Genomic DNA, 576,716 nt, shown 5'->3' on the forward strand with positions numbered 1-576,716 from the left:
TCCACCTCAAAAACATTGCCCGTCTCCGTCCATCCCTCTCCTCCACAGCTGCAGAAACCCTCATCCACGCCTTCATCACCTCCCGTCTGGACTACTGCAACAGCCTCCTCTATGGCGCACCCTCAAAAATCATCAATAAACTTCAATACATTCAAAACTCCGCTGCCCGTCTACTCACACACACCTCGATCCGTGACCATATCACCCCCGTACTTTATAAACTCCACTGGCTCCCCATCCCCCAGAGAATCCAGTACAAAATCCTCCTCATAACCTACAAAGCCCTCCATAACCTGGCCCCATCCTACCTGACCGACCTCCTCCACAGGCACACTCCCACCTGCACCCTCCGCTCTGCCGCTGCCAATCTCCTATCCCCCCACATCCGGACCAAACTCAGATCCTGGGGGGACAGGGCTTTCTCCATCGCTGCTCCCACCCTATGGAACTCACTACCCCAAACCGTTAGAGACTCCTCCACACTCACCACATTCAAAACATCGCTGAAGTCTCACCTGTTCAGTACTGCCTTCAACCACTGAAGGTCACCTCACCTTCTGTCTCCTTTCTCTGTTCATTTATTTATTTACTTATTTATCTATTTATTCATTTCCCCTATGTTCTCAAAATCTCTGTAAAGCGTCTTTGAGTATATGAAAAGCGCTATATAAATAAAATGCATTATTATTATTATTATTATTATTATTATTAACACTTCATGCTGCCTCAGGAAAGCAGCTCACATAATCAAAGACATTTCTTACCCCAGTCATTCCTCCTTCTCTCTGCTCCCGTCGGGCAGAAGGGTCAGAAGTATGAAAGCATGCACCAGAACTCGGGAACAGCTTCTTCCCCTGTGTTATCAGGCCTCTGGAAGTTAGGGTACAGTCTGATTTCACTCTACCCCATTGCAGACATTGGACTTTGTCTCTGGGCTATAATGCTGAGAATTATATTCTGCACTTTGTGTCTTTCCCTTCCCTCTATCCAATGTGCTTGAGTTTGGCTTGATTGTATTTATGGATATTATTTTCTGATTTAATTGGATAGCGTCCAAATCAAAGCTTTTCACTGTACGTCGGTACACGTGATAATAATAAATCTAAACCCTAAAATGCATCTCTGCACCATGTTAACATGTCAAACTTTCAATATATACATTGTACTGTGCATCACATTTGCTCGATTCCTAAATACATAAATCACCTTTAACTGAACAATACAGATTGATGCAAAATGATTAACACGCAGGAAATATGCCCACTGAACAAGTGGTAAACTTGGGAAGGGAAATTGAAAATAAGAATTTGTGCTTATATTGTGTCTTAAATCTAGAAAAATGTCTTAGGAGCATTTAGAAGGAAAATAACAAAGAGCAAGCTAGACATTAGAGCAGATGATTAATAGCCTGGTCAGAAGTTTTAACGTGTCTTAAAGGAGGAATGGGAGGTAGGCAGGCAGGAAGATTTAGTGATAGAATCACTTTGCTTCACAACTTTGGCAGCTGAAGGTATAGCTGTCTGTAATGCAGCAATTGTGGGCGAGGTTGGTCCTGAGGCCAGGATTCTACAATTTCAAGCATGCAAACATTTGGAGGGTTGTAGGTGAGAGGTGATAGGGAAGAGTGAACCATGAATACATTGGAAAACAGGGATGGGAATTGTAAACCTGGGGTATTGCTTAGCCAAAAGCCAATGTAGAACTAAATCCAATCAATAAACAACTAGTGAGGAATAGATGGTTAACCAATAAAGTCATAAATAATTTCTTCACATATTTTCACTGAGAGATATAGACGGCTTCAAATAGATGAACTTGGATATAACATACACAATTATTTGAGTAGGAAAATAACTGCTGGTACAAATCGAACGTATCACAAAATGCTGGTGTAACTCAGCGGGTCAGGCAGCATCTCAGGAGAGAAGGAATGGGTGACGTTTCGGGTCGAGACCCTTCTTATTTGATGTGCTCTGGTTAACAAAAGAGTTTTTTTTCAGATTACTCGGCAGACTTTGAAAACGTCAATAATAGTAAATTAAGGGACTGCAGACTCCATCAAGAACTGTGAATATTGTAAATAAAATAAAGCAAAACAATTATTTTGAAGTGTGGACAGACATTTCAATGAACTGATTCTCAAGCCAGCTACCTAAGGTTAATGAACTGCATGTGAGGACTAAAGCAGGGACATCTAATAGTTATACCCTGAGGTTTGCAAAGACAAAACTTGATTTTGCATTGCACAAGTGACTCTGAACACATGACTGTTGGCCATCCTAAAGAAGAGAATAGATGCAAAGGACTCAAAAGACTAACTGCAGCACACTTGTAGGTTGTAGGCTCAATGGTTCTAGTAGAGATCTTCTGCCAGTAACAATCCCTTGCCTCAGGTATACGCTAACGAAAGTTAATATGAGGAAATCACACAAAATCCCACCCCTGTCCCCATCAACATCTGCTTAGGCAGCTGAAGAGACAGAGGACAATAAATAACCTTGGCTAGACCGGGATTACCACAAAAGCACAAAATTAGTTAGAAGCAAGACTATCCTTTAATGCAATTTGTTTGTACCCACCATCTCCACTAACTAAATCAGCTGTCAAAAGCAGCGTTGCTTGAGTCTTTATAAGGAACCTTTATAGATAAATGTGTCAAAGCTTCCTAATCCACCCTGCCAGGTCAAGAGAAACCTCTTACTGTATTATCTAATTAAACATTCTCTCTCCATATGTCTCAGTGTAAAGCAGACATTTTCCAGATGGAATGTTTGTCGAATTAAATTGACATAATTTAAGATAGGAAATGAGACAAAATTTAAAAAAATATCAGGAGATACTTCTTTTCCTATGTAATTTTTGTGAAATTATAAATGTGTTCCCACATTTACAAATGGCAAAGAAATAATCTCTTTAGATGCAAATGATGAATTTGTACTTTAATGAATTATTCCAACAAAACATGGGCATGGACAATCTTCAGAATTACATATGATTGGCTATTTAAGTTTCAAGCCCCTTTAACAAATTATATTTCTAACAAAACTTCTAATTTACATTGAACTTTTCTGCCATAAGCATTACAAATGAATCATTTTTCAAAAAAATTAGTTAATCTCCCTTAATGCTCCATGGAATCGATCAAATTCATTGCATGGTGAAAGAGGCTTAGAAATTGTAGGATAAAGGGAGCAAGATAATTCAATCCCTATTTTAAATATCGTTTATTCTCTCTTTATTTTCATATTCATTCCGCATTTCGAAATGACTCCTCACTGCGTAATTAAACATTCCCATCACTGTGTCTCCAGCAGAAAAGCAGTGGTAAGAGATTCCTTGGTATTTCAAACGTCGTGTTAAAGTGGCTCTGCACTGGTTGGAACACAGAGTGGAGAGGATGGAAATCCCTTGTCAGTTTCATGGTAGCATCCTGTGCTTCTCACTCCTCCAGTATTCTATTATACATGACGCCCAAGGGGTCTGTCTGACACAATTTGCTTTAAGCTTAAAAAAAGTCATCTTTCTTTCCTTCCCAAACTTTGCAGCAAAGAATAGCTGCAAATTCATTGGAGGGTACAGCTTTGATTGAAGGTGCACCTTGGAGGGAGGAACAGCATCAGGAGGTAAACAATGGTAGCACACAATAATTTCTGGACCATTTGCAAGTGCAATGTCTTGGTATTGAAACCAAGATATTCTATTGGGTAGCAACATTGACATCAGTAAACTATCAAAGTTTAATGAAAATGCAATTGTTTAGGTATGTTATAGGTAATACATTTGCAAATTTTGCCTTGTGTCCCGTGCAAATAACTGCTTATTCATGGAGACCTTTGGGGTTGCTCATTGACGCAAAATAGTATGTGTTGTCCAAACGTCTCTTGTGGATATAACACCTGTAGATGGTGAAGGATGAGCATATCAAAGCCCACCTTACCTGGAAGGTTGAGGCACTACTTAATACAAGATCAACCTTCCCAGATCAATTGCTGGTAAGCCTGACGTCCTTTGTCTTTCACTCTTCCCACCATCCTCACCACCATTCTCACCGTTGGCGACGTCCTCAAATTCCAAATCCCTTTCATCTGTCAGTTCACTGTCCACCTACTACAAATCCTGACTACCAATTTCATATCTGTTTCTGCAACCTTGACGAACATTTGACCAACCCAGTACTTTAAACACTGACCCTTTAGCGCACTGTACCCCTCCCGTCCCAACCACATCTCAACAACATGGGCCCGAACCCCTCTCAAAGCAAACCACTTTCTCCCATTTCAGCTCTTTCCTCTCTAAACCCCACATAACAATCTCTCGAAATCTCCCATCCATCACCCAGTCCTTCTGTTATTTGAATTTTTCTTTGACTGTAGATTGCAGAAGAGACATTGCATGCATAAAGTGAGCAGGGTCCAGTCAGTCACCCAATGCCTTGAGTCTCATGTGGGATAGAATTTCATTGCGAGAGCACTTTGTGCAAACAGCCAGGAGGTCCTGTGCTCTTTTAAACCCTCGACAATTTCTCACCCAGGCTGGACTTTGGAATTTCTAGTAGAGAAAGTAAGATTTTTAACATGTTGCACAGGTTGCTAATTCACCATAGCTGTCATAATCAAAAGCATATTTTTAAAATTCGCTACTTTTGTCACATTTACAAAATTATAGGAAACAGACAGTTTAAATTACGAATCCTGTCAGCGGGAAACATAATATGGCGTATACTGCGAACCATTTAATTTGACCAGAGTAAATGTTTAGAAGTTTCCTAGTCACCCAGGGAATTGAATATTACATGTGCTAAGTGCCTCACTAAAACTTGAGATGGTTCTCCTTCACCCAGGAGGCAACGCACTTTGAAAATGGATGTATTCAGAATTCCACACATACGACAACGCATCACTCAGCTCAAAAACCTTATTTCTGAAAAGTGATTTGTTTTAATTATTAAGCAGCCAACTTCCCACAACATTTGTCCAGGTGAAAAGTGAATATGCTGTTTCAAGCTGTGTAATGTCGCTTGTATTATTAGGGCTATCCATGCCCATAACAATCTCTCAAAATCATTAGCTGAGCAAGTTACATTGTGTTTAATTTTATTACAGAATTGTGTGTTTTATTACAGAACCCTCTGGTAAATTGCGCAAAAATACAGTTATAAAATGTATTCTCAACAATTTTTCATCTTTCAAAAAATTATACAAAGAGGGAAAGATGATGGGTGCTGAGAAATTGTATTTCTTCACATAAACAGATACTAGTTCTAGCACTAATGCCAAATTAGGTCACCAAAAAAAAAAAAAATCTGAAACTGGGACATTTTGCTTTAAGAAACCATTGTCATGATTTATTTCCTTTAAGACACGTTAAAACACAACCTACACATTTCATACACACGCTGCTTGCTAGACAGGCAACAGCAGCATCGTTCTTGTACTACCCCGTGGGAAATGTCTTAATGTCCTTAAAGAGATCAGGACAGCTTGTTCTGAGGTTGCCGTAGGGAGAATGTCTTTAAAGTCTGAAGGTAACAGCATGACAACAACATGGCAGTTGTGGGATTTCAGTGCAGATGCTAACAGAATTCTGGCAGATGCTAGCAAATGATTCTTTATGCAAACACCCAACAACATAATGTTTAATGCATTTTTGGTCAATTTTGCAGATTATTTGGTTAGGCAGCAACACAGTCATGTATGTTATGATCCATAGGAAATGGGTTATAGACAATAGACAATAGGTGCAGGAGGAGGCCATTCGGCCCTTCGAGCCAGCACCGCCATTCAATGTGATCATGCTGATTATTCTCAATCAGTACCCCGTTCCTGCCTTCTCCCCATACCCCCTGACTCCGCTATCCTTAAGAGCTCTATCTAGCTCTCTCTTGAATGCATTCAGAGAATTGGCCTCCACTGCCTTCTGAGGCAGAGAATTCCACAGATTCACAACTCTCTGACTGAAAAAGTGTTTCCTCATCTCAGTTCTAAATGGCCTGCCCCTTATTCTTAAACTGTGGCCCCTTGTTCTGGACTCCCCCAACATTGGGAACATGTTTCCTGCCTCTAACGTGTCCAACCCCTTAATAATCTTATACGTTTCGATAAGATCTCCTCTCATCCTTCTAAATTCCAGTGTATACAAGCCTAATCGCTCCAGTCTTTCAAGATATGACAGTCCCGCCATTCCGGGAATTAACCTAGTAAACCTACGCTGCACGCCCTCAATAGCAAGAATATCCTTCCTCAAATTTGGAGACCAAAACTGCAGACAGTACTCCAGGTGCGGTCTCACTAGGGGCCTGTACAACTGCAGAAGGACCTCTTTGCTCCTATACTCAACTCCTCTTGTTACGAAGGCCAACATTCCATTGGCTTTCTTTGCTGCCTGCTGTACCTGCATGCTTCCTTTCAGTGACTGATGCACTGGGACACTCAGATCTTGTTGTACGTTCCCTTTTCCTAACTTGACACCACTCTGTTTTCCTATTCTTACCACCAAAGTGGATAGCCTCACACTTATCCACATTAAACTGTATCTGCCATGCATCCGTCCACTCACACAACCTGTCCAAGTCACCCTGCAACCTCATAGCATCTTCCTTACAGTTCACACTACCACCCAGCTTTGTATCATCTGCAAATTTGCTAATAGTACTTTTAATCCCTTCATCCAAGTCATTAATGTATATTGTAAATAGTTGGGGTCCCAGCACCGAGCCTTGCGGTACCCCACTAGTTACTGCCTGCCATTCTGAAAGGGACCCATTTATCCCCACTCTGCTTTCTGTCTGTCAACCAATTTTCTATCCATGTCAGTACCCTACCTCCAATACCATGTGCTCTAATTTTGCCCACTAATCTCCTATGTGGAACCTTGTCAAAGGCTTTCTGAAAGTCAAGGTACACCACATCCACCGGCTCTCCCCTGTCAATTTTCCTAGTTACATCCTCAAAGAATTCCAGAAGATTAGTCAAGCATGATTTCCCCTTCGTAAATCCATGCTGACTCGGAACAATCCTGTTACTACTATCCAAATGCTAAATGTTAAACATTGTGAAAGTGGTCTCTCAGGGTAACCTCGGGTTGCCATGGGAATAAGCTCAACCGAGGCAGGGTAACAAATGGCGGTGATGGGGGTAATATTGTGGGGATGTGTCTGTGTGTTGGCACGGACCTCCCAGTAGAGACTGATCCATAGTATAGAGTAGGCTGATTGTGCACTGTGGGACTGGGCCACAGGTTGGGTCAGCGATGGAAGGAGAAGTGTTCAATTCACAGTAGCCTCAATCATGACCCAAGCCAACAAAGAATTATAAGGAACATTATTGATGATTAATTTTAATATATAATAATGATATCCCGAAGAGGTTTCACAGATCTTACTGTGTGCATGTACGGCGCTCCTTTTCGAAAAATTAGATCATTATAAAGGTCTGAAGTAGTCATTTTGATCCAATTTATGATGGTAGGTCATTAATGGGCATTCAACATATGTGTGAAATATAACAGGGAAATGACATTAGTGTTAGGATGAACTTCCTCACTTAAATTGGAGCCTTTAGGTGCAACTAATGATCTCTGTAAAATTTTCATAGAACAGAGGGGACATTAGGCCATCTTATTGTATCTGCATTTACTTACATTAACATTTTGGCGATAATGTTAGAAACAATTTGGGACTGGAGACGTTGTAATGTGCAATGTGTTGGAAGGAACTGTGGATGCTGGTTTGCACCGAAGATAGACACAGAATGCTGGAGTAACTCAGCGGGACAGGCAGCGTCTCTGGAGAGAAGGAATGGGTGACGTTTCGGCTCGAGACCCTTCTTCAGACTGGTCAGCATGGGCAATGATTGGTTAGAGTTGGTAGAAGACAAGGGGCAATGACATGTCCCGCTGCAAAGAGTCTACTCCCAGAGAGACTTCAGAAAATCGCATGCTACCTGCACCTCCCACGGGAACATTGTATTCAGAAGCAAAGCTTTTCCATGGCTGTCATCACGAATATATTTCAGAAAGACCTTTAGCCACAGTTATATGGCTGGACTGCCGTGTCCTTGGGCTTGAAGGTTACATTGCCTCTCAACTTCATCATCGCAGGGTCTTTCCCAGTGGCTGCAGCAGATTTCTCCCATGTCTCGTAATGTGTAGGAACGAACTGCAGATGCTGATTTTGCTCACAGCATCAGAGAGGTCACCTCAGCACTATATTTACACAGAGACAATTATTTTACTTCAGTTTCAGTGAGTACAAGGTACTATCTTGGGCACAGGGTTTTGCCAGTTTTGTTGGATTCCCGTAAGTGCAGGTAGCCGCTGACTGCACTTGTCTGCCAATAAGAAGACCCATCAATAATTCAGATTTTTTTCTCAGTGAAAAGGATTTCCAATCACCAGTGGCTGACGATCATCACAGAGGGTACTCTTTATCACCATGGCTTCACACACACATTATACAATCACAACTCCCGAGTACCAATACATCGCGACCCAAGCAAGTACAAGAATTGTTCTGAAAAATGTCATTGGTCTTCTGAAAATGAGATGCTGGTGGCTGTATCAGTTCAGGCATCAGAATGCAGGGCCAGAGGGCACAGTTGTACATCAAGAAGGTTTATCAGTAATCAGTTGCGAGACCTTATAATCCTCCTTTGCAGCATGTCTGGAGAAAAGGACTGATGAAGGGTCTCGACCCAAAACGTCACCTAATCCTTTATCCAGAGATGCTGCCTGACCAGCTGAGTTACTCCAGCATTTTGTGTCTGTCTTCATATATTTGGGTTGCTCTTTTTTGTGGAATTAGATTATAGGTGACCAAAGCGACTTCATTAATCTTGGTATTTATTCACAAAATGCTGGAGTAACTCAGCAGGTCAGGCAGCATCACAGGAGAGAAGGAATGGGTGACGTTTCGGGTCGAAAAGGGTCTCGACCCGAAATGTCATCCATTCCTTCTCTCCTGAGATGCTGCCTGACCTGCTGAGTTACTCCAGCATTTTGTGAATAAATACCAAGATTTGTACCAGCATCTGCAGTTATTTTCTTATACTCATTAATCTTGGTAAATAAGTGAGAATGGTTATTCCGTGTAAACCAGCATCTGCAGTTCCTTCTTACACAATGAATCCCAGATCCAGTTACCGAAATAGCTCATACTAAATGTTTTCAGACACACCCTGACATAGCTTATATTATCTGAAAAAGGGTCTCGACCCGAAACGTCACCCATTCCTTCTCTCTAGGGATGCTGCTTATCCCGCTGAGTTACTCCAGTATTTTGTGTCTATCTATGGTTTTAACCAGCATCTGCAGTTCCTTCATACACATATCTTATATTGATTTGTATTTTTTCCAAACTTGTGGAGCGACTCACATCTTCAGCTAGGGTGTCCCATCGTGGATGTTCTGGCCTCAGGTGAAGCTTCACGTCCAATTCATGGCATCACGTCCTAGAAGGGATAGGAAAGTTTTGGAGAGAGTGCAGAAGAGACAAAAATACAATAGGAACTGGTCAATGGCGATTCACACCCAGATGCAAGTGTTAACACAAGAAAGGGAACAAAGTTTGATGGGTCAGGCACATGTCGGGTGGTGCAGAACTCAGTTTTGCTCCACTCTGCTCCATACTCACTGAGAAGAGTGCCAAACCTTCAAGGGATACTTCCCTTTATGAGGAGAGGCTGCAGGGGACAGGGTCGAGAGCCCATTGATTTGTTGGAAAGTACCCAGCAGCAAAATGATAAATGTCAGGCAGGAGGCCAAATTTAATTTCTTAACTCCTGCAGCAACTACTTTTAAACCCTCGTCATCACTTCCAACCTCTGATCCTCCAGACATAGGAAGTAGATTAATGATAACTGCAGTTTACACGTGAATTAGCTCACTGTTGATGATTTTTCACCAGCCTTGTTTTTATTTTGCTGAGTGTAAGGTTTGGAGTTTATTTAAAAATCCAGTCGCTTAAAATAAGTGAAACAATCAGACTTACAGGCATCTGGAGGAGGAGGAGGAGGATAGGTGCACCAACCTGTCACACAGCATTAAGTGACACTTGTTTACAAGCCATCATGTAATGATCCGCATCCAGTACCAGTGACTCATGCAGTATCTTAAAACATTTAAAACCACCCATCAATTTTAATATCTAATAGATAATATGTTCAAATGCACACAGTGATAATTAGGATGCTAGAAACAACAGACTAATTGTAGGGTTTGGTATGATAGGCCAGAAAATTTACTTGACAGAAGAGATTATTTGGTCTTTAAGCATTTGTGAGGGATGTGGGAGCATTTACACAGGGGAAGTATGTTTTGAGAATAAGAAAATATTTTCAAGAAAATCCTTCTCAGGTGGTTTAAATGTTTGTTACAGTAATGAATGGGAAAAGATAAAGAGATATTGGGGGGGATTTAAAGCTTTTGGAGTATTGAAGCATCGGTAAGTGTGAGTGGATTTAAAAGGACAGCCCAGAACAAGCCTTAAAATAAAAGGCAATCAATCAAGCTTTTAAAAGGCCTGCAAAGGATAAGCTTTAAACATTAAAGACATCAAGGGAACAAAGAAAGAGGATATACCAAAGCATGCAGCAGGGCTTAGCCTGAGAAGAATGGGTCAAGTCAAGTTTATTGTCATAGTGGCACTTGTGCATATATTGCTTGCAACAGTATCGCAGGCACACCGACTCAGGTAAACATACAAAAAGAGATTATATATAAAATTTAGAAAATAAAGAATACTGGTAAAAAAACAAAAACATCCAGGCAAAAAATAATATGAAAAAAACAAGTCCACCTTGGTGCAAGAGGTGGAGGTTAGTGTTCCGTGGCAAGGTAACATTAGGATTGAGCAGTTGATTCAAGAACCAGATCATTGCAGGAAAATGGCTGTTCCTGAAACTGGTGGTGGCTTCTGTATCTCCTGCCCAACGTGGCGGTGAGAAAAGGACATGGCCTGAAATGGTGGAGATCCTCGATGATAGATGCCGCCTTCTTGAGGCGCCACCTTCTTGAGGCAGCGCTTCAATTAGATGTTTTCAATGGAGGGAAGGGCTGTGTCCACCCCTCTCTGCAACCTCTTGCATTCCTGTGCATTGGAATCGGCATACTGGGCCATGATACAGCCAGTAGGGATACCTTCTGCAGAGTATCTGTAGATGTTTGTGACAGTATTCAGAGATATAGTGTGAACAAAGTCAAATTCTGCACAGTGATTTCATACAAACATAAATAAAATGTAGTCTTCAAGGTACTGAAAAGACTCACTGGACTTCCATAACATAAGAGGATCTTTTTAACCACCTGAACAGGCGGATGTACCTCTGTTCACCATTGTATCCCACTTTCTCCAACCCCTCTGATAATATTGATAATATGGCACTTCCTCAGCAGTGCAGTGAAACAATGGGCTTGATTGTATGCTTATATCCTCGAGTAGGGCTTGAATCACTTCGGCAATGGATGCACCTCAGCTACCGTCCCTGTAGCAGATCCAAGATCGACCTTCCTGTGGAGAGCAACTGGCCCAGATGCAGTCCCGAGCCATGCCCTCAGGACCTATGCAGATAGCTGGCAGGAGTATTCACAGTTGTATTTAACCTCTCATAACGCCATTCTCAGGTTCCCATCTGCTTTAAGAAGACCACTATCATCCTGGTGCCAATGAAAAATGGAGCAACAGGCCTTAATGGCTACCATCCAGTGGGTTAGACATCCACCATCATGAAGTGCTTCAAGATACTGGTCATGGCACACATTAAGTCCAACCTCCCAGACATCCCTTACCCATTGCACTCTGCCTACCATCACTATATGGCCACGGCAGACACCATCTCCCTGGCACTATGGTAGTTCCGGAGCGATTGTGCTCCTTCCTTCTTTTCAGAAATTCTTTCCCGTCATTGCATGTGAGCCAGTTAATTCAGAAAATTATTCAAATCATACAGGATTTTATCTCAACTATGTGTATTTACTCTAATACTATCACGTGATATTTTCTTTCATAATTTTGCACATTAACCTTTTTGTGATTTATGAACAAATATAGCAAATACCATCACCGTTCAATCATCCACCATTTAAAAATACTTTGCTGTTCTATGTTTGTCTACTGAAGTGGATGGTCTCAGACTTTTCCATGTTATATTCCATCAGCAATGTACATGCTCATTCACTCGTCTCCATTGTACCCTGCAATGTCTGTATCGCATTGAAGCTTCACTCTGCCACCAAGTTTGTAACATCAAAAATGTGGTATATATTACATTGATCCCCTCAACCAAACCACTGATATAAATTATAAATATCAGGGGTTCGACCACTAATCCCTACAACACGCCAAAAGCCACAGCTCATCAAAAATTAAAAAATGACCTGTTTTTCTTACTCTGCTTTGTCTGTTCACCCAATTGTCAATCTATGTCAGGATATCACTACCCTAAACTCATAAGGTCTAACTTTGTTCAATACCCTTCTCAAAGGCCTTCCAGTAGACCAAACCAACTGATTTGTTCTTATCTATTTTGTTAACTACAAACTCAAATATTTCCAATAGATTTTTCAAACATGACTACAATTCTGCACAAACCCATGTTGACTTTGCCTTATCTTATTATTATTTGACGTGTCATGCTTTACCTTCTTACTAATTGATTCCAGCATTAACTCACTGATGTCAGGTTAGCTGGTCTGTGGTTCATTGTCTCTCTCCCTCCCTCTTAAACAGCATATTTACATATTCTACCTAGCACTGGAATTTTGGAAGTTTGACAATTAAATCCACTATCTTCTTAACAACCTCTTCCAAAACGTTAGCACATATTTATTATCTTTCTGGTTTGTGCAATATTCGTTTCTACTGATGCTAATTACTTTGATTACTCATCAATTACTTTAATCACTCCTCATTTGCTCTAGATCTGTACTCGTCCACTATATCTAGAAGGTTTTATGTGGTTCTTCTTATGTCAAACCATACACAAATTATATGTATAATTTCACTGCCATTCCTTATACCCCAATATATTTTCTCATGGTTAAGTCTATAAAGGGATCCATAAGTTGAGAATTTGAAAGTTGATCAGTTTGCTAACGGTTAATTTTAAAAAAAATCCTTAATATGGATCTTTGATAGTTTATTCATGCCAATATAGAGATTTGCAGCATTTCTTAAAGTTGATATATCACTGCAATTTGTAGTTAATAGCAGACGGGTCTTGACCTGGAACATTACCCATTCCTTCTCTTCAGAGATGCTGCCTATCCCGCTGAGTTACTCCAGTATTTTGTGTCTATCTTTGTAGTTAATAACACATGGTTTCCATAAAGTTTCAAGATGGTGTCAGAGCATGGTGACTCTTTGCGTGCTGGTGCTAGAAGTAAATCTAATGTCATCCACTACAATCATTCCACTATTTTAAATCTCTTTTACTTCTATATGGCTTGACTGTGCTGATGAATGGTATGATTTGACATGATAACATGCAATATGGAGTTTTTCATTGTATTTCAGTACATGTAACAATAATAAACCACTAACAATAAATTCTGCCAATATTTTATATATATATACATATATACATATATTTAAAATATATATATATTTTTTAATCTGACTACTGAAATGTATATACATGTCGTATAAGAAAATAACTGCAGATGCTGGTACAAATCGATTTATTCACAAAATAAGTCTCGACCCGAAACGTCACCCATTCCTTCTCTCCCGAGATGCTGCCTGACCTGCTGAGTTACTCCAGCATTTTGTGTATATACATGTCTATACATTTCTATAGTCTGATTTTATGTTTCTTGCTGGCCTATTCTCTACTCTCATTTCCCTTTCCTTATTAATGTCTTAGTCCTCCTTTACTGAATTCTAAAATTTCCCCACTCAGATTTACTGCATTTGTGGCAATGTTGTAAGACATATCCCTTTGAGCTAATAATATTTATAACTTTTGACAGCCACACTGGACTAAGTTTCCTGTTGGATTTTTTTTGCAAATTGTGTATTATTTTTTCCTTGATGCTAATAGACTAAGAATTCAATACACAACAGGCAAATTGGTGAGGAGGCACAATGAGAAGTAGCATAGCATTTCAATGCCATTATCATTTTCACCTGAAATTGCCAGTAATGGTCTCGGAGATTTAATGATCTCAGCAGGATAGTCAAATTAAAACTTCTCACCTGATCATTCTTCTGCACAGACCACAAGAGACTTCCACTTAATTCAGCATAATGAACCCATTCCCATTTATTTCACTCTGCATGAATATCTGCAAGATATTGCGACAACTTATTTTTGCTGGCACATATCCAAAATGCTGCTTATGGTCTCACAATTACTTCCACTTAATCTCACCTTCTGCTTTTACTGGCTACCATATCCAATATGATAAACTAGCTTTCAGCTAGTGAAATGTCCATTCACTCTTCTTAAAACAGAAGCTAGCAAGTCATAGTAATCAGTAGGAGTCCCATTAATCAGCAAATCTGTTGTTTATGGAGCCAAACAACATGGAAACTGGTCCCTCCCCAGGTTCCCACCCAAACCACCCCCTCCCCAGGTACTTTCCCCTGCAATCGCAGGAGATGCAACTCCTGTCCCTATACCTCCCCCCTCGGGACAGTCCAAGAACCCGACAGTCTTTTCAGGTGAGGCAGAGATTCACTTGCACCTCCTCCAAACTCAACTACTGTGTCAGCTGTTCCAGGTGTGGACTCCTTTTTATCGGCGAGACCAAGCGCAGGCTCGGCAATCGTTTCGCTGAACACCTCCGCTCAGTCCGCCTAAACCTATCTGATCTCCCGGTTGCTAAACACTTTAACTCCCCCTCCCATTCCCACACTGACCTTTCTGTCCTGGGCCTCTTCCATTGTCAGAGTGAGGCCCAGCGCAAATTGGAGGAACAGCACCTCATATTTCGCTTGGACAGCTTACACTCCAGCGGTATGAACATAGACTTCACTAACTTCAAGTTAGAAACTCTTGCTTTCCCCCTCTCTCCTTCCCTCCTCCTTCCCAGTTCTCCGACCAGTCTTTTACTGTTTCCTCTTACATTTTATCTCTGTTTGCTTTGTTGTTACTTTTGCAGGGTATTTGGATTAATATTGAGTACAAACCCACACCTTTTGTTTTTATGTTCCCATTTTATTACATTTCCACTTATGAACGGGTTTGAAATAATCTGGGAATTTAAATAAAACATCAAATCCCTGGTTGATTTATGCTGAATTATTTGTCATTCCAAATGCAGCTTTTTAAATGTAACATATTAAGGTGCAAAAAAAACCCCAACGTGGGAATTCAAAGAGGTTTGACTATAATGGGTGTTTATACGGAAGTTGTTATGCATTTACAGATGCTTGCATATGTATAATTGGCAAATAGTAATCTGTGGTTGGGCACATATGTCACTTGTGAAAAGGTCACGAGATGTCTCTGTTCAGATGACTCAGTTACCACGACCAGCCAGCCAGCCACATGTCAATGATGGTGAAGGCTGAGCAACAACAGTTGCTCTCACGCTGCCCGGCACCAACTCAGAAATGGGTAGATCAAGAGTTCAAGGGGACAGCCTGAGGGTGGACATCGTCAGCAGAGGGAGCTCCTTGTGCTAAAAGAGGAGCCAGTCACGCCTTCGCTCTAATGAGAAGGACAGATGTTGACTTCAATGATCCAAAATTGAAAAGAAAAAGGATCCCTGTATCTGAGCAATTGTGGAATGCTTGGATTGCCTGAGGGCACATCTAGAAACTTTGGTGGATTGATATCAACTACTCCCATGCATGGTCAGTATACATGGTTACCATGGACTGTGTGATCCTCTCATCGGCTGTTGAAATATTTAGAAATATTTTATTAGTAATTGGATTGCATTTGCTGTGATCCTACAGTACACAGTCTAACTTCCTCCATCATTTCCACACTGGTCAATTAGATAAACAAGCGAATAGGGATTTCAGTCAGACCGCCAATCTCCAATGTCTGCTGTGTAGGAAGGAACTACAGATGCTGGTTTTCACCGAAGACAGACACAAAATGCTGGAGTAACTTAGTGGAACGGGCAGCATCTCTGGAGAGAAGGAATGGGTGATGTTTTGGGTCGAGACCCTTCTTCAGACTGAGAGTCAGGGGAGAGGGAGTCCAGAGATATGGAAGGGTAAGGTGTGAAAACAGCATTTCAAAGCAGACGATGAATAGATCAAGGAAAGGATGTAGAATGGTTCATTGTTAGTGGAGGGGAAGGTGACAAGGTAGCATACAATCAGTAACATTAAGCAGAAGAACAGATATCTGCTGCCTTACAAAACAGCAGATGGACAACACATTTAAGGTATTGCTGAATTGTAACCCAATTGAAGTCAACTTACATTAGGAAGATAGATGAGTGAGACTTATTGCAACTAGATGCAAAAGAATAAATCCAGGTGAAGGCAGTACTGTACCTAATATGAGCAGAATTGGTGGATGTTGGTTTCGTGTTCTTGTTCTTTGTCTGCATAAAACTTGAGAGTCTTCAATGTGCAACAAAAGTCTTTATTACATTAACTCAATGCTGGCAGCAAGACAACTAAAATGGCTGCAACCCCATGATCTGACTGACACTCACACACTGTGTACAGCCAAGATAACTATGTACAAAACATCTCCCTTTGTCCTGTGCAGCGCCACCTGCTGCACGAGAGGAGCAACAGGTCTTCCCACCCCACACGGTCCACCAAACATCAAAGTTAGTGTGGCCAATGATGCCAAGGATTGCAGAAGGGAAGAAGTATTGCAGTACAGTCACAGGGGATACAACTTTCAATTTGATAAGGATCATTCCATTTCTGTGACACAGCAGTAACTTTATTGCAGGTACGGTGGCGCAGCGGTAGAGTTGCTGCTTTACAGCGAATGCAGCACCGGAGACTCAGGTTCGATCCTGACTACGGGTACTGCACTGTAAGGAGTTTGTACGTTCTCCCCGTGACCTGCGTGGGTTTTCTCCGAGATCTTCGGTTTCCTCCCACACTCCAAAGACGTACAGGTATGTAGGTTAATTGGCTGGGTAAATGTAAAAATTGTCCCTAGTGGGTGTAGGATAGGGTTAATGTACGGGGATCGCTGGGCGGCACGGACTTGGAGGGCCGAAAAGGCCTGTTTCCGGCTGTATATATATGATATGATATATGATATGATATCACAAAAAGCTGGAGTAACTCAGCAGGTCAGGCAGCATCTCGGGAGAGAAGGAATGGGTGAGGTTTTGGGTCGAGACCCTTCTTCAGACTGATGTCAGGGGAGGGGGCAGGACAAAGATAGGATGTAGTGGGAGGCAGGAAGACAGTGGGAGAACTGGGAAGGGGGAGGGGAAAGGGAGGGACAGGCGAACTATCTGAAGTTAGAGAAGTCAATGTTCATACCGCTGGGGTGTAAGCTGCCCAAGTGTAATATGAAATGTTGTTCCTCCAATTTGTGGTGAGCCTCATTATGACAATGGAGGAGGCCCATGACAGAAAGATCAGACTGGGAGTGGGAGGGGGAGTTGAAGTAACTTTATAGCATTCACTCAAGTTGGGAATAATGCACAGATGAATATGAATTTGAGAGTTTAGTTTAGAGAGTTTGGTTAAGAGATGCAGCTTGGAAACAGGCCCTTCAGCCCACTGAGACCATGCTGAACATAGATCACTAGTTCTATGTTATCCCATGTTCACATTCATTGCCTACACACCAGGGGCATTTTTACAGAGGGCCAATTAACCTACAAACCCACTTTGAGGTCTGGGAGGAAACCAGAGCACCTGGAGGAAACCCACGCAGTCACAGCGTGAATGTGTAAACTACACACAAACAGCACCCAAAGTCAGGATCGAACCATGGTCACTGGTGCTGTGAGGCAGCAGATCTCCCAGCTATGCCATTGTATCACCCAAACATGTGTCGGCATGTTCAAGTACTTTGGAGAAGAGAGGATGTAAATAGGGCAGCAGTTTGGAAATAAGCAGGGATCAAGGGTGATTTTTTGAGAAGCAGGGTAAAGACGGTTAATATTGAAAGTACCATCAGAGGAGAAAGAACTGTTTAATGTATCATTTACAATAGGAGAAAGGTGGAGTTGATCATCATTCTGATGGGAATAGTCTTAATAGCATCAGTGAAACATGTGAGAAAGGTGAGCATCTGGGAATTGAAAATGTGTAGGAAAATAACTGCAGATGCTGGTACAAATCAAAGGTATCACAAAATGCTGGAGTAACTCAGCAGGTCAGGCAGCATCTAGGAGAGAGGGAATGGGTGACGTTTCGGGTCGAGACCCTTCTTCAGACTGTTCAGTCACAAGTGAGTTTCAGAATGAATTTCGCAGATCCAGCTACCGTGCATCTGAATTTATGGCTTTTAGTGGCAATTCTCAAAGCAAAGTATTTGCAAGTTTATTATGGGAAACTTGAGAAAGAAGGAATTAACATAGTCTGTCATTCCTGTACATTTACTCTCTGAATCAGTTTTACTATACAACTTTTAAAATAAAAATACATCAATAGTTTCTTGTTTCTCCATCTTAAATGCAATAAACAAATCTATCAACTTTGATTCATGAGATAAGATCAGACATAATTTATCAATCAGAATTGAATGAATGAGATATAATTCAGCTGGATTTGGAGTGGTTATTGAGTGTGTGCCGCCTTTGAATAGGAATCAAGTGCAGGAACACTGAGCATTGAGGACACTGAGACAACGTGTGGAACCCCTTCACATACCCAAACTGAAGTGAGGTGTCAATGCCACTTTGGGATTCTGCCTGGAGTTGTTCTATTTTTATGGAGTGAATACAACATTGACGCCACTGAGCTACAGGGAGTGCTGCATCTGTGACTTTTTTTTCCTCAGTTTTTCTCCATTAGTTTTTCTCTCTGCAACTCCGAAGCCATCAAGGCAATCTCTACATGTTCATCAATATCAAGGTCATTAAGAAACCAAGTTATCTCGGTTTCTCTCTGCATTGATTTTGAATTTTTGAAATTGTTTTGAATATTTCCTAGGCAATGTCTGATATTTTAGATTGCATCAAGCAAAATTACTTTTTTTTTTTAACACAGTGGTTAAGGTGTCTTTGGAACCTTCTTCCCACAAAAGGCAGTGAAATCAGAGTCTTTGAATATTTTTCTGGCAGAGATAGATAGTTTTTTGATAGGTGAGGAGGTGAAAGTTTATCAGAAGTAGCTGAGAACGTGTAGTTGACGTTAAGATCGGATCAACCATGATTTCATTCAATGGTGCATCAGACGCAAGGGGTCGGGGTGGTCTATTCCTGCACCGTATTTTGGCCAAAGCTGTCCAAACGCTGTTATTCTGTCCATCGCAACTTGCTGGCTCTTGGTTTATAAAATTCAATGGTAAGGAAAAAAATGCTCATTGTTTGACCTCCATCCAAGCATCTACAGATAGATGTTCCACAGTTTTGAGACATTGATAATAGATTCTTGGCATAAAAGGAGCACATGCCCATTTTGGGGTTTCCTGAAAATGAACACAAGGATCATGATACGCCAGCCACTACTTCTCGTGCAGGTAGCAACACCTTTAAAAAAAATTAAAACTCACTTCATTATTTTTCTTTACTTCTTTCTTCTAAAGTCACACATGATCAGGCATTAACTTCACGATGCCTGTCAAGAAAACAAAGTCATTTTTGGCACGCTACCTAACATTTATACTGATAATTCTGACGCATACTGACGATCATGATTTCATTATGCAGCCAGCCCTTGCATCATTGCATCATTGAGCAGCACACTTTGACAGTGAATCAATATTATGACCATAAAGCATCAGGGAGCTACTCTGGAACTTTGGGGCTTCACGGTGACGCAGCGGTAGAGTTGCTGCCTTACAGCACCAGGGACCTGTGTTTGATCCTTACTACTGGTGTTTGTCTGTACGGAATTTGTACGTTCTCCCTGTGACCTGTGTGGGTTTTCCACGGGTGCTCCAGTTTCCTCCACACTCCAAAGATGTACAGGTTTGTAGGTTAATTGGCTTGGTAAAATTGTAAATTGTCCCGAGTGTGTATAGAATAGCGTTAGTGTGCGGGGATCTTTATACCCAGGAACCTGAATCACTGCAAAGTGATGCACCATGATTACAGTCAGGATATCAACATCAGACTTACCCAGTCTGAAGAAGGGTCTTGACCTGAAACGTCACCCATTCCTTCTCTCCAGAGATGCTGCCCGTCCCGCTGAGTTACTCCAGCTTTTTGTGTCTATGTTCGGTTTAAACCAGCATCTGCAGTTCCTTCTTACACAGGATATCAACATGGTCAGATTCCGAATCGATTGAGTGAAAGCCTATTTGGTTGCTGCATAGTTTGCAACAGCTATGAAGTAACCTATGTACAATCAATGGCAGCAAACAATACAATTCTTGTCAAGCCTCTCATTCTGTCTTTGGTGGGGTCTGGCTAGAAGAAATGTTCAGACAGCTCTTTTGAAAGAGTGACAAATGGTTTCTCATATGTGGCAAGATATCTCCCATTGAAGGAGCTGATGCAAAACATTTACCACTATAGCCATCTTCACAGACTCTGATAGTGTGCTCCTTTCCCCTAACTGAGGCAAGGTGACAGATTTCAATGAAGGTCTCCCACTGAAGTATGGGTATCTCCTCATCGTGATTCACATAGAGAGCTTCCTAAATACACTTGGCTGATTTAGCCTCCTGAGCTTCCCTTCTTCACTTCTTCCCCCACTTCCATCAGCACTCTATCTCGTTCTCGCAATCCTGCACTCCAGTCCGAATGCCCACTAATCTAAACACATCAAGAAGCTTCTGTTTTCTTAATCCCTCTCAGAATCTCAGTTATTTCAAAGAAATCACATCTAATTTTTCCAAACTCTGGGGTAATAGAACCATCCTGTTCAATTTACAGGACAACCCCATAGACAATAGGTGCAGGAGGAGGTCATTCGGCCCTTCGAGCCAGCACCGCCATTCAATGTGATCATGGCTGATCATTCTCAATCAGTACCCCATTCCTGCCTTCTCCCCATACCCCCTGACTCCGCTATCCTTAAGAGCTCTATCTAGCTCTCTATAGAATGCATTCAGAGAATTAAGTCAAGGCAACAATTTATTGAATCCATACTTCCTATCTCAAAGGGAAATACATCCTACCTTCCAGACAAAGATGACTACAGATGCTTGAATCTGGAGTGATAAATCAGGCGTAAGGAATTCAACTGGTTGAGCAGCATCTGTGATGGGTATAGAATGCAGGGTTTTGATCCAAAACATCGTCCATTCCACCCCAATAACTGCAAGAACACTGTGCTCTCGATAGTGTGCAAATGGCAAGCTTGTGCCTCTTGCCAGTCACCAGAAGATTCGGCCCAATATGCTACATGTTCTCTCACCAAAGCCCTGCACATAGACTGACTTTTATTAATTTTCTACTATTTGAAAAGATTGTTTCTCCATTTTTTTTCCAACTGAATAACATACATTTACCACAACTACCAGGCGTGTAAATACTTTTTTTTAAAACTCGGTGTCAACCCCATAGTTCATTTTCCTATCTAGCTTTGGACCTAGAGGAAAGATGATAAAGTCATTCAATATCATTTTCATTATTCCCTGCTGACTTTAGCAACTTTAACAGTTTGGACAATACCACTACTAGGCTAGAGACTTTGAAACTACTTGTAGAAATCAAAAAGGAACTAATGTGAATATGATTGGTGATCTCTTTAAATTTCATTGCCAGGGTGCCCTCTGATGTTGAAAACACACTCAGGTGTGCGAGATTAAGAGAGAGCACAAAGTGCTTTGCTGGTTCCCAAATGGCAAAAACACTGTACAATCTACCTCTTTGCATTTCTCCAGAAACATTAGCAACACACACATTACTGCATACGAGAACCATAAATGCATTCACATCCCGAGGACATTTTTCCTGGCTGCATTAATATCCATATTAATATCTATTAATATTAGATATTAGCAAATTTAATAGTGCTCTGTTAATATCAATGGTTACAGGTTGGCTTAGTCTAGTCAGAATCATTACCTTAATTGATACTTATTGTGCAATAATCTGTTCTCATAATTATTGTTTTAATTTAAAAGAGGGAAAAGAGACCAACAGTAATTACACAAATTACGACTGAAACAGAAACACATCATTATAGTTGGTAACCATAGCCAATACGAGAGCACTTTGGAGGATTCCAGCAGAAATTCTAGGTCTGTTCATATGAAATTAAATACATTGGGGAGCTAAAATGGACACAATGACTATATAAAGAAAAATTAGTAGAAAAGTAGAAAAGAAAAATAGTATGCAGAATAGCAAGCAGATCAGATCGGACGAAGATGTATTTTAGAAGGACAAGAGTAAAGTACTTGAGATGAGATGGAAAAGAAATTAGTACAAAGAATTGTGCAGCAAAAATTGAATGTTTTTTAAGAGGGCTTACAGAATAAACATAGGCTTGGAATGCTTTGTCTAAACAAAGAAGTTCCAAACAAATTATAATTTAGAATAAATGTCTGCAAACATTAGAATAAAAGAATGAGAAATTAAAAAGCTTTCAGCATGATATGTAAAACTAGGAGCAAACAAGGGGAAAAAATAGAGACACATCATTGGAAAACATGGATAAGTGACTATTTGTATCAGGACCCATCAGGCTGATTGGGGTGGGGGAATAAAGCTGCAAGAGAGGAGGGACAGGACAAAGCCTGGCGAGTGATAGGTGGATATGGGTGAGGGGTGGGGGATGTTGATAGGCAGATGGAAAGTACAGAATAAATGTAGTTAATAAAAAGGCTTGGAATGCTTTGGCTAAACAAAGAAGTTACAAACAAATTATAATTTAGAATAAGTGCCTGCGAGAATGAGAATATAACAATGAGAAATTAAAAAACTTTCAGTAAGATTTTCAGTAAGACTTTGAAGCACTTCCCTCTGGAAGGCGACTCCGGACTGTCAAAGCAGCCACAGCCAGACATAAAAACATCTTTTTTTCCACGAGTAGCAGTTCTACTAATAACCAAAGTCTGTAGTCTCTTTTTTGCTCTAGTTTATTTTCACCCACATGTTTAGACCGTAATGTTGTATCCTTATTGTTTTGATGTGTTTATGCTTTATTCTTAATTGTTAATTGTATGTTTGTGTTGTCATTTGTGAGCGGAGCACCAAGGCACATTCCTTGTATATGCACATACTTAGCCAATAAACTTATTCATCATCAAAAGATATGTAAAACTAAGAGCAAACAAATATGGAAAAGTACCTTTGCCTAGACATTCACTATATATTACAGTGTAATTGATGGGATGATTTTCAGAAGCAGACTGATGCACACTGATGTGACTGTATCATCATATCATATCATATCATATCATATATATACAGCCGGAAACAGGCCTTTTCGGCCCACCAAGTCCGTGCCGCCCAACGATCCCCGTACATTAACACTATCCTACACCCACTAGGGACAATTTTTTTTTTTTTACATTTACCCAGCCAATTAACCTACATACCTGTACGTCTTTGGAGTGTGGGAGGAAACCGAAGATCTCGGAGAAAACCCACGCAGGTCACGGGGAGAATGTACAAACTCCTTACAGTGCAGCACCTGTAGTCAGGATCGAACCTGAGTCTCCGGCACTGCATTCGCTGTAAAGCAGCAACTCTACCGCTGCGCTACCGTGCCGCATAGAATGGATTGCTAGAAAAAGTTGACATTTGTACATTATTAAAAAAGGTAGACATTGAAAAAGTATTTTGCAATAAACTTTATTAAAGAGGATAAACCAAGAGAAGAGTTGAGTTCCAAAGTGTATGTCAAAGGGTTTCCTAAAGATGAAGTTTATTAGGCACAGAGTGAAATAATCACAGATGAAAGGAACATGTTCGTCGTTAGTCATGTTATGGGAAGACAGGATGCCAATCCCTTTTACAATACAGTCTAATATCCCGAAAGGGAGGTTAGGGAAGATTGTGCTGATATACTAGAATTTATATTTGAGAATTGCATTGATTCGTGAAGTTTTAGCCTGATTGGACAGTGCAGTACCAATCTTTATAGAGGGTGACTTTAATTCAGGTAATTATTGGTCAGCTTCCTGGGCCTCCTTAATTATGATTGGAAGAACCTTGTATATGGAAAGAGAATTGTCAGAGGTAGCCAGATTAGATTTTGAAAGTGACGCTTTGAAAGTTGAAACTCATGATTCTTGTGGGAAGTGCAGTGTATGTAGTGAGCCAGGAGTTTTGGGAAACCTGGGCTTGCGAAATATTTAGGAATTTCAGAAATGAGTCAGAAAGAATACGAGAAACAACATACCAATTAGCTTAATGTCTGTAGCAGGGAAAACATTGGAAAAAGTTAGTACAAGAGCATTTAGAAAGTTAAAATGGGTTTGAGTAGTCCATGTGCAATTATGAGAGAGAAATCATGTTTGATAAATCTGTTTAAAGTATTTAAGAGGTTGTAACTAGCAGAGTAGATAACGAGGAAGCAATGGACGTGTTGTGTTGGGACTGATGGAGTTAAAGAGTCATACAGCACAGAAACAGACCCTTCAGCTGTGTCGACCATGCAGGTCCCACTTACCCGCGTTTGGCCTATATCCCTCTAATTCTTACCTATCCATGTAACGGTCCAAAAATGCCTTTAAAATGTTGTTATTGTACCAACCTCAACTACTTCCTCTGACAACTAATTCCATATATCCACCATGCTCTGTGTGAAAAAGGTGCCCGTCAATTTCCTTTTAAATCTTTCCCTTACACCTGTCCTCTAGTTGTCAATTCTCCTTCCCTGGGAAAAAGACTGTGCATTCAGCCTATCTATTCGCCTCATGATTTGCCTGATGCCTCAGGTGGATGGTGACTACCTTTTTCCCATTCTGTGACAAGAGTAAAGACATCTTACTACAATTGTATGGAACCCTGCTGAAAGTACCTGGAACAATGTGAACAAGTCTAGTCTTACAACTCAGGTAGATTATTCTTTTGATACAGGTAGTTTAAACAAGGTTTGCATAGAATGGATCGACTGGGTTTATATTCACTGGAATTTAGAAGGGATCTTATAGAAACATATAAAGTTCTTAAGGGATTGGACAGGCTAGATGCAGGAAAAATGTTCCCAATGTTGGGAGAGTCCAGAACATTTTAAGAATAAGGGGTAGGCCATTTAGGACTGAGATGAGGAAAAACTTTTTCACCCAGAGAGTTGTGAATCTGTGGAATTCTCTGCCACAGAAGGCAGTGGAGGCCAATTCACACAATGTATACAAGAGAGAGTTAGATTTAGCTCTTAGGGCTAATGGAATCAAAGGATATGGGGAGAAAGCAGGAACTGGGTACTGATTTTGGATGATCAGCCATGATCATATTGAATGGCAGTACTGGCTCGAAGGGCCAAATGGCCTACTCCTGCACCTATTTTCTATGTTTCTATGCTCGATTGCTTCCTGAAATAGAGGTAGTTTCCAATGAAAGAAGGTTAAACAAAATGAGCTGGTATTCAATAATATTGTTTCAATCGAACCTTTGCAAAATAATGGATCATCCTTTCAAGAATGATCCATTTCTTCATTCTGAGGGTAGTGCAATCTTGGAATTCTCCACCCAAGAGAGCTGAGAAGTCTCAGTAATTAGACATATTCAAAAATGGAGAGAGAAATTGTTGGGATATCTTAGGAATTAAGGAAAACAGGATGACTAAAAGAAAATGCCTTGGAGGTAAAATAATATCTTTGAATAATGGGCTGAGTGGTTTGTTCGTGCTCTACTTTTCATGTTCTTACCAGGAATAGTGTTTAAATTTATTAAATTGTACAGGTATTTAATTCTTAAGAAATTCAACAGAAAACTAGAAAATAACTTTGGTAAAGTTGAGGGTGGAGGTGGGAGTGGTAAAAGCAGGATTAGAATTAAATGAGTGCGATGTTAGATTTTAGTTTTAGAAAATCGGCAGTAATCATATTCTGAAAGATATTTAGTTCACTGTCAGAAGAGAGAGATTTGTGAATATAGAACCACAAGGCATTAAAACCTGTACTTTGGATTAATAAAGCAGTAAGCTAAAACTAAATGTAATGCAAGGTATGAACATCTTTACAATACACGAATGATGGGATTATGTAAAGATTCAGTACAGCATTAGGATTTAGCGCTAAAGTGTCCTTTGGGGGCTTCGGCAAGAGACTACAGTCGAAATGCAAATGGAATACTTTTGTTATACAGAAATCCAAATATGAAAGAAGACTAAAACACTTGTTATCTCATTGCAATATATGGTGCATAAGATGTTCAATGTTTTGAAAAGATGCAGACCTCCCAACATTTAATTTTACAAACTCATAATTTTGATGTCCAAAATTCAGAATTTTACATCAAAATTCATAATATGGCGCGTAATGCAACTTTTCGGCAAAAAAAAGTATGCACGCCAAATGCGCTACATTCACATGTGAAAAATTATTATTATTTCCATTAGTTTGTAGTTCTTGGACTACATGTACAATGTCAGGCCTATCATGAGTATATTCTGCTATTTATAGAAAGGTTATTGAACAGAAATACTTTTTACAACACAAAGAGTTTTTTTTTTTTTTTTTCTATTTTGCTTTTTCCTTACACATCCCAATTCTCGATATTGAATAAAAGAACAATCGTTATAAAATGTCTAAGTTAGGAAGAGTTTCATTTAAAACTGCACATACCTAATTTCATTGAAGACATACTTGCTCCAGTGATCTTCAACAGCAAATCACAATGGTCCATGTCCCCTGCACCCTCCTCTCCCCCCTCCTCACTACCCTCCCCCCACCTCACTCCCCTCCCCTCCTTCTTCCCTCCCCCCCTTTCCCACCTCCATTCCCCCCTCCCCTCCCACCCACCCCTCCGCCCACTCTCACTCTACTCCCACCCCCCCCAACTCCCCTCCCCTCCATTCCCTCCACCTCAACTCCCCCCTCCTCCCCACCCCACTCCCCACCTCCCCCTCCCTTCCCTTCCTCCGCCCCCCACCCCCCCAACCCCGCCCCCTCTCCCACACCCCAAACCCCCACATTCACCCACCCCATCCCTTCTCAACATCAACGAGCCTCACACCACGCAGCGAGGCGAAGCCGGGCCAGCGGCGAGGCGAATCGGCAGGGCGGGGCGAGGCATGTGTTTTGCGGGAAAATGTGGGGCGAAATCGGAATGGCGGAAATGAAATAAGAAAGCGGAAACTTTCCACCAAATTCAGAAGGGTTGGGAGGTCTGAAGATGGAACAAGGCAGACAGAGGTTTCCAGTTGTGCAATTGAAATGTACCAGGTCACAGACAAGATTGAATGTTACAAATTGAGGAGATTAGAAAAACCCTCATTATTGTGAGGGACTGCAGAATTAAACTTCCACTCTTGGTCACTTTGCTAATATGGGAAACAATTATATCTGATCTTGAATTTAGAACTTATACCTTCATTTCTGTTGACAAAAGAGAATACTGTGACTTAATTATGTTCTCTGCCATGAGCCCTGGAATCCAGTCTTGATATTTTGTTGAGTGAAGTTCACAAACTGACACATGAACACCCCTAGGGGGGTTTCAAAGCGTTTTGAAAAAATTCTGAACAATACTGTTGAAACAATTTAGTTGCAGTACCTTTGGAAGATTTTAGACTCATTGAATGTGTGATGTTATCTGTAATCAGAAAGTTTGTTGTTTAATTACAACAACAAATAAATCACAGCATTTTTTTGACAAATTGTTGCATCTGCAGTAGTGTATTTGGAAATACTTCAAGAAAGATACTGTATTACAATAAAATACAAAATGCAGTATAATAATATTGTTTCAATAGAACTTTTACAAAATCTATTATACAAAAGTACCATTTTTCATGGTCTGCATATTTAAAGGACTTGGTTCTGTCATTTTCATTGATTGTTTAGGTTTGCAAGTCAACTTTGTTGCGTGAAATAAAAATTCCATCATTAACCACTCAGCTGAACATGAAGAAAGGTGTACTGATTGCTAGGGTTTGATATTAACTCAAAAAATCAAAACAAAAACTCACATTTGACTCACACAGATACAAAATGGCCAAATAACATTGAATGATTAGATGATGCTATTTATTTTTATACTGCTCCAAAAATGAAGTGCTCAGTCCTCAACTAGTTTACCTTGAGATGCACGGAGTGTAGGTTTAAAAAAAAAATGCTATTCGCTCCAAATCTTGGTACTGAAAAATACAGAATGTAAATGACAATGCAATGTTTCTGATCCTTGTGCAACGCTATCAAAAATATTAAACATACATAGATTGGACAAGCAGTTTCTTAACACGTGCAACAATCCTGAAATGTATTACCATCATTGTTTGATTCTGGCAGAGAATGGCATGGGATTCCATGCTGTACCTGTTCAATTTGCCCCTGTACAGCACCAAGGTCTTGAATGAGATAAACCTTGTGAGATCTAATATTGCAGCCGAGATGTCAAAATAGTTGAATTCTGCATGTTTCTGCATCCTTTGGGCACACAAAACGATCAATGCTTTGTTAATGTTGCCAAACCTAACTTAATTTTTGGTTGACTTCTGCAACAAATGATCAGGTCACCAGACTTCTTAAAATAAAGGATATTTTAATCTGGTGTTGTAGCATTGCTTTTCCTTGCATATGTAATTATTTCTAAATGCCAAGTTGTTAGTTGTAAATGGAAGGTTCTCTTCCCAAATAATTTTAATGTCCCTGAAAATAACCAAGTTGATTTGAAATGTATTTTTGTAGAATGAATGTGCACCAGTACCATTATCGATATTTTATCAGGAGTTAACCCTTTAATGTCGAAAAATAAGGCATAGATCCGCAAAACTATATGAGCAACGGATAACCATTTTCCTACAGTGGTTTTTCAATGTGCCTTCCTTCCACAATGAGCTTTGAACTTGGGAAGCAGTCTACAAATGAGCAATAGTAGTTAGTTCTTTGGAGGTGCACTGTTGAAATGAAAAGACTTGAGGAACGCGCGTTTCCCAAATGGGTTACCCCATTGCGAAGCCATACTAAAAACTGAGGAAGCACGAACAATGTGTATCAGGCATTCTCTCTAGATTTGTTCACAGAGGTTTACAGGCTTATTGTTACAATGGTAAATGTTATGCTCCAAGTCTGTGAACACTTTAACATAGTTCTGGCTGATAAATACTCAGAGTTGACAAAACACATTCCTTCGTCACGATAAAGCGGAAACACACAGTAACACTGAATTCATGGGTTTACTTAAAAAGAAGCAGAAGTGGCTGAATGATAATGCTGTTTATCTATAAAACGAAGTTTTAGAAGGTTAGCCACATAAGTTCACGTTGGGTAAATGTAATGCAAGTGAAGATAAAGTACTTTGTTGGGACTGTGACAAAATCAATGAAAGTTGAACAGGTCATTTATAAAACAATAATTATACCGTAAAACACTTTAAAAGCAAACTACTGTATGTATTTGAAACTGGTAATAAGTAGACTGCTGATCTAACATGTAAGTCAATTTAAAACTATGACAGAATACAAACATGTACAATTCAATTTTAGTAAGTAAAAATGTTGCACTACAATGATTCACAGAACTTTTTCAGAAAAAAAGTATAAATATAATCTTCTTACAGAGAATATGATTTTCAGTAAAAAACATATTATACAAAACTTCTTTATACTAAGCACATAAAATCTATGCATTTTGAGTCCATAATGTACATGGTGGAGAGGATATAATGGTAGGTTTTAACTGGTCATCCATTGGGTAACCTATATCTAATCGGGCACAATAGTGCACACCTGCGATTTATTGTGAGGCTCCTTGTCCATCGGTACTTCTCCAACAGATGAATAACATTTACAATCCTCTGGCTTTTTTTTTACGAATGCTGCCCCAAAATTTCATCGAGGTTTAAGTCCTTCATCCAGTCATCGTTGCTACTTTTTATCAATGAGTCAAGGAAATCAGAGTCACTGCTGAGTCCTGACAGTGCACTGTCCCCATGTTGGCTGAGAAAGTCAAATGCCAAGTCACTGTTATGATTTGTTCCCTGGTAATTTCGAGGGGGCTGGTTGGTAGAAGGAAAATTGGCTGAAGGCAATGTTTGCACTGAAGGTGCCTGGCTTATTACAGCCATGCTTGCTGCTGACTGGCTCATTGCAGCCATAGGTTGTGGTTGAGGTCTTGGCTGATTAGCTCTTGGAGTCGACCCACTCAGTGAGCCTATTGTCTGTCCACTCATGGCTTGGTTCATTTGTGCCAAAGGTCGCATCTGAACTCCTGGAGCTATCTGGTTAGCTGGTGCCAGGCCACGCTGAGCAAAGTGTTGACTGGACATGTTAGCTTGCACAGACTGATTTGGGAAAGGAGGGTTATTGGAGAATCTTATGTTAGTACCCATTTGTGCCTGCTTTGGAGTCACCTGCACCCCCTGGGGTGTCCAATTTTGCGGCGCCAAACTGGAATTGGTCATCATATTTGTTAGTCTTTGTGTCTGTGCAGACATACTGGTGCTTATATGGTTCAAAACTGGTCTCATCTGCTGCTGAGAAATGGCAGAACTCCCAAGAGACGCAGTGCCAAACCCTGACATGGTGGTCCCTTGGCTCAGCGGTGGCTGCCTTGGAATCATAACGGTGTTCGGGGTCATTCCCATTTGACTTTGGCTTGTGTGATGTTGCAGTTGATTAACACTGGATGAGACCACGTATGCTGCCTGCTGGGTAGCTGGCACATTCCCGTACATTCCTATGGTTCTGTCACTTTGAGTTCCAGATATAGGAGGCATCCTTGGTCCTTGGTTGCTCGGTGAATTCACTTGTAAAAGGCCAGAGTTTGGAGGAATCACACGGTGATTTGGAGCAGAATTTGGTAATGGCTGAGACGTATTCAATCCCATTGCTGATGCAGCACCTGAAAGATTAATTAATTTTTATAACACATCTTAAGATATAAATAGCTTCAAAACTGGCAAAAAGTACTGAAATTTGTTTAAATACTGCAATGGAAATGTCATCAGTGAAGTCATGCAAGGTTGAAATGTTACTAATGGCGAAAAGTAAAGAAATCTGTCAGCAAGTTTGATCCAGAGTTTGAAGGTTTGCTAATCTATTGTTGAATAGAATGGGAACAATCAGGATGAATAAATCTAAAGTAAACCCTCATTTTAATGGATCCCTTTATACGGACCTGCTAACGCAATCCTGGCTCGCACCACCTCCCCCAGGCCCTGTTTCCAATGCCACCCCCGGCTTGCAAAGTGCACCAGCAAGTCCTTCTTGGCTCTGCCCGAGCCGGCTGCTTGCCCCTTACACCCGGGTGGTTTTAGAGAGGGACTACGTGCTGTCCATGGGCACACTGGGGGGTTTCCTGGACCGCGGGGGGTGGAATGCATCCTTAATAAGGATGGAGTAATAGTTGTTTAAGGAAAATTAATTTTACTTGTCTTGTGGTTGTGAGTTTTGTTTTGTATTATTTGGTATTGTAAATATTATTGTAAATATTTGAATACACTTATTCATGGTTGAAAAAAAAAAGGAAGTCCTTCGTCTCCCACTGCACAGTCCAGTTGTTGTGGCTGTTGTTGTGGCTCACGTTGTAGCCCCTGGGGACAGCCATTTCCTCAGGCCGCTGCCACCAACAGGACGCGGTCGGTCACTAGGGCTCCCTTCCCTCTCACCAGCTGCTGGTTCTTTCTGTTGGCCATCGCTTTGTCCACTCGGCTCTTCCCCACCCCCTGCCTTCTTCTCCCGTCACTCTCCACACGGCTCCTCCACGGCTGTCTCAATAGACAATAGGTGAAGGAGTAGGCCATTCGGCCCTTCGAGCCAGCACCACCATTCAATGTGATCATGGCTGATTATTCTCAATCAGTACCCCGTTCCTGCCTTCTCCCCATACCCCCTGACTCCGCTATCCTTAAGAGCTCTATCTAGCTCTCTCTTGAATGCATTCAGTGAATTGGCCTCCAATGCCTTCTGAGGCAGAGAATTCCACAGATTTACAACTCTCTGACTGAAAAAGTTTTTCCTCATCTCCGTTCTAAATGGCCTACCCCTTATTCTTAAACTGTGGCCCCTAGTTCTGTACTCCCCCAACATTGGGAACATGTTTCCTGCCTCTAACGTGTCCAACCCCTTAATAATCTTATATGTTATATAAGAAGTCTCCTTCTCCCCGGAATCGCTGACATACTCCATCTCGGAAGATGTTGGCGACTGCGGAGGAGAAGGAGGAGGTGGCAGTGGGGGATTGGACAAAACGATGGGTGAGAGGGGTGGGAATTCCACCAACACTGAGCACGTCCTGGCTGGGCTACAACGTGAGCTGCAACAACAGCTAGGTCAACTGGTGAAGAAGGGCTCACTGGTGCAGACCTGCAGCGCCGGTGCCTAGTTTTAAGGTGAAACAACACAAAGTGCTGGAGTAACTCAGCAGAATAAATCATTCTGAAGAAGGGTTCTGACGTCACCTATCCATGTTTTGCAGAGAAGCTGCCTGACACTGAGTCACTTTGTGTCCTTTTGTGTATTAACCATCACCTGGAGTTCTTTGTTTCAATTACCTAATATGACAATACCTTACTCGGTTTCAATTGGCAATTGGTAATAATGGACATCATTCACCCCCCCCCCCCCCAACCCCCTCCCAATGGACCGTTATAACAAGGGTTTACTGTATTGTAAAGCTTGCAATAATCAATTTAAATATATGTTACTGAAGAAAGTATTTCAATTGTGGGAAGATATTAGCTTCTTTCTTTATGGCCCCACACCGTATATTTCCCACTCTTTCACATACATTCCATACACATGGGGGGCAATTTACAGAGGCCAATAAACCTACAACCCCCCATGTCATTGGGATATGGGAGGATACTGGAGCACCGACCAAATCTACACACAGTCACAGAGAGAACATGCAAATTGCACGCAGCCGGCACGAGGTCAGGAGCAAACCAGGGTCTCTGGTGTGGTGAGGCAGTAGCTCCACCAGTGCACTGTGCATCTGATTTTTTTAACTTCCTCCTTTCCTTTTGTCCCCTGACTCTCCACAGTTATAGGGTTGCTTTTAGTGTCTTCTAGCATGAAGACTGACACAAAATATTTATTATAAGTTCCTGCCAGTTCCTTATTCCCAAGTCTCATTCTGTTTCAATTTAATGCTATCCTTAATTAACCATGAATGGCTCATCCTTTTTATGATCTTTTTGTTTGTCAAAGGAATACATCTTCGTTGAGATTTATAAAATATCTCCTTAAATATCTACAGTTGCATAACTACAATCTTACCGTTTTGAACTATTTTCACAATTATCTAGATTCATACCTTTCTAATTTATTTTATTTAAATTTAAGAAAATAGTTTCAGAACTAAATTTCTCACTCTCAAACTGAATTAAATCATATCTTGTTACGATCACTGTTCCCCGGAGAATCTGTTAGTTTGAGATAATTAATTACTCCTGTCTCAATACACGCGAGACGTAAAATAGACAGCCACAACATATTGTTCTAAACAAGCTGTTCTGAATAGACTCTAAGAAACTGATCTCAATATTATCTTTGTCAATTTGATTTGTCCATCGAAACAAAGATTAAGGTCTTGATTATTACAGTACCTTCCTGACATACTCTTGCCATAGCCTGGTTATCATTACCCTTTTCACTACCATGCACTATTGCCTTAATTTTTCACCTTAACTTTCTAAATGTCCCTTCACCTGAATCTTCCTTCCAACTATTTAGCTTTTGTTTTACAACCCTTTCTCCAATCTAGTTATTTGATTTGCCAGGACACTCATCCAAGTCTGAAATTAAGCTCATCCGAACACATCCATTGTGTTTAAAATTTAAAATCTCAAACCTTGAATCCATTTCTCCCCAATATCTTGAGTCTCAAACTTATTCAGTTTTTTTAAATATAGGTTTATGCCTTAAAATGCATAATGACCTTGAATATATTCACCTTATCAAATAACATCAGTTCTGACGGCCACCAAGTTAAAGGAAATTGAAGAACAATTTAGCAATCTTGTACGTGTATACATTCAACAAATACACTTTCAATTCAGGATCCTTTCAGACAGGCACTTGGGGAGCTCAGCAATGTTAGTATTTTTAACATAACCATTGTGCAATGGCTGAAGTTGCTGAAAAACTACTAAAGAGCATTTTTAACCCTGTTCATCTCATTTTTTGTATGTCTAATTCCTGTTTAAGTCAAGTGCTACTGGTTTGAGAGCAAGATGCTCTAGCGTTTCATAATTTTTAGCACAAATTATCTTGAAATCTATAAAAAGCTTCAATTTCTGCATATTATCAATACCAATTCAAAGCTGAAACTTTATTTGTGGTAATAGCACAGGCCAAATGCACTGTTCACCAATAAATACATAAGTGATAGCAGTTGGCATTGTGGCCACAGCACAGGAAAATTAATTCTGTTGTGGTGATCAAATGTAAGCCATAGAAAATAACATAAGAATGGGTTTGACACAAAACTAAAATTTAAAACTAAAGTTAAAACTTGAGTTTAGGGTTGGATGTACAACTATACTCATCAACTCCCAGATCTATCCCCATAATCTTTATATTTGTAATTCTCTTTTTTCTTGCTTTCTCTCTATTAGTTTATACTTTTTTTTCAGTCTCTTTTCATCTTTATTTTTTCTTTAAAAATGTAAAAATTGAAGCTATGTAAGAATTCTATAATCAGTTTGTCGTTTATTATTATATGTACAAATGCTTAAAAAAATTTGTACAAATGCTTAAAAAAATTTGTACAAAATTTAAAAAAAATGACATAAGGATGCAGATGACAATAGTTAAAGATGCGGAGAGCTTCCTGCACATATGCATTATGGTAGTTATTCTGAGGAATATCAAATTCCACTCCCCATTTCCACTGACTGGTTGCACGCAACAAAATCCTTTCTCTGTACCTCAGTATACGTGACAATAAAACTAAACTAAACTAATTTCCTACTTAGTCCCTAATTATCATTCCTCTCACTCAACATCAACAAGACCAAAGAACTAATGTGTAGGAAAGAACTGCAGATGCTGGTTTAAACCGAAAATATACTGTGCACAAAATGCTGGAGTAACTCACCAGGACAGGCAGCATCTCTGGAGAGAAGGAATGGGTGATGTTTCAGGTCTGAAGAAGGGTCTCGACCCGAAACGTCACCCATTCCTTCTCCTCAGAGATGCTGCCTGACCCGCTGAGTTACTCCAGCATTTTGTGTCTAAGTGCTGTCAGTGTAGAGTTTGCACTTTCTCCCTGTGACTGTGTAGATTTCTACTGGGTGCTCCAATTTCCTCCCAAATGCATAAGTGGTTGCTCTAAATTGTCCCGAGTGTGCAGATAAGCCATAGAATTGGGGGAGTTGATATAAATTTGGCAAGGATAAAATTGGTTTAAATTAGGATTATTACGGAGAGAAAAAAAAAACTCAGCCGATCAGGCAGCATCAGTAGATGGTCAATGTTTTGAGTTGAGGGAAGATAGCCAGTAGAAACAGTCTCTTTATAATGGCTATTTTCCCTCTATATTATCTGCCCCTCTGCTTCCAGAAATGCTGCCTGACCTACTGAGTTCCTCCAGCAGTTTGTTTCTTCTTTCAGAGTATAGCACCTGCAATATCATAGGTTTCCAGGATTTCTGTGGTGGTTGCTTGACGATCTGCATGACCTGGTGGGCTGAAGGGGCTTTTTTTGGTGCTTTATATCTCTATGATTCTTGGAGCAAAAAACAAGTTGGCCTGGTCTGCCCTGGAATCCGTATCCTGTTCATCTGGCCTCTCCTTTCCTCATGTAAGATTCCTATGAATGTACTTGGAGTCTAATCTTTTTGTGAGCAGGCATTCTCCACGTCACACAATTTTATCACACATCATTGTGGATGGATGTTGGCCTGAGGAAGTGGAGCAATTGTGATAGATGATAGTCAGACACATCTGTAAGTACCGTGAACAACCTGCTTCACCATGAGTTCCACTTACAGTAAAGTGCAAAGAACAATGTTTCCAAGTTCTACCTTACAATTTTTGTTTAACTTTAATGTTAATGTAAACAGAAAGATTATGTCTAATGTAAAGTAATCTTTGAACTGAAATCAAAATAATATACTATTATTATTGGTTAGCCTTATTGACTGGTTGGCATGCAACAAAGCTTTTCACTGTACCTCGATACACGTGACAATAAACGAAACTAAATTATTTCAATTAACAGAGGCCATATTTGGGCACTCAGCTGGTCAGGCACTGCCTGAAGAAAGAGCAACAGTTTATATTTAGTTCATGCGCCGAGTCAAAAGAGAAAAAAATGAATGAGTTGCAGTAGCAAAGAAGGCGGGAAAGGGATGGATAGAACAAAGGCAACAACTGAAATAGGAACCCAAATGAGTTTGTGTAGCAGTAAGGATCAAATTATGCATCTGTGTAATGTGTTGCTAACGTCAAGGCTGTGAGCCCACTAGTGCAACTGTATTAATAGCAAAAAACACTGAAGCAAAATGGTGGCATGCAGGAATGACCAGTTCTGATGCAGACAGAAATAACAATTTGTAATGTTGAAGAATTTAATATTTGGTCCAGAAGGCTACAACATGCCAGGATAGCATCTAAGATGTTGCTCCTCAAGCTCACAGTGAGGTCCACTGCAAGAGTACACAGGCCCCAGATAGAGGTGGAGTGGAGTGGTGAATTAAATGGCAGGCAGCCAGAAGCTCAGGGTCACTCTTGCAGACTCAACACAAGTGCACCACAAAGCAATCCGTATTCTGTAATTTGGTTTCTCTAATGTGAAAGACTCCACATTGTGAACACAATGCACATACTAAATGGGAAGAAGCACAAACAAATCGTTGGCCCAGATGGAAAGACTGTTTTGGTCCATAGATGGTGGGAAGGGAAGAGGTGAAAAAAAACCTGTTGTTGCATTTCCTGCCTTGTATGGAATCACCTCTAAAAAAAGACAGGAATTGGTTTAATGTCGCAAAGGAAAGCAATTTTAATAATTTTATGACTCAGAGTCAAGCCGAGTCATGCCTGACGATGATCCAGGGAAAAACAATAATTTATAGATAATCTATATACTAAGTTGTGTAGGAAAATAACTGCAGATGCTGGTACAAATCGAAGGTATCACAAAATGCTGGAGTAATTCAGCAGGTCAGGCAGCATTTAGGAGAGGGGGAAGATAATTTTAAAAGGCGGGTAGCGGCTCTGGGGAGGTGGTGGACGTCGGCAGCGGTAGCTTCGGTGGTCTGGGCCTGGGATCAGCCGGGGAGGCAGTGAGGATCGGTGCTGCTTCTCGTGGCAGCAATGGCGTCGCGGGACTCGGCCTCGCGGTGTGCGGGCAGCCGGCGCGGACCAGCGGTGGAGCTCCGGGCCTGCGGGCGGTCGAGTTGCTGCCGAGGAGTGTCGGTGGAGGCAGTGGTCTGGAGGCGAGCGAGTTTGCGAAGAGTTTCTGAAGAAGGGTCTCGACCCCAAAAGTCACCCATTCCCTCTCTCCTAGATGCTGCCTGACCAGCTGAGTTACTCCAGCATTTTGTGATAATCTATATACTAAAACTCTTGTTTGTTTGTTTGTTTGTTTGTTTGTTCCTGAACTACAGCCAAAACGGTACACGATAGCGTGACAATTTTAGGCCCACCTTACTCACCGTCGTCCCTTTGGTGCTAATGGAAGAAGTTTCATTGAAATTGGTGTTATATTTTTAAAGTTATTCACATTTTAAAGTTTAAATCTATCTTCTAGGGAAGGAGGGGGGGAGGGAGGGGGGAGGAGGGAGGATAAGGGGGGTTGAGGGGGATGGAGTGGGGGGGAGGGGAAGGAGAGGGAGGAGGGAGGGGGAGGACGGAGGGGGAGAGGAGGAGGGAGGGAGGGGGAGGATGGAGGGAAGGGAATGAGGGGAGGGGAGGGAGGGGGGAGGGGGAGGGGGGAGGAGAGGGTCATGCACCAATGTAGGAGAGGTTTGGGCCCAACGGGTCCACTTGATCTAGTAATTTTATATAATGCCTTTGTTACATTGTATAGAAAATAATTTGCAAGTTGCAATGCTGATTTGTTACCTGGATATTGGCTTGGCTGTGGGATTCCAACTAGACTTCGTCTCTGCTCTTTGTAATCTGGAGGCGGCCTTGTCAAGTGCCTGTTAAGTTGTTCTTGCGTGTTCATTTTCTCCTTAAAAAAAAAGACAATCATTAACCTTTCCAATAAACATACATCATTGTCTTCCCCTTTTCTCCTCATCATAGAATTTTTGTCGGCAAACATCTTCACAAGAGAGAAACATAGAAAATAGGTGCAGGAAGTCTCAAAAGACATCAGCAACAGACAGAAGAGCACTTGTAGATATCAGTGTGGAATCTGCTCAGAATCTTCTCAAAATAGTGCTGACTGAAGAGGAGACCAGCAACCACATGTGGAGAGCAGCAGCATTTGAAAATCTATGACTAATCTTGGAAGGATTGACAATTCCAGGACTATCTGTGATAATGAACCACCTAAAGCATGGCAGCGACCAACCACTCCACTCATTTCATCTCATCAGATCATACGACATAGAAGAATTAGGCTATTTGGCCTATCAAGTCTACTCCATCATTTGATCATTGCTGATCAATTTTCCTCTCTCATCCCCATTCTCCTGCATTCTCCCCGTAACCTTTGACACCCTAACTAATCAAGAATTTATCACTCTTACCCAAGTCATACCTAATGACTTGGCCTCCACAGCCATCTGTGGCAATGACTTCCACAGATTCACCACCCTCTGGCTAAAGAAATTCCTCTTCAACACTCTAAAGTTATGTCCTTTATTCTGAGGCTGTGCCCTCCGGTCCTAGACTCTCCCACTACGGTACATCGCGGGATCAGTTAACTCAGAGGGACAATGTGAAAGTGGGAATGATAAATGAGGTTTCATCTCATGGGTTATCATGGGTTCTGCAATAGTCTTCTGAGCAAACCCAATGAATGTCTAGGAGCCAAAAGCCAGGAGCTTGGGCCAGGAATGGTACTCAAAAGACTTCTGAATATCTTTTCCAGTGACACTACTGGAGGCACTGTGTCGTTACCGGTCACTGTGTCCTGTCTGTGACAATTCACTCTGAAGATGTGCATCCCAGACAACAACTTATAAAAACGAATTGATGAGAAGCAGAATGGTGATAGCAAGTCAGCATTCAATGTTATTACCATCCAATCTCAAGCTTTATGTGAAATGAATGGTGATGTATGTCAAGTGTAATCATGTGGGGGTAGAGGAAGAGTGCGACAACCTATTTAATTAAGTGAAAGGATCCCACTACTTTGCATGAACATAGTTTGGTAAAGATCACCATTAAACCAAAGGGTATATTAGGAGAAGGGGAATGACATTTTATTCAGAGTTTTAAGAGTGGAAAGGTAATTGCCAGGGGGGATGATTCCAGTCTCGAGGGTATACAACGTAGACTTACATTTATGCAGCACTTTTACAAATCTCTTTCTGAAAATCTCAAAGCATTTCACAGCTAATGAGAACCTTTTCGAATATAATAGTGAATGTATAAACAGATTTGTGCAGGGTCTGACAAAGAGTGATGGGATAATAACTTGATTGCAGTTACAAAGACGAGTTTTAGTAGTGTTAATTGAAAGATAAATATCCACCAAGTAGAAAGTCAATCTACTAGCTACTACTCCCTACTTTTTTTCTGCAGTTGTATAATGAATGGTATATTTTATGTTATTCTCAGGGAGCAGATGGGGTTTGAATGTCAGCCCTTCAAGATTGCAGCAGTCTATCAGAACTGTGCTTGAATGCTAGCCTAAGTTTCAGCATACTTGTTTCAGATTGATTCTGATTGAATCACAATCTTTTCAATCAGAGGCGAGAATGCCAATCAACTAAGGCATGCTTGACGTCAAGATTTCCAGAAGTTGGCTTGAAGAAAAAGGAATGCACGAGAGGCTGAAGGAAGAGATGGGTCTTGGAGCCTTTTAAAACTTTGGGAGTACACAGGGAAGGGCGGCCATTTAAAAACTGACCCTGTGATGGATTATGTCATGGTGAGCGTGGGTAACATGGAGTCAGAGAATTGCACAGCATGGAAACAAACAGGTCCTTTGGCCCAATTTGTCCATGTCAGTTGAAGTCTTTATCTATGCTGTCCATTTTTATGTATGTATCCCATGTCCGTCTTTTCCTTCCCTATCCATGTACCTGTCCAAATGATTGACAATAGACAATAGGTGCGGGAGGAGGCCATTCGGCCCTTCGAGCCAGCACCGCCATTCAATGTGATCATGGCTGATCATTCTCAACCAGTACCCCGTACCTGCCTTCTCCCTTTATGGATTGTATCTGCCTCTTCTATCTACTCTGCAGCCTAATTCCATGTGCCCATCTTCTGTGTGAAAAAAATGCTCTTTAAATATTTACATCTCTTTTAAATATCTTCTTTAAATACTTCCCCTCTCATCTTCAACCTATGTCCTTTCATTTTAGACGCATCTCACTTTGGAAAAGCCTATCAAACGCATCTATGCTCCTCATAAGTCTGTAAGTTCACTCCTCAGCGAGAACAATTTTAGCCAAACAATTTTAGTATCTCCTTATATCTAAAACCCTGCATTGGAGCCAAATTACCTGTGATCAGTGTGTCAGCAGTAAAATCAAACAAATTGGAATTGTGAAAAAACAATTTATGCCTCAGAGTTCAGAACAGGGCAATTAGTTCAATGGCCTACATATTATAGACAATAGACAATAGGTGCAGGAGTAGGCCATTCAGCCCTTCGAGCCAGCACCGCCATTCAATGCGATCATGGCTGATCACTCTCAATCAGTACCCCGTTCCTGCCTTCTCCCCATACCCCCTCACTCCGCTATCCTTAAGAGCTCTATCCAGCTCTCTCTTGAAAGCATCCAACGAACTGGCCTCCACTGCCTTCTGAGGCAGAGAATTCCACACCTTCACCACTCTCTGACTGAAAAAGTTCTTCCTCATCTCCGTTCTAAATGGACTACCCCTTATTCTTAAACTGTGGCCCCTTGTTCTGGACTCCCCCAACATTGGGAACATGTTTCCTGCCTCTAATGTGTCCAATCCCCTAATTATCTTATATGTTTCAATAAGATCCCCCCTCATCCGTCTAAATCCCAGTGTATACAAGCCTAATTGCTCCAGCCTTTCAACATACGACAGTCCCGCCATTCCGCAAAATCTTTTAAAAAATGAATTTAAATAAGTTAAAAAGTGTAAAAAATTAAAATTGCCTACCAACTGAATCACTTTAGAATTTATAGGATTACAAGCCGATCAGTATTAAAACATTTGTTAAAATTACTAAATAACGTAGTATTAAACCAACAATTGACCAACAAAGTTACAGTTCACGTACTCCTAACCTGAGGTTCTTACAGCTGTTCCTTACAGTCATATCATGGGGAGAAGAACCCAAAGGCATTTAGGAGAAGGGTCTCGACCTGAAACGTCACCTATTCCTTCGCTCCAGAGATGCTGCTAGTCCCGCTGAGTTACTCCAGCATTTTGCGTCTACCTTCGATTTAAACCAGCATCTGCAGTTCTTTTCTACACCCTTTAGGCATTTATGGAGCTGGTGCAGATTTCCCCAGGGAGTGCAAATTGGCAATGCTGACAGCAGCACCAGGGACCAGCGTGTGGCTTTCACACACCAGTGCATAAATCCCCAATTTGTTATCGAGGCAAGATTATGACTGCAAAACTAGCGGTTGTGCTTATTTTATCCCATAAAATCCAAGTGGGTGTGTTTGTAATCAACAGCAGGAGAGAATCTTGAGCATACCTCAAGATCTAGCTGCACCAAATGTATATTGATCTCTGCCCTTGATCTACCAGCAACATGAAAGGAGATATCCTGCATGCAGGCCAAGTGGTCAGTCCCACGTGTGCAATTCAAATTGAGACCCACTCATGCACAGAAAAACATAGAAGGAATTCAGCAGCTGCACAATTTAGGTATCGAGCCAAGGTATGGAACAACATCCTGTGTTGGGCCATTATTCCAATATTACTGAGTGCAGGGAAGAGGGAAACCTACCCTAACCTTTATGTATTTTATTGTGACACGATAAAATGAAATCTAGGTTGACACTCCAGAAATGTTACAAGAGATGTTAGACTGAGGCTCTTTTGCATGAGCATTACTGAACTAATGCAACTATTTTGAGAAAAAGCAGAGCAGGTTTTCTCAAACTTCTGGACAATGCTTGTTCCACAACCAATAATACTAAAATCAAGCAGATTTTGTGGTGATTATCATCTCATTGTTTATGTGGTTTTGCCATCCACACATTGGCTGCAATGAATTATCAGGACTAACACATGGCATCCCTGTGTGGTATCTCAGCTGCCCGGAGGCAGAGAGGAAAGCTCTTCAGCGGGTAGTCCATAGAGTTCAGAGGACTATCGGAACACAGCTACCAGCCTTGGAGGGCATCTACAACACACGATGCCTCAGAAAAGCCACCAGCATCCACAAAGAGTCTTCACACCCCTGCAGTAGTCTGTTCGAACTTCTACCATTGGGCAGACGATACAAGGCCTTCTACGCCCGCACCTCCAGACTCAGGAACAGCTTTATCCCCAGGGCCATAGCTGCTATGAACCGGTCCTGCTGAGCCGGATGGTCACATCGCACAGTGAACCGGCACAGATCTACTTGCACTTTATTCTGTTTTAAAATTGTTCTAATTTGTTTCATTGGGTTGTTTAAATTAATACTGACTAGCTAATTAATTTATTGCATCGTATGGGAGGCGCATTCCCAATCTCGCTGTACCCCTGTAAGATATAAATATATAAAGATATATTGTATTGTATTGTATTGTATTATTGTATTAGATATATTGTATTCTATATATAAAGTTATATAGTATTGTATTATCTATTGTTGGGGAAGGGGGTCGTATGATTGCTCACGCCCATTAGTCTGCACTTTTCCAGAGTTTAGTGGTGGAAAAGAGGGCAGTGATAAAGGTGTCTTCTCCTTATATGGAACGTTTTATGTGATTGAATAAAAGGGGGCAGCAGAATGTTGGGCCTAGCAACCTTCAGGATGAATAATTCAGTCTGTGTACTTGAAATGTTGATAAAATGTTGGTGAACCTTACCATCTGATGCTAAGTCTAAAGAAAGATTAAGTACATAACAAGAAGAGATAAAACAACTGAATGCAAACAATGTTGCTTCAATGGTATAACCCTCCATTTTACACTGAGTGCAGTGGTCCAGAGGGAGATGTATTGAACGGAAACCCACACACTGCTTACTCCTACTACTTGCGTAGTTGTTTAGTTTAGTTTAGTTTAGAGATACAGTGCGGAAACAGGTCCACACTGACCAGTGATTCCCGCATATTAACACTATCCTACACACACTAGGGCCAATGTTTACATATACCGAACCAATTTACCTACATACCTGTACGTCTTTGGAGTGTGGGTGGAAACTGAAGATCTCGGAGAAAACCCACACAGGTCACGGGGAGAACGTACAAACTCCGTACATACAGCATCCGTGGTCGGGATCAAACCCTGTTACAGCAAGTGCTCTATGGCCTCAACTCCACTGCTGCGCCACCGTGCTGCCACGTGTCACTATTTCTAATTGAGACTGAAGACCTATATTCCACGTTACATGGAGGGGTTCAATCCTTGCATTTCTAACTGTAACGGAGATTTTAGGGCCCCTACTTTGTTCCAGTGGGTGACCTCTGTGCCACTTTGCTTTCAGTTCTATCCCACCTGACAATTGGAACAGGAACCCCACAAGTCAGCAGGACACATTCAAAAGAGGTCATGACAGCTTGAACCCCATTACCAAGTCAGCAGGTAAATTCCCAGCTCAGCTCACAAGTAATGACCAAATCCCAATCAGTTTTATAACTGAGGTCCGTAAGTCTGCTGTGGATGATATCCTCATAAGGTAAAAACAAATTTGAGAGAAACACATGCCAGAAAAAAATGATGCCTCCTTGTTTGGAGCTCAGGCTATAGGTTAATTAGCAAAGAGACTGGAAAATATTGTACCGTGTCTTGCAGGATTTGTTGTCGAAAGAGCAGTTTCTGATGCTCCATCATCTGTCTCTGCATGGCCTGCTTCTTCTCCATCAGTTGCTGCTTTAGCACAGCCTGGTGAGCATTATTAATGTAGCTGTTGCCAGCATTCGGGTTTGGACAGGTATTCGGAGTTTGGCTCAGGCCTGGGCGTGGGCCCACCACAGAATTCTGATCCTGAGATAGGAAAGAAAAGAGGAGTTATTCCTTGTGCTGAAACATTATAAAGTTCAGCTTTGTTGCGGGAAAAATGTATCATCGGGAATATGGCATGAGATCAGGAAAGAAACCATGTAGCCAATTCAAAATTGTTTCACATGATTTGATTTATTCCTTCATATATATCTTTGCAACCATTTCTTTAAGCTTAATCATAGATTTTTCCAAGCACTTGTAATTCACAAGGAGGCCAGATCACTTAAAAGAAGTCCAATGTGAATGTGCTCTGTAACCATTCACGCTGGTAGCTGAAGCCAGGAATTCAATGTTGGACAACACATTGGGAAACAATGCATTTCAGCATGTTCTTTTAAAGGTTTCCATAACTGTACAAACCGAGTGGTTACTGCAAAAATCAGTAAAGACATTTTAGTTAAACTCCATTCATATCAAGAATCAAACGCACCATAGCAGATCAGAATATTATTGTTACATGATATGAAAAAAAAAAGCAAGATCGTTTTCAAATTATTATTGACAACCGGACAATGACTGACCACAATGACAAATGATTACGATATTGAGACAAATAAAAGCCATTTAATATCTGGCCGTAACATTAATCTATGCAACAAAACAAAAACACTGCTCAGAAAAAGTAAGGGAAAAATGCCCATCAGAGATTGGCAGATTCATATCCCTTCATTTTCCATGTCAAGTCAAGTCAAGTCAATTTTATTTGTATAGCACATTTAAAAACAACCCACGTTGACCAAAGTGCTGTACATTTGATTAGGTTCCAATAGAAAACAAAAATGAAAACATACAGTAGCACGCAAACAGTTCACAGCGCCTCCTCAATGAGCCTCAAACGCTAGGGAGTAGAAGTATGTTTTGAGCCTGGACTTAAAGGAGTCGATGGAGGGGGCAGTTCTGATGGGGAGAGGGATGCTGTTCCACAGTCTAGGAGCTGCAACCGCAAAAGCGCGGTCACCCCTGAGTTTAAGCCTAGACCGCGGGATAGTGAATAGCCCCAAGTCGGCCGATCTGAGGGACCTGGAGTTAGAGAGGGGGGTTAGAAGATTTTTGATGTGGGGGGGGGAGTGTCCATTTAGGGCTTTATACGTGAATAGGAGGAGCTTGAAGTTGATTCTGTACCGTACAGGGAGCCAGTGGAGAGAGGCCAGAATCAGGGTGATGTGGTCCCTTTTACGGGTACCCGTCAGGAGTCTCGCTGCGGCGTTTTGGACCAGTTGCAGGCGGGACAGGGAAGATTGGCTGATCCCAGTGTATAGGGAGTTGCAGTAGTCTAGGCGGGAGGAAATGAAAGCGTGAATGATTTTTTCTGTGTCGTCGAATTTGAGGAAAGGTTTGATTTTAGCTATGGTTCGAAGTTGGAAGAAGCTGGCTTTTACCACAGCGTTGACTTGCTTATCAAATTTTAATGCAGAGTCAAATATCATGCCGAGGTTTTTGACATGCGGTTTGACTAGGCAGGATAGGCTTCCAAGACTGCCTGTTATCAATTTGATGGAGTCGGGGGGGGGCCGAATAGGATGACCTCAGACTTGCTCTCATTTAATTGGAGGAAGTTCTGTGCCATGTGGAAAGATCCATTTTTTTTGCTGGGATTATCTTGGGAAGCAGCAGCCAATGTTGAGTGGATCAGTCTGGTGCACCAAGAAAATACCACATAATCACATAAGTGGCCATAGACGCTTCATAAACAGAACTACAAAGCTCTGAACATCAGGCCCCACCTTTTGTAAAGCTTACTACGTGGTACAGCACATTGATATTGTACTAACAGAAAGGACTTACATTCAAATTTACTGAAAGCTAACGTGGACAGAAAATAAAGGCTATTGAGAAACAGAAATATTCAATAAGAATGTGGAGAAAGATGATATCATTAACCACGGGAATGATGATTTAAATCCCAAAATGGGAACATTGCCAGAAATCAATACCAAGAAATATATTTTTATAGTCAAAGAGTCATACAGCTTGTAAACAGGCCCTTCGGCCCAGGTTGTTCATGTTGACCAAGGTGCTCCAGACCCATTGGTTAATGGACCACTGTAAATTGCCGGAGTCTGCAGGGAGTAGATGTGACACTAGTCCCATCTGTATAAATATTTGTAACATTTCTGTAAGCAAATGAAATTGATCCATTTGGCGCCATTTTTAAAATTCCTGACAACTTTTATACCACATCCCAATATTTAGCTGAGGGGCAGAAAGTCCACTGGCCAGCAGCACATACCTGGTTAGTAGGGCTAAACATACCGCAAAGGTGCACTTGGTCATTGTACTGCCCTGAAATCCGTTCCATTGGTGTCAAAACAAGGTGCAACAAGTTAAATTCCAATTCGAAGGTGGCACTAAGAGCAGTAATTTTCAAGACACCGTTTGGCAACAAAGAGTCTTGGTAAAAGACGAGCTGGTTTGTAGGCTAATTGGCCACTGTAAATTTCCTCTAGTGGATGAGAAAGTAGCATTACGTAGCATTACAGTGTGGAGAGAGTGTCCAGCTTCAAGTTTCTGGGCACTCACATTTCGGAGGACCTAACATGGTCCACTAACACTGCTGCGTTGGTCAAGAAGGCGCAGCAACGACTGTTCTACCTAAGAACACTGAAAAAGTCTGGTCTACCCCAACAGCTGCTGGCGACATTCTACCACTGCACCATAGAGAGCATTCTCACATGGCATCCCTGTGTGGTATCTCAGCTGCACGGAGGCAGAGGGGAAAGCTCTTCAGCGGGTAGTCCATAGAGCTCAGAGGACTACAGCTACCAGCCTTGGAGGGCATCTACAACACACGATGCCTCAGAAAAGCCACCGGCATCCACAAAGACTCTTCACACCCCTGCAACAGTCTGTTCGAACTTCTGCCATCGGGCAGACGATACAAGGCCTTCTACGCCCGCACCTCCAGACTCAGGAACAGCTTCATCCCCAGGGCCATAGCTGCTATGAACCGGTCCTGCTGAGCCGGATGGTCACATCGCACAGTGAACCGGCACAGATCTACTTGCACTTTATTCTGTTTTAAAACTGTTCCAATTTGTTTCATTGGGTTGTTTATATTAATACTGACTAGCTAATTAATTTATTGCATCGTATGGGAGGTGCATTCCCAATCTCGTTGTACCCCTGTACAATGACAATAAAGATATATTGTATTGTATTGTAACTAGCGTGAACAACTGATCAATGGTTGGTGTAGACTCGGTGGACTAAAGGGACAGTTTTCATGCTGTATAACTAAACTAAACTAAAACAAAACCTTTGCCAATAGACTCTTGCAGCCAGAGTCATGCCAGGTGGACTGACTACTGTAGCTACAAGACTGGGTAAGAGTCTGGAATCCCACAGTGAGTAACTTATCTCCTGTCAAACCAAAACTTTTTTTCCACCATCAATAACAGAAAAGTCAAGGCTGCAATGAAATACTCTGCATATGCCTGGATGACTGCGCCTCCACATATAGGCTGCCCATTTGCATGGCATTCGTCCACTACCCTAACCATCTACTGGTGCACTGTGATTGGCAGAGTGTGCCATTTACAACATGACCTGCAGTTACTCACTCGGCTACTTGCACAGCAACCCTCAAACATGTGACCCCACTGCCATGAAGGGCAAAAGCAGCAAGAGGATGGATGTACCAACACGCTCCAAATCACACGCCACCCTCACCACAAATTCCATGCCTTCATTGTCACTGTGTCTTCTCCACAGTAATTTGGAGTATTTTTTACCAGAAGGAGTGCATTGTTTGAAGAAGATGATCCTCTACCAATGCCTGAAGGGCAACTGGGATTGGGCAGTAGAATGCTGTCCTTACTAGAAACACCTACGTCCCCTAAATAAGTCTTTACATTGAGCCTTTGGAGTCAGGGAGTACCCGAACTGAAGTAATTTAGCCTTTGCAGACCTTTCTCTTAGTGTTTGTCTCATCATTATCAAGGTCTAGTTTCAGGAGCCACTTTGAAACATAGAAACATAGAAAATAGGTGCAGGAGTAGGCCATTCGGCCCTTCGAGCCTGCACCGCCATTCAATATGATCATGGCTGATCATCCAGCTCAGTAACCTGTACCTGCCTTCTCTCCATACCCCCTGATCCCTTTAGCCACAAGGGCCACATCTAACTCCCTCTTAAATATAGCCAATGAACTGGTCTCAACTACCTTCTGTGGCAGAGAATTTCACAGACTCACCACTCTCTGTGTGAAGAATGAACCTAATCTTTTGCCAAGAAATTAAAATAGTATTTGAAATGTCATTGTTTTTTTTTTCAATTCTCAAAATCATACATGGATATAAACCCAAAATGTATTCTTTACTCCTTAAAAATAATAACTTTGGTCAGCCTGGCCAATTAGAGTAGTATTTCACAAAAAAACTCCTGCTGTGCAGTAGCTTTACTTCCAAATTCCCAAGTAAAAGAAATTCTAATGGTCGTCTAGCAACAGACATCTGTTTTTAACAGGAAAAACCCTTGCTCCACTGTTCCAGAAAATAAGGACATATTTCTTGGTCAAATATAAACTATAGTTTATAATACATCCTAGAATGCTAATTCTATAATCCTGAACTCTTATCAGTTTTAACCTGTCAATGCCCCAACAGTTTGGTTTAATAATTGTTTATTCCACAAAAACAAGAAGCGGTTTCACACATCTCTGATAAATTTAATTTGATTATCCACCTGTAATTTTATTAATGATACTTAAGCATTTTGGACAGTTTGTGTTATTGATATTCTCTCATTAAAAAAAATCCACATCTGTCCAGCTGTCAGAAAATTTAATCGTTCGGTTGTCAGTTTGAGGGGAATCAATGTGACAACATCAGTGTTTCCATCCTAATTCTTGTAAATACATGTAAATTAATTATCACTAAAAGTTTATGTGCCCAGCACCTCAACAAGAAGAAGGTTACAAATCAATGAGCTACCTTAAAAAGGAAAAAAAACATCCTTCATAGCATATGCTGCTTGTAAATCAGGTGTGAGCTGATGGGAGGTGGGGTAGCAGAAGGACTCTTTTTTAAGGATATAATCTTTCAAGTCTTTTCAGTCTCCTCACTGCCACAACCTCAGCAACATCTGCGCCAACAATCAGCTGCTCCACCATCATGAAACACAAAAGACTCGACGCTGAAATCTGGAGCATAAAAACAAACTGCTGGAGAAATTCAGTGGGCCAGGCAGCATCTGTGGTGGGAAATGGACAATCAACATTTCAGGTCGAGATTTTTCCTCTCAACTGAAAAAGTGGAGGTTTTACTTAGTGTGAAGAGGTGAGTGGTGGGGCAAGAAATGGCACGTGATAGGCGGATCCAGGTGAGGAAGGGTGGATGGACACATTAAATGCCTCCTCTACATTGATGCCTCTCCTCTGTATCCTCCTCTGCCAGGGTGAGGTCAAATGTAAACCAGTGGAAGAGCATAAGCCACTTTGGTACTCAACAATCCATTGGCACAATCATTGAATTCTCTAATTTCAGCTAACTTGCAACACCTTGGCCTCTCTAGCCACATAAATCCTCCCACGCATACTCTTGTTTCTACAATGCCTAGCCCCCTCTCACCCAGCTTCTCCACCCACTCCATCTGGCTATCACCCATACACTCCTCACATCGGGACCCTCCCTCCGTATTGCCCATCCCACCTCCCTTATTTAGTCCCTTAGACCACCTTCCAATTAAATTCCATCATCTGCAGCACCTGGTAAATTTCACCAGTGATGTCCGAGTCTCCATTGTTACTACTCCTGACTTCCCCATCTATCTTGTGCCAGCTCTTGCCCTGACCTCCTCACCTCTTTATACTGGCCATCTCCCCAGAAGAAGGGTCTTGACCTGAAATGTTGATTGTCCATCTCGCTTCACAGATGCTGCCTGATCTACTCATTTCCTCCAGTGGTTTGTAGGAAGGAACTGCAGAGTCTGGTTTAAACCGAAGATAGACACAAAATGCTGAAGTAACTCAGTGGGACAGGCAGCATCTCCGGAGAGAAGGAATGGGTGACGTTTAACATCTATTCATTCTCTCCAGAGATGCTGCCAGTCCCGCCGAGTTACTCCAGCATTTTGTGTCTATCCTTCAGTAGTTTTTTTTCCTTCCTTCATCAAGGTTAGGGTGTGTTTAGTGCCTATTCTCCAATCAACTCCTGCCTTGCAAACCTGTTCAATAATAAGTGTTTGGGTGCTTTAGACGTCCTGGCCGAATAAATGACTTTGCAAGCTATGATTGGGTGGTTTACAGTGGCATTAAATCTGTAACGATAAGGTGAATTATAGATAATGCTCCTGAATGGGAAACAAATATGGAGAATGAGTGAGGAGATTGTCACAACTGACATGCATCTGGGGGTAACGATGTATTTGCAGGATGTAGAATTTGAGGATGCATTTACTGATGTTGGCAACTCATGCTTATCCATCAAACTTCTCACATCAGTACATCCTGCTCCTTAGGGCTGTCTGCTCCAACTGACATCTGAGCTCATCTTTGCAAGTCCTTCTCCATCCCCTGGAGGTTTAGGACATTTTTCAACTTGCTGAACTTGCAACTTGATAGCAGGCAGCCAGTAAAAGATTTTCTTTGACTATTTATCCAAACTTGCTTTGCCCTGGGCTGCACAACTGTCAATGCAGTGAAAATGTGAAGATGGTTATCATGACCTTACAAAGGCAGAAGCAACCATTCCTCTTTACAACAGATTGAGAATTTCCCTTTTAAAATTGTCAACTTCAACATTACAAATCAAAGATAGTTTTACAAAACCAGCTTAAAATATTCATAATTACTCATCATGGAAACTTCTAGCACTTGTCATTTTTATGAGGATCAAAGCTTTAATACAGGATTAAAACTACCAATTAATGACCAACTGCTCAAAGCAGCACCAGCAGCAAAGATAACTTGTATATAAAAAAATGACACAATTAAAATTAATTTAACTTATGCCATCTTCTTTCTTCATTCTTAACAACTAGTTTATTATTTGATTTCTATATTTATTTTCTAAATAGTATTTTTTATTATCTATATGATTCTTTCTGTTTTACATGAGATTATCGACTTTGGATGCTGCATTTGCTTTTGCCTAAGTTTTCTTTTTGATACAGAATAATCTGACTTCAAGTGGTTCTCTGTTTCTCGTGTACAGAGTTTAACAGGAGGAGCTGCATCCAACAATTCTGAGTAGTATAAGAAAATAATTGCAGATGCTGGTACAAATCGATTTATTCACAAATTGATTTCGCCTGGGCAGTTTGCAGCCCAGCGGTATGAACATCGACTTCTCCAGCTTTAGATAGTTCCTCTGTCCCTCCCTTCCCCTCCTCCTTCCCAGATCTCCCTCTATCTTCCTGTCTTCACCTATATCCTTCCTTTGTCCCGCCCCCCTGACATCAGTCTGAAGAAGGGTCTCGACCCAAAACGTCACCCATTCCTTCTCTCCCGAGATGCTGCCTGACCTGCTGAGTTACTCCAGCATTTTGTGAATAAATCCAACAATTCTGAGACTGCAACAGAGATTCCACTTCCGATGATAATCTATTCCATAATCTCCAGAGCTGACGTTGGAAAAGTATAAAGAGAGTCAATGTAAAGTAAAAAATATTGCTCTCTGAAATGGAGTAGGACGCAAGTCCAGAACCAATAATGACTAAGCTCATGAAGAGGAAACCATGTGCCTTCTTCTTCGGAAGGTGGCTATTCAAACAGGATTGCAGCTTCAAGTCTGATCAGCTCTTTATGCAAGTCCCAAGAGTAGGAAGGTATTGACAGGCAACTTTGCAAGGCTTATTTATCAGAACCCCCCAAACCCAATAGTTCAAAGCTGGAAATACTAAGGAAAATTGTAGCTGCCATGCCACAAGCGTTCAAGAAACTGAATGTCATCTTCCGAAGACGTAGCATTTAGTACTCACACATTACTTTTATTGTTATTTATACTTTTACTTTGCCAATCCACAAAGTGGTTGGTGCCCTTATTGAAAAGATTACTTAATATGCATACTCTGTTTTTGTTTCCTCTCATGAGAACTTGATTATCCTCATTTGTATGTCGACTAACAGAATTTCAGTATCTTCTTTTAAGTGATCGCTACCTTTACAGAAGGAAGAGGATGTAAAATTATTAGGATGACATCAGGGATAGAATGCCAGGATGATACTTATCAAATGGATTTGTTTGGAAGGAAACTGTTTGTCTATCACATTTGACATCCCACTGCCAACTCAACATCAAACGCAAAGTGCCGACTGCAATTGCCAATTGCGATTTATTGTCACGACTAATAAAGTTAATGTACAGAAAAAAAAGTTTAATAATTCTTCCTGCTACTCAGAGTAAATAGCAGCCATGGTGTAGAAAATTAGATGAATGGGATGTATAGGTTTGGTGTATGATAATTAATTGGCATGTGTTTTAATTGAAATATAGTAATTTTACAATGTCCAGGAGAAATAATCAGGGAGGTGGTCCTTTGTTGATTCCTTGTTACTTTTATAATGAGTTACTCTGAGTCATAGTGATACAGCGTGGAAACAGGCCCTTCGGCCCAACTTGCCCACACCGGCCAATATGTCCCAACTACACTAGTCCCACCTGCCCGCATTTGGTCCGTATCCCTCCAAACATGTCCTATCCATGTACCTGTCCAACTGTTTCTTAAATGTCAGGATAGTACCTGCCTTAACTACATCCTCTGGCAGCTTGTTCCATACACCCACCAGCCTTTGTGTGAAAAATTCACCCCTCAGATTCCCATTAAATAGTTTCCCCTTCACCTTAAACCTTGAGATATCTTCAAGGAAGGGTGTTAGATTAACTAGCGCACGACACCTGGGTACAACTGATTGATTTTCATGGCATGCATTTTAACTGTTCTGTCCTTGAAGTCACGCAGTGTGGACGGGTATTTTGGAGAAAACAATGTAGAAAATAATGCAGGCAAAAATAAATAGTATAGAAATGGGAAACTTTATTATTGGGTCTATTGCATTATGCCCTGCTATTTTTATTGATGGAGCTGCAGGAAAAAGTCATTTATTTACCTCACTAAAGTAATACAGGCAACAGAGAAGAAATCCTTCCATATTACAAGTCTCTTCCACCCACTAACATATCCAAGAGAATGATAAGAAGTTCTTTATCTACTGAGTGAAAATACATTAGAATGTTTTATGGTAAAGTGATGAGTTCAAGCGCAATTACGGAACGTCAGCTGATTTATGGGGTTAAATTATAACTTTCTGAACTGATGGGAGGACAACAGTAGAGGATGGGAAACACACCATATTTCTGCAGCACATTCATCATCGACGTTTTAGCACAACCATCCATTAAATATTAGTGTAGGAAAGAACTGCAGATGTTGGTTTAAATTGAAGGTAGACACAAAATGCTGGAGTAACTCAGCGGGACAGGCAACATCTCTGGAGAGAAGGAATGGGTGACGTCTCAGGTCTGAAGAAGGGTCTTGACTGGAAACATCACCCATTCCTTCTCTCCAGAGATGCTTCCTGTCCCGCTGAGATACTCCAGCATTTTGTGTCTACATTAAATATTTGTACTGGGCTTATTGACCATTTAGGAAAGTGAGCTTATTCAATTGAAGTCCAGCATTTAAAACGACAACCAATGGATGTTGGCTACTCTCTGCTTACAGGAGGTAGAGGCTGGCCATGGAAGCAAAGTCGAGAGGCATGAGAATGTTGCCCTAAATTAAATAATCTGATTCCACTCACTCTTGGGTATCCTCATAAAAAATACTTCATCCAACCACACACTGCAGACAGTTACTGTCACTGATGGGTTTACTATTTCCCTTCCTGCAGGGTAAGACAACCCAGATGACATGGAGACGTCAAAGAGTGAAAGCAGCTCTCCAGGAAACTGACAATTCACACGTAGAAGATGAGAAACTGATGTGTAATGTTGTATTGCCAGGGCCATCGCAGTTAGGCACCTCATAGACAATGCTGCAGGGCCTTGGCACAAAGCATCGAGTAAACAAACTTAGCAATCGCACAAACACATGCAGGCCCTTGGCAAGGACTTAAGCATCATCAATGTCATGTGAAAAGGATATTTAATGTCCTAGCCTTGGCTGTTCGGAGACCCATGGATTTTCAACCAAGTGTCCACCTAAAGGCAGGGAAGTGCAGGATTTCACATGACATGTGCAGAGAAGGTTTACACGGTTAATTCCAGGGATGAGGGGGTTGACATATGAGGAAAGGTTAAGTAGGTTGGGACTTTTCTCATTGGAGTTCAGAAGAATGAGAGGCGATCTTATTGAAACGTATAAGATCGTGAGGGGCCTTGATCGGGTGGATGCGCTAAAGATGTTTCCGATGATAGGGGAGACCAGAACTAGGGGGCATAGTCTTAGAATAAGAGGGGGCTCTTTTAAAACTGAGATGAGGAGAAACCTCTTCACTCAGAGGGTGGTTAGTCTGTGGAATTTGCTGCCTCAGGGAGCTGTGGAAGCAGGAACGTTAAATAAATTAAAAACGGAAATAGATTGTTTTTTAATAGACAAGAGAATTAGGGGTTACGGGGAGCGGGTAGGGGAGTGGACATGAGCTATGGTTAGTATAGAAAATCCAGCTCACATCCCTTTACATTCAATGGCATTGTGATCACAGGATCTGCATTGGTACATGGATTGGACACTTTTAGAGGGATATGGACCAAATGCAGGCAAGTGGAACTAGTGTAGATAGTGGGTGTAGGCAAGTTGGGCCGAAGGGTCTGTTTTCACACTGTATGATTCTATCCCACAAGTATGACTGTATGACGTTATCAATATCCCACACCAGAAACAGAACGGTCTAACGATCTCTCTCTCTCTCTATCTCTCTCTCTCTCTCTCTCTCTCTCTCTCTCTCTCTCTCTCTCTCTCTCTCTCTCTCTCTCTCTCTCTCTCTCTCTCTCTCTCTCTCTCTCTCTCTCTCACACACACTCACTCTCTCTCTCTCTCTTTATCTCTCTCTCTCTCTCTCTCTCTCTCTCTCTCTCTCTCTCTCTCTCTCTCTCTCTCTCTCTCTCTCTCTCTCTCTCTCTCTCTCATATATATAGAACCAGACATAACATAGAACTAGTGTGAAGAGGTAATCGATGGCTGACGCAGACTCGGGGGGCCAAGGGGCCTGTTTCAATCCGTCTTTCAATCAATCAAATCCTCAAGGATACCATACAAGGAAATAGCAAGCAGCTTGACAACCACTCCATCTACAATGAATCACTCTCTCCATCACCGATGCACAGTTGCAGCAGTTTTTATCATCTTCACAGCAAAGTGCAGCAACCCACAAAGACTCTAGACAGCACCTTCCAAACCAGATAGATGGACAGGGGTAGCAAAAAACCACTGGAACATCACCACCTGAGAGTGGCCGTCCAAGCTACACAACATCCCAACATGGGTATAAATTACCATTTCTTCACCTTCGCTGGGTTAAAATCCTGGAACATTCTCACAAACAGCTTTGTGTGTACACCCACCCCTTGAGGACTGCAGCAATACCGCCTTCTCAAGGGCAACTAGGCGTTGGGGATGGTTGGTTAAATGCCGGCTTGGCCTGCAAAGCCGACACCTTTTGAATGAATAAAAAGGAACAATGCCATGTTCCCACGACAGTGTCTGCTGCTGCAGTACAGGCGTAGAATAGCCGATGGAGGGATTCCCATGCACTACAAAACCCAAAGTGCAACAGCCAACTTTCCAACCCGGAACGCCACAAAAAGGATCGGAGTAACCTGCCTCTACCTACTTGCAAACCCAGACTTAAAATTCAACCCACGTTGCAAAGAAATGATAGTTTCTTGTTGGCCCATTTACAAAAGGAATTCAAAACTAACATATGTTGAACTGGGGAACATACCCAAAAAGGGCGTATCTTTCAAAATAAATCAAATAATGCTTGTGTACAATTCTTTTATCTGTTGACCACCAAGAAACGACCATCCAACCAGACTTTGTGACGTCGTCTATATACTGAAACTCTCGTTTGTTTGTTTATTTGTGATCGAACTACAGCCAAAACGGTACTCGATAGCTTGACAATTCTAGGCCCACCTTACTCCGTCATCGCTTTAATTGTAAAGCAAGTAGTTTTGTTGAAATTTGTGTTATATTTTAAAAGTTATTCACATTTTAAAGTTTAAATCTATCTCCTAGCGAGGGGGGGGAGGGATGGTGGATAAGGGGGGTTGACGGGGTTGGAGAGGGGGAAGGGGTAGTGGGGAGGGGAGGGGGGAGGAGAGGGAGGGGGAGGGGGGTAGGAGAGGGTGCTGCACCAATGCAGGAGAGATTTGGGCCCAACGGGTCCACTTGGTCTAGTATATTCTATTATTGGGAAAGTAGGCATGGAAGACACTTTTAAATAGGCAAAGGCATAAGCAATGCCAGACTAAGTGCAGCTGTATTGATATCATTTCTAAAACAACAACAACAGTTTACTGGCATTGCAAGTCATAAGGATACTGTTCTATTTATTTAATGCAAAGCATAGCATGCGATCGCTAAATGGTGGTGATGTTCTTTTTAGATGTTATTATTATCGGGAAAGCTCCTCAAGTCAGTCATGCAGAGAAGGGTCATCAGGCAACACCATGGTGACAGCATGTGTGTTCTGATTCTGAGCCACCCAGAGCTGCAGCTGCAGGAAGATGAATGCAGGGCAGAAAGATGAGCTGTGTGAAGCCACTCTCCTGATCCAGAAACCAATGGCTGTCCCTGCAGATTTTGGAGAAGCAACATGTAAAGAGACCGTGATTCTGCACAAAGGAAGTGTTGAAAATCTGTCAACAGCTGTAACCCATTGCTACAACATACATAACCTTTTCCTGTTCCATTCACCTCACAGTAGGAGACCATTTTCCTGTTCCATTGAACTCACAGTAGGAGACCAGTAGGAGATCTATATAACCATACACTGTAAATACAATCTCCTGAACTCACCACAATGTTCAACCTAGATTCTTTCCTATTATATTTTTCAGCAATGCTACTTTCAAAGTAATAGGGTAGGCGACAGGGGAAGGAGTGAAGAGGAGGCTGAGGGACTGTTATCTCGAGAAAGAACATTGGTGGCAGGTTAATGGTGTCACCGAAACTTCCTTGTGTTAACAGCATATCACATTCATTAAACGCACGTGCTTGGGTATTTGCTGAACCATTAGTCATCAGATGGAGAGGAGTTTGCTGCCATGACTAACTTAGTTCACCAGTAGTTCTGCAAGATTGGATGCAGTCACCTGCTTCTCTGACAGACGGGAAATCATTCTAGTGCTGAATGATGAAATGAATGCACCAATAATCCAATAGATGCAGAGAACATGGGAGCACTAATGGATTACCCAATGTCTCAATGGGCAAATTGGCTAAATTGAGCAAATCACAAAGATATTTGGTGTATGATACTAAAATGAGCCACGAATATGGAAAAGGTTTAGATCTTTCACCGATTTCACAGTATACATGTGACAAAACAAAATCAATTCTAACATTTCTCACTGAAAGTTGCATCTGGATATTATTTTTTGTTGATAACATGTCTAATGAAGAAAAAACTGTTGAGGAATTAAGTTTCTCGTGGTCTTGGTGAATTCAATTTCTTTTTTTTTGGATGAGTTATTTTCCACAGTGAAAAGTAAAGAGTGGAATTTTTCCATTCCAGCCACTCGGTGTCAGTGTTGAACACTCCCTCATTTGTGTTCCAGTCAGATCAGACTCCTTCCCGAAATTGAAAACTTCTCCGAGTTCATTGTTTGCATTAAAATTGTGAACGTAAATATAATGGAGAGATTTTTTTTGCTGTAAAAATGTAAATAGTTTTAACAAATCTTTCCCTTCACGAATATGAACTTTACAATAGCACTCCTCTTCCACTTGGACAACTTTTTCCTTTACACAAAGAGCCATCCTTACGGGGGCCTCTTAGATTGCCAATTAGTGCTGATTAATGGAGAGTATATTCCTGCCACTAACACCCACTGCGTAATTGCCTGAAAAAAAATCTTACTAGATTGCACAGAGGGTTTTACATTCACCAAAGGGCTTTTATCTCAAGCTCTCTACCCCTGCACGGCCTTTAAATTGTCAAGATTGTTTGGCTGACATCTACTACTGCAGGGGACATGTTTTTCCAGCTATGTAGTTAGGAGCTCGTCACTGCTTCAAAGTCAGTTTGCTGGACATGCCTTTCTCCAAGATAGGACCATATTATGTGTAAATTCAGAGCCTTGGTTGTTCCCAACTTGAACAACAACCACATTTCTGCTCTGTAGGTCACGTGACTTGTTTCACTTTCGCCTCAAAAGCAATAAAATGTGCCACTGTGCGATACAGAAGGGTAAAACAAAAACTGTCAATGCACCTTATAAATGTGTACAAGGGAAAATGACGTTGCATCTAGAAGGTAGATTTTAAGGAGTGACCTGGAGGAAAGGAGATGTGGTGTAATTTAAGGAAGAAATGCCAGAAATTAAAGCCTTTGCATTCAAGATTTCATCCTTCACGTCTTTGGGTGAAGTCTTCACTGGTGGAGAACTGGAAAGATACTTGCGACACATGGGTTTAGAGGATAGATAAATATGCAATAAATCAATGAAAGATTTGAAAATGAGCATGAGAATCTTTTACTTTAACTTCTGCCTAACCAGGCATCTGACATCACACCTATGAGTCTTTTGGGACTTCTTACTATGTTAAAGACATGATGTATTATTCTTTACATCTTCAAAGGTTTCGACATAGAAGGCTCTATTCAAACTCAAATTTGTTTCACAGTGAATATAATCTTCAGAAGAATTGACCTAACGTCCACTCATTCTTCACAAACTTCCTTTTTTTCCTTTGCATCCCGTTTTGAAACCTGAGACCTTTGGATCAGATAGCACACTGCTGTGACCTTTTGGACATTGTCTGAGCAATCTATCAATCTTCACTCGGAGAATCAATTATGTTAATCTTGTAGATTTAGATCCTTTGTTAATTCTGAAGGTGGCTTACATCTTAAATTTAGACTATATGATGTTTCCACAGAACGTGACTCATTTGAGGATCGCAAGCAGTTGACTTCTTTTTGTACACAACCAAAGTGCTGGAGTAAGTCAGCGGGTCAGGCAGCATCTGTGGAGAGAATGGATGGATAGGTGATGTTTTGGGTCAGGACTCTTTTTCAGTCTGACCTTTGAGTTCCTCCAGCACTGTGTTTTGTTCAAGATCACATGGGATCCAGGGAGACCTAGCTAACGGGATACAGAATTGACTTCATGGAAGGAAGCAGAGGGTGGTGGTGGAAGGGTATTTTACAGACTGCGATGAGTTGTGTGCCTCAGGGATCTGTGTTGGGCCCATTACTGTGGTTTATATCAACGATTTGGATGAAAATGCACAAGGCAAGGTTAGTAAGTGGGTGGTATTGTGGATGGTGAAAATTACAGCTCTTAATCAGCTGGGCAAGTGAGCTTAGGGATAGCTAATGGAGTTTAGTGCAGATAAGTGCGAGGCGTTGTATTTTGAGGTCAAACCAGAGCAGGATTTTCACAGTGAATAGTAGTGCCAGAGAAGTGTTGTAGAGCAGAGAGTTCTAGGAGTACAGGTACATAGTTACATGAAAGTCGTGTCACAAGTAGATAGGGTGATCAAGAAGACCTATGGTACATTGGCCTTCATGAATCAAGGTATTGACCATAGAAGTTGTGACGTTATGTTACAGTTGTACAACACGCAGCTGAGGCCACACTTGAACTACCGTGTTCAGTTGTGATCATCCTGCTACAGGAAGAATGCAGTTAATCTGGAAAGAGTGCAGAGAAGATGAATGAGGTTGTTGCCAGGACTTGAGGGGCTGAGCTCTTGAGAGAGGTTGGACAGGCCAGCATTTTATTATTTGGAGCGATTGGGTGAATGAACAGAGTATTTTAGCCAGAGTAGGGAAATCAAAAATAAGAGGACATATGGTTAAAGTGAGAGGGTAAAATTTAATACGAACCTGAGGGGCAACATTTTCACTCAGAGGGTATATGCCAGAGGAGGTAGTTGGGGAAGGTACTACAATAACATTAAAAGCCATTAGGTCAGATACATGGATAGGAAAGGTTTAGAGGGATACGACAATAGACAATAGGTGCAGGAGTAGGCCATTCGGCCCTTCGAGCCAGCACCAGCATTCAATGTGATCATGGCTGATCATTCTCAATCAGTACCCCGTTCCTGCCTTCTCCCCATACCCCCTGACTCCGCTATCCTTAAGAGCTCTATCTAGCTCTCTCTCAAAAGCATTCAGAGAACTGGCCTCCACTGCCTTCTGAGGCAGAGAATTCCACAGATTTACAACTCTCTGACTGAAAAAGTTTTTCCTCATTTCTGTTCTAAATAGCCTACCACTTATTCTTAAACTGTGGCCCCTGGTTCTGTACTCCCCCAACATTAGGAACATGTTTCTAACGTATCCAACACCTTAATAATCTTATATGTTTCAATAAGATCCCCTCTCATCCTTCTAAATTCCAGTGTATACAAGCCTAGTCGCTCCAGTCTTTCTACATATGACAGTCCCGCCATTCCGGGAATTAACCTAGTAAACCTACGCTGCACGCCCTCAATAGCAAGAATATCCTTCCTCAAATTTGGAGACCAAAACTGCACACAGTATTCCAGATGCGGTCTCACTAGGACCCTGTACAACTGCAGAAGGACCTCTTTGCTCCTATGCTCAACTCCTCTTGTTATGAAGGTCAATATTCCATTGGCTTTCTTCACTGCCTGCTGTACCTGCATGCTTCCTTTCAGTGACTGATGCACTAGGACACCCAGATCTCGTTGTACGTCCCCTTTTCCTAACTTGACACCATTCAGATAATAATCTGCCTTCCTATTCCTACTACCAAAGTGGATAACCTCACACTTATCCACATTAAACTGCATCTGCCATGCATCCGCCCACTCACACAGCCTGTCCAAGTCACCCTGCAACCTCATAGCATCTTCCTCACAGTTCACACTGCCACCCAGCTTTGTGCCATCTGCAAATTTGCTAATGTTACTTTTAATCCCTTCATCCAGGTCATTAATGTATATTGTAAATAGCTGCGGTCCCAGCACCGAGCCTTGCGGTACCCCACTAGTCACTGCCTGCCATTCTGAAAGGGACCAATTTATCCCCACTCTTTGCTTTCTGTCTGCCAACCAATTTTCTATCCATGTCAGTACCCTACCCCCAATACCATGTGCTCTAATTTTGCACACTAATCTCCTATGTGGGACCTTGTCAAAGGCTTTCTGAAAGTCAAGGTACACTACATCCACCGGCTCTCCCCTGTCCATTTTCCTAGTTACATCCTCAAAAAATTCCAGAAGATTAGTCAAGCATGATTTCCCCTTCGTAAATCCATGCTGACTCGGAACGATCCTGTTACTGCTATCCAAATGCTCCGCAATTTCGTCTTTTATAATTGACTCCAGCATCTTCCCCACCACTGATGTCAGACTAACTGGTCTATAATTTCCTGTTTTCTCTCTCCCTCCTTTCTTAAAAAGTGGATAACATTAACAAAAGTGGATAACATTCCTCCAACCCACAGGAACTGATCCTGAATCTATAGAACATTGGAAAATGATCACCAATGCATCCAAGATTTCTAGAGCCACCTCCTTAAGTACCCTGGGATGCAGACCATCAGGCCCTGGGGATTTATCAGCCTTCAGTCCCATCAGTCTACCCGACACCATTTCCTGCCTAATGTGAATTTCCTTCAGTTCCTCCGTCACCCTAGGATCTCTGGTCACTAGAACATTTGGGAGATTGTTTGTATCTTCCTTAGTGAAGACAGATCCAAAGTACCAGTTCAACTCGTCTGCCATTTCCTTGTTCCCCGTAATAAATTTCCCTGGTTCTGTCTTCAAGGGACCCACATTTGCCTTAATTATTTTTTTGCTCTTCACATACCTAAAGAAGCTTTTACTATCCTCCTTTATATTATTGGCTAGCTTACCATCGTACCTCATCTTTTCTCCCCGTATTGCCTTTTTAGTTATCTTCTGTTGCTCTTTAAAAAGAGTCCCAATCCTCTGGCTTCCTGCTCTTCTTTGCTATGTTATACTTATTCTCTTTTATTTTTATACTGTCCTTGACTTCCCTTGTCAGCCACGGGTGCCTCTTACTCCCCTCTTATGGGGCAAATGCGCACAAATGGGACTTGCTCAGATGGGGCATCTTGGTGGGCATGGACAAGTTGGGCTGAAGGGCCTGCTTCTGTGCTGTATGACTCTCTTCCAGCGTTTGCAGTTTCTTGCGACTCTTTGTTTTAGATTTGCAGTGTTTTACTTTGATGTGACTATTCTTCAACTCTGAACAGCACTGATGGAAACAACGGGCTATAATTGGGATGCCCGAGAATTTGGTAATTGGTTTTCCTTTCTTATCCTCATTAGGACCAGGAAAGCGGCTGACTTATGGGCACACCAGGTAGGGATTCACTGAACCTGCATCACTCAACATCATGTTATGAAACATTTACCAGCATACAATAGCCTCAAGGGTGCCTTTTTCTAACATTGGCACTTAAAGAATCATAACACCAAGTCCTCTTCCCATTTTGGATTGGACTGGATTTCAAATCGTTACGCACAGTAATCCGTGTGTGAAAGAGCAGCCCTTCAAATCTGGCACTCTGTCCTTCAAGCACTGTACTGCCGTAAAGGGGTGTTGAAACACAAATTTTCTATTTGCTTTATTACCAAAACATTATATCTAAGGATCTCTAAACTATCCTAATTTAACACTATAAGGGATTAAGACATGCTTTTTAAAAATGAATAATATTTTTTATCAGGACCAATCTCCACTCTTGAATTTTTAATGTGTTTTATTTGAGGGAGAATAAAGCTTTAAGTGGGCTAGGGTGTAAATTGCCCGGTTCACAGAAATCCTGATTAAGCAGAACATTCCCTGGGAGACTAGTTATGCATTTATTGACACTGTAGCAGCACCACTCCACTATACTGTAATTAATATGGATTACACTGTTTAGTACATGAATGCATAAAGAAACTGTAATGATCATTTGGAAAAAAAAGGTTGGAATATATTAAAAAAAGCTATTTGAACAGCGTCTTTGAAATGCAGCCAAGATGAGGGTGAGGAGAATATTGTCTTTGTAAATCTACATGCTGGTGCTGAAAGGCAGCTATATTACTTAACTATTCCATCAATAACAGTCTGCATCCAAACTCATTAAATGTAGGCTCAGAGCGATATCTTGCAGAGACCAAAGATCATCCTTCACAATCTCATAGCAACAGACACATAAACTGTGGCTCATTACCAGCTTGCTACAATAATCAGGTCTTTAACAGGAACAAAGGTTGACAGTGATTAATAATTAAACTCTCTTAGCTCCTAAGTCTTTCTGCACATGTCCAAGCAACTCTTTGGAAACTAACAAGTCAGCCTTGCTTCCTTATTCAAATGCAGATCCTGCTGTGCAGAAGTAGCTTTTACCTATTTCATTTCATTTACCCTTTGAAAAAAGGCAGTAAATATAGGTCTCAGTTGGCCATTTCTTAACATGCCATGTTAATACGAATAATATATCATTATGTCTGAGATCTGAAAAAAATCCTGATGCCGGATGTTGACGTCAAACTTAAAAGTTGGTAGTCTAAAGCTTTTTTATATTGCTTTACTTCAAATTCCTGGAAACAGGGCTCCCAGAATCCAAAACAAAAGGTTATAAAAGTAGCGTTATAATGAACAAAATCTGTTTTGCCTACAACAGACAATTTTGCTTTGTAACTTGCCTCCTTAGCAAGATAATCAAAGGACTCCCCCAACCAGTTTTCCACTTCACTTCACTCCAATTCACTTCTTTCCGATGCCCCCTCAGAATGGTTCTGCAATGTGCAAGTCCTTCTCATGTTATAGTACGCACCTCACTCTCACATCACTGTAGAGCGGATCTTTTCACTCCTGTTTGCTAGAAATTGTCCATATATTGTTCTTGCTGAGCCTACTTCCTTTTTTAGAGGACTATCGTTAATTTGCTCACATCATAATAGAACACAAGTAGACAAGATTAGAACATAAAATATCGGCATTAGGGGAAGTGTTAAAGAAGATGAAACAGAAAAAAATGCTGCAGAGGACTTCCAGAATATAGAACTGAACCTTAGGGCATACGCAATGTGTTGTATGCAAGAGTCTGAAAAAAACAAGTGTGTTTTGGGAGGAACTGGTAGAAAGTTGCAGAGAATGGGATGGGTGAGACAAGAAAGGGATCTGAACATGAGAAAAATGATTTTCAAAACATTGAAGGAGCAAGAGCCAATGTCACCTGGTGTTAATAAAGGAGAGAAATGAGAAGGTCTTGGTGGGAGGTGAGATAGTAACGAGAAGTTATGTGAAGTTTAGAGAATTAAGGAATGAGAGTTTGGTGGTAAGTACTGAAGTCGTTAATTCTGGAGATGAGCGAGGTTGTAATCAATGAAGACATAACAGGCTCAATTCTGGGTTAAACATCATGTGAATTTTGCATAGTGTGACTTGGCTTGAGACAATAGCTGAGAGGCCTTTAAGTTAGCAGCAAGGATACAGAGGATCGTGTGAGGCCTGGTTTGGATAGTGGGAAAGAATGGTGTTGAAACGGTACTGTCTGTTGATGGGCACTTAGACAACATGGAGTGCGTGGTGAAGGGGGGATGGGGAGGGGGTTGAAAGGGTGTGGAAAGACAAGAAAAGCAGTGTGTAACAGCTGATCCCAGCCACATGTTCATGGGTGATATGATTGAGGATATGTGTGAAATAATGAAGGATTTCTGAACAACTCAACATCAGCTTTTATGGTAACTCCAGTAATTGTGCTCCCTCTTTTACACAACCCCATTAGAGTGCTTCTCATTGCTAATGCTCTAATAGAAACAAAGTCTGCGTTTGACTATGTTGAAACTGCACAGCAACATCACTGACATCATGACATGGTGCTGAGGCATTTGTAGACAAGGCCCTATCTAAATTGTAGCAGTGAAAAAATTGGAATCTCATACCCGCTCTGCCCTTTAATAAGATCACAGCCAATTTTGATTTTGGAGCCATATTCCTACTCTGTCCAAATATTCCTCAAAAACTTCAATATCTAAAACTCTACCATTTCTCACCTTGAACATACCCAGCACCCAATCCTCCACAGTACTTTTGAACAGAGAATTATAAACATTCACTATCCTCGATGTGAAGACATTTCTTCTCAACTCTGTCCTAGGTAGCTGGCCCTTCATTTTCAGACTGTAACTCCTGACTTTAGACACCCCTGCCAGCGGAAACATCAACATCACATCTATGTTGTCAAGTGCCATAGAAATTAGCATTTTTTTCACTGCAGAGAAGTAAAGTTTAGTTTTGTCAAATGCAGCACTTGGCAGAAGTCATGAAACCCACGTATTTCTGGGAGGTTAAACAATTTAAAGTGCATAAATCCATTATATAATTTTTAAAAACATTAAAATCATGCCTACAAGACATGTGTGAATTTTGTTTACTTAAGGACCTATTGTTCTTTCTTTCAATACCTATCTTGTGTGGACTGCATTTCATTGCTCCAAACCATGGTTGTGACTGGTCCAATTCTCAGGTTTCTACTGAAGATAGATAGATACAAAATACTGGGGTAACGGGTCAGGCAGCATCACTGGAGAAAAGGAATCGGTTATATTTCGGGTCTAAAGAAGGGTTCTGACCCGAAACGTCACCTATTCGTTTAGTGCAACATTTCGAGTCTATCTTTTGCAAAAACAGTTCTGCCTGCTGTCTCGGATTGGATGGGCCGACAGCAAACCCCAGGAATGGTTCAGTGGAAGACCCCTGAGATCAGCCAAGGGAAAGGTGACAGTCAGAGGTACCGCAAAGTAAGCCAGAGATCTTGAGAGCAGGAGAGGGTGAGGCAATTCTTCCCCTGAGGCAGTTCCTCACTGATGTTACGGGATCTGAAATTCCTAAAATATCGCAGTCTAGACAGGCCCATGACTATGTGGCCTTCTGCAAAAACCGAAAGGCCACTGATAGCGGCATTTTCATTTGTCAGTTGAATAGGTTTGTAGCACTTTGTTAAACTTAGATCTGAGCACCCCACACTGCGTCTTTGAAAGATATTAACGGTGAAAACACACTGTTCTTTGACCAGTTTCTTAAAGAAAACAATATTTGGCTAGGCATCCTTCATCACAACTGACAAAAGTGCACTGTCAAAATGTAATTCTTTCTTCTCCTTTCCGAAGCTGAGAAATGCACTGCCTATATTAGATTTGCTGTTGATTTTATTTTTTGTCTGAACTTTTAAAGCAATTTTGGGACCACTTGGCCAAATAGGCCAACTTCACCCAAGGTATGAATGCAACAAACACACACAACAAACTACTTGTATAGTTGGACTGTCAATGAACTGACAGATTATTTATTATTGTTGCCAATTTAAAATTAGCGGTAATGTGTGAAAATAAATGCAATCCATTCATTACTACTCGTTAGTGGTGGATAATGCAATGAGGGACAGATAGCTTTTATCACACTGCAGGCACAACAATATGTTAACACAACTAAATAAAGAGATGATGGAAACCTCAACAATGTGAAATTCCTGCGCGTGCATTGATATTTCCAACTAATTTTCTACCCTATATTATATTGCCATCACAAGAATAAAATTGTGAATTGGTCTTGCAGCAATTTATGTACACGTTTTAAATCACAATATCTAGAACTGAAACATTAAAAAGTGGTTATTTCAGGGATTTTTCAACTCGGTTTACACAGCTTCTTACTCTTCCACTGTTGAATTCCTGATTCATTTTGGTCTGGAAGGTCCGATCAAATGGGAGCCAGGGTGAGCTAGCCAATTGGATACAGAAGTGGCTGGTGTCAGGGGTCAGAGGATGGCAGTGGAGGATTGTTTTTCAGTTTGGAGGTCTGTGACCAATCATGTGCTGCAGGGATTGTTGTCTCTTGTTGCACATCATTATTATTAACATGTTAATGATTTGGATGAGAATAGAGTTTGGAACGGTTAGTAGGTTTGTGGATAGAGTCAGAGTCATACAGTGTAGAAACAGGCCCTTCGGCCCAACTTGCCCACACCGACCAACAAGTTCCATCGACACTAGCCCGTACACGTGACAATAAACTAAGCTGAAACTTCGATTCATTTGGCCCATATCCCTTTAAACCTGTCCTAACCTGTACCTGTCTAATTGCTTCTTAAACATTGTGATGGTCACTGCCTCAACTACCTCCTCCTGCAGTTCATTCCATACACCCACCACCCTTTGCATGAAAAAGGTGCCCCTCAGATTCCTATAAAATCTTTCCCCCTTCACCTAAACCTATACCCTCTGGTTTTTGAAACACCCACTCTGGGCAAGAGATTCAGTGCGTCTACCTGATTTTAATCCTCTCATAATTTTATACACCTCTTTTAGATCACCCTCATCCACCTGCACTCCAGGGAATAAAGACCCAGCTTGTGCAACCTCCCTACAGCTCAGACCCTCGAATCCTGGCAACAGCCTTGTAAATCTTCTCTGCACCCCTTTCAACTTAACAACATCTTTTCTATAACATGGTGCCCAGAACTGAACACAATGCTCTAAATATTTTGATTTATTCACAAAATGCTGGAGTAACTCAGCAGGTCAGGCAGCATCTCGGGAGAGAAGGAATGGGTGACGTTTCGGGTCGAAGGGTCTCGACCCGAAACGTCACCCATTAGGAAGAAGGGTCTCGACCCGAAACGTCACCCATTCCTTCTCTCCCGAGATGCTGCCTGACCTGCTGAGTTACTCCAGCATTTTGTGAATAAATCGATTTGTACCAGCATCTGCAGTTATTTTCTTATACAATGCTCTAAATGCAGCCAGACCAACATCTTATATAACTGCAACATGACGTCCCAACTTCTACACTCGATGCACTGACTGATGACGGCCAATGTGCTAAAAGCCTTTTTGACCACCCAATCCACATGTGATGCCACCTTGAAGGAATTATGTACATGCACACCTAGATCCCTCTGCTCTACAACACTTTCCAGAGCAGATACTAAGGAAAATTATGTAAGATTGCGACAGGATGTAGATAAACATAGAGAGTGGGCCAACGTATGGCAAATGGAATTTAGTTCGGACAAGTGTAAAGAGTTGCATTTTTGTAAGTTAAACCAGTGTATAACTTGCACAGTCAATATCAGGGCCTTGAAGAGTGTTGTAGAACAGAGAGATCGAGGGGTATAAGTGCATATTCCGTCAAAGTGGTGACACAAGTAGACGGGGAGGTGACTTTATCAGTCAAAGAATTGAGGGCAAGAGTTGGGATGTCATGTGGTGGGTATTAGGGTGAGTTGCCAGTGGAAGTTGCAAACAATTACAACATTTAAAAACATTTGGACAAGTACATAGTTAGAGAAATATAGGAAATTGGCGAGATCAGCAAGACATGGAGGAGTTGAAGCAAAGGTGTATGCAGGGCCGTCTTAACGCATGGGCCTGATGGGCACTTTCCCGGGGCCCCACGAGCATAGGGGCCCCATGCTGATCTGTGTATGTTAAGTGACTTGCAATAAATAAATACTACTTTAAAAATGTAGGTTCAATAAGTGCTTTTTTCGCAACATTTTGCTTCTCACAGCGATCTGTAAGTGCTTTCCGCAACAATGTAGCACCCTAAGTCCATCGCTAAGTGCTTTTCGTTAAGTGCTTTTCGCCGGCACGACAGGGGGGGGGCTGGTAGGGAAAGGGGGGTGGGGGAGAGTAACGGTAGGGGCCCCAGTACACTGCTTTGCCCGGGGGCCCATAATGCTGTAAAAACGGCCCTGGGTGTATGAAGGAACTGCAGATGCTGGTTTAAACCGAAGATAGACACAAAAAGCTGGAGTAACTAGGCGGGACAGGCAGCGTCTCTGGAGAGAAGGAACATGTGACATTTCAGATCGAGACCCTTATTTCCTTGCAGTAAAACTCTATGACTTTTACAAACATGGGCATGACACTCCAGAGTCCAATCAGTGTTGTTAGGTTATAGTGATGGGAGCTACACAAGAATTCTCTCCATTGATCACCCATGTTAATCAGAGAGGGGAATCTTGGCTAATTCTCCTGCCTTCAGATACAAAATAGAAAGTTTAGATTCTTTCCATTACGGTAATACAATACAAGATCTCCTTCAATAGTCTGGCTTTTAAGGACTATTAGAACATAACAATAAGCTAAAAAATAGTTTCTGAAAGTTCTACAACCTATCACATTCATCGTGAATACATTTTTTCTCGCAGTTACAAAAGTGACAGATTAGAGTTAATTGTGTGGATGTTGGAAGAACTCACAGTGTAAAGAGTTCATGAATGCCAGAATCTGATTCAGCAAAAGGAATAGGCTTAAAGTCAAATGTTCCAGCCTATCCTGACTGGAGGACAAAAACCAAACTTCTGACCCGACCTTGGTGCTGACAATTTGTATCCTTATTGTAACCATCAAGCCATCCCTCCCCCCCCCCCCCCTTACCCTAGGGTGGAAGATATGGTCAAAAATTGGTTCAGTGTCACCAGAAATTCAGGTGAATCAAAGGTTATTTCAGTCTCTAAATTCAAATTGGAATTAACCCTTTGATGCCAGGATTACTCTCAAATCACAGTGCACCTTGGTCTACCTAAAAACGATTTTAGCGTTCCACAGTGACATCTCTCTTCTGTTGATAAGGCCATCGGAGTCTGTGGAAAAAATTGACTTTTCGATGTGGCACATTAAATGATGTTTGGTTTCTGCAGCTAAATTAAAGACCTGCAGCTCATCCAAAGCGTGGATGAGTGTATGAGCCCAACGTCCACGTCTTCAACACCAGGTTCCACCAATTGTGGAGCTGGAATCCTGCCAAGATGCTGAGGTTAGCAGTGTTCTGAACGTATAAACTGCTTTCAATCTCTGCTGCAAATGATAAAATAGTTTAAATCCTACGATGACCCTGCTCTTATATGGGTTTGATGGGGAGGGTCATTCATCCTGACCTGATTCCAGGGCTCTGGAGCTTCAATTTTTCCTTCATTTATCAAAGTGCAATGTTATAATCTTAGCATTGTTTGTTCAAACTAGTCTCCAGACAGCTGGAACACTGACTTGAATTTAAAGAACTTCATTAGATCACCTCTCTACCATGTGACTCAAGTTTTAACAGCTTTGTGCAGATTCTCAGGACCAGAGTAAATTTTTTAAAAAACAACAAATGAAACATCTTCATAATGTACGAATTGGGGACTGAGGAGAGAGAGGGCCTAGGTAGCTTACTCTGTAGTGCAACCTATTTTTCATTAGGAAGATGATAATCTGATGCTCTAACACAAAGTGACATCTGCCTGGGTTTTAATGCAACATATGGGACAGGTCTATGTGATTTTAAAAGGATGACCTTTAGGTTCGGGACTCCAAGCGTTGTTAATGCTTATGCAGCCTGGCAGAACCAAAGAATCAACAGAAGAAGGGAGTCACTACTGATGCAAATCAGACCACTACTTGAGAAACGGCTTTGTGGTAGAGGCTGGCAAGGTAGGCATTCCCAGGGTTTATGCATTACAATTTCAGTGGTTTATAAATGTATTGAGAGGTGTTGTTTAGGAATCATTGTCACCTTTTCCTTGCCACACACAGACAGTAAGACATATGAACAAACACACACACACACACACAGATACACACTTTGTGACTGGAGGATAACATCTACAAGAAAATCAAAAAAGCAGGCTGATAAATGTGACAAAAACTACCTGTCCCTCTGCATTATCCATTGCTAGCACGTAGTAGTGAATGGGTTGCATCTATTCGTTAGTTGATAATACATTTACTCCACAGCAAAAAATTACTGAAAACAATTTTTTGTATGAATAATTCAAAGTGCGAGCAAGATAGGATAATCATCATTTTAGTTTCTGATAAGACTTCCAAATGCTTTAGTATATTTCAAATGAACAAAGTCCAAGCATTTTTCTAAATCCATGGTTTTACCCGTTGCATATGCAAAGGGAGCTGATTGTGTTTGTTACTCATTAAAAATGATGCCTTATCCTTTATAGATACAAGCTGGGTTTGTTCGTGGGCAGCAGCTTAAATTCACTCTCCCTGCGAGCTCTGCCAACTCCACACATTGGCCATGAGATCTGTTGCATGCTGGAATATATTTGCCTATAAGACAGATGTAGTTTTCTTTTTCTCAGAAACTAGCATCCAAACAGAACATAATCAGTCATACTGTAGAAACAAAGAACTGCAAATACTGGCATATGCACAAAAGGACACAAAGTGCTGGAGTAACTCAGCAGGTCAAGCAGCATCTCTGGAGAACATGGACAGGTGACGTTTCGGGTCGAGACCCTTCTTTACCTGTTTTCTGTGTTTATCTGACAACGAATTGCAAGATTGCAGATTCTCTGGAGTAGAGTAAATTAAACAAAATTGCAAGATAGATTCTTGTAGGGGGAAGAAATACAATACCATATAAATAGAGGTGAAAGATGAATCTAAACCCATTACTAACTGCAACGTAATGTACAGATTCAGAAAGTGGTGCTGTGACAATGACTTTTGGAATGCTTGAAGACCCTACCCTACACAGAAATGTCAATTTTTTATCACAAGGTCAATTACAGAGCGTAGGTAAGTGTAGCTCTTAACAACTGAGTGCACTAGGCACTGCTGTTTGTTGAGAGTTTCCTGCCTACAATAAAAAAAAATTGTTAACTCTGCCTCTGCTAAAGGATATAGTAAGAAACAGTACTGAAATATTTACAGACACAACATGAGCATCAGGCTTAGAATATGGATGCTTGAGGCAGTAGCTGGTTCGATGATCCAGTGCAAAGTAAATAGAAAATAGGGGTCTCACCCTAGAGATGTGATGATGTTAGGAAGTGAACGTGGATGTGTTGATGTTGGGTGTTATGTCGGTGAACCCAAGAGATATGAGTTGCCTCACCTGTTTGTTATGTACGAGGAATGAGTGAGAAATATTGTTGCTCATAGAGCTGGGAAACTATGAGATGTTTGTGTGTCGACTAGTGCCACAAACTGTGGATGCGGTCTCTGACAAGGAGCATTTTAATTTGGCGCTGTGAAAGATTTTCAAGCGATACAACTTTATCGCATGGAACCAGGAACTTGGGGAAACAACAGTAAGATATGCAGACAGGGCAAAATCACTGGAAAGAAGGAGCAATCCGATCAGAGAGTTTGACAGGTTGAGATGTCCCAGAGTGGATGGTTTATTACAATAAAAAGGCTACAAAGGAGATGAGGAGGTATTTCTTTGGTCAGAGGGTGGTGAATCTGTGGAATTCTTTGCCACAGAAGGCTGTGGAGGCCGTCAATTGATATTTTTAAGGCAGGGATAGATTCTTGATTTGTGCGGGTGTCAGGGGTTATGGGGAGAAGGCCAGGGAATGGGGTTAGGAGGGAGAAATAGATCAGCCGTGATTGAATGGCGGGGTAGAATGGATGGGCCGAATGGCCTAATTCTGCTCCTATTACTTATGACAGTGTGAACAGTGATTTAATACAATCAGCATGTTGTGTCTCTTTGCAAGTAGTTGAGAGGAATATTCTGTAATCTGTTTGAACCGTGTGAGAGAGGTGGTTTAAAGGCTTTTCAGGTGACCAGGCTATTAGATGCACCTATGCAAGTTGACAAATAAAGTAAATGGGGGAAGGCTCAGCACATGCTACACTAATGAGGTGATCGCCATTGAGGCATACTGTGGGAAAAGGTGAAACTGGACAAGATTGATGTAAGCAAGGCTTTCGTTGCATACATATATCATATATCATATATATACAGCCGGAAACAGGCCTTTTCGGCCCTCCAAGTCCGTGCCGCCCAGCGATCCCCGCACACTAACACTATCCTACACCCACTAGGGACAATTTTTACATTTACCCAGCCAATTAACCTACATACCTGTACGTCTTTGGAGTGTGGGAGGAAACCGAAGATCTCGGAGAAAACCCACGCAGGTCACGGGGAGAACGTACAAATTCCTTACAGTGCAGCACCCGTAGACAGGATCGAACCTGAGTCTCCGGCGCTGCATTCGCTGTAAAGCAGCAACTCTACCGCTGCGCTACCATGCCGCAGAACTGATAAACCACCTGAATCAAATTCCGATTTAGTATGAAGCACTGAGGGAAGCCTGCACTGCGCTGCACTGCAATTCCCAGAATGGCGGGACTGTCATATGTTGAAAGACTGGAGCGACTAGGCTTGTATACACTGGAATTTAGAAGGATGAGAGGGGATCTTATCGAAACGTATAAGATTATTAAGGGGTTGGACACGTTAGAGGCAGGAAACATGTTCCCAATGTTGGGGGAGTCCAGAACAAGGGGCCACAGTTTAAGAATAGGGGGTAGGCCATTTAGAACAGAGATGAGGAAAAACTTTTTCAATCAGAGAGTTGTAAATCTGTGGAATTCTCTGCCTCAGAAGGCAGTGGAGGCCAATTCTCTGAATGCATTCAAGAGAGAGCTGGATAGAGCTCTTAAGGATAGTGGAGTCAGGGGGTATGGGGAGAAGGCAGGAACAGGGTACTGATTGAGAAAGATCAGCCATGATCACATTGAATGGCAGTGCTGGCTCGAAGGGCCGAATGGCCTCCTCCTGCACCTATTGTCTATTGTCTATTGTCTATTGCACTGCACTCTAAAGACAGTTCAAAAACTTTCAATGCTCTCCCTGGGATGTCATTGCAGCTATTTAATTACTATTAACACCCCAATACAGTGTAGCTAAAATAAGACAAAGCAGAATAAAAACAACTCTGACTGAATGGAGAGCCTTGGAGATGATCCAGAGAGGGAATATCAGAGGAGATGGCGTTGTGACTTTTAAAGGGACTGAGAAGAGGACAAAGTCTGATGCCCGTGAGTTACAGGTCAGAAAGTAATGTAAGGCGGTGTGAAAACAGAGGCACAAAGATGGAGAACTTTAGGAATAAACGTTGAAATTGTTATTGAGTTTATACCATTCACATGGTTCAAAATTCAACATAGTTATTCTGGCAGCTGAAAAGAGTTATTAACGAAAGGTAATGTTTATATGTGTGTAGCTGCTGTTCAGAATATGTAATGCAATGTGTTCAGAGATATGAAGACAATTATGCTGAGGTGACATCTGACGAGTGGGATGTGAGACTGAGTGTGAAGCCTTTCTGGAGAAATGATCCACAGGAATTATCAGTGTTTGGAGTAGATACTTCGGAGATGTTACACACAGCTTATTGGAACATGGAGCAGTACAGCACAGAAACTGACCCTTCGGCCCACAAAGTCTGTGCCAAACATGATGCCACAATAAACTAATTTCACTGCCTGCACATAATCCATGTCCTTCCATTCCCTGCATACACTTATGCCTATCTAAAAGGCTCACTATCATAATTACCTCCACCACCATCCCTGGCAGCTTGTTCCAGGCATCCATATGTAAAAAAAGTATAACGTGTTTCGTAGGCAAAAGGAGTAAGAGGCTGATGGAATTTTATAACTGACTAGACCAAGTGGACCCGTTGGGCCCAAACCTCTCCTGCATTGGTGCAGCACCCTGTCCTCCCCCCCTCCCCTCTCTCCTCAACCCCCCCTCCCCTCTCCCTTCTCCCCCACTCCCTCCCTCCTCCCCTCCCCCTCCCCTCCCCTCCTTTTAAACTTAAAAATGTGAATAACTTGAAAAATATAAGACCGATTTCAATAAAACTACTTGCATTATCACTAAAGTGACAATGGTGAGTAAGGTGGGCCGTTATCGTGTACCGTTTTGGGTGAAGTTCAGTCACAAACAAGAAAACAAACGAGAGTTTCAGTATATAGATAACATTTATATTATCTGTGATTAATTTTATACATGTTAATAGTTCATGGTTTGTCTAGGCTTACCATTCAGTATGGGGATGAAAACCTGGGAGATACAGCCCTGCATAAACAGCGGTCATGCAGACTACCCATCCACGTACCCCACCAATTACCTCCCGCCCTGGAGTATGGGTGTTTGCCCTTCCACACCGGCCACATTCGTCACCACATTGTCCACAAACCGTAATGGAAACAAGTCCTCCTTGGTCTGGGAGACTGCCCAAGAAGACCAATGGCCAACAAGCCTCTGCTCTTGCCATTCGCGAAACAGCCGTCTGGTAACCAGCGAGAACCATAGAGCGATTCAACCCATTGCTCTTCCTTACTCTGCATCAGATTTCCATTGCAATAATGAGTTAATGACATCGCAAACAAACCCGAGTTCCTGTGTTTGCTAAATTCAGAAGACCTGTACAGTCAATATCAGTGGAGTGAACTTGCAATTTTGCTAAAAAACAGCAAGAAAAGCTTTCCAACGTCTCCAATATTACGTCCCAAATAATACTTCCCTAAAAAAAACAGCTGATCCTCATTTCACAATTTGGTACTTGCTTTCCAGAGGTTCAAGCTGCCGGCAACTGCTCCAAAGCAAAGGTGAAGTTATTTTCCTAAGGGAAATGTAATGCACGCAATCACTGACCTTGCCAGAGGGTAGAACTGGTATCTTATTTCTACTCCTTTCTTCCGACATTCCCAGAATATTGCAACACTGGGGTCATACAGCACCATGGAGATAACGTTTTTAAATTAGAGGAAAATTAGATCAAAGAGAACTGTGTTTTAAAACGTTGGAAGTTTTCCACCTTAAACAATGCCATTTCAACACCATCAGAATTTATCAGCTTATTAACTCCACATGTTTCACTATTTTTAAGTCAATGGAAAATGAGTTACATCTGGCAATGGTGAGGGGTGGGACTTACATAAGTATTGTACTGACTCAAATGTTTTCTTACTTTACAGAGGTGTGTACTTGTACAGTCGTCATTGGGCAGGACAGGCAGTAATTGCCCTTTCAGAGTGGGTGCATTTGTCATTGTTTTGCCTTAGTTACAGAACCAATGCTATGAATGTAGATAATTAATGAATTGCTACTCTTACGTTGGATAATTGCCAATAGCATTGCCTTTAAATGGTTCTCACAACTTGTGCTGATGTTACCAAGACGTTAGGTAGACACAAAATGCTGGAGTAACTCAGCGGGCCAGGCAGCATCTCAGGAGAGAAGGAATGGGTGACGTTTCGGGTCGAGACCCTTCTTCAGACTGAACTTAGCAAGTCGTTAGGTCTACAACCAACCATATTGTACCTGTGTATTAGATTCAACCCAAAATTCTTTCCCCTAACCTAAGTTTGGAATGATAAAAATCTTCAATCTAATTCTCCACTTGGCTGTTTTATGTCATTTAACAAGACGTTATGAAAATCTCACAGTGTACCTGATTGGAATTACAATAGACAATAGACAATAGGTGCAGGAGTAGGCCATTCAGCCCTTCGAGCCAGCACCGCCATTCAATGCGATCATGGCTGATCACTCTCAATCAGTACCCCGTTCCTGCCTTCTCCCCATACCCCCTCACTCCGCTATCCTTAAGAGCTCTATCCAGCTCTCTCTTGAAAGCATCCAACGAACTGGCCTCCACTGCCTTCTGAGGCAGAGAATTCCACACCTTCACCACTCTCTGACTGAAAAAGTTCTTCCTCATCTCCATTCTGGTGACAATCCTGTCTGCTTCAATTGTTTAATTGTATTTGAGTCCAAATTATAATTTTAGGAATCTGTCCTCCTTCCCCTCAAGTTAAGGCTCACTCTCCCCGCAATATACCATCTGTGTGTCCCCTCAACAGGGTTAAATCTCAAACTCAGGATAAAGTTATTCTAATTTTTAAGGAGAAAGGAGTTATGGAAAAACTGGAAACTGGCAGCACAGTGGCGCAGCTGGAAGAGCTGCCTCCTCATAGCGCCAAAGACCCAAGTTTGATCCTGACCTTGCATGCTGACAGTGTGGAGTTTGCATGTTCTCCCCGTGACCACGTCGGTGCGCTGGTTTCCCCCCACATCCCAAAGACAGGTGTTTTTGTAGGTTAATTGGCCCCAGTAGAATTGCCCCGTGTGTGTAGGAAATTGATGAGAAAGTGGGATATCAGAGAACTCGTGTAAACGGGGGATCGAGGGCCAAAGGGCTGACTCTCCAACTGGGCCAAAGGGCTGACTCTCCAAAACTGGAAACCTAAAACTAAGGTCATCTCGTTAAAACAGAGGTTTGGTGCCATGCCAATGCCTTAGTGCAGGCTGCAGGTTCCTAAAGCCAAGTGATCGTATAAAAATACTGCCTCCTGTTGCAGCTCAGTCCTCTCCCCTTCTGCTTCTCCATCAAACACAAGGACCCTCCGATGGGTCAGCAGAGCATGAAAAACAGCCACAAATCCTGAAGCCGCAACAGATGAGCTGCATTGTGAGGCCCAATTACTCTCTAGTTTCAAATGCAAAGCTTCAGCTTAAAAGGAACGTTTTGGGATTGTGCCTTCATCTGGAAAAGTTGAAAGACGTTGTATCCACAAACAGAATAAATGACTGCCAAGTTCAAGGCATACAAAATGGAAACGTGCCCTTTGTCCCAACTCGTCCTTGTCGATCAAGATGCCCATCCAAGCAAATCCCATTTTCCAGCACTTTCTGTTTATAATTCAGATTTTTAGTTTCTGCAGGGTTTTTAAAATTTCTTTTCCCTTTTTGGATGTTGATGAGTGTTATGGATGCTAAGGGGAGTGCAGGTAGAATGACCTATCAGCATCAACGCAATGAAGAGCGAGGTACCGAGTTCCATTTCTCCCTAAACCTCTCAATCATAGGGCAGCCCCAGTGGCACATCGGTAGAGTTGTTGCCTTACAGCGCTTGTAGCGCCGGAGACCCGGGTGCTGTCTGTACGGAGTTTGTACGTTCTCCCCGCGCCTGTGTGGGTTTTCTCCAAGATCTTCGGTTTCCTCCCACACTCCAAAGACGTACAGGTTTGTAGGTTAATTGGCTTGGTGTATGTGTAAATTGTCCCTAGTGTGCGTAGGATAGTGTTAATGTGTGGGGATCACTGGTCGGTGTGGACTCAATAGACAATAGGTGCAGGAGTAGGCCATTCGGCCCTTCGAGCCAGCACCACCATTCACCGTGATCATGGCTGATCATGCACAATCAGTACCCCGTTCCTGCCTTCTCCCCATACCCCCTGACTCCGCTATCATTAAGAGCTCTATCTAACTCGCTCTTGAAAGCATCCAGAGAATTGGCCTCCACTGCCTTCTGAGGCAGAGAATTCCACAGCTTCACAAGTTTCTGAGTGAAAAAGTTTTTCCTCATCTCAATTCTAAATGGCCTACCCCTTATTCTTGAACTCTGGACCCTGGTTCTGGACTCCCCCAACATTGGGAACATGTTTCTGCCTCTAGCGTGTGCAATCCCTTAATAATCTTATATGTTTCAATAAGATCCCCTCTCATCCTTCTGAATTCCAGAGTAAACAAACCCAGTCGCTCCAGTCTTTCAACGTACGACAGTCCCGCCTTTCCGGGAATTAACCTCGTGAACCTACGCTGCACTCCTTCAATAGCAAGAATGTCCTTCCTCCAGTTTGGAGACCAAAACTGCACACAATACTCCAGGTGTGGTCTCACTCGGGCCCTGTACAACTGCAGAAAGACCTCTTTGCTCCTATACTCAACTCCCCTTGTTATGAAGGCCAACATTCCATTGGCTTTCTTCACTGCCTGCTGTACCTGCATGCTTCCTTTCAGTGACTGATGCACTCGGACACCCAGACTTCGTTGTACTTCCCCTTTTCCTAACTTGACACCATTCAGATAATATAAGAAAATAACTGCAGATGCTGGTACAAATCGATTTATTCACAAAATGCTGGAGTAACTCAGCAGGTCAGGCAGCATCTCGGGAGAGAAGGAATGGGTGACGTTTCGGGTCGAGACCCTTCTTCAGACCCATTCAGATAATAATCTACCTTCTTGTTCTTACCACCAAAGTAGATAACCTCACATTTATCCACATTAAACTGCATCTGCCATGCATCCGCCCACTCACACAACCTGTCCAAGTCACCCTGCAACCTCATAGCATCTTCCTCACAGTTCACACTGCCACCCAGCTTTGTGTCATCTGCAAATTTGCTAATGGTACTTTTAATCCCTTCATCCAAGCAATTAATGTATATTGTAAATAGCTGCGGTCCCAGCACCGAGCCTTGCGATACCCCACTAGTCACTGCCTGCCATTCTGAAAGGGTCCCATTTATCTCCACTCTTTGCTTTCTGTCTGCCAACCAATTTTCTATCCATGTCAGTACCCTACCCTCCAATACCATGTGCTCTAATTTTGCCCACTAATCTCCTATGTGGGACCTTGTCGAAGGCTTTCTGAAAGTCAAGGTACACTACATCCACCGGCTCTCCCCTGTCGACTCGATGGGCCAAAGGGCCTGTTTCCACGCTGTATCTCTAAACTAAAAATTCAATTTAGATATCTGAGACGGCTTGTGAATTTTGACTGGCTGGATGCCAGTATATATTGATGTACTGGCCTGGTGGCATTAGAGGTTTAACTGGGAAATACGTAGAAACATAGAAAATCGGTGCAGGAGTGGACAATTCGGCCCTTCGAGCCAGCACAGCCATTCAATATGACCATGGCTGATCATCAACACACATAGTTTTCAACCAATGGGCCTCATTTTCATGCGTCTCACCAATCGCACTTTTGGAAGCCTTCACTGTTGGCAGAAAGAGTAACATTTGTACAGCACTGCATCAAAAGAACCAATTCATGATGCATCCCTGCCATTTAGACCGTTTCAAATGCTTGAGTTTTAGATCATAAGCCTTGAGATCCATGTAACCTGGAAACTCTGCTAATGTCCTTCTTTTACCATCCGTCTTATTGACATTTACCATGATTCATGAAGGGAGTTCAATGAGCCATTTTTTGTGTTTATTTTATAGCCATGGCAACTGAATCAGGCACACAGATATACAAGTTAAAAAAAGAAAACTAGAGAATCAAAAAAGAGAACTTTCACCTTTTAAACAATAAACTTTCTTTACATCTTCGCAGACTGTAAAACTCCAATTCTGTTCCATTTGCTCCATGTTTAATGGGTATAATAATTTCCACAAACACTATATGCAAGTCCTCCCTGATTAAAGTTAGAAGCAGGAGGAGGAAGAGAATCGATATACTAAAACTCTCATTTGTTCGTTTGTTTGTTCCTGAAAAACAGCCAAACAGTGCACGATAGCGCGACAATTTTAGGCCCACCTTCCTCACCGTTGTCCCTTTGGTGCTAATGGAAGAAGTTTCATTGAAATCGGTGTTATATTTTTAAAGATATTCACATTTTAATGTTTAAATCTATCTCCGAGGGAGGGAGGGAGAGGGGGAGGCAGGGGGATGGAGGGAGGGGGGAGGGATGGAGGGAGGGGGGAGGGATGGAGCGGAAGGGGGAGGGATGGAGGGGGAGGGGATAGGGAGGGGAGGGGGAGGAGAGGGGGATGGAGGGAGTGGAGGGGAAGGAGAGGAGGGAGGGTTGGAGGGAGGGGAGGGGGGAGAGGGGAGGGGGAGAGGGGGGGAGGGCCCAACGGGTCCACTTGGTCTAGTGTGTACTAAAAGCATCAGAGATCTCTGTTGGGTTTTTTTTTACCTGTAACAAGCTGCTGTGAGAAATGTAAAAGAAAATCTTTTGATTTCAGCTTCAACATTTCTTTCCACCCACTTAAAAAAATTCTAAACAAAAGCAGAAAATACTGGAAGCACTCAGGAGACCTGGCAGGATCAGTGGAGAGCGGAACAGTCAATGTTACGTGGTCAAGGATCTTTCATCAGAACTGGAAAAGGGAGAAGTCAAGCAGTTTTTTAGTTGCAGGGAGTGAGATGTGACAAGGACAGGGAAAATATCTGTTAGGGTACAGGCCAAAGTTGCCAAGGTCACAATTATTTTAAAAACTGCCACAGACTGACACAGAAACAAAGGCACAGCCATGCCTTAGGAAAATAGGCTGTTCACCTGAAATAGTTAAAATCAAAATTAAACTCCTGGGGTTCACAGTTACATTGCAGAGAAGAGGAGAAAAAATGACCTTTAACCGATTCAGTAAATCTCGTGCTTCCCCAAACAAACTACGCCCAAATGTTTAATCTGTCCAGCTTGTACCGTAAAGAGAGACCACTGGAATGGTGGCAAGGAGCTCCTACACTTATGCCATTCTGAAATACTCTGTCAGCACAAAAACCAAGAGGAATGCACATCAGGGATAGCCAAGTTACCAATGGGAAGACCACTATTATGCAAATACTAGTTGTGTGCATTCCCATGCAACCAGGAGATGCAGTAAACTACTGGTGGAGCAAGGGGGGGAGGGGGCAGGGGGAGGGAGGGAGGGAGGGATGGAGGGGAAGGGAGGGAGGGGGAGAGAGAAAGAAAGAGAGAGAGCGAGAGAGAGAGTATGTGCATGCATGTGTATGTGCAAGATGGTGGTATGGAGGGAGAGAGGCATGGAGCAATTGGTCATGCTGCTGTCATGTTCCTTTCAGCTATCATGATGTGGAAACTCCCCCACCGACTCCTAAAACAAGAAAGAACATTCGAGATGGCATTGAGAACCAAGTCTGTTCATCGGGTACAAAAGGAAGCCCAGCTAAAATGTGGAAGGAATACATCAGTTAGAGAGTCAGATAGAGTTCTAGGGGCTAGTGGAATCAAGGGATATGGGGAGAAGGCAGGCATGGGGTATTGATAGGGGACGATCAGCCATGATCACAATAAATGGCAGTGCTGGCTCGAAGGGCCGAATGGCCTCCTCCTGCACCTATTTTCTATGTTTCTATGACCTCCTAAACTACCTCTGCATCCATACTGTCAAGTACTTCTTGCCCTACCTGAGGCAAAATCTGCATCCCAGAACTGAAGTGAAAGCAATTCCATAGAGTCACCAAAAGCAGAAGAGAGAATATTCTTTATTAACATGAAATTCATTTGCTGAAATTCAGGCAAGAGGTTATGGAGCGTGAAATTAACATTTCTTTTCAGCTGTGTTTACCAGTCACAAGAGAATAACTTAAATACTTTCAAAAGTCTCCAAAGAACAATGTCCCCACAAATGGTTATTTCTCCGATTCAATTTCCAAGGCTTTGTTCCTTAGAAAAACATATGAGGTTTGGTAGGGCAACATGTCATAAGTGTATGTGGGGCTTTTTGACAGAGCAATTACAAAGTCTGAAAATTGACCCACAATATCCCGCACTTGATATCGTGTTTTGTGTTGGAATAGATGATCTCAGGCAGGAGTTACTGCATAGATGATTATTTGTCCCAGGTGAATTATAGGCAAATGGAGGTAAAGCCACAGTCTCAAATGAAGTAACGTCTTTCAAATGAGGTTGATGTAATTGTGTGTGTGGGTGCACATATATTTGTGGACCCTAAGTCTACGCTGCAGAGCCTGGATCATTCTGGATTTTCTTGCCACTGGACCAAGGCTGTTTGGTTGCTGGTGTTCAACTTTCAACGCAGGTTTAAAGAGGGTTAAGTCAGCAGTGCAGTGACATTACTGTGAGTTGAATTCACCATGAATCGATCTGCAAGTGGATCAAAACTAGATCATTCACACAGTCCCCTGCCTGGGTGTTAATATAAACTCCTAACTGTTTAGCCATGCAGTCTAAAAATTCATGTCTTTTCAAAATCCTGCTACATCCCTAATATGTTGGTGGGCCTCACTTTGATCCTCACTCTTATATTAGTATAAGAAAATAACTGCAGATGCTGGTACAAATCGAAGGTATTTATTCACAAAATGCTGGAGTAACTCAGCAGGTCAGGCAGCATCTCAGGAGAGAAGGAATGGGTGACGTTTCGGGTCGAGACCCTTCTTCAGACTGAACGTTTCGGGTCGAGACCCTTCTTCAGACTGAACATTTCGGGTCGAGACCCTTCTTCACTCTGAAGAAGGGTCTCGACTCGAAACGTCACCCATTCCTTCTCTCCTGAGATGCTGCCTGACCTGCTGAGTTACTCCAGCAATTTGTGAATAAATACCATCACTCTTATATTGTGCCGTTAGGCTAGTGAAGGTTTTGCTAACTATAACACAGGTTACACTGCCTTCTTATGGGGTTTGTACCAACCATGCATAATAATCCACCTCAACGCAGCCTCCTTGCACGGTGTCTGGGGAGTCAGTGTCACCGCCCACCTGCTGCACCTCTTTGGTCCTGATGTGATGCTGCAATCACACTGCGATCTGGTGACTGCCTCCATCCACTCTGTTTAGCCTCACATCTTGCTCAGTGGGATCATTATTGCCCCCTGAACCTTCACTGCCCTCTGTAATTTTGACATAGTATTGACTTAGATATGCTGAAATAATTATTTCGCAGCATCTAACTTTGCTTTACTTAAATATTGGAGCTCATACCCCATGTATGAAAGCCATAAGTAACAAGCTTGACTGGATACAGTATGTGTATGCTGCCCTCTGTACATTACACAGGTGTTTATTCTCTATCTGACAATCTGTCCTGCTTATCCACGATGTCTAATAGGTCTCCTTTGCTTATCCTGCTCTGTCATTTGTCTGTGCAGTCTCTGTAGTCAGACGATGAACCTAGTTTTGAAATACACATCCCATGAAGGTGAGTGATGCGGATGTTAAATATTTTTAAACTGACCGACTTTCTGTACAATATGCCTTGTAGCACACAATATGAGAAAGAACATAGAGCCTGGAACAGTACAGTACAGGAACTGGCCCTTTGTCCCACGATGTGTTGAACATGATTACAAGATAAACTGATCTCATCTGCCTGTACGATCATTATTGCTTTATTCTGCACTTCCAAGTGCCTATCTAAAAGGTTCTTGAATGCCACTATCATATCTACCTCCACCGCCACCTGGGTTTTTATCCGGTTTTTCGCCTCTCCCAGGAGATCACACGGTTCTTTTGGGTGGGAAGAAGGGCGATAGTGGGAAGGGAGTTGGGGTGGGATCAGCCATGATCATATTGAATGGCGGAGCGGGCTCGAGGGGCCGGTTGGCCTACTCCTGCTCCTATTTTCTTGTGTTCTTGTGTTCACCCTTGGTCATGCGCCCCAGGCCTCCACCACTCTCTGTGTAAAAAACGTCCTGCACATCTCCATTAAAACTTCCCCCTCTCACCTTACAGCTTTTCCCTCAAGTGTTAGATATTTCCACCCCGAGGGAAACGGTTCAGACTATCTACCCACCCATCTGTGCTTCACAGGCTTCATTCAACGTTCTCCAACGTTCCAGAGAAACCAATCCAAGTCTATCCAACCTCTTCCTGTAACTGAAACCCTCCAATTCAGGCAGCATGCTGGAAAACCTCTGCACCCTTGCCTATGCCTCTACATCTTTTCTGTAATGGGACGACCAGAACTCCATGCAATACTCCATACGCGGCCTAACCAAAGTCCTTTGGAGCTGCAGCATGACTTGCTGACTGTTATACTCTATGCCACTAGCATAGAGTATGCATAATATACGTCTTCTTTGCCATCCTATCTACATGCGCTGCCACCTTCAGTGAGCTATGAATGCATGAAAATGATGTCTGGTTATGATATTTAACTGTGGGAACACCCTTTGCAAAAGTGAGTTTCTCTAATATTGAGAGGCTAAAATATAAAAGTGTTAATTAAAGCCGAGTGAGTGGAAGAAGATTTGCCTTGGTCGTTTAAATAAGTAATTGAACCTCTTTTAGCACAGTGTTCTTGGGGTGGTGACCACTCGGCAACCTGCACAGCTAACGTATGGGGTTTTTACACCATCTCTACATTACAATCTTTCTTATCCAGACCTGATCTGCCCAAAGACCTCAATGAAATCTAGGTGTCCCTCCAACTTTGTCAAACTAATCTTGTTGCTTTATCCTTCCACAAATGATATCTTCATCTGCCTTCAGACGTTCAAAGTCATTACCTGCATTATAATTTTTTCCCATCTCAGTGGCAGTTAATCAAACAGAAACGGGAATATTGCTTCCCATTTCCCCTGAAGGCAGATGACAGTGCTGGGGAAATCTCCATGAGTCAGTCTTGCATTCACATTGGCATCCATTCTCTGTTAACTCATCAAAAGTTCAGACACTCGTCTGGGAAAATGTAGATACGCATCATTGGGAAAATTGGAACATTCCTATCTTCTCTCTTGGTCCTCCAGATGGAATAATGTCCATAAAGCTATTCTGCAATTTACCCATTTTTACATTGTTGTTTGTGTTTTTATTTTTTTTTAAGTTGAAAAGCTGCAGATGTTCGTGGGAGAAATCTTTATCCTTGAATTATGCTGAAATAAATTCTGACAGAACTTAGATTTATAAAGAACATTTCATGTCCTCAGGGCAGCCCAAAGCTCTGAACAGAAGATTAATTATCTTTTGAAATGCAATTACATATATAGGCAAACCCAACAGCCATCTTGCACATGGGAATAAGTGAGTGGTTAAAAGCACAGATATTCTAACATGCTGCCCTGACACCAGAAATTTGACATTATTCTGTAATGGATTGCCGCCACATACCCTTTTCTTGCTTGTGCATCAACTCAAAATCTATTCCTCCTTTTCTGTTACTAAGAAATTCATGTGTAGGAAGGAACTGCAGATGCTGGTTTACACCGAAGATAGACACAAAATGCAAGAGTAACTCAGTGGGACAGGCAGCATCTCTGGAGAGGATCAATGGGTGACGTTTCGGGTCGAGTAGGGTCTCAACCCAAAATCACCCATTCCTTCTCTCCAGAGATACTGCCTGTCTCACTAAGAAATTCATGTCCGGTTACTCTTATTCAATTTTTACTTGTAGTGCTGAGGTAGATAGTCGTGTATTCATCCTGCAAAAGCTTGGTGTTTTTAGATGAGGAAGCTGCTGTAACAAAGGGATGTCAGACTAACCATTGATCAAATTGATGAAATGTTTGTTACGAGATTATAATGTGTAAACATGGTTTGTGTGAGAATTTTATTTGTTAATGCTGTCTAACATACCAGTTAAGTTTCACTTTGTACTAACTATGTAAAGATGGAGAGAATGTGACATTCAAAATATTTTGGCAGTGTCTCTTTAATTACTCTAGTACTGGTACGGTTTAATGCATTTTAAAACAAGCCCTTTCATAAGAAATTAATGATCAATTTGCAATTTTTATCTTGCCTTCAAGCACACATTGCATTGGTATCAAAACTGAAAGTGGCAAACAGGCAGTCCAGTATGGAAACAGTATAAGAAGGGATTGTTGGTTTTATTCTGCACAGCAACAAAAGGAATTCTCGGTCTCAATGGGGATAAAATTGAAGGATGGTCCTTGCCTGTTACTCCACCAGCATTCGCATCCTACACATCAATTTCCGACATTTCTGCCAGCGTAAATGTGATTTCACCACCAGTCACATGTTCCCACCCCCATCCCTGTCCCCATCCGGCTTCTGCAAAGACCACTTCCTCTGCAACTCTTTGATTCATTCAGCACTTTCCAACCAAAACAACCCCCTCACCCATGTAATTTTCCCTGCAACCAGAGGACATGTAACATCTGTCTCCATACCTCCTTTTTCACATCCGTCCAGGTACGACAGCAGTCTTTCCAGGTGAGACGGAGGTTCGCATGCACTTCCTCTAACCTCATCTACTGCACCTGGTTGTTCATGATGTGGCCTTCTGTTCAACAGCAAGACTTTGAATAGATATGGCGACCGTTTTGCCAAACAGGTTCAGGGAGACATGGGCCAAACGCAGACGGTTGGGCCTTGTGCAGATGTGGCATGTTGGTCGGCGTGGGCAATTTTAGCCGAAGGGCCGGTTTCCACACAGTATAACACTATGGCTTGAACTTGGTCCACCAACACCTATGGGATCTCTCAGTCGCTGACCATTTTAATATTAATTCCCAGTCTCATACTGACCTTTCTGTTCTCGGTATCCTCCATTGCCAGAGTGAAGCCACTCACACACTGGAGGAACATAATCTCTTATTCCCTTGGGTAGCTTGCAACCTAACAGTATGGACATTGAATTCAACAATTTTAGATAACTAACCTACAAACACCACCCTCTTTCTTTCCTGTGCCCCACCCCAGATGTGCACCCACTTTCCCCTTCCCCCTCTATTTCCACCTATATTCCTTCCTCTGGGTTCACAATTCGTACATCTTCCCATTCTTATCTCATGCTTTTTGTCTTTTCACCTCTGGACTTTGTTCAACCATTTGCCAATTAAAAAAACTCTCAGCTGTATTCACCTATCACATGCCAGACTTTGTCCTGCCCCCACCTCTCTTCCAGCTTTCTCGCCTCCCACCACAATCAGTGTGAAGAAAGGTCCTGACCCAAACATTCCATATCCACGTTCTCGGCCGAAGGGCCTTTTTCCACACTGTATCACTCTAAGACTTTGACTCCAGAGATGCTGCCTGGCCCGCCGAGTTACCCCAGCACTCTGTGTCTTTTTTTGTAAACCAGCATTTGCAGTTACTTGTGTCTCCAAACAAAAACAAAAAACAGAACTGCCTCAGTCTACAGGAGTTACCAGAAGAGCTTCCTTCTTTCTCGGACTGCAAAGTAGTAGCTATTGTAGCAATAGAGTAAGGATCCGAGGCATCATAGACGTCAGTTCTCTGGCATTTGAGAAGCCCAAAGGAAAAGCTGAGAGTAACATAAATTGAAATGAAATAGATTAGAATGTATGTTTGTGACCTTAGAGCAGATGCAGTTGTGAAGGAGGGAGGTGGGAGCAGAGGGTGCAGATGATTGGCTCTTCACCACAAGGTGGTGTTACAGGCAATAGTGACAAAGCAGGCAACAACACACTGGAGATCTTATTAAATCACCACAAACATCAAATTATCGCTAAGTGTTACAGGTTACTGTTGACAAGATAAATTAGAGTATATTATTTCAACTCTATTAGACTAAACAATTCACAACATTTCAGGTATAATCTTGAAATATTTACAAACTTTGCCTTGAATAAATTACATTCAAATTCATGTGAATTGCAAAAATTGAATATCAGAATGTTTTCCTGATGAAGCAGCTTCCATATTGTATTTTATAAAACCGTATGGTGGGACTACACAAATAGACATTTTTCAAAATGCCTGGACTTCTATAAATCAAGAAGCAAAGATCTAATTCCAAGTCACTGCCTCCTCCGTTTCTCACAGTGCTTGTATCCTCTCCCAAGCCTGCGTTGCTCTCTGGGGAAAACTCAGGCATGTCAACTTGGCAGCAACCGCCATTCCCAGGAAAACGGCACAACGTTCACACTACCATCAAATAACAGGGTAACATTCTCATACATTTTGCTCATTTCCTCACTCCCTCACCCATGGACAGCTCTTAAAAGGTTTCAGCCTGTGTGAAGAACTGCATCGCATTTATCAAGTTTTTTTTAAAACCACTGTGAACCTGAGAGAGTCAAATGGAGAGCAGATGACATCTGTATGGGTTGGTTTTTTCACGTTCACAAATTAATCTTTTAACATTAACAAAAATAGAAAATAGCTTTTAACACATGTAACGTGTGAGTGTTACCTTGTCACACTTCTGAGGAACCACAAAAAGAAAAGTAATGGGATAAAAAGGGTAAAGACTGCATCATGGAGAGATTGCACCTGTGTTGGAGTAACCAGCATTGAAAGTCAACAACAACCACGTCATTTGAGGGTTGTCTTTTGATCAAATCTGAGGCCCATTATTGGGTAAGGAGATAACCTTGCATTCCAGTTCTGGTCAAAGGATGTTCACAAGATTCCTGGCATAAACACCAACATTTTGTTCAAGTAACAAATAGAAAATCTATCCCTTTTGCAATTTATTAGCCCAGGGGTTAATATTAAGCTAATTTATTCTTCAATTCTAGACTAGGGGTTTTAAATGATGAAAAAAAAAATCATGTTTAAAGTTAACTATGTCTGTATTATTGTTATTATCTGAAGTGTTATTTACACCACTGGAATAAAATTGAACACCTTCTTAATATACTGTAATTCCTCCAAAATTTAAAACAATACTCAATAAAATGATTAATGAAAGCACATTTCTCTTTCCACTCCAATGAATGTTAATTTGTGAAACTGTGACTTAATTTCATGCAGATTTTTTTGCTTGCCTTGAGGAATATGTTAATAATTGCTTTACCTATTATCTAACCTAGGACCAATGCTACAACAAATTTTAAATTGCAAACAATTAATCTGATCAAGAATACCGTTATGCAACAATTGAGATAGAATCCCACCTATTTTGGAAAACGTGGTCTGACATATCATGGCTTCCTTTACCCATGAGATACCAGTAACTAGAATTCTTCACATATGCAAATATCCCCAGACTATTTTTTGTTATTGCACTCCTAAAACATAGTAAGTTGCAAAATTGTGCCAAAGTTAATAATGTCAGGAAAAAGTCTAAATTTTGTGCAAGAGCATCTATATACCTCACAAGTTATAGGAATAGAATTAGGCCATTCGGCCCATCGGGTCTACTGCGCCATTCAATCATGGCTGATCTCTGCCTCCTAATCCCATTTTCCTGCCTTCTTCCCATAACCCTTGACACCCAATCTAATCAAGAATCTGTCCATCCCTCACTAATAAAAAACCACTAGGTCAAACAGCTCAAATCCTGTGGTCTCATTCTACACCAAAAGAAATGATGTGATGATTATTTGCTGTCCAATCAGTTGGGACTCATTGCATCTCTCAAGCTGTCTTCTGGAATCTAAATGCTCTCAGCAACCATTCAGGGCACTTTGATCTCAAATTCTATCCCATTTTTTTCCAAGACTGCTACAATACATAAAGTCTTTCACCACCACTCTCCCTCCCTCCCCTGCCCTCCCCCCCGTCCCACCAGTGCTTTGTAGATACAAGGAACTACAGATGCTAATATACCATTGAAGAATCAGAATGCTGCAATAACTCAGTGGGTCAGGCAGCATCTAAGGAGAATATGGATATGTGACATTTCAGATTTGAACCCTTCCCGCCACCTCCCCCAATCAATCTGAAGAAGGGTCCCGACCCCAAACATCACCAATCCATGTTCTGCAGAGATGCTACCTGACCTGCTGAGTTACTCCATCCAGCACTTTGTGCCTACCACCAGTGCCTACCAATGATAACTATAGGCCTGACTATTCATACATTTTTTAAATGTTATTCTCGGAAGAAGGGCTTTCTAATATATATCTGAAAAACAGATTATCACTACAAAAAATTACAGGAACCTTACATGACCTGAAGCGAATGAGATAGATCGAATTGTGCAAGTCAGAAGATTCTGTGTGCCTGTCTCCTTCAGAGCTTGCATACATGATCTAGAAATATATACTATCAAAACATAGCAGGATGCAGCTCTGTCATGCAGGCTGCTACTCTTTAAGTGAACTGTTAAACCAAGGCCTTGCACCTGTGATGAGAAAAGAACCCACTACACTCTATAATGCCCTTATGAACATGCTTCACTTTAATCAATACTGACGAATGCAGATTAACTGGACACACAGTTGATTATAGTTCTTAGGTTTTTCTCTGCATTGTCTACAAAGTGGCTACAAAGCAATGGTGACCACATTTCGAGATGAAATTAGCTGTAATATTGCAAGTGGTATCTTGCAGATAAACGCAAACACTTTATGCAGAATAACCTGGTCCAGGAAAGAGTGTTACTCTTTCATTTCTACCTTCATTCCATCTCAACCATGTGGATATTGGCATAAGCACCAACAGTCAAAACATACATTAGTTTTAAAGTACAGTGACTGCATACAATGTAACAATTTGGCAGTGAATATAAAGCAGTAATTCAATCTCATACTTCTACAAGTATTCCATAAACCACAGGAGCAAAAACTAAATGGTTTATCAGAAACGTTCAGTTGAATTGCTGTTCTGTAGTTCACTGTCAACCATTTATTAACTATCATAGACACAGGTGACCTATTCAAACTCAGTTCACAATACTCCAGGAACTATTTTAAGAGCAAATATTTTGAATGCAGGACATCTGAAATTAAGATCAAGGATATTGAGAAAAAATAGCAGATCAGACACAATCTGTGGAGAGAAATACTGGGCTGAAAGTTCACGGGCCTAAACCAATATCTCTGTTTAACTGTCCACAGATGCCATTTGACTTGCTAAGATTTTTATCCGAGGGGTTAAGTTGGATAATATTACCCCTCTCCACCAATCCAGAATGAGGAGCGAGTTCCTTTTGTCCACATTCAAAAATCCAGACAAATCTTCCCTCCCCTTCCAGAATTCCACAAGGACCACGATTCCTTAATTTGTTCTTCCACCTCCACAGCCCATTCCCATGCAACTGTGGCATATGTAACTCCTGCCCGTTTAACGCCTCCCTTTCCACCTTCACACGATCCAAACCCACAATGCGAAGCAGCAATTAACTTGGATCTCTCCCACTTTAATCGAATGCATTGGTGCTCATACGACCACCTCCTCTACATTAGTGAAACCAAATGCCATTAGGGTGATGGGCTGGCAAAGCTTCTGTCACTCTAGTTCTTCACCCACACCCACCGTGATCGCTCAGTCTTTGGGGGCTCCTACACTATTCCAATACTGCACAATAGAAGCTCAGGGAACAACACCTCATCTTGAAGCCCTTTGATCTCAATACTAAATTCAACAATTTTAGGTAACAAACACATATTCTTTTGCCCCGCAGACGTTGCTGGATATTGAAGTTCTTTTGTTTCTTTCTTCCTTTTGCCTCTGTCAGCTGGTTTGGAAAATAACGGTTAACCTGATCATGTGGCCACGGACTTGGAACATTCTGTTTCATTCTCTCCGTAGATGCTACCTGACATGCTGAGCACTTCCGGCAATTTGTGTTTTTGTTTCAAGCTTCCACCTTTTGCTGTTTTTTTGCTCTTAATATTTCCTCCCTCCACGGGGAATAATTAGTCTCTGTTCACTACCATTCCCTGATGGAATATCTGGAGACATGTGCTCCACATATGAGGAACTGTTGTATCCTGACACCTGATGCCACCTTTGTTTAAAGAGGCAGCACAAATGCTTTTGCAGATTTTTCTTCAAATCATTTTATTCTGAGGGTATCCGTTCTGTGTGCCTAACAATCTCGGTCATTATATTGCAGGTAATCTAAATTGTTACACTGAGCAGCCATAACTTTTACAACCATATTCAATGACTGCCAATAAACAAAATTAAATCCTGTAAGAAAAAATGGACTAACCCATTAACAATATAGATTGCACGCTAAAAGATATTCTCACGGTTTCTTTCAGTGCAATTTATAACAAATTTACTTTAGTTTCTTAACATAGCCCACTCTCCATTCACCCATGGATTCTGGGTTATAAAATAATTGTTTGTAACAGAAACATAATCTCGTATCTTTGAATTCCATTTTAAATTGAGGTAAACTTACGATTAATAAAAATATCCAAGGAATTGATATTTATAACATATTTTGTAACATCTGGTTCAATTAACCCCAAGCAGTCCAGCATTCATTAGTTCCCATTCAAACACTATTCACTTTCTATTGAATTGCTCCCTGTTGGCCAACATCACGGTCATATTGGCTGTGTCTGTTAACACTGCGGCATTAATCCCGGGATAATCTACCTCAATCATACTTGTCTAAAGAAAGCTTACTTGGTAATAATTGACAATTGGAAGGTGGATCTGATTTCAAACCTGCAACTGCAGTTCTTTCCGAAGCATTAAATCAGTTTTGATTTCCACAGATACTGGCTAGCAGTGGCTGTGGATATTTCCAGCATTCTCTGGTTTAATCCTGGAAGTTAAATAAGGCACTGCAATAGGCTGCTTGAGAAGCAGCATAATTATTTTCCTGAATCGAAGTCTTTGAGCACCAAAATTGCAGTGAGGTTGTTAAGGCTGTTTTAGCAGCAAATTATTATCAAAATTGAACTTCACGCGGTAAAGAAAATCAGAGCCGAAATTGGTGGCTGAATCACCAATCCCAAATTACAGACAGTAAACCAAACAAGAAAAATTATTATTAACAATGAGTTTAAGCTGCCTCTATTATTTCCAACGGGCCTAGATTTTCAAGAGGAAGCAGAATGTAAATAACTGGAGTGCAGATAATATTTTAAAAACATTTCTTCTCATCCTCTCCCCATTCCTCAAAGCTCTGCTGCAATATTTTGAACTCAACCCGTTATTGATGGCAAGCCCTGAGAGTGAATAACAGTAGGCCATTCAATAACAGGAACTGTTCATAATAGACAGCGCAAGTCTGGTGTTCAGACATGTGCCCACAAGGGGTCATTAGGGAGCAATAAGCTGCTGGAACTCTGATGAAGTCCTTTCCTAGTTTAGCCCAGATGCCAATTAGAGAACTTTGATTGAATCCATGTCTCATGTTTAAAAGCTCCCATTTACAAAATCCCTTTACTTGCAAAAGGCTTCCCCCAATCAACTTCTGAAAATTCCTGCCTAATACCATCATAATTGGCCTTGCCCCAATTTGGAACTTCAACATTTGGACGGGTCCTATAATTATTTTGAAACAGATAGAATTGTGTTCACTGGCTCCAAAGTGTTCCCCCACTAACGCTTCAGTCACTGTCCTGCCTTATTTCCCAAGATCCAGGTCCAGCTCTTTAAAGTCCTCCCATATATTGATTGAGAAAAAATTCCTGACGAAACTCAACAAATTCCACTCCATCTAATCAATCCCTAAACACTGTCAATACATGGAAAGTAAAAATTCCTCACAATTACAACCTTACTGTTCTTGCAGTATTTGTGATTTCCCTAAATGCCTAACTCAGCTCAGTCTGCAGTTTAAATCTTAAATCTTCCTTGCTGCCACCATTCAATTATTCACTGGGGAAACTCAATCTGCTATTCAGGGCTGTTTGCATCATTTACCGAAGGGTTGGGGCTCATGGCCAGAAAGAATATGGGAGGCTGCAACCTTGGTTCTCTTCACTAACATTTCCTCAAGCACCTGTAGCAACTTGTCCAAAAAAACTGGGCACAGACAATGTAATGAGGAAAGTAGTGAAGTGAAATGCAAAAGAGAAACACTGCAGACAATGGAGATCGCTTGAAATGCCACCAGAAAATGGCAGAAATACTCAACAGATGCTGTGGAAAGAGAAATTAAATTAACGTTTCAGGTTGGAAGTTCAGTGTAATTTTAGACAAGGTATAATGGGGGCATTGCACAGGTTTAATGTAGAAAACCACTGAAGGAGGTACATGGATTCAGTCGAGGAAGTTGTGATTTTGTACGCAAAAAGGGACTGGAGGATATGATGAAAAGAGAGTGAGATCAATATGGAATGGATTTCCTGGGTAAAATGATCTTTACTATTTCAAAACAAAAATCCTTTGTGTATTAACTAACAATTTCAAGCAGAATCATTTTGTAAAGCTGAATAAGTTGGAGGAAGCAATTTGCCTGTTGATGACAAGGTTTAATTGAAAAAAAACCTTGCATTTACATAACTCCTTTCATGATCTCAGGAGGGTTAAAGCAAGAATTTATGATCAATGATACTAATCTAACTCCATTGGAATGAAGTTCAACATATCATTTGACTCTCTGATTGGATGCTGTATCAGCACATTTATTTTCTGTTTTATCCCAAGGTGCGTCTGTTCACTCATATTTTTCTACTCTTCCTATCAAAGTCACATTTCTCCCCATCTTTTCATATTTATTTTTATTATTTTCATATTTCAGATACAGCGCGGAAACAGGCCTTTTCGGCCCACCAAGTCCGTGCCGCCCAGCGATCCCCGCACATTAACACTATCCTACACACACTAGGGACAATTTTTACATTTTACCCAGTCAATTAACCTGCATACCTGTACGTCTTTGGAGTGTGGGAGGAAACCGAAGATCTCGGAGAAAACCCACTCAGGTCACGGGGAGAACGTACAAACTCCTTACAGTACAGCACCCGTAGTCAGGATCGAACCTGAGTCTCCGGCGCTGCATTCGCTGTAAAGCAGCAACTCTACCGCTGCGCATGTTTCGGTTCCATCTTCTACCCACTCACTTGATTGTATTCCTTTGCTGACTACCCATTATCCTCTTCACTCACTTTCATTTAATTTTATATTGTCAACACATCTCAATATACTACACTCTGCCCATTTATGTATGTCATTAATTAAATACCAGGTATGTGAGGAATGATCACTGTGGTACTTCAACATAAAAACCTCCCAATCTGTTTATTCCCATTCATGCTTGTCCTTCAACCATTCCTCTATCCATGCTAGTGTAGTATTTCAAGCCCACAAGCTTATATTCTATGAAATTTAGTTTAGTTATTGTCACATGTGCCGAGGTACAGTGAAAAGCTTTTGTTGTGTGCTAACCAGTCCGCAGAAAGACAATACATGATTACAATCGAGCCATTCACAGTGTACAGATACATGATAAAGGGAATATCGTGAATAACGTTGAGTGCAAGATAAAGCCGGTAAAGTCCGATCAAAGATAGTCTGAGGGTCTCCAATGACGTAGATAGTAGCTCAGGATGGCTCTCTAGTTGTTGGTAGGATAGTTCAGTTGCCTGATAACACCTGGGAAGAAACTGTCCCTGAATCGGGAGGTGTGCTTTTTCACACTTCTATACCTCTTGCCTGATGGGAGAGGGGAGAGGAGGGGGTGGCCGAGGTGTGACTCATCCTTGATTATGCTGCTGGCCTTGCCAAGGCAGTGTGAGGTGTAAATGGAGTTAATGGAAGGGAGGTTGGTTTGTGTGAAGTCCTGGGCTGGTCAACAATTCTCTGCAACTTCTTGCGGTCTTGGATGGAACTATTCCCAAACCATGCCGGGATGCAATCTCGATAAAATGCTTTCGACAGCGCATCTGTAGAAGTTGGTGAGAGTAGTTGCGGACATGCCGAACTTCCTCAGCCTTCTAAGGAAGTAGATTCGTTGGCGTGCTTTCTTGACCATTCCCTTAACATGGGTGGTGCAGGACATGTTGGTAGTCTCTACTCTGGTGCCGTCAATACAAACTGGGGGTATGTGTACAGCTTCGCTTCCTGAAGTCAATCACTATTGTCTTGCTGATATTGAGAGAAAAGTTGTTCTCTCGACACCAGGTCACGAGGTTCTCAATCTCCTTCCTGTATTCCGTTTCATCATTATTTGATATCCGACCTACAATGGTGGTGTTGTGTGTGAATTTGTAAATTGAATTGGATTTATACATGGCTGCACAGTCGTGGGTGTACAAAGAGTAAGGAGGGGGCTGAGAACGCCTTTTGTTAGGGCCAATATCAAATACCATTTGTAAATCTAGATGAATTAAATCCATATATTCTTCCTTATCCTGGCTTTGAGTGATATCTATGAACATCTCAGATAGAGATGTTCATAGATATATGGGCGGCACGGTGGCGCAACGGTAGAGTTGCTGCCTTACAGCGGATGCAGCGCCGGAGACTCAGGTTCGATCCTGACTACGGGCGCCGTCTGTACGGAGTTTGTACGTTCTCCCCGTGACCTGCGTGGGTTTTCTCCGAGATCTTCGGTTTCCTCCCACACTCCAAAGATGTACAGGTATATAGGTTAATTGGCTGGGCAAATGTGTTTAAAAAAATTGTCCCTGGTGGGTGTAGGATAGTGTTAGTGTGCGGGGATCGCTGGGCGGCACGGACCTGGTGGGCCGAAGGGCCTGTTTCTGCGCTGTATCTCTAAATCTAAATCTAAATCTAAAAATCTAGACTTCATTATAGCATACTGACTCAGCCTAATTACAAGACCATTTTATGAGCACCCAGTTGTCATGAACTTAACAATGGATTCCATTCTTTTGTTGAAACAAGGAACTGCAGATGCTGATTTATAAAAAAAGACACAATGTGGTGGAGTAACACACGTGTCGGGCAGCATTTCTGGAGAACATGAATAGGTGACGTTTCGGATCAGAACCCTTGTTCAGACTGATTGTAGTGGGGGGAGGGCTAGAAAGGTGGAAGAGAGGAGAGCTAGGACAAAGCCTGGCAAGTAATAGTTGGATAGAAGTGAGGAGGGATTTTTATAGGCAGATGGTTGGACAAATGCCAGACATGAAAAGACTAAAGGTGTGTGTCAGACGGATTGAAGAGTTGCAAATTGTGAAGCTAGAGGAAGGAATGTAGATGGAAGGGGAGGATCAAGGGAGAATTTCACACACATTGCTCCCATATTCCCCTTCCCCCCATCACTTACATTATTTCCACCTAGTCCACCAAGACTAGTGTAATCTGCAAATGTGTTAATCATGCCATCCACATTCACAACCAATCACTAAGAATAAAAACCACAGTGGACCCAACACATTCTCTGTGGCACATCGTTTGTTACAGGCTTCAGGCTGAATAACAACCCTCCACTACCACCATCCTTTGTTTCCGACCTTCAAGCCAATTTTGTATCCATTTGGGTAGTTTGCCCTGGTTCACATGTGATTTAACCTTCCACACCAGCTTACCGTGCAGTTCCTTGTTAAAGTCCATGTAGACAGAATCTACTGCTCTGCCCTCATCAATCATTTTCATCACCTCTTCAAAAAACTCTATTGAGTTTGTGGGATGAAAGTTCTCACATACAAAGCCATGTGACTATCCCTATTCTCCAATAACTAACCCACCACTGATATACTGTAAGATTCACCAGTTAGCAGTTCCCAAGCTTTTCCTTGCAACCTTTTGTTTAAATAGAGGCACAACTAATTACTCTCTAATCTTCCGATACCACCCTGCAGCTGTTGATGATACAAATATTTTTGCTAATGACCCATCTTTTCTCTTGACCAGAGCCTCAATATCTCCTGTCAATATCTCCAGGGTTTCCCACTCTTGACAGCTTTGCCCTTTACTTGTAAGTCCCTTTACTTGCAAAAGGCTTCCCCAACCAACTTTTGAAAATTCCTGCCTAATACCATCATAATTGGCCTTGCCCCAATTTGGAACTTCAACATTTGGACACCGGTCCTATAATTATTTTGAAACAAATAGAATTGTGTTCACTGGCTCCAAAGTGTTCTCCCACTAACACTTCAGTCACTGTCCTGCCTTATTAATCAAGATCCAGGTCCAGCTCTTTAAAGTCCTCCCATATATTGATTGAGAAAAATTTCCTGACGAAACTCAACAAATTTCACTCCATCTAATCCCTAAATACTGTGGTAACCCTTGTCAATACATGGAAAGTCAAAATTCCTCACGATTACAACCTTGCTGTTCTTACAGTTCTTTGTGATTTCCCTACATCTTTCATCATCTAACTCCCACGGAATATTATGAAGGAGGGGGGTGGGCAGGAGAATATAGCAAAATAAAGTGATCACCCCCTTCTTAGTTCCACCCATATAGCCTCACTGAGCAATCCCAGAGGAATATTTCCCTCAATACCTCCATGAAGATGTCTCTGATCAAAAACACGACTGCACCCCATTTCCCCCCCTCATCCCCACCCGATGTCCACCTCCATCCCTCCTGCAGCATCTGTACCCTGGAACGACTGGGCTTATTTTCACTGGAATTTAGAAGGATGAGGGGGGATTTTATAGAAACATATAAAATGATTTAGGGATTGGACAGGCTAGATGCAGGACGAATGTTCCCCATGTTTGGGGGGGGGGGGGGTCCAGAACCACGGGTCACAGTTTAAGAATAAGAGGTAGGCCATTTAGGACTGAGATGAGGAACACAATTTTCACCCAGAGATTTGTGAATCTGTGGAATTCTCTGCCACAGAAGGCAGTGGAGGCCAATTCATTGGATGTTTTCAAGAGAGAGTTAGATACAGCTCTTAGGGCTAACGGAATCAAGGGATATGGGGAAAAAGCAGGAACAGGGTACTTGTTTTGGATGATCATCATTATCATATTGAATGACGGTGCTGGCTCGAAGGGCCGAATGTCCTACTCCTGCACCTATTTTCTATGTTTCTATGGAACATTGGGCTGCCTGTCCTGTCCTTTCCTCAGCCACATTTCTGTAATGTTCTCTTTTTCTTAACCATGCCCGGAGTTCATGTGCCTTTCTTGTCATGCTTCTTGCATTTAAATAAATGCAGTTTAGCCATCAGGCATCCCCTGCTCCCTGCCCTGTCCTTGCCTGTCCCGAATACTGAACTTGCTCACTTTGACTTCAATATTACCTCAACCTTTTGATCTGCCTCACTGTGCCAAGGTTCACACTCAGCCACCAGATTAGATTACACCATCTCAAGTAGCTTGAGATAACCTCCGTGCCAGAATATTGGTCCCCCTACAGTTCAGCTGCAACACATCACTCTTTCCCAGGTCAACTCTGCTCCAGAAGAGATCCCAATGGTCTAAAAACCGGAACTCATGACCCTGCGCCAGCTCATCAGCCACACATTCATCTTCCCTATCCTCCTGTTTCTATTCGCACTTGTGCTGGAAGTAACCAAGAGTCAAGAGTGTCTAATTGTCATACGTGCTGAAAACAGAACAATGATATTCTAACTTGCAGCAGTAATACAGGGATTACTGGCCTTCAAGTGCCTTCTATCTTTTGCTTTCTCCTGGCATTGTGTTAAATTCTGGAATGTTGCCAATGGGATGTAATTTCAATTTATTCACTATTTTTGGGCTTGCCATTTCTTGTGGTTCTTAGCTCCCCATCAGAAAGGGATGACCTGATCGGATCAGATCCAATGTATAGATTAGACCTCTGGCAAAAAATTGGGGAGAAGTACAGAATTAACATCCACTTATTGGACACCATCCTTCCACTGGCTAGAGAATGGGTGGAGCTTGTTAGCGAAGCACTGGTGCCTGATGTTCTGGTGCAACGAAATGCCAATTGTAGTTAAAAGCACTCCTTTAATAATGTTCATGTCATGGTCTGATGCCATTTACTCACAAGACATCTCGTCAAGAGCCACCATTCCTTATCTTTTCCTTGAATTCTCATTTCTCAATGTCCTTTACAATGAGGAACTCCCTTGAGCCATCACTTCCTCCATCCTCGATCCCTCAGTCCCCATCTCCGTACTGGTCCCAGATTCCATTTCTCTTTGAATCCTGAGAGCCCGTGACTCCTAGCGGCTCCCCGGGTTTCTGATTTGCTCCTGGTCATGCCCACTGTTGTATTTGTGCATTTATTTTTTAGATTTTAGATTTAGAGATGCAGCGCGGAAACAGGCCCTTCGGCCCACCGGGTCCGCGCCGCCCAGCGATCCCCGCACATTAACACTATCCTGCACACACTAGGGACAATTTTTTTTTTTTTTTACATTTGCCCAGCCAATTAACCCACATACCTGTACATCTTTGGAGTGTGGGAGGAAACCGAAGATCTCGGAGAAAACCCACGCAGGTCACGGGGAGAACGTGCAAACTCCGTACAGACGGCGCCCGTAGTCAGTCACCGGCGCTGCATTCGTTGTAAGGCAGCAACTCTACCGCTGCGCCACCGTGCCGCCATTTTTCCTCACCATCTTGAGCAGGCAAGAGAGTCAACTCTCAGGCAGGAGATGTGACATCACCAGCCAGGTGGGAAATGAGTGAAGCCCGGTTCCACTGAAGAGATGGTCTGAGTATCTTTGGTGTTTCTGCTCAGGTGAAAAACAGCAGAAAAATCCTCTCTTTCAAACTGATCCAAAGATGCACTGTTACTGATATGAGGCCTTCTTTTTCTTTCCTGATGCAGCGTGGCAATATATCAATTCTGCATAGCTGCTTCTTTGGTATTTTGAACTTCTCCACAAACTGCGATGAAGTTTTAAACGGACTTGGAGAACTTGGACACTTGTCGGCAAACATATCTTTGCTCATGGGTGTTCTTTTGCATAAGTTTCAAAGGATGGAATGGATAGGTGATGTTTCGGGTAGGGGCCCTTCTTCAATGATGGGAAACTAGTTACATGTTTGAGAAGAAAACAGACTGTTGAGGGAACTCAGCAGGTCCGGCATCAGGTGAGGCTCAACAGGAAGTGCAAAGAGTTATCCCATGATGTCAGATTGATAGAGGCATTGATTAGCTAACAGAGGAGTCACAAATGGATCCTAACTGTTTCTTATTCACATTAATGACTTGAAAACGAAACCAGTGTAAACTTATAAATATGAGCAGCAATAGACACAGAGAATGCAGGGATCAGAGGTAACAAAATAAAGAATGAGTGTAATAGCTGCAGGTATCCCGATGCAAGAAATGACAATCATAGACACAGTCGTAGAGAGTAGAAATAGGCCCTTGCCCTATCCACACTAGTCCCACCTGCATGCTTTTGGCCCATTTCCCTCTAAATCTATCCTATCCATGTACCTGTCTCAATGCTTCTTCAAAAGTTGCGATAGTACCTGGCGCAACTACCTCATTCTATACATCCACCACCTTTTGTGTGAAAAGGTTACACCTCAGGTTCCTGTTTATTTTTGTAACTTTTGACTTGGTAGGTAAACATGGAACAAGGAGATGCTGACCCTGAGCTAGACAGAGACTAATCGAGAAAACTCAGGATGGAAAGTGATCCTGGTCACTATCAATGAAAACACATTTTTCATTTGCAACTGATTCAGGCCATTTAGAACCTGGGGCAGGAATTGTGTGTGGATGTAGTGGATCAAAACCAAGCTGGGGAAAGATAGGAAAAAGTTTGAAAGGCATAATGGTTTCATGGAGTTCATGGGAAAGGAACATTGGTGATGGATTATTCACAAAATGCTGGAGTAACTCAGCAGGTCAGGCAGCATCTCGGGAGAGAAGGAATGGGTGACGTTTCGGGTCGAGACCCTTCTTCAGTCTGAAGAAGGGTCTCGACCCGAAACGTCACCCATTCCTTCTCTCCCGAGATGCTGCCTGACCTGCTGAGTTACTCCAGCATTTTGTGAATAAATACCTTCGATTTGTACCAGCATCTGCAGTTATTTTCTTACACTACTTGGTGATGGATAGTAACTTGCAAGGACAAAGGGGGTTATGCTTTTTTTTAGGGGACTGGTGATAGCAAATTTAACAGCAAATGAGGTACTTGAGAAAGACACAAAAAGCTGGAGTAACTCAGCGAGACAGGCAGCATTTCTTGAGAAGGAAATGTTCTACAGTTACAAGCAGAATGGAAAACAGGAAAGAAAGTATATGAGCTCCCTGATCTTGCTTTTGGATGCAAGGATGGAGGGGGTGGGGGGAGCGGTTTATCAAGACATTTAGCTTCAGGCAATATCATGGAATGTTGGGGTATGCTGCCAGGGCAATGGAATGTACATTTCCAGATGATGCACTGAGCTTTTGTTGCAATGTTCAAACTCACTTGAGTCCCACATTCAACTGTATTCAGAAAAGGATAATAGCACATAAGGTGTAAAGCACAAAGAGAAATACAAAGGAGCATAAAGGTAAATGCTGTGTGAAGATATTGGTGATAGTCAAATTTTGAAGTCCGGCAAAAAAAAATTGTTGAGTTGACAACTTTCTCAAATTATACACATTGTATGTAATAGGCAAAAATAAATCAAAAAATATTACTTTAAAGCAAGCCAGGACTATCCTCAGAAGACATAAATTAAAATGAGAAAATAGTACATTTAAAACAGATGTTAGAAAGAATTCTGTATTCATAATATGATAAATGTTTGGAGAAATGTGCCAAACAGGTAGTGAAGTCAAACCATTAAGGAAATTCGAAATGTAGCTGAATGCCAAAGTGAGCATTGATGGGCAGAATGGCCTTTCTTTCCTGTAATTCACTTCAAATGACCTCTGGTTAGTCAGTGTGTGAAATAAAGTGGATGAAAATAGAGCAATGGGTTTGGGCCAAGATATTACACGAGGCAAGATTATTTTGTACCTGTAAACCCCTACCTGATATTGATGCTGCAAATAGATGTTAAACAAAGAAAATGTTCTGCTCCCCACTAATATTTCTCAGAAGGCAACACAAAATATTTTTAAAATCTTTAAATTCATAACTAAATTCTTATACCACGTAATGTACTGGTTTGGTCAAACCTCAGTATTAGTGCTCTAAATTGCAACTGCATTATTGAACTTACATTACTAATAGTGTGCAAAATAAATTTGTCTTAATGGTTTGCATACATAAAAATATATTTCAACAGAAAGACGTAAGAGAATACCACGTAAAGGTTTAACATTTAGCGATATAAAAGCAGTGACCTTAAAAATGTTGAAAGTGACCATCTCATTTCCAGAAAATTATAAACTGCGTGGTGACAGTAAAGGTTTAAACAAATACATATTTAATCTGTGCAAACCATCCACCTGACGCCCCACAATTGATCCATTTTAAATTACTTCCAGAAACTTTGTGCTTCCACGTGTCAGCATCACTATAGTGGTTTGCAGAAATGTAATCTACTACACATTCAGTGTTGTTTTTTGTCTGAAGAAGGGTCTCAACCCGAAACGACACACATTCTTTCTATCCAGAGATGCTGCCTGTCCCTCTGAGTTATTCCAGCATTTTGTGACTATCTTTGTTATTTAATCCATCTGGTTATCTAATCCAATTCCTAATAAACAAACACAACATTTATTTTGCTTCTCTAAAAAAGTAATAGCAAATAAATTACTAACAAAACTTTTTTAAAAAAATGCTGGAATTGCTCAATCTCTCAGGCAGTATCTCTGGAGAGGGAAACTGAGGTAACATTTCATCAGAACTACAAAACCAGTAGCTCTTAAGGGCCTGTCCCACTTAGGCGATTTTAAGGCGACTGCCAGCGACTAGGCTGTCGCCGACAGTTCGCCGGGGTGTCGCGGGCATGATCGTGAGGGGTCTTCCAAAAATCGTAGTGGATCTCAGCGCGTCACTGAGAAATCAAACGGTTTGAAATTTCTCGGTGACAGCTGGCTTGTCGCCAGGTATCATTGCTTATTGCGGGCGCTGTCGCATGCTGTCCCAAGGTTTGATAGGTTCTCTTAAGATGCATTTAGAAGCACATAATATTAAAATAAGTAAAGTCATTTCAAAATACCATAAAATGCTTGTGTTTAACGAGTTTATTTACTGTCAGCCATGATCAGCCATGATCACATTGAATGGCGGTGCTGGCTCGAAGGGTCGAACGGCCTACTCCTGCACCTATTGTCTATTGTCAGGACATTTGACAGGTAGATTGGAGGCGACAGTTTGACGGTCAGGTAAGCGTGGGAATTTTTGCGATGTTTTTGGCCTCAGCCATTACATTTAAAGTGGGCTCCAAACCCAGATATTCAACCTAGAAACCAGATATGCATCTCCCTTACATTTTCAAAGAATGCCCACACACTTTACACAAAAATCCACTGAACCACTTTTGAAATTATTTTTTTTAATACAGCTTTTAGTAAACTGGAAGTAAATCCAGTTTATTCCATGTTACAGTGAAGCTTGGTTTTAACCCACACAAGGTGTTATAGTTCAAAACTCTCAAGTCGCCTTAAAATCGCCTAAGTGGGACAGGCCCTTAAGAGCTACTAGTCAGTGATTTCAACGAAACTCAGGATGCCGGAGAAGCATTGACAGCGTGGGAATTTTCACGATGTTTCAGAAGACGGTGTAATCTCGACCTGACTCGGCATTGTCGTGGTTATTGTTGTCGGGTAAAAGAAAAGTATGGCAATCTGCTACGACTTTGACAGTCGCCGGCAGTCGCCAAAAAAATCGCCTAAAGTGGGACAGGCCCTTAAGTTACAAAGGGTGAGGAAAGCAAAAGATAAGTTTGTGATAGATTGCAAATAAAAAGAATTGGGGAATGGTTGTTGATGGAGGAGGAAAGAGGGAACCAGGAAAGATGCCTCTGGTGATGACATCTTGTTGAAGGCAATGTAGCTAACAGAGGATGATCTGTTTTCTCCGCACCATGGCTTCCCCTCTACCACAGTTGACTGCAGTCTCAACCACATCTCTTCCATTCTCAACATTTCTGTTCTCATTCTCTCTCCTTCTACCTACAGGGAAGGGGAGGAGAGGGGAGAAAATTGAAGAATTCAACGTTGAGAACATTGGGTTGTAAACTACTCAAACGGAATATGAGATGCTGTCCCTTCAGGTTGCATGTGGTCTCACTCTGGCCATGGGGGAGGCCCAGCACAGAAATGGGAAGGGGGATAAAAAATGGTTTGCAACTGGGAGATCCAGCAGGTCTAGGTGGACCGAGCACAAGTGTTGGGTGAAACAGGAAGGCTCTGCCGTGGTATTGAATATTCTGATTCAGCTAGGGAGGGGTTGGGGTCCATTAAGTGACTGCTATGTTGACGGGTGCAGAAGGAACATATATTTAGCCACGACACGTGCTCACAAATTAGCTGAGGACTGTCAAGGGCATAATTAAGCTAAGTCCGGATTTCCCTCTTTTGACCAGTCTTCCAAAAATATGGCCAAGCTCAGGCAGCAAGAAGAACTGCTTGGATATGGTTCCAGACGCCTGCCAGGATGTATGGATTTTTGGCCAGTGATATTTGGAACACGGACAAACAGAGCACTTATACAGTGCCCTCCATAATGTTTGGGACAAAGACCCATCATTTATTTATTTGCTTCTGTACTCCACAATTTGAGATTTGTAATAGAAAAAGATCACATGCGGTTAAAGTGCACATTGTCAGATTTAATTAAAGGTCAATTTTATACATTTTGGTTTCACAATGTAGAAATTACAGCTGTGTTTATACATCCTCCCCCCATTTCAGGGCACCATTATGTTTGGGACACATGGCTTCACAGGTGTTTGTAATTGCTCAGGTGTGTTTAAGTGCCTCCTTAATGCACATATACGAGAGCTCTCAGCACCTAGTCTTTCCTCCAGTCTTTCCATCAACTTTGGAATCTTTTATTGCTGTTTATCAACACGAGGACCAAAGTTGTGCCAATGAAAGTCAAAGAAGCCATTATCATTATAATCATAATAATCGTAATCATACTTCATTAGCCAAGTATGTTTTGCAACATACGAGGAATTTCATTTGCCATACAGTCATACCAATAAAAAGCAACAGAACACACAAAATACATTTTAACATAACCATCCATCTCAATGACTCTTCCACATTCCTCACTGTGATGGAAGGTGAAAGAAAGTTAAATCTTCTTCCCTTCTTTGGCCTCCCACAGTCGGGGAACTCGAGCCTTCTGTTGACAGGGCGATTTTACTCCCATAGCCGGTGGTCGGGCCCTTCGCATCGGGGTGATCAAGCTTCCGCATCGGGGGGAATCTCAGCTCTCCCGTGCCGGGCGATCTGACCCCGGGATGGGGCTAGTCGAACCTTCTGCGACTTTGGAGCTTCCCAACATCAGTCTCTACCTGAGACTGCGAGGTCCTCGATGGTGAAATCCACAGGACGTGGTTGGAGTGTCGATCCCAGGCAAGGGATCGCGGGCTCCGATGGTAAGTCCACGGCCCCGTGGTCAGTCTCGATCAAGGCCGCCAGCTCCATGATGTTAGGCTGCAGAGCGACTGGAGATACGATCCGGAAAACAATCGCATCTCCGTCAAGGTACGAGATTGAAAAAAAGGTTTCCCCCGACCCCCCACCTACCTCTCACATAAAACAAATCGGAGAACATTAACACAAACTTTTAAAACACACTAAAAATAACGAAAAAGACAAGAAGACAGACAGACCGTTGGAGAGGCTGTCATCGCTAACGGTGGAATAAGAAATAAGAATACTAATCGCAAAGGGACTGGCAGGCCAAGGAAGACCTCCACAGCTGATGACAGAAGAATTCTCTCTATAATAAAGAAAAATCCCCAAAACACCTGTCCGACAGATCAGAAACACGCTTCAGGAGTCAGGTGTTGATTTGTCAATGACAACTGTCCGCAGAAGACTTCATGAACAGAAATACAGAGGCTACACTGCAAGATGCCAAACCACTGGTTAGCCGCAAAAATAGGACGACCAGGTTACAGTTTGCCAAGAAGTACTTAAAAGAGCAACCACAGTTCTGGAAAAAGGTCTTGTGGACAGATGAGACGAAGATTAACTTATATCAGAGTGATGGCAGAGCAAAGTATGGAGGAGAGAAGGAACTGCCCAAGATCCAAAGCATACCACCTCATCTGTGAAACATGGTGGTGGAGGTGTTATGCCCTGGGCATGTATGGCTGCTGAAGGTACTGGTTCACTTGTCATCATTGATGATACAACTGCTGATGGTAGTAGCATAATGAATTCTGAAGTGAATTCTGAAGACACATCCTATCTGCTCAAGTTCAACCAAATGCCTCAAAGCTCATCGGCCGGCAGTTCATTCTACAGCAAGGCAATGATCCCAAACATACTGCTAAAGCAACAAAGGAAATTTTCAAAGCTAAAAAATTGTCATTTCTTAGACAATAAACAATAGACAATAAGGGGTAGGCCATTTAGAACTGAGATGAGGAAAAACTTTTTCAGTCAGAGAGTTGTGAATCTGTGGAATTCTCTGCCTCAGAAGGCAGTGGAGGCCAATTCTCTAAATGCATTCAAGAGAGAGCTAGATAGAGCTCTTAAGGATAGCGGAGTCAGGGTGTATGGGGAGAAGGCAGGAACGGGGTACTGATTGAAAATGATCAGCCATGATCACATTGAATGGCGGTGCTGGCTCAAAGGGCCGAATGGCCTCCTCCTGCACCTATTGTCTATTGTCTATTGTAATCACCCAATCTGAACCCAATTCAGCATGCCTTTTATATGCTGAAGAGAAAAGTGAAGGCGACTAGCCTCCAAAACAAGCAGAAGCTAAAGATGGCTGCAATACAGGCCTGGCAGAGCATCACCAGAGAAGACACCCAGCAACTGGTGATGTCCATGAATCACAGACTTCAAGCAGTCATTGCATGCAGAGGATATGCAACAAAATACTAAACATGACTACTTTCATTTGCATGACATTGCTGTGTCCCAAACATTATGGTTCCCTGAAATGGGGGGACTATGTATAAACACAGCTGTAATTTCTACATGGTGAAACCAAAATGCATAACAATGGCCTTTATTAAAATCTGACAATGTGCACTTTAACCACATGTGATTTTTTTCTATTACAAATCTCAAATTGTGGAGTACAGAGGCAAACAAATAAATGACGGGTCTTTGCCCCAAACATTATGGAGGGCACTGTAGCTCTGAGAGTAACATTTTTCTTGCCACCTGAGACAGTTAATTCGGTACAAAACCATTGCTCCACTGTGGGATATCACTGATCTTAGGTGATTTAGTGGGAACCCAATTCCCCAGAATGAACCACTCCCTTAGGTTGGGAATGAAATTAACCCCTGCTGTTTTGCTTCTAATTAAAGGCAGGTGGATGGGCCTGGAATTGTTCTATATTTCATCAACTAGCCCCAGACTTGTGCTGCCATGCCATTGATGAAAATCAGCCGTTTCTAGGTAGCTTTCAATTTATTTGCTTTCTTCTCTCCTGGACATTTGTGGGAGTCCACACACGCCGCATCCAAACAGAAAACAAACATCCGTGAACAAAGCCCACTGCAGCTTTACTCACTCGAAATTCATGGATTCCCACAGTCCGTCCGGATCACAGCAGAGGCAGCACAGCTCTCAACACATCAGGGACTTATTACAGAGCAGCTGCAATTCAGTAGAAAATATTAACTTTCACCTCTACAGTTGCCGAAGCCTCAACTCTGGGAAATTGTCAGCCATTGGTTATGGGGTTTTTTTTGGAAATTATTTCAGCGAGGGGAATGTACAGTAGATTCATCATGTTTTACTCGAGCGCCTTCCGCGATGGAACAAGACAAAGAAATGCAACGACTAATTGAATGCTGACTATTATATCTGCAGGGGCATCTGTTGGATGCAATGCATGGGTGTTTTATGGCACTGAGCACAATTCCTGTACACTCCTCAGCACTTTGCTGAGATTACAGCTTATTCTGTTGTCCCCAGGGCTTGAAGCCTCCAATTAGTAAAGCCCAGCACTAACTATTTCTGAAAATCTGACATAAAGTGAGTGTGACAGGCAAAGAAATTATGAACGCCGTATGCTGATTTAGTAAGGCTTCAGGAATTTACGTCACATACAAAGGCTTTTAGGGAGCCATAAGAAGAAATGGCACAGTATTAACGGTTAAAACCAACAATGTTAAATTGCCATAGTGCCCATTTTCTGGCATTTAGTCATATAGATGTGCTACAAAAGAGATTGACATTAACTACGATCCTAAAATTTAGCAACCACAATAAAATATGAATTATATTTACTACCCTTGTCTAATCCAATTAATTTTTTTTAATCCGTTCTACCCATGAATTCAAACAACCAGAAATGAACCTTATGACATGAATACAATATTAGTTCATTACACAATGATTCCTTAACAAACTAACATGGTACTTTAGTCAAATGGAGAGAATCAAATCATATCTTCATTTTAAAAAAGGACCATATATCAGGAGATCAAATTTAGTGAGTGTATGAGCATATCATGTTTACTTGTGGAGATTAAACAAAACTATTTAAAGATCTGCAAGAAATTGTTTCAATTTGCCAACCTGTCCAGATAACCAGTATTTATACTGAAATGTCACTAACAGGCTTCAGAATGGACATGGATGTGTCACAGAATAGATATGTTAATATTAATTTCCCAATACATTTACCACAGACGTACACAATTTATTCAGGACCAAATCTGTCCCGTTGTGCAATAAAGCGAGCATTGAGTCAATGTTCAAGAATTTCTAATGGTATTTTTTGTACCAAGCTCTGTCAACACGACCATTTCTTCTTTTTAATGAGCACACACTAGAGTTTATTTGGGCAAGGAGAATTGGCAAATGACTTCTGAATGCCCTGTTCAGCTACATGATATCATTCACTCCAGCCACATGCCTGAGTTTCTGGCAAACCTATATGAAAAGCTTGATGAAGAAGTAAATAACCTTGTTAATATCTATTGCTGCAAACTGGCACTTCATGCCGCCACATCACATAACAATAGAGCCTGAAGGCAGGGTTTGACAGTATGACTGCTAAGGCACTGATAAAAATAATAAAATTCAATTTGAAGTGCGACTACCGATAGTCAAGACAGAACAGTTTTGACAGATGGAGACGGTAAGAAGATTCTGACTCAGTCCAACCAGTATTGCTGAAGGACTCACAAGATGCCAGATATGAAAATGCAAATTCTTAGTGGAGTCTCGAGCTGCAGAGGTTCTACAAAAATAAAACTTAGCATGAAATTGTTCAGAGTTTCAAAAGGATCTAACTTGCTACAAGAAACTCAGCAAGTGTGCCTCACTGTAATATTGTTTTGCCAAAATTGATCATCACTGATTTATGATTCGGTGAAAAAAATCATTGTGTTTTGAATTACTTCGTGTTTGTGAACGAAATATGAACTACTGAATAGAATTTAAAGCTTGACACCTATTTCATTTTAATTCCCGGCTGCAGACTTCACATTTCATGAGGGAGTGGCCACATTTTGCCATCAGGAAGGTTTATACCCTTTTCACTGAGTGGAAACAGGGCAATACAGGTGGCTGACATGGGCTGAAACTTGTGCTCTGTTTCCCTGTTAATCTCAGTTACCGAGCAGGCAAGAGGGAAACCTGCTGTAAGCCAGCAATGTCCTTCGTGAAGTATGGAGATAGGGCGCTGCCAGCAGTCCAAGGCTTTAGGTTTAACTGAATTCTTGCTGGTATTGCCTTCCCTTCACAACAAACTAATGAAGAGCTTTGTTCAAAAGGGGCTCAACAAAATAAACGTGTTTCTTATCCTTGTGAGGACAAAGGAGTATTCCTACTTCTCTAATACCCACAATTAATGTTTACGTTTTCCAGTCCCACTTAATGTGTTGGTCATTTCAAATTCACGATCAACAGAATAATGAAATTCTTACTTCTAACAGGCCTGTAAACACAGTACTCACAGATAACGCAATAAACCAAGAAATTCACTACATTAAAAACCCCATCTGAATAGGGGAGTGTAGGATTAGTGTAAAAATGTGCACTCGATGGTTGGTGTGGGCTCCATGGGTCCTGTTTCTGTGCTGTACCTCTCTATGAAACTATAAAAAAAGTCTTCTGCATGATGCTATGGATTCATAAATGTCTTCATGAGAATCTTGTTATGTCTGGAACATAATGTGCTATTTTCGCTAGGTTTTAAAAACAAAGTTAAATGGAGCAGAAAACTGCATTTACTGTAACACAAAATTGCCCGGTGTCATTTGGTGATTGATATAGAAGGTTTTGATCATGCTGTTCAGGGGTCTAAACCTTAGCAACAACACTTCTGTGTACCTACATGCCCCTTGTAAGCTGCCATTTCCCACTTAGGCTCCAGGAGATGGATCAAGTGAACACTGTTGATTTATTACCTGACTCAGATTTCTGCTTCAAGAAATGGGTCCGGCCTCAGAGGCTTGAACCATTTCTGCCTGTCATAGGTTGTGAAAAGTTCAAAGGTGCGAAGACAGGTGAATGTTTCAGGTGTCATTTGCCAAAGCTCACAGAATTCTAAGGATACGCTTCCACCTCAAACGTTAACCCACATCTTCTTATTTAAGATTCTGAATCACCTATTGTATAGTTCAACTTTTATTTTTCATCAGATTCCTTGGAACTGCATAAGCTCATATTGATATACAGTGGACTACAGAACTACTTCCAGCATGGAAAATAATAGGAGTAGGAATAGGAATACTTTATTGTCAGTGAGATTAAGGCACAGTGAAATTATTTGCTTGCATACACAATGTATACAAACAGCAGCCACCTATGGCACTGACAAAGTTACAAAGCATGCCGGTTCCCCCTTTTGTGTGTCCCCCCCCAGCGGTTCCCCCACACCGGGTCCACATTGTTCTTTGTTCCCCCCCCCCACTATTGTCCATTGTTCTCCCCCCACCTCCCTCACAACGGTCCCCCCACGCCGGGCCCTCCATTGTTCTTCCCCTCCCCCCTCACATTGGTCCTCCACGCTCTCATCGACTATCGACTGTGGGTCGACCCGTGAGGCATTGCTGCCGCTGCGAGGCTTAGCCGCTGCTGAGGCCTCATCGTCGCGAGGCTTCACCACTGCCGCCGCCGAGGCCTCACCACTGCTGCCACCCCATTTCACGCCTCCGCGGTGCCGACCCGGGCCCCAGCCGCGGGCTCCGCCGACCCGGAATTCGACATGCGAGGCCCCGGCCGGGCTCTGACCCGGGTTTCTACGCGGCGATCCAGGAGGCATCGAGACTGCGGCGCCTCGATAAAGGGCAGTGGCCGCATTCCCAGTCCAAATAATCTGAGTGACGGTCCGGAATGTCACTTACATTTAAGAGTCATAAATTGCCGGTGTTAAAAAGATATACAATTTACCTTTACCTCATCTTTGGGCATGTTTAAGGGTTTATGCATGCATTTAGATTTGCATGTGATGCGGTAACCTCGGGATTTTCCTGGTGCGGGCCTGGTGGAATTTCTGGACTATTGGATGTTACTTCTATTAATGCACCAACACACTTGTAATCCCCTTTTTGGATGTAACGCACGTAAATTTTAGTTTAGTTTAGAGATACAGTGTGGAAAGAGGTCCTTCGACCCACCGAATCCATGCAGACCACGATTTTCCAATTAGTCCGCATAGGTAAGATTAAGGGGAGTGCAGGAATGGTGCCAGGATAAGTTCAGAGAGAAGTATGGGATTGGGGTGCAAGAACAGAGCCCTCCCAAAATTAAATGGAGAGTGGAGTGTGTAAATTTAATGGGTGTGGGAATTAAATGGAGCCCTGTAGAGTTTAAGAGGAGTGCTGTGATGGGCCTCTGGTGAGCTTAAAAGGAGAGTGGGAACAGGGCCTCAAAGGGCGTACAAAGAAAAACGGTGGGCGTACATCCCTAATGAGTTTAAAGAGAGCGCAGGAAACCGAACTTGGTGAGCTAGATGCTAAACTATTGAGAATTCTGCAAAATGGGAAAATCAGTTTTACTGTATACTTCAAAGTTTTAAACTAATCTTGAAAGATACAATAGCAAAGCAGGTCCCATTTCATTCAGGCGCAAAGAAAGAATTATCAGTGAATTGATTGCTTCCAACCAACAGGCTTCTTATTAACTGGAGGCTTGACAGCTGGTTAACCCACATCTCTACCATGCTGAGTAACACTGCTCCTTGGCAATTAATTTTATGTTTGTTACTTTTTAACCACGAGCCTGCTACATGATTAAATTTAATCCAAGGTAAACTTAAAATGAAATGAATTTCGAAGTTAATGAGAGTCATATTTTGCTCCTGCTGTCTAAAATGTGTGAATAAAAGGCAGTGCAGAATGCCATCTCAGCAACACCCCGCCACGGTTTAATGTCAGCCCTACACACATGCATGCACAGCACGCTGCGCCCTGCTCTCAAAAGTCGGGAGCCTCGATCGCCTCGTGGCACCACGGGAGAAGAATGAGGAGGAGATAAGACTTTTCTTTGCCTTCCATCACAGTGAGGGTGTGCCTGGAGCAATCACTGTGATGGCTGTTTGTGTTAAAAATTGTAATTGTGTGTCTTGTGTTCTTTATTGTCTACTGCCGGACCCTGACGTGAGAGGACGCTGGCGCTATTTGTTCGCCGCTTCTCCGTCAGGATAGTTTGTCTGTTTGTTTTTATGTCTTGACTGTTTTTGTAAAGCGTCTTTGAGCATTTGGAAAAGCGCTATAAAAAATAAATGTTTATTATTATTATTATTATTATATACTAAAACTCTCGTTTGTTTGTTTGTTTGTTTGTTCCTGAACTACAGCCAAAATGGTACACGTTAGCGCGATAATTTTAGGTCACCTTACTCACAGTCGTCCCTTTGGTGCTAATGGAAGAAGTTTCATTGAAATAGGTGTTATATATTTTAAGTTATTCACATTTTAAAGTTTAACTCTATCTCCTAGGGAGGGAGGGAAGGGGGTGGAGGGAGGGGGGATAAGGGGGATAGAGTGGGGGGGGAGGGGAGGGAGGGGGAGGGAGGGGGAGTGGGAGAGGGCGGGTGGGGGGTGAGGGGGAGGAGGGAGGGGGGAAGGAGGGGGGAGGGAAGAGGGGGGGTGGGTGGGAGAGGGAAGGGGGGAGGAGAGGTTTGGGCCCAACTGGTCCACTTGGTCCAGTCTTTGATAAATATATTCTTCCCTTACTCCCAAAGATAATGAAATGTGCAATTTCTATAAGCCAATCCAATGAAACCCACCCCCCTAAGTAGTTAAAACCCATCCATGCTGAGTTTTTGACACTCAAATGTTGCAACAGACTGGTTTCATTTTGGGACTTCAATGCCAACTGCATTAACAGCTTTGCCATAAGGATCTGCCCACTTGTACAGAAAGTTAAATGAAAATCCTTTCAAAGGTGTTCGGTTGAAACAAATAAAAGGACATTTTTCGTTGGTAACAGTATGGCACTGCAAGCTGTGCACCAAGGCTGTAGCTTTTCTTATTTGCAAAGACTGTAATCACTTGAAAGCAACTGCTAATTCATTTTCTTGATTGTAGCAGGACTGCTACAGCCAGACTAACAGAGAACAAGAGTCAGATTTGTCTGTGTAGGAGGGAGCTGCAGATGCTAGTTTACACCGAAGATAGACACAAAATGCTGGAGTAACTCAGCGGGCCAGGCAGCATCTTTGGATAGAAGAAATGGGTGACCTTTCAGGTCGAGACCTTTCTTCAGACTGATAGTCAGGGGAGAGGGAGATACAGAGATATGGAAGGGTGAGGTGTGAAAATGAGAGAACAAAGGGGATGAGGCAAGGCAAATGTAGAATTGAAGTCAGATTTGTCTGGCTGGCAATAATAGTACATGGCAGACACATCTGCTGCTGCACAGCTCCAGGGATCCAACTTTGATCCTGAACTCTGGTCCTCCTTGTGTAAACTCTGTATGTTCTTCCTGTGATCTCATGAGTTTCCCCGGGTACTTTGGTTTCCACCCAGATCCCAAAGATGTGCAGGTGGTAGATTAACTAATCATTGTAAACTGCCCTGTGTAGGTGGGTTGTAGGATCTTTGGAAGTGGGAAGAGTGGGGGGTGGGGGTTGGTGTTGGTTGATAGGCATGTGAGAGAGAACAGATTATCAAGAAATAAACTGGGGAGTGTGACTTTAGGAATGTATCTGTGCACTGGCAAAGTCTTGAGCCAAATGGCCGCCTTCTATGTCGTGTGGAAATATGTTCTGTAAAAGCACAGCACTTATCAGATCCATTTAGCTGGAGTTTGGACAGCATTGATCAAGTTTAAAATGTGCAGATAGCTCAGTATGTTTGTGCTCACACTTCAGACAGTTAACTTGGAGAGCAAACCCTTTGCTGAGACTGATGTGCTGCTTGGCACTGAATATGTGCTGCATTTAGGTGGGAGGTGATTATGAAACCGCATGAAGAGAACAATGTGACATTCCCAGTGTTTTAATAGGAACACGATATATTACAGAGTTTGAAAATATATATGTCCATTGGTGAGAAACCTAGCTGACAATTGTGGACACTATCAATTTTTAAAATGTATTTGTTTACTAGACCAAGTGGACCCATTGGGCCCAAACCTCTCCTGCATTGGTGCAGCACCCTCTCCTCCCCCCCCTCCCACTCCCTTTTCCCCCCTCCCCCACCCTTCCCCTCCCCTTCCCTTCCTCCCCCTCCCTTCCCCTCCCCCTCAACCCCCCTTATCCTCCCTTCTCCCCCTCCCTCCCTCGGAGATATTTTTAAACTTTTAAATGTGAATAACTTTAAAAATATAACACCATTTCAATGAAACTTCTTCCATTAGCACCAAAGGGATGACGGTGAGTAAGGTGGGCCTAAAATTGTCACGCTATCGTGTACCGTTTTGGCTGTAGTTCAGGAACAAACAAACGAGAGTTTTAGTATATAGATGGTTGTGAACACTGCTGGCCCAACAAGCATTTGTTAGCCACAATGACCCTGGACGGATTGTCTCACTCAGCCATTTCACATTATGTAGGTTTGGAGTCATAAATGCTTAGCCAGCCTGGCTAAGAACAACAGATTTCCTTCCTTGAAGGACATTAGTGAGCTAGATGGGTTTAAAAATCCAGTGGTTTTACATTTACATTATGGATGCAAGCATTTCATTCAAGATTTAGTCATGTTTAGATTTCCCCGCCTATCAAAGTGGGATTCAATACCTAGATCAATAGTCCATGCCTCTGGATGTTAGACCTGTAACATAACCACTCTGCTACCATCCACAATATTGTTTGTTTACAATACACAAATCTACAAGGGATTAAGAAACTCTAGATCTTGTCTGGCCATTACTGGCCAGTTTTAAACACAGTATAAATAAGATTAATTTTATTCATGAACAAGACTTCAATGAATTTAGTGCAGTTCCCAGATTTCAACTTTACAAAAACTGAAGGGTTTTCAAAATAATTGATTAACCAACCCAACTACATAAGCTAGGCACCCCGAGGACAAATCGCTCCATTTAAAAATAACTAAATAGTAAAGCCACACGAGTACTATTGTTTGAAAGGGCATATTTAAACAAAACCATGACGGATTATCAGGATTACACATTGGATGCAAATTGGATTGAAAGCGAAAACTCTTAACACACTTATGGTAGTCAACTCATGAAAGAATAGGAAAAAGTATTGATCACAATGATCGATGACAAGGTAATAAACAGAATTAGGAAAAAAGATCGCTAGACTGATAATTGGGCCACGAATGGTGAAAGGTCTCTTTGCAATGTTGGCAGTTAAAGACCATATAGGAGTACTATAATATTAAGGGATATCATAATATCCCTGAAGAACATTGCTGGATGAATGCAATCTGCACATAGGTAGATGATTCTTCTGTACCAAATCATAGGTATTGAATACTTTTCAAAATATAAACAGATTGTCTCAGGAAAGCTCAGAGTTAATGAGCTTCCAAGTCCAGAAGTATCTATCTAAAAGTGATCAAGGAGATGAAAAAGTACATTGTGAGCCCACAACCCTATTGGTTTAATAAAGCCAGGGCACTTTTGTGGGAATGGAAAGTCATTTAGTTCTGAGTTCTGAAAATAGAGGACAAATTGGGGCCAGCAAACCACAGCTCTATCAGCTTGACATCAATCAATGCAACCAGGGATTTAAAGGATGCCCACCATGATCATGGGATAACAACTTGACCAGTAGAAAGGTTCATAGGTTGTAGGAGCAGAATTCGGCCACTCGTTCCATCAAGTCTACTCCACCATTCAATCATGGTTGATCTATCTTTCCCTCTCAACCCCATTCTCCTGCCTTCTCCCAACAACCTCTGTCACCCTTACTAGGCATAAATCTGTCAATCTCCACCTTAGAAATATCCATTGACAGCCTTCATAGCCTTCTGTGGCAATAAATTTCACAGATTCACCACCCTCTGACTAAAGAAATTCCTCCCCATCCCCTTTCTAAAGATATGTCCTTTTATTCTGAGGATATGGCCTGTGGTCCTCGACTCCCCTACTAATGGAAACATCCTCTTCACATCCACTCTATCCAGGCCTTTCACTAATCGGTAAGTTTCAATGAGGTCCCCCCTCATCCTTCTAAACCAGTGAATATAGGCCCAGTGCCGTCAAATGCTGATCAAATGTTAACCCAAACATCCCTGGATCATTCTTGTAAACTTTATCTGGACCCTCTCCAACGCCAGTACATCCTTCTTCAGATATGGGGCCCAATATTGCTCACAATACTCCAAATATGGCCTGACCAGTGCCTTATAAATCTTGTTTTTAGATTCTAGTCCTCTCAAAATAAATGCTAGCTTTGCATTTGCCTTCCTTACTACTGATTCGAATTCCAAAGAAAAAAAAGTGTGCCAGGTACATCTTAATGGATGCACTCGATGGCTGAGCAGAAGCTGATCCCTTGCAAACCAGCAGCACCGAAGTCTTTACCGAAGGGACTGCACGTTCTTTCAAACAAAAAAGTGGCTAGTCTGGGAGGGTATTATGTGGAGACAGCCTATGGGCAGAGTCATGGGGATGGGGATGTCCAGAGAAAATAAAGATAATTACAAGATTTAGCTCACTTGAGTCCCCTTCCAGCATTGTACAATGAAAACCCAAACGTGTGCCAAATAATGACCTGATTTCACTGGCAATACTCCAAAAGGACCACTGAAAGAGCAAGGATGTAATTTGACAAGTGTCTGATGCAGACATTGCATCAGATTCACAAGAGTGACTCATGTTTGGATGTGACTGGTTGAATTTCCAAAATGTTGTGGAACAATCTGGAAATATTCATTAGAAACATTTCACTCTGTGGCAAAGACATTTTCAATCATAGAGCAGTGATGCAAACAACGCTACAATGAAATAATAGCATAATGCCAAACAAATGTGGTAAGTGTTCTTAGGAAACCACATATGGATAATGGAAATCCAATACACATTGTTTATCTAGAGTTTAAATAATTCAGGCTTGGCTACCTTGCAAAATTGAATTATCTTGCATTCGTAATAATTTGAAATGCCAAATTACATATTGTGTCCAATCCTGCACCATAATGTTGTTAAAGGATGCAGCCTATTTTGGAGATGCATCATTGGTGGTGTATCTCAGTGATCCAACATGCCTCATTTAGTGTTTACTGCCTTGATTAATGATCTCGATAGTGTTTTTGGGCATATGGATATATGACAACACTTGACAAGAACATCTGTGGACTAAAGGCAAAAGCAAAGAAGCAGGAAAAGGCTATTGGTTTCCCCCAGCGTGTTCTGCCATGAATAATGTTGTTTCTCTTCTATCTCTATGTAATGTTCGCATACTTTTCTCAAGTCCACCAGTTCTTTTTGAATCTTACAAAATATAGAGGTCTTGGCTTGATTACACTGTGATTCTAAGATTTACACCTCTCCTTGCAAATAAATATTTCTTCAATACAGGCCCCCGTGACTGACCCTAAATTCTGAGATGGTGATTTTCAGTTCCAAGAGTCACACTATCGAAGAATCTGCCCTGAAATGACCAGAGCTGCATTGGCTTCAATATTAGCCCTCATCAAAGATACTAGAGGAACAAGATGGACCACTCTGTTGAAATCGCCTATACTGAAGTGTAGTACGCAAAGGAGCCATTTTAGTAGGCAAAACACGCCATCCGCTATGCCTCTCGCAGTGTAATCAGTGTTTTGGGGGAACAGTATGTTCCCAGAATATATTTCATCTATCAATTCACAAATTTTTATTATTGTTATTTTAAAAATGTTTCTGCAAGTATCTGCCAACTAAAATAGCGCCATGGCATACTACGGTTTTTTGGGTCGAGTGGTCTATCTTGTTCATCTAGTACCTCTGGCCCTCATTCTTTGAAATGGTAGGGAAGGTCTAACTATACCAATCAATCCCTCCTCAAAGATCAATACACAAAAGCCTCCCCACTCTCCTGCCCTGGGCACAATTCAATCCGGTGAATCCTCAGATAAATTCACCCCTTAAATAATAGTTTCAGCAAGACCTTCAGTCTGAAGAAGGGCCTCCTTCTGACACCTATTCCTTTTCTCCAGATATGCTGCTGACCTGCTGAGTTACTCCACCATTTTGTGTCCATCTTCGGTGTAAGCCAGCATTTGCAGTTCCTCCCTTCACCCTGTATTTACTCTCCTTTGCACAAAACCACTTTTAATTGTAGCCTGTCTATTATAAAAATAATAATAATAATACATTTTATTTATATAGCGCTTTTCATATACTCAAAGACGCTTTACAGAGATTTTGAGAACATAGGGGAAATGAATAAATAGATAAATAAGTAAATAAATAAATGAACAGAGAAAGGAGACAGAAGGTGAGGTGACCTTCAGTGGTTGAAGGCAGTACTGAACAGGTGAGACTTCAGCGATGTTTTGGATGTGGTGAGTGTGGGGGAGTCTCTAACGGTTTGGGGTAGTGAGTTCCATAGGGTGGGAGCAGCGATGGAGAAAGCCCTGTCCCCCCAGGATCTGAGTTTAGTCCGGATGTGGGGGGATAGGAGATTGGCAGCGGCAGAGCGGAGGGTGCAGGTGGGAGTGTGCCTGTGGAGGAGGTCGGTCAGGTTATGGAGGGCTTTGTAGGTTATGAGGAGGATTTTGTACTGGATTCTCTGGGGGATGGGGAGCCAGTGGAGTTTATAAAGGACGGGGGTGATATGGTCACGGATCGAGGTGTGTGTGAGTAGACGGGCAGCGGAGTTTTGAATGTATTGAAGTTTATTGATGATTTTTGAGGGTGCGCCATAGAGGAGGCTGTTGCAGTAGTCCAGACGGGAGGTGATGAAGGCGTGGATGAGGGTTTCTGCAGCTGTGGAGGAGAGGGATGGACGGAGACGGGCAATGTTTTTGAGGTGGAAGAAGGCTGTCTTTGTGATGTGTTTGATGTGTTTGTCGAAGGAGAGGGTTTGATCAAGGATGATTCCAAGATTCCGGATGTGAGGTGAGGTGGATACTGGGAGACCATCAATGTTGAGGATGAAGTTTTGGGTGGATTTGGTGAGCATTTTTGGACCAATGATGATGATTTCAGATTTGTTGCAATTGAGTTTGAGGAAGTTTGATTGAAGCCAAGATTTTATTTCAGTAATGCAGTTTGTCAGTGTAGAGTGTGTGGTGGAGGAGATTGACTTGGTGGAGATGAGGAGCTGGATATCATCGGCGAAGCAGTGGAAGTTGAGACCATGACGGCGGATTAATTGACCAAGGGGGAACAGGTAGAGGATGAAGAGGAGGGGGCCAAGGACTGAGCCTTGGGGGACACCTTGGGGGAGGGGAGCGGTGGGGGATTTACAGTTGTTAATGGAGATGAACTGGTGTCTGTCAGAGAGGTAAGATTTGAACCAGGATAGGGCTGTGCCGGTGATGTTAAGGGAGGTTTCAAGTCGGGTGAGGAGAATGGAGTGATTTATGGTGTCAAAGGCGGCGCTGAGGTCAAGTAGGATGAGGATGTTGAGGTTGCCAGCGTCGGAGGAGAGGAGAATGTAGTTTGTGATTTTGAGGAGCGCAGTTTCAGTACAGTGGTTTGAGCGGAATCCGGATTGGAAAGTTTCATACAGGTTATTGGTAGAGAGGTGGTATTTGAGTTGGGAAGCTACAGCACGTTCCAAAACTTTGGACAGAAAGGGTAGGTTGGAGATTGGTCTGAAGTTGTTTGGGGTGTCAGGGTTTAGACCAGGTTTTTTCAGAATGGGGGTGACAGCAGCGATTTTGAGGGATGGCGGGACGATGCCAGTGGACAGGGAGGAGTTTATTATGTAAGATGGATGGAGCCCTCACCCGTGCCTCTTCACTCTTCACATAGTTCTGCTCTCAGCCCCATTCTGCCCATAGAGAACATGGATAGAGTTGCCCTGGTTCTTACAATTCACCTCACCAGCCTCCGTATCCAACACATCATTCCCCGATAATTCACCAGCTTCACTGTGATCCCGTCACCAGTCAGGTTTTCCGTACCCCACCCCTTTCTGTTTCCCTGAGAGACCATTCTCTCCGTGATTCCTTTGTTTGCTCATCCCATCCCACCCATTCCTCCCCCTCCTCAGGCATTTTCCCCAGCAACCGCAGGAGGTGCAACACCTATTCCTACACTTCCTCCCCCATCTGCATTCAGGGACCCCCGAAAGCTCTTCCAGATGAGACACCTCCAGCCCCATCTGTGGCATTCAGTACTCTCAATGTAGCGTCTTCTACATTGGTGAGACAAAGCATAGACTGGCAACCGCTTTGCCGAACACTTGCACTCTGCTCACCAGAGCCAGCTGAAGGTCCTGGATGGAAGCCACTTCAATTCCACTTCCCTTTCCCATTCTGACCCATGTTCAAGGGATATGGGATAAAAGCAGGAACAGGGTACTGATTTTAGATGATCAGCCATGATCATACTGACTGGCAGTGCTGGCTCGAAGGGCTGAATGGCCTACTCCTGCACCTATCTTTTTTCTGGTTTTCTATGTTTTTTCCATGTCCTTGGTCTCCTCCACTGCCAGAGTGAGGTCACATGCAACCTGGAAAAACAGCACCACATATTTTGCTAGGGTAGCCCACTACCCAACGGCATGAACACTGAATTCTTCATTAACAGGTAAACTGCATCCCCTCTCCTTCTTATCTAAATAGCACCTCTTGCGGACACATTTCTTTCTCCTCCCCTGCCCGGCTCACCTAGTTCCTTTCCCCACCCCTCCACCCACTCATCACCCACCCCTCACCACTTCAGGTCACCCATTTTTCTTCCATCTCCCCCATCCACCCCCAATTGGTTCCCATCTGTCCACCACCTTCTCTTTGGTTTAACATTTTTGCTCCCCATTAAATTTTCACTTCCTTTAAAAAAAAAACAGATTCCACCATTCACAATACTTTGTCTTCTTCACTTATCACCTTCAGCCTTGGTGACTAGCTCCACCCTTCTCTCTTCGACCTGACCCATCTGCCAATAAACCTCTCCTTTCCTCAATCCACCTGTCACTTGCCAGCTCTTGCACCATCCGTTTCTCTCACCTTTTTCTACCAGCTAACTCCCCTCTACTCCGTCAGACTGAAGAAGGGTCCCGACACAAAACGTTGACTGTCAAGATCCCTGCACAGATTTTGCCTGACCTGCTGAGTTCCTTCAGTGGTTTATTTTTACTCAGGATTCTGCTATTCACTTGCAAGGGTATGGTAGTGGTACAGGTAGAGCCACTACCTCAGAGCTCCGAAAACTCAGGTTCATTCCGGCCTCAGACGCTATCTGCATTGAGTTTGCATGTACCTCCTGTGACTGCCTGGCACGTACTCTGGTTTCCTCCCACATCCCAAAGATGGACTGGCAGGTTAACTGGCTCCTGTATATTTTACTTTAACGTTGATTAATGACAATAAAAAGGAATTAAAGAGGCTTTGCTGGACAAATATAATGGAAGGGCACAGTGGCATCAGTAAATAAGGAAGGGAGATGATCCTATTGGAATTGCTTCCCTGGGAAGCAGCAAGGGCACAATGTGCTAAATGACCTCTTTCTGTGTAATTCTGTATACAGGATAAATTAACAGGATAAATTAATTAATAAGGTTCTCCAGTCACTCGTTTCAAAAACTATTATGCTTTTCTTGCTACTTGCTACATTCTTGCATTGTCACAACATGTTTATATACCTTTGCCTCCTCTTTGCATCTTTTACTGGGCTCACTTTCCCCACGTCATCAACAGACCTGCATGAATTACACTTCTCTTTTCATATAAATCATTGATATTGATTGTAAATAGTTGATGCCCAGGCACTGATCCTTGCACTGACCAATTAACTATCGCCCATCAACAAGAAAATAACCCATCTACTTAAGGGAATTCGGGAAGAGCAAAGGCATCGTGTCCATTATCCCTGAAGACAGATAACATGCATTCTTATTATTTAGAATAATTGTTCCCATATCTATCCTTTATGACTCTTGCATCACTTCTCCAATCTCTTCTTTTCACATGTCCATTGAAGCATTCTCAGTCAGATTTCATAGTTGTAGTCAATATACTCTCATTCTATTCCTCCTTTTATTAATTTCCCAATCATCCCACACTGAATTCTAAAAGATGTCCCAATCTTCAGGATAACTATAATTTTTGGCAACATTATAAGGTTCTTACCATAATCTAAAAATGTTTTTGAACTGGGCCACAGTTGGACCAGTTTCCTCATTGCATTTTATTTCTTTAAACATTTTGCGTATTCTGCATTATTTATTTACCGTCAAAATTTGTTTCTCAATCTTCTATATCAAATCGTACTTCATAACTACCACATCACTTTCAAACTCATTGGAAATTACAGCATTGACACAGAATGCTGGAGTAACTCAGTGGGACAGACAGCATCTATGGAGAGAAGGAATGGGTGACATTTCGGGATGAGATTCTTCTTCAGACTGCACTGAAGAAGATTCTCAACCCGAAACGTCACCCATTCCTTCTCTCCAGAGATGCTGCCTGTCCCGCTGAGTTACTCCAGCATATTGTGTCTTTCTTCGGTTTAAACCAGCATCTGCAGTTCCTTCCTATACATTTCACCTGGAAATTATAGCATGATATGTTCAGTGCACCTTGTTCAACTGCAAGACCTTTACCCAGTCTTTTCCCCTGTTGGGTTCTCAACACAACATATCATTTAAAAAAAGTCTTAAAAGCATTCCATAACTCATGCTCCACATTGTGAATGTTAACTTGCTTTGCTGCCGCATGTTAAAGCCCTCATTATTACTTTATTCCCTTTGTTACTTGCATTTCAAATGTACTGACACAATTGGCTGTGGGGACTGGGGGAGGGGGAGGTGGGGTGACTATAAATTACTCCCACTAATGTTTTCTGCCCCTTCAGCTTCACCCAAACTGACTGAATAACAAAGCTGCCAAAACACTGAAACAAAACCGGTCTTGTTGTTCATAGCTCACTGAAGATCCATAACTAATGGAGAAACTGTAAAGTTAACTAACAAGCTATTAGTCTCCTGTAAGATAACCATTCAAACAAATCCAGGCGCATCATTTTGATGTTATATATTTTGGTATTCACAATACCTCTGTTTGGGAACACTGTGCCCAAATTTGGCCACTTTACACCACGAGGGACTTAAAAGGTCTCAGAAAAGGCCCAGAAGAGAGCTGGAAGATGGATCGCTAGATTTAGGGGCAATAACCATTCAAGATGTATAAATCAATTAAAGAGCAGGACATGTGCCTACTGATGGATTATTACCATGCAAGAGATTGGAGAGATCCAGGGGACATGAGCTATGTAACGGGAGGAATAAATTAGATGTTAGATCTTGTTCTCTCCAGGGAATTGTGAACCAGTGGAAAACACACATCATTAGCAGGTGTGATAGGTACCAACTCTCTGTGACCTGTGAAGAGGAAGATGGACTGATTCCTGGCTGGAACAAAGACGGCATCATTTACAATGCAGGTGCAATTAAAAAGTAACAACCAATGTATTGAAAAAGGAATTTCATTTAGTATTTTTCTTCCCTTGTTAGTCCTGGGTTTCTTTATGTTTTCTAGCTACACGCAAATTAGGCGGCAGCAGAGGTGAGAACTGGGTGAAGAGATGAGGTGAAAGATTAATTGTTCAGCATTAACAGCTGTTGAAAATGATGTGGATGTCTTAATCGTCCAGCTTTTCTTTTACGGCCATGAGACTTAAATGTTTGCACAGTGGAAATTTGGAACTTATCCAGTCAGTGAAATTCACAACAGTACTGAATGTCCTTTTTTCTGCTTTCAAGACCGTCGACACTCTTATTTGAATCTCCTCTTTTATCTTCTTTGCTCAAAGGTTAACCACATCTAGTTCAGTTCACCAACCCGTCACTTTGCCAACAATTGTGGCCAATTAGTTTTATGTCTTTCTCTTCCATCCTTCATAAATTGCAGTACACAAAATAGGATACAATACTCTAGCTGGGACTGACCCCCTGTTTTATTTACATATCAACAAAAGGTATCCAAAGCTAAACCACCAACATTATATCCTGCAATTACTGGCAATCGGAGATTCCCCAAGGTATTTCAGAACTGGTAATAGAGCCCCATTAAACTTTCAACACCACTGAATGTTTAAAGATTCTTAAAATCTTTAATATTACAAGAACAGCCTTTAATGGAATAATTTTTAAAAAAAATCTAAGCAATGACTTTTAAATTGTTCAAACAGTGGGTCTTGAACTGTAAAATCACAATACACTGAAACCATTGTAAAGTTAATACCCATGATGAGCATCAATCTCCTTACTGACTGTGCATATATTGGAAGGTATCTGTGAACAATATATCTTTCTCAGCAGTGTTAACCATGATGAGCAGCTAAATTGACAAACGTGCTGTTAATAAAAATAAAAGAGGGAACCATTTCACGGTTACCCTAAGATATTTGCAAAAGGCTGACTCATACCTGCCGATGTTGAGACAGAGGATACTGCAGTGCTGAAGGCTGTTGGCTCTGTTGCATCTTCTGCAGAAGCATCTTCTGTTGCAATGCAATTGGTATCTGCGCTCGTTGGATTGTTTGACTTTGGAGGTGACCTGATGGGGGAGCAGGCTGCTGCTGCACTGGTGCGGTAGGCTGCTGCTGCTGCTGCTGCTGCTGTGTATAATGCAAGACAGAAGGCTTGGTCTGAGTATCCAGGATTGAAGAGATCTGACCTGGCTCTGGGTCAAAATGAGACAAGGGCTTGGTGTTACTGTATGACAATTGGTCTGGGGATGCAGAATTGGCGTTCATCAAGCTGCGACTTATATTGTGTGCCTGTTGTTGCTGCTGGTGAATTATCATGTCTAGGTGGCCAGTTTGTGCTGCAGTTGGAGTCTTGTAGAGGCAGTTATTCATGTTTTTTGACTGGCTGCTGTTGGTGGATACCCCGGAGAGCAGTGAATTTGGGGAGCTAAAGGGCTGCTGGTGGATTGAGGGACTGGGTATTTTCTCCTGGCCAAACGTTCCCGATGAAGGGCCCGACTGTGGAGCAGGTGGCCAGCAAGCTGCCTGATTTTGCTGCTGGTGCTGCAGCATGGCGTGCTGTTGCCGATTATCTGCAATCTTCTTCAGCTGCTGTGCATGAGACAGGTCGTGCCAATTGGACAGGCCTCTGTTTGGTGCAGATGGTAAGGATTGCTGGGATTGGTTTTGAGATTGAGCTACCGAGGAGATGGGTGAAGGAACAGACATGGCTGTGTTTGCCATGGAGTAGGGGGGTCCTGTGGAAGGAGGCCGCATTTGGGGTGACCCTACCGATGCCTGAGGAAAACCAGGCGAGTATTCAGTTTTTATCGTTGGATTCTCCAACTGTGAATGCGGCTTTGGTGTACTGCTCTGGTTTTGCTGACCAATGTCTATGTTGAATGATTCTTCATTTCGAATGTTGGGATTTAACATATTGTCCAGGTCACTCTCACTCAGCGGGGGAACGCCCGACATGTTTGTCAATTCATCAAATAAATCTTGCAAATCTGGATCAAGCAGCTGCATTCCTAGATCATCTTTGGATTCAAACAGCATATTGTTGTTAGAGATTTGGTTATTTAAATGCTCACTGCACGAAACACTCTCTGTCGGCTCCTGTTTCATCTTTTTATTGAGTGGCAAGCTGAAACCAGAACTGGCATCACCACCATTGGCTTGGGTAGTTCCAATCAAGCTCCCATCTTTTCCTGGAGTTCCAGGTCCCATTGTGACTGAACCCTGCAGGGCTTGGCTTTGTCCATTACTGAGCTGGTGCCCACTTTGGCCAATTGCAAGACCACCTTCATCCACTCTTATTCTCTTAATATCCATTTGGAAAGTCCCATCAGAAATGCCATTTGGTCTGTCGTTGCTGACGGGTGAAGCATTTCCTTCCAGCTTTCTCTTTATGGAGCCCTGTAACTAAAAAGACAGAAAATGTGTTAATCTCTTTCAACTGTACTGAATTTATCAACTATCTCGGGAAAAAAATGCTACTAAAACATTACCTACAACCCATGCACCACAATTTAACCTATCACATTGGGATGTCTGCCATCGGAATGTGAGGAGTCAGTCCGTATCTTGTACCTCCGGTTCTGATGGAAAACTATACCAACATGGCTGGATCATTTGCACCCACATCCCTATATAGCAAACAACCCAATAACTGCCTGCCATCCATCACCTCACTGGCCCTTATTTTAAGGGAGGGGTCATTTCAGAATTGGAAGACAAGGAATGCGCTGGTGGAGGGCACATGCTGTCTTATAGGGTGCGATACCTCATTGCTTAGCATAGTAGCCTTCAGTAAAAGAAAACCTTCCAAACTGTTGAACTGCTAGGAAGAGCATCCCTTACCCTGTGCGGTCCCACCGCTTGATAAGTGGTGAATGGGTCGATGAATTTGTGTCCGTGAAGCAATGTAAGAAAATAACAGTTGACTATATAATGTTGAAAAATTTAAGACCTCTAAATTCTTTGTGCCATTATTTAGCATGTCACATCTTTGCCACTTGAGGCAGCATCTGGAGACAACTCAACCAACACTGCCCTCTTAAACCTCTCTTCGGCATGGAGGGAAAAAGCAGGTAATATGTACTCACAGTCATGCCACATAGAAGGAGGCCATTCAGCCCAACAAGTGTAATGCACTCTCACAATCATCCCATTGACCCCATTTTCCCACTTCATTCATGTAGCCTATTTTCTCTCGTGTGTCCAATTCCCCAATGGTTTCCACTTGGAGTAATTTACAGTTGTCAATTAACTTAACTACTGGCATGCCCCTGAGAGGAAACAAGAGTACTCGGGGGAAATCCTTGTAGTTACAGGGAGAATGTGCAAACTATGTGCCGACAGCAACCAAGATCAGGATTGAACCCAGGTCACCGAGGCTGTGAGACAGTAGCACTACATTATATTCCCTGTGTCACCACTTTGCCTGCATTGCCATATGTGGGGTATTTATTAGATGAGCAAGTGTACAAAACGCTACATGCGCTCAGCAGCAGTGATAGAGGTCAAATTCTCCTTGCATCACTGGTTAAAAAATGAATGAACATTCTAAGAGGGTCACATTTTTAAAGTGTAACTCCCAGAAATTAAAAAAGAGGACCTCCTTTGATTGTGCTGACATTTTTGAAAATACTCTGCTTCAGGCAATTGGGGGTCTTTTTTTGTAAGCTTTCAGCTATGATGTTGTGGCACTTGCACTTTATTTCACCTCTCCGTAAATGTGTTATTGTCCGCAAAAAATAATGAATCAGTGCAGAAATACTGCCAGCAAAATCCCAATGCCCCAGAAATATAACCATCCCGTTCCTCCAGCACTGATCCCGACAGGATCTGTGGGAAAAGTGGAAGGGCACCTGTGCCTCCATCAAGGGTTCTTGGAATCCCTTGCTATCAGCTGTTCCAGCAACTGGCTACCATTCAGATGGATGGACATACATTGCTGCAAGGTGACCAATGCTTAATTAAACTCCTCTTGCGAGGACCACACCTTCTGAAGGTGTAGAGTTTACTTCACTAAACAAGCACATACTCAATAACGAGACTGGTTCTAAATTATGATGGTGCAATACACTTACTCTTTGAACCTGGGTTTAAAAGGCTAGGCATCAAATGGCTGATTCTTTGCACTTTACTTGTAAGAAGGTTGATTCCACCATGTATCCAATCTATTAGAAATAATCCCAGTTACGATATAATAACCTATCAAGAATAATACATGCAGCGCAGTATCCTCCAGATGCTAAAGTAAATGCTTCACGATCCAAGCAACTATTTATTCAATATTTTTGCAGTTATTAGTATTTTTGCAAGAATCACACATGGGGATAGTAAAATCTACAAGATTGTAAATTTCGTCTCACACTGACTCTGCTGCACCGAATCAGAATTTAACAATGCATGTAAAATTATTTTAAATCCAGAACACAGATATTGCAAACATAAGATATATAGTATTCAAGCGAATAATTTTTTTTTGTTGTAACAACGGAATGGCCTGGTGATTACAGCAACTCTCCAATTGTAGCTGTTAATTAAGCAGGCTTTGATCTCCTAGGTCCACACACCACTTGATAAAAAGATCTATGACAAATGGCAACGTGAGGGCTTGACTGAGCAAACGACGTATGTACTTAAAAGAAATAAATATGTAACTGGAAACAAGTAAGATACTATAACATTATAATATCCCTCATTTGTAATGCTGATTTAGAACTAGTCCGTAAGAAAGGAATAACACAACATATTATTTTGGCACATTAGCTGCATGTAACACAGGACCAGCATCAATGACACTTACAGCACCCTTCTGTCATAAATCTCAGATCAACCACGTATTCGGTGATAATTTAGATTTTAGATTTAGAGATACAGCGCGGAAACAGGCCCTTCGGCCCACCGAGTCCGCGCCGCCCAGCGATCCCCGCACATAATGAAACAAATTTAACAGTTGCCAACATGCAGAAATGATTCTTACACAGTCCTTTCAAACTTAAAGTTTGAAGTGGGATTTCAAACTTAAATGCCACTTGATTAGCGGAATGGATTGATAAGCGGACGGATCTAGAAGTCCTAAATGGGCGTGCAATGGGCCACCATCAGCCGTAGAAAATGAATACCACTAAATTCTGTTGGAAGGAACTGCAGATGCTGGTTTACACCGAAGATAGACACAAAACGCTGAAGTAACGCAGTGGGACAGGCAACAACTCTGGAGAGAAATGGTGATTTTTCTGGTCAAAACCCTTCTTCACTAACACTAAATTCTATTGCCATACAGCCCAGTACACTGTTTATTTCTCCATCACTGCTGTCAGAAAACTAATCGGGCTCTCCATGATATTTTTATGAAGCTGGTGAAGCCACAACTTAAGCTATCTCGAAGTGGAGGCTGCAGAGAGAGAATTTAGTAGGCCGACAGTTCAGGAAAGATTTTCTAGCTCAACAAAACCAAGCAGAAAGTGGTGGTGGATAATCACTGCTATTAGTGGGCTCTATGATCAGTCATGATGAAGCCTTGCAATTCCGGATAGCAAGATAGCTATCTTCAGCTCAGACTCACTCACAAATTGCTGTTCCCACTGTCTGAAGTGCCAATCTCTCAGAGATTACAGCTCTTGGTAGCACGCTGCAGTTTTATGACAGAACACAACACAAAAGTTGTCATACTGCTGATCATGGCATCATTGCATGATTGGTCTGCTGTAGCTACAATGCTGGTGACTCTCTCCGACAAAGTGAAAGATTGCTCATCTGTGTCCTATTCATAAAAAGGCAGAAAAAATCTCAGCAGGCTTTCAATGCAGAACTTTGGCTCAGTGTCTGATGGAATACAAGTAATTTCAAAAATTCAAAGCAGTGAGTGGGTGCCTGTTGCCAAAGAAGAAGGCCTGAGGACCAATGAAGGTCCCTTGTGCACACTCCTCGACACTGTTGGGTGGGTTTCTAGGCTGACGTGATGGTACCAAGGAATTCTCTGCCTCAGAAGGCTGTGGAGGCCAATTCACTGGATGCTTTCAAGAGAGAGAGCGCTAGATACTCCTAACGATCGCCGAGTCTGGGGGTATGGGGAGAGGGCAGAAACGGGGTACTGATTGTGGATGATCAGCCATGATCACGGTGAATGACGGTGCTGGCTCGAAGGGCCGAATGGCCTACTCCTGCACCTATTGTCTATTGTCTATTGCCTCCACAACTAGAGCAGAACCTCTGCCTATGTCCTCATAGTAATCATTAGTAACACTACGAACAGCCAGAGAAGAGAAAACAGCAGTCAATTGCAAAAAACCGTGGCCAATACGATATATTTAACATGTCAATATTTCAGCCGCATGGTCCCCTAGTCACTGCATTTCTCCCAAAGAAAAAGTGATGTTAATCATTATTACTGCCATTTCAGCTAGCATGCTATGAAGTCATTTCTTTATGTGGCCCCTCCCTCTGATATCCTCAGAGACCATCATTTAATCATTTTGTTTGTTACCATAATTCTGCACTTAACTCTTAATCAATTCGTATTTCCCTCCACTCCCAACTATTTTTGAAACAGCTTGGGACATTCTGTATGGTAAAGTCATTATCACTTTGGCAGAAGAGAGGCATAAAGCCATTTGAGCAGCTCATCTGTGGCCCTGGCGGAAGTCGATCAGAAAAATCCCAGAGGAAATTCCAATCACCCTCTTTCAAAATGAATTTTCTCCATTGGAATATAAACAATCCTGTTTTTGCCTGAAAGCAGTATTGTGAACAGGAATTAAGTACATCCACTGTGACCTGACGTAGACTTTCAGCTGCTTCTTATTCTGCTATTCCCCTGCAGGGCTGCAGTAGTAATGGACAATGTAAAAGGGACCCATCGTCTGTCGTCTATAACATTTGATCAGAGCTTAAGTGACACTCCTTCCATGATAATGCAGACGAGAAAATAATTATTCTAAGTTAAATTTGAATGAAGGTTTTACCTTAGGATGGTGTTGAGAAATGTAAAGGTAATTCAGCAGTACAGTGCATGAAATTTGATCAGTGATTATGTCAAAATTATACATATCTGTGGCAACCAGCTCGCTTAAGTACAGATGCATTGTACCTTGGAGGAGTAGTGCTGAACCATAGTATGTGGGCCTCATTAAAATCTACCAAAATTGACCATAGAACATTTGATCATTTATTAAAATTGAACACTTACCCTTAAATTTTGCAGTAAAAAAAAATACTCAAGAGAAAGCCATTTGATCCCTCATGACCGATTTGTTATGAACTGAGATCAAGGCTGACCATTTACCTCAACTCAACTTTGCTGTGGTATCTATCCCTCAATTACCTTAATAAATCACAAATTTGTGTCATCACAGTTCAGAGTGTGTGTGAAGGAGGGGGCGGGGGGAGGGCGGGGGGAGAGAGTTGGAATTGATGTGTTCACAGTCCACAGTGTGCAAATAATTACTGCGGTCACAGTAGAGGAGGGGGTGAGTTAGTGTGGCCACAACACAGAGGGGAATTGGTGTGGTCATATTACAGAGTGTGAGCACTGTTGATGTTGGGGTCACAGTACTGAGTGCAGGAGTAATTGGTGTGATCAAAGTACAGCGTGCGGGGAGAATCAGTGTTGTCACTGTCGAGAGTGTGGAGAGAGTCAGTGCCAGAGTATGGGGAGAGTCGGTGTCACAATACAGGGTGTCGAGGAGAGTTGGTGTGGTCAGAGTGTAGGGTATGTGGGGAACCTCAGTTCAGAGTGTGGGGAGACCCAAGAAACTGCAAAGACTAAATCTTGAGTAAAAAAAACCCCATCGTGCTGAAGGAACTCAGCGGGTCAGGGGCATCTATGGTGGGAATAGACAGACAATGTTTTGGGTCATGACCTTTTTTCAGACTGATGGAATAGGGAGGAGAAATCTGGAAAAGAGAGGTGAGGGTGGAGCAAAGCAGGGCGAGTGATAACAGCATAAAGGTGAACGGGGGAGTGATTGGTAGATTGCTGAAGGTGGAAGTGAAAAGGACACAAATGGGTGTCAGACAAGGAAAGAAGAGTAGGAGTGACATGTAAAGCTGGAGGGAGGAATATGGGTGGAAAAGGACAGGGTGAAGGGATAAATGGGGAATATGCGACTCAGAGATGGGAGATGAGTGTATGGAAGGGAAATCTGGGATCACCAGATTGATCCCTGGGATGGCTGGACTTTCATATGAAGAAAGACTAGATAGACTAGGCTTGTACTCGCTGGAATTTAGAAGACTGAGGGGGGATCTTATAGAAACATATAAAATTCTTAAGGGGTTGGAGAGGCTAGATGCGGGAAGATTGTTCCCGATGTTGGGGGAGTCCAGAACCAGGGGTCACAGCTTAAGGATAAGGGGGAAGTCTTTTAGGACCGAGATGAGGAAACATTTCTTCACACAGAGAGTGGTGAGTCTGTGGAATTCTCTGCCACAGAAGGTAGTTGAGGCCAGTTCATTGGCTATATTTAAGAGGGAGTTAGATGTGGCCCTTGTGGCTAAAGGGATCAGGGGGTATGGAGAGAAGGCAGGTACAGGTTACCGAGCTGGATGATCAGCCATGATCATATTGAATGGCGGTGCAGGCTCGAAGGGCCGAATGGCCTACTCCTGCACCTATTTTCTATGTTTCTATGAAAGGAGCAGGGTGAGTGGGGTCGTGGAAGATTACGGGGGAAGTGAGCGCACAGGGGTGGGGGCAAGGCAGGGAAAAGGGAGCAGGATAGACAGGAGTTATTTGAAATTGGAGAATTAAATGTTCATACTGTTGGGCCGTAGGCTGTTAGGTGAAAGAGGGCATCTCAGATGTCCTAGAATGGAAAGCCTCACCTCGGGAGTAGATGCAGCTGAGACAGAGAAATTGAGAGTGAGGGGCGTTGTCCTTGCAAGAGGAAGGCTGGGAGGAGGTGTCCTTTAGTCTAGTTTATTGTCAAGTGTACCAAGGTACAGTGAGAAGCTTCTGTTGTGTGCTAACCAGTCAGCGGATGATTACAATCCAGCCAGCCACAGTTTTCAGATATATGATAGAGGGAATAACGTTTAGTGCAAGATAAAGCCCAGTAAAGTCCGATCAAAGATAGTCCGAGGGTCTTCAGTGAGGTAGATGGAAGCTCAGGACTGCTCTCTAGTTGTTGATAGGATGTTCAGTTGCCTGGTAACAGCTAGGAAGAAACTGTCCCTGTGTGTCGTCAAAGGGGGGAAAGGGGAGAGAGGTGTTAGAGATAGTGGAAGTTAGTAGTAAAGTTGATGAAATCAACATGTTGTGCACGGGTGCAGGAGGCAGCCCCAATGCAACTGATGATGTAGGGCAGAACGAGTTAGGGAATGCCTTTGATATACATTTGGGACAAGGAGTAGTCAACGTAACCAACAAAAAGAAAGGCCTAGCTGGAACCTATGTGAGTGCCCATGGCTACATCTTTGACTTGAAGAGAGAGACAGAAGTCAAAGGAGAGGTCGTTGAAGATGAGAACGAGTTCCGCCAGGTGGAGGAGACTGTTAGTTGAGGGGGATTCTTTGTACCGAGACCCCCATACCAACTCCCCCCAACGAAGTGTGGGGGTGTTGATGTGGGGGGTTACAGAACAAACTCTGGGGTCATTGGTGTGGTCACAGTACAGAGTATAGGGAGAGTTGATGTAGACAGAGTACAGGGTGTGGGGAGAGATAATGTGGTCAGTGTAGAGTGCGGGGGGAGTGTGGAGTGGTCACAGTACAGGGTGCTGTACAATAGTGACGTGTGGTGAATTGGTTTGGCTACAACACAAAATGTGGGGAGAGTTGGCATGATCACAGCACAGAGTGTGCAGAGTTAATATAGTCAGAGTACAGAGTGTGGGGAGAGTTGGTTTGGTTGCAGGGAGCGGGCGAATTGTTGTGTCAGGTCACAGTATAGAATGTGGCGAATTGGTGTGGTTACAATACAGAGTGTGGGGAGAATTCCAATTAATTTGCTGTACAAAAGCAGGCAGCAGACTCTCTATACAGCATACAGGAGAGAAAGCATGAAACATGGGATAAATGCTCTCAACACTCTACAATTCAGGAATTGTTGGAATCTCTGGTCTTTTCAGCACCACCGGGCATTCTTCGTGCATTTTTGAGTCAATCCAAGTGATTTCCAGCTGGTACAATCCAGGGATATTGCTACCAAAATCAACCCTTTGTAAAAGCGGTGCAAAAATATTTTCAACAGGTTAGAGGTAGGGGTAGGGGACCATATTATGATCACCAGAGGCAACAAACAATCACTCAGCTTGTCAAGCAGTAACTGTGGAGGGAAATGGACAGTTGATGTTCCAGGTTGGAACTTTTCAACTGGACAGATATGGAGGGGAGACAGTGTGGGGCAAGAGCTGGCAAGCAATCGTTAGATGCAGGTGATGAAAGGTTTATTGGCCGATTGCAGATGGACAGCTGGGGGAGAGAAATGTGGAAATGGCAGCAGAGGAAATGGAATCCAGCTTGGTGGCGCACCGGTAGAGCTACTGCTTTGCAGTGCCAGAGACTCGGGTTCGATCCTGACTATGGGTACTTGTCCGTACGGAGTCTGTACGTTCTCCCCATGACCTGCGTGGGTTTTCTCCAAGATCTTTGGTTTCCTCCCACACTCCAAAGAAGTACAAGTTTGTAGATTAATTGGCTTGGTACAAATGTAAAATTGTCCCTAGTGTGTGTAGGGTGGTGTTAGTGTTAATATGTGGGGATCGCTGGTCGGCGCAGACTCGGTGGGCCGAATGGCCTGTTCCCGTGGTGTATCTCTAAGCTAAACTGAACTAAAAAAGGAAAGAATGATGAATGAGGGAGGAAGTTGGACAGTCCCTGCCAGATGAGAGCGGTGGGGAGAGGGGACGAGAGGGAAATGCGCGTGATGAGAGCGGTGGGGAGAGGGGACGAGAGGGAAGTGCGCGTGATGATGAGTCAGTGGGAGAGGGGAAAGAAGCTTGGGGGTGAGAGGTGTTGAAACGAAAGAGGTGTGCATGTGCGTGTGCGTGAAGATCAGAAGGAGGGGTAACCCTACATACTAGCTCCTTGCCTGGCCCATGATTGCTGAGCACCATTGCCACAGATTTTGTACGAACAGATCTTTGGGTGGACTGGGGTCGTTCACATCCCCACTCCACAGTGTGCTCTCTGTCCTCACTCGGCCAATTAAAGTGATGTTTGCTCGATTTTGAATGAGATTGTCATAACATTAAGTGCTTTTGATGGGACTATTTTCCCCACACAGCTGCCATTTTGCAGCAAAATATTATTCTCCTAGCAACAAGATTGTACAAGGATCATAAGTTGCTTTTACATGCTGTATTTTACAGTCTGTTAAATGGTCTGCTTACAATCGAAAAACGTTCATACCGATCAATGGGGAAAGGAAGGAAATACCAAAAAAAATCTTGTATGTTTTTAACTGTTACCATGGATTTTAAATCATTTTTGAAAAAGTTTTCAGTAATTACTTTTCATTGTTTATATATAGAAACCACTGAAATGCCTTGTAGTTTTTGAAGGCAGACACAGACCAACCTCCAACTCCACCTGCTGTCAAAGCCCGTCACTATTATTCCTGGATGGATGTCTACACCCCATCACCTGCACCCTACAAGCTCCTGATACAAGGCCACATAGAACCAGCAGTACTCCATATCCAACTCACTTGAATGCAAGGAGGTGCTGACCATGGATGTCAACTTCAGGCCAGGCCCAGCAGGTTTGGCCTGATGGTATGTATGATAGAGTGCAAACATTCTTAAATATAGACAATGCTGCTGGAAAAACTCAGCAGGCCAGGCAGAATCTACAGAAAGACAAAGCAGCCAACATTTCAGGTCTGCAGCCCTTTGTCAGATCACAGTTACCCTGCAGCAAATCTTTTGCAGACTAGGCCCCAGGCTTGGATATTTTGCCAAGCACCCAGCCATAACCTTTGGACAATCTGAAGAACAAAGCCAACACTGGGTGTTGGGTTAGATCATCGAGATCGGAGAAAGGATTGTGGGGAGATGTGGTAATGTCAGGGCCCTAGTGAGACCGCACCTGTAGTACCGTGTGCAGTTTTGGTCTCCAAATTTGAGGAAGGATATTCTTGCTATTGAGGGCGTGCAGCGTAGATTTACTAGGTTAATTCCCGGAATGGCGGGACTGTCATATGTTGAAAGACTGGAGCGACTAGGCTTGTATACACTGGAATTTAGAAGGATGAGAGGAGATCTTATCGAAACGTATGATTATTAAGGGGTTGGACACGTTAGAGGCAGGAAACATGTTCCCAATGTTGGGGGAGTCCAGAACAAGGGGCCACAGTTTAAGAATAAGGGGTAGGCCATTTAGATCTGAGATGAGGAAAAACTTTTTCAGTCAGAGAGTTGTAAATCTGTGGAATTCTCTGCCTCAGAAGGCAGTGGGGGCCAATTCTCAGAATGCATTCAAGAGAGAGCTAGATAGAGCTCTTAAGGATAGCGGAGTCAGGGGGTATGGGGAGAAGGCAGGAACGGGGTACTGATTGAGAATGATCAGCAATGATCACATTGAATGGCGGTGCTGGCTCGAAGGGCCGAAATGCCTCCTCCCGCACCTATTAAAAAAATAAATTAAAAAAAATAAAGAATGGGACGAGGAGGAGGTTGAAGGACCGAGGCTTGGGGTGGGTGAAGTCAGGAAGAGCACCAAAACCCTGGGGAAGGATTGGGTGGTCAGTTTTGGATGGAGTAAAAGTTTGGAGAGAGGATCTAGATGTGGTGAGGTTGAGTGGGGGTCAGAGAGAGACCAAAACCCCACTGGGTGGTGTCTGAGAACATTAGCGAGGGGTGGTGAAGTAAGTGCGAGGCACAATTTAAGACAGGAAAATTAAGGACAAACCTACCGAGCAGGAGGAAAGCAGACAGTTTTGCTCCCAATCAGCATCCCAGACAGGCTGAACAATTTAATTCACTATGAATAGAGACACAAAATACTGGAGTAACTCAGCGGGACGGGCAGCTTCTCTGGAGAGAAGGAATGGGTGACGTTTCGGGTCGTGACCCTTCTTCAGTTTGAAGAAGGGTCTTGACCCGAAACATCACCCATCCCTTCTCTCCGGAGATGCTGTCTGTCTCGCTGAGTTACTCCAGCTTTTTGTGTCCATCTTCAGTTTAAACCAGCATCTGCAGTTCCTTCTTACAGGAAGGAAGTCTGCCCTGTGGATTCCCATTAAAGTTCAACTCTAGCCAGGCAGTGTTGCTGGCCAATTTCCACACTTCAAACAGTGCACGCTTGGGTGAGGCTAGATTTAAATACTTCTGCTTTATTTATTAACAATTGTTTGTAATTTCATGCTTCCAACTACACTGCTTACAACACCGCTATCGGTGTCATCAGAAAATCTGATGATGTCTTCCTATCCTATTATCTAGCTCATTTATAAATGCAGTGAATAGCTGTGGCACCAACACTGTTCCTTGCACAACAGCACTCATTATATTTTCCAAATTTTGAGTATCTGCCAATTATCTCTACTGACTCCTGTTATTCAGCAAATTTCCTTACTTTAATTCTACAACCTTCAACTTTACCTCATCCTCTTTTCTAAGGAACGTTTTGACAAAACCTCTGGAAATCCATTTAAATAATATCCATAAACCTTCCCTTGTCTGCAGCTTTAATAATCTCTTCAAACATGTCGGTCAAGTTTGACAGACACGATGTACGTTTTACAAATCCATGCTGGCTCTCTCTGATCAAATAAAGTTTTTTTAATGTTCAGTCAAAGTATTCCTGTGTACAGGGCTCAGTGATATCCTGACAGGCAGCATTGGTCTAATGGTCTTTAATTCTCTCGTTTCACTCTCTCACCTTTCTTAAAAAGTGAATATGTTCCTGAATCAGGAGAACTTTGGAAGATTGCAGTAAAATCAACTGCACACGTTCTCATCTATTGCCAACAAATCGTTGGAATGGAAACATTTTGGAGATTTGCACCCCTCCCCCTCCCCCCCTCCCCCCCTCCCCCCCCCCCCCCCCCCCCACACACGGCTTTATTGCCCTCAATTTACAGATGGTGATGAGTCAGAGTATAGAAGTGAGATCGATCGATTGGCCAAATGGTGCCAGCACATGGCCACACACTCATTTCACCCCTACCATCGGGAAGAAGGTACAGGAGCCTGAAAACTGTAACGTCCAGGTTCTGGAACAGCTTCTTCCCTACAGCCATTCGGCTATTAAACACCACTACCTGAAATAAGCTCAGAACTACAAAGAGTATTATTGTTATTAGTGCATTATTATTGTTTGTTTTTTGTGTGTGTGTATGTATGTGTGTGTGTATATATATATATATATATATATATTGATGGTCTATACATAGGTGTATTTGTGAGTATATGTATATATACACACTGAACTTTTTTTCTCTCTCGTTTATTATATTGTTTAGAGTGTACTATGTTTACATATTCTGTTGTGCTGCTGCAAGTAAGAATTTCATTGTTCTATCTGGGACATATGACAATAAAACACTCTTGACTCTCTGGACTTCTTTACTTTAATATGGGGGGTCTTGCCTTGCCAGTTAATTTTGGCATCACTGTTTCTGTATTATTGTTTGTGGGATGTCCAACATGCCTTTCCTATAATTCCCGATTCAAAGATACAGTATTGTACAAAATGCCACCTTTTCCTTTCTCACACTGTCATTGTCATCGTGACCAGTCCCTTTTCATAAATTGCTTGTAACCAGTCCCTTTTGTTTACTACACTTCTTCTTGCAAGCTTATTTTCATAGGGAGGTTTTTGTCGGTCTTAATGTTCATCTGTTACCTTTTGTTCCTTCCTTTGTTCCCAGTTGATAGAATCGATGTAAGTATTTGATAGAATACTTGATAGAGTCGATGTTTTAGTAAATTTGTCAATTTAACTTTTATAGTTTTATGTTCATTAATCAAAGCAAATTGGATTCCTATATTTTCAGAATATAAACTAGTTTTGTACCTCCCTATAAACCTATGATTGAGCACCTCTTTCTTTACTGACCATTTATTGTCCTTACCCATTAGCTGATTCCCACAATTCAGCCTGGATCTTCCCTGTCTCACTGCATCACAGTCAACCTTATTATACTTTACAATAAGATTCACTGTTGTATATTTCACCTTTCCAAACACTACAATGAACTCAATCACTACGAGATAGTGACTCCCTGTGGTGCTGTTGCCTGCATCAGGCTCATTACTCATAAATGCAAGATATCATAAATGCAATATAGGCACTTCCCCAGACTTAATCAGAGGCAGAATGTTGCCAAAAACCATGGTGAACACACCCAGGAAATTCCATACTTTCCTTAAATTAGTTTGTGTTTTTTAAAAAAGTCACATGAAATTAAAAAAATCACTAATAGAAAACATTACAAAATGCTTCATTATGAAACATTACAAAATGTAGGACTGAGATGAGAAAAACTTTTACACTCAGAGAGTTGTGAATCTGTGGAATTCTCTGCCACAGCAGGCAAAGAAAGCCTGTTTTCAAGAGAGAGTTAGACTTAGCGCTTAGGCCTAACGGAATCAAGGGATACGGGGAGAGGGCAGGAACGGGGTACTGATTCTGGATGATCAGCCATGATCACATTGAATGGCGGTACTGGCTCGAAGGGCCGAATGTCCAGCTCCTGCACCTATTTTCTATGTTTCTATGGCTCAATACAAAGTGAAAGTGCTGTGTTTTTATGATGTTTTGAAGTGTTAAGGCTTTGGCTCGGAAGGTGACTGAGCAGAGGGCGATGATAAGGTAAGGTTTTGTTTTTGTGACTTTGTTTTAAAAGTCTAGCTGCAGGTGGGATAACAGATAAAGGTATTGGTCTGCTCCTCCTGCAGGATGTGGGAAATCAGGGCAGCTTTCAGTTTCCCTGAGGACTACCCCTGAGGGAGGTGCGTGCACCTGCAACTCCTCGTTGACCAAGCGAGGGAACCGGAGCTGTGCCTGGGCGACCTCAGGAGGAAGGTCCACCTAGATAGGAGTGATAGTGAGGTGTTCACAGCTAGGAGCAGGCAGCAATTAGATGGGTAGCCACCAGGGACGGTAACAGGGCAAGGCAGAGAGTGCAGGAATGTCCAGTGGCCATTCCCCTCAAAAACAAGTATTCTCATTTAACATAGCAACATAGAAAATAGGTGCAGGAGTAGGCCATTCGGCCCTTCGAGTCAGCACCGCCATCCAATATGATCATGGCTGATCATCTAAAATCAGTATCCATTCCTGCTTTTTCCCCATATCCCTTGATTCCGTTAGCCCTAAGAGCTCTATCTAATTCTCTCTTGAAAACATCCAGTGAATTGGCCTCCACTGCCTACTGTGGCAGAGAATTCCACTGATTCACAACTCTCTGGTTGGAAAAGTTTTTCCTTATCTCAGTCCTAAGTGGCCTATCCCTTATTCTTAAACTGTGACCCCTGGTACTCGACTCCCCCAACATCGGGAACATTTTTCCTGCATCTAGCCTGTCCAATCACTTAAGAATTTTACATGTTTCTATAAGATTCCCTCTCATCCTTCTAAATTCCAGTGAATACAATAGACAATAGACAATAGACAATAGGTGCAGGAGTAGGCCATTCAGCCCTTCGAGCCAGCACCGCCATTCAATGCGATCATGGCTGATCACTATCAATCAGTACCCCGTTCCTGCCTTCTCCCCATACCCCCTCACTCCGCTATCCTTAAGAGCTCTATCCAGCTCTCTCTTGAAAGCATCCAACGAACTGGCCTCCACTGCCTTCTGAGGCAGAGAATTCCACACCTTCACCACCCTCTGACTGAAAAAGCCCAGTCGACCCATTCTTTCATCACATGTCAGTCCCACCATCCCCAGAATTAACCTGGTGAACCTATGCTGCACTCCCTCAATAGCAAGAATGCCCTTCTTCAAATTAGGATATCAAAACTGCACACAGTTGGATACTTAGAGAGGTAATGACTGTGCATGTGAAAGCAGTCAGCTGTAGGGTGAAGGCAGACAGTGCTATAGTGATGAGAGACTCTATAGTTAGGAAGACCTACAGGAGACCGGACTCCAGGATGGCGTATTGCCCAAAAGGGAATAAAACTTTTGAGAGAAAGAAAAGATTGAGATGTACATTTCCAAAAAGGGTAAAGTAATTGTTACTGATAATCTTTAGTTTAGATTAAGAAAATAACTGTAGCTGCTGGTACAAATCGAAGGTATTTATTCACAAAATGCTGGAGTAACTCAGCAGGTCAGGCAGCATCTCGGGAGAGAAGGAATGGGTGACGTTTCGGGTCGAGACCCTTCTTCAGACTGATGTCAGGGGGGCGGGACAAAGGAAGGATTATAGGTGGAGACAGGAAGATAGAGGGAGATCTGGGAAGGAGGAGGGGAAGGGAGGGACAGAGGAACTATCTAAAGTTGGAGAAGTCGATGTTCATACCACTGGGCTGCAAGCTGCCCAGGCGAAATATGAGGTGCTGTTCCTCCAATTTCTGGTGGGCCTCACTATGGCACTGGAGGAGGCCCATGACAGAAAGGTCAGGCTGGGAATGGGAGTTGAAGTGTTCGGCCACCGGGAGATCAGTTTGGCCAATGCCAACTCTTTAGTTTAGAGGTACAGCATAGAAACAAGCCCATCATCCCACCAAGTCCGCAATGGCCATAGATTGCTCGTACACTAGTTCTATCCTACACACTGGGGACTATTTTTACAAAAGCCAATTAACCTACAAACCTGCACCTCTTTGGAATGTGGGAGGTAACTGAAACACCTGGAGAAAACCCACGTGGTCTCAGGAAGAATGTACAAACTCTGTACAGACAGCACCTGTAGTCAGGATCGAACCCTGATCCCTGGGCCTTCGTTCAGCGATATAGCACAGGAGCAGGCCCACTGAGTCCATGCTGACAATTGATCACCCATACACACTAGTTCTAATTTATCACACTTTCTCATCTATCCCCTACAGATTAGGGGCAATTTATAAAGGCAAATTAACCTGCAAATCCACACATCTTTGTGATGTAGAGGAAGCTGGAGCACACAGAGGAAACCCGCGCAGTCACAGGGAGAATATGTCAACTCCACACAGACAGCGCCTGAGGTCAGGATCGAACTAGGATATCTGGCGCCGCGAGACAGCTGGTGTACTAGCTGCATCAATGTACTGGCCTTAATCGCATGGATAGATACGGGCAGTTACCAAAGTAACACATTTCTTTTCAGAAATACACCGATGCTCCTTTGAGCGGCTGAACATACGAGGGGCCGAATGTACGAGCTCGTGGATGTCAAACGTAAGAACTTTAACTCACACTGCCACTTGTTTGAATAATGTAGCTTTCTGTTGTGGACTGACGTCATAGTTCCCGGGGGAGAATCATCCTGTTTACAGAAAACTAGAAGGCCCATCGTACAAACTTATAAATTGGCTGTGAACCCTCAAGTCTGTAATGTGTTGGTAGTGTGTGGAGATTTGTAGGCCTTCATAGTCTGCAATGCAAGACTATTAGGGATCAAGTATACACAGGCTACTATTTTACTCCTTTCCAAAACAGACACAACAAAAATATCATTTCTGTTTGTAGCAAAGCCAAGAATTTAAAAGCTGCCAGTTTGAGTGAAACTCCATATTGATGCAAGGTCAAAGTGATCCTAGAAATTCCATGTTTATCCAGAATAGACTGTAACTAACCTTCCACCACCTATTTTGACAACCCTCTGGGAACTCTGGTAACTTCTTTCTTTTTCCACCATAAAACTGTGAGAAATATTTATGCCCTCGATTCCATTTACTTTCAAGGGATTGAAAAGTAGGCTGATGCTTAGCAGATGCTAAGAAAAACGCATTTGAAGGGGAGATTTTAATAAGAATCCTGAAATGAGGTACAGATGTAGCAGGAGGCTTGGAGAGAAAAATCTAGAATGTATGGACATGATGGTTAAAGGGTCTGATACAGTGCAGAGAAATGGGAATATATTACAGAGCAGAGCTAGAAAACAAGAGAACATGTGCAAAAGTAGGTCCAAACAAAACATGAATGAATGACGGGGACAGCCTACAGCATTTTAAGACAAAGAAAAGGTCTTGCCATAATTATGCAATTATTTTGCGAGCAGAGATAGAGCCAATTATGTTTGTTAAAGTATAAATAAACAAGATTTGATGCTGAGAGATAAAGGCAACATATTCTGAGTTGCGCTGTTATTAAATGGGGCCTGCAAGGATGGAACTTTAGGTCAATGATAAATGATGAAGGCATCAATGCCAATGAGAAGGTGAATGGAGAGAGATTAAAAATATAGACTGTGATAATCGATCTGATGTGCGATTATATATTAGTTCTGAATCTAAGACAAAAAAATTTTTATTAACTGGTCAAGCCTGAGGAGGTATCCAGGCAAAGGGAAAAAAGATCCATTGTCCAGGAGGGAGTTCCTAACAATGTGCAAACAAAATGGTTTTGGTTATGTTATTGTAAGAAAATAACTGCAGATGCTGGTACAAATCGAAGGTATTTATTTCACAAAATGCTGGAGTAACTCAGCCATGTCAGGCAGCATCTCGGGAGAGAAGGAATGGGTGACGTTTCGGGTCGAGACCCTTCTTCAGACTGATGTCAGGGGGGCGGGACAAAGGAAGGATATAGGTGGAGACAGGAAGATAGAGGGAGATCTGGGAAGGGGGAGGGGAAGGGAGGGACAGAGGGACTATCTAAAGTTGGAGAAGTCAATGTTCATACCGCTGGGCTACAAGCTGCCCAAGCGAAATATGAGGTGCTGTTCCTCCAATTTCTGGTGGGCCTCACTATGGCACTGGAGGAGGCCCATGACAGAAAGGTCAGACTGGGAGTGGGAGGGGGAGTTAAAGTGCTCAGCTGCCGGGAGATCAGGTTGGTTAAGGCGGACTTGGTTAAGGTTGGTTATGTAATTGCTGAGTTCCAAGAAATTCTGGTTTACAGAACACACTGATTATTACACAGAAGCAGGTGAATGAGTAACATCCCCGAGAGGATATATGCCACTGGCGCCACCTTTGATTGTGATAATTACAGCTGGCAGAACCCAAAGAAGACAATCCATGTTCCCTCAGTCTCCCACACATCAGAGCTCTATCATTCTTCATGGACAAAGTTCACTCTTTTTGAGGAACAAGCTTCGCTATTAGGTTTCAAGTTTGATGAGGAATTAAAAGGAACAGGGATAATTCGATCCAAAAGGCAGCCCTTCCATTCCATGTTGTCTGACCCGCTGAGTTTCTCCAGCACTTTGTGTTTTGCTCAAGATTCCAGCATCTGCACTTCTTTGTGTCTCCAAGTTTAATGAGTTGTTCTCAGGACCAGATAGTAGCAATTTAGTTTCATACCTATCAAACAGAAACCATATAAAACAATGGTGGAGGGGACAGAAGATCAAGGATGGAAGGATAAGCACATGTATATTTTTCAGGTGAAAGGCCCGAGTTATTTTTCATCAGATCATGATTCTTATATACACTGCACACTATAGACTCCCAAAATCCCAGATATTTTCTTGCGTGCACACAATGAGTGGTCAAAAAGGTAAATGATGAAAATAGAATCATAAAGAAATTCATCACCAAAACATTGTTTGCAGCATTCAGGTAACTGTGTAGAAAATAATCTCCATCGCAGGGAACAAGGTGCAGGCAGTCGAGTTTCTGCCTCACAGTACCAACACCCTGAGTTCAATCCTAACCTGGCTGTCTATCTGTGTATGATCTGCATGTTCTTGCCGTGACCGCATGGATTTTGCTTCAGGTGTTTGGGTTATCTTCACCACCCCAAACACATTGGGGTCGGTGGGTTAATTGGCCATTGTAAACTGTCCCCGGTGTGCAGGGGAACAATGGAGTCTGGGGGAGTTGATAGGAATAAGGGGAGAATAAAATGGATCAATGCAAATGGGAGCCTGTACTTGGATCGGGCTCAGCAGATGAAGTCAAAATGTGTAAGAAGGAACTGCAGATGCTGGTTTATACCGAAGGTAGACACAAAAAGCTGGAGTAACTCAGCGGGACAGACAGCATCTCTGGAGAGAAGGAATGGGTGACATTTTGGGTCGAGATCCTTCGGGTCACCCATTCCTTCTCTCCAGAGATGCTGCCTGTCCCGCTGAGTTACTCCAGCTTTTTGTGTCTATCATCAGCAGGTGAAGAGTTTGTTTCTTTGCCGTATTGACTCTATAAAGGTCCTTTTATGTTTTAGTATAAGTTTCTTCCTGGGTGCATCCTCCAGGTAGAAATTTTAAGGATCAATCTTGAATCTGTGCCCAGCTAAATGACCTCACCCCAGATGGCCACGTCTCTGAACAATGAATGAAATAAAAACAGCTAAAATAGTATTTTTTATCAATGAGACCTTTACTGGAATAGGATGTTAGTTTTGGTTAAGTTTAGGCCAAAGCATTCTTCACCAAAGATGAATAATTGGCCCAACTTAAAAGTCTGTGGTCTCACATGATGAATTTCTACTTTGAGTGATTTCCAGAAGCCTAATTACATCCAGAGCCATAATCTTAACATAAGAAATGTATGTGCACATTACATGAGCCAGCTGTGGTAACATTCTTCTCTCTGGTTTGGAAAGTTGACACCTACAGTGCAGTATTGAGGGTGTTCAGCACTGTTGAAGGTGCCTTTGTTCAAATGACATGATAAACAAAGGTGTAGGACAAAGCTGCAGATGCTGGTTTATACCGAAGACAGACACAAAGTGCTGGAGCAACTCAGCAGGTCAGGCAGAGAGGGAATGCAGGGTCACTTGAAGTTAGAGAAATCAACATTCATGCCACTGGGTTGTAAGGTGCGAAATATGAGGTAATATAAACAAAGGTGATGTCAGCCATGAACTGGCCATAAAAGAACTCAGGGTACTATTTTATGGAAAATAATTGACTCTGGTGTCCTGTCCAATGTTTGTCCCCACCCGGACTCTCCCCTGACCCCCACAGTGACCCTTCCCCACTACCCCCACTCTCCAGCCCCCTTCCCCCCACATCCCCTCTATCCTCCCCAACCCTCCCCCTCCTTTCACCCTCACTGTCCCCTTCCCCACCACCCACCTTCGCCCCCTTTCCCTCCCTCCCTCCCACCCCCACTCTCTCTTCCCCTCACCACAATCCCCTCCCCGCTGTCCCCTGCCCCAGTCCCACTCTCCCACCCCCACTCTCTGCTCCTCTCAACCTCCCACACCCTCCCCCTTCCCCCCAACCACCACTCTCTCATCCCCCCCCACCACCACCCCTCCTGTCCCCTTGCCCCCCACCCCTCCTCCTCCCCATCAGCACCCTGCCCTCTTCCCCAGTCCCACTCTCCCTCCCACCCCCACACGCACTCTGAACTGCCTTTAATTGCGCTCCCCTTCCCCTGGAGCAGCACGGTACCACAGTGAAGGAGAAAGAAGATGGCCGCTGGAAGGACGGTGTCAGTGGCTCCCTCCCCCCCCCCCCCCCCCCCTCCCCATTGAGATTTTTTTTTTTTTTTTTAACAGACAATTTATTTTAAAGGAAAAAATCGATCTCCCCAGGTCGCAATGGAAACCCTACGAGGACGGGCCCACTTGGTCTAGTACTGTAACAAAGACCACACCTCACAGCGTTTCAGCTTCGTGCAAGGTACTTTCAAATATTTTTTGTATTCCTTTCAGATTTCTAAATGTTACTCCATGTCAATTTTCTTCCCTTCCTGAAGTAAGTGATTTCTTTCTCAAAAACAAATGCTCCAGCAGTTGTAATACACATGTAGTTTGAGGATGAATACATCTTCACTGATGACAGAGGAGAGAAATTACAATTTAACAAAGCCCTAGCTCAATTTGACAATCACAAATTCAGACTTCCTCAAGAACAGCGGCTCAGATAAGTCAATAACGATCCCCAACACCGAGGCTTGAAAACTAATAACAGCTATTCCTGGTGTACATCAGTCGGCTATTGGCTCAAATGATAAACCGACAAGTGGCGCAGCAAGACCTATTGTGATAACGAGGGAGGAAAACTAGAACTGTGATAAAGCTCATGAGTCAGAAGTGTGTTATAGGTAAAGTGTGATGGATAAGGTTTTACAGGAAGTTAAGATTATTAAAAACATTTCTTCTTCAAAATGACAAGCATGTTTAGTAGTTTCCTCGGTAACCTGAATAGGCTAAAGAACAAGTGTAGGCTGGTTAGCATTTGAAAACCATCACTTTTGAACAGTGAACTCTGGGGGAATTCCAGTGGAAAGGTAAAGCAGTTGCTGTAGAGAGAGATGTGAATTATACTGAGTGATTGATGATGACTGTGAAGATGGAGAGGTATAAGATAATAAAAGTCCCCATACATACAAGAGTGTAAAAGCATGCAAACCCAAAAGTTTACTGTAATTGAGCCCCACTAACTGGTCTCTACCTATAAGGAAAGTAAAGCTTTGGAAGACAACAAACACCTCCCCACATGGTTTCAAGGCTATTCAGAAATGTACATATTATCATGACTAGGTTTTATGACTTCCAGCGAACAGCCACATTATAAATCAGTTCTTATGTGTCTCTGTGCAGGGAGAATAGAGGAGAAAAGGTAATGTTTTCTTTCATTCATATCAGCCTCTTATCGGAACTGTGAGCATCGCAGAACACACTCTGTTACCAGCATCTCTGCTGAATCATAGAACAAATCATTTTGAGTCAAAGTACTTTCCATGACCAATGCAGCTGTACACCCACAGTCCACTTCACTTTATGGTGTCATATCATATCATATCATATATATACAGCCGGAAACAGGCCTTTTCGGCCCTCCAAGTCCGTGCCGCCCAGCGATCCCCGTACATTAACACTATCCTACACCCACTAGGGACAATTTTTCACATTTATCCAGTCAATTAACCTACATACCTGTACGTCTTAGGGACTTTGCATGAAACTGTATCTTATGTCATTTGCCATTTTGTGGCTTTCCCTTGGGAAATCCCAAGAGTGCTGGTTCATACACGTTCATATTCTGCATACTCCACAGAACAAGATAATTACAAAGAGAACAGCATATCTGTACTTTCCCAACTCTGAATGATGAGTTTTGGTCGTTTATATCTATATTAGTTTGAATTTGTAGGAAATTCCCACAAAACCTTGAATCACAATTACTGGAACCACAATCTGAGGTTTCAAACACGATGTGCTGAAACAAACAAGAAATTATTTTGTCAGTGAGAGTGAATGTTTTTTTAACATCACACTTTCAGGGTGGCTGCAATTACCAGAAGATACTGCTGTGTTCAGGGAGGAACCAGCCTGTTGGCTCTCCTTTCTCCTGTGGGTGCCAACGAGTTGTTCACCCTCTAAAATATTTTACTACACAAGCAACCCATCACAAGGGAGACACCATCAGGATCCTAAAATATGCACGTCTATTCTACTGCATAATGAGGGCAGCAAAGTGGCACAGAGGTAGAGTTGCTGCTTTACAGCGTCAGAGACCCGGGTTCGATCCTGACTACGGCTGCTGCCTGTATGGAGTTTGCACGTTCTCTCCATGACCTGCGTGGGTTTTCACCGGGTGCTCTGGTTTCCTCCCACACTCCAAAGATGAACAGGATTTTAGGCTAATTGGCTTGGTAAAATTGTAATTGGAACCTGGTATGTATAATAGGATAGTTTTAGTGTGCGGGAATCGCTGGTCGGCACGGACTCGGTGGGCCGAAGGGCCTGTTTCCGCGCTGTATCACTCTGAACTAAATATCCCAAACAATCCAACACTTCCACAATCCCATCTGCAATTGCAACTTGAATGAACAGTTTTAAAACCGTTTCCTCCACTTTAATGGTGTGAATTCAGAATGGAGTGGTCTGATGTCACCTGGGAGACATCCCTCAATTACTTCCTTCTGCTAATCCCCTTAATCCCAGTAACAGAAATAAAAATGTACAATGTGACTTGCAGCATGATAAAACAGGACGGGTTCTATTACACTGCTGTGATAATGTCGCAGAACCCACTATTAAAAATACATTCTTCTTGAAACAGGAAGCAGAAAGCACCGTGGGGCCAATATTTTCTGCTCTGCGGCCTAATTTTGAAAAAGAAAAATGAGAGTCAAACAATTACAGAATGATTAGGTATTTAGCCAACCAGCTTTTTTAACATGCAAGGCCTGATTGCAAGTGCTGAGATGGTATTTGGCTGCATGCTCATCGCAGCTAAGTTCAAATCCATCTTCACTAACTGTAGATAGACACAAAATGCTGGAGTAACTCAGCGGGACAGGCAGCTTCTCTGGACAGAAGGAGTGCGTGACGTTTCGGGTCGAGACCCCTCTTCAGACTCGATGCTTCACTCACTGCAGTATCAGCCTATGGTGGGCAAAGTGCCAAAGGAATACCACTGCACTGGCCACAGAAATCAAAGGATCACAGAACCAACTGGATGGGAAATCAATCAAGCAATCTTAGAAGAGGGCCTGAGAGCACTTTGCAGCCTTGGAGGGCATCTACGTCACACGATGCCTCAGAAAAGCCACCAGCATCCACAAAGACTCTTCACACCCCTGCAACAGTCTGTTCGAACTTCTACCATTGGGCAGACGATACAAGGCCTTCTACGCCCGCACCTCCAGACTCAGGAACAGCTTCATCCCCAGGGCCATAGCTGCTATGAACCGGTCCTGCTGAGCCGGATGGTCACATCGCACAGTGAACCGGCACAGATCTACTTGCACTTTATTCTGTTTTAAAACTGTTCTAATTTGTTTCATTGGGTTGTTTAAATTAATACTGACTAGCTAATGATTTATTGCATCATATGGGGGGCGCATTCCCAATCTCGTTGTACCCCTGTACAATGACAATAAAGATATATTGTATTTTATTTATTGTATTTTCAGCTGCGTGACACAGATAGTGAGAGAAACTGATCTAAGGAGGGACCAATCACTACTGAAATAGAAAGTTTTATTTGATTGGTGATTCACTTTAAATCTCTTAATTGACCAAGCGCTTTAATTTCCACATTTATGGATAAACGGAGTATTCTAATTAACACGACAGACCTCTGGTGTGAATGAAAAGCCAGACATGAAGGTTAATGGCACTGCCGTTACCTTATTCTATTTCACTATTCTACGTCTGGGGTTTTTAGGTGATGTGCAGTAAAATCAAAAGGAAAAGGAGTTTACTACTCCACAACTGCTGTGATGTACCTTCAACTCAGCAACATTAGTTCAGCTTTCACTGGAAAGAAGCATTCCCATGGTTTAAAATCGGGGTTCGGTCAAGGTCCAAGCAATTCTCAGTTACATCCGAAGGCTTTGCAGGTATCTTATCGACTCCTCAAGCAGAATTAGTGTACAGAATGACAATGGAAAATTTGTTCTATGAGGACAAAATTATGACTTATCTAAATAACCAATCCTAATGAAATGTCACAGCTGATAGCTATGGACAGGAAGACAACTTCTGCGGTTATGGGTATAGTTTTCTTTCCTCTCCCACCCACTTCGCAGTTTCCACGTCTTTTGCAAGTGACGATAAACGCTAAAGTACAAAGCATGAGAGTGCACAGGGAAACGGAATTGAGAGAAATGCCCGTTCACCCCTTCATACAGCTGTGGTGCACCTGCAACTCTGAAACATCACTTCAATTTTCACTGGAAAATAACATCCGGAGTAGCTTCAAGGTTGCGGACTACATCTGGTATTCAGTGGGCACTCTGTGCATCACATGTAGCACATGCCATCACTAATACAGAAACCTCTTGTTCCTCTTACTGAATTGAGCACCCCTATCAACATTCCAGAAGACACGTGCATCATTGTTTGCTGGAAGACAGTTCTGCATTTTGTTCTTTTCACAAATTTCTTTTCTCCTGCTGCTATGTATATAATTATTCCATTCTGTCCTTGCCTCCAGTTGGCTTTTACCTTAACTCAAATTTGTCCTTATTACATGAGTTCATCAGGAAAACGATGCCCCAACTTTTTTTTTATCAGTAACACTTTATGTTTGTAATACAGGTAAATGTAATTTACGTAATACAGGTAAATAAAGCTTACTGCCTTCTGGTGTACAAAGCTGGTTATCTCCTGAACTGATAGGATTTAACTGATAATTTGTGTGACACAAAGAGGTGACCTGCTTCAGCACCAAAGCACTTAAAGGAAGATAGGATCAGGCAAAGAAATGAAGCACATATCATGGGATATTCCCCTTGAGAAAATGATAAGCGTTTAAAGTGGCAAACTGGAGGCAGAAGATGAATATTTTTGTCATTGGGAGAAAAAGAGGATAATTTCCCAGAACAAATTCTCTTAAGCATTCATCAGGCTCCACAAAGCAAAGGGCGGCCACAGTGGTGCAGCGGTAGAGTTGCTGCCTTACAGCGCTTGCAGCGCAAGAGACCCAGATTCGATCCCGACTATGGGTGCTGTCTGTATGGAGTTTGCATGTTCCCCTCGTGACCATATGGGTTTTCTCCGAGATCTTCAGTTTCCTCCCACACTCGAAAGACGTACAGGTATGTACACCGATCAGCCAAAACATTATGACCACTGACAGGTGAAGTGAATAACATTGATTATCTTGTTACAATGGCACCTGTCATGGGGTGGGATATATTAGGCAGCAAGTGAACCGTCATTTCTTGAAGTTGATGTGTTGGATGCAGGAGAAATGGGCAGGAGTAAAGACCTGAGTGACTTTGACAAGGGCCAAATTGTTATGGCCAGATGACTGGGTCAGAGCATCTCTGAAACGGCAAGGCTTATCATATCATATCATATATATACAGCCGGAAACAGGCCTTTTCGGCCCTCCAAGTCCGTGCCGCCCAGTGATCCCCGTACATTATTAACACTATCCTACACCCACTAGGGACAATTTTTACATTTACCCAGCCAATTAACCTGCATACCTGTACGTCTTTGGAGTGTGGGAGGAAACCGAAGATCTCGGAGAAAACCCACGCAGGTCACGGGGAGAACGTACAAACTCCTTACAGTGCAGCACCCGTAGTCAGGATCGAACCTGAGTCTCCGGCGCTGCATTCGCTGTAAAGCAGCAACTCTACCGCTGCGCTACCGTGCCGTGCTCCTGGTCAGCAGTGGTGAGTACCTACCGACAGTGGTCCTTGGAGGGACAAACCACAAACCGGCTTGTCATCACAAACAGGGCGCCCAAGGCTCATCAATGTGCGAGGGCAACGAAGGCTATCCCGTCTGGTCCAAACTGACAGAAGGTCCACTGTGGCACAAGTCACAGAAATTTTTTATGGTGGTCACGGGAGGAATGTGTCACAATACACAGTGCATCGCACCCTGCTGCACATGGGGCTGCACACGGAGGACCAACAGCATATTAAGCAGGTGGTCATAATGTTTTGGCTCATCAGGGCATAATATTTTGGCTGATCGGTCGGTGTAGGTTAATTGGCTTGGTGTATGTGTGAAATTGTCCCTATTGTGTGTAGGATAGTGGATTGTGGGGATCGCTGGTCGATGTGGACTTGTTGGGTCGAAGGCCCTGTTTCCGCGCTGCATCTCTAAACTAAACTAAACAAAACAATCATAGTCAAGCAAGCGGCTGCTATGTCACGGGGTGAGAACATCACACACAAAGCCTGTGCCGATGATGAATTTGGGTATTGTGACTCCTTCTGAGCTCTCAGCTCAACTATCACGTCTGCGGACAATTTAAAGCAAAAAGAAAATTGGCAAAATCTGTATCACCTTTGGCAAATCTATGTCAAGTATCTGGAATCGGCTGTATGGCCTGAACAGAAAGATGTCTGTCTAACAGGTTTCTGTCCTAAGGACACTTTTAATATGGCTGTAAATACAACAACATGCATTTGAAGAGAAACAAGTGATTAAATGGCGTAAACATCTTTGATGTTCCAGAAAAATCCTTGGCTTCACTTGAAACGAACAGATCACCCTCAAGACTGATCATCTACTGTACGTTGTACCTTAAGGTCAAATCAAGAACTACCTTGGACCTAAAGGAAAGCCAAAGCTCAAGTAAAGCAAGGTTAAGTAATTTAGCATTCACACACAACTGGGAGAATCCTACCGCAACTGCTTAGTCTGGAAGAGCCAAAGTGAAGCAGCCATGATTTGTGAGTTACTGATTGTAGATACTGAGGGAAAAAAGGTCCTGACGAATTGTCTTGACCCAAAACATCAACAGTTCCTGTCCCCCCACAGATGCTATTCAACCCATTGACATAGTTCCTCCAGAATGTAGTTTTTTTCCTCACAGCTGAGGAGCTGATGTGAACAATGGAGCTGTGTGCTCCATCTGGTTTGTGGCCAGTAGCCCCTGTGGCCATTTACGTAGTTGTCTCTTCCCCCTCACCATTGCCAAACACCACAAGGTACTTTATTCTGCATCCTTTCATCCATCAAGATGTTTGGATGGGCTTTACGTCAAGGTGGCTGTCTGTGTTTCTGTGGTGGCGTCATCACTAGCTGGTCACCGAAGCTGAATGCAGGTACCACATCCTCCACTGATTGCAGCAACAAGGCTAAAACTTCCTAAGGAGAGAAGAAATGAGTGATGTTTCGGATCGAGACCCTTCTTCAGACAAGCCTTCTCTCCCGAGATGCTGCCTGACCCGCTGAGTTACTCCAGCCTTTTGTGTCTACCTTCGATTTAGACCAGCATCTGCAGTTTTATTCCGACACTAAAACTTCCAAACATTACTGTGAGTGGAAACTGTAGCTGCCAGCTTTACACAGCGTGCAGGGGCGAAATACAAGACCGCATTATGTTATGAGTCTGATACATGAACGAGCTGCTGTTCTCTCAGGCCTGGACGCTGGCTCTCACAACTCTGTCAAGTGCCTGTAGTAACATTGTCCCTCCCTCAGAGGGCTGTCCAATAAGTTCCTTCCCAAAAATCAACCAATGGATTTGAATATACTCAAGAACTCAGCATCAACAACTCTCGGATTTTAAGAGTCAAGAGTGCTTAATTGTCAAATGTGCTGACAATGGAACAATTAAATTCTTACTCGCGGCAGTGTAATAGGCCTGCAAACGCAATACACAAAGATATGTAATAAACAAAAAATCAATCAGAGTTATGAACAACAATGCTCCTGCAAAACAAAATCCAAATTCCTCAGCACAAAGACATTCCACAGAAATTCATACTTGAGGTTAGTTTGTGCAGCGTTGAAGATATCAAAGATCTGCAACCCTTGCATTGATGAAATCTCTACCCATTTCAAGCAGAAGACCCTTTATCCTGTGACAAGCCCCCCCAGCTCCTGATTCCTTAGCTGGAGCAGAAGCTACCTAGATCTGCCCTGTTCATCCCTCAGAATCTCATATAAACCTCCCATTCTTTTAAACTTCAATAAGGTTAGGCTAAACATACAATCTTTCCTCACTGGATAACATCCATAACGCAATAATCCAGCCAATGAATCTACCCTCCATGGACTCCAAGGCAAATAGATCCCTCAGTACACATTCTTGCTAAACGTTATTTGTCATTTTGGGTGCAGTAAATCAAAGGTTTATGAGGTACTGTTGAAAGACAAGTTGAAAGTATTCTATTCTAAACTCTTGACTCATGCATTGTAGAAAGCAGAGGGGTTTTGGGAGGCAGAAGGGGAGAGACTTATTGAACAGGATCTTTAACCATTCCAAGAGCCACAGTTTGCGTGTGGCAGGTCCAGTTTAGGTTCCAGCCACCGGTGAGCCAAAGGAAAGGTGAAAGTGAGGAATTCACTGACACTAATGTCATTATGTAACTTAGTTGGAAATGGGGGAGGGGAGGGACTTCGTAAATAATTATAGAAAATACCAAACTATTAGGGCATTGGCCTACTTTCCAGTAATGGTCAAAGTCTGCAGAATGAAGGGTGTGGTATTAAATTTATTAGTGTTCATTTTGAATCGATGACCTGAAACAGCAGAATAGTAATTCTCCAATTTATTTTAAAAATCCAGTATAATTTCCCATTCTTCCATGATATCCAAGTCTGAAAACATATTTTATAGCTTCTATGTTAATTGTATTTTTTTGAGTTGCTTCGGTTTTGAATTTCCTTCTTCAAGGTGCTCCCATTTAATTTCACTTCTGCCATGTCCCTGTGCTCTTATTTCTCTTGGGTGCTCTTCTCATTACACCTCTGAATCTGAATTCTGAATCTGAATCTGAATTACCTTTATTGTCATTCAAAATGAATTGAACGAAAATCATTTGCCACGCAGCCACAACAGTACAGAGTAAAAGACACAAGACACACAATTTTAACACAAACATCCATCGCAGTGACTCCTCCAGACACCCCTTCACTGTGACGGAAGACAAAAAAATGTCTTCGCTCTTCCCCCATGCTTCTCCCACGGACAATAGACAATAGACAATAGGTGCAGGAGGAGGCCATTCGGCCCTTCGAGCCAGCACCGCCATTCAATGTGATCATGGCTGATCATTCTCAATCAGTACCCCGTTCCTGCCTTCTCCCCATACCCCCTGACTCCGCTATCCTTAAGAGCTCTATCCAGCTCTCTCTTGAATGCATTCAAAGAATTGGCCTCCACTGCCTTCTGAGGCAGAGAATTCCACAGATTCACAACTCTCTGACTGAAATTTTTTTCCCTCGACAGATAGTTCGACTTCTGCCAAGGCGACCGAGGCTCCCGACTCGCGGAGCCCCCACAAGGAGATGGAAGGTCCCGCGGCCGAGCCGTACTGGGCGATGGAAGTGCTTCCCTTTCTTTCAGATGACTTCTCTTAGATGCTTCCTTATGTTTTTGTTGCCAATTCCATTATGATTTTGGCTTTTTTCACCTAACTCTTAAGTATATTCCGATGCTTTAAAATTGTTTCCATTTGGTATTAGTCATTTTAAATCTCCTCAGGAAAGCTGACATTTTGGTTGAAGCTTTTTAGCAATCTGAGAGACTCCAGGAGTGGAATTATTCCACTGCACCATCCTGTTTTGCTGTTTCTCCGATAGTCATGATTGTCACTGCAGCCCGCAATCCACATATTGTTCTGTTGTCTGTTAAATGTTCATCCACATCTGTACACTCAGATACTTCTGGTTATTTTTAAGGATTACAGCAGCTCTCTCAAGCATCTGCCGTGCCAGCTGAGCAGAAGCTGACACATCTGGGACCTAAACTAAACCGGCCGAACATTAATCCAGTTCTTCACACACAGGGTTATAGTACACCACCACCACCACCACCACCCAGGAATGCTGTAGATGTCAATCAGCTGAAATGTCCAAAAAAAAGGAGACAAATAAAGGCATTTAAAAAAATGGACTGAAATTTGAGGTTCAAAAATACAGAAGGTATGGCTAACAAAAACAACAGTAAAGGTGCGGTGAATGGAATCAGCTTAGATATTTGTGCCTATCTATGCTTTATTCTTGGATAAGGGGTGTCATTAAAAATGCTGTCAATCAAAAGAAGAGCACTCTTTTCCATAATCCCCCAAAAGATAATCACAAAGTAACATATGAGTGTTATATCATAGTGCACGAGTTTATGGATACAATTCTCATCAAGGAAATTGATTGCTGCTTATCCGGTAAGCAGTACCTTCTGTGGAGATTAATAGGTTCAGAGAGCTCCATATAAATGCACACTATCTCTCCCATTGTGAAAGCTCTCATCTAAATTGTGAACTGCAACTATTCTACGTTCATTTAAAAAATGCACCTCTCCTGCTGATCCCTCAAAATGATCATACTTTTTAATTACATCAGTCTTTAGCTCCACGTGACGATTGCTTGTTTGTCCAAGTCAGTGTCAGGATATTATTTTGTCACATGATCTGAGTACCAACTGTGTGTTGTTCTTTCTCGGGTGTTGGGAGAGCAAAGCTCAGAGACTAAAATAAGCTCCAGTAAACTTGGGTGGTTCTGTTGAATATAATTTTCAAGACTGGGTTAGGTATAGATTTAGATTTAGATGAGGCATTATCCATTCTGTTAGATCTATCTATCGCTGTTCGTGAAACCAATTGAGTTATTAATGGAGGCAAGTCCATTTCAAAGCTCTGCCAATTAATTACCATCCAGATGTTTATAGGACACAAGTACAGAGCATGTTACTGTCAAGGTTCACACAACCCATCGTTAGTCATGAATACATAACGATACAGAGACCTCTCCTTCTTAACATCACACTTGCACTCTCTCATAACCACAATGGATTGTTGTTTAATTGTTGTTCTTTGTGACAGAGGCTCAATATGCTAAAATATAGAGACTACCCATCCGTGTGAAAAAAATCTAGAATTAACTATGTGTACTGATTCAAAACAGCAACAAACTTGTGTTAAATCACATTTCAAGTAAATCATAAAATAAAGACCCCCAACCTGAAATTGTTAAATCTCGTTGAATTTGGTAAAGCTCATCATGAGATGCCATGTAATCTACTCTCTCCAATAATATTTATCAGATACAATTTAATTCTCTTTGTTTCTTCGAACAGTTTGCTCCCAGGAGGTGCTGGTCCTTTACTGGTTCACTGGGTTCCCTCTGGTATATCACATTAGTTGCCTTTAATTTCACTGCAAAGAGTCAGTCTAATGTACAGAACTTGACAAAAGGGAACAGTATGTGCCATGTGCAATCCTATCCTCAACCAAAATTTCCTCACTTTCACTTTAAGGTCAGAACACAACAGAGTAATCAGGTACCTAGCCCTGGTTAATTTTTACCTTTTTAATCCCACTGAGGCCAAATGCAATCTCTGGGCTTCTCGTAGAACTGAGATAAAATGATTCAACACAGGCAACTTATTTACATTGGCGAAACCAAGCGCAGGCTCGGCGATCGCTTCGCTCAACACCTGCACTCGGTCCGCGTTGGCCAAACTGATCTCCCAGTGGCCGAGCACTTCAACTCCCCCTCCCAGTCTGACCTTTCTGTCATGGGCCTCCTCCAGTGCCATAGTGAGGCCCACCGGAAATTGGAGGAACAGCACCTTATATTTCGCCTGGGCAGCTTGCAACCCAGCGGTATGAACATCGACTTCTCCAACTTTAGATAGTTCCTCTGTCCCTCTCTTCCCCTCCTCCTTCCCAGATCTCCCTCTATCTTCCTGTCTCCACCTATATCCTTCCTTTGTCCCGCCCCCCTGACATCAGTCTGAAGAAGGGTCTCGACCTGAAACGTCACCCATTCCTTCTCTCCTGAAATGTTGCCTGACCTGCTGAGTTACTCCAGCATTTTGTGAATAAATACCTTCGATTTGTACCAGCATCTGCAGTTATTTTCTTATACAACACAGGCAAGGATCAAACTTGCCTGATATTCAATAAACCTGAAGCTTCATCAAGAGAACTGAACAAACCAACTTAAACAATACACCAAGTAAATATACTTGGAACTTCCTGTGGCGCAGTGAGCAAAACCCAGGGTTTTAATCCTTGATCTTTTAACCTACCTGCTCACAGATATCACAAGGGTTGGTGTGGGTGAAGGGCACTACAACTGGCCTCAGCATCCCAAGGCACTACGAGAATATGCTTATGCTGTAATGTCAACTGCAGGCAGGATCACGTATCAACACCATTTCAAAGATGTACCTGAAGCATAGTAATATCTCTGTAAAGTTACCCTTTCATGAGTTGGTGCCTTCAGGATAGAAGGTGGGGAAAAACATATCCTGAGAAAATAGTTCCTTTACTGTCTTTACTTAGTTCAGTTTTGATATACGGTGTGGACACAGACCCTTTGGCCCACTGAGTCCGTGCTGCCCAATCTCTGTTCTATTTTATCTCAGTTTCACATCGTACACACTAGGGCAATTTACAGAAGCCAATGAATCTACAACTCTGCATGTCTTTAGAATGTGGGTGGTAACCCGAGCACCTGGAGGAAACCTAATCTCCGCAGACAGCGCCCACATTCAGGATTGAACCCAGGTCAATGGTGCCATAAAGCAGCAACTCGACCGCTGCGCCACTGTGCCGCCCTGCCTAACTGATACAAAAATATATAATGTAAATGTAAATATGTTTTATTCAGCTTCTCAATAGATCCAAATAAACAGATCGCAATCAAGTCATTCAGATTTCTGAAAGCCATTATCCCAAACAACAACTATTCATTCACAACTGGTTTCCATTTAGAATAGCTTTTGTTTCCCAAACACCAAAGCAACAATAGAATGTAGTGAATAGACTGTGGCTTTGCTACTGTCATTCACTTACGCACATTAATATACATCCTACCCTTCCTTGCTCCTATTGGAAATACACCCAGTGTTTTCCTTGAAATATCTGTCTTATTCTTCTGAAGGCAGTGACCCGTGCTGGAATATAGTTCTTTATGTGGGAGCCTTGAATGAATTGAAGCAAATTATGTTTATACTGAGCTTGAACCTGTTTTCAGTTTAAAAAGTACATGGACACAAGGAGGAGGAAGGTAAAATTTATTTGCCTTCCATCACAGTGGGGAATGTGAGATCGCCAATAAACAAGATGGACGTGCTGCCTGCACTGGTGGGGACTCGGAGGGCTTTGCCATGAGTGTGGTGATCTCAGTGGACATGGCTCCATGAGAACATCCAGGAGTCTGGTGCGAGTGTGGGCGGTTTTCTGACTGTTCGGGTGGACAGGGACTGCAGAGAGAATGGCAGCGTTCGGTACAACTCTGGTCACATCACAGTGAAGGAGCGTGTGTGTGACCCGGACATTGAATTGATGGCTGCGGGTCTCTGCTTATGCTGTGTGCCCTGGGGGTTCTCACACGCTGCTCTTGCCCTGGTGGCTGTTTATGTTTAATCTTTATGTAGTTTTGCATCTTGTTGTTTTTTTGGTATGACTGTATGGTAAATCAAATGTCACTGTACCTCAGTACATGTGACAATAAAGGATCATTGAACCATTGAACCATGGAACATAGGAAACAATCAGAGGCATTTGTTGTCAGGTTTCTGGTAGTCAACCAAGGATGCCCTTCCTTAAAATGCACACCATAGTGGCAATGCTGGTTTTCTTTTGAACTTGAAGAAAAGGGAGCCATGCACTTCAAGTTCATGCTGCAGAATGCACTCCAAAGCAGTTGTGCAATCCTAAGGGGCTGTGCAATCAAAAGGTGCACACAAGTGCTGCTACTGCCACAGGTTGTCAATGGCTGTGCAAAACCTCACAACCTTTGGCCTTCAGTCTATAAGAACAATGCATTATTTATAAGGTATCACAGGTTTATCAATACAAATATGTTTGAAAGCTAAAGTTTCAATCTCTACATTGTGGTTGACGTGCCAATAGCCTGCTGCAATTTTTCCATTTATGAAATAATTTGAAAACATTGCTTGAGAAGCACGCTATAAAAATAGCTGATGTCCCCAGTCTTGTTATCATCCAAGTCAGTGCAGTGTTAGTCAAGCAGGAGCAGCCAATGACACCTTTTTACAGAACATCTATGGACAAGGAATATGCAGCTTGTTCTATTCTGAGGTGATGGAACCAATTCACACATTTGTCTTCCACCTCAAAACAGAGCTAGCAATGTATTCCCAGCATTAAGAAATTTGCAGAGAAGGACTCCATTACTGTCATCCACAGCGTGATATTATTTTACTGAAATGAACAAATTGATATTCCAAAAAATTACAAGAACATGATGCATTGATGAATTCAATTAGCCATGGTCTGAGTGGGTGCACAAAACATGGACATTGAAGCAACTTTCCAGGTATGTCCGCACAAAAGTCTACAGCAACAGTTCAGTCACGTGTAATTTTGAACCATGGTTTTGTCTGTCCATTCAGACTAAATAAAAGAATCCTTTGGAACTACTTTGAAGGAGAGCAGGGAGTATCCCCGGAGCCCTGAATAATACTGCTCATGAACAGCAATTATCAGAATATCTCGTCTCATCACATTCCTATTTACATGTCACGCTGTGCTTAAAGAGGCTGCTGTACATCCTTTGTCATGATAACGAACACACTTCAAAAATACTTCAGTGGCCACACCTTGAATTGGCCTGTGGTGGTGAAAGGTACCTCAGATTTGCAAGTTATTTTCCTTCTCAGATCACAACAAATAATTCACAAAAAAAAGATTTTCTGAATTACTTTACATGCTGGCGTCCACATTTTGTAAAATTATTTGTTTTCTCTGGTCGTATTGCAACAGTGCCATTCATTCCCTTGAGGGGAGATAGACTCAGATTGTAACTTCCAACCGTACTTGCTAGAATTGTGCTACATATTAGATCTACCTTCTGTTATTCTTCAAATTCTTTGAAATGTTGCTTTGATCAGTTAACAAATCATTGACTTCTCCAACTTTAGATAGTTCCTCCATCCCTCTCTTCCCCTCCCCTTCCCAGTTCTCCCTCTATCTTCTTGTCTCCACCTATGGCCATTTAGAACTGAGATGAGGAAAAACCTTTTCAGTCAGAGAGTTGTGAATCTGTGGAATTCTCTGCCTCAGAAGGCAGTGGAGGCCAATTCTCTGAATGCATTCAAGAGAGCGCTAGATAGAGCTCTTAAGGATAGCGGAGTCAGGGGGTATGGGGGAAGGCAGGAACGGGATACTGACTGAGAATGATCAGCCATGATCACATTGAATGGCGGTGCTGCCTCGAAGGGCCGAATGGCCTCCTCCTGCACCTATTGTCTATTGTCTATTATATCCTTCCTTTGTCCCGCCCCCCTGACGTCAGTCTGAAGAAGGGTCTCGGCCCGAAACGTCGCCCATTCCTTCTCTCCTGAGGTGCTGCCTGACCTGCTGAGTTACTCCAGCATTTTGTGAGTTAACAAATGACACGATTTGCATATTATTATTTCACATACCCTGGAACATACTATTACAATGTTGCACAATCCGTATTAATATCTATTTATTTTGATTCCTATCATATATTTATCTAATATTTTAAGTAGAACAGTAGTGGAAAACATGATGTTTTGGATGAAAGGACAAAGGTGGATGGATCGAAACATTCACTGTTGATATACTTTCATGTAGTTGAACATGTTTTTTCTCTGAAATTATCATAATAATTCTTTGACTAACCTCATCCTCTGAATGGCAAAATCCGTTTGTTACTCATTTACAAAGATGAACTTCAAGCAGAAAATTATAACTTACAGTCAGTCATACAGAACGGAGACATCCCAAACTGTTCATGATGACCAAAATGCTCATCCATGCTTGTCCTATTTGCCAACATTTGGCCCTTATTTCTCTAAACTTTTCCTATCCATGTACCTGTCCAAATGTTTTTTTAAATGTTGTTATTATACCTGTCTCAACTACATCCTCTGGCAGCTCATTCTATATGCCCACCACCCACTGTTTGAAACAGTTGTTCCTCAGGATCTGAGCTATATGGAGATGATGGGCTGGCTAGGACTTCATTACATGGAGAGCAGGAGGATGAGGGGTATGGCGATTGTTTCGCTCAACACCTTCGCTCAGTCCGCCTTAACCAACCTGATCTCCCGGTGGCTGAGCACTTCAACTCCCCCTCCCACTCCCAGTCTGACCTTTCTGTCATGGGCCTCCTCCAGTGCCATAGTGAGGCCCACTGGAAATTGGAGGAACAGCACCTCATATTTCGCTTGGGCAGCTTGCAGCCCAGCGGTATGAACATTGACTTCTCCAACTTTAGATAGCTTTTCTGTCCCTCTCTTCCTCTCCCCCTTCCCAGTTCTCCCTCTATCTTCCTGTCTCCACCTATATCCTTCCTTTGTCCCGCCCCCCTGACATCAGTCTGAAGAAGGGTCTCGACCCAAAACGTCACCCATTCCCTTTCTCCTGAGATGCTGCCTGACCTGCTGAGTTACCCCAGCATTTTGTGAATAAATACCTTCGATTTGTACCAGCATCTGCAGTTATTTTCTTACACTACAGTAATCTTATAGTGGTGTATAAGGAGAAAATAAATAGAGTAAATGCACAGTGTTTTAGCCAGAGTAGCAGAATCAAGAACCTGAGGACACATGCTTAAGGTGAGAGGAAAAAGATTTAATAGGAACCGGAGGAGCAACATTTTCCACATTGTGGGTGGTGGGTATATGGAACGAGCTGCCAAAGGGAGTAATTGAGGCAGACACTATAACAACATTTAAAAGACTAGTACAGATAAGGCATCTTGGTCAGCATGGGTAATTTGGGCTGAAAGATTCATTTCCATGCTGTGACTCTATGACTCTAATTCTTTCATCTCTCACCTTAAACCTATGCCCTCTAATTCCTGATTCCCCTATCCTGGGAAAAAAGACTGTGCACATGATGGAGGGGTGGCATGGTGGCGCAGTGGTAGAGTTGCTGTCTTACAGCGCCAGGGACCCAGGTTCGATCCTGACTACGGGTACATGTCTGTACGGAGTCTGTACGTTCTCCCCGTGACTTGCGTGGGATTTCCGGTTTGTAACCACACTACAGGTTTGCAGGCTAATTGGCCTGATACAATTGTAAATTGTCCCTAGTATGACAATAGACAATAGACAATAGGTGCAGGAGTAGGCCATTCAGCCTTCGAGCCAGCACCGCCATTCAATGTGATCATGGCTGATCATTCTCAATCAGTACCCCGTTCCTGCCTTCTCCCCATACCCCCTCACTCCGCTATCCTTAAGAGCTCTATCCAGCTCTCTCTTGAAAGCATCCAACGAACTGGCCTCCACTGCCTTCTGAGGCAGAGAATTCCACACCTTCACCACTCTCTGACTGAAAAAGTTCTTCCTCATCTCCGTTCTAAATGGCCTACCCCTTATTTTTAAACTGTGGCCCCTTGTTCTGGACTCCCCCAACATTGGGAACATGTTTCCTGCCTCTAATGTGTCCAATCCCCTAATTGTCTTATATGTTTCAATAAGATCCCCCCTCATCCTTCTAAATTCCAGTGTATACAAGCCTAATTGCTCCAGCCTTTCAACATACGACAGTCCCGCCATTCCGGGAATCAACCTAGTGAACCTACGCTGCACGCCCTCAAATTTGGAGACCAAAACTGCACACAGTACTCCAGGTGCGGTCTCACCAGGGCCCAGTACAACTGTAGAAGGACCTCTTTGTAGGATAGTTTAGTTTAGAGATACAGTGTGGAAACAGACCCTTCAGAGTCCGCACTGACTAGCAATCCCGGTGCATTAACACAATCCTACACACACTAGCGACAACTTACATTTAAACTAAACTAATTAACCTACAATCCTGTACGTCTTTGGAGTATGAGAGGAAACCAAAGATCTCAACGAAAACCCATGCAGTCACAGGGAGAATGTACAAACTCCATGCAGACAGCACCTGTGGTCGGGTTCGAACCCGGGTCTCAAGTGCTGCAAGTGCTGTAAGGCAGCAACTCTACTGCTGCGCCACCGTGCCGCACCTTAGTGTTAGTGTGCGGGGATCACTCGTCGGCGCGGACTCAGTTGGCCAAAGGGCCTGCTTCCGTGCTGTATTCCTAAACAAAACTAAACTAAAGCAACCAGTTATAATATACAAACACCATTACTTTATAAACGTGACAAGTTCCAGGAATACTTGAGGTCAGTCGTTTTACAGACAACATTCTCTAGGCAGCTTCAAACGGAAATTAACATTCAACACAATTTTAAAATGGATCTTGTTTAGTAATAGCAAGCCCCATATTTCAGGAAATCACTTGGTACTTGGTATGGTATGGAACTTTATTTGTCACGTGTACTGAGGTACAGTGAAATTCATTTTTGTATACAGTTCACCCCAAGTATCACTATGCATAAGCACCTAGATACATCTTAGATAAGCATTTCTGATACTGTACAAGTGTATAGTTGTGGAATTCATTTTTGTATACAGTTCACTTCAAGTATCACTATGCATAAACACCTAGATACATCTTGGATAAGCATCTCTGATACTGTACAAGTGTATAGTTGTGGTACACTGAGACAGTCTAGTCGCCAGTTTGGCACCATTTTCACAGCATCTTAACAGCGGCTGAAAATTATTTCCAAATTTAAACAGGCCCAGAATGGATTCAAATGCACTTGTTCAGTAAAGCACAATGGGCCCAGGCTTCAGTTTACTTCATTCAATGAGTCACTCTTCAAGTCTTTTTTTATCTTATCCTTTCAATCTTTTCCCAATCTCTCCCACTAATCTTTTGTGAAAACTGTTGCTTACAAATTTCATGTTGTAACCATATTGCAGGTCTCAAACCTGTAAACCTCCTTTGAACAATTCAACCCTGGAGGCCATCATTGTCAAGCTAGATCTTATCCTCCCCCCACCCCCCTACCCCCACCCCCCCTCCCCCCACTCCCTTATATGAAGCATGTGAAGAGTGAAAATAAGTATTTTTTCCCCTTGAATAACAACACTGGTTAATTGTATAGCCAACTTAGGAGGTGTTAGCTAAGTGAAAATGGGCATGAGCTGCAAATTGTGCCTCAGTCTGTATCCATACCTATTGAGGCTTGTTGCCTCATTGAAACTTTTTGCTGTGATCTTCGACATGTCAAACATCTTAATTAACCATATCCTTATCATCTCCGGAGCATTTACATGTAGAAGGATGCTTCCTGCTAGAACAAAGCACTTTTTCCATTAGCCGTCAGAAAAGCTTGAACGATGCACTTTAAACTGATGAGGTCACCCCACCACCCACGCACATTCTGCAAGTTGCCTAACATTTTCAGAAAGGAATACATTTCAAAATGTGACCCCGGAGTTTATTTTGCTGTGAGATTTTCACTTGGTTATGATTGCAAATTCTGCCTGCGCAGCATTAAAGCTGCAGCACCCTCACCTGCGTAAGTAACTCTCAATCCGTTTCATTTCCCAGCAAAAGGAATGAAAGGAAACTTAATACATTCTGGCAAGCTCACTTGACACGACATACATTATAGTGTTCGTTATTTGAAAGGGATTTGTTATAGTTTGTATTTTTGCTCCTTTTTTAAGCAAAAGCAGAATGCATGCTACGCAAAGCATTTCGCTAAATCCACATGCCAAATCAAAAGAAGTCATTCGCAAAATAAAAATGATGGAGCTGGGGAAAGGAACAGAGGGAAAGAAATCCTCGGCACCAAACCAAAACGAAAGAATTGATAGTTGAGCGATGAAGCGGCAATTACTTGCAACTGTGGTGCAGAGGAACCTCTTCTCACAGAGAGTGGAGAATTGTCTGCTCCAGAGGTTTGTGGAGGATGGGTCATTATGGGCACTTACGGGAGAAGTAGATAAATTTCCAAAAGAACAGTGAATGGAGGGTTACAGAAAGTGATACAAAATAGGATGCGGCCTGGGGCAGATCAGTCATGAGCAAATTGAACAGGCGGACAAGCTGGAGGAGTTGCTTGGCCTATTCCTGCCCTGTTTTCTTATATTCTTAGCAGAAATTCACAATATTATTATTTATGGCATTTGATTCTCTTTAAGTATTTTCTACAGTATTTTACCATTTGTATTAAAAAAAAGTCAACATTGAGCAACTTTTATATTTGACAAACCACATTTAAAGATTTATAATGTATGCTACTTGAGCACAGCACAATCAATGAAATTAGGATAGAGAAATGAATTGTACACCACAACTCCAAATGATGGAGTCCAACCTTGCATGACAGTCAATGATTGCATCAGGCAATTTGTGGTAGGGAGAATTCAGATGCGGTCATATCCTCTTATACTACTGCTGACTTTTCACTTCCTTAAGCTCGATGTTACGAGGCTTGCAAAACAGAACCTGTTTTGAATGAACGAAAGATCAAACCAGACACAAATCTAAAATGCCAAAAGATGTGAAGAATGTGCATGCAGGAGCACTGTTCAATGCAAACTATGCTTGTGGAATTGAAGGATACTAACGGAAAAGTGGCAAAACTAAAGCAGGGTATGATTAAAACAATCTCCCATTCTTGCCTCTCTCTAACATGCACTTGCAATAATGTGTGTGGAAGAGACTGGATACCATTCTAACAAACTCCTTCCAGGCATTTCAATGCTATGAGAGAATGCAGCATTTTTCTGTCTTTGTGCTATCCATGATAAATTCTAAACCAAGGACTAATCTATCCATTCAGGTGGTCATTAAGATGTCATTCCAAAAATTGAATCATAGAATATTTGAGATTATTCATTTCCCTCAATCAACACCAGAAGGAACAGAATAAGAAGGGTCTTGACCCGATAGGTCACCGATTCCTTCTCTCCAGAGATGATGCCTGTCCCGCTGAGTTACTCCAGCTTTTTGTAGCTCTTCAGAATAATAGATATTGTATCAAATAAATGTAAGAACTTGCTGGTATACAATAGCTGCCTCTCTTACCCACTATCGGACACTACAGTTCAAAAACTGCAGGTATGAAGAAAGGTCTTGACCTGAAACGTCACCCATTCCATCTCCCCAGAGATGCTGCCTGTCCCGTTGAGTTACTCCAGCATTTTATGTCTAACCTTGGTTTAAACCAGCGTCTGCAGTTCCTTCCTACACCAAGATCTTTCAGATAACTAATTTAATTTTCAGAAAACTAATTTATTTTGAAACACAGCAGGATGAAGCAAAGCTAGGGAAAAAAGATCATCACAAATAATCAAATACCAATCGAACACTAATTCCATTTTTACTGAGACTGGAAATGTCATCAGTGAAATGAAGATTTGGATCAATTACTTGCAGAACATTTCACATGGACTTATTTTATTTAATTGCTTTTTGTGTGGTTGCAAAGTCTCTTTTGGAGATTGACGACACAGGGGAGAGGTCAGAAGACGTCACAACTCGAACGGTTGCAAGTTGTAGATTTTCTGATTACGTAATGCATTTTATACTTATCCAGAAAAAATATCTTAAGTTGGTAGTGAATGGCGGAGTTGGATTCATGGGAGGTGGTCTTGGAGGGGAGGATGCTCCTCAAACTGCGGAGCATCTTGGACAATACAGCTCACCCCCTCCATGACACACCAATCAACCTGAGGAGCACCTTCAGCAACAGACTGGTTCCACCAAGATGCAGTACAGAATGCCACAGGAGATCCTTCTTCCCTGTGGCTATCAAACAGTACAACTCCTCTCCCTTCTGGGGTAGACTGATTCTCCTCCTCTCCCTCCCCACCAAATCTTTGCACATCCCCAATCCTTTCCACTCGCTACTTTAATTTCATGTTTCATGTATCTTGTGTTTTATGACTGTTGGCAGATCAATTTCCCTCCTGGGACAAATAAAGTTCTATCGTATCGTATCGTGATTCTATATTATCTGTATTATCTTACTCTGTATTATCTGAATGGTGGCCGATTAGGAAAAGGGGAGATGCAACGAGACCTGGGTGTCGTGGTACACCGGTCATTGAAAGTAGGCATGCAGGTGCAGCAGGCAGTGAAGAAAGCGAATGGTATGTTGGCATTCATAGCGAGGGGATTTGAGTATAGGAGCAGGGAGGTTCTGTTGCAGTTGTACAGGGCATTGGTGAGACCACACCTGGAGTATTGCACACAGTTTTGGTCTCCTAATCTGAGGAAAGACATTCTTGCCATAGAGGGAGTACAGAGAAGGTTCACCAGATTGATTCCTGGGATGGCAGGACTTTCATATGAAGAAAGACTGGATAGATTCGGCGCGTACTCGCTGGAATTTAGAAGATTGAGGGGGGATCTTATAGAAACTTACAAAATTCTTAAGGGTTTGGACAGGCTAGATGCAGGAAGATTGTTCCCGATGTTGTGGAAGTCCAGAACAAGGGGTCACAGTTTAAGGATAAGGGGGAGGTCTTTTAGGACCGAGATGAGAACTTTTTTTTCACACAGAGAGTGGTGAATCTGTGGAATTCTCTGCCACAGAAGGTAGTTGAGGCCAGTTCATTGGCTATATTTAAGAGGGAGTTAGATGTGGCCCTTGTGGCTAATGGATCAGGGGGTATGGAGAGATGGCAGGTACAGGATACTGAGTTGGATGATCAGCCATGATCATATTGAATGGCGGTGCAGGCTCGAAGGGCCAAATGGCCTACTCCTGCACCTATTTTCTATGTTTCTATGTGATGCAGTTTGGTGAAGCACACCACCTATTCACAGCCTGTAAAGGGTTAAAAACTAACAACTCTTGTCAGATTTGTGAAGGTGCTCTAGGATTCTAATTCAGTGACCTTATTGCTTTCCTTTGAAATACTCACTCAGAAATGTTTCACTGTAAATGAATACATACTACCACCCCCTTCCCAAATTCAGAAGACTTGTAGACTTTTCAGGTAGTCTTTAAAACTCCCATTAGGTCTGAAGCATATATTTATGAATAATACATTATAATAAATAATTTTTAAAATATATTCTCCCAATACTCTTAATGTAGCAAAAAGCAGTTTTAATCCCTCTCCCCGTTAAACTGCAAACAACCCCATCTGCCTTCCTGCCCCATATGTTAATTAATGTTGAGCCATCTATCCTCTCCTTCAAAGCTGCCTTCACTATCCCTCTCTTCAGAAAACCAACCCTCGACTTGCCATCGCAAATTCTTGCCCTAATCTCCAGCCTTGTCCTGTGTCCTGGTGTGTGTTGTGACCTTCCAAATTCATGCCCACCTTACATGGTCTGCCTTGTTTGATTTCGCTCTCATGGATTCTCCCTGCCGCACCACTAATACAGTTCCGAAAAAAATCCCCGATGAGAGTTTATGCAAGTGAGACAAAAGTAATCTATCCTTTTTCCTTCTGAACTCATTTGCAGACATTGCCATCGTCCACCATTCTCCTCCAAAGTATCATCGCCTAGCTGGATGAAAGTGCACACATATGGTTTCATTTTTACCTCCCTAATCCTAGATAGAGAGGTCTCAGTTACATATTTCCTCCCCACTTTGCACTATTATTCTCTTGCTTTCAAAGATCCTGTACTGGCTCATAATATAGAACAGTTCAGCATTAGAACAGGCTCTTTGGCCCACAATGGCTGTACTGAACACAATGCCAAGTTACACTAATCTCTTCTCCCTGCATGTGATCGATGTCCCTCCATTCCCTGCAATCCATGTGCCGATCCAAAAGCCTCTTAAACACTATCATACCTGCTTCAACTACCTCCCATAGCAGTAAGTTCTAGGTACCTACCACTCATTAAAATAGCTTCCTCTCATTTAAACTTTCTCCCTCTCATGTTAAAGCTATGCACTCTCTACCTTTAACATTTCTACCCTGGAAAAAGGGTTCTGACTGTCTATCCCATCTATGTCTCTCATAAATTAGAATTAGAATTAGAATTCCTTTATTGTCGTTGCAACAGGTACAACAAAATTAGAAATAGCGATCCTGACAGTGCGTAACACGAAAAGTAAAACATATATGCAATAAATGCAAAACAAATAAATACAAATGTATTAAATACAAATGTTTAACAGTGTGACCTAGTGCAGAAAGTAGTGTTCAGTTCTCGTATGGCCCTGGGGTAAAAACTGTTCTTGAGTCTGTTTGTTCGGGATTTGATCGACCTGAAACGTCGACCAGAGGGCAGAAGAACAAACAGACGGTGGCCGGGGTGGGATGGGTCTTTTATTATTTTGCCTGCTTTGCTGAGGCAGCGTAGGCTGAACAGGTGCTCCAGGGAGGGCAGTGAGCAGCCGATGATCTTCTGTGCCGTCGTGATGACCCTCTGAAGGGCCTTCCTGTCCTTTTCCGAGCAGCTGGTATACCATGTGGTTATACAGTATGCCAGCACACTCTCGATGGAGCAGCGATAGAAGGACATCATGAGCTTCTCCTGCAGGTTACATATCATTTGCATTACTGTTGGGAGTATACATTAAAATAACTTATTTGGCTGGAATGAACTTTGGTACACCCTGAAAGGTTATATGTGCCATATAAATGTGGTCAAGTGAGACATCAAACCAGGTGAAATTTGCACGCTGGCAGTACCATTAACAAATCCGGCTTATATAGATCAAAATTAGGATTGCAACACTATCACCTGAAATCTCCAGCTTGCAAACTCAATTCTTGCTGGGAGTAATCGATTCACAACCTTGTCCAGTAGTTATGAGCAGATGGCAAACGGCTGGAGGATAGACACAAAAAGCTGGAGTAACTCAGCGGGACAGCATCTCTGGAGAGAAGGAATGGGTGATGTTTCGGGTCGAGACCCTTCTTCAGACTGGTTAGGATAAGGATTTAAACCAGCATCTGCAGTTCCTTCTTACACAAACTGCTGGAGGAACTCAGCAAGTCGGGACCCTGCATCAGTTATGTTGATGACTCATGGCTCTCTTGGGGTCCGAGGGATGTTTTACTGAGTGACTCCTACAAACAGTCGCCAACGTGAAGCTCTGTCTCTCCAAATCGTGAATATATGTGTGAAGCTTGCGATTCAACACTGGGGGAACGACAGATTGGAGTCTTACACATACAAAGATTCTTGCAGAGAGACCGTGGTATTTTAGGAACAGTTCCTTAGCTGCCAGTAAAGCAGAGATCATCTACGACAGCAAAAGGAGGAAATCTGGAACCTTTCTGATTGGTATTAACATGTACCTCTATTCTCTCAGCAACTGCAAGGTGCACATCTCCTGAAAAGAAAAGTTCCTACGGATGTTTATGTTCGTGTAAATTAATATTCTATTACCAGTTTAACATGGGGAAAACCTACTGCGGTTACTATTAATGTGTGACCATGCTCAGTAACTGGTTTAATTCCTTGTCCTCACTACAGCTGCCGAGAGTGCATGTTACTGTGAGTAAAATGGTCACTGCTGCCACTAGCTTTTTATTGCATGAGCCCCTCTTTTGTCCTGGAATTAACTCAAATCCCCCTGTGGCTATTTGGCCATATTGCTAGAGGCAAGACTGTTTGTACTTGTGATTAACATACTGAGAACTGAGCCCCTCTCGAGCTGAACTGGGCACCTCCAGGAGTTCTGTTATTTGTTCACTGTTGTCTTTCTGACTTAACATAAGCAAAGGATTTGGAAGTTAAAATGCCGTGTTTCCTTTGATACCTTGCGTAGCTGTGCAGCACATAAAGTATTTTCAACTACTCAACTGATTAATTTTAATCGCTGGTGGGATATAGAAACCAGTTTGCGGGTGATTTTATTACCCCATTTTCATACATTTGTGTCTCACTCTGTGGTCATGTGGAAAGCCAGTGGAAAGGGAAAGAAGGAATATCTGAATGGAATCATCTCTGAGGCGGAGAGTCATGAAATATGTGACTTACAGGTGAAGATCATCATCAAGGCAAAATCTGCTATAAACTTGGAATTCACACATATTGAAATTAGTGTTTTACTGTTACATTGGAAATAATGGCAGACTAAAACATAGATAGAACACTTATTGAAGGTCTTTACATAATGATGTTTGCAGTCATGTTATGTTGGTTTTACCAGGTTTGAGCTGTCTTTCCCTCCAGGAACTAGTTAACAGCATTATGTGCACCAAGAAGCACACCGTAGGGAGTGGTGCTGTCACTGGAACTCTGCCCAAGTTGACCCAGACACCACATACCTGCCCAAAACAGCTGGCAGGACAACCAGGCTTTTTTCCCCCACTTTGCTGTCATTCTTTCATATAGCCATTTGGATTATTTATTATATTGCGCAATAACAGTTTGTGGTTGCAAACATGTTTACACTGTTGACGAACACCCAGCCTACCATTTCTAGACACTTTTCTAGACATGAACAGGACGCATTAGAATTAAGACCCATCTCGCAGGCCTGGGTGTTGAGTGGAGTGAATACATAAATAAATTCAGGTATTTATTCACAAAATGCTGGAGTAACTCAGCAGGTCAGGCAGCATCTCAGGAGAGAAGGAATGGGTGACGTTTCGGGTCGAGACTGAAGAAGGGTCTCGACCCGAAGCGTCACCCATTCCTTCTCTCCTGAGATGCTGCCTGACCTGCTGAGTTACTCCAGCATTTTGTGAATAAATACCTTCGATTTGTACCCGCATCTGCAGTTATTTTCTTATACATAAATAAATTCAGACATAAAGATACTTCTTGTAAGCGGATCAGAAAATATTTACACCACCAACTTTTTTGTAGCAGGTTATGCTTTGTCTTCATTTCTCTTCTTCCAGCCGTCCCAATGTAACTCTTGGTAACCATCTCAAAAGACATAGAAGAGTAGCCAAACTGCCTCTCCCTCTAAATAAGTTGTGTGCCTATGAAGGAATATATGAACTCCTCGACTATATTATTCCTGTAGATACGAGAGGCAGCAGATGCTGGGATTTGGAGCAAAAAATAAAACTGTTGGAGAAACACCGTGGTTCAAGCAACATTTGTGGAGGCAAAGGAATGGTCATTATGATAACTTTTCATAAGTTGGATGGGAACCTTGCATTTTTCCAAAGGACAAATCATTTTATATATCTTCAATGTAACAGTATTACAGGGGAAGGTTTGGTAATTTTAGAACTAGAAGTGTTGACCACAATTATAGATTGACATAGCTTGAAGAAGCTTCTGAAATGAAAAGTAATAGATGCCTCAGCTGGCACTTTGGGGAGAATGGGATGAGATGGCTGTATATGATAACGGAACAGTTTGTGGAAGGTGCAGGAGAGAGCAATATTAGATTATAGACACAAAATGCTGGAGTAACTCAGCAGGGACAGGCAGCATCTTTGGATAGAAGGAATGAGTGACATTTCGGGTCAAGACCCTTCTTCAGTCTGAAGAATGTTGAGATGATGCCTGTCCCGCTGAGTTGCTCCAGCATTTTGTGTCTATCTTTGTTGTAAACCAGCATCTGCAGTTCCTTCCTACATAATATTAGTTTACATGCCCTGGTATTAAAGGTAATGGCTGCTATATAATGTACAAAAGGAGTCTGCAATTGGAAAAAGCATCCCTTATAAATAGGAATTGACCCTTCCAATAATTACATTTGGGATTTCTATTGCCTAACAATAACTGTCCTACAGGGAGAGATGATCATACATTTTTAATATAGTTGCCTTGTGTTCATCCCTGGTTAAGAACTCTAAGCAACTTCATTGGAACTAAATTTTGGAAGCAGAGAACATAATGCAGACATTTATATGCATGTTCTCCTTCTTCTTAAGCAGTCCTTCAGAATTGAGGATCACTTATCTTTACTCCAGTTCTAAAGAGTCGAATATGCAAGAGCATGAAATGATTTATTATGGAATGGTAAATTCACACTATTTACAAAATAGACTTCACAGAGGGAAGTGTTGGTCCAATGGAGCCCAAAATAATTGTATACTAGATTCTAGGAAAAAAAACCTGCAGATGCTGGTTTAAATCGAAGGTAGACACAAAATGCTGGAGTAACTCAGTGGGTCAGGCAGCATCTCAGGAGGGAAGGGATGGGTGACGTTGCGGGTCGAGACCCTTCTTCAGACTGTAAACTAGATTCTGTTGCATTGATCAAGCAAACAAGAGTAGATTCAAACCAAACATGTCAGGGGAATAGCCTCTTTGAGAAGCCTTCTCTGAAGAAGATGTGATGGAAAACTCATAATATAATGTTAATGTGCATCATAGGGTTTATTTGTCTGTAAAGTGCAATTCTTGTACTCAAAGCCTCTATGCCATTAACAAGCCTATTCCCCTGACATGTTTGGTTTGAATCCATGGCAACATTGTACAGGTTCAAAGTAGCATTATTGATCAGAGATTATATTGAGATTAAGATCAATAGGTTCTGTAGGAATTATTAAATCTAAATATTAATTCATCAAATATGATTGTTCCTATTATTGAATTTCTGGGGTATTTCAATTTCATTCCTCACACACACAGGCTTTTATAAATTAATGAAGTTAGAATTAGGGATGAAAATTCAAACAGCACCTGAACCATACGAGGTTGAAATGAGCCAATTTGCGCTCATTTGCAAAATCAATTCTTGTACGTTTGAGTTTGGATTCACTTGTCCTTCTGTCGACTATGGTGACTTGACAGGAGGGCAGGAACGGGTGCGCAGCGGTAGAGTTGCTGCCTTACAATGCTTGCAGCGCCAGAGACCAGGGTCCGATCCCGAATACAGGTGTTGTTTGTACGTTCTCTCCGTGACCGCGTGGGTTTTCTCCGAGATCTTCTGTTTCCTCACACACTCCAGAGACGACAGGTATGTAGGGAAATTGGCTCGGTGTATGTGTAAATAGTCCCTCGTGTGTGCAGGATAGTGTTAATGTGCGGGGATCACTAGTTGGCACGGACTCGGTGGGCTGAATGGCCTGATTCCGCGCTGTATCTCTAAATACAGGCCAATTCTCTGAATGCATTCAAGAGAGAGCTAGATAGAGCTCTTAAGGATAGCAGAGTCAGGGGGTGTGGGGCGAAGGCAGGAACGGGGTACTGATTGAGAATGATCAGCCATGATCACATTGAATGGCGGTGCTGGCTCGGGGGGCCGAATGGCCTCCTCCTGCACCTATTGTCTAATTAAACTAAAACTGCTGACTCCAACCTGAGAATCTGATGGTGCCTGGGGTGGGGTGGGTTCCTGAATCTAAAATTAGCAGTAGTCCCTATCTTTATTCTTTTCTCCTTTTCTACAGCCTTTCACAGGGTTGAGCAAACAATTTCTTTCTAATGTGTAGGAAAGAACTGCAGTTGCTGGTTTAAATCGAAGGTAGACACAAAATGCTGGAGTAACTCAGCGGGACAGGCAGCATCTCTGGAGAGAAGGAATGGGTGACGTTTTGGATCAAAACTCTTCTTCAGACCCTTCTTCTTCTCTCTAATGTCTTGCCCCCATTGTCCACTTAATGATACTGCTGATTTCTGCTTCCAGTCATCTGTCCAGTCAAATCCAGATTAGAGTTCAGCAAATCGAAATCGCTCAATGTCTTGGGTCCCTGTCCCTGTTGTTACATCCCCTGGCCTGACAATCCTCAGAGAACATTGTACTCCTGCAATTCTGGTCTATTGCCAGCTTGTTTCTTCCTCCATACTCTCACACAATTCTAAGCATCGATTTGTTTTATTCTTACAGACACGACTGGGTGGTGCTGTCAGAGATGGCAGCCTTGCCAACGGTCTGTCTGCCGTTTCGTCTTTTTTGTTATTTTTAGTGTGTTTTAAAAAGTTTGTGTTAATTTTCACTGGTGTGTTTTATGTGGGGGGTGGGGGAGGGGGTCGGGGGAAACTTTTTTTTAATGTCTAACCTTGCCGAAGATGCGCTTGTTTTCCAGAGCGTATCTACGGTCATCCTGCGGCCTAGCATCATGGAGCAGGAGGCCTTGCATGAGACTGATTTTGAGCCCCACCGCGGGGCTGTGGACTTACCATCAGAAGAAGAAGGGTCTCGACCCGAAACGTCACCCATTTCTTCTCTCCTGAGATGCTGCCTGACCTGCTGAGTTACTCCAGCATTTTGTGAATAAATACCTTCGATTTGTACCAGCATCTGCAGTTATTTTCTTACACTACCTATAAAGCTACACCTTCCTATAAAAATACCAGTTTTCTCAAATTTGTAGTAATCAAATATGGTAGTGGACAATCAAGTACACAGTGATTAATTTGCTTTCCCTGGTATATCTTCGTCATCTCTCAAATGCCTTCATCTAATCTATCTAATGTACAAAGATTAAACTGAATGGCTAACATAAATTAGGAATAAACTCTCGCCTTTGTGAAAGAGTGCCACAGTTCACAAAAAAAAAGATTCAAGTTGGAAAATGACTGAATTCTGAATCCACCTGTGATCTTGTCTGTGATGGGATACGAACAATGAATAATAATGAGCAAATGTATCATTTATTGGCAGTGGCCATACGCCCAAGTTCCAAATCCCTGTATTATTGGGTGGTATGAATTTATTTTGTCTACTTACAAAAAGTGGCTGTGAAATACAGCACCAAAATTCCAGCATTCTTACCACGCACGTTATTCGCATGCTTGGTTAATATTTTAACAGGTGCCTATTATGCATTTGCAAAATGTGAGATCAAATATTGTTTCAGACTTTATACCGATCGGAATAAGCGCACGCGAACCTGCATCAACATGACAAATTAGGATTTTAGCCACACCCACAACTGCGGTTTAAATTTACCCTATCTTGAGACAACTGGAATAGTAATTTACCTGGGCCTGGTGCACCTCTTAGCAAATTCTACATCTGACCAGAAGGATATTATTCTAGATCATTCTCAGCTCATTGTTACCCAGGCTCCCTTCCATATGGTCCTGGCATCAGCACAGTGAAAGCTTACATTGGATAATGTGGACTGGAGTGGCTGGAATGTTCAATCAAAATAGTGGGAAACAAGGAAGATATTAATCTTCAGGAGAATCCCCTATTGAACTCCATCTTCTGGGGATTGTAGCTTCTGAGATCTGATGTGTGTACAGAGGAAAGGGGGCTGTTAGAAGAAATGACACCCGATATATTGTGGGAGTTGGGCCATCAGCTTTGCTTGGAGGCATATCTGGAGGTTCAATAATGTAGAAATAAAGAGCTGCAGATGCTGGTTTATGCACAAGATAGACACAAAGCACTGGTGCAACTCAGCGAGTCAGTCAGCATGCCAGGAGAAAAGGGATGGATGACATTTCGGGTTGGGACCCGACCCGAAACATTGCTCATCCTTTTTCTCCAGAGATGCTGTCTGACCCGCTGAGATACTCCGGCACTTTGTGTCTACCTTTGGTTCAACAATGTGATGTTCCGACCACATTAGATCTTGCAACACCAGATCACAATTTCCACATTTGTTGTTCCAGTGACAGATGCTTCACTTGCTGCAGGGAACCTTTAGTTGTACCTCCAGCTATTTAGCAAGAAGTTCTGAAAATCAGACTTTCCACCATCGACTCCAACTATACTTCACTCTGCCTCGGAAAAGTAACCAACATAATCAAAGATTTGTACCACCCAAATCATTTCTTCTCTCTACTCTCAACTGCAGAAAGCTCAGAAGCTTGAAAGCCTGCTCCATCAGACTCAGGTACAGCTTTGATCCCTAAGTTACAGGCTTCAGAACATTCCTTCCATAAGATAGTGTACGGTCCAAGTCACCTCTAGCCCATTGTGGACACTGAACTTTGTCTCTGGAGCTGATGCACTACAATGCTGTGAACTATATTCTGTATTTGTATCTTCCCCGTTGCTCTATCTTTTGTATTTGAGTTTGACTTAATCGGATTTATGTATAGTTTTGTCTGATCTGTGTAAGAAAATAACTGCAGATGCTGGTACAAATCGAAGGTGTTTATTTCACAAAATGCTGGAGTAACTCAGCAGGTCAGGCAGCATCACCAGTCTCCGAAGTTTGTAGCACGGTAATGTATGACGGCCATTCATGGACTCGCACAAATATATTAATCGATCTTTCAAACAACCTATTTGATGACTGCACAACTCATTTCCTTTACACTGATTGTATTTGTGCAGAGGGACTAATTTTTACAGTTCTCAAATTTCATGCTGTCTGTTCAGTATTTTACTAAACGTTAAGCTTAATGCTGAGTTTTTGATATTAGCAAAATGTAATGTTTAATTTAATGTATAATGGGATTCTTAATTAAAAAAAATATTTCCCCAATTCCAGATAGGGAATTCATAAACTATCGATAAACCGCCCCCGTTTGTAAACTATTGCAGTTTTTTTTAAGAAGAATCGGCAATGTTGTTAAACAAGGATATTTCTAGAATGTTGACTCAGTAAGAATGGTATGCCAGGATGGTGTATCACTTGGAAAAGATGGTATTCCCATTGTATTGTTAATCTTGGACTTCCCGATGGCTGGGGGTTATGGCGCTGAGACATGCAGTCATGTGCTGGTGTTACGGTGCATTACTGAGATAAATTATGGCTCCACGGGAAGGGATACCACACCAGCCTTCTGCATTATGCAAGGTCACTGGCAGGCCATCAATTGACCATCCATTATAATCAGGATTTAGTGTAATCCAATAGTCTTGTGCCATAACATCCCACAGAATGCTACATGAATGCCGTCTTTGTTGTACATTACGTGGAAGATATGACTCATACCAGACTCAGTCGGGATCCAGAATTCAGCAGCCAGTAAATGCTTCACTTTACTGGCTCGTTCCCTCGCCTGCTCATAGCCCTGCTCTGTCGTTGCCAGCGTCTGGAGTATAATTTGCATTATGCAAGTTTCAACAGCTTTCTGTTGATATAAGAGCTGCTAGTCACAGTTTCAGATAAACAGTTCTTTTGCTATTTTCACTACCTCAATACAACAGCAGCATTCGCTCTGAGCAATTTCTCCCCAATTTACCTGACTTTTATATTACAGACTCTTTATTCAAACAATGTTAATGACCCTCCTTGATTCTTTAAGCCTGTTCCATTTTGAGGAAACAAGGGTCGAAGAGGACCCTTTTGCATGCTTACCTGAAAGATAAGTGAATACATTGCCTAGTCACAACATAGATGCACCTAACTACCTGCCATGTGTTCAACACAATGGCATTTCCCATCTCAGTCTAATTTCAATATGGTGGTTAAACACAACAGGTGGAATGCACCTGTGATTCCGAGAGTTCTGTTGACTGATGGAGTGCATGTTCCAACTGAGCATAAATGAAAGGTAGATTTCCCTGTGGAAAATCAATGGCAGTTTAAAGGTCTGTTCATTTCCTGAATTTGGAAGGAAGAAAACTAACAATTTTTGCAAGAACTGGAGCAGACACAAAAGTGACCAAGTTTTCTCCAATGTCATGACGATATTCAAAGCAAAAGGAAAGACCCTGACTGTGCTTGGGAATGTGACATCCCTGGATGCCCATTGTTGCTATTCTGTAGGCAGCTAATTGCATTTCTCCAAGGGAAACATGTGCCAGAGGTCCTAACAGGAATGTCAGTGGTGACTGCTGTTTTGACATGGGCGAAGGGACAGAAATGCTGTTAAAATAATTGTTCCAATAATGTCAGAGATATTGCGAACCTCAAGCAGACAAGACACGTGCAGTGGGGACTGGACGAACATCAGGTAATTTAAGTAAAAAGCTCTGTGGCAGCGATGCATTATTTTTATTCAGCCATAATATGTGGGTAACACTGGCCAGGGCAAAGTTTGCAGCCTACCCTCAATTACTACTGTGAGGCAATGGCAAATGTTGGCATTCTGTATCCAAGTTGGCTATAAATGCTTCAGTTGCTCAGTATAATCAAACCTGAGACTAACACAAAACAGTGCACAAAGGGAAGCGAGGAGCGAGGGCTACAGGGAAAGGGAGGCAACATTCGTTTGATGTCTTAGAGCAGTCTCCATTGTCAAAGGGCAGTTTGGCCTACACCTACTGCAATTTATCATTTTTTTAAAGTCAACCTCTTATGCCTCTTAGTTCAGTACAGAGAAAGTACAAGTAGAGGGATTACCAGAATCTTTCCCCTCACAATGATGGAATGTTTTTCTTCCAAGTTAAGATGATGTGCGGTACGTGAATAACTTGAAATTGATGACATACGGTCTCGACCCGAAATGTCACTATTCCTTCTCTCCAGAGATGCTGCCTGTCCCGCTGAGTTACTCTAGCATTTTGTGTCTATCTTTGGTGCAAACCAGGGTCCGCAGTTCCTTCCTACACACCTTATTCTTGTTATAATACTCATATTTAAGATGTACGCTGCCCGGCTTAGAAACGATTTGCTATTCTTACATCATTAGATCTAAAATCCTGTAATTTCCTACGCAACAGCATTGTCGGATTACATTCATTTGAAGTATTGCAGTAATTCAAAATGACGGCACACCAATACCTTCTCGTGATGCTTAGGAATGGGCAGTAAATACTGGACCAGTCAGCAATACCTTGACACAATAAAAAGTTTTTAAAAAATCTATGGATTACATAACCAGGATCATCTGTCTTATTTAAATACATCTATCAATAACTTGTCTTGTAAGTGAATGCTATGCCCTGGTTTGACTTGCACCTATTGGCCAGCTAAACACCATTAACCATTCCTCAACCGACTTCCCAACTGATCAAGATCCTGCTGTAATTTTTGATAACCATCTTCACTCTCTATGACACCACCCACTTTAGTTTCATCTGAAAACATAATAATCATGCCTTCTAGGTTCTCAAACAAATCATTGACATAAACCCCAAACGGAAATGGGCCCAGCACCGATCCCCAAGAAACACCATTAATCGCAGACCTCCAGTCTGAAAAGCAACCTTGCAAAATCACCCTCTGCTTCCTTCAATGAAGCCCGTTCTCTATAGTTGGTTATCTCATTCCTCAGAATCCTCTCCAGTGACCTTCCTACCACAGATGTGTGACTCACTGGTCTATAGTTCACAAGCTTTTCCTTGCAGCCCTTCTTAAATAGAGGCACAATATTTGTCACCCACCACAGTCTTTTAGCATGTCACCCATGATATATGAAACATGAATATCTCAGCCAGGGCATCTGTGATTTCTTCTCTAGCTTCCTACAGTGCTCTAAGATATATCTGACCCGGCTCGGGAGATTTATCTAATTCACACGCAATTGCAAAGTTGCAACAGATTTTTCCTCTGTATAATGCAAACTGACAACACACATTTAACATCTCAACATCACACTTCAGCAGTGGAAAATCAATACTACAACATGCATATTTAAAACTTTCCATCATCACCATGAGAGAGAATTTCTCAGTGCACACCCAATATCAAATTACTACACTCACTCATTTGCCTTCACTAGAACTGCATACTCCAAACCCCTTTTCTCCAAAAATACATCTGGGGTTACTTTCAACATTTTGGTGTGGGTTGCAACCAAGCAAAGTGGGCTGCTCTCCCTTTTGTAGAAAAGTTTTTTGGGATTGGCTGATTGTATTATCAACTTTTGGGCCTTGTGAATGATATGATGTTACTGGAAGCTCAGGGTCACACGTTTAAAAAAATGGAGGTGTAGGGTGAGCAGTCTGGCCGAAGCTCAAACAGGTTCAGGGGACAGATGGAAACAGGTCCTTTTATCCACCATGCTTGCAATGACCATTGAGCACCCATTTACAATAATCCTATTTCACCTCTCACTTCCCCAGTTCTCCTGCCAAGTGTCTGAAATGAGGCAATTTACAGTAACCAATTAGTTTGTGGTAGAAACTTGAAGCACCAGCACTCCCCAAAAAATGACAGGACTTCTTATCCAAACAGTCTGACAATTGGAAGCCAGTGGAAAGGTTGAGAAATGTGATGCAAGAAGATATGGCAAAAAGGATTTGAGCAAATGAATGGGAGGACATACAAGGAACTCAAATTGAATTTTTAAAAATGATATGAAAATTTCAAAGTGGAATAAACATGCTGCCTGACCATAAAGTAAAACATTATCAATCCTCAAGCTTTAAATAAAATGTTTGTTCTGGTCTGGTCAGCTGTACCCAAAACATGTAGATTTAAAAACGCAATTCAAATCTCTGATTTGGATGTTTGAACCCAAGCACACATTTTTAAAGAAGAAGAATTCACTTGTTTTTGAAATTTACTTTTCTGTCTTCTCATGAATCCAAACCAAAAGTGACACCAGAAGTACTAAAAGCCTTTTTGTGATGTTCATTCCTTATTTTGACAACAGATGTCAATAACATATTTAATTATGTATTGCGTGAGCTATATGGATTGGGATTTCAAAGTTAATCTAAGGTCTAAATTAGGTGATGGGTCATGACAGTAAGAATTATAATCTGCGTGATTTCCCACAACACAGCAAATTAAATCAAGTTCCTCCATGTGACTATTATTTGTCTTTTCCTTCCTTTCTTTACTGTGAAAATGGTTATATACGGATTTAACAAAGCTCTCATTTCCTTAAACCCTATTGTAGTCTCAGTTAAGTTTGTCGTTTCATCATCCCACATGTTATTTTCCCATTTTTCAATACATTTAAACACTGTCATATTCCCTCACAATTTATGTCTCATATGTTTGCTTTTTCCAGCTCCTAATACCCATTGGTGTTATTTTGTAACTCCCACAGCCTTCCGGATTTCCAGCTTGCATTTTGTTTATTTCAGGATTTTCCTTTTCCAAAAAAAAAGGGGAAAAGTAAAAACTATTCTTCTCCTATTGAAATGAAGGAAGACCACAGGTTGCCTTTCCAAGTTAAAGGAAATTTTTAGATAAACACAAACGGGACCTGAAGCACATGCTGAAGCTGATTAACTGAAGGGGGCATAGAGGCTTGCATGTGTCTATAAACTCAAACGGCTCGTTTCTGTGCCGTAAAGGCAATACAATACCCTGTCATGTAGAACATAGGACAGTACAAGAACAGGCCCTTAAGCCCACCGTGTCTGCACTGACCATGATGCCAAATTAAAATAATCTCATCCGCCTGCATATTGTCCATATCCCACTATTCCCTGCCTGTTCATGTGTCTGCTTTAATGCCTCTTAAATGTTGCTATAATATCTGCTTCTACCAGCAACTCTTTCACCATGTTTTAGGCATCTACTAGTCTCTGGGTAAAAAAAACCCTGCTTCCGAAATCTTCTTTGAACTATCCCCCTGTCAACTTAAACCTACTGTTTGCTCTATGGCATTTGACACTTCCACCTTTGGAAAAAGACTGACTATCTACCTTTTCTACGCCTCTTATAATTTTATAAACATATCAAGTCTTCCCTCAGTCTCTGACACTCAAGGGAAAACCATCCAAGTTGGTCCAACCTCTCCTTATCGATAATACACTCTAATCCTGGAAACGTTACAAATATTGTAACACAATAGTTTTGTTGCTGCTTTGCGCTGAAAATGTTTCATCTTTTCCCAATAAAAACCATTGTTATGGAAAACAATTTTTAAAAAGCATAAAATTCACATGCAATGTTGAAAAGCCAAGAACTTTTAACATGCACGGTAACATCCAAAATGAAACAGGCAGTTATGTACACTAAGAGGTGAGAATGAAGTTTTCTTATTTAGGAAGAGATTCAATGGCTTTCTCCCAAGTTAAATACTGGGACTTCTGGTGCTTTTGAGGTACAGAGTGGACTAGGGGTCACAGGGCACAATTTTGAAATCTGCAGATGATGCAGAACTTGAAAGTTGAGGATGGTGTGAAGAGACATCACTGGAGGGTGATGATGAGAGTTTGATTTTGGTGGGAAGAATGAGCAGTGACAGCACACACTCAATTGTATGACTTTAAAAGGGAACGAAGAAGAAAGCTTTGAGAACACGGGTCAGGTATCTTAGAAAATGGCATTGCAGCTCAACAAAGCAGTAAATGCAGGGTCGTGCAATTCTGAGGTACAATGCAAAAGCATACATATAAACCTGGCAATTCAATAGGTCCAGAGATGCTGCTTGTCCCGCTGAGTTACTGCAGCATTTTGTGTCTAATTCAATAGGATCGGCAGGACCAGCTTATCGTAGCATGATCAAGACGCAATGTGCATCACTAGGTGAGTTGTCATACAAGAACCTAACCTGGAGATATCTTTTCATCCCAATTATTCACAAAATGCTGGAGTAACTCAGCAGGTCAGGCAGCATCTCGGGAGAGAAGGAATGGGTGACGTTTCGGGTTGAGACCCTTCTTCAGACTGATGTCAGGGGGGCGGGACAAAGGAAGGATATAGGTGGAGACAGGAAGATAGAGGGAGATCTGGGAAGGAGGAGGGGAAGGGAGGGACAGAGGAACTATCTGAAGTTGGAGAAGTCGACGTTCATACCACCGGGCTGCAAACTGCCCAGGCGAAATATGAGGTGCTCCTCCTCCAATTTCCGGCGGGCCTCACTATGGCACTGGAGGAGGCCCATGTCAGAGAGGTCAGACTGGGAATGGGAGGGGGAGTTAAAGTGCTGGGCCACCGGGAGATCAGTTTTGTTAATGCGGACCGAGCGCAGGTGTTCAGTGAAGCGATCGCCGAGCCTGCGCTTGGTTTCGCCGATATAAATAAGTTGACATCTAGAGCAGCGGATGCAATAGATGAGGTTGGAGGAGATGCAGGTGAACCTCTGTCTCACCTGGAAAGACTGTTTGGGTCCTTTGATGGAGTTGAGGGGGGAGGTAAAGGGAGAGGTGTTGCATCTCGTGCGGTTGCAGGGGAAAGTGCCCGGGGTTGGGGTGGTTTGGGTAGGAAGGGACGAGTGGACCAGGGAGTTACGGAGGGAACGGTCTCTGCAGAACGCAGAGAGGGGAGGGGATGGGAAGATATGGCCAGTGGTGGGGTCCCGTTGTAGGTGACGGAAATGTTGGTGGATGATATGTTGGATCCGCTGGCTGGTGGGGTGGAAGGTGAGAACGAGGGGGATCCTGTCCTTGTTGCGAGTGGGGGGGAGGGGGAGCAAGAGCGGAGCTGCGGGATGTAGAAGAGACCCTAGTGAGAGCCTCATCTATAATGGAGGAGGGGAAGCCCCGTTTTCTGAAGAACGAGGACATCTCGGAAGCCCTAGTGTGAAACACCTCATCCCGGGCGCAGATGCGGCGTAGACGGAGGAATTGGGAGTAGGGGATAGACTTTTTGCAGGGGACCGGGTGGGAAGAAGTGTAGTCCAGATAGCTGTGCGAGTCGGTGGGTTTGTAGTAAATGTCCGTCACTAGTCTGTCTCCTGTGATGGAGATGGTGAGGTCCAGAAACGGGAGGGAGATGTCAGAGATAGTCCAGGTATATTTAAGGGCAGGATGGAAATTGGAGGTGAAGTGTATGAAGTCAGTGAGTTCTGCATGGGTGCAAGAGGTAGCACCAATGCAGTCGTTGATGTAGCGGAGGTAGAGTTCGGGGATGGGGCCAGTGTACGTCTGGAACAGGGATTGTTCGACGTACCCGACAAAGAGGCAGGCGTAGCTAGGGCCCATGCTTTTCATCCCAAGTTAGGGCAGATCTCTTTTAGAGACGGTTCTCCTGGGTTCTCAGGGAAGGTCTTCTACTTTGTTTCACCAGAGACCTTCAGCAGTGGTGCAGCAACAACCACCGCTGGCCAAGGTCATCTCCCAATCAGCTACTGCAACAGGCAATATCAACTGCACTGCAACAAGCAAAGATTCAACAAAGCCAATAGGCTTGAAGACTGCAGTAACTGTGCCTGCTTTCACAGTTCCCAGAAGCCAGCTGGAATTAATGTCAGCCAGGTTCTGTTAAGCCTGCACCTGTAAAGGGATTGATGCGGTTACTGATTTCAACCACTGTGCAGTGTGGTCACAAATAACGGACATGGACTGTTTCTGGATTTTATAATTAGTACAGAAGGGAGCAGGTCAGTTGATTATTGCTCACAGGGCCTTAGAAAGATAGGCATGAACATAGATCCGTCGACAACGTCAGTCAATCACCCATTTACACTTGTCCTCCATTAACTTATTTAAAAAAAAAATATTACCCGATTCTCTGAAAAAAATCTCTCCTGATTATATCATTCACTTCCAAACTATGGGCAATTTACAATAACCAATTAACTGGCATGCCATAGAGATGCGGGGGTAAACTGGAGAACCTGGAAGAAGCCCCCTTGGTCACCGGCAGTATGTGGAAACTTCACACAAAAACTTCACTCAAGGTCGTATTGAACCTAAGTCCCTGGAGCTGTGAGGCAGAGACTCTGCCAGCTGTGCCACTGTGCCAAGTGGATAAGGTCTGGAGACAGGTGTCAACCCGAAACATCACCTATTCCTCCTCATGACCTACAAAGCCCTCCATAACCTGGCCCCATCCTACCTGACTGACCTCCTCCACACACACACTCCCACCCGCACCCTCCGCTCTGCTGCTGCTAACCCCCCCATCCGGACCAAACTCAGATCCTGGGGGGACAGGGCTTTCTCCATCGCTGCTCCCACCCTCTGGAACTCACTACCCCAAACCATCAGAGACTCCTCCTCACTCACCACATTTAAAACATCACTGAAGTCTCACTTGTTCAACACCGCCTTCAATCATTGACCGCCACTCCACCTTATTCATCCTTTTCTGTTCGTGTATTTATTTATCTTTATGTTAGATCTAATATGTAAAGTGTCTTTGGGTTTCTAGAAAAGCGCTATATAAATGTAATGCATTATTATTATTATTATTCCTTTTCTCCAGAGATGCTGCCTGACCCGCTGAGTTACTCCAGCCTTTTTGTGTCTATCTTCGGTTTCAACCGGCATCTGCAGTTCCTTCCTGCACAGTCAATATTAATTGTTCAATCAAATTCAACTGAGGGTATCGAGGGTGCATTTGCTGGAGTGCTGGTGGTGAGGGAACTCTCAGTTTGTTTTCTTCAGATCTGTTCCAACAAAGTGAGTGGGGAAAGACAAAGTGTATTTCCAAGTGAGAACTAGAAATGTGCAGTCACTCTGTTTCAATCTCTAGGTATATATATACACCAGGCTTCTCTTTCTTCTCTTTGGTTTCTCTGTGTGGCCATTGCATCAATTGCCAATGTTCCCATTGACTGGGCAATGCACAAGAGCAGGCAGTGCTGACTCACTTTGCCAGTTTCTTTCCATCCTTCTTTCCCCACCAGAAAGTTTGTTTCCACTCTAGAAAGTTCATAACCTCTGGGCAATGTACAACTGTATTGCAATTTACAGTTTTCAGATCTCCAATAAGAGAAAAGAGAACAGGTATATCCAGAAACAGCTGGAATGAGATAATTGGCAGATTAATCTAATCCATAGCCTACTCTAAAAAAAATAGGCATGTGCTTTACACGTGTGTGCAAAATATTCCTAGCTAAAGCCAGATTTTGTTATCAGTCCAGAGTGCACTAATTCACTCAGTGGTAGCATTTATAACAAGCAGAAGAACATGAGTAACTTATTTTCAGAAATCAGCCGTGTCTTACAAATATCAATTTGAGACCCCTTCCTATTTTTTTTTCATCTCCTCAATGGCTGTTTCTCTAAAGCAATAGTAGCTTAGCATTTAGAACCGCAAAACACCATGAGTGACGCTTGATTATTAAAGAAATTAAGGGGTTGGACACGTTAGAGGCAGGAAACATGTTCCCAATGTTGGGGGAGTCCAGAACAAGGGGCCACAGTTTAAGAATAAGGGGTAGGCCATTTAGAACAGAGATGAGGAAAAACTTTTTCAGTCATAGAGTTGTAAATCTGTGGAATTCTCTGCCTCAGAAGGCAGTGGAGGCCAATTCTCTGAATGCATTCAAGAGAGCGCTAGATAGAGCTCTTAAGGATAGCAGAGTCAGGGGGTATGGGGAGAAGGCAGGAACGGGGTACTGATTGAGAATGATCAGCCATGTTCACATTGAATGGCGGTGCTGGCTCGAAGGGCCGAATGGCCTCCTCCTGCACCTATTGTCTATTGTCGATAAATGGAAATGATACAATGCAGCAACTCAACACCATTATGTTGAAGAATGAATCATTGTGGAAGAGAATTAGTTGATTTTTCTCTGTTTTTGCAACTGGTTTCCTGAAAGTGGTGACTAATGTCCTGCAGTGCTTGCTCTCCTGTGCCTTCTCCAAGTGGTTATTTTATATGAACATACACTGGACAGTAGCTCTTCTGGGCTTACACTGTGCTGCAGGAAATGCAAAGGGAAGCCTCATGAGCAAAACAGCAGGCTTGCTGTGTCCTTGACTGGAGTTTCTCATTTGTTGTGCGATAATGATTCGGTGGAATGTTTTTGTGTAAATGGAAGCGGTTGGTGGTGGTGGGCTGACTGATAAAATAGGGAAAATGTCAGTAACTATTGGCCTCTATCTTTCCTTGATTGGTGGTCTGTAAATAGTTAGCCTAATCTCAGCACTTTTCCACAACATACCAAAAGTTAGGAATGTACGAAAGCTGGTAAACATGAGACCCGTGTCATTACACACTGGCACCTCTTGCCCAACTTCCTCATGCTCAACAAGGCAGCAGGCAGTGCGGTTGACTTGCAAACACAATGGCTGTGTGGTCTGTGTTCTTCTCTTCTTTTTACTTTCGCTCAAGGATGATAGGATTTAAAACTCCAGTAAGTGAAATAGGTTACGGAGGTTTCCAGTAAAGGAACTGGTTCTCACAACATCAACCACAGTCACTGATATTTTTAACCTCACAGCTTATGTGTGGACCTCAAAAATCTATGATTTTGCAATGCATTTCTGCAATCTGTGACTTTCAAAAATATCTAATCAGGGTTTTCTACACCCATGCTACTATTATTAATCAAAATCACAATGAGATTATTGATGGGACGAAGGCCATTGTGCTCGAATATTACCTTTGCCACCACACTGAAAAGCAGCATTTCTAACCTCAGCAAATACCTGGAATTTAACACAATATTCACTGAACAATATCAAAGATTCATACACTTTAAACATCTGATGACACCGGTTTTGAATTTATGGTTTTAAAATAAAGTGACAGGAAATTATTCTGGATGTTAAATATTCTTTGGGTCTCCCAGCAGCACACACCTCCCCCAACCAAGGCAATGGAGAGATGATCTTTATCTCGGCCAGCATGAAGGTTCCTTTGCAACCAACTGTTTAGTACAAATTGGGCACATAGATTTGATTAAAAATTATCAATCATGATAAGGAGCTAAGCTGCTAACAACATTATTAACACAAATTGTCATTATCACATTAATCTTTGTGATCCGCTGGACAGGTTGGTTGTTTTCTTCATGCTGCAGTGATGACTACATTTCAAAAGTGTTCCATTATACATGTAAAGCCCTTTTTTTTCGTGCTGAGGTGGTAATTGGTAATGCATCGAAGGTCTTTCCAGAATACTTTTATTTCTGAATTTGCTTCCAGCATTGAATCTGGATCCAATTTTATTATATTGGCAAGACTGAAATTAAAATTCTGAAGCTGCTGGGTCAGGCTAATTTCTTGCAATTCTACAGATATTCTGCAGTTTATGGAAGAAAATACAATGACATGGGCAGTGGATAAAATGAACAACATTGAGTGATATTGAACTACAAAGATGAGAAAAGGCTCATGAGGGTCTCGACCCAAAACGTCACCCATTCCTTCTCTCCTGAGATGCTGCCTGACCTGCTGAGTTACTCCAGCATTTTGTGAAATAAATACCTTCGATTTGTACCAGCAACTGCAGTTATTTTCTTACAAAGGCTCATGGTCAGCTCAATTCCCTTTCAGTAGCTGATGACAGATAATAATGGTTATCTCTGGACTATTAATTCAGAGGCCTTTAGTCCTCCAGTTCTCCAGACAAATAAAAGTTGAAATACCACAGGGCTGTGTTAGAATTTGCATTCAGGAAGTAAAAAACATGTATGGTTACAAAAAGTGAGAATGTTTGTCTTTACCAAACTTGGCTGATGTGCAACTGATTTCATTCCAGTCTTGAAGATAGAACCCAACTTGAAAAATCATCTGTCCATTTCCCTCCACAGACGCTGCCTGAATGTTTCTCTCCTTTATCCTTTGATCACTTTGATCCTCCACCCATCTGATATTCACACCACATCCCCTCCCCACCCTCGCCTGTATACATCTATCATTTGCCAGGCTCTGTTCCATCCCCACCTCTTTTATCCACATTTCGCCCCACTACTCCATCAGTAGAGGAAGAGTACTGTCCAGAAACAGTATCTGTCTATTCCCTCCACAGATGCTACCTGACCTGCTGAGCTCCTCAAGCCTTCTGTTTTATGGCTCAGTTTCCTGCAGCAGCTAGATTTTTACTATAATTTCACACCAACATTTGTTACCCCGAATAAGGTGGGAATGAGCAAAATATGGAAGCGTTACCACTACAGCAAACATCCCAAAAATCAAGCGGAAGCACAATCCATCAACTGGAGAAAATAGTTTACAGACAACATTCCAAACCTTTATACATGGAAATATTAAATATCCTTTATCATAGGCGGCGTAGCAATAGACCTGTTGCGTTACAGTGCTAGAGATCTGGGTTCGATCCGGACTACGGGTGCTGTCTGTACAGAGCTTGTACGTTCTCCCCTTGACCTGCGTGGGTTTTCTCCGGGATCTCCGGTTTTCTCCCACACTCTAAAGGCAGGTCAACTGTCCCCCACCTCTCTTCCAGCCTTCTCTGTTTCAGTACATGTGATAATTAAACATTCTTGACAGAGATGCTGCCTGACCCACTGAGTTACTCCAGTACTTTGTGTCTTCTACCAGTTAGATGCATTTATTGCTAAACATCAAAAACTGCTGACTACCTCCACTTATTTTACAGAGGGAAAGATTTGAGTAAACTGTTCAAGCTCCTTAATGGCTAAAAAGCTTCCAAGCTCCTCAAACTAAAATTATGCTTTTGTCCAAAAAATGTTCATGTATCCAGAGTAACAAAGTTGCATGAAGTAATGACTCACGTTGCAAGGACCATTTTGTTGCAAAAGCTGAACTTAAATTGTAGTAAAAACAATGCAGATGCTAGAAATCTGAAACAAAAACAGAAACTGGTGGAAACACTCAGCAGGTCCGGCAGTCTCGGTGGGAAAAGAAACCATACTAATGGAAAACGGGTAAGAAAACAAAAATCGCAAGTGGATGACAAGCAGAATGGTCAGTTCTGATGCAAGGAGAAAGAGTTACCTACAGGTGGGGAATTTTAAATCGAGTCTGGAAGTCTGCAGAGTGCCCAGATGGACAATGAGATCATGGAAAACTGCAGATACTGGAATCTAGAGCAACACACTAGTGAGACCGCACCTGGAGTACTGTGTGCAGTTTTGGTCTCCAAATTTGAGGAAGGATATTCTTGCTATTGAGGGCGTGCAGCGTAGGTTTACTAGGTTAATTCCCGGAATGGCAGGACAGTCATATGTTGAAAGACTGGAGTGACTAGGTTTGTATACACTGGAATTTAGAAGGATGAGAGGGGATCTTATCGAAACGTATAAGATTATTAAGGGGTTGGACATGTTAGAGGCAGGAAACATGTTCCCAATGTTGGGGGAGTCCAGAACCAGGGGCCACAGTTTAAGAATAAGGGGTAGGCCATTTAGAACAGAGATGAGGAAAAACTTTTTCAGTCAGAGAGTTGTGAATCTGTGGAATTCTCTGCCTCAGAGGGCAGTGGAGGCCAATTCTCTGAATACATTCAAGAGAGAGCTAGATAGAGCTCTTAAGGATAGCGGAGTCAGGGGGTATGGGGAGAAAGCAGGAACGGGGTACTGATTGAGAATGATCAGCCAAGATCACATTGAATGGCGGTGCTGGCTCGAAGGGCCGAATGGCCTACTCCTGCACCTATTGTCTATTGTCTATTGTCACACCCCTGTGCTGGAGGAACTTAGCTGGTCGGGCAGCATCGGTGGAGGGAAAGGACAGGCGGCATTTCGGCTCAGGACCCTTCTTCACAGAAGATACATAATTAATCGCAATTACTGAAGCAGAAGTCAGCCCAGGCTCACATCCTTAACCGTTATTCTACAAACCCGAATGGAAAGCAAGTGAATGCAGACATCGGATATGAAGACAATTAAAATCAAATGTGTTCTTGTAGCCTTCTAATGCTCAACACAAGGTTTCATACATCAAATCTAACCAGCTGGAACAGTGCTTAGTGCTGAGTATACAGGGGGAATATTCAATGTCTGCAAGGCAGAAAACTGGCAGTATTGGTAGGTCATCTGTTTTATACTTGCCTGATTTTCAATTGCATTGACTTTTTACCTACTTCACAGAAAATAGAATCAAATTTCTCCTTGATGCTGGACTCAAAATTCAAATCAAAAGATTTAAATTAAAAGATCCTTCATTTTTCATAAGAAACCCATGTAAATTTACATTATCCTTGAAAAGTGGGGCAACCATCTTGTTGATGGACAGCAGCACCAGCTTTGGACTCATTTGTGCCTTTTTTATTCAATAAAAGTCGCATTAGCTTGATCATAATGGGGTTTGCAGCTGGAAATTTGTTTTTTTTTTGACAAAGTGTCAAACATACCGGATAGTAACCGTGGCCCAGCATACCCCATTCGCAAAATTTAGTACTACTATGGTTAATTTGTGGAACGTTTGCCTTGGCAATGTGTTAACATTTGCGCTAGCTTTGCCAGGACTTTTTTGAGCGAGTCTGCAGACTGTTTAGTCTTGAGATGACTTGAGCCATTTTACTACATCAAAGCCTCTACGTAAATTAAGGTTCTTGTTGTTGAGAAGATATCAAACCAAAATGCTTCCGACTCGGCAAAAAAATGGCTCAAGGAAAAGCCTAATGAAAAGGAAACAGAAGGTGGTGTTTTAAGAAAAAGCAGTTTGTGCAAAAGCGAAAAAGTGAAAAACTACAACTGCACATTGGAAACATCTGGCTCATATTTAAGCATGACTTTATCGAATGAGGAGTCCCATTTGCTGTGCATGTTGCATATTCCTTTAACAAGCCCTTTAGCAGTCTTTAGTTGCAGCTACTAACTTCACACTTCTCAAATAACTTGATGATATCTTTAATATGACAGTTAGGGGTATATTCTTCAAGCATTAGTCCGTCTACTACAAGCCTGAGATCCATCAATGCCACAAGCACTTCAGGAAAGATGCTAAAAAGGCCTCATTCCTGCTGCACAAATCGCTGTAAGCAGGCATTCAGAGACAGGGATCTCCCTTTGCAGCAGTCCCTACTAATACTGCTTAAAAATAAAACTCAATGACTGCGTCAATATGTAAACGCAACAACAGCTGAGGTCCAGAAGCAAAGCGTATGCCCTCATCGCTGATTTTATTACAATCTTACTGTTGCTATTTTATTGTAAGCCTTTGTCAGTGCAGCTGCTCACTGTTGTTGATGCATTCTCAAACAATTGCATTGACTTGCAAATCTGTTAGTAGATATTGCCAGTTTCAGACAATAATGCAAGATTTAACGATCAACTGAAGTGATGTACGACCCGTACTTTCACAGTTTAATGTCATTTAAACCAGCGCACGCAACAGTTTCAGAGGAGTCTGCAGCCAATAATCATTGGTAGCTTGGCTATCTATAAAGACAGGGCCTGTGGACAATCAGGGATCTTTGTAACTACATGGATTGTAGTCGCGGCCAGACACAGATCACGGTGCATATTGACAGTGCAAGCTGTATGTGGTGACACTGAGTTGCTACTCTAAATACAAGTCTCCACCAAAGCAAATCCACAGCATTCCTCTGATAGCTGCAACCCTTTTTTTTAAAACTATTTAATCAGCTAAGGCACCTAGTAGTTCTTTCAGTGGGAATGGCATTGAATATTCCAATGGCAAAGTGGAGATGCCCCTTTGGAACAGAATCAGCAATGGGTTTCCTGCTGGCATTTTCATCCTCATATGCTCCATGTAGTCAGCTTGGCTGAGTTGATAACGATTGTGCATCCAAGCCAGAAGTCTTGCAGCAGGTAATCTGGTCTGAACTTCTCAGCTGGTGCACTTGGTCACTGTTCCATGGTGGTATGTTTTTACCCGCTTAAATGCAATGTTACATTTGGATACCATATGGTATAAATGATCCATCAAAAGCAAAGGTAGAAGCATCAGAGATCAGCCTTGTCCCTTGTATTTCTTGAAAGTTCACTTGGGGCACCAATCATTCTCAGCAATAAATTTGTTCAAAACTATCCATCCCAGTGGATTCTTGAGCACAATACAATGAAAAGAAATCCAAGGTCCTTTGCTTTCTGGCTGGCTTATAAACTATATATATCTCACCTCATCCTCTTTCAGCTGCACCCCCCTTCACATCTGTCCTCCACTACTTTATCTTCTGCTTCCCTCCCGATTTATTTTCTTTCTCCTACTTCACTTACACTCCATTTATTCTCCCTGCACCGATAGCGTTACGGGTTCCTGCCAACATCTTTTGTCTTTTGTTATTCTTTATTATTATTTGTCATTTAAAAATGTCTTCGTCTTTTCACATTTCAAGATGGAAATTTCAAGGGAAAAGAGAGGAAGACAAAATGGAGAAAGTTGGGGAGATGGCTGGAATTGTTTTCAGGGAGGTAGATGGAGATTTGGGAGGTTTAAAAGTGTTTGCAAGGGTTTACTATGAGGAGGGTTATTCTATGGTTGAGGGATGATATTTATTTTTGAGTACAAGAACTACACAATATTATGCATGAGGTGCTATTGTTTGACATGTATGTGAACGAACATCAGTGGGAGAAGGTGCCACGAGCTAAGTCACTAAATGCCAAAATAAAATGGCTGTTCTTTGTCCCAGAGCAAAATATCCAATGCATTAGGAAAATATGAGAAGATATAGGTCAGATGAATATACTGACAGTTACGAACTTCATAAACTGATCCAGATAAACTGAGCAAGCAGGGCAATAGAATGAGCCCATGCAAAATAATTGCATATCTGATTAATTGTTTGAAAATCCTTCTGAAAGCTGAGCATGACAAGATATATATATTTTCAAGCTTTACCCACAGAATTATAATTCTATCCATCGTATGAAATATATAGGCAAAAGGAAGAAGAGATTTAAAGCAATCAACACCACTGTGTAAAAAGATGTCAAAACAAAATTTTGCAGGATCCTTCTCAAAATTTAGGGAATCTTGAAACACCAATGCATCCACTATCGATGCAGTGACACTGGACTTGATCGCCTGAATTGGTGTCACTGCATCGATAGTGGATGCATTGGTGTTTCAAGATTCCCTAAATTTTGAGAAGGATCCTGCAAATTGAAAAGATGTCAAAGCAGAAGATGTTGAATCTACAAAAAGGAAATGAAGGTAAAGAACCATCAGCCAGATAGACCATCATTTGTCATAAGGAAACGATGTAATTGATTTTTGAAGGAGTACAACCAGGACAATTAGCGAATCATAATATGGTTCGGCAATATTGACGGGTTTTAATGAACGGGGAGCAAAGAATGGCAATTTATTTTAGAATTCTTTAAGAATTTAACTGACAGAGTGGATAAATGGGAAATCAATTGAAGATGTGAAGGAAGGAAATGCAGACGCTGGTTTACACCAACGATAGACACAAAATGCACGTGTAACTCAGCGGGACAGGCAGCATCTCTGGAGAGAAAGAATGGGTGATGTTTCGGGTCGAACCTGAAGAAGGGTCTCCACTCGAAATGGCCTTTGTAAATTGCCCCTAGTGTGTACAGAGTGGGCAAGAAAGTGGGATAACATGGAACTAGTGTGAACGGGTGATAAATGATTAACGTGGACTCGGTGGGCCGAAGGGCCTGCTTCCCTGCTGTATTTGTAAACCTGTTACCTTTTTGCCCACTCACAACCTATTTATATCCCTTTGTAAACTTTGTGTCCTCTTCGCGATTGAGTTTCCCATTTCTCTTTGCATCATCAGCCGAATGGTCCAGAAAACTCAGAATTTTAATCTAAGTCATAATGTTGATTCATATCATAAGAAACTTTTTAGACACATTTAGCAATTTTTTTTAAACCTCAAAATACACTTCTCCCATTGATTTTAGACACAAAATGCTGGAGTAACAGTGGGACAGGCAGCATCTCTGGAGAGAAGGAAGGGGTGATGTTTCGGGTCGAGACCCTTCTTCAGACGGGATTGATTTCTGGGATTAGCTCACGAGGAAAGGTTGATTAGATTGTGCTTATGGTATCTTTCGTTTACAAAACGAGAGGTGTGCCTCTCGAGACACAGACCCTGAAGGGGCTCGACAGAGCATGTTTCCCTTGATGGGGCATTACAGAACTGGTGGCACTGTCACAGGATGAAGGGTTACCTCTTTTGAGCCTGAAAAGAGGATGATTATTTTCTTTCAGAATGCTATGAATCTATGGTATTCTCTACCACTGAAGGATAAATATATGAATATATTCAAAGCTGAAATGGATAAATTGGTGGACACTTGAGTATTAAAGATTAGATTGTTCATGTTCAAAAGTGGAATTAAGGATGACCATCTTATTGTACAGAAAAGCAAGTTCCAAGGGTTTCTTTTAAACTTACCCTTGTTCTCATTTTTTACGTCATTCATAATCATGTTGCTTCGTACCGAAAAGGAGGTATTGGCAATTTGAAAGCACATTAGTTTTAGTTTACTACTGTCACATGTACTGCGGAACAGGGAAAAGCTTTTGTTTGCTTGCAATCCAATCAAAGAAAATACTATACATTATTACAATCAATCCATGCACAGATAAAGGAGAAAGGATACAACATTTATTAAAAGCTGGATAATTTTCAAAAGCAGAGGCACATGAGGAGATTTTTGTATCATCTTCAAGTGAAGTTTCATAAGATTGGAGGGAGGCTTATCATTGTACTGTTATTTTGGAAGGGCAAATCGATACTGCAGCCTGGTGAGCCTGATGTGAGTGCTGGGAAAGTTATCAGAGGGAATCCATCAGTGGCACTGTTTCACTCAGAGAGTAGTCCGTATTTGGAATGAGCTGCCAGAGGAAGCTATACAAAGGAATACAATTCAGTGATCATTTTCCAATGTTCGGTGATCATTTTCCAATGTTCAATAGATTCAGGATCAGTTCCTATGGATTGGAGGATAGCTAATGTTATCCCACTTTTCAAGAAAGGAGCGAGAGAGAAAATGGGGAATTGCAGACCAGTTAGCCTGACTTCGGTGGTGGGAAAGATGCTGGAGTCAATTATTAAAGAGGTAATAACGGTGCATTTGGATAGCAGTGAAAGGATAAGTCCAAGTCAGCATGGATTTATGAAAGGGAAATCATGCTTGACTAATCTTCTGGAATTTTTTGAGGTCGTGACAAGTAAAATGGATGAAGGGGAGCCAGTGGATGTAGTGTATCTTGACTTTCAGAAAGCCTTTGATAAGGTCCCGCACGGGAGATTGGTGACTAAAATTAGAGCACATGGTATTGGGGGTAGGTTGTTGACATGGATAGAAAATTGGTTGGCAGACAGGAATTAAAGAGTAGGAGTAAACGGGACCTTTTCAGAATGGCAGGCAGTGGCAAGTGGAGTACCGCAAGGCTCGGTGTTGGGCCCGCAACTGTTTACCATATATATTAATGATTTTGAAGAGGGAATTAGAAGCAACACTAGCAAATTTGCGGATGATACAAAGCTGGGTGGCAGTGTAAACTGTGAAGAGGATGTTAGGAGGTTGCAGGGTGACTTGGACAGGTTGAGTGAGTGGGCAGATGCGTGGCAGATGCAGTATAATATAGATAAATGTGAGGTTATCCACTTTGGCGGCAGAAACAAGGAGGCAGATTATTATCTCAATGGAGTTAGGTTAGGTAAGGGGGAGGTGCAGCGAGACCTGGGTGTCCTTGTACAGCAGTCACTGAAAGTTGGCGTGCAGGTACAGCAGGCAGTGAAGAAAGCTAATGGAATGTTGGCCTTCATAACAAGAAGATTTCAGTATAGGAGTAAAGAGGTTCTTCTGCAGTTGTATAGGGCCCTGGTAAGAACACATCTGGAGTATTGTGTACAGTGTTGGTCTCCTAATTTGAGGAAGGACATCCTTGTAATTGAGGCAGTGCAGCGTAGGTTCACGAGATTGATCCCTGGGATGGCGGGACTGACATATGAGGAAAGATTGAAAAGACTAGGCTTGTATTCACTGGAGTTTAGAAGGATGAGAGGGGATCTTATAGAAACATATAAAATTATAAAAGGACTGGACAAGCTAGATGCAGGAAAAATGTTCCCAATGTTGGGCGAGTCCAGAACCAGGGGCCACAGTCTTAGAATAACGGGGAGGCCATTTAAAACTGAGGTGAGAAAAAACTTTTTCACCCAGAGAGTTGTGAATTTGTGGAATTCTCTGCCACAGAGGGCAGTGGAAGCCAAATCACTGGATGGATTTAAGAGAGAGTGAGATAGAGCTCGAGGGGCTAGTGGAATCAAGGGATTATGGGGAGAAGGCAGGCACGGGTTATTGATTGGGGACGATCAGCCATGATCACAATGAATGGTGGTACTGGCTCGAAGGGCCTCCTCCTGTACCTATTTTCTTTGTTTCTATGTTTCTAATTATGATTTTCAAAAGCCATTTGGACATATATATGGATAGGAAGGGTTTAGAGGGATATGGACCAAATGCAAACTAGCCCAGAATACCAACTTGGTCAACAACGATAAGGTGGACTGAAGGGCCCGTTTCCCTGCTGTGTAGCACAATTACTCTAATAACTAACAGGAATTTAGTTTAGTTTAGTGTCACATGTACTGAGGTAATGTGAAATTTTTTTTGTTGCGTGCCATCCATTCAGTGGAAAGATTATACATTATTACAATCAAGCCGTCCGCAATGTCAGATGCAGGATAAAGGAAATAAAATTGAGTGCAGGATAAAGTCCAGTAAAGTCCTATTAAAGATACTCGGAGAGCCTCCAATGAGGTAGACAGTAGGTCAGGACCGCTGTTGTAGGAAGGAACTGCAGATGTTGGTTTAAATCGGAGATAAAGACAAAATGCTGGAGTAACTCAGCGCGTCAGGCAACATCTCTGGAGGGAAGGAATGGGTGATATTTCGGGTCGAGACACTTCTTCAGACTGAGGGATCTGAGGCCAAGGACCACAGTCTGAAAAAGGGTCTCAACCCGAAACGTCACCCATTCCTTCTCTCCAGAGGTCAGGACCACTCTCGAGTTGGTGTTCGGATGACTGATGATTTTATCTGCAGAAGTGCTGATCCATAAAGAAAAAGGAACAAGTGCTTAAATTATTCCAATAATCTCTGCTTTTATCCTTCCTTTTCACATCCTATATCGATAGTCCCATCCGAAATAGAAATTTCAGTTCTTTGACATTAAGGAAGAATTACATAAGAGGGCAATTCAAACCAATGAAGAATCACCGTTTCACTTTCTTAGCATCTGAAGAGGCCCACACCATTGTGCTAATTCAAAATTTGTATCCTGTATTTTGACTCTCTAGCATTTGCATTTCAGTTCAAGGGTTATGCACAGTTCAAATACGAAAAAACACCTGTTTAATCAATTTACGGCCTCATTTACATGTTGAATTTATTGCTTAATAATCTGTGAATGTGAATTTAAGTGCCAAAATCAAGAGGCTACGGGCACCAGCGGTGTTAATGACACCTGTGTGGTCACGACAAAGAACACAAGAAAATAAGAGCATGAATTGGCCGCTCCCTCGGCCCCTCAAGTTTGTCGAAGCACCAATCAAAATCCAAATAAGGTATTTATGTTTAAATAAATGAAGGACAAAAGCATCTTGGTCATTGGATCAGCAAGTCTTTTCCCACTTTCTAGTACTGATACTATAAAATGAAACCCAACAATAGGTGTGCAGGAAAGAACTGCAGATGCTGGTTTAAATCAAAGGTAGACACAAAATGCTGGAGTAACTCAGCGGGACAGGCAGCATCTCTGGAGAAAAGGAATGGGTGATGTTTCGGGTCTGAAGAAGGGACTCGACCTGAAACGTCACCCATTCCTTCTCTCCAGAGATGTTGTCTGTCCCGCTGAGTTACTCCAGCATTTTGTGTCTACTAACAATAGGTGTTCTGTCTATCTTCGATTTTGTGTCCATCTTCGATTTAAACCAGCATCTGCAGTTCTTTCCTACGCAATAGGTGTTATGTTCCAGAGGACCAAAGGGTTGCCACCACTTAAACTATCTATTCCTAACCAGTTTACAACAACTGCTACAATGTCAGGTGGGCTTGTAGTATCACACTTACCCTCTCTCGGACTTGAGCACATAATTTAGGCTGACCTTTCAGCCTAATACTGAAGGAGTAATGGTTTCCATAATATATTTGTACATGATATCATACAGAGGCTCTGTTCAGATGCACAGAGAATGCAAAATATTCCGGCATCCTGGCTAACATTTATTGTCCAGGTAAACATTAAAAAAACTCCCAGATTAACTGGTCACTTGTCTGATTGTTAATTGAAATGCATTTACAAATTGTCTGCATTCACAGCCTCATCGTCATTAGTCATAAAATGGAACTGTTTAAATAGGTTTTTTAAAAGTCTGTATGTAACTATATATTAACATGCATCTATTAACACTGGGTATTTCCAGTCTGAATAAAGCAGAAAGTATTTCTACAGTGTCTCAGATCACATTGTAATTCAATTTTATGAATCACCCATTAAATTTCAAAAGTGTTGACCAAACATAATGGCGAGTAATTACTGAGGGTGTGCATTAATCACAGACAATACATAGCTCAATTACTTCACATAATTACCTTCATCTCATCTGCCATTTAATCTTGGTATTATATGCATTTATTTATCCAAAATATAATGTATGCCTTGTCACATTTTCCTAAAGGGCATGTATTGAAAAACAATAAGTGAATAATTCTCAAATCCTATAGTATTTTGATTGTACAATCAAACTCACCAGTTTATGTTGACGCCATCATAATACAAAGTGGGCAAATTGTCCTCCTTTTTCAATAAAAACATGTGGTATGTATCTCTCCCCACTCTCTGACAATGTTCTACAAGCTGCAGAGTCTGTTTAATAATGCGTTAATCATTAATACCAGAGTAATGGCCACAAGCACTTGCTCAAAACAGAATAAACTGCTTTGAGACATTAGTAAAGGCAGTCATTGTGGGTTTCGTATTCACGATGCTTTGCTTAGGCTGCCTGTGCATCTTTTTAAACCCATTAGTGCTGGTGGTATGGACATAACCATTTTGTTCAACCCCCAATGCTCTTTATCACAAGGATTTTAACAGGATAACAGTGCTGGGTTAACTGGGGAATATTCAACCAGACAGAGCACTCAGAACATCTGCTCCAAAAGCAATGCCAAATTTGCTACGTTAGCTCCTTTGACACAAAAGCAAGGAAAACAAAAAAACCTGCTTCAAAGTTAAGTTGGATACTGTGCTTTAGCCTTGGCAGAAGAGGGGCAGTTCAGTTCAGCATCATGCAACAACAGGGGCTGTATTTTCTTGCCCCTGTTATGAAATTACACGACATGGTTCTCTCAATAAGTCCTGAAAAAAATAGGATGGAAACTTTGCTCCAAGCTCAATGCGCTACAAGGCAGAGGACTGGTTCATAACTAACATAAAGATCTTTACCTTGTTAGCTGCTCTTGGTTAGAATAAATGTGGACAAGTAGGGCAAAGAAAAGAACAAACTGGACTTCATTCAGTCAGGGAGTGTCCTGTGACCCCAGTTGCAAGAAGGGCGGCACGGTGGCGCAGTGGTAGAGTAGCTGCCTTAAAGCGCTTGCAGCATTGCAGACTCAGGTTCGATCCTGACCACGGGTGCTGTCTAAACGGAGTGTGTACGTTCTCCCCGTGACCGCTTGGATTTCCTCCGAGATCTTCGGTTTCCTCCCACACTCCAAAGACGTGCAGGTTTGTGGGTTAATTGGTTTGGTAAATGTAAAAGTTGTCCCTAGTATGTGTTGGATAATGTTAATATACGGGGATCACTGGTTGGGGCGGACTCGGTAGGCCGAAGGGCCTGTTTCCACGATGTATCTGTAAACTAAAACTAAACATTTGTATAAATGTTATCAGCTGAACTGAACTGCCCCTCTTCTGCCAAGGCTAAAACACCTGCTAACAACCATGTTTTCGGTTTAAAGTAGAATAGCCACTCAGAAAGGTTGTGCAAGGATTGCAAACATTTTGAACTGTGCTTCAATGCCATCAGGCGGTGGGCAAATGAAGCGAAAAAGGAAAACTTTAGCCAAGTACGAACTATTTTCAGACTGCCTTTTACTGTTCTTTTTCAGATCTCTCAGAAATTCATTTAATTTCCTTTCTTGCAAACACTAACTTAACAAAGTTTAAAAGTTATAAAATTCAGTCCATCTAGCATTGCATTTGCTGGTGAGCTGGAGAAGCTCCAAAACAACTGGACATCTGGCAAAAAATGTCGTATAAACACGTTTACATTTTGGCACCATTTCCAGCACCCAAGTCCAACACATTAACAGCTCCTGTACTGTATTGTTCAGTTTCAAGGACTTCAGTAACTCAAAAGAACTCCATCAAGGCCCAAACTTCCTTTCAATGCTTGATTTTTTACTGTCTCTGCAGACATTTTATTCAAGCAGCTTTTGGAGAGGGAATCTGGAGATGAGACACCTGGCTGATTTAGTGCAATACCGCTAGATGACAGCTTCTAAAAGCTTTTCCAAGTAGTTGGAATAGTTTACTCCAGTAATGCTTTATTTTCCTCTTAAAACTCTGATAGTGCCTTGACACGGCAAGTTAAATCAACACCACAGATTCTTCACTCATCTTGTAGTTGAAGGATGATAATAAATGTAGGATTTTTAATGAAGAGTTACAATCAATTAACTGCGGTGGCAGTCAAAAAATTGACCTTGATTTATAAATCCCCCCTTAACCTCAAGGTAACAAACCACAAGGACCGTATTATGCTAACACGAAAGTCGGTTGCCCCAGTGAAATAATTTTTACTGAACAAACATAGTGCAATTGAAATATAGTACAAAGGATCGAGACTCAAAAGAAGAAACCGAGATTATAATGGTGATCTACCTGTCATCTTACACAGGAAGGAGTGCAAAAGTATTGTATTGGACCAATAAATGCAATGTAAAAATAAAGATATTTTGTGTGACTTACTTCAGAATCTTACTTTATGCACCGATCAGCCAAAACATTATGACCACCTGCCTAATATGCTGTTGGTCCTCCATGTGCAGCCCCATACGCAGCAGGGTACAATGCACTGTGTATTGTGACACATTCCTCCCGTGTCCACCGTTAAAATTTTCTGTGAGTTGTGCCACAGTAGACCTTCTGTCGGTTCGGACCAGATGGGATAGCCTTTGTTGCCCTCGCGCATCGATGAGCCTTGGGCGCCCAACACCCTGTCGCCGGTTTGTGGTTTGTCCCTCCTCGAACCACTGTCGGTAGGTACTCACCACTGCTGACCAGGAGCACCTCACAAGCCTTGCCATTTCAGAGATGGCCAGTCGGCTGGCCAGAACAATTTGCCCCTTGTCAAAGTCGCTCAGGTCTTTACTCCTGCCCATTTCTCCTGCATCCAACACATCAACTTCAAGAACTGACTGTTCACTTGCTGTCTAATATATCACACCCCTTGACAGGTGCCATTGTAACAAGATAATCAATGTTATTCACTTCGCCTGTCAGTGGTCATAATGTTTTCGCTGATCGGTGTATACCTTTGTGCTATTTCTTAAAATATATATATATATGGCTACAAGAGGACCAGGGCAGGAATAGAAAAGACAGACAGGTGGGCAGAGGGGGTGGGGTTGCTCTGATGGTAAGGAATGATATTCATTCCCTTGCAAGGGGTGACATAGAATCAGGAGATGTTGAATCAGTATGGATAGAAATGAGAAATTGTAAGGGTAAAAAGACCCTAATGGGAGTTATCTATAGGCCCCCAAACAGTAGCCTCGACATAGGGTGCAAGTTGAATCAGGAGATAAAATTGGCGTGTCAAAAATGTAATGCTACGGTGGTTATGGGAGATTTCAACATGCAGGTAGACTGGGAAAATCAGGTTGGAAATGGACCCCAGGAAAGAGAGTTTGTAGAGTGCCTTCGAGATGGATTCTTAGAACAGCTTGTACTGGAGCCTACCAGGGAGAAGGCAATTCTGGATTTAGTGTTGTGTAATGATCCTGATCTGATAAGGGGACTAGAGGTAAAAGAGCCATTAGGAGGCAGTGATCACAACATGATAAGTTTTACTCTGCAAATGGAAAGGCAGAAGGGAAAATCGGAAGTGTCGGTATTACAGTATAGCAAAGGGGATTACAGAGGCATGAGGCAGGAGCTGGCCAAAATTGATTGGAAGGAGGCCCTAGCAGGGAAGACGGTAGAACAGCAATGGCAGGTATTCCTGGGAATAATGCAGAGGTTGCAGGATCAATTTATTCCAAAGAGGTGGAAAGACTCTAAGGGGAGTAAGAGACACCTGTGGCTGACAAGGGAAGTCAGGGACAGCATAAAAATTAAGGAGAGGAAGTATAACATAGCAAAGAAGAGTGGGAAGACAGAGGATTGGGACTCTTTTAAAGAGCAACAAAAGTTAACTAAAAAGGCAATACGGGGAGAAAAGATGAGGTACGAGGGTAAACTAGCCAATAATATAAAGGAGGATAGCAAAAGTTTTTTTAGGTACATGAAGAGGAAAAAAATAGTCAAGGCAAATGTGGGTCCCTTGAAGACAGAAGCAGGGGAATTTATTATGGGGAACAAAGAAATGGCAGACGAGTTAAACCGTTACTTTGGATCTGTCTTCACTGAGGAAGATACACACAATCTCCCAAATGTTCTAGGGGCCGGAGAACCTAGGGTGATGGAGGAACTGAAGGAAATCCACATTAGGCAGGAAATGGTTTTGGGTAGACTGATGGGACTGAAGGCTGATAAATCCCCAGGGCCTGATGGTCTGCATCCCAGAGTACTTAAGGAGGTGGCTCTAGAAATAGTGGAAGCATTGGAGATCATTTTTCAATGTTCTATAGATTCAGGATCAGTTCCTGTGGATTGGAGGATAGCAAATGTTATCCCACTTTTTAAGAAAGGAGGGAGAGAGAAAACGGGTAATTATAGACCAGTTAGTCTGACATCAGTGGTGGGGAAGATGCTGGAGTCAATTATAAAAGACGAAATTGCTGAGCATTTGGATAGCAGTAACGGGATCATTCCGAGTCAGCATGGATTTATGAAGGGGAAATCATGCTTGACAAATCTACTGGAATTTTTTGAGGATGTAACTAGGAAAATTGACAAGGGAGAGTCAGTGGATGTGGTGTACCTCGACTTTCAGAAAGCCTTCGACAAGGTCCCACATAGGAGATTAGTGGGCAAAATTAGGGCACATGGTATTGGGGGTAGGGTACTGACATGGATAGAAAATTGGTTGACAGACAGAAAGCAAAGAGTGGGGATAAATGGGTCCCTTTCGGAATGGTAGGCAGTGACCAGTGGGGTACCGCAAGGTTCGGTGCTGGGACCCCAGCTATTTACGATATACATTAATGACTTAGACGAAGGGATTAAAAGTACCATTAGCAAATTTGCAGATGATACTAAGTTGGGGGGTAGTGTGAATTGTGAGGAAGATGCAATGAGGCTGCAGGGTGACTTGGACAGGTTGTGTGAGTGGGCGGATACATGGCAGATGCAGTTTAATGTAGATAAGTGTGAGGTTATTCACTTTGGAAGTAAGAATAGAAAGGCAGATTATTATCTGAATGGTGTCAAGTTAGGAGGAGGGGGAGTTCAACGAGATCTGGGTGTCCTAGTGCATCAGTCAATGAAAGGAAGCATGCAGGTTCAGCAGGCAGTGAAGAAAGCCAATGGAATGTTGGCCTTCGTAACAAGAGGAGTTGAGTATAGGAGCAAAGAGGTCCTTCTACAGTTGTACCGGGCCCTGGTGAGACCGCACCTGGAGTACTGTGTGCAGTTTTGGTCTCCAAATTTGAGGAAGGATATTCTTGCTATGGAGGGCGTGCAGCGTAGGTTCACTAGGTTAATTCCCGGAATGGCGGGACTGTCGTATGTTGAAAGGCTGGAGCGATTGGGCTTGTATACACTGGAATTTAGAAGGATGAGGGGGGATCTTATTGAAACATATAAGATAATTAGGGGATTGGACACATTAGAGGCAGATAACATGTTCCCAATGTTGGGGGAGTCCAGAACAAGGGGCCACAGTTTGAGAATAAGGGGTAGGCCATTTAGAACGGAGATGAGGAAGAACTTGTTCAGTCAGAGGGTGGTGAAGGTGTGGAATTCTCTGCCTCAGAAGGCAGTGGAGGCCAGTTCGTTGGATGCTTTCAAGAGAGAGCTGGATAGAGCTCTTAAGGATAGCGGAGTGAGGGGGTATGGGGAGAAGGCAGGAACGGGGTACTGATTGAGAGTGATCAGCCATGATCGCATTGAATGGCTCGAAGGGCTGAATGGCCTACTCCTGCACCTATTGTCTATTGTCTATTGTCTATTGTATATATAGTTGTTTATTTATTTATTGTGAAAACTACATATCTAATCATGTTGCCATTGCATTCTCCAACTTAAGTTCATTGGACTTTTCTCTGACAATAAACCTTACAGAGTGGACAGAGCAAGATAAACTAGAGCAACATCTTATGCAAAAGAAATGTGTAGGAAGGAACTACAGATGCTGGTTTAAGCCAAAAATAGACACAAACAGCTGGAGTAACTCAGTGGGACAGGCAGCATCTCTGGAGAGAAGGAATGGGTGGCGTTTCAGGTCGAGACTCTTCTTCAGACTGGTGAGATTAGAGGACGTAAGGGGAGTGAAAAAATTGAGACGGTTGATGTCACAATCTGAATGTCACAATGTCACAATCTGAAGAAGGGTCTCGACCCGAAACATCACCCATTCCTTCTCTCCAGAGATGCTGCCTGTCCCGCTAAGTTTTTCCAGCTTTTTGTGTCTATCTTGTGCAAAAGGAAATTAAGTGTTTCTATGGAAAACATCTTACAAAAAAAGTTTAAAAGAAAATCGCATACCAACAAGAACTTCATGCTCAAACAGTAAATAACAAGCCAGCTGTTCTCAATTGGCATGACATTAGATGCACATCAGACTATCTTCCTTCTCACTGAGTAGAAGGCGAGGACAAGCCATGCTGCTGTCCTAAATCAGAACTAAAAACCCTTTCTGGAAAATAGATGTAAGGCGTGTACAGTGATTAAGTGTTGGTAGAACCAAACTCAGCTGAGAACAATAATATATGTCATCTATCCATGTCTTCCAAAGTTGCTACCTGAAACTTTGCCAGTTTCTTTGAAATAGGTACTGCTACTTTGAGCTATTATTCCTTGGTGCACAAAAGGTATATGTATAGCAACTTTGTCAGGTGACAGGAAAATTGCTGAAAGATGAACTTGCATTTGCTGCAATGAAGGGAGCATTTTAGAAAGACTCCTCAATTGTCTCCAGGAGTTTGGCTGGGGAAAATAGCAGCTTTAGCATTTTATACAATGTCAGCAACTCACAGCTGGAAAAGCCCAGTGAACTTCTGGTAATGCACCAACTTCAGAACATAAAAACATAGAAAATAGGCCATTCGGCCCTTCGAGCCAGCACCGCCATTCAGTATGATCATGGCTGATCATCCACAATCAGCACCCCATTCTTGCTTTCTCCGCATATCCCTTGATTGTAGGTTAATTGGTATGTAGGTTAATTGGTATGTAGGTATGTAGGTTAATTGGCTGGGTAAATGTAAAAATTGTCCCTAGTGAGTGTAGGATAGTGTTAATGTATGGGGATCGCTGGGCGGCACGGACTTGGTGGGCCGAAAAGGCCTGTTTCCGGCTGTATATATATGATATGATATGATTCCGTTAGCCCGAAGAGCTATATCTAACTCTCTCTTGAATACATTCAGAATTGCCCTCCACTACCTTCTGTGGCAGAGAATTCCACAGATTCACAACTCTCTAGGTGAAAAGTCTGGCACATCATAGTTAAGCAGCCATGCTCATTCAGAGTTTTACTCACAATCATACAGCGCAGAAAGGCCCTTCGTCCAAACTCATCTATGCCAACCAAGATGCTCCATTCAAGCATTCATGTGCCTGCACCCAGCTCAGATCCCTCTAAACCTGTCCTGCCTATGTACCTGTCCAAATGTATTTTAAATTTTGTTCTTGTACCTGCTTCAACTACTTCATCTGACAACTCATAGATTAGTCTTAAGATCGTATGTAACTGCAGTATGAGCTCAGCATTAAAAAGTCATTCATCCATTTTCGCCCTGACCATGGTGCTGGCCAATCATGGATGTGTTTGAAGCAAAACCATCAGTTTAACCAAACATACTATTTTATAGCAGGTTTAGTACTTCAATGGACGTGTGACAAATTTGAGGTTTTATGTAGCAAGTATTCTTGATCCGATAGGCCAAGGGGTCACAGTTTATGGATAAGGGGGAAGTCTTTTAGGACCGAGATGAGAAAGTTTTTTTTCACACAGAGTGGTGAATCTGTGGAATTCCCTGCCACAGAAGGTAGTTGAGGCCAGTTCATTGGCTATATTTAAGAGGGAGTTAGATGTGGCCCTTGTGGCTAAAGGGATCAGGGGGTATGGAGAGAAGGCAGGTACGGGATACTGAGTTGGATGATCAGCCATGATCATATTGAATGGCGGTGCAGGCTCGAAGGGCCGAATGGCGTACTCCTGCACCTATTTTCTATGTTTCTATATGCAGATTGCTCTGATACAGGGGGCAGTCACTTGCATCAGTTCATCATCCTTTAAAAAGGATCTGTAGATCAGCAGGGACTCTCATCAAGCATATTGACAAAGACAAAAATAACCAAAATGACACTGCTTCTTAAAACACGATTATTTCCAGTGCAAATAAAGCATCCAATATTTGGAGATAATAGGCAGTGAAATTGTAAAGGCTGTTCTGCTCCACATTCATAGACGGTAACACAAGAGATGGTGTGAATGCTGCTTGATGGTTGGCAAGGACCTGGTGGGCCAAAATCATTTTTCCATGCTCTATAACTAACATTTACATATTTGCATGCAGAGTTATCTGTGTCTTAATATCAACTCCTTCTGAGAGCAAAACTGTTCTGTAACTGCAATATTTTCACAACATTTCTGAGCACCACCTTGCACTTCCCAGGGTGGTGTTTCCCTTCCCTCTTATTTTACACGCATTGGTGATCTAATGAAGCACTTTCAATGTTATCAAAATGTTATGGATGAAAAATACTGCAGCAGTGAATATCCTGAGTGGAACTCTCGCACTCCATTACAACTCACCAAATACATTGATTAGTGCGGGTGTCAGAGGTTATGGGGAGAAGGCAGGAGAATGGGGTTAGGAGGGAGAGATAGATCAGCCATGATTGAATGGCGGAGTAGACTTGATGGGCCGAATGGCCTAATTCTGCTCCTATCACTTATGACCCCAATGATAAACAAGCCAATAAAACAGAGTTTAATCAGAGCAACTGCAAACTGTGCAAAGAGAAGTTGCCACCAAAAAAATCTGCCTGCAGAGTGCAGAGAAAGAAAACACCGTACAGTTTTCCAACAAATTTAATGCCCTTGGGATATCCCAAAGCATATTACAGTCAACGAATCATCGTACTTCAGAAATAAAATGTCATTCCAATACAGAAAACAATGCAGCCAATCTGTACATATCAAGGGCCCACAAACAGTAATGTGTTAATGACCAATTAATCCGTTTCAGTGATTTAGATGTGATAATTAGCAGGCGAACACAGAAAAATTCCCTGCTCGTCTTTGAAATTGTAAAAACATGAATTTTTTTCACTTGAGAGCTGATTAACTAAGGTTTGGAACGACCAACAAGGAGGAGGAACTCCCTCAGTGCTGTGCTGATGGATCAGCCTGGATGAAATTATTGATTCTCTGTAGGAAGCCTTGAATCAGTTAACCACTGAGCCACAACTGACAAAGTGCTGGCTTTTTCTATCGTGTAACACTGAACATAGGAAATAACAAGGGATGTAGATGATTCACCCAGTCAGTCAGTTAAAATGCATATCCTGTGCTTGAATCCAATGGCCTCAACCTGTCCATTTCTTTCATTTCCTCCCACCAAGAACACTGCACTCCTCCTCATGTGGCACTTTGATGATTCCAGATTTTCATACCTTCACACTCTTAACGCTGCATGCCTTTTGTAAACCTCTCTTCATGTACTTCCAAATCTGGCTGAGCATCAAATGTTTGTGCAGTGGTATTCATCAAGTCCTTTGGGAGATTACGCTTTATGTTTGCTGTTGTGCAGTTCCAGTTGCTAAAGAACAGTTTAAACTAGCACAATTTCGCACAAATACCTCCGTCACAATCCATATAAAAGACGCCATGCATCTGACTCGGCCAACCGTGGCACGCGAACAGTAGAAATCAATTTTCTCAGGCTAAAGATATACTTCATAATTTTATATTTTTTCCAGTTCCATCATAAGGTCAGAAATAACATGGAGAGGTATATTTGGGATGAAAATTAAAATCCATCCCAAACCCTGGTGGCGCAACAGTAGAGTTGCTGCCTTACAGCGCCAGACCCAGGTTCGATCCTGATTGCAGGAGCTGTTTGTACATTCTCTCCGTGACCTGCGTGGGTTTTCTCCAGGTGCTCCGGTTTCCTCCCACATCCCAAAAACGTAGAGGTTTGTAGGTTAATTGGCTTCAGTAAAATTTGCAAATTGTCTCTCGTGTGTAAGATAGTGCTGGTGGACGGGGATTGCTGGTCGGCACGGACTCGGTGGGCCGAAGGGCCTGTTTCTGTTTTGTATCTCTAAACTAAACTAAACTAAACCAAACCCAACTCAACGTGATCAAAATTTGGCTTTGTAATTCTGAGACCCGAGCACTGCACCAAGTCAAGAGCTGTTGGATAAATGGGTCTCAGAGGGCAGGCTGCTTCCCTGGTTTGGCTCTCCACCAGTCTCACAGCTTCCAATGGCATCACTATGGCAATTGCCTCAGTGACAATTAAAAAAAACTGCCATACTGAAAACCTGAAATAAAAACACAAAATGCCCGAACGGTCTCCAATATGAAACATAACCACACAGTGATGCGCCTTGCAGAGCCACTGTTTCCAGGAACTGTTCACCCTGGTTCAATCCTGACCATGGGTGCTGTCTGTGTGCAGTTCACATCGTCTCCCTGTGACCACATGGGGTTCCTCCAGATGTTCTGGTCTCCTCTCATGTAGGTGGGTGGATTAATTGACCTCTGTAAATGCTCCCTAGTGTGTAGTATCTGGGTGGAATCTGGGAGGGGGGGTGGGGGTGGATGATGCGGAGAGTACAAAATAGGATTAATGTAGCATTAGTGAGTGTAAATAGAAGATAGGCACCAAAAGCTGGAGTAACTCAGCGGGACAGGCAGCACTCTGGAGAGAAGGAATGGGTGACGTTCTGGGTCGACACCCTTCTTCAGGTCTCGACCCGGAACATCACCCATTCTGTTTCTCCAGAGATGCTGCCTGTTCCGCTGAGTTACTCCAGCTATTTGTGTCTATCTTCAGTTTAAACCAGCATCTGCACTTCCTTCCTACACATTAGTGTAAATAGGTTGTTGATGGGCTCAATAGGCCTATTTCCCTCTATATTTCTCTGTGACGTTGACCCTATTTCTTTTTCCATGGGTGTTGCCTGGCCTGCTGAGTGTTTTCAACATTCTCTGTTTATAGTTCCTGTAGGGCCTCTGCCCTTACCCATCTTCCCAGTCCTGGTCCTTGCCCCAAGTCTGACAAAACACCAGAAAATTCCAGAAACACCCAACACGTCAGGCAGCATCCGCGGCAAGAGAAGCAGTTAATGTCTCTGCTGGAATTAAAGTTCAGCTTCTTATAGAAGGTCTTCGACTCAAAATGTTGAACTCTGCTTCTCAGTTCCCTTTGTGTAAGAGTCCCCCACCATAGATACAGCATTCACACCCACCTAGCAATGGCATCAAACAACAGAAATATTTAACGCTATAAAAGCACCTCCCACTCCCCACATTCTCCCCAGTCCAATCTGACCTGAGACCAAGATGATATCAGTTAGTTTTAAAGCTAACCCGATCCAAACCTGACAGATACACTCAGGCCCTCTTGGGCTTGGGTTCAGTAGCCAGGCCCAAGTAGCACGCATCCTGCCAAGCAGAGTCTGTGGAAATAAAAGGAAATTGGAGGCAGGACCAGTGGATGACAGTGAATACTTTTGAATAGACAGTGATCTGGCATGCAAGACCTTCAAGGGTGGCAGAAGCAAAGGGTTTAGATAACACACACAATGGAAAATTCACAGATTTGCTGCAAAGGAGCAGGGAAGTGAAACTAACCAAATAAAGAGTTGGCACAATGGGTGAAAATGCTTCGCTCTGTGCTGTATCGTTCTGTAATTTTATGACTTACATACGTACAAAGCAAGAGAACTTCAAATAGTTAGCTACAGATCAAGTTTCCCCACGCATAATAGAATAGAAAAAGGAAATCCTATGTCTATGATTTTATTTGTTTAAATTAACAGCACAGAACAGGTGTTGAATTTTCTCAACTAATAGCATTCTTTGCTGAGAAATCATTCTTGTTCCTTTCACTCTTTCACAATGTAACCGTGTTGATTTGCTGAAGTCTATTATTACCATTTAATCTGTACAAATAAGAACAAACAATTCAGTTTAATATGTTTTCGGTTTATTTTAAATAACTGTACAGTGGATCCAACCTATCTTTAGATGTTGGGCTCCCGGGGAATTCTTTGGCTTACTTTCTACACCAACACAATGTTGATAGAAAATGTTTTCATCTACTTCTTGGTGTTTAAATCAAGTAAAGGGTGAGGCATTGCAATTTGGGAAGTCAAACGAGGGACCTGCACCGTGAAGATAAGAGCCCTGGGGAATGTTTTATGCAGAGCAATCTAGGAGTACAAGAGCATAGCCCCCTGACGTGGCATCACTGGTAGTTAGGGTGGTGAAGAAGGCTCTGACACTTTGGGCTTTATCAGTCAGGAACTGAATATTGATGTCGGGACATTGTATCACAGTTGTACAAGATGTGGGCAAGATCTGCACTTGATGTATTGCATGGAGTTTTGGTATTCCTTCCATAGGAAATTTCTCATTAAGCTGGAAAGAGCGCAGAAAACATTTACAAGGATGGTATCAGCACTCAATGGGTCTGGGTTACAGGGAGACATAGGGAGATTGGGGCTTTATTCCTTAGAGAGCAGGAGACCAGGGGGAAATCTTACTGAGGTGTAAAAAAAATCACGAGGGTCATAGATAGAGTGAACGCACAGTAGTTTTACCAGGGTAGAAGAATCAAGAACTAAAGGGTATTGGTTTAAGGGGGGGAGGGGGGGAAAGATTTAATTGGAGCCGAAGGGGCATTTTACCCCATTTTACTCCACATAGTCACATAGTTGGTGCTGGGTGAATGGAGAATCTGCCAGAGGAACTGGTTAAAAATTGTTTGGACAGATACATGGGCAAACAGGAATAATTTAGATGGGGCATCTTCATCAGCATGGACAGGTTGGGGCAAAGGGCCTATTTTCATGCTGTATGACTATTCTTGGCCAGGAAATCTCAATTTATTTAAAGTAATCTTTATGCTCCTCACCAGCTCCAAAGTATCACAAAAGTCTATGATACGAGAAAGGCACATGCAAGGAAACCCTCAACCAACATGGAATATCTTGCTGCAAAAAGCGAGTCAGTCAGAATATCAAAAACCAAAAGCATTTATACTTAATAAAACGGATACCTATTTGCAGCCTGAAGAGTAATTAAACTCTGATCGACCTTATTCGTCACAGCTGCATCAAACAATTAAACTCTGATTGACCTAATTCATCACAACTGTCTCACAAAACAATTAAGCTCTGATCACAGCTTTCAAAATTCTTCATCAACCAATTAAATTCTGAGGACATTCAACCTGTTCACATGTTCATTGGACTTTGTAACCTTAAAAGGATATTGCCGCACTTGAAAACGAGGACAAAGCATGGCGCTTGGTAGAATATCTGTCCTAAATCAGTATGTCGTTTAACTTACTTTCAGCAATGCCTTTCATATCAACAGGTTCATGTGCATCGGTACAAGAATGCTCATGTCAATGTATGTAACCATTTCACACTAAGACCAAGAGTAATCTTCAGATAGTCAAGGACTCTATTCCTTGGAGTGCAGGAGGAATGAGGGGTAATCTTAATAAAAGTGTACAAAATCGTGAGAGGAATAGATTGGGTAAACGCACAGTCTCTTGCCCAGAGTAGCGGAATCAAGAACTAAAGGACATAGGTTTAAGGTGAGGGGGGAAAGATTTGATAGGATCCCGAGGGGTAACTTTTTTACACAATGGATGGTGGGTAAATGGAACGAGCTGCCTGAGGAGGTCGTTGAGGCTGGTACTATTGCAACGTTTAAGAAAGATTTAGACGGGTACATAGATAGGATAGGTTTAGAGGGATTTTGGCCAAACGCAGGCTGGTGGAAATAGTGTGGATAGCACATGTTGGTCGGTGAGGGCAAGTTGGGCCGAAGGGCCTGTTTCTACACTGTATTCTACTCTATGAGAAAAAGCAAGTAGTGAAACTGGACATAACTGGTGCAAAAGAAAAAATCTCCAATTTGAAGTCTTATATATTCTGTTCTTTTCATGGTTCCATTATAAATTTGAGTCGCTGCATTTATTGTGAATGTTAAGTAGATAGTTTATCATTACTAGGTTGTAACTGCACTTCTGCCAAAGTTGGCACGACATCACATGGGAGTGGGATTGCAATGTAACAAGCTTACATGGGAAATTGTCATTATAAACGTGGATTTGGGCATTTAAAATGGGGGGGGGGAGAAAAAAATCAAATTAAATTTCCTTCACACAAGAGCAGGTATATAACTTTTTTTTCCATTATTAAGTGTTGATCCTTCCAAGTAGTTCCAATGCTGGCATCCGTGGAAAAACACACAACCATATTTTTTTTGCACAATAGCTAAATAAAAAGAACCAGAAAACTAACACCCTGTTGCCAAGAATGTATTCAAAAGATCATCAAGCAATGGTCCAATAACCTGTTCATCAGCAGTCAGGAGGCGAATTTTACTGGAACAACTACTCCACGGCCCATCACAGCTTCGATCGCATATGGAGACAGACACCAAATGCTGGTGGAGGAAGCGAGTACAGCTGGCTGTGAAATTGGGCCACGTTTCGGCACTTTGGATGGAGATTGGCTTGGAATTTCATTTGTGAATTGTGAACATCTGTTTTCAGTGCTACTTGAACTATTTGGCAAATTAAAAAGCTTGGTACCACATGTGTTGAGCATGTACGTTGTAAGTATTCAGGAAAGATCACTGATATTGCTAACTTTATGCCAGCCCTGCCAAATGGTGTATTAATCCAGAAGATGCAGACAAAAGGAACAGTCTTTGCAAAAGGAAAAATAAAACATCACCACAATCTAGAGCAGCTCAGTGGGTCAGGCAAAATCCCTGGAGAATAGGAATAGATGACGTTTCGGCTCGAGACCCTTCTTCAGACTGACCCGAAACGTCACCTAATCCTTGTCTCTGGAGATGCTGCCTGACCCGCTGAGTTACTCCAGTTTTTTGTGTCTATCTTCAGTGGGTAAAGGCGATTTGGATGATTTCAATGTTTACGCAGGATGGGAGCGTATTGAAAGGGAATGTGCAAGTGAAAAAGATATGGATGGGGATTTTGTCGGTTTAAAACAGCATCTGCAGTTCCTTCCTATATCACTACAATCTACTTTATCAGTAGTGATGTGGGAATCTACTTTGTCAGGGATTTATCAGCAGCCTTGGTATGATTAAGTGTTTTCATGGAGGGCAAAAGAAAAGCTGCCCAATGCATTTTCGGTGCAACAAATTAGAGCTTTGGTGGTGATATTACCAGACATCCAGCTTGACTAGGAGGCTGAAGTGAGTGCCTGAAGAAAGGGACACACTGAACAGGTGGGAGATGGGAGGACAGAATGAGGTGGGCTTTATTTAAACCCCTGAAAGTCCATGGAACACCAGTCAGAAATGCACTGTGAAGAGCTAGACTTAAGTAAGGCTCATTGAAAAGACTGCAATTCATCAGACAAATCTTTAGCCACATCATTGTGTCAGCACCACTGTTCAAGTCAAGAGTATTTAAATGTCAAATGTACCAAAACAGAACTATTACATTTTAACTTGCAGCAGCATGACTGGTTTGTAAACACAGTACTAAATAGATAACATGGTAAACAAACAAACAAAAGTTCAATAAATAATAAAAAAACAACATAGTAAAAAAAACAAAAGAAAAGCTAAACTACCAATTGAAATCAAGACAGTTTGTACTTTGACACAAATTGTTGGAGTAACTCAACGGGACAGGCAGCATCTCTGGAGAGAAGGAATAGGTGACGTTTCGGGTTCACACCTTACCCTTCCATATCTCTAAGTCTCTCTCTCCCCTAACTCTCAGTCTGAAGAAAGGTCTTGACCCGAAACGTCACCCATACTTCGGTTTAAACCAGCATCTGCAGTTTCTTCCTACGCAGTTCACAGTTTAGTTGGATATACTGGTCCTCAACCTGAAGCATGGATACCACCTGACATGTCAAATATCTCCAGCGTCACTTGGTTTATTTCAGATTTCCACTACTTGCAAAGATTTTGCATTACAATATTTTGGTGTTCCCTTTCAAATACACTTGTAGAAGGAAGAGCACCTTGAGGACTGTAGAAGTTCATGAAGAGCCTTCAGCATCTCGCCAGAGGACGAGGCTCAAATGAACCTTGTCAGAATTGCCAACATTGCAAAATTTGAAAAGATGACAGGAAAAATGCATAGATTTTATATGGTCTCTAAAGCTATAGTGACACAAAAACAGAACCATGTCCTTTGGCCCCCGACTCCACACTATCCATCGACCACCCATTTACATGAATTGTGCACTTACTTTTATTTACCTGACGTCCCCATTAACTTTCCCCAGATTCTACCAATCGTCTGTTCTACCTACAGAGGTAATTAATCTACTGGCCTGCATGCGTTTGGAGCATGGGAGGAGTATCGAAAGGAAATTAATATTGTCACAGGGAGACCTTCCAACTCATATTCCAATTCATATTCCAACTCATTTTCCAATTGCATACAGAAAGTAGCAGAGGTCCTGATTAAACCTGGGTTACCTCAGCTCTACTAGCTGCACCACTGTGCCACCTCAGCGAGTTTTATTGCAAGTTATCTATGGGAATGTACTGAGTTCACCATATTTCACCTACTGGAGTTCATTAGAAATGGTAAGTAATATTAAGGAAGAGATATTCCCTGCTGTTCTTTTCTGGTCTTCCAAGCCTGACCTCTCATCAGGGTTAAAGGTTGAGGACCTGAGAGGAACTGGCAATCTATAAAACTTCTCTCTGCAACAGCAATTAGTCTCTCGGTGATCTCAGGATATTTCTATTTAGATCACTTTCTGAAAGGGAGCAATTGATCCCTCAGAGAACAGGCCAGGCTTAACACAGCAACAGCATGCCTGCCAAACGTCATATTATACTCCAACTCAGAGTTGAGAAGTTATCAATGTCATTAGAGATCAGCTTGTAATATAAGAAACTGGCCCACAGGAACGAGTTCAACAAGTGGAGGGTCGTAATTATAACTCGCTCCACTTGTAGAGGGGAGTAAAGCTGCAAATGGGCCATTACCCTGTACAGAGCATATTTTCTGAGGACCATTGTAAGGTGAGCCTCACTGCATTTGCAGGGAAGTCCCATGTCCCCGTCTCTTTCACAACTTTATTAATTGCAACAGAGGTCAGTTCAAAACCAAAAGGAAAAGAAAAGCAACATAAAGCAGGCTGGTTTTTCTCTTCAAATTATAAAAAAATGATCTTAATGCAGGCTGACCTACACATGAGAATCCAAAATGATAGATTTGATGCTTGTAAATGCCAAGAGCCGTGTTGCATTTAAGGCATGTTAATTTATGAATTCTGATCCAACTAAATTCAACTAAAAACTGAACATGCTGGGTATTTTGCCAACACCTCACACCCATCCTTCAAGCAAAAAGTGCTCAACTGGGCAATCATTAGCTATCCTCCATAATGTAGCCCTCTGCACTTCAGAGTGACGTGCACTTCCAGGATTTATGATTAAAATAAATGAAACACATTTTCCCCATTTTGTTTCCATATAAATATTCGAAGCATAACATTCCAAAACTCCACAAGGGAAGTACAAAGAACTTAGAACAGCTCAGCACAAGAACAGGCCCTTTGGCCCACAATGTCTGTGCCAAACATGATGCTAAGATGATCACATCTCCATACACATAACCAATATCCCTTCATTCTCTGCATATCCATGTGCCTATTCAAAAGTCTTTTAAATGCCACTAACATATAAGGCTTCCATTTATATTTGTGTCTTTCACTGCCTCAGGTTATCTCAAAATGTTTTGCAACCACCATTAAAGTTTAATAACTGTTGACATATACAATAAAGCAAGTTTATTTTTTTACAATCTGGATTTAAAATTCTATTTCCTCAGTAAATACGATAATGCCTTAACATAACACTCAGAATTTAAGGAAGCATGAGGAGGCGAGTGAGAGGGGTTGGTAAGGGTTGGGGCAACATTTTGGGAAATGTGAAGATACCCCTTCAAGAGTTATGTAAACATGGCACTATTCAAAGCAATAATACCAATTTAGGCCAAATGACCCAGTAATCCTTTACAGAGGTCAGTGCACAGGGCCTCTAACCTTCTCGCCACGATAGAACGGCTGAGCAGTGCATTAACCCTATGAGTTTTATAGCCCTTCCTAACAACAATTTTAATTCCCGCATAGAGTGCTGTCCACTATTCACACGAACAGATGAAATCCCCAGTTAATATTTCCTCATCAAAGCAAAATATCTGTTCCTGTTGTTCAAATCTCCAAACTTCAGCAGTTTTTCCAGACCAATCTCACCTAAAGCCATCAGCGCACATTACAAGTGAAATCTTGCGAGTATTGGCACCTTCTCATAAGGTGCTTGTGCTCAAATGCAATTATACACGAATGACCAAAGGAATCAGATGCACACTTTGATTAGTGCCATTTAAAATTAAAATCGCTGAACACTGTCCGTGAATTAAATGCATGTTTATAGTCATACTGTCCATTAATGAGATGAAATGGCAAATTACTTATTTGTTAATCGAGGGCTTCTCTGTTCTTCAACAGTTTCCTGCTCACAGAAGGAAAAGGTGCTGGGACTGCACATTTTTACTAATTGCTGCAACTCCAACAATGACTCTATACTGTTAATGTGATAAAGTGCCCTCAGTGTAACCAGCGCCACCCGTCTACTAGTACACAAGTGCAAAGAAGGTCCTTCTTAGGGAAACAAAAAAGCCATTCATCCACAAAAGTTCTGCCATTCACTCAAACACAATCTGGCTAATTACCTACTGCTGAAATTCAGGATAGAGAGAGCTTTCATTACACATTCAGCATAAGGAGACAAGAGGCTGGTTAATAATTCTGGTATCTATGAATTTGCTTACATCCATGGCTGCACCCCACACATATAAATATATTTTAAAACATTTTTTGAATGAATAAGGCTTTTTACTGCACTTCAGCTACCCTGGGAAGTCTTTATGTCGAGTACTTAAAAACAAGTCAGTAAAAATTCTTCACCCTTGTGAAGCAGTGATAGGCCACAAAATAACCGATAAATAAGAAAGATCAGGAAATTCAAAATAAAATTTTACTTTGAAATATTAACTCAATAACGGCAACATCTCTCCACCTTTTCCACTGACCATCATTTTCACAGGAATTAAACCAGAAAACGTTGAAAATGCTCGGCAGAGAAATCGTAACATTTCAGTCCCAGGACCTTAATCAGAACTGGATGTTCACCAGTTTTGAAGAAGGGTCCCAGACCTCAAATGTTAGCTGTTTCTCCTTCCACAGAAGCTGTCTGACCTCCTGCCTTTTTCCAGAGATTTCTGGTTTTAGTTTAGAGATACAGCGAGGAAACAGGCCCTTCGGCCCACCGAGTCCATGCCGACCAGTGGTCCCCGCACACTAACACTATCTTACACACACTAGGGAAATTTTACAATTATACAAAACCAATTAACCTACAAACATGTACGTCTTTGGAGTGTGGGAGGAAACTGGATATCCCGGAGAAAACCCACACAGGTCACCGGAAGAAAATACAAACTCCGTTCTGACAAGCACCCAGTCAAGATCGAACCTGGGTCTCTGGTGCTGTAAGGCAGCAACTCTACCACTACGCCACCGTGCTGCCCGTAAATTTCAGATTTCCAGAATCTGCAATTTTCATTCATTATCATTTTCACAGTTGCTCCATGGTCCTGCACTGTCAAGTGTGGGAAGAATGAGCAGGAATTCTTCACTATCAGCGCCACCTAAGAGGAAAGGACAATGGTACCCAGAAACGGAATATCACATTTCTGTGTGATATTAACCTGAGCCAGAACAACAGTGAAGTGACAAGAGGCAGCCTCAGATTTGAACACAGTTAATTACTGGGCAAGTGCTCACCTATTGTAATTTCCCTCGCTTCATGTAATCAGTTTGAAAAGCGTGGTCAGAGCTGAGTTCATGCAGTGTCCCTTCCAACCAGTTATGTTGTAAAATGAGTCAGTCAGAGGAAAATATTTCAAGTTAGTTCAAAGGCACGAAAAGCAAAATGAACATTTTTTAAACATTTAAGGCTAATAAGGAGACCATGCCTAGAACGAGTCAGAGCAGTAAGAATGGCAAGTGTACATTGATTGCACCTATTGCCAGGGAAACCGATCCACTGGACCACCCTAAAACCAATGGGCTTGGACTAGATGACAGTTACTGGTTCATTCAGGGACTGACCCTTACAACAAAACATTTGCTAATCAGTAACTAAGACCCAACATTCATATATTGACACAGAAACCTACAACACATAAAATGAAGTGATGAGCCGAAGTGGTGGGTAGGGGATAAAAGGGCAGAATCTCTATATCCAAATGTTTGGCACAAAAATGTCACAGTGCAATAACACATGCATTAGGAGCCAAATTGTCACAGCATGACCCCAGGTCCAGAAGGTGCAAATAAGTTAAACTGCACTTTTATGTTGGTTCACAGAACTCAGAACCTGCAAAGTTTGTTTCGATTTTATTAAATGTCTTGAAACTCATCTCAAGCTATGTGTTTTCCACAGGAGGAGCCAGCGCTGCCGTCGCAGCTGCGGCTTGCCTGCAGTCCGTCTGTCTTTTGTGTTTTTTGTTGTTTTTGTATGAGTTGTAGATTTAATATGGTGTAGTGTTTGTATGTTATGTGGGGGGGAGGGGGTGGGAGGGAACGGGAACTGTAAAACATTATCTCTCCCGAACGGAGACACGAACTTGTTTCTGTGTCGTGTCTCCGTTCCCGTTGCAGCCTACCACCGGCCATGCACCTGGGACCACCTGAGGCTCTGGTTCGCAGAGCCCGCGGCCCGGACTCACCACCTGCGGCGCTGGCCGCCTTCGGATGCTGCGGGAGCGGCTGCGACTCGTCTCCGGAGGCTCCGGCTCCGGCTCGGGCCGCGTGGACGTCGGAAGCCCGCAGGCCCCTGGGTGGGGGCCGACATCAGGAGCTCCGGCAGAGGCAGCGTGTTCACCCGTCCCGAATCGCGGGGCTTGGGTCGGCCCGCCGCGGACCTTTCACCGTCCGGCGCGGCCTGGAATAGGCCGTGGACCTTTCACCGTCCGGCGCGGCGCTCCAATGTCAGGAGCCCCGACCGCCCCGACGTGGCAACTACAACAGCCTGACCTCGGGAGAAGACGGCAGGGAAGAGAAAAGACATTCTGGCCTTCCATCACAGTGAGAAGGGACTGGAGGAGACTCACTGTGATGGATGTTTCTTTTGTTTGGTGTTAGTGTATGATTGTATGTGTTATTGCATTTTTATTGATTATTCTTATTGGTCTTAATGTTTCAACTGCGGGTAATGTTTCATTTCACTACACATTTATGTGTATGTGACAAATAAACGACTATTGACTATTGACTATCTGTTTAAACCATGGCGGTTTAAACAACCTCACAGAGCAAAATTGAAATCAGACGGCATTTGTTTTATTAAGTTGAACCATGTTAACCGTACACAAGAAAGAAAGATTACCAGGAAATGAGGAACCAGGTTACATGAACTGCTGTATTCAAAGGCACGAAAAGCAAAATGAACATTTAAAAAAAACATTTAAGGCTAATAATAATTGAATCACAATCAAAAAGTAAAACACTGCTAAAATTATTTATCTATGTTAATAAATGTGTACAGTTCCTGCGTGTTACACACTCGCAATTGTCACATTTTTGTCGTGCATTTTCAATCAATCTTCATGTTTCTATGTCCATAGAATATAAACACTTACATCTGATTCATCAATGTGGTCACAAGATTGCACAAACTGAGTTTGCAATAATTTTCCAAAAGTTTTTCTAAACTGCCATTTTCCCCTCAATGACTGAAATTTCCATTATACATATTTGATGAAGATTTGTTCCACCTTAACTTTTTTTTAAAAATGTGTATTTCACAATAATATGACTGCTTGTGTAATCTGTATTTGCTTTGAGGCTTTTAATGACTTCAACAAAGTTTTGACACAAAGGCCTCAGTTTCTATATTTTCACTCATTACTGTAACCTTGTGATCTGCACTTTGATCAGGCAGTCTGAGAATAGATATTGGCTCAATATTTCCAGAAAGCAGTACTTAGCTCGAGTAAGGAACATTTTCTGCACTTTTCTCAGCTTTGCCTTCAAAATATCCTCAAAAAATAACAGAAAGAAAATGTCAATTGTTTCAATGGAGTGTACGGTTGTGGTGGAAAAGGAGGAAATGTCAGAAAAAATAGCAATATTTTCATGACACTTGCTGCATTGTTTTGAGTTTAAAGACAGTGTTTAAAAACAGATTTTCCATGAGTAAATAAAGTCAAATAGGGGAAATTGGGACAACACCCTAGTTTATGGGAGAAATGTTCAGAGGTCTGATAACAGAGAAGCTATTCCCGAATCCAGTGGTACGTGCTTTTGAGCTTTGTACTTACTGCCTGATGGGAGAGGGAAGAAGAGGGAATGACCGACCAAGGTGAAAAATCTTTGATTGTATTGGCTGTTTTCCTGAAGAAGCGAGAAGTGTAGATGGAGTCAGTGGTGGAGTCTGGCCTGTGTGTAGATGGGGTCAGTGGTGGAGTCTGGCCTGTGTGTAGATGGAGTCAGTGGTGGAGTCTGGCCTGTGTGTAGATGAGGTCAGTGGTGGAGAGTCCGGCCTGTGTGTAGATGGGGTCAGTGGTGGAGAGTCTGGCCTGTGTGTAGATGGTCAGTGGTGGAGTCTGGCCTGTGTGTAGATGGAGTCAGTGGTGGAGTCTGGCCTGTGTGTAGATGGTCAGTGGTGGAGTCTGGCCTGTGTGTAGATGGAGTCAGTGGTGGAGTCTGGCCTGTGTGTAGATGGAGTCAGTGGTGGAGTCTGGCCTGTGTGTAGATGGGGTCAGTGGTGGAGTCTGGCCTGTGTGTAGATGGAGTCAGTGGTGGAGAGTCTGGCCTGTGTGTAGATGGTCAGTGGTGGAGAGTCTGGCCTGTGTGTAGATGGTCAGTGGTGGAGAGTCTGGCCTGTGTGTAGATGGAGTCAGTGGTGGAGAGTCTGGCCTGTGTGTAGATGGTCAGTGGTGGAGAGTCTGGCCTGTGTGTAGATGGGGTCAGTGGTGGAGTCTGGCCTGTGTGTAGATGGGGTCAGTGGTGGAGAGTCTGGCCTGTGTGTAGATGGGGTCAGTGGTGGAATCTGGCCTGTGTGTAGATGGAGTCAGTGGTGGAGAGTCCGGCCAGTGTGTAGATGGGGTCAGTGGTGGAGAGTCTGGCCTGTGTGTAGATGGGGTCAGTGGTGGAATCTGGCCTGTGTGTAGATGGAGTCAGTGGTGGAATCTGGCCTGTGTGTAGATGGAGTCAGTGGTGGAATCTGGCCTGTGTGTTGGACTGGGGTACATCCACAACTCTCCGCAATTCCTTGTGGTCCTGGGCAGAGTTGTTCCCAAACTAAGCTGCGATGCAACCCAATAAAATGCCTTCTACAGTGCAAAATAACTTAAGCTGAAGATTTCTGGTTTTATGTAGGCCAACTAACATACTCCATACAAGAAAGTCTCATGGACATCTCAGTAGGCAGCACTGTTTGTTTACAAAGCTGTCCTTTTCATTTCAAACGAACTACCGCTTGCAATGTTCATTAGAATAGGTTTTCTGGAGACTGATTCTTATTTGAAATTAATGCCTACTTTATCCACATAATTTTACGACTTCCGAATAATCCCTAACAGTAAACACTATGGAACCTACATACCGTCAAGTATTTGCAATACCTGTAATGTTAATTTGGCACTCTACCTTTACAGCAGTAACATTCAACAAAACATTTTCTGAAAACATATTCAGGAAAAAAAGTATATATGTAGAAAGGAAATGGTCTTCCTGTTTTTCCCTGTCAACATTCACACCCTTTTTTTGGGGTCTCCATTGCTACAGCACACAAATACTATCAAAAGTAAATTCACCAAATTTTTCAGAGTCTTGCATGTAATATCTTTTTTATCATTTTAATTTACAAGTATACCAAAGAGCAGAATTTCAAATAAGCTGCCATTATATTAAGATTTATCAACGTTATATTCCTGGCTAAAATCAAGAAATTTGCAAAGTTGTGAGGGGAAATACAGGAGAGTCTGTGTTATATATTTATGATCTATCCAGGCTACAGCAGAAGCAGCTTAAAGATAAAACTCCCTAACATTCATGGACCAGAACAATGCAAAGCCAATGATTTGCATTCATGTGAGGCCTGGGCAGCCTGAAGCACAACACCCAATCCAATTAATTGTGAAGCTTAACCAGATTGTGGTAGACGGGTGTAGAGTGCTAACAAGACATGAGACAAGGAGGCAGGGACAGTAGAATCTGCCTCGCTGACAACATGTTCTCTGTGATACCTGGCAGACAAGAAGGTGGGGGGGGGGGGAAAACAAATACAGTACATTAAAGTAGCTGAAGGAAATCCACCGCATCACAAAGAGCGTAAAAAATGACTCAGTTCAGCGCAAACCCTGCTGCTCCCCCAGCTTAAGGAGCTGTCCCTGTTGTCAACTGGCTCACTGAGAGATCCATGGGGAAAGGCTGAAAGAAAAATATGTGCTGGAAATACCCAGCAGGGCAGGCAGCACGGGGAAGAGCGACTGCGCTAGGCCATCTTGTCACACACCCAATCTTCGGAACATCAAACAGTGCAACACAGGGATAGGCCCTTTGCCCCACAATGTCCGTGCCGACCATTATGCTAAATTAAACTAACCCCATCTTCCCACATGATGCATTTCCCTCTACTTCCTGCATGTTCGTCTTTTGTCTAAATTCCTCTTAAATATCCCTATGGTACCTGCTTCCACCACCTCCCCTGGCAGCGCGTTCCAAAACGTAAAAAAAACTTGCCCCGCATACCTTCTTTAAACTTTTTCCCTCTGACCTTAAAGCTCTGCCCTCCAGTTTTTGACATTTCTGCTGGATAGAAGACTGGTAATTAACCCCAACACCTTTGGGGTTACTTTCTGCTTCGATCACACCTGGATGAACACGCTGCTCGTCATGTAGAACACGATGATGGCGGCAGTGGTAAAGTTGCTGCCTTACAGCGCCAGAGAGGTGGGTTCGATCCGGACTATGAGTGGTGCCTGTACAGAATTTGTATGTACTCCCTGTGACCATGTGGGTTTTCCCCAGGTGCTCCCGTCTCCTCCCACACTCCAAAGATGTACAGCTTTATAGGTTAATATGGCTTTAGTAAAAATTGTAAATGGTCACTCGTGTTTAGGAGAGTGCTGGTGAGCGGGGATCGCTGGGCGGCCTGGACTCAAAAGGCCTGTTTCCGTGTTGTATCTGTAAACTAAGTTAAACTAAACTAGAAGAACATCCGAAATTTGAAATGGTAACAATGAAACTCTTACCCTCCGAGCCACAGATTCAGACAGAGACCTTAATCTACCACAAGATCTCACTTGCCCATGGGTCACCTACCATTTAGAGGTCCAGGCGCACCCACCAACCTCAGCAGAGTGTGGAGTAATGGTACTGAAGACTGCTGGCCTGCAAAAGGCCGGGAGATCCTATGTCCCAGTGGCACACTGAAGGACCAATGCCACTGGTGATCTGGCTGTGATTTGGTGGCTTGTGAGTGACTCCATTGATCCAGCTCCTTCCCGCTTTTCAGCAGCTTGGATGCACATTGTACCCTTTCATCAGCTGTGTTATCCATCTGTAATAGTAATAATGTTATCCATCTGTAATAGTAACCCGATTTTCCCATCTTTGCAGACACCGGCTGACCTACTGGGCATCTCCAGTGTTCCGCTTTTGAAGAAGGGTCTCGACCCGAAACGTCACCCTTTCGTTCTCTCCTAATCTGAGGAAAGACATTCTAGCCTTAGAGGTAGTACAGAGAAGGTTCACCAGATTGATCCCTGGGATGGCAGGACTTTCATATGAAGAAAGACTGGATAGACTAGGCTTGTACTCGCTGGAATTTAGAAGACTGAGGGGGGATCTTATTGAAACATATAAAATTCTTAAGGGGTTGGGGAGGCTAGATGCGGGAAGATTGTTCCCGATGTTGGGGAAGTCCAGAACCAGGGGTCACAGCTTAAGGATAAGGGGGAAGTCTTTTAGGACCGAGATGAGAAAACATTTCTTTACACAGAGAGTGGTGAGTCTGTGGAATTCTCTGCCACAGAAGGTAGTTGAGGCCAGTTCATTGGCTATATTTAAGAGGGAGTTAGATGTGGCCCTTATGGCTAAAGGGATCAGGGGGTATGGAGAGAAGGCAGGTACAGGTTACTGAGCTGGATGATCAGCCATGATCACATTGAATGGCGGTGCAGGCTCGAAGGGCCAAATGGCCTACTCCTGCACCTATTTTCTATGTTTCTATGTTTCTATGTTTCTATGAGATGCTGCCTGTCCCGCCGAGCTACTGCAGCATTTTGTGCCTATCTTCAGTTTAAACCTGTATCTGCAGTCCCTTTCTACACATTCCCCTTTTGGTCTCAGGTTTCGGCAACAGTTCTGACCTGCATCCGCAGCTTTAATACAACTCTTCATTCCTTTCCTCACTCTACAATTGTCCGTTCACCACCTCTGTGTCCAGATGAGCATATAAGTTGCCACGGCAGAGAAGGCTGTGGATCTGCCAAGTGCTTGGACATGAAATTCGTGCACATGTTTACTTGATGAATGGCCCAGATAGGATGGGCCACAGGGCCTGTATTTACCAGGAGCCTCCATAAACATTGGGGTCACTTGGGTAACCCTGACCTCACACTCATATCTATTTCCCACTCTCTCTGCAAAACTAAAACAACGTTTCCTCATTTCCCCCAGTTCTGATGAAGGTCTTTCACCTGAAACATTAACTGTATAACCCTCTCCACACATACTGCCTGACCTCCTGAGTGTTCCCAGCAGTTTCTGTTTTTATTTCAGATTGCCAGATTGTTCTGTGATTTTCAATTATTTGAGAAGGCGAGGGTGAGCTGCCTTCTTGAATCAGTGCAATACTTTGCACAGAATATATTAGAGAAAATGCCAATATTGTGTGTTCTGTGTGCAGCATGTTATCAGAAATTTATCTTTGCATTTCCCCACAGTGAACTAACTCTATGTGTGTATAAATTCTTTATGAAACAAAGTGTATGAATCTTCAATGAACCTGCATTCTTCAGGCCATTTCCAGTGTCTGTTAATGGAGTTATATGCATTAACCAGCATATCCTAGTACTGACACAGATCAGTCTCTGGAAGCTGGTTACTCTGGAAGAGCTGCTGAATTGAACCAAGAATAAGGTTAGGCTTATAAATAAAAAAAGTAGAACTTTTACAGCAATTGCAAATGATATTCTATAAGACTGTAATAAGGTAATCTTCCTCCTTGTTCTTTTTGGCTTGTCTGCAACCCAGGATACAGTTGGCCACACAATCTCCTTTGCATCCAATCAGACTGGGTGTGTGTGCTTGTGCATGTCTATTCCTATCTATCCTGGCATAGCAAGAGAACCATCTGCAATGACTTCTCCATCTCTTTCCAGAATAGCAATTGTGGGTCCTCCTGCCTGGACACATTCATTCCGGTCGGTCTTGCCCCAAATCACTCAAAAACACAGCATCGGTATCCACGTGCATGTTGAAGACATTCAACTTGAACTCGCAATCATTTCTCCTGACATCTTCTGGTCTCTAAATTGTCAGAGCTAATACACAGTACTACATGCACAAATATTCCTCCAACTAAGTGCAGGGAAAGTGCCTGTTGCACAGACTCTTGGCTTTAGATTGAGTTTGCATAGCGTTTGTAGTTTTGGGGCTGTCTCTAACCCTGAGATGAACTTTGTGGCTCATGTCCACAGCAACACTCTCAGTGTTATCTACAACTTCATGGTTTTGCTTGATTACCCACTTGCCTGAACACATCACATTCTTCACCATTCTTACACCTGGCCACTTCATACTTCTTGCCCCCACTAACTCTGCTGCCCATGTCTTAATTCATATTAAGTCTTGTTCACTACCATCCAAGTTCACTGACTTATATACATTTCAGGTTAAGCAATGTCTCTGAGCATTCTAATTGCTGGCTGCAAATCGCAAGGTTTTGGTCATCGCCCCTAATATTTTTTAATGCAAAGCAGTCTCATATTTTGTTTGATATTATTCCTGTGAAATGCTCTGGAAGGCTTTGCCATCTTTATGCTCCTCAGCTGATTCTAACGACACAATAAAAACAACTCAAGTACACTCTGAGGAAGCATTAATAGCCTTTTTAATGCTAATGGTGAACTTCCATCAGGTACTCAAGATAAAAGACACCAGACTTGAGAAACTGTATTTATTTGCATCCATTTTTTGTGCAAATTGGACATAAAAACTATTTTTTTTAAATTCAAGAAAAAACCCCAAAAAAAACATATGGCAAATCAGCAAATGAGATATGTCTTAAAGAATTTCTGTAACGCTTCTGATGTTTTGGTTACTGTATCTGTCAGCCTCAGGATTTTATTCATCAGTATATTTCTACCAGTTTCACTGGGTGTTTCATAAGTTACAACAGCCCCTCAAAATTATTCACTGCAGTTACATGCTCAGATCTCTGCCAGCTTGTTCAGGTCTGTCTTGCTGTGGCACGAGACATCTTGTGGCATGGAACTTGATGATTGTGAGATGTTGGGGAGATGGGCAGATATACATAAGACATGATTTTGACACCTTGTCACTACCTCTTGACCATTCCACTGCCTCTAATTTACCACTGTTTGCCTAACTGCCTTCTAATGAGTTCTGAAAACCTGTTGTAGGTTTCTGGTGAAAACTCCCAGCCATTGAGTGGCTGTTCCTTTCTGTTCTGTTCTATGGCCCTGCTTCTCTTTACCTTTTCAAACTTCTCAATTCCTATGTCCAGCAATATCTCTGTGCTCCAATTATGAATTCTTGCTGGTCCCAGATTAACTTCCTTCCCCATTGGTTGGCCAATCTACAACTACCTCATCACCAGCTGGGGGTTTCCCTGCCCAAACCTCTCTCTGCCTCATGTTTAAGATTCTTTGTAAAAATACAAAGGCTTTGGATACTATTCCAATAATTCCTTTGTAAGGCTGGTGTCAGACAGTTACTATCACTGCTGAGAATCACCTTGTTTTACCACATTAAAGGTGAATTGTAATGGCTGTTATGGTTATGTAATTAACACTGAGTCAATTTTATGCTGTTTTCTCACCTCACCTGGAAGCCTATTACATTAGGTGTCACCCTAGAGATAGCAATGGAACTAGAATTGGCTAACTGCTCCAAATATTTCTCATGCCCTTCAACACTGCTTCTTGTGGTACTCAGCTATCTTTTAGCTGTGCATTCCCAAAGATTTAACATTGTCAAAATGATGTTCGCTTGTTCTTCGAAACAACTCTTTGACTTTGTCCTGAGTGACGCCCAACAGACATAAACAAAACATCCTGATGCCTTTGAAGTAAAGTGCTGTTCTTTTTCAGACCAACTGTCTGAGAACTATGATCCTGTTTATCTTCAATAAACAGAAATGCTTTGCTTTTATTTCACACTAGACCGTTGGGCCTAAACCTTTCCTGCATTGGTGCAGCACCCTCTCCTCCCCCACTCCCCCCTCCGCCCCCCCCCCCCCCAACTCCACTCTCCCTTCCTCCCTCCCCCCTCCCCTCCCCCTCCCACCACTCCCCTCCCCCCACTTCATCCCCTCAACCCAGCTTATCCCCCCTCCACCCCTCCCTCCCTCCCCTCCCATCCCCCCCACTATATCTCCCTCAACTCACCTTATCCCCCTCCTCCCCCCCCTTCCCGCCCTCCCTCCCTCCCCCTACCTCCAATCCCCCCCCTCCCCTCCCTCACCTCCTTCCCTCCCTCCCTCCCTCCCTCCCTCCTTAGGAGATAGATTTAAACTTTAAAATGTGAATAACTTAAAAAATATAACACCAATTTCAATGAAACGTCTTCCATTAGCACCAAGGGGCGATGGTAATGTGGGCCTAAAATTGTGCACCATCGTGTACCGTTTTGGCCGTAGTTCAGGAACAAACAAACAAACAAACAAACAAGAGTTTTAGTATACAGATATGACCACACTCAGTGAAGATTTTCTGTAATGACTGTTGTTGGAAAAATTAAGAATCAACCTCCTCATATAATTGTTCACATTTTTATATCCTAACAATGTTATAACCTGAGCACATATGGATGCGCACTTTATCTATGAGCCTGAACATATGAGACCAATGGACAGCAAACCAAGCACTCATGCATGTCCTTAACAGAAACTGTTTTGAGATGATCCCAATCGTCCAAGTTTAAACAGCCTCTGGAAAAGGCACATACATTTAACCTCAACTGAAGTACAGGTCCTATAACAAACTAACAGCTCTCAATTTAGGTAGCAACCTATGTTTTTTATTCTTTGTTAAAAACACACAAAAATGCCTTGCGATTCCTTTTTACTTAATGCTATAAAATGCAAATAATATTAACCCACCTCGACAGAGGTTTGATCATACACAATATCTGTCTAAACTAGAAGGCACGATCAAAAACATACCAGAAGGGGTTAATTTTAGGAAGAACCATAAAAGAGGAAACGGAAACAGTGAACAGAAGAGTTTAAGGGAATGAGTTTCAGAGGATGTGGTAGAAAGAGATGAGAGGCACGAGTGATGGAAGGAGTAGGTTGGTAGGATAAAATGTACAACTTCCAACCCAGCAGTTTGAATATTGATTTCTCTAACTTCAAGTAACCCTTGTATCCCCTCTCTCTCCGTCCCTCCCCCACCCTAGTCATCCTACTAGTTTCACTATCGTCTTGTTGCGTTTCACTGTTTGTTAATCTCATTATCATTTCCCCCACAGCCAACAGTGGACCATTGCGGGCTCCACCTTTCCTTAATCATCGTTGCTTTTTTCATACCTTTCATTCAGTTCTTCTAAGTACCTTCTATATCTCTCGTTACCCTCTCCCCTTACTCTCAGTCTGAAGAAGGGTCTCGACCCGAAACGTCACCTTTTCCTTTTCTCCAGAAATGCTGCCTGACCCGCTGAGTTACTTCAGCTTTTTGTGTCTATCTTCCGTGGGAAAAGGAGATTTGGAGGATCTCAAAGTTTACATAAGATGGGAGCATTTAGAAAGGGAATGTGCAAGTGAAAAAGATATGGATGGGGATTTCTGCATCAGAGAGGCTTAGTCGAGGCTGAGGCCGATAGCACAGCAGTGACAAGATTTGGATGAAGAGGGTGTGAGATTAGATGCTCAGCTTGAGTGCAGCAGTCCAACTAGTCTTAAAAAAGGACATTTCCCTGAAGGAGCCCCTCAAATCCTGGATAACAGAAAAGCAGCCAAAGAGTCCAGAAATATGGAGAAATTCCACTGGGAGTTATATGACCTCAACCGAGTCACTGCTGTGGTGGACGATGAGCAATGTTTTTGAGGTCTATTCACTGAGTCATTCTCCACGAAACCAGTAGTTATAAGGAATAGTAATGCTGGCTAATCTTACCAGAAGCTTTAAATGCATAGTCACCTCCCATGACCTTGGACATCTTTCCTGGGACTCCTTGTCTGAAATTTCCTGCTGTTTAATAGCACTGAAGGTACTCTTAAAGTGACTACTAACATTTGATTGTGAGCAAGATCCACAGATGGCAGGGCTAAAGTAATCTGCTCATCATTGCCCGGTCAGTACGTTCAATCTTCAGCAAAGTAATTGAAGCTGTCATCAACAGTGCACTATCAAGTGGTTATGATTCTGGAACTCCTTGCCCAAAGGTATAATGGCAATAGTACACCAGAAGGTTTGGAGTTGTTCCTCAAAGTGCCTCCAACCCAACCTTCTCAAGGACTATTCAGGGTGCGTAACAAATTCTGGACTTGCCTGAGACACCCATATCCCAAAAAATAAATATGAAAAAAAGAATAATTGATCCACCCTCATACCTTTCCACTTGTTGACCACATTATCTTCCACCAGTACCTCTCCATTCTCATCCATTATTTTGTTTATCTGATCCTTTTCTCTCCACTAATGGCCAAAGGCATACCTGCAAGTGCTCTGCAAATACTGTTGGCATATCCAAGAATCTATGCTGAGCCTACTCCTACATCTTACAGTTGGATTTCAGGATGTGGGTGCCACTGCCAAGCCCATCCTTAACCTGTCCTATAGAAGATAGTGTGGAGCTAACTGCCTGAACTGCTGCAGTCCTTTTAGACAATAGACAATAGACAATAGGTGCAGGAGTAGGCCATTCAGCCCTTCGAGCCATTCAATGCGATTATGGCTGATCACTCTCAATCCCCGTTCCTGCCTTCTCCCCATACCCCCTCACTCCGCTATCCTTAAGAGCTCTATCCAGCTCTCTCTTGAAAGCATCCAACGAACTGGCCTCCACTGCCTTCTGAGGCAGAGAATTCCACACCTTCACCACTCTCTGACTGAAAAAGTTCTTCCTCATCTCCGTTCTAAATGGCCTACCCCTTATTCTTAAACTGTGGCCCCTTGTTCTGGACTCCCCCAACATTGGGAACATGTTTCCTGCCTCTAATGTGTCCAATCCCCTAATTATCTTATATGTTTCAATAAGATCCCCCCTCATCCTTCTAAATTCCAGTGTATACAAGCCTAATTGCCCCAGTCTTTCAACATACGACAGTCCCGCCATTCCGATTAACTAATCCCACAATGTTCTTAAGCAGGGAGTTCCAAACTGAAGATAGACACAAAAAGCTGGAGTAACTCAGCGGGACAGGCAGCATCTCTGGAGAGAAGGAATGGGTGACGTTTCAGGGTGACTACACCCATTCCTTCCAGCTTTTCGTGTCTATCTTCGGTTTAAACCAGCATCGGGGCCATTCTTTGTCACCAAAAATGACCTCACCAGGTCACACATGTGACCAGTCATATTTGACCTCTGATCCTAAACAAACATTGTCAGCATAACATACCAAAATTTCACTTGATAAACTTTGACATATACAAGTCATATATACAGCACAAAACAATATACCTGTAATGCTTTCAGAATCAGAAGAGATGTATTCCACAATTTTTCACATGTTTGGTCACACATGTGACCAAGAATGGCCCATCTGCAGTTCCTTCCTACACAGTTCCAAAGTGAACCAAGCATTATTCCTTTGGCTGAAGTCACATCTGGAATAGAATCTTGAAATGTGCTGGTTTTACAGGCTCTTTAATCAATAGGTCAATCTACTCAACTGCTTGGAGAATAATAAACATTATTCTTTCAATAAAATCTTGAAATGCAAAATATCAGGTTAGTAATTACCATAAAACTGCCTAAAACAGGAAATGAAATTTCAAATGCTGCTTCCTGACTGGACTGTGCGTGGCATTCTGAACTCCAGAGAAGTGTTTGGAGTTATCAGTTTAAATCTTGAAGATCATTTATTCATTTTATATGGTACATGGATTAATTTACATTCAGCTGTCTGAGGCTCTAAAATTCCATGGTGTTTCAATGACTTGCACTGGCTCCCTACCCTCTAACAATTTATATTTAATTGAAATTCATTCCATGGTTGCCCTCCTTTTGCAGTCACCTCCAACATTCTGATATTCTCTTATATCCTTATGTAAAATCAACCCTCACTCTGCTTGTACATTTCTACCATCTCACCAATGCTCAGCACCTCCAGGCAGGTGAAAAGTGATAAGATCTTCCACTTGCTTGACTAATTTGATGACAAACCTTTGGTCTTCCTACTCTCTAGAACTCTAACTCTGAATCGTTTCATCTTTCTACTTTTCTTTGACAGAAAGGTCTATTGAACTTTCTCTAACGTCACCATCCAATCATTTTAAATCCCTCCATAACGTGCCATAGCATGCTTTTCAATGCTAAAGATACTCCAAATGTAAGATGTACTTGCAAGATTACATTGTATTTGCAGATTGAATATTCTACATTGAATACTACATTTGCTTCAAACCCTGTTTGTGATCTTTACATTTAATCTATCCTTACCTGGTTCAGGCTCATGTAGAAACATGGAACTGCAGGTGCTAGCTTACAAAAAAAAGAAGTGCTGCAGTGCTGGAGTTAAGTGCTGCGTTGATTGTTACCTAAAGTTGGAGGTTTCAAAATTCATACTGTCGGGTTGTAAGCTACCAAAGCAGAACATGAGGTGCTGTCATTTGGTACTTGCATGTCTGGACTAACAACCTTTGGAATTGCAGTTAAATTGACATTTTATTTTAACAGTGTGGGAGTGCAGTGAACTGGTGTTTTTCTCCTGGGTCCTGCTCAAATGTATTGGAATATGACAGGTTATTCAGCTGGTTTCTACACTTTTACTGCCAGTCTCTCTTGAAACTGCAGGAACCTATTGCCATGTTTGCAAGTCATTTCTACCAATCAAACTTGGCTCATTACCTGTCCACATGTGCCTGCAATGCTGGGCTATGTTTTCACATTCTTTCAGATGCCTTAAATACACTTCTGTTGCCTTATGACTTCCACAATGTTCTCTTTTCTTTTCTTTGGTTTAGGTTAGTTTAGAGATACTGCAGGGAAAAGGGCCCTGTGGCCCACGCCAACCATCGATCACCCATTCATACTAGTTCCATGTTATTATCCCATGTTCTCATCCATTTCTTCCATGTGAGGGGCAATTTGCAAAGGCCAATTAACCTAAAAACGCTTTAAGGTGCATTGAAAACAGGCTGACTTTGATTTTCAGTACTGATGCACCGTTTGAAAGAGATGTTAAACTGAGACCTTTGACCTCCCTCAAGTGGACATGAAAGATCCCATGATGTAACTGAAGTGACTCTTGACGTTCTGGCTGTTATCTATTTCAACGAAAATCGTAAACCAGTTTTTTTTGTAGTGGCTTGCTGATTGCATTTCCTACATCGCAACATGACTAAATGTTGTAGAACTCCATTAGTTGTGAAGCACTTTGGGATGTTCTGGAAGGGATGTGAATAATACCATAAAAATGCAAGAATTCTTATGTTTTACCACTGGCTTATGGTCCAATTCATGATACATTTCAAACTAGTAACTCATATACCAATTTAATTTAATGTGCTTCCATCCATAGTGTCCTCCTTTAAATCTTTTTCTAAATGTGAAGGAGTGCTATCTGTCTAAAATCAATGGAAAATGGTGACATATTGTTAGTTTGAGAAGAGGTAGAAAGAAGTAGTGGGTCTGATATATGATGAGAACTGAGAATCAGTTGGGAAACACAGGCAAATACATGTGTGACAGATTCCATTAAGTTTGATAATCAAACCGAACGAACATTTTAAACAGAGGAATTGAGAAGATTAAGGGAGGGTGGGTTTGTGTGGATGGAATACCTGGAGACATTGGTGACAGGAGAATCAAAATCATTGGAGGGATTGGGTGGGAGAGATTGGAAAGATGATCCCAGACATATTTTCAGGGCCACAGAGGAGCAGATGTGAGGACAGGTCGGAGGATGGCTTTTATGCTCCTCCTGGGCTACAAGCCATTCTAAAATTAAACCATTTCATTCCAAAAGTCCTTCCCTCCATTACGTTGTCAGGTTCCCAGAGACTTTTGTGATGGAACAATTCAATGCTATATGCTGAATGTCCTGTCCTGAAAGGTCACCTATCCACGTACTCCAGAGATGCTGCCTGACCCACTGAGTTACTCTAGCACTTTGTGTCTTCTTTTGTAAACCAGCATCTGCAGTTCCTTGTTTTTAAATAATGACAGCCATTACATAAGAAAATGTCCCATGACTTTCACCCATAATTTTAAGGGTGAGAAGAAGGGTCTCAACCCGAAACGTCATCCATTCCTTCTCTCCAGAGATGCTGCCTGTCCCGCTGAGTTACTCTAGCATTTTATGTCGGTCTTTGATTTAACCCAGCATCTGCAGTTCCTTCCTGCACATTTTAAGAGTGGCGTTTTATAAAATAAATTCTTTAATTGGATACCATCAAATGATTAGATTTAGTCAACAGTCTTTAATATGTAAGAGGTTCCAATTATATTTTAGAGAGGCATTTTCTATATTTTGCATGGAACGAGTTAAATCTTCATGGTCCCATTTACCAGTTCTATTCTACCCACAGGAAGTGTTGTACTTGGAATCAGCTTAAATTTCTACACACAACTCATTCGGATGTAGCATCATGTGGCCCCAGTCACAAGCATCACTGTTGTATCTCGATAAGTATCAAAGTCTTAAAACATGCATGTTAATTTGAAGATAGACACAAAAAGCTGGAGTAACTCAGCGGGACAGGCAGCATCTCTGGGGAGAAGGAATGGGTTCACGTTTCGGGTCAAGTCAAGTCAAGTCAAGTTTATTTGTCACATACACATACACGATGTGCAGTGAAATGAAAGTGGCAATGCCTGCGGATTGTGCACAAAAAAGAATTACAGTTACAGCATATAAATAAAGTTAATAAGTTACTATAGTGTAGACAAAAATTTAGTCTCTGGAGTTATAAAAGTTGACAGTCCTGATGGCCTGTGGGAAGAAACTCCGTCTCATCCTCTCCGTTTTCACAGCGTGACAGCGGAGGCGTTTGCCTGACCGTAGCATCTGGAACAGTCCGTTACTGGGGTGGCAGGGGTCCCTCATAATCGGGACCCTTCTTCAGACTCCTACACATGTTAATTTTAAAGACAATTCAAATGAATAGAAAATCTACTTGATATAAGTTAATGGGAAAATCAATTAATTCTTCCAACTTTAAATCTTGTCATGTTCAGCTCCAATCTACCAGTGTGATTCACTTGTCCAAACTCCGAAAGCTCAGCAGCTTCTGAATGTGTTGTCCACTGTGCTGTCCTGTTCTGATGTTGCCACTCCTTCAACTCTCTCTATGCAGCCTCCGGAAACTGCCTCACGGCTCCTGGTTTACAGCTTGGTCGACAAAGTGTTTCCAATTTCCCAATCCCTTGTGTTTTTCCCATTTCCTCTCGGTTTCCGCCAGTGCATTGCCACTCAATCACTTCTGCTAACTAGCCCGAATATCCTTAATGGCAACTCTATGGGTGTATTAAATCCAGATTTTTATACACAGGGGAAACATCTGTATGGAAATCTTCACAAATCGCAGGCATAACTTTGACTTGGACTTTACTTAACTGTCCCTTTATGCTCTTGTCCTTTCAAACAGAAAGAAAATGCAAGAAAGACCAAATGTCAGAAAACACTGAAGATCAGAATGCATACATGAAAAGATGCTCACGATTCCTATTCATATTCCTGCTCTGTCAAAATGCCAAAGAATGGTGTTTTTTGTAAATGGGAAGGCCAGAGTTAAAAAATAAATCTAGTCTTAACTAAAGTAACGGTATGCTGCTATATATTCCCAATTTACCTACATTTACTTCCAGCACATCTGAATTATATTCTTTGGTTACTTTAAAGTCCTGCCGATCTTACATTTCCCACTATCTCCTCCACCTTTGATTCTGTGCGATTCAAAGCAAATATGATGCAAATATTGTTTTCTTTGGTCATGAAAATTACACACTTTTTAAGTATATTTTATTTGTTTTACAACATAATTTAATCAATTTGCTGAAGCAATCAAGGGGCTTACGTGCAATTTAAAGCATGGAAATTGGCGAGAAAGTGAAGTGGGCTCGACAGACCAAATAGAAAGCTGCACCACTAAGTTTCAGAGCTGCACTCAGCTGGAGGAGAAAGCTCTAAAGTTTGAAATTCCATAGCTGCCAGAGACCAGGATCAATTTCCCATGGAGCCTCTTTCCTTGCCCTGTGCAACAAAAGGATAAAGAACACCACTAACTCCATGCCACACCTTTTACAACAGCCACCAACCCAGCAGTTGGAAAACAATGATACTGTCAGACAACTTTCTTTTACAAAGAAAGATCTGGCCCCTTTTCTTGCAAGAATGTTTGCTTTTATGAGAGCTGGCATCCTTTCCTCTCACTGCCTAAAACGTTCATCCCCAAGCAGGTTCCTCTACCAGGCCACTCTCTTGCTGGCAAACCCTTCCCCTGCCAGTGGTATTGCTACAGTTGACTGTGCTGCCTCTCTCCGGGAGCCAAGCCAGCGATACAGATGGGAAGAGAGATTGCCAACTCTCCCAAACAACATCGAATTCCTATTCCTAACTGAGATGCTTATCTCAGTTAATGCTTCACACGGGACTTTGTTGATGAGCTAGTATGAAACAGGAACAGTGGACCAAATGGCCACCTTTGCTTCAGTCATAGCATTTCATGAAACATGGTTCAATAGAAAATTTAGCTGAACACACAGTTAGCAAGACAAGCTCATCTGAATGTGTCAGGGTTGGTATATATAGATTAAATTGTCCATTAATATAGTTTAAATTGTCCATTAATCTTTCCGGTCTATTGACAACGTCCAGAATACACTTCCTGTTTCAACTGTGCTTCGACCGCCCCGACGCGGGAGCTTCGACCGCCAGTTAAAGGAGCTTCAATCGCCCCGACTGCGGATGGTTCGACTGCCCCGACCGCGGGAGAATAAAAGAGGAAGAAGCTTGGACTTTATTGCCCCGACACAGGAGCTTCGACCGCCCCGACTAGGAGCTTTGAGTTCCCCGGCGCGGGAGCTTCGACCGCCAGCTGCGGGGGCTTCGATCGCCCCGACTGCAGATGGTTCGACTGCCCCGACCACAGGAGAATAAAAGAGGAAGAGGATTGGACTTTATTGCCTTCCATCAGAGTAGGAATAAATGGGTCCTTTACAGAATGGCAGGTAATGGCGAGTGGAGTGCCGCTAGGCTCGGTGCTGGGGCCGCAACTATTTACAATATATATTAATGATTTGGATGATGGAATTAGAAGTAACACTAGCAAGTTTGCAGATGACACAAAGCTGGGTGGCAGTGTGAACTGCGAAGAGGATGTTAGGAGGTTGCAGGGTGACTTGGACAGGTTGAGTGAGTGGGCAGATGCATGGCAGATGCAGTATAATGTACATAAATGTGAGGTTATCCACTTTGGCGGCAAAAACAAGGAGACAGATTATTATCTCAATGGTGTCAGATTAGGTAAAGGGGAAGTGTAACGTGACCTGGGTGACCTTGTACACCCGTCACTGAAAGTAAGCATGCAGGTACAGCAGGCAGTGAAGAAAGCTAATGGCATGTTGGCCTTCATAACGAGAGGATTTGAGTATAGGATGAAAGAGGTCCTTCTGCAGTTGTATAGGGCCCTGGTGAGACCACATCTGGAGTATTGTGTGCAGTTTTGGTCTCCTAATTTGAGGAAGGACGTCCTTGCTATTGAGGCAGTGCAGCGTAGATTCACAAGGTTAATCCCTGGGATGGAGGGACTGTCATATGAGGAAAGATTGGAAAGACTGGGCTTGTATTCACTGGAGTTTAGAAGGATAAGAGGGGATCTTATAGAGCCATATAAAATTATAAAAGGACTGGACAAGCTAAATGCAGGAAAAATGTTCCCAATGTTGGGGGAGTCCAGAACCAGGGGCCACAATCTAAGAATAAAGGGGAGGCCATTTAAAACTGAGGTGAGAAGAAACTTTTTCACCCAGAGAGTTGTGAATTTGTGGAATTCTCTGCCACAGAAGACAGTGGAGACCAATTCACTGGATGAATTTAAAAGAGAGTTAGATAGAGCTCTAGGAGCTAGTGGAATCAAGGGATATGGGGAGAAGGCAGGCACAGGTTACTGATTGTGGATGATCAGCCATGATCACAATGAATGGCGGTGCTGGCTCGAAGGGCCAAATGGCCTCCTCCTGCACCTATTTTGTATGTTTCTATCACAGTGAGCATGTGGGGAATCCGCTGTGGTGGATGTTTATGTTTACTTTTATGTGGTTGTGTGTCTTGTTGCTTTTTTTTTTTAGAATGGCTGTATGGTAATTTGAATTTCACTGTACCTTAATTGGTACATGTGACAATAAACTGACCTTGAAACTTTGCTTGATGACATTTCAAGTGCTGGGTTTTCTGCACTGTCAAGGCTACTTGACAGAAGCAGGCAGGAGCCTCATTTGGATATCAAGGTTTAATTATTTGGATGCTGGTGTGATTTTTAAGTGCCATTTATACAGTAATGCCTTGTGCTGGAACCACGTGCTGCAGATGGCAATCTGGATCATAGCCAGTGGAGGCCCAAGTGACTTAATATTTTTATAAGCTTCCATGTGCCACACGAGAAACTCAACTGATCACCTCATAATACAGCCCTGAAGTTCCGAGCTGGTGCATTCAATAGACAATAGGTGCAGGAGTAGGCCATTCAGCCCTTCGAGCCAGCGCCGCCATTCAATGTGATCATGGCTGATCATTCTCAATCAGTACGATGTGGCTGAAAATTGATTTAGTTTGAGGTACACTGTGTTTGATATCACTTCTGGTCAAAGCACACTCATTTTGCAGGGAAACATGGACATCTTGGTCTTAGAGCTAAAGCACTGAATCAAATTGTCTACATTATGTTAAACGATGAATGTTTCTTTGACCTTCTAAATCATCCACCCACCCCAACAGGGCTCTACTGATCCGCAGTCATTCCTTAAACCCATTCCATCCTCTGCCACAACCCCGGACCAGACCATGCCATCCTTCTGTCTGTGTCGCTGCTTGGTTAAAAAAATAACCCAATGGATCAGGCAGCACGTACTTAGAGTTAAACAGAATTAGTTTCTCAGAATTATGACCAGAGTTGGGAAAATTTAAAAAAGGGGAAGGAGTGGGAAGAAGCCAAGGGATGGCCATGGTAGTTTGGATTCAAAGAGAAAATAGATGGTGACTGAGAGAGTGCATCAAACACTGGTTAATAACCGCTAATCTGGATAAGTAAGGTATAGAAGAAGAACACAGGAAAATAAAACAAAATCTTCCATTGCAAGCTCACTAACTCCCATAGCTATCCTGACTGCACTTTCTAGTAAGGTGCCCATTCCATTCTCCTAGTTTCTCTAGTTTTGAATCATTTCTTCTGATAGCCATTCATACTTATACTTTTCAATGGTTCAATGATTAAACGTCTGGTGTGATGTCATTAAATGTTACGCACAACTCAAATAAAGCAGGCGTTGGAAAGTATTATCAATGGGTGTATCATTCTCCATTCCCCAAAGATTGAGAGCATTAAAATGAAACTTGCTTTAGGTCACTAGATAATGAACTATTGCAGAGGAAGTAAGAAACTGAAGTCTTCTTCTTAGGAGGTCCACCTGGATCACTGATGACTTGCTTCCATGTCTAAATAGCAGGAGAAGCCTCTTTGCACTTTAGTACAATAAGGATTTGAATGAGTATGGGGTTGGTCCAATGGCAAAAAAATGTAAGTTGATAAAAGACCAGCAATCCCCGCACATTAACGCTATCCTACACACACTAGGGACAATTTTTACCAAACCAATTAAACTACAAACCTGTACGTTTTGAGTGTGGGAGGAAACTGAAGATCTCGGAGAAAACCCACACAGGTCACGGGGAGAACGTACAAACTCCGTACAGACAGCACCCGTAGTCAGGATCGAACCAGGGTCTCCGGCACTGCATTCGCTGTAAGGCAGCAACTCTACGGCTGTGCCACCGTGACAAGTAGTATATACATGAAGAATTTTAACACATCCTGAGGACATGGTGGAGTGCCACATATAATTAATTTTAGATGTGAGTATGAACCTGTTGAAAGCTTGATGGAAACCTGCTTCTGGGGATGCATTCCCATCAGTGTCCCTCTCCCGTGAATGGGACTCATTTGTCATTTGAAAACTCACATCATGGACCAAGTGATGTGCTGCTAAAAACCTATTTTACTCAACAGCACTGGTAGAGTATCATCATTGTATGGACTGCAGCTGGTCAAGGGGCCACCCCAACACCATCTTCTTGAGCAGTTGGGAATAGGAAATCAATGGTTGAGCAATCAATATTTGCTCCTCTTTAGAGGGAAACACTGCAATTTCCTCCAGTGTAATCAGCAGAAATCAATGAACAGCCATGATTTCAACCACTTATTCATTATTCTGATGGCTGAAGAAAAATCTCAAAATGTTATGGCTTGCTAAAGGAACCGGAAGTGTGTTTTCAGTGCCACACTCAGCCATAATTAATGTTCTACAACTTCCATGTCTAAAATAACGTGCGCAGAACTCTGTTTCCTCATAATTATTTAAATATTTTATGATTTCTTAAAAAGTAAATTTGATATCATTTATACTGTTTATTTTATGTCAGGGTCATCGTTATCTAACGCCCATTAAAAAAAAACATGCTTTGTATTTAATGATTTGTTGTCGGTTAGAATTCTTCAATGTGCTTTGCTCCTCAGTCAGGGTAAAGTTATAAAAGCATTGACGCTGAATAGGTGAAATTATATGCCAAAAGGGTCACTAGTTTTATGTGTCAGCTTTTCTTCCAGTAAGGAATTAGCACCATCTTTGTGACACTCTAGACAGTGTCTCTAGAAGGGTCGAAATATTAAGTCAAATTAAGAGCAGAAAATAATTCAAATGCTACATGTTTTCATTTTGCTGCAGCATTGGCCACAGTATTAAAAAGGTATTTTAAAGCAAAAACTGCTTGTGTAGAAAAACTATGGGAAGTCAAGGAAATTTCATTCAAAGATTATTAGGATAGAACAAGATTTAAAAGATTTAACAATGCAATTTCCTCCCGTGTAATCAGCAGAAGTAGGGTCTCGACCCGAAACGTCACCCATTCCTTCTCTCCTGAGATGCTGCCTGACCTGCTGAGTTACTCCAGCATTTTGTGAATAAAAGATTTAAAAGAAAGTTATTTCAAAAACTTGATACTGGCACTGAAGAAAAAATACCCAGTTTTTGCCAAATGTTATAAAAAAATAAGCAATAACGTGCTTGGTAGAAAAACATATACGAAGAAACACGTGGACATTGGAAATATTTGATTAATCAAATGTGATACTAATTTAACAAATGACAATGAAAAATTAAATTAATGTTCACTTTGATTTCAAACTAACTTGAGAAGACATGTGATGTATCCCACTACTGCAAAATTAAACTGTGAAACTGAGAGTGTTGTTTAAAGACTCAGAATGTGGAAAGCAGACAATGACGTAGTCTTCAACTCCACCCACAAGGTCACAGCCCAAGGCAACGTCAGGCTGGCGTCATAATGCTCTGCTGCTAGATGAGAAGTTGAGGTCCAATGGAATTTATTTTTGACTTTCACTCATTTAGAAATTTGAAGGTTTGGAAAAATATTATTTGTTTAGAAACACATCTGATTTTTAAAAGTTCCTAGTTCTTTCAGATAACTGCACAATCCAAACATAATGCACATATAAACAGAATTAAATGCTCTCATTTGTAGAATGCTTGAATAAAAGGCAATTCAAATTGAGATTGCAAACAATTTTATGCAAAGACTTGCAAAGTTGTACAGTAGCAGCTCAATGCAAATGAGAAATAATTCATGCAATGTATTCCACTACATGTTGTTACCCACAGTACCTCAGCAGCTAAGTCCGAATAGGTAGTTACAAAGAGCTTTTTGAAGCAATCAAAGGGCTTCATTCCAGCTGGCTAACCAGTGAGAGTAAGAACACTCTGAACCTGGACTCTAGCCAGCAGTCGATGAAAAGAAACTCACTTGTTAAAAAGACGAAAGAGATTTCCCACTCCCTGTTTTGGTGGCTGTTGTTTTCATAGATACGAGAAAAAGAGTGAGAATTTCAGACATATGAGAAACACAAATACACAAGGGAGTGTATTTATGAAGACAAAAAAAAGCCAAGTAACAAACTACAAACACATGGAATAATTTGGTTCCACTGTTTTTGGATTGTTTTCTGGAAGTCCATTTCAGACTGCCTAAATTTCGTAAAAAAACAATGTAAGCACTGATTCTCACTGATTATCCTGTTTTCAATAACAACATTTTATTTCAGGTTCAGAGTGAAGCCACCTAATGGGATCCAACATGGAATTTAACTGGTGTATTATCATCATGTGGAAAATATTCTACTTTTCTTAATATCTTTTTTGTCTGCAGTGCTTTGAAATGGCAACTCTAACATGTGTGGATCTTTGTAGACTTTTGCTACTTTAAGCCAGGAAAAAGCCGAATTGCTTAGTTCCCATATCTTACTCTCCATTCAATCAGTAGCATTTTTCCCAGCAACTAAACTGGGCACATATGTACATGGAAATACAATAAACGTCTGGTTCCAAACAGAATTCCCGGGATGACTTCCCTCTCCTTAACAAGAGCCAAAAGCAGTCCACTTATTTGTTATGCGCTATCAGTACATTAGGGATGACATTAACTCCCCCAGCAAGCTGAACTTAATTATAGAGACACAAAAGAATATCGATGCAGGATATCTGGAACAAAAACCAAACTGCTGGTGGAACTCAATGGGTCAGGCAGCATCCGTGGAGGTAAATGGGCCATCGACATTTTGCGTTAAGACCCTTCCCCTGGACAGAGAGAGTGGAGAGTAGATAGCCAGTATAAAGAGATGAGCACAGCGGGTTTATTGGTGGATCCAGATATACAGGTAGAGGGGTGTAAGAAAATAACTGCAGATGCTGGTACAAATCGAAGGTATTTATTCACAAAGTGCTGGAGTAACTCAGCAGGTCAGACAGCATCTCAGGAGAGAAGGAATGGGCGACGTTTTGGGTCGAGACCCTTCTTCAGAATGATGTCAGGGGGGCGGGACAAAGGAAGGATATAGGTGGAGACAGGAAGACAGTGGGAGATCTGGGAAGGGGGAGGGGGACAGAGGAACTCTCTAAAGTTGGAGAAGTCAATGTTCATACCACTGGGCTGCAAGCTGCCCAGGCGAAATATGAGGTGCTGTTCCTCCAATTTCCGGTGGGACTCACTATGGCACTGGAGGAGGCCCATGACAGAAAGGTCAGACTGGGAATGGGAGGGGGAGTTGAAGTGCTCAGCCACCGGGAGATCAGATTGGTTAATGCGGACTGAGCGCAGGTGTTGAGCGAAGCGATCGCCGAGCCTGCGTTTGGTTTCGCCGATGTAAATAAGTTGACATCTGGAGCAGCGGATGCAATAGATGAGGTTGGAGGAGGTGCAGGTGAACCCTGTCTCACCTGGAAAGACTGTTTGGGGAGGAGGTGCAGGTGAACCTCTGTCTCACTGGAAAGACTGTTTGGGTGGATTATTGGAAGGAGTCAACTCCACTGCTCTGGAGGTCGAAGTGGTAGAGATATCAACTAAAGCTGTTACCTGAAATTGGAGAATTTAATGTTCATATTGTCGGGATGTAGACTATCGAGGCGTGATATGAGGTGCTGTGCCTTTAACTTGCACCCTGGCAGAGGTGAAATCAAGGACAAACTGATCGGTGTGGCAATGGGGAGGGGAAGTGAAACGGCTAGAACTGGAAACTCCAGGTGACCATGGTGGATAGACCTCAATAATGCTGCAGTACAACACAGCAACCAAAGTAATTGTAGAATAAGTAGGAAGGAACTGCAGATTCTGGTTTACACCGAAGGTAGACACAAAAAGCTGGAGTGATTCAGCAGGTCAGGCAGCATCTCTGGAGAAAAGGAATAGGTGACGTTTTGGGTCGAGACTTTTCTTCAGACTAAGAGTCAGGGGAAATAGGAAAAGCAACAAAGAACAGATGGATGAAAGGTCTGCAAAAGAACAAATCAAAGCCACGATAATCAAGGAAAGGTGGAGGCCTGCAATGACGATCAAGGAAAAGTGGTTTTCTTGGTCATCGTTGCTGGCTTTGATTTGTCCTTTTGCATACCTTTCATCCATTTGTTCTGTTCCTCTTCTTATCCCTCGTTTCCCTTTCCCCTGGCTCTGTCTGAAGAAGGGTCTCGACCCGAAATGTCACCTATTCCTTTTCTCCAGAGATGCTGCCTGGCCTGCTGACTTACTCCAGCTTTTTGTATCTAGCTAATTGTAGAATCAGTTGGCAGAAAGGCCCAAGAAGCTGTGCAAGTTCTAAGAAAAGCAACTGCAAATTCTCCTGACAACAGGTATGATCTTGCATCCGAACTGTCCCAATCAACCACTGCAGATCTATAAATGACGGCACCAGTAAAAGAAGATTCACCCAACTGTCCCCACGCAACATATTCCCAACTTTCATTATCCCCAGCTGATCAAACATCAGATACTATGGCACACATCACTTTACTAACATCTGCAAACCTACTAATCATGCCTTGTATATTCCCATCCAAATATTTGATATAAACCACAAACAACAATGGGCCCAGTATTAATGTCTATGACACATCACTTATCATAGACCTCCTGTCCAAAAACAACCTTCCACCAGCACTTTTTGCTTCCTTCAAAGCCAATTCTCTATCCAGTCAGCTAGCTCTGTCTGGATCCCATGCGAACTAACCTTCCAGAGCAGCCTACTGTGCAGAACCTTGTCAAAGGTTCCATTGCTGAAGTCTTTATGGACATCTGTGGATAATTCCTCATCAACTTTTTTGGTTACTTCTTCAAAAATTCAATCAGATCGTAAGACACAATCAATCTCCCACATACAAAAGCATGCTGACTGCCCCTAATTTGCCCCTGTCTATCCAAATGCATATATATCTTATCCATCAGAATTCTCTCCAGAAACGTGCCTATCACAGATGCTAGGCTTGCTAGTCTATAGTTCCCAGGCTTTTCCTTGCAATCCTTCTTAAATAGAGGCATAACAGTAGCCACCCTCCAGTCTTCCAGCACTTCTAATAATGATTCACATATCTCAACCAGGGCACCTGGAATTTCTTCTCTAGCATCCACAGCCACCTCAGATATATCTGATCATATCATATCATATACATACAGCCGGAAACAGGCCCAGCGATCCCCATACACTAACACTATCCTACACCCACTAGGGACAATTTTTACATTTACCCAGCCAATTAACCTACATACCTGTACGTCTTTGGAGTGTGGGAGGAAACCGAAGATCTCGGAGGAAACCCACGCAGGTCACGGGGAGAACGTACAAACTCCTTACAGTGCAGCACCCGTAGTCAGGATCGAACCTGAGTCTCCGGCGCTGCATTCGCTGTAAAGCAGCAACTCTACCGCTGCGCTACCGTGCCGCCCAGGAGATTTATCGACCATACACCTTAGCACCTCCTCGACCATAATACGAACTGTTCTCAAGACATTTCCATTAACTGTCCCATGTTCTCCAGTCTTCATGATTTCTCCATGGAAAAACAGGAGAATTACTCATTAAGAATCTTGTCCATCTCCTGCGGCTCCACACGGAGTTGATCGCTTTGGTTTCCGAGGGGCACTATTCTCTCTCTAATTACCCTCTTTTCCTTAAATGTGCATAAAACCTCTTGGATTTTCCTTAATATTATCCGCCAGAGCTATCTCCTGCCACCTTAAACAGGCCATGACGGTCCTCCAAGTATGCACTTCATCGCAGCTGTCTATGCCTCCTTTTTCCGAAACAGTGCCTTAATTACTCTCATCATCCAAGCTTCCTTACTCCCACCTGCCGTGCCCTTCACGCTAACAGGAACACGCATGCTCTGAGCTCTTGGCATCACACTTTGGAAAGCATCCTTCTTTCCAGTCGTTCCCTCGCCCGCAAACAACCTACTCCAATCAACTTGAGCAAGTTCCTGTACAATATCATTAGAGTTGGCCCTGCCCCAATTCAGAATTTGAATTTGTGGAGTTTTGGCAGACTTTAATTGATTTCTCAACTGATGAACATGGACTTCTGTACAGGCATGATATCCTCTGGTAATTCTGGCAATTGAATTTTGCCTGAGGTACTGGTTAGTGGTAACTTCAATGTGCTTGAAGTTTTTGCTGATTTCTGCAGCACTCTACACATAACGACAAGAGAGCTGATTGGACCCATGAGAAAAATAATGCTGTGAAGCTTGTAGCAACAGTGCTGTGGAGCCTGTAGCATCGGTAACAACTGGTCCCTCTATTGGTGACACTGCTACTCCTCACTTGTATTGAACTAGTTGAAAATCTCCACCAGGGGTTTGGTTGGAGATGGGCATGGGAACAAGGGAAAGAGAGAGGAGGTTGGGGTGCATGACTGGAAATTGGAGGATTTCATGTAAATACCATTGGGTTGCAAGCTATGCAAGCGGAATATGAGGTGCTGCTCTTCCAGTTCGTGTGTGAACTCAGTCTGGCAGTGAAAAAGACCAAGGACAGAAAGGTCTGTAGGGGAATGGGAAGGGGATGAAAATGATTCTCAACCAGGAGTTCCATCAGGCCTTGGCAGACAAAGGACAAGTGTTCAGTGAGACAGTTCCCTAGTGTAGGAAAATAACTGCAGATGCTGGTACAAATCGAAGGTATTTATTCACAAAATGCTGGAGTATCTCAGCAGGTCAGGCAGCATCTCAGGAGAGAAGGAATGGGTGACGTTTCGGGTCGAGATCAGTCTGAAGAAGGGTCTCGACCCGAAACGTCACCCATTCCTTCTCTCCTGAGATGCTGCCTGACCTGCTGAGTTACTCCAGCATTTTGTGAATAAATACCATTGACAGTTCCCTAGTGTTCGCTTGCGATGTAACGGCCGACACATCGGGAGCACTGAAGCAAATAGACGGTTGGGAGAGCTGCACGTGAACTTCTGTCTTAACTAGGATGGCTCTGGGTTCCCCTGGATGGAGGTGAGAGGGGAGGTGTATGAATAGGTGTTACATCTCCTGCGGGATGCTGCCCGAGGACAGGACGGGTTGGATGAGGAGGGATGAGCAAATTAAGGTGAGATGTTGAGAGTGGTCTCTGTGGAATGGGGTAGGGATAAGAAGATGTGACTGGTAGTGCGATCATGCTGAATGAAGGTGGCGGAAATGTCAGAGAATGATGTGTTGGATGCGGAATCTGGTGGGATGAAAGGTGAGGACCAGGGGAACTCTATCCTTGTTCCTCGTCTAAGAGGGAGAGCGAAAGCGGAACTGCGGGACACCGAAAAAACATGGGTAAGAACTCGTCCACAACAATGTGCTTCTCCCCCCCCCCCCACCCATTGTAGATGGAGTCTTCAGTAGCTTTCCCCACCCCACCTCCATGGATGGAGCCCTCACCTTTTTTCACCTCGAGCCTTTGTCACCCAAGCTTCTGCCAATGATCGCCCTTCACCAGTATCCACCCATCACTTGCCAGGCTTTGCCCCACCCCACCTTTTTTTCCCAACTTTCTTCCTCCGACTACATTAATCTGAAGAAGGGTCCCGACCCAAAACATCATCGGTCCATTCCCTCCACAGATGCTGCCTGACCTGCTGAGTTCCCCCAGCCGTTGGTTTATCACTCAAGATTTCAGCATCTGCAGTTTCTCGGTTAACGCCACCTTAATGTTATCTTCATCTGCACAACGCCTGTTTGCCGCTGCCTTGCAGATCAATTTCTGGGCCCCTCAGAGGGTGCACTTTGAATTAATTGTGGATCGAGTATAGAGGATTACAAAACTGAATACTGAGCAACAAGAGGAGAAAAAAAAGGTTAACACACAAATAAAGTGGGAGGGTAAATTTAAACCGACAAGTTTACATAACCATTCATAGAAAGGAAAAAAATACAAATGAAAAGGAATAATGGGAGATGAAAAGTGTTATTTCTAAGCTGTTGAAAGGTTAAATACACCTTGGCTCTGGTTCAAGAAAGCAGTTTCTCAAAGGTTATTTGCTCAAACACATACATAGATCTCTGCTGTTGATAGGGTTATGTACACAGATTACACTCTACATTTCAATCACATATTCTTAAAGCGCTGTCTGTTCAGTTTAAACAGTAGAAGAGATGTTCCTTCCCACAAAGTGTTTGTGCTGAAATTATATTCAGTATGTCACTGAACAACTTAAATAGCTGGATTGGTCCATTCTGCCGGACCAAAGAATAGATGGCATTGCAAGCAGTTTTAATATAGAATAAATCACTACAGGTATGAATAGTTTAAGTGAACAAAGAAAAACCAACCCATGGAAGACACAAGAGACTGCAGGTGCCAGAATCTTGCATTAAAAACCCAACTGGAGGAGCTCAGTGGATCAGGCAGAATCTGTGGTGAGAAATGGGCAGATGATATTTCAGATCAGTATAAGAAAATAACTGCAGATGCTGGTACAAATCGAAGGTATTTATTCACAAAATGCTGGAGTAACTCAGCAGGTCTGAAGTCTGAAGAAGGGTCTCGACCCGAAACGCCACCCATTCCTTTTCTCCTGGGATGCTGCCTGACCTGCTGAGTTACTCCAGCATTTTGTGAATAAATGTTTTTAGATCAGGATCGTTCTTCAGTTTGAAGAAGCGGACCTGGTCTGAAACCTTTTCTGACCAAATAAACTATGGGAAATGAAGATAGAAGAGACTGACAATGCCACCTTCAGCATAATCCCACCACCAGTCACATCTTCCCGTCCCCTCCTCGTTCCGCTTTCCATTTTTTCCATGCCGACATTTTTATCCTTGGCCTCCTCCACTGCCAGAGTAAGGGCACATGCCAACCAGAAGGACAGCACCCTATATTTTGCTTGGGTAGCCTACATCCCAACAGTTTGAACAATAAATTCTCCAATTTCATGTAATACCCTCCTCCCTAATTCTCCCCTCCCCCCCCCCCCCCCCCCGTGAACACATTTATCCCACCACCATTTTCCCAGTCCTTCCTCCTTAAGTGCATGTCCCATCCCTCCCATCTCCAAGTCCCCTATTTCTCTTCCATGCATATCCCTCCCTCTAGCTTGGTGTTTCACTTCTCATTTTCTTTCTTTATCCTACACCCTTTTGTCTCCTTTTCATCTCTAGCCTTTGTCAGTTACTCCATCTATCTGCCGATCAACTTCCTCACCTGTATCCACCTATCACTTTGCCAAGTTCTGGCCCATTCCTAGCTCTGTTCCAACTTTAACCCCCCCTACCCCATCAGCCTGAAGAAGGGTTCCAACCTGAAGTGACGCCTGACAATTTCCTCTTACAGGAGCTGACTGGCCTCCAGAACTTCGTTTTTGCTCTAACTATGGGAAATCTTTGTCTGTTCAGGCACATGTGAGGCTATTCATTTTGGGCCTAATGAAAGGATAGAACAAAATGCTTTATAAATGATGAAAACTTAAAAGTGAAATTTCAAAACAACTGACGACCATTCACCCCAAGATTATTACAATGTCATGAATCAAAATAAATATTAATAGTCTAATGAAATGCTGGAAGTCTGCAGGTTAAAGTTACAACTGTGCAAAACACTTGAAGCAGTGGGAACATTTTAGAACTCCCTCTTGGCATTAAGTCAATTGTTTACTTTAACTCCAAGATTCCTACATATTTCCATTCCTGAGTATTTAAGGATTGGGATTGGGAGGCCAGTCGTGATTTCATGGAGGAATATTCTTGAGGAAAGAAATTTGTTACTTCTTTGAAGGTTAACGTATCAGTGCAGCAAGCAACTACTGGTGCTCCTTGACTTACGATGCGGTTACGCTCCGATAAACCCATCGTAAATCGAAAATATCGTAAGTCGAAAATGCATTTAGTACACCTAACCTACCAAACATCACAGCCGTGCCAGCTCCCAATCCTGGCTGACTGGGAGCTGCGGCTCGCTGCCGTTGCCCAGCATCACGAGAGAGTGTCGTACCGCATAAGACACTGCCAGTCCGAGCAGCGGACAGGTCTGCCAGTTCGGGAAAAGCCCGGGAAGAGATCACAATTCATAATTCAAAGTACGGTTTCCACTGAATGTTTATCGTTTTTGCACCATCGTAAAGTCGAAGCATCGTAAGTCGAGGAGCATCTGTGGACAGTAAGCTGGATGCAAATCAATGGACTTTTTCAGTCAGAGAGTTGTGAATCTGTGGAATTCTCTGCCTCAGAAGGCAGTGGAGGCCAATTCTCTGAATGCATTCAAGAGAGAGCTAGATAGAGCTCTTAAGAATAGCGGAGTCAGGGGGTATGGGGAGAAGGCAGGAACGGGGTACTGATTGAGAATGATCAGCCATGATCACATTGAATGGCGGTGCTGGCTCGAAGGGCCGAATGGCCTCCTCCTGCACCTACTGTCTATTGTCTATTGGCATCTTCCTGCATTTGGAAAGTGCTTTTGTAACATCGCACCTGAGACACTGTAATTATAGCCAAACAAAGATGCATTTTGGAGGCAGTGCAGCATTAATACATTATATTCAAAGTTTAAAAAGATTGCTTCAAGAAGAGAAATTGAGTGGGATTGATACACACCCTGCTGAGTGTAAAACAATTAGTGCTGACTTCATTGGTGTATATACGATTCTGAATGTGATTGAATTGGTAGATACTGAAACCACTGCCTCCTCTGGGCAGGGAGTCTGCTTTTATGTGTCCTCGTCTCAGGTTTTAAATCAACCACTTTAGGCTGAGATTAAGAGAAATTTCTTCATTCAGCTGGTGTTATCTCTGAAATTCTCTACCCTAGTTTATAGATACAGCATGGGAAAAGGGTCTTTGGTCCACAACGATCATCACCCCTTAACACTAGTTCTATGTTATCCCACATTCTCATTCATTCCATACCCACTGAGGGCAATTTTATAGAGGCCAATTAACCTATAAACTGGTATTTATTCACAAAATGCTGGAGTAACTCAGCAGGTCAGGCAGCATCTCAGGAGAGAAGGAATGGGTGACGTTTCGGGTCGAGACCCTTCCTCAGACTGATGGTCCATCCTATAAACTGGCATGCCTTTGGGGTGTGGGTGGAAACCGGAGCCCACACAGTCACAGGAAGAATGTGCAAACAGACAGCACCCGGGGTCAAGATTGAATCTGGGTCTCTGGCACGGAGGCAATGGCTCTAACAGCTGCACCACTGTGCCGCCCACATCTACAATGTTGTAATTGGAAATGAAAAAAAAATTACAGATGATGGCAATCCAAAATAAAACCAGAAAATGCTGGAAACATTTAGAAGGTCATGCCTCGGTGGAAAGAGAAACAGAGTTAATGTTTCAGGCCGAAGTATGATTTGCTAAGTGTTTTTAACATGTTATGTTTATATTCCAGATTGGTGTGGCTGTCAATCCTTTACGTGTCATCAAAATAGAAATCAGTATATCTTTGGAAACTAAGGGAATCAATGGATATAGGCGCGAAAGTGGACATGAATGAGGTAATGATCAATCATCAAGGTACTGAATGGTGAAGCAGGGAGGAAAAATCTCTGCTTCTAATTCATGCAATCTGGGAAGTAAGGCAATGTGCAAGACCAACACATTCTCTGTATATTGTGATCTTGATGTGTGCTTAGAAATTGGGAGGAAGGCGGGGAGTATCAATAGTGGAGAAAAATCTAGAAATGACCGGATCATAGTCTTTCTGATAAGGTTTAGCAGAAAACCTCATTAAAGGCTGTTCTCTCTCTCTGTTTCTAACATATGCATCATATATAATATACATCATATATAATATGATGTATATTATATAATAATATAACTTCATTTGAACTTCATATACATAATACGATGAACGATGTGCCTCTCCAGTGTAGGGTTCCTTCCTGTTCCATGAAACCCACAAAGGTTTAGATTGAAGAATGCATGTTCTTGGCAGGTTATGGTTTCACATCTTTAAACATTTAATTCCTCTTGCCAATCCAAAGTCACCCATTGGGTATACATTTCTTGATCATTGATTTATTAACAAGCAAGCTGCAAAAGGAACCAGGAATCTACATCAACAACTCACGCTGTGCATAAATTTCAACTCATTAGCGAAACAGCTTTAATTAGTCTTGGCCACCCTTGAATGCACAGAATCCTTGTGATTGGTAGAGGAGTGCAAAATAAAAATTTTCTGTTTCACTGATCAAAAACATAAATGCTGGAATAGTTACTGGGAAACAAAAACTGAACAAAGAGAAATCCAACATACTAAGACAATGTACAAGAAGATAGCTCAGCATTTCAGATGAGGCTGTGTCAAGATTATAAATATCTTGTGCAGCATAAAAGATGTTACAATATTTAAAACCAGCAAAATACTCTGCATCGTATCATAACTTTATTCCATAGGAAAATACATGGAAGATGGAAAAGATGAAGAATATTCTGCTTCTCTCCACAAGACACTGGCTCTTGCTACTGAATGATTCCATGAGTTTTGTTATGGGAACAAGCTGGAGATTGAACCTAGCTTTCAGCTTGGAATGATGACATTTTTTTGTTGAACACCAGGTTCTCACAAACAGGAAATAACATGAAGTACTCATCTGTGCTGTTAGCTGAACAAAGTCTACTGCCCAGACGGTCAGAAGAACTCTTTACTCTTCCTCGAGGGGGGCAAACAATTGCTGGAACCTTCTAGAACATGCACATAGGGGGTGGGGGCTCGGCATGCAAACCAGCAGAGGTGAAAGCTGGAATGGTGTTAGATGTTAACCTGCTGACAACAACCAACTCTTACTGGCATGATTCAAAGAATTACAAAGAACAAAGCACCCAAGAACTACAGAGACCTGTGGACATAATCCAAGGAACAGACCAGTCCGCGAAGAAGCACTCAGCAAAATTGATTTGTCTAGCTGTAAATTGTTCTCTATTCTCCAGTCATATTATATACTAAAACTCTTGTTTGTTTGTTTGTCCCTGAACTACAGCCAAAACGGTACACGATAGCATGACAATTTTAGGCCCACCTTACTCACCGTCATCCCTTTGGTGCTAATGGAAGAAATTTCATTGAAATCGGTGTTATATTTTTAAAGTTATTCACATTTTAAAGTTTAAATCTATCTCCTAGGGAGGGAGGGGATGGAGGGAGGGAGGGGGAGTAGGGAGGGAGGGGGAGAAGAGGGGAGGGGGTGGAGGGGGGAAGAGGGAGCAGAGGGAGGGGGGAAGGGGAGGGGAGGAGGGAGGGGGAGGGAGGGGGAAGTGGGAGGGAGGGGGGAGGTGGGAGGGAGGGGGGAAGGAGGGGGGGAGGTGGGGAGGGGAGGGGGGAGGGGGGGAGAGAGGGGAGGGGGGAGAGAGGGGAGGAGGAGGGGGGAGGAGAGGGTGCTGCACCAATGCAGGAGAGGTTTGGGCCCAACGGGTCCACTTGGTTTAGTAGTGTGTTAAAGTTATCCCAGGGACATGATCAAGTGGCTAACTTCAGTTTGACTACTCAAATGTAAAACTCCTGTGAATTGGTCAGTAAAGTCTGCGTCACTATCTGTGAAAGTAATAATTTGTAACATTTTGAGAGTTGTGCATAGTAAGCAATATCTCTAGCTTTAAAATATACAGTGAATTAACAACATTGAAAATATGTATTGAAAAAGGGGCGGTCAGGCCACAGCAAAAATATAATATCACGGAGAAGGATATCCTGAAGCTCTCAAGTGAGGTGAATGAAATAGAAGTCTGAAACAAAAGACATTTTAAAAGTCATCAGATAGTGGCGGTTTAGGGTTGTATGGGAATATTGAAAGGTAACAGTATTCAAGGATGGAATTCCATGCTGTGGGGCAGAAGCAGCTGGTGGTAGTGGGGAGATTCACAAAAGGGCAGAGCGGGGGGAACAAAGGTAGGTTGCCAGCGTCTCCACTTAGAGGTTTAAGGAGGTTCAGCATGCCACCAAATGCTCTCAAAAACATCGACAAATGTACCACGAAAGTACGCCGATCTATTGCATCATGGCCTTGTAACGCATTCCAACACACAGGAACACAAAACACTACAGAGAGCGTTGGACTCAATCTGGTCCGTCATGGGCACAGCCCTACCCACAATCATCAGCATCTACATGAGACGCTGCCTCAAGTATACAGCGTATATCATTGCTACCATCGGACAGGAGGTGTAGAGGCCCAAAGTTGCCCAGCACCAGGTACAGGAACAGTTACTTTCCTACAACTGTGTTGGGAAGGAACTGCAGATGCTCGTTCAAACCGAGAATTGACACAAAATGCTGGCTCAGCGGGACAGGCAACATCTCTGGAGAGAAGGAATGGGTGATGTTTCAGGACGAGACCCTTCTTCAGGCCTGTCACGACCCGAAACATCACCCATTCCTTCTCTCCAGAGATGCTGAGTTACGCCAGAACTTTGTGTCTTTCCTACAACTATCTGGTTTACGATCCAAGCAACACAACCCTAATCCTACAATGAAACTGCAAGCCACCTCATGCACTAGCATGGGCTTGTTTATTTATCTAATTGTGTTTTGCACTAATGTCTTTTCTTTGCAATGCTTTGTTTTCTTTTTTCTGTCTTGCAGAATTTTATGTGTGATTTAGGTAGAAATAAGGTATCATTTATACTTCTCTTTGTTTGTCTGAATCGGTGTGCCTGTGATGCTGCTGTGGGCAAGATTTTCACTGCATCAGTACCTCATGACAATAAACTCCACTTCACTTGACTTGAGGTTGAGGCAGGATGTTAAAGGGCTGTTATAGGAAAAGAGGCTCAGCTGGAAAAGGAATGGAAACATGAGAGCTTTAAATTGGAAGCGCTGTGGAGCAGGCAATGGTGTACATGAGTGAGGGCCGGGATGATGCATGAGGGGGACACGCTGGGGTTCAGAGTTTTGGATCATCTGCGTGCAAGGATGGTGGAGGATGGGAACTCAACCTGGTCGGTCAGCATTTGAACATTGGGGATGGAAGCGACAGAGACCTGGATGAGAGCTGCAGCAGATGGACTGAGGTGGGTTTGAAGACAGGCGACGTGATGAAGATTGAAGTAGGCAGGTGGTCTTTGTGATGGAGAGGATACAGGGTCAGCAAAATCAGGAATTCAATGCCTTACATCGACACATTCATCACTAATCGTTAAGCATCAAACTCTCCCCACAATCTACATATTCACCTGTTTAAAATTGATCTTTTCGGCTGGGCTATATTTTCTGTGCAGGAAAGAACTGATTTTAAAACAGGCGGTGGACACACTTTCATTTGTGTGTCTTCAAACATTTAAAATGCGTTGAATGAAAACATTCAAAAGTATCTTTGCTGATTTTAACCATGATCCATCCCAGTCTGATTTATCAGTCGATACCAACAATGAGCAGGTATCACAAAAAGCTGGAGTAACTCAGCGGGTCAGGCAGCATCTCAGGAGAGAAGGAATGGGTGACCTCTCGGGTCGAGACCCTTCTTCAAACTGATGTCAGGGGAGGGGGCGGGACAAAGAAAGGATGTAGTTGGAGACAGGAAGACAGTGGGAGAACTGGGAAGGGGGAGGGGAAGAGAGGGACAGAGGAGCTATCTCAAGTTAGGGAAGTCAATCTTCATACCGCTGGGGTGTAAGCTGCCGTGCGCTCCCCAACAATGAGCAGGTTCCCTGGACAATGCCCAGGCATTGTTTTCAACATGCAATTAAATCTCTGCACTGTATCAAATAAATTGTTTGGGCATACGGTCAATGGGGTGGGTACTAAAATATTTGTTAACAAATCCGTTAACAAATTCTGCAAAAGAACTCCAAAGGGTTGGGTTACAATAGCTGAAGAAACCAGACCGAGGAAGTGTGTGGGAAGAAACTGCAGATGCTGGTTTAAATCGAAGATAGACACAAAATGCTGGTGCAGCTCAGCGGGACAGGCAGCATCTCCGGAGAGAAGGAATGGGTGACGTTTCGGGTTGAGACCTGAAAGTCTGAAGGAGGGCCTTGACCCGAAACATCACCCATTCCTTCTCTCCAGAGATGCTGCCTGTCCCGCTGAGTTACTCCAGCATATTTTGTCTATCTTGGTTATATTTTTTTCTGTGCAGGCTGGTGCACTATTTTGAGTGGGCTAAAGCTTGGAGTGACCTTTTTGCTTGTCCTGACCATTCTCTTCTCCTGAACCTTTGAATTATACTGGGAAAGGTAACATAGACCAATGCCGGTGCAATGCAAATGCAAACGGTCCAAATGCACCGTTCCAATACACATTAATTCTCTGTGAGCTGACAGTAGGATATCAGGAGGTACAGGAGGGGTTGGTGTGATAGCCAAACCTGATTCTGTTCCCACCCAAGTAATCAAAATCATACTTTATTAGACTCGTATGTTTTGCAACATACGAGGAATTTGTTATGCCATACAGTCATACCAATTAAAAGCAACAGAACACACAAAATACATTTTAACATAAACATCCACCACAGCGACTCCTCCACATTCCTCACTGTGATTGAAGGCGAGAAAAAAGTTCAATCTCTTCCCTTCTTTGTTCTCCCGCGGTCGGGGGGTCGAGCCTTCTGTTGATGGGACAATTTTGACTCCCGTAGCCGGCGGCGTTTGGGCCCCCTGCATCGAGGCGATCAAGCTCCTGCATCGGGGGCCTAATCTCAGCTCCCCTGTGCTGGGCAATCTGACCCCAGGTTGGGGCTGGGTCGAAACCTTCTGCGGCTGGAGCTTCCCGACATCGGTCTCTACCCAAGACTGCGAGCTCCTCGATGGTAAAATCCGCAGGCCGCGGTTGGAGCGTCGATCCCAGGCAAGGGATCGCACGCTCCGATAGTAAGTCCACAGCCCCGCGGTGGGGCTCAAAGTCAGTCCCGAGCAAGGCCTCCAGCTCCATGATGATAGGCTGCAGAGCGACCGGAGATACGATCCGGAAAACAATCGCATCTCCAGCAAGGTTCGAAAAGCATATGGGCATGCAATCTCCTTTTCACCTTCTCCTCTCGGATGCCAAGAATAATTTTGCCTGTGACCTGGCCAGGATGACAAAATGGAACACGGTCACAGGTACACAGGTTGAATAGTTCCAAACTATGATGTCTGCATCAATCATTTTCAACTGTGTGTCACAGCTGAGACTCTTGTGGTCTGTGTGGTTCTGGCCAGTGTTGGGCAATTCTTTACTTCACTGAGCCAGCCTACCTCCGAACTAAAAAGCAAACTGATGGAGGAACTCAGTGGGAGGGGGCAAGGGAATTGACGACTTAGATGCAGGGTCTTGACCTTGAATGCCAACAATTCCTTCACATCTACACATGATGCTTTACCAACTGAGTTCCTCCAGCAGTTTGATTTTTGTTCTCCAGCACCTGCAGTCTCTTGTATCTTCCTTACCTCGGACCTAATTTAACCGACGATACAAGCTCATGGTTGGATTCAAAGCTACTTATTTTCTGTTAATTTTCCACACTAGGGTATTGTTGGCATGGCTCGGTATAGCTATTCAATGGTGCTATATTGTCACATGTGCAAACGCATAGTGCAATTCTTTTCTTACGTACAGTCCAGTAAAGTTTTGCCATACCTAAGCACAATCCCTGATTAGCGAAGTGTACAGAAATAGTCCACTGAGCCCGCATGCAAGAGTCACCTGGTTCTTGGCACCATTTTCAAAGCCTTATCATTGGCAATTATTCCTAACTGTTCTTAAGACTTTTCTGTGAGCCACCTTCTCGAACTGCTGTAACCTGATGAAGACACTCCCAGGACAGTATCCCACCTTTTAGACCAAGTCATGATGAAAAAACGATGAATCACTTCCAGGTCAGGAGGGAACTCTGCTGGCAGCGACCTTCCCATGCACTTCTTGTTCTTTTCATGCTTGGTGGTGCAGGCTACAGACGGTTGGACATGTAGCCGAGACAAGTAACTGCAAGCACCAAATAAATTCAGGAATGTACATAATAACCCATCAAACCCATTTAACTCAATTTATTCCATGCTTTTCTTTTAAAAGGACAATGTCACTGTCATTGGTGACAGATGTTGTGCGAGATGTATTCCAGCAGTCAATTATGACATCAGGTAAATCCAAGTCCAAACCAATTTGCTCCAGACACCAAGACTAATATTGCTGGAAAACTCGAACAATTCAATGTCAACATCCCTATAAATGCCTTCCATTTGATGTTTCATCCCTCCAGCTCTTTGTTCAAAATTAATAGTATTCTCACCTCCTAATTCACAATTATTATAATTGATTCCTAATATAATGATGGCATTTTGTTTCAAAGTGTACAACCATTGTAGAATATATCTACTGCATTTCACTATGCTTTCTGACATAACAGATAAATATGCAGGGAATTTGAATTATACTCTTGGTAAGTGCCACAAGAATGATCAAAATTACATTACAAGTGTGAGCGTGTAAGGATGTTGTATCATTCTGTCTTTGAGGCAGAGCACTTTTTCACCGTAAAGAAACACAATGAGACAGATTGAATTACAGACAGGAAAGGATTGCTCATGCACAATCACAAAAAAAACTGTGTCACTTGTCAGGATCACTTCCTCTGAGCCGTGCAAACATCTGCTTCTCCCGCGAACCCGTAAGTGTGTGGCTTTATCAGTAAAGAAAACAACCTCTCAGCAACATTTTCCTCTTTAACATGCAACATTTCCCCCACATAAACAAAGTTAAGCTTTTAGATATATTTAAAAGCCAGTTAATTGCTTCCTCTTTGCTGTCTTTTCCACTCAGCTTCACATTCTGGAACATCTCAAACTGACAAATGGACACTTTCCATCAAAGTAAGCTTGTTCCCCGCCTCGGCCCAGTGGTTTACGACCAATGGGAACTGCCTGTGCAAGAGTCCCAAGCCAGAATCTGAGTTTTCTCCATATTTGGCAGGCACTTCCTGCAAGAGGCAGTCTATGGGCTGGAAAGAACCAACCATCACACAAGGCAGCTGAGGAGAGGGAAGAGACTGGGGAGGAGCAACTGGAGGCCAAGCTCTTCTGTGCATGCTAGGCTGCAGCTGGCAAGAACAAACACTTAGTGAGAGCTGTCACCTGATATAACCGCCAGTCATTTCTCAATAGCCTCAGAGCATTGCTGGGCACTGTTTTTTTTACACACATGTCTCTGAGACAAGCTCAACCTAACAAAAAGTACATTCAAAAGCAGACTGTGCCATTAAAGAGCTGCGGTGTTTTTTCAAAACAATTTTAATACTCTGAAAACTTCTGAACAATTTGCCTTTTAGACTATAACTTGTTTTCAACTTTTCTGACATGGAAACAGTCTGTGCTACTAATGAGGTTTCAAAACTGAAACAAAAGTGTAAACCCGTAGTTTCTGACAAACAGTGGTCTGAAGGGTCAGATTAATGGAATAAAAAACTTGTTTTACTCAAGGTTCTTGCATCTAGGAAGTAAGGATTTTATTTTAATATGTATTTTCTTGGCTTCGGTATCATCACGTTACATGCAAAAGAAAATAAGCCAATGCTGTCTAATACCCGAGATAGGGTTGCCAACTTTCTCACTCCCAAATAAGGGACAAAAGGTGCGCGCCCCACATGACCTCACCCAGCCAGCGGCCACGTGCTCCTGCTCCACCAATGGCGGGAGGCAGGTTGCTACGCAACCTCCGTTAGGCGGCTCCCGGGTCTCCACCGGCCCCCGGGTCTACAGTGTTCGGGCCTACACTGTCCAGGCTTCCACTGTCCGGGCCTACACTGTCCGGGCCTACACTGTCCGGGCCTACAGTGCCCCCTGGGCTTAATACGGGACAAGGGCGGTACCGTACGGGACAAACCAATTTAGCCCAATGTACGGGATGTCCTGGCTAATACGGGACATTTGGCAACCCTAACCCGAGATTACCTAGACTGGTTATGCAATTTAATACTGTAGCCCAATGTAGCCTCCCAAGCTAATCCAAGGTTTTGTGATGAATGAGCTGATTTCACGTTGTATCGGTTACAAGAACTTGTATTTTTTTATAGGGCCTTTAACATTTCCAAGGTGCTTCACAGTAGCAACCTTCAAACAAAAAAGTTTGAAGTTAGGTCGCATTAGTGGCAACTGAACAAAGTCCAAAACATTTGTCAAAGAGGTAGGTTTATAAAAACAAGGTAAAGCAGAAAAAGCGAGGTGAGGTGAGAGGTTGAGAAATCAAGATGTAGCTTTCCCAGAAATCCACAGGGGCAGGAATGTCCTCAGCTGGAGAAGCTTGACCTGAGGTTATTCTATCTGGCACAGAGGAAATTGTGAAAAGATCTGATCCATCAGTTCCAAAAGTTTCAATTGTCTCAGCATCCGCAACTATTGGGCAGAGTTTTCAAGCTTCTTGTATATTTCTTACAAGAAAATGCTTCCAGATTTTACTCACAATGGTCCTCTAATTCTAAGATTAAATACCCTTGCAGTGATTTCTACTGAAGAATTAATTTCGCAATTGGATCCATTTATCATTTTAACCAAGAAGCAGAATATCACAATCTTCAAAACTTGTCAAAGTACAACCAAGTCCTTAAATCCGTTCTCATAATTTAACCCACTTTGCCCATAATCATTCAGGTGAAGCTCACCAGTCAATTTCCAAGTCCAATATTTCACCAAGGAGGCCAATAAACAAATATAAATATTCCTTCAGGTGGCATCTGAACAACATCACTAACCAACCTTCTACATGATGCAATTGGGAACCGTGTGATAGGTGGCCAACAGCCAGTGGGAGCAATGGGATTATTGGGCCCACAGATGCTGCAACCTGACTTCATGCTGCCAATGGTGAAGACATGAATGTGGAGGATTCAGCAGTTATTAAAGTAAAGTCTCAGCGAGGAACCTTGAATTGATGCTTATTGTATGTATTATTATTATTATTATTATTATTGGGCGGCACGGTAGCGCAGCGGTAGAGTTGCTGCTTTACAGCGAATGCAGCGCCGGAGACTCAGGTTCGATCCTGACTACGGGTGCTGCACTGTAAGGAGTTTGTACGTTCTCCCCGTGACCTGCGTGGGTTTTCTCCGAGATCTTCGGTTTCCTCCCACACTCCAAAGACGTACAGGTATGTAGGTTAATTGGCTGGGTAAATGTAAAAATTGTCCCTAGTGGGTGTAGGATAGTGTTAATGTACGGGGATCGCTGGGCGGCACGGACTTGGTGGGCCGAAAAGGCCTGTTTCCGGCTGTATATATATGATATGATATGATATGATATGTGGGTTGCTGCTTCGCTTGTGAGTGAAAGATGGGAGCTGCAGGTCACCACATTTTGTGGGAAAGGAATTACTGAGCACTGCCACCACTGATGATAATATCCAGTGCACCAAAGAGAATGGGGAAGTGCAAGCTACACTCCGGCAAACCATACCTAAAGGATGCCTGGTCCAAATTCCCAATGTGCGGGATTTCAATTGGAAATGGACGGAAACACTTCAATACCCACAAAATGATTTTTACGAGCAATTTCTCTATCAGTCTAAACCTCTGTTCCCTTTTCTAGTTTATCCAGCTTTCCTTTTTGCCTTAGTGTCTTCTTGTGGTGGCATGTTCAACATTCCTACCTTTCTTTGGGTGTAGAACTACTGAATTATTCGCTTGCGTTTCTTGGTGGTGATTTTGCATAGAGGATTTCTTATTCTGCTTTTCCCTGAAAGTGGGAACATATTGTGTCCACAGCTTTGCCTGTGCTGGGATGAGCATTCAACGTTGGCAGCATTATGTCCAGCGTGATCAGCTTTAATCATCCATCGTCAACGTCAATGGCCTCCCTAAACAAATGTTTTACTCCAGTCTGGTCAAGGAATAAGGACACAAGGCGTGAGCAAACACTTTTAAAGTGTTCACTTAAAGTGTTCACTTCAAAGCAAACATTGTGACAGAAGCCTTTAGCAAAGTGAGGAATTACTGCAGTCAAAGGCCAAATGGGATCACCTTTGATGGAAGGCACCCTCTCCACTCCTCCATTTTAAAGACAACTGTTTTGCTTTGGAGCTTCAAAAACAGCACGAAACGTAATGAGAGAGAACTGGGCCTGCAACCATGGTCTGGCCCCTATTTGTGCTGTTTATCAGGGTTCACAGATCAGACTTCAGCCACTGACAGAGTCAGGTATAATGTTTTAGTTAATCTATGGACTAGATTATCCCTGACTGCTTGAGATTGCCATGCCGCTGACAAGAATAAAAATCATTTGCCAATTTTGGTGGTGAGAGGTGTAGGGGGAAAAGCGGTGATAAAAAAATAAATTGCAGGATCAGGGATCTCAGAAGATCTCATGTATTTTATTTAGCTTGCAATTCTCCCAAGTTGGTGCTTCAGCATCTCGATACCTAGCTGTTCTGAGAGAGACCAACGACGGGTGTTCTGAGCACAATGTATCCTGTATTGCTCCAAAAAGGACAATGTATGAGGAATAATATCATTCTGTGCTGATCTGGCATGGAAATTACATTAACATGGTGACGGTGACTCACAAAAGGTATACTATTTGTTATTTTTCCTAATGACACAATACAACCTGGAAACGTATGCATTGGACTTCACTTGTAGAAAATAATCCATTTTGATTTGCCTCATTACAAAAAAATGACAACATTATGCTACTGAATATCTAGGGTCTGATTCCCAATAATTGGGAACCAATAACCCCCGAGGGGTGAAAAAGCAGCAAGCCATTCCTTGGAGGACACGAGCCCAGGTCGTGGTTAGTCGGTGGTTACAAAATTGGAGGGCTAGAGTGAGAGGTGGGGGAAGGCAGGGTTGGAATATCTGCTGTTTGGACTCAACATCCAGCATTGAATTGCCATGATTTAGAGACGAAGGAAAACTAATAAATGCAGTGCAAACATTGCAAATAGGGATTATTCAAAAAGTTAGCCAACTTTAGCGTGGCACAGTGTCACAGCAGTAGAGCTGGTGCCTTACAACGTCAGAGATCTGGGTTTGATCCTGACTCTGGATGCTGTCTGTATGGCATTTCCACATTCTCCCTGCAACTGTATGGGTGTTCTGCCATGGGTGCTCTGGTTTCCTCCCACATTCCAAAGACGTGCAGGTTTGTAGACTGATTGGCTTCTGTAAATGGTCCCTAATGTGTAGGATAGAACTAGTGTACGATTGGTCGGCGTGGACTTGGTGGGCTGAAGAGCCTGTTTCCACGCTGCATCTCTAAAACTAAAACCTAACAAAAAAGAAATCTGTATTAAAAAGCTATTCATGAAGGATGTTTAAAACATAGCTTAGTTTTTATTTTGTAAAGGCACAGACACGTATTACAATGTATAGATATTATTCAGCATTGCTTATGTAAATTATGCCACATGCAGATGGGGGATAATTAACTGAATTACATGCCAACAACGTGATTACTGGTTTGCAAAATAATAATATGGTTATTCCAGATAATTCTGATGTAAACCAAAGATCTGTACACACAAAGTTTGCAGAGATGGCTGGAGAAAACAGAGACAGAAGGAGATCATGTAGCCTCTTGAGTCCACTTCACAATTTGATGCTTTATAGGGTGTGCTTCTGTAGACAGATGCTGGGGAATTTTCAGTCAAAGTAGTCCCAGGAATTAAATCAAGCTCAGGTTTATGCCTTTTACAAGTGATGGGCCATCAATGCTAAACAGTAATGTTACAAATGGCAAGATCAAACTAATTTAGAGACTCGTGTGTTCCTGTGAGTCAGGAGGATTGATGCAGTTTTCAGACACAAGCAGTGAAGTATGATACTTGCACATCAGTGTCGACAGATAAGCCTTGCTTTAATGTTTTGGCCATCACCAGTTTCACTATTAGAAATATACAAAAGAATTTAAAGAAGGTTTATGATATCAGGTTGATAGAGGAGGGAATTCTATTCATGCACAAAAAGAATGATTGCCCCAATAATATTTGGCAGAACAACAATGTGCAGTCATTCTGCTTTTGGTGGCCATTTTGAGGGTGGAATGTTGACCAGGACATATGATGTTCCTTGCACATTTCTGAATAACCTCAGAAAATCTTTCATGTCACTTAACAGGAGATTTTTTATTTTGAATCCGCTATTAAAACAAAAGCATCCCCAACAAAAAACAGCCCATTCCCCAGTACTGTTCCTGGAGACTCAGTGAATATAATGCAATTCTAAGCAAAATGTGAATAGTCTGATTCTATAGAGGAAATCCAAACAAAACTCTCTCATTTGATAAGAAGAACCCCCCTGCCCCACGTAGTGCAATACTATAACCGGCTCAATAGATTAGATTAGAGATGTTACATTTGGTGGTAAGTACAAGTATTCATCAGACCCTACGCCCAGTCCAAATGAAGGGTCAAGCCCCAAAGCGAGACTGTCCATTTCCTTCCGCAGGTGTTGCCTGACTTGCTAAGTTCCTCCACCAGCTATTTTTTTTGTTCAAGATTCCAGAATCTGTAGTCTCCTGTGCCTCATAGAGTTAATACAAGCTGATTGTATTGGTACAGCAGATGAATGCTAGCCTCTCTTTGTTACACTGGTGTCCCAGAACACGTTGTTTGTTGTTGAAGCTAAAGTTGTTGTTAGCAGGGACTTCTAATGCATTGTAACCCTGTTCTCATTGCAATTCTGGGTATTAGTCTATTATTATCACATGCACTGAGATACAGTGAAAAACTCTGTTTTCATGCTGTCCAGACAATTAACACTGCACATTTGTACAACCTGGCCATTATACAAATACCACAGGTAGTGCTAAGAGAAAAATATTAGAGTGCAGGTTCTAGTGCTACAGTGTTTTAGCGTTACAGTTACGGAGAAGTGCAGATTGTTTTAAAGTGCAAGCACTGGAATGAGGCAGGTTGTGTGATTGGGATCGCATCCATATCTTATGAGAGGACCATTCAGTCGCTCGATAACAGTGGGGAAGAAACTGTTTCTGAATCTAGTGTATATGTTTCCAAGCGTTTGTACCTTCTGTCTGGGAAAGGCGGAGAAGAGGTAGCGACCAAGATGTAAATGGTCCTTGCTCATGTTGGCTGAATTTCCAAGGCAGCATGAAAGGAGGGGGTGGGGGGCTGGATTATGTGGTGGACTGGGTTACCTGCCTTTTCAATATAAATTTCTCTCAGAAAGTTTCAGCAGCTGCCTTGTCTGTATTTAACTTCTCCTTTGAACAGAGGGTCAACCATTTGAATGAAATACAAAATCTCCCTCACAAATAAAAAATCTTGAGTTATTTAGTACATCCAGACAGAGATCAATAGATTTTTAAATATTTTTAAAAGCTCAATTGATTTGGTGTTTGTGCTTAGGTCAAAATCATTCATGATCTTATTGAATGGTGGAACAGACACAAGGATCTGAATGGATTGCTTCAAAATAATACCCCTGCTCCCAAGGCTGCTCTTATGTTGTTTGTTGGCTGAAAAATCCCAGCACAGCTTTGTTCAAATCCTCAAATGTTGCCATCTTCATTGACTTTCTGTTAGAAACCACAGGAAGAAGAGCAAATCACATCAGAAATCAGCCCTGCTTTGTTTTTGAGACCATAAAACCCGTCCACTCATAAATTCCATTTTCTATTGAGAATTATTTTATAGTGACGTCTTCTCCAGCAATTCCCTTCAACGAACAGGACCGGATGTAAAGTTTTGAAGACATGTTTAGAGCGCAGGACTTTTCAATGGTCCATATGTAGTTAATGCACTATTATGATACTCTTACTTATGCTATGGAAGCTCTCTGCAGACCAGCTCTTTGAACTGAGTGTTGATTTTTGAAAGCTGACATGAATAAAATTACAACCAGGTAATATCAGCCATTGGTTAAATGACATCCCACTGTACTGACAGTATTTTGTGTAGGAAGGAACTGCAGATGCTGGTTTACACCAAAGATAAGGCACAAAACGCTCGAGTAACTCAGCGGGACAGGCAGCATCTCTGGAGAGAAGGAATGGGTGACGTTCCGGGTCGAGACCCTTCTTCAGCCAATGAGTTGGAGGTATGTCAGAGTATGCGACCTCAGCAAACATGCCTCATGCCGTGTGAACATTCTCCAACTAGTCTTCATTATCAAGGCTTTTTTAAAAAAATTAGCTGATTAACAAACCATGTTGTTCATTAGCTTTCTCGGAATTGGAAACGACATCAAAGACCATATTACTCATAATCAATCTAACTAAATCATAAGGGATAACACAACACTCCCATTACATCAGGTGCAATTCAAAAAAATTAATAGCTTTGTTTACAGGAAATGAAGCTGATTGATTCCCATTGAGGATTCAATGCCGAGGGGGTCTTTCTGCTTATTTTGAAATCTTCACCAGATTTTAGTGTTTGTACATCAGTGTCAACCCAATCCATTGTTACATTCAATCTCCAAATCAGATCCTGGTCTGAAAAATGTGTTTCTCATTAAGTACGTTAAGATATTTCAATGACAATAATCTATTTACATTCCCAGTTGTCTTAAGTAAAACTCATTACATCTCCTGTGTGTGTAAGTGTGTGTGTGTTTCTACAGATGCGCAGGGCTATGTAGAATAGCATGGAAAATATTTCATGCACTTCTGGTATCTCCTCCACCTGGAATTATCTCACTGGGAGAAAGGGGGGATTTAATACAGAGAAGTGTGAGGTTTTGCATTTTGGGATGTCTGATAAGGGCAGGACTTACACAGTAAATGTTTGGCCTCTGGGGAGTGTTGTAGAGCAGAGGGATCTAGGAGTGCAGGTGCATAGTTCCTTGAAGGTTGAGTTGCAGGTAGATAAGGTGGTCAAAAAGACTTTTGGCCCATTGGCCTTCATCATTCAGAGTATTGAGTATAGAAGTTGGGAGGTCATGTTGCAGTTGTATAGAACATTGGTGAGACCGCATTTAGAATAATGTGTTCAGTTCTGTGCACCATGTTATAGGAAAGATATTGTCAAACTTGAAAGGGTTCAGAAAAGATTTATGGGGATGTTCCCAGGACTAGAGGGTGTGAGCTATAGGGAGAGGTTGAATAGGCTGGGTCTCTATTCCTTGGAGCATAGGTGGACGAGGGGTGATCTTATAGAGGTGTACAAAATCACAAGAGGAATAGATTGCGTAGATGCACAGAGTCTTTTTCCCAGAGTAGGGGAATCGAGGACCATAGGTTCAAGGTGAAGGGGAAAAGATATAGTAGGAATCCAAAGGGTAACATTTTCACACAGAGGGTGGAACAAGCTGCCAGAGGAGGTAGTTGAGGCTGGGACTATCCCATCATTTAAGAAGCAGTTGGACAGGTACATGGATAGGACAGGTTTGGAGGGATATGTACCAGGTGCAGGCAGGTGGGACTAGTGTAGCTGGGACTTGTTGGCCAGTGTGGGCAAGTTGGGCCGAAGGGCCTGTTTCCACATTGCATTACTCTATGACTCTATTCAAGAAGCAGCCATTTTTGGTTTTATTATAAATGTTCTCTTTTTTCCTCCTGATTTATTTTTCCAATAATTCTACTAACTCTTACAGGGAAATTGTTTCACAAGCAACATTTGTCTTCTGGCATTCAACCAGGGAGGTATTTGGGAGCATTTATCCTTTTGCACTACAGGGGACAAGGGTGAGAGGTGATGAAGCTGAGATCACAACTAAGCCTGATGTTGATGTTACCCATAGTGTGTTTCCTGCAGGAATTATTGCATAGAATAAGCAAGGTGAAATAATTGGAGGGACCCACAATTGTCTGTAACCTTCTCATTGGCACAACTCTATCAGAGCATAAGAAACAGGAGCAGAAGGCTGCCTTTAAACCGACAAGTTCCTTCACAATTCAACATGATTAAAGCAAATATGATCCTGGCTTTAACTCCACTTTGCTGCCTGTTCCCGATGACTCAGCCTACACCGTGACCTCGAGTGGAGAACTCCATCTATGACCCAGTCAGAGAGGAAATCCGTCTTCATCTCCATTTTAAATGACAATCCTGAAACCAAAGTCCATATTGTGGTGGAGGGAACTGCAGATGCTGGTTTAAAACGAAGATAGACACAAAATGCTGGGGTAACCCAGCGGGACAGACAGCATCTCTGGAGAGGAATGGGTGACGTTTCAGGTCGAGACCCTACTTCGAACATATTCTTCTTATGGACCCTTCTTCAGGTCCATATTCCTAGATTCCCCCCTCAATGTACAACATCCTGCACCTAGTCAACACCCTCAGAATCCTGTGTCTTTCAATAAAATAATTTCTCATTTTTATAAAGTACTGGATCAAGTGGACCCGTTAGGCCCAAACCTCTCCTGCATTGGTGCAGCACCCTCTCCTCCCCCTCCCCTCTCCCCCCTTCCCCTCTCTCTCCCCCCTTCCCCTCTCCCTCCCCCCCCTCTCTCCACTCCCCTCCCCCCCCACTCCATCTCCCCTTATCCTCCCTCCTCCCCCCTCTCTCCCTCCCCACCTCCCTTCCCCTCCCTCCCTAGGAGATAGATTTAAACTTTAAAATGTGAATAACTTAAAAAATATAACACCGATTTCAATGAAACTTCTTCCATTAGCACGAAAGGGACGACGGTGAGTAAGGTGGGCCTAAAATTGTCGCGCTACCGTGTACTGTTTTGGCTGTAGTTCAGGAACAAACAAACAAGAGTTTTAGTATATTAATAGATATAGGGAATACATGCCCTACCTGCTCAATCATTCCTCAAAAAACAGTCCTGCAATCCCAGGAATCAACCTCTTTATTGTCCCCAATATGTATAAAATGGTGACTCCCTGATTTGCTTGTTCAACTATCAATAGACGATAGACAATAGGTGCAGGAGTAGGCCGTTCAGCCCTTCGAGCCAGCACCGCCATTCAATGCGATCATGGCTGATCACTCTCAATCAGTACCCCGTTCCTGCCTTCTCCCCATACCCCCTCACTCCGCTATCCTTAAGAGCTCTATCCAGCTCTCTCTTGAAAGCATCCAACGAACTGGCCTCCACTGCCTTCTGAGGCAGAGAATTCCACACCTTCACCACTCTCTGACTGAAAAAGTTCTTCCTCATCTCCGTTCTAAATCTTGATCAATTTAGCCACGAAGTCGCAATTTAATCATATTAGATACAGAATTCTCAAATGGTCAGCCTCTTTGGGTTACCAATTTAAAATAATTTTGCATATTAGTTAAGGTTCCAATGTCTATAGATATAATTGCTTGGAGTTTCATTACAATGCAACATTAAATATCATAAGAAACTAAATAAAGTGGGTGCAGCAGAACCATTGTCGCAGAGCACCAGAGACTCCAGGTTCAATCCTGAACTTGGGTCTTGTCTGTGTGGAGTTCGCATGTTCTCCCTGTGACCATGTGGTCATTCCATGTGACGCAGGTTCTTCCTGTGTTATCTGGCAACTCCAGTTTCCATCTACATTCCAAAGATGTGCAGGTTGGTCACTTTAAATCCCCCCCGAGTGTGCAGGTAAGTGCAGCAATATGAGGAGAGGGGGAGTTCATGAGCATATGAATATATATATTTTTAATTGGATTAGAGTAAATGAGTGATTAACGACGGGCCTGGACTTGGTGGGCCACAGACCAGACTCAATGTTATATGACTCCACGCCAACCTAAAAGAAGCTCACAGCATCCCTAGCCAACAATTGGCCTATCAGGAAGCTCCTTACGCAAAATCTTCTGTTGCTGGCCCTGATTTGTCCTAGTGTTTTTTTTTCTTGCCTCCAGTTTTCGCCCTCCCCCTCACTAGAATCAGTCTGAAGAAGGATCCTGAAACGTCACCTTTCCAGTTTCACCCAGAGATACTGCCTGACCCGCTGAGTTACTCCAATATTTTGTGCCTATCTTTGGTATAAACCAGCAACTGCAGTTCATTTTTGTTCTATTAAAAGAAGCACAAGTTTCACTGAGAAGTTCTCAGCCACAGTGCATCTCACTACTCTGTTATACAATTTGCAGCACACGATGATTCTGAATGATGTTGCTCAGATTTGTAGTCACTTCCTGGTCTCAAGGGAAGGACTACAAGGTACCACCAGGGAATGTCTAAATTAATTTCAATTTGAAGTTAGGAGAGTCATGGACATTAAAAACAGCACAGGATGAACAAATAGCCTTGAAAGAGCAACACTTTACACAAAGAAAGGCAAACCTGAGACTTCAATAGAAATTGCAGATTGCTTTTAAAAATTAAAACTAAGGGTTCTTGGAGTGCAAGTCAGCTGCATTAACCTTGCATGTGGGTGCTACCTACACTGTGCAAAAGCACAAAAAGATTCCAATCATTTAGACGAATGAACAACTGTTCGAGAAGAAGCAAAAGCTTCTTGTTTTTGAGGATCTTTCAGTCAAAAAAATTGCAAGAATCCTGCATACAAGTCAAATGTGTCTGTGTAAAAAAAAAAGTATTCAATGATAAATGGTGAAGTACTTTCCACTGCAGAGCACATTAATGGTCATAAAGTGAACAGTTAAATCTTTTTAAAAAGTGAGCTCTTGGAGGCGGCAGGATCTGGTGTGGATGTAATCTAACTGCATGAACCTGCAGCCCTGTGGAGATCTGAGAAGCAAAACAATGTGAAGGAAGAGTGTGTAATAATAGAAAAACTTCCTGACTTCCAATCTGTCACTGGCAGGGAGGGGCTTGCTGTGCAACTACAAAGCCATTCATCAGCTCTGTACAAACGCAGCTTCTGGCAACAGCATGCAGCAGAAAGCAGCAGATGACGTGTGCAAATTACAAACAGTTTAGCAGCCTTTTGTCTTCCTATCTTCTTTTAGGTGGATGCAGAACAAAATAATTGATTACCTTGGAATTTAGGAACTCTTTTCTTCCAGGTTCGCCACACTTTCCTTGGGCACAGCCTCGCCACCAGTGAGTTAATGGGATTTGTTCCTATCTTACTTGATAGTTGGTTTGAGGCGAGTTAATCTCAAAGTGCTTTCCCACGCTACAGAACCACAAGCCATCATTGAACATAGTATTACAGGGAGTGGCATATTTTCATTCCATTTAGTTATACAGTTCTGCAAATACAAAAGAGAAACTCTTAACCATTGCTGACAGTGACAAAGGAAGTGGAATCAGCCAGAAAGCTGACCTTCATTCATCACTGCAGATGGTACGAACTAGCAAATTCCAAAACATAATTAGAAATAATGTGAGCATTGATGGAGTGCACTTCACCCCACTACAGAGCTGTATGAAAGTATCTGGCTCACTATACTGAAGGGATCATAAATTGCCCCTGTTGTCACACACTTTGCTGCAGAACCAAAATATATTAGTACGACATATTACTACTAATTCCCATCACTACTACAACCTAAGTAAACAAAGGAAGCAGCTATGTGGGAACATTATCACCTTCAAGTTACTCTTACAAGTCACACACCGTCCTGACTGGGGAAATGTCTTACTGTGCCGCTGCTTAGGAGTGCCCCGAGTCACATTCCTGAAACCTGGAATACCCTTTGTATTTCAAAAGACTTCATGGCACTCAACTGAAAATGAAAACCTAACCAAAGAAAATGGGTGGCACAGTGGTGGAGCTGCTGCCTCACAGCATCAGAAACCCAGGCTCGATCCTGACTACAGGTGCTGACCGTATATGTTCTCCCTGTGACCGTGTGAGTTTTCTCCAGGTGCTCCAGTTTCCTCTCACATTCCACAGGCATGCAGGTTTGTAGTTAATTGGCTTCTGCAAATTGTCCCTAGTGTGAAAGACAATAGACAATAAGTGCAGGAGGAGGCCATTCGACCCTTCGAGCCAGCACCACCATTCAATGTGATCATGGCTGATCATTCTCATTCAGTACCCCGTTCCTGCCTTCTCCCCATACCCCCTGACTCCGCTATCCTTAAGAGCTCTATCCAGCTCTCTCTTGAATGCATTCAGAGAATTGGCCTCCACTGCCTTCTGAGGCAGAGAATTCCACAGATTCACAACTCTCTGACTGAAAAAGTTTTTCCTCATCTCAGTTCTAAATGGCTTACCCCTTACTCTTAAACTGTGGCCCCTTGTTCTGGACTCCCCCAACATTGGGAACATGTTTCCTGCCTCTAACGTGTCCAACCCCTTAATAATCTTATACGTACTGGTAAGAACTACTGTGCTGGTGATCGATGGTCAGCGTGGACTCGGTGGGCCGAAGAATCTGTTTCCATGCTGTATCTCTAAACTAAACTAAACAAAGAAGAATATATTAAGAGGGGTGCCCTTAATTTTGATTAGAGGTTTATTTTGAGAAAGAGTATTTTTTGTATTTCATATTTTCTCATAACACAGAAGACTACTCAGCCCACTGGTCTCAGAGCAAAACCATCAATCCATTCTCTCAATTATTTCCTTGTAACTTATTCTCATAAACACTCATATGCTCATCTCTCTCATGGGCAGCACGGTGGCGCAGCAGTAGAGTTGCTGCCTTACAACACCAGAGACCTGTTTTCAATCCTGACTACGGGTGCTGTGTGTACAGAGTTTATACGTTCTCCCCATGACCTGTGTGGGTTTCCTGCATGAGCTCTGGTTTCCTCCCACACTCCAAAGATGTACAGGTTTGTAGATTAATTGGATTCATAAAATTGTAAATCGTCCCCAGCATGTTTAGGACAGTGTTAGTGTGCGGGGATCGCTGGTCGGCGCGGACTCAGTGGGCCGAAGGGCCTGTTTCCGTGCTGTAGCTCCAAACTAAAATAAATAAAACTAACGCAAGACCACCTGCAGTTGTTGTCCCAAAGTCAAAACCTCATATGCACCATCACAGAAGCTACTCTTCAATGCCACCCTGACTCTTCTCCTACCCACTACTACCTGCGATTAAATTACAATAGCCAATGACCCCATCAACCAATACATTATGACCAGGTGAGATCAGGCTTCCACCACTGAAGCAGGCTTCAACCAACTAGTTGCTAGCTTCAGTCTGCAAAACCTCTGACAGTCACTTGCATGGACATTAGAATAAGCAGTGCATGCTTTGTAGTGACAATGTGCATTCCCAATGTCATCCTTGAACAAAGGTTTTACATGTAGAGATTTGGATCAAATTAATCTCACAGCATTGTGCGATGCATCAGATTTCTGGGCCATTATATAAAGGACTGTGTCACAGACAATTTTGTGGACATCTAATAAAGATGCTCTCTATTTATTTTAAAGGATGATTTATTTTTTCAATCATATACGTGAATTTGTCCCATTTGTTCAAACATTAAATCTAATAACAAAATGTTGTTGAAAAGTTCTTCTGTAAATGACAGACTAACCTACATCACAGGGTTCATGCTACTTAAATAGAACCATAGTGACTGATAAAACAGCTTCTTTAAAAAAAAGTTAAACATGGACACTGTACCCATTTAACAAAAAAGAACTTGGAGTGATTTCAATTATTTTTCCACAGAGGAGCCCTTGTTTTCAGGCCTAAATATAAACTCAGTGTATGCGTTTGATAATTGGCCATCGTAAGGCAAGAAAAATAGAACTTTTTGAAACAATTAAAAATATTTGCCTGTGGCACAAAACACTTCTACTCTGAATTACGTCATATCCACCTACCTGGAAAAAGTAAGCGTGCAGGTCAGGCCAACAGGTTAGAATTAATTTATTCAAATTAAAATCAGTTTGATTCAACCAAAGGTAGCATTTTGACCAACAGTACGTTATGATTTAACAATAACAGTTTTTCAGGGTCACATGCTTGGCAGGCAACTTAAGATCTCCAGGGCTAAGACTGGGACTGTGACGTAAGGTCAATAACTGCCTGTTTAAGTGCAGGATGCACACAAAATTCATGCTGAATGCTTATTAAGATGACCAGTCAGTGGCAATTATGCTATTGTTGACCTTATCGCATATGCGTAAAGCCCAATTTTGTGAGTGGCTCAAGAAAACATACAGCATTTAAGTTAGTCAGCACTTGTAAAAGGGAAAGGATCTCATGACTGGAACTGGTGGTCAAATTTATCGCCGGTTTTCTGGCAGGCATGGTACTTGGGTAAGAACTGCGCTGAGATGCTGAAGGAAGGCCATGAACACATTGTGGTTGAGGTGGGGATAGGCCCAGATAGAGTGGATGTGGAGAGGATGGTTCCAGTAGTAGGAGTGTCTTGGACCAGAGGGCACAGCCTCAGAATAAAAGGATGTACCTTTGGAATGGAGATGAGGAGGAATTTCTTTAGCCATAGGGTGGTGAATCTGGGGGAATTCATTGCCACAGATGGTGGTGGAGGCTGAGTCATTGGGCATTTTTGAAGCAGAGATTGACAGATTCTTGATTAGTAAATTTGTCTAAGTTTATGGGGAGAAGGCAGGAGAATGGATTTGAGAGGAGAAAATAGATCAGCCATGATTGGATGGTGGAGCTGATTCGATGAGCCAAATGGACTAATTCCGCTAATGTCTTATGGTCATACCGGATGAAAAGTCCTCCACTACCAGCATTTAAAAATACCTTCTTAGACAAATCAATGTGCAGAGCACGGAAGGCAGCATTTGAACTGACCGCAAGCAGTCAAGTCCCAAGGAGGCAGATGCAGTCCGCAAGAAGGCTGATGATCATGTGCGTGCAAAGGTTGCATTCTTTAGTTTAGAGATACAGCATGAAACAGACCTTTCAGCCAACTAAGTCCAGGCCAACTAGCGCTCACCTGTCCACACTAGTTGCATGTTATCCCACTTTCACATCCACTCCCTACACACCAAGGGTATGGTTAATTAACCTACAAACCCGCACATCTTTGGGATGTGGGAGAAAACCAGAACACCCCGTGGACACACGTGCACCTGGAGGAAACCCACGTGGTCCCAGGGAGAACGTGCAAACTCCACACAAATAGCACTCGAGGTCATGATTAAACCCAGGTCCCTGGTGCTGTGAGGTAGCAGCTCTACCACCCACACCATCGTGCTGTTCCTACAGTTGTCAGTGTGTGAATGGTGTCGGGTTTGGTAGCTAGCCGAGAGGAGTGGTGAATTTGCGAAAGCCTCATAGAGGAGATGAGCGTTGGGTTCCAACTCTGAATTATGGAGTTTGTTGGCGAGTGAGTGTCGACGTTCAAATCCATGTGTTAATATATCAAATCCCCTCTCCCAATCAGCCTCAGATACTCTCAAAGGGTCACTCCACCAACACTTGCTCACCAACAATCTCCATCAGTCATTAGGGAATCCAACTTTCATATGTTGCATGGGAGTTCTGCAAACTTAACCACTTCTCTCAGCTTTCTAATAAGCCTCACATATTTCACACACTGCCACCTATGCTACCATGGCAGGTGCATTACTTAAACCCATTATTGTCACTCACATCTCTCTCTCCCTCTCTCCCACCCTCTCTGTCTATCTCTTGCAGGAGATGTTGATAAACAATTGGTGCCAGCAGCAGAAACCTATAGGGGATAGGTTACAGTTCCAATAACTATCCACCCAAAAGACTGTTCCTATGCCTTATGGTTATATGGAATGAGAAGTCCTCCACTCCCAGCATTTAAAAAAACTAGTGAAGCAATTGTCAATGGACTTCAATCCAATGATGGAACGGAGATCTGAGAGGTTGATTGTGCACTCATGACAATACTGCCTACTTTCCATGTCCCTCTTATATGTGCTGCGTAAGTGCACAGCTCTTATTTGTATCCCTTCTCTGCTTATTTACCCTGTCCTTATCTGCCTGATGGCTGAGGAGACCCTAGCCACAGGGCAATTAAGAAAGCATGTGTGGCTCAATTTGACATCCAGAGTCACGAGCACTGGTGAACTGGAGGCAGGTCAAAGTAAAAGAGCAGTCCGGGTGCCAGCTTCCTGCATAGAGTGGTCACATGTGAGTCCTGTTACAGAGGATGTAGGGGAGAATTTCTATGGGGCAGTAATTGGAAGGTGGCAGATGGAGATAGACATCCACAAAGGCGTGCAATGTAGTTTGGAATGTTGGTTAGGTGTGGTCTGACATTCTGTCATTGTGATTAAGCGTATGTTAAAATGATCAGCATTAAAGGGAAGGAACTGCAGTAGATTGGGAAATTGGATTTGTGGCAAGTTGCTTCCTGAATATCCTGACAGAAAGAGGACAGAAAGAGGCTGCATGAGTCTATGAGGGGATCTTATCAAACATTAAGTCCACTTTTTTCTTCCTCGTGCTCTTTGGCTCTTGCCTAATGCCACAGTATTGTCAGACTGTGGACAATTCCAAAAACATTGGAGGCTCTTTCTATAAGACTGCTCCAGAATATTCCGGGCAGAGGAAGTGTTGCTGCAGAATACCAAAACTTTGTTCAAGCAGATTCAGGAGGCTGCATAGCTCCTGTTCTTCCCTTGTGCTTCAGAGAACCCATCATCTTCAGAACAGGAACAGAGCCAGGTCCAAGATATCGCAGAAGCCTTTAGTGCTTCAAAGAACTGACCTTTCTTGATGCTTGAGCCTTCGTAATCATGCCATGCCTAACTTTGCCTTCAACTGGGTTCAAAAATCACATAATGTCTGCTACCACCAGAGAGCCAAGCTCAGACTGACTCATTACTCCCCTGCCAGCCCAGCGATCTTGCAGCCAATTATTCATGTTCTATTGCAAACCCAGATTCATTGCAATAATAATGAATTAATTGTGGGCCCCTTGTCGTCTCTATAATTAAGAAGCACATCAGTCTGAACAGCAACCCTTGTTGGGACTGGACTACAAGCTTTTGTGACATTTTAGAATGAAATGACTGAAAAGGCATTTCAAGGCTAGGCAATACATGGTGCAGTTTTACATTTGCATTATATGTTAATGCTACATTCCTCAAACGATGAAAAGAGGTTCCCAGTACTGTACTGCAGAGCGCAAGAAACATCCTGGTGAAGGTTAAATATCTGCAACAATGCAATCCCTATTAGATTTTGCACCATGGGTTTAAGAAAATTGAACAAATCAAATTATTTCACATTAAAGCAGAAAAGGACGTTGTGCTATACACTCCAGATTTGGCATGCCAATGATTTTCTGTTACTTAGATTATGAAGGAAACAGAGATCACTTCCTCTTCTCCAGTCAATAACATGTTTTGCAAAAATCCTCTCCATCTCCCGGACGGACCAAAGCACTTTAAAGATCAACGCAAGAAAATAAATGATCCCTCCTCCCCACAGGAAAAGAACGGAACTCAACAACAATAAAGCTCATGCTCAAATTTAAATTGGTCCATTTTTCGTTCCCACCTCTTTGTGTGATCCTGCAACGATAACTGATCAATCAATTTTCTACCCTTCTGAAAGTAACTTCAGCAACTGTCCCTTTTTTCCAAGCAGTTGTTTATCAACTTCGGGTTCTTTGAAAATGACTCACCCAGATTCTTCCAGAATTACACAGAAACTTTTACTGGATAGCATTTAAGTACCGAGTTACCAAGGATTAAAATGCAGTAAGACATTTTCAGAGTAGACATTACCTTGCTAATAGCAATGATGTGGACCTGCACTAACCTCAATGTATACCATGAAATCCCACACTATTAAATTCCTTGGTTGGAGAACAAACCTGCTTTACTTCTATAAGCATATGAACATACAGGACTTTCAGTTAACATATCACATGGAAAAACATTCCAATAGGTTGCTTTGAAAATAAATAGCTTAAAAAATGGTTGCCTTCATCTTGGACCAGAAACACCTTCAAGAAATCGATATTCAAATTGCAATTATCTTTTAGTCTGATGATCTGCTTATCAATTTGAGATACATTTAAGCTCACAGTATTGCTGCTCTGCATGAAGTGAGATGCTTAAACACTAATGAGATGAATGCAGTTCGTCTGTTTTCAGCGACAATGCTCTTTTTCAATGTTGCCATGGGATCCCTCACATTCACCTGAACCATGAGAACAGGCAGATTGGGGCCTCCCTTTAATCAGAGGATAACCCTCTAACAATCCAGCACATGGGACTACCCAAGAAGAAACGGACTCCTTTTTCGAGTCTTGACAACACGCTCTAAAATTCTGAAGGCCACAAAAGAATTTGCCCTGAACTGCATATTATATGTACTTTAAAAAAAAATGCAATACCTATCACAGAAAATGAAGGCGTGGAATTCCCATTGTGTCTGTGTGTTAGTGCCAGACATAAATAGGTTTTGGAAATGGCCCTGATCTTCAAAGGAAACAGAGCAGCTACCAATCAGCTACAATTCAATTATAGTTTCAAAATGTAGCTGCCAATATCTGGTCTTTCTCTTCTTTCACGCCATGTTTTCCAAGCCTCAAAGAAGCAGCCCAGAGCATTTAACTTTGAAGCCATGCAAACACTCAGTGCACACAAGATTGTTATTCTGTAATTTTGTTATTCTATTGTCAAGCCTAAATTACTGCCCTCAAGAGTGTCATACCATCCAAGCCCATCTTGTGAAAATTGACTCCTTTTTTTTGCTCTCAATCTTTGAAACCCTCCCTCACTCGTCCATGGTATGAAAATTGTTCACTACATCACAAAAAACTTTCCATGCTTGGGAGATCCAAAGTCATCAACCCACATCTGCAAGATGTGGAAAACTATGTCTGACAGGAAAGTCTCTCTGCAGTGCATGAACAATGGTGGAATATCAGAGCCATAATCAATAGACAATAGACAATAGGTGCAGGAGTAAGCCATTCGGCTCTTCGAGCCAGCACCACCATTCAATGTGATCATGGCTGATCATTCTCAATCAATACCCCGTTCCTGCCTTCTCCCAATACCCCCTGACTCCTTTACCTTTAAGAGCTCTATCTAGCTCTCTCTTGAATGCATTCAGAGACTTGGTCTCCACTGCATTCCGAGGCAGTGAATTCCACAGATTTACAACTCTCTGACTGAAAAAGTTTTTCTTCATCTCCGTTCTAAATGGCCTACCCCTTATTCTTAAACTGTGGCTCCTGGTTCTGGACCCCCCCAACATTGGGAACATGTTTCCTGCCTCTAACGTGTCCAACCCCTTAATAATCTTATATGTTTCGATAAGATCCCCTCATGGACTCATGCATCACCAAAACAGGCCTTTCAAATCCATCATGTTCATACCAAACATGCGACATGTTCAGAAGGTCAAAAACCCCATCAAGGGCTGTGTGGCAGAATACCGAATCAACTTGGTCGCTGAAACAACTAGTTATAAACCCAAAGTTCGCAAGTAATAAAAGTTACACTGGTAACCCTGTGCGTTCATAACATCAGCTCAGCCATGAACACAAAACACACATTTCTCAAACTCCTGCAACTTCTAAATAGATTGTATCTGCCAATACTAATCCTATTTGCCAGCACTTGGTCTGCAGCCTTCTATACCATGGCAACTCAAGTACTCGTCTCAATGGTTTTTTTTAAAAAAGTTGTGAAAGTACCTGCCTCCACCACCCACTCAAGCAGTGTGTTCCAGATTCTAACCACCATCTGGATGCAAATATTCATCTTGGAGTCTCTAGTTTTGGCACCACTGCTGGGGGGAAGTTTCCTACTCTATCTTATTTATATCCTTCATTGTAGGACTATGCATCAGAACCTGGTGTGGAAGACGATAGAAGTGACAATTGATCACAGGAAAAAAAATGTCCCAGACAGCGTCACATAGCTAATGTTTTAAATATATATATATGCAATGACCATAATGATGTAGACAAGCAGGATAATTAATTTGGATACAGCAAATCACACAAAGAGCAATGAGATAATAACCAGATTTTCTTGATGCTGCTGAGAAATAAATGTTGGGCAGACAACAGAATATTCTGTAGGAAGGAACTGCAGATGCTGGTTTAAACTGAAGATAGACACAAAATGCTGGAGTAACTCAGCGGGACAGGCAGCATCTCTGGAGAGAAGGAAAGGGTGACGTTTCGGGTCGAGACCCTTCTTCAGGCAGTAGAATTCCTCTGGTCTCCCTGAAATGTGCAGTGAAACATTAAATATCTACTTTAACAAGCACGCAAAGCCTAGGTTTAAAGTCTCCGTCAAAACATATTGCAGCTGTTTCTCAGTATTGCACAATGGCCAAATTTATAACCTCGTATCTCAGCATGCAGTTTTCAAGCTCCAAGTTAAGAATTCTACCAGCGCCTCCGATTGACAAATAAAGATTCATGTAAAGAATGGATCGACTGGGCATATATTCACTGGAATTTAGAAGGATGAGGGGATCTTATAGAAACATATAAAATTCTTAAGGGATTGGACAGGCTCGATGCAGGAAAAACGGCCCCAATGTTGGGGGAGTCCAGAACCAGGGGTCACAGTGTAAGAATAAGAGGTAGGCCATTTAGGATTGAGATGAGGAAAAACCTTTTTACCCAGAGAGTTACAAATCTGTGGAATTCTCTGCCACAGAAGGCAGTGGAGGCCAATTCACTGGATGTTTGTAGGTGAGTTAGATATAGCTCTTAGGGCTAACGGAATCAAGGGATATGGGGGGAAAGCAGGAACAGGGTACTAATTTTGGATGATCAGCCTGGATCATATTGAATGGTCGAAGGGTCGAATGGTCTACTCCTGCACCTATTTTCTTTGTTTCTATGTAATCTCAACTAAATGAATAGCACAGCCACTCAAATCCCTTATTTAAAAATGAGCAAATGCAAGTTTCCTGCTACTTGACATTGAAGTAATTCACAAATTATTTGCGTTTGTTTGGTGTAATCTACACTCTGTAAAAGGGAAGGAAACTCTCGGAGCAAGTCTATGACTGGGAAGCATTGACCTCCAAATGTATTTGGAAACCTAACAGTTCATAATTAAATTTACTTAGTTACATATTCCACTTCAGCAACCAAGAATTTAAAGGGGCAGAGGGAAGTAGCATGAAATTGGAGAGTCCCTTTGCAACATTTACACTTCCGAACAACTTACACCCATGTTAGTGTGATAAATCAAATCAATTAATTATACTTCAGTTTCTGTTGATTTATATTACAAGGGGCGATTTAACTTGTTTTTAAATTGGCAATAAAATTGTTTGGCTATCAGAAACAATGACACACAAACAAATCTGCAGATAAACGTCTGATTGTGTTCTAAAAATATATAATGATCATAAGAAAATTAAGAAAGAGTGGAGCCACTGTGTCAATTTCCAACTATAGTGCCAAAGTGCCAATGGTACCAGACATATTAATGGTGATCAGATCCACAAACTGACAGCTTTCATTGTATTGGCAGAAGGGCACTCAGAATACTGCTCCATTGTTCATCAGCTTTACTGCTAAAGCTACCAAGTCTAAAAATAATCTCATCATAATAGCCATTTGTACACAACTCTCGCATTTAAAAAAATAGTCAAACATTTGTTAAAATTCATAGCATGTTAATAACCTTTTTAAAAATACATTTTCTAGTTACTTCCTTGAGGTGATCGATATGCAAGTATCTTATCAATAACTGAGATGAAATGATTTGCTAGTCCTAGAAAGCCTAAAAATACATTTATTTCACAGAGGGATTAGATGCAATTTTGACTGGGCATTAGCATAAAATAGGCAATTTTGATTTAGCAACTCATTCTAAATTTCTCCAGAATTTCATTTGTATTTAAGTTAATGTCACTGGTCAATTAAGCAACAAGTGGTCTGTCCAAAATAAAGCACCAAAACACTAACAAGATGGTTGATACAATAAGAATGGACTTGATTGACTATCTACCCAACTATTTAAAGTGTGAAGGTAGACACAAAATGCTGGAGTAACTCAGCAGGACAGGCAGCGTCTCTGGAGAGAAGGAATGGGTGACGTTTCAGGTCGAGATCCTTCTTCAGACTCAAATTTACAGATTTAAAGTGTGACACTGTTTTTTAGAAAGCTTCCGCTCTCATTGATAATTTGTATGTTTAGAAAGCTGAAGGTCAAAAACCCATCAAGGATACCGAATCAACTTGGTTGCTGAAACAACTAGTTATAAACCCAAAGTTCGCAAGTAATAAAAGTTACACTGGTAACTCTGTGTGTTCATATCATCAGCTCAGCCATGAACACAAAACACACATTTCTCGAACTCCTGCAACTTCTAAATGCAGCACTTCCCAGGTCTGAACTGTTGGTGGCATAAATCCATACTTTTAGAAAAGATTGGATGGGAAATACCAAAAGATATTGACAATGTGATGAATCGCAACCAGTTCTGATCCTGTCCTTAACCAACAACCATCCAGGTACACTTTACGCCTGGGATTTCTGGAGACTAGCTTCACAAACGATAAGTGCCTCTCCCCTAACCCTACCAAAGCTAACCAAACATCTGAAGGAGGGTTTGACCCAAAATGTCACCCATTCCTTCTCTCCAGAGACGCTGCCTGTCCCGCTGAGTTACTCCAGTATTTTGTGCCTACCGTCAGTTTAAATCAGCATCTGCAGTTCCTTCCCACACATTGCATCCACAACTGTGATCATCTAATCCAGCACAGATTGTGAATGTACACTTCATGGACTAGTACCACAAAACGCAGTGGTCTTTTACAATATTCCATCAGAGGGATCCCATTAACCATTTTCAGCTCCGACTATGTTTTGATTCAAAAGCACCTAATTGGCTATAAAGTGCAAGGGAACCTCCCATGTGCGGTGTGACCAGCACCCTATAAACTTATTATGTCACAGGCTGAGGTCATTTGGCTAATTGAGTAGGCTAGAATAAATACAAGACTATTCTGACAATCTCCCCTTTCTACTTGTGATTACCATCTACAACTGAACCAGTGTAAATGAAGGGGTTGTCTCGAACGTGATGATTTTGTTGCAGAGTTTTAAATAATGCATGAAACCGGCAGCAAACTCTGCTTCTAACAAGTGAGACTTTTGGGATATTTGTGACTCAAAATGGAACACATTTGTTACAAACTAAACTAAAGCAACACTCAAACCTTACTGAGAAATCACAAAACATTTTATTTGTCCACTCAAGAGGATTGGTGCATGGGACACAAACCCCACCGAGTTTACCAAAGAATGATAGCACCAATAACCACAGTAATAGTTCATGCCCTGATCAGTAGCTTCTTTGAAAAACGTTATTCAGGTCTGCTTAAGCATAGCTTGAGAATTTGACAACATACATCAGACTAATAAGTCATTCTGATTATTTGGCACACAGAGAAAGTTAAAAAATCCTAATGATTTGTGTAAACCAATGTCATTATTTCTGTCTGATATTCATTACACTGCTGGAATAGCTTGGGAATACATTTTTATACCATTTTAAACATTTTTTTTCTGTATAAAAACTAATTTTTGCCCAATATCTTCAACGAGATCACGCCTCTTAAAAGTTAATAAAGCCTGAGACACATGTGTAAGCTATGAATGGTCACTGTCCATTACAGTTAAGTTCTGGACATCTTGAGTTAAACGGTTGCTTTGTATTTTTTAAATTAGGCATTCACCTTTGCTCCATAGTGAAAGGCTGACTGTGGCATGGAGAAAAGGAAGTTCATGTTGCAAACACTTCCTGCAAAACAGAGTAAGTCTTGTTGCAATGATTTACAATGCTGTTAGGTCAGTCATACAGAAGAAACCAATTCAAAAAGCTTACAGAATTCAATTCTGCAGCACTGGATGCCTGATCCCAGATGTGTTTACAAAAAGCTACTTCCTGTCTTTAGTTACATAATCCTCTAACAGAAAGACATGCTGTTAATGGCGAAGAGCTGGTAACCGAAGCATATCATATGATGCACCAGATATTAGAGGAATCATTTGGTTGAGCAGGAACCAAATGAGGGCGGAGAGATCAACGGAATTTCAGAGAGAAATGGGACAAGGTAGGGGTTAAGTGCTAAGGTAGGAAGGGAATATTTAATAGATTTTGAGCTATGTATGTACTGGCTGAAATACACTAACAAGAAGGAAACGGTCCTTTGACCCCCCAGATGGCATCGAAACTTGCAGAGCTGGGAAGGCAGCAACAATGCACAATTAGCTTCACTATTTTGGGCTCAGAAGATGGATTGGATTCAGGCAACATCTTCACTTCAAATTGTTCGTAATGAGTGGAAATGTGCACTGTAGGAGATTGCAACAGGTCTGGCTGTGATACACACCGTGACAACATTCATTGAGTAGATATTTACATGTTACTTAGGTGACTTAACCCCTTCAGAAATGCTAGACCCATACCAGCATCTCAAACCAAAGACTACACCATCCAGCTGTGATCTCCAGGATAAACCCTTCCAAGATATACTGACATTGATGCATTAATTACCCAGAAAGAGGATTTTGTGAGCCATGCAGCCATACTTGTGTTTGTACATGACCTTTAATTCCGGAACTGAACATGTTGGCATTGCCCTTGTAGAATGCCAGAGAAGCCTCATGCACAAGATTAGTTTTCAGTGCAATGACAACAACTCTCTTGTTTTCCTTGAAAGGATTTCTTAGAAAAGTTTATTTCTAGAACCAGCTCTTCATTATATCTCCTTTACACTGATGGTTAGCAATTTCCACCAAAGGAAACACAAAAAAATCTGTAGACTTCCCTTCTTCATTCACGTACACTCCAGCAACATATTATTTGTTTGGTTTCTCCCATGCCTTCACTTCGATGCTCGCATCGTAAGCAAATCGAACAGGCACTGTCACGCCCCTCTCCTTTGTTCACCGGGCACCAACATGAATAGACCCGGTTTAGCCAGCCAATGGCAGATCAGATTCAAGCACATCCAGTTGGAGTTTCTCTCTTCAGCCAAAACTATCCCAATGTTCTAGATACATCAAAGAGAAATTGTGGTATATTTTCTTCTTTCTAGCCTCTGCCTCACCATCCTCACTGTAGTCATATAAAGGATTAACTTTACATTTACATCATCAATAATGTATTCATCTTTTTAGCGGTTTCAGATGCACCCTCTTCTCAAGTGCTTTCTTCCTAACCTAGCCATTAACTTGCAAACCTTCCCCCATTTCTTTCCTACCTTCCCCCATATTTGCCCTTTCCTTGAGGTAAGTAAACTCTCTACTGACTCCATTCGAATTCAAAGACCCTTTTGGAAACTAATGCCGACTAATATTGTGAATGGTTCCACCCCATCATGCACTCTCCCCTCCCTTTAAAAACAGATGTGAACCTTCACATTAAAAAAACCAATACGCCACAACAATTTCTTTACTGATATCTCGTTTTGTGTCTATCTTCGGTGTAAACCAGCATCTGCAGTTCCGTCCTATACATTCCATTTCCCTTTCCTCTGCAAGGTCCCTGAATGAAACGCCAGCTCTCAGACTCACTTTCTGCAGCTTCATAGAGCCCCTGCCCAACCCTCTCTCCTCTCGTGTACTAACTGAATCCGCCCTCCTTTTATTTTTTTTCTCTTCATTGTATGTGCATACATACAGCTCTTAATGCCTTCCCTTCCCACCCCATCATTAAATCAGCATCTTTGCAAGGAACATTTTGCCTATGCTCATGTACAGGCAATCCCTTGCAAATACTGGGTTAGATTCCACTCTGTTCTTAACATTTTGCAATATATTTTGTACTTGTGCATCCAACTTTTAGTCTTGAATGATCCACATTTCATCCATTAAGCACTTAAAAAAACAATCCCATGGCCTTACTGAGGCCCTTAAAATACACAACATCCTTAGCCATGCCTCAACTCTTATCCTTTCCCTTATTATGGGCTGGAACTGATCTCATTCAAAATTCTTGTCAGTGCAAATACAGTTTGTTTCACCCATAATCACCTCATTCCATCTCTACCTCTGCCCATTACCGAAATCCCCATTCATTCCTTCATTGCCCCAATTACTCCACTGTCAATACTGTGTTTCATAGCAAGTCCCATCCAATGTTTATCCCATTGCTGCTGATGCACATTGCTTCACAATTCCACAGTGCCTCGATTTTAAAATGAACCCCAGGCATTTACATCCCTGCAGGATCTCTTCACCAAAACCGACAGTCGTGTCTTCAGAACCCCATGCTCTGTAATTCTTTCTATAAACCCCGGCAATTTTCCATTCCCCTCACTCTCGACAACATCCCATTTAAAGCCACCACTTTGATGGCACTTCTGATAAGTCCGACTAAACTTTCCATCTTTGACTCGGCAGCAAACATTTTCAGCAAAGATACACTTTGGAGTGTCCATTTGCATTAAGAGTTGCCTTAACGAGCACAAGCTGCAGTTCCTGCAGCAAAGCCCACTGCTGACAAATAAGAGATGCTGGAGGGGGATGGTAAAAGCGGAGAATGAGGGATGCAGAGTCAAATTTCCACCCACAACTGAATCGTGATCATGGTTGGTGAATGACATCAAATCTTAATGAGGTTTAAGCTTACTTCAATGCAAATACTTTTACATTTAAAACAATTTGTGAGATTCAGTAAATTAAACAGACAGTGAGTGAATCCAGATTCACGGCGTCTTTGTTCGAATAAACCAAATTGGCTTATTTGTGACTATGCAGCAAGTCTCTATAAACAGTGCGTGTCATAGTGGAGACCCGTGAAATCTCTTCCAGCAGAAACATTATCTCCGTGGCATATAAACTAAGCAACACCAAAAAAGGGACAAAACATCCTTTGATGCCGGATGTGAGGAAATACATAAAGTGTAAAAAGGGAAACAGGAAGGAAGTTCAAGAACCTCACAAAATGAGTGGGAGTGAGAAAGGAATGCTGCCCTCTGTTCTCAAAAGCTTCCACAGCTGTTTGTGTGAAAGGTGCTGAGCTTCAGGGCACACTTCCACGTCCCCTTATGAATTAAAATTATGCAAGAAATGTTAAAAGGTAACAGAGGTTCAATGGAACTACAAAATAACAATCAATGCAACAAATCCTGTACCGAGCGGTTACAACACATCATCTCATGTATGTGTAATGGAGTAGCAAAGAATAAACATAGCAGACTCCAGCTTACATACCATCGTTTATATCACACAAAACATTTTAACACGAGTCAAGCATGTTTAATTGTCACATGTACTGACAACAGAATAACAAAATTCTTACGTACAACAGTTTAACAGGCAAGGCACAGATAATGTAATCATTTTTTTAAATTCACGAACTTAATAACCGTAATGCTATGCAAAAACTAAAGCCCTCAATGCAACCATAGACGGTCCATAGAGGTTTGTACTCGCTGAGATTAGCGTTGTGCCGCGTTCACGAGTCAGATGGCTTTTGGGAAAAAGCTATTCTTGAATCTGGAGATCACGGTTTTCAGGCTCCTATACCTTCCCTATGGGAGGAGTGAAACGAGAGCTTGTCCAGGGTGATATGGATCTTTGATGGTATGGGCTGCCCTTTTGAAGCAGTGCCTCCTACAGATTCTTTCTGTGGTGGGGAGGTCAGTGTCTGTGATGGACTGGGCAGCGTCTATTCTCTGTAACGGTTCAAAAAAAAAGTGGGTGATTCTTTGCCAAACAATTCACTCGTGGGCGTGCACAATAAACTTTTTTTGTAGTTCATGCTTTGGTTGTAATTGAGGGATCATTGTCCCACTGACTGTTTTTTTTTCCCCCACCCCGACCAGTTTTGCTCCACTTTATTTACTTTTTTCATTCAATTGAAATGAAAAACTTTTCAATTTCTCGTCAATCCAGGGTGATTGTGAAAATGGACTGGATAGTTTTGCTGTGGAGAGACTCAACAAATGAGTCACGGATGGGAAGTTCTTTGGGTGTAGCTGTTATAAAGGGTACGCCTGTTTTGAAGAGGAATGGCACTGGGGCCACCTTCACTCTCACTCTGTCTACTCCCTTTCGTCGTGGTCACCCGCCCACTCTCTCCCTGTGCCTTCGGCATGACCACCTCACTGTAACTCCTGTTTATGAAGCTCTTATTCTCCCGGATGATCCCGAGGCCATCCAGTGACAACTCCAGTTCCCTAATGCAGTCTGTTAGGAGCTGCACCTGGACACAATTCCCGCTGGTGTAGTCATCAGGGACGCCTACAGTTTCCATGACTTCCCGCATCCTGCAGGAGGAAGGTAGACACAAAATGCTGGAGTAACTCAGCGGGTCAGGCGGCATCTCGGGAGAGAAGGAATGGGTGATGTTTCGGGTCGAGACCCTTCTTCAGACTGAGGAAGGGTCTCGACCCGAAACGTCACCCATTCCTTCTCTCCCGAGATGCTGCCTGACCCATTGTTACTCCAGCATTTTGTGTCTACCTTCGATTTAAACCAGCAGTTTAACAGGCAAGGCACAGATAATATAATCATTTAAAAAAATCATCACACTTCTCCCTTGTTCTGCACGGCAGAACCCGGAGGTGTCTTCCTCTTCACTGAAAACTGTATGCCGTTCCTTAGGATTGATCAGAGGCAGTTCTTCTTTATGGTCACTCAGCATTGAAGATTACTTGCTTCTACACTGGTTACTGAGGTGACTAAGAGGCCATCATGGGAACTGGGTCAAGAGACAGCTGATGAAGAGTTTGTGAGGTGGTCATTTCCGTCCGCTGCTGGGTTTCTATGTGCTGCCAATGCACAGGCTTAAGGTTCTCAAAACCAGCTTCAAGGCTTCACGTTGAACATTGTTGCAAATTTTGAAAATTATAAGGAAGATGAGTAGGTTATAGTCTGCTTATCCCTCGAGCTCACATACTTGGGAAGCATGAGCGGATAAATAGCCAACATTGAATTTTAGGACGGGAATAAATAGTTGTGTCAATGTACTTAGACTTCACAGCACAGCTTAATTAAAACAGTTAAAACTAATACTCTGTTGAAAAACAGGCTTCCTTATCTATTGAAGGGTTGGGGGGGTAGTTGTTCGTGGTTCTGACTAGGTTCTTAACCGTTACAACCTTGAGATTACAGCTGCTCTTTGTCACTGTGTTTAGCAGGCAAATCTCCCAGAAGTTAACAAATGGCTTTTTAAAAAATAGGTAGACCCCATCAATTCTCCATACAGGGATATTTACATCTATGGTATCTAATTGTTAGATGTTTGGAATAGAGATTTTCAAAATACAGGAAAATACAGGTTAAAGATAAAACATTGGGGAAAGACAAAGATGAAAGGTTACAGGCACATTGATCAATGATTATTTATTTGAAATCCACAACTAACCATTGTGTCATGAAAATAGAAAAATGCTGTAGGTACTGTGAATCCTTGAAACACTTTGGGTTCTCTTACAGTGTTTATTGGTGCGCACTGTTACGACCTTCAAGAAACCAACTTGTTCGTCAGACTCACCACTGATCTATGAGCTGTTTTATTTTGTGTTTGCCCCTATCTGAGTAAAGCCAGATACAGGGTAAGGGTATAACACAAAATTCCCTTCAACAACAGTCATGAGCCAGAGATTCCAAAGAATCAGTGAACATATGGCACTTCATTGAGCTTTAAGCACATCCTTGCATCTTGTTCTCTCTTCACCTGGTAATCTATTCGCATGACGGAGTTCAGAAAATAATGTCTGTTTCTGAAGTTTAATGACAGCCATGCAAGGGGACTGCTCTAAATATTCAGCTGAGAGTAACTAGGGCTTGAATGGCAGTAGCAACTTAGTGCAGTTGAACAAAATGTTTAAATCAATGACAGTAGCTTCTGGGCATCAGATGTACATCAAAACCTTTTAAGATTTATTTACACGAAGATTATGCTGACACGTCAATATATTATAAATTCCACTGGTTACTTTTATCCTCAAAGCTGTTTTGTAAGTGTCGTGTGCCAGTTTCTCAAAAGAACTACAATTAGCATGTACATTAATTTGCATGTCCACACTTATGTAAAGAGAGAGAGAGGCGGAGAGAGAGAGAGAAAGAGAGAGAGGCGGAGAGAGAGAGAAAGAGAGAGAGGCGGTGAGAGAGAGAAAGAAAGGGTGGAAGGAGAGAGAGGTGGAGGGAGAGAGAGAGGTGGAGGCAGAGAGAGAGGTGGCGGAGAAAGAGAGAGTGGCAGAGAGAGAGAGAGTGGCGGAGAGAGAGAGAGTGGCAGAGAGAGAGTGGCGGAGAGAGAGGGGAGAGGGAGAAGCGGAGAGAGGTAGTGGAGAGGGAGAGGGAGTTGGAGAGAGAGGGAGAGAGAGAGAGGCAGAGAGAGAGAGAAAGAAAGGGTGGAAGGAGAGAGAGGTGGAGGGAGAGAGAGAGGTGGAGGGAGAGAGAGAGGTGGCGGAGAAAGAGAGAGTGGCAGAGAGAGAGAGTGGCGGAGAGAGAGAGAGTGGCGGAGAGAGAGAGAGAGTGGCGGAGAGAGAGGGGAGAGGGAGAAGCGGAGAGAGGTAGTGGAGAGGGAGAGGGAGTTGGAGAGAGAGGGAGAGAGTGAGAGTGAGTGAGAGAGAGGTGGAGAGATAGATAGATAGAGAGGTGGAGACAGATAGAGAGGTAGAGACAGATAGAGAGGTAGAGACGGATAGAGTAGCAGATAGAGAGGTAGAGGCAGATAGAGAGGTAGAGACGGATAGAGAGGTAGAGGCAGATAGAGAGGTAGAGACAAATAGAGGTAGAGACAGACAGGGAGGTAGAGACAGACAGAGAGGTAGAGACAGATAGAGGTAGAGGCAGAGAGTTAGAGGTGAAGAGTTAGTTAGAGGCAGAGTGAGAGGCAGATCCTTTTCTGTCTGAGTAATAGCAAACAAGAATGTGCTTGCTCAGTATTTGTGTCTGCAGCAGCAAGCAAACAGGCTTGGGACAAGACTGGGTGTGAAATCTAGTTAAATATATGCATTCCTGTTTGTTAAGATTATGACATGGACCATGCAGTTTAGCATTTACTGTATCTCTAAACGTTTTCATGTTGCTATTGCTAATTGAGATGCTCTTGCGTTTGTAGTGACAGCTCTGCAGCACGTCATTGCAATAAGTCAGAGGCAAGCTGTGTGTCACAAATGCACTTCCAGCCTTTTACTGGGTTGAATGTTCCGATTCGTTGTATTACGATACCTACCTCTCATCCTGCAGCATCCCAGCTCTCCACACGGCCCTCGTCAACTTCAAACACCGTGGGCGGTAGGGTGGCGCAACGGTAGAGTTGCTGCCATACAGCGCCGGAGACCCGGGTTCGATCAGACTACGGGTGCTGCCTGTACGGAGTTTGTACCTTCTCCCCGTGACCTGCGTGGGTTTTCTCCGAGATCTTCAGTTTCCTCCCACACTCCAAAGATGTACATGTATGTACGTAAATTGGCTTGGTAAATGTGAATTGTCCCTAATGTGTGTCGGATAGCGTTAATATACGGGGATCGCTGGTCTGCGCTAAGGGCCTGGTTCCGCGCTATATCTCTAAACTAAACTTGATGCCCCAGCCCCTTCATCCATCACCCACGTGTTATGTGGCTCACTCACTTAGCCAGCAGAAGCCAATCCATAACTATGGAGAAAATGTCCAAACAGGGCCGCTAGCCTTAATTATTTAAGGTACATCAACAACACAGATTTTATTACAGCTGTGAATGCCACTGGCTCCGTCGCAACATTGCACCACCATAAATGTTCAATGCCCTCATGTATGTGTTTGTTTAGTGTGTGGTCTGATGTAAGCAGCCCCTCGTGATGCCACCTGAACTGAGCATGCTGGCAAGGGACGACATGCTTTAACTTGTGTTGGCTACAAGAAGTTTGTAAATTGGTGGGAAATGATGGGCCCATTGGATAAGTTGGGAGTTGGGGAGAGATAAATGGATGGAAATGTTTGTCAGTGCAGTGATACCGTGACACTGCATTATCAACTATCTGATTTTCCACGCGTGTGAAAAATAATGCTTTTTTTTGTGTTCCTCTTTCTGAAACTACTCCGGTCACATGCTTACACCCACACAAAAAACATCTCCCAACATTGTAAATAAATGTCATGAGATACCACTTTAGCTGTTCACTGGGGTGAAATAACTGAATTGCAAGTTGCTACCTCTTTGGATTGCAATGCACATATGACAATCTCCTGAACGTTTCATTACTGGTGCCAGACCTTGCAATAACACGATGTAATGAACATAAACTGGAAGAGCGTAGTGTCCCTCTGCGGCCATTGGATTTGTACCTGCGCAATGTATGCAGCGTTCTCTTAAGCAAGTTCAGTTGGTAGTCTGAAAAGGTGAAGCTAGTTTGTTATCGGTGATTAAAGTTAACTCTCACATCTTGCTTAACAATAAACAAAGAACAAACGGGTTAGATTGTAAGCAATGTCAGTTTTAGTGGCATCCGGTACAAATTAGATTGCACACATCCGAGTAGAAATGTATGCGTTTTGCTGTTATTCAGACTTACTAAAAGGACGAAACAGTGTGGAAGAGAAACTCCTGGCCATTGGCATGTTTTTCTCCCTCAAGTTCACATAGAAGATACTGCAGCACCAATAAGTAAACATAAACAGATTGCATCTGGCAGAAGAAATGCTGTTAATGGGAATCTGACTCCAGATTATTTGTTTCTTTTATGGCACATAGTTTAAGATTATGACTGGAAATGCCATGATGTTTGCCTAGCTGGTAGTAAAAAAAATATTATTTATCAATTACCACTTCCTCAAATGATTATTCACTGGTATCACAAATACTTTTATACCATCTGCCTTATTGATCAGTTTATTATATGCATCTACTCTTCCCTGTGTAAAGTGCCCAAGTCTAAAGTGTATGGGAGTAGAATGGTTTATATTTACATTGTTTTTGATAAGGCAAAAAGTTTTTATATTATTTAACTTGATGACATCCTTGCACCAGGAACACTTGTATCGATAACTCTTGCAGCATGCAAGAAGGAAAGTTGATTCTGCAACTTCCAATTTTTCATTCAGGAAACAGTGTCACTTTAAATAGCAGGAATTGTTTTTTTTTTTCACTGACGTCAGTGTGTAGCTGGCCCTGGAAAGCACTGGATGGCTGAGTGATTTGAGCAGTCAGTCAACAATAAGAACAGTGAACAGCCCACTGTGCTGGTCGTTGTCAGTATACTAAGAAAAGGTTAACGACCTCTAGGAACAGCAATAGGTAAGATTAAACTAGTTAGTGTTTCATTAGTAGGTTACTTGACCTCTGCATATAGAATTGCAGCAAGCAACAGTAAATCCTCAGCAAATTGCATTTTCCAAACCTACTTTCTTTTGCAGAAGCAGAAATACAATACTAACCTGCTTTAATGCTGATCCACTTTGCATGAACCCTAGGGGAATTTAGAAATAAAGCTATTTGTCCAATTTGATCCTGCAACTTCCAAAATCGAAGTGTTTTCTAACATTTAAATGTGCTGTCTTGTAAACTTCTCCTGAATGCAAGCTCACAGTTTTACATGATCCAATCATTAATGAATATGAGGAAAAGGTAGCATGCTATTTAAATGCCCTTGTATAGAACCGCTTGTCAGGATCGGAGGTTTATTTGTTTTTAACTAGTGCCATAATAATCAGATCAGTGAGACGTGTGAATAATTTGGATATAAGAGGGTCTATATGGAGATGCAAGTCCACAATACTGTTAGTGCAGGTACACAGATGGTGACATTAATGGTGCTGCCTCTGTCGATCATGTTGTGGAAAACTGGTGGCATCTGTGTCCATGGGGCACTACTTAAGAACACTAGAAATGAAAGTGGAACCAGAGCAGATTTGGGGCAGACTAGAAAGGGATACGAGACAAAAGAAGGCAAATGTAAAATATACAAGGTGTGATGAATAAGGTGAGTAACAAGGACAAGTAACTCAGTGGAGAACATTTTAACAGAGGAGGGGAAAGGTAGAGAATAGAATTAAACAAGAAAAGAGGGCATATAATGTGTGTCAGGAGATTTCTTCAGGTGTGAACCAATTGGTTGTGTGGAAAGAAAAGATGAAAATAAGACTGACAAAGAACAAATATGAGAAAAGAATGCCAGTTAACCCCACCCAAAAAATATTAGCGTGTGAATATTAAGCAGGCAGTAATTGTCTGCCAACCCTCTGCTCAAAGATAGTGATGTATGCTTGGAAGCACAGAGCAAGGATAGAATACTTAGAGTACTCCATGTTAGAGTTTACCACAGGAGGTGAGTCTGGCAAAATATTGGTAGCAGACGAGATGGAAGACATAATACATGGGGAATAGGTTGTTACAATGTTAAAATCTTTGCCAGAAATGAGGCAAGTGGTAGAGGATTGGAAATTGGCAAAGTGACACACACAATGTATTCAAGAAAATATGTAAGGATATTCTTTGCCAGTCAATTTATTGTTTGGAGTGGGAAAGGGTTACAGAAACGATCAGAAATGTTTTAGCAGGCACTTGGAGAAGTTTGAGTTAATTAAGGAGACCTGGGGCAAATCAGTTAAAAGTTGATAATACTTGACTTAATAAATTGGTTTTTTTTAAAAATGAAGCAACTAAGATTAAAGAAGAATGTAGCAGAGGTGATCAATATTGAACTTCAGGAAGAATTTGAAAAAGTACTAAATAAAAGGCTTTTTAATAAAATTGAGATTCATGAAATACAAGAATCCGGTCAACTTGGATAAGAGAAAACAGTTGACTAGTAAGTTGAGGTTAATGATTATTTTTCAGATCAGAGAATAGTTGTCTGTATTGTTTCCCAATAACTAATCTAAGGACCATTGCTTTTGCTGATATTTTTCATTGATTTGGATATTGCAATACAGAATAAAATATCAAATTTGCAATGACATTAACCAGGTGGCAAAGCCAACAGTAAGGATGTTACTTGTCAACCTCTGCAGAATATGGGTAGAAAAGAAGAATGGACAGATAGATGGTAGATAGGAGATAATATACAGAAATATTAGGGCATTTTTGCAGAAGGGTTACACTGGGACACGCTTAGTTGTAAAGTATGCAGGACCTGGTTTTTTTTAAAGGATGCAGAGCATATGGGAGAATAGCAGTATATGAGATCTGGGGCTTCAAAATAGAGTTATTGAGTACAAAAGTAGATCTTTAAATTTCTGGTCATCTGGTTAGGCAAAAACTGGATAAGTGTGTCCCATATTTTAGGAACAGAGTGAATGTTCCCGAGAGGTTGACGCAGTGATTTACTAGAATGTTTCCCAGCATGAAGTTTTGTTTAGAGATACAGCGCGGAAACAGGCTCTTCGGCCCACCGAGTCCGCTCCGACCAGCGATCCCTGCACATTAACGCTACCCTACGCACACTAGGGACAATATACACATACCAAGCCAATTAACGTAAAAACCCCTGTACGTCTTTGGAGTGTGGGAGGAAACCGAAGATCTCGGCGAAAACCCACGCGGTCATGGGGAGAATGTACAAACTCCGCATAAACAGCACCATTAGTCAGGATCGAACCCGGGTCTCCATCGCTGCAAGCGCTGTAAGGCAGCAACTCTACCACTGCGCCACCGTGCCGCACGGTTTTTAATGAAAAGTTTAGATTGGAGGTCGTTAATTTGATCTCTTCATACTAATGGAAATGGAGGAGAGATTTGATAAAATTATAAGTTAAGATAAGACAGACAAAGAATGATTGTTCCCATTCGCTGATGGTACCAGGATTGGGGGACAGAGAGTTAGATTTGGGCAACAGCTAGAGGGGATGTAGGAGGAAGAATTATTTCATGCATCAACAAATAATGACTTGGAACGCCCTGCCTATGAGACATTGGAAATTGAGATGATCAATAATTTCAAAAAGATATTGAATAGATACCTGATGGGGGGGAAAAAACCACGTGGGCTCATGAGGTAATGTCTCCTGAGCCTTATTGACTCCATGATCTTGATCATGAGTTCATTGTAATTAGGAAAGATCAAATTGGTTTTAAATTAACTCTTCAGTGCATTTTTCTTCTAGCGTTGATGCCTAGTCTTATGTTGAGTCAAGCCTAACACCTTCACTCTCTTTTCCCTCCATGTATGTTCTTCCCCAGTAAAACAAACAAAGGTAGGCTGATCCATGCATGTCCACTGTGTTGCTCACAATCAGAACATTATGAAAATCACACACAGAGCACGTTGATAGTTTTGGGTGTGACTCTCCACACAAGGGATTATGCATGGGTGGTTTCGGTCCAACAAATTGGGGGTGGATTGTGCTGCTATACATGGGAGATGTTTAGCCCCAGGCAACTCTATTCATGTACAGTGTAGCAAGGAACTGCAAATGCTGGTTTAAACCGAAGATAGACTAAAAAAACTGGAGTAATTCGGTGGGACAGGCAGCATCTCTGGAGAGAAGGAATGGGTGATGTTTCAGGTCGAGACCTGAAGAAGGGTCTCGACCTGCAATGTCACCCATTCCTTCTCTCCAGAGGTGCTGCCTGTCCCACTGAGTTACTCCAGCTTTTTGTGTCTATCTTCTATTCATGTACAGATTTGTTTTCTATTATTGGTGATATTTCACAGCTGTGTGCTATGTGAATAGATAGAATGTCTGTGCAAACTTAGACCCATATCAGATAAAACATACCTTAATGGCATGTGGTGATGACAATGATTTGATTTCCTCCAACAATAACTGGAAACGTGATATTTCATTTAGTTTAGTCGCAGAATCTCTGGCACACAGACTGTATGCAATTATTCCACCAATGTTTATTTAAGTGGGCCAGAGTTTCTGAACATTGGAAAGATTTTATCTGCTCTTCAAAATGAAATCCCCAGCACAAATATCCCAAACTATTCCTTAGATGAAGTTATCTTTATTTATGCTGTGGTACAAAACCAGTCATTTACTTTTCACCCCCATTGATTTTTCTGTTCTTCTTGCCTGAAGGCTTCTTGGCAACGTTTGCATGGGCACTTATAAACTTGCACACCACATCCTCCACTCCAGTGGCATAACCTAGCGGTCCATCCTTCATCTGTAATCTCAGAGAGTGAATGTTGACCATGAGGCACTTTCTGAGTATAAAGCTAATGCAGCCCTCATTTATTTTTATACGCATATTATTGCCATCATTGAAATGAGGAACTAGTCTGTGGCTGAACTGTACTCTCATTAGCCAAGGGTGTTGAGACCATCATGAGCATGATTGGCCCCAATCTACTTTAATTAGGCAAATGTAGCATGGACCATGATTTGAAGCTTTTGCCTCATGGTCATTATATTAAATCCATGTAGTTGAGCACAGGAAGGGGCTTGAAACTTGTTTTGAGTTAATGGGTGATCTGACTGACAACTAAATTCCTGCTGGACAGGGAGGATGTGCATTTGGCATTCCCCACATGGTTAAATAGCCCTGTGGTCTTCAATGTTTAGGTTATGTGTGTGTGCTAATGATGCACAACTTGCTGCCTCCAAGGGTGGTGAATGGGAATACGATAATGAATTCAATGTGATAATGAAAATGATAATAAATTCAAAACTACATTTAATAGACCTGAACCTGCATGAACCTAGAAAAACCTGCAGAGGCAAGGGCTCGAGCAAATGGATAGAACAAAATAAATCATTGTACAGAGAGCCAACATGGGCATGAAGGGCCGCACAGAGGAATCTAAGGATTTTGTGTTCATGGGATCTTCCCTTGGTGCCAATCAATGCCTTTTGCTGGGAATTAATTGCTCAGTGGGAAAAGAAAATCACCCATATAAATAAAGTACAATCATTCTGTTTTCATTTAATTTTCTGTTTTACTCTTTTTCCTGGTTTAGAAACTGAAGTGCACGCTTACACAGTTCCTGGGAAAAAGAAATATGTCAATAAATGGAAGTGACGTATTTCTAATGCTGTCTAAAGGATTTAAGAGTAGGATAAGGAAAGCTGGACTTAAAATGATTCGACTTGTGAAAATCATCTACAGAGAGTGGCTGGATGTGCTGGGAAAGCAGAGGGGATCCATTTTATTGCTAAAGTAAAATACCCATCTACTGGGGTGTACTGAGGGGGTCTTTCATCAGTGCCGACCCTTTATAGCTAGAAATTTGGTAAATATATATGGGCGGCACGGTGGCACAGCGGTAGAGTTGCTGCTTTACAGCGAATGCAGCGCCGGAGACTCAGGTTCGATCCTGACTACGGGTGCTGCACTGTAAGGAGTTTGTACGTTCTCCCCGTGACCTGCGTGGGTTTTCTCCGAGATCTTCGGTTTCCTCCCACACTCCAAAGACGTACAGGTATGTAGGTTAATTGGCTGGGTAAATGTAAAAATTGTCCCTAGTGGGTGTAGGATAGTGTTAATGTGCGGGGATCGCTGGGCGGCACGGACGTGGAGGGCCAAAAAGGCCTGTTTCCGGCTGTATATATATGATATGATATGATATTGAAAGGATTGCTCACCTACCCTCCAGCAGTCGTGAATGATTTGACTGTTAGATTAAATTGTGCCTCTCTAATGAAAAGTATTTAACCCTTTCTAATCCTCCCCTTGAATTAACTCGACCTCCATGAAGTAAGTGCCTTGCAATGGGCTGCTGTACGCATAAACGGGTTGTTATTTTCTCTCGCTACTTTGTACATACCACAAACCTTGGCAGCAGTCAAAGGTTTTGCAAATTTTTTTAAAAAAAATTATTTGACCATCTGAGATGTGACAAATTTGGAGAGGAAGTTAACATCAAGTGTTGCAATGCACAACTGAGAAAGAGGAGTCCGAATGGAAGACACTAATTACACAAACACAATTGTGTTGAAGGCACCAGACCACATAGGAGAATATTTTTACAATGACTCAAGTCCTGTGAGGCAAAATGTGAATACCAACGATGCATTTTGTTGGTGGAGGAGCGCATCACAAACCAAGCATATCCTTGTCTGGAAAGCAAGCCAGACAAGTAAATCTACCAGAAGTAGATTAGTAAGTCTGAAGAAGGGTCTCGGCCTGAAACATCACCCTTTCCTTCTATCCAGATGCTGCCTGTCCCACCGAGTTACTCCAGCATTTTGTGTCTACGGTTCAAACCAGCATCTGATGTCCCTTCTGACAACAAGTAAATCTACCATATGTCCTGACTGTAAAGTGCCCGTTATCAGAAAAAGCAGCGTCCAAGAGGCGCATACGCTACTGAGCACATTAATTTACTTAAATTTCACGATGTGCCACCCTCACGTAAACACCGGCCATGTCGAAGGAGACTAGGAATGTACATTCAACAAAGTACATTGATCTGAAAGTCCACAACAGAGAATTACAAGACATGCAATATCAGGTTTTATCAGCATTTAAGGCTTTCATCAGTACTTCTATCACAATAACACATGATTATCTTTAAGTCAAACCACCTTTGGTTGACAGGTTTTTCCCCCTTAATTTTGTTGTGCCATTGGACAAATATGCCAAATTCTTAGACTGTTATATTAAAATTGGACTGATGTGAAAGGTTGAGCATTTGTGGTACCCTCATTGGCATTTGTAATTTTTTTGTAGGAACTTTTGATTTCTGGGTTATTTATGAGGGGAGGAGGTTCCTGCTATTGACTTGAACAGATCCTGCCAGACTGCAGCTCGTGCAGAGCTCTTGTCTGATCTTTAAAGAAGAGACACATATATATCTTTATATCTTTGAGAAAAGGATAAAGGTGGAATAAGGATGGATAGTGTAGTTCAGCAGCAAATATGGTTTTTTTCTTGAATGAAATGGTTGACACACTATACACTTTAGAGATAGTGTGGAAACAGGCCCTAAGGCACAATGGATCAACAATCACCCCGTACACTAGAAAGTATTTATTCACAAAATGCTGGAGTAACTCAGCAGGTCAGGCAGCATCTCAGGAGAGAAGGAATGGGCGACGTTTCGGGTCGAGACCCTTCTATAGACCCCGTACTCTAGCGCTATCGAACACACTGTGGACAATTTACAGAAGCCAAATAACCTACAAACCACGTCTTTGGAATGTGGCAGGAAATGGGAGCACCTAGAGAAACCCCACATGGTCACAGGGAGAACGTACAAACTCTGTACAGACAGCACCCGTAGTCAGGATGGAACCCGGGTCTCAGGCGCTGCAAGGCGACAGTTTTACCGCCATGCCACTGTGCTGCCCAAACAACATTGAAAAGAGACCTGAATATTGTAATGTTGCCAACAATTGACGTTCGTTCAGAATGAAGGTAATTGCAGTTGATATTGTGAAATGATTATTATTTATATTTGGATACTGTGGGTCTTGAGCATCAATATACTATTTCTAATTGCTCAAGAAGGAGGTGTTGAATGGCCATCTGGAGCAGCTGCAGTGGAGATGCTGTCACCATGCTGTTGATACAGAAGGACCCCAGCATCCCATTGATTGATCAAAGTGATCATATTCCATATCACAACGATATTCCATTGAGGGGAGAGGGAACAATGGCCTGGATAAAGTGAAAGTGGAGAGGATGTTTCCACCAGTGGGAGAGTCTAGGATCAGAGGCCATAAGCTCTGAATAAAAGGACGTACCTTTAGAAAGCAGAAGAGGAGGAATTTCTTTAGTCAGAGGGTGGTGAATCTGTGGAATTCATGGCCACTAACAGCTGTGGAGGCCAAGTCAATGGATATTTTTAAGGTGGAGATTGACAGATTCTTGATTAGTACAGGTGACAGGAGAATCGGGTTAGGAGGGAGAGATAGTTCAGCCATGATTGAATGGCAGATTAGACTTGATGGGCCGAATTGCCTAATTCTGCTCCTAGAACTTATGAATGATGGGAATGAATTCCAGGAAGCAGGTTTCCACCAAGCTTTCAACAGGATAATATGCGAAACTAAAAATAATTTATATAATTATATGTAGCACCACACCATGTTTTCAGGATGTTCTTCATGCCGAGAGTTACTACTGGTAATATTTGGTTACAATGTTGCACAAAACGTCATGGTTCTGACTTTTCTTGTGGCCTTGAGGCTGTCGTTTGATATTGAGGTTCAATACATTAAATAAGCTTTTGTTTCCCACACAATTGCTGTGTAGTTTAAGGGATGAAGTGGTGAGTCCTGTGAAGTTAATTTTGCATCACTGTACAAAAGTCTGTCAAGAACAGAAAATCTGGGACTGTAAAGTGTGAGTCAGAAAGTACCTATTGTTTGTTTGAAAATGACATTTCAGCAGTTCCTTGAACTATTTATAGACTTCTGCTGGGAATCAAATAAGGGAAGGAAAGAAAAACTATTTTGAACATGTTAAGTACATTTGCTAACCTTGTTACCCAACGGACAAATGAAAGCAATTTTATTCCTTGGATTTATTTATGGCTTTGCTAATACCAAGCAATGTACAAAGCTCACACTATCCTGGGCCTTCTCCATTGCCAGAGTGAGTCCATATGCAAACTGGAGGAACAACACCTCATGTTATGGCATGTTAGCATTCATAGCAAGAGGATTTGAGTATAGGAGCAGGGAGGTTCTGCTGCAGTTGTATAGGAGAGTGCAGAGTTTAGGAGTAGGGAGGTTCTGCTGCAGCCTTGGTGAGACCGCACCTGGAGTATTGTGTACAGTTTTGGTCTCCTAATCTGAGGAAAGACATTCTAGCCTTAGAGGGAGTACAGAGAAGGTTCACCAGATTGATCCCTGGGATGGCAGGACTTTCATATGAAGAAAGACTGGATAGACTAGGCTTATACTCGCTGGAATTTAGAAGACTGAGGGGGGATCTTATTGAAACATATAAAATTCTTAAGGGGTTTTAGAGGCTAGATGCGGGAAGATTGTTCCCGATGTTGGGGAAGTCCAGAACCAGGGGTCACAGCTTAAGGATAAGGGGGAAGTCTTTTAGGACCGAGATGAGAAAACATTTCTTCACACAGAGAGTGGTGAGTCTGTGGAATTCTCTGCCGCAGAAGGTAGTTGAGGCCAGTTCATTGGCTATATTTAAGAGGGAGTTAGATGTGGCCCTTGTGACTAAAGGGATCAGGGGGTATGGAGAGAAGGCAGGTACAGGTTACTGAGTTGGATGATCAGCCATGATCATATTGAATGGTGGTGCAGGCTCGAAGGGCCGAATGGCCTACTCCTGCACCTATTTTCTATGTTTCTATATTCCGCTTGGGTATCTGTCATGACATGAACGTTGAATTCTCCAATTTTAGGTAACATTTAACAAGCCCCTCTTTTCTCTCCTCCCCCCCCCCCCCCCCCACCACCTTCACCCTCCCTCCCCGATGCCCCACCTGAACCTCCACCTACTTTTCCCCTCCAAACCTTGCCCCCCCCCCCTTTCCTTTCTCTGGCTTCACAATCTGCAACTCTTCAAACCCGCCTCACACCTGCTCTTATCTCAGGCCTCAATTCCAACTATTTGCCCAGCAACACCCCCCCCTCCCCCCACCCCTGCCTATGTCAGCCTAATACCTGCCACGCTTTGTCCTACCCCTCCCCTTTTCTGTCTTTCATCCCCCCCCCCCCCCCAGAATCAGTCTGAATATGGTCTCGACCTGAAACGTCACCATACCCTCCAGAGATGATGCTTGAGTTATGACCATGTGCCCCTCTGTAGTTAATGTGTTAAGGCTCTGCAGCAGACTCCATTCTCCAACTGAACCTTCCATGCCATGCTCAGACAAATCTGTGCAGTAGCTGGAGTGTGACAGTCACTTCACCTTAAAATAAATCATACATTCATATTGTCAGCTTCTCTGGTTAGAGTGAGAGCAAATCACCCGAGATCTCAAGTGGCTGTCTAAAATAAGAGGAGGAGATTCAGGACTTGAATAGTTAGTCTTGTGGTGACCTTGTTAACCAAACAGGTGACCGCAGTAACAGGTGAATACAGTAATTAAACAGACATCTGTGCATTTAATGGCAGCGAAAGATTAACCCTTGGAAATCAGCCACATAGCGGCACGGTGGCGCAGCGGTAGAGTTGCTGCCTTACAGCGAATGCAGCGCCGGAGACTCAGGTTCGATCCTGACTACAGGCGCCGTCTGTACGGAGTTTGTACGTTCTCCCCGTGACCTGCGTGGGTTTTCTCCAAGATCTTCGGTTTCCTCCCACACTCCAAAGACGTACAAGTATGTAGGTTAATTGGCTGGGCAAATGTAAAAAAATTGTCCCTAGTGTGTGTAGGATAGTGTTAATGTGCGGGGATCGCTGGGCGGTGCGGACCCGGTGGGCCGAAGGGCCTGTTTCCGCACTGTATCTCTAAATCTAAATTTAAATCATATCTTCCCTCCACATCTCAACTATGTGTGGGAGCTATTGTCTGCAAACAAATCAGAATGAAGTCAAGCGATCTTTGGATTTAAGAATCTACGAACCGAGCATCACTAATGTTTGTAAACAGACTGCTGGAAAGAACTCGGCAGATCAGGCAGCATCTGTGGAAGGAGAAACAGAGATCATGTTGCAAGTCTTGAGACTCTTTGTTAGAACAGAAAAGGATTAATTTCCACCAGAAAGTATTTTGCAGAAAGGATTAAAACAATTCTATACAGGGTAGGAGGCTTATGTGCCTACATGGTTAAAACAAAATCAAGCTAAAGCAAGCATATGTGATTATAGGCCACTACATCAAAAAGTAAATGGTTAATACTTGGTTGATTCTCTACCCACTAATTGTTACGTTACTGCACATGACTTACTGTACCCTGTTTTCATTCTTGAAACTGAGAGTACTATTACAGAATGTTTCATTGCTGCCCTGATGGTTCAGTGAGTTTATCCACTGAGTAGCTGAACCATCCAGATTAAAGAGAGCCATGTCTTTGATCTTCAGTTTGCCTGAGCTCGCTGTTCTCAGCTGAACTGGTGGTAAGACACAGTTAACTTCAACAAGACGGGTTTAGAGAAGGAAAATCAGCCAGGGTTCCTTCACCTTATGTAAGCATGTGCGTACATGTCAAGCAAGGGTGTGCAGGACCATGCTCTGTTCAAGTCTGTCTTCCCCCCCCCCGATATATTAAATGGGTTGGAGAAAAATGATGGTGGGCTAGTTAGCAAGTTTGTAGACAACACAAAAATGGGGGAATTGTGGAAAGTGTAAAGGATACAGCAGGATATAGAACAATTTGAAATATGGACAGGGAAATAACAGATCTGGACAAAGTGAGTATAAAATATAGAAAACCATGTTGCAGCTGTACAAAATATAGTTTAGCCATTTTTGGAGTACAATATGCCGTTCACTGCACTTCAGGATGTGGAGGCTTTGGAGAGGGTGCAGGCGAGGTTCACTTGGATAACGTCTGGATTGGGGGTATTAGTTATAGGGAGAGGTTGAACAACCTTGAATAGTATACTTTGGAGCATAAGAGGCACCGGGGGTCACCTGATATATGTAAAACTTAGGGGCATTGCTTTAAAGTGAGAGGAGGAATTCTTGTGGGAGATTTATGAGAAAGTTGTTTACATAGTGGTAAGAGCTTGGAACTTGCTGAGTTGAGTTGAGTTTATTGTCACATGTACCGAGGAGGTACAGTGAAAAGCCTTTGTTGCATGCTAACCATCAGCGGAAAGACAATACATGATTACAATCGGGCCATCCAGGGTGTACAGATTACATGATAAAGGGAATAACGTTTAGTGCAAGATAAAGCCAGCAAAGTGCAACAAAAGATAGAGATTGTCAGAGGGTCTCCAATGAGGTAGATAGTAGTTTAGGACTGCTCTCTAGTTGTTGTATAAGAAAATAACTGCAGATGTTGGTACAAATCGAAGGTATTTATTCACAAAATGCTGGAGTAACTCAGCAGGTCAGGCAGCATCTCTGGAGAGAAGGAATTCCTTCTCTCCAGAGATGCTGCCTGACAAGGGTCTCGACCCGAAACGTCACCCATTCCTTCTCTCCAGAGATGCTGCCTGACAAGGGTCTCGACCCGAAACGTCACCCATTCCTTCTCTCCAGAGATGCTGCCTGACCTGCTGAGTTACTCCAGCATTTTGTGAATAAATGCTCTCTAGTTGTTGTTTGGATGGTTCAGTTGCCTGATAACAGCTGGGAAGAAACTGTCCCTGAATCTTGATATGTATGTTTTCGCACTTCTATACCTTTTGCCTGATGGGAGAGGGGAGAAGCCAGGGTACGATTCATCCTTGATAAGGCTGCTGGCATTGCCGAGGCAGCGTGAGGTTTAAATGGGGGGAGGTTGGTCTGTGTGATGGCCTGGGCTGTGTCCACAATTTGCTGCAGTTTCTTGCGGTCTTGGATGGAGCTGTTCCTAAACCAATCTGTGATGCATCCTGATAAAATGCTTTCTAAGGCGCATCTGTAGAAGTTGGTGAGAGTTGTTCGGGACATGCTGAACTGCCTAAGCTTTCTACGGATGTAGATTCATTGGAGTACTTTCTTGGCCATTGCTTCAATATGGGTGATCCAGGAGAAGTTGTTGGTGATATTTACTCCTAGGACTTTGAAGCTTTCAACCATCTCTACTTTGGTGCCATCAATACGTATGTCTACCGCTTCGCTTCCTGAAGTCGATCACCATCTCTTGCTGACATTGAGAGAAATGTTGTTGTCTTGACACCAGGTACTCAATCTCCTTCCTGTACTCCGTCTCATCATTATTTGACATCCAATCCATACTGGTGCCGTCTCCAAATTTGTAAATTGAATTAGATTTGTACATGGCTGCACGGCCATGGGTGTACAAGGAGTAAAGAAAGGGGGTGACATCGCATCCTTGTGGAGCACCACCGCTGGGGATTATCGCAGAGAATGATTTGCTCCCTATCCTCACTGATTGGGGTCTGTTGGTCAGGAAGTTGAGGATCCAGTTGCAGAGATGGGTGCTGTCTCACGAGTTTGGTAATGAGCTTGGATGGGTTAATGGTGTTAAAGGCAGAACTGTAATTCAATGAATAGGAGTCTGCCAGGGGAAGTGGTGGAAGCAGATAGGAGGATGGGGGGGGGGAGAAGGAAGGGGTAGGGGGAGAGGGAGAGGGAGAAAAAAGATAAGCAATAACAGAAACATAGAAAACACCTGTGCTTTATCACTCTTGCACACACACGACTGTCTCGGACTCTTCAGATCATAGAGATGGGGCCAGTCTCTACCATGTTCCCTGGCATGAAATGACCAGCAGTCAACGGGAGCAGGATTCATGGGACGAATAGCACTTTCTGTTAGCACTTCTCACATGCTTTATGAAATGCCTTCAGAGCAACCCCTCCATGTTTTGGTTGAGTGCCAAAATACATGATGATAAATCAAAGCATCGTGCCATTCCATAGTCTCAGTCATCACTGCACGCTAACATCATCCACATTTCATTACATACAATTCACAAAACCACTTTATCAGCTAAAATTAAAAAGTTCATTATCACTGGTCAATAGACAATAGACAATAGGTGCAAGAGTAGGCCATTCGGCCCTTCGAGCCAGCACCACCATTCAATGTGATCATGGCTGATCATTCTCAATCAGTACCCCCCGTTCCTGCCTTCTCCCCGTACCCCCTGACTCCACTATCCTTAAGGTCGTCATCCCCTGATTTTAAAACAGGCAGTGGAACACTTTTATTTGTGCGTCTTCAAACATTTAAAATGCATTGAAAGATGAAACATTCAAAAGTATCTTTTGCTGATTTTAACCATGACCCATCCCAGTCTGATTTATCAGTTGACACCAACAATGAGCAGGTTCCCTGGACAATGCCCTGACATTGTTTTCAACATTCAATTAAATCTCTGCACTGTATCAAATAAATTGTTTGGGCATACGGTCAATGGGGTGGGTACTAAAATATTTGTTAACAAATCTGTTAACAAATTCTGCAAGAGAACTCCAAGGGGTTGGGTTACAATAGCTGAAGAAACCAGACCAAGGAAGTGTGTGGGAAGAAACTGCAGATGTTGGTTTAAATCGAAGATAGACACAAAATGCTGGTGCAGCTCAGCGGGACAGGCAGCATCTCCAGAGAGAAGGAATGGGTGACGTTTCGGGTCGAGACCCTTCTTCCGACTGAGAGGCAGAGAGAGGGAAACTAGAAATGTTGAAATATGGAAGGGTACAGAGAACATGTAAGTTGTGAAAAGGACAGATCAACGCAGACATTTATCAAGCAATTGCACAATGGTTCATTGTTGGCTGAGGGGAAGTTGATAATGAGGCATACAAACAGTAAAATTAATCAGGACAGTGAAACTAGTAGGGGAACAAGGGTGGGTGGGGGAACGGAGAGAAAGTGAAAGCATGAGTTACCTGAAGTTAAAGAAATCAATATTCATACTGCTGGGTTGTAACCTGCCCAAGTAAAACTTGAGGTGCTGTTCAATTTGTGTTTGACCTTATTTTGACAGTAGCGAAAGTTGCGGAGGGAATGGTCTCTGCGGAAAGGGGAAGATTTGGTTAGTGGTGGGATCCCGTTGGAGGTGGCGAAAACATGCTGATGGGTGAAAGATGAGGACTAGGGGGACTCTTTCCCTGTTGAGACTGGGGGGAGGGAGAGGGGGAGCAAGACGGAGCTGCGGGATACTGAGGAGACCCATGTGAGGACCTCATCTATGATGGAAGTGGAAACCTAAAGGATGAGGACATCGCCAAAGTCCTGCTATCAAACATCTTATACTGGGCGCAGATGCAACGTAGATGGAGGAATTGGGAGTAGGGGATAGTCTTTGCAAGAGGCAGGGTGGGAAGAAGCGTAATCTAGATAGCTGTGGGAGTCAGTAGGTTTATAATAGACGTCAGTCTATAGTCTATCTTCTGTGATGGAGACGGTGAGATCAAGAAAGGAAAGGGAGATGTCAGAGATGGTCCAAGTGAATTTGAGCGCAGATTGGAAATTGGTGATCCTACCTGGGGCCACTGCGCCGCCGACCCCCACCATCTCCCCGGGGCCACCACGCCGCCGCCACCGACCCTCACCATCTCCCCGGGGCCACCGCGCCGCCGCCACCGACCCTCACCATCTCCCCGGGGCCACCGCGCCGCCGCCACCGACCCTCACCATCTCCCCGGGGCCACCGCGCCGCCGCCACCGACCCTCACCATCTCCCCGGGGCCACCGCGCCGCCGCCACCGACCCTCACCATCTCCCCGGGGCCACGCCGCCGACACTCACCATCTCCCGGGGCCATGCCGCCGCCGCCGACCCTCACCACTCCCCGGGGCCACCGCGTTGCTGCCACAGACCATCACCACTCCCCGGGGCCACGCCGCCGCCGACCCTCACCACTCCCCGGGGACACGCCGCCACCGACCATCACCACTCCCCGGGGCCATGCCGCCGCTGACCCTCACCATCTCACGGGGCCACGCCGCCGCCGACCCTCGCCATCTCCCCGGGGCCACTGCGCTGCCGACCCTCACCATCTCCCCGGGGCAACCGCATTGCTGCAGCCGACCTTCACTGCCTCCCCGGCTTTCTGTTGACCGGGGCCACCAACGTGGTTTCCACCGAAAACACCTTTACCACGGCCCCCCAACAGACCCCCACCAGCGACACCCTGCCTCTCCACCGCCCACCCAGGATCAGCACCAGGCCCACACCCTGCCTCTCCACCGCCCACCCAGGATCAGCACCAGGCCCACACCCTTCACGCTGCAGGCTTCCAACACCACGGGCTCGACTGCTCCACTGGGAACCTCAGCAATGAATCAACTGGGTCTTCTCCATCCCCCTCTTTTAACCAGGTTACCCCAACTTCTCCCCACCAATACAATAATCCTCACACCCCCCTCCCCTCTGAACCTCCACCATACCTCGCCTCAACCTCCGTCCACAAGCCTGCCCCTCTCTGACCCCAAACTCCACCCTTGTCGTATCTTCACCATTCCACCTGACCTCCCCCTTTCCGATACGCGAAGGTCTGTCCTCAACAGAGGCCTCAACTCTGTTTCTCTGCACCCCCACCTCGAGTGCCATGTCCTTGCATCCCTCCTTCAATAAAGGCACAACATTAGTCACCCCTCAGTCATCCAGTACCTCACTTATATGTATCCCAATGGGTTGGAGTCACATAGGATGATTAAGCTTCAGCTGGAGTCATGGATATTTCATGAAGCATAAACAGGATGGTTGCGAGAAGGGACTGCTTATCTTGGAAGACTTCAGGAAATGGATCACCGGTGGTGACAGAAAGCTAGAGCTGTTCATTTGACACGATAGATAGAAGTGAGAAATTAAACACATGAAAGCCTGCGACTGAAGAGGGCTGGCATTTTAATAGCCACAAGTCGGGAGCAAAGGATGAACTCCTGGGCACAATAGTGCTGGGGGTACAAGATTGCAAGAAGCAACTGAAGACACCGTGACAACATTCAGCCTCACTGAGACGCACTTTTGTTTTGAACTAGGCCTCAGACTCTCTCTTTGTCAAAGCACTAATAATGAGCCTTCAACAATGACACGCTGCAATTACTGTGGTGATAAGAAAATGCCCCAAGCAGTCAGTCAAAGGGATAGTAAAATGTCCAGAAAGACAAATGACCAAACCCTCAACATCAGAAACAAATTAAACCTTTACAAACCAAGAACCTTTATAAAATTGATAGATCCTAGATGGCACAATTAAGAGGCTTCAGGTGAACTGACAAATAAGTTTAAAACACCAACTTTCACTAAAAAACAAAAGACATTCTTCATCATATTTATTTGAATGCTATTCACACAATCCAGGAATGAGTAAACTCTAATTCCAAGCACATTTTTATTCTAAATACATAGACGCAAGACAATTATTAAATATTAACGGAAAAGCCTTCAATAGACACTTCTCAGGGTGGATAAAATGTCACCACTGCCTAAACCCATTTATCAATGTGATCAAAGATCAAACCATGTGCCAGTAATTTTCCCTACCTTATGTTGGCGACTGGCTACACTTGCAAAGATTTGTTAATAATTAGACTGCTGCCTTGCACTGGTTTGTTCAGCAACATTAACTCTGCAAGTTCTAGTTTTGTTGACACAGAAGTGGTGTAGCAGGATGCTGATGATTTCACAGGGTTTAATTAAGAAGATAATTCCATTCCCACTAGGGTCACAGTCATTTGCCTTTCATTGTGTGCCTGTTCGCTGTATCATCAATGCACAAGCTACCACCACAAATCATACACACAAAAAATATCCTCTTATCACACGTTCTGGACACCAAACCTAGGTACAAATGAACACCATCTGCCAATAAATGACATGTTGCCACTGACAATCTGACAGTACTGATTAATCAACCTGATCTCCCGGTGGCCGAGCACTTCAACTCCCCCTCCCATTCCCAGTCTGACCATTCTGTCATAGTGCCATAGTGAGGCCCACCGGAAATTGGAGGAACAGCACCTCATATTTCGCCGGGGCAGTTTGCAGCCCAGTGGTATGAACATCGACTTCTCCAACTTTAGATAGTTCCTCTGTCCCTCCCGTCCCCTCCCCCTTCCCAGATCTCCCTCTATCTTCCTGTCTCCACCTATATCCTTCCTTTGTCCCGCCCCCCTGACATAGTCTGACGAAGGGTCTCGACCCGAAACGTCACCCATTCCTTCTCTCCCGAGATGCTGCCTGACCTGCTGAGTTACTCCAGCATTTTGTGAATAAAACCCTTCGATTTGTACCAGCATCTGCAGTTATCTTCTTATAGAACTGACCAGTGGGTCACCCAAGCAATGGTTCTGGAGTAACCTGCTGGACTTGGCCAAGCAAGTTTCAATACTCATAGTGGTCCGCTGCATACTGCACACACTTGCAACTATAAAGGGTCACCCATAGCAACGGCTTGGACCGATTACCAGGCAAGGGCAAGGTGATGGGTGGACATGCTATGGTAGAATTACGGGTGCTGTAATCCTGAACAAGGATGGCAGAGTCATTGTCTGTGCTCACCTCCTCTTGGACAGTCTACATTTCATTGTTATCTGAAAGAAACGGGGATAGGACTGATCTGAAAGAAAAGGAAAGGCAAGAGGTGTACAGTTGTTTCATTCTCTAATCAAAAATTGGAATCGTTTTTGTACAAGGGAAAAATGCATTATACCGAAAGATTACCTGCATTAATTGTTCAAACTCCTGAAGTAAGACTTTTGCACACCATCTTCTGACCAAGCAATGAGACAACGCCACCTAACTGTTTTTCCCTCCCCCCCTAACAATTTCATTTTCACTCTCCTGAAAGCATGGAGTTTTATTGGGGCACAGTGGCATCAGCACTAGGCATCTTCAGTAGCTCATTTTATTGGGCACTGCAAACCAACAAGAGAGTTAGTCATTTCCTCACTGGATGGGAAGAAAGTTAGTGAATTCAGGATGCAGACAAGACAGGACACAGACCATCCTTTATGCATTCATTCAATCTACTAGTATGTGAACAAGGGCGGCGTTTGGATTGAATATTTTGCTTGATGGGTTGACAAGAAAAAAGAGCAGTGTGACCTACATATCATTAATAAAAGCATCATTAATCTGTGTTTTGGGTGAATTGAAAACATTGGATCAATAAGATAGCAGGAAAAGAAAAAAAAACTTGCCACGCACAGATAATACTGATGCAGAGTTTGTACCCAAAACATCAATCATCCATTCTTCTACCTCCACAGATGCTGAGTTCCACCAGCAGTCTGCTTTTTGCTCCAGATCACAGGATCTGAATCTTCAACAAGTGTGGAAGTGAACTTTGAGGCACTGGTAAACATTGAGGTAGAGACCATGGAGACCGGAGAAATTGGATAGATTAAACACAGATAAGTGTGGTCGTTTTGTTCCAAAACAGCAGCAAATAACACACAGGCTTTAATAAATCTGTCTGCCTTTTGTTACCCTTGGGGAAGATAATGGGATTCATTATCAGATGTAAGAAAACAATACCTCCACAATAACCTAAGTAAAAGGAGACAAAGAACTTCAAAACAAGAGCCAGTCTGAAGAAGGGTCTCGACCCGAAACATCACCCATTCCTTCTCTCCAGAGATGCTAGCTGTCCCTCTGAGTTACTCCAGCTATTTGTGTCTAACTTCAGTTTAAACCAGCATCCACAGTTCCTTCCTACACAGCTTGCCTGAATATTTCTTCAAATAAAGCACTACAGGTTGCCTGAGGTGAACCCTATAACAGTCTGCACGTTAGACTTACCAAGGAAGCAATTGATAAATGCATCCAGGGAATGTTCAGAATGGTTGGTGCAGATGGAGAATAAATCACATTTCTAGATATTAAATTTATTTAACGAGGAAATCAAAGGCTTTAAGGGCCTGTCCCACTTCGGCAATTTTAAGGTGACTGCCGGTGACTAGGCTGTCGCCGACAGTTCGCCAGGTGTTGCGGGCATGATCGTGAGGAGTCTTCCAAAAATCGTAGTGGATCTCAGCGCGTCGCTGAGAAATCATCCGGTTTGAAATTTCTCAGCGGCAGCTGGCTTGTCGTATCGTTGCTTATTGCGGGCGCTGTCGCTTGCTGTACCCAGGTTTGATAGGTTCTCGTAGATGCATTTAGAAGCACATAATATTAAAATAAGTAAAGTCATTTCAAAATACCATAAAATGCTTGTGTTTAACCAATTTATTTACCGTCAGGACATTTGACAGGTAGATTGGAGGCGACAGTTTGACGGTCAGGTAAGCGTGGGAATTTTCGCAGTGTTTTTGGCCTCAGCCATTACATTTAAAGTGGGCTCCAAACCCAGATATGCAACCCAGAAACCAGATATGCATCTCCCTTACATTTTCAAAGAATGCCCACACACTTTTCACAAAAATCCACTGAACCACTTTTTATTTTAATTTTTTTAATACAGCTATTAGTAAACTGGAAGTAAATCCAGTTTATTCCTTGTTACAGTGAAGCTTGGTTTTCAAGTAACCCGAGCAAGATGTTTTATTTCAAAACTCTCAAGTACCTACCGACTTGTCAGTGATTTCAGCGAAAATTAGGACGCCAGAGAAGCATTGACAACGTGGGAATTTCACGATGTTTCCGAAGACGCTATAATCTCGACCTGACTCGGCATTGTCGTGGTCATTGTTGTTGGGTAAAAGAAAATTTTAGCGATCTGCTACGACTTTGACAGTCGCCGGCAGTCGTCTAAAAAAATGCCTAAGTGGGACAGGCCCTTAACATCAGAGCAGGAAAAATGGCTACATTTAAAATTACTGCTATTTATAATTTATTTCAAAGACTCAGACATAGATTTGCAATGTGATGTGATCAGATTTGCAGTTTATGAAATGGGGCAAAGCAATTGGCAGAGAAAGAAAGGTTTCCATTAATATGGTCCCTTTCGTGAACTCAGGGCTCCCAAACCATCTTACAACTAAAGTTTAAGTGCCTATTGTTGTAACATAGGAAACATTGCAGTTAATTTGAGCACAATAAATTTCCATAAACAACAATGATAAAAGCTACATAATCTGTCCGAGTGATGTTTACTGAGGAATAACTATTATCCAGCTACCACAGATAATTCCATGCTCTTCATTGTAACTGTACCAAGGTTTTTTTTACTTCCACCCAAGAACATTACGTAAACTAAATTGGCAGAGCACCAGGTGAAGAAACCTACTATAGGTAAGTATAAAGGTTTGGACTATGAAAGGAAACTGGGCAAATTAAATAAACCATAAATGATATAAACTTATTGTATAAAGTTCATGAGATTTGGCAATCAACATATCCAACCAACAAAAGCAACATCCAGTTAAACTATATAAATATTGCCTCACAGTTCCAGGGCTGTTTATGCTCCCCATGGCTGTCTGACTGGATGTCCACCTTCTACATATCAATGATGTGCTGGTCAATTACTGTAAGTTACCCATTAGTTTATATTGAAGGGGTAAAAGGAAATAAGGAGAGATGAAAAGGACTATTTGGATTGCTGCCCTGGAAATTAGCAATGGAGCCAATCAGCTGCATAATCTCCTTTGGTGTTATAGGTTTAAGATAAGGTTTGATATAATAACACAAGAAAATCACAATCAAAACATAGAATGATCTTGTCAGATGACACACTTGAAGATGTTCATGAAGCCTCAGATTAGCCTTGGAGTCAAAGGGTTGACTTCTAAATTCTCACCTGCCATGTGCCACAGCTTTTGATGTTCACAGCTAAAAATGCTCTCATGGCAATTGTACTGTGGAATGAAGAACCTCTCCATTTATTGCTTTCCTCCACCAAGTGCAGTATGTAAGCAAATATTTTAAAGGTTCGCCTTGACACATTTTAACCATATTTTTGCAGCAGTGTATTTATTAAAACGTAAATCAATCTGTTTTATATCGTGCATCCCCAGAACAATATATTTAATTTGGGCTGTTAGCACCAAGATTCATTTCTACACTTACACAAATATTTTCCGTTAAAAATTATTGATGGAGTGCCTCTGATGACTCACTGGATTTGAACACTGCCTTGCACAGAAATGATTGCAAGACCGTAAAAAAAAAATCAAAGCTCTGATAGCAATCCACTTTAAGGAGGCTGATCTTAATCAATATAACACCAGAGTATTATGTATAGTCTCAGCAGTATTATGTATTATGGTGGGGAGCAAGAAAATGTTTGTGCACTCCCGTGACTTTGTCCTTATATATTTTGGGTTTACTTCCCCCACTACTGATTAAAGCCGAATAATAATTCATTTTAAAAAAGGGCAACTCTAATTATCTTCAAAAAGCATAAGTACACCTTGCGTGCTGTGTAATATGAGCCAAATCATCCCTGCTCCATGTTGTTTTGTAAAATATTAGATGCCTTTTCTTTTGATGCTGTGATGATAAATGTTTTTCATTAACAAGTCGTTTTCCACTGTCAGTCTGAGACACAGGAAGCACACTTTACTGCCTGGCGCCATAATTGTGACACTCCAGCGCGAGAAGGGCTAGAAAACATTAACTGCAACCTCCGCTCACCGTACAGCACCTCAGGAAACAATGCTGGTACATTTATTTTAACAATAAATTGGTATAAGGGATTCAATTTACTTGGAGCCAGCACATATTCCTTAAAAGATCTGACCAATGCTTTGGAGCAAGGAGTTACGTTTGAAAAAGCTCCTGCGTTTGTTACACATTAAAATTTTCCTGATCGCACCGTATCATTCCATACAGCAATCATTAACAAATATGCCATGTTTTAATGAGCAACTCCAACATTGTGCCAAGGTTCAGGCCCAAGCTGGTTAGCAACAGCAACCAGTTTGAAGAATCGACGGCCAGTTAATCGGCAATGGAGTCATTAAGAGCACAGTCTGCACACATGCAGAGCGACTGGTGGTTTTGAAACAATGCCTTTTTGCTGGATCACACACGACACAACCTTTGACGTGGGTTTGTGCCACCACGATCCCAAGGTCATAGTAATGCTGCCCTGTGAGGCAATCCAAGCTCCTGGGCTTGCTGCTATAACTGTCTCATGAAGCAGAATGGACTGCAGGAAGTGACTTAGGTTCAGGAAGTGGATTCTGATGCACCTCCCTGCCCTGATGACCTTTTGACAGCTTCTTGCCTTTTCAACTATTTCTAAATCTCTATGATCAAAAGCATTTAAAACAGCTGTTGCAAAAGTAAATTTTCTTAATTAAAAAACAATACTTATTTAAAACTTAAAACTGTTAGAAATGTATTAAAATATATATTTTTAATTGACATGATGAAAATCTTTTCTGCTCAGGTTGATGACACCTTTCAAGTATGCAGGGTTGGATTACATAAAGCTGATAGGCCAAGTACAGAGAGTGTCCAGTCTCTCTGCTCAACTGGACTGTGCTGCACTGTTGGTTCCATGCTGAATCAAGCAGCAGAGACGAGGGTTGATTCACCAGCAACTGATCCCAGTGTATTTCTGACTTCTCATAAGGTCATAAGTGATAGGAGTAGAATTAGGCCATTTGGCCCATCAAGTCTACTCCGCCATTCAATCGTGGTTGATCTATCTCTCCCTCCTAACCTCATTCTCCTTCCTTCTCCCCATAACCTCTGACAACGGTACTAATCAAGAATCTATCTATCTATGCCTTAAAAGTATCCACTGACTTGGCCTTCTGTGCCAAAGAATTCCGCAGATTCACCACCCTCGGACTAAAGAAATTTCTCCTCATCTCCTGCCTAACAGAACATCCTTTAATTCTGAGGCTATGACCTCTAGTCCTAGACTCTCCCATTAGTGGAGACATCCTCTCCACATCCACTCTAGCCAAGCCTTTCACTATTCTGTATGCTTCAATGAGGTCCCCACTCATTCTTCTAAACTCCAGCGAGTACAGGCCCAGTGCTGACAAACGCTTATCCTAGGTTAACCTACTCATTCCTGGGATCATTTTTATAAACCTCCTCTGGACTCTCTCCACAGCCAGCGCATCTGCACTGCAATGGCTGATGTGGGTACCAGGAATTAGTGGGGGATTGTCCTCAACCCCACATGCAGCATCAGATTTGGCCTGAGTATCATTATATGTGCAATATAAATCTCTCACAAGAGCTCCAAGAACACTTGTATATTAGAATTCCACCAGTAATCTGGCTGAAGCAGTTACTGCTTAGGCGTGAGTGGAGGTGGAATAAGAGCGGACCAAGAAAGTGAAATTACTTATCAAAATTATTCAAACTTTTATTATAACGATTCATTATTTTGACTTTTAAAAGCCTATTAAAACTTGAATATGCTTTGTGAGGTAATTGAGCAATCAACTTCATAACATGAAGACTGGTACTGAAGGAGGACAGGATCATTTCCCGAGAAACCATTTATTGGAGCATAGCAGGAAAGCAGAGCTTCTCAAATAGAGCGAGTGAGAAAAGGGCCGAGGAGAAAATAGTAAGAAGTCAAAACACCTTGCAGCTTTGGGGAGAGAAAGAGTGCATTGGATAAATGGACATTGCTGTTAATTGGCTGAATTGGTGGCAAGAACAAGGCGGCAGATGAATTGTGTCAGATTAGGAAAAGGGGAGGTACAACGAGACCTGGGTTTCCTTGGACATCAGTCCAAGTAAACATGCAAGTACAGCAGGCAGTGAAGAAACCAAATGACATGTTGGTCTTCCTAGCGAGAGGATTTGAGTATAGGAGCAAGGAGGTCCTACTGCACAGGGCCCTGGTGAGACAGCATCTGCAGTATTGTGTGCAGTCTTGGTTTCCTAATTTGAACCAGAACATTCTTGCTATTGAGGGAGTCCAGCGTAAGTTCACCAGGTTAATTCCCGGGATGGCGGGACTGACATATGATGAAAGAATGGGTCGACTGGGCTTATATTCACTGGAATTTAGAAGGACAAGAGGGGATCTTATAAAAACATATAACATTCTTAAGGGATTGGACAGGCTAGATGCAGGAAAAAATGTTCCCCATGTTGGGTGTGTCCAGAACCAGGGGTCACAGTTTAAGAATAAGGGGACTGAGATGAGGAGAAACTTTTTCACCCAGAGGGTTGTGAATCTGTGGAATTCTCTGCCACAGAAGGCAGTGGAGGCCAACTCACTGGATGTTTTCAAGAGAATTAGATATAGCTCTTAGGGCTAACGGAATCAAGGGATGTGGGGAGAAAGCAGGAACGGGGTACTGATTTTTGATGATCAGCCATGATCATATTGAATGGCCGTGCTGGCTCGAAGGGTCGAATGGCCTACTCCTGCACCTATTTTCTATGTTTCTATGAATGTTAAATGCACCAAGCTGAGCCAGGAATAGCTGCTGAGACAATGTGGAGGTTCAGACAGGAAAACTGACAACTTTGAAGGACTACAGCAGGGTGAGTGCTTCCCAATGACCTGCTTAAAGCAATGGGTATCAAAACTTCCATGGAACAGGAAGGAAATTGACAAACAAACCAACTATTAGGACAGCTAGGATGTTCACATACAATTCTTCTGATCAATAAAGAAACCTGGAGAAATAGAGGGAGATGCAATCAAAAGAAATGTTTAAAATTTTCAGTTCCCACTCTTTCTTTACTTTAAAGGAAGCAACAAATATATTGAAGTTTGTGGTTACATTCTTCAAATACCCCCCCACACCACCATAAATACATATGGATTACTATTAAACCGAGGCATATTCATTTTAAAAAGTCACAATTTACAATCATTCTACCTCTCTCAACTCAAGAGACAAATGTAGGGCATAGGAGCATACGTATGCTGGATGTCTGAAATGTATTTACTTAACATGCATCCTGATGCAAATCTCAGTGAGAACCAAACAAATCAAATAAACATCCAGGTGTCCAAGTTCTGTTGTTGCTGGTCATGAATAGGAGTTGCTGAAAGAATCAGCAAAGCATAGCAGAGGGGGGGGGGGGGGGGGACTGAGACACAGAGGAACTATAAATAGTTAATTAGTCTAGACTGGAAAAGTACTACTTTGAAAGGGGTTCTTGTGCTCACTACATCAAAGATCAAAGCACTGCTATTTCCAAGAGCCCATCAAATTATGCCGTTCATTGCTATGTAAGAGTTGCACATTTTGGCAATTTAATGGATTGCTTTTGCTGATTATGCCAGCTCTAAGTTTTTGCCGGTTACTTTGCCTGCAACTGAATATGAGTGGAAGCTTTGTTTGGACAACAAATTTTCTTTACATTCTTCCATAATTCTGGAAATACCAGCAATTCTTCCAGCTGCATTGGTTGTGAAGTACCTAACTCCCATGAATAGAACCACATCTTACTGGAAACCCAGAAAAATCAATTTAATGCATTAAATTATATACAGCAAGACATCTGTAAACAAAAAGACTCTTTAAATACGTACTAACTACAATCCGGAGTGATATTTCATCAATTTTGCAAATCTCTATGTCGGAATGAATAAAATGTCAAAGATCCACGTTGAGTTTGTTTACTTTAAATTTTAACCATTAGCAAACTGATCAAGTTTTGAATTCTCAACACTAAACAGATATATTTTCTTTTGGTTTCACATCCATCTGGCCAATAGGTGCCTCTTCAAAGCAAAAAAAGTGAATCAAAAAGCTTGTAAGTAGTCATTCCATACAGCAATCATTAACAAATATGCCATGTTTTAATGAGCAACTCCAACATCGTGCCAAGGTTCAGGCCCAAGCTGGTTAGCAACAGCAACCAGTTTGAAGAATAGCCAGTCATTTAATCGGCTCAATGTAGTGAACTCATTAAGAGCACAGTCTGCACACATGCAGAGCGACTGGTGGTTTTGAAACAATGCCATTTTGCTGGATCACACACGACACAACCTTTGACGTGGGTTTGTGCTACCACGATCCCAAGGTCATAGTAATGCTGCCCTGTGAGACAAATCAAGCTAGTGGGCTTGCTGCTATAGCTGTCCCATGAAGCAGAATGGAGTGCAGGAAGTGACTTGGCTTCAGGAAGTGGATTCTGATGCACCTCCCTGTTCTGCCCCGCCGACCTTTCGACAGCTTGATGCACTCAAAAGCCTTTTCAACTATTTCTAAATGTCTATGATCAAAGGCATTTAAAAACAGTTGACATAAATGTATGTTTTTTACATTTAAAGTAATAGAATTATTTAAAACATAACTGTAATGTATTAAAGCATTAATTTTATTGAAAATTAAGAACGTCTTTTCCACACAGATTGGTGACCCCATTCAAATATTCAGGGTCGCACTACATAAAGCTGATGGGCCAAATACTTTTACTATTCAACAGGCTGCCGACCTCCATTCAATACTCTGAATTAACTGCAGGAATCTCAGTCCTGCCCCACCGTGCAGTGCCCTACGAACAATGCAGTCTGAATTCTCATTCAGATGCTCAATTCACCTCATCTGAAAAAGCGATTTCCTTTTCGCTGGACAGTAACTGTAAACAATTGGATAACTTGCCCCCCCCCCACTGCAAATGGCAGGCAGAAGGAAACAGGTGAGCAATCTCGACCAGCCTCATGTCTACAACATTACTACAAGCAGTGAGAAATAGAATAGAATTTTATATTTATTAATTATCTCCAATCAATGCAAATTTTGGTTTTCTTTGCATTACAACAGCTTTTCCTTTCCCTTATGCTAAAGTAGATCTGTAAATACAATCGGCGTCTTTACATTGACTTCTATTGCTTCACACTTTTCACTTTCTTTCCACCAGGCATTGCTACTTGCATGTGAGCACTTCAGACCGAGGCAAAAGAAAAGCTTGGCTTTTGGAATAATAGGGATCTTTTGTTGGAGCAGTGATGGTGGGACATCTTTATCTTTGGTGTCTGCCTCCACTTTTTCTGCTCCACTTACTTATCTCCCTCCTGCTCCCACGTTAGACCTTTCTTACTCCTCATTTCTCTTCCGTACGATAAACTCGTTTATCCAGATATTCATTTATCCAGAATTCTCAAGCAACCAACAAAAACAAAAATAGTTTTTTTTTTAAGCTTCAACAGTGAATTTTATTTGAAGTGCTATGCAAAAGAAGTGTTGAAAGTCATTTTCAGTGTAGTTACATTTGTACATCAGGGCTGTGCAGTTGCAGGCAGATTATCAGCAACGTTCTCTTTGAAGATTGGTATTTCCAATGGTTTATTATCTCGATACAGTGGTAAACATAACTTCAACTATATGAGTGTCTTCTGTTTTCCATCAACTTTGCAGGTGTGTGGGTCTGCACCTGAAACATTTACTTATCTCTCTGTCTGTACCTGCTACAACCTAACCCAAGATAATATGTGAATGACAACCATGGCTACAAGAAGGTTATGGGGACCACAGTGAGGTCCATCCTCACTCTACAGCTATTATTTAAAAATCATAGAAACTTAAAAGCATGGAATCGTTACAGCACAGAGGAGACCATTCAGCCTATCTAACTAGGCGCTGGCCCTTTATCGAGCCATCCTATCAATTCCATTGTCCTGCCCTTTTCCCAAAGCCCTGGGATTTGTTTTAAACTCTAGTCCCTGTCCAAATCAATATACATTATACCATTACATGATTCTGAAGGAAATACCACTTAAATAAAAATTATTATAAAGTTTAGACCAAATCAACCTGATATAAATACAATGTGTAAGGAACTGCAGATGCTGGTTTAAACTGAAGATAGACACAAAAAGCTGGGGTATATCTCTCGTTTCCCTTATCCCTAACCAGTCTGCAGACGGGTCTTGACCCGAAAAGTCACCCATTCCTTCTCTCCAGAGATGCTGCCTGTCCCACTGAGTTACTCCAGCTTATTGTGTCTATCTTTGATATAAAGTACAAAATAAAGGAGGCAAGATCACTTCAGTCTAACATCTACATTTTCTGGCACTGCATTTTGAAATTTGAAAGAAATTAAAATAAACACAGCTTCCAGTGCAGACCAGCTAAAGAATGCTATTCATAAAGATCCACAGACAGCCATGCTACCCTCTGCTAATAAGTCAAATCTCCTTCAGCACTGTTGGGTTTTATAAGATCCCATCTGCAGATATTGAAACTTGATTAATAAATAATACACAAATTCCCCATGTGGCCTACCCCTTTGTAACAGAGCCAGCACAAGCACATGACTGCATTTTGATCTGTGCTGAACTTGCTGCAAAGCCAACAGGTAAGTGCTACAACAGGTCCTGGCTCACTGACATAGCGTGAGGGGGATAATCTTTGACCTTCGTAGTCGGCACGGTGGCACAGCGTTAGAGTTGCTGCCTTACAACACTTGCAGCACCAGAGACCCGAGTTCGATCCCGACTACGGATGCTTGTCTGTACGGAGTTTATACATTCTCCCCGTGGCCTGCATGAGTTTTCTCCGAGATCTTCAGTTTCCTCCCATACTCCAAAGGTGTACAGGTATGTAGGTAAATTGACTTGGTATAAATGTAAAATTGTCCCGAGTGTGTGTAGGATAGTGTTAATATGTGGGGATCGCTGGTCAGCACAGACTCGGTGGGCCGAAGGGCCTGTGTCCACGCTGTATCTCTAAACTAAACTAGTCATTTACGTGCATCCTTTCAGTCAATTGCTCACACCTGATTACTCTTGCAACCCCTCCTGACTCTGCATGGGCCACTAGACTCAGATAGCAGCAGACACTGGTGATGCTTCTGCTTCAGAAACTGGGATAACGTGGATGATAGCCATGGGCTGGCTGACAGGAGGCAACAGTGAACATGGGAAGATGGAAGTAGACAAATGGATCGGGGGTGATTTCTCGAAAGTAAATTAAATCCCTCCTTTTTAGGAGGAACCCAGGTACTAAACCTGAAGAGGTTACTTTCTGATCGTGGATGAAAACCAAGACACAATCATAAAAACTTCTACTTGGCATTTGGCTTGTATAACCATTCATACTGTGAAGAAAACTGTAAGTGAAAAGCCAAGCTCCAAGGCACAGATGAAATGCAGTTCTCCACAGCTCCTGCTTTGGTACACGATGTGCGCTCAACTAGCTTTGCACAGACAGATTAAGCATGTCTGTATAATACACTTAAAATACTCATGTAATGTAACTGCACAAAACAACTAACTGACTTTATCCCTTTTGGGCCATCAAGGGAAATCTCTCGGAATTAAAAGTTACGCTGCCAAGAAAATGACCAACTTTCATTAAAGATAGAGACAGAATAACACTGAATTACAAAGGCAACAGTCAAAGGCAATGGTCTCAAGAGTTTTCCTGGTAACTGGTTGGGTTATTAAAATGAAGAGGACATTTTAAAAGTGCAACTGTTTTCCTTCAGAAAACAGACACTCTAAGACATTGTTTCGATTCATATTTGCTACCATCTTTAGTTATATGCAATTAACCTTACTGGTTCCGTGAACTTGGTTTATCACCAGCACACAATGCTTAGTTACCCCTCCCTGAAGTCAATGTCAACACAATCCACATGGGAAAACATTTCAACAACTGTGTTAAATTGCCAATAAGCATATTTATTGTGGAGTTTCTGCTCCAACTACCAGACAAATATTGCATATTATCACTTGTTCCTGTAGCACGTATACACTTGCACCACTTGAAAACAGGTACTGGCCCTTTTATATGGCACTTCAATACATTTAAAAAATACATTCACTAGTTTATTCATAAACCAATCTTTGTACCTGCATGTGTTGTAAATTGCATTGAATTAAAGGCATTTTAACTTGATATCGATAGAGTTCAGGAGGTAACTGGAAAGGTACCAAAAAGTCATATGAGGTATAGTTCGCCATAATTTCACCTTAAATAATTCAGAGCAGTGCAGTGAGCAAAAGATGTGACTGAGCACACTCCTGAAATGCACTTCTTGAAGTATTGTTATGCAGATCTCTCACTGACAGGAATACTCAAAAAACCAAGAACACAAGAACACAGGAAGAAGGGTCTCGACCCGAAACGTCACCCATTCCTTCTCTCCAAAGATGCTGTCTGTCCCGCTGAGTTACTCCAGCTTTTTGTGTCTTTCACAGGTTTGTAAACAGGTCTTTCCACTCAATCCATGCAACTAGCTTCCCAAAATATTCTTGTGTTGTAACAGAATGGCTGAGGAAAGTAGTCTTTGAACAAACCCTTTGTTTTCAGTATAGGGAAATGACTCCATACATTAAGTACAAAGTTGTTTCACCACTTTCACGCTGGCTAATCAAAGGCTGCCATCACAGTTACTGAACGTCTGCTACCTGCAGCCACACTAATTCAGGTGCAGGTGCAATAATATGAATGAAGTGATATTTGTGCCTCCACCAGCTGACAGTTCCATGTCATTAAGATCTTGGCCGATAGCTAATTTTCATTGCAATTCTTTTTATATCAGAGGGAGAGGATTAAAGGCAAAATTATTATTAAGGCAGAGATAGATAGATTTTTGACTAGTACGGGTCCCAGGGGTTATGGGGAGAACGCAGGAGAATAGGGTTAGGAGGCTTGATGCGCCAAATGGCCTAATTCTGCTCCTTTCACTTATGACAAGCTCGGAGAATATTGTTTAATCATGCAAGCAATTCACTGTAGTCTGTTCCACAACACCAGTCAGTAAATGCAGATCCATTTTCATTCAAGCACAAGGTAATTTGGCACTGCAGGCCGACTTCTTTTATAACGTTCCTTGTTAATGTTGGTGTGCTTTGGTAGCAACTACTGGAAAATACTCAACGAGCCAGGCAGCGGCTGGGAGGGAGAAATACTGGAAAATACTCAGCCATTGCTGCTGACCTGCTGAGCATTTTTCAGGTTCACGTTTCCGCACTCGAAACCTCAAGCTAAAAGTGACAAACAGAAACCCAATCAGAGTGTAGCAGAGCCTCTTCAAGGTGGGCATTCCTGGAAGACAATGCCTCTCCACACAGGCTGCCTAACCTGCAGAGTATCTCCATCATTTACAGTTTGTATTTTAGATTTCAAGTGTCAGCAGATTTTTGTTTGCTTTCGGATTAAATGATATTGAAATGTGCATATTCCAATGCACTTTTAAATTGCCCTCTCAGAACCCATATTTTGTTACTTTTCCAAATTTCTCTAGCTCAAAAAGCACTGAGTTTTTCTGACATGATATCAGAAATTCAAAGAACCTCTGTGTAACCTTCCCAAGTGGCTCATCACCAGGTTAAACCTGAGGCAGTGAACGCTGGAGGCAATTCCACTGCAGGAGGTTCAAAGCCAAGTCCGGCCGTCCTTGCAAGCACGTCAATCAATTTTCCACCAATGATTTGCATATCTGTACCTTTCATTTTAATTTAATGCTATGTTTTACAAGCCGGAAGAGTTGCTTTTATAAAAGATTTTACTAATAATGATGAATAAAAGTACATCGAAGGTGGACACAAAATGCTGGAGTAACTCAGCGGGTCAGGCAGCATCTCTGGAGAGAAGGAATGGGTGACGTTTCGGGTCGAGACCCTCCAGCATTTTGTGTCTACCTTCGATTTAAACCAGCATCTGCAGTTTTCTTTCCTACACAATAAATGTACATCTCTGTATACGGTTAACGAAATGGTTTTTAAAACCTTCAAAGCCAATCAAGAGTACGCTTTTACCCTGAGATCTAATGTTTTCTCTATCTTGCAATTATTCACTTTTTCTCTTAATAAGAGAATATATTGCTACTCATCTGCACAGCAGACCTCATTCCCCGATGTTGTCATTTCTACACAATGATTTTGTCAAAAATAAAAATTACCATTCATGATGGATAATGCTATGAAGAATAGACACAGAATGGCCTTCACATACAATTTCTGCAACTGGACACGGCCAACCCTAGTGCCTCCTGTGCTCCGTAACAGCCCACTCTGAAGCTGCTTCTCAAGCAGTGAAAGTGAAGCAAAGAAAGAACCCCCCAATCACTGGATGGCGATAGTTTCTGCGCTCTCACCCGTTTCATCAGCACTCTGCTCCTCCCTCAGTCCTAAACTAATCATTGCAGCACTCCACTTTACATCATGACCCACTTGGATAGCCAATTTAGTTTAATTTAGTGATGCAGCATGGAAACAGGCCCTTTGGCCCATCAATCACCCCTCCACGTAAGTTCTATGCTATCCCACTTTCACATCGACTCCCTAACACAAAGGGCAATTTACAGACGCCAATTAACCTTCAAAGCTGCACATATTTGGGATGTTTGAGTAAACTGGAACACCCGGAGGAAGCCCATGCAGCCACAGAGGGAATGTGCAAAGGCCATACAGACAGCACACAAGGTCGTTATTGATCCTGAGTTTCTGGTGAGGTGCTAATTGCCTCCATTTTAAATGCTTCATCTATATACTAAAACTCTTGTGTTTGTTTGTTTGTTTGTTTGTTCCTGAACTACAGCCGAAACGGTACACGATAGCGTGACAATTTTAGGCCCACCTTACTCACTGTCGTCCCTTTGGTGCTAATGGAAGAAGTTTAATTGGAATTGGTGTTATATTTTTAAATATTCACATTTTAAAGTTTAAATCTTTCTCACAGGGAGGGAGTTGGGAGGAGGGGGGGGGAGGGGGGAAGGGGCGAGAGGAGGGGGGGGAGGAGGAGAGGGGAGTGGGGGAGGAGAGGGTTCTGCACCAATGCAGGAGTGGTTTGGGCCCAACACTTGGACTAGTTCATTATAAAAATGACCAGTATTTGATTACAACAAGAACAGGTATCTGAACAGGTATATTATATCACCCATCTCACGAGTGGTGCATTCCCAAAGTATTAACGTGTAACCAATACTGACTTGCCTCATAATGGGAAATTCCACAACAGGAAAAAGGCTGCTTTTCTTACAATGTACGAGAAATTAGTTGCAACCCAAGCATCAAAGGTAGTGGATAACACTGCTAACTATTGCAGGATTGCAGTGCCATTCTCCATTACATTTAAAGAAACAGGATATCGTATTTATAATTGTTCAGATACTTTTCGATTATAAAAGAAGGTTAGTTAAAAATAGCTTTAAAGAATAGATTAGCGCAATAGTAAAATCGATCATTCTTGCTCCTGATACACATGTTTGTATTTTATATGTCTGAGACATCATTGGTGCCTCTGGCCAATTTGATATATAAAAATTCACGAAAATCATTGTGGCAAGTGAATTTTTTTAATAGAAAATCAATAATTTAATTGTTAATCCAGCAGTCAGCTTTCACACAAAATAAAAGGTACTATTTTTTTAATCTTCAGCTGTTACTTGAAGTGTGCTCAGTACAAAATCTGGTCAAATACTCATGGTAACCATCTGCATTGAAGTTTTTAAGTACATTTTGTTAGTGTATTTCATTAGTTAGGATGCAGACGTAATCATTACTGGATACGATTTCAACATCATTGTTGTTTCCTGAGCCAAAGTATTTCAGAATTGTTCCCCGTGAACGGCAGCATTGAAATAATGACGACGTGAAGGAACTAAAAAAACAAAAAAATTAAAACAAAAAAGTAAAAAAGAGAATTGAAGAATTTCTACAAAATCTACGGCTTAAATTTAAAAACGATTTAAAAAAAATCTTCACCACGAGCTGTTCAAACATAACCTACTTCCAAGATTCGCACCTACTTCAGCACAGGGACAGTACAGACTGATTTTTCAAGCTCTAGAAATTGGTCAGTAAGTGGCACACATTCTCCTAGGGCATGATTAAAGGTATACACTCTCCTTGGCTGAATTAAATTACCTTTCCCATAACTTGTTTCCCTTTAATCATACTGCAGTCACCACGCTGTAAATCATACCACGGTTGGCATGCTTCCCAAGGAAACACAGCCTCCCTTCAGTCTTGAGCTTTTCCATGACAACATCACATTCATCCAAGTTGCAAACAATTGTTTGACCAACAATGGTTCCATCCGTTCAGCTCAGCAAAGCATTTCAGAGCAGTCTGGTGTGCTGGACTAGCAGTAATTACTCTGTGTCAATGTAGACTGCAGCTAATATCTGCATAGCCTCCTGCTTAATTCTACCTCCTTGCCACTTTGAATATTGCAGGATGACATTAATCTGACAGGCGCCTAAAGAGCCTCCTCATTTGTTAAGTTCTTGATTGGAGATTATATTCAAAGAAAACTTCTTAATATTTTGGCTGTCAGTTTGCTCCTGCTTTTCCCAGACCCACCCCCAAGCGATTGATAAATTAGAGTTTTGCCTGGTGCAATATCCTCCAGGAACACCTCGGGATCTACCCTAACATTGTACATTGATTATGTCTAATGATTCAACCACTGCCGATGCTTTATTTCATGTCTCATTCGGTGGGGTCTTGACAGGGTGGGTGCGGAGCGGATGTTCCCCCTTGTGGGGGGGGGGTTTAGATCTGTGGGGTCATAGTTCAAATAACACATTTCCCATTTAAGACAGAAGTGATTCAAATCTTTCCCCCAATCTGGTAGCAAGTCTTGGAACTCTCTGTAGGAGGTCATAAGGATAGGAGTAGAATTAGGCTGTTCGGCCCATCAAGTCTGCACTGCCATTCAATCATGGCAGAGATAGAAGGTAGTCGGAAACAGTAAGACTGGTGGGAAAACTGGGAAGGCGAAGAGGATGGAGAGAGAGGGAAAGCAAGGGCTATTTGAAGTTACCTATTTATATATATGTGTGTGCACTTGCGAATGTGTATATATACACACTGAACTTTTTTTTACTCGTTTATCATATTGTTTACTGTGTACTATGTTTACATATTCTGTTGTGCTGCAGCAAGTAAGAATTTCATTGTTCTATCTGGGACATCTAGATACTAAAACTTGTTTGTTTGTTCCTGAACTACAGCCAAAAAGGTACACATTAGCACGACAATGTTAGGCCCACCTTACTCACCGTCGTCCCTTTGATACTAATGGAAGAAGTTTAATTGAAATCGGTGTTATATTTTTTAAGTTATTCACATTTTAAAGTTTAAATCTATCTCCTAGGGAGGGGGAGGAAGGGAGGGAGGGGGGGAGGAGGGAGGATAAGGGGGGAGTGGGATGGAGTGGTGGGGAGGGGAAGGAGGAGAGGAAGGAGGAGGGTGGAGGAGGGAGGGGAGGGGGGAGAAGGGAGGATGGAGGGGGGAGAGGGAGAGTGGGGGCTGCACCAATGCAGGAGAGGTTTGGGCCCAACTTGGTCTAGTATATGACAATAAAACACTCTTGACTCTTGATCTATCTCTGCTTCCTAACCCCGTTCTCCTGCCTTCTCCCAATAACCTCTGACACCCATAGGGGAAGCAGTCCTTGAATATTTTGAGAGATAAATTCTGAACACTCAAGGGCTGAAAGGCTATTTGAGGAATGCGAGAATGGTCAAATGACTAAAGGGGCAGGTGATCATAATTCCATGTATATGATCCCCTCTTTCACACACTTGCTCGTCATATGCACATTACCGTGCAGTCGACATATCTGTAAATGTTACTCTCAAGGTGAAATTGTTGTAAATAATTGAAGTTGTTGAAAAATAATGAAATCTTTTGTTTGTACTGTGTATATTAAGCTTATGCCCAGATTTAATTTTGTCAAGAAATAATTTACTGTTTGTTTATCCTTAAATTTTCTTCACAAGGAAGACAGTTCTGGGAAGTGGAAGTAAAACCTGAATTGGGTATTCTTAAGTGAAAATGGCCTTCCACACACAGTCTTTAAATAGAAATGAGTTCAGTTCACAATTCAACACATTTATTTATTTCTGTCAAATTGCATACTATTGCAAGCTGTAGACACTGGCATGGTGTTCAGACATGGTCACTATCTCACACAAATAACCATGATTTATGTGATTGAGACTTTGCCATCCATTCATCTGTTGGGCTCATTATTGTGGCCCAATTCTGTCATCAACCAATATGATTGAAGCACAGTTCCAGCAGGGCGAACTGGATAGAAATTAGAAATGGAAATCCTCAATGATTCTGCCCTTGCTAAATCAGCAGTATCCACACCAATTTAATTTACTTCCAACACAACTAATTTTTGCCAAATTTGCTCGATTAGAGATCAAACATTAAGAACCCAATAAAAAGAAGCAGAACTGCGTCAAACAACCATGCAAGTGTGTCTTGCCATTTATCATTTCCGATCCTGTGCCTCCATTCACTTTCTTGCACAATCCCCATACCAACTGATGTTATTCTTGAACAAAGGCAAAGATAACATTCAGCCCACCGTGCTGCAAAATCTGGATGTCACGTGTAGCACAACAACAGGCAATGCGGACTTAGTAAGGCAATTTGGAGGAGTTGGGTCAAAGGGCCTGTTTTTGTGCTGCTTAACTTTATGACTACAAATTACTACTAAAAAGCATCAATGGAATTTATTTGAAAGTAACCAGAAAACAAGGGAGGGAGCAGATCAGGCAGCAACTGTAGAGGGAGAAACAGAGTTAACGTATTACATCACTAACATTTCATCAGCTTGATGCTGATCAATCCAATATTTTAATTGAGCAATTTGATCTAGGAAATTGATGAACATGCTTTATTGGAAGGAGAAGAGGTTGGTTATGACATCCACTTCCATTGCAGTGTAGGCCAGACTGTGGGAGAATTTCTTCAAAATGGTAATTAATATAATGCACACATTACTGTACTGCCCATTGGGTCCATGGTCAATCAGAGATTAGGCATAGAGGCTCATCAAGGTGCTTTCATATCATATATATATACAGCCGGAAACAGGCCTTTTCGGCCCACCAATTCCGTGCCGCCCAGCGATCCCCGCACATTAACACTATCCTACACCCACTAGGGACAATTTTTACATTTACCCAGCCAATTAACCTATAAACCTGTACGTCTTTGGAGTGTGGGAGGAAACCGAAGATCTCGTAGAAAACCCACGCAGGTCACAGGGAGAACGTACAAACTCCTTACAGTGCAGCACCCGTAGTCAGGATCGAACCTGAGTCTCCGGCGCTGCATTCGCTGTAAAGCAGCAACTCTACCGCTGCGCTACCGTGCCGCCCTCTTCTTTCCTCTTTTGAGCTGCGCTTAAAACCTATCTCTTTGTGTAAACTTTTGATCATCAGTTCTGATCATTGGTTTGGCACCATACTTTATCTGTGAACATTCTTCGGAAGCACATTGGGACCTCTTGCTACATGAAAAATGCTAAACAAATATAATAATGTTGTTGATATTAATGTTAATGCTGTACAGTCATTGAAGCTACACAGTCATTGCACAATAAAAAGCTCCACAATTGATCACTGTTCCTAATGGATGGTTTCATGCATGGCCAGCTACATCCTGAAAATAAATCTAAGCAACAAACAAACTGCTGGAGGAACTCAGCAGGCCAGGCAGCATCTGTGGAGGGAATTGGACAGATGATGTTTCAGGTTGGAAACCTTCTCCAAGACTGAGGTAGAGGTGAGATATCTGGTAGAAAGTATCTTTCTAGGGGGTGAGGGGAAGGGGCGGGGCAAGAGCTGGCAAGTGCTTGGTGCATCTAGGCGAGGAGGGGCTAATGCAGATGAGTCCGGTGGGGGAAAGAGAAGAATGGAGATAGTAATCAAGGGTGGAAGTAATGCGTGGAGAAGATAAAGGGCTGCAGATGGTAGAATCTGATAAGAAAGAAAGGAAGATGTTGCGTGAATGGTTCCAGCATCTGCAGTCTTTTGTGTTTCCATATCTTTAAAAGTAAACCTGCTGGGACTTATAACAAGGTTGGCAGCTGGATAGGCCCAGTTAAATGAAAGGCACAAGCTCGAGCATAACCTAAAATCAACTAAAATCGTAATATTAAATATGATGTTTTTTCTCCTTCAAACAAATCATATTACAGCACCGTTGTAGGTTGGAACTGTAAGGAGTGCATCCTATAGTGCTGACAGCAAGGTCACACAATAAAACGTATTATTTTGATCAAATTGCCTTGGGTGAATAAAATAATGACAATCTTTAAGAAGAAAAGAGATGTACCGTCGAAGAAAGGCACACAAACTGAAATGGACCAAATTAAATGCTATAGTGTTCCATCTGGTAATATAAATAATATTCTGGTTGGCCTGGGAGTTTTGGAAGTTTAAAACAGGAGGCTTTCATTGCTACATTAATGCCAACAGGCCCTATTTTATTCACCAAAGCCAAAACTTGGATGCAATGTCCAAACTTCTGAAAATACTCAAGTATATTGTTCATATTGGTGGGATTTTTTTTGAAAAACAGTAAATAGCACAATCTCAGAAAGTAGATTATTATTTATATAATATATTATTTGTCAGTTTTGACCTTTGCTGCAAACATCTCATCCTTGTCAGCCAACAGTTAAGTTAGCCCAATCACAGAAACATCCAGACTTTTCAGTCTTTGTACTAAAACATCCCTATATTTAGGTTAGAAGCAGATTTCATTGCATGATGTAAGCAATGTGTGGGTTTAAAAACTACTCTGTCTAAGCTACATCATAGAAAGCTTTTTGATTTTTTTCACATGAAAGTTTAAAAAGTACTAGAACAAGTGGGTCCAAACTCCTGCATTGGTGCAGCACCCTCTCTCCCCCACTACCCCCCTCCCCCCCCTCACCCCCCCTCCCTTCACACCCCCTCCCTCCTCCCTCCCCCCCCCCCTCAACCCCCCTTATCCTCCCTCCTCCCCCCCCCTCTCCCTCCCTAGGAGATAGATTTAAACTTTAAAATGTGAATAACTTAAAAAATATAACACCGATTGCAATGAAACTTCTTCCATTAGCACCAAAGGGACAACGGTGAGTAAGGTGGGCCTAAAATTGTCGTGCTATCGTATACTGCTTTGGCTGTAGTTCAGGAACAAACAAACAAGAGTTTTAGTATATAGATGCCAAAGAAGAACACCTAAAAAACACCCTAAGGAAAACCTAGAAAAGGTGACCATGAGCTTACCTGGTAGTATTTCAAGTTAAATTTGCTTGCATTTGATGGAAACATTCAGTTGTGACAGACCAGAATTATGATGGGTAACAGCCCATTCTGACCTTCACAATGGTGTTAAATTGCACCAGTGCCAGTATGAAAGAAGCAAAAAACCCTTGATATCACGGTTGATCTGGCACTGATTGAAAGTTAAACTTTGTGTAATGATATTTGTTAACTCACAATTAATGTAGCTATTAAATGGAACAATACTGAGGTAGAGAGATCCAGGAATTCAAGTTCAAAATATAACTGGAGTTTCGGAAAGAGAAACAAACAGGTATGAACATTGAATTCTACAATTTCAGGTAACTAACCTACAAACAACCCCTCCTCCCATGTGCCCCACCTAGATTTGCACCAAAGATACTAGAGGAACAAGAGAGACCACTCGACCCTAAAAACCGTAGTTTGTCATGACGCCATTTTATTAGACAGAAACTTGAAGAAACATTTTAAAAGAAAAATAACAAAAATCTGTGAATTGATAGATGAGATATATTCTGCATTTTAATGGTTTCATCACACATACTGTTCCCCCAAAACACTGATTACACTGCGAGAGGCATAACGAACGGCGGGTTTTGCCTACTAAAATGGCTCCTTTGCGTACAACACTTCAGTATAGGCGATTTCAATGGAGTGGTCCATCTTGTTCCTCTAGTATCTTTGATTTGCACCCAATTCCCTCATTTCCCTTCCCCTGTCCATTTCCATCAATATTCCTTCCTCTGGCTTCACAATTTCCACTTCTTCTATCATTATCTCACACTTCTGGCCTCATCCCTCACCTATATCCACCTATTACTTGCCAGGTTTTGGTCTCCCCCTTCTCTCTTCTAGATTTCTAGCCCCCCACACATCCCCACCACAATCAACTCAAGAATGGTCCAGATCCAAAACATGTTCTCCAAAGATTTATTCACAAAATGCTGGAGTAACTCAGCAGGTCAGGCAGCATCTCGGGAGAGAAGGAATGGGTGACGTTTCGGGTCGAGACCCTTCTTCAGATTTAGCAACATGTTCTCCAAAGATGCTGCCTGTTATTCTAGCACTTAGTATCTTTTTTTTGTAAACCAGCATTTGCAGTTCTTTGTGCCTCCAATGAAAAGTAAGTTAGGTTCAGATATGGAATTACAGGAGTTAAATTAAGATTAGATTATATAGAATTCTGGTTAGATCACCTGGAGGAAAACTGTGCACTTTGAAAGAGGGTCATTAAAATCATATAGATTATTTATATTTTAAAAGGATGCTATATTTTAAAAGGATGGTGGCAGAAGTGGAAGTCTTCAGCTATGAGAGGACCACAGAAAATAAATGGCACAAAACATTCATCTTTTTGGGGAAAATTAAATATCTTTAAAGGAAAGGCATTAGGTTTAATTGTTCAGCAAAAATGGACAGTCTCAATGGCCACATCTGTCCTGTAAATTGAACTTTATTTCCACCTCAGTACAAAATAGATTTTTACAATCTTTGATAGTAATAAAACTTCATGAATCATACATTTTGTGTTTTTTAGTCACTGCAGACTTATTCCAGAAGAGAGGTGAATGGAGGTAGAAACAGAGAAATATAGAAAATAGGTGCAGGAGTAGGAATAGGAATAGGTCCAATATTTCAGAAAGAATTACACCAATTTGATCAAGAACTGGAATGTGGTGGCAAAAGCTGATATTTAAAGCCAGTAGTTGTTTCTCCACTGTTTTCAAATTACCTTCCATTGCAACAACCACTACACTTCAAGAGTACTTCATCGGTTTTACAGCACTTGGGATATTTCATGGTAGCAAAGCACTCAACATAAAATGCAAGTCTTTCCTTCTTCCACTGCTGGCTCCCAATAAGTGGCTCTCATATAGAAGACAGAATCCCAACAGTAAACGTACTGCATTTGTTATGCTGATGGTTTACAAGGAGTTTTCAGTTCACCATCCCCTCATCTTCCAACATTAGTAAATCCATTTTATTCACTGATTTTGTTACTGCCTGTACAAGACTCACCTGCTGGGAGCTGGCGACATTAGCATGGCATCATGCCAACACAAAGCAAGTGCTAATCTGACGGTACATCAGTTCTCTCACACTGGTGAACTCAGTAATTCTGCTCAACTAGTTTGCTGCACATCACCATAAAGCTTTTTTCTGTTGGAAAGTCCTGACTTACCAATATTCATCTGTGATTCATGACGGTGACTCCTGAGGTGGCCATATGATGATGAGATGCTTTCTTGTGTAACTCAATCCTACTCTCACTCTGCCTGTCCCATACCATCCTCAACAAGTACCACCAGAAAAAGAGGGAGAAAATCCAACAATTAATCAAGAGAAAGTGGGAGAAGAGAAATATGAAGGAGGAGAAAACAAGAGCAAGATAAAGTTTAAGTGGATGAGAGCTAAATATTCTACCATCTAACCGCTGAAAAGAAAGCAGTGCAAAGGAAAGTTGATATTTAGTGAACATTAACCAAAAAAAAAATTGTCCTGTAATTTTAAGGGAATATTCTGCCATTCTCTATATTTGAAGCATAGAAACAAGCTTTACAGCTAATCAAACTAAAATTTAAAAAAATCTAGTGCTGGAAATCCAACACAAAAATAGAAAATGTCGGAAACACTCAGCACATAAGGCAGACTGTGTGGGAAGAGTTAACATTTCTCCTTCGCCAGAACTCACCGGTGCTGAATCCAGTTAGATATTTATTGCTCAAAGTAAACGGTTATCCGTGACAGGAATAATCGCTATTCCAAAAACCGCTCCTGAGGAGCGGGATCTGAAATGGCTGAGAGTTCTGAATGCTCTTCTACATTTCTCTGTTCCTACCACACATAGTAGAAGGATCGCTTGTCAAGGCTAAAGGTTAAGTTCAGAACATGCATTTACCACATTCTGAGAGAAAGTTTCTTTGAGGGATGTCGGACTTAATAGTAAAACAATGTTACTACAAAACCCAAGGGAATTTCACTCAGAAACGTTGAATATTAATTTACTGTGTCGGAACATTTAGGGTACCTGCAATAAATTATAAAACATCTTTTATAATGGTTTGACACAAAATGCTGGAGAAACTCAGCGGATCAGTATCATCTCTGGAGAAAATGGATTGGAGACGTTTCGGGTGTTTAACGGTTGGTTGTATTGGAGGAATAATTGTTTTTTTGGTCGATCAATGACCTAAAGTCTTTGATAATCTTGGGGTGAATTAACCAATCCCAATGTTTAATGGAAGAAAGAGTAAGCAAATCATGTGCCAGGTTGACAGCTATCCAATGCAAAGGATCCCCAGCGGTATGAACATTGACTTCTCCAACTTTAGATAGTTCCTCTGTCCCTCTCTTCCCCTCCTCCTTCCCAGTTCTCCCTCTATCTTGCTGTCTCCACCTATATCCTTCCTTTGTCCCGCCCCCCTGACATCAGTCTGAAGAAGGGTCTCGACCCGAAACGTCACCCATTCCTTCTCTCCTGAGATGCTGCCTGACCCGCTGAGTTACTCCAGCATTTTGTGAATAAACACCTTCGATTTGTACCAGCATCTGCAGTTATTTTCTTACACTACTATTGTAACGTTGTTATTTTAAAAGATGAAACATTAGGCAGGATGTACCAAGAATGGCATTTCCTGTACATGTATGCACTGGCATGTTTACTTGTCATTTCACCATGCTCCACCATTTATGTCAGTGGACAAGGGAATCATAGCCTTGTGTGTACAAGTACTTAGCTCTGGCTGCCCAATTAACGTGCAACTGTGTGAACCTGCTGTGTTCTCGTTGCTGGACCTGATGTTTTCTGACGTTCTCTCAGAATAGACAATTCCTTTGATGGTAAAAATAGCCGTCAGTTCTTCATCCAAATTCCTACCAAAGGAAGAAGGTATTTTCTGAAAAACGTTAAAAGGACTGTAAGAGGGTAAACATTAGCTTGTCTTGGTGGGATGGAGTAAACAGTTCAGAGGTTTTTTCTATTCATGCTTTTGACCGAACTAGGATCCATAATATCACAAATGTGCCATTGTATTCTCACAATCTTTTGCACATCCCTGGATGAAATTAACCACTTAACTGTCACGTCAGTAAATTAACCACTTAACTCAGCGGGACAGGTAGCATCTCTTGAGGGAAGGAATGGGAGACGTTTCAGGTCGAGACCATTCTTCAGACATAACCCAAAACATCACCCATTTCCTCTATCAGAACCCCGGGGTGCAGTCTATGGTGCAGGTGGCCTATCCACCTCCAGACCACCTTTAAGGTCAGTCGTTGTGATCTATTTTATCAGAGGGAAAGCTGTGATGACTTTGAAAACCCTGGAGGAGGGGAGATGGAGCAGCACTGTACACAAATGCATTGATCTTAATTCCCGCCATGAAAAGCAGGCTTTCCGCGGATCAGCTTGCACTTGTCACACAGATACTGTACTGGTGCTTCCTCTCTGACAACCACTTCACCCTGAGTGTTCTGCTTAATCAGCCTACTTTGCCAACCATTAACAGACAGACTGACCAATCAGAACCTGCCCGATTGTGCAATTGTAAAGAGTCAGTGCACTCTTGCTGCAGCAGTGACTGACCCATGCCCAATTCAACCAGTCTAGCACTTTGATGGATTTGAAATGTTACTACAGAAGCCCTGAAACCATCAATCAAAACTGACAAGCTCTTTGCCAAAATCCCACAGTCAAGGTTTCGTACAGCAGGGAGGGAACACGATGTGATGATCTCATTGATACTGTAGTGTGGTATTGTTTTGGGTGCAGAAGGCCACTGGTCCAGGCAGCCTGACCTTCAAATCTCCAGTCTTGTTCCTTTACTGTGATTCAGCAACTCGCACCCTTGAATCTTCTTGTCATCCAGTCCTTACAGAAAATCTGCAATGTCATTCTGTTCCACAACAACGAAAGCTTTTCACTCTACCTCAATACACGTGACAACAAACTAAACTAGACTTTGTCACCCACTGGGTAAAAATAACCATCTGGATTTTCTTCAATGTCTTTCACCTGAACCTGTACCTAGTCCTTGAATCCTAGGCCTCATAGAATATCACAGTAAATCCCAGAACTGCCTTCTACTCTGTCTAAAATCACAGTACTTGGGGGCAACATCTTAAGTAGAATTATTTCCAATCATCTCTTTACAAAATTAACTGGGAGAAGGGGGAGGGGGAGAGAGGGAGGGGGGAGAGGGAGGGGGGGAGAGAGGGAGGGGGGGAGAGGGGGGAGGGGGAGAGAGGGAGGGGGGGGGAAATGGAAAAGGTAATGTTAAAACTTTAAAATGTCTATAACTTAAAAAATATAAGACCAATTTGAATGATAATGGGTAATATCGACCCCAGGACAATGCTGAGTAAGGTGGGTCTAAAATTGTCATGGTATCGTGTGAGGGGGGCACAAAGAAAAGGCACGAACATATGGGGGGCATCAAACAATGGAACAAACAAGTTTTAGTAATATACAGTATCACTAATGCAAAATCTAAACAATATGGATACTGGAAGATAGAAATCAAACAAAATGCAAGAAACAAAGCAGGCCAGGGAGCATCTGTGCAATGAGAAACAAAGTGCATTTTTCAGATTGATGAGCTGAACTGGACAAAATAAAAGAAACAAATTTTCAGGAAACTAGCAAAAGGGAAAAAAAATCAGTGATAAGGGGAGACAGGAGTGATTCAAAGACACAAAGGATCAGGGTGCAAGTTAAAAGGGACAATAACAGCACAAAGGAAACAAAGGGGATATCTGCAGGAGTAAATGGGAATCTGAAAGAGGGCATTGGAATTGCACAGAAGGTGGACATAGATCAGAGTGTGAGCCAGAAGGAGGTTTATAGTAAATTGGTCAGTGGAAACTCAGGATCACTCTGGGGAGTAACAGTGGTATTTCACAAAGTGAATATCCAGTGTGAAAACTATCACCACTCGTTCAAGGGATACAACACATCTTCAGATCCCTTATCTAAAAATGCTCTAATCCCCCCCCCCCCACAAGCATTTTTTATTTGGAACTCTCGTACTGCAGTGAGAAAAAGGTCTCTACTGAAATAATGGCTTTGAATTCACTAAGATATCCACAACCATTTGTGGATTTCAACGGCGAGGTTTGTGAACAGAATGCACTTAGATATCATTACTAGAGGCTGTGACCTTTGACCAGAATGAACAGAGGACTCTGTGATAAGACCTATTGTATCATTTATGTTTGCAGGTTTTATCTTTCTATCTGTAATGGGCAAGGCAATGCTTCATAGATTTCACGTTCCTTTGTCTAAATTTCTCTATTAATACTCAATGTCCTTTTATTGCCAGGGGCAGTAACACATTAGTTAAATTCAATGGCATTTAGCTTCCTTTAAAAATAGAAATGACTTTTACGACCTTACCAGGCATAATATTTGCCATGAAACCTTTTAATTTAAAGTAAACAAGCTGATTAGGACAGTAATTATAGAAAATAATAATATTTGAAGCACTAGTTAATATTTATCACTGGGGAAATAATATAAAATCAATGATATTGAGGAGAGAGAATTCTGATGAAGTTTGGAGATTTTTCTGATGTTCATTAAATCTCTACATTGTACATTATGAAACCCTTGCTATTTAAATCAGTGTGTGATGTTATCTACATATTTAAGAACACAAACGTACTTATCACTGTATTACAACAAGGTGCAAAAATAAAGACCCCAAATAAATTTCTACCTCTGCTTGCTTTGGGGCCAACTGCCCCATAGTTCAATAGTAAATTGATAAAGTGGATTGCACCAGACTTTCAGTCCACATCAGTCAATGGAATCCCTTAAGGGGATGAAATCTGCCATCTTTACCTAGACTGACCTATTTGTGACTCCAGACCCACCAAACAGGTTCCTCGGTTCAATTAGGGATCATATTAAGTGGCAGCATCGCCAACAACATTTGCATCCGATGAATGAACAAGCAAGAACAAAAATCACCAACAACGCCATTTCTCCATCCTCACAGCATAACATTTCTGGTGCAAAGCAAACACTTTATCACCTAACACTTTATCACCTAATCTGCAAGGTGTCAGTGGCAATCCGGTAGGGATTTGCTGTTGACTGTCATCATAACCATAAACTGAGTAAAGGCAAGAGTGAACTAATATGTACAGCTCGCACAGTGCACAATCTAAGGGTCAACATAATCGGCAAAGAACATCCACGAGTGGATCTACACCTTTTGCTCTGGACAAGTGGGCACACAAGCCAACAGGAAAGATGTTCCTGATGTTGGGGGAATCCAGAACCAGGGGTCACAGTTTAAGAATAAGGCCATTTAGGACGGAGATGAGGAAAAACTTTTTCACCCAGAGAGTTGTGAATCTGTGGAATTCTCTGCCACAGAAGGCAGTGGAGGCCAATTTACTGGATGTCTTCAAGAGAGTTAGATTTAGCTCTTAGGCCTAAAGGAATCAAGGGATATGGGGAGAAAGCAGGAACGGGGCACTGATTTTGGATGATCAGCCATGATCACATTGAATGGCGGTGCTGACTCGAAGGGCTGAATGGCCTACACCTGACCTGATTTTTATGTTTCTATGTTTCTACATCCTGCCAGCTTTATTTCAATGTCAAAGTAATGCACATAGGGTTTACTTAACTGGCATTAAACGATTTTGATCAAAAGAATCATGGCTGCAGTGATTGAAAAGACAAGATAAAATTAAACACAAACTCGAGTGAATTCCGATGTTGGAATGAGCTTTCACACTGGTGCTTCAGGATCGCTCTTGCTCACCAATCTGCTCTTGCTGATTCATACTGCTCAACAGCATAACAAAAGACTTGCTTCGCCAACAATGTTATCAACGTTTATCAAACTATGGGACTTGACGTGGAAAGAGCCACTATAGATTATAATCTATGGAAAGCAAGACATTTAAAAATTCTGCAACTTATTTAATTTATTTTTTAAACAAAATGCAGTTACCTCAGAACTCAGTAAATTGTATGTTGGAGGTTGTCGGGCCATATCTGGCTGGATTCCATTTCATAGCTGGATGCAATGCCGCCTGCAGTTCCTGCTCACCTGAACTGCATAGGCCAGACATGCGGGGCTGAAGGAGCCAATGCTCGGTACCCAGAAGTCAGGCACACTTTCATGCTGTTGGGCAGGGAGGAATGGGCAAAGTTGGAGCTGAATGCTGCATCCAATCAAACCCAGTTTACTTTGCATGTTCTGGTCTACGGAGACATTAATCTATTAGTCATAGAGTGATACACTGTGGAAACAGGCCCTTCGGCCCAACATGTCCCAGCTACACTAGTCCCACCTGCCAGCATTTGGTCCATATCCTTCTGAACCTGTCATATCCATGTACCTGTCTAATTGTTTCTTAAATGTTGCGGCAGCTTGTTCCTTACATCCACCACCCTTGTGTGAAAAAGTTACCTTTCAGATTCCTATTAAATATTTTCCCCTTCACCTTAAACTTATGTCCTCTGGCCCTGTATTCACCTACTCTGGGCAAGATACATCTACCCGATCTAATCCTCTCATTAACATTCCTTTAAATAAATATTTTAAAATTGTTAACTAAATCACTTTAAAGCACTTACAAACCAATAAAAACTTTAAAATAATGAAATGTATTTGCAAAATAAATTATTTCCCCAATTCTCTCAGGAAAAAAATGAATGCTGAAGTGAGTAGTTCTCTTCTTCTCAGCCAGGACTGACCAGCAGACAGTCGGAGAGGCAGATTCCCCCACGACAAAGAACATCCCAGCAAGATCAGGTTCCACAAATGGAGTCCAGGTGCACCGAGCACTGTGGTGGATGCAGTGGTATATATCAATCAGTAAGCTCCTAACTTGCACAGATCCCTGCGTGTGGGATTTACATGTGTGGAAATGGCTGAACGCCACTAAATGCCAGCCACGGCCACCACAATTTAGTCCAGTTTTTTTATTTGATATGGTTGGTAGAGAAGCTACAATGAGACCACCAAGCCTTTCACCCTGTGGGAACTGTGTGAGAAGTTCATCAGATAGGAGAAAGTTAACACAAAACAACATAGAATGTGGAAATAAATAGATTTGCTTGTTTACTGGAAATGTTGTAGAGCTTAAAACAATTCCAAAATATGCACTCTATTTTTTAATAACTTAACAAGCAACTTCTGTGTTCAACAGATGACTATAAACATTGGGCGCAAAAGGAGAAAATGAAAATATGGAAATAAGAAATGCAAAAAGGTAAGGGGTTTCTACAAATATATTTTTTAAAAACAGCATATTAACAGGTCCCTTAGAAGCATTGGCGAGAAAAATTAAATTATCATTATTTTTTAAATTAAATGATGTTGTGCCTTCACTGTTATAAAAAAAAATACTCTAAATATTGGGAAAAAAAGATTAAAACAGGAGAAAAAAATAGTATGAATAAACATGTACTTTTCAGCTTGTCAGGCATTAACAAGCAGGGTGCAACAAGGATCGGAACTGAGCCCACAGCGATTTTCAATCTACTTAATGCTGCACCTTGGGTATTCCCAGCAGTTTTAGTCTGCCCACCAAGGTATAGGTATACTTGCCTTTGGCAAATTCTCCGACCCAAAGAAATTTATATATGTGGATTATAATTCCCTCATATAAATAATTTAAATACAGATCTCAAAATAACAAAAGCTACTATTTTGTGATATTTTACTTTCTAGATTAAATCGTACTGATTGATAAATTCTAAAATTTACGCTCCACTTGAAAAAATGTTTTAAGTATTAACTTAAAATTGTGCCTTTTCTTTCACGGCTTGTGCTCTGGGAGTATTTTTAATGTGACCAACAACACAGTCCTTGGAATTTTTCACTGCAAACTCTGTCAGCAAAGAGGAAGTCCTGCCACAGAGATCGCTAGATCTTTGTGGCAGTTTTTCTTTGAGGTCGCCAACGATCATTAAAGACTGCTACAGACCACAATATCCAAGCTAAAAATCTGTTTGATAAAGATAGTACGCAGCAGGAGACAGGTCCACAGCTAATTATATATCTATATTTAAAGGAGATTGTTTCCTCAACTGCTATTAGTTATTTTATAAACTATTTAACATAATGGAATGCCTATTTAAAATGGAAAATGAAAAGCATCTATAAATTAAAAGGTCATTAATGAATAAAAGATAGGTGGAGGCTCAAATAAATCACAAACACCAGCATGCACGAGATGGGCTGAATGACCCATTTCTGTGCTTCGGATTCCACATAATTCTAAGTACAATTGTCAGACCTGCAAGACAGTGCATCCATCAGTGGTGCACCAATTACCTGCACATCTGCAGCCCTGAGTTTTACACCATCCGTTATAAGGACGCAGCTAGAAGTGCAGGCATTTATCTGACAAGTTTAGTCGTTCAGAATCAGGCTATTAGCATATGCTACAAAAGGGGTTTGCAATGAAAAACGGAACAAATTATATTCACGACCATCACCCTTAACCAAAATTAAAAGGCAACAGCCTTTTTTCCATTTACGACAGATCAGCAAATATCAACTGGAAAGCTTTCAAGGTGATGAATAATCAACACTGGGACACGATGAAATGAATCAGGTTATATAACACTGGATTTTAAAAAGCTGAATATCATTCTCAGTGCAAGGATTGCCTTCAGCACAAAGCATTGCTTTTACACTTCATAAAATTTATAAGAAATAAACAATGTTCCCACCCCATACTGTAATAACAGTTAAAGGAATTGTTGCCCAAGGAATTCTTAAATTAAAATGATTCAAAGTGAAACATTTGTACAAGATCTTTCAGAGTAGTATAGCTAGGAGCTAGTTAACAGCAGAAACATAACCTCAGGGGTTCAAGTCATTTCTATGAAACGCTCGAGCTCTGCTCTTGTGGCTTTGTGTTACAAGGCTGGTGTCTCCCTCCTAGCTATCAATTACTGCATTCTCTATGTCACACACCACCCTCCATGCTGTGTTCTTTTGTGTCTAGGCAGCACAAGTTAGACCCAAAGAGACAGAAAGAGGAGTCATATGGAGCTGCTGCACTGTTCATGAAGCTGCCATTCTGTTCTTGCCTCATACAGATCTGCACAATGCTGACAATTTAAAGTTCAAGAAGTTATGTTACAGTTGTACAAGATGTTGGCGAGAATGCTTTTGGAGTATTGTGTTCCGTTTTGGTCACCCTGCTGTAGGAAGGATGCCTTTAAGCTGGAAAAAGTGCAGAGAAGAATTATGAGGATTTTGCCAGGATTCAGGGGCCTGAGCTACGGGGAGAGATTGGGCAGGCCAGGGCTTTATTCCCTGGAGTGGAGGCGGCTGAGAGATGATTTCATAAAGCTGTATAAAATCACGGGGGGAATAGATAGAGTGAATACACGGGTATCTTTTTCACAGGTTAGGTGAATCCATAACTAAGGTGAGAGGGGAAATATTTAACGGGAAACTGATCTGCAACTTTTTTTGTGCTGAGGGTGGCGAGTATATGGAACGAGCTGTCAGAGAAAGTAGTTGAGGCTGGTACAATGTGGACGTGCGTGGATAGGAAAGGTTTAGAGGGATGTGGGCCAAACACGGGCAAATGGTTCTAGGTTAGACGGGGCATCTTGGACAGCATGGACAAGTTGGGCTGACAGCCTGCTTCTGTACAACTCTAAGCTCCAGGGAATGGTGTACTTTAACTGGAGTCACAGCAGAGAAACAAATACATGAACACACATAGTAACCAACACACATAAACAAAAAGTCTTACAGCATTGAACAGTGCACAATCCAAGAGAAGTGTAGTTGCACTGAGCATTAACTCACTGCACCACCAACTAACAGGATTTGCTATTTGACCCAGGCCAGGCAGGTGAAAGCCGAGTAGCATCTACCAGATCACTTTGCAGAGGCAAAGAATGGACAAACCAGTTGAGTCTGAACAATAATTTTGTTATTTTCTAATTGCTGGGCCAGTTTAGAATGTTTATACTCGATTCCACTCATGACATCAACACAAAATGAGCCTGGGAAAACTCATGATGGAGGATAAGTTTTTAAATGCTCCAGTTATCTCCCACACAGGAGATTAGTGGGCAAAATTAGAGCACATGATATTGGGGGTAAGGTATTGACATGGATAGAAAATTGGTTGGCAGACAGGAAACAAAGAGTAGGAATAAACGGGTCCCTGTCAGAATGGCAGGCAGTGGCAAGTGGAGTGCCGCAAGGCTCAGTGTTGGGGCCGCAACTATTTACAATATATATTAATGATTCAGATGATGGAATTAAAAGTAACACTAGCAAATTTGCAGATGACACAAAGCTGGATGGCAGTGTGAACCGCGAAGAGGATGCTAGGAGGTTGCAGGGTGACTTGGACAGGTTGAGCGAGTGGGCAGATGCATGGCAGATGCAGTATAATGTAGATAAATGTGAATTTATCCACTTTGGCGGCAAAAACAAGGAGGCAGATTATTATCTCAATGGTGTCAGATTAGGAAAAAGGGAAGTGCAACGAGACCTGGGTGTCCTTGTACACCAGTCACTGAAAGTAAACATGCAGGTACAGCAGGCAGTGAAGAAAGCTAATGGCATGTTGGCCTTCATAAGGAGAGGATTTGAGTATAGGAATAAAGAGGTCCTTCTGCAGTAATACAAGGCCCTGTTGAGACCACATCTGGAGTATTGTGTGCAGTTTTGGTCTCCAAATTTGAGGGAGGACATCCTTGCTATTGAGGCAGTGCAGCGTAGGTTCACAAGGTTCATCCCCAGGATGCCGGGACTGTCATATGAGGAAAGATTGGAAAGACTGGGCTTGTATTCACTGGAATTTAGAAGGATGAGGGGGGATCTTATAGAAACGTATAAAATTATAAAAGGACTGAACAAGCTAGATGCAGGAAAGATATTCCCAATGTTGGGGGATTCCAGAACCAGGGGCCACCGTCTAAGAATAAATGGGAGGCCATTTAAAACTGAGATGAGAAAAAACTTTTTCACCCAGAGTTGTGAAATTCTCTACCACAGAAGGCAGCGGAGGCCAATTCACTGGATGAATTTAAAAGAGAGTTAGATAGGGCTCTAGGGGCTCACGGAATCAAGGGATATGGGGAGAAGGCAGGCAAGGGTTACTGATTGTGGATGATCAGCCATGATCACAATGAATGGCGGTGCTGACTCGAAGGGTCAAAAGGCCTCCTCCTGCACCTATTTTCTATGTTTCTATGTTATTCATCATTCGTAATACAGGTAGCTGAATTAAAGGAGACAATACCGTTCATTGCCTTTGCTAAGTTAGCTGATCAATGTAAGACAATGGAATTGCACTAAAGTCAGGTGTGGAGATATCAAGTGTGTAGGATGGAACTGCAAATGCTGATCTAAACCGAAGATAGACATAATGCTGGAGTAACTCAGCGGGACAGGCAGCATCTCTGGATAGAAGGAATGGGTGATGTTTCGGGTCGAGACCCTTCTTCAGACCGAGATATTGCTCAATATAAACTCAGCTCAGGTTATAAAGTATAAATTCAGAGCTTTAGATTTTCTTCCTTAATATCTCCTTGTGTGGCTGAGACAAATTTTGTGCACTCCCCTTTGAAGTGATGCAAGAATGTTGCTCCGTTAAATATGCTCTATTAATACAAATTGTTGCTGACATAGTGAAGCATTTCGGCACAGTTCCGATGAGCTCAGTGGCACAGGTCAAATCCATTGGGATCATGGCACTTGTGCAAGGATACTTTGTAAATTGTTATTCCTGTGATTTCATCGTTTAGGAGGAAGCCAGTTGTTTTGGCACAGATTAAAACAGAGTGAAACAAAAATGATATGAAAATGTATATCCAGATCTAGTAGGTGGGTGGAATTATAGCAAGTGCCCATTAGAACCTACCCATTCTAACATCTAACATTCAGCCTAACATCTTCATTAAGTAGCTTATTGCTACTTAAATTTCAAATTAACATTTACAATTTCAGCTAATCTTTGACGAATAGATTGGAGAAAATGCGAATGGGGGAAGCACACCACATTCCAAAGACAATACCTCTGCAAAGCATCCAGTAGGAAAATGGCACTTCAAATCAATGTGGAGCAACAGGTTGTATAAGAAAATAACTGCAGATACTGGTACAAATCGAAGGTATTTATTCACAAAATGCTGGAGTAACTCAGCAGGTCGTACCTCATATTTCGCCTGGGCAGCTCGCTGCCCAGTGGTATGAACATCGACTTTTCCAACTTTAGATAGTTCCTCTGTCCCTCTCTTCCCCTCCCCCTTCCCAGATCTCCCTCTATCCTCCTGTCTTCACCTATATCCTTCCTTTGTCCCGCCCCCCCTGACATTAGCCTGAAGAAGGGTCTCGGCCCGAAACGTCACCCATTCCTTTTCTCCCGAGATGCTGCCTGACCTGCTGAGTTACTCCAGCATTTTGTGAATAAATACCTTCAAATCAATTTGTTCATTTTTACAATACTCTCAGAAAAAAAATGCCACTGGACAGTGTGGAATCCAGCAATGTTTTTGCTCCGAATGACACAGTCGAAACATCAACTGGCGAACCTATTTCTCCCGTAAAGAAATTATTGCAAGAGCTCTAGTTTGCAGTTCTTCTGCTTTGCAATCAGATCTGCGCTTGTGTTTTCTGGTGGTGCTTTGAGCATTTGATGTGGCATTGATGTAGTCTCAGCCCTGCTTTCTCAATTCAGTAAAATCAGCACGTGACTGATGTTTAAGTTGAAAAGTGCCAGCTGATCCCCAATCTCCACTGAATGATTTCATCTCAGTCAAATTAGCAGCGTTGTTGCTTTGTGTGACCTCAATGATTTTGGAAGGTCAAAGGCATTTGCTAAGTCATTACCGTACATTCAACAGAGCAGGAAAAATTGGGTAATTGTTGGCGAACATAGAGTACCAGAATTTCTCTTATCACAATCACAATATGTACAGAAGATAGAACAGTGGCAGCCTTGGCTTAGTATTCTTGCCTCCCAGCAGAAGGTCAGATGGCATGATCTTGGCTCTTGGTCCATGCTAAGGAAATGCCGCCATTCAGGTAAAACATTACACTTGAGATCATGATGATATTTTCAGTATTCAGAGTATATATTATATAGCATTTCTCAAAAAGCAAACTTCTACATATGTTCTTCCCAACATTTATTCATAATTTTGGATTATTGAAACCATTTTATCACAATTCATCCTCTACGATATCATATCCTAACCCACACCATCAATTGTGTTCTTTCAGAACATCATGGTGATATAATTGGCAGACCCTTCACTGCATCTTAAAATATCTTTGAATCCTATATTTTACTGTTCTGCTGAAGGGGGCATTGATGTGAAATGTTAAATCTCTTTCTCTCTCCTCAGTTCAGTATCTCCAGCATTTTGTGTTTTTATTTCTGATTTCCAGAATTTTTTCCTTTTTGCTTTTTAAAAATTTCTTCATTGAAGTAAAGCACATCAACCCACGATGAAAATGTTGTGGCTGAAAATTAGAACGTTAAGCTTCCTCTGGGCAATTGCCATGATTCAGCCTACCTGTTTATATTCTTACAGATGTTTTCATATCATTTTTATTTCACTTTCTTTTGGTTTGTGGCACATCAACCTACACTTCCTCCTGCATGACTACATAACAGGAATGATGATTTTCAAAGTACCCTTACATAAATGCCACGATCTCAGTGGCCTTTATCTGTGACGCCGACTTCATTGGAATGGTGTTGGAATGCTTCACTAAACCAGTTCCTTCCTACTGTGTAGGAAGGAACTGCAGATGCTGGTTTAAATCGAAGATAGACACAAAATGCTGGAGTAACTCAGCGGGACAGGCAGCATCTCTGGAGAGAAGGAATGGGTGACGTTTCGGGTCGACACCCTACAAGCAGACTGACACTTATACAGACTTGTACTTATACAGCAACTTGAACAAATCAAAACCCTTGAGTCATTTCAGGGGAGAGTGAACAAATTTCAGAGCAAGCCACATAAAGATACATTATGAAAGAACTTACAATTAATTGGTTAGTTTTATTGAGCATTTTTTTTTAAAAAGTGGAAAATGGAAGAGCTTGATAGGTGTTGGAGGGGTGCTGGTAAAATTCCAAACCTTAGCATTTGGACATTTAAAGTGCAATGCCAAAGGTGCAGCAATTAAATTTGGGGATGAACATGAGTCGAGAAATTAAAGAGCACAAATATCTTGAGATAGTAAGATTTTGGGGTACTTGAAGGAGGCAGCACGGGGAAAGATGATTGTATAGATAAGAAAACAAGGAGAGTAATTTAAAGTCAATGAGTTTGTTAACCAGCAGAAATTGCAGAACAATGGAAGAATATCCCTATCACTTCTGGAAAGAGTGCCTGTTTGATGCCTCTGCAAAATAAAATAAATATTACTCCATTTACATATATCTATAAAAAAAAATGCTTGGCAGCTCAATATACATGGTCTCAGCTATTCATAATGGTCGCCAAAGATCCACCTCAATCAAAATGCTCAGCATCACCACTCCCTTCATTGGCTCGGAGCCTATCAACTTTAATGGCATTCTTCGAGTACGCTAATAAATTTAACATTCGGGCATCCCTCTCTGTTAGGGAATTGGGTTTCTACTAAGTAGAAAGTAATTAAAATATTTTCAACAGGCTCTGCGCATATCATTGCACCAACTGGGTTTCTCCAATTTGTGTCTCCCAACACCAAGACTGTCTTTACCTCATGCACAGTCGGTATGGCGGATCCATAAATTCTGAACCATATCTTTGAGACAACAAACGCACTAGGGGTCCAGATGCCAGCCAGGGCAGAGGCCGCATAACACGCAGCAAATCAAATCATAACAAAGATGTGGGATTATGAAATAAAATAATAACAATCACCTGGGGAGGTGCAAGGAATCAGTTCAGAGAATGAAAAATGGTTTGGTGGCCTACCCTTCCAATTATAGCCTGCTATACCCTCTCCATCAGAAGACAGCTGAGGAAAAGAACCAATCACACAAACCCATGGCCAGTACCAATGCACACTATGTAGAAAAACAGCAAAGGAAGAACACACAAAACCTGTGCAAACATTATTCATAATTCACAGAATTAAACACTTGAAGCACCTAGGACCAACAAATTAGAGCTAAAATGATTTCTTTAACCTTAAAAAGTAGGCTACGTTAAAGTAACTAACACAGATTTTAAAACTGACCACCAAATTTAATGGGATGATAAAGAAACTGTATGGTGTTTTCTGCATAGCTGCAGGAAGCCTCAGAGGCAAGTGAGAAGAATGGGCAAATATAGAAGATGCACTTCAATCTGGAAAGATGCCAATGTTAATGGTGAAAGGAAACACATCCCAATATGTAAGAGTTTAAATAGAACCGAGCGGGAGGATTTCAAAGAGCAAGCACAAAGCTAGCGGCACAACTTGACGAGGTCCTAGAAGAGGCCAAACAAACGTGCAGAAACATTTAACAAAATCAAACAAGGAGGTAATATCGAACATTTATTTTGGCAACTGTAAGTGATTTCTATGCAGTTTTGGACACCATTCTACAGTAAATCTGTTAATAGCATTCGCAAAAGAGCAATGTTTCATTGGGATAATCACAGGGATATAAGTTTACAATTGGAAATAGAAATTAGAGAGCATCGTTTTTTTCGTCCACAGCGGGTGAAAGATCAGGATTATGAGGCAAGAGTGGCATTTATTTCACTGGTTTGTGAGATGAAAGAGCACTTCAAAATAATCACAATGGGTAATTAAACAATTAGGTTCTCCCCTGTTTTGAAATAGAACTGTCAAGTTATTTTAAAAGAGATTCACATTGCTGAAAACAAGATTTGTTAAAGTCAAGGGGAGTATGAGGGAAAACAGGATCAAACTAGAGGCTTGTTTGGGGAAGTCATTCATGCATAACTCCAAGGGCTGTCTCAGTACTGCACCATAACACGATAGCTCTCTACAGATAAGGGAAACGTTAAAATCAGTATTAAGCTAATGTTTGTGTCCTTCTAGATTTAGATTTTTTTAGATTTAGAGGTACAGTGTGGAAACAGGCCCTTCGCCCCACCGAGTCCGTGCCGCCCAGCGATCCCCGCACATTAACATTATCCTACACACACTAGGGACAATTTTTACATTTGCCCAGTCAATTAACCTACAAACCTGCACGTCTTTGGAGTGTGGGAGGAAACCGAAGATCTCGGCGAAAACCCACGCAGGTCACGGGGAGAACGTACAAACTCCGTACAGACGGCGCCTGTAGTCAGAATCGAACCTGAGTCTCCGGCGCTGCATTCGCTGTAAGGCAGCAACTCTACCGCTGCGCCACTGTGCCGCACTATTTTTCAATTATTTTGAGAATTTCTCAAGAATATCTCAAGAATTTCAATTATTCATAATATAGTGACAGAGCATGGACTAACACCAAAATTAATAGACTGATCCAGGTTGGTGTAACTGTGCATTGCAGAAAAATTCATCAACTTTGGCTGCAATGGTGTTCTGAGAAAGAATGACAGCACTACATGGTGTGGTAATAGGTCATAAAGATCAGAAGGTCTTCTGAAGAGAGAGAAAGAGCACAAGAGCAATTGCCTTCCTTTGTGCGAACCAAAGAGGGCTGCTGGAAAATGCATCTGCAAAGTTAAGCTGAATATAGAATCCACATGCATTGTGCTGCCCTGACGACTTCAGTATTTAAACTCCACGTGTGAAGAATGGCTACGGGCATCAAACAGTGTGAAACATCTGCTGGAAGTTTGGATGCCTGGTCATGGAGAAGATTGAGCCCTGCAATAATCCTTAGTCTATTTGGTCAGTTGCATCCCCCAATGGCAACATTACACAGAGCGCGCACTTTTAGAAAAGAGGTGAGGAGTAACTTCTTTAGTCAGAGGGTAGTTCATCTGTGGAACCATCAGTGGATATTTTTCAGGCAGAGATAGACATATTCTTGATTAGAACGGGTGTTAAGGGTTATGGGGAGAAGGCAGGAAAATGGGATTAGTTGGTAAAGATCAGCCATGATTGAATGGCGGAGTAGACTCAATGGCCTAATTTGACTCCAATAACTTGTGAACTTGTACACTCAATGCCTTAGTGAACAGTGGTGGAAAGCCACATGCACCTATGCAACTGAGAATCTGTGTCATTGCCCTGGGTTGGGGGGAGGAGACAGACGAATGGTGAGGATTTCACTGCAACTCTTTGTTTTCAAGGTGAAAACTCAAAGAAAACTATTCACTGTGGCACAATGCTACAACACATTGGGATTGTTTGCCAAAGCATTATGGTTATACTCCTCATATGTATCCATATTAAGAGTATAACATGATGATAAACTGTCCAGTTACAGGATATTTATACTAAGGCACATTATTAACCTACTCTGCAAAATGAGAAAGTATTCCTGAATTACTTATCTGATGTAGCAATCATTCGGTTACAATCAAGCCTCAACACCTTTGCTGAGGAATCACTTTAACATACTCCCCAGATTAGGTTCCACTTGTCTATTCTTGCCAACAGTTCCGAGGGGTCAAGTTTCTAAACTTTGCTCTGGTGTAACTGCACTTTGTGAGCGTCTGCCACAATATCAAAGCAACTTTACACCAAAATGGCTTTTGCTTGAACCTGCACAAAGCAAATGAACTACTACATTCCCTTACAAATCCAAAAAACAGGTTCCTCCGTGTGGCTGTTTATTATACAGTGGGACGGTTTGCTGATTGTCTGATGTCTACAGCTACCAAACAGTTTAATAATGTGAATAAGTTCCATCAAGAGACAAACTGCAAGTCGAACTTTCACAGGTGGACACAGTTCATTGCTTGCAATAATCCTGATGGCCATTAATTAGCATGTCACAAGGTATCTACTGACTACGTCTCTGAATTATTTATTACATTTGTCCAGCATTTGGAGATGTGCAAATGACAAGACTTCCACTTGCTACAGCACTGCTGCAATTTCCATTTTACTTGAAGTAAAATGTTGAATGGGCATACATTTGACTAATTCAAATGTATGTGCATTAGGAGAAGACTTGCATCAATTACTGCAAATGTATCTGAAAATGAAAATGATGGAAAGACTTTAACGGCTACTAGCTCAGGGGGAGGTTCGAAAATCAGCCCTACATTTACAACATCAAAAAAAAAATCATTATTTTGAATGCTTTTAAAGTGCTGCTAAATGCAAATGGTCATGCAATATCCAGGACAGGGGGAGCGAGGTTGAAGGTTCTTGCATACAAACAGACAAAATCACACTTGTGACATGCATTAAATCAATACAGAATAAGGGGACGGGAGAAGCCGAGAATGTCACCAACAATAGCATGCAAAAATATGTGTGTAGCTGTGAATAGATAATAAAGAACATGGGCTATTTAATATAGAATAAAAAATGAAAGTCCATGTAAATATCTAATATTGTTACATTCTGGGGCATAATTTTCAGAAAATTATAACTGTAATCTGTAGCTGGCTAATTTTCATTTCTTTTAGGATTCGCGGGATGCAAAACATATGTCCAGATGGGGGACTGGATAAGATCACTTTTTATTGTGCAGCCATTCTCTTTAGACGGGGGAAGATACCTTATGTATAAATCATCAGGAAATACAAGATTACAACACGTGGAACATCTTTTAAAACAAAAGTGAAAACAGGGGTGACATTTACATTTTAAAATATTGTAAATGGAAATTGAAACTTTGATTAGACTAAATTCACCAAAATCAAATTGGATTTCTCGTGTTAAACCAGTTAACTGCTCTCTACAACTGTTTGTAAACAACCCATTTCGAATAGATACAGCCATCAACTTCAAAGCAATGGATTAAAATGTCCAAATGTGGAAAGCAACGTCCTAGATCAAAGATGGACACGAAATACTGGAGTAACTCAGCGGGGCAGGCAGCATCTCTGGAGAGAAGGAATCGGTGATGTTTCAGGTCGAGTCCCTTCTTCAAACCTAGACCCCCTCGGCCAGATTGTCCAAGATCATCCTGTCCCAAAAGAAGTTGGCAGCACATTTCAACATATCCAATATTAAGATGCGACCACAGACAATTGCCATCTGAGTCACGCCAGTTACATTCACAATAAATCCATCAATTTGATGTATCCTAAAAGAGGAAACTGGTTCACAGGATAAAGTGTGTGAATGGATACCAAGCAGAAACTAAATCAGAGAAAGATAGTTATTAGATCAAGATCATTAAAGTTAAGTCTTATTTAGGAGTCTTGCCTTTTGGAAACAAACAGTACAGAAATAAGCAACCTAGGTGGATTTAGAAATGGGGCATCAGTGTGCAATGGATGAAAGAGCAGCCACTGATGATTAATTTTAAATGTTGTTATATGTTAATCTGAGGAATGTAGGCAAATAATCTTCAATTTTTACGTTATTTTTTTTCTACTTCATACCCACCATGTCTGGATATATCTACAGGAGGTTCAAAAATAGGTTAAAACCAATTATTTGAAGAGATTTAAATGCATGTCAACAAATGTAATAGATTAATGTGTTGTAGTCCCCCACCTGGAGTAGTGCAGGAGACAACACTGGAGCTGATTTTAACAGAGGCCTTTGAAACAGTGTTTTCTGAGTGAAGCTCACTAATTTGCTCTGGTATTTCACTTGGTGTCAAAAGATCCAAACTAAACAAACAGGCCTTCAGCTTTCCACAGCTTCAAAGCAGTCAGTGTGGATGCAGATGGACAAAGCTACTGCCCGTAGCTTGTAGAACAATCCGTGCACCCTACAGATGGCGCTTTACTCCCCCCCAAACAAGGCAGTAAAATCATGCTGGATAAGTTGACTCAGAAAACTTACAGCAGTTTTAATAAAAATAATTCAAATGCCTCTCACATATGTGTTGGACATAGCAATGTGAAATAGCTGAAGGCAATAGGTTTGGGCACTAAACAGAGGTAATAGTGGTGTTTGGAGTACAAATATTACAATGCATTCTGGCCTGCTATCTTCTCTTTATTTTCACATTAATGAGATATCTATATTGACACGGCCCAAGTCACAAACCAATGGCTAAGCATTTATTTTTCCTGCTTCCAAAAAACTTTCGGCAGATAGTCAAGAATACAGAAAGAAGTACTTTAGTTGTAAATGACCTTTACCCCAGATTTCCTTTCCTCTGCTCGAATACACGACCACAAATACTGGCAAACCCTCATTATTTCATTCAAGCAAATATTTCTTTTCTGAAGATCTGGAAAAAGTGTCCACATACTAATAGGTATGGGCCTCGAAACCATTATGTGGCAATCCAACATCAAGTTTAAACATATTCCCACACTATACAGGATCTATTCCTTCCAGGCCAGAGACATTTAAGGCAATTGTACACATTCAACTATCACTTCAACTGAGACCAGCTGTTTAACATGGATTAAGAATCAAATCTCGGGCCTTTTGGTTATGTGGCTCAGCTACACACTTCCTTTATCAATTGAGTCATTAGGAGGTGTTACAACTGCATTCCTAATCTCATAAAAATATGGTATAACCAGCTGTCATTTCACTCTTAGGCCTGTCAGCTTAATTTAGCCAACACCAAAATCTTAAGCAGTAATCACTCATGTAAATAAGTGGATGTAAATTACTGAAAAGACAAAACGACACCAAATTAGCCATTTATGTTTGTACATTCAATTAAGAAGATTATATTCATATGTAACAGGAAGAATTAGCTCAAAGGGCATGTATGTGATTAGATACTATGAAATTAAATAGGAGGCACTGTTTTTGACAATAGCTTAATTACACACCTTCTCACATTTGATCAAGACATTCAATGTCAAAATATATTTTAACATAAGATATAAATGAATCATGTAACCTTTTCATATTATTTATGGGATATGTTGGGCGTTCATCTTTTGTTATGGTGATTAAATCCTTCATTGGAAAACATTAATAAATTATTTTTCACATTTGTCTCATCAATGCAGAGTTTAGTATGAAGCTACGGAATAATTTTCTATTCTGGACACTTCGCTGTCGTGCGCCAATAGGATGAACAAACTCATCAGGAAGGCTGGCTCCGTCCTGGGGGCGGAGTTGGATTCATGGGAGGTGGTCTTGAAGGGGATGATGCTCCTCAAACTGCGGAGCATCCTGGACGATACAGCTCACCCCCTCCATGACACACTGGTCAACCTGAGGAGTACCTTCAGCAACAGACTGGTTCCACCAAGATGTAGGAATAGGAATACTTTATTGTCACATGTGACTAGGCACAGTGAAATTCTTTGCTTGCATACACAATGATAAAAAATGGCAGCCACCCATGGCGCTGACAAAGTTACAAAGCACGCCGGCTCCTCCTTTTGTCCCCCACCCCCCCCCCCAACAGTTTCCCCACGCCAGGTCCCCATTGTCCTTTGTCCCCCATCCCCCCTATTATCCATTGTTCTCCCCCCACCTCCCTCACGGCAGTCCCCCCCACGCCGCGTCCTCCATTGTTCTTCCCCTCCCTCCCGGTGGTCCCGTAGCACAGAACGCCACAGAACATCCTTCTTCCATGTGGCTATCAAACTGTACAACTCCTCCCCCTTCTGTCGTGGGCTAGACTGACCCCCCACCCCCTCCCCCCCTCCCCAATCTTTGCACATCCCCAATCCTTTCCACTCGTCACTTTCATGCATTCACGTATTTTGTGTTTTATGACTGTTGGCAGATCAATTTCCCTCCTGGGATAAGTAAAGTTCTATCGTATTGTATCATATCGTAGTATAATCATCAGCAACACTCAGATTATGCCCAACTGCAGAGATAAAGCTCCCTCTATTTCAAATATGCTGAATATCAATCTTTTATTTTATTTTAAACTGGCTGTGAACTGGCTCAACAAATGTAACCAATGGCTAACAGCCAAGAAGGGCAAAGAGGTTGCAGGCTTGATTGCTTCTCCCTTCTACTACATTGGGGCCCAAGGAAAGGCGGACATTCTCAGATACAAAATTACTTATAGGTGGTTGGTGCTTGTAAAACCACACCATGAGAAGATGTCTACGCCTCTCCGAGAGCAGGAAAAGTAATCATAACATTGGACAAGTACATGGATAGGAAAGGTTTATAAGGATATGGACCACAAGCGGCCAAATGCTTAGCTGAGGTATCTTGTCAGCATGAACGAGTTGGGCCAAAGGGCCAGTTTCTATGCTGTGTGCATCTATGACTAGGAATCCAAAAGCAGATAAAACCATCATAAGCTCAGGTTGAACTGGATTTAAGAGATGTTCCCGGGGTGAAGAGACATTGAATGATGATTTTCTACCAATCATTGATCTTAGTCAAGCTGTTGATGGCAATAACCAAGTATTGTCAGAAAATTGAAGAAGTAGCAAGAACTTGGAATGAGGCACGTGTAAAACAAAAGCTCTTTATGATTCTGAGAAACCAAATAAACCTGCAATGTCACACAAACCCCCTCATGAGGTCCAATCTATGTTACCTACACAAATACCATGCTGGATGGAACAGATTATTTGTTGCAGTATTAAACAATTAATGTTATATATAGCTCTAGATATAAAATTATGGGAAAAGCTGTCAGACCGTTATCTAAATTCAATGAATTGGCTTTAAAAGATCTGGTGGAAATGCTTTGATTACAAGTAGAACTCCAGCACAAATGCCACTTCTTTGTTTTCAACACAGCATCTTACAGCAGGAGTTCTTCAGGACAGTATAAAATAACCAATGCCAACACCTTATTACCTCGACAAAGTTCATCTTTACTCTGGATAGATTTACTAAAGAGATACCTATCTGCTTGCAGTACAAGCCAATTGGCTTTATGGTGACCTCCAAATGGAAAACATTTAAACAAAATAAAAATATCATGTAACATTCATGTTAGTCTTAACAGACTACCATTGATGTCAAGTTATTTACACAGGTGTTGCATCAGTATGAAAGTCAATTTCAAAACTTTTGTTGGCTGGTATTTTGAAATAAGAATTGTACCTAGGTGGTTAACTGCTCCATCTTACCCATCATTTACTCCTTTGTAATAATATCTAGTCACTTAAAATAAAATGCACTAAGAAAAAACAAATAAACGAGGGACTTTATTGAGATTCAAATAGGGTAAATACAAACAGAAGACCCCCTGAAAATTATCAAACACAACTGAAAAAAGCTTGCAAGCCAATAATTTAGAGATATGATTGCCTGGATTTTGTGGCCAAAAGGGAATTAACAATGCGAACCACTGATACCAAAATAAATTGCCCATCAAGGTGTATAAACTCCTGTGGAATGGGCTTTCCTTTTTTCACATCAGATGCTGCCAAGTGTGACATCAAAGGGAGCCATGTTGACCAGCAATTGGGATGTTACTGAGCCAAGTGAGCAACCTACCTCGCTGAAGAATACTCTGAGAGAATGAAAATGAATTATTTAAATTAATATCGTACACATTTTAATTCTGTGCTAAATTAAAAAATATTGAATATACACACAAGATTAAGAAATGCCTCTTTAAAGAATTTTTAAAAATAAAATAATTGCATCACAGGATATTATCTGATGATTCATAAAAACATAAAATCAGTTTCTTTTTAATTGAAGGGCTTTGAAATTTGTTGTCGTAAATATTACATAAAATACATTTATAAACTTACACCTTATGCAATGAAAGATAATATTGTGAGGACATTTGACAGTGAGAACACTTTGTAAATGCATGAAATTATCATTATTTAGCTAATTTTCATTCATTGCAGCCGAATCACAGACAGGAACTTTGGGATTTCCGCTTCAGCATAAACATGCGCAGGAATCCCGCAATTGCTGTCAGTTTCATGGTGTGAAGATATCCAATGATATCAGTTTCACTGCCTTTCAACTATAGGTTCCAGGCCTCTGTGGAACAAAACCAAACAGCGAATGTTTGATTCAAGTTGATCTCAAATCTAGGTTAATAAATAATTTCCAAACAATAATCTGATTTCACACATGGATTAACACTCCAAAGATATTTGGCAAATCAATTATTTTTTATTCTAATTATTCAATAACTTAAAATCAGATTCAACAGGTCGAGATTTTTTGTTGTTGTTGCTATATCAAATTTGATAAAATAGGCATTGTTATAATTGGAAAATTCTTCATGCAACATTTGGTGCAACTAACACAAACAGTAAAACACGTTCTCGCATAATATAATCTGGAATATTGTTCGACAAGCCAAGTGAGTGAAAACAAGTTTTTCTTTACAGATGCCTTTGTTTGTACTGCAATTTTCCAGCTCATCATGTTCCATTAAAGATTATTGATTGTTTTTTCCAGTGGTACTCTTTTATTTCAGCTCGCATTCCCCCCCAAAAAAGAGATTCTAACATATTAATATGATAACACTGTAGGGAGAGGTAGGTCCAGCTAATATTCATTGTACATTTTGGATCAGCAGGTAAGCAAGCTTTCATTCAAACCTATTGTGTAACCTAAATTAACACGTCACACAGTCTCAAAATAACACAATGTCTTTCACAGCATTCTACTTTGGATTATGTTATAAGCTACAACAGTCAACTTGTTAAAGATATTTGAAGTTCCCTCTCTAGAAATTCAGCCCTGTTCTGTAGCAACTTCACAGACCAAAGTCCAGTTCCATTATGCAACTGAATTTCAAAAACTATGTCCAACCTGGTGTCATTGTCACAGAACACTTTTTAGTAGGACAACAGGAATTAATTTCTAATCACCCGCATTTCAACGTGAAGAGCACAGAGAAATCCTCTTGTCTGCATAACTCCTTCAACTAAAATAGGTAACTTAGGGTGCAAATTAGTTGTAATGTTTATATACAAGTTAATGGCTTCTAAAAGTAGTACAATGAATTACGTTTTCAAAAACACTGGGCAAATACCAGGTCTCTCTGTTCTTAATGCTTTCAAGAAATAAAACAAACACCATCACCGACTCCTATAACTAGAACTAATTTACGAACTTGCAAAAGTATTTACTTTCTGCCGGATGTCATAATATGTGCAAAATAAGCTATGCATTTTTAAACTGATGTATTTGCTGGAATTTGAGGACCATTTAGAACGGAGATGAGGAAGAACTTTTTCAGTCAGAGAGTGGTGAAGGTGTGGAATTCTCTGCCTCAGAAGGAAGTGGAGGCCAGTTCGTTGGATGCTTTCAAGAGAGAGCTGGATAGAGCTCTTAAGGATAGCGGAGTGAGGGGGTATGGGGAGAAGGCAGGAACGGGGTACTGATTGAGAGTGATCAGCCATGATCGCATTGAATGGCGGTGCTGGCTCGAAGGGCTGAATGGCCTACTCCTGCACCTATTGTCTATTGTCTATTGACTTTGCTAGAATCACACAGTGCAACTAAAATGTTGAGCATGTGATTTGATTTATTTCAGCATGATTAACCTTTCACCCAGACTGATACCATGGCTTAAACAACTAAATTTGCATAAAAGAAAAGGCTGCACAAATTTGCTTTGCATCAACTTACTATGATAAAGGAGGCGGCCTTTCAGTGCACTGGATCTATGCCAGCTCTTCGCAGAACAACCCCATTCACCTGAAATAGACACAACAAACTGGAGTAACTCAGCAGGACAGGCAGCATCTCTGGAGCGAAGGAATGGGTGACATTTCAGGTCGAGACCCTTCTTCATATTCACTCTGAAGGGTCTCGATCAGATTCAGTCTCGACCCGAAATGTCACCCATTCCTTCTCTCCAGAGATGCTGCCTGTCCTGTTGAGTTACTCCAACTTTTTGAGTCTATCTTCGGTTTAAACCACCATAATAATAATAATAATATAATCCTTTATTCGTCCCACACTGGGGAAATTTACATCATCTGTAGTTCCTTCTTACACAATCCCATTCACCTTCTCTTTATTTCCCTGCACCCCTGAACTGATGTACAGCACTTTGGTCAACGTGGGTTGTTTTTAAATGTGCTATACAAATAAAATTGACTTGACTTGACCTGCAATTTATTCTCACTCACATGTCTACCAATTCCCCTCAGAATCTATTAACCCTTACTCATTTGTTATATTTCCTTACAACACAAACTGACACCATTCTGGCTATCAGAGAAATCCCACCAGTCCCACTTCCCATTCATCTACTGGCAATGTGTCTAACTCATCCCATTAACTCTTCCTCCGATTTTCCTGCCACGCATCAACACCAGGAGCAATTAACAGCAGCCAATTTACCGACAGACCTGTACATGTTTGGGAGAGGGAAATAACCAGTGCAACTGAGAAAAACCGATGTGGTCACAGGGAGAATATGCATATTTTACAAAAACAGCACTGAAGATCAGAATTCATGCCAGGACTTTGGAGCTGTGTAGCCATAGAACTATTTGCTCTGTCTCCATAAGAGTAAATCCGGGAAACATTCTTCACTTAAAAGGCAAGAGGCAGTATGCATTTTTTCTCGTCTCAGAGGGCTGTGGATGCAGTCATTTTTTTTTTTAAACCTCAGTTGTTTAATATTTACAGTCATCAAGACATACTTCTGGATCTGGTAAGATTATTCCAAACACACTTTTCTCCTTTACAGAGAAAGTCCCTAAACGCTCTCTTTTTCCAATTTGTTATCTGCATGATAATGATCTAGATTTCTTTCAAACTGGTGTCCTCATACTCCTTTTACCAGATGCTTGTTACTTAAGTCACACAGAAATAACCACTATCACGACTCGCTATATTGAATGTTGTCATTACGATTTAAGAATTGAATGATGTGGATGATATATTTTCACTCTTTAGCCACCTAACTGTGTAAAATTAAACTGCAGTACAATATTGTTGACTTTCTCCTGAATTAGCATTGCAAAATGTTAAATCAGAGGAAGGAAGGACTGCCTTGAGTTGAGCAAAAGGAACAAGACCAATGGTCTTATGGTTACAGGTCTACCACAGGTGGTAGGAGTGGTGACAGTGATTTAGGGTGATAAGTTATCACACAGCTATCCTGTTAAAAGCACAAAGAATTTTCACTTAAGCATGTTTTTTTCGCGTGGTGTTGATCCCATGCCTTAAAGAAGCCATTGTCAACAGTACGTAAACACACAGATACAATTCTTGCTCTTAATGTTTATTTACTTTCTTCTTATTCTTAAATCGTTTCCCTGTTTATAAATTAAAACATATGTTATCTGCTGTGAAAAGTGTAAATAAACAGTTATTTTTAGAAAATGATTTTTAATTACTTAACAATATAGAAACAAATAACTGTGAGCAAGATCAAGGTTGTAATTCAATCAAAGCATTGAATTACAGTTTATAATTAGATTCAATTTCAATCCGAGATGTCTTCATAGCTTATGAATTGTAGCATTGTTTAAATACACACACTTGCGTGTGCACTCAGCACACACACCCACACACACAAAATCCTAATGGCTCATAAAGAAGGCCCGTAAAAAAAAAGTGCAGATGGACTTCAAAATTTTAAGTTAGTCAAGAGATTGTCAAAGTTGCAAAGAAAAAAGCAATATTTATAGCAGCAATTTCCACATGGCAGGAGGCATATTTGTTTCAGGGGAACGAAGTTCAGAGTCAGGGAAATGAGGGAGATAAACAGTTTGGTGCACATCTTAAAAGCATCTTCAGCCAGCCAATAATGGTGTTTTCTTGTGGGTCATGTTAACAACCAGCCATCCTTCCTCTGACATCACACAACATTCTTCACTGAGCACGAGAGACTTGCAAGGTGGCATCCACCACGAATGGCCCAGAAGGAGTAGAGGTCAAGCTGTCACTTGTTTGCTTCCTCTCACACCAGGAGAGAACAGCAGTGACACCAACACTCGGTGGTGTGCGGCCTGGAAGAGGGTTCTGGGTTTCCCATCTTGGAATCGCACGTGCTGGCAGGGTGGGCTGACTCTCTGAAACAGACAGTGTGCAATGCCCATCATTTGTCCTGCGCTCTATGACCATGCACTGAACAGAGAGTCTTTGTGTGACTGAGATAAAGTGTGCAAAGTGAAAGGAGCAGCACTCAGCACTGGCTGTCTACATCAAAGAAATTGCCGAACGCTGAGAATTCTGCAATTTCTGCAAAAATCACAATTGAGAAATTAATCCAGAGTGTAGCTATGGCAATGCCAAATAACAAAGACCCTGGTTTGATCTGTTTTCTTTTCTCAGCCACGAGTTGCCACACAATTGGCCTCAGTTCTTCCACATCATGGAAGGCAAATGTACAACTGGGTTACAAATCACTACCTGGTAACCCCTGCTGAAGTGCAAACACAAGGACACCAGGATAAGATGCAAGAATGGTGCACCCCTTGGCTGCCAGTTACATATTTGCTGGCACTTGTTGGCAAAGCTCGTATTAATAACCAAAACTGAGTAACCCAGAGAGCAACTGGCACCTATAGAACTACATTCCACAGTTAGGATCAATATTCTCACAAGAAGTGGGACACACAAGAAAACGAATGTAGAAAGAGATACAGCAATATCTTTCTCACAATAGCATGGCTCAAAGAACAGACACACCATTGTCAACAAGTTTTAGTCCAGCTCAGGCACTAAGCATTCACAAATGTTTGCACCGACTCAGACACTTATCTTTCATACACAAACACAAATGGATAATAATAATACAAATGGATAGCTGCAAACTATCTGCAAAGCAACGATACTACAATTTTAATTTAGGCAATGCAAATCAGCCCTAACCTAAAATAATACATCTTTATTTTCCTAAGTGCCGTTTGTAATTCTGTACAAGAAGCTGCCAGTGACTGTTATTCAAAACTACAATTGAAAACATCAACATCTTTCTTGAAATCAAAGCAATTCTTTTCCTAATGGCAATTAACCATTGAAATAAGGAAAGGTGACTTCTTAGCCAATTCATAAGTTTTGAGTGAGCAGATTCAATTTATTGATCACACGTCTGGTCTGCTATTTCTTCCAATGAGATGTAAGGGTCATTCAGTTCAGCCAAGGCTGGCTTTCTCTATGCCAAAGAGTGAACCCTCCACACAGGTCACAGCTTATTATTTCACAAAAGAGATAAGGAGACCAATAGATAACACTTTGGGGAACTTTAAATAAGTTAAAATGTAATACCTTAGCTGTGATGCACAAGGCCATTTTTAAAAGAGGGAGCATTTTCAACATTGCTATGAATTTCTCGAGATTAATCCATAATTGTTACAATTGTTCACAATTTCATGCAAATCGTTTTCAGAAAGATCCATTCAAAAAGCTGGAGAAATCAAATCAGTTTTAAGGCACACTTTTCAAAGTCTCATAACACATTTTGGGGGGAAAAATTAGCTGCTGACCCCAAACCAAATTCTTCTGAACAAAAACAACAAAGGGAATTCCAAACTCATCACCAAAACGTGTCGTTGCCTCCCCCCCCCCCCCCCCCCCCCCCCAAGCCAGCAAAACACCTCCCCTTTAGAGATAAGGAGGCAAAAGTAAAGCGAGTGAAGAACTTACAGCGATCAGAGTGAGATTCCTGTGCTCGGTCGATGCGTTAGGTCCTGCGGGCTGGTCGCTATCACAGGTTTTGGGGGCACGGTTGCTGTCGTGCTGATGCTGTTTAGCTTTCGGGGTCTTCTTGCTGCGTGTGTCCAGGTACTTCTGGTGCAGGGCGAGTTTATTCCTTCGCTCCTGCTCAATACGCTGCGGCTGGTTCTGCTCGTAGCGGACCTGGCAGACTGCATGGTGCCGGCGACACAGCTCAATCCTCTGCCTCAACCTCTCCACGATTGCGCTGTGCTTCGGGTTTGGGGGCATGTTGTAATCCCCCATCCTAAGATCCTCACAACACACTACCTTGCCAACTTTCTCGCCTTTCTTGTGCGTGGTTTTTTTTGTTGAACCTCGGAGAAATAAATTGCAAGGTTCGTAGATATTTAAACAAAAAAAAAGTCTTGGTCCTTGTTTGAATCCAATCAAAATCTCAACAGACACATTTCGGACCCTTCAATGCACTTCCTTCAAGGCGACCGAAATCCATTTTCCACTGTGTTACGGTTATATCCCTTCAATGCTCGCAAATGGTGAGACGCTCGCTCCCACGGATACTTTCTCTCTCACAACCAAGGCAGGAGGGCAGGCACAGATTGTCCCTCTTCGTCCACACAACAGAGAGAGAGTGAGAGAGAGAGAGAGTGTGGAGGAGGAAAGGGAAAAAAACTACTGGAGAAGGGGGGAAAACGTGCAGGAAGGAGAGAGAGAGAGAGAGAGAGAGGGGGGAGGAAAGAAAGAAAACTACTCGAGAAGGGTGGGAAAATGGGAAGGGGGATGAGTGAGAGAGAGAGAGAGAGAGAGAGAGAGGAGAGGAGAGGGTGAGAGAGAGAGAGAGGGGAGAGGGGGTGAGAGAGGAGAGAGGGATGAGAGAGAGAGGAGAGGGGGTTAGAGAGGAGAGAGGGGGTGAGAGAGAAAGAGAGGGGGTGAGAGAGAAAGAGGGGGTGAGAGAGGGGGTGAGAGAGAGAGAGAGGGGGTGAGAGAGAGAGAGGGGGAAGGAGGGGGAGAGAGAGAGAGAGAGAGAGGGTGGGAGAGAGAGAAAGACAACACACACCACCACCACACACACACACACACACTCGCACAAAAGTCTTCAGGAAGAACAGACGCCGCGGAAACTTGGCGAGAAGCGCCGGGCAGCTGCGGGGATCGTGCAGGCGATGCTGTCCACGGCCATCCAGAGGTGGGGTGGGCAGGGGTGTGTGCAGGGCTGGCGGCACCGTCTGCGCTCTGACTCCGGGCTACTGCTACTGCCGCCGCCGCCGCCGCCGCCGCCGTCTGCAGCCTCCAAGCACCCAGCCCGCTCCGCTCTCCTCTCCTCTCCTCTCCTCTCTCCTCACATCACATTGTGTGGTGTGTGTGTGTGTGTGGGAGAGAGAGCAAAGCCAGCAGGCTCTCCCCTCCACACAGACTAGCGGAACTATACCGCCACTGCCTGAGTAAACAAGGGAATGGAAAGGAAAATAAAACCACAGGCTCCAAACACCAAACAAAATGGGCGAAGCGGCACATTTGTTTATGAATTTTTTATTATTTTTTTGGGGGGTGGAAGTGCAAAGGCGGCTGATTCATTGAAAAGAAAAGTCAGCCTCTAAGTACAGCTCAGTGCAACTGCTCGGCTGGCTGGCGGGACCGAGTCCTCTCCTTGTTTCACCATGAAGTTTCTCCACAATTTGGCGTGGTTTTCTCTTTTTTTTTGTGGACTGAGAAAGTTATTGAATGGGAACGCTTCTGTTCCTCTGGAGTGAATCTAATTCCACTAACTCCTCGGCCAAATTAGAGGAAGTTTTTGCCTTTTGTTGTTAAATGTTTCACGTCCTGTGCGATTGGAGAGATGCAATGGACACACCATGTCTTGGAAAGACTATGTAGTAAATCCAGTTGTAAAACAAAAGACTATGTTATGAGTCCAGCAACAGTCTTATGCCTGACATGCTTCATGTCACAACACAGGCCTCTCACTCGGGTGCGTGGGTCCATTCAGGTTTATATGAAGTATAATCAAAAAACTCCCTTTAATATGTTTTTTTAAAAATCGTTGTTTGGTTCCTGTAACTGTTCACTCTCGTCACAGCCATCCGTGCTGTCGCAGTCAATGAAGAACGTCTGTCAACAACCCAGTGAGATGGATAAGCAGTCACCATCGGCGAGGAAGCACCTTCTTTGCCTCTCAGCACAGCAGCTAAATCTGCATCTGAAATCACCAAGTTGGGAACCAAAGGCAGGCTCGTCTGCTTGCTCCAATCGCTGCACTTTTACCCCAGTACAAGCCAGGTTATTGTTCACATTACAACTCTTCATTTGGAGCACAACGATTCAAAGATAACTTGGAGATGCGCATGGAAGATTAACACCAGTTTGAATTAATTTACTTTGCACCAACAAGCAGCGTAGAGCTGGAAGCAGAAAATGAGCTGAACAGTTTTTGTTGGGTAAATACAACCATTGATTTTGCAATAAAGAATGCTTGTAGATAAAGTTGCTTATATTCACTTCAAGACAAGGTTGAACAAATATTTTGAAAACATTTGATACAAGTGCAAGGAAGGTAGAATGGAAAATAGTGTGGGCCAACTATGCTGTCCAACAGGATTAAGATTTTCTAGATTTCTATGATGTGATTCGGAAGTAAAGCAAAGTGGACGTCACTAAATGAGTCGCCACAAAGTGATTTGCTTTGACACCACGTGGAAGAATTATTTCTGGAGCGGGAAATCCAATTCCAGGCAAACCTCTGTTTGAAACCAGTTGCACCGAAATATACACCAAATACATTGACTAAACGAGTCATGCTGGTTTGGCAGTCTTGCAACTTGCAACTTGCATGACTGCCAAACCAGCATGACTCGTTTAGTCAATGTATTTGGAGTATATTTCGGTGGAAAAGGTGCCTCACTGATGAACAACCAAAGCTGTAATATCAAAAAACTGGAACTGGACAACTCTCCTAGCTTCCCAATTAATCTCAGCTAGTCTCTGCAGCTATGCCTTTATCCTTCTGTAACATCACAACATCAGACAATCTTGATGGTTTCAGGTCTTGCTGCGGTTAATTTCCCCGGTGTGGGACGAATAAAGGAATATATTAAGTTACTGCAAGCAGGCCTTATACCTCACAGCTTTTATTGAAGTATGTGCTCAATGCTGGGAGAAGAATGGTGCCATCCATTCTACCTTTATTTGATGATGAAACAATGTAATGAAAGGGACTGATGATTAAAGTGTCCAATGCAAACAAACGTTATACCTCATCAAGATTACGATTTCCCATTATTAATTCCATATCCATCTTACGAGGCCAATGAAGATAATGATGAGTTCTACAGAGATCAGTGGTGGCCACAGTCATTCTTCCACATCTTTGTGATTGACATCCCGCACACAAGTTCTGCCATAATCACATGTGCTGATAACATTTGGTTATTTCCATAAGCATGTGCCATCATCTTGACCTGTATGGCACTGAACGAAGTGTTCAGTCCGCCTCAACTCGCTCAACATCTTCGCTCAGTCCGCCTCAACCAACCTGATCTCCTGGTGGCTGAGCACTTCAACTCCCCCTCCCACTCCCAGTCTGACCTTTCTATCATGGGCCTCCTCCAGTGCTATAGTGAGGCCCACCGGAAATTGGAGGAACAGCACCTCATATTTCGCTTGGGCAACTTGCAGCCCAGCGGTATGAACATTGACTTCTCCAACTTTAGATAGTTCCTCTGTTCCTCTCTTCCCCTCCCCCTTCCCAGTTCTCCCTCTATCTTCCTATCTCCACCTGTATCCTTCCTTTGTCCCGCCCACCTGACATCAGTCTGAAGAAGGGTCTCGACCCAAAATGTCACCCATTCCTTCTCTCCAAGATGCTGCCCGACCTGCTGAGTTGCTCCAGCATTTTGTGAAATAATACCTTCGATTTGTACCAGCATCTGCAGTTATTTTCATACAATACTCCAAGTGCATCCTCTTATGCAACTGCAACATAACCTTCCAACTTTGACACTCAATGCTCTTACTGATAAAACCAGTGTGCCTAAAACATTCTTCATCACCCTGTGCATCTGTGACATCACTTTCAGGGAACTGTGTAGTTATATTTCAAGGCCCCTCTGTTCTATAACACTCCATAGGGCCCTGTTAATTACTGATAAAGTCCTATCCTAATTTGAGTTCCAAAAATGCAAAACCGCGCACTTATCTGAATTTAACTAAATTTTCCATTATTCAACCCACTTACCTAGCTGATCAAGATCCTGCTGTAGATCTTGACTAATATCTTCACTGCTTAAAATATCACCTATTTTAGTGTCAACTGCAAATTTACTATCCACACCTGTAGGAAAATAACTGCAGATGCTGGTACGAATCGAAGGTATCACAAAATGCTGGAGTAACTCAGCAGGTCAGGCAGCATCTCAGGACAGAAGGAATGGGTGATGTTTCGACCCGAAACGTCACCCATTCCTTCTCTCCTGAGATGCTGCCTGACCTGCTGAGTTACTCCAGCATGTTGTGATACTATCCATGCCTTGTACATTCACATTCAAATCTTTGAAATAGATGCCAAATAACAATGGGTTCAACACTGACTCCTGAGGCACACCAGTCCGAAAAAAAACTTTCCACAAGCATTCTCTGCTTTCTGCATCCCAGTTCCAAACGTTACAAGTAGTCTTCCCCTCAATAAGTTACAATTCATAAACTGGACGTCACTTTCTGTAAGCAGATGTCAGGATATATGAACTCAAGGTAGTACCTATGAAGAAATCTGGATTGTTCCTGCACCTTGAAGTAATTTTTGTTGAACACCAGGAAAAACATGAAGATGTGACCAAACCGGGCACATGGGTGACATTTCCACAGGCACCATTACGTAACTCCAAAGTCTAGACATCAACTTGTACATTCTACCACTATCATATGATGAAGAGATAAAGAATGAAGCCAAATACCACTTAAAAGTAGCTGCCTAATAAGATTTGCCTTCTGATATTTTTTGTTGCCTTGCATTAGAGGGAGTACAGAGAAGGTTCACCAGATTAATCCCTGGGATGGCGGGACTTGCATATGAGGAAAGACTGGATAGACTGGGCTTGTACTCGCTGGAATTTAGAAGACTGAGGGGGGATCTTATAGAAACATATAAAATTCTTAAGGGGTTGGAGAGGCTAGATGTGGGAAGATTGTTCCCGATGTTGGGGGAGTCCAGAACCAGGGGTCACAGCTTAAGGATAAGGGGGAAGTCTTTTAGGACCGAGATGAGAAAACATTTCTTCACACAGAGAGTGGTGAGTCTGTGGAATTCTCTGCCACAGAAGGTAGTTGAGGCCAGTTCATTGGCTATATTTAAGAGGGAGTTAGATGTGGCCCTTTTTGCTAAAGGGATCAGGGGGTATGGAGAGAAGGCAGGTACAGGCTACTGAGCTGGATGATCAGCCATGATCATATTGAATGGCGGTGCAGGCTCGAACGGCCGAATGGCCTACTGCACCTATTTTCTATGTTTCTATTTCTGCAAAAAAGTTAATATATTTTTGCTGGTTTGTTGCTTCTCTATCATGTTTTGGTTTGAACATCTACATTCCTGCTATCAGCAGTGCAAACAGTGCTAACCATTGACATTCCATCAGGCCTGTCAATGGATGTGTAGGAAGAATAGGAATTCCTGTGAATGAAGGACACAAGCACAGCACAAACTGATCCCCTAACCAGAGGATGCATATATTGTATTGTTCGATTTGTTCAACTACTGTGCACGTCTTTCGAGACTTACCAAAGCCATTTAAATCTATTCCAGCAATCCAATCATCAGTGAATATTCTGTTGCCTGATCAACATTTCCTGCTACTCTGGCAAATATCATGACTGGTTCAAGAAGTAAAACAAATGGGCGGTTGGCTATTGGGAAACCCAGACTAAAACTCATCTCCTCCATCTGCACCATTGCAGAACGAAGTTCCCCCGCCCACACTTCCACTTAAATTCTCAAAGGAATGAATAATCTGCCAGTTGCAAAAGTACGACGGAAGAGTGTGCATTTCGGATAAGTTTTATCCTCAGCCTGAGGAATTGCTTTGTGTTTTGCAAAACAACCTCTAGTTTAGGAAGGAAACTCAAGCGGCCACAAAGTTCTGAAAAGCATGTCTGTGATTTTGCCAACAGAGGAGGAAGAAGGGGTGAAAGCAAAAAGGGAATTATCTCTCCTGTTGATGCAAATACTGAGTACTATGGCATGGATTTATGGACCACACACAATTTAAAGATATCTGGCAATCTATACTTGACGAGCCCTTTGGGTCTGTCTGTATTCCAATTGCTATGCACTAACATGGCTGGATAAATCCCCACTGATTTTATTATATCTCTACATTCTTGCCCCTAACACAAACAAATAATTGCTGCGCATTCTGTAGAAGGCTTTAAAACCAAACTTTGTTTCTCTTTAGTTTCATTGTACAATGTGTGTTTCTTCTTCTTGCTTCTGCAGAATATCCGCTCTGTAGAGGAGTTGGAGGAGTGGAAGAAGGAATTGGAGGAGTGGAATAAGGGGAGATAGGCGGTGGGATCAGGGGGAGTGGAAAGAAAGGCCTCAGTGGGAATGACATGGGTAGATCAGCAGGAGAGAGAAGGGGAATTGGGGTTTATCTGAAACTGGAGAATTTAATGTTCATGCTATCAGGGATCATATGATCATAAGGTCATAAGTGATAGGAGTAGAATTAGGCTATTTGCCCTATCAAGTCTACTCTGCCATTCAATCATGGCTGATCTATCTCTCCCCCCTAACCCCATTCTCCTGCCTTCTCCCCATAACCTCTGACACACGTACTAATCAAGAATCTATCTATCTCTGCCTCCACAGCCTTCGGTGGCAAAGAAATTCACATGGATGATGTCCATGGAAAACAAAGGGTGGGAGGAGGTGTAGTAGGCAACTGTCAATGCATTCCTCTCCTCCTCATCCTGTTCAGCGCCCAACTCTCACCTCTTTCTACCAGCTATCCCGCCTCTCCTCCCGTCTTGAAGAAGAGTCCCAGCCCAAGACGTCGTCTGTCCATTTCCCTTCACAGATACTGCCTGAATTGCTGAATACCTCTAGCAGTTTTTTTTGTTGTTGCTGCAAACAAATTTAGATTTGCTGGAGCTCCTTTATACCTGCTGCTTTTGTCTTCTAGAGAATAGAAGGACAAATGTTGAAAAGTATAGTCAGAGAATTGTCAACAGGTTGTTGGACTGTATCTTGCCTACGGCACGCACTCTACCCTCACTAGAACTACAGATGTTTGTAATATCTCACAGTTTGCTATCAACTATTGCCCTCTGCATAAGGAGAGATAATTTCCTTCACTTCTCTCTTGTGAGAGAGTAAAAAATGGGATGAGCACATGACTTTACAAAGATTGCTTTCAAAATGTTCTTATATTGAGAAAGGGCAGGCATTTTGTACTCCACAGTGAATGTCACTGACATTCATTCATGTTACATATTAAAATATATATTGCTACAGGGACACCATGCAACCTCTTTGAACACTCCTATCTGCAAACATAATAGCTGAGTTTGCATGGCAGCAAACAAAATTTGCTTAACAAATGTTGATTTTCCTTGCAGCCCCCAGATGCTGGGTGGCTTCTGATTGTGTTGTAATGGAAGGTGAAGAATTGACCATCAGACATTGTATCATGGTTGGGTTCAAAGAGGGTTGGGCACCAATTTTGTGATGGAAGGAAAGAACTCCCAACTCTGTGTAAATTCAATACCAGATTTCTCTAGATCATCGACATTGCAAGGAGACTTTCTAGCAGATCTGTCAATGAAGCAAGCATGCTTTTGTGCATACCTATTACTCTTCTTCCAATCCTTTGAGCATTTTAAGTACTTTGCAGCAGAACTCACAGGAAAACCTTTCCTCCAGGATGCTGGCCTTTGCATTAACGAAGTCCCTGCAGTCTTTCAGATGGAAATACTCCTATGCAGTACTGTTGGGTAAGGAGTTAGATCCAGTTGATGGTTAAGGAATAGCAATATATATTTCCACCTCTGCAAGATATGTGACTTGAATGGGAGCAGGCAGATGATGGTTGGGCCCTTCTTCAGACTGAAAGTGATCTCTGACATAGACGTTATCCATCTTTTTTCTCCAGAGATGCTAAACTGACTCGCTGAGTTACTCCAGCACTTTGTGTCTATTTTCGACATATACCAGCATCTGCAGTTCCTTTCCACACATCGATGACCAGGTTTTTGGTAAGTGCCATGTGATAGAATGGTTGACAGTCCCTTCCATCAGCAATCATTGATGATTGAGAAGAAACTGATTGGGTGATAATTTGGTGGATCTGCTGGGTTTAACTCCTGGAACTTCATGCCTCCCACCACCAGGGGTACCTACACCAGAGCTGCTGCAGTTCGAGAACGTGGCCTATCACCACCTTCTCAATCGTAATTGAGGATGGTTAGTAAATCCTGTCCTCGACTGATGCTAAGATCCTAAAATGTGAAGATATTAAGATAAATAATCTATATTCTGCCCCACCACTGGATTTGGCCTTGGCAAAGGTGCTCCAGTGAGAGGGAGCACTATATCCTCCATGTGGCTAAGATCATGCAGTCACACATGTTTCCTGCTGGTTAAACTCTACAGTCTGCAACAGTGCACTCTCCTTGCAAGAGTGAGGCATATGTGTCAGAGATTGATCTGCAGCATATATGAGTGATATGCCTCTTGCAGTTGAATAGCAGGTAGTGTGTGCAGCTTGTTGGATATGGATGTATTGCTTAGAATATGCTGTGCGCATGAGGATGAACTTATTTAAGGCGTGTATGCTGCATGAGTGACAGCTTGTTTTAGGTTGGTCAGGATAGTGACGTTATACACTGTGCAGTGTATACGAATAGTGGTGCAGTTGATAGGGTACAGCGATTGCAGGTGTATTCACTGTACTTGACACACAGGAGGTATTGGACATCTTGTGAGACCACATTCAGATCCTTGGGGCTGCACGTTACCTCTATTTGGGTCTATGCTTTCCGAGATAAAAGGACTGGACAAGCTAGATGCAGGAAAAATGTTCCCAATGTTGGGGGAGTCCAGAACCAGGGGCTACAGTCTAAGAATAAAGGGGAGGCCATTTAAAACTGAGATGAGAAAAAACTTTTTTACCCAGAGAGTTGTGAAATTGTGGAATTCTCTGCCAAAGAAGGCAGTGGAGGCCAATTCAATGGATGAATTTAAAAGAGAGTAAGATAGAGCTCTAGGGGATAGCAGAATCAAGGGATATGGGGAGAAGACAGGCACGGGTTACTGATTGTGGATGATCAGCCATGATCACAATGAATGGCGGTGCTGGTTCAAAGGGCCAAATGGGCTCCTCCTGCACCTATTTTCTATGATTTTTTCTATGAGAGTTAGTGGACCTCCTTATCTATCTGTCCATCGTGCATTTACCATTTCCTCTTCATCTCTTCCTCCTTGGATCCTCATGCAGCATTGGGAAATCTTAAAGTCCACTCTCATCTTCGTTATGCCACTATTTTGTCTTCGTCCATATCAAAATAAATTGTTGGCAGCTCTGTGAAGATTTCCACCGCTTGCTTGCAGTCACAATGCACCCTTCAATAAGGGATGTGGAATGGCCTCAGGTGGTGTCAGCCAATTACAATATTAGCCCCTGCTAGGATTTGCAGTCATTCAATAGTGTGGTTAGCCCTGGCTGCATGCTGCAATCATAACCTGCAAGCAGTATCAATTTGGTGTATTGCTGCAGTGGATACAACTATTTAATTTAGCCCACCAAACTCTTAAATTTAGGGAACAGCTTAACCATCTACGCATGTGCTAATCCAGCGATGACCACAGTCTCCTCCCAAATACAGTAATTTAAGTTCAACATAGACTTGAGGCAGGCAGCATAAATGGCATTCTGGCTGGCTGGAATCCACATGACATGTTCCTCATCGCAGTCAGAAACCTGCAGTGTTAAATGATACCCAGATGGCTTGAGGTTAAAAAGCTTGAATGGCAATAGCCTTTTAATTCAGACTAGACCAAGTGGACCCGTTGGGCCCAAACCTCTCCTGCATTGGTGCAGCACCCTGTCCTCCCCCCCTCCCCTCTCTCCTCAATCCCCTCTCCCTTCTCCCCCACTTCCCCCTTCCCCCCTCCCTCCCTCTTTCCCTCCCCCTCCCCTCCTTTTAAACTTTAAAATGTGAATAACGTAAAAAATATAAGACCGATTTCAATAAAACTACTTGCATTATCACTAAAGTGACAATGGTGAGTAAGGTGGGCCTAAAATTGTCACGCTATCGAGCACCATTTTGGCTGAAGTTCAGTCACAAACAAGATAACAAACGAGAGTTTTTGTGTATAGATGGCAATACCCTTTAATTCATACAATTCTCACAACAGCGTTGAGATCAGTATGATTGCTAGCCCTGATAATATTATTATTAGAATTTTTTTTTCTCCTTGAAATTTCTTTTCTAATATTTATGTTCTCATGAAGTGAATTCCAATGGGTATGCTTCCACTGGTGGTGGCAGTCCTCTAGGACCTTTTCCAAATTGTTTTTCTTCATGTCTGAGTCTGGGTGAGTGTCAGCGAACAATCTGACTGTTCTGGGCAACACTGCCAAGCCCAATCCTGTTGTTGATGTGAACTTCCCACATGGGACATTTCGCAGCAACAGGTGAAGGGCCTTTGTTCAGTAGCAATAGCTCAGCCTTGAGTAGGAGTGCACAGAAATTTCAAAAAAGACAAAGGACAAAAGTTAAAACATAAAAAGCTTTGGCCTCAGCGAAACACATTTTGTGCGAATCAGTTTGGTGGTACCATTATTAAGAATTTACCCACATTGTCAATTAAAAAAAACCTCTGCAAACTTGAATTGATTTTGTTCCTAGTAACTAGGTACTCAGTTGCCATTTTTTTCCCAATCATTTATTTGTGTGGACGACACTGAAAAAATCATTCACGCTTTCATTTCCTCCCGCCTAGACTACTGCAACTCCCTATACACTGGGATCAGCCAATCTTCCCTGTCCCGCCTGCAACTGGTCCAAAACGCCGCAGCGAGACTCCTGATGGGTACCCGTAAAAGGGACCACATCACGCCGATTCTGGCCTCTCTCCACTGGCTCCCTGTACGGTACAGAATCAACTTCAAGCTCCTCCTATTCACATATAAAGCCCTAAATGGACATTCCCCCCCCACATCAAAAATCTTCTAACCCACCTCTCTAACTCCAGGTCCCTCAGATCGGCCGACTTGGGGCTACTGACTATCCCGCGGTCTAGGCTTAAGCTCAGGGGTGACCGCGCTTTTGCGGTTGCAGCTCCTAGACTGTGGAACAGCATCCCTCTCCCCATCAGAACTGCCCCCTCCATCGACTCCTTTAAGTCCAGGCTCAAAACCTATTTCTACTCCCTAGCGTTTGAGGCTCATTGAGGAGGCGCTGTGAACTATTTTGTATATGCTGTTATGTTTGCGTGCTACTGTATGTTTCATTTTTTCCTTAGTACCTAATCAGATGTACAGCACTTTGGTCAACATGGGTTGTTTTTAAATGTGCTATACAAATAAAATTGACTTGACTTGACTTGTTGTTGTTGAATGACAAGTTGTGGTTGTTTTGGATTTCGTCATTTCTTACGTAAAGGTTTTACACACACAGTAAACAAGAACAAGTCTGCGCTGAACTTTGGGTCAAATAGTATTGAATGGTATTAATCTATTTGTAGATTTCAATGGGTTAGAATGCTATTTACATAACGCATTAGCATAAAGCACCTGTCACACCAAGTAGCTGCAGCAGGAGTAGCCCTCCAGACCAGTGGGTCAATTAAATAGGACACTTCCCACATGCAGAGTATCAGCCTCTGGGGAAACAAAATTAATTGAACAACTGTGCCTATGAGGAAAATCAAACTCTATTTGCCAGACTGCGATATTAAAAGCATCTTACTGATTAATATTTACTGATAGAAAAGTATACATTAATTTCTGCAAAGGGATTGATTTTTCAAAAAAATGCAATACTTAATAAAACTCTAGACTGAAGCCCAACCCAGCAGATGATGTTCAGCCTCCTTCAGGTCAGCTGCAGTGATGGAAGTAGCAATAAGAATTTCACATCTGTCATTTATTATGCTGAGCTGTCAGGGTAGGGGGTTGTAGAGGGGGAGAGTCGGGCTGCAGGTGGCCAGAGTACACAGGCAGAATTCTCTCAATACATCCATAATTTAAGCAGATGGAGCTTGGAATGCATGTAAAACAAATAAACATTTTGAAATGGCAGACTTTTGGTGCTTGAAACCTTAAGTAAGGTGAATGTCACTACATTAAGCAAACTCTAACAAGATTGATAAAAGGATTGTGAAGTTTTACAAACCAAATTACACGAAAGAAAGTAACAGAACAAAGTGAGAGAGGTGACTTCGACCTGTAGTGCTGTGTTTATATTGTACAACAGATTCCAGCAGTCAGAAGGGTAGAAAAATACAATGGCACCTGCACAGTGGGTTTTAACTTGTCATTTGTGTTTTTGTTACTGCCCAGCCTACCTTCACTGACATTGGAAGCAATGGTAGAATAAGACAAAATCCCCCTGTGATCAATTGAGGTAGATTTGGTTGCTCAGCCTCCATACAAAGAGAAGATCATTTTGGCTAACTCTGCATCTGACTACAAGATGCTTTATGTTTATATTGCATTTGGGTAACCTTGCATCTGGATTCATCAACCAATATCAAAGCTGCTAATGAACCAAAGACACTCAGTGGCAGCCACTATTTATTTTCTCCCCACTACTTTCTACCTTATTCCACTATGTTACATCAACTCACTTCTTCCTGTTCCCTGCAAGAACTCGCATTCACATCTTTATCCCATCCATGCTCAACTCTTCTAACATCCATCCAGTTCAGCTTCATTAATCCATGACCTGAATGAGAGTGTGCAAACTCATCCAGGGACAGAGTCTCGGTAGATGATGGAACAATGGTAATCAGACAGGAGGACGTGCTGTCTCCACTGTTGACACCAGGACCTGTTAAGACCTGTGGAAACGTAGGCAACGAAGTCTGTTGCAAATTACCACCCACTATTACCACCCAGCATTTATTCAATTGTGAAGTATTTATTCTACTGTAGAATGAATCATTGGAGTAGTGCACAGTTGTATGTTTGCATCTGGGTAATTGGAGCCAGGCCGTTTGACAGTGTGACCATAAGCTTTGTGTTATTGAGTGAAACCTTGGTCTATGAAGAAATGGCTAATGATGCATCTATATTGAGGAATTCTCCAGCGCCAGCTTCCTCTTCTGCTGCTGTGGTAACTGTGGTTCTAATTCATCTCACTGGAACATTCTAAACCAGGCACAAACTTGATTCGGCCAGCTGACATGTCAAGCTAATACACACGGTTTCACCCATTGTTTCCTGTGCCCAGTGACACCCCCTGCCCCTTATTTAAAAACACCTCCGTTTATAAAGGGGAGTGAGGGAGAGGTTAGTGTGTGGAAAGAGTGAGTGGATTGAGTTGGACAGGGAAGGTGAAGGGGGAAGAAGCTAAGAGGGAGGCAGTGTAGAAGTGGGTATTGAGAGGGAAGGAAACTGAGGGAGGCAGATGACGAAAGGAAGGGGGACAATGAAAGGAGGGACGCAAATGAGGCAGTGGATTAGGGCAGAAAGTTGAGGATAGGGTGCTGAGGAAGAGAGTGTGAACGTAAATTCATTGGAATTGAGAAGGATGAGAAGGAATCTTATCGAAACGTATAAAATTCTTAAAGGATTAGACAGGCTAGATGCAGGAAAAATGTTCCCAATGATGGGGGAGTCCAGAACCAGGGGTCACAGTTTAAGAATAAGGGGTAGGCCATTTAGGACTGAGATGAGGAAAATCTTTTTCACCCAGAAAATTGTGAATCTGTGGAATTCTCTGCCACGGAAGGCAGTGGAGGCCAATTCACTGGATGTTTTCAAGAGAGAGTTAGATTTAGCTCTTGGGGCTAAAGGTATGAAGGGATATGGGGAAAAAGCAAGAACGGGGTACTGATTTTGGATGATCAGACAGGATCATATTGAATGGCGGTATTGGCTCGAAGGGCCGAATGGCCTACTCCTGCACTTATTTTTCTATGTTTCTAGATCATAGTATCGATTTTAGCATGTGTCATCAGAGTGCCTTTGTATATGTTTTGTGTTCTGTGCATATGTCTTTGTGTGAATGCATATACACACACACAGACACCCATGCATGTTGCCTGGTCTTCAATCTTCTTGAATATGTTTTAGATTTAGATTTTTAGATTTTTTAGATTTAGAGATACAGCGCGGAAACAGGCCCTTCGGCCCACCGGGTCCGCGCCGCCCAGCGATCCCCGCACATTAACACTATCCTACACACACTAGGGACAATTTTTTTTACATTTGCCCAGCCAATTAACCTACATGCCTGTACGTCTTTGGAGTGTGGGAGGAAACCGAAGCTCTCAGAGAAAACCCACGCAGGTCACAGGGAGAATGTACAAACTCCGTACAGACGGCGCCCGTAGTCAGGATCGAACCTGAGTCTCCGGCGCTGCATTCGCTGTAAGGCAGCAACTCTATCGCTGCGCCACCGTGCCGCCATTGGACCAATAACTCACTCTCTCTAGAACACGCGACAACAGGTATGGATTGCCACCCCACATTATATGAATTCATGCACATATTTTATCCAGGTCTCAGAACTGGTGGAAGCAAGGCATTCTCACTCCTGTGCAGCCAAAGATCAAGGAGATTGACAATCTTCTTCCCAATTGTCTGCTGATGAATCTTGCATATTGAGCACTGCTTCAAGAAATACAATGTGTAGGAAATATATAAACAGTTCTTTGGGGATGGGTGTAGGTCTTCAATACCATTACTTTATTCTGAGAACTGTATTCGTAAGTCTGTTTCTGTCTCTTCACTCTACATTTTGTACGTGAGTTTGGCTTGATTGTACTCTTGTATAGTATTATCTGATATCACTGGATAGCACACAAGCAAAAGCTTTTCACTGGATCTTGCTACACTTGACAATAATAAATCTAAACCTAAACCTATCATAAATAATAATTCCAATTTTTAGCTGTCAGCCTGTCAAGGGTGTTGGAAGATTGCCACGTGTTCTCATAACTGCACTAATGTTTAGAGAAAATCCCAGGGATAGTTCAGGAAAAAACTTGGAATAAAATACATGTTATATGAGCTCCTTAATGCCCAGGTATTTAATTCTGCAGCTTCACAGTGAATTTCAATGAACACATGTATCTTACAATCACTACGTGGTTCGATAACTTCACTGCCAGCTGAATCTGAAGCACACAACTGCTGAACTAGGACTACAGCAGATGATGGGAGAACCAAGCAAAGGACTTCAACACCAAACTATGGGCTGTAGATACATCCATTGATAATGGTATCGGCAAAAAATGATCACTGCATAGTGCCTCTGTGGAGCAAAGTCTGATTTTTTTCTCAAATGGCATTGGCATCAAAATAAATAAGATTGACTCAGGATTCACCTGGTTTGGTGTGGTGAACTGGGTTGGAGATGTTTATACTGGACAGCTTTTCATAGAACTTAATTTTTAAAGAATCTTTGGCATATTGAATTTGGCTTGTGCAAATCAGCTCAGGAAAGATGCTGATTTTGGAGTGTTACAATATATTTCATATATACGAATGCTTCAGGACCTAATCATGAGATAGGCTGCACAAACCTGCCTTGTAATCTCTTGAGTTTGAAGGGATGAGTATGACTAAGGGTTTTAAAGTGATAAAGGGATCTGATGTGGTGGATGTACAGAACCAATTTTCTTCTGAAGAGGAATTGGCAACATCGGGACATAATCTTAAAATAGTGCTGGGCCAAGACATTTTGGGGTGATGAAAGAAAGTACTTCTGGCCAAGGGAGCTGTCGATGATTGAGAGTTGCAAACATGCATTTCAAGGACCTGCGATATGTGACAATGTTTGGTCTTCAGCAAGGTGTGTCCTATGCAAGGGGCCATGGAGAAAGGCTGCTACATAGATTTCTACATAGGTTGTATTGTTCTTGAGAAAAAATGTTTGCATTGTTCACGACCAGGAAAGCATTTTCTGGAACGACATTTGCTGTAATTTGCATATTTTGTGTATATATGTATATAACATTTAATGAAATAAATACACTGTTCTAAAAAAAATGGAAATTGTATCAGGTGGGATTTTAGTAATAAATTAAATGTGTATTCATAGTCAATCTAGAGCAGAGCAACACACACAGTATACATGCCATTAGAGTGAGTGTGAGTGGATAGGCAAGAAATAGATGGCAAATGTGTTTTTGCTTCACTAAACATGATGGATTCCGTATTGCTAGTGTTGTGTGGCAGGAGATTGTGACTCAACCACGACTGAATGTTGGACACTATTATAAAAGAATCATGGTCATGAAACTACCAGTGGTGAATAGGTGACATGGAGTACCATTAATCTCGAATAAAATGTAATGCTTGAGAATAAAGTCAAGGGTCAGTATGGAAAAGAAGATCTGGAGTGGAAAAGGACAAAACCTCATCTTGAGCTTACTTCTGGAATATAGGAAATGAGCACATTGGAAACGTGCTGGCTTCTGTGTGGGGGAACAGTTCTTTGTGATGGCAATACCAAATCGAATGCAAAGAAAAAAGCTGTGGGTGAATTATGTTGCAGGATGTTGCAAACTGGTATCATGTTGCTGGATTAGCATCAGAAGCCACTTTTGAAAGTGGAGCTCAGGCCCTTAAATCTCAATTAGCCTTTACCTGCCTGGTATATAGGTAACTAATAGCAGGACCCAGAAGCCATGACAGATTGTCCTTATCACAAAGTTGAGGCTGGATCACTGAGCAATTCTTCAAACCTCTTCAAGATGCATTAAATAAACAGACAGAATCTTGGGACAGTAAACTGCCAGATCATGTTTTTATTTTTGAACATCGAACCAATACGTGAAACAGCATTTAGCCTAAAGAATTGAATGTGGAATAATACAATAAAACTTTGCTACACTCGAACAACAAGGACATTTTTACAATATACATTTCACCTTGTAATTGGATCTTTACTGGCAAGATGACAAACTACTGGCATGGAGCTATTTTTTACTGCTTTTATTACAGGAAATCGGCATCTGTAGTATTTCGTTTTGTAGGCTAGATGCTCAGCTGGCAGTAGTCTGAACTTATGGGTTAATTATTGCACCGGTGGTTCAATATACATCTCTAACTGGAAGAATGGAGACAGGAGCAGGCCACTCAGGATGAGTCTCTTTGAGCCCATTCACCATTGTATGAAGTAAACCATAGCTGATCTGATATCTAACTACATCCATCCACATCTCTCTCTAGGCCTCTCTGCCTCACATTCCATCTTTCTCTTTGGCTCCACATCCCATTATGTGCTTGGCTAGAGAATATCAGTTGATCTTAGATTTTAAAGTATTAACTGGGCCAGGATTTTCTGTTTCTTACAGAAGAGAGTGCCACAGGTTTATCACCCTTTGTTTGAAAATCTCAGGTGCGTATCTGATGATCAGAATGAACTACATGTGTTCTGTCCTTGGCAAACACCTCATTATTATTCTGACATTTGCCGTTACAGGGAACAAGAAACTTAGCATTGCAGAAGAAGAAAGCTATCATATTTGTGTAAAGAGATGGGAGGAGCTTGATCAACGTGTTTGCAATTTATCTTGCCGTGGAGCATGATATTGAAGGAATAGTCCGCTTTGCTTTTAGAGAGAGGATAAGCACTCCATGGGCCTGAAACATAGACCAGTGATGGGATTAGCCCAACTCTGTCCAGCCCACATGAAATCCAGGCACTTATTTATGCTAAGCTGAAGTATAGCAGTAAGTACCTAGAGCATAATTGCAATAGACACAGTATGAGGTAATAAATTTAGGATGACTAACCTTGTGTTTTATAATGCCAAAAGCAAAGCAGATTCTATCACCTGAGTGCTGAAGATTGCATCTTTAGACAATTAACTGTATGTTTCATCCCTGAGGACTGCATCATATCTTGAAAGGTTTTTGACATTTGATCATTAGTTGCAGCAGCTATGTTCAGAGTTGTTTACTGTCTTTTAATAATGGAAGTTCTATCGATGGCTCTACCACTGCAGTCGGCAGCAATGGTGACGAGTCTACGGATGTTAGGTCGATGTCAATCTTGAGATGTTGCTGAGGGATTTGCAGTGCAGTGATCCGATGTGCAAAGTGAGCGGGTGCTGGACATCATGGATATGTTGGAAAGTTCAAAAGAGGCCAATTGTCTTGCATGTAGAACAGGGGGACATGTTCCTGTAGGTAAATGATGTTGTCAAGATCATGGATGAAGACACAAAACAGAGCCGACTTCAAGAAAAGAAGGTGATTTTACTGATGATGGTGGAGCGTGACATATATGATATGTCAGTAAGTGTTAATATCACAAACATTGGCCATTGTGTTATATGAGGACATAGCAAAGACCTTGATGGGATATTTTAATCCATTGCCCTTGGGACATTTTGGACTTAACATTGGAAGGGATGGACAGTAAAGCTGTCAGAATGAAGAAGGCAATTGAAAACATAAGGTAGGTTTGCTCAGGGCACATACAATTCAATACAATAGAAACATAGAAAATAGATGCAGGAGTAGGCCATTCAGCCCTTCGAGCCTGCACCGCCATTCAATATGATCATGGCTGATCATCCAACTCAGTATCCTGTACCTGCCTTCTCTCCATACCCCCTGATCCCTTTAGCCACAAGGGCCACATCTAACTCCCTCTTAAATATAGCCAATGAACTGGCCTCAACTACCTTCTGTGACAGAGAATTCCACAGATTCACGACTCTCTGTGTGAAAAAAAACTTTCTCATCTCAGTCCTAAAAGACTTCCCCCTTATCCTTAAACTGTGACCCCTTGTTCTGGACTTCCCCAACATCGGGAACAATCTTCCTGCATCTAGCCTGTCCAACTCCTTAAGAATTTTGTAAGTTTCTATAAGATCCCCCCTCAATCTTCTAAATTCCAGCGAGTACAAGCCGAGTCTATCCAGTCCTTCTTCATATGAAAGTCCTGCCATCCCAAGAATCAATCTGGTGAACCTTCTCGGTACTCCCTCTATGGCAAGAATGTATTTCTTCAGATTAGGAGACCAAAACTGTACGCAATACTCCAGGTGTGGTCTCACCAATGCCCTGTACAACTGCAGCAGAACCTCCCTGCTCCTATACTCAAATCCCTTCGCTATGAATGCCAACATACCATTCGCTTTCTTCACTGCCTGCTGCACCTGCATGCCTACTTTCAATGACTGGTGTACCACGACACCCAGGTCTCGTTGCATCTCCCCTTTTCCTAATCAGCCACCATTCAGGTAATAATCTGCTTTCCTGTTCTTGCCACCAAAGTGGATATATCTTTATTGTCATTGTACAGCGGTACAACGAGATTGGGAATGCGACTTCCACACGATGCAATAAATTAATTAGCTAGTCAGTATAAATTTAGACAACCCAGTGAAACAAAATTAGAAACAGTTTTAAAACAGAATAAAGTGCAAATAGGTCTGTGCCGGTTCGCTGTGCGAAAGTAACATCAGTCGAAGCACTAGGTTACCTGTGCAAAAAGCAGGAACGCTGTCAGCAATGCAGGTGTAAAAGGAGATAATGTTGTATGAATCATGGAGGAATGCCTATTCCAAAGGTCCAATGCTATCATTGTCATAGGGTCATTGAGTCATGTTCAGCAGAATATAAAAAGGTTCTTCAGCCCATCTTGTCCAAGCCGACCAAGACATATATGAGCTAATCCCATTTTCCCCAGTTTGGTCCATATCCCTCTAAACCTTTCCTATCCATGTACTTGTTTCAATGTCTTTTAAAGGTTGTAATTGTACCAGCCTCTGCAGCTTCCTATGGTAGCTCGTTCCACATACCTACACTCTCTGTGTGAAAAGGTTACACCTCAGGTCCCTTTTAAATAGTTCCTCTCTCAATTTAAGTAAATGCCCTCTAGACAGTAACCATCCACCTTATCTATGCTCCTCATGATTTTATAAACCTCTAAAATATCTCCCCTCAATCTCCTACACTCCAGGGGATAACATCCCAGCTTATCCAGGCTCTCCTTATAACTCTAGCCCCAGTTCTGGTAACATATTTCTGAATCTTTTCTGCATCTCTTAGAGCTGAATGATATCCTCCCTGAACAATCAGAACTGCACACAGTACTCCAAGTGTGCTCACCATCAACATGTTCAGTTGTGACATGATGTTCCAACTCCTGCACTCAGTGCCCAGATTGATAAAGGCAAGCATGCCAAGTATCCTCTTCACCTCCCTGTCTACCTGTCGGGTGGCGAATTTTGGAGGGGGAACTTGGCCTTGAAGAAATTAACTGATGGTACACAAATACAATGCAGCATAAGAGTTTCAGTGAACATAAGCAGCTCTTTCCCGCAAGTCCATGGTGTGGCCATCAATGTACAGGAAGGGATGTGTCAACACTATTGCAGATGGAACATAGCGACAGTCCACCTGATAAAGAATGCAAGGCTTAGGTTGTAGGGAGAGTGAACAGTTAAAGAGAAATGTCGACTGTCAGGAGAGCTGAGCATTTAAATATGAGACCGTGGTGGTACCCGGGGATTAGGCCACTCCCTGGATCATCCCCCTCGGCACGGGTCGGACAGGGCTGGGGAAGGGACTAGGCTACGGGGTTTGCCTGAAGGGGCTAGAGAGATAACTCGTGCTTGAGACTGAAGAGAGTGTGGATGTTCTGTTGCTGCATTAAAATTACTGTTAATACCTACCTGGCGTCTTGCCTGATTCCGACTGCGTCCAGACCCACTGCAAGACTTTTTTTAAAGAGGAAAGCAAGCAGTTTTGATGAATCATGCACATGTTTAATGCAATGGAGGTTGAGCAAAGGTTGCTTGATCTTGCGCCAAGGTTCTGAATGGGAATGCAATAACCCTGAGTCAGTGGACAAATCAACAACGATATCACCTTGCGTGATAGGAAGAGAACGTTGAGGACATTCCTCAAAAGTCAGGGGTTTGCAGTGAGGTTCAGGCAGTGAGGATTGGGCACAGGTTTATTCTGCCGCAGTGTATAATAGAAGTGAGATAATGCAGCAGCAAGTCTCAGTTGCAAAAGTACTTGTGACATCAACACACCATTGAGAAACAGATTCATAAGTAACAGGATCAGGGTACCCAGAGGGGAAATCATTTTGAGTCTTAGACCAATGAGAAACAGTTCATAATAAAAAGCCCAATTTACACCCAATATAGACTCCACGTGTGACCGTTGCAGGCAGAACCAAGCCACTTTAATTCACATGTTTTGGGATTGTCCTAAGTTATCTAATTTTTGGCAATTAATATTTGATATGCTCTCCCAAACTACCAATGAATCTTTGGAACCATCAGCCCCCCTTGCTTTATTCGGTGTGGTAACACAAAATCTTGCATTAAATAATAATAAACAAAATCTTTTGTCTTTTGCCACGATGGTGGCCAGACGACAAATCCTGATCAGATGGAAAGATTGTAACCCTCCAACATTTGCACAGTGGATTAGGGATATGTTGTATTTTATTAAATTGGAGAAGATTAGGTATACTGTTAGGGAATCAGCTGACAAGTTTACATTGATATGGCAACCTTTTCTTAGTTGTATTGATGCTTTAGGCTCTGATAATTTTATGGTTGGGTAGCGTCTTTGATATGTGTGTATGTAATTAAGAGTGGAATTGAAATATTAGAATGGTCCCTGATATGTCTTAACATTCCGATTTTTTTACTTCCCTCCTCTCTGGGGTTTTTTTTTGTTTGTTTGTTTTTTGTTTTTTTTTGTGTTTTATGTTTAGTATATTGAATGGTATTGTGGGTGGGGGGTGGTGGGTGGGGGGATACTTATCAGCATTAATGTGTTCATGCATTGAATTATCAAAGCTGTATTAATAAAAATCAGAAATAAACTTTGTTAAATTTTTTTTTAAAAAAGACCAAATCAAAAGCATCACTTGGACAGTGAGTTCTCAGAACAAAGTGACCATTCAGAGACAATGAGGAAGCATTTAATAACCATGGGCATTATGAGAGTCTGTCGGAATGCTTTTGCTAAGAATCTAAGAATCATAGATTTCCTTGTGGAATCATCTGCTACTGGTGACTTGTTCTGATGCAAGCTTTCTCCACAAAACACGACTTGCCATGACTCACCCACTGTTTCTAGTCAGCACGTGAAGAGTGAAGGTGAAAAGTTGGTGCATCTCAGTTTGAATCATGCAGAGCATTCCGAGGGAAAGAAATTGCTTCAAGAACAGTTACCTTTAGAGTTTGGAGAACCTGCCTTTTCAGGAGAAAATTCTTACAGCCTGGTGATCCAAGAAGAAAAACTGACCATTAGACTTTCTGACCTGTATAAATATTGCCTTACTGAAACACAAAACTGTTGAGATGCCATAATTTTCAAGGGCATCAGATTGCTTCTTATCTCTGTTGTTTTTTTTCTCAGTGTTTCTCCATTATCTTTCTCCTTACCCTTCCTTTATGAATACAGTGACTCATTATGGGGCAGAGTTTCCATAAACACCGCTGGTACTCAGGCAGTCTGCCAAAGTAGCCACCCTTTATTTATAAAATGGAACAGTTGGTATTGATAGGCCAGAGCACTTAATAACACGTTTTAATGAAAAGCAAAGCTCAATAGCATCAGTCCAGACACATTTTGTGAGAACATGGCTGGCCTTAATCATGTTTTCACCCAAACATCCACCCAAACACAAATATTTTCAATTTAAGATCACTGGAAGTGGTCAGGAATGGGAACTCCCACCACACCCTAAGGCTGGTAGAGGACTATTGCAGAACTCTGATACATATCCTGGTTAAGATCAGCTATTTCAGCACAGCACTGAAGTCCAGCTGGTTCTTTTAATGTGTACACAAAGTCTTTCAATCTTAATCTCTGGAAGGAATTCAATTCTAATCGCCAAAAAAGGGACATGTTTTTTAGTTCGGTAAAATAGCACGCAAACAAAAAGATGGGTGGCAGCATTGGCTACGACACGCATTCCCGAATCAAACCACTGGCATTTTGACACTTAACCAGCACCGCTGTTAAACACAGACGTTGGGATGATCACCTGCACATCCAAAGGACCAAGTCTATGTCCACTATCTCTGGACTCCAAACAGCGTCCTGTAGTGGATCACTATCTCGCTGGGAATCCCCGGCATCATGCTAGGGAATTGCCTTTTGAATCCAGTATAGACACAAAATGCTGGAGTAACTCAGCAGGACAGGCAGCATCACTGGAGAGAAGGAATGGGAATCAGACCGAACCAGACATACGATTCAAGCATTGATTTCATTGGGAATTGTAGGGCAAAGGATTAAAAGGCAGAGAAGAAGTTAAACCATTTAATCAAATTTATTTTGCCACACTGTAATGCTTTTAATCATTCATAACTCTTTTAGATATTTCTTTTAACTCTTTTTTTATTTTCAGAATATTGTTAGTATGTCTAATTCAAAGACATTTGAAAAGTATTAAAATATCAAATAGCCTTGGCACATTTAAGAGAAGGGCACATATCAAAGGTTGTTGGAGGCGCTTCAGGAGAGGGCTTTCTCAATGCAGCTTGAACCATACTGTCAGAGTTGAAGGTGCAGACAATCACAAGTTCACAAGTTATAGGAGTAGAATTAGGCCATTCGGCCCATCGAGTCCACTCCGCCATTCAATCATGGCTGATCTCTGCCTCCTAATCCCATTTTCATGCCTTCTCCTCATGATTCTTGACACCCATTCCAATCAAGAATTTGTCTATCTCTGCCTTAAAAACATCCACTGACCTGGCTTCCACAGCCCTCTGTGGCAATGAGTTCCACAGATTCACTTCCTTGTGACTAAAGAAGTTCCTCCTCACCTCCTTTCTAAAAGAGCACCCTTTAATTCTGAGGCTATGACCTCTGGTCCTGGACTCTCCCACCAGTGGAAACATCCTTTCCACATCCACTCTTACTATGCCTTTCATTATTCTGTAAGTTTCAATGAGTTCCCCCTCAACCTTCTAAACTCCAGTGAGTAGAGGCCTAGTGCTGTCAAATGCTCATCATATGCTAACCCACTCATTCCTGGACTCATTCTTGTAAACCTCCTCTTGACCCTCTCCAGAGCCAGCACATCCTCAGATATGGGGCCCAAATTTGCTCACAGTACTCCAAATGTGGCCTGTCCAGCGCCTTATAGAGCCTCAGCATTACATCTCTGTAATTAACACGACAGCTCTTCCACATGTGGACCAGTTAAGCATGGGTGCTGGAGAACATGGCTGGCAATTCCAGGCCGTGGGGGAGGCTACACACTCATTGCTTACAATGCAAAAATGTGTTTAGAAATGGCGGGAGATGCCAGTTCAATGGTTGACTTTGAGATGTTACCTTCATGGTCTGGTGTTTATTTTCCCACATATCAGATCGGCCTTGGTTTCATGATAATATTTATCATTCCATAGGTCTTGAGTTTTATGTCATACTGGTATCAAAATCACATTTTGAATGCAACAAGGAAAACTTGTCTTTCCAGTTTGTTGTTTAATGCTACACTGGTAGTTGCTGAGTAAGAAGTCGAGGACAGGGAGAAATTGAGTAAAAAATCTGCTGGCAAATGAAAAGAGGAAGGAGTAATGCAAGTGACAAGTGATGCCTGTGTTAATGGTATTTCTTTGAAGTGAGCCATTTGGTGTTTATACTTCATTATGTGTGATGTAAGGATTTTTACTGCTTGCTGGCACCTACAAGTGCTGCAGTTTTTGGCCCATGAAATGATTAAAATTGAGTAGAATTGGGAACTGATTAACCTTTAAAAAGTGTAGAAACATCTAAAATGTAGTTATTTAAATTTGACTGCTGTTTAAGTTGTTGTTTTCATTTTTATGGCTGTGACTCCTACTGGATCTGGGATATGCTTTTGTCGTGACCTTTATGATTGCTCATATTCAGCCAGTCAAGGCACTGCATTTTCGAGATAATTTGATCACCGAGGGTATCATAGCTGAACCAAACTTTGTTGTCACTCCATATCCACAGGTGCAAATGTTTCCAGAAAGAACCATAAGATTATGTTCAGAGACAAGAATTGTGCGTAATGTCGAACTAGACAGCCCACTGTCTTCGTGGTTAAAGCCATTTGCCTGGCAACCACATTTTGAATACTGCACCTTTTGAAGCACGATGGTGCAGCTAGTAGAACTGCATGTAGAATGGTTCCATGACCCAAGTTCAATTTGGTAGTGCCTGTGTTGCATTTCCACTCTGGCTGCATGGGTTTCTTGAAGGTTTACTTCTGCATTACAAAGACATGTGTGTGTTGACACTTGTTTATTGTTACTGCCGTGTCAATGAGGGTTGGAATCTTGGGGAGGGTGTGGTACATGGAAAAGTGAAAGATGAGTGTTAATGGGTGATGATAGTTTGCCAACTCAGATTCCCCATGCTGTACAACTCTATGACTCTATTACCATGACTTTCTTACTCTGCTCTCTGAGCTGAAAGAAGACACTTAAGCCACCAAAAAAGGCCTATTGAAATGAGAGAGGTCAGATTTAAGAGTCCTGGAGTCATCGAGTCATGCAGCGTGGGAACAGACCTTTCGACTCAACCTGTCCATGCCGACTAAGATACCCTATTTAAGCTAATCCCAATATCAGGCCTTGATACAATATATGCCTTAAATCGTTGATATAACCACAAACAGCAATGGCCCCAGCACCAATCCCTGAGGCACACCATTAGTCACATGCCTCCAGTTCATAAAATAGCCTTTCATCATCATTCTCCTCTGATTCCGTCCATGAAGACAATTCTCAGCGAGCCTCCCTGGATCTAGAGGCTACCATACAGAACCTTATCAAGTGCCTCGCTGGTCCATATGGATGACGTCTACGGCTTTGCTCTTGTCAACCTTTGTAGTTACTTCTTCGCAAAACTCAATCAGATTCATAAGACACAATCTCCCATATATAAAACAAAGCCGACTATCCCTAATCAAGCCCTTTATAAAAAGACAATATATATCTTATCGCGCAGAATCCTCTCCAGTAACTTGCCTACCACAGGCTCACTGGACTATAGTTCCCAAGCATTCCCCTGCAGCACTGCTTAACAAGAGGCACAACATTAGTCACCCTCCAGCCCATGTTTAATGATACAGGTGCTCCTCAACTTACCATGGGGTTACGTTCTGGTAAACCCATCGGAAACCGAAAATATTGTACGTCGAAATACACCTGATCACGTGGCCGGAAGCAAGCTATGAGTTGCTGCCGTTGCCTAGCGTTTACACTATTGTAAAGTCGAAATATCGTACGTCGAAGCATCGTTAGTCGGGGAGCACCTGTATTTCAAATTAATAGGGTGGAGCAGGGGTGCAGCGGTAGAGTCGCTGCCTTACAGTGCCCGAGCCACGGGTTTGATCCCGACTAAGGGGAATTTGTCAGAATGGAGTTTGTACATTCTTCCTGTGACTGCATGAGTTTTCTACGGGTGCTCCGGTTTCCTCCCACATTCCAAAGATGTGCAGGCTTTGTAGGTAAATTGGCTTCAATAAATTAGAAATCGTCCCGAGTGTGTCGGATAATGCTAGTGTCAAGTCAAGTCAAGTCAAATTTATTTGTCACATACACATACACGATGTGCAGTGAAATGAAAGTGGCAATGCCTGCGGGTTGTGCACAAAAAGAATTACAGTTACAGCAAATAAATAAAGTTAATAAGTTACTATTAGTGTCGACAAAAATTTAGTCTCTGGGGTTATAAAAGTTGACAGTCCTGATGGCCTGTGGGAAGAAGCTCCGTCTCATCCTCTCCGTTTTTGCAGCGTGACAGCGGAGGCGTTTGCCTGATCGTAGCATCTGGAACAGTCCGTTACTGGGGTGGCAGGGGTCCCTCATGATCTTGCTTGCTCTGGATCTGCACCTCCTGATGTATAGGTCCTGCAGGGGGACGAGTGTAGTTCCCATGGTGCGTTCTGCCGAACGCACTACTCTCTGCAGGGCCATCCTGTCCTGGGCAGAGCTGTTCCCAAACCAGACTGTAATGTTGCCGGACAGGATGCTCTCTACAGCCCCAGAGTAGAAGCAATGAAGGATCCTCAGAGACACTCTGAATTTCCTCAGTTGTCTAAGGTGGTAAAGGCGCTGCTTAGCCTTACCCACCAGTGCGGCAATGTGCATTGCCCACGTCAGATCCTCTGCGATGCGGACTCCCAAGTATTTAAAACTGCTCACCCTGTCCACAATAGACCCATTTATCTCCAGTGGCGTGTGCGTCCTTGGATGTTTAGCCCTTCTGAAGTCCACAATCAGCTCCTTTGTTTTAGTGACATTCAAGAGGAGGCTATTGTCCTGACACCAGAGTGCCAGATCAGCCACCTCCTCCCGGTAGGCCTTCTCATCATTGTTGGAGATCCGGCCCACCACCACAGTGTCATCAGCAAACTTGATGATGGAATTTGAGCTGAACCTGGCCCCACAGTCATGTGTGTACAGGGAGTACAGTAGGGGGCTAAGGACGCAGCCCTGGGGGATCCTATGTTCAGGGTGAGGGAGCTAGATGTGTGTTCCCCCATCCTGACCACTTGGGGCCTGGCAGTGAGAAAGTCCAGGACCCAGGCACACAGAGGGGTGCTAAGCCCCAGTTCCAGCAGCTTCTCAACCAGTCTGCTGGGGACTATTGTGTTGAATGCTGAACTAAAGTCAATGAACAGCATCCTCACATAGCCCCCCTGGCTGTCCAGATGAGAGAGAGCGGTGTGTAGAACCTGGGAGACCGCATCATCCGTGGACCTGTTCGGACGGTATGCGAACTGTAGTGGGTCCATGTTGCGAGGAAGGAGGGCGCAGATGTGCTTCTTGACTAGCCTCTCAAAGCATTTCATGACAACCGAGGTGAGGGCCACCGGTCGGTAGTCATTTAAACACGCTGGAGAGGCATTCTTTGGCACCGGTACAATGATGGATCTTTTGAAGCATGCAGGGACCACGGACTTTGCCAAGGAGAGGTTGAATATTGTGGTGAGCACTGGAGCAAGCTGAGTAGCACAAGACTTTAGTACTCGCCCAGATATACCATCTGGGCCTCCAGCTTTCCTCGTGTTCACACGCGTCAGAGCCCACCTCACCTCATGCTCGGACACCGAGAATGTGTGCACATCCCCGGCGGTGGATCCCCCTCCAGCCTCGCTAGCCAGCGCCCCTTCGGTGCTGTTTTTAGACGGCGAGCTGGTGGTGTTACCCGTCTCAAACCGTGCATAAAAAGAGTTCAGGTCATCAGCTAAGGAGGAGCCGGCACTTCCGGTTGAGGGGGTACTGGACCTGTAGCTAGTTATAGTCCGTAGCCCCTGCCAAAGGCGCCTGGTGTCCTGCTGCTCCATCTGTGACTCCATCTTGTCCCGGTACCTCCTTTTTGCATCCTTCACTGCCTTTCGCAGTCGGTAGGACTCTCCCTTGTAGTCGTCCATGTTGCCGGATGCCAGACCGGAGTTGTAAGCAGCGGTGCGAGCATTCAAGGGCATGCGAATAGACCTGTCCAACCAGGGTTTTTGGTTAGGGAAGATACTGACCCTTACCGTGGGGATGATGGTATCGGCTATTGTGGCAACGAAGTCCGTAACCGCTTCCGCAAACTCATTTACGTCTCTGGAACTTGCTTGGAACATGTTCCAGTCGACTTCGCTCAGTGCATCCTGCAGCATGGCCTCTGAATGGTCAGCCCACCGCTTTACGTCCCTCGTCACTGTCGCTTCCCGTACTATCCGTTGTTTGTACTCTGGCAGCAGGAAAATGGCAGCGTGGTCAGATTTCCCAAAAGGAGGGAGAGAAACGGCCTTGTAGCCTTTCCTGAACGGCGTGGGCAGATCACCTGGTCAGGCACCAGCGGGGTCAGCCATGTTTCGGTCAGACAAAGGATGTTACAGTTCTTTATGTCCCTCTGGAATCTGATCCTTGCCCTGAGGTCATCCAACTTGTTCTCCAGGGACTGGACGTTGGCCAGAAGTATGCTGGGCAGAGGTGGACGTAAGGCTTGGGGTGTATGGGGTGATCACTGGTTGGCACGGACTCGGTGGGCCGTAGGACCTGTTTTCATGCTGTATCTCTAAAGTCTAAAGTCTAAATATGTCTCAACTAGAGCTCCTGGAATTTCTTCTCTAGCTTCTCAGTGTCCTTGGATATATCTGATCAGTCTCGGGAGATTTGATTATCTTCATACCGTTAGGATATCCACTCCCTTCTCGACTATAATACGGACTGTCGTTCGACATCTCCATTAACTGCCCCAAGTTTCCCAGTCTTCATGTCTTTTTCCATGCTAATCCAGAGGAGAAATACTCATTGAGGACCTTGACCATCTCCTGCGGCTCCACTCAGAGATGGATTCTGAGGGGCCCTATTCTTTCTCTAGTTACCCTCTTTCCCTTAATTTACATAAAATCTCTTACGATTTTCTTTAATATTATCTGCCAGAGCTATCGCCTGGCTGCTTTAGTACCCTCCTGATATCCTTCTGAAGTGTGCTCCGCAGTTCCCAAAACTCCTCTAAGGATACACTTGATCGCAGCTGCCTTTACCTACCCCATGCCTCCTTTTTCCTGACTTCATTACTTAATTCCCTGACAGATGAATGTCAGCATGCCAAAAACCATCTTCACCACCCGATCTACCTTTGACATCACTTTCAGTGATCTCGGTACTTGTGTTACTGAATGCTCTATTATGCTCTCTTGGGCAATGCCATTCATTGTGAAGGTCCTGCCCCGGCTTGACTTCCCAAAATGCAATGTCTCGCACGTATCTGAATTAAATTCCATTAGCCATGCCTCGGCAAACTTGGCCAGCTGATCAAGATCCCACTGTAATTCTTGATAACCATCTTCACTGTCCACGACACCACTCTCATTGTCAAACATACTAATCATGCCTCCTATATTCTCATCCAAATCAGATATAGATGACAAACAGCAAAGAGGTCTAGCATTGATCTCTGAAGCACACCATTCCTCATAGGCCTCCAGCCCAAACCGCCATCTTCTGCTTCCCATCATGAAGCTAATTCTGTATCCCTTCATTACCCTTCAGTCAAAGAGGAACTTACATACCTTGATCTTTCACTGTCACGATTCTAAAAGCATCCCACTTTCCAAATGTCACTTTGCTTGCAAACAACCTACTCAAGTCAAGTCAAGTTTATTTGTCACATACACATACACGATGTGCAGTGAAATGAAAGTGGCAATGCCTGCGGATTGTGCACAAAAAAGAATTACAGTTACAGCATATAAATAAACGTTAATAAAGTTAATATAGAGAAGACAAAAATTTAGTCCCTGGAGTTATAAAAGTTAACAGTCCTGATGGCCTGTGGGAAGAAACTCCGTCTCATCCTCTCCGTTTTCACAGCGTGACATCGGAGGCGTTTGCCTGACTGTAGCATCTGGAACAGTCCGTTGCTGGGGTGGCAGGGGTCCCTCATAATCTTGCTTGCTCTCGATCTGCACCTCCTGATGTATAGGTCCTGCAGGGGGGCGAGTGTAGTTCCCATGGTGCGTTCTGCCGAATGCACTACTCTCTGCAGGGCTATCCTGTCCTGGGCAGAATTGTGCCCAAACCAGACTGTAATGTTGCCGGACAGGATGCTCTCTACAGCCCCAGAGTAGAAGCAATGAAGGATCCTCAGAGACACTCTGAATTTCCTCAGCTGCAATCAACCTTTGCAAGTTCCTGTTAAATTCCATCAAAGTTGGTCTTGCCCCAATTTAGAACTTTAACTTGTGGACCAGCCCTGACCTTATCCACAACCATTTAAAAGCTAATATAACTGTGGTCTCTCATTCCAAAAGGCTTGTCCACTGGCCTCACTTACGTTGCCCAAAAGGTGGGTCAAACTTTACTCTCTTCCTTGAAGGCCCCTCTACATATTGCTTAACGTCCCTGAACACATCTGACAAATTCCATCCGATCTAAGCACTCGGCATTATTTTTATTTCTCAGCTCTCATATAAATCCTTCAGTAACGTCATCTTGGACGACGGTCATAATCAATAGAGCAACCCCTCTCCTCTTTTATCCCCACCTCTATTGCACATGAAGAATCTATACCCTGGAATATTTAGCTGCCAGACCTACCCCTCGTTTAGTCAGCTTTCTGTAATGGCTATAACATCCCAGTTGCATGTACCTTTCTATGAGGAAAGGGTGAAGAAACGTAGTTATTTTAGAAACATAGAAACATAGAAAATAGGTGCAGGAGTAGGCCATTCGGCCCTTCGAGGCTGCACCGCCATTCAATATGATCATGGCTGATCATTCAGCTCAGTAGCCTGTACCTGCCTTCTCTCCATACCCCCTGATCCCTTTAGCAAAAAGGGCCACATCTAACTCCCTCTTAAATATGGCCAATGAACTGGCCTCAACTACCTTCTGTGGCAGAGAATTCCACAGACTCACCACTCTCTGTGTGAAGAAATGTTTTCTCATCTCTGTCCCAAAAGACTTCCCCCTTATCCTTAAGCTGTGACCCCTGGTTCTGGACTCCCCCAACATCGGGAACAATTTTCCCACATCTAGCCTCTCCAACCCCTTAAGAATTTAAGATCCCCCCTCAGTCTTCTAAATTCCAGCGAGTACAAGCCCAGTCTATCCAGTCTTTCCTCATATGTAAGTCCCGCCATCCCAGGGATCAATTTGGTGAACCTTCTCTGTACTCCCTCTAAGGCAAGAACGTTTTTCCTCAGGTTAGGAGACCAAAAAATTATTTTAATGAGATGCTCCATGAAATTTTAAACTAAATTTAGGACTGGGGCAGATCTTTCCTGGCCTTGGACTATGCTTCTCATATCTTCCAGTAAGGTCCAGGACAACATCGAACACCTATTCACAATGCAGTGCAGGGGAGCCCAGGTCTGCCCAGGGCTTTCCCCAGTGCTAGTGGCCAGCCATGTTATCACAGATTAGCTGTGAACACTATTGATGTCCTGCCTCAGGTTCACTAGAAGTTAAGGACATCAATGAAAGTAAATATGTCTTTTTGATTTTCATACAAGAAAAGCTGCAGCAAGCAAAAATTTCAATTGTTCCAGTTAAATATATAATACATATGAGAAATAAACACTTATAACTCATGACACTTAAAGACAGCTAGTGGCTATGAGAAGTAAAAATATTAAAAACAATTGCAAATATAGAAATATTAATAATGCTGAAAGAATTACAAAACTCATACACATCAAGTAATTAAATACAGTAGTGTGGGGCGTTGGCACAGCTGGCGGAGGTGGGTGCAGTGCTCCTGCCGCGAGCGGCTGGCCACGAGGATGTCGTCCAAGTAGACAAATACAAAGTCCAGGCCACGGCACACACAGTCCATAAGCCGCTGGAAGGCCTGTGCAGCGTTCTTTAACCCGAACGGCATCCGTAAGAATTCGAACAGCCCAAATGGTGTGATAATAGTTGTCTTAGGGATGTCGTCGGGGCCGACCGGAATCTGATGGTACCCACGCACCAGGTCCACCTTGGAGAACACCGTTGCTCCGGCCAGGTGAGCATTGAAGTCCTGGACGTGTGGGACTCGGTATCTTTCGGCCGGTCGCCGGTCCCTGCGCCGGGCACGGTGCGCACCCGGCCTGGTCGCCTCGTGCGTCCCCCTATCCGTTTCGTGCCTACGGTTCTTGGGGGTTCCTGTGGCGGTCCCTGGGGATTAGGCCACTCCTTGGGTCATCCCCCTCGGCACTAGATGGACAGGAGCAAGGGACTGCCAGAGGCTGAGGGGTTTTATTGTTCATTCCTTCTGTGGAACTTGTGGTGTGTGGATGCAAGTTATCGGCATGAAATATCCCTTGAAACCTGCCTGGCATCTAGCCTTATTCTATGTATCCAGGCCACTACAGTACATTGAACCCAACTGAATTAAGCCAAATAAAAAGCTTGCTTTGTTGTCTTGTCAGCACCTATTTCTTACCATTCATTTCAATAGCATATCATACCTGCATCATAGCAAACAGTCTGAAGTCTGAAGAATGGGTCTCGACCCGAAACGTCATCTATTCCTTTTCTCCAGAGATGCTGCCTGACCCGCTGAGTTACTCCAACATTTTGTGTCTATCTTCATAGCGAACAGTATTGCTGATACAAGTTCAGTTTCCCAGGAATGGTGTGAGAGGAGCCAGCGCTGCCGTCGCAGCTGCGGCTTGCCTGCAGTCCATCTGTCTTTTGTGATTTTTGTTGTTTTTGTCTGAATTGTAGTTTTAATATGGTGTAGTGTTTGTATGTTATGTTTGGGGGGGGGGGGGTGGGGAGGGAACGGGAACTGTAAAATTCTCTCTCCCGAACGGAGACGCGACCTTTGTTTCTGTGTCGTGTCTCCGTTCCCGTTGCGGCCTACCACCGGCCATGCACCTGGGACCACCTGGGGCTCTGGTTCGCAGAGCCCACGGCCCAGACTCACCACCTGCGGCGCTGGCTGCCTGCGGATGCTGCGGGAGCGGCTGCGACTCGTCTCCGGAGGCTCCGGCGCGGGCCGCGTGGATGTCGGAAGCCCGCAGGCCCCTGGGTGGGGGCCGACATCGGGAGCTCCGGCAGCGGCAGAGGCAGCGTGTTCGCCCGCCCCGAATCGCGGGGCTTGGGTCGGCCCGCCGCGGACCTTTCACCGTCCGGCGCGGCCTGAAATAGGCCGTGGACCTTTCACCGTCCAGCGGGGGCTTCAATGTCGGGAGCCCCGACCGCCCCGACGTGGCAACTACAACAGCCTGACCGCGGGAGAAGACGGCAGGGAAGAGAAAAATACATTTTGGCCTTCCATCACAGTGAGGAGGGACTGGAGGAGACTCACTGTGATGGATGTTTCTTTTTGTTTGGTGTTAGTTGTGATTGTATGTGTTATTGCATTTTTATTGATTATTCTTATTGGTCTTATTGTTCAACTGCGGTTAATGTTTCATTTCACTACACATTTATGTGTATGTGACAAATAAACGACTATTGAGTTTAGTTTACTGTCACGAGGTACTGTGAAAAGATTTTGTTGCATGCTATGCAGTCAGCAGAAAGATAATACATGATTACAATCGAGCCATGACAGTGCACAGATACATGATATGGGAATAATGTTTAGTGCAGGGTAAAGCCAGCAAAGTCCGAATAAGGATAGTCTGAGGGTCACCGAAGAGGTAGATAATAGTAGTTTACTAGAGCACAGAGTTTCCGTGATGATACATTGGTCAGTCAGTCATAATTTCAGGTGTTTGGGTGGAAAAACATGCCCAATAATTGAAATTCAATTGTGCGTGTAGATCGAATTCAAATTATGGAAAGACAATATTGGTAGTTTCTTCATGGAATGACTAATCAGTAAATGTCATGATCTCCTGGATTAAGATGTAATGGTGAAAATCTTGAAATAACAACAAAACATTGGATATTTTAACAGGGGTGATGGTGGATTTTCTGACTGATTGATATTTGACGGTATTCTTCATTCACGGATACGTTGACATTTTGCTTTGTCCTGTGATACAAGTGAAGTGAATTATATTGCCCCCCACCCCCCCACACACACACACTCTTCAACTATCTGTCCTGATCATACCGAACACATGCCTGGTCTTTATGTTTCAGTTTCACGTAGGATGAACCACTTACCTGCTAAATATGGGGACAGTAGTATAAAACTTAAACTTTTATCTGACCAATCCAGTGAAATCTATTCATTTATGAGGGCTGTTTACTATTTTGAAGGACATTTCTTTGTGAAACTGTGCTTTTGAAAGTTAATGCGTGTACATTTATTGAGCAAAAAAACAAACACATGTTCACGTATGGTTTTGTGTTTTGTGTTTGATTCAGCCACGTCACAAGAACACGTTACATAATAGGAAATACCAAGCTGAAATGGCAGCACCTAACAGCAAGGACAGACTTCAGAGATGGGGCCGAAACCAAGTTTCTGATTGCTACTGCAGATTTCGCAAGTGTCTGGAAGCTCCTATCATGAAGGGCAGATTTAAAAAAAAATGAAATGGTGGAAAAATCTGAAAGAATTCATATTACTTCCCTCCCTGTAGAAGTAGCTTAAAATACAGAGATATTTTATCTCATGCAAGGGAAGAGATAGCATTCCTTCTTTTTTTTTTGCAAGCAATTCCCACATTTTATTGTTTGCATTCCTGCTGTGAATTGCTCCTGCCAAGTTTTCCATTCCCATTGCCAACCACTATTGTATGCAATGATATTTGTTATTTTAGTAGGTGAACTCACCGACTTGCTTGTCTGGATTTCAACTCTACAGAATTCTGAGGGTGCTGTATGGTTTCATGCTGCCAGGATGTTTCTTTTTATTACAGCTTCACAAAAGTATCTTCAACTCGCTTATAGATTGGCCATAAGTTTCTGAATAGTTGTAGAAAAGAACATTCTGAAAATGATATGAATGTTGCATTGGGACAAAGCGAAGGGGCCCCATTAATCAACATTGATTCAATGGCACCATGGTTCTGCAATACACGTTGAATGTTTAAAGAAGTGTCAACTTTAACAGCAGCTATCAGAATTCTTTTGTTTATCAAACCACTGCTGTTAAGGAACAAATGACTTTTATTGGAAAACCAAGACATGAAGTGTAGTGTGCGCATCATTACAGAAATGGATAACTTTATTCTGTCCAAAAGAAATAGGAATAGATCTGGTCTCTTGCCCAGACTAGGGGAGTCAAGAACCAAGGGCATAGGTTCAAGGTGAGGGGGGAAAGATTTAATTGGAACCTGAGGGGTAACTTTTTCACACAAAGAGTGGTGGGTGGATGGAACAAGCTGCTGGAGGAGATAGTTGAGGCAGGCACTAATGTAATATTTAAGAAACATTTAGACAAGTACATGGATGGGACAGGTTTAGACGGATATGGACCAAATGCAGGCAGGTGGGACTAGTGTGGATGGGACATGTTGGTTGGTGTGGGCAAGTTGGCTGAAGCGCCTGTTTCCACGCTGTATGACTCTATGAGCTGATGCAGGTTACAGTATATGGTGCTTTGTATCCTGTTCTGCCATTTACCAAGAGCATGGTTTATCTTGACTTCACTTTCCTGTTTTACTATAATCTCTCGATTCTCTGAATGTCTAAATGTCTGTCGATCTCAGCATTAACTGAGCATTCACAGGCCTCTCGGTACTACAATGACTAGTAAATCTTACAGCAGTTGAGATTGTTGATACTTAATTCTTCCCAGGTATTTAGTCCAGAATGAAGTTAGACTCTACAGAGAAATGAGCTAATGAGAGTGTAAAGATATAAGTAGCAATGTCCGTATGTGTCATGTTTAGCAAGGAAGAGGAAGTCAATGATGTTTCAAGAGAAGGATGAACAGTATCTTCCACAAATTTCAAAGGAACCATTGTCAGGTTCATTGGATGTGACCTTGAATGATAAATTGGTCATCATTCTTTTGGATAGATATGCATGAAAATGTTTTGAAGCAAAAGTGATCGGATAAATGGGAGAGAGCAGTATATCTTGTAAGGCCACATATTTTGAGCACAGTTCAAGGGATAGCCTCAGGGCCAAACATCTTCTTGGAGAACTGAGGATCCATCAGCTCTATTGAAACTGAAACCTTGAGTGTTACCATTAAGCTCGACATGCTCTGGCTGCCCCTTACACTTTTCTCCTTGTATTCAATTGCATGGAAGTTGTTAAAGGCTGACAAGAATCTGGATTCTGATGGACTTCATCCAAGGGACTTAAAAGTAGTTGCTACTGAAAGAGTTGATCCATAGGATTTGGTTCTCCAAACTTCCTTAACTTGTGGAAAGTGCCATTGGATTTGAAAATAGCCAATGCAAAGTATTTACTCCAAAAGGGAGAGAGATGGAATAGGAGCTATTGGAGGTCAATTAGGTTTAGATCTGACACGGAAAAGTTTTAGAAGCTTCCACAGAAGATATTGCAGTGAGCATGTAGAAATAATATAGCTAATCAAGCAAAGTCAATATGGTTTCTGAAAGGGATATCATGCTTGACAAAATTATTGAAAGAAGGAATTGAATAATTACTTGGATTAATTCAATAATTACCGGACATCCACATAGTGGATGGAAATATTAGACTTTAGACATACAGCATGGAAACAGGCCCTTCGGCCCATGAGTGTGTGCTATCCAGCGATCACCCCACACACCAGCACTATTCTACACACTATGGACAATTTAGAATCTTACTGATGCCAATTAACCAACAAACCTGTACATCTTTGGAGGGTAGGATGAAACCGGAGCACCCAGAGAAAACCCACGCAGTCACAGGGAGAACGTACAAACTCCATACACACAGCACCCTTAGACAGGATTGAACCCAGGTCTCTGGCGCTGTAAAGCAGCAACTCTACCACTGCACCATTCTGCCACACTCTTCAATAGCCTTTGTAGTGTACACGTAGTGTACATAGGTTTCCAGAACGCATTTGATAAGTGGTTTCATTAAAAATCAGTACTGAAAATGAAAGCTCACGGTGTCAGCAGTAACATATTTGTGTGGATAAAAACTATCTGTGCAGCAGGAATTAGAATATCATGACTTGATCTTTTTCTGGTTGGCAAGATGTATCAAGTGAAGTATTATTGGGTTTGGTGCTGGAGCCTTGGCTGTTTAAAATCTATGTAAGAAACTCAGATCGTGGCACTGAAAGTAAGGAAGCTAAATTTGCTCAGCTTCTCCAGCAGTTTGTTTTATCCCCTTTAGTTTACAGCATCTACAATCTTTTGTGTTTCTATTAAAGAAACTGGTTGGCAGAGAAATTGAAATTCCATTTTACCATTCAAAATGTCAACAGAAGGGAGCAAAGGAGAAAGTTTTCTTTTTCTAAAGATGTAACAGAGAAGAATGGAAGACCGGGAATCATTCACAATAACAGCTTGAACAAGGCACAAAAGGAATGGATGGTAACTCAAGAGAGAGCTGGATAGAGCTCTTAAGGATAGCGGAGTCAGGGGGTATGGGGAGAAGGCAGGAATGGGGTACCGATTGAGAATGATCAGCCATGATCACATTGAATGGTGGTGCTGGCTCGAAGGGCCAAATGACCTCCTCCTGCACCTATTGTCTATTGTCTATTGTAATCTGAATGGGTAACATCTTCCAATGAATCCAAGGAAGTTCTGTTTTAAAACTCTGTTCACAGATTCATGGAAATGATGACTAAGGGTACAGTGGTGATGAGATATTCAAATATCAAAGTGCAATATCTTCAGGAGGGAAAACAAATCACCTGCATTTCCCTTGAAACTGAAACTGAACGTAAATCGGCATGGAGAGAATCTGAAGGAGGCTAATTTTGATTTTCTCGGAAAAACAAAAGGTGAAAGTAGGATAATTGGAGTTGAAAATAGACAATGTAGTTGTAAATCATACCGAAGGGCTGTTCATTGAAACATTGCAGTGTCACTTGTGTGCACTATTACTGCAACGTCAGCAATCTGTTCTTTCTGTCTTCTGACATGTTAAATCATGTCGTGGGGAACCATACAATATTTTGCTAAACCTCTGTTACTCTACCTTTGTTCACGTGCAATCTCACTCATTTATAGTTTTAATTTTAGTTATATTAACAAAAATAAAGCTGTTATTGTGCATAATTTCAATAATAGGGCATTTCAATTAAAATATTACTGATTTAATTAAACTAGTTTAAATTCAGTAAATACAATTAAACTCCAAATAACATAGGAATATCTTTGAACACTCTACAAAAACAAAATATATAAAATTAACTTCTTTAACCTCAATGATCAGAGCCTGAAGACTAAAACCTCAATAATTTTTTTTTTTTAAAGCTTCTAGTTTTTTGTGGAATTAATCAGTTTAGAGATGTTTGATGGACTGGTACAATTGCATATATTTAAACAGAATAGAAATTGTTACTGTCTGAAATGGTAATGATGTGAAATAAAATAAATTCATTTGATTTGGCCACATTCAAATAGATTCATTTTCCTGGCCTGAATTGATTGACTTTTAATCCAAATATGCATAAAGGCATACACAGTTTTGAATGTCATCAGTAGAGGCATAGAAAGTAAAGGTAGGGAAGTCATTCTGTACTTTCATAAGACACTGGTCCAGTTTCAACAGGCGTTCAATTCTGATTGCCACATTTTTTAGTTTAGTTTAGTTTAGAGATACCACGCGTAAACAGGCCCTTCGGCCCACCGAGTCTGCACCGACCAGCAATCCCCGCACATTTACACCATCCTACAAACATTAGGGACAATTTACATTTATACCAAGCCAAATAACTTGCAAACCTCTACGTTTTTGGAGTGTGGGAGGAAACCGAAGATCGCGGAGAAAAACCCACGCAGGTCTTTGGGAGAACGTATAAACTCTGTACAGACAAGCACCCATAGTCAGGATCGAACCTGGGATTCTGGCACTGGAAGGCAGAAATTCTACTGCTATGCCACCCTGCCGCCCTTAGTGGAAAAATTATTGGAAGAATGTGAGTGCATTAGTGAGGGTCCAGAAAACCTTTAGGAGAATGGTTCCTGGGAGAAGGTTCTGTAGTGACAAGGATGGGTCAGAAAGGCTTGGAATGTTTTCTAGAGAAGAGAAGGCTGAGGGGAGACTCAGACAGAAGTGTCTGCAGTGTATGAAATAATGAGATGTCAGGACAGAGTGGAGAGTGTGAGGCTGCTTATTCTGGTGCCAGGCTTTAGGACTAGAGGCCACAGGTACAAAACAATGGGGAAGAAAATTAAGTGCAATGCAAAGAATTGCAGCCTGATGTTGGAATCTGGAATTCAATGCCAGCAGATATCGTGGAAGAAAGTTCCACAGTGGACTTTAAGTGGGAATGGGATAAAAGGTGAAGAACGATGGTGAGGTGAGATGTGAGGAAGGGGATTAGACATGAGAATGTCATCATTACTAAAAGATCGTGTCCTTTCACTGACCATTGACTCTGTTCCAATAGGGTCAGCATCTTCAGGGGCTGATCCAGTTGGCTGTGCGAGAGACTTTGCTGGTGCAGGCAATAACTGTGTGCTTGTTTCCACAATAAGGGAATGGATTACATGAAATTCCACCTTCCAGTAACTGAAGGTTGGGTGTTATTTGCCTTGTGTCGTGCATGGTGCTACAATGGTTTATTAGTTGATAATGTGTGCAAGTGTGTGCTCGACTTGATAGCAATAAGAGTATGGTGGTCTTTGCTATTGTCAGGTTGCAGCCCTGATTAATAGAGGTTGCTGGTGAATAAGTGATGTGGTGTACTAGATATGGCACTGTGAGAGGCTACAGCCATAGAACCATAGAGTTGTGGAGAATGAAACAGGCCATTTGGCCTTCTGAGTCCATGCTAACCATCAAATACCCATCTGTATTCATCCTACACTAATCTCATTTTATTCTCCCATCAATTCCCAACAACCCCTGCAAATTCGACTACTTACCTACACATCAGGGGCAATTTAGAGGGGCCAAATAATCTAAAATTGTGCATGTCTTTGGAATGTGAAGAAAACTAGGAGACCATGTGGAAGCCCATGTGATCACAGTCAGAACATGCAGAGTCCATACAGACAGCAAGGTCACCCGAAACGTCACCCATTCCTTCTCTCCTGAGATGCTGCCTGACCTGCTGAGTTACTCCAGCATTTTGTGAATAAATACCTTCGATTTGTACCAGAATCTGCAGTTATTTTCTTACAGACGGCAAGGGAGGTCAGGAGGATCGAATGCGGGTCACTGGAGCTGTGAGGCACATTCTACTGACTGTACCACTGGCCACTGATGCCACGGTTGCAAGAAGATGGGATTTGATGATTGCCTTTATTGACCCTGACAAGCCTATGAGGTCATTAGATGCCTAGTGGGCTGAAACATTTCCTACCTCTTCCTTCTGCTGGTAACCATGTGTTGGAGTCACTGGGCCTCTTGGTTCAGAACCTCTCTCCTCTCTAGCTCATTCAGCAAGGCTTCTGGAGATACTTCTGAAAATTGAGGTGTTCATTCTTGCCTGTGTTCTGCCAGCAAGCCGCAAAGAGTTCCATCACTTGTTCCAACCACAAGTGCCTCCTCTCTAACTGGTGAACTGGTGCTAGATCTTCTAAATTTTGGGCAATAAACACTGAGGTTAACATCGGCTGGTTACCTAAATTGTGACACTGAAGTCACAACATAAATCTTACATGTTATTGTATTAGCCAACAGATGCAGGTTAATCAGGATCCCTGGACTCGATTTCCAGCACTGCCCAAGGTTGCCCCCAGCTCATCTCCTGTTTTTATCCCATTTTCATGTTAATTACTTGATTTTGATTTCCACCAGATGATTCAAACCAATAATGCTGCATGAATAGCTGGCACGGAAACCAGAGATTAAAATAACACATTAACACTGAGGAAGGGTCTCAAACCGAAGCGTCACCTTCTCTCCAGAGATGCTGCCTGTCCCGCTGAGTACTCCAGCTTTTTGTGTCCATCTTTGGTTTAAACCAGCATGTACAGTTCCTTCTTACACATTAACATGCATAGTCTTCATTGACAGATGCTGAATACCACTCTGGCACGTTGATGGAGTATTTGTTTTGCGTTGCTCATGTATGTATGTTTGTCTATTAACTGTTCAGAAAATCTGCTAGCTGCAGGTTGGTGGATTCCAATTACCTCGAGAGATGTTCCAAGTGGTTACCATTTGTGACTTTGGTGTACATTGATCAGAGTTCAGTTGAAGACTGACTGACAACAAAACACTTGCATTTTACTCGAGGCTCTGCATCTAAATGAATTAATTTGTGTGAATGAGTGGTGATACTCAGCTACAGATAAGTCTAGAAGAAGCCAGTGGCAATGAAGACAGGACATGTGGAAGGCCCAGCTTTAAGATTGGGTGGGTTAATTTATAACTTTAAAATAAGTAATAGAGTAACAGGGGATGTTCCCTGAAACCTAAATATGATTAAAACATGGAAAGAAAATGTAGCCCCAGAGATGGCAGAAAAGGCTCAATGGAATTTAGTGGAAGTTTGGGAAATGCCAGGAAGTGCAAGAGTATTTATTTAGACTGTACTGGAAACACTCTTCAACGCTAATAATATTGTTCAGGCTAACATTGGCCCAGTTAAAGAACAAAAAGCAGTGATTCAAGAGGAGGAAAAAAAACACATAATTCGTAGCAGTGGATACTGCCACTTCAGGCAATCGCTAGAAATTCATTATCACTGCAGAGTGCAAGATATATCCTTATGCATTATCCTCCCTGAACATTGCAACATTCTGGTAAATCGCTTCCGTACCCTCTCCAAAGTCTCCACACCCTTCCTGCAATGGGGCAACCGGAACTGCAAACAATACTCCAAATATGGCCTAACCAAAGTCTTATAGAACTGCGTAATGACTTCCTGACTCATACTCAACGTCCTGCCTAATGAACTCAAGCACCTCGTGCACCTTCCTTATCAGTCTATTTAGCAGCATTATCACTTTCAGGGAGCCATAAGCCGTAATCCCCAAGATCCCTCTGTACATCAATGCTGTTAAGCAACTTGCCATTAACTGTACATTTTCCCCTTACATTCCACCTCATAAAGTGCAACCCCTCACATTTGTTTGGATTAAAATCCATCTGCCAATTCTTCATCAACTTCTGCAGCTGCGCCAGAAACTGCTGTGTACTTTGACAGCCTTCCTCACTGTCCCTAACTCCAGTAATCTTGGTGTTGTTGCAAACCTCGTAACCAACCCATCTACCTTAATGCCCAAGTCATTGATATATATATCACAAACAACAGAGCTCCCAGCACAGATCCCTGCAGAACCCCAATAGTCTCAGAACTCCATGCCCTTCCACCAAGACCCCCTGAATTCAATGAGTAAGCCAGTTCTGAATCCATGCCCAAGTCACCAAGGCAACTTAAACCTCTGGACTGGTCGATATTCACTTGATATTGTGATGTCTTGAGAGGTCGGGAGCTTTTCTCTTGAAGGTTGGGAGGTGTGGGTGCCGGAAATGAAGACAGAAAAGTTCTTGTTTTCAAACTTAAATTCCATATATTTAGTCTTTTCCAAAAACAGGTCAACTTAATTGTTTGCAGACAGGTACACAAAACCAAAACAGGTAGTTAAATCAAAACTGTAGCTTGCTGCCTTCTTACAAAATATAACTCAAACACTGCTTCTCTCTGTCTGCTCCAGTCGTTGTCTCTCTTTTTAAATACACTGCTTCCCTTCCCTTTTAGCTCTCTCACTGAGGCAATCAGCTCATCTGGTTCAGCTGGGCAGCAATCAGTGTCAGCAGCAATCAGTGTCAGCAGCAATCAGTGTCAGCAGCAATCAGTGTCAGCAGCAATCAGTGTCAGCAGCAATCAGTGTCAGCAGCAATCAGTGTCAGCAGCAATCAGTGTCAGCAGCAAATAAGTGTCAGCAGCAATCAGTTTCAGCAGCAATCAGTGTCAGCAGGGCAGGCAGCCCTGCTGACTATGGGTTTTGTAGTCTTTTGCTGGCAGCCATGATGGTTTGTAGTTGCATCCACCGGGCGGAAATGTATCTCCCCTCTATGACTCTACCTCTCATGATATCACAATATCCTGGTCCAATACATGGACACAAATTTTCAACACTAAGGTCCCAGCAATGATCCTAGCGCCATCCCACTAATCCCGGTTTCCCAACATAAATGACACTATTCTTACTCTCTGTTTTCTATCAGTTAACCAGTCCTCAATCCATGCCAGTATATTACCCCCAAAAGCAGGCATTCTAATTTTGAGCCATACTCACCTAGTGACACCATATCAAGTTATTTTTGAATGTGCAAATGATTCACATTAACAGTTTAAACCTAACTAATTCTGCTGTGGCCATGCAGTCATGCTGTGTTGAAAGAGGCCTAGTGCCAACCATTGCAGTCTCAAAACTGATCCCATTTACCTGCATTAGTTCAATAGCCTTATCTACTTGAGCAACTCAAGTGTTTGCCTCGATGTCTCCATCTCTTTATGCAGTGCATTCCAGATTCCAACCACTCTTTGTGTGACATTATTCCCTATCAGATCTCCTCTCAGCCTTTTGTCCCCTACCTGAAACCTCTTGCTTTGGAAAACCCTACCATGGGAAAAATATAATTATTTTATCCATTCCCCTCCTAATTTTGTATAACGTGATCAGGTGACGTCTGATTCACCTCCACTCCATGAAAAACAAACCAAGTCTATCCAATCTGCCCATATCATTGAAATACTCCAATCCAGTAAACATCCTGGTGAATCTCCTCTGCAGGCTCCCCAGCACAATCCCATTCTTCCACGAGTGTGGTGACTGGAACTACATACAAAACTCCAAGTGTGGCCTCAACAATCTTTTATAAAATGCTAACATGACATCCCTGTTCTTCAAATCTATGCTACGGTTGATGAAGGCAAACATCCCGTAAGCATTCTCACAACTGTTGGTGCTGCCACTTACAAGGAGTTTTTGATTTTTGCTATAAGGTTCATCAACATCCCCAAGGCCCCAATCATTTACTGTGTATATAGATTTGTGATGACATGCATCAACTTGAATATGTCTCGATCAAGCTTTATCTGCCATTGCTTTGCCAAACTTTCCAGCTGACCTATATCATCCTGTTGCTTGAGTCTGCCCCCCTTGATATCGACAACACGACTAGCTAAATCTTCAAAAAATACTTGTGCAGGAAGGAACTGCAGATGCTGGTTAATCTGAAGATAGACACAAGATACTCGCACAGCTATCTGGACTACACTTCATCCCACCCGGTCTCCTGCAAAAAGTCTATCCCCTACTCCCAATTCCTCCGTCTACGCCGCATCTGTGCCCGGGATGAGGTGTTTCACACTAGGGCGTCAGAGATGTCCTCATTCTTCAGGAAACGGGGCTTCCCCTCTTCCATTATAGATGAGGCTCTCACCAGGGTCTCTTCTACATCCCGCAGCTCCGCTCTTGCTCCCCCTCCTCCCACTCGCAACAAGGACAGAATCCCCCTCGTTCTCACCTTCCACCCCACCAGCCAGCGGATCCAACAAATCATCCGCCAACATTTCCGTCACCGACAACGGGACCCCACCACTGGCCATATCTTCCCATACCCTCCCCTCTCTGCTTTCCGTAGAGACCGTTCCCTCCATAGCTCCCTGGTCCACTCGTCCCTTTCTACCCAAACCACCCCATCCCCGGGCACTTTCCCCTGCAACCGCACGAGATGCAACACCTGTCCCTTTACCTCCCCCCTCAACTCCATCCAAGGACCCAAACAGTCTTTCCAGGTGAGACAGAGGTTCACCTGCACCTCCTCCAACCTCATCTATTGCATCCGCTGCTCCAGATGTCAACTTATTTACATCGGCAAAACCAAGCGCAGGCTTGGCAATCGCTTCGCTGAACACCTGCGCTCGGTCCGCGTTGGCCAAATTGGTCTCCCGGTGGCCGAGCACTTCAACTCCCCCTCCCATTCCCAGCCTGACCTTTCTGTCATGGGCCTCCTCCAGTGCCATAGTGAGGCCCACCGGAAATTGGAGGAACAGCACCTCATATTTCGCTTGGGCAGCTTGCAGCCCAGTGGTATGAACATTGACTTCTCCAACTTTAGATAGTTCCTCTGTCCCTCTCTTCCCCTCCCCCTTCCCAGATTTCCCTCTATCTTCCTGTCTCCACCTATATCCTTCCTTTGTCCCGCCCCCCTGACATCAGTCTGAGGAAGGGTCTCGACCCGAAACGTCACCCATTCCTTCTCTCCTGAGATGCTGCCTGACCTGCTGAGTTACTCCAGCATTTTGTGAATAAACACAAAATACTGGAGTAACTCAGCAGAACAGGCAGCATCTCTGGAGAGAAGGAATGGGTGATGTTTCGGGTTGAGACTCTTCTTCAGATTGAAAGTCATGCGAAACGGGAATGAGAGATATAGACGATGACGCATGGTGATTTAGAACAAATGAATAAAAGATATGCCAAAAAATAACAATGATAAAGGAAACAGGTCATTTATCAGTAGCTAAATGAGAACAAAAGATTTGGATGGGGGTGGGGTGGAGAGTGAGGGAATGCAGGGGTTACTTGAAGTTAGAGAAATACTAGCAGATTTCTCAAACAGTCTGAAGAAGGGTCTCGACCTGAAACGTCACCCATTCCTTCTCTGATGCTGCCTGACCTGCTGAGTTACTCCAGCATTTTGTGAATAAATACCTTCGATTTGTACCAGCATCTGCAGTTATTTTCTTACACTTCTCAAACGTGATAAGTGAGTTCTCTTTTCTAAATACAAGTTGACTGTTTCCATTCATATTATTGTTTTCCAAGTGTTCTTTAATAACTTCCTTAGTAGTAGGCTTCAGGATTTGCCCTCCTGTTATTATCAAGCTAACAGGTCCATATTTCCCTGTTGCACTCTTCCCTATTACATAAATAATGGAGTGCTTTTGCTACCTCCCAAACCGTGGGAGTCATTCTAGAATGAATGGAAGTTTTGAAGATGACAGGCAGTACATCGATTATCTATAAAACCATCTCATTTAAAATCCAAGGATGCAAGTCATCAGGCTGTATGCACTTCTTGCCTTTCATTTCATTATCCATTTCTTGATTAGTACGGCTGTCAGGGGTTATGGGGAGAAGGGAGGAGAATGGAGTTAGGAGGGAGAGATAGATCAGCCATGATTGAATGGCGGAGAAGACTTGATGGGCTGAATGGCCAAATTATATACACCTTTTAATCTGGTTTCCTAATCTACCACGGCAAACTCATTCCACGTGTCTTTGCAGTATGCCTTATTTCAGATGGAAAACAATAATTATTTTAAATCTTTAAACAAAGTTCCCTTACATGTTCTATTAAGTTCATTAACTACCAGATCATCAATTAAACACTTTCTAATTATAAAAACCTAGATCTAAAATTTCCTATTGCCTCATTTGTTCCTATACCAACAGGGTTGATACCACCATAAATAGGTCCATGGACAATGCCATCTCCCTGGCCCTACATGAAGCACAATCTGTAGTTAATTATTTTCTATAGGAGGAATACTGACATAACTCAGTGTTCCTATCTTTATGTTATTTGTTTCCATGATTACTAGGTGTAAGTACCGTCATGAGCAGTGCAATACTGACATTTACATTAGAGGCCAATCAAACTAATTGAAGTGTGAGAGCTTTAGAATGCTATCAGAGCACATGGCTCTATCCAGAAACCATATCAGTGGATCAAAGTACTACGCAAAATGAAAGCAATTGTACACTCTCACACAGCACGTGAAGATGGTCCATGTACCTCTGTAGTCAGCAAACGCTTGGGTTAAACAATTCCCCATGACCTGCGTGGGTTTTCTCCGAGATCTTCGGTTTCCTCCCACACTCCAAAGACGTACAGGTTTGTAGGTTAATTGGCTGGGCAAATGTAAAAATTGTCCCTAGTGGGTGTAGGATAGTGTTAATGTGCGGGGATCGCTGGGCGGCGCGGACCCGGTGGGCCGAAGGGCCTGTTTCTGCGCTGTATCTCTAAATCTAAAATCTAAATCTAAATAATACAATTATGAATCGTAACTAACTGCAACTTTATTCGAGAGTTGAATCAGAATCATTACTACAACCTATCTATAACTTCTTTATCCTGTCAATTACTCAACAGGTGAGGCTGGTCAGGTAGTGGGGGACGACCAAGAGGAGAACGTTGGGAAGGTATCACTGTCCTTTGTTTACACATTTGCAATCAACAGGCGATGAATGGAAAACAGCGTGAAAGGTAAGATCTGCTTGTGGTGAGACAGAATTAGCAAGGGTGCTACTCTCAGGCCAGGGAACGATATGAGAACGAAGTTAGTTAGTGCCAGTAGGTGAGGGTGCTAACACAAAGGGTGCAGAGAAAGAAACAAACCTGGACAGGATAAAGAGGCAAGCAAACCTGGACAGGATAAATGGAACTAAATATTGGAAGTATAAGAAAATAACTGCAGATGCTGGTACAAATCGATTTATTCACAAAATACTGGAGTAACTCAGCAGGTCAGGCAGCATCTCGGGAGAGAAGGAATGGGTGACGTTTCGGGTCGAGACCCTTCTTCAGACTGATGTCAGGGGGGCGGGACAAAGGAAGGATATGGGTGGAGACAAATATTGGAAGGTGACTAGCACTGGAACAATGAGTGACTTTTAAACAGCAGCTGTTTTGGGTAAGGCAGGTTACCTAGACACATGGAAAAATAGGTGCAGGAGTAGGCCATTCGGCCCTTTGAGCCAGCACCGTCATTCAATATGATCATGGCTGATCATCCAAAATCAGTACCCCGTTCCTGCTTTCTGCCCATATCCCTTGGTTCCATTGGCTTTCATGTTTGCGAAGCCTGCCAAAAGGATTTAGTGCAGTGTGAAGAAACTTGGAGGAGTTCAGCATCAGCCTCTCAGAATGATGTAATCATTTATAATTCGGCTCCTGCTCTACATAACTTTGCCTTTATAGTTGCCCATCAGTCAGCCATGCAGGCTGCTCATGCTCTTGCCAGATTTATGCATCTTCTGCTGGGTCTTCCGCCCTAGAGCTGCTGAAGATCTTCGACAATCATCAAACTCCCCAAGTCACCAGCTTTCCACTGACTCTACTGCAGCCACTGAGGGAATCCTGCATAGGGCAGTAAGACAGTAGGGCAAGGTGACTCAAGGAACTACCGATGGTGGTTTGCAAAAAAGGGCACTAGGTGCTGGAGTAACTCAATGGGTCAGGCAGCATCGCTGGAGGACATGAATAGGTGACCCCTTGTCGGGGCTGGTTGGGACCCTTCTTCAGGCTGATTGTGGTGGGGGTGGGGAGGGGGAGGGGAGAAAGCTTGAAAGGGAGAAAGCCTGGCAATTGCTAAGTGGAAGGTAGACACAAAATGCTGGAGTAACTCAGCGGGACAGGCAGCATCTCTGGAGAGAAGGAATGGGTGCCGTTTCGGGTCGAGACCTTTCTTCAGACTGATGTCAGGGGAGTGGGCGGGACAGAATGGGCGGGATAAATTGCTAAGTGGATACAGGTCATGGGAGATTTGATTGCTGGATGGTTGGAAAAGGCCAGAGATGAAAAGACAAAAAAAGTGTGAGATAAGGAGATTAGGATAGAAGAGGCATGAAATGTGAAGCCAGAGGGAGGAATGTGAGCAGAATGGTAGAGGGGAAAGGGGAGAAATGTGCGTGCATTCAGGTGGGCCACAGGGAAAAAAGGTGGAAAAGGGGGGATTGTTTGTAGATTGTTTACCTAAAATTGGAGAATTCAATGTTCATATCGTTGAATCGTTGGCTTGCCGAACCAAATCCGAGGTGCTCAAGTCAAGTCAAGTCAAGTCAAGTTTATTTGTCACATGCACATACACGATGTGCAGTGAAATGAAAGTGGCAATGCCTACGGATTGTGCACAAAAAAGAATTACAGTTACAGCATATAAATAAACGTTAATACAGAGAAGACAAAATTTAGTCCCTGGAGTTATAAAAGTTAACAGTCCTGATGGCCTGTGGGAAGAAACTCCGTCTCATCCTCCCCGTTTTCACAGCTTGACAGCGGAGGCGTTTGCCTGACTGTAGCATCTGGAACAGTTCATTGCTGGGGTGGCAGGGGTCCCTCATAATCTTGCTTGCTCTCGATCTACACCTCCTGATGTATAGGTCTTGCAGGGGGGCGAGTGTAGTTCCCATGGTGCGTTCTACCGAACGCACTACTCTCTGCAGGGCTCTTCCACCAGTTTGCATGTGGCCTCATTCCGGCACAGGCCCAGGCAACAAGATCAGTATGGGAATGGGAAGGGTTAGCAATGGGGTGATTAGTTATGTTACCTGAAACGTGCATTGTTCCATTTACAGATTTATTTCAGAATGAGTAGTTTCCTGTTCATTTTTGGCTTATGGCCCATCGATCATGACCAATAACAGAGGGAAGGGAAGTAGTAGTAACGAAAGGTTAGATACAAGGCTGGGCAGCACGTAGGGTGTAAAATACAGGGCAAAATAGTAGTCAATAGTAGGCAGGAATGGCAGCCAGGCCCATTCCTATGCTGTTCAGTCTATGGCTCTAAAGGGTAATTGGGATTGAAATCGGTGGTACGATATTTGAACCTATTGTTCGTGTAATTACCAGGCTGAACGAGTATGATTACAGCCCTCTCCCTTTTGTCTTTTGTCCACATTTGTCTTTCAGTTCTACTGTCTTTATATCCTCCTTTTAGAAACATAGAAACATAGAAAATAGGTGCAGGAAGAGGCCATTTGGCCCTTCGAGCCAGCACCGCCATTCACTGTGATCATGGCTGATCATCCACAATCAGTAACCTGTGCCTGCCTTTTCTCCATAATCCCTTGATTCCACTAGCCCCTAGAGCTCTATCCAACTCTCTTTCAAATTCATCCAGTGAATTGGCCTCCACTGCCTTTTGTGGCAGAGAATTCCACAAATTCACAACTCTCTGGGTGAAAAAGTTTCTTCTCACCTCAGTTTTTTGCTTCCCCTTCTCCTGCTCACCCCTCTGTGAGTTCCATGCCCCACTCTGCTTGCCCTGTCCTCATTCTCCCAGCCCTGCATGATTGCAAGAGGAAGAAACGCAAGTGCACTCGTATCTGGGAGTGGACATGCTGATGTGGATGGCATAAGTACTGGAAATTGCCCTTTTAGCACCTGCAACTGTGCTCCCTGTGGATTTAAAAACTTGAAACAACCATGGAAAAAAAGTTGAGGCATCAGGTGGAAGAAAACAGCCAGCATCTAAACTGTTTCAAAATCTTCAGCTTTGCTCATGCAAAGGTAAGAGGAGGTGTGGTCAGGAGTAAAAGGTCCATATTGGCGTCAACATCAAGTAAGTATTCCATCCTGACTACATTCACAAGCTGTTTGCACTGCATATTTCCAGCAGATTAAAAGATCAGGCCATTGAATCGAAGAATATGTGCAGAGCAGAGGGAGAGAGAGCGCCAAGGAGACAAAGGATTTTGTGGATGGAATTACAGAGCCTGGAGGCTGAGTAAAAACACTATGCCACAAATATTGGTGAAAAGGAAGGCTGAGGCAACATTCTGAAAGGAAAGAAATAGATGCATAGCAAGTGGTCTGATATTGTGCACCAGATAATCTGACCAAGATGTGGTGAGGTTTGAACTAAATAAAGAGTTGTTTTGATGTAATTGTTGTAGATGGAGAACAGAAAAAGACTATCTAGAGGCTTACATAGAAACATAGAGACATAGAAAATAAGTGCAGTCCTGAAAATAAATTCAGTCCGTCGAGCCAGCACCACCATTCAATATGATCATGGCTGATCATCCAAAATCAGTACCCCGTTCCTGCTTTCTCCCCATATCCCTTGATTCCTTTAGCCTGAAGAGCAATATCTGACTCTCTCTTGAAAACATCCAGTGAATTAGCCTCCACTGCCTTCTGTGGTAGAGAATTCCACAGATTCACAACTCTCTGCGTGAAAACGTTTTTCCTCATCTCAGTCCTAAATGGCCTACCCCTTATTCTTAAACTATGACCCCTGGTTCAGGATTCCCCCAACATCGAGAACATTTTTCCTGCATCTAGCCTGTCCAATCCTTTAAGAATTTTATATATTTCTATGAGATCCCCTCTCATCCTTCTAAATTCCAGTGAATATAAACCCAGTCGACCCGTTCTTTCATTCTATCTTGTAATCCTACTTTTATCCATTCAACTACTTCAAATATCATTTAAATTCTCTTAAAAATGGCATTTTCTCTCAATTTTAGTACCAAATTGGTGTAGTATCCTAATCTTCATAAGTTCAGGAATTCCATTTCTCTCTTGTTCTTTCCAATGGGAATTGTTAAATCCAATTCTATAATCTTTGACACTGCACAATAAAGTTACCAGGTTTCACAACTTTATTCATCACTGCTCTAGGTTTTACAGTCTACTTGCTTATCATAATTTTGTGACTTCTACTTCCCTGGAATCATATTCCCTAATTGACACATACTCTTTTGATCTCTTATCCTCTGAACTGCTTTTCCTTGATATCTCATTCCCCATTTTGTCTTTGCCTCCTGAGACCTTTTCCATATTTTTCAGGTCTCTCCAAAGTCACAATCACTAGTGCTCCCACAATATCACTCCACAGACTCCAGATTTTCCCTCACAATCCCACTCCTTAGTTTTCATCTCACCTTCCCCAGTCATCAACTTTGTCCTTGGGGTATGGGGAGAAGGCAGGAACGGGGTACTGATTGAGAATGATCAGCCATGATCACATTGAATGGCGGTGCTGGCTCGAAGGGCTGAATGGCCTACCCCTGCATCTATTGTCTATTGTCTATTGTCCTTTATCCAAATCCCCTGTTTACAAGTCCCCCTATTATTTAACTAATTAGTCTTCAGCATTCCCTTAAATTGCAAGCCTTTTCTCCAGCCAAATCCATTACGCCATTATCTAAGCTCTGACTTCTCCCTGAAATCCCATTTACCATTCACAAATCCTCTGTTGAGACTTCATTCTCTAGCTATTTTCTCTCAAAATCACATTTCCTGATCTCAAATGCTCTTCAATATCCCATTCCCAAAGTCAATTTTCCCTTGTAATTTCATCCCCCAGTCTTCTGATTTCATCTGAAATCACATTCCCCTGTGTCCACAATAGACAATAGACAATAGGTGCAGGAGTAGGCCATTCAGCCCTTCGAGCCAGCACCGCCATTCAATGCGATCATGGCTGATCACTCTCAATCAGTACCCCGTTCCTGCCTTCTCCTCATACCCCCTCACTCCGCTATCCTTAAGAGCTCTATCCAGCTCTCTCTTGAAAGCATCCAACGAACTGGCCTCCACTGCCTTCTGAGGCAGAGAATTCCACACCTTCACCACCCTCTGACTGAAAAAGTTCTTCCTCATCTCCGTTCTAAATGGCCTACCCCTTATTCTTAAACTGTGGCCCCTTGTTCTGGACTCCCCCAACATTGGGAACATGTTATCTGCCTCTAATGTGTCCAATCCCCTAATTATCTTATATGTTTCAATAAGATCCCCCCTCATCCTTCTAAATTTCAGTGTATACAAGCCCAATCGCTCCAGCCTTTCAACATACGACAGTCCCGCCATTCCGGGAATTAACCTAGTGAACCTACGCTGCACGCCCTCCATAGCAAGAATATCCTTCCTCAAATTTGGAGACCAAAACTGCACACAGTACTCCAGGTGCGGTCTCACCAGGGCCCGGTACAACTGTAGAAGGACCTCTTTGCTCCTATACTCAACTCCTCTTGTTACGAAGGCCAACATTCCATTGGCTTTCTTCACTGCCTGCTGTACCTGCATGCTTCCTTTCATTGACTGATGCACTAGGACACCCAGATCTCGTTGAACTCCCCCTCCTCCTAACTTGACACCATTCAGATAATAATCTGCCTTTCTATTCTTACTTCCAAAGTGAATAACCTCACACTTATCTACATTAAACTGCATCTGCCATGTATCCGCCCACTCACACAACCTGTCCAAGTCACCCTGCAGCCTTATTGCATCTTCCTCACAATTCACACTACCCCCCAACTTAGTATCATCTGCAAATTTGCTAATGGTACTTTTAATCCCTTCGTCTAAGTCATTAATGTATATCGTAAATAGCTGGGGTCCCAGCACCGAACCTTGCGGTACCCCACTGGTCACTGCCTGCCATTCTGAAAGGGACCCATTTATCCCCACTCTTTGCTTTCTGTCTGTCAACCAATTTTCTATCCATGTCAGTACCCTACCCCCAATACCATGTGCCCTAATTTTGCCCACTAATCTCCTATATGGGACCTTGTCGAAGGCTTTCTGAAAGTCGAGGTACACCACATCCACTGACTCTCCCTTGTCAATTTTCCTAGTTACATCCTCAAAAAATTCCAGTAGATTTGTCAAGCATGATTTCCCCTTCGTAAATCCATGCTGACTCGGAATGATCCCGTTACTGCTATCCAAATGCTCAGCAATTTCGTCTTTTATAATTGACTCCAGCATCTTCCCCACCACTGATGTCAGACTAACTGGTCTATAATTACCCGTTTTCTCTCTCCCTCCTTTCTTAAAAAGTGGGATAACATTTGCTATCCTCCAATCCACAGGAACTGATCCTGAATCTATAGAACATTGAAAAATGATCTCCAATGCTTCCACTATTTCTAGAGCCACCTCCTTAAGTACTCTGGGATGCAGACCATCAGGCCCTGGGGATTTATCAGCCTTCAGTCCCATCAGTCTACCCAAAACCATTTCCTGCCTAATGTGGATTTCCTTCAGTTCCTCCATCACCCTAGGTTCTCCGGCCCCTAGAACATTTGGGAGATTGTGTGTATCTTCCTCAGTGAAGACAGATCCAAAGTAACGGTTTAACTCGTCTGCCATTTCTTTGTTCCCCATAATAAATTCCCCTGCTTCTGTCTTCAAGGGACCCACATTTGCCTTGACTATTTTTTTCCTCTTCACGTATCTAAAAAAACTTTTGCTATCCTCCTTTATATTATTGGCTAGTTTACCCTCGTACCTCATCTTTTCTCCCCGTATTGCCTTTTTAGTTAACTTTTGTTGCTCTTTAAAAGAGTCCCAATCCTCTGTCTTCCCACTCTTCTTTGCTATGTTATACTTCCTCTCCTTAATTTTTATGCTGTCCCTGACTTCCCTTGTCAGCCACAGGTGTCTCTTACTCCCCTTAGAGTCTTTCCACCTCTTTGGAATAAATTGATCCTGCAACCTCTGCATTATTCCCAGGAATACCTGCCATTGCTGTTCTACCGTCTTCCCTGCTAGGGCCTCCTTCCAGTCAATTTTGGCCAGCTCCTGCCTCATGCCTCTGTAATCCCCTTTGCTATACTGTAATACCGACACTTCCGATTTTCCCTTCTGCCTTTCCATTTGCAGAGTAAAACATTGCACATTTCCGAATTTCCAAATTTTCACCCTAACATTTTATCACTTAGTCTCCGATTCTCCGCTGTTACTCCATCCCAGTCTCCAGCTCACCTACAAATCCTACCACAAAGTCTTCTTCTCACGCTCACTCATCAGTTCTCTTCTTCCCGTCAACTCCCCAATCCTCGGACTCCATTCCTGTCTTTCTTAGTTCCCCATTCCTTGGTCTTGTCCTCTCTATCTTCATTCTTCAGTCCTTGATCTCAATCCTCATGGGTAAATAGATGAGAGTCATATGATGAATAGTAAGATTGCTTAAATGGGGCTAGGGATGTGAAGTCACAGGATGGGGTGCACTGTTGGCACAGCTCACTTGCTAGATCAACTTCCTCATTGTCTTATATTGTTCAAGTCCAGGGCCAACAGGTTATATAATGATCATTGAGAAAAACACCTAATGCTGGAGGAACCCAACAGACCAGGCAGCACCTGCGGATGGAATGGACAGGTAATGCTTTGGATCGGGATTCTTCTTCGGACTGAATAAATGTTGCCAATCCGTTCCCTCCACAGATGCTGCCTGATCCATTGAGTTCCTCCAGAACTTTGTATTTTGTCCAAGATTACAGCATCTGCAGTTCCTTGTACCTCCATGTAATGATACTTGTTCTGAGCATCTAACTGCAAAATGTAAATATTATCTGGCTCTCGAGATATATGCTTGAGAAAAGGGGTTCTCTTTTTTGGCTGAATGATGTTTGTCCTTTCTTGATTCATATTAACTAACATTATTTAAAACCACCATCACTGCTTCAGTTTGGGCACATGATCTTGCAGTAATAGACTGAATTAAATTTACAAACTTTATCCATCCAGGCGTCACTAATCAACTCAAAACAAAGGACTTACATGGATGTTGGAGGCTTGGCACAATTTCTTTGACTAGCACATAAGTTGGTATCTAGAGCTGTGCCGCTTCCAATTGAAAGCAGGTTTAGAAACTTGTTGACCAGATCTGAAACTAATTTGACACTAATGGTTTGATGGAAATAAAGTGGCTCAGCAGCGTATACCAATAATAAGGTCAGCGACAGCCTCAAGGTCTCCAGAATGCAAAATTATTGATTTCCTTCAAACACTTTGAAATTGAGGATCGCTAAAAAATAAATGCAAAATGACTGCAGGCTGTTTACAAGTGAATTTTTCAGAATCTTACCACAGCCTAAGTTATTTAATAATGATGAATGACTCAGCTTCACTTCAGTTCAAGCTCAAGCTGACCGCTACCGGTCAGACGTTCATGCCAGAGCCAAGCAGTGGCACCAAGATCAATAGCTGAATGGAATCTTGGCCTCCCCCCAGGATCTCTGGGATTTCAACCTCGGGTTTCCTCTGATGGATAGTCCCACAATGACACAGCGGTAGAGTTGCTGCTTTACAACGCTTGCAACGCCGGAGACCCGGGTTCGATCCCGACTATGGTTGCCGTCTGTACGGAGTTTCTACATTCTCCCCGTGACCTGCGTGGGTTTTCTCCGAGAACTTCGGTTTCATCCCACACTTGGTGTGTAGATTGTCCTTAGTGTGCGTAGGATAGTGTAAATGTGTGGGGATCGCTGGGCAGCGCGGACTCGGTGGGCCGAAGGGCCTGCTTCCGCGCTGTATCTCTAAACTAAACTGAAGTAAACTCAAGTATACGGACCCCAGTTGTATTTTTATTTGGCACCCATATTTAATTTCTTGCATTTTAGTTGGATGCTTGCCCTAATTTCTTCCCCAGAGTTTGCCTATGTTGTGCCTAAAGGAGCTTCCTTTGTGAGGGCTAATGCCTTTTGTTCATTGCCATTCTATAGCCTGTTACAAGCAGGAGTTCAAAAACAGTCTGTGGTTTAATTTCCGTTCAGTATTTCCCCTGAGGGCGGTATGCCGCTGGCACAGATGTACACGTCTCGTGCAGCTGGTGAGAAGCCCCAAAGGAAAAACTTTTGGACACATGAATACCAATGGCAAAAAGGGTGCCCGAGCCAGCTGCTTGCCCCTTTTTCCGGGGTTACATCCGTGCCCGGGTGGTGTTAGAGAGGGATTGCGCGCTGTCCACGGGCACCCTGGGGGAATTTCTGGGACCACTGTGCACCGCGGGGGGTTGAATGCATCCTTGACAAGGATTGTAAGATAGTTGTGCAATAGTTTATTGTTTGTCTTGTATTATGGTGGTGGGCTCTGTTTTGTTTTTATTGTATTGTAAATATTATTTTAATATTTGAATAAATATTCTTGATTTTAAAAAAAGATAAAGAAGGCTGCTAACTATGCATCTGACAAACTACCTTGAGCATTATTATCAGCAGTGCGAGACCCAGCGCTGGGAGGAAGTGACATTCCAGTCCTTCAGCCCCATCCCTGCTTATGCTAACAGTCTTATGAGAATTGGCCTCTCTTTCTGGGACTCCTAAGAAGTACTGGGGGGGGGGGGGGCTAGAAGTAGACCCGGGGGTCTGTAAGAAGAACTAGGGGTCTTCCCTTCCGTGCTTTCAAGGTCGGCTGCAGGAGGCACACTCGGGCACATAGGTTGAAGATGGCGAGGGGAGGGACGACGGTTCACAGGACAACCTGATGAAAGTGACGGCTGCAATGGACCTTTATGGCCAGCCGCTGCTGGGACCTGAAAATGGCGCCAAAAGATGGCAACTCTTGCATATGGACTCAGTGGGCTGTTTCAATGCATTATGTACTTACCTGGGCGGGGATAGCACTTGTGTATGGCAATAATCTTACTGATCTGCATGCAAACAGGAATTACACTGTACCTTGGTACATGTCACATTAAAGAACCATTGAACCGTTGGAACATTCAGATAGTCTGAGAGTTAAGAGCCAGACGTGCCAAAGTGTTTGGGAGCTGAGGATGTGCAGTGGTGACCACAAGCCAAAATTAACGTACAAAATTAACATTTTGAAATTACATTGTAAGAACAAGGGAAGAAAGAGACTTTTTCACTCATTGGTTAAAACAAAATCCGTTTGCTTCGGATGGGATGGGAAGTAATATTTTTGGTGATGTCAGCATTGATAAAATGTTCCTCATCATTTATTGCTGACATGATAATCTAGTTTAGTTTAGACTTACAGGGTTGAACAGGCCCTTCAGCCCACTGAGTCCACGGATTGGACCCTGGACTCTGGTGCTGTAAGCCAGCAACTCTACCACTGTGCCACTGTGCCGCCCTAAATATAGAAGTGAGACTTAAGAAATAACCCAATCTTACTGACTTCAATTCTGACTTTTGCCTCGCAAATTATTGACTCTGTTAATGCATTGGAACTTAATGCATCTTGTGCATATATACATTTGACAAATTTGTTTTAGAAACTGAAAGCTTTCATGAAAATTGCTGATGACTGTAAGGAATATTCTTCACAAATATAATTTCACTTTATAATAACCTGCATAAAGTGGACATTCAATCATTTATAGAACACTGTGGAGTGCTTGCAGGTAACCTTACTAATCAAGTGTTAACATTGGAACGGAAACATTTATTTTTCCTTTTGAGTATCCACTGATCAGTGTTATAATTCACCATACTTTGCTAGCCAATTGAATCATACATCAAAAGCAATTCAATAACCCAGTTTCTATTCGCAAGAAAACTAATATCATTTGAAACTTTAATATTAACAAATGGTGGCTGCAGCAAAGTGGTGAAAATACTCTTCAGGTTATGCAGGATCAATGGGAAGACAAATAGCATTAACATTTCAGGTCAACGTACTTTCACCAAAAGGATTCTGATGAAGGATTATTGAACTGACACGTTTCCTCTGTTTCCCTCTCACAGATGCTGCCTGTCTCCTAACTATTTCCACAACTTCCTATTTTTATAACACTACTTCATGGATATGTTGGAGAAGATGCAGAAAGTGATGATCATTGCAGTTGATTTCTGGATATGACCAAAGTGCCAAATTGATCTTGGACATGTTTCAGTCAATTGTCAACTGACAAAGCAGGCAAACTGATGTATGTTGCAGAACCCTTGTGGAAAAGCAGACACTGGGTTTAATTCTGGTGGGGAAGCTGCTCAAGGACCGGATGACATGGATAAAGTAAGTATAAATCCTATTTTAGGGTTCTTCTGGAGCCTCGAGGCTGCCTTTACACTTACTAGTATGTTACTGGTGAAGCTTAGCAACCTGAAATCAAGATGCTGAAAGGAGGTTGCAGTCCGTGGCTGATCATCAACATTATTAAAATGGAGCACAACCTCATTTTGTGAAATGCTTTCTTTTGCATCAAAACTGCCTTTGCTGCAATTGCTGCCCCTGTGCACTTTCCTCTAAATCAAGCAGTAACAAACTCAATTTGTGCAAAAGTGATGATGCACAAACAGCCCTGCCAGTAAATAAGCAGGAGAAGTTGGTATTTTAACATGGAATTAGGCAATTGATGAATCACTGTGAAGTCAGAGCAACCTTGAAACATTTGTTTCTGCAATGCCTGTTTTTACACAAGACAGATATCTCTGCTGCACTGTTTGATGCAAGATGACACACAGAAGTGAATAGATACTTGTTGCCATTGCGTTAGATAATACCCTCGAATAAATGCAGAGCGAACTGCAGTTCATTGTCAGCACAGAACCTGTCGGTAATCCGTGTCCAGCAAAGATTCATCCCCACTCTCAAGTTCTGTCACGGCAACATTTAATGTTGGCATGTATTCAGCTCTGCCTTCCAGTTCAAATATTATTGGTATGAAAAGCATCTTCATCCTTTCCAATATTTGAATGATTTGCATGCTGTGTTGCACATGCTCAAGCTGTTTGAGAACCTGAATTGAAAACAGAAAGTGCTGGAAATACATTCATGTCAGGTAGCATCTGTGATGAAAATTTCAGCTCAATGACCTAAAGTGTGCTTTAAGTTACAGAGAGGGGGAAGAGCAGAAAGAATCAATGGGACATCTGTGTTAGGGTGAAAACCAAAGCAATCCAGATCACACCTCCTTCCCACACAATGTTTGGTGTTGGTTTGTTATTGTCACATACACCGAGATACAGTGAAATGTTTAATTTGCATGCTTCCCACTCAAATTATACTATACATGTCATACAGAAGTACAACAGGTAGTGCAAATAAGAAAATACCAGCGTGCAGAATATTGCATGACAGCATTATGGCATTACAGTTACAGAGAAAGTGTAAAGTTTTGCAATAAAGTAGCTTGACAGATCTGTACAGCACCTCTGCTTATGGGAGAACCCTTCACTAATAACTGTCTGATAACAGTGGGGAAGAAACTGTTCGTGACACCATCTAGTTTTTGGTGCCGGCCAGTTAATTGATAGATGAAAAAAGTTAGAGTGTGAACAAGCAGCAAAAGAAAATGCAGGATCTGTGAGAGGCAGAACATAGCAGTCTGAAGAAGGACCCTGACTCTAAACCGTCTGGATGTAAGGAACTGCAGATTACGGTTTACAGAGAGAGACACAAAGTGCTTAGCGGGTCAGGAGGCATCTCTGGAGAACGTGGACTGGTGACCTTTTGGTTCTGGACCCTTCTTCAGACTGATTGTAGGAAGGATGGGGTTAGAAAGCTGGAAAGGAGGCGGGGCCAGGACAAAGCCTGCCAGGGAACACTGGAAACTGAGGTTTGTGGTTATATGGAATTTCTGAAGATGTCCTTGTTTTAGCCTGATGTGGTCCCTACCTGTCCCTCAATTCTTTCTGCAGTACACCGATGACTGCCTTGCAGCTCCTTCCTTCACTTAAACTTCTATTACTTGTTTCCAAGCTACTGTCACTTCCACATGATCCTCATCAGGCCTTTTCCCTTTCTTGACTTAATTATGTCCATTTCAAGGGAGAGATTAATGACCATCATCCATTACTAACAGACAAACTCCCTTAGCCAACTTGCCCCATATATCCTCTCACGTTGCCTCTTGTAGAACTCCATTCATTCTGCGAGCTCCTGTGTCGCATGTATTCCGATGACAAGAATCTCTTGCTAGTGCCTCTAAGGTGCCCTCCTTTAACTTCAACCATGACTTCCATTCTGTCACAATTGACAGAGCTCTCAACAACCTCTCCTCTATTCCGCTGTCTTTTTTGCTCCCATTCTTTTTACAGCCAGAGGAAGACTATTGTTCCTCTGGTTGTCGCCTTCCACCCGACCGGGATCTGAACTCAATTATTCTCTTCAATTTCTGCCACTTTCAAAGGTTCACAACTGTGCTCGTCTTCTACTCCCCACCCTTTGAGCATCACAAAGGAACCACTCACTTCATGACTACCAGGTTTGCTGCGTCTCCACTACTCATGCCCCTTCTCATGACATTTCCCTATGCAACCACAGGAGATGCAACACCTTCCTTTAACCATGTCCAGGGACCAAAACTGTCCTTTCAAATGAAGCAGTGATCCATTTGTCATATAATCAAGGTCATACGTGATAGGAGCAGAATTAAGCCATTCGGCCCATCAAGCCTACTCCGCCATTCAATCATGGCTGATCTATCTCTCCCTCCTAACAACATTCTCCTGTCTTCTCCCCATAACCTCTGACACCTATACAAATAAAAAATCTATCTATATCTGCCTTAAAAATATCCACTGACTTGGCCTCTACAGCATTCTATGGCAAAGAATTCCACAGATTCACTACTAAAGAAATTTCTCCACATCTCCTTTGTAAAAGAACATCCATTAATTCTGAGGCTATGATCTCTAGTCCTAGACTCTCCCAATAGTGGAAACATCCTCTCCACATCCACTCTATCCATGCCTTTCACTATTCCGTATGTTTCAATGAGGTCCCCACTCATTCTTCTAAACTCCAGTGAGTACAAGCACGTCAAGACAAACGCTCATCATGGATTAACCTACTCATTCCTGGGATAGACAATAGACAATAGACAATAAGTGCAGGAGGAGGCCATTCGGCCCTTCGAGCCAGCACCGCCATTCAATGTGATCATGGCTGATCATTCTCAATCAGTACCCTGTTCCTGCCTTCTCCCCATACCCCCTGACTCCGCTATCCTTAAGAGCTCTATCCAGCTCTCTCTTGAATGCAATCAGAGAATTGGCCTCCACTGCCTTCTGAGGCAGAGAATTCCACAGATTCACAACTCTCTGACTGAAAAGGTTTTTCCTCATCTCAGTTCTAAATGGCCTACCGCTTATTCTTAAACTGTGGCCCCTTGTTCTGGACTCCCCCAACATTGGGAACATGTTTCCTGCCTCTAACGTGTCCAACTCCTTAATAATCTTATATGTTTAGATAAGATCCCCTCTCATCCTTTTAAATTCCAGTGTATACAAGCCTAGTCGCTCCAGTCTTTCAACATATGACAGTCCCGCCATTCCGGGAATTAACCTAGTAAACCTACGCTGCACGCCCTCAATAGCTAGTATCATTTGTATTTCTTTAAATCTAATATTTTGCACTCAGTAGATATGAGCTGTTGTTCTCTGTCTCAAAGAATACAGATGCAGATTTGGCAATGCATTGCAGAGCACCTGTGTTCAGTCCCCTGGAGTGGTCTTGGGCATTCAGTCACCTGTCACGTTAACTCTCCACCTCCGTGCCATTCTGATCTCTCTGCATTTGGTCTTTTACATTGTTTCACCAATGCCCAAAGTAAGCTCTTCTCTGGGGCTGAATTCAACAATCTCAGGTAATCTCTTTGTGTCAGAATTCTGTGTTCAGTTCTGATGTAAAGTCAAACTCTGTGACATTCATTTATTTATTCTCACTTCACAATGCTACCTGACCTGTTGCTATCTTTAGCATTTATTTTGTTTCAGATTTCCAGCAATTGTTGTGTTGCGCATCTCACAGTTCCAGCATGTTTTGTTTTCTCTTTCATTTCCCTGTTTCATCTATTAAGTAGTATAAGAAAATAACTGCAGATGCTGGTACAAACCGATTTATTCACAAAATGCTGGAGTAACTCAGCAGGTCGGGGCAGCATCTCGGGAGAGAAGGAATGGGTGACGTTTCGGGTCGAGACCCTTCTTCAGACTGAAGAAGGGTCTCGACCCGAAACGTCACCCATTCCTTCTCTCCCGAGATGCTGCCCCGACCTGCTGAGTTACTCCAGCATTTTGTGAAGATATCATCTATTAAGTAGATGGTACCAAAAGCTTTGTGTCACTTGGTCAACTTGGTCTGCTTCTTCTGACAGACATTCTCTTTCTTCTCTCCGGCCATCCTCTCTCTGCAGCTTATAACATACTCATTTCATGTTTCCACATCTGACGAATGGTTATTGATCTAAAATGGTAACTCTACTTTTCTCTCCGAATCAATGCCAAATCTGCTGACTATATCCAGAAGTATCTGCTTTTACTTCAGGTTTACAGTATTTATTGCTTTTTAAAAACTTTCCAATGCCTTTGATACCTGCTTGTGCAAGAGCCACCATTCTCTTTGATCATGCTCGTGAGTTCCCTTTGCACCATCTTGAGGCACAAACTCAGGTTTACTCTCTGCATTGATGTTGCCCGACCAGTCGTTCCCTTTGTTTCTGATTTTATTAAGGTGGCACAGTGGTGCAGCTGTAATTGCTTCCGCCGAACAACTCCAAGTAACTGGGAGTTTGATCCTGACTCTAGCCTCTGCCTGAGTGAAGCTTGCATGTTTTCCTCATGACCATCCGGGCTGTCCACCAGCTGCTCCAATTTTCCTACATCCCCACAAGAATTGTTGTCAGTTTTCAATTCTCGGGATCATTCCATTCATCGCCACATCGCTACTGCAGGAGTTACTCAAACTCCAGATCAAGGACACAAGCCCATCGACTGTTCCTTTAACTGTCATGGGCAGACAGAATGGGGATCAAATTTGCCTCCAAAACACAGGCATTCGGTTGTCAAATCCTTAAGGGCCTGTCCCAGTTACGCGATTTTCAAGGCGACTGTCAAAGTCGTAACAGATCGCCGAAATTTTCTTTTACCCGACGACAATGACCACGACAATGCCGAGTCAGGTCGATACAAGTTACTTTTTTTGTGAAACTAGCACCTGGCTAAGAGATGACACCGTCTTCGGGAACATCGCGAAATTCCCACGCTTACCTGACCATCCAAACTGTCGCCACCAATCTACCTGTCAAATGTCCTGACGGTAAATAAATTGGTTAAACAAAACTATCTTCTGGTATCTTCAAATGCCTTTTCTTAATTTAATATTACGTGCTTCTAAATGCATCTGCGACAACCTAGCAAACCTGGGGACAGCATGCGACAGCGCCCGCAATAAGCTACGATACCTGGCGACAAGCCAGCTGTGGCCGAGAAATTTCTAGCAGGTAAATTTTTCCGCGACGCGCCGAAATCCACTACGATTCATTGAAGACTCCTCACGATCATGCCCTTGACACCCTGGCGAATGTTCGGTGACAGCCTAGTCGCCGGCAGTCGCCTTAAAATCGCCTACGTGAGACAGGCCCTTGACACTGATGTCTCTGGCAACCTCCTATCTCTGGCACCTGGATGTGACCCTTATGGGTCTCCATGGACCACTGCACAAACGACATGTTTCTTACTGACACTACTGTTCACCTATCTGCCCAAGTCCCTCTGACCTCCTGGGAGCACCTTCTCATCTGCCTTCCTCCATTAGAGCTTCCATTCACTCACTAGCAACACTCATTTGTGACTAGAAGAATGGTGCTGTCCACTAGCACGTTCCTTTAGAAACTATCTGGAAACTTTGTGCATGTTGTGTTACATTGCAGAACCTGCAACACATCCAGGGGGAACGCTGGCATGGAACCTTCAGGAAACGGGGCTTCCCCTCCTCCATTATAGATGAGGCTCTCACTAGGGTCTCTTCTGCATCCCGCAGCTCCGCTCTTGCTCCCCCTCCCCCCACTCGCAACAAGGACAGAATCCCCCTCGTTCTTACCTTCTACCCCACCAGCCAGCGGATCCAACAAATCATCCACCAACATTTCCGTCACCTACAACGGGACCCCACCACTGGCCATATCTTCCCATCCCCTCCCCTCTCTGTGTTCCGCAGAGACCGTTCCCTCCGTAACTCCCTGGTCCACTCGTCCCTTCCTACTGAAACCACCCCAACCCCGGGCACTTTCCCCTACAACCGCACGAGATGCAACACCTGTCCCTTTACCTCCCCCCTCAACTCCATCCAAGGACCCAAACAGTCTTTCCAGGTGAGACAAAGATTCACCTGCACCTCCTCCAACCTCATCTATTGCATCCGCTGCTCTAGATGTCAACTTATTTACATCGGCGAAACCAAGCGCAGGCTCGGCGATCGCTTCGTGAACACCTGCGCTCGGTCCGCATTAACCAAACTGATCTCCCGGTGGCCGAGCACTTCAACTCCCCCTCCCATTCCCAGTCTGACCTTTCTGTCCTGGGCCTCCTCCAGTGCCATAGTGAGGCCCACCGGAAATTGGAGGAACAGCACCTCATATTTCGCCTGGGCAGTTTGCAGCCCAGTGGTATGAACATCGACTTCTCCAACTTTAGATAGTTCCTCTGTCCCTCCCGTCCCCTCCTCCTTCCCAGATTTCCCTCTATCTTCCTGTCTCCACCTATATCCTTCCTTTGTCCCGCCCCCCCTGACATCAGTCTGAAGAAGGGTCTCGACCCGAAACGTCACCCATTCCTTCTCTCCCGAGATGCTGCCTGACCTGCTGAGTTACTCCAGCATTTTGTGAATAAATTGGAACCTACAGTGTCAGCTTCAACCTTGTACTTGAAGTTCCCATTCTTTAAACGACTTTCACAGACAGCATTCGTGTGTTGCGAAATTCGGCATGAATGGTAAAAAAAAAACGGTATGGAGCATTGTCGAAGCCAACACATCTTGATATGATTCAGAAAACTTCCTGTGTAGTAAGTAAACTGTCAGCAGAAGGAAAATGAATCAATTCTCTCCCACTAAATACTGAAGGCACCTGTGAGCACGGAATATTTGTCGTGGTACTTCCATGGGATTTAACCAACACACTCAATTACCGTTGCTGTATCACCCTGCTCTTAATGACACATATTATGATAAAACTGACTGAAGAGGTATTTTACATGAAGCAACTCGAAACAGATAACAGGCTGTCAGATGTATCTGCTTACAACATTACCAAATTTATACAGAAGTGGCAATTGCACAACTGTAACATGCAAGCAATATAAATTTTAAACATCTGGCTATTTTTAAAATGGCTTGTATGGCTAAAGTGATTTAAACTGGTGCAGAAGGTGTATCTTTGGGAATGTTTTACCAACCATACGGAAGGAAATTGATTACCTGTACAGCGTGGAGTAAATAATGGCTCTATAATCCAGGTATACAAGTGACCTTCTTGATAGGAAATTAATCACTCCCTCCCGCTCCCTACATTCCCCAGTTAAATAATTTCACCTGAGAGTGTGCAAGATATTCACTCGGCTCCCAGCCTTTTGTAATTGTACACAGGATATATTTGCCCCCAGCTCTCCATTTGTCCTGTTTGGAAGCTAGAAAGTAATTATTAGTTTACGGATGTCTAAATTCAGCCTCTCCACCTTCTGCACTGTTGGTGATAAGCCCCCAGTGTCATGTCCTGGATCCTGAGTGGAAGAATCATCTTTTCCATGCTTGTTGATCAAGTGGGCTCCTCTATCCTGGAGGGTGTTGAGTTTCTTGAGAGTTGTCAGAATTACACTGATCCAGGCAAGTGAAGACTATTCCATTGCACCCTTGACTTGTCCCTTGCAGAAGCTTTAGGGAGTTGAGTGGTGAGTCATTTACCACACGTTACTCAACCTCTGCCCTGCGCTTGCAGCTAAAGCATTTCAGTGACAGGCCCAGTTAATTTTCTTGCTGACAGCAGTCCCAGGACTCGGTGTAAGACTGTATGGTGATAATGCCATTGAATGTCAAAGATACATAGTCAGACATGCCTGCAGCTCATGTGGCAAGAATGTTACTTGCCATTTATCAATAAGCCTGAACATTATCTAAGATTTCCTCTGTGCAGGCTTGGACAGTTTCATTTTTGGAGAAGTTAGGAATAGAATAGAATAGTGTCCAATCGTCATTGAACATCCTGACTTCTGACATGATGGAAGGTTGGCCATTAAAAATCAGCTGAAGACGGTCAGGACTGAGACACTGCCCAAAGAAACTCTTGAGGCTATGACGGTGTTAATATTCATCTTCCTTTATGCATGATATGACAGTCAACTATTCGAGTCTGTTTGCCTTGATGTGCATTGATTTCATTTTTACATTGGCTCTTTCATCCTGTTGCCTTGACATCAAGGGCAGGTGCTCTTGCCTCACTTCCAGAATTCTGTTCTTTGGTCTCTTTTTTGACCAATGCTTTGATGAAGTCTTGTGCCTCAGACCAGATATTACAATGCACATTTTTGGTAATTAACTTGGGCTTGTATACACTGGAATTTAGAAGGATGAGGGGGGATCTTATTGAAACATATAAGATAATTAGGGGATTGGACACATTAGAGGCAGGAAACATGTTCCCAATGTTGGGGGAGTCCAGAACAAGGGGCCACAGTTTAAGAATAAGGGGTAGGCCATTTAGAACGGAGATGAGGAAGAACTTTTTCAGTCAGAGAGTGGTGAAGGTGTGGAATTCTCTGCCTCAGAGGGCAGTGGAGGCCAGTTCGTTGGATGCTTTCAAGAGAGAGCTGGATAGAGCTCTTAAGGATAGCGGAGTGAGGGGGTATGGGGAGAAGGCAGGAACGGGGTACTGATTGAGAGTGATCAGCCATGATCGCATTGAATGGCGGTGCTGGCTCGAAGGGCTGAATGGCCTACTCCTGCACCTATTGTCTATTGTCTATTGAAACCATTTATTGTTTTGCTCTTGATTGAGACTAAGCTGTTGGGCAATAAGTTGCGTACTGGAATTTTCTCATTTTTTTAGATGGGACAAACCTGGGCAATTTTGCACATTATTGAAAACGTTCTGGTATTAAACCTGGACTGAAATTGCTTGGACAGAGAAATCATTTGGTTCTATAAACACAGACGATATTCAAAATGTTGCCTTATTCTGTGCCCTTTGTTACATCTAACAGTCACCTCTTGACAGCATCAGGAGAAAGTCGATTTTCTGAAGACTGGGTTCAATAATATGGATGCCATGAAGTAGCACAGATGGATCATCAACTCTATTCGTCCAGTAGAAGATAGTTTTAGTATTCATGTACTGGGCTCTGTCATCATCAAGAATAACAGTGTTACATAGAACATAGAAAAGGCACAGCACAGGAACAGGTCCTTTGGCCTGTAATGGCTGTGCCAAACATAATGTCAAGATAAACTCAACTCATCTGCCTACATGAAGCATATCCCTCCATTCCCTGTCTATATGTGTGCCTATCTACAAGCCTCTTAAACACCACTAATGGATCTGCCTCCACCACCAATCCTGGCGGTGCGTTCAAGCACCCACCACTCTCTGTGCAAATAACGTGCACCATACATCTCCTTTATACTTTGCCCCTCTCACTTTAAAGCTGTGCACCACAATGTCCTTGGAGCCTTCTCCTCGTTTTGTCGTTTGGTTGCCCATCATTACTCACAACTTGATGTGATGGGACTGTGGAGCTTTGACCTGATTCATTGCTTAGCTCAATCTATTGCATGAAGGCTTTGCTGCTTAGTGCACATGTATTCCTGTGTGGCAGCTTTGTTTGTCTGGCATCTTGGTTTGAGATATATTTGCGGCCAATCTTAGCTTATCGTTCTGCAACCATCATTGAACCAAATCTAAACCCCCAATTTTGATAGTCATGGTATAATGAGAGATGTGAGGCTACAGATTGTGATGGAATCCAATTCCATAATGTCTCGTGGATGCAGACATCTGGACTGTTAAATCTATTTTGAGTTGAGCTCATTCAGCACATGTGAAGTGTCACATGACACTATGTCCTTGGTGTGAAGGTGGACAGGGCAGCAATCAATCCTACTAAAGTTATCATGAATGGATCCATTTGCAAAAGGTAGAGGACAAGATTAACTAGGTTGCTCTTCGTGTAGGTTCACTCATCGGCTGCCTCAAACCAAGTCTACGAGCTACCCCGTGTAAATCGAAGGTGGACACAAAATGTTGGAGTAGCTCAACGGGACAGGCAGCATTTCTGGAGAGAAGGAATGGCCCGAAACGTCACCCATTCCTTCTCACCAGAGATGCTGCCTGTCCCGCTGAGTTACCAGCATTTTGTGTGTCTCCCTACGAGCTATCTCTTTCAGGAAGTCCAGCTTGGTGGTGATGCTATTGAGCCAGTATTGGCGATGGATAATAAAGTCTCCACCTGGAGCACACTCACTATTCCTGCTACCCTTAGTACTTCTTCCTCAACTTTCATACACCTGTGACTGCTCTTGACTTGCCCTTAAGCATTCCCCATTGAACCTGGTCATGTCCCAAACTTGAATATAATGGTTGGGTGAGGGATGTGAGGTTAAGTTTATCAGCTGAGGGAAGATGATGGGTGGTGAGCAGGAGACACTGTCTGTGGAGTCTGGACAATCTGTAAGATTCTAGTGGTCATTCCCCTCACACATTGGGCACCATATCTGAGGTGCTGGCTCTGGAGAGGGTCCAGAGGAGGTTTACAAGAATGACCCCAGGAATGAGTAGGTTAACCTATGATGAGCGTTTGTCGGCAATGGGCCTGTACTCGCTGGAGTTTAGAAGAATGAGGGTGAGGGGGGGAACTCATTGAAACACAGAATAGTGAAAGGCTTGGATTGAGTGGATGTGGAGAGGATGTTTCCAATAGTAGGAGAGTCTAGGACTAGAGGTCATAGCCTCAGAATTCTTTTGGGAAGGAGGTGAGGAGAAATTTCTTTAGTCAGAGGGTGGTGAATCTGTGGAATTCTTTGCCACAGAAGGCTGTAGAGGTCAAGTCAGTGGATATTTTTAAGGCAGAGATAGATAGATTTTTGATTAGTACAGGTGTCAGAGGTTGTGGGGAGAAGGCAGGAGAATGGGGTTAGGAGGGAGAGATAGATCAGCCATGATTGAATGGTGGAGTAGACTTGATGGGCTGAATGACATAATTCTACTCCTATCACTTATGACCTTATGACAATACTTCTTGTTCAATATGTGGGACTGACACACGTAAAGTGGCATTACAGTGTTATCTGGTTGAGAGGAAGAGTGGGAAACTTTGGCTGTCACATTTGATTCTTATTTTTGGGGGTTTGGCCAGGCTGTTGCTTGACAGTTTCCCAATTTTCAAAATGCTGTATTTAATTAACAGAACCTATTTCTCCCCAGTGATCATGGTGGAATTTGAACATGTGTCTCTGGATTGTTCTACAAAGTGGACATACTTTGAATAGTTCTCATGATTTGCTCCCCAGGCTTCTAGATTACCACAGCAGCAATGTAGTCAGCACATTAATGCTCCCACCAGGATACTTGAAAAGCTAAACACAAGAGATTAATACACATGCCAAAATAATACCAACCTGGATTTGCACTGTTTAAGTCATATTTATAAAGGCTTTTGCCACCATTCATACATCTACAAATCACCTTTACAATGATCTTATGTTTTGAAAGTATGTGATATTAAAGATTAATTAGGAAGCATATCTACACGTGTGTTATTTATAACCCCTGCAGGACTTTTTCCTTAAATGACAATTTGTAGATTAACGAGATTACAAGGTATCCTAGTTATCCTGACAGTGGTCCATCATTATATCTCCCATTAGGGAACATGTGGGGTTGAAAATATATCCAAGACCTGAACTGCCAAAGAACAGGAAAGGAAAACAGATCCAGTTATCCAAAATATTGGAAGCAAAATTTGACTACTTAACATCAGTCAAATTATTTGACCTGAGTGCTTAAGAATTATGTCTCAGTGTTTTTTCGCTTTGGTTTAATGTACTCATGTAAATGATCACCATCGCTGAGGTTAATGAGACAATTGAGTCATTTATTGGGAGTTCAATTTAAGATAGACACATGGATACGCAGGGAATGGAGGGATATGGATCATGTGCAGGCAGATGAGATTAGTTTATCCTGGCATCATGTTCAGCACAGACATTGTAGGCCGAGGACCTATTCCTGTGCTGTTCAGTTCTACAGCCTATGTTCTGTGTTCTGTACAAGATGCTGCAAGTTTTTATAATGACTTATTTAGGGAAATGATTCTCATCCCTTCCATCCGAAAGCTTCCTTATTAAGCTTGATGGTATCTTAAGGCAAGATGTCTCTTTGCTAAGTTGGTTATGTCAACTGAGCCAGCAGTCAGCTTGAGGCTTCCTTGACTAGCAACTGGGAAGACCAGACAGTTTATGATCCTCCAACCGAAGGCAGATTCAAAGAAGGTGCTGGCTTCTACGGGCCTTGTACCGCGATGTGAATAAATACCTTCTGAAGAATAAGGGAGAAACAAATTAAAAAAGCATTAAATATGTTCTGTATTTATTTTATTATTGTTGTTAAAAGCTATTTAAACATCCCATCTAACCATTTAACAGGACCCTTCACCTGCCTGCATCATCTGCCAACCTCACCTATCAAAGAAACATTTGTGAATATCAATGGCGTTATTTTAATCGCCTCGAAAACACGTGAAAGCTCACCTAAATATTCACTTAAAATGATAGGAAAAGCACTTTGAGATGTTTTTCAATGTTACAAGGTTCTGTATGAGTGCAAATTGTGGTTATTAGATGGGAATGCCAATCTTAAACTATCCAACCATAATAATCGATTAGTGGTGTATTGGTGTATTTATTATTTTCAGTATATTTGATCACTGCCCTGTGTCAGAGCTCAAGTCATGTGCTGAGTGCCTTGCATGTAAAGAAATTCCTGACCCCACCAGGTGAGTAGATAGGAAAAGTGTCTGTGTCTCTTTTTAGTGAGCAGTCATTTCAATTAGCTTCCCCTTCCCACACACCAAACAGTTTCAGGCATGGATTAAGAGCTAAATAATAGCCAGAACATGGGGAGAACTGCTTCTGCGGAGACTGTTCTGCGGATAGGACTGAATTATATATATCTGCTCAGAAAGTCTCATCTGCTGAAGGGCAGTGCAGCACACCATCAATACCAGGTTAAATGATATGTTTTACTCTTTGGACTGTGACCACAGCCTTCTGACTCAGATATGTATTTTACCATTGAGCCAACATATTTATACCTCATCTAAATCATTGAGAAAAAGAGGTTGTGAAAGAAATGCCCAACTTCAAAGGATAATTGGCTATTCTGGCAGATCTTTCTGCCAAATACATTTAAGGCAGGCTTTCTTTGTTGAAAATAATCACTGACAAGCCAGGCTATTGTACTGTCTTAGCCAGGATGGCCATGCCATTGCTCCATTCTAAAATATTATTCCAAGCCAGCAGCTTTCCATTAAAATATATCAGGAATGAAATTGTGTCTGAGCATTTTAAACATTGGAATTGGAATTATCAAATTGGAATTATCACATTGGAATTATCAAAATGAAGCTGAAGGAGCTTCCTCGCAGCTGCAGGATTGCTTCGAAAGGACCAATTGGAATATTTTTGAGGATCAGGACTTGGAGGAGTATACATCAACTGTACTCTGCTACATCCAAAACTGTGTTGACAATGTCACCGTCGACAAACGTATCCGGTTGTATCCCAGTCAGAAGCCCTGGATGACAAAGGATGTCAGGTCTCTCCTCAAGGACCGTAACACCGCCTTCAGGTCTAGTGATAGAGCTCTATACAGTGCTGCTAGAACCAACCTGAAGAGAGGCATCAAGGATGCCAAAGCGTCATACAAGAGGAAGATTGAGGACCACTTTACCAACAATGACCCACGGCGGGTATGGCAAGGCATCCAGCACTTCACCAACTACAAGACCAGCAACCGCACGACTGCCGACGGCGACGCCTCGCTGGCAGAGGAACTTAACTGTTTCTTTGCTCGTTTCGAGGTGAAAGCTGCAGTGGCAGACATAACACCCTCTCCAGCACTTGACAGCAACACCTTCACTGTGCAGGAGTATGATGTTAAGCGCGTGCTCAGAGCAGTGAATCCCAGGAAAGCTGCAGGCCCCGATGGTGTGACGGGCAGAGTGCTGAGGGAATGTGCAGACCAATTATCTGAGGTCTTCACAAAAATCTTCAACCTGTCCCTTTTAAAATCCACCATCCCTCCCTGCCTGAAGTCCGCCACAATCATCCCACTGCCGAAAAAGTCTGTCATCAGCGGCCTTAACGACTACCGTCCGGTAGCACTCACACCGGTCATCACAAAGTGCTTCGAGAGACTGGTCCTGCAGCACATCAAAGCCAGCCTCCCACCCACCTTCGACCCATACCAGTTTGCCTACAGAGCAAATAGGTCTACAGGGGATGCCATCGACACTGCGCTTCACACTGCACTGACCCACCTTGAACACCAGGGGAGCTATGTGAGGATGCTCTTCCTTGACTTCAGCTCTGCCTTTAACACGGTCATCCCGAGCAGACTGGTCACCAAACTTTCTGACCTTGGATTTTCCCAAACCATCTGCCAATGGATCAAGGACTTCCTGACCAACTGCCCCCAGACCGTCAAAATAGGCCCTCACCTCTCCTCCACCATTACACTGAGCACCGGCTCACCACAGGGCTGTGTGTTGAGCCCCATCCTTTACTCCCTCTACACTCACGACTGCGCCCCCACCCATCCCACCAACACCATCATCAAGTTCGCGGATGACACGACTGTGGTTGGACTCATCTCAGGAGGAGATGAGACAGCCTACAGGGATGAAATCCAAAGGCTGGCAGCATGGTGTTCAGTGAACAATCTTGTCCTGAACTCCTCCAAAACAAAGGAACTTATAATTGACTTTAGGAAAACCAGTGTAGAATACGACCCATTCTACATCAATGGGGTCTGTGTGGAAAGGGTACCCGCTTTCAGGTTCCTGGGTACGCACATCGCAGAGGATCTTACCTGGTCTACCAACACCATCACCACAGTGAAGAAGGCACAGCAGAGACTCCACTTCCTGAGGATCCTCAGGAAAACCAACCTGCAGGAGAAGCTCATGATGTCCTTCTATCGCTGCTCCATCGAGAGTGTGCTGGCATACTGTATAACCACATGGTATGCCAGCTGCTCAGAAAAGGACAGGAAGGCCCTTCAGAGGGTCATCACGACGGCCCAGAAGATCATCGGCTGCTCACTGCCCTCCCTGGAGCACCTGTTCAGCCTACGCTGCCTCAGTAGAGCAGGCAAAATAATAAAAGATCCATCCCACCCCGGCCACCGTCTGTTTGTTCATCTGCCCTCTGGTCGACGTTTCAGGTCGATCAAATCCCGAACAAACAGACTTAAGAACAGTTTTTACCCCAGGGCCATACGAGAACTGAACACTATCTTCTGCACTAGGCAACACTGTTAAAAAATCTTTTGTACTTAATATAATTGTATTTATTTGTTTTTGCATTTATTGCATATATGTTTTTACGCACCGTCAGGATTGGCTATTTTTTAATTTCGTTGTACTCATTGCAATGACAATAAATGAATATTATTATTATTATTATTATTATTATTATTAAATGTATATGGTTCTGTTAAGATTGTGACCTTCTTGGACTACATTGGTTTCGATCAGGGTTGTGTGGATTGGTTCAAGAAGTTTACAAGTTTTTTGATGAAATTTCAGCTTCAACTTAGAGCTCTATGAGCTCTATGTTTAATTTTAATCATAGATGCACAGTACAGATTTTATTTAGAATACTGCACAATGCTTAACAGCTACATTAAAAGTGTTTTTCTTTCCTGATCAGCTGTCTGGGAGTATTCTTGAAGGTGACCAGCTAGTCAGTTCGCATGATGATATCCAGTGCCTTCAGGTAAACATAGAAACATAGAAAATAGGTGCAGGAGTAGGCCATTCGGCCCTTCGAGCCTGCACCGCCATTCAATATGATCATGGCTGATCATCCAGCTCAGTAACCTGTACCTGCCTTCTCTCCATACCCCCTGATCCCTTTAGCCACAAGGGCCACATCTAACTCCCTCTTAAATATAGCCAATGAACTGGCATCAACTACCTTCTGTGGCAGAGAATTCCACAGACTCACCACTCTCTGTGTGAACAAATGTTTTCTCATCTCGGTCCTAAAAGACTTCCCCCTTATCCTTAAGCTGTGACCCCTGGTTCTGGACTTCCCCAACATCGGGAACAATCTTCCCGCATCTAGCCTCTCCAACCCCTTAAGAATTTTATATGTTTCAATAAGATCCCCCCTCAGTCTTGCTGCAATGCCTCCCGGGACACAAAGATGGCCAGGCGAGGGGAGGAGAGGAGAGGGACATTGCTTCGCAGGAACTGCTCCAGCACATGGAGCATGCGAGCCGACCGGACTTTGGACTTGGAATAATGGTGCCAAAAATGGCGGCGCCCACATGCGTAATATATGCAAAATGAATTTCACTGTGCAGTTACATACGTGACAAATAAAGCACTATTGACGATTGATTATTGACTATTGTATCTTTTGGAATTGATGTTTGGTTCTGCAGATTTGTATATTTTTGACGGCACCTTTTCTCTAAGTGCCATTGCTCCATTGCTGACTGCACATACTGGACCATCAGTATAGTTATGGTCATCTATTCAATCCTATTGTCCCAGCAGCTGAACGGATGGACAGACAGCCTGTTCCTGGACTCTCCCAGCTCTATTCCAGGTTTCCTTTCCTCTTCCCTTTATTCAGCAGCTTTTCAGAACACCACAATGGTGATAGGAAACTAAGAGACACGACAATATTAAATTTGCAACTCGTTTTCACGGCTACTGCTGTTCTTAATTTAAGGTAGTTCTCCTCAAAAGGTTGATCTTGAGAACTCTTATTTCTTGACAGCGGCTTAGTTGGATAATTAAATCTTGTGCGCAGTGTAACAGATACAGTTTATTTCCTGATGTTCCATGCTCTTGGTTATGCAGTTTTTCTCCCTGTGGGTGTTGTAATGAAGTCCGCTATAAGTCTATTAGAGGGATGTTTGTGTGTGTGTTTATATATGTGAGAGGGTTGTGTGTGTGATTGGGGTGTCAGAGGGGTGTATGTGCTTGTTAGTAGGAGGGGAATAGTGATGCATGTACACATTTTGTTGAAGGTGGGAGCAGGTCTGAATGTGGGTGGATGTGTGCATTGTTAGTGTAGGCATTCCCAGTGAATGCCATTAACTTTCTTTAGATCACCCCACGATCCAATAGACAATAGACAATAGGTGCAGGAGGAGGCCATTCGGCCCTTCGAGCCAGCACCGCCATTCAATGTGATCATGGCTGATCATTCTCAATCTGTACCCCATTCCTGCCTTCTCAATCAGTGCACCGATCCACAGTACAACTTCTGCTATCCTCCTGGCTGATCTCAATTGTTTAGTGCTTCTCTGGTACAAAGGATTGATCTTGTTCATCAAAATGCCCTTATCCCTCTCTGATAATCTAATGGCTCTTTTGTTGGTCCCTACATCTTCTTGCTGCTCCATGATATGTTCTATGGGGTGTCAGGCACAAGAAACCATTGAAAACTTTGCTGCGTATTGAAATAAAAAAGCAATTGGCATCAGAATTGTGATTGTGCATCACAAGGTGATATTTAGGCAGAGCCCGATTCAGTGCATTTGCACCACATAATGGATATCCTTGCTGCTCTTCCCTCTCCATCTGGTGGTTTCAGTAGTGGGAGATCGGGATCAGAGGAAACATGCAGTTGCGGCTTGTTCAGCTACACAAGAGAGCTGGCAACCTCCCCCTGCAAATTGCTATTGCCACATGACAGATGGATAAGTGGAGAACCTGCCTTGAACACTGCTGGCAACAGATCTTGGCTTCGTCAACCCTTATAAGTTCATGAACAAGTAGGCATAGGCATCAAACACGTGTTGGCTGCAGGCCTGGGATTTGAATGTGTTGATGTTGCTCTCAGCACAGAAGAAACATCCTACTATCTCTCAAGACAAGATCCTGAAAGGTGGCTTCATCATATTTGCCTTGTTAATGCCGAATGAACACTTTTATTGAAGTCATATTGCCGATAACTTGTGAAAGGTAAACATAGCTTTATTTAAATTGCAATTACCACTCACAAGCACTCAAGCAGTCACACCTTGCACAGGCACAGCATATTGCCTGTCAAGCCATGAGGTGTCAGTCCCAGTTTGCCTTTTGGCTTCTTTTTATGCTCTGTGCCTTATGCTAGGGGTCGCTCCTTAGGAGCTTTTGTCCATGCTTCCCTGTGTAACCCAGCCTCTCGTGCTGTTCCAGGGTTCATTAAGGGAAGTGGAGAAAATAGGAGTCACTTTGCCCCTTTCCATTCCTTTGTACACTCATCTCCTATTCCCAAGTCCCTCAGTTCCCTTTTGTTCCCCCTCTTCCCCTTCCCCCTTCCGCCTATATCCCTCTGTCTGGCTTCACATTTCACTCCTCCTCTTCCTTCCTTCTCTGACACCCTTTTATCTCCTTTTCACGTCCAGCCTTTGTCACATACTCCACCAATCTGCTAATCAAATCCCCCTCATGTGTATTCACCTATCTCTTGCCAGGATTTGTTGCGCCCCCACCTCTCTTCCATCTCTTTACCCCCCCCCGAAAATTACAATCACCCTGAAAAAGAGTCCCAACATGAAACATTGCCATCCATTCCTTCCACAGATGTTGCCTGACACGCTGACTTCCTCCAGCACTTTGCATATGTATTGGTTTTGCTTTATTGTTGCCACATGAACCGAGATACAGAGAAAGTAGAGCCTGTTTGTTTGCTATTCAGTCAACTCATGATATACATGAACACAATCCAGGGGTCACAAAATGCTGGAGTAACTCAGCAGGTCAGGCAGCATCTAGGAGAGAGGGAATGGGTGATGTTTCAGGTCGAGACCCTTCGTCTGAAGAAGGGTCTCGACCCAAAACATCACCCATTCCCTCTCTCCTTGATGCTGCCTGACCTGCTGAGTTACTCCAGCATTTTGTGATACCGTCGATTTGTACCAGCATCTGCAGTTATTTTCCTACATGAATACAATCGAGCCTACGTAAGTATAACAGGTAATAGAGATTTACCAGAGTGGAACAATGTAGTGGATGATAGTAGATTCTCTTCTGGGTCAGTGTGCTTCGTGCCATCTAAGTTTTGTTTCAACATTCAGTAAAAACAGTATTAGTGTTGATGAACATAAAATAAAATTCTGATATTCAGAATTTTGGTAGTGCTGGACTGGCAGATTTTCTAGACTATTCTATTCATGGACCAACATGCTTTTAATTCACTTTTTTTTAATGTTAAGCAGCATTATGATGAATTTTCCAATTAATCAGATACGTTTAAAGGATCAAGGGAACCTGGACTTCAATGAATGGAAATGAAGAGAGAGGAAATGTAAACCAGCATCTGCAGTTCCTGTATCTACAGATGCATCTTTTTGTGCTTGTCATGATTCCAGCCAGTAGCAAATATCTATTGCTTTTTGCCAAAATGCTGGAATACATCAAATGGTACCAGTTGTCAGTCATTAATCAAATAATAACTTACAGAATAATTCCCTTTACAGATGCTACCTGACCTGCTGAGATCCTGTAGCACTTTGTGTTTTGCTCAAGAGTCCAGCTTATGCTGTTCCTTGCGCCTCCATCTCTCTGGACTTTTGTTGAGTTGATTACACTTTAGCTGCAGGTTATATAATCACAAAATGCTGGAGTAACTCAGCAGGTCAGGCAGCATCTCAGGAGAGAAGGAATGGGTGACGTTTCGGGTCGAGACCCTTCTTCAGGCTGATGTCAGGGGGGCGGGACAAAGGAAAGATATAGGTGGAGACAGGAAGATAGAGGGAGATCTGGGAAGGAGGAGGGGAAGCATGTAACTTGCAGCTTAATTGAACCGGATGGTAATTTTGGCAGTGTTCAGGGCAGTGTGCATCATCCACAAGCCATTAACCTACAAGTAAGATCTGGCCTACTAATGTCGATTGTCTTTCCGCTGACTGGTTAGCATGCAACAAAAGCTTTTCACTATACCTCGGTACACGTGACAATAAACAAAACTATAACTAAATGGCAAGAAGATCACTCACATGTTCTTGGAGTGTTAAACTTCTCTGGGACTGAACTTTGATTTGACTGGGTAAGAGCAGGGGAGTAGTTCATGGACTCACCCAAGTCTGAGATTTTGTCTAACGAATATCTTGTAGACAAAATATTACAAAAAGTTATCACCATTTCTACAATCGTTTAGCACAGTTTGCACAAATATATTTTTGATCACATTTCAGCTGTTCCTGAAGGATTTCTATATCCTTTGTTATCATCACTCTAAATTGTGTAACTATTTTTCATATTTCCAATGTTCCTAAGACACTTTCAGGAATTATTTGAAAGCAGTCATATCCAACATTCCAGTTATATGACAATTTGCTTTCACTGAAATGGTTCTATACTAGTGTGCCGGTTCATGCTGTTTATACAGTAACTGGACTCAGTAACAATGGCCAAACGGGCTTGTTTACAATTTGTCTCTTTCTTGTAGTTCTAAATGCAGAGTGGTGGATCTATGTGACTAAGGAAACAATGAAGCTTCAAAATATTGTTACTAAACAAAATCTTGAAACCGAATTACTGAAAAAAAATTAGGATTTAAATATGTTTAAAGAGCTGCTTCAAGATAGAAAGAGAGGCAGAGGGGAGAAGGGTTTACAAATTTCAGAGGATTACATTTGGTGATGTACAAGAGTATGTAGTTTGAGGAGCAGAGATAGATTGGGGATATATAGGGTTGACGAACATGAGGTCAGAAAAGACTAATATAATAGAGGATTCTGGACTAAGAAATTTAAAATTCAAATTGTATAACTAGAAGGCAGGCTAGACAAGCAACTACAGAAGTGATGCAGGTAGAGGAGATTAGTTACCTTGGCATCATGTCCAGCTCTCACATTGTGGGCTGAAGGTCCTGTTCCTGCGCTGTACTGTTCTATGTTCTATGAACATGGTCTGAGTTAGTGTAGCAAGGAACTGCAGATGCTGGTTTAAACCGAAGATAGACACAAAATGCTGGAGTGACTGAGCGGGACAGGCAGCATCTCTGGAGAGAAGGAATGGGTGATGTTTCTGATCTGAAGAAAGGTCTCGACCCGAAACGTCACCCATTCCTTCTCTCCAGAGATGCTGCCTGCCCCGCAGAGTTACTCCAGCATTTTGTGTCTATCTTTGGTCTGAGTTCGCCTGTGAGCAGAGGAGATTAGAATGATTCACTTTCACAGAGAATAAAACAAAGAGGACTGGCCAGGATTGTGTCAGAGAAATCCAGAAGTACTAATATCACAAATGAATGTTTCAACAGCAGGTGAACTGAGGGATGAAGGTGGGCAATGTTTTGGAAGTGAACAAAATGTGCCTTCTTGTGCAGATATGTTTTCCTAAGGCTCGGCCGCGGGATTTTCCATCGCCCAGTACGGCCGTAGGACTTTCCAGCGCGGCGCGGTGCGGCCTCGGGACTTTCCATCGCCGGTGCGGCTCGGCCGCGGGACTTACCATCGCCCGGTACGGCCCGGCCATGGGGCCTTCCATCGCCCGGTATGGCTCGGCCACGGGACCTTCCATCTCCCGGTACGGCCACGGGACATTCCAGCGCCCGGTGCGGCTCGGCCACGGGACCTTCCATCTCCTTGCGGGGGCTGTGCGGGTCGGTCGCCTCGGTAGGGGTCGAGCTGTCTGTCCGTGGGAGGGGCATGGGGGAAGAGAGAGGAAGTTTTTTTACCTTCCATCACAGTGAGGGGGTGTTTGGAATCACTGTGATGGATGTTTGTGTTGGGGTTGTGTGTCTTGTGTTCTTTGTTTTTTTGCTCTGTGACTGCTGGCAAATTAATTTCGTTCGGTAAAACGAATGACAATAAAGCTATTCTGTATTCTGTATTCTGTATCAAGTATGGTATTTAGGCTGCAAGCTAACCAATGCTGTTTCACAGTTGCCTCCTGGGTGCCTAACATGGGGAGATTATGACAGCGACCAAAGATTTGGGGGTTTAGTCTTACCAATATTTTGTGAGAAAAAGATTCTGCTTGTTCAACACTGATTGTCGTCAAAGTCTGACAATTTGGAGATGATGGATAGGTCAAGGAAGCTGTGGAAAGTATCTTTGTTTTCGGAGGCTGTTGCCGAGGACCAGAGTGTCGATGTAAAATAGGCAAATTGCTCTTTCGGTCATCAGAGGTGAAAATCTGAGTGGGCAGAGTGGCTTTGGTGATGCAGTAATTGGATGGATAAGAAGAGATCAAGGAGAGCCCGATCCAATAAAGATGGATGATACCAGAGAGGCAATGGAGGATGGTGGTGCAACCAACAATAACAATAGATGTAAAATGTTGCAGAAGGAGTAGGTCATTTGACTCCATGCAGCTGTTCCACCATTCTGTATTATCCTAACTGTTCTACTACCTCAGTACCATATTTCTGTGCAAAACACATACCCTTTTATTCCCTATATATTAAAAAAAATCCATCAAGTTTCATCTTGAGGTGACTCAGTGACCGAGCCTTCATTTACCTCTTTGGATACAGAGTTCAAAAGATTCACCAAGATTTGGGTGAATAAATCCTCATCTCAGGCCGGAAAGGCCAAATCTATAGTTTGAGATTTTGCTTCAGGTGTTTTAACATCCCAGAGACAGGAAATACCATTCCACAATTTACCCCTTAATTTCGTGTACATTTCAATGAGGCCACCTCTCAACTCTTTAAACTCAAGGGAGTAGAGTCCCAACTTGCTTAATCTCACCGGACAATTCCACCACCCCAGGAATCAATCCAATGAATTTTCATTGAATTCAGTCATTGAGCATTAAGCAAAGACCTTACCACAGTGCTTTTTTTGTGATGGTTTGTGCCAGTTTGGTGTAACGGCACCTCTAAACTATATTGATGTACAGCAGTCAATAACAATGTGTGAAATGTTATATGTGACCGTGCATTTATGTCTTAAAAAGCACTTCTTTACAGTCATCTGTAGCTTTAAATAAAACTGAACAAGTAAGTTAGCAAGACTGAAAATGAATAATTTGCAAGGGGAAAAGCAGAGGAAATGTGACTTGCTGGATTAGTTTTACAAAGGGGTCTGAATAAACTTCTGTGCTGTGATCATTCTGCCCCTCATAACATCTGCAAGTCTTTAGGTACGGAGACCATACTTGTATACAATATTCCAGGTATGCTCTCTCTAGGACACCACATGATTGTAATAAGACACTTTAAGCAAAACTCTCTCGCATTGAAGGCGAACATGCCATTAGCCTTTCCAACTGGTTGCTGCACCTGCTCACCCAGTTCTCCCGACACTCGAACAATTATCAATCTCGCACCTTTTAAAAAATAACTAATTTTTCAATCAAAGCGAATAACTTCACACTCTTCCATTTTATAAAGCGATCCATCATGTCCTCACTATTCAGTAAGTTCTTCTCTTAGCCCACAATACCACTCTGCTTTGCATCAGCAGAAAACTTGGAAACATTGCGCCATGTCCAAAGGTTGCACAGAGGTCAAGAAGGACAAAAATAGGATGTGATGCTACCTCATCAAAGCAACTTTTAATCATGTGTACATTTTGATAGCGAGTGGAATAAAACTACTAGATCGAAAAGAATTTGCTCACAAATTTAGGTCCATTGGTAGTTGGGGTTTATATCGATGATTTGGATGAGAATGTTGAAGACGTGATTAATAAGTTTGCAGATGACATTAAAGTGGGTGGTATCATAGAGAGCATACATGGTTATCAAAAATCAAGATGGCTATCTTGATCAGTTGGGCAAGTGGGCTGAGGAATGGTTAATGGAGTTTAATGCATCAGGGTATTGAGTATAGAAATTGGGATGTGCAGGAAGAAATTGCAGATGCTGGATTACACCAAAGATAGACACAAAATGCTGGAGTAACTCAGCGGGACAGGCAGCATCTCTGGAGAGAAGGAATGGGTGACGTTTCGGGTTGAGACCCTTCATCAAACTGACAATTTCTTCAGAAATTGCGATGTTATGTTACAGTTGTACAAGGTGTTGGTGAGGCCACATTTGGAGTATTGGGTTCAGTTTTGGTCACCATCCTATAAAAAGGATGGTGTTAAGCTGGAAAGAGTGCAGGGAATATTTATGAGGATGTTGCCCCCAGGGCTTGAGGGCCTGAGCTATAGGGAGAGGTTGGAGAGGTGAGGAACGTGAGGAATCCGCTGTGGTGAATGTTTATGTTAACTTTTATGTAGTTGTATGTCTTTTTTTTTTCCGTATGGCTGTATGGTAATTCACATATCACTGTACCTTAATTGGTACATGTGACAATAAAAGTCCTTTGAACGGGACGTTGCTTTGCAGGGGGATTCCGGTTTGGCATGGGCCAGTTGGGCTGAATGACTCAATGTCTATGACTGTACGGACATGCCCAGGGATCTTCACACTCCAAGGATTATTCAGTTTACATGGTCACTGGATTTTGATAACGCTGGCAAGGCCTGCAGTTATTGCCCTTACAAGTCACAAAGATAGTTAAGATTACTTGGTTGCATTTAGGGTAAGGATTGTAAATTTCCTCTCAGATTTTTACAGAACTGGCAGTTCTGTGGTGACCACGACTGATAAAAAGTTTTATTCAATAGCTTATATTTGAATTAGCAACATAGAAACATAGAAAAAAGGTGCAGGAGTAGGCCATTCGGCCTTTTCAGCCAGCACCGCCATTCAATATGATCATGGCTGATCATCTAAAATTAGTACCCTGTTCCTGCTTTCTCCCCATATCCCTCGATTCCGTTAGCACTTAGAGCTAAATCTAACTCTCGTGAATCCATCCAGTGAATTGGCCTCCACTGCCTTCTGTGGCAGAGAATTCCACAGATTCACAACTTTCTGGGTGAAAAAGTTTTTCCTCATCTCAGTCCTAAATGGCCTACCCCTTATTCTTAAACTGTGACCCCTGGTTCTGGACTCCCCCAACATCGGGAACATTTTTCCTGCATCTAACAATAGACAATAGACAATAGACAATAGGTGCAGGGGTAGGCCATTCAGCCCTTCGAGCCAGCACCGCCATTCAATGCGATCATGGCTGATCACTCTCAATCAGTACCCCGTTCCTGCCTTCTCCCCATACCCCCTCACTCCGCTATCCTTAAGAGCTCTATCCAGCTCTCTCTTGAAAGCATCCAACGAACTGGCCTCCACTGCCTTCTGAGGCAGAGAATTCCACACCTTCACCACTCTCTGACTGAAAAAGTTCTTCTTCATCTCCGTTCTAAATGGCCTACCCCTTATTCTTAAACTGTGGCCCCTTGTTCTGGACTCCCCCAACATTGGGAACATGTTTCCTGCCTCTAATGTGTCCAATCCCCTAATTATCTTATATGTTTCAATAAGATCCCCCCTCATCCTTCTAAATTCCAGTGTATACAAGCCTAATTGCTCCAGCCTTTCAACATACGACAGTCCCGCCATTCCGGGAATTAACCTAGTGAACCTACGCTGCACGCCCTCAATAGCAAGAATATCCTTCCTCAAATTTGGAGACCAAAACTGCACACAGTACTCCAGGTGCGGTCTCACCAGGGCCCGGTACAACTGTAAAAGGACCTCTTTGCTCCTATACTCAACTCCTCTTGTTATGAAGGCCAACATTCCATTGGCTTTCTTCACTGCCTGCTGTACCTGCATGCTTCCTTTCTGTGACTGATGCACTAGGACACCCAGATCTCGTTGAACATCCCCTCTTCCTAACTTGACACCATTCAGATAATAATCTGCCTTTCTATTCTTACTTCCAAAGTGAATAACCTCACACTTATCTACATTAAACTGCATCTGCCATGTATCCGCCCACTCACACAACCTGTCCAAGTCACCCTGCAGCCTTATTGCATCTTCCTCACAATTCACACTACCCCCCAGCTTAGTATCATCTGCAAATTTGCTAATGGTACTTTTAATCCCTTCATCTAAGTCATTAATGTATATCGTAAATAGCTGGGGTCCCAGCACCGAACCTTGCGGTACCCCACTGGTCACTGCCTGCCATTCCGAAAGGGACCCATTTATCCCCACTCTTTGCTTTCTGTCTGTCAACCAATTTTCTATCCATGTCAGTACCCTACCCCCAATACCATGTGCTCTAATTTTGCCCACTAATCTCCTATGTGGGACCTTGTCGAAGGCTTTCTGAAAGTCGAGGTACACCACATCCACCGACTCTCCCCTGTCAATTTTCCTAGTTACATCCTCAAAAAATTCCAGTAGATTTGTCAAGCATGATTTCCCCTTCGTAAATCCATGCTGACTCGGAATGATCCTGTTACTGCTATCCAAATGCTCAGCAATTTCGTCTTTTATAATTGACTCCAGCATCTTCCCCACCACTGATGTCAGACTAACTGGTCTATCATTACCCGTTTTCTCTCTCCCTCCTTTCTTAAAAAGTGGGATAACATTTGCTATCCTCCAATCCACAGGAACTGATCCTGAATCTATAGAACATTGAAAAATGATCTCCAATGCTTCCACTATTTCTAGAGCCACCTCCTTAAGTACCCTGGGATGCAGACCATCAGGCCCTGAGGATTTATCAGCCTTCAGTCCCATCAGTCTACCCAAAACCATTTCCTGCCTAATGTGGATTTCCTTCAGTTCCTCCATCACCCTAGGTTCTCCGGCCCCAAGAACATTTGGGAGATTGTGTGTATCTTCCTCAGTGAAGACAGATCCAAAGTAACGGTTTAACTCGTCTGCCATTTCTTTGTTCCCCATAATAAATTCCCCTGCTTCTGTCTTCAAGGGACCCACATTTGCCTTGACTATTTTTTTCCTCTTCACGTACCTAAAAAAACTTTTGCTATCCTCCTTTATATTATTGGCTAGTTTACCCTCGTACCTCATCTTTTCTCCCCGTATTGCCTTTTTAGTTAACTTTTGTTGCTCTTTAAAAGAGTCCAAATCCTCTGTCTTCCCACTCTTCTTTGCTATGTTATACTTCCTCTCCTTAATTTTTATGCTGTCCCTGACTTCCCTTGTCAGCCACAGGTGTCTCTTACTCCCCTTAGAGTCTTTCCGCCTCTTTGGGATAAATTGATCCTGCAACCTCTGCATTATTCCCAGGAATACCTGCCATTGCTGTTCTATCGTCTTCCGTGCTAGGGCCTCCTTCCAGTCAATTTTGGCCAGCTCCTGCCTCATGCCTCTGTAATCCCCTTTGCTATACTGTAATACCGACACTTCCGATTTTCCCTTCTGCCTTTCCATTTGCAGAGTAAAACTTATCATGTTGTGATCACTGCCTCCTAATGGCTCTTTTACCTCTAGTCCCCTTATCAGATCAGGATCATTACATAACACTAAATCCAGAATTGCCTTCTCCCTGGTAGGCTCCAGTACAAGCTGTTCTAAGAATCCATCTCGAAGGCACTCTACAAACTCTCTTTCCTGGGGTCCATTTCCAACCTGATTTTCCCAGTCTACCTGCATGTTGAAATCTCCCATAACCACCGTAGCATTACATTTGTGACACGCCAATTTTATCTCCTGATTCAACTTGCACCCTATGTCGAGGCTACTGTTTGGGGGCCTATAGATAACTCCCATTAGGGTCTTTTTACCCTTACAATTCCTCATTTCTATCCATACTGATTCAACATCTCCTGATTCTATGTCACCCCTTGCAAGGGAATGAATATCATTCCTGACCAGCAGAGCAACCCCACCCCCTCTGCCCACCTGTCTGTCTTTTCTATACGTTGTGTACCCCTGAATATTCAGTTCCCAGCCCTGGTCCTCTTGTAGCCATGTCTCAGTGATCCCTACAACATCATACTTGCCCATGACTAACTGAGCCTCAAGCTCATCCACTTTATTTTTTATACTACGCGCATTTAAGTACAACACTTTAACTTCTGTATTTACCTCCCCTCTCACATCGGTCACAAATGGCCCTGCCCTTAATCTCTTTTCCCCTCTAGAACTTCTGTTCCCATTCTTCCGAGAGTCTTCTGCAATATCTCCTGTATTCCCTTTAACCTCATCTTCATATTCACAATTTGTCAACCCCTCCCCCCCACTACTTAGTTTAAAGCCACAGGTGTCGCACTAGCAAACCTGCCTGCCAGAATGTTTGTCCCCCTGCTGTTAAGATGTAACCCGTCCCTTTTGTACATGTCACCCCTAGCCCAGAAGAGATCCCAGTGGTCCAGAAATCTAAATCCCTGCTCTCTGCACCAGCCCCTCAGCCATAAATTCATACCCTCTATCTCTCTGTTCCTGGCCTCACCAGCACGAGGTACCGGTAGCATTCCAGAGATAACCACCTTCGACGTCCTACTTCTCAGTCTTTTTCCTAACTCTCTAAACTCCCGCTGTAGCACCTCCTTCCTCTTCCGCCCGACGTCATTCGTGCCCACGTGCACAATGACGTCAGGTTGATCGCCTTCCCTCACTAGGATTTTCTGAAGCCGGTCCGTGATGCGCTGAACCCTGGCACCAGGGAGGCAACAGACCATCCTCAAGTCCCTCCTGCTGCCACAGAATCTTCTGTCCGTCCCGCGGACGATGGAGTCACCCACCACTACGGCTCTTCCTGACTTCAGTCTCCCCTGCCGAGTATCCTTGCCAACAGGTCCGCCACTCGGACTGGAAACGTCTTCTGCCCCGACAGTTCCCAAGAGGGTATACCTATTTGCAATAGGCACAGCCACTGGGGTCTCCTGTAGTCCACGTCCACATCCACTCCCCCCTGAAACAGTCTCCCACCTTCGCTCGACCTGGACCCTTGGCGTGACAGCCTCACAATAGGTCCTGTCGAGGAAACTCGCATTCCCGGATGGCCCTGAGGTCATCCAACTGCCTCTCCAACTCCACCACACGTCCATTCAGGAGCTGCACCTGGACAATCCCTTAAGAATTTTATATGTTTCTATAAGATCCCCTCTCATCCTTCTAAATTCCAGTGAATATAAACCCAGTCAATCCACTCACTCCAACCCCACAGTGGAACTGAAACTCGTTTGCACAGATCAATGTCTCAGGCCTCTGTAATTCAGTCCAGTCACTCAATCAAGATTTCAAGATTTCAAGTTCAATTTATTGTCACGTGTACCAATAAAGGTACAGTGAAATTTGAGTTACCATACAGCCATACTAAGTGAAAAGCAACAAGACACACAGCCACATAAAGTAAACTTTAACGTAAACATCCACCACAGTGGACTCCACACTCCTCACTGTGATGGAAGGTAATAAACTTCAATCATCTTCCTCTTTGGTCACCTGCGTTCATGGCTGTTGAACCGTCTGCAGTCGCCGCTGTCGGCTGTCCAGCCCTCGCACCGAGATGATCGAAACCCCGGCGTCGGGACGGTTGAAAAAAAACTCTCCGTGGCATGGAGCTCCCGAGTCGGCCTCTTCTTACCAGAGACCGCGGGCTTCACGGTGTTAAAGTCCCCAGGCCCCGCGGCTGGCCCTCCAGTTGATCTTCGGCAAAGGACCGCAGCTCTACGACGTTAAAGTCTGCGCCATGCCTGCAGCTTGAAGTGCCGGGCCGGTCTCCAGGAAACGCCGCCACCTCCTCGATGTTAGGCCACAGTGGGGACAGAGGAGGTACGCTACGGAGAAAAATCGCATCTCCGTCGAGGTAAGAGACAGAAAAAAAGTTTCCCCCAATTCCCCCCGCCCCACCCACCCCCCACATAAAACAAACCAAGAAATACTAAAACATACTTTTAACACAAACTTAAAATAATAAAGACAGTAGAAAGGACAGACAGACTGTTGGCAAGGCAGCCACTCTGGTGGCGCCACCCGATGGATGTCACAATGTCACACCTCCCTCCTTCTGATATCTGAAGGTGAGGATCTTACGATATGTGCACCAATTGATAGATTCAGTTGGGTTGTCAGGAGAGATGGCTTTATTTTCAGACCTTATCTTCGGCTTTTCCATTTCACATCAAACAACAAAAAATTAACATCTGCATTTATTCTGCACAGCCAGCTACAGATGCACTTATGCTGCATAATTATCTTTAAAAGTGCCACCAGACAGGTTTATGCATTCTGTGTTACTCCAGAATGATTAAGAATCACCCACTGTCAACTCCATTAGGTTTACTTGGACCATTCAATACTCAGATGGCTTGTGTAGATTTGGGAACAGATGCATTTTCTCCCTCCATGAATTAGTGCTGTTGAAACTGATCATTTAGAATTTGCTAAGAGATCTCATAAGGTCATAAGTGAGAGGAGCAGAATTAGGCCATTTGGCCCATCAAGTCTACTCTGCCATTCAATCATGGCTGATCTATCTCTCCCTCCCAACCCCATTCTCTTGCCTTCTCCCCATTACCCCTGACACCCTTACTAATCAAGAATCTATCTATCTCTGCCTTAAATATACCCACTGACGGCCTCCAGAGCCTTCTGTGGCAAAGAATTCCACAGATTCGCCACCCTCTGACTAAAGAAATTCCTCCCCATCTTCCTAAAAGAACGTCCTATAATTCTGAGGCAATAACCTCTAGTACTAGACTCTCCCCCTCATCTCTGAGCTTTTCATTTGTTACCTCTAGATTTTACCATTGCAAGGAATTTTGAATTGGCCTTAAAACTTAGACCCCTGTTGTAACTGAAGTCCCCACAAGTCTTTTTACCTGTGTCCTGACTCATGCTAAACTCCTACTACTGCCCTACAAGAACCATAAACAAGGGAAAAGTGAATATCCTTAGATATCAATATTTCCAAACCTGTACTCTCCCTCCTAACCCAATTCTCCTGCCTTCTCCCCATAACCCCTGACACCTGTACTAATCAAGAATCTATCTATCTCTGCTGTAAAAATATCCATTCACGTCCTCCACAACCTTCTGTGGCAATGAATTCCACAGATTCACCACCCTCTGACTAAAGTAATTCCTCCTCATCTCCTTATTAAGGAACGTTCTTTAATTCTGAGGCTACGACCTCTAGTCCTGGACTCTCCCATTAGTGGAAACATCCTCTCCACATACACTCTGTCCAAGCTTTTCACAATCAGTAACTTTCAATGAGGTCTCCCCTCATCCTTCTAAACTCCAGAGAGTAGAGGGCCAGTGCCGTCAAATGCTCATCATATGTCTCATGCCTCTAACACTGTAAGGTTTGTTCCTCCAGTCTGCAGCCCATATAACCTCAGCTGAAGTTGCTGTCCATTAAAGCTGATAATTGTGCAGGGAGGGACACTCATTAACAATCATCATATTGTTACACAGGTGTTTATGTTGTAATTTACCGGGCTTTATTTTCTCTTACAAGGTGTTACAAGCAGTCAGGCAACTGAATTATCCTACCACAACTAGAGAGCAGTCCTGAATTACTATCTACCTCATTGGTGACCCTTGGCCTATCTTTGATCCGACTTTACTGACTTTACCTTTACCTTGGTATGTAGGTTAATTGGCCGGGTAAATGTAAAAATTGTCCCTAGTGGGTGTAGGATAGTGTTAATGTACGGGGATCACTGGGCGGCACGGACTTGGTGGGCCGAAAAGGCCTGTTTCCGGCTGTATATATATGATATGATATGATAAACGTTATTCCCTTATCATGTATCTATACACTGTAAATGGGTCAATCGTAATCATGTATTGTCTTTCCGCTGACTGGAGAGCTCGCAACAAAAGCTTTTCACTGTACCTCGGTACGCGTGACAATAAATAAACTAAACCCTAAGCAGTTAACGTGCAAGAGCAGTAACTTAGTGACACTCACAAGGGAGATAAGGATGAGAGACCAAAAACTGTAACACAAATGGCAGGTAGCACCAATTGCCCGACAAATTGTGAAGTATTACAGTTATCTCTGAGTATCTCTTCCTCTTCACGAGACACTAGCTGATTCCATGTCAATGATTTTAGAGATTTAGAGAGATACAGCGCGGAAACAGGCCCTTCGGCCCACCGAGTCTGCGCCGCCCAGCGATCCCCGCACATTACACTATCCTACACACACTAGGGACAATTTTTTTTTACATTTACCCAGTCAATTAACCTATATACCTGTACGTCTTTGGAGTGTGGGAGGAAACCGAAGATCTCGGAGAAAACTCACGAGGTCATGGGGAGAACATAGAAACATAGAAACATAGAAAATAGGTGTAGGAGTAGGCCATTCGGCCCTTTGAGCCTGCACCGCCATTCAATATGATCATGGCTGATCATCCAACTCAGTATCCCGTACCTGCCTTCTCTCCATACCCCCTGATCCCTTTAGCCACAAGGGCCACATCTAACTCCCTCTTAAATATAGCCAATGAACTGGCCTCAACTACCTTCTGTGGCAGAGAATTCCACAGATTCACCACTCTCTGTGTGAAAAAAAACTTTCTCATCTCGATCCTAAAAGACTTCCCCCTTATCCTTAAACTGTGACCCCTTGTTCTGGACTTCCCCAACATCGGGAACAATCTTCCTGCATCTAGCCTGTCCAACCCCTTAAGAATTTTGTAAGTTTCTATAAGATCCCCCCTCAATCTTCTAAATTCCAGCGAGTACAAGCCGAGTCTATCCAGTCTTTCTTCATATGAAAGTCCTGCCATCCCAGGAATCAATCTGGTGAACCTTCTCTGTACTCCCTCTATGGCAAGAACGTACAAACTCCGTACAGACGGCGCCCATAGTCAGGATCGAACATGAGTCTCCGGCGCTGCATTCGCTGTAAGGCAGCAACTCTACCGCTGCGCCTCCGTGCCGCCCAAGGTGATGGAGTGGGGGGGGGTCACAAAATGATGTCTTCTAGACAACTTCAGGGCAAAATGTTAATTTTATTTTCACCTTTTCAACAATTATTTTGGAATAGTGAACATTTCACAAGGATAGGATAGAAGATTATAGGGCAGAACTCGTATCAATCGCATCATTATTATTTGATCACCCCAAGAAAGAATTTTCACTGTAAAATCCAGCCCCTGATATTTCTGTGGAAGGAGATGTAGATGGATGAGGACATCCTTTCTATCCTTTCAAGCAACAGCCTCCAGCTCACAACATCTCACTGGAGTTAAAAATATCCTCACTGAAACGTTTCCTTCCTCATCCCTCCTCTGATTCTTTTGACAGTCACCTTAAATCTTTTATGTCAAATTACTAGTCCTTCTGACAGTGAAATCAGTCTCTCTTTCTTACTTCAAAACACTCCAAAATTTTGAACACCTTTATTCAATCTTTCCTTCATCATCTCTGCTGGAAAGCCAAGTTATCGGTATCGCTTTTTAACTGAAATCGCTTTTTAACTGAAATCCTTATCACTATTCAAGAGTCACGAGTGTTTAATTGTCATATGTTTAGCAATGGAACAATGAAATTCTTACTCCTTAACTTCACATACTTTTTAACACCGTGACAGACAAATACATATACATAATAAAATAAATTGATAATCAGTAAGTCTCGGTAACGTCGGTAAAATGGTGCAAAGCCGAAATTTGCAGTGAAATGAAAACAAAGCCTACTGTACTTCATGGTTGCGATTATTGTGGTGCATTGTTGGAGAGCCTGATGGTTGCTTGGAATAGCTGTTCTTGAACCTGATGGTCACAGTTTTCAGATATCTCCTTCTGGATGGTAGTTGGGAAATGAGAGCATATCGTGTGGATCTTTGATATTAGCTCCCGTTTGAAGCATTGCCTTCTGTAAATCTCATCCAAGGTAAGGAGATTAGTACCCTCGATTGACTGGGCAATGTTTGCCACTTTCAGCAGCCTCCTATGTTCCTGGCCATTCTAGTTACTGTGCCAGTCCATGATGCAAACACTCAGAATACCCTCTCCCACACACCTGTTTGAGTTAATATCCGGTGACATACCGAATTTCCGCAATGTTCTGAGGAAGTAGAGGCATTAATAAGCTCTCGTTGTGATTGCATCCATATGCTGGGCTCTGGACAAATCCTCAGGGATATGCAGTTCCAGGAGCTTGAAGCTGTTGACTCTCCCTGCTGCCGTCCTATTGATGAAAACAGGTTAATGATCCCTGGCTTTCCCATCCCAGGTCAACAATCAATCAGCTCCTTGATCTTGCTAACATTGAGAGTAAGGTTGTTGTTCTGGCACCATTTAACCATTATCATTCTCCCTCCTGTACCCTGACTCATTGTTAGTCCCATCGATTGATAGTCATTGAAACACGTCAACTTGCTCTGTTTGGACACCGGTATTATGGATGTCCTTTGAAAGCACGTGGGACCTTAGATCTTAGTAGCAAGAGGGGACGAAGTCCGTAAAAACTCCAGCCACTTGGTCCAAGCAGGTTTTATGAATGGGGCCAGCTATATCATTGGGGCAGAACCGTTTCCGAGGGTATTCCCTCGTGAAGGATCTTCTGACATCAGCCTCGGTCTATCAAATCTCAAGTCTCTGCAAACATTAAGTCTGATCTTGGCCAAAGGAGATATACAATTCCTATTTTCTCGCTTTTGAACCGTAAGGCCTGGTGTGCTGGCACACTCTGGTGTGCTGGGTGTGTGTGGGGATATCGATGATATGGGATGGTAGTCAGGGCTTGGTCTTCGGGACACACAACTCCAGCTGAGGTTAAACAGTGCTTTATTAAAGTTCTGCAGAGCTCTATTCCAATTCTACCACACTCCTATACACTAATTTGTAGTGGTCAATGAACCTACCAACTATCTCTCTCCAAGATACTGGTAAATAATCATTAATTCAAATTAGCAACAAAGGCATCACAGTAAAAAAAAAAAATTCAGGCCACCTCTCTCACTGTAGCTTTTTCCAAGGCAAATAGACTCTGGATCTTTCTGCACTTAACATTGTGGGATAACACAACGAGAAATAAGCCATGTAATACAATCCTTAGAAAGGTACAGCCTTAATGCAGCAACGACTATGAACAATCACCATTACATTTTGTACATTTGTTATTCACCTAATCTTGCCTTTCCTCTCTTTCCACCACTTGACCTTATTTCTACTGACGCCCTCTCCTCTCATCCCGCAATCCACTATCTATGACAGACCATCTGCAATCTCTCTGCATTCCTCAGCCAACTGCCGTACAGTGGAGTTAGTGGGGAATAGCCCTCTGAGTTTACTCCAAAGACGTACAGGTTTGTAGGTTAATTAATAAAATGTAAAATCGTCCCTCGTGTGTGTTTGATAGTTTAGTTTAGTCTAGTTTAGTTTAGTTTAGAAATACAGCATGGAAATAGGACCTTTGGCCTATCGAGCCCCACCGACCAGCGTTTTCAAACAAGGGTTTTCAAGAGAGAGTTATATTTAGCTCTTAGAGCTAAGGGAATCAAGGGATATGGGGAGAAAGCAGGAACGGGGCACTGATTTTGGATGATCAGCCATGATCATATTGAATGTTGGTGCTGGCTCAAAAGACCGAATGGCCTACTCCTGCACCTATTTTCTATGTTTCTATCCCTATTATGCACATTAACACTCCGACACACTGGGGACCATTTACATTTATACCAAGCCAATCAACCTACAAACCTGTATGTTTCTGTAGTGTGGGAGGAAACCGTTTCTGTAGTGTGGGAGGATCTCAGAGAAAACCCACGCAGTCACGGAGAGAACGTACAAACTCCGTACAGACAGCACCAGTAGTCAGGATTGAACCCGGGTCTCTGGCGCTGTAATGCGTGGTAATGCAGCAATTTTCCCGCTGCACCACCGTGCTGCCCTAACGTGTTAGGATAGTGTTAATGTGCGGGGATTGCTGGTCGGTACGGACTCGATGGGCCAAAGGGCCTGTTTCCGTGCTGTATCTCCAAACTAAACCAAATGTATTCCAGTGCATGCACAATCCCTTGAACATTATGCACAACAGAGTATTGCAGTGGGAAACCATACACAACAATCAATGGCATGCTACGGACTGCCAGTTCAACAAATGTCTTGAAGCACCCAACAATATTAGATTAACATTTATTAACTGCAGTTGTGTAACAGCTTTCATGTGGCTGGAAACCACAATTAAATAATTTACTGTCAACAACCATGATTTGCATATTTTGTTTGCTCCACCCTGTTGACATATTTTGTTACTGCATGACAAGTACAGGTTTGGAAATATTGATATCTAAGGATATTCACTTTTTCCCTTGTTTATGATTCTTGTAGGGCAGTAGTTGGAGTTTAGTATGAGCCAGGACACATGTAGAAGGGCTTGTGGGGACTTCAGTTACAACAGGGGTGGAAGTTTTAAGGCCATTTCAAAATTCCTTGCAATGGTAAAATCTAGAGGTAACAAATGAAAAGCTCACTGAGATGAGGGGGAGAGTCTAGTACTAAAGGTTTTTGCCTCAGAATTATAGGACATTCTTTTAGGGAGGAGATGGGGAGGAATTTCTTTAGTCAGAGGGTGGTGAATCTGTGGAATTCTTTGCCACAGAAGGCTCTGGAGGCCAAGACAGTGGGTATATTTAAGGCAGAGATAGATAGATTCTTGATTAGTAAGGGTGTCAGAGGTTATGGGGAGAAGGCAGGAGAATGGGGTTGGGAGGGAGATATCGATCAGCCATGATTGAATGACGGAGTGGACTTGATGGGCCGAATGGCCTAATTCTGCGCCTATCACTTATGACCTTAAGATCTTAAGAAGTCCTGCAATGTTATTCCCATAGAAATGAAGGGACTATGTGATGTTGTGGATATGTAATGTGGGTTCTTGTCGAGAACAATCTGGATCGGACTCAGGCTAGGTTAAGGGATGTCATTATTGCCCAAAGAATGCAATTTTAGGAATGGACTGAAGGCCTTGGGTTTTTCCAGCATTCTTTTTTGGAAGAAAGCTTGTCTCATCCACCACATGAATGGATAGCAAAAGTTATTTCCATATAGATATTGAAAAGAAGCCATGCCACAGGAAAGCCATTGCAGCTTTTCAAAAACAAAATCAAACTTTATGATCTGGGTATCACTGGCAAGAACAGCATTTATTGATCATCTCCTAAATCCCTTGAGCCAAGTGGCACAGTGGGTCATGTCAGAGGACAGTTACTGGGTCAGCCACATTTGGTGGTGCTGGAGTCACATTTCGGCAAGGACAGGGAGGGATGGTAGATTTTCTCCCCTCAGGGATATTAGTGAACCAGATAGATTTTGACAACAATCATCACCAGGACAAGGTGCTTTCTTTTAATTCCAAATTATCATCTGACCTTAAATTACACAGCTCTCATCATTGGATTTGAACACTTTCTAGCTATAATTGGACAGATAAGAGTAGAACAAGATGAATACAGGCTCCTTTGGCTGAATAGCAGTGGCAAGGCCACTCGTGGCGGCATGGTGGCGCAGCGGTAGAGTTGCTGCCTTACAGCGAATGCAGCGTCGGAGACTCAGGTTCGATCCTGACTACGGGCGCTGTCTGTACGGAGTTTGTACGTTCTCCCCATGACCTGCGTGGGTTTTCTCCGAGATCTTCGGTTTCCTCCCACACTCCAAAGACGTACAGGTATGTAGGTTAATTGACTGGGTAAATGTAAAAATTGTCCCTAGTGTGTGTAGGATAGTGTTAATGTGCGGGGATCGCTGGGCGGCGCAGACTCGGTGGGCCGAAGGGCCTGTTTCCACGCTGTATCTAAAATCTAAAAAAAAAAATCTAAAGGCATCGGAGAAGGTGGATTGTCGACAAGCCGCATCAAATGCATAGACAGATTGAGAAGGTGCAAGGAGGATAAATACAATACTGTTAGAGTCACACAGGATGTCCCTTGCCTATGGCAGGGACACAAACCTGCGTGTGAAAACTCAAACATGACATTCTGGCAAGAACAGACGCAGATATGCAAGGTGGCAGTGCTTGCAAAGACTACAGAAATCATAGGGGATTTAGAGATGTGAGAAACTGGCTCTAAACCATTACACTGAATTTAATGCAACAGTGATCTCCTACACACTGGACAATCCTGCAATGCTGAATATTTTATCACCTGCCTTCTCAAATGATTCTGACCTTTCTATGGTTCACTGTTTCAATTCTGTCTTCCATGACCACTGTGAGTCGTTCTTTTGGAACCCTGGATAGATGCTCCCAAACATTTCATTGCAGTGATCAGTGATTTGGAGATTCTATGTGTGGCCTGAAAAGTAGTACTTTTACAAAAGACAAGTGGACTTCATTTTCTCTGCTAAATTGACACATTGCTTAAGAAAGAAAGCACCATTTAAAACACAGCTATGGATGTTATATTATTGAATAATTTTGAACTTCGTGGGGTTATCTCTGCCACTTTTCATTTTATATACCTCTATAAGGTCACCCCTCAGCTTCCTGCAGTCCAGGGAAAATACAGACTCAACCTATCCAGTTTCTCCTTATAGCTACCTCCAGAACTGGCAGCACCTTGTGAATCTTTTCTGCTAGTTTAATGACATCCTTCCTGTGGCAGGACAAAATAAAAAACTGTATTTCGTACCCTAAATGTGGCCTTACCAATGTCTTCCACATCTGTAACATGACATCCTAATTCCTGTATGAAATACCCTGACTGATGAGCGCAAACATGCCAAACAACATCTTCAACACCGTGTCTACCTGTGTCACCACTTCTGTTATAACTATGTACCCGCATCCCGAAATCTCTCTGTTCTACAACACTCCCCAGGCACTGCCGTTTCTTATGTAAATCTTGTACTGATTTACCGACCAAAATTCAACAACTCACACTTACCTTAATATAACTCCATCTGCTATGCCTCGGAACATTGGCCCAGTTGATTAAGATCCCGCTGTTATCACAGATAATCTTCACTTTCCACTGTACCACCAAGTTTTGTGTTATCTGCCAACTTACTAACCATGCATTTCTATCCAATTTACACAACATAAACAATGTTCAGCAATGGATCCAGTAGCGATCCCTGTTACATGCCTCCAGCATGAGAAACAACCCTGTACCAACACCCTCTGTTTCACCAGATTTGTTCATGAGATTGACCTTCAGGCCAATTTTGTATCCATGCTTTTGCATTCCAGCTTGCCCTGGGTCCCATGTGATCTAACTTTCCAGATCAGCCTCTCACGCAGTATCTTGTCCACGACCTCGCTAATGTCCATGTAGACAATGTCTACAGCAATGCCTAATCAATCTTCTTGGTCGCCCCTTTGAATAACTCAATCAAATTGGTGAGACTGAATTTTCCACACCCAAGACCATGCTGACTATTCCTGATCAGTCTTGCACTTTCCTAATGCATGCTGCTTCTATGTCACAGAGTCCATCCAATAAGGTATCCACCACTGATGAAAGGCTCACCGGTCTACAGTTCCCAGCCTTTTCCTTGCAGTTTTTCTGTGGCTCATGATGAGACAAATATCTCTGCCAGGGACTTCGAAATTTCTTCCCGAGCTTCCCACCGTGTCCTACGATACATTTGACCAGGTCCTGGGATTAATCTACCTGAATATGTTTTAAGACCTCCAGCACCTCCTCTCTGTAATGTGGACTCTCTTCCAGACATCACTATTAACTTAGACAGAAAGTGCTGGAGTAACTCTACGGGTCTGGCAGAATCTCCAGAGAAAAAGGACAGGTAACGTTTCGAGACGGGACCTTTCTTCAGACTGTCTGAAAAAAGATCTCGACCCAAAATGCCACCTGTCCTTTTTCTCCAGAGATGCTGCCTGACCCGCTGAGTTACTCCAGCACTTTGTCTCTGCCTTTGGTATAAACCAGCATCTGCAGTTCTTTGTTTCTGTCAGTACCGTATTAACTTCCCAGACTTTCCTAGAATCCATGCACTGCACATTAAATATAAATTAGATATACTGATTTAACATATATGGCAGATGCAGTATGATGTGAATAACTGTACAGTTATCCATTTTGGTGTCAATAACAGGAAGACAGAATGTGATAAAATGGATAAAGGGGTGGTGTAATGAGGCCGAGGTGTCCTGGCACACCAATCACAATGTAAGCATGCAGGTGCTGGAGGCGATTACAGAAGCAAATTATATGCTGGCCTTCACAGAAAGAGGATTTGAGTAAATGAGCAAGGATTTCCTGCTGCAATTGTGCAGAGCCCTGCTGAGACTATACTTATAGTATTGTGTGCAGTTTTGGTCCCTTTATCGCTGTAACAACACTCTTGCCATGGTGAGAATTTAGCAAAAGATCACCAGATTTGTTCATGAGATAGCAGGACTGATGCACGAAGAGAGATTAGATCAATTTTGCCTGAAATTACTTTTGGAAGAATCATTGGAGATCCCATAGAAGTCTACATCATTCCAACCAGACTGGACAGATTGGATGAAGGTAAGATGTTCCCATAAGTGAAGCACTCCAGCACCAAGGGTTATAGTCTGACAACAAGACTTACAACAGGTCATAACTTCTTACTTTCCCTTCAATCACTCTACGTGCTACTCTGCTTCCCACTCCCTGCCACTATAGATTAAGTTCAGTTTAGTTTATTGTCACATGTACTGAGGTGCAGTGAAAAGCTTTTTGTTGCGTGCTAACCAGTCAGCAGAAAGAAAGTACATGATTACAATCAATCCATTTACAGTGTACAGATATATGATAAGGGAATAACATTTAGTGCGAGGTAAAGCCAGCTAAGTCTGATCAAGGATAGTCCGAGAGATAATCCAAGGGATCTGAGATAAACCCTTCTGAGCAGCATGTGAACCTCCCTGTGAGGATATTTACTAAAATCCAACAGCATTGTAGTCTTAAATTAAAACAGAAGATGGTGGAAAAACTCAGTATGTCAGGTGGCAAACATTCCCAAGACGTTACATACTGCTTCACATATATTATTGTTAATATCTATTGGTCATTTGATCTGACACATTAACTGTTTTTCTTTCCACAGATGCTGCCTGAATGGCTGGAATTTCCCAGCTTTTTCTGTCGTCATTTCAAATTTCTGGCGATTTTTCTGATTTAAGTTTTTGTGTTATGATGACAAAATATACTTTTTTTAAAAAATGCTAGATTATTAGCTAAATTAAAATGTCAAAATTGCCTTGATGGGATTTGAATCCAGGTCTATAGATGAGTAAACCAGTGATCTGATCATTGCATCAACACCACACCCCATTACCAGCTGACTGTCAAGCCATTACTTACACAAGTACAGGACCTGACTTCTGTTTCAGGCACTCTCACTGAAACTGGGCCATCAATACAGTCCAGGTGCCAGACTTTCAAATTCATAGCTCTTCAGCTGCCATTGACTGAAGATAAATTATTTAATATAAGTATATCTAAAGGTTTTCCCCAAGAACTGTGAGTAGCAGGGGGACCCGTAAATTCTGTAATTTGTTGCATGCGCATGTGGGAGAAAGCAGGAACGGGGTATTGATTTTGGATGATCAGCCATGATCATATTGAATGGTGGTGCTGGCTCGAAGGGCCAAATGGCCTACTCCTGCACCTATTTTCTATGTTTACTCGCTTGTGGTTTGGCTAGGCAAGACGACCAAATGTCTTATGTCATTAGTCTATCATTGGACCATTGACCATCAGCTCATACATGTTATATTAATGGGGCCTAAAGTTCAATTTCAGCTTTTCCTTGGGCCTTTTGGAAATGGTCAGTCTGCACAGCCTGAAGATTGCCAAATCTGAATGGTAACTCAAAATTAACTAACTTCCAATAAATTATTTGACATAATGACAATATGCTCGGGGAAATGGAATTTAAGAATATCTGGTGAAATTAGTCTTGCAGTCAATTCCACTGCAATTGTGCAAAGAAAATGGATTTATAGCTGAACACAGCTCATTTGGGCTTAATTCTAGACTGGGAGTGAATCATCTTCCCATGGGTGTAAACTAATTGTATGAATCCATGACTCAGCTGTTGAGTATACAAGCAGGAGATCTATTGCCCTAAGATTCTTTACATCATCTCCCTGTGAAGACGCCATTATTCTGTGAAATAGTTGTCTTGTCTGTTTTGCTTCGGAGACCTAGAAAATTGGATTATGACAATGACTATTCTTTTATCCTCCTTTTAACTGATTCTTCATGCATCCATAATATGAAAGGCAAATGAAGTATATTAACTCATTATGGGAATGGTTGCATTAATGGTGGGTGTATCAAATGACCAATGTAAATGTTGGAGGTATCACAAAATGCTGGAGTAACTCAGCAGGTCAGGCAGCATCTAGGAGAGAGGGAATGGGTCGAGACCCTTCTTCAGGCTCAGAATGTAAATGTTGGACCTCAGGTCTTATAGAAGGTACACTTAGTTTTCATCTTCTACAGTTGAGGGTGGTCTCAAAGCTATCAAAATTGTTTAGTTTAGTTTGGTTTAGAGATACAGCATGGAAACAGACCCGTTGGTCCACTGAGCCTGTGCCGATCAGCAAACACACGCTCGCTAGTTCTATCCTGCACACTAGAGTCTATTTACAGAAGCCAATTAACCTATAAACCTGCATGTCTTTGGAATATTGGAGGAAATCGGAGCACCCAGAGGAATCCCATGTGGTCACAGGGAGAATGTACAAACTCTGAAAAGACAGCACCCGTAGTTAGGATCGAACCCGAGTCCCTGGCGCTGTAAGGCAGCAAGTCTACTGCAACACCACAGTGCAGTCTTCTTCAAAGATCAAGAAATGAGATTGCTAATATTATACATAAGATGATTTTGATAAAATCATTTTGTAAATGATCATTTTGTTCATTTTAATTGTAGCAATTTGTAGTAAAGTTTGAAAATTGCATGTTAGATAAGACATGTTAGCCTAATTCTTGTGACATCCATTAACTCCGGTCAGGGCCTCTGAGAGGAATTTTATCAGTGGGTACAAAGTTTATTTCGGGCCCCCTTCCCTTCTCCATTAGTCATCCTGTTTTTATCCACTATGGTTTTATGCCATGAGCTGTAGCCTGTAAGGCCAAAAAGGGCATGGAAGATGAGGGAGGGGTGGAATGGAGCTCTCTGTTGATTTTCTGCATTTGAGGCCTTATGGTCCTATACTCCCTCCATGATAAATATAAATAAAATAAAAGGATCAGAGAGAAGAAATCACATTTGTTTTGAACACCTTTGTTTATGCTACAATACAGATAAGGAGAAATAATTCACATTGAAACATCCTTTTATATTGCAATGCAGATCAGATCATCAGAAGACATAATTATCAGTAAAAAGTTTTTAAAAAAAAGGTAGATAGGCTTGGTATTTACTTTTAAAAAATAGCTTTCCTGGCCTTTTTTTGTGAAAATTTTCAAATCACAGCATGAAAATTAATTGTTCTGGCAATGTTTGATTCAATACTTAGCCTGGCCAAATCCACAAGACGTTCCTGAGACATTGTAGACCTTAAATAATTCTTCATTAGGTTGAGTTTGCTAAATGACCTCCCTGCAGAAACTACTGTTGCTGGAATTGTTAATAGTATTCTTAAGCTAACACATACATTTGGAAACTGGTCACAATGTCCGTTTTCTGTTAACAAGTTCAACAGATCTAATGGCTTTAACTGTGCATTTACAAAATTTGCTTTATGTACTGAGGGTAAACGTTGCATTTCTTTTCCAAAATCAGCACCGTTACGGCCAGCAGGATATTGCTCTGATAAAGATAAAGCTTTTCTCTCCACATCACTGTCAGGCATGGTGAGATATTTCCCACCATTCCCCCCTCCACTGCCCTCCCCACCCCAATCCCCCACCCCAACCCACCCCCCATTCACCCACCTCATCACCTCTCAACATCAATGGGCCTCACCCTACCGATCCGTGGACCCGTTAGCGGCGAAAGCGAATTACCTGTGCCCCGTGCGTGCAGCGCTGTTCGATGGCGAGGAGGCGAATGGCGAGGCAAACAGCGAGGCGGGCCGAGTGGGGGCGGCTCCCGCCCTCCCCCACGTGGGACCCGGACCAATCGGGTGTCGAGCGTATTTTTTTTTAAGCAATTTTTTTTTTCTTATGCGAGCTAATTTTCTTTTGAATGAGAAAACGTTAAACAAACGGGTTATTTTAAGGGCTTTTTAAAAAGTCTATTCTGTGAAACAAACGGGTCTTTTAATGACTTTTTTTTAATGAAAAAGTTTTTTTTAGTTTTTTTTAACAGTTATTATTGAAATTTCAGGAAATTCCCGCCCCCCCGCCCTCCTTCGGACCCCGGGCCCGGGTACAATGTACTCCCTGCGCCCCCCTCTCAGAGGCCCTGACTCCAGTTCATAGAGCAACAATCAGGAAATCTGTTCTGTTTAATCTCATACTGAATATCATTCACTGATGTCTCACTTAGTAATTTTTAAAGTTTTCTTGAGAAAAATACTATTGCCCTCCAATCACAGCTTTAGCCCAATCATTATGGTTTTGAATTTCTTTCATAAAATCACACAATAAAAGTCTAAAGTGGCAATAGACAGACAAAATCAAAATAGTATTTAGAAACGAAGATAGACACAAAATGCTGGAGTAATTCAGCGGGACACTCACCATCTCTGGAGAGAAGGAATTTGTGACGTTTAGGGTCTGAAGAAGGGTCTCGACCCGGAACGTCACCCATTCCTTTCAACCAGCATCTGCAGTTCTTTCCTACACATAATTTTAGAATATTGTCTTCCAGCAAGCTCTTTATGGAAGGACAAGACAATAAAGTGAACAATTTCCTTACTAGTCTATATCTGTATTTAAAATAAAAAGCACAATGCATATTTGATAAACAAACATTCTCAAGCACATCTTCTTATCCTGATGTATTTGTGCTAATACAGTTGTTTCAATTTAAGTGATGAGCACTTCTGCTCTATTTGACACCAGTTGGACTACTCATAGAATTAAATAGGAAGAAACCCACAAGGGTCCTGCTACTGGATGTGGACCTAATACCACCTGGCCACATTGCTTCTCAGGACAAATAATGGGAGCACCACTGGCTGCCAAAACATGAAGGAATTTAAAAGACATTTGAACAGTTACATGGACAGGAAAGGTTTGGACGGATATATGGGTCAAAGTCGGGCAGGTGGGACTAGTATAGATGGGCAGCTCGGCCACCATGGGCAAGTTGGGCCAAAGGGCCTGTTTCCGTGCTATATGACTCTCAGGTATCAATGTAAAGAGATTTTTGTTTGATTAGTTTTGAGTCTATTATAATAAGCTAGCTGATTCATGAAATACAATCCTAACCAAAGCTGGCTAGAGTAGTGTGAAAGAGGAATTTGAGGAGTACATCAGAAATTATTTTTTAAAACAACATAATGTAGCCTATTTCCTTGTGCTTTTGCACATTAAAGCTCTGAGAGTGTGCGTAGGAACCCATATGTTCATAGACAAACTGTCAATACTGTCCACTTTTAAAAAAAACAGAGCAACAACATTCTCTTGCACCTCTGGCTTCTTTATACAAACAAATGGGCAAAGGAGTTAACTCTGGGCCCTGACTGTCCTGAAAACTACCTCTCTCATCCTTAAAAAAACCCTTGAAGAAAGTGTTTGGTTCCTTTCAGATGTGATTTTGTGTCAAATTTTACGTAACAACACTCCTTTTGTAACCGCTTCAGGCATTTCATCACGTCCCACGTAAAATCAAGTTGTACTTGTTCTATTTGGTCAACAAAGCATCTGTCACGTGTTTGGTGCGTCAGTGGCAGTGAAATCTGGCAAACACCTCACTTACTGTTGTTTTAACAGAATCTAGCAACAAAGGCCTTCAAGGGTGCACTGACCTTGGAAGACAGCATCAAACCAATTCTACCCAAGAACTTCATCCAAGGCATTGGTACTTTTAATATCTAACATCAGATTAAAATTATATCAATGGTAAAGACAGCCTGAAGAAGGGTCTCGACCCTAAACATCATCAATACCTTCTCTCCAGAGATGCTGCCTGTGCAGCATTTTGCATCTGTCTAATGGTCAAGACTGGTCTTGATCAGGCATGTGCTTTAGTTCGTGTGCACGAGTGACCCAGGAGGACGTGAAGTGGGACGCATCAGCTATAGATGCCTCCCTCTCTGCCGTTTCACATCAGTGAACTGTATTTAAAGAGCTGCCGAATTGCAGAATTGTTGTTGTGGAAACTTGCACTGCAGCTGTGACAAACTGACAATGCCCACACTGCAATACGAGAGGCCACTGGAAAATACAAAAAACACAAAGACTGGGCCATAACTGAAAATAAAAAGAGATGCATTAAACGGAAAGCAAAAAAAAAAAAGGATTAAAAAGCAAATCCTACAGTTAACACTGACATGAAGTGCAGTCTCCACATTGCCTATTGGGGGATTAAGAGTAGAGCACATTTTAAGTTGATGTGGAGAAACTTTAGTTCTCTCCCATGGCTGAGCTCATGAGGCGATGAAACTTGATATGTGTAATGTGTGAGGGCTCCATCCTGCTCAAGGCCGCTCACTGCTTCGCCACATTTGCCTGCGTCCAGCTCAGCTGCTCCATAAGGTGCTTCTGCTTCTCGGGTTAACTTTACAGCGGCCGAGCGGCCGTCGAGGAGAATGAGGGTTTCCTTTGCAGCCCAATCAGTTCTGTGAAACGGCAGGGCACAGCACATGGCCACACGACTTCCGCTGGGTCCTAGTGACCCTATTGTTGTCATTTTGTTTGGTTGCAGCATTCAAATAGACACTCTCCACCAGAAGAAGGCTCAAATGTTTTTAATAGAGCATGGGAGTCAGAGGTCGTTGGTGTGAAGAAGCAGGAACAATGCATGATGGGACAGCGAGAGAACAGGATTGGTGTGGTATTTAAATAACAAAAATATGGCTTAACGTCATAGAGCCATACAGCACGGAAACAGGCCCTTCGGCCTAACCTGCAGTCTAAGATGCCCCATCTACACTAGTCACACCTGCCCGCATGAGGCCCATGTTAATTTAAACTTTTCCAATCCATGTACCTGTCCAAATGTCTTTTAAATGATGTTATATCATGTCTCAACCACATCCTCTGGCAGTTTTTTTCATATACCCAACACCCTCTGCATTAAAAAAATGCCCCGTAGGTTTCTACTAAGCTTTTCTCCTTTCAGTTTAATCCTATGTCTTCTGGTTCTTGATTTCCCTGCTCTGATTTTACGCTATCTTTTCCCCACATGACCTTATACACCTTCATAATATTACCCCTCGTCCTCCTGTGCTCCAAGGAATAAAGTCCATGTGTTGCCAAGCTGTGAATGTTTAAAATTTAACAAACGGCATTTGCGATTTCATAAACATGACTAAAATTAAAAGTTAAAAAAATGCTGAGCACACTCAGCTGAGAAAGATTTCAGTTGGAAGACCTTCATCGGAACTTGAACCTGAAGCATCACACCTGATCAGACCTGCTGAATTTTTCCAGCGTAGTCTCTTTTCTTAATTTCAGTGTTACAGCATCTGCAGTTCTTTCATTTCCAATTTATCAAAAAATATGATATCCTATAAAATAAAGAGGAGTTGCTAGATCTGGCTCAAAGGAATGAAGCAGATCAACTGCAATAATTTTCAGTAGTGGCACATGTAGTGGGAATTAAGTGAGGCAGTCACAGTGTGGAAACAGACCCTTCGGCCCAACTTGCCCACGCCGACCAGCATGCCCCATCTACACAAGTTCCACCTGCCTGCGTTTGGCCCATATCCCGCTAAACCTATTCTGTCTTTGTACATGTCCAAATCTTTAATAAATGTTGCGATAGTACCTGCATCAATTACCTCCTCTGGCAGCTCGTTCCATACACCTACCACTCTTTGTGTAATAACATTACCCCTCAGGTTCCTATTAAAATGTTCCCCCCTCAGCTTAAACCTGTCCTCAGGTTCTCGATTCCTCTACACTGGGCCAAAGATTTTGTGCATTTACCAGATTTATTCCTCTCGTGAATTTGTACACCTCTATAAGATAAGCCCTCATCCTCCTGCGCTCCAAGGAATAAAGTTCTAGCCTGCTCAACCCCTCCCTATAGCTCAGGCCCTTGAGTCCTGGCAACATCCTCATATATCTTCCCTGTACCTTTTCCAGCTTGGCAACATATTTCCAATAACATCTGAACACAATACATTCTCAGAGAGAGCATGTAAGATAAGAATAATTGCCAGCAAAATGGGAATAGAAAGGTGCTATATTAGTGTATAAATAGCAAAGGGGGGCATTGTAAAGTTTATGGAGGAGTGGAGCTTATTAAAAATGGAATTCATGCATGGATGCTGAGGGTGGTATTATGGTACTGAATCATATCTATGCTGGCCAGGGAAGCAACAGCAAACTGTTCTAAAGTGATAATGAAGACAGAGATAGTTGTGGCATGAAGGTAAAAATTCATAGCATGAAGGTATCAGGAAATTCAGCTGGGTCAGATGGGATGAACCCAAGGATTCTAGAGTAAGTAAGGGAGGAAATTAAGGGGCACCGATCATAACCTTTCAATACAGTTTGATGCAGAGGTTGTGTCAAAGGACTGGAGAGTTCAAGAAAGGCAGTAAAAACAAGAACAGCAACTGCAATTTAGTTGGCTGCACCACAGTTGTGGGAAAACATTTGGAAACTTTGACTGGTGTAGGAGTAATAGTCTCCTGGAGGGAAATGACTTAAATAACACAAGGCAGCATGGATTTGAAATGGGCAAAACATGTTCAACTAATTTGATCAATTTTTTTGATTTGGTCATGGATGGTGTTGATGAGGGCAATACAGTTAGTGCGAAGTTCTTGGACTTTCAAAAGGCTTTTGATATGATGCCACACATTGTATGTACAGTATCAAATGTGTGAGTGGGCGGATACATGGCAGATGCAGTTTAATGTAGATAAGTGTGAGGTTATTCACTTTGGAAGTAAGAATAGAAAGGCAGATTATTATCTGAATGGTGTCAAGTTAGGAGGAGGGGGAGTTCAACGAGATCTGGGTGTCCTAGTGCATCAGTCAATGAAAGGAAGCATGCAGGTTCAGCAGGCAGTGAAGAAAGCCAATGGAATGTTGGCCTTCGTAACAAGAGGAGTTGAGTATAGGAGCAAAGAGGTCCTTCTACAGTTGTACCGGGCCCTGGTGAGACCGCACCTGGAGTACTGTGTGCAGTTTTGGTCTCCAAATTTGAGGAAGGATATTCTTGCTATGGAGGGCGTGCAGCGTAGGTTCACTAGATTAATTCCCGGAATGGCGGGACTGTCGTATGTTGAAAGGCTGGAGCGATTGGGCTTGTATACACTGGAATTTAGAAGGATGAGGGGGGATCTTATTGAAACATATAAGATAATTAGGGGATTGGACACATTAGAGGCAGATAACATGTTCCCAATGTTGGGGGAGTCCAGAACAAGGGGCCACAGTTTGAGAATAAGGGGTAGGCCATTTAGAACGGAGATGAGGAAGAACTTTTTCAGTCAGAGGGTGGTGAAGGTGTGGAATTCTCTGCCTCAGAAGGCAGTGGAGGCCAGTTCGTTGGATGCTTTCAAGAGAGAGCTGGATAGAGCTCTTAAGGATAGCGGAGTGAGGGGGTATGGGGAGAAGGCAGGAACGGGGTACTGATTGATAGTGATCAGCCATGATCGCATTGAATGGCGGTGCTGGCTCGAAGGGCTGAATGGCCTACTCCTGCACCTATTGTCTATTGTCTATTGTCTATTGTCTATTGTCAAAGTTGAAACACTTGATAAAAGGCACATTGGTAGCTTGAATACAAAGCTGGTATCAAATGGCAGAGAGTTGATGTGAATGGTTGTTTTCAGACTAAAGAAAGGTAAACAACAGAATCACACAGCATGGTAATAAGATAAATAATGGCATTCATGGAGTCATAAAGCATGGAAACATGACCTTCAGCCCAACACGTCCATGCCGACCAAAATGCCCCATCTAAGCTCGTCCCATTTGCCTATGTATTGCCCACATATCCTTCTAAACATTTCCTCTCACGGATTGTGGTTGGCCAATACTTTATTTGATCAATCTTAATGACTTAGGACCCAAGCTAAAATGTCCCCATCTTCTGATAGTACAAAAGCTGCTGCCATTGTGATCTGTGAAGAATATAGCGTTACATTGCAGCAGGATTTCAACCAGCTGCTGAAATGCATGGATGCATGGCAGAAGTTGTTGAATGCAGAGAAATGTGAGATCATGTATTTTGGTAGGAAGAATGAGGGGAGACAATACAGGATAAAGAATTACGATCTTAAAAGGGTGAGAAGCAGAGAGACCCCACGATATGGGGTCATAGATTTAGTTTAGTTTAGAGATACACCGCGGAAACAGGCCCTTCGGCCCACCGAGTCCGCACCGCCCAGCGATCCCTGTGCACAAACACTATCCTACACACACTAGGGACAATTTACATTTATACCAAGCCATTTATTCACAAAATGCTGGAGTAACTCAGCAGGTCCGGCAGCATCTCAGGAGAGAAGGAATGGGTGACTTTTTGGGTCGAGACCCTTCTTCAGACTGAAGAAGGGTCTCGATCCGAAATGTCACCCATTCCTTCTCTCCTGAGATGCTGCCTGACCTGCTGAGTTACTCCAGCATTTTGTGAATAAATACCTTTGATTTGTACCAGCATCTGCAGTTATTTTCTTACTCTTTATACCAAGCCAATTGACCTACAACCCTGTGCGTGTTTGGAGAGTGGAAGGAAACCGAAGATCTCAGAGAAAACCCACACAGGTCACGGGGAAAACGTACAAACTCTGTACAGACAGCACCCATAGTCAGGATTGAACCCAGGTCTCTGGCTGTGTAAGGCAGTAGCTCTACTGCTACACCACTGTGCCGCCCATTGAAAGTGATAGGGCAGGTTGAGAAAGTCATCAAGACTTGCACAATTCTGGGCCTTATCTGTAGAGGCACAGAATAGAAAAGCAGGGAAATTATGCTGAATGTTTATAAAGCACTAATCTGCCCGATATGGAGTGCTGGGTTTGATTCCGGTTGCTGTATTATAATGGATGTGGATACAATGGATAGACTTTAGATTGATGTATTCCTGAGATGAGGGACTGGAGTTGCAAGGGCAGATTGGGAAGACTGGAACAGTTTTCTTTGGAGAAGACAAGGCTGAGAGAGATCTGACAGAAAGTATATACAATGCTGAATGGTCAGGACAGAGTGGTAAGTGGGAGGCTGCTCCCTTCAGTGGAGTGGTCGAGGCTCAGAGGTCACAGATGTAAACTAAAGTGGAAGAGAATTAAGAGTGACACACGGAAAACCTTTTATGCAGTGTGCAGTTGGAATCTGGAATAGATTGTCTGCAGATGTGTTGGAGGCAGCACCCATTGTGGCTTTCAAGAGAGAATTAGATAAATATATGTTGGAAAAAAAACTGCAAGCCTGCAGAGAAAGGGCAGTGGATGGGACAAGGCAGCTACTCTGGGAGAGAGCTGGCAGAGACATGATGGGTTGAATAACCACATTCTGCTCTGTAACCATTCTATGAGTTTATAGTTCTGTGAAACTAAAATAAAACAGTGTTTCTTCCGAGTAGCCCTCAGAAATGTTTTGGATTGTCAGTCTGAGCCACCCAGCAATAAAGGTTATGCACCACTGCTTCGAATCTATTCACATTTTAAAGGCTTATTGAAAGAATTGCATGGGAAGTACAATCCCTGTTTGTCTTAGCCCACAGCCTTGGCACAGGTCAGCGCTCAGCACTTGTGCTCATTAGCAGACACGGAACAAGCTCAAGGCCCACTGGCTTGATCTGCTGACAATTAGATTAATCTGTGCAATCACATAACAGACTAACAACCAATAAGTGAAAATGAGACCTTTTATCTCTGATTAATTTCATATTTATATATATCCTTATTATATTATTCTATATATATAATATTTTATACACTTTATATATTTATAGACAATAGACAATAGACAATAGGTGCAGGAGTAGGCCATTCAGCCCTTCGAGCCAGCACCGCCATTCAATGCGATCATGGCTGATCACTCTCAATCAGTACCCCGTTCCTGCCTTCTCCCCATACCCCCTCACTCCGCTATCCTTAAGAGCTCTATCCAGCTCTCTCTTGAAAGCATCCAACGAACTGGCCTCCACTGCCTTCTGAGGCAGAGAATTCCATACCTTCACCACTCTCTGACTGAAAAAGTTCTTCCTCATCTCCGTTCTAAATGGCCTACCCCTTATTCTTAAACTGTGGCCCCTTGTTCTGGACTCCCCCAACATTGGGAACATGTTTCCTGCCTCTAATGTGTCCAATCCCCTAATTATCTTATATGTTTCAATAAGATCCCCCCTCATCCTTCTAAATTCCAGTGTATACAAGCCCAAACGCTCCAGCATTTCAACATATCATTTCATATTTATATATATCCTTATTATATAATATTTTATATAATAATATAATATAATATAATATAATATAATATTATTCTATATATATAATATTTTATACACTTTATATATTTATATATCTAAAATATTAGCTATATATATCAGAATGCCAGCTTCTGATATATATATGAAAATAACTGCAGATCTGGTTCAAATCGAAGGTATCACAAAATGCTGGAGTAACTCAGCGGGACAGGCAGCATCTCTCGACATGCTGCCTGTCCCGCTGAGTTATTCCAGCATTTTGTGCCTATCGTTTTTCAAATATATATATACATACACTACTTGTAAAGTAGTATATATATACTACTTGATATCCTCCTTGTAAAAGGTCAGAGTCACAATCAAAGTGGTACAATCTGACAGATAAATGGCAATGCCAAACAATATGGTTCTAACAAAAGGAAGAAAAGAATCACTACTTTTGCACAAATTATTAAAATTGTTAGAAACATGGCTTTGAAATGGAGTTGGTGAATCTCATTATACATGCACTGTAAGGTTGACACCCAACAGTTACTTTTGTTTATGGAACAAGATGCAGATCAAGGTCAACATAAACCAAAAGTTCACTTTTACCAATAAAATGGATAAAGAGCTTTGGTGGAAGTGCCAGAAGGAATTATTATCCACAAGTTGCTTCCTCCTTAGCTCGGTTATCTAAGCTATTTGTGTGCTAGGTTAACTCGTACATCAGAATTTTATCCGCAAAACGATCCATCTCCACTTATCCACTTCTTTTGTCAATGACAGACTGCGAGGCACTTTAATTCATTTGCTCAACTGCATGACCTACGAAGTGGACTACAAACTTTCCCAAACATAACCTCCAAACTTAATGGCACTTTGTCAGCAGGAACTACATTTGCTCTCAGGTAAAATAATGATTTTCTTTTCTCTGATGTCAGATGCTCCATTCTGAACATGTGGTTCCAGTCACACACCCTGTCCATAATACGTTTCCTTTCAATAAAGAACTGCTCACTTGAGAGTTGATGTTTTACCCTAAATACTAGTAATTACGTGTAGCCATAAAACACCCACGTATGTATGTCACACACGAGTCCATTATGTGAAAAAATCAAAATGTCTGAAACTTCCACTCAGATTTACCACTTAGGAAAGATTTTCTGTGATTTTGCTACAGCAACAGACATTTCACACACATAATAACAGTGTGGAGATAAAACTGATTTCTGATTTGAATGTGGGATTTCAGATCCAACTCTTTCAAAAGCAGTTTTGCAGTCACTGTGAATGGACTGAAGCATTCTAAAGCGTGAGAGTCATCCTGAAGATACAAAGAATTATTTTATTTCTCCCCACTCTTCTCTCCTGCTTCCGTTCAGATACCTTCTGTTTAAATAATCAATACCAGCCTCATCAGGGCTTGAAGAAGTTTGTGAGATCAACTGACCGGGAGCTGAATTACTACAGGCAGAGAGACTGGGGGCTCCAACTTTATTCATGAGAAGATTATTTTACACATAACCAAGTTGCCCCTCCTCATTTTACTCCTTATTTGAGGGTCATTAACAGAGATAAATAATAATTGAGGGCCAAAAGCTGATCCTTGTGACATTCCACTAATTACATCCATCCAATCCAATCTACAAAATCAAGGAGTTATTTAGTGCATTATAAGAACACAGTTTATTGCTGACACTTTATAAATAAAAAAAATCTGAAAGTCACAATCCCATTTTTGTATTTCCTCGCAGAGATGGCTGTCTTTTCTAATAATGGAGTTAATAATGGACACACTCTGATATACGTTCTGCCCACTAAACTTGAAATGCAATTGAACAATTAGCGGCAATAATATTTACTTACAACTTCTTCTGACACTTCCGTTTTCAGTCGCTGTGTGAAATTGAAGGCAGGGGGAACAATCTCCTGCCAGCCTCCCCCTTCCCTCGTGCTATATTTTTGTTTTACACAAGAGATGTACGACCTTCAGCTACAGGGCAAATGAATTAGCCACATGAACCACAAAAAGACAATCCTGCCATCCTCCCACCAAAACCCAACCACACACACAACCCCCCACCATTTGTCCAATCCTCTTATCCTGTTGCACAATTTTCAGAGAGAGACAAATAAAACATGGAAAAAAAATGTTTGGAATATTCCTTGCTAAATCACAAAGACAATCAAACAAGCAGTGTCTGGCATCAAAGGCCTCGATTTTACTGTCAAAATAATGGTGAAACAAATAGCACTTATGTGTACATTTGACAGCAATTTCAGGCAAAGTGCAGATAAATGGTAAAAATCAAGTGCCATTGTCTGCGTTGTGCTACCCTCTGTTTTTTTTAAGATCCCAATTTCATGCTGAATTCACGCACATTAATTTAATGCACTCCTCAGTCATCTGCCAGTTATTTCTTAACCCTTAAATGAAGTCAATACACAGTCAATCTGTAGTCCCTCTCACTCGGGTCCTCGATTACATTTCTCTCATCATGTCTTTTGCAACCATTACTTTCATTAACTGTGTGGGCAAAATCTTTGATCATATTTCAATTAAGAATTCCCATTCTCCATTTGTTGGAAATAGTCTATCCAACTCTCACCCAGGTTAATCTGTGCCGGACTTCAGCAGACAAATTATTAATCCATTGACATGAAGCAAGATCAATTCAACCAAAGTCAATTCAACCAAAGTACATACAGTAACTGTCTTCTAAAAAAGAATTTCAGCTGTTTAAATGATAGCTCTTCTGAAATATTGAAAACATTTCTGATATGAGAGAGGTGCCACTGAGTTGAAGCTAATGGAGAGGTTCAATATATAGTCCTTGGCTGTAAGGTGACTCCAGGTGAAAGTAGCAGGCAGAGACGAAAGGATGACTCCAAGAGTTGGAATGAAGCCCATTCTTCCCAGTCTTATTCCATGAAATCTTGTGGGGTTGGATAGTATATTACTGCTAGGGCATTGAAGAAAGATCTTAAATCCTTCCCTTTGGAAGTGGATTGTAAATATCAGATAGGAAAAGAGACAAACGAACATTTAAAATGAACAGAACACAAAGTGCTGGAGGAACTGGAGGGCGGCACGGTGGCGCAGCGGTAGAGTTGCTCCCTTACAGCGAATGCAGCGCCGGAGACCTGGGTTCGATCCCGACTACAGGTGCTGTCTGTACGGAGTTTGTATGTTCTCCCCGTACATGTAAACGTTGTCTCTGGTGGGTATAGGATAGTGTTAATGTGCGGGGATCGTTGGTCGGCGCGGACCTGGTGGGCCGAAAGAGTCTATTTCCGCACTGTATCTCTAAACTGTACCTCTAAACTAAACTCATCGGGTCAGGCAGCATCTGTGGAGGAATGGACTGACGATGTTTTGGGTGCAGGAGCCTTTCTCAGATTGTTCAAGATTCCAGCAAATGCGGTTTCTTGTGCCTCCATTTAAAATAGCAGCAGTAATTGAATAGTCCTTGGAGATGTCAACTGATTGAACAGTAGATTGAGTGGAGTGCTACACCAGCCAGAAGCAGAGGCATCAGTTTATTTTGAAGACCATCACCTGTTAGTCAATCGGGGATAATGCCATAACTGAAATGAGGCAGTGGCTGGCAGCAGTGCACAATTTAAAACAGGAAAAGACCAAGAATAGGAACCGAGGAACAGGTCCTGAAAAATGAAATATAATCCAAACAGTCAAACATGCGAGCTACAAAAATACACTTGCCACAGGAAATGGTCTCAATCTGTAATAACACTCAGCAGGCAATTAAACATGGTATTTTAGTTTTATTAATATATTCACAATTCACAATTGTGCTGTGTATAATCACAATTTCTTTACTGATATTTATTAAAAATGAAATGTAGGACCATAAATTTTAAATATGGATGGAAATTTGAACCATCTAACTGGAATTTGTTTTTCACACAGAGTGATGAATCTGTGGAATTCTCTGCCCTGGAAGGTAGTTGAGGCCAGTTCATTGGCTATATTTAAGAGGGAGTTAGATGTGGCCCTTGTGGCTAAAGGGATCAGGGGGTATGGAGAGAAGGCAGGTACAGGATACTGAGTTGGATGATCAGCCATGATCATATTGAATGGCGGTGCAGTCTCGAAGGGCCGAATGGCCTACTCCTGCACCTATTTTCTATGTTTCTATGAATTATGTGAAAAATATTTTATTTTGAAGGATCCAGCAGTCCAATAATATAACATCGTTAGAATGGCGGGATACAGAAGAGAGAGTGTGTGTGTGTGTGTGTGTGTGTGTGTGTGTGTGTGTGTGTGTGTGTGTGTGTGTGTGTGTGTGTGTGTGTGTGTGTGTGTGTGTGTGTGTGTGTGTGTGTGTGTGTGTGTGTGTGTGTGTGTGTGTGTGTGTGTGTGTGTGTGTGTGTGTGTGTGTGTGATATTCAATTCAAAGTGGCTAAAGAGGAGACTTACCATTGGCACAATATATTTGAGCAATTTTTAGGAGTTTTGAGTTGAATAATGCAATTGCCAGAAATGGAACAGTTTTCCTCTCTGGATATCCCATGTCAGGCTCAGTGCTTCCAGGCCACATCGTCGGTAAACATCGTAGGTAATGACCCTTTTGTGAAAGCTACCAACTGGCCTTGATTTACTGGTTTGCTTCTGAGGCAGTTAGGTTTGAGGGTCCAAGCTCATTTGAAGACAAAACAATGTTGGATGACTTTTCAGATACGTTGTGTTTTCAGAGGTGTCACCTTCCAAACAAAGTGTTTCCTCTACCTTTCAGTGCCGTTACAGGATTAGTCTGTTCAACAGAATGATTTGTGGGGTGGGCAGGATTTATGAAGAGAGATTGGGTCGTTGACGAAGATAACCTTAATACCATTCAAGGTTCATGCATCTTGAACTTGAACTGTCGTTCTTCGCTGCATCGAGGTCCAGGCTGTTGACATTGACTCCACAAGTATCTCTTCCCACTGCCTTCTCAATGTAGATCAGGAAGAGGTCATGCTGCTGTGTGATAAGAGGATATCCCTGCTTCACTTCACCTCAACCACGTTAACACACCTGTGTAACATCGGAATAACAGACGAGTGCAACCTTTTCTTGCTTTGCACCAGATTTTATGCAAAGCTACAATCACCTCCAAAATTATTAGTAATGCACCTTCACTTTAGGATGTGCAGATTAGATTTAAGCAGAGCAGACTATGACAAACTGACAGCAAACTTTCACAAAAAGGAACCATTTGCTGATGCAGCAAGCCAAGCAATAGCCCAGTCACTTTGGCTGGGTGTGACACTCAGATCAATATTGTGCATTGATTACAAGATCAGATCAATATTGTGCATTGAATACAAGAAGCGAAACAGGCACAGGGTAATCACGTATCATGATTCCATGCTTGTCCTCAGCAAATGGCTCACTTATCTCCAAAATACTTCCATAACCTCAAAGTGTATTTACAACCAATGCAGCAGTTTTGGAGTCTTCATTCTCCACCCCTCCCCCGCTTTCTTGAAGACACCACTTCAGGGGTAAGCCATACATTCTGCACCATTGTTATCCATTGGGCAGCACAGTGGCACAGCTCGAACAGCTGCTCCCTCACAGATCCAGTGACCAGGGTTCCACACTAATCTCTTTATGAGGTTTGCATGTTCTCTCTCTGACCAGGTCTTGAAATCTCTCTTCCACATGCTCCACAAGTACGTTATTACTAGTTAAGTCCTAACATCCACCTCCCACAACATGGACATCCTGCCAGCCGTAGTCATGATAGACACACCACTCAGACACAGTGTCTGACACTTCTGGCCTTCATATGCACAGAACGATGCATAATTGGCATCAGCACCATCAAACCGGCAAAGTTATGGAGTATTACAGTCTGGAAACAGGTCCTTCTACCCATTGGGTTCTATCGACCATCAAGCACCGATTTATTTTTTTCTCTGCAAATTCCCACCAACTCTTGGTGACCTATGATGTTACCTTGCACATCCTTGTCTGAGTCAGTAACATATATCAAAATGTAGCAACACTCCCAACACCAATGCCCATGGAACATCTCGATGCACTATCCTCCCATTGAAAAATAACTTTTACCACTAATCTCCATTTTCTACCTTCAAGCCAATTTCCAGTCAATGGTTCTACCAGCCCTTTAATTCCATGGCCATTAATTTCACAAACAAACGAATATTGTGGTCTTTATTAAAACCTCTGAAGACCCATGTACACCTACAACTCTTGCATTCTTTTTAACAACCTTTTCTGTTACTTCATTAAAAGTTCACTCACATTAATCCAACTCAATCTGTCCTGAACAAATCTAGATCAAACTTCTCCAAATGTTCTCTCTAATTGTTGTTTCTAAAAGAATGCCCACATTGTAGGTTAAACTGATTGGCCTGATGTTAGAGACATGTGCTGTATTAACATTTATTTTTGAAAAGCTGTGTTACATTTGCCTTGTTCCAGTCCTCTGGCACCTCTGTTGTTTACAGGGGCACTGGAAAATGATGCCAAGTTCCTATGAAATCTCCATGTCCACCCACCTCAACAGCAGCCTAAGATGGATTCCAACTGGATGTGGTGAATTGTTTACTTTAAATCCAGCTAACCTTTCCAACATTTTGTCAATTTTCACCCCATCCATTATTTCAACACTTACTTTTCTACTATTTTGGCTGCACGTTTAGCAAAGACTGATGTGGAGTACTTATTTCATATTCCTACCATGTTTTCTGCTTCTTTGCACAGGTTACCTTCTTTATCCTTAATCTTTTCCTCTTTCTGCCTACCTACTAAATACTCGTCTACAGATTTACTTGTTCCCCAGTATCTTAGTTTCCTTCTTCTCATACTATCTCTTTATTTTATATTTCCTTTCACTTCTGCTCTTAGCTTATTGGATTCACCTGGCTCTTCCCAACTTCACTTGACTACACCATATATCATCCTTTATTATTTTATTATCTTCTTGGTCTGCTTTAGGTGGGGTGTCCTTGCATATCCACATTTCGGGTAAGTAAAGAATGGACCAACTGGGCTTATATTCAATAGAATTTAGGATGAGAGGGGATCTTATAGAAACATAACATTCTTAAGGGATTGGACAAACAGGAAAAATGTTCCCCGATTTGGGGGAGTCCAGAACCAGGGGGTCACAATTTAAGAATAAGGGTTAGGCCATTAAGAACTGAGATGAGGAAAAAACTTTTTCACCCAGAGAGTTGTGAATCTGTGGAATTCTCTGCTATAGAAGGCAGTGGAGGCCAATTCATTGGATGTTTTCAAGAGTTAGATATAGCTCTTAGGGCTAACGGAATCAAGGGATATGGGGAGAAAGCAGGAATGGGGTACTGATTTTGGATGATCAGCCATGATCATATTGAATAGTGGTGCTGACTCAAAGGGCCGAATGGCCTACTCCTGCACCTATGTTTCTATGTTTCTATGTAACCTGCCTTAACCGATACAGCTGCTGTTTAAAAGTCACTCATTGTTCCAGTGCTAGTCACCTTCAAATATTTAGTTCCATTTATTCTGTCTGTTTCTTTACCTCTTATTGAAATTCTACATTGATTTCCACTTTCTCCTCTCCATTATTAACCTAGACCTAGTGATTCTTATTATCATTGTTCCCTCAGTGTTTGCCCACTGATGTGTGGTCTGCTTGACCCACGTCATTTATTTCCTGGAACCAAATTTAACAATACCTCCTTCAATCTTTTCATCCCCTTTATTGTTTTAGTTTAGTTTAGAGAAACAGCACGGAAACAGGCCCTTCGGGCTACTGAGCCCGCACCGACCAGCAATCCCCGCACATTAACACAAGCCTACACACACTAGGGACAACTTACACTTATACCAAGTATACAAACCCAAGCCAATTAACCGATAAACATGTAGGTCTTTGGAGTGTGGGAGGAAACCGAAGATCTTGGAGAAAACCCATGCAGTCACGGGGAGAACATACAAACTCCATACGGACAGCACCTGTAGTCAGGATCGAACCTGGATCTCCGGCACTGCAAGCGCTGTAAGGCAGCAACTCTACCGCTGAACCACCCTTGCTTCCCTTGTATCTAATGGCAAGGGCTAAGCACTCCTGATTATAGAGCCTTTCAACATAGAAGAGACTGAAACAAATGATAGGATTTGCTTAGGGCAGTCATTGTGGAGGCATGAATTGTAATAGTGTGGCTTTCATTTGTATGGATTGTGCACCGGAATCAGACCGTTTAGCAATTAGATGAACCTTGCCACCACGTAACAATCATTTCATTTGTTAATGATGTTCAAATGGCATAGTGGACAGTTGCTGTACAAGATTATTATTGCATGTGTAGCGACCATAGAGAATGGTCCAGGTCGTCGAACCCTCAGATTGGCCAGCAAGGTCACGTGTGAGCGCGACCGTAGGGATTGGTCCAGAGAGCGACATCGCTGATTGGACAGCGTTGTCATGTGCGCTTTTGGCGCCCGAAATGTTCAGTTCAGAGGAGTCTTCGAAGAAGACAGTGAGTTTTTGATGGTTGTCCTTTACCTTGTTGTTTAACCTTTGTATTCGAATATTGCTGCCGCAATAAACTTTTTCTACAACCAACAAGTTTCCGGACTCGCCATATTGGTGACCCCGACGTGATCTGGACGATCACCGACTATGCAGGAACATGACGCCCCGTTGTTGGATGCCGCGCCTGGCACACCGGAGTTAAGCGCAGTAGGCGTTCACCTTCGGTTGTTTTGGACACATCAACCGCAATCTTGGTTTGTCCACACCGAAGCCCAATTTCATATAAAGAACATATCGGCCGACGCGACGAAGTATTACTATCTCATCAGCGCTCTATCACCGGAGACGACCACACGCGTGATGCGGTTCATCGTTAATCCGCCTGCGGAAAACAAGTACGAGGCAATGAAGAAATTGTTACTGCGAACCTTCGGGTTTAATAGGCATGATCGCGCTGAAAAACTTCTGCACCTACCGGACCTCGGAGATCGACGGCCGTCCGTTCTCATGGCCGAGATGATGATGCTAGCCGGCGAGCATATGGATTGCCTCATGTTCGAACAGGCATTCCGAGAGAAGCTTCCTGAGGATGTCCGACTGCTGCTCACGGATTGTTCTTTTAAGGACCCCGAAGCATATGCAGAGAAAGTGGACGCGCTCATAGCGGCTAAAAACAAGGCAAGCGGTTCGATCAACAAGGTCTCGACATCAGTGACCACGCCACAGCGACATCAAGATGGTGCCGCGTCTCCCGCCAGTTCTCCGAAAGCCCGCCAAAAAGATCCGCACAAGCGCGGCTGGTGCTATTATCACCTACGATGGGGTAGAGAATCCCGCAACTGCCGCTCACCCTGTACCTTCGCGGGATATGCCTCGGCCGATCGTACATAGGGGCAGTTGCGATTGGCCAGAACCTACGCCTCTACGTCCACGATCGATTCACGGACACAGAATTTTTGGTGGACACGGGAGCCATCGTCAGTATAGTGCCGCCGACCGACCTCAAAACCAGAACGGGTAAGACAGGTCCCACCCTCATCGCGGTTAATGGCATCCCCATTCGCACTTTCGGTATACGGAAGATGTCCCTTGTGTTAGGCCTCCGCACGTACGAATGGCCATTCATCATAGCAAACGTCAGACAAGCGATCCTAGGCGCAGATTTTCTCTGGGCTTTTTCACTGGTCCCTGATGTCCGCGGTAACGACCTCCAACCCTCCGCCAGCGAGGAGCCCATCGCTCCGACAATCGCCTCCCCGCCCAGCCCTACTGTCCAGGCCGTCGTCGCGGCCCCTGACTCATATGCTGAGATCCTGGCGGAGTTTCCAGAGCTGCTCATCCAACGTTTTGACACGCCTTCGGCCAAGCACGGCGTGGTCCATCACATCCGCACCGTGGGCCCTCCCGTTTTCGCTCGGGCCAGGAGACTACCGCCAGACAAACTGGTGGTGGCACGGGCGGAATTTAGGAAGATGGAGGAAATGGGAATTGTCCGTCAGTCCGACAGCCCATGGGCCTCGCCGTTGCATATGGTCTCCAAGGCATCTGGGGGGTGGAGACCATGTGGCGATTATCGGCGTCTCAATGCTGTCACCACGGCTGATCGCTACCCCATACCGCACCTACAGGACTTTTCGTCTGGGCTGGAAGGGGCGGTGGTGTTCTCCAAAATCGATTTGGTGCGAGGATACCACCAGATTCCGGTGCGGCCGGAGGACATACAGAAAACTGCCACGATTACTCCATTCGGGTTGTTCGAATGGTTGCGTATGCCTTTCGGTTTAAAGAACGCGGCACAGGCTTTCCAACGACTGATGGACCGTGTGGGTCGGGGTTTACCCTTTTTGTTTATTTATTTAGACGACATCCTGGTCGCCAGCCCCTCAGTGCAGGAACACCAGGTCCACTTGCGGACTGTGTTCCAGCGGCTCCAAAACCAGGGGCTCATTATCCAACCCTCCAAGTGTCAATTCGGCCTCCCTTCTCTTGATTTTCTAGGGCACAGAATTACCCCTGCCGGCGCCTCCCCTTTGCCTGAGAAGGTGGAGGCTATCCGGGCATTTCCCAGGCCCACCACAGTGAAAGGACTACAGGAGTTCGTAGGTATGGTTAACTTCTACCATAGGTTCGTTCCGGCAGCTGCGCGGTCATGCGCCCGCTCTTCCAGTGCCTTGCGGGAAAACCGGTAGAGTTGATATGGTCCCCGGCCGCAGAGTCGGCTTTTATAGCAGCTAAGGCAGCTTTGGCAGACGCCACCATGTTGGTCCACCCGAGCCCCTCCGCCCCCACGGCCCTGACGGTTGACGCCTCTGACGTGGCGGTGGGCGGGGTCTTGGAGCAGCAGGTCGGTGGCCGTTGGCAGCCCTTGGCGTTTTTCGGCCGGCAACTAAATTCGGCTGAGCTGAAGTATAGCGCATTTGACCGAGAGCTTCTGGCCCTCTATTGAGCTGTTCGTCATTTCAGGTACTTCCTTGAGGGCCGCCTTCACGGACCACAAACCATTAACATTCGCATTTTTCAAATTGTCTGACCCATGGTCGGCCCGCCAGCAGCGGCACCTGACTGCCATCTCCGAATTTACCACCGATGTCCGTCATGTCGCGGGTAAGCTTAATGCCGTTGCTGACGCCCTGTCTAGGCCTGCTTGTTCCCCCATTTCGGCGGTGGACTGCGAGGTGGATCCCCAGGAGCTTGCGGAGGCACAGCTTCTAGCGGATACCGCCTCGGCATACCAGTCCACCACTTCGAGATTGAAGTTGGCTCAGGTAGCCTGCGGGTCGGAAGGCACAAAAGTCTGGTGTGATGTTTCCCTTCCCCGTCCCAGGCCGGTAGTACCGCCCTCTCTTCAGCGCCGGGTTTTTGATGCCATTCACGGGCTGGCACACCCGTCCATCCGCTCCACCTCTGCTTTAGTAGCAGCTCGGTTTGTCTGGCATGGCCTCCGGAAACAGGTAGCGGGTTGGGCACGTTCCTGCGTTCCCTGTCAGACCGCTAAAGTCCAGCGCCATGTCCAGCCCCCCGTACAGGAGTTTGAGGTCCCAGCAGTTCGTTTTTTCCACATCCACGTGGATTTAGTCGGGCCTTTGCCTTCCTCCCGGGGCTACACCCACCTCCTCACGGTGGTGGATCGGTTCACCCGGTGGCCAGAGGCTTTCCCATTGTCTGATATCTTGGCAGCCTCTTGTGCCAGGACTTTGGCCCTCCATTGGGTAGCACGTTTCGGGGTCCCGGCAGTTATTACCACTGACAGGGGGCCGCAGTTCACTTCGTCCCTCTGGGCCGCGCTAGCAGAACTGTACGGTTCCAAGTTACAACCCACTACTGCATACCACCCCCAGGCAAATGGACTTGTAGAAAGGTTCCACCGTCAACTTAAGGCATCCCTCAGTGCAAGGCTTGAAGGCCCGGACTGGGTAGACCAACTCCCCTGGGTCCTTCTGGGCATCCGGACTGCTCCTAAGCAGGATCTCGGTGCGTCGTCCGCGGAGCTAGTGTATGGCTCGCCACTTCGAGTACCCGGGGATTTGTTTCCGGACCCCTCAGACCAGCTGCCTCCAGTCCCATCAGTCTTAGCATCTCTCCGGGCACGGGTGGGTTCCCTGGCTCCAGTTCCGACTTCACGTCATGGGTGTTCCATGGTACATGAACCGCCTTCCCTGAAGGACTGTGAGTTTGTGTTTTTGCGAAAAGATTCCCATCGTGCCCCGTTGCAGAGGGTCTATCAAGGGTCGTTCCGGGTTTTGCGTAAGGGAACGGCTACCTTCACCTTAGACATGTGCGGCAGGAGTGAGCTCGTCTCGGTGTCCCGGCTTAAACCTGCACACTTGGATCCGGATCAACCAGTCCTGGTCGGCCAAACCCCTAGGAGAGGCCGGCCTCCGTCAGTTCCGCTCAGTCCAGGACCCCCCGTTCCGGCAGTTCCTCCAAGTCCGGAATCCCCTGCTCCTGTGGTTCAGGTTGCCCCTCTCCTTACTCGTTATGGTCGTGAAATCCGGCTCCCTGCTAGGTTCCGTACCTCGGGTTCTGGGGGGGGGGTCATGTAGCGACCATAGAGAATGGTCCAGGTCGTCAAACCCTCAGATTGGCCAGCAAGGTCACGTGTGAGCGCGACCGTAGGGATTGGTCCAGAGAGCGACATCGCTGATTGGACAGCGTTGTCATGTGCGCTTTTGGCGCCCGAAATGTTCAGTTCAGAGGAGTCTTCGAAGAAGACAGAGAGTTTTTGATGGTTGTCCTTTACCTTGTTGTTTAACCTTTGTATTCGAATATTGCTGCCGCAATAAACTTCTTCTACAACCAACAAGTTTCCGGACTCGCCATACATGAATTTAATGCATATTGTGAGCTTTAAGTTGCCAGCACGAGAATTTAATCAGCTGATGGACATCCCCTTTTACCCAGATTGCATCTTTCTACTGGGTGTGAGCACTGTGTTTTAGCTGCTTGCAACACGTGGTCTCATACAAGCTACTTTATACATATGCATGTGTGACTTGGGCACTTAATTGACAACCTCAGCAGCTACCACCAGATTCAGGAACTGTTTGTTCCCTGCTCTTGTAAGCCATGTATGTAGTTTGAATCTAATGTACCTCATTGCGACCCTTGTATGTTTTTAATCTGGGCTTTCGCTGCAACTGCAACACTAACACTGTATTCTGGTACTATCCGGTTACAGTTGAGTAAGGGCATAATTATGTTCAAGTATGGTATGATTGGACCGAACCAGTGCCGGATTAACCTCGTAGCAAAAGTTGCATATGCTACGGGCCCCTCATTTTCGAGGGCCCCGCACGAAAGGGCCGAATGGCCTCCTCCTGCACCTATTGTCTATTGAAATGCTTGCAAAGCTGTCTGGTGACATCAGCATCTCACGCTCTGGCAACCCTGTTGTTTACATGTCGGGGGAGCTGCACAGTACGTAATCATTACGGACGTCACTAATAATATGATACAAATAAATAATTTTGTTCAAATTTAACTTTACTGAGTTAGTTAAGTCTATGTCTGGACTGATGAGTGTTATGTAAAAGTGTGGTGTGATGTGAGAGGGTGGCGTGGATGTGGTTAGTGATGAGAAGATGTGATGGATGTATCGACAGTTTTATGTTGTACAACCCAGTTCATGGTTCCTCAATTTTGCTTTCTGATTTTCGGTAGTCTGCACCAGCTCAGGAACATACAAGTTTGGATTAGACTGTGAACTTCAACCTATATTTCCCAATTGAAATGATTTTCCATAAGCAACTAAAGAGATAATTTCCAGAACACTGTTCCTAGTTGGTTGTTGAGTGCATGTGATCCACACACACACATGGCCACAACAGCCACATAAATTTGTAATTGTTCACTAGTCTTTGTTGATACCACTACTTAGATTTTGTAACATAAACTTGATATGGTCTTGGCTTGCCGAATCATACTGTTGGGGCTGGTGCACAATAATCTGATTTTTGATTTATTGTACTTTTTATGATGTTCAATAAATCATATGGTCTTGTATGGAAATTTCTAGAATGTTAGAAATGGTCTATGTTTTTAAACCTAAATTCAGTGCTCACTTATTCGTGATTATCGATTTGCTCTTCTTGCTTAGGTGTTGGTACTACTTTATTTCTTCTACGTGGTTGTATTATTAGTTCTTGTACAAATAAAGTTTATTTTAATATATTCTGTGTTACATCAGCTCGGCCCCTGAAGACACGACACATACCTTTTCTATTTCCTGAAGGTCACATGTTTATTTACATAAACTATTTGTTTTTAAATGCACACTTCATTGCTATCTGCAATGGAAAAAAAAATTGAATGAGCAATGGAGCCAGAGATATTGGACGTCATTATGCTTCCAGAAGTGCAAAACATAAAGCTGAGGAAGAAAAAGAAAGAAGAGACCAACTTGTGAAATCAAAAACACGCAAGTTGACAGAATATTTGGATGTTCATGGATTTGGTGATGGTGCTATAACGGCTGAGACTGGAAATATAGGAACAACTAGTGCTAGTGCAGCAGAAGGCATGATATAGCAACAGCCAGCATGAATTAAAGAGCTGAATGAGTTTGCGGATTACATTCCATGTTTTACACATTCACTAAATTTGGTTGGAAAATGTGCTGCTGAATGTTGTCAAGAAGCATTAATTTTCTTTGATTTTGTAGAAAGACTGTACACATTTTTTTCTGCTTCTACTTATCGGTGGGATCCCCTTCATTATCTGATAGTGGTGCTCATTCATCCATTGTGAAAAGAATGTCACATACCAGGTGGTCAGCTCGTACAGATGCAACAAAAGCATTTTTACACAGCTTTCCTGCAATAAAACAAGTCTTGGATGACTTTCAAATAACAATGATCAGAAGGAAGAATGTCACTGACAGGCTCGTGGACTATTTTCAACCATGAAGTTGGAAACAGGAATGATGGGCATATTGTGGGATCAAGTGTCACAGCATTTTCAAATGACCAGTGCTTCTTTGCAATCTTCTGGTCAAGATTTAAACACAGCTTGTGCACTCTATGAATCCTTGCATGGATATATTCAAGCTACTTTTTCAGACATTGAGCAAAAAGCCAAGGATCTGACTGAATGTGAAGATTATCAACAACAAACTCAAAGAGAACACAAGCAAAACCCCGTGTATGATGTTTTCAGTAGTTTCAACATTCTTGATCCACTTGTTGAATCTCAAACGTTTCAGAAGTTTAAGAGCCAAACATTTCTTGCCATTATTGATAGCTTGCTTTCTGTCAAAATGCCAGAAAGCTTATCAAAAGGTGAATGGTGTATTTGGATTCCTTCATTCATTTACACCTAAAGAGATTGGAAAGAGGTCATCAAATCTTATCAAATCATATCCAGAAGATCTGGAAGAAAGTCTTGGTGAAGAATTTGTGCAGTTTACTGAACTGTTGAAAGCTGATCTTGCTTCTCATAGTGGCGCCAAACAAGACATTGTAGAGTTACAGTTGCACCGTTTGATAACTGTCAATTCTTTGGAGTCTTGTTTTCCTAATGTAGAAAATGCCTCGCGCATCTATTTGTCACTCATGGTTACCAACTGCAGTGGAGAACGCTGATTTTCAAAACTGAAAAGGATTAAAAATGAACTAAGGAGCACCATGGGTCAAAACGGATTGAACAATCTCACTCTAATGAGCATTGAACATGAACTTCTGCGTGAAATCGACATTTCCAATATCATCAACAAATTTGCTTATGCTAAATCTAGAAAATGTGACTTAAATTGTAGCTTTGTTACTTTTGACATTTGAAATTGATGCCTACAAGTAAGTAATACTATTATTGAAGTGTCAGACATATTTGTCGTATTATCTGGCTGTATAGCAAATGAAAAAATTGAATTCGTTTACTATGCAAGTAAATCATTTATGTTTTAATATTTATGTGTATTTTTTTAAATTTAAAGCCCCTTTATAACATATGCTGCAGGCACCACACTAGCTTAATGCAGCCCTAGACCGAACAGCATGGAAACAGTTTTCATTGCATTTTGGCAACTGGTGTTCTGGCACCTCTTAATAGACAATAGACATTATGTGCAGGAGGAGGCCATTTGGCCCTTCGAGCCAGCACCGCCATTCAATGCGATCATGGCTGATCATTCTCAATCAGTACCCCGTTCCTGCCTTCTCCCCATACCCTCTGACTCCGCTATCCTTAAGAGCTCTATTTAGCTCTCTCTTGAATGCATTCAGAGAATTGGCCTCCACTGCCTTCTGAGGCAGAGAATTCCACAGATTCACAACTCTGACTGAAAAAGTTTTTCCTCATCTCAGTTCTAAATGGCCTACCCCTTATTCTTAAACTGTGGCCCCTTGTTCTGGACTCCCCCAACATTGGGAACATGTTTCCTGCCTCTAACGTGTCCAACCCCTTAATAATCTTTTCCGTTTCGATAAGATCTCCTCTCATCCTTCTAAATTCCAGTGTATACAAGCCTAGTCGCTCCAGTTTTTCAACATATGACAGTCCCGTCATTCCGGGAATACAAACAAAATTCCCAGTGTGCACTTGAAATCCGCTCCCCCACCGCCCCGGGAAATGTGGCGCCTAGGACAGGTAAAGCAGCCGATCACAACCTCATTGGGACTTTCATGCTGATCATCGGGTCGAATTTGCCCCCTCAGGTGGGGCTCTGGAACTTCAGCCCGGCCGGAACCAGCAGATCCGTTCCCATAGCCGACTTCTGAGGCCGACACCGGTATCTCAGCCCCTCGGCAGCCTGGGCGGACTGTTCCAGTCCCGTTGGACTCCTTTCAGAGGGCATGACCTGCTGGTCTGGCAAAATGGATAATCCAGAAAAGCTCTGGAACGAAGGGTGCCAGAACATCAGTGGTGGACCAGTACAAGTGTCAATAATAAACCAATACCAATGCATCCACAATGCTCAAACAATAACTCCACAAACCAAATGCTGCAAATTTTGTCTCTCCTTTCCATTATGAATGAGAATTTTTTTTTCTCCTAAAGACTGTATTTATCACATAGCACAAATATTGATAGGGCTAGTAATTATCAATTCTCACGGTTTCAGAGACATTGCAGTGAATAAGTCTGTAAGCTGGTTCTCCTTCCCATTCCCACACATACCTTTCTGTCCAAGGTCTGCTCCATTGTCTGAGTGAGAGTAAATGCAAATTGGATGAACAGCATCTCATATTTTGCTTGGGCAGCTTACAGCCCAGTGGTATGAATATTGATTCCTCTAACTTCAAGTAACCCCCTGCATTCCCCCCTCTCTATCCCTCCCCCACCCAAATTGCACTAGCTTCTCGTTTTCACCCAACAACTAACAATGTCCTGTTTCCTTTACCGTCGTTACTTTTTTTTGCAAAACTGCATTAATTGTTCCTTAGCTCTCTACATAGTCTATATCTCTTGTTTCCCTTATCACCTAACCAGTCTGAAAAAGGGTCTCGACCCACAACATCACCCATTCCCTCCCTCTGGAGATGCTGCCTGTCCCACTGAGTTACTCCGGCTTTTGGTGTCTATCTTCGGTTTAATCCAGCATCTGCAGTTCCTTGCTACACATTTCGGCTGGTACCTTGTAGCAGTCTAAGGTGATACTGGCTGTTAGCTATTCGCTCAGTGGGGAATCTCCTGTCCTTACCATTATGCAACAATCCGAACTGGAAACACCATATCAGAGGAGATCCAAAACCATGGCCACAAATCTTGGAACAGTGTGATCAAACCACTGGTTGAAATTTGAACAGGAAATGAGAACAAAGAATGAATGAACTCCTTTATTCTCTTGTTACATATAATATAAAAATTGGAATGAAGGCTGGTAGTCAGTTGTTCTTCTTGGATGATTTTTATTCATTATTAAATAGATTTTTGAAAGGCAGTTTGGAAAAAATGCCCTGGTTACTGAATAATTACTTTCTTGAATTAATCTGTTGTATCAATGAAATTCAGAAAGACAAAAGGACTAACATTCTCATTATTGTTGTAAATGTTACAATTTTTGATAAGGGCTTTTCTCTTCCCCTTTGATTCCTGGACACATGAAGGTGAGCACCAATGGCTCAATTATCTTTCATTTGCTTTCTCGCTGTGTGGAAATACCCAGTCACTATTTTCTACTTTGCCAGATGGCAGAGCAGAACCTGCAACTTGCAATTTGGGAAATAACGAACACAAAGCCACATCCTCCCACTCTATGGCATTTGTTAAAAGTGGAAAGCAGCAAACCATCACATTATTTACCATTGACATATTAGCCGAATTAAAATGTGTTGAATTATTAATTCCATGAACAAAAGCCTGTGCTCACTAACAGTGGGGAGGTGCTGTGTTTTGGATCAAATGGCACATGGTAGAAAGATTAAGGGCAAGCCTCCTACAAGTTCCGGTGCATTTACTGCACGAGAGTGGTGTTGGAAACCTTTTGTGCGAAGAAGGTTAGGTGGAAAGGTTTCCACCCAGTCTGTGTTTAAGCTTTTTTTTCTTTCACCTGATTTTCCTCACAACTCTGCCGCTTGGCTGCCTTCAGCTCACAGAGACAGTGCTGGCTGCATTTCAAAATGTCAGTGAGGGCCAGAGGAGAAACACCCGAGTTTCCTCAAGATGGACCTGCTCTGCCCACGGTCAGCCTGCCCTGCCACAGTGCAGCAAGAAACTGCAGCTGTCAGCATCAGCTGCTCAAGGCAGAAGCGATGAGTTCTTGAAATGGATATCTTCAAATTCAAATATCAATGGAAAGAAAATTATTTTTAAAGAAAGAGTTTTTTTTCCACTGCTATTATCGCAACTTATTTCCATTGCTTTTCACAAGCCCAGACCACTGGGAGATTTTCACGCTCAGCTAAATAATTTATATTCACTTCAAGGCTTCTTCAGTGGGATTGCCGATGGAAACCTACTCATGTGTTAGCTGAAATCCAGGATCGTGGGAGAGAGCTGGCTGCAGAGTCTGTGAAAAGCTTGCAGCACTTGTCCTACATCCACACTCCTTGGCAGGCGCATGTTTATTCCCACTGTCCACAGGATTAGTGCTCGGGGAAGGGGTGGCCTGTGCTTTAATCACCCCCTCTTCACCAGTCCTGCCACTTTCCTCCTTTCATGCAGCTTGCAGCAAAGATGGATCTGCAGGGAAAATGGGAAGAACTTAACAATGGGTGAGGATCAGCCACCAGCGATGTAGGACAGGATGTTTGACATTTGTACGTAATGTCTCATAGGGACGCTGGAGTGGCAGTGCCTGGCCAGAGTTAAAGGGTCAGTAATGTGTCTTTGTGACAATTTGCTTTGATAGGGGATAGTGTTAATGAAGAAAAGAGAAGCATTAAAGGGATATGTACAAAATGACTTGAAGAACTAAGTAACAATAACAGTTGGTACCCAAGCTACCAATCGTTTTGTAAATGTAAGGGGAAGAGGTTACTAGTAGAAAATGTGACCATACAAGACATACATCAGGAGGTTCACTGATAATTCCCACGCTATCTGTTATCACATCAGCTGGGTTTATAGTCAGGCATTACTAGAGCAGAAAGGGCGGCACGGTGGCACAGCGGTAGAGTTGCTGCCTTACAGCGCATGCAGCACTGGAGACCCAGGTTTGATCATGACTACGGGTGCCGTCTGTGCAGAGTTTGTACGTTCTCCCCATGACCTCGTGTGTTTTCTCCAAGATCTTCAGTTTTCTCCCACACTGCAAAGATGTACAGATATGTAGGTAAATTGGTTTGGTACAAGTGCAAATTGTCCCTAGTATGCGTAGGATAGCGTTAATGTGCAGGGATCGCTGGTCGGTGCGGACTCAGTTGTCTGAAGGGCCTGTTTCCGAGCTGTATCTCTACTATCACAAGGCAATACCTTGGCTCTCTCATCCTTTCCTACACAAACCACCTCTTTCCCAGGTATTTTCCCCTACCCTCTCCCTTCCCTGTGCCTAACTGGACATGCACCCATTTATCTCGTGCCTTCTCCCCTTCCTTGTCCACCTATTTTCCTTCCTTTGGCTTCACAATTTGCACCTCTTCTATCCTTATCCCACACCTTTTGTCTTTTATCGCCAGTCTTTGTCCAGCCATCTGCCTCTCAAAAATCCCCCTCATCAGAATGCACCTATTCCACTTATCTTCCAGTTTCCCCTCCCCTCCACAATCTGCCTGCAGAAGGGTCCCAACTCGAAACATCACATACATTTCTCAAACATTGCTCATAGAATATGAAAATAAAGCGATGTAATTCCATTGGTCTTCATCAAATTGATCAGCCGCCAAAGGTTTGGGCACTTTAGAAGATCAGGGGTCAGGTGCTGATGCTCTTTGATATGACTCCAACTCTTAGTTAACAGAGAAAAACAATCCAAAATACAATCAGGGAAATGCTTCATTGCACAAGAAAACACTATTCTAGATGCACTCCTTGCAGGCTCTACAGATGGAATAAAGTTAAAGTCATTAATTATTTTTAAAGGGTAGATTTTGCCATGAGAAAAATCTCTGGCACAGTTGGATCAAGAATGGATAGAGAGCAAGTAATGGAGGCCTTGATGAAAATCAAATGGGACTGAGCAAAGAGCCCTGAAGGAAATAAATGATATTTGGATTCATTTAGAGGACATCTTTAGGAGTGTGCAGAAATGGTTGAAGCCTTGTGGAACTCACGTGACCACTATTTTGGGGTTATGATGGGAAGTTTAGAGCCTTAGGATGTGGGAATCGTCAAGCCTTTTAAAGATTGTACCTGGAACAAATGAGTGGATTTCCTGCTTGGAATTGAACATTCCTTCACGGCAAAAGAAAACTTGATGACCAGAACTACTTACTGTTTTTGCACTTTGGTTAAGAATTCTTACAAAAGCACTGAACCATTTTTTAGTTGTTAGATACTTTAGGAAGGCATGATTCAATTAAGTATTACCTGGCTTTCTTTTTAGTCAAGGACCCTGAGAGAGAGTCACAAACTAATAAAGAGGCAGAAAATACTGGCATTTAACATCCTAATGCCATTGTGACTCCCATGTTCGAAGAAGATGGCAATAATCCATCCAAAATCTTTTGTATTGAGCAAGGGATGAGTCAAAAGTGTTCCATTTTTATCTACACCAAGAACACAATTACATTTTTACTCTCTGCAGCTTTGCAGGTTTATTAATTCAAAAATCCAACAATATATAATAATCAATAATACAATAAATTAATAATCACTAATACAACACAATTGGACAATTGGCCACTCTGTTGTGCTTATCTCATGTTAAAATGTGGTCAAACATATTGATTGATGAATCTACCAACACATACATCTTTGGGATGAACAAGAACAAGTGAACTCGATGGACAGCACCCGAGGTAAGGATTGAACTCATGTCTCTCGCATTGTGAGGCAGTGACTCTGCTAGCTGCACCACAATGCACCTGCATGGCAAATATTTGCACAAGATACCAGGATCAACACCATTTATACATAACAAAGCATCGCAAGTCAAAATATTGAAAATGTGATTCTTAAAATTAATATGCAAGTAATTGCATTGTACTTAAAACATCAAACATAAAATATGTGCAAAGTAAAAATCTTAATTTTCAGTCAGAAGGATTTTTTGTCAGAAGGAAGAGACTTCCAAATTAAACTAAAATGTGAAACATCTGCTTCAACATCTTTTACCTTAGCATGCACATAAATGACTATTATAATTGTCAATGTTAAAGTATTGATATAAGCCTTCAACTTATAAGTAACAGGTTTAACATAGAGTTTTCCTTAAAACCTTGGCAAAATAATGCACTCCACCATAGTCAAAAGACAAGATTTATTGACACAAAATTCATTTTCATTTTTGCACTATAAGAACAGCCCTAGGAGTTTTGGAATCACATTACAGAAACTGGTTTGTGAATGTAATGTCTGGCTGGTGGAATGAAAACCTCCCATATTTTGTGACTTTACAATGCAACACAGAGCTTTATTAGCACTGCCAGCCACTTTCTGCACCTGGAAAGCACTGCCCCACCAAAAACATGGAACTGGCAGTAAAACCAGAATTATTTCAAACAAATGTGCAGTCTCCCTACTTCACTAAACCAGCTGCCAGAGAATGTAGAGAATGTGTGCTTGCACGCTGCCAGCAGCTTTCTCTAAACATCCCATCGTGAAAGTGTTTTAACAGTTTACAAATTAAAAATCCACTCATATCAAGGTTATTAAAGAACAGAAACTAATATGGAAATCCCAACCTTTAACTTCAAACATTTTTTTCTGAGTTGTTCAATGTGGTTTCAGCTTAAATCTCCAAATCAGCCAAATACCAATATAGGTGAACGGCTGTTTGAAAACTACCCACAAGTACATTTTTCCCATTCTTAGCGTGGAGCATTTTACATATGTCTGACTCACCTCAGCTAGTTGTTCCTCCGCGAAAAGGGTTGCAGAATCACAGAAAATGTATAACCCAGAAAGAGGCAATTTGGCCCTTTGGGTCCCTGCCAGTCATTAAAGAGCCATATTCAAACTTCCATAACTGGGTCAGTAACTCTGACATTCATGTATCTTCAGGTACACATCCATAATCTCTAACACAATTTCAGATACATACCACCACTTTGAGAAAAATGGTTTGCCTCTATCTAATTCTACTGATAATGCCACATATTTTCCTCCTTCTACTGTGGAAATTGATTCCACTTTAAAAAAAACTCTTTTTTTTTTAGATTTAGAGATACAGCGCGGAAACAGGCCCTTCGACCCACCGGGTCCGCGCCGCCCAACGATCCCCGCACATTAACACTACCCTACACACACTAGGGACAATTTTTTTTACATTTGTCCAGCCAATTAACCTACATACCTGTACGTCTTTGGAGTGCGGGAGGAAACCAAAGATCTTGGAGAAAACCCACGCAGGTCACGGGGAGAACGTACAAACTCCGTACAGACGGTGCCCATAGTCAGGATCGAACCAGAGTCTCCGGCGCTGCATTCGCTGTAAGGCAGCAACTCTACCGCTGTGCCACCGTGCCGCCCTCTCTCTTTTTCTCTCTTCCTCTTCAAAGGAAACAACAGACGTGTATCTAATCTTTTTTCCGAACTAACATTTTGCCAATCATGGTAGCATCCTCCTTTGAACGCTCTCCAATGCCATCATATCTTTCCTGTACAATTGTGACCAAATCCCATCAACCTGTTACTAATGTTGTATATAGCTTTGGCATAACCTTCCTGCTATGACACTCTCTGTGCTAGCTAATAAAATAAAGCATTCTGTGCCCCCTTTTAATCACATTATTATGTTATTCCATGACCTTTAAGGATCTGTGATATACACTTCAATGTTTTATCCTTACCTCTCAGTATGAACCCATTTCCTGTAGACTTGTTGCACCACCTCATATTTCTCTGGATTGAATGCCACTTGTCACTTCTCAGTCCAACTGACTGTATAATCCTGCGATTTAATGATTTAGAGTCATAGACACAGAGCCATACAGCATAGAAACAGGCCCTTCAGCCTAACTTGCCCATGCCAACCAAAGTGCCCCATCCACACTAATCCCATCTGCTTGTGTTTGGTCCAGATCCCTCTAAACATTTCCTATCCATGTACCCTTTCAAATGTCGTTTACATGTTGTCATTGTGCCTGCGTTAAAAGCTTCCTCTGGCAACTTTTCCATAGAGCCACCATTCTGTGTGTGAAAAAGTTGCCATTCAGATTCTTAGTAAATCGTTCCCCTATCAATATAAAACTACATCCTCTGGTTCTGGATTCCCAACTCTGGGTAAAAGACTGTGCATTTACCCTATCTTTTCTGTTCACTATCTTATACATTATAAGATCACCCCTCAGACTCCTGCACTCCATGGAATAAAGTCCTAGCCTGCTCATCCTCAGCCTATAGCTCAGGCCCTCAAGTCCTAGCCTGCCCATCCTCAGCCTATAGTTCAGGCCCTCAAGTCCTAGCCTGCTCATCCTATAGTTCAGGCCCTCAAGTCCTAGCCTGCTCATTCTCAGCCTATAGCTCAGGCCCTCAAGTCCTAGCCTGCCCATCCTCAGCCTATAGCTCAGGCCCTCAAGTCCTAGCCTGCCCATCCTCAGCCTATAGCTCAGGCCCTCAAGTCCTAGCCTGCCCATCCTCAGCCTATAGCTCAGGCCCTCAAGTCCTAGCCTGCCCATCCTCAGCCTATAGCTCAGGCCCTCAAGTCCTAGCCTGCCCATCCTCAGCCTATAGCTCAGGCCCTCAAGTCCTAGCCTGCCCATCCTCAGCCTATAGCTCAGGCCCTCAAGTCCTAGCCTGCCCATCCTCAGCCTATAGCTCAGGCCCTCAAGTCCTAGCCTGCCCATCCTCAGCCTATAGCTCATGCCCTCAAGTCCTAGCCTGCCCATCCTCAACCTATAGCTCAGGCCCTCAAGTCCTAGCCTACCCATCCTCAGCCTATAGCTCAGGCCCTCAAGTCCTAGCCTGCCCATCCTTGTAAAGCCAATGTCTTGTACTTCTTCCTCATTTTAATCACATGGTTAATTTTCATATCATCTGTAAATTTCTTTATCATATCCTTACATTTAAGTCTAAATCGTTTCTATAGATTACAAACTGAAATCTCTAGAACCTATCTGGTAATAGTCTTCCATTCATAAATATGCCCATCAACCATGACTCTAAGGGACTTGCCAGAGAGATTTCAGACAGTTTATGGACTACAACCAACACACTGCCCTGACTGATCCCCCTCGTTATTTTGTCAAAATATTCAGCCGTTAGTCAGGTACAGTCTACTCTTAATGCTGACTATCCTTAATTAATCTGTTTCTTGTTAATGAAGGTTTATGCTGTCCTTTAGAATGAAAGTCAATAATCTAAATACAATTTAAATTAAACCAACTGGCCATTAACTACTTGGTTTATCCCTACCTCTCTTTTTAAACAGTGGTACAAAATTAGCAACCCTCCAGAACTACTTAGAGAGCCATGATGGAATGATGTATAATTATTAGAACCTGCAGTTTCCCCCTCTTAATAGCCTGGGATATATTTCATCCAAGTATGGTGATTCATCTACTTTTGGAGATTTTAAACCACTTTTAAAAAATGTCTTGATACCATGTTTATATCAACCAATATTTCACACTCATCTTCTTGAATTAAAACTGGCATAACACCCTGCATGCCACACAACCCAGAAGCATCATCTGCCCCGACAGCTCCCAAGAGGGTGTACCTGTTTCAAAGAGGTACAGCCACCAGGGTCACCTGCACTCCACGTTGCATTCTCTTCCTCACAGTCACACACCTTCTCCTGGACCTACAATGCGACCACCTCACTATATATCCTGTCCAAGAAGCTCTCATTTACCCGGATGGTCCTGAGGTCATCCAGCTGCTGCTCCAGTTCCCTAACTCAGTACTTAAGGACTTACACCTGGACACAATTCCCACAGGTGTAGTCATCAGTTTCCCTGACTTCCCACATCCTGTAATGGACACACTGCAACAACTTGCCTGCCATTACCACTGCAGCCAAATCAATAATTAAATAGCAAGACTCACTCAGAGAGCTGATTGAAACTTATTCTCTCCTGCTGATAGCCACCTTGCCTCACTCAGCCTGTTCACCAAAGACCCATACTTTATCTCGCCACAGCACTTTACCTCACTCCCAATAGGTTGCTCTACATTACCTTAACTTATTTTAATTTATGACTCAATTAACTAATTTGATGCTGCAACCCAATCCAATGGTTATCTTTAAAATGCTTTTATTAGCTTTAAATTGGCCTGCCTCTTGCCTTCACAGGACTATTGCACTCTGTTCAACTTTGCAAGTTCTTTTCAAACTGTATGTTTTACTTGCTTCAGGTATCTATCTAATTCTTTTGAAAACCACTATTAAACTAGATCCACTTTAATTGCAGAGATTAAATTCCAGGTCATAGCTTGTCCTGAGGATTGGAGGGCAGAACCTAGGGTCACACTGGTTATGTAAGGAAAGGAATTACTTGCCTGTTAGACTGACATCAATGGAAGGAAAAAGTACAAGAATGGCTTGAGAAGAGTAGCCGGATTGAGCACAGCCATCATGGATTTATGAAAGAAAATTATGTTTGACTTGAGGGAAAATTTCCTACTAGGCTCTTTCAATTAGTCAATATGGGTGGAGATTCAAAGAAAGGGAAAATCATTTTGCTGGGGTTATATTACGTGCCTGCCGACAATCAGTGGGAAATAACGGTGTAAGTTTAATTGGCAAATCACGGAGACGTGTTGGAGAAATGGGTTATAGAAGCAAGGGATTCTAAATGGGATCATTTTCATGTGAAAAGCGTAGATGGGGTGCATTTTTTCAAATGCTTCCAAGGCAGTTTTTTGAGTCGGTATGCGGATAATCTAACAATACAATGGAAAGTACTGGATCAAATCTGAGGGAATGGAATGAGGCAGGAAGTTGAAGAGTCTGAGATTGAGGTATTTTGGGGATGATGACCATAACTCTTAAAGTTTCAAGGTAACTAAGGAATGAAGTAAGGGAGGTATTGAAGAAAAAATAAACTATGGAAAGGCCACAACTGAAGTTTTGTGTGCAGTTCTAGTCAGCACATTATAGTACAGGAAAAATATAGTGAGGGTGCAAAGGAGATTTAGCAGGATGCTGCCTATGGGAGAATATTTTAGTTATGAAGATAGATTGGATCGGTGTGGGTTTGTTTTCCTTGGAGTGATGGAAGGTGAAGTGTTACCTTATGGAGCTGAGCAAAATTGTGAGTGACAAAGATAGGGTAGATGGAAGGAAAACTTTTCCCAATGACGGAGATGATTAAACTAAAGGGCGTAGATTTAAGGTGAGGAATAAAAACCAATGGATGAAAAGCTGATTATTATTGGCACTTGATGGGCTGAAGGACCTGTTTCGATGCTGTATGACCGAATGACCATGTCTGATCGGAGGAGATTATTCATCTAGAATTGTGAATTCTCTCCCCCTGTGACATTTGGTCATTGTGTTCATTGAAAACAAGATCAATAGACTTCTGGACGTTGAATCATTTGTTATGGGGATGATGCAGAAAATGGCGTGGAGTGCGAAGATCGGCAGCATTCTGATGAACAGTGGAGTACAATCAAAGGGGGGTTTAGCTCCTCTCTCCGATGTTCTTGTGTAAAGGTTTTTGCTTTGGTTCTTTTACCAGTCACTTTCAATTTGTGTCCCCTGATTTTAATTCTTCCATCAATTGCGAGTTTCTCTTTGGAAAATATAAGAAAATAACTGCAGATGCTGGTACAAATCGAAGGTATTTATTCACAAAATGCTGGAGTAACTCAGCAGGTCAGGCAGCATCTCCTGGGATGCTGCCTGACCTGCTGAGTTACTCCAGCATTTTGTGAATAAATACCTTCTCTTTGGAAAAGGTCATTCATGATTTTGAAGACTTCTTTCTCAATCTTCTCTGCTCAAAGAAGAGCAATCACGACTTATCCAGTGCAACCTCATCTCTGGAACCATATTTTCCATAACGTATAAAAATTCACATTATTCCTGTTGAATTTGTGTGCAGAAATGATCAAATACATTGTTTATGAATGAGCCAGTATTTTATAAAGCTTCAACTTGCTTTTGTTCTCTATGTGTAGGAAAAAAAAACCAGGATCCATATGCCTTAGTGACCACTACGCCAACCTTGCTATTTTCAAATATATTTGCACCAGATTTCTCGGTTCCTGCACTTCTTTGTTCTATAATCGTATGGACTTGCCTCATTTATCCTATCAAAATGTTGACATTAGTTTACAGCAACTTGTATGCTTCCTTCTGATGTCTCTCAACATCCTTTCCACTGGTTTCCACACTTAAAATTTTGAAACATTAGCAAATTTTAAAATTGTGCTCTGTATGATGAAATCTAAGTCTTTCTTTAAGTTTCAGTGTTAGAGAAACAGTGCAGCACTTCGGCCCACCGAGTTCATGCTGACTAATGATCCCCATACACTAACACTATTATTCACACTAGGGACAATTTGCGATCTTTACCGGCCAATTAACCTACAAACCGGTACGTCTTTGGAGTGTGAGAGGAAACCGGGACACTAGGGGAAAGCCCACGCGGTCACGGGGAGAATGTACAAGCACTGTACAGATAGCACTGTCAGTATTGAACAGGTGGTCTCTGATGCTATAAGGAAACAACTATAACCACTGTGCTACCAGTTATTAATATATAAAAACGATCCCAATATTGAACCATGAACAACACCACTTTCTTCAGTTTGAAAATCAATTGTTCACTCATCCCCTCTGCTGCAGAAGCTGATTTCATAATGATCCTATCTATTTCCCACATTGTCAACTAGCACAGATAGCTGACCTGATCACCCATTAACATAATGGAACTCTTAATCAGATTAGTTAAACTATATTTGCCTATAATAAATCTGTGCTGGCTTTCCTTTAGTTTTCTACCCTAATATTTTTTTTCCTGACTTATCTTTTCTAGCAATTTGCCCAGCAAGGTTGATGGTAGATGGGGTTTATCCTCTCTCCTTTTTATGAGCAAGATGGTGATGTACTGGCACCATTCCCTACATTGAAGGAGAATTGAATACTATAGACAATACCTCTACAATTTCCATCTTTCTCACAAATTAAACCTGAAGATTGGAGAATCTACATTCATCGTATTTAGTTGCCAATCCAACAGAGGTCTAGTGGCTATAACTGACATTTATCATGTCGGTACCTGATCATTATAACATTGCCAGTTTGAGGGAGACAGCTGCATGCAAATTAGTTGTTGTGTTTTCCATACTGCAGCAGTTTGTGAGAGTGAGCACACTTCAGTCAAGGTACTTTGTTGGCTGTGGAGTCGTTTGAATCTTATTGAGCAGGACATGAAAGACATTATAAAGTTGTAAGTCTTTCACTCTTTCTTTACGGGTGTGCACACAAATAATAGACAATAGACAATAGGTGCAGGAGGAGGCCATTCGGCCCTTCGAGCCAGCACCGCCATTCAATGTGATCATGGCTGATCATTCTCAATCAGTACCCCGTTCCTGTCTTCTCCCCATACCCCCTGACTCCGCTATCCTTAAGAGCTCTATCCAGCTCCCTCTTGAATGCATTCAGAGAATTGGCCTCCACTGCCTTCTGAGGCAGAGAATTCCACAGATTCACAACTCTCTGACTGAAAAGGTTGTTCCTCATCTTAGTTCTAAATGGCCTACCCCTTATTCTTAAACTGTGGCCCCTTGTTCTGGACTCACCCAACATTGGGAACATGTTTCCTGCCTCGAACGTGTCCAACCCCTTAATAATCTTATACGTTTCGATAAGATCTCCTCTCATCCTTCTAAATTCCAGTGTATACAAGCCTAGTCGCTCCAGTCTTTCAACATATGATAGTCCCGCCATTCCGGGAATTAACCTAGTAAACCTATGCTGCATGCCCTCAATAGCAAGAATATCCTTCCTCAAATTTGGAGACCAAAACTGCACACAGTACTCCAGGTGCGGTCTCACTAGGGCCCTGTACAACTGCAGAAGGACCTCTTTGCTCCTATACTCAACTCTTCTTGTTATGAGTAACTAAATATCTGCGCTGAATTTACTTCCAAAATACTATTGTAAAATGTGCAGGAACTTTAAGCTCCTCGTCTTTTGAATTATCAACCAGAGATATACCGTTTTATTGACAGAATGGCACATCTCCAACCACAACTAGATATCCATGTTTAGTAGTTATTGTGACATTTGCACTTGAATAATGGCTAGTTCCATTAACCTTGCTGTTATTGTTTTGATAAAGAAATTGGACTGCCAAGAGCTTTGGAACTTGCTTTTATTTTTGGCTGAAGATAGACGCAAAATGCTGGAGTAACTCAGCGGGTCAGGCAGCATCTCTGGAGAAAAGGAGTATTCGACGTTTCTTCAGACTGTATTTTTGGCTGATTTTCAACTGGAGGGAATTCTATTAAAACAATTCCTGATGCAGCTAATCATAGTATCCAAAGGAATTTATAGCATCCTTCATACTCCAATCACTGAAGAGCACCAAATTTTTATCCTGCCACCCAAACCAGATATGCTGTAATCTCTCTGGATGAGGCTTCTAAATGGTTCCAAATCATGGGTAGTTTGAGTTATAAGCTGATATAAAATGGTTTTACTGTATAGGAAAGAACTGCAGATGCTGGTTTAAATCGAAGGTAGACACAAAATGCTGGAGTAACTCAGCGGGACAGGCAGCATCTCTGGAGAGAAGGAATGTGTGACGTTTCGGGTCGAGAGTCTGAAGAAGGGTTTCGACCTGAAACGTCACCCATAAAATGGTTTAAACTTAGAAGCTGCACTTTCTGATTCTGAAGATGTTAAGAGATGATCTGATGAAGATTTTTAAAATAGTAAAGGGGATTAAAAATAAATTAATCTTCCTGTTTATGGGGGACTTCATTTTGGAATTGGAACTAAATCAGAGAGATGGAAATCTCTGGGAAAATAAACAAAATGCAGGGTATCACAATTTGTCATAGCTTTATTTAAAGAGATTATCTCAAAAATATCACAAAGGTCATTGTAGTCTGTGATCCAGGACATACTCTGCCAGGAGGTTTACCTTGTTCCCAGTAGCAGAAGAGGCTTCACCACCCTCTAATTACGGAAATCTTTTCGGTTCAGGATATATATTTATGTTATTGTTAATAATAGTTACTGTTAACTCAACTCTATAGTTAAGTCTACATCTGCCTCATAAAATTGGACTAATTGCTTACCCTCAGCAGTGCACTCTAACATGCACCAATCTACAATACACTTTAACCCATGTTATGATTTTCCGCTCTCTCTACCTAACCTCAGTGAACTCCAAGATTTACTGCAAATAAAATCCATAATTTTTATTCTTCCTGATGCATCGCATGTTTTTGTATTTAATCCTCTTATTATTGTTCCTGGAAAGGGGGGGGGGGGGGGAGAGATAATATATTGTATCAACATATGTGGTGCCTTCACATATGTGAAGGTACAAACTGAAACAGAGAATGCAGGAGACACTCAGTCAGCCAGGCAGCATCGGTATAAAGAGAAATTGTTAACATTTCAGGTCAAATACCAAAACCTCTGATGCAGATCTTCACAGCTGGTTTGGTATATGGTACATCATTGGCCATCATACGGTACGTCTTGTTCTATATTTTATTTTCATGCTTTGCTGGTGCTTTACCCTGGTGCATCAACAGCAACAGTTGGCCACGATGATGTGGACTGGATCATGCTGTCAAATAGTTATGGCTTTGACATCAATCACATCTTTATGACTCAGCAATCACGTCACCTTAAATGTATGAAGCAGATCATGGAGTGAGGCACAAAAACAGACGTCATTTAGGGCAAACATCACTAATTCAATTTTGTACAATCTCAGGCTTTCCTTTCATAGACTGTTATCAGAAATATTAAGTTGCAATGATAAAGCTCTCGATCAGCTATCTTGCATTCCATATAAGCCATAAATTACATGGCAATAATTTCAATAGCTTTTCCATTATTTCCGATGAAGAAATTTCTTCTATCAAATTATTCATTCCCATGACAATAAAATCAATGTTTTGGGTAATAATTATAGATCTGATTCAATTATATGTAAGAAAATAACTGCAGATGCTGATACAAATCGAAGGTATTTATTCACAAAATGCTGGAGTAACTCAGCAGATTCAATTATATGGTTACTTAGGGACATTCTCAAATTTGGAGTGTAGAAATATCATTCCACCTTTTCTTGCACAGAAATGCTATTTGGCTTAATGGAGTTGAGGGGGTTTGACCAGTCTTTGAGAATACTGGAGCAGGCCTATGGGACTATAATGGGACGTAACTCCTGTTTCTGTTACTAGAAATGGTCTGAGAAAGGGCTCCGACCTGAAACATTGACTATCCTTTTTCACCAGAGATACTGCCTGACTCGCTGAGTTACTCCAGCACTTTGTATCCGATCTGTTTCTGTTACTTGTGTACCTGATTTCTTATGATCTAATTGTATGTACACTATCTGAATACAGTTTTAAAAATATACCTTGAGGCAAAAACGACCACAGTGTCTCAGAACTTACTCTCACAACTGAGTATTTTTCTTTATTATGTCAAAAATGGAGTGACATACAAATAACACAGAAAATGACTGCAAGATCATGAAGGTTTCTAAAACTGACGTATACAAACATAATGTACATGACTCATCACAGAAAGCTTGTTTTGTCACCCATCAGATATAAATATATCATGGTTTATTTAGTCATTGGCAAGATCTTTTGTTCAACAAAAGACTGAGGATTCTGGAAATAAACACTGTAATGCACATCATTCAGGTTGTTTAATTGAATAGGATTGAGATATTCTTTACGAAAAAGCTAAGCAAGTGAAGTGGTTGCTTGGCAGACATAAGTAAACACATTTTGTTTTTTAAAAAAATCTTGTTTTCTGAGATTTATTTATACTTGATACACTGCAAGAATCTTTATCCAGCAAATGTAAAACACTGCTTTTACCAGTACAAGGCTTTCCCAAGCATTAAGGAAGAGGCTATAGAAGTCAAATTCTATGTCTTTGAAATCAATCACTGAGATAAATTTGTTGCTTACTTTTACAAGTTGTTTGAGATCAGTGAAGGGAAAAGTTAAGCCATCTAGCTCAGAAATGATCACTTCCGAGTAAAGTGAATTAAATCAGACCAGGCAATTCAATTGGACAGGCACATCGAGGACCTGCCATCTCAATGTTCCACAAGTTACTGAAGACAAAGTTGGACAAATTCAGGAAACAAATAGCATATGTACTTTAACCTATCCAAAGGACTTGCTATCAAATGCTGCTAATTTATCAATGAGTTTAGCAGTTATCATAAAAAATACAAAAATACATTAGGAATTTAAAGTTATTTTGAGATTTTTAACAACAAAAATAAAGAAGATTTAATAATAGAACCTCAAGCTCTATATCAGTTTTTGAATCTATATATTTTTTACATTATAAACATTCAAATTGTTCAACTTAATAACGGGTTTTTCACTTCGACACAAAATAACCCAGCAACAAATTTCATAGAGATAGAGTGATTAAATATATGGATAACAGAAACCTGAAGGGATGCATTTGGCATTGTGTTGCCTGTCAGGCTGCAGGTCTGTGGTCATTTAACAATGATTCCACAGCATTCAGATCCATTCATTATTTCTCCTGGCCATGCCAGACAAAACAGGATCCAGGAAACATTTGTGTCTAATAGTTATCAGTGACCAGCCTGAATAAGAGAATGCATAATATTTCACTTGATTAAAGTTCCACCATTGCCAAGTTTCCATATTGTATGTACCCCACTGAAATCTTGGGAGAGGATGATACGATACATACCACTCAACGAGATTAGTGCAGCCACAACAACACTCATGAAACGTAATTTCATTCAGGACAGAGTAACCCAACTATTTGATATTTCAGCCTCTGGGCTCATTATTCATCTCCTCCACCACCACCGGTGCATTGTGTGCAGGAAGAAACTGCAGACACTGGTTTAAACCGAAGATAGACACAAAATGCTGGAGTTACTCAGCGGGTGAGGCAGCATCTCTATAGAGAAGGAATGGGTGACATTTCGGGTCAAGACCCTGCTTCAGACCTTCTAAAGAAGGGTCTCGACCCGAAACGTCGCCCATGCCTTCTCTCCAGAGATGCTGCCTGACCTGCTGAGTAACTCCAGCATTTTGTGTCTACCTTCGATTTAAACCAGCATCTGCAGTTCTTTCTTACACATGATATCATCGTTCTTCCACTGCCTCTGGTGAAAAGGCTTGAATTCGTCACCTATGCTTTCTGTGAGACCATCACCACAAGGACCACGGCAGTTCAAAGGGTGATCCCACCACCATTTTCTCAGTGCAGCTAGTTATATGAAGCAAATGTAATCAGTCCAGAATCTGAGTACAGATTTAAAAAATCTTAATATGGTATGGTACTTTATTTGTCACATTTACTGTGAAATTCATTTTTGTATACAGTTCAGCACAATTATCACCATACATAAATACTCCGATACATATTAGATATGCATCTCAGATACAGTACAAGTGTATAGCAGTAGTACACTGAGACAGTATACAGAGCTGTCAGTATGGCGCCATTTTAAGTCCCAGTTGTTGTAAGTGCAGGGTCCTTGACTTGACCATGAAGGCCCATTGTCCTGGTGGCTTTGCAGTGTGGCCTGGCCAAGCGTAGCCCTGGGGTCCTCCACTGCTGCTCCACTGCTGCAGGCCCCGTCCGGTCCATGTGCTCAGCATCTTGGAAAGACACCTGGTCCGGCCAAGCCCCAGGCTGTTGCAGGACCTCCAGCGGCCCATTCCACTTCCGAGGCACTGCCCTGCCTCCCACACGCAGTCTCCGTCCGACTCCTTCTCCTCTGGGTGGGCGAGCTGGGCCTTCTAGGCGGGTTCTCAGTCCTTGGAGCGGGTCCACGGTCTGCAGCGGATGAGGCCGGACCTCCGGATGTCTCCTACGTCCTCGGCCGACAAGTCACAGGACTGTGGTTGGTGGGCTGGGCCTTCCGGATAGGTTCCAGTATGTGGGGCAAGTCCTCTATCCATGGCGGACGAGCCCTCGGCGGATGGGCTGGGCCTACAGGGTGAGTTCCACCTACCCGGCGGGCAGGTCCTCGGTCAGCGGCGGATGAGCTGGGCCTACAGGTGGGTTCCACCTCCCCGGCGGGCTGGTCCTCGGTGGATGAGCTGGGCCTACAGGTGGGTTCCATCTCCCCGGCGGGCTGGTCCTCGGTGGATGAGCTGGGCCTACAGAGTGGGTTCCACCTCCCTGGTGGGCTGGTCCTTGGCGGATGAGCTGGGCCCACAGTGTGGGTTCTCCCTCCCCTGCGGGCAGGTCCTCGGTGGATGAGCTGGGCCTACAGGTGGGTTCCACCTCCCCGGCGGGCTGGTCCTCGGTGGATGAGCTGGGCCTGCAGGGTGGGTTCTCCCTCCCCTGCGGGAGAGTCCTCGGTCGGCGGTGGATGAGCTGGGCCCACAGTGTGGGTTCTCCCTCCCCTGCGGGCAGGTCCTCGGTGGATGAGCTGGGCCTACAGGGTGGGTTCTCCCTCCCCTGCGGGCAGGTCCTCGGTGGATGAGCTGGGCCCACAGTGTGGGTTCCACCTCCCCAGCGGGCTGGTCCTCGGTGGATGAGCTGGGCCCACAGTGTGGGTTCTCCCTCCCCTGCGGGCAGGTCCTCGGTGGATGAGCTGGGCCTACAGGGTGGGTTCTCCCTCCCCTGCGGGCAGGTCCTCGGTGGATGAGCTGGGCCTACAGGGTGGGTTCTCCCTCCCCGGCGGGCTGGTCCTCGGTGGATGAGCTGGGCCTACAGGGTGGGTTCTCCCTCCCCGGCGGGCGAGTCTTCGGTCTTCGGGCCGCGTCTCTCCGGGAACAATGGCCATTTATCTCATCCTCTTCAGAATATCTGTTCCATTTTCCAAGAAGACAAGAAATTACACCTACAAGCTCCTGCACACACTGTAGAAATTACATAGTAGTAGGTGATTAGCCCTCAGAGTGTCCCTTTTGCAGTTGGGGAATTATCCAACATGGACTCTATAGCTCTTTCCATTTACACAGCTGCTGATTATGATTCCCACACCTAAGAGGAGGTCTGTGCTGAATGCAGAAAACTGTTCGATTGTTGACTTAAAAGGTTTTATTTTTAACTATAGATGTATTTCTCAATAACTACAAATGATTGACATAAAATGTATTCAGTGATTGCAATGTATACCACACACATAATTGTCTTCAACCACATCTACAGAACACTCAGAATAAACCAGTCAAAGGTTTATATATTCGTATTGAAAAGGAAAAGCATATCTGCATTATATTACAAAAATAGGTAGGTCAGAAACACTGCTGCGCGGATTCTGCTTCGGAACAAGGCAATGGTGAAGTTATGTCCTGCAGATGACCTTTTAATCGGCCAATTGCTTTCAGCAAAGCGATGGAGTAGCATGTGGCAAGGATTGGTCCAAAAATCCGAAACAGCGAGGGATTTTTGTACCCCTGGGTACAATGACAATAAAGATATATTGTATTGTATTGTATTGTATTGAATGCAAGTGCTGGAAAGGAGAACGTAAAATAACCATGTAACCATATAACCAAAATAACATCCTTTTTTCATTTCCTTCTTTTTCTCTTAGTCAAAATGCTTCTCTTCGCAGAAATTGTCAGCGTCATTGAGAATTGTTTCAAGATGCTTATATCGCTGAAAAGCAAGAAAAGGAAGCTACGTTAAAATAGGCTTTATATGCAAAAACTAAGGGAAGAACATGACTAATAAGGAAGATCACTGCATACTTGCCCTAGATAGCTTTGAACAACTAAGCCAATAATTGGTCTGAGAACTAATGATCACACAGTATTAGGTTATCACCTGCCAGCACAGCCACTGTTGCAAGTCAAATAAGACATGTTATTACATTTAACACATGAAACCAATTACATGGACCTGGATATAAATGTTCATGTACATTTGATATTATCATCGATATAAGCAAGAACATTTCTGTCATTGCTCACACTTAGCACAATACTCTGTCAACAAATATAGGTGACTAACTGCAAATTTCCTCAACGCTACACAAGCAAGGAGAACTCAAATGGCATAGTATGAGTTAAGTGGTGGATAAAACAGATAGAAAACAGAACAAAGTAATCACGATATTGCAGAACAACAACTGTTGTTACCAGCAGAGATTTTTCAGATTAAAGACAGACGACAAGCTTGATACTTCCATCCAGCTGAGTGGGCCAAGCAGGTAAACATGCTCGGAATTTCCCTCTTTTAAACAGCTGTTAAAGGAAACACTCAAGATGGCTTTGGGTGATTGGACACTGATTTCCCCTCCTCCCCACTGGGTAAATATCTGGCATGAACTGGGCATCTTCCCTATTAGTGACATTGAGATCAGGAACTCACCACATGCACAATAAACTCAGGTTGAACCAGTCTCCTTTACAAGCCTGATGTCCGATATGCTCCGATAGAGCATTAAAACAGTATTTTCCTAGCATTGAAGCTCACTGTAAAGATCAGCTGTCAGAGTGAATTAGCACATTTTTTTGCTTGGCTGAGAGCCCTTTGCTTCAAAGTTCCCAGATAAGATGGTGGCTAAAGCCCAGACCATATTGTCCACAAGGTGTCACATTTGAAATCCTTTCCAGTTCTACAATTTCCTTCAGCTCTTGTGATAGTAAGAGGGAAAAAGTTAATCTCAGGCTCGTGCCACTCACTGTTAGCATATATGTGAGCAGTGGATGAGAACTAAATTCTGTGCAATTAAAATGCTCGTAATGAACAGATTAATCTCCCACACTCACTGTCCCAGAACTAATAACATGAGTGGTTGATGGCCAAAACTCCAGATCTGGTGTTTACTGGGAGACAAGAGATTGAAGCTGGCTTTCAAGTTTCCAAGTGAAATTCGGCAAGGCAGCTCTGGTACCAGTAAATGCTTCTCATTAAACTGCATAGGCTTCAACTCAGCTTGAAACCAAATCACTCTGCAATGTTGAAAAGGCAAAAGGAAAATATGTATTGGGACAGGGATAAAGCCGTTGATTCCAGAGTAGCTGAGAATGGCAGGATCCTGGGAAGCAATGCTACCACTCGCTGCCAAGCTGCATTCCCAACCCACAGCATGGTTTCCCGGATCATTCCACTCAGGCCACCTGGGAGTCATGGTACTAGTGATTCAATGACCCATGCAATGGGGCTGATTGCACAAAACACAACAAAAGGAAATGCCCATATTTTTTTACAAGGGAACTTTATCAATCATGAGACAGAATAAAATAATAGTTCATTAAACCAACGGTAGAGTTGCTGTCTTATGGCACTTGCAGCGCCAGGGACCCAGGTTCGGTCCTGATTCCAGGTGCTGTCTGTACGGAGTTTGTACGTTCTCCCATGACCGTGTGGATTTTCTCCGAGATCTTCGGTTTCCTCCCACACTCCAAGGGCGTACAGATTTGTAGGTTAATTGGCTTGGGTTTGTATACTTGGTATAAGTGTAAATTGTCCCTAGTGTGCGTTAATGTGAATAAGGATCGCTGGTCAGCAGGACTCGGTGGGCCGAAGCGCCTGTTTCTGCGCTGTATCTCTAAACTAAACTAAAGCAGTTTCATAATAAATTGCTGCTCTTAATTAAGTGATGAGCTGCCTGATTTCATCAAACGTAAGAGAAAAGCACTGGGGATACTGGAAATCAGCATCTGTATGGGGAGCAATGGCATTAATGTTTCCTCAGAAAAGCGAGAGATAAATATATTGTAATATTTAAAGAACGGAGTAGGGCAGGTTCGAGAACGAGGGATGGTCTAGGATTGGATGGAAAGATATGAGCGATTAAACGATAAAAGAGCTCATAATGCAAGCTGCCTGGAGTGTAGAGGTAGTCTAAATGCAGATACATAATCCCAAGCAAAGTGGAAGGTATGCTGGAAATCTGAATTATAAATGTGATTATCTGACATTGTTAAACTTCCCGTTGAATACGGAATGCTCTGAGACACCTGGTTGGACAATGTTGATCCTTGAACTGTTTGACCTTCTTCAGAACAGTGCAGGAGCACAAGGGCTGAGAGGTCAGAGTGAGACTGAGAAGTCGTGTTAAAGTGACAGACGATGGATTATGCTTGCAGACAGAACAGGGGTTTTCTGATAGAAGGTGGTTCTAAGGCCACAAACAAGATTCATAGATGATGTGTAGTCTCCCTGCTGCCAGGGTCAAGGATGTCTCTGAGCAGTTGCAGAACATTCTCAAGGGGCAGGGTGAGCAGCCAGTGGTCAGAATGCACAGCAATACCTAGGGATCAGTGAGACGTGGGGATAAGAGGGGATGGGGTCCCATGGATGACTGCAGGAAGTTAGGAAAGAGGTTAAAAAGCAGGACCTCAAGGGTAGTAGTCTTGGGATTATTCCCAGTGCCACATGGTAGGTCAAATGAATGCTGAGCAGCTGGGTCAGTGGAAAGGGATTCAGGTTCTTGGGTCACTGGGATCTCGGGGACAATATCCTGGGAGTGAGATCTGTTAGTGCTACTTGGGAGTGATTAACTAGATAGGTGAGAACAGGCCCCTGGAGCAGATGAGAAATTTGGGTCAATTACTGTAATCAAAGAGCGCAAGATTAGCAGAAGGGTCAGGAATGTGCAGGCGATGTGAGAGCAATGACTGGTAGTTTAAACTGCAATTATTTCAATCCAAGAGATTTAACAGGTGAAGTGGATGAACACAGGTGTGGATTGGCTCGAGGGGCTGGGATGTTATAATACATAACAGGAATAAGGCTGAGAGAAGTCAATGCTAATAGTTAGCATTTGTAGTGTTCTTTTAAAATTATGGCATTTTAAAACTAGGAGTGATGCATATCTAATTCTGATTAACTATTTATTAACTACTACCTCTTTCATTGCTTTCATATTCTCCATATGCCACAAACGTTCTTATTTTACAATCTAATATGAGGAATAATATCAGGAATAATAACAATCAGGATCTAATATCTTGATTAAACTGCTGCTGTAATTTCACTTTTATTACCTTTTATAACAATTTATCAGGCAGCCATTGCTGAAAGGCATATTATTACTTACTTTGGTTCGTGACGAAGCATTGATAATTTGACCTGCTGCAATGTTTCTTGTGACCAGGGTCTATTTCCACACAAACTTCCTTGTCAAGAATTGATTTAATCCCATGGTTTACTACAGGGAATTTCAATACATACTTTTTCTCTGCAAAGAGCAGTCAGTTTTTCTTTTCCCCTTTTAGTTGTATTTAGTTTCTGGTGAATGATTTTTGTTTAAAGGATTTGCATTGCTAAGTAACTCTGTCGTTCAGCTGCAGTTGTGGTATGACTTGTTTGTTGGACTGAATTGCGCACTGCCTCCCACCTTAAAGTAAATTTTAATATTGACTGATCATATTATCTTCAGTTCAATCAATGGCTGTGGGTATGGGGGTGGGGGAAGAACTCTGATAATAATGTCTGATTAACCTGTGCTGTTGAGTGCAAGGCAGGCAGCCTGGCAACTTCAAGCTGCCTGCTCATTAGAAAGATTTCATCGTCCACCACCACCAACCATTATTGATTGTCTAAACACATTATTATGTGGGCCAATGTTGTTAAAGGGGCAGTTAAAATTCATCTCCAGTACAGTCACCCTGCAACACTTACGAGTGACTGTTCTACAATGGAAAAAAATGATCTGGGGAATGGTGACAAAAATGGCACATTTCAGGTGACAACAGGCCCCAGTTTTCTAGATGTGTTACTGGAAGCTTTGATGGAGCAGGTGAAAAAATAAGAAAATATCCACGTTCTCGGAGGGCCACGAGGTCTTCAGAATGGTCCTGATAAAATAGTGGGAGTAGTTAGCTGCGGAATCTGTGGAGTCAACCCCCAGAATGTGGATGCTATGGTACAAGAGGTTTGATACCCTGTCTTATAATAATAATGCATGCTATTGCCAATATAGCCATCTCCAGCCTAAAGGAAGCAGCCATACCGCTGCTATCACCTTGACAGATATTAGCAAGTCAGTCTTTAAGCAGGTCTACGTTTACAGTTGTGACTTCACCAGTTGGTGGATTTCAGTGAGGATGGGCGGCACGGTAGCGCAGCGGTAGAGTTGCTGCTTTACAGCGAATGCAGCGCCGGAGACTCAGGTTCGATCCTGACTACGGGTGCTGCACTGTAAGGAGTTTGTACGTTCTCCCCGTGACCTGCGTGGGTTTTCTCCGAGATCTTCGGTTTCCTCCCACACTCCAAAGACGTACAGGTATGTAGGTTAATTGGCTGGGTAAATGTAAAAATTGTCCCTAGTGGGTGTAGGATAGTGTTAATGTGCGGGGATCGCTGGGCGGCACGGACTTGGAGGGCCGAAAAGGCCCGTTTCCGGCTGTATATATATGATGATGATATGATGATATTCCCCATGGAGATCAGAAATAAGATTGTACTTATTTTTTAAATTGTTCAGCTATCAGGCAATCCAAGGAGCTTCACAGACAATAAATTAATTTGCAACTTTCCTAACCAAAAATGTAGCCAACTTCCACACAGGTTAATGTTCTGATGTTATTGATTGTGATGAGAATCTTTGCCATTCTGCTGTAAATTTGCAATGGGAAGATATTCAAAACAATTACTTGTCGGTATCTCAAATTTACAAGGCCGAGTAACTTGAATATCACTACTTTTATTCGCATGATGTAATTAAAAATTGAATTGAACTGAGGTTAAAGGTGTGATGACCTCTGGGTCAAACCACACCATTGTGAAATTTCACCAGGCTCTTTGGGTGTTGGGCCACTATGACAACGCCAAGCATCTTCTGCATCAGGGACACTTGTGGTGACATCATTCCTCACAAACTGCTCTAAAAGGAATCGTGCAGCCAAACATGGACCACTTTGTCCAAGGACACAAAATGGAACATAGTCTTAAACTAATAGCACAGACCTGGGATATCAGTAGATAAACCTAATCGAGTCTGAAGAAGGGCCTCGATCCGAAATGCCACCTATTCCTTTCCTCCAGAGATGCTGCCTGACCCTCAGAGTTACTGTGTAGGAAGGAACTGCAGATGCTGGTTTAAACCGAAGATAGACACAAAAAGCTGGAGTAACTCAGCGGGACAGGCAGCATCGCTGGAGAGGAATGGGTGACGTTTCGGGTTGAGACTCTTCTTCAGACCAGAGTAACTTCACCTTTTGTGTCTATCTTAACCTAATCTCTATGTCAGGTACTCTCCCTCCCAGCATCGAATGTCCCCACCAATACACCAAACATCTGTCATGCATCTTATGCCGTGGATCCCATGTGTTCCATCTAAGGCCGGTGCTTTGCTCCAGCAACCTCGCCATCCTGATACTAGTGCTCTCTATTCTTGATCTTCCTGATCTTTCCCCATGCAACAGCAAAGGCAGCTTCCATGATCATGATCATAGCTTCCATGAAGAAGGGCCTCGACCCGAAACATCACCCATTTCTTCTCTCCAGAGATGCTGTGTTTATACATAGTCCCCCCATTTCAGGGCACCATAATGTTTGGGACACAGGGCTTCACAGGTGTTTGTAATTGCTTAGGTGTGTTTAATTGCCTCCTTAATGTAGGTATAAGAGAGCTCTCAGCACCCAGTCTTTCCTCCAGTCTTTCCATCACCTTTGGAAACTTTTATTGCTGTTTATCAACACGAGGACCAAAGTTGTGCCAATGAAAGTCAAAGCCATTATGAGACTGGGAAACAAGAATAAAACTGTTCGAGACATCAGCCAAACCTTAGGATTACCAAAATCAACTGTTTGGAACATCATTGAGAAGAAAGAGAGCACTGATGACAGAAGAATTCTCTCTATAATAAAGAAAAATCCCCAAACACCTGTCCGACAGATCAGAAACACTCTTCAGTTGACGATTTGTCAATGACCACTATCCACCGAAGACTTCATGAACAGAAATACAGAGGCTACACTGCAAAATGCAAACCACTGGTTAGCCGCAAAAATAGGATGGCCAGGTGACAGTTTGCCAAGAAGTACTTAACAGAGCAACTACAGTTCTGGAAAAAGGTTTTGTGGACAGATGAGACGAAGATTAACTTGTATCAGAGTGATGGCAAGAGCAAAGTATGGAGGAGAGGAGGAACTGCCCAAGATCCAAAGCATACCACCTCATCTGAGAAACACGGTGGTGGGGGTGTTTTGGCCTGGGCATGTATGGCTGCTGTAGGTACTGGCTCACTATTCTTCATTGATGATACAACTGCTGATGGTAGTAGCATAATGAATTCTGAAGTGTAGAGACACATCCTATCTCCTCAAGTTCAAACAAATGCCTCAAAACACATTGGCCGGCAGTTCATTCTACAGCAAGACAATGATCCCAAACATACTGCTAAAGCAACAAAGGAGTTTTTCAAAGCTAAAAAATGGTCAATTCTTGAGTGGCCAAGTCAATCACTCTATCTGAACCCAATTGAGCTTGCCCTTTTATACGCTGAAGAAAAAACTGAAGGGGACTTGCCCCCAAAACAAGCAAAAGCTGAAGATGGCTGCAATACAGGCCTGGCAAAGCATCACCAGAGAAGACACCCAGCAACTGGTGATGTCCATGAATCACAAACTTCAAGCAGTCATTGCATGCAAAGGATATGCAACAAAATACTAAACATAACTACTTTCATTCACATGACATTGCTGTGCCCCAAACATTATGGTGCCCTGAAATGGGGGGACTATGTATAAACACTGCTGTAATTTCTACATGGTGAAACCAAAATGTATAAAAATGGCCTTTATTAAAATCTGACAATGTGCACTTTAACCACATGTGATTTTTTCTATTACAAATCTCAAATTGTGGAGTGAAGAGCAAATAAATAAATGATGAGTCTTTATCCCAAACATTATGGAGGGCACTGTAAATTACATTATTTTAGGAAGGAGATGAGGAGAAATGTCTTTAGTCAGAGGGTGGTGAATCTGTGGAAATCTTTGCCACAGAAAGCTGTGGAGGCCGTCAACGGATATTTTTAAGGCAGAGATAGATAGATTCTTGATTAGTATAGGTGTCAGAGATTATGGGGGGAAGGCAGTAGAATGGATTTGGGAGGGAAAGATAGATTAGCCATGATTGAATGGCGGAGTAGACTTGATGGGCCAAATGGCCTAATTCTACTTTTCCTTATGAGAAGTTCTGGCATTGAAGATTGACCAACTGGGTAGTATAGCGATGAGTTAATATTCAAGGTGTTGATTGATTAATGTTTCAACACAGTCTTGCCTTACAGTTATGGCACTCTGATGAAAGCACTGCTTATCAGACTGTCTGCAATTTTCTCCTTTTACATTTGCTAGTCTGTCTGCTCATTAAAGTGAACAAATCACAGGGTGACCAGCACAGAAATGAAAAACCCAGCAATTTCATTCAAAGGTAAATCAGAGCAAGTTTCAGACCCTTCCAAACTTGATAGAAAAAGCTTAAAATTACTTACTGTGCTTATGTAAAATATACTTTGCTATTCAAGCAGATTGTCAACTTACACAGTATTTGTTCAATAAGAAAGGAAAATAGTCAGATAGGTTTGCTGTCATCTCAAACAGTTAACCTGAATGTGCATATTACGCAGCCCTCGCTTCATAATCTGATTAACTCTTTGACCCTCAGGTAAAGATCTTCAAAACCTAATACCTGTGAATAATCATTTAATTGCTGACAGGATTAGTATTTTTCTAAGGTGATTTTTCATTGTTTCAGTGGAACTGAACAATTTGGACACACATCATTTCCTTTGGATTGTTGCAGGAAGGAACTGCAGATGCTGGTTTAAACCGAAGATAGATACAAAATGCTGGAGTAACTCAGCGAGACAGGCAGCATCTCTGGAGAGAAGGAATGGGTGACGTTTCAGGTCGAGACCCTTCTTCATACTCCTTTGGTTTACTGTCCTATTCCTATTCAATTGTACCTAGGTATTGGAAATAACTGCTGTTTGTAACCTTATAGAAGATCATGTTCTTTGACTATTGTATCTTACAAACATTGCGGTTCATGAACCGAGAAAAACAATGAGTAGTAGAGAACATCCTTTAAAAGTTGCAATATTTTGCCTTTGTTCCTGCTTGGTTTATGTTTAGAATATTCTGACTTCTGACTCCCGAACAAACATTAAGCTCTACATTATATTTTAGCGTACCAAAGAGGTAAATCCCCAATTAGAATTTAATCTTTTAATCTATCATCAAGCCTGTACTTTTCTAAATATTACTTCAGTCTCATTCCCACCTGAACCCATAAATCACTACCAATTTAAAAACCTTTCTTCTCCTGGAAGCTCAATATTTTACTTCTAGATTTACTTTCTAAAAAAACAAAGCCTAGAAATGTACTTGTGCTGATTTTTTCTGGCATTATCAAAAGTTAACAATCTCCCTAATACAGTTTGAAAACGATTTTAAAAATCTCACGAAATTCATTAGCGTCGGTTCCAAAAAGCTTTGGATAACCTTTCCATAATGCCACTGTGATTCAGGGACAACAGGTGTTAAAGAGGCTTACTATCCTGCATTGGGATCATTTTCCTCACAGCTCTATCCACAGAAAGGTTCAAACCACAATACAACCAGCAACCCTTCAGTTATGGAGACACAGTGGTAGAGTTGTTACCTAACACATCAGAGACCCAGGTTCGACCCTTCCTCGAGTGCTGTCTGTACGGAGTTTGCATGTTCTCCCTGTGACTGTGTGGGTTTTCTCGGGTGCTCTGGTTGCCTCCCACAGGTATGTAGGTTAATTGGACCCTAGTATGTAGGATAGAACTAGTGTACGGGTAATAGTTGGTCAGACTCGGTGGGCCGAAGGGCCTGTTTCCACCCTGTATATCTAAAACTAAACTAAACTACTGAGTGTTGGCAAAGAATGAGTGCAAGCTCTAATCTTGTGTGCTGGGGGAAAAGAGTTGTCTAAAGAAGACAGAGAACCCTGCACAGGTTTCTGAAGAACAGCACCCTCCAGAGACAGGTTCTTTATTAAAAAAAGATGCAAGTAAAGGAATGGTAACTGAAGTAACGCAGACGTTGAAATGGTCAGATGGGCATAGGTCACCAGAGACAAACTGCAATGATCATGAGGCATGGTGAGAGCGACTCTGATTTTGACCTTGAGAGCAGTGCAGGGACTTGTACGAGCTTAAGCCTGTGGTTTTCAGAGGTCACAGACTAATTCAGGTGCCTGCACTGTTCTCAGCCAAACTCAGGATCATCTCACTCTCAGAAGCCTCGCAGGCCACCTCTGCTGAGATTTGCTATTTTGCTGGTCGGTCCCCTAAGGGAGAGATTTTTAAAAAGTGCAACATGGTGGCATAACTAGGAGAGCCAGAGACCTGGGCTCAATGCTGCCATTGGGAGCTGTCTGCCTGGAGTTTGTATGTTCTCCCCGTGAATGCATTGGTTTCTTCTTGGCATGTGGGTTGGCAGATTAATTAGCCACGGTAAAATTGCCCCAAGTGTGTCGGTGTGTGGTACAATCTGGGAGGGAGAGTGTGTGGGGAGAATAAAAAATGCAATCAATGTAGGATTGCTGTAAACGTGTAGAAGGTTGGCGCAGACTTGGTAGGCCGAAGGGTGTGTTACAGTATGTGTGGTATCTCGGTCTCTCAACGGGCGGTGTGAAACCTTTGATTCTGGTCAATGTCATTTTTGCAATAAAGACCAGAGGGTATTTGGCTGAACTGCATGCAATGTGAGCATTCATAAAGGGCACTCAAGCCCTTACAGACAACTTTCTATCATGTGAAATTTGGTGCCTGCACAGAGTTTTCTCAGAAGACCACACCCCTTGAGGATTCTCATCTTGCAGCTGGCACACACTGCTAGCAGACATCTGCAAGAGCTGCAAGGTTGCTGATTGCATGATGGTGTTGACCTTTCAATAGCCACTTCCTACGATCAAGGCTGAGAGGAAACATGGAAAGGGTTTACAGTGCTTCTGATATGTGATGAACTTCTCTATTTGCAAGGTCTTTTAAATCAGTTTTTCTCGTTGCTTATCGTTGAGGAGGTTCTTGCTGAAGCCACCCAGGATGTGGTGATTGGGAGTGTGTAGGAAGGAACTGCAGATGCTGGTTGAAACCAAAGATAGACACAAAGAGCTGGAGTAACTCAGCGGGTCAGACAGCATCTCTGGTGAAAAGGAATATGTGACGAATTCTTCAGTCTGAGGAAGGGTCTCCACCCAAAACGTCACATATTCCTTTTCACCAGAGATGCTGTCTGACCCACTGAGTTACTCCAGGTTTTTGTACCTATCAGTGGCAAATGGGATCCCAGTTTGGATCAGTGTGGTCAGGATTTGATTGCCAGAACTGTAAAATAATACAGGAGAGATGTGGTTGGCTGTCATTCAATTAGAGCCTATGGTAAAAATAAAGGCTGGTTCTTCTGGAAGTGAGTCCAACCATTCCGAATTCAAACCCAAATCATTCAAGATCTTGCTGGAGGCAAAGCTTCGGCTTTGCATTACTGTGTAATATCATTGGGTGACCAAGATATATATATTTTTTTTCTAAGGCCGAGATAAACTGTCTTTTAGATCAGTTTACTTTAGTTTAAAGGTACAGCTTGCAAACATGCCCTTCGGCCTACCAAATCCCCACCGACTGTTGATCACCCATTCACACGAGTTCTATGTATCTCGCTTTGCCATCCACTCTCCACACACTAGCGGCAATTTCTTCCAATGCCAGAGTGAGACCACACGCAAACTGGAGGAACAGCTCATATTCCGCTTGAGTAGCTAACTACTCAACAGTATGAACATTGAATTCTCCAATCTCAGGAAACTAGATAACTCTTCTTTTTCTTCCCCCACCCCCTACCTCTCCCCCCACCCTCCCCTCCCCTGGGCCTCACCTGGACTCGTGCCTATTTTTGTCTGCCCCTCCTCACATCAACATTCCTTCCTCTAAGCTGCACAATTGGCAAATCAAGCCTTTTGGTTCTTTTCATCTCTGGCCTTACTCCAACCATCTGCTGATCAAAAATCCCTCCTCACCTGAATGTTACATTTTAGGGACAATTTTAGAGGCCAATTAACCTACAAACCCGCACATCTTTAAGGAGTGGGTGGAAACCGGGGCACCTGGAGGAAACACACCAAGTCACAGGGAGAACGTGCAAGCTCCACACAGATAGCACTTGAGGTCAGGATCGTGCCCAGGTTTCTGGCACTGTGCGGCAGCAGCTCTACCAGGTATGCCACTGTACCACCCATCTCGCAAGCAATCAAAAGGTATGGGACAGGTGAGAAAAATGTAGTACCAGTCAAGATCTTATTGATTGATGGAGCCTGTTTCTATTTCTTTTGCTCTTGCTTTCTTAAATGAAATGTTACCTCTCATGGTTGCTTCAATCAGAGTGATGAAGAGTAATAGGCATTATGACGCCTGTCCTTCAATCTGTGACGTGCAATGGAAAAAGAACAAAGGGCAGGAAGTGCATCGCTTTTAAACCAGTAAACCTGGTTCAGCATTTTATTCTTTGAAAAATGGGCAATGAAAAATATAAAATTCAAAGCGTATCTTAACAATGGCAGTAACACAACTCCGACTCTTCTTTCCTCTGATAACGTCTAATTAAGATAAATAATGTATTCTTCAAATTACTGACAAGTGGAAAATGGATTGAGGGACGCAATATGCTGAGTGCTGGAATCATTTCAACATGCTACATGCTTGTGCATGGCACCAATTAACAAAGCAGCCACAACAGGAGTCAACAAACCACAGCTTTGACAATGTTATTAATGGGAACTTTGAGCAGCTTCAACTCCTTTAACAGCCACTCACTAATAACCACCCTCCCCCCCAACACCCCCCCCCCCCCCCCAACACCTCCTCAATCCTCAAGTCTATTCCAAAAGTGGCTGCATCATATATTAAAGCTACAATATAAAAACACTTACAATGCAGAAACTACATTTTATGCCATTGATGTTAAATTAGTAAACTGGTATCCCTTAATACAATATCGTTACCATTTCACCCACTAGATTATGAAGCAGTCATTTAAACAGACTTGCGAGACTTCTGCACTGGTAATTTTGCCTCTTAAAACAAAATGAAAAGAGAAAACACTGAAACTGAAGAGAATTTCAAATAAATGGCACAGTTCCAACAAATGACAATACTGCAGTCTGACTACAGGAAGAAGGAAGCCAAACAGATGGTGTAACAGTGGAAGTTACGTCTTTTAAGATAACCATGAGTGATAATGGCTACATTTGATAACATTTGCATTGCCTGGGAGATGTGGGACAACAGCTGCTGAATAATAAATATTGTCAGTATTTTAGCTAATACATTTTTCACTTTTTGGAACAATGCATGTATTTATTGTAATGGTTGGTTGTTTGCAGAGTATATGTGGCAATGTATGCTGATTTTAAAATATAGCCACATGTACCTGCTAGTGTATTTCTAAATTCAAAACAAATGTATTTGCAATTTTTTGTGCCCTCTCCTTCAATACATTTTGCCCTGCGGCTTTTCATTGCTGGCACAAAAATGGCACAGGCATAGCATTTAATCCATTTTTACACTGCATATTTCCTCCATTAATGTTAAAGGCTCCAGCTGCCCCATCAGGAGTCAAGAGTCAAGAATGCTTTGTTGTCACATGTCCCAGACAGAACAATGAAATTCTTACTTGCAGCAGCACAACCGAATATGTAAACATAGTGCACTGTAAACAATATAATGAACAAAAAAAACATTCAGTGTGTGTGTGTGTATATATACAGTGCCCTCCATAATGTTTGGGACAAAGACTCATCATTTATTTATTTGCCTCTGTACTCCACAATTTGAGATTTGCAATAGAAAAAAAAAATCATAGCGCGAAGGGTTTAGATGAGGTGCAATTCCTCAACAGTGTTCAGGAGAGTGTTCTTAAGCAGTATGTGGAGGCCCCTACATGTGAGAGGGCAACACTGGATCTAGTATTGGGAAATTGGGAAGGGCAAGTTAATGAAGTGTGTGTGGAGGGGCCTTTTGGGGCCAGTGACCACAGTTTGATTAGGTTTAAGATAGTTATGGATAGGGACGGACAGGGTCTATTTGTTAAAATGCTCAACAGGGGTAAGGCCAACTTTGAGGGTATGAGAGAAGGTCTCGCTCTAGTTGACTGGGGCAGGTTATTAGATGGGAAAGGAACATCGGCTGTGGGATGATTTTAAAAGTGTATTGAAGAAAGCTCAGGATGTGTACGTCCCCGTTTGAGTGAAGGACAAAGCAGGCAGGCGTAAGGAAGCCTGGCTGACGAGGGAAATTGAGACATTAGTCAAAAACAAGAAGGATGCATGGGACAGGTATAGGCAGCTGGGATCAAGTGTATCCCTGGAGGAGCTAAGGAGTAAACTAAAAAAGGAAATCAGAAGGACAAAAAGGGGCCAGGAGATAGCTCTGGCGGATAGCATTCAGGACAATCCCAAAAGATTTTATAAATTCATAAGGAGGAAAAGGGTAACTAGAGAGAGAGTGGGACCTCTCAGGAATCAAAGCAGTCACCTCTGTGTGAGCCACAGGAGATGGGCAAGGTGCTAAATGAGTATTTCTCCTCTGTATTTACCGAGGAGAAAGACAGTAGGATGGAGGAAATTGGAGCAGTCACTGGAAGTGTCTTGAGAGCAGTCAGGGTTACTGTCGAAGAAGAACTGAAGGTACTGTCGTGTTTGAAGGTAGACAAATCTCCAGGGCCTGATCTGATATCTCCGAGGACATTGTGGGAAACGAGAGGAAATTGCGGGTTGAACTTTACGAGTCGTCCTTAAATACAGGAGAGGTGCCAGAAGACTGGAGGGTGGCAAATGTTGTACCTCTTTTCAAGAAAGACTGCAGGGAAAATGCTGGGAACTATCGGCTGGTGAGCTTAATATCTATAGTTGGTAAGTTACTGGAGAGTATTCAGAGGGATAGGATATACAGGGTATAGGCATTTGGATGGGCAAGGGATGATTAGGGATAGTCAGCATGGTTTTGGACATGGGAGGTCTTGTCTCACAAATCTGATTGATTTTTTTGAAGACATGACCAAAAAGGTTGATGAAGGCAGAACTGCAGATGTTGTGTACATGGACTTCAATAAGGCGTTCAACAAAGTTCCACATGGTAGGCTGCTCTGGAAGGTTAGATCGCATGGGATCCAAGGAGAGATAGCTGAATGGATAGCAACGGCTTCATGGAAGGAAGCAGAGGGTAATGGTGGAAGGTTGCTTCTCAGACTGGATGCCAATGACTAGTGGTGTGCCTTAGGGTTCGGTGCTGGGCCCATTACTGTTTGTTATCTACATCAATGATTTGGATGAGATCATACAGGGCACGATTAGCAAGTATGCTGAGGATACAAAAGTTAGTGGTTTTGCAGATAGTGAAGATGGTTGTGAACGATGGCAGCAGGATCTGGATCGATTGGCCAGGTGGGCGGAGGAATGGTTGATGGACTCTAATACAGAGAAGTGTAAGGTGGTGCATTTTGGGATGTCGAACAAGGGCAGGACCTACACAGTAAATGCTAGGCCTCTGGGGAATGTTGTAGAGCAGAGGGATCTAGGAGTACAGTGCTTGGTTCCTTGTAGGTCGAGTCGCAGGTAGATAAGGTGGTCAAAAAGGCTTTTGGCACGTTGGCCTTCATCAGTCAGAGTATTGAGTATAGAAGTTGGGAGGTCATGTTGCATGCTGAGACCGCATTTAGAATATTGTATTCAGTTCTGGGCACCATGTTATAGGAAAGATATTGTCAAGCTTGAAAGGGTTCATGAGGATGTTGCCAGGAATAGAAGGTGTGAGCAAGAGGGAGAGGTTGAGCAGGCTGGGTCTCTATTCCATGGAGCGCAGGAGGATAAGGGGTGATCTTATAGAGGTGTGGAAGATCATGAGAGGAATAGATTGGGCAGATGCACAGAGTCTTTTGCCCAGAGCAGGGGAATCGAGGACCAGAGGATATAGGTTCAAGGTGAAACGATTTGATAGGAATCTGAGGGGTAACTTTTTCACACAAAGGGTGGTGGGTGTATGGAACAAGCTGCCAGAGGAGGTCGTTAAGGCTGGGACTATCTCATCTTTTGAGAAACAGTTAGACAGGTACATGGATAGGACAGGTTTGGAGGGATATAGACCAAGCACAGGTAGGTGGGCTCGTGTAGCTGGCGAGTTGTGCCGAAGGGCCTGTTTCCACACAGTATCACTCTATGAATCTAAAAATAGTGCAAAAAGACAAAACCAATGCCCTATGGCACTATTGAGGAGGAGTGGAGTCTTGACCAATATCACTATAAAACACATTGTTAGCAAAGCAAAATACAGACCAATGATAAACCATTGGTGATCACTATCATTACACCATGAAATTGATAGCACCACTGTGAATTAGGTGCTTGCATAATTTAATGTGGAAATCTTAAAGTTCTATCAGTAATTCAGTGCACCTTCTCAATCTCACAATACAATCTCACAATATTTATTGGAATACAAAGTCAGGTCTACGACTTAAGGAACAATGGGTTGCAAATTCTAGTACATCTGAAGTATGATGTGAATGCAGAAGGTGCCTCTGGGCATGGAGGGAAGGGGAGGAATCGGATACGGGACTTACTTGCACACAATAGAGACATTCTGACACCTTCAGCCTCTCTGACATCACTCTATTTTGAACGGCATGCTACTGATAATCGAGCACATCTCAGATAATGACAAGAACATGGAAATGACAAGCTATATATCGCGGAAAGATTTACCTCCTCTATCCAGTCTTGTTCTTCTAAGCGCTTGTAGATCCGATTGACAGCGGCCTTCACATTTTCATCACGGATATCTTCACTTTGTACCATGGAACAGCACTTCTGATATAACTCATATTTAAAGTGCTTTAAACAGTGGTACACCTCCGTCCTCTCTGCACAAACCCGACCAATTAACATCACCTACAGTAATTCAAAAGAAGATCAGACAAATTGAACAGATCCAAATCACTTTACTTCAATGAATTTATATTTTGTTCATATATGAGATTTACATCAAATTCAAACTGCAGTAAGAAATCTGATTAATTTGCTTGATTCTTTTAAAAAAAAGCTTTCTACTGTTATCTTAAATTATATTGCTTAAACAAAAAAAGAGAAGTTCTCCTTGAGGATATTGTGGTAAAGGGTGGGGGTTAATGATCCATACAGGAAAGAGGTTCCTAGGTTGAAAACTGATTTTTGTTGCTGATTATTCTATCGAACTTCTACAAGTGTACAGTGGAGAGCAGGCTGATTGGTTGCATCGGGCTTGTCCGGTGATTTGAAAGTCTGAAAACAAAGGAGGCAACAAAAAGTGTTGGGTGTTTGTCTATCAGGGGTATAGGCCTCCTCACCATCATAGGATGGTACAGGGTCTATTTCGGCAGCAATATCATCAAAGGCTTACACCACTATGCCCAATCTCTTTTGTTGCTGCTACCATCGGGAAGAAGCTACAGGAGCCAAAGGGCCATTACCCCCAGTTTCAAGTACATTTCTTTTCAATCAACCATCTACCAAAAATCTACCAAAAATTCTGTGTCCGTGAATCGATCATGGACATAGAGGCGCCGGTTCTGGCCAATCGTAACTGCCCCTATGTACGATCGGCCGAGGCATTTCCCGCGAAGGTACAAGGCAAACGACAGTTGCGGGATTCGTTACCCCATCGTAGGTGATAATAGCACCAGCCGCGCTTGTGCGGATCTTTTTGGCGGGCTTTCGGAGAATTGGCGGGAGACGTGGCGCCATCTTGCCGTCGCTGTGGCGTGGTCACCGATGTCGAGACTTTGTTGATTGAACCACTTGCCTTGTTTTTTGCCGCTATGAGCGCGTCCGCTTTCGCTGCATATGCTTCGGGGTCCTTAAAAGAACAATCCGTAAGCAGCAGTCGGACATCCTCGGGAAGTTTCTCGCGGAATGCCTGTTCAAACATCGGGCAATCCGTATGCTCACCGGCTAGCATCATCATTTCGGCCATGAGGACGGAAGGCAGTTGGTCTCCAAGATCCGGTAGGTGCAGAAGTTTTGCCGCACCACCATGCTTATTCAACCCGAAGGTTCGCAGTAATACCTTCTTCATGGCCTCGTACTTGTCTTCCGCAGGTGAATTTACGATGAACCGCATCACGCGCTTGGTTGTGTCCGGCGATAGAGCGCTGACGAGGTAGAAGTACTTCGTGGACTCGTCCGACACCTTCTTTATATGGAATTGAGCCTCGGCGTGGATAAACCAAGCTTGCGGTGCGTACGTCCAAAATAACGGAAGATGAACGCCTGCCGCGCTTGACTCCGGTGTGCCCTGCTCGGTCATCGTCAACGAGGCGTCGGGTTCCTGCTCAGTCGGTGATCGTCCAGATCACGTCGGGGTCACCAATATGGCGAGTCCGAAACTTGTTGGTTGTAGACGAAGTTTATTGCAGCCGCAATACACGAATACAGAGTTAAACAACAAGGTACAGGACAACCAATACAAACTTACTGTCTTCCTTGAAGACTTCGCCGAACTGACTAAAACGGGCGCCAAACGCGCACATGACATCGCTGGCCAATCAGCGATGTCGTTCCCTGGACCAATCCCCATGGTCGCGTTCCCACGTGACCTCGCTGGCCAATCCGAGGGTTCGACGACCTGGACCATTCTCTATGGTCGCTACAAAAGAGATATTTTAGGTGAAGGTGATAGTGTCTTTGGTGTCTCTAAAAGTGCCACTCTGGATAAACCAGAGTGTTAGGTTGGAGGGTCGGATGAGGCAGGGCTGAAGAGTTTGGGCAACTTAATGGAAGGGGAAACAATTGATCGAACTGACATTGCTGTCAGCCTCAAGACCCAGGCAGCCGACATGGTGCCAACACAGGATGATCATAGGCCACATGCATCAATGTTAATTCTGCTCTATTAGACTGCTCTGGGGTGAGTATCTGTCCATTTCAGTGTAGACTATATCGAGTGGCCGTAAGTGCCATTCATGAACACTGGCCAAATAGTCTGTTTCCTTATCTTTTCAGGATGCTGATGTCATCCTAAAGTCATCCTCAACTGCCCACCTGGAGCTGGAGGCAAGTTTGAATTGTTGCTGTGTTTGTGGGCGAAGATTCACAATCAGTTGGGTAGGAAGCTCCAGGTATGAGACCTAATGGTGTCAAAGGAATGGCCATATATATTTCAGGTCAAGAAGCCATTTGATGGGAACCCACAAGTGTAGCTTTTCTTTGTCTCCGTTGCCCTTACTCTTGGTAGTAGAGGTCACAAACTTGGGAATTGCTGTTCGAGCAGCAATGTACTTTGCAAGTGATATACACCATGCTCATGGTGTTATATTGGTGAAGAGAATATACACTGATCAGCCAAAACATGATAACTACCTGCCTAATGTGCTGTTGGTCCTCTGTGTGCTGCCAAAACAGCGCCGACCCGCCGAGGCATGGACTCCACAAGACCCCTGAAGGTGTCCTGTGGTATCTGGCACCAAAACATTAACAGCAGATCCTTCAAGTCCTGTAAGTTGCGAGGTGGAGCCGCCGTGGATCGGACTTGTCGATCCAGCACATCCCACAGATGCTCAATCAGATTGAGATCTGGAGAATTTGGAAGCCAGGGCAACATCGTGAACACTTCATCATGTTCCTCAAACCATTCCCGAACAATGTGTGCAGTGTGGCAGGGCGCATTATCCTGCTGAAAGAGGCCACTGCCATCAGGGAATACCTTGCCATAAAAGGGTGTACCTGGTCTGCAACGATGTTTAGGTAGGTGACAAGTGTCAAATTGTCTTCCACATGGATGGTCGGACCCAGGGTTTCCCAGCAGAACATTGCCCAGAGCATCACACCGGCTTGTCGTCTTCCCACAGTCAGTTTGGACCAGACGGGATAGCCTTTGTTGCCATCGTGCATCGATGAGCCTTGGGCGCCCAACACCCTGTCGCCGGTTTGTGGTTTGTCCCTCCTCGGACCACTATCGGTAGGTACTCACCACAGCTGACCGGGAGCACTCCACAAGCCTTGCCGTTTCAGAGATGCTCTGACCCAATCGGCTGGCCATAACAATTTGGCCCTTGTCAAAGTCACTCAGGTCTTTACTCCTGCCCATTTCTCCTGCATCCAACACATCAAGAACTGACTGTTCACTTGCTGCCTAATATATACCACCCCTTGACAGGTGCCATTGTAACAAGATAACCAATGTTATTCACTTCACCTGTCAGTGGTCATAATGTTTTGGTTGATCGGTGTATATTCAGATTGGCATTCAAGGTGTGCGCTGGATAATTTTCACTACTGTAGTGTTGTTAGAGTTGCACTAATTCATGTATGTAACGAGTATCCTAGTATGCTCCTGTCTTGTGCCTGGTAGATGGTGAAAAGGCTTTTGGGTGTCAGGAGGCGAGTTATTAATTGCAGAATGCCCACCGTCTAACACACTCTTTCAGGCACAGTATTTATGTGGTAGGTGCAGTTGAGTTTCTGGGCAATGGTCACCCCCAGGATGATGATGTCATCTTTGACTAGAAATTCAACTGGACCAGCCACATAAATTTTGGAACGACATGAAAAGGTCAAGGTAGAATTTATGTTGATTTAAAAGCAGAGCTGTTACTCAATGCAATCCATTCAACCATGTCTAAAGTAGCTTCTGGCTATAAAACAACTGCCATTTTGCATTGTATCTCATGCTGATTTCCAATATTTTCACATTGTTTATGAAATGTCTACTGATTTAGACTAAAGGTGTTTACCATGTCTGAAGAAAAGTCCCATCCCGAAATGTCACCTATCCTTTTTCTCCATTGATTTTGCCTGATCCCCTGAGTTACTCCAGCACTTTGTGACTATCTTTTGTTTACCATGTTACCGGTTTCAGTCCCTACTCAAAGGTGATCCTAAATTAGAGAGCTCAGTGCTTACAGTAAAACACTCAAAAAGTAGTAATTGTAAGGAGCAAAAGCTTGTCACATTTAATCTTAATTATCTTTCACCAGTTGTATTTTAAAGTGAGTCCAATGGTGAAATGACTGAGCAAATGCACCAAGGTACAATATTGCCATCTGATGGAGCTTTGGAGACACAACGACTCGACAACATAATACTAGTATTTCTATCGACCATTACAGGTAACAATCGTATTAGTATGATCAAAGATTATAATGCATGTTACTTTTTAAACACCAATCAGCAGAATAGGATTAAAATAGTTTTATTGTCTGTTATCATTCATATATCTGACAGCTGACTTTTGATAATTTCACGTTATTCACTTTCCTCACGCAAATAACAAAGTCATAATCTAAAAGAGGCTTGACATAATAACTTCATTATTCCTGGTTAATTGCCTCCAATTTGCATAAAGTGAACAATAGGAAACTCTCCAAGCACAGATTTATTTTTCAGCCCACCTTGCATTTTTTGGACAAAATAGCAAACTTGCAAAATTTGTGAATATTTAATTATATTGTCCTATTGTAGTAATTGCTCTGAGGCACAAGGCCCATTTCAATGGAGCAGGGAATTAAAATGGATGCTATATATTTAGTAATCTCTCCCAGTTACATTCATACTGTTTGCTATTTTAACCACAGTTTAGAAAGTTGACTTAATCGCCTGTCAGAAGCTAGTGGGGCAGATGAACATGGTGAAATTAGTCTGTTGGGAAGCAGTAAGGACTCTAAGGATATTTTAACTAAAAAATGCAAATATTCTGCTCAAGTGCCAACCTGCCAGCAGTTTCCACTAAAACAAAACAGATAATCCTTTTTGTAAAGGATTAGCAAGATGATTGTAGAGCTAAAGGTAATAAATAAATTAATCTCGTGTGCAAGATAATGTGTGACAATTCTTTGTGTACTGGTCCCAGAAGAGGATGTACTACCATCCAATACAGTCATCCCATTCTTTTAAATCTCCATTCTTATTGTAAATAAATAATTACATTTAAATGGTGTTTTTTTTTTATAACCTGAAAATATCCCAAGCCACTTTCTAAACAATTACAATTATTTATGGTAAAACATGGCACTGTTCCCACAATGTAGAGTGCCCTCCATAATGTTTGGGACAAAGACCCATCATTTATTTATTTGCCGCTAAACTCCACAATTTGAGATTTGTAATATTAAAAAATCACATGTGGTTAAAGTGTACATTGTCAGATTTTATTAAAGGCCATTTTTACACATTTTGGTTTCACCATGTAGAAATTACAGCTGTGTTTATACATAGTCCCCCCATTTCAGCGCACCATAATGTTTGGGACACATGGCTTCACTGGCGTTTGTAATTGCTCAGGTGTGTTTAATTGCCCCCTTAGTACAGGTATAAGAGAGCTCTTAGCACCTAGTCTTTCCTCCAGTCTTTCCATCACCTTTGGAAACTTTTATTGCTGTTTATCATCATGAGGACCAATGTTGTGCCAATGAAAGTCAAAGAAGCCATTATGAGACTGAGAAACAAGAATAAAACAGTTAGGGACATCAGCCAAACCTTAGGCTTACCAAAATCAACTGTTTGGAACATAATTAAGAAGAAAGAGAGCACTGGTGAGCTTACTAATCACAAAGGGACTGGCAGGCCAAGGAAGACCTCCACAGCTGATGACAGAAGAATTCTCTCTATAATAAAGAAAAATCCCCAAACACCTGTCCGACAGATCAGAAACACTCTTCAGGAGTCAGGGATTTGTCAATGACCACTGTCCGCAGAAGACTTCATGAACAGAAATACAGAGGCTACACTGCAAAATGCAAACCACTGGTTAGCTGCAAAAATAGGATGGCCAGGTTTCAGTTTGCCAAGAAGTACTTAAAAGAGCAACCACAGTTCTGGAAAAAGGTCTTGTGGACAGATGAGACAAAGATTAACTTATATCAGAGTGATGGTAAGAGCAAAGTATGGAGAAGAGGAGGAACTGCCCAAGATCCAAAGCATACCACCTCATCTGTGAAACACGATGGTGTGGATGTTATGGCATGGGCACGTATGGCTTCTGAAGGTACTGGCTCACTTATCTTCATTGATGATTCAACTGCTGATGGCAGTAGCATAATGAATTCTGAAGTGTATAGACACATCCTATCTGCTCAAGTTCAAACAAATGCCTCAAAGCTCATTGGCAGACGGTTCAGTCTACAACAAGACAATGATCCCAAACATACTGCTAAAGCAACAAATGAGTTTTTCAAAGCTAAAAAATGGTAAATTCTTGAGTGGCCAAGTCAATTGCCCAATCTGAACCCAATTGAGCATGCCTTTCATATGCTGAAGAGAACACTGAAGGGACTAGTCCCCAAAACAAGCAGAAGCTAAAGATGGCTGCAAAACAGGCCTGGCAGAGCATCGCCAGAGAAGACACCCAGCTACTGGTGATGTCCATGAATCACAGACTTCAAGCAGTCATTGCATGCAAAGGATATGCAACAAAATACTAAACATGACTACTTTCATTTACATGACATTGCTGTGCCCCAAACATTATGGTGCCCTGAAATGTGGGGGGGGGGGGGGGGGGGGGAACTCTGTATAAACACAGCTGTAATTTCTACATGGTGACACCAAAATACATAAACTGGCCTTTATTTAAATCTGACAATGTGCACTTTAACCACGTGATTTTTTTCTATTACAAATCTCAAATTGTGGAGTACAGAGGCAAATAAATGAATGATGGGTCCTTGTCCCAAAAATTATGGAGGGCACTGTATTAAGTGACCAGACCACCTGTTCTGATCTGGACAACCAGAGAAAAGGTTATACAATATACAGGAAGGGGTATTTCTATACCTCGCCACAAGAGACACAAGGATAAGTTAACTGCTCACTGATTCCAAAGACTTGCTCATTTCCCTTCCATACAAATTCACCCCCTCTGTGCCAACATTCTATTTCTCCTCCAGCACTCAATTAATCATGCCTCAAAGATCTGTGAAATCTGTAAGTCTTGTACATCAGTGACAGACTGATTATGCAGAGTCAGAAACTGCTGCCAAACCACAACGTAGACCAAATTACCAAATGTGTTAACACTGCTGAATTTGCAACATGATTTCACTTTATTTATCGCTGATTGTCAAAACATAATGCCTTTCATATAAGTACTCCTAGAGGGTGATCTCACTTGAGCTCGGCAAGGCTAAAGGAGACGATTGTTGTTTACTTCAAGATACTTGGAAGGTTTAGTGCAAAATAACTTCTGGGATTTTGCTTCTATGAGACAGTGACCTTTGCTGCTACTGTGAATATTTGGGGCAATTAATTTGCTGGAATCATGGTGGACACTGAATGGTGGGGCTGGCGATAAGTGTGGAGAAGTGCAAGTGTGCAGACACGCTGACAACTTGAATGGGTTCAATGCTATAGCGGCAATACCCGAGAACATCACTTCTAATCTGTTGGCAAACACACTGTGGAAAGTATGTGAGACACAGAAAGTCGCCTCCTCCATCCACCAGTCAGTATGAGGTGAAAAGGATCCAAATGTAACTATTTGATCTTAAGGGTCCAAGTGTAACTGAACTGATAGTAGCTGCAATGCGAGGTGACACTGAGTCTCTTTGTGAGAACTAGTCAGTAATGTTGTTAGACATTACCACTCCCTCCATGGTAAACTGCACATGCTAAGGCCCCAAGAGATATCTTGGGTACGTCCTGCACCAAACAACACCACTTTCATTAAATACCTATCCGCTGATATGGTAGTGTGAATGTATGCGATAGGGTGAAGGTTCCAAAGCGACTGAATGACACAAAATAATAGTGTGCTGGCTAGGAATGGGTGTTGAAGGCTTGTTCATGGTTGCTTGCCTGGAGGAGATGCAAATAAAAGCAGATTCATGTGTACTCTGGAGAAAGGAAAAAAAACATCAGGACTGTGAGATACAATCCCCCTCATGATGCTGGCAACCTGAAAGAAAAAAAGCTAGATATATACTGCACACTAGGCAGCATCTGTGGAGAGAGGAAAATCAACATTACAAGGAAAGGCAAGTTATCGAGCTATTAATAATTCGGTGTTGAATCCTGAGGGCTACGATTTATCTCGCTGAAGGATGAGATGCTGGCTCATTCTCACCAGAGATGTTTAATCTCTTACACCTCCATTCTCTACTGGGAAGGCCTGAAGGCCATTCCCATCTTAAGCACAGCCCCAACTAGTCTCGCTTCAATGCCAGCATTTTTCTTTGGACCGAATTTATGCTCATGTTGAAAAATATGTTTAACTCTGCTCAAATTGAAAGTGGTAATTTCTGGTGTACGAACGTTAACCTGCTATATTAACTCAACATTTTTCTCTGCTGTCTGAGGAAACTGATGAGATCCTTTGTGACTGCTTTGAGTCGGTGGACCGGTCCATATTTCAGGACTGACCTAAATTGCATGTGCCACTGCTGTCACAGACTTCATCAGCAACTATGCAAAGGACTGTGTACCAACGAAGACGATACGCATGTTCCCCAACCAGAAACCATGGATGAACAGGTTCATCGAGTCTGCAGCGTTCAAGTCAAAGAATCCCGAACAGTAAAAGAAATTCAGATCTTCGCAAAGCCATTAGGATGCCAAAAGGGAAATCTGGTCCAATCTGGAGACTTGAGGCAATGACACGAACGCCCATCGACTGTGGCAAGGTTGCACGCTGTAACAAGCTGCAAAGTGAAGTCGGGTGGCATTGATGCAACAAATCGCTCCATTCCAACCTTAGTACCTCACAGTTCGGCCAGTTTACTTTTAATCTCCTTTTGTTCTCTTCCATCCACTTTTATTTATACCTCCTTCAGACAGGTCAGCATCAATAAACAAGCCTTCTCGACCCAGAGTACAACTTCTATTATTCAGTCTACCTTGATCTCCACACAATCACAGGTTTCCTTTGATCTTTCCACTCCTCTGTAACTTAAAATATGTTTGAATTCCAACTATTCCTCGTTCCGATGAAGGGACATGAACAAGAAGGGTCTCAACCCGAAACGTCGCCCATTCCTTCTCTCCTGAGATGCTGCCTGACCTGCTGAGTTACTCCAGCATTTTGTGAATAAATACCTTCGAAGCGTTAACTATGTTTCTCTCTGTAAATGCTACTCCATCTGCTGAGTATTTTCAGAACTTTCTGATTTATTTCAGATTTCCAGTATCTGCACATTTTTCTTTAGCTTTATTGGGTTACATTCCGAGACTAATTTGTCATTTATCTCACTTTCTTTTGGGGCCTTGTGTAATATGCCCCACACATCACCAACATAACAATTCCCGGCATTTCAAGGTACTTCATTGCTTGTCACATATTTTGAAACATTCAAAAGTGGATGATAAAGCATTGTAAATTGAAGTCTTGTTTTCTTTCTATTAAACCAGACACAACTTACTGCCTTGAAGCTGAAACGGACTGTAGAATTATCTCCTGCAAAAAAAAAAAATTAGCAAAAGAAAAAAATCCTGTCTGGAAGATAAAATGAGTGTAACAGGTCCGCTATTAAATGTCAGAGTGAACCAACTATGCTGAATGTGTAGGAAGGAACTGCGGATGCTGGTTTAAACAGAAGATAGACACAAAATGCTGAAGTAACTCAGCGGGACAGGCAGCATCGCTGGAGTGAAGAAATGGGTGACGTTTCAGGTCAGGACCCTTCATCAGGCTTGAATCCTACTTGTTTCTTAATCCTATCCTCCCTTTACATGGTGAAGTATTTTTACCTCTTTAACATCCTTCTTGCACTTCTCGTGTTATTCTTTCACGACAGAGCAATCTGCGGGTGCACGTACAGATACAGAAAAGTGTACAGAATTTTTCTTATGTGGGAGTCCTTTTCAGCAGAGTAATTTGGAGATTTGCTCTGTTCCCCATCCTCTCCCTCCCCAGTTTCCCACAGTGGATATCTCTCTATTATGCTCTGTGGAGTGGATATTGTGTGAAAGATTGAAGAAACCAGTGAAAGAAACATTTTCTGAGAACCAACAAGCTGACACACAGTTACTGATGAACACCTAATCACTGAAACTGCAAATATTCCCCTGATGCCTACGATTCATTCCTCTGCAATTATAAATCATTTCACTCTCCCCCTTCAACTTTCTTGCATTTGAAGTGGGGCTTAAGAATTGAAATGCCATTATTAAGGTTACTTGTTATTTATTGTACAGTAATGTAGTTCAACCTGGGTCTGGAGTTCAGTTTTCTCCTACTTGCTCGATCAATGCATTAGGCTAAATATTGGATTGGATATTACACTATTTCAGTGCAATGGGAAGCAAAGGTAAAATCAAAACAAAAATGCAGATGCTGGAAATCTGAAAGTAAAAGAGACAATGCTGAACACACTCAGCAGCTCAGGCAGCCTCTGTGGAACATGAAACAGTTAATGTTTCAAGGACGAGCTCCTTCGGCAAAACAATGGGATCCAATTTGAATTGGGAAATCGCCAAATGGCAGCAGCAATGTTTCTGTCACATTTAACACAGTGACGGAAATTATTTTTAGAGGAGAATGAGATAACTGCTGCATGTTGTGGTACGTTGAAATTAATTTTGTGAGACAAGGTGATTATGTAAAGAAACATATGATGATAGTGATTGCTTAAATTTTCCTTTAAGCATCTAAATCAGTGGTTTTAATGAAGATAAGTCATGAAAGATGCCAAATAGAGTGCTGATTTGTTATTGTGTAGGAAAGAACTGCAGATGCTGGTTTAAACCAAAGACACAAGATGCTGGAGTAACTCAGCGGGACAGGCAGCATCTCTGGAGAGAAGTAATGGGTGATGTTTCGGGTCGAGACCCTTCTTCAGACTGAAGACCCTTTGACGACCCTTCAGACTGAACCAAATACTATCGGAGGACTATCGGAACACAGCTACCAGCCTTGGAGGGCATCTCCAACACACGATGCCTCAGAAAAGCCACCAGCATCTACAAAGACTCTTCACACCCCTGCAACAGTCTGTTCGAACTTCTACCATCGGGCAGACGATACAAGGCCTTCTACGCCCGTACCTCCAGACTCAGGAACAGCTTCATCCCCAGGGCCATAGCTGCTATGAACCAGTCCTGCTGAGCCGGATGGTCACATCGCACAGTGAACCGGCACAGATCTACTTGCACTTTATTCTGTTTTAAAACTGTTCTAATTTGTTTCATTGGGTTGTTTAAATTAATACTGACTAGCTAATTAATTTATTGCATCGTACTGGGAGGCACATTCCCAATCTCGTTGTACCCCTGTACAATGACAATCAAGATATATTGCATTGTATACTGGTTCAGACTGAAGGGTCTCGACCAGAAACGTCACCCATTCCTTTTCTTCAAAGATGCTGCCTGTCCCGCTGAGTTACTCCAGCATTTTGTGTCTATTGCTGGTAAGTTATTGTGTGTTCTGTCTATTACATAGAGCCAACATTACCCAGAAAATGTTTTGCTTTGCAGCTGATGAAGGTGATTAAACATAGATTTATTCAACACTTTTATTCGTTTCGGTCCTGTGTTCCTAATCCCTGTGTGCCATACCAAATGCCGCCGCCTCCTCTCACTCTGAGAAACCCCGAGCCCTGTATTCTGGTTTGACCCATTGGTGTGACCCATTCCTTCTCTCCAGAGATGCTGCCTGTCCCACTGAGTTACTCCAGCATTTTGTGTCTGTATTCTGGTTTACGTTGCTTTACCTGCTTGTCATTCGACATGAAGCTGTCTTGTTCCAAGCTCTTGGAGTCATACAGCTGCCCCGACAGGATAACTGTGAACCTACAGGTGCGATTCAGCCCACAGGCTTGACAAGCGGTTTTGATTGCTGGACCCTCTTTCACATAAAGATTAGAATAAGAATCTACACGTTCCTGTAAAAATAGCATAAAAGTACCAAGATATTTAAGCAAATATTTCAAAGAGATCAGGGTCCATTCCAAAATTATATTAACCAAAAAGAAATTAGACTGAGAAAAGGCAAAAAACATGGATGAGTTCAGTGTCTATTGGATTATTTCATATACTGGTTTATGAACCTGCTGTTTTCAGAATTGTTCTCATCAAATTGAAACTCCTACTCTGAATAAATAAATTATTCTGTTTATGTAAGACATATGAATGAGAAATTAAAGCCAGAATTTAGGGTCAGGAAATCACAGTCATACAGTACAGAAACGTGTCCTTTACCCACCAAAACCTTGCTGGTCATAAAGCACCCACTTACTCTAACTCTGCACTTGTCATTTTTTTTTGTCACATTCAACCACTCAATTAACTGCTAGGCACAATTTACAGTGGCCAGTTAACCTACTACCTGCATGTTTTTCAGTACGTGTGAGGAAACCATATACCTGGAGGAAAGTCTGATGCAGTAGGACAATTTAGAGCACATCTGGCCAGACTTCCCCCTGATTACATTAACTTAAATACTTTTATTCTTTTAGTTAGAAGTTTCAAATTGCTAATTGTATAAACAAGACAACGGAGCATTCAAAACCTAAGGGAACAGTTAGGCTAACTGCATAGCTTCCAACGCTAACAGCTGGATTTGGCTGTAAAAACAAATAGCCTTCACCATCCGATATTAAATTCATTTTCTCTTTCAAATGTTAAATAAGTTGAATAATACTTGTTCCAGAATATACCGTAGCTCTCAGAGTTCAACAGAAATACTGCATAAATATGTCATTAGTTGTAGAACAACACAGAATATGGAATTCTTAATTCCCCACCGGGTGCACCCTGGGCGGCACGGTGGCGCAGCGGTAGAGTTGCTGCCTTACAGCGAATGCAGCGCTGGAGACTCAGGTTCGATCCTGACTACGGGCGCCGTCTGTACGGAGTTTGTACGTTCTCCCCGTGACATGCGTGGGTTTTCTCTGAGATCTTTGGTTTCCGCCCACACTCGAAAGACGTACAGGTTTGTAGGTTAATTGGCTGGGAAAATGTAAAAATTGTCCCTAGTGGGTGTAGGATAGTGTTAATGTGCAGGGATCACTGGGCGGCGTGGACCCGGTGGGCCGAAGGGCCTGTTTCTGCGCTGTATCTCTAAATCTAAAAACCCTATCATGATGTTCTCAATGATCCTCAGGAACCATGCATTTAAATTGAAAACCTTTGAATCAAGACTTCAATGATCTGTGGGTTGCGAAGCAACAGAATACCTTGCTAATGCTATTGATGATTGTTTCTACTTTCCTTTGACACAACTATCATTTAGTTGTTGTCAAGCTGCCTCATAGTCCTAATACCACTATAAATTGGCAAGGGTTTATAAATAATGCACTTTGTTCTGTCAATTTGAGAACCGGCAAAATGGGAATACAACAAATTCTGATGATAAAAGTTACATTAGGGACAGGGGAAATGCACTCTATTTGTGTCTCTTTATCTCTGTTCCCTGTAAGGCAACAATAGTCAAGTCAACAATGAGTTGAGCAAAGGAGCAAAGAGGTCCTTCTGCAGTTGTACAGGGCCCCAGTGAGACCGCACCTGGAGTACTGTTTGCAGTTTTGGTCTCCAAATTTGAGGAAGGATATTCATGCTATTAGGGCATGCAGTGTGGGTTCACTAGGTTAATTCCCAGAATGGCGGGACTGTCGTATGTTAAAAGACTGGAGCGACTAGGCTTGTATACACTAGAATTTAGAAGGATAAGAGGGGATCTTATTGAAACATATAAGATTATTAAGGGATTGGACACATCAGAGGCAGGAAACATGTTCCCAATGTTGGGGGAGTCCAGAACCAGGGCCACAGTTTAAGAATAGGGGGTATGCCATTTAGAACGGAGATGAGGAAAAACTTTTTCAGTCAGAGAGTTGTAAATCTGTGGAATTCTCTGCCTCAGAATGCAGTGGAGGCCAATTCTCCGGATGCTTTCAAGAGAGAGCTAGATAGAGCTCTTAAAGATAGTGGAGTCAGGGGAGAAGGCAGGAACGAGGTACTGATTGTGAATGATCAACCATGATCACATTGAATGACGGTGCTGGCTCAAAGGGCCGAATGGCCTACTCCTGCACCTATTGTTTATTGTAGTCACAATATTTCAAACAAAAGACTAACGGTTGAAGGCACTCAGTGCCATGTTTTCTGTTCGAGATTCCAGCATCTACAATCTCTTGTGTCCTCACAATGTTTCAGGACTCGTGCTTATTAGCACAACTTTCTGCAGTTAGTGATGATCTGACTAGCTTCCTGTTCAAACTGCAAACTATTTCGGTAAGCAGTTTGAACAGGAAGACAGTTTGAGATGGGTAATTTGATCGCACATTCAAGATGAATCTTGCCCTCACCTCACTTCCAATAAGCAATAAGTAACACATTAATTACATTCTTAAAACTCACCCTGTAGCGATTTTTCCACCGACTTGTTGTCCATAAATTTGTAAGACGCATCTGAACATTGCGTTCATCCACATGATTTAGAGAGTTCAACATTTCTTTTGCATATTTCTTTTTCCTGCTTCCTTCTGTTGGAATCCGCATAAGGAGAAGAAAATAGTGATAAAATATGAACATTTGGAACAAGGCAAATATGCAATTAGTTGTTGACGAGCCATCAAAGACTTAGGGAATTGCAGAAGTTAAGTTATTGGGTTAGAAATCCTGCGACCTCACATCCTAATTCAGAGACATTAGTTCAAATCCCACCATCGTGATTAATAATATATTCAGCTCATTAAATAAATCTGGAATTATTAAACTAATGTTGGTAATAATGACCTTGAAGTTGCCAGATGTTTATAAATACCTAAGATAGATACAAAATGCTGGAATAACTCAGCGGGACAGGCAGCATCTCTGGAGAGAAGGAATCAGTGACGTTTCGGATCGAGACCCTTCTTCAGACTGATGTCAGGAGAGTGGACTGTACATAGATAAGGAAGTGTATTTATAAGGAAGTGTAAGGTGTGAAAACAGGACAAATGAAATGAATGATCAAGGAAAATGTAGAACAGATCATTGTTGGTTGGGAGAAGGTAACAACAAAGCTGAGATAAAATGTAGTCGAAGACAGTAAGACTGATTGGAGAACTGGGAAGGCGGAGGGGATGGAGAGAGAGGGAAAGCAAGGGCTACTTGAAGTTAGAGAAGTCAATGTTCATGCCGCTGGGGTGTAAACTGCCCAAGCGAAATATGAGGTGCTGTTCCTCCATTTTGCGCTGGGCCTCACTCTGACAATGGAGGAGGCCCAGGACAGAAAGTATACTGTGGGAATGGGAGGGAGTATTAATGTGTTGAGCAACTGGGAGATCAGGTAGGTTTAGGTGGACTGAGCAGAGGTGTTCAGCGAAACAACCGCCGGGCCTGCACTTGGTCTCGCCGACATACAGGCGTCCACACCTGGAACAGCGGATAATGTTTCCTACTGTAAGTTATCCTTTGCAAATCCAGAAGATTAAATTGACCCGAAGGCCAGGATACTGTGTTGTCCAGCAAAGTGGAACTTGCAAGGTGGAAAATAAACCTCAGGCAGCAAATTCCAAAACTGTCTTTGGTCATGACATCAAAGTCAAAACCTTTGACTGCTTGTTGATGTTAAAGGCCCTTTGAACTATTTCTAAATGTTTGTCCATCAGACATAGCTAAAAGCTCAACTACATTTTAAGTTTTAAAAAGTTGAAAATATTCAATAATACATTTGAAAATATTATAACCTGTTAGAAATGAATTAAAATAAAATGAAAAGATAAAAAGAATAACGAATAAAGATAAAATGAATAAAGATAAAAAGAATAAACAAAGGCAAAGGCACACCTGCACGAGTGCCAGCCATTGAGGGAGGGGGGCCAGGGAGTCACGGCCAATAAACTGACTTTAACAAATGCGCTCCCACTCCCCCCCCCCCCCCCCGCGGAGGACCAGCAGGAGGACCGCCGCCCGTCTCGGCATGCCTCGCGCCTGACATTCCCCCAAAGAAGATGGCCGCTGGCAGGACAGCCGCTCTCCTGCTGCTGGCCACAGTGAAGGCTGCCTGCTTAAACCGACGGCGTCGTCGAGTCCACGCTCCCGCCAGGGCCCAGTGCCCGGAAACAGCACCAGACTACAACTCACAGCGGGCAGCTTCTTCTCCTCCTCTTCCTGCCTCTCCTCCAGAGTCCACTTCGACCACTCCAACAAAAATGGCGGCCACTCTCCTTCTTCTCCTCCTCCTCCTGCTCTGCCGTCTTGTGCACGCCTCCCGCCGCCGCGCTGCCCGCAGGGAGGTGTAGTCCCAGCTCCCCCCCGCCTCAGCGCACTGAACAATCACTGGACTACAACCTCACCGCACACACACACACAGGGTAATGATAATATAATATAGCAATTATAATACTTAAAATATAATAATGTAAGAATATTAAATGTTATATTGTATATCTTTCGATATAAATAAATGGAGTGTGTGAGTGGGGGGAGGAGGGTGGGGTTAAGGGGGATTGAGTGAAGGGGGTGAGGGTCGTACACCAGTACAAGAGAGGCTTTGGGTTCACGGCTCGCTCCGGCTGCATTGCTGGCCCCATGGGGCTGACGTCACTGGCACCCTCTCCCCTTCCCTGTCCCCCCTCTACGAGGAATGGGCCCAACGGGTCCACTTGGTCTAGTATATTACGAAAACTCTCATCTTGTTTGTTCCGTACATTTGTGCCATAGTTGTTCGTTGTTTCTTTATGCCCTTTTCATCCACAAAAAAGGTACACGACCCGGACAATTTTAAGCCCACCTTACTCACCATTGTCCTGGGGAGTGTTTAACACAGTTTTCATTCAAATTGGTCTTATATTTTAAAAGTTAGAAGCATTTTAAAGTTTTTAAATTACCTTATTAAACCGATGGTTGACATCTTCAGCGTATAACGTCACAATGGGACCCGCACGGGTGACAGCCAATGAGGGAGGGGGCCCACGATGACCCAGAGGCGGGACCCGCCAGAGTGACGGGAGTGGCGGCCAATGAATGCGGGGGGTTCTAACTTTACCAGCACCCGTCCCGACATGCCCCGTGCCTGACCTTCCTCCCGTGGTGCAGCGCGGCGCCAGAGGTGGCGGCAGAGGGTCTAACAAGATGGCCGTCGCTGCCGCTCGCCGCCGATCAGCGCTGGACGCACGGGGCCCAGGTAAGTAGCTTTACCCTGTCCCCCCTCACCCACCCTCGGACCCGGGGGACACTCCCCGCCTGGCAATGGGTCCACGGGTTGCCGGGCCCGCAGGATCGTCAGTTGCGAGAGGGTTACCCCGCCCCCAGGAGAGGCACGCAGGAGAAAAGGAGCCGAGGTCAGTGTATTTTCCCAGTCCCCCTCGCACGCCCATGGGACGCTCTCTGCCCGCCAACGGGTCCATAGATTGGTACTGTTGCTGGGCCCGGCATGGCCCCAGGGGACTTTTCCCGCCAACGGGTGCACGGGTCGGTAGGGTAGTTGGGCCCGCAGGAGTGGTTTGTACCCATCGGGGGTTGCCGTGCTTGCAGGACACTGCAGGAGACGTTTCGGGTCCACGGCTCACTCTGCCCGCACCACTGACCACACGGGGCAGAGCTGAGTGGCTCCCTCTCCGCTTCCCTGTCCCTCCTTGCTCGCCCATGGCCCCGGGGGACACTCCCCGGAACCATTGGGCCCAAACGTCCAGCACCCTCTACTCCCCCATTCCCCCCCACTCATACACTCCCCCACTCCATCCCCCCTCAACCCCCCTTATCACCCCTCCCCCCCACTTGATCCTCCTTGAACCCCCCCTTATCCCTCCCCTCCCCCCTCATTCACCCACTCCATCCCCCCTCAACCCCTCCTCAACCCACCTTATTCCCCCCCCTCCCCTCACCGCGCCCCCCCTCCCCAGCCGCGCCCGCAGCAGAAATTTGCACCCAACAGGTGCACACCCGTCTAGTACTCTCTAACAATGAGGGCGAGCATAAGTTGGCCTAAATTTGTTGTCTTCCCATACTACACAGCTCTGTTATCCATTGAAACATTGAGGAACTTCCTCTTTTCATTATATAGCTATACTCACCATATAAGGATTTAAGGAAATTGGCATCAAATGCATTGATCAACAAAGCTTTAACAAAGTTTTGGAAATGTGAGTAGAGGTCACGGATGAGAACTGCAAATATAAATAGAAAGATATATTTACATTGTTCTATATTTCCTCACCTTACTTTAGTGCCGACAGATTTCATGTAGACTAGGAAGAATGTTATTACTTATTAGGCTAAGTGGATGGATTAATGCAAGAACACTGGAAAAAAATCTTGACTTGTGTAATCCCTGGATACTAATTCTAGTTGTATTGCAAAAAGGCCACAGAGTTTCAAGAAGAGTTCAAGAGTTTAGAGTTTGAATGGAGGTACAGCATACATGGATTCCTGGGAGTAATGATAATGGCAAGCATTCAAACTTTGCAATGGGATACTCCAGGCACAATATCGCAAACCATGAGTCTGGATTTAGGACCAGAGTAAAAAAGTATTGGGCTAGTTCTGCGGAACAGAATGTTAGTTATCTTGGTATCTGGAAATGTTGCACAGCTTGCAAAGTCAAGAAATGCAGGAAATGCGTAGAAGAGATGGATGGAGAGTTGAGGTGCTGGGTTCTCTCTTCAGTATTTGGTGCATTAGGGATGGTGGTTACAAAGGCTAGGGAACTGACTAAATGTGTTGATGCATATTAACAGATTTGTAATGGTGGGGCCCAGGAGAATGGAAAACAAACTGATATCTTTCAACTTTTTGAACACACATGCCATTGTTTCTACGTAGAATTTCTTTGTGCACCTATTGCAGCATTGCGATTCCAATGCAAACACAAAAGCCCCACACTTAGAATAACTGATCATTTATTGCATATTTATTATGCTGTTGTTGCATCTAATGTGCCTATAAAGTTGCAGCAAGTAATAATTTAATTGTTCTGGCTCATATCCAATGAACATGACAAACACTCTTAAATTCTTAAGATGTGAGCTCATGAGAGAAAATGAGAGTAAAAAATAACCCAAAAAAACCAGAAAAGCAAAGCCGAGAGATTTTGCAGGAAGATTTAGATAATTTAATTGACTTTGCAACAAGAGGCTACACTTTTAAATTGCAATTTTTAACATGGGATCAGGTGAACTACTTTTTAAAACAATTTGTTTGCAAGTACTACAAATGAATTTGTTCACCCTGCCTAAAGTCGTCTCCTGCAAAACAGATTACTCAAATCTTTTAATGAAATAGATTTCAAATAAAGTAAAATTTAAAAATAGTATCGAGGAGGGAACTATTCATTTAATTTTACTTTCCAAAATTCTAATGATCATGGAGGTTAAAACTTCAAATTACATTTGCACTTGTTAATTTTAGTTAATAGTTGCCTCTTGCATCCCAATTACACTTGATTACTCGAGGGAATTTCAATCAAAAAGCTTATTAATACTTACAGTTTGGAAGATGTTTTGCCAGGACAGATTGTGATAATTCGCTGTGGTTTGACGTTGTTGTTTGCAGATCCTTTTCATCAAATACAATGAAGTCTTTTAAACTGTCATTTTCCCATTCGGTTCCTGAGCTATTTTCCTCCTGGGAGCCTGTTGCCTCAGACTCTTCATCTGAATTCTGAGAAACAGATACAGATTAATGCCATATCTTGTAAATCTAAAGCTTGACAAAATACTGTAATGTAACTTATGCTGTTGGTCCATCCCTACACATGGCTACCCAATTAATTTGTTGTGGTAAGAGATGGGGCTACCACAATAGGTAATACCACATTGTAATAGAATGGAAAATATCCAATTGATGCTAACACAATTTAAGCAAAACACAATTTGTTCATCTATCTTTACAGTCCAACTCAGCGATAGTCCCTTGTTAGGACTGGTGAGTGACTTGATTGCCAAGGAACCATCCATAGGATTTACCTTTTTGGATGGAGTTGACCACATTGTTGTGCCTCACGGTAAATTGAGTATTGACTTGAATGATAGTGCCTTGCTGCAGATTGACAAAATGGATATGTAGTGGGTGGAATGTACTCCATCCAAAAATGGGCTTTTCCAGAAAGAACTCGACAAGAAAAAAACGCCACTACAGCTCTGCACCAAGATCTTATAATAACACTGAGTTCAGTGGAAGGGCACGAATTTAATAGATAGAAGTGCTGGGTCATCCTTTTATCTGGCTCCTCAGCTTTTTGCCAGTGATGGCTGATTTAAGAAATGCAACCCCATTTATTCGAAAGAAACTAAGTAAAAATATTCATTACCTTAGTTTATCTTAATTAACCTAATACTGTGAAGTATTTTAATTACAAATGCTTCTTTTTTTGAAATGTAATAAATATTTTATTTTATTGAAATCTATTGGTAATGACGATCAGATATATTTAGAAACAGTTCAATGAAATGCTGTCAAAAGAAGACTTTTGGTCGGAGCTTCATCTTACATCACTTAAGGCCGTGGAACCATTTACGGGTCATCTTGACCCGCTGTCTTCACAGCTTAGTTAAGCAGATGGGTACCACCGTAGGCAAGTTTGGCCTCTGGATTGAGTGCAGAGCAATCCAATCCTTTTATGGTGTTCACAGAGCCAACCAGGCAGTCTCTTCCAGAAAACCAATGACAATGTAACTGAACTCAAAGTGTTCTCTGACCAACACAGTTAATAAAGACCATGGTTTAGCCTATTTACACATTTCGTTTTGGTAAATACCTGTGAAGTTGGAGTTGAACACTTTTGGTTTTATGTGGTGAAGATATGAGGTTTGAAGAAAAACTTGACTTTGAACAGAAATTCAAGATTGTGAATAATCTCACTTGGCGTGAAATGTATGTGGATAGAAACATAGAAAATAGGTGCAGGAGTAGGCCATTCGGCCCTTCGAGCCTGCACCGCCATTCAATATGATCATGGCTGATCATCCAACTCAGTATCCCGTACTTGCCTTCTCTCCATACCCCCTGATCCCTTTAGCCACAAGGGCCACATCTAACTCCCTCTTAAATATAGCCAATGAACTGGCCTCAACTACCTTCTGTGGCAGAGAATTCCACAGATTCACCACTCTCTGTGTGAAAAGAACTTTCTCATCTCGGTCCTAAAAGACTTCCCCCTTATCTTTAAACTGTGACCCCTTGTTCTGGACTTCCCCAACATCGGGAACAATCTTCCTGCATCTAGCCTGTCCAACCCCTTAAGAATTTTGTAAGTTTCTATAAGATCCCCCCTCAATCTTCTAAATTCCAGCGAGTACAAGCCGAGTCTATCCAGTCTTTTTTCATATGAAAGTCCTGCCATCCCAGGAATCAATCTGGTGAACCTTCTCTGTACTCCCTCTATGGCAAGAATGTCTTTCCTCAGATTAGGAGACCAAAACTGTACGCAATACTCCAGGTGCGGTCTCACCAAGGCCCTGTACAACTGCAGCAGAACCTCCCTGCTTCTATACTCGAATCCCCTCGCTATGAATGCCAACATACCATTTGCTTTCTTCACTGCCTGCTGCACCTGCACACTTGCTTTCAATGACTGGTGTACCACGACACCCAGGTCTCGTTGCATCTCCCCTTCTCCTAATCGGCCACCAATCAGATAATATGAATGAAAGATTTGGAAATGACAGGGAATTAAAAAATTGATTGGAATTATTTGAATAATTAATTATTGAAAGAAACTAACCTCAATGATCTGAAAGCTACTGCGAGTTGAGCCTTGGGACCTTCTCCTCTGTGATAAACGTTTAAGCTCCAACTGCCGTTTCCTCTTTCGAGCAATTGTTAGTTCTTTCTCCATCCGAGGGGCCTCTTCAATTTTTACACGGAGATTAGTGCCTGCAGTTGTTTCCTCACCGCTACCTTCTTCATCATCCTGTACACAAATATGGCGCGAATTGCATTTTATCTTCCTTATCGGCTTGCTGCAAACCTCACTGTCTGAGCTGCACTCGCTCTCGGTGAATGGGTCACTCAAACGTAAACGTTTCCTTTTAACAACCGGTTCTTCATCTGAACTATCTGTTGCTTTGTTGAGCTCTTCCTCATCCTCAGAGGTACTACTCATTGACTCTTCATCCTCACTCTTTTCACTTGAAGACTCTTCTTCCTCGTCTGTATCAATCACCAGAGAAATTGAATCCATCCGTGTGCGCCTTCGGTCAATGCGTGATTTAGAAACACTTTGAGATGTGTTTGTTCTTGCTCTTGTTCTGTACTTCCCGATTGCAGCAGCCATTGTATCTGAATGAACATAACAGAGGAAAGGCATTAAATTATCAATCTATTAGAAGCAGTACAATAAAATATATATATATTATTATGGATAATTATGATATAGATAATGCTCTTGATTCGGTGGGAAATTAAAAAAACACCATATATTTTTATTATCTCACATGTCAATAAGTTCAAAACAAAAAACGAAATCAGAATTGCATGGATGGAATAAGAGTGGGAAAATTGATCAGAAGTTAACCAATGATGAATTTGTGAAGACTTCCACAAACGAGATAAAAATTGATCCAACTTTTTATTTAGCCTTCGTGATACCTCATTTATGATTTTATGTACCACCCTCATATAAAAACACAATTTGAATTTGCTAGGTTGATTTTCCTACTTATTTCCATTCAGGATGGAAAGATTGAGCAGCAGCAGCAATCAGCAGTAGCAGCAGCAGCAATCAGCAGTAGCAGAAGCAGCAAGCAGCAGTAGCAGTAGCAGTAGCAGCAGCAAGCAGCACCTAGCTGTGTTGCTTGGGAAGTAGTGTGTGGGGATTGTGTGGGGATAGTAAGGAGTAAGACCTGTGTGATCTCCCGGACTAGTTTCGATCGCCTAGCTTGGGGTCGGAGAGGAATTTCCCGGATTTTTCCCCAAATTGGCCTGGGTTTTTTATCCGGTTTTTCGCCTCTCCCAGGAGATCACTCAGTTCTTTTGGGTGGGCGGTTGGAGCGGTTGGAGTAGCGGCCGGGCGGTAGGTTTAGTAACCGAGCGCGGGGCTTTGTTTGGAGAGTATGACTGCCAGGGCAGTTTTTTGTTCTGGGTGTCGGATGTGGGGAATCTGGGAGTCTGATAGTCTTCCAGACATCCACATCTGCGCCAGGTGTGACGAGATGGGGCTCCTAAGGGACCGTATTAGGAACCTGGAGCGGCAGATTGATGACCTCCGTCTGATCAGGGAGAGTGAGGAGGTTATAGATAGGAGTTACAGAGAGGTGGTCACTCCTAGACCACGGGAGGTAGACAAGTGGGTCACTGTTAGGGGGGGGCAAGGAGCAGAGGCAGGGACTAGGGAGTACCCCGGTGGCTGTACCCCTTGGAAATAAGTACTCCTGTTTAAGTACTGTTGGGGGGGACAGCCTACCTGGGGGCAACGACGGTGCCCGGGCCTCTGGCAAGGAGTCCGGCCCTGTTGCTCAGAAGGGTAGGGAAAGGAAGAGGAGAGCAGTAGCAATAGGGGACTCTATAGTGAGGGGGTCAGATAGGCGTTTCTGTGGACGCAGTCGGGAGACCCGGATGGTGGTTTGCCTCCCTGGTGCCGGTGTCCGGGATGTGTCTGAGCGTGTCCAGGATATCCTGAAAGGGGAGGGAGAGGAGCCAGAGGTCGTGGTACATATAGGTACCAACAATATAGGTAGGATAAGGGAAGAGGTCCTGAAAGGAGAATTCAGGGGGCTAGGAAGAGAGTTAAAAAAAAGGACTTCCAAAGTAATAATCTCAGGCTTACTGCCTGTGCCACGCGATAGTGAGAATAGGAATGGAGTGAGGTGGAGGATAAATACGTGGCTGAGGAACTGGTGCAGGGAGCAGGGTTTCAAGTTTCTGGATCATTGGGACCTCTTCTGGGGAAAGTATGACCTGTACAAAAAGGACGGGTTGCATCTGAACCCGAGGGGAACCAATATCCTGGCGGGGAGATTTGCTAAAATAACTGCGGAGACTTTAAACTAGTACGGTTGGGGGGAGGGACTCAAACACAGATAGCTAATAGGCAGTGTGTGAGGCAGGAGGCAGAAAAGGGAAACACTCAGACCCAATATGTAGGAGAGAAAGAAGGGAAAAGAAATAAACTGAGAATAAGAAATGATGGGTCCCTTAAATGTGTATATTTTAATGCTAGGAGCATTGTAAGAAAGGTGGATGAGCTTAGAGCCTGGATTGACATCTGGAAGTATGATGTTGTGGCGATCAGTGAAACATGGTTGCAGGAGGGTTGCGATTGGCAATTAAATATTCCAGGATTTCATTGTTTCAGATGTGATAGAATCGGAGGGGCAAGAGGTGGGGGTGTTGCATTGCTTGTCAGGGAGGATATCACAGCAGTGCTTTGGCAGGACAGACTAGAAGGCTCGATTAAGGAGGCTGTTTGGGTGGAACTCAGAAATGAGAAAGGTTTAGCAACACTTATAGGGGTGTATTATAGACCGCCAAATAGGGAACGAGAATTGGAAGAGCAAATATGTAAGGAGATAGCAGATATTAGTAGTAAGCACAGAGTGGTGATTGTGGGTGATTTCAATTTTCCGTATATAGACTGGGAATCACATTCTGTTAAAGGGCTGGATGGTTTGGAGTTTGTAAAATGTGTGCAGGATAGTTTTTTTGCAGCAATACGTAGAGGTGCCTACCAGAGAAGGGGCAGTGCTGGACCTCCTGTTAGGAAATGAGATGGGTCAGGTGACAGAGGTATGTGTTGAGGAGCACTTTGGGTCTAGTGATCATAATGCCATTAGTTTCAATATCATTATGGAGAAGGTCAAATCTGGACCAAGGGTTGAGATTTTGGATTGGAGAAAGGCTAATTTTGAGGAGATGAGAAAGGATTTAAAAGGAGTGAAATGGAAATTGTTGTTTTATGAAAAGGATATAATAGAAAAATGGAGGATATTTAAAGGTGAAATTTTGAGAGTACAGAGTCTTTATGTCCCTGTTCGGTGGAAAGGAAAGAATAATAATTTGAAAGAGCCGTGGTTTTCCAGGGAAATTGGACACTTGGTTCGGAAAAAGAGGGAGATATACAATAAATATAAGCGGCAGGGAGTAAATGAGGTTCTTGAGGAATATAAAGAATGTAAAAGGAATCTTAAAAAGGAAATTAGAAAAGCGAAAAAAAGATATGAGGCTGCTTTGGCAAGTAATGTAAAAGTAAACCCCAAGGGGTTCTACAGATATGTCAATAGCAAAAGGATAGTGAGGGATAAAATTGGTCCATTAGAGAGTCAGAGTGGACAGCTATGTGCTGAGCCGGAAGAAATGGGGGAGATATTAAACAATTTCTTTTCTTCGGTATTTACCGAGGAGAAGGATATTGAATTATGTGAGGTAAGCGAAACAAGTAGAGTAGTGATGGAAATTAGGAGGATTAAAGAAGAGGAGGTATGGACACTTTTGAAGAATATAAAAGTGGATAAGTCTCCAGGTCCTGATAGGATATTCCCTAGGACATTGAGGGAAGTTAGTGCAGAAATAGTAGGGGCTATGACGGAAATATTTCAAACGTCATTAGAAACAGGGATGGTGCCGGAAGATTGGCGCATTGCGCATGTTGTGCCTTTGTTTAAAAAAGGTTCTAAAAGTAAACCTAGCAATTATAGACCTATTAGTTTGACGTCTGTGGTGGGACAATTAATGGAAAAGATACTTAGGGACAATATATATAATTATTTGGATAATCAAGGCCTGATTAGAAACAGTCAACATGGATTTGTGCCTGGAAGGTCATGTTTGACTAATCTTCTTGAATTTTTTGAAGAGGTTACCAGGGAAATTGATAAGGGCAAGGCAGTGGATGTTGTCTATATGGACTTCAGTAAGGCATTTGACAAGGTTCCACATGGAAGGTTGATTAAGAAGGTTAAATCGTTGGGTATTAATAGTGAGGTTGCAAGATGGATTCAACAATGGCTGAATGGGAGATACCAGAGGGTAACGGTTGACAATTGTATGTCAGGTTGGAGGCCAGTGTCTAGTGGAGTGCCCCAAGGATCTGTGTTGGGTCCACTGTTGTTTGTCATTTACATTAATGATCTGGATGATGGTGTGGCAAATTGGATTAGTAAATATGCAGATGATACTAAGATAGGTGGAGTAGTTGATAGTGAGGTAGATTTTCAAAGTCTACAGAGAGACTTGGGCCTTTTGGAAGGGTGGGCTGAAAGATGGCAGATGGAGTTTAATGCTGATAAGTGTGAGGTGCTGCATTTTGGTAGGACAAATCAAAATAGGACGTACAGGGTAAATGGTAGGGAATTGAGGAATGCAGTGGAACAGAGGGATCTGGTAATAACTGTGCATTGTTCCCTGAAGGTGGAATCTCATGTGGATAGGGTGGTGAAGAAGGCGTTTGGTATGCTTGCCTTTATAAATCAGAGCATCGAGTATAGAAGTTGGGATGTAATGTTGAAATTGTACAGGGCATTGGTGAGGCCGAATCTGGAGTATGGTGTGCAGTTCTGGTCGCCAAATTATAGGAAGGATGTCGACAAAATGGAGAGGGTACAGAGGAGATTTACTAGAATGTTGCCTGGGTTTCAGCACTTAGGCTACAGAGAGAGGTTGAACAGGTTGGGTCTTTATTCTTTGGAGCGTAGAAGGTTGAGGGGGGACTTGATAGAGGTTTTTAAAATTTTGAGAGGGACGGACAGAGTTGACGTGGGTAGGCTTTTCCCTTTGAGAGTGGGGAAGATTCCAACAAGGGGACATAGCTTCAGAATTGAGGGACAAAGGTTTAGGGGTAACATGAGGGGGAACTTCTTTACTCAGAGGGTTGTGGCTGTATGGAATGGGCTTCCGGTGGAAGTGGTGGAGGCTGGCTCGATTTTATTATTTAAGAGTAAATTGGATAGGTATATGGATAAGAGGGGATTAGAGGGTTATGGTCTGAGTGCAGGTAGATGAGACTAGGTCAGGGAGAATGGTCGGCGTGGACTGGTAGGGCCGGACAGGCCTGTTTCCATGCTGTAGTTGTTATATGTTATATGTTATTACACCTGTAGTGTGCATCTCCAGTCCAGCAACAGAGGCACCTGAATCCCTTGTACTGGGCACCTAAATCTCCTGTAACCTAAATCCCCAGGCCTTTCACCTGGGACAATCTAGGTATACACCTTGATCTTGATAAGAATTAGATGATAAGTGTCAGACCTTCCATGTATTGTCTTTCTGCTGACTGGTTAGGACGCAAAAGCTTTTCACTATACCCGTAACCTCCGCTCTGCTGCTACAAACCTCCTGTCCCCCCCCATCCGGACCAAACTCAGATCCTGGGGGGACAGGGCTTTCTCCATCGCTGCTCCCACACTCTGGAACTCACTACCCCAAACCGTCAGAGACTCCTCCTCACTCACCACATTCAAAACATCACTGAAGTCTCACCTGTTCAGCACTGCCTTCAATCACTGACCGTTACCTCACCTTCTTTTTCCTTTTCTCTTCGTTTACTTATTTATCTATTTATTTTCTTTTATGTTTTAGTAAACCTTGTAAAGCGTCTTTGAGTGTTTAGAAAAGCGCTATATAAATGAAATGCATTATTATTATTATTATTATTACCTCGGTACACATGACAATAAACTAAACATCCATCAATATCAGAAGTCCCCAATAGCTACAAAAAGTTATAGAACAGGATGCATAAAAGAGGTAACTTTGCAACGATATTTAACATTTATTCTATGGTTTTAATACAGGCAAAATTGTCAGTGCATTCCACATGCAAGGATGTAAGAAGATAAAAGTACATCCCCCCCCCCCCCCCCCAAAGTCTGTAATATCCAGATTACTCGGAGTGCTTTATGCCAAGGAGAGGGGAATTAAGATGATAATTGAGGTTTGAAGCATGTTGCAGAAGGGTTGACTTCAGATTACTGGGGTGTTAGGACAGGGTTTGGTGCATAAGACACCTATTTGAATGGGATAGATAATATCTCCTCAGGACTGGGACCAATTTCCTTACGGAGACTAATGTCCTCCTGATGTGGTGCAAGAGGGATTGAACTAAATTAGCCAGAGGTTGCACATAAGGAAGAGGAAGTACGGGCAAGGAGCAAGTTGCATTGATGATAACCTCAAAGGAAAAATAGATTGGTTGGAGGTGATATCCCTTTTTGATGGATGCACACTGACTCTGCTCAATCCCATTCCTCTGGCATGGGGGGGGGGGGGGGGGGTGTTGTTGATGTGTCCTTCAGTTGGCGGGGGATGAGCATAACTCAAGTGGTCGGTGTGACAGGGGGAGGGGAGGGGGATCGCTGCCCGCTGCTGCGGACAGTCAGTGAGTGAGTGAGTTAGTGGAGTGTGAGGCCGGGCCGGGCCGCTGTTTGGCGGGAGCAGCCTGAACTCACCGGGATGACGGTTGCTGCTCGGCTCCGCCCGGCCCCGCCCCGCCCCACGGCTCGCGGCGCGCGGCCTCCTTCCTTCCCGCCCTCGCTCGCTCGCTCGCTCACTCACTCAGCGTCGGATCGACGTTGAGCCGCCGCCCGTCATGGTCCCAACACACGCCCACTTTGATTTTGAAGTCACAGACGCGGGAGTGAAGCCGCTGTGGGCGTTGCTCCCTGGCCCGGGGCAGGGAGGTGAGAGCGGGCCCCGGCACCGGCCTCTGCACCGACTCTACCCGGGGGCAGGGAGGTGAGAGCGGGCCCCTGGGGCAGGGGGCGTGTGGGTCCCTGGGGCAGGGAGGGTGTGGGCCTCTGGGGCAGGGTGTGGGTCCCTGGGGCAGGGAGGGTGTGGGTCCCTGGGGCAGGGAGGGTGTGGGTCCCTGGGGCAGGGAGGGTGTGGGTCCCTGGGGCAGGGAGGGTGTGGGTCCCTGGGGCAGGGAGGGTGTGGGTCCCTGGGGCAGGGAGGGTGTGGGCCCATGGGGCAGGGAGGGTGTGGGCCCCTGGGGGAGGGTGTGGGCCCCTGGGGGAGGGTGTGGGCCCCTGGGGCAGGGAGGGGGAGGGTGTGGGCCCATGGGGCAGGGAGGGTGTGGGTCCCTGGGGGAGGGTGTGGGTCCCTGGGGCAGGATGTGGGTCCCTGGGGCAGGATGTGGGCCCCTGGGGCAGGATGTGGGCCCCTTGGGCAGGGAGGGTGTAGGCCCCTGGGGGAGGGTGTGGGTCCCTAGGGCAGGGTGTGGGCCCCTGGGGGAGGGAGGGTGGGGGCCCCTGGGGGAGGGAGGGTGGGGGCCCCTGGGGCAGGGAGGGTGTGGGTCCCTGGGGCAGGGAGGGTGTGGGTCCCTGGGGCAGGGAGAGTGTGGCCCCCTGGGGCAGGGAGGGCGTGGGTCCCTGGGGGAGGGCGTGGGTCCCTGGGGGAGGGCGTGGGCCCTTGGGGGAGGGCGTGAGCCCCTGGGGCAGGGAGGGCGTGGGTCCCTGGGGCAGGGAGGGCGTGGGTCCCTGGGGCAGGGAGGGCGTGGGTCCCTGGGGCAGGGAGGGCGTGGGTCCCTGGGGCAGGGAGGGCGTGGGTCCCTGGCGGAGGGAGGGCGTGGGTCCCTGGGGGAGGGAGGGTGTGGGCCCCTGGGGAAGGGAGGGTGTGGGCCCCTGGGCAGGGAGGGTGTGGGCCCCTGGGGCAGGGAGGTTGTGGGCCCCTGGGGCAGGGAGGGTGTGGGCCCCTGGGGCAGGGAGGCTGTGGGCCCCTGGGGCAGGGAGGCTGTGGGCCCCTGGGGCAGGGAGGCTGTGGGCCCCTGGGGCAGGGAGGCTGTGGGCCTCTGGGGCAGGGAGGGTGTGGGTCCCTGGGGGAGGGAGGGTATTGCTCCCTGGGGCAGGGAGGGTGTGGGTGTTGCTCCCTGGGGCAGGCTGTCATGAACAGTCCGTGCTTTCAGTTTCAGTTTAGTTTATTGTCACGTGTAACGAGTTACAGTGAAAAACATTTGTTGCGTGCGAACCACACAGCGGGCAGACTGTACATGCTTTACCGTGTACATATACAGGATAAGGGAATTAGGTGATTGCACGCAAGGTCAAAGTGCGTGACGCACGGAGTCGCTCAAGCCATCTGGAGGACATGGCAGCTTACGGCATACACGAGTAACACATGCAACAGGTGCATTCTTACGTTTAAAAAGCCGCCAAAAGGCCAATTTTTGTGCTGCAAAAAATGAGCAAGAAGCTGGAGGATCCGGCGGAGGAAGAGGAACCAGGAGAAGGGCTGCCAAGCCCGCAGACGCAGTGGAGGCTGAGCAGCAGCGAGAGCTGCGCTGGGAGCCATGGCGGACCAGGCCACGGCTCTGCTTGACGGCCCCAGCCTCGAGGTGTTGAGCGCCGGCCAAGTGGAAGCGGACCCTGGCTGAGATGACGAGCGGGGAGAAGGGCTGGTGGGCCTGCAGGAGCGGCGAGGGGCCGAAGAACCGCAGAAAGCGAGGCGCGGAGCAGGGGCGCCAGGCTTGGAGGAGCAAGGAGCGCTGGAAGGGGGAGAGGTGGCGGGACACTCGGAGCGCCAGGAGGGAGCCGGAGACGCGCTGATGGGAGAAGACCAGCCGGGCCCGCTGGACTGAAAGCCCTATTATTTGAACTTAAAATAATAATGTTAAAAACAGTATTTTAAAATTTCCCCTTTGTCGGTTGCTTTATTATGGTAGAAGTGTAAACTCAAATTACTAAACATACTTTTGTAAAGTTGCCAGGGGTAAATGGGACGAAGAAGGTTGGGAACCCCTGCCATAGTGAGTGCTTGTCTGCAGTGCCCTCCAGACGGCGTTGAGTGGCAACAGCGCGAATCAGAGGGCGTGACCGTCTGCCATGCAACCACTCAATACTGTTTAGTGGAAGGTAAAGCCATGGTGCAGCTTCCTGGGACAGGGTGGCCAGAGCAGGCCTTGGGTGTTGCTTCCTGGGGCAGGGAGGCTGTGGATGATGCTCTCAGAGGCAGGGTGCTGCGAGCAAACTGTGGGAGCTGCTTCCTGGGGCAGGGTGGTGAGAGCAGGATGTGGTTCCAGTTTTAGTTTATTGTCACATGTACCGACGTACAGTGAAAAGCTTTTGAGTGCAACCAGTCAGCGGAAAGATGATATGATTCACAGTGTGCAGATGCAGAATAAGGGAATACAAGGTAAAGCCGTGGGTGCAGCTCCCTGGGGCAGGGTGGCGAGAGCGGGCGGTGGGTGCTGTACCGGCAGCTCTCTGTGGCAGGGAGGACTTGGGTAACGCTCCCAGGGGTAGGGAGGTGTGAGCATGTCATGGTTTCAGTTTCAGTTTACCAGACAGTACATGATTCCAATCAAGCCATCCACAGTGTACAGATACAGGATAAGGGAATGTGTAGGAAGGAACTGCCAATGCTGGTTTACACCGGAGAGAGACAAAATGCTGGAGTAACTCAGCGGGACCGGCAGTATCTCCGGAGAGAAGGAATGGGTGACGTTTCAGGTCGAGATGCTTATCTGGGCCATTCTTTGGAAAGTGAACCAAATTTGAAAAAAATGAATATATTCTTAAAGAGCATTGTCTGAAGTGACATGAATATTGTTTTTTGAATTAAGACCCCATTCATGCTCATTTGCATAAATTTAAATTTACATAGGTGTATATTACAATGAAAATAACATGCATTTCCCCCCCTTTATTAGACAACTGTAAAATTGTATCTAATATCTTCCTTTCTGTATTTTAATGTTATGATATGCTTGTCCACGTCCATTTTAAAATATTTCACTTTAAAAGAATAGCTTTCATTCAATTATAATGAAATAATTAACAAAGAAGTTTGTCACACATGTGACCAAAAAACAAAAAGTTTATGCCATCTGAAAACCACAGCTTTGATAATATTCATTTTTCATGTCAAAAGCTAGCTTTATTGTGCCTTGCTTTTCACCAAATATGAATTCACTAAACCGTCATTTTTAATTAGTAAAGAACTAATTAAATGGCCTTACACGTGACCAAGTGTGTGACAAAGCAATCCATGAATGCACTCTGTTTATACCTATCATTGCTCCTCTTCCTGGACCACATTACCCATAAATGTAATGGTATAGTCCCCTCAGTTATTGCAGGAATGTGATCTTAGAAACAATGGAGTAATTGTATGTTATGCCAGTGTCTCGCACTTGGCCCACACATATTACCAAAATACCACACAAAGTACACTGTATGAGCTGGTCATCTGTCTGCTGGACAACTGGATGCACCTGTACAAACCCTTCACTATTGCTATACATTTCTGAGCTGTTTTGAGCTGGAAAATGATTTGAAGGTGAGCATTTAACACATGCAGTTGATTTTAAATATTAATAGAGTTCATTATATGATTATATGTAAATCATGTGCAATGTGATGAATATGTATTTTTATAAGAGAGCATTCTCATACAAGAAACTGTTGAATGAGATATTTAAAGACAGAGTTTGTATGAGATGTCAAGATAAATTAATTTACACCGTTCAAACAGACTACTCAGTAATTAACTCAGATTAGAATGTTTGTGTACATGTAGGTACCTTAATTTCCTTTAAGGATAATACATTAATTGAACCAACATAAAAATAAATAGTACATGTACATCTTTTGATGTTCATGGTAGTCAAAAATGACTATGACTGCACTGCATGATGTTGTGTTAATATAATATTCTGGAGTATTTTAGGAACCACACCCTCCCTGCCCCAGGGACCCACTGCTTTTACATGAATGTGATTGAATTACAGACAACATGGATGAACAGGCTCCTGCAACCAAAAAACCAATGACTTCAGCAGAGAAAATGAGGAGACTTCGAGCAAAAAGGAAACAACAAGATCCTGACTTTTCTTCTAAGGAGAGTCAACGAGTGGAAGCACTACGCAAGAAACGCTCACAAGAAATGACAAAAAGGCAGATGACTGCATATCGCAAAGCTGCTGCTGCAAGAAAGCAAAAGTCACGTGAAAACAAACTCAGAACAGAATTATCAGAAGCTGCACAGAAAGCCAACAAGAGTCCACAGAGTCTAGGAAGTGCAACTAATAAAACTGAAAAGCTTCTACCCAGGTCACCCAGGAAAAAGGAGGTAATTAGCAACCTGGCAAAGAAGGTCTTTGCAAACTTCATGTCAAACTCAGTATGAAAGTCATACATTTTCTTTCTTGTTATGAATAAACTTTGAAACAATAACAACACCTTTCTTTTGTCTTTATTTCCAGGTTCAGAGACTCACTCTTTACAATATCAGTTAAAATGATGAACAGCAATAACCAAAGATAGTTATGTCTTGTTTCCATGACCCACATGCTGCCATATCTGTACATATTTCCTCCATGCATGTCATGTCACACACGTGACCTGTAAGGGGTTTTCTGCGCCGAGCTTTCGCCCGACCTAAGGTCCCCGTGCCTTGCTCTGGTCCCTCGACCAGACCTCGCACACTGGTTCCCCGTGAGTGGTTCGACCCACTCACCCCTTACGGTTCTAGACACTGGACTTTGATGCAGGAGCGTTTATAGTGCAGAAAAACTCAACCAGCCCAGATTTGAAGACCAGGGTTTAAATGGAAAAGGCTTTTATTGAGCGCTTGGGACTATTGTCCATGAATACCTATACACAGTTCTATTAGACATATGCATAACTACACGAATACTTAGACACAGTTCTAAACGACATATGCATAACTACACGAATACTTTTGACGCAGTTCTAAAAGACATATGCATAACTACACGAATAGACACAGTTCTATATTAGACATATTCTTGACTGTAAGATGGGGAACATACGACACATCGCAAAATTGACCAACACATATTCATTTACACACCCACGTTTATTCAAACCACCCTCCCCTCTACACTAAAACTATGTCCAGGATGTGCAGGATCGGGGTACATGCTCACCATGGGGCTATTACTGGGGTTACTGGCTGTTCGTGCTGCTTCTCCGCTGTTTTCCGTGAGGGTCGTGCTTGTCCCGTGAGTTTCTTCCTTCCGTTTCTTGCGTTCCTGGCCAGTCGTTGCGAGCGTTGCTGTCCCTGCTGCGAGCGTGTCTTTCTTGCCTGTCCTTTTCGTCTTCCTCCTGGCTTGCGTTCCTTGCCGTTTTTAAAACCCAAAAGTCGTGGCCAGTTATACTAATTCTGGCCCGTCCTATCTCCCGCCAGATCTCGGGATCTCTTTATTTAAAAGATATGTATTGAGTTTTCCCTTTGTCCTGCGTTATGTCCGGGGGTACCGGGGATGGCCAGACGGTATGTTAATTGGTATTTCGTTGAGAGGTGATGGGTTTAACTGGTTTCCCATCACCTACCAGGTAGTTTTCTATGGGCTATTGTGCCCCCTTAACGGGATTAACTGTGTAGGTCGGCTTGGGGCATTGTGAGTATGCTGATGTCAGCGCCCCAGTTTCTGGACTTCGACCTGGTTTCGCAGGTTTCTGCATGGCCAATATCCATCTATTGTTCTGGCCGTGACTTTGCAGAAACCTAGAGACTGGGCTGTAAGGTTTTTGCTTTTGTGGCTGGTCACGAGGTCCCGCGGCCATCTTAGGACCCACGGATTGTGACATCCCTTGTTAAACTGACCGCAGCCTTTCTCCGCTATCAGCCCCAGTCTCCCGTGTAAAATGTCCAAAAATTGCAGGATGAGGGAAAACTTCTCAAATCTTACAGACCGGACGACACCGCATAAAGTAATACATTAAAAATTTATTGTAAGAGATTAATCTTATTCATTGCTATTTTCCTACCTACAGATTTTAGGCGTGTCTTCCAAATATTTTAACATTCTAGCTTTTTTTAATTCACAGAGTTTGTAAGATATAACTGAGTTATGAAAAAAATGCTTCTGTGTGAGGTCACACACGTGGCCAGTCATATTTGACTTCTGACCCTAAACAAACATTGTCAGCATAACATATAAATATTTCATTTGGTAAACTTTGACATATATGTCATATAAACAGTACAAAATAATATACCTGTAATGCTTTCAGAATTAGAAGAGATGTATTCCACAATTTTTAATATTTTTGGAAACACACGTGACTAAGAATGGCCCACATGAGCTCCAGGGTTAACCATGTTATAACCTACTCATCTTCCTTATAATTTTCAAAATTCCCAACACCAGTATTTACAACACCATGGCAAATAGCAATGCAAGTAATAAAAGCACCAACTATATTCCAGGACATCTTGTTGTTCCTTAAATCATCAAGTGGGGTTTTTACTCAGTTTAAAAAAGACTTTGTGTTGCCCCTTCGATATGAAAGATGTCAATAATAGACAATAGATGCAGGTGTAGGCCAGCACCACCATTCAATGTGATCATGGCTGATCATTTGTAAATTTCCCCGGTGTGGGACGAATAAAGGAATACATTATTCTCAATCAGTACCCCGTTCCTGCCTTCTCCCCAAACCCCTTGACTCCGCTATCTTTAAGAGCTCTATCTCTTGAAAGCATCCAGATAATTGGCCTCCACTGCCTTCTGAGGCAGAGAATTCCATAGATTTACGACTCTCTGACTGAAAAAGTTTTTCCTCATCTCCGTTCTAAATGGCCTACCCCTTATTCTTAAACTGTGGCCCCTGGTTCTGGACTCCCCCAACATTGGGAACATGTTTCCTGCCCCTAACGTGTCCAATCCCTTAATAATCGTATATGTTTCAATAAGATCCCCTCTCATCCTTCTAAATTCCAGTGTATACAAGTCTAGTCGCTCCAATCTTTCAACATACGACAGTCCTGCCATTCTGGGAATTAACCTAGTGAACCTACGCTGCACGCCCTCAAAAGCAAGAATATCCTTCCTCAAATTTGGAGACCAAAACTGCACACAGTACTCCAGGTGCGGTCTCACTAGGTCCCTGTACAACTGCAGAAGGACCTCTTTGCTCCTATACTCAACTCCACTTGTTATGAAGGCCAACATTCCATTGGCTTTCTTCACTGCCTGCTGCACCTGCATGCTTCCTTTCAGTGACTGATGTACTAGGACACCCAGCTCTCGTTGTACGTCCCCTTTTCCTAACTTGACACCATTCAGATAATAATCTGCCTTCATATTCTTACCACCAAAGTGGATAACCTCACATTTACAGAATACAGGAATACAGAATACAGAGCTTTATTTGTCATTCGGTACCGAGGTACCGAACGAAATTACATTACAGTCACACACAAAAACAAAAAAAAAGAACACAAGACACATGACCCCAACACAAACATCCATCACAGTGACTCCAAACACCCCCTCACTGTGATGGAGGCAACAAAACTTCCACTCTCTTCCCCACGCCCACGGACAGACAGCTCGTCCCCGACCGACCCGCACAGTCCCCGCAAGGGGATGGAAGTCCCCGCGGCCGAGCCGCACCGGGCGCTGAAAAGTCCCGCGGCCGAGCCGGGCGATTGAAGGCCCCGCGGCCGAGCCGTACCGGGTGCTGAAACGTCCCGTGACCGAGCCGGGCGATGGAAGGCCCCGCGGCCGTACCGTGCGCTGCTAAGTCCCGCGGCCAAGCCACACCGGGCGATGTTAGGTCCCGCGGCCGAGCCGCACCAGCGATGTAAAGTCCCGCGGCCGAGCCACGCCGGGCGATGGAAGGCCCCACGGCCGAGCCGCATCTGGCGCTGAACCGTCCCGCGGCCGCGCCGGGCGATGTTAGGTTCCGCGGCCGAGCCGCACCAGCGCTGTTAAGTCCCGCGGCCTAGCCGCACCGGGTGATGTTAGGTCCCGCGGCCGAGCCGCACCAGCGGTGTAAAGTCCAGAGGCCGAGCCGCACCGGGCGATGGAAGGCCCCGCGGGCGATGGAAGGACCGCGGCCGAGCCGCACCCCGCACCGTGAGGAAGAGACCTAAAAAGTAAAGGTTTCCCCCACCACCACCCCCCCACCCCACCCCCCCACACCACCCCACCCCCCCACACATACACAGCCAAAAAACAAAAACAAAAACCATCCCAACACCGACACACAACAAAAAAAAGGAAAAAAGACGAACAGACTGCCAGCGAGCCGCAGCCGTTAGGCGCCGCCACACGTGACAGTTTATCCACATTAAACTGCATCTGCCATGCATCTGCCCACTCATAACCTGTCCAAGGCACCCTGCAGCCTCATAGCATCTTACTCACAGTTCACAATGCACCCAGCTTTGTGTCATCTGCAAATTTGCTAATGTTACTTTTAATCTCTTCATCCAAGTCATTTAATATATATTGTAAATAGCTGCGGTCCCAGCACAGAGCCTTGCGATACCCCACTAGTCACTGCCTGCCATTCTGAAAGGGACCCATTTATCCCCACTTTGCTTTTCTATCCATGTCAGTACCCTACCCCAATACCATGTGCTCTAATTTTGCCCACTAATCTCCTATGTGGGACCTTGACGAAGGCTTTCTGAAAGTCAAGGTACACTACATCCACTGGCTCTCCCCTGTCCATTTTCCTAGTTACATCCTCAAAAAATTCCAGAAGATTAGTCAAGCATGATTTCCCCTTCGTAAATCCATGCTGACTCTGAACGATCATGTTACTGCTATCCAAATGCTCCACAATTTTGTCTTTTATAATTGACTCCAGCATCTTCCCCACCACTGATGTCAGACTAACTGGTCTATAATTTCCCGTTTTCTCTCTCCTTTCCTAAAAGGTGGAATAACATTAGCTACCCTCCAATCCACAGGAACTAATCCTGAATCTATAGAACATTGGAAAATGATCACCAATGCGTCCACGATTTCTAGAGCCGCTTCCTTAAGTACCCTGGGATGCAGACCATCAGGCCCTGGGGATTTATCAGCCTTCAGTCCACCCAACACCATTTCCTGCCAAATGTGAATTTCCTGTAGTTCTTCCGTCACCCTAGGATCTCTGGCCACGAGAACATCTGGGAGATTTTTTGTATCTTCCTTAGTGAAGACAGATCCAAAGTACCGGTTCAACTCGTCTGCCATTTCTTTGTTCCCGATAATAAATTCACCTGCTTCTGTCTTCAAGGAACCCACATTTGCCTTAACTATTTTTTTCCTCTTCACGTACCTAAAGAAGCTTTTACTATCCTCCTTTATATTATTGGCTAGCTTACCTTCGTACCTCATCTTTTTTCCCCCGTATTGCCATTTTAGTTATCTTCTGTTGCTCTTTAAAAGAGGCCCAATCCTCTGGCTTCCCGCTCTTCTTTGCTATGTTATACTTCTTCTCTTTTATATTTATGCTGTCCTTGACTTCTCTTGTCAGCCACGGGTGCCTCTTACTCCCCTTAGAATCTTTCCTCCTCTTTGGGATGAATTGATCCTGCAACTTCTGCATTATTCCCAGGAATACCTGCCATTGCTGTTCTACCGTCTTCCCTGCTAGGGTCTCCTTCCAGTCAAATCTGGCCAGTTCCTGCCTCATGCCTCTATAATCCCCTTTGCTATACTGTAAGACACGTCCGATTTTCCCTTTTCCCTCTCAATTTGTAGATTAAAACTTATATTATGATCACTGCCTCCTAATGGCTCTTTTACCTTGAGTTCCCTTATCAAATCAGGTTCATTACACAACACTAAATCCAGAATTGCCTTCTCCCTGGTAGGCTCCAGTACAAGCTGTTCTAAGAATCCATCTCGGAGGTACTCCATAAACTCCCTTTCCCGGGGTCCAGTAGCAACCTGATTTTCCCAGTCTACCTGCATGTTGAAATCTCCCATAACCACCGTAGCATTACATTTGCGACATGCCAATTTGAACTTGCACCCCATGTCCAGGCTACTGTTTGGGAGCCTGTAGATAACTCACATTAGGGTCTTTTTACCCTTACAATTCCTCAGTTCTATCCATACTGATTCTACATCTCCTGATTCTATGTCACCCCTTGCAAGGGACTGAATATCGTTCCTTTACCAACAGAGCGACCCCACCCCCTCTGCCCACCTGTCTGTCTTTTCGATAGGTCGTATACCCCTGAATATTCAGTTCCCAACCCTGGTCCTCTTGTAGCGATGTCTCTGTAATTCCCACAACATCATACTTGCCAATGTCTAACTGAGCCTCAAGCTCATCCACTTTATTTTTTATACTTCGTGCATTCAAATACAACACTTTAACTTCGGTATTAACCTCCCCTCTCACACCATTGGCCCTGACCTTACTGTCTTATCCCATCTTGAACTTTCCTTCCCATTAATTTGAGAGTCTTTTGCAATTTTTCCTGTATTCGTTTCCCCTTTAACTCCATCTTCATATTCCCAATTTGTCAACCCCTCCCCCCCCACTACTTAGTTTAAATCCACACGTGTAGCACTAGCAAACCTGCCTGCCAGAACGTTGGTCCCCCTGCTGTTAAGGTGTAACCCATCCCTTTTGTACAGGTCACCCCTAGCCCAGAAGAGATCCCAGTGGTCTAGAAATCTAAATCCCTGCTCCTTGCACCAGCCCCACAGCCATACATTCACATCCCCTATCTCCCTGTTCCTGCCCTCACTAGCACAAGGTACAGGAAGCAATCCAGAGATAACCATCCTCGAAGTCCGACTTCTCAGTCTTCTTCCTAACTCTTTAAACTCACGTTGCAGTACCTCGTTCCTCTTCCTCCCGATGTCGTTCGTGCCCACGTGCACAACTACTTCCGGCTGATCGCCTTCCCTCGCTAGGATGTTCTGAAGCCGCTCCGTGATGTCTTGAACCCTGGCACCAGGGAGGCAACAGACCATCCTCAAGTCCCGCCTGCCACCACAGAATCTACTGTCCGTACCTCGGACAATGGAGTCACCCACTACTACGGCCCTGCCCAATGTCGGTCTCCCCGGTCGAGTCTCCATGCCAGGAGTGGAGCCACCGACCTGTCCGCCACTCGGACTGGAAGCGTCTTCTGCCCCGACAGCTCCCAAGAGGGTGTACCTGTTTGCATTAGGCACAGCCACCGGGGTCTCCTGTAGTCCATGTTTACTCCCCTATGAAACGGTTTCCCACCTTCGCTCGACCTGGACCCTTGGCGTGACAGCCTCACAGTAGGTCCTGTCCAGGAAACTCTCGCATTCCCGGATGGCCCCGAGGTCATCCAGATGCTTCTCCAACTCCACAACACATCCATTCAGGAGCTGCACCTGGTCACAATTCTTGCAGGTGTAGTTCCCAGAAGCTCCAGCGGTGTCCTTACCTTCCCACATCCTGCAGGAAACACACTGCACCAACTTGTCTGCCATTACTTCAGTGTCAAAAAACATAAATCAAGCTCAAAAACAAGCGAATCCTCCTCACCTCAGCCTCCTCGCCGAAGACTCGCAACTAAAGACTTGCACTTTTCTCACAGGGCACTTCCCTCAACAGAGCCGCACCCGTTGCGCAAGCCTTGTTTATATCAGTTGCTAAATTGATTAATTGGCCAATTTACCAAACTTCTAATTTAATTGCCTAGCCAATCCCCGCACTCACTCTTATCCTGCCTTCCTCTGACGAGCTTGGAGGTATGCACTTCACTGAATGACTGCTAACGTCCCTTTGCCGTTCTTTTTTAAACAGACTTTTACCTGTGACTCACACTCACTTACTTTCAGCCAACGGTCGTCGTCGCTGCTGTCGTCGCTGCTGCTGCTGCTGCTGTCGTCGCTGCTGTCGTCGCTGCTGTCGTCGCTGCTGCTGCTGCTGCTGTCGTCGCTGCTGTCGTCGCTGCTGTCGTCGCTGCTGTCGTCGCTGCTGTCGTCGCTGCTGTCGTCGCTGCTGCTGCTGTCGTTGCTGCTGCTGCTGTCGTTGATGCTGCTGCTGTCGTCGCTGCTGCTGCTGTCGTCGATGCCGCTGCTGCCGCTGCTGCCGCTGCTGTCGTCGCTGCTGTCGTCGCTGCTGCTGCTGCCGCCGCTGCCGCCGCTGCTGCCGCGACCTTTATTGAATGACTTGGCGCTCTTTTTTAAATGGACTTTTACCTGTGACTCACACTCATTTACTTTCAGCCAACGATTGTCCTTGCTGCTGCTGCTGCTCCTCCCCTATCTTTTGTTTCAGTTTGTATCAATTTGACATTTGTTTCAAGAACTATACATACCACTGGCACTTTTCATTCCAGTGTTCATTGGGAAAAATGTACACTTCAAGTTATTCATGGCACAAAAGTCCTTAAATAAGTGTACCAACTAGAACATAAGAACCATGTGCCAATTAGCCCTCTGAGCCTGCTTCATTAAGAATGTGACTGATCCCATCTTGGCCTCAACACCACCTATCCACACTCCATTATACTTAAACTCTTCTTCCTGATAACCCTTGGCTGCAAATCCTCTTATCATTTAAAAAAAGTCTTTGTTGTCAGGGCGAAATAGCACCCCTGCCCCTCATACACAGATCAGCCAAAACATTGTGACCACTGACAGGTGGTGAATAAGATTGGTTATCTTGTTACAATGGCACCTGTCAAGGGGTGGGATTATATTAGGCAGCAAGTGAACAGTCATGTGTTGGATGCAGGAGAAATGGGCAGGAGTAAAGACCTGAGTGACTTTGACAAGGGCCAAATTGTTATGGCCAGACGACTGGGTCAGAGCATCTCTGAAACGGCAAGGCTTGTGGTGTGCTCACAGTCAGCAGTGGTCAGTACCTACCGACAGTGGTCCAAGGAAGAACAAACCACAAACTGGGTGTTGGGTGCCCAAGGCTCATCGATGCGCGAGGGCAACGAAGGCTATCCCGTCTGGTCCGAACCAACTGTGGGAAGGCGACAAGCCAGTGGAGGGAGTGTGATGCTCTGGGCAATGTTCTGCTGGGAAACCCTGGATCCGGCCATCCATGTGGACGACAATTTGACATGTGTCACCTACCTAAACATCGTTGCAGAGCAGACCAGGTACACCCACCCCTTCATGGCAATGGTATTCCCTGATGGCAATGGCCTCTTTCAGCAGGATAATGCACCCTGCCACACTGCACACATTGTTCGGGAATAGTTTGAGGAACATGATGAAGTGTTCACGGTGTTGCCCTAGCCTCCAAATTCTCCAGATCTCAATCCGATTGAGCACCTGTGGGATGTGCTAGATCGACAAGTCCGATCCACGGCGGCTCCACCTCGCAACTTACAGGACTTGAAGGATCTGCTGCTAATGTTTTGGTGCAATATACCTTCAGGGGTCTTGTAGCGTCCATGCCTTGGCGGCTCGGCGCTGTTTTGACGGCAAGCAGAGGACCAACAACATATTAGGCAGGTGGTCATAATGGTTTGGCTGATCGGTGTATATCTCCATTGTTTTAAATATTCAAAAAATCTGTCTGCAAAGAATCCCAAGGAATCATGAGCAGCTAAGAAAATGAATTCTTAATGTGTCAAAATGTGTGAACCATATTCTGAAACCCTGTTCTCTAAATAACCTAATTAGGGGAACATTCCCTCAGCATCCATCTGATCTACAAGATTCTGTAAGCCAATCACTTACAGGTGCAGTAGGTTTCAAGAGGATCACCTCTCATTCCTCTGCTGTGTCTAGGCCTAGGACAATCAAAATTTCTTTGGATTCAATCCCTATATCCCAGCATCACAACTTCCCACCATGTATACCCAATACTTTTAGCAAATAATGGACTTCCAAATAATTTCTACCTTCATGCTACATTTCATCAGTTCAGTTCAGTTTAGTTTATTGTCATGCGTACCGACGCACAGTGAAAAGCATTTGTTGTGTGCTAGTCAGTCAGCGGAAAGACAATACATGATTACAATCGAGACATTTTCAGTTTGTAATCAGACTGTACAATCAGAACATTTTGTAGTCTCATTCCATTCAAACAATTTGCTTTTTTGTTCTTAACATTTCCCCACATTTCTTCCCGTCTGCCAACGTCTTGCCTATCACAAAGTATGTATAAATGTATATGTATGTGTATGTCTATAAATGTGTATGTATGTGAGTGTGTATGTGTATTTATGTATGTATGTGTATATATATATGTGTGTATATGTCTCTTTCACTAAACTCTCATCTTGTTTGTATGTATGTAAATATATTTGATTACATATTTGTCTGTTCCCGAAATACAGCCAAAACAGTACACGATAGCGCACCAATTTTATCTGACAAAAAACTTTTTTTTAAAATTGGACTCTATTGTTAATGATTTTATCTGGGATTATAAGAATCATAGGATAAACAAAAGACACTTGTGTAAATCAAAAATAAATGGAGGCCTGGCTTTACCCAATTTTTTGTTTTATTTCTGGGCAGTTAATATTAAAAATATGAATTTCTGGTTGGAAGAAATAGATCATCAACCAGACTGGTTAAAAATGGAAAAGGAAGATTGTTTACCTTTTGATATTGGTTCGATATTATTTGCTACGGCTAAATTAAACAAAAAAATTTATAGGGAAAACCCTATAATATTTAGTGCTACACGAATTTGGAAACAATTAAAAAAGACATTAAAATTAGATAATTTATCACTTTTTCTTCCAATTGTGAATAATCCTTTGTTTAAGCCTTCATGGGTAGACGGGGGTTTTACACAATGGAAGGATTATGGAATTAAAAATATGGGACAACTTTATAAGGAAGGCACCTTTCTGACATTTCAGGAGTTGCAACAGACTTATGGTCTTCGTGGAAATGATTATTTCAGATATCTTCAACTTAGAGATTATGTAAAATCGAACTCCCAAAATTTTCGAATTAGAAATTCAGAAATTCTTGATGAATGTTGGAACAAACATCCTAATACAGAAAAATTAATATCTTATATATATAATATCTTATTAGACAGTGACATTCCCTCCACGGACTTATACAGACAAAAATGGGAAAAAGAATTAAACCAAGTAATTACGAAAGATACTTGGGAAGAAAGTTTGCAACATATACATCAGTGTTCACTAAACGCCAGACATTCTCTAATACAATTTAAAGTAATACATAGGTTACACTATTCAAAAACAAAACTACATAAAATTTTCCAACATATCTCACCTAAATGTGATAAATGTCAACATTTAGAAGCTACATTATTTCATATGTTCGCAAACTGTATAAAAATTAAAAAATTCTGGGTAAATATTTTTAGCATAATATCTAAAGTAACCAGCACACAATTGGACCCAGATCCAAAATTAATTATACTCGGAATATTAGAATTAAATCAAACATTTAGAACAATACAAAGAAACTTTATGGATTATAGTTTAATAACGGGAAAAAAATTAATTCTAAAATTTTGGAAAGGCCCTACGGTCCCCACAATCAAAATGTGGATTATAGAAATGACGGAGACCTTAAACGTGGAAAGAATCAGATTTTCCCTGTTGGACAAACAGGAATTATTCATTGGAATATGGTCTCCTTTTATTGATTACTTAAAGGGTCAGAATGGTTCAGCACAGGAACCTGACTAGCACTCGGACTAAAGAATGGATGAAATTCTATACTTTGAAATGTACGTATATATCTCGAATGAAATTTTTGTTATTTTAATAAATTTTTCCATTCTTCTTTAACTAACATTTTCCTTATCTTTATAATTTGTTTTTGTTTTTGTTTTTATTTTGCTTCTCTCTCTTTTCTTTCTTTACTTCATCTATTTCTTTAGTTCTATCTAGTTTTAAAAAAAAAAGGGGGCAAAAGGTATTGGAGACAATATAATAATAATTGACAATATTATCAATTTAAAAATGTATGACTGTAAAGATGTACCTATCTCCAATAAAAAATTTATCTCAAAAAAAAAAACAGTACACGATAGCGCACCAATTTTTGGACCACCTTACCATTATCCTGCGATTCAAATGGTTGTTAAATGTTTTAAATTTTTCACTTTTTAAATGTTAAAAAACACCTTTTTAAACTTTAATAAATGCCTTTTCCACTTCCCTGGCCGTCAGCCGCGTTCGACGTCACAATTGGACCCGCCCGAGTGACGGGAGTATGAAGTGGGTCAGTGGGTCAATGACCGATTTAAGTAGCATAGGAAAGAGACACTTAGAGGGAGCCAAAGAAATTTCCTTTTAAGATGGCAGAAAAAATGGTGCTCGTCAGTGGTAAAAGCAAATTGAACAATAACTTTTGATAGTGAATTGGATCAAAAATAAAAATTGCAGGGACATGATTAATGATCAGGGAGTTGCATTTAATCAAATGCTCTTTCAAAGAAAGAAGCATACATAATGGAATGATGTAAGATTCTTTAAAAAAGCAAATGGCAGAAGACTTAACCCAAACCCACCTACAAGAAACTCAAATCTGAAAACATGAGTAAACACATGAAAGTATGTTTAAAACAAAAGTGCTGACTAAGCAGGCCATAAAAATAAACAGGACCGTGTAAACGAACAGACATATCACTTGGATTTTTAAAAAACCACCACCTATCTTCAATTCCCACTCTCTCTCAGCAGCAATCCACTTTAGTTTTATGAATGCTCAGACACTTTAGAATAAATACTGAGCTTAATTTCGACCTGCCTTCTCAAATACATGTCACCCCTTAGTAGTCAACTTTGCAATGATTTTGGACTATTTGACTTTTATGAATTCATATGGTTTAGCGAGAAAAATGTAAAGGAGAAATCCTTGGATAACCTAAAGATGATAGTCGCACTAGCTTCTCATTTTCACCCTACAAATAGTTAACAATGGCCTGTTTCCTTTATCGTCATTACTTTTTTGCATATCTTTCATTCATTATTCTTTACCTCTCCACATCACCGTCAATATCTCTCGTTTCCCTTATACCTAACCAGTCTGAAGAAGGGACCCATTCCTTCTCTCCAGAGATGCTGCCTGTCCCGCTGAGTTACTTCAGCTTTTTGTGTCTATCTTCAGTTTAAGCCAGCATCTGCAGTTCCTTCTTTCACATTATTAAAGAATCATTTGGTGACATTTTAAGGAGAGCAGGTGAGCGTGGTCTGTATATTTTAATTGGTCTCATTATGTCCGCAAACTACAACAATTACTATGTTTAAAAGGTACCTCAAGCTCTGTAAAATATATTTTTTGGAGGCATTCTGAAGTTCTGAAAGGAACCTGATAAATAATTAATTTCTTCTGAGGCACACAAACTCTCCTCTGGGTAACAATTTGCAGGAAGCCCATGGAAGGTTTTCTGCGCTGTATGTGGAATCTGAAAATTAGTGGGATACATTGACAGGGAATCATTAATATTCATGGGTACCAACATGAAATTTAAGATACAAAAATGTAGCTGGAAAAACGCAAAAGATTCTGCAGTGGGGCTGAGAACAGCAAATCGGGTTCAATTACTTTGGAGAAGTTGATCAAACAC

The 576,716-nt window shown here is 42.7% G+C and overlaps 2 protein-coding genes across 5 annotated transcripts; both read right to left on the minus strand.

Annotated features, from left to right (window-relative positions):
* Positions 1-27,910: 27,910 nt before the first annotated feature.
* Positions 27,911-368,277, minus strand: maml2 (mastermind like transcriptional coactivator 2). 2 transcript variants are annotated; one of them, XM_078402742.1, is made up of 5 exons: positions 366,850-368,277; positions 126,185-127,645; positions 44,109-44,312; positions 38,119-38,230; positions 27,911-30,950 (listed from the first exon to the last, which is right to left on the minus strand). In XM_078402742.1, exons 1-5 carry the CDS (start codon positions 367,162-367,164, stop codon positions 29,917-29,919), a joined length of 3,126 nt encoding a protein of 1,041 aa, XP_078258868.1. In that variant the 5' UTR covers positions 367,165-368,277; the 3' UTR covers positions 27,911-29,916. The 2 variants fall into 2 exon arrangements, with proteins under 2 accessions (XP_078258868.1, XP_078258867.1); XM_078402741.1 differs by having other exon boundaries at positions 126,185-127,651.
* A 140,376-nt stretch (positions 368,278-508,653) lies between these two features.
* On the minus strand, positions 508,654-559,114 carry LOC144595344 (coiled-coil domain-containing protein 82-like). 3 transcript variants are annotated; one of them, XM_078402745.1, is made up of 9 exons: positions 558,951-559,113; positions 557,983-558,119; positions 552,293-552,849; positions 550,056-550,230; positions 548,646-548,738; positions 545,005-545,129; positions 542,358-542,528; positions 530,446-530,631; positions 508,654-509,400 (listed from the first exon to the last, which is right to left on the minus strand). In XM_078402745.1, the coding sequence occupies exons 3-9, from the start codon at positions 552,842-552,844 to the stop codon at positions 509,392-509,394; spliced, it is 1,311 nt and encodes a 436-aa protein (XP_078258871.1). In that variant the 5' UTR covers positions 552,845-552,849; positions 557,983-558,119; positions 558,951-559,113; the 3' UTR covers positions 508,654-509,391. The 3 variants fall into 3 exon arrangements, with proteins under 3 accessions (XP_078258871.1, XP_078258869.1, XP_078258870.1); XM_078402743.1 differs by lacking the exon at positions 508,654-509,400 and adding an exon at positions 511,844-514,355; XM_078402744.1 differs by lacking the exons at positions 508,654-509,400; positions 557,983-558,119 and adding an exon at positions 511,844-514,355 and having other exon boundaries at positions 558,951-559,114.
* Positions 559,115-576,716: the final 17,602 nt, after the last annotated feature.

Source organism: Rhinoraja longicauda, chromosome 7 (genome assembly GCF_053455715.1).
Source record: "Rhinoraja longicauda isolate Sanriku21f chromosome 7, sRhiLon1.1, whole genome shotgun sequence".
Lineage (NCBI taxonomy): Eukaryota > Metazoa > Chordata > Chondrichthyes > Rajiformes > Arhynchobatidae > Rhinoraja > Rhinoraja longicauda.

What these genes read in the sequence shown, in the direction of transcription:
- maml2 (XM_078402741.1), bottom strand. Translation starts at nt 367,164, where the DNA reads ATGGGGGATTACAACATGCCCCCAAACCCGAAGCACAGCGCAATCGTG. An exon ending in GGAATCTCACTCTGATCGCT is followed by an intron (nt 127,652 to 366,849) that starts GTAAGTTCTTCA and finishes CTGTCTTTTTAG; the next exon opens with TTACAGGGCTCCATAAAGAG. An exon ending in AACAAATCCTGCAAGACACG is followed by an intron (nt 38,231 to 44,108) that starts GTACAATATTTT and finishes TTTTTTTTTAAG; the next exon opens with GAGAAAATGAACACGCAAGA.
- LOC144595344 (XM_078402744.1), bottom strand. Translation starts at nt 552,844, where the DNA reads ATGGCTGCTGCAATCGGGAAGTACAGAACAAGAGCAAGAACAAACACA. An exon ending in TCATGTCGAATGACAAGCAG is followed by an intron (nt 530,632 to 542,357) that starts GTAAAGCAACGT and finishes GAATTACTGTAG; the next exon opens with GTGATGTTAATTGGTCGGGT. An exon ending in AACAAGACTGGATAGAGGAG is followed by an intron (nt 514,356 to 530,445) that starts GTAAATCTTTCC and finishes CTTGCTTTTCAG; the next exon opens with CGATATAAGCATCTTGAAAC.